General features: G+C 45.7%; 4 protein-coding genes and 1 long non-coding RNA gene across 16 annotated transcripts; 1 reads left to right on the plus strand and 4 right to left on the minus strand.

The window, feature by feature from the left end:
- Nucleotides 1-39,530: 39,530 nt before the first annotated feature.
- Nucleotides 39,531-53,423, minus strand: LOC140188346 (uncharacterized). The gene is made up of 3 exons (XR_011883277.1): nucleotides 52,397-53,423; nucleotides 51,384-51,427; nucleotides 39,531-39,804 (listed from the first exon to the last, which is right to left on the minus strand). It is a non-coding gene; the product is annotated as an uncharacterized lncRNA (long non-coding RNA).
- LOC140188345 (lipoprotein lipase-like) lies at nucleotides 53,213-93,778 on the plus strand. The gene is made up of 9 exons (XM_072244512.1): nucleotides 53,213-53,596; nucleotides 64,021-64,190; nucleotides 80,741-80,920; nucleotides 82,968-83,079; nucleotides 83,582-83,815; nucleotides 85,664-85,906; nucleotides 86,775-86,895; nucleotides 91,437-91,670; nucleotides 93,228-93,778. Exons 1-9 carry the CDS (start codon nucleotides 53,503-53,505, stop codon nucleotides 93,331-93,333), a joined length of 1,494 nt encoding a protein of 497 aa, XP_072100613.1. The 5' UTR covers nucleotides 53,213-53,502; the 3' UTR covers nucleotides 93,334-93,778.
- A 23,570-nt stretch (nucleotides 93,779-117,348) lies between these two features.
- LOC140188287 (lipoprotein lipase-like) lies at nucleotides 117,349-204,334 on the minus strand. Of its 7 annotated transcripts, XR_011883257.1 has the most exons (11): nucleotides 204,071-204,334; nucleotides 187,155-187,339; nucleotides 185,436-185,615; nucleotides 185,236-185,347; nucleotides 172,963-173,196; nucleotides 170,787-171,029; nucleotides 166,952-167,072; nucleotides 155,448-155,687; nucleotides 152,439-152,540; nucleotides 145,977-146,109; nucleotides 118,616-118,661 (listed from the first exon to the last, which is right to left on the minus strand). XR_011883257.1 is itself a non-coding variant. In XM_072244387.1 (10 exons), exons 1-10 carry the CDS (start codon nucleotides 204,165-204,167, stop codon nucleotides 118,601-118,603), a joined length of 1,575 nt encoding a protein of 524 aa, XP_072100488.1. In that variant the 5' UTR covers nucleotides 204,168-204,334; the 3' UTR covers nucleotides 117,349-118,600. The 7 variants fall into 7 exon arrangements, 6 of the variants coding, with proteins under 6 accessions (XP_072100488.1, XP_072100486.1, XP_072100491.1 ...); XM_072244387.1 differs by lacking the exon at nucleotides 145,977-146,109 and having other exon boundaries at nucleotides 117,349-118,661; XM_072244385.1 differs by lacking the exons at nucleotides 118,616-118,661; nucleotides 145,977-146,109 and adding an exon at nucleotides 124,533-126,115.
- A 17,624-nt stretch (nucleotides 204,335-221,958) lies between these two features.
- On the minus strand, nucleotides 221,959-379,376 carry LOC140188076 (disintegrin and metalloproteinase domain-containing protein 10). 2 transcript variants are annotated; one of them, XM_072244021.1, is made up of 16 exons: nucleotides 379,318-379,376; nucleotides 370,808-370,958; nucleotides 368,340-368,458; nucleotides 355,860-356,018; nucleotides 317,706-317,806; nucleotides 311,831-311,950; nucleotides 304,162-304,254; nucleotides 291,159-291,327; nucleotides 287,989-288,122; nucleotides 286,496-286,676; nucleotides 285,152-285,296; nucleotides 274,907-275,090; nucleotides 267,711-267,810; nucleotides 236,796-237,016; nucleotides 227,712-227,808; nucleotides 221,959-222,232 (listed from the first exon to the last, which is right to left on the minus strand). In XM_072244021.1, the coding sequence occupies exons 2-16, from the start codon at nucleotides 370,954-370,956 to the stop codon at nucleotides 222,192-222,194; spliced, it is 2,013 nt and encodes a 670-aa protein (XP_072100122.1). In that variant the 5' UTR covers nucleotides 370,957-370,958; nucleotides 379,318-379,376; the 3' UTR covers nucleotides 221,959-222,191. The 2 variants fall into 2 exon arrangements, with proteins under 2 accessions (XP_072100122.1, XP_072100121.1); XM_072244020.1 differs by lacking the exon at nucleotides 379,318-379,376 and adding an exon at nucleotides 378,638-378,802.
- An 8,763-nt stretch (nucleotides 379,377-388,139) lies between these two features.
- Nucleotides 388,140-486,280, minus strand: LOC140188152 (scaffold attachment factor B1-like). 5 transcript variants are annotated; one of them, XR_011883228.1, is made up of 20 exons: nucleotides 486,091-486,279; nucleotides 481,105-481,192; nucleotides 480,862-480,923; nucleotides 476,788-476,931; nucleotides 476,259-476,315; nucleotides 470,195-470,222; nucleotides 463,423-463,873; nucleotides 462,900-462,943; nucleotides 462,485-462,600; nucleotides 461,591-461,740; nucleotides 458,356-458,474; nucleotides 454,432-454,547; nucleotides 452,312-452,349; nucleotides 450,249-450,409; nucleotides 441,394-441,550; nucleotides 434,921-435,087; nucleotides 418,506-418,630; nucleotides 405,004-405,070; nucleotides 401,824-402,186; nucleotides 388,383-388,443 (listed from the first exon to the last, which is right to left on the minus strand). XR_011883228.1 is itself a non-coding variant. In XM_072244139.1 (19 exons), exons 1-19 carry the CDS (start codon nucleotides 486,232-486,234, stop codon nucleotides 388,383-388,385), a joined length of 2,295 nt encoding a protein of 764 aa, XP_072100240.1. In that variant the 5' UTR covers nucleotides 486,235-486,279; the 3' UTR covers nucleotides 388,140-388,382. The 5 variants fall into 5 exon arrangements, 4 of the variants coding, with proteins under 4 accessions (XP_072100240.1, XP_072100243.1, XP_072100242.1 ...); XM_072244139.1 differs by lacking the exon at nucleotides 401,824-402,186 and having other exon boundaries at nucleotides 388,140-388,443; XM_072244141.1 differs by lacking the exons at nucleotides 388,383-388,443; nucleotides 401,824-402,186 and adding an exon at nucleotides 393,684-393,702.
- Between the last annotated feature and the right edge of the window lie 1,307 nt (nucleotides 486,281-487,587).

The following is a 487,587-nucleotide window of genomic DNA, read 5'->3' on the forward strand; positions in this document are numbered from 1 at the left end:
AAATGGAATTACCTTGGTGAGCATTTTGGTCAGCAGGGACCAGTTGGGTGGAAGGGCCTTATGCAATATACATCCTAAAATGCATTTTCTTCACAAACATCCATGAAAACAGAGAAGTGCCCCAAAGAATGAGCAACAGTTAAACATGAGAACCCCAAAGCCCCCCCCCCCCAGCTCCCCACTCATGCGCTTAAGTGGCAGTGAGCAACAATCCCCCCCACTCCCCGGCAAAAAAAAGCAAGCAATATCCATCTGACTTTATGACTCTTTGAGTCAGAGCTCAATCTTGGGATGTACTGAGGAGTCTCGGTGTGGGTCAGAATCAGTGACCACAAAGTAGTTTAAACTAATATGGCAGGGGGATGGGAACCAGTATGATAGAGCTGAGGGTGAGTCAGCAGGTTTACAATGTCAGTTGATATGGATGTAACATGAATGTAAGGAAGGACAAGCCAATGATTGGGTACAAATGCAGGCAGAGCAAAGAGCTAAATTGTACCACAGAGGCAAAATTCAAAATGGCGAAGAATGCAGGACTGAAGGTGTTGTATGTAAATACACGTAACATTCAAAATAAGGTGGATAAACTCATGGTGCAATTACAGATTGGTGAATAGGCATCACTGAGTTGTGGCTGGAAGAGGTTCATAGTTGAGAGTTTAACATCAAAGGACATACTTTATATTGAAAGGACAGGGAGGAAGACAGAAACTGTGGTAAGAGATGGAATTACATCTTTAGAAAGAGGTGACATAGGGTCGGAGAATGTTGAATCTTTGGGGTGGAGTTAAGAAACTGTAAGGGTAACAAAAACCATTTGGGAATTATATATCGGCCTCCTAAATGTAGCTGACATGTGGGGTTGGGATTACAAAGAGAGCTGGAAAAAGCATGTAATAAGGGTAATTGCACAATTGTAATGGGAAGACATCAATGTGCAAGGGGATTGGGAAAATCAGGTTTGCGTTGGATCGCAAGAGAGGGAATTTGTTGAATGCCTTTGAGATGTCTTTTTAGAGCAGCTTGTGCCTGAGCCTTGCCTACAAGGGAAAGGCTATCTTAGACTGGGTGTTGTGTAATAACCCAGATCTTATTAGGGAGCTTAATGTAGAGCAACCATTAGGAGACAGTGATCATTATGTGATTGAATTCATACTGCAATCTGAGAGGGAGATGCATAAGTCACATGTATCAGTACTGCAACGGAACAAAGGGAATTGCAGAGGGAAGGCAGAGGAGCTTGCCCAGGTGGATTGGAGGAAGATGTTGGCAGGGTTGACAGCAGAGTAGAGATGGTTGAAGTTTCTGGGAATAGTTCACATGGCATGGGATAGATATGTCCCTCAGAAGAGGAAGTTCTCAAATGGCAGGGTTAGGCAACCATGACTGACAAGGGAAGTTAAGGACTATATAAAAACCAAGGTAGCATATAAGGTAGCAAAGTGATCGGGAAGTTTTTAAAATCCAACAAAAGGCAACTAAAAAGGCTATAAGAAGGGGAAAAGTGAAATATGAGGGCAAACTAGCCAATAATATAAAGCAGGATACCAAAAGTTTTTTTCAGTTATATAAAGAGTAAAAGGGAGGTGAGAGTTGATATTGGACCACTGGAAAATTATGCTGGTGAGATAGTAATGGGGGACAAAGAAATGGCAGGTGAACTTAATGGGTATTTTGCATCTGTCTTCACAGTGGAAGACACTAACATTGTACCAGAGGTCCGTGAGTGTCAGGGAGCAGGAGTGAGTGCTATTGCTACTACAAAGGAAAAAGTGCCAGGCAAACTGAAAGGTATTAAGGTGAATAAGTCACCTGGACCAGATGGACTACATTCCAGAGTCCTGAGAAAGGTTGCTGAAGAGACAACAGATGCATTGGTCATGATCTTTCAAGAATCACTTAATTCTGGCATGGTCTCGGAGGACTGGAAGATTGCAAATGTCACTCCACTCTTTAAAAAGGGAGGAAGGCAAAAGAAAGGAAATTATCAGCCAATTAGCCTAACCTCAGTGGTTGGGAAAGTGTTGGAGTCTACTATTAAAGATGAGGTTTCGGGGTACTTGGAGACTAATGACAAAATAAGTCAAAGTCAGCATGGCTTCCGTAAAGGGAAATCTTACCTGGCAACTCGGTGAGAGTTCTTCAAGGAAGTATCAAGCAGGGATTTAAATAGGGAGAAGGTTCAAACATCAGAGGTGCAGAGGGACTTAGGAGTCCTCGTGCAAGACTCTCAGATTGTTAATTTATAGTCTGAGTCTGTGATAAAGAAGGCAAATGAAATGTTGGCATTTATTTCACGGGAGTAGAATATAAAAGCAAGGAGATAATGCTGAGGCTTTATAAGACACTAGTCAGGCTGCACTTTCAGTATTGTCAACAGTTTTGGGCCTCATATCTCAGAAAAGATGTGTTGTTATTGGAGAGAGTCCAGAGGAGGTTCATGGGGATTATTCTGGGAATGAAGGGGTTAACATAGGAGTGTTTGGCAGCTTTTGGCCTGTACTCACTGGAATTTAAAAGAATGTGGTGAGAGGTGGGCGGATTCTGATTGAAACTTACCGAATGTTGGAAGGACTAGATAAGGTGGACATAGACAGGACGTTTTCTCTGGTGGAGGTATCCAGAACTAGAGCGCACAGCCTCTAAATTGAGGGGTGACCTTTTAGAACAGAGATAAGGAGGAAGTTTTTTTCCAGACAGTAGTGAATGTGTGGAATGCTCTGCCACAGACTGCAGTGGAGGCCAAGTCCATGGATATATTTAAAGTGGAAGTTGATAGTTTCCTGATTGGTCAGGGCATCAAAGGATATGGCAAGAAAACAGGGTGTATGGGTTGAGTGAGATCTAGGATCAGCCATGATTGAATGGCGAAGCAGATTCGATGGGCTGAAGGGCCTAATTCTACTTGGTTTTATGGTCTAAGGGTAAGGAGGGTGTTTCTGCCCAGTCACTCTGAATTGAGTTAATTTATTTCTGTCTGTTTTTACATATTTTCTCCAATTATTGGATGTAAAATTTTTAAGAACTATTTTTAAAATGGTGAAATTTCTTTTTGGTGTGTTTGTTCATGCTTGAAGCATTTAATTTTGATAACAGCTTTTTCCATACTTCTGTCTCATTCAAAGCCTGTCGTTCCATGCTCTTCAATCACACAGCTATTGACTTTCCAGTTCGCTTGCTTAATGAGATCTTCTCCAGAAATAATTACATGCTTAAGCATGCTTGGTATTTGAGGTTATACTAATTTCCCAAAAGTTGTTTTCATTGCAAGAATTTCCATTCAGGACAGCCAAAGACTGTGTTGCTAAAATGTGTTCTCACTTGTACCAGAGCCACTGTTCATTATACGCCACCCATCAGAACGGATCCTGGCTTCAAGGAATATTCCTCAGCATGAAGGACCTTGGCTCAGTGTACGTTCAGCAAAGTTGGAAACTTGACTTTCTAGATGCTTGAACAGTTAGACAGAGAATGGAAAGATCTAGAATATGCTTTCCCAAACAATGAGTGTGCAATGAGCAATGGAGTGGTGTTTTCAAAGCCACGGTGGTCCTGCAGACACTGGATCGGTTTCACTGATGTTGGTCGAGGAGGCAGGTTGGTCAGCATCCTGGGACCACACTGTTTCAACTCAGTGTAGGACAGCGCCTCACTGTGAAGCTGCCGCCGGGCGGTACTCTGCTCATCCTGTGGAGTGGTGGGAGCAGCTTGGCTCTGCCGCACTGCCACAGCAGTGTTACAAAATCCCCCTACTGACACTATTTATTTAGAATTTTATTAATTTATTTTATTTCTTACATCCAAGGGAGTAAAGTGTAATGTACAAGCAATAAAGAGGGGAAATGTGGGAGGATATTGCACAGACACTAAGATTGTATACATAATTGTTTTGTATACATCCATGTAAAGTCAGAAACAATGTACAATCAGATATGCAATCAATCAATGTGTATTGATCAATCCGATGGCCTGGTGAACAAAGCCGTCCTGGCCTGAATGCTGCGGTGCTGTTTGCTAGATGGAAGCAGCTGATACAGTATCTGGTTGGGGTGGCTGGAGTCCCTAATGATCCTCCTGCCCCTCTTGTGTACCTGCTGTTGTAAGTGTCCTGGATAGTGGGAAGTTCACATCCATAGAGGTGCTGGGCTGTCTGCACCACTCTCTGCAGTGCCTTGTGATTGAGGGTAGTGTAGGCGATGGCACAGCCAGTCAAGATACTCTCAATCGTGCCCCTGTAGAAAGTCCCGAGGATTTGGGGATTCATGCCGAACTTCTTCAGCTGTCTGAGGTGAAAGAGGCGCTGCTGTGCTTTTTTCACCTCATAGTTGGAATGTAGAGACCAGGTGAGAATCTTAGTGATGGGTAAAGCGAGGAACTTGAAACTACTAAAATGACAAATGTGATTAAATGTCCCGATGTGTCTGTGATTCCACACAACTCTCAGATCAAAGGGTCTGAACTCAGAGCTCTTTGGACTTCAATCTGAATTTATTTAAATCTTACATCCATCCCACAACATGAGGGAGTAAAAATCTCTGTGAAATGACTCTGTTACAATGTACAGACATGTGAATTTATAAGTCTAATGGCTAGTAGAAAGAAGTTGTCTCATAGCCTGTTGGTCCTGGATTTTTACGCTGGGGTACCATTTGCCAGACAGAAGCAGTTGGAACAGTTTATGGTTGGGATGACTGGTGTCCCTGATGATTTTTCAGGTCTTCTTTACTCACCTGCTGCTGTAAATGTCCGCAATGGAGGGAGGTTTACATCCACAGATGCACTGAGCACTCTCTGCAGTGCCCAGTGATGGGCTGCCCGTAGCACTCTCTGTAGTGCCCAGCACTCAAGGTTGGTGCAGTTCCCATACATACAGCCAGTCAGGATGCTCTCAGTGGTGACCCTGTAGAAGGTCTTGAGGATTTGGCAAATGGCTGCTTCCTGAACCAATGTTTTGCTTCGACCATTTGATGAAAGCACAAACAGTGAAGGACACCAGCAGAACTATTGGGTTGAGCTCTGGTTAATGGCCCAACACAACAAGACCAGAAATGTGTGGGGCTTGGAGTGGGCAAGTGAGGCTCTGGACTCTACACTTCCTTCTGTGTCCAGGTAGCGCCATGCAGGCTAGGGAACAAAATAGCGCTAGTGGGAAACACGAGGAACGATGGTCAGAATTTCTACAGACACTTAAAATAGAGGAGTTAGCAAAGTGAGTTCTGGGCCTATAAAAAGTGAGTCTAGAGTATTAGTAACAGGACTGAATTCTGGGTGTACTTGACAAACTTTAGGGGTTACAAGTAGCGGGCCAGAAGGAGCTGTACGTTGCAGTTGGAAGGGGCCGGAAGGGAGCTCTAGAAGCTCACAATCACCCAGGGAAATGGCACTGAACAACTTGTTAGAGCTTCAGGTGGATACGTTCACAGAAGGCTTCATCATGGGGATGAAATAAAGTGGCCAATGAGGCAGTCTATGCATTGGTTTTAATTTTCCAAGTAAGGTCCTTTTATATTGGAAAATAGCAATGTAACTTTTATTCAAAAAGAGAGAGAGACCAAATAGGCCATTTCTCATTGGGAAAATGAATTGAAGGAACAGGCCCTTAGGCCATTAAGTTCACACTGACCATTAAGTGCCCATCCACACTGGGGGAATACAGAGATGAGACTGCGAAGACTGAAAACCCTGGAGTTCAGATTGGAGAGAGGGAGTGTATCCTGCAGACTCACAGCTATCAGACTGGAGAATGGTACTGTAGATTTGAGAAAAGTGTACTAAACTAACAACTCTGAATATGTGCTACATTACGGAGAACTGACCATGGGTGGGATGAGATTACTGAGGAAATATGAAAGGAAACAGGAACTGTTACAAGGGTAGAGAGCAACCTGAGGACAGTGGAAATCTTTGATGGAGAACTGTAAAGAACAAGTATAGATGGAGAGGTGGGGACTAGAAATGTAAGTTGGTAAATTACTAAATTGGTTTATAAATGTCACATGTACAGAGGTGCAGTGAAAAATATGACTTGCATGCCGTTAATGCAGATCAATTCATTACAACAGTGCATTGAAGTCTTACAAGGTAAAACAACAGGATGCAAAATAAAATGTTATAGTTATACAGAAAATGCAGTGCAGGTCGACACTAAGGTGCAAAGCAGACTGTGTAGCCTGTCCTTTTGTACCATGGAACCATTCAATAGCTTTATAACAGTGGAACAGAAGCTGTCCTTGAGCATGGTGGTATGTGCTTTCAGGCCTTTGTATCTTCTGCAACACACAAAATGCTGGCGGGACTCAGCAAGTCAGGCAGCATCTATGGAAGGGTCTAAACAGTCGATGTTTCACCAGGACTTCAGCCCCATGGGGTTGAATGTCTGAGGTGGGAGGGGTCTTTGCTACTGTACTGAGGCAGTGAGAAGTGTAGAGCCCATGGAGGGAAGGCTGGTTTCTGTGATGTCCACAATTCTCTGTATTTTCATTGTGATTACAAGCAGAGCAGTTGCAGATAGGTGCATCGATAAAATGGTGAACGTTAAAGGGGACATACCAAATTTCTTTAGCCTCCTGGGAAGCAGAGGCACTAGTGACATATCATCCTACAGTATCCCACAGTGTTTACAATGTTGCATCATAATCCCTCCATCCACCAATGAGACAGGCTCACCAGAAACAGCGGCACAGTGGGACTGGAGGGAAGGAACAGAGCTGGCAATCCTCAACATTGATTCCAGACCCCATCAGGTCAAACACAGGCAATAGCAACCCCCTGATTACCACCCACACTCTCCTGCAGTGCTCAATTTTGAAATATTCTGAGAAAAGGTCTTCAAACCCTGGAGCACTGAACTGTCAGACTGGGTCTGTGAGGGATAATGCTATTTACCAACAGATACATCATTCCCCCGGAGTGTTAATAACCATTACAGCTTATTGTATCAAAGACCAATTTTGCCCAACCTGAAAACACCCTCCACTGGCATAATTTGAAATTGGACAGAGCTGGCAGCTCATACATGGACATCCAGAGGTCTTGTGGGTCGTTGGCAGCAGAATCATATCCTGTCAAACTTGTAGTCTCAAGGTTACTGGAGGTAACAGCATTTCCAAATTTGCAGACCATTTCAAACTTATGGGAACAGTGACTGAGGAGGACACTCATATTCTTCAAGGAAATGTAGTTGGGTGGCAAAGTCAACAAATAAGAGAAAAATGTGATGAAAGTAAAGAGAATTTCAAATTCTAAGTAGTTGCTGGAATTGCCTTAGCATAAAGCTCGGAGAGAGTGGAATTATTGTGTTGTGTCCAGGAGAGTTTTCTGGACGTAATACAGATATAGCCTAATGAGGGAGAAACATTACTGGGCCTTGGAGAAAGTAGTTGGCCAAGTGGGAGGAGTATCAGAAGGTGTGCATTTTGGAGAGAGTGACCATTATTCTGTGTATTTCAGTGGTTATGGAAAAAGATAGGGATAGACCAGGAATAAAAGTCTTTAAATGGGGAAGACCTGGCAGAGGTAAACTGCGGGTAAACTTGCAAGTAAGTCTGCATCTGCAGTCAAAGGAGAAATAAGATTAGTTTAAGGTGTATGTTTCTATAAGGGTGAAAGGCAAGGGTAACAAGGACAGGGAGAATGTCAAACGGTATCAAGGATTGGATAAAGAGAAAAAAGGAATCAGGTGGCAGGTAGAGAGAATTAAAAATGGGGAGGTCCATCAAGAGCATGAGGTGCAAGGAGGTGCTGAAAATGAAATAAGAAAGGCAAAGAGAAGTCACAAAATATCACTGGCAGCAAGGGTTAAGGTATATCCAGAGGCATTTTGTAAGTATATTTATGTATTACTATAAATAAACAAGGAGAGAGTAGGGCCCAATAGTGACAACATTGGCAATCAGTGCATGGGCCAGAACATATAGAAAAGTCCTAAATGATTACCTTGCATTGGTCTTGCAAAGGAACTGTGCTGTGTATTTGGAGGACTCCGTGAAAGTATAGATGAAATTCCAGTGTAAGTTCCCATAAATAAAGAAGAGGTCAATGACAGGGAAATATGCAGATGCTGGAAATCCAAGCAACACAAACAAAATGCTGGAGTAACTCAGCAGGTCAGGCAGCTTCTATGAAAAAAAAGTACAGTCAACAATTCAGGCTGAAACCCTTCATCAGGACTGGAAAAAAGTTGAGAAGTTAGAGCAAGAAGGTGGGGGGAGGGGAGGAAGAAGTACAAGGTGGTAGATGATAGGTGAAACTGGGAGAGAGGAGGGCTGAAGTAAAGAGCTGCTAAGTCGATTGGTGAAAGAGATAAAGGGCTAGATAGGGGGAATTGATAGAAGAGGACAGAAGACCATGGAAGAAAGGAGATAAGGTGAGAGAGGTAAACAGGAATGAGAATGTTAAAGATGGGTGGGGAAGGGCAATTCCGGAAGTTCAAGAAACCGATGTTCATGCCATCAGGTTGGAGGCTACCTAGACAGAGTATAAGGTGTTTCTCCACCAACCTGAGTGTGCACGCATCGCAGCGGTAGAGGAAGCCATGGACTGACAGGTTGGAATGAGAATGGGAGGTAGAATTGAAATGGATGACCATTGGAAGAGCCCTCATTTTCTGGCAGCTGGAGCATAAGTGCTTGGCGAAGAGGTATCCCAATCTACATCGGGTCTCACTGATATACAAGAGGCCACACCGGGAGCACCAAATGCAGTATATGACTCCAACAGACTCACAGGTGAAGTGTCACCTCACCTGGAAGGACTGTTTGGGGCCCTGAATGGTAGTGAAGGAGGAACTGTAGGGACACTTGTTCTGCTTACAGGGATAAGTACCATGAGGGAGGTCAGTGGGGAAGGATGAATGGACAAGGGAGTTGCGCAGGGAGTGATCCCTGCAGAGAGCAGAAAGCGGGGGTGGGGGGTGGGGAGAGCGAAAGATGGGGTTAGTGGTAGGATCTCATTGGGGATGACGGAAGTTACGGAAGATTATGTGCTGGTAGGTGAGGACAAGGAGAACCCTACCCCTGGTAGGGTTGCAGGAGGATGGGTGAGGGCAGACATGTGCAAAATGAAAGACATGCAGCTGAGGGCAGCATTAAAGCATTGATGGTGGAGGGAGGAAAGCCCATTTGTTTGAAGAACGAGGACTTCTCACTAGATCTAGAATGAAAGGCTTCATCCAGAGAGCAGATGTGGCAGAGGTGGAGGAATTGAGGGAATGGGGTTGGCATTTTTACAAGTGACAGGGTGAGAAGAGGTATAGTCCAGGTAGCTGTGAGAATTAATGGGTTCATAAAAGATATCAGTAGATAAACTTTCTCCAGAGATAGAGACAGAGATTGAGAAAGGGAAGGAGGTGTCAGAAATGAGTAAGGTAAATTTGAGGGCCCGTTGGAAGTTGGAGACAAAGTTGATGAAGTTGATGAGCTCTGCATGGATGCGGGAAGCAGTACCAATGCAGTCATCGACGTAGCGTAGGAAGAGTAGGGAGCGATACCAGTGTAGGCTGGAAACATAGACTGTTCCACGTAGCTAACAAAAAGGCAGGCATAGCTGGGAGACATGCAAGTGACTATGGCTACACCTTTGGTTTGGAGGAAGTGGGAGGACCAAAGGAGAAATTATTGAGAGTGAGGAGCAGTTCTGCCACATTGAGGAGAGTGGTGGTTGGGTCTGTCATCTAAAATAGTCATAGTCATAGTCATAGTCATACTTTATTGATCCTGGGGGAAATTGGTTTTCGTTACAGTTGCACCATAAATAATTAAATAGTAATAAAACCATAAATAATTAAATAGTAATTTGTAAATTATGCCAGGAAATAAGTCCAGGACCAGTCTATTGGCTCAGGGTGTCTGACCCTCCAAGGGAGGAGTTGTAAAGTTTGACGGCCACAGGCAGGAATGACTTCCTATGACGCTCTGTGTTGCATCTTGGTCGAATGAGCCTCTGGCTGAATGTACTCCTGTGCCCAACCAGTACATTATGTATTGGATGGGAGATGTTGTCCAAGATGGCATGCAACTTGGACAGCATCCTCTTTTCAGACACCACCGTCAGAGAGTCCAGTTCCATCCCCACAACATCACTGGCCTTACAAATGAGATTATTGATTCTGTTGGTGTCTGCTACCCTCAGCCTGCTGCCCCAACACACAACAGCAAACATGATCGCACTGGCCACCACAGACTCGTAGAACATCCTCAGCATTGTCCAACAGATGTTAAAGGACCTCAGTCTCCTCAGGAAATAGAGACGGCTCTGACCCTTCTTGTAGACAGCCTCAGTGTTCTTTGACCAGTCCAGTTTTTGTCAATTCGTACCCCCAGGTATTTGTAATCCTCCACCATGTCCACACTGACCCCCTGGATGGAAACAGGAGCCACCAGTGCCTTAGCTCTCCTCAGGTCTACCACCATGAAACTGAGAGCTTTAGGCCCTCCTGATGGGGGATGGAGGTGTATAAGGACTGGACGTCCCTGGTAAAAATGAGATCATCAGAGCCAGGAACTTGAAGTCATTGAAAGGATCCAGAGTGTGTGAAGTATCAGAGATGTAGATAGGAAAGGATTGAATCGGGGGGAATAAACCAGAGACGAGGTATGCAGATATATGTTCAGTGGGGCAAGAATAAGTAGAAACAATGTGTCTCCCTTGACAGGGAGGTGCATGGATCTAAAGAGGAGGTATTTGATGCTTTAGTGGGTTTAATTCCCCAGGACTGAATGGGATTAATGCCAAGTTGTTGTGGTGTGGTGGGGGGGGGGGCAAGGAAAGGGATTGCTGGGGTCCTGGATGAAGTTTAAATTTTTCTCTGGCTCACCAGATGACCGGAGGATAGCAAATGTGGTTCCCCTTTTACAAGAAAGGCAGCAGGGAAAAGACTAGTAATTGCAGACATTAGTAGTGGGGAAGTTATTGGATAACATTCTGTGGGACAGGATGAAAAGTCACTCAGAAAGTCAGGAACTAATCAGAGATAACCAACTTGACTTTGTCTAGAACAGAACCTGTCTGACCGACTGGACTGAATTTTTTGAAATGGGAACAAAGTGTATCCATGAGAAGAGGGTAGTAGTCTACATTGACTTCAGTAAGGCTATTGACAAGATCCCACATGATCCAAAATGTTAGGGCCCATGGAATCACAGGTAAGCTGATGAAACGGATCCAACATTGGCTTGGCAATAGGAGGCAGGGGGGTGATGGTAGAGGGTTGGATGCCTGTGACTAGTGGTGTTCCACAGTGATTGGTGCTGGTATGCTTGTGGTTCATTATACACATGAATGTGGGGAGCATGATCAGTAAATTCACAGGTGACACCAAGGTTAGTGGAGTTGTTGATGTAATCAGTAGTCTTACACCATGATGTAATATTGAAGTGTTGGTGAAATGAGCTGAGAAATGACAGATGGAGTTTAATCCTGATAAGTGTGAGGCTGTGCATTTTGAGACTTACAAATGAGACTAGGACGTACACCATGAACAGGACAGTCCTAGGACTTATTGAGGGAAAAAGGAAGTTGGTATATAAGTGCAATAATCCATGAAGGTGGTAGGGCAGGTTCATAATAAAATTATAGAGGTATGTGGGTTACTAGCCTTCATTAGTCAGGCCATTGAATATGACAGCAGGGAGATTATGCTCAAACTTTATACGTCATTGATCAGACCTCAGCTGGAGTACTGCATGCAGCTCTGATCACTGTAAGGATGTGATAGTGTAGGAGCGGGGGAAGAGGAGATTCACCAGGATCTTGCTTCAGATGGAATATTTCAGTGATAAAGATAGACTGGAGAGCTTGGACCTGTTTCTTCTGGAATGGACATGGTGCGAGTTGAGGAATATATAATTATGTGTGATATAGATAGGGGAGACTGCAGGAAACATCAGATAGATAAAACGAGGGGATACTTTTTCATCCCATGACCTTAAGATATATGAGCAGAATTAAGCCATTTCATCATGGCTGATCCAATTTTCTTCTCAGCCTCAATCTCCTGCCTTCTCCTCGTATCCCTTCATGTCCTGACCAATGAAGAATCTACCTAAATATACATAAAAATTTGGCCTCCACAGCTGCTTGTGGCAAAGAGTTTCACAGATCCACCACCCTCTGACTGAAGAAATTCCTCCTTATCTGCGTTCTAAAAGGACACCTCTCTATTCTGACACTGTGTCTTCTGGTCCTAGACTCTCCCACCATAGGACTATCCTCTCCAAATTCACTTTATGAAGGCCTTTCGCCATTCAATAGTTTTCAATGAGGTCACCCCTCATCCTTCTGAATTCCAGTGAATACAGGCCCAGAGACATCAAACACTCTTCATAGGACAAGCCATTCAATCCTGGAATCATTTTCATGAACCTCCTTTGAACTCTCCTGAGTTTCACCACATGCTTTTTAAGATAAGGTGCTCAAAACTACTCAAAATACTCCAGGTGAGGCCACACCAGTGACTTATAAAGTCTCAGCATTACATCCTTGCGTTTATTTTCTAGTCCTCTTGAAATGAATGCTAAAATCACATTTGCCTTCCTTACCACAGACTCAACCTGCAAATTAACCTTGCAAGTCCCTTTGCATTTCAGTTTTTTGTATGTTCTTTCCATTTTGAAAATAGACAATCCTCTCATTTCTTCTACCAAAGTGCGTAACCATACACTTCCTGACACTGTATTCCATCTGCCATTTCTTTGCCCATTCTCCGAATCTTTCTAAATCCTTCTGTAGCCTCTCTACTTCCTCAAAACTACCTGTCCCTCCACCTATCTTCATATCATCTGCATACTTTGCAACAAAGCCATCAATTCCATCATCCAGTGTCCTGGTGAGGTTCAGATGGCAGGCTAATCAGCTGCTGCTCCCTAGCATGCTCCTGGCTAACGTTCAGTCCCTGAACAACAAGCCGTGTGAACTGACAGCTAGAATCTCCTATCAATGGGAAACAAATGAATGTAACTTTTTGTACTTGGTGACTGTCGGAGGAGAAACCGGACCACGCTGTTGAGTCTTCTGGAATGGGCGGACAGGGAAGAGTAAAGGAGGTGGGGTACGTTTCATGGTCAATAACTCAACCCCAGAATGCACATTCCCTCAAATCCTTTCGTTCCCTGGGACTGGAGTATCTTGTGCTGCTGTGTAGATTGTCCTGGCTGCTAGGGGAGTTCACAACTGTTATCATCACAGCGGTGTACATTCCACCACAGGCTGATACAGACCTGGCTCTCAAGGAACTGTACGAGACCATCAGCACCCTGGAGACCATACACCCGGAGGCTGCTTTCATTGTCGCTGGAGACTTTAATTGAACGTTGCTGACTAAAGTCTCTCCATAGTTTTGTCAACACATCCAGCTGAGCACGTGAAGAAATAGCATACTCGACCACTGCGACTCTCCCTTCCGCAAAGTTTACAAAGTGCTCCTCCGTTCACCACGTGGGAAGTCTGATCACTCCTCCATCCTGTTTCTGCCCAGATATAGGCAGAAGCTGAAACGAGAGGCGGCTTTAGTTAAAACTGTCCACCGTTGGTCTGACCAATCAGTCTCCATGCTGCAGGACTGCTTTGATGACGTTAACTGGAATGTCTTTTGTAATGAGGATGTCTCCGAGTTCATGGAAGGGGTCATGAGCTTCATCTGGAAGTGCATCGAGGACATTGTCCCCCCAAAATCAGTTAGGGTCTATCCAAACCAGAAATCCTGGATCAACAGTTCCATGCGCAATGCACTCACCATGCGAGACAGAGCTTTTGCCATTGGTAACCACCGGGAACTCAAGAAATGCAGCTACGACCTATGCAGTCATCAAGGCAGTGAAACGACAACACAGGGACAAGATCCAGACTCAACCCTCCACCAGCAACTCACGCAGCTTATGGCAAGGTCTGCACACCATCCCACACTTCAAAGCTAAGCGCAGTGGTGCTGCCAACCTTGCTGCCTCTCTCCCAGATGAGCTAAATCTTTTTTATGCTGGATTTGATGTCACCAACACTGAGCCCCCGAGGAGAGCCACTGATGAGACCTGCAACCTGGTCATCTCTGAGGCTGAAGTTACACGGATGTTTCCAACGAGTATTTTACAGCCACAAGTCTGCGGGACCGGGGGGTACTCAGGATGTGCATGGCACAACTGGCTGGTGTGTTTACAGACATTTTTAATCTCTCCCCCCCAGTGTAGAGAGCCCCCTTGCTTCAAAACATCCACCATTGTTCCTGTACCTAAAAAGACCAAGTAACTGCATCCTATCGCACTCACCTCAATAATAAGCAAATGCTTTGAGAGGCTGGTCAAGTACTACACCTGCAGCATGCTGCCACCCACACTGGACCCCCTACAATTCACCCACTGACAACTGATCAACAGATGATGCAATAACCACAACTCGACACACCATCCTTACACATCTGGAGAAGGATGCTTATGTGAAAATGCTGTTCTTGGACTACAGTTCAGCATTCAACACCATAATTCCCTCCAGGCTTGACAAAAAGCTTACAGACCTCAGCCTTCACCCTGCCTCGTTCAGCTGAATCCTGTCAGATTGCCAGCAGGTGGTAAGAGTGGGCTTCTCACCTCTGCCCCTCTGACCCTCAACACAGGAGCCCCCAGGGCTGTGTCCTAAGCCACTTCCTTTACTGTCTATACACCCATGACTGTGTCGCCACCAGCAGTTCCAATCTGCTAATACTACATTGATTGACCTAATCTCAAATAATATTGAGACAGTTTACAGAGAAGAAGTCATCACCCTGACACCGTGGCATCAAGAAAACAGCCTCTCCCTCAATGTCGCAAAAACAAAGGAGCTGGATGTGGACTACAGGATTAATGGAGACAGGCCAACCCCTATTCACATCAATGGATCTCTGCTTAAGAGGGTGAACAGCTTTAAGTTCCTTGGTATACACATCACCGAGGACCTCACTTGGTCTGTACATACTGGCTGTTTATGAGAAAAGCACAACAGCGCCTCTTTCACCTCAGATGGTTGAGGAAGTGTGGCATGAGTCCCCAAATTCTAAGGACTTTCTCCAGGGGCACAACTGAGAGCATCCTGACTGGTTGCATCACTGCCTGGTATGGGAACTGTACTTCCCTCAATCGCAGGACTCTGCAGAGTGGTGTGGACAGCCCAGCGCATCTGTGGATGTGAACTTCCCACTATTCAGCAACGGGTGCCTAAAAAGGGCCCAAAGGATCATTGGTGATCCAAGTCATCCCGACCACAAACTGTTCCAGCTGCTACCAACCAGGAAAAGTTACCGCAGCACTAAAACCAGGACAAACAGGCTCCGGGACAGCTTCTTCCACCAGGCCATCAGACTGATTAGTTCACACTGACACAATGTATTTCTAAGCTATATTGACTGTTCTGTTGTATATCTTATATTTATTACAAATTACTATAATTTGCACATTGAACATTCAGGTGGAGATGTAACACAAATATTTTTATTCCTCATGTATGTGAAGGATGTAAGAAATAAAGTAAATTCAATTCAAATTCAATCATTGACATATAACATAAAAAGCCGTCCCAGTGTAGACCCTGCAGAACACCACTAGTCACTGGCAGCTAACCAGAAGAGGCTCCCTTTATTCCCACTCTTTGCCTCCAGCCAATCAATCACTGCTTTATCCATTCACAAACAAGAGAAAATCTGCAAACGCTGGAAATCCAAGCAGCACACACAAAATGCTGGAGGAACTCAGCAGGCCAGGCAGCACCTATGGAGAAGCCTACAGTCGATGTTTCAGGATGAGACCCTTCAGAGAGAAACACAAGGTGATGGGTGAAACCTGAAGGGGGAGGGATGAAGTAAAAAGCTGGGAAGTTGATTGGTGAAAGAAATACAGAGCTGGAGAAGGCGGAGTCTGATACAAGACAACCCAAGGCCATAGAAGAAAGAAAAGAGGAGAAGAGCACCAGAGGGAGGCGATGGGAGGACAAGGAGATAAGGTGAGAGAGGGAAAAGGGGATAGGGAATGGTGAAGTGGGGGGTGGGCATTACCAGAAGTTTGAGAAATCCATGTTCATGCCATCAGGTTGGAGGCTACCCAAACGAAATATGAGGTGCTGCTCCTCCAACCTAAGTATGGCCTTATCCCAACAGTGGGGGAGGCCATGGATGGACATATCGGAACGGGAATGGGAATTGGAATTAAAATGGGTGGCCACTGGGAGATCCCGCTTGTTCTGTGGATGGAGTGTAAATGCTCGGCGAAACGGTCTCCCAATCTACGTTGGGTCTCACTGATATACAGAAGGCCACACCAGGAGCACCGGACACCAGTATGTGACACCAAAAGACTCACAGGTGAAGTGTTGCCTCACCTGGAAAGACTGTTTGGGACCCTGAATGTTAATGAGGGAGGAAGTGTAGGGGCAGGTGAGCACTTGTTCCACTTGTAAGGATAAGTTCCAAGAGGGAGATCAGTGGGGAGGGACAAATGGACAAGGGAGTCACATAGGGAGTGATCCCTGCGGAAAGCAGAAACTGGGGTGGGGGGAGGGAAAGATGTGTGTGGTGGTGGGATCTAGTTGGAGGTGACAGAAGTTTCAGAGAATTATGTGCTGGACGTGGAGGCTGATGGGGTGGTTGGTGAGGACAGGAGGAACCTTACTCCTGGTGTAGTGGCAGGGTGATGGGGTGAGAGCAGACATGTATGAAATGGAAGAGATGCAGTTGAGGGCAGCGTTGATGGTGGAGGAATGGAAACCTCTTTCTTTGAAGAAGGGGGACATCTCCTTCATTTTGGAATGAAAAGCCTCATCCTGAAAGCAGATGCAGTGGAGATAGAGGAATTGAGAGCACAGGATGGCATTTTTACAAGTAACAGGGTAGGAGGAGGTGTAGTCCAGGTTGCTGTGAGAGCTGTTTTATCCATGCTAGAATCTTTCCTGTAATACCATGAGCTCATAGCTTGTTAAGCAGCCTCATGCTTGCCACCTTGTCAAAGGCCTTCTGAAAATCCAAGTACACAACATCAACTGATTCTCCTTTGTCTATCCTGCTTGTTGTTTCTTCAAAGAATTCCAACAGATTTGTCAGGCAAGATTTTCCCTTGAGGAACCCATGCTGACTACAGCCTATTTTAAGTATCCTGAGACCTCATCTTTGATAATCGACTCTAACATTTCCCCAACCACTGAGGTCAGACTAACTGGACTATAGTTTCCTTTCTTCTGTTTCTCTCCCTTCTGAAAGAGTGGAGGAACTTTTAAAATGTTCCAGTCTTCCGGAACTATTCCAGAATCTAGTGATTCTTGGAAGATCATTACTAATGTCTCCACAATCTCTTCAGCCACCTCTTTCAGAACCCTGGTCCAGGTGACTTATCTATCTTCAGACCTTTCAGTTTCCCAAGAACCTTCTCTCTGATAATGGGAACTCCACACATTTCATGACCCCTGACACCTGGAACTTTCACCATACTGCTAGTGTCTTCCACAGTGAAGACTGATGCAAAGTACTTACTCAGTTTGTCCACCATTTCATTGTTCCCCACTACTACCTGTTCAGCATTGTTTTCCAATGGTCTGATATCCACTCTTGCCTCTCTTTATGTAGCTGAAGAAACTTTTGGTATCCTCTTATTGTTACTGGCTACCTTCTTAATGACTCTTTCACTTCCCTTCTGTTGGTTTTTAAAAGCTTCCCAATCTTGTAACTTCCCACTCACTTTTTCTCTATTATATGCCCTCTCTTTGGCTTTTATGCTGGCCTTGACTTATCCCGTTAGTCACGGTTGTGTCATCATGCCTTTAGAATACTTCTGTGGGATGTATTTATCCTTACAGTTCCTTAGTTCTATCCACAATGATTCAACACCTTCTGACCCTAATGATTTCTAATGATTTGATTTCATTTTTTAACAACAGAGCAACACTGCCCCCTCTGCCTTCCTAACTGTCCTTTTGATACCACGTGTATCTTTGGACATTAAGCTCCCAGCTATAATCCTCTTTCAGCCATGATTCAGTGATGTCTACAACATCATACCGATCTGCCACTGTGCTACAAGTTCATCTGCCATATTTTGTATACGATACGCATTCAAATATAACACTTTCAGTCTTGTATTCACCCTTTTTGATTTTGTCCGCCTTTTACATTGCAACTCATCCTGTTGACTGCAATTTTGCCCTATCAACAGCCTCTCCTCACTACACACTGCCTCTGTTTGTACCTCATCTTCAGCACTATTATACGCCTTTCCTACGGTACTTCTTACAATGAAATCCATGCAGCTCAGGACACTAGTCGCATCATGCTGAACCTTTTGATTCCTAACTTTTAGGTCTTAACAACATCTACCTCCACAGCCTCTCCACTAACTCTTCTGGTGTGCTGTGGTTCCCATTCCCCTGCAGCTCTAGTTTAAACCCCACCGTGCAGCATTAGCCCTCTCCAGTCCAAGTGTAAACCATCCCTTTTGTACAGATCCCAGCTTCCCTGGAAAAGAGCCCAATGATCAAAGCATCTTATGCCCTCCCTCCTACACCAACTCCTTATCCACGTATTAAACTGTATAATCTTCCTTGTTCTGGCCTCACTAGCATGTGGCATGGGTAGAAATCCTGAGATCACAACCCTGGAGGTCCTGCCCTTTAACTTATCACCTAACTGCCTGAACTCCCTATGGAGATCCTTGTCACTTGTCCTATCCGTGTCATTGGTACCTACATGGACCATGATCTCTAGCTATTCACACTCCCATTGAAGAATGCTGAAGACTCAATCTAAATTATCATGGACGCTCGCACTCAGGAGGCAGCATATCAACCAGGAATCTTGTTCTTGCTCACAGAACCTCCTGTCCATTCCCCTAACTAAAGAATCCCCTATCACCATAGCATGTCTCTTCTCCCCTTTGCGCTTCTGAGTCACAGAGGCAGACTCAGTGCCAGAGACACTGTGACTCTGTGACTTTCCTCCCATAGGTCAATGCCCCCCACCAACAGTGTCCAAAGTGATATGTCTGTTGTTGAGGGGGATGGCATGGGGGTACTCTGCACTGCCTTCTTAACTCCTTCCCCTTCCTGACTGACGCACAGTTTCCTGTGTCCTGCGCCCTGGGTATAACTACCTCTCTGTATGTCCTTTCTATCACCCAAATGATCCGGAGTCCATCCAGTTCCATCTCCAACTCCAACTCGTTAACATGGATTGTTAGAAGCTGCAACAGGATGCACTTCTCACAGTTGTAATCATCAGAGACACTGGAGGTCTCCCACACTAGGAGCATTCCACGATCCTGCCTGGCACCTCTACTGTCCTACCTAAGCAAATACAAAGAAGGGAAGGAAAAAAAATACTTCACCTTGAGCTTTTCTTTCTTTTGCTTTCTCTGACGGAACCCTCAAAGAGCTAAAACTTCAAGATGACCACTCTGACTCTGTCCACTCCGATGATGGCCACTACGCTTGTCCCTCTCTTCCTTTCACTTGCTTTTGCTAATCGATCCCTTATGCTGATTGGTTGTTAGTCAAAGCACTTTTTCATAAATTGCTGTGAAACTCTGTCTTTAAAACTCGATCACTGTCCTGATTCAAAGGTAGGTCTCTCACGCCCTCCCTCCTGTGAACTGTCCAAGTCAGCGAGAAAACTAGTGCGAAGCTCTGCTTTTAAATCTTGAGCTCGGACCTGACTGCCTGTTGCTGACTGGTCACTCTTCAGCTCAGAGAAACTGCCGTAAAACTCTGCCCTTAAAAGCTCAATCGCTGTCCCGATCGAAAGGTAGTTCTCTAATGCACAACCTGTAGTGGATTGTTCAATCCCATGACTGGCAGGTACCTGGAACACAGTACCAGGGAGTGTGGTGGACAGCATTAAGAAGGGTCTACATGAGCAGTTGGATCTCCCAGCACAGAGGGCCGTGGGTCAAGTGCTGGAAGATGGGATTAATACAGAGAAATGCCCACTGGTTGTTATGGGCACAGTGGGCCGAATGTCTACTTTGGTACTATATTTTCCAGTCTGAGAATCTACATGAAATGAAGGAACAGTGGGAGCATTGATGTACCACAGGCTACAGAATCAGACAACATCCAGCTGAGGTGCTGAGAATCCAAACTCCGGAGCGAGCTGTTTCTCCAGCCAAGCAACAACACTGCTCTTTACAAAGCAATGTGGAAAATTGCCCAGGGGAGCTTGTTCACACAGATTAGGACATTGGCTCATTATCATTAATCCGTCTACTCTCAAACAATGGAAGGTATTGTAAACAGTGCTATCAGACAACGCTCACTAAAAGCCTGCTCATTGGTGCAGAGTTTGGTTCTCATCAAAACACTTAGCTCAGACCTCGCCATAGTCTTGGGCTGATCATTGAGCAATGTGGAATCTATAATTCCCCATCCATGGCTTTTTCCATCTTTCAGGAACCTTCAAAGGTGGTTGCTCATGTACCTTAGTACATTGGATCTGGTGTAACATTAAGGTGCATGGAAACCTGTTCTAATGGTTGGAGTCATCTCAGTGATGTATGTCAGTGACCCCAAATCTGCAGGAGTTCCTCAGAGCACTGGCTTGACTACCATCTTCTGCTATTTCAGCAAAGACCTTCTTTCCATCATCAACTCCATTCACAGCTCCTTAAGAAATTAAGAAGCCTGCACCAGAACGCTGGGAAGTTTCTGCAACCTTCCAGGATATATCCTCTTCTAGTGGGGAGGTGGTACAAGAGCCTGAAGAAATGTTTTAGGAATAGCTTCTTCCCCCCACCATCAGATTTCTGAACGGTCCATGAACCCATGAACACTATCTCATTATTCCTCTTTCACACTATCTATCTATCTATGTATTTGTAAGAAAGACATTTTTACGTATTGCACTGTATTGCTGCCACAAAGCAACAAATTTCACAACATATGTTAGTGGTAATAAACCTAGTTCTGATTCTAATTCTGATAAACATTGGCAGCGACGGAAATGCCAAGCAATGATCACCCCTTACAAAAATGCAGCAGTCTGCAGAAATTCAAGTATCGGGGGAAGAAGTATAGTTGCTGTTACTAAGGAGAAGGTCCTTAGGAAGCTAAAAGATCTGACAATACTGTAGGTGGATTAGACACAAAAAATGCTGGAGGAACTCAGCAAGTCAAGCAGCGCCTACAGAAACAAATAAACAGCAGACTTTTCGGGGCGAGTCAGGACTGGAAAGGAAAGGGGAAGATGCTAGGATAAAAAAGGTGGGGGAAGGGGAAGGGATTGGTGAAGCCAAGTGGATAGGAAAAGTAAAGTGTTGGAGAGGAAGGAATCTGATAGGAAAGGAGAATCAGTGGATGTGGTGTACTTAGATTTTCAGAACGTCTTTGACAAGGCACTGCACATGAGGCTTCTTTACAAGATAAGAGCCCAGGAAGGAAAGATACTAGCATCAAAAGATTGGCTGATTGGCAGGAGGAAAAGAATGGGAATAAAGAGGGCCTTTTTTGTTTGGCTGCCGGTGACTAATAGTGTTCTACAGGAGTCAGTATTGGCACTGCTTCTTTTCACATTGTTTGTCAATGATTTGCATAACAGAATTAATTGCTTTGTGGCCAGTTTTGTGGATGACACAAAGATAAGTGAAGTGGCAGATAATGTTCAGGAAACAGGAAATCTGTAGAAGGGCTTGGACAGTTTAGGAGAATGGATGAAGAAGTGGCAGGACAGAATACAGTGTAGGGAACTGTACATGCTCTTTGGTAGAAGGAATAAAGGTGTAGACTATTTTCTAAATATGGAGCAAATTCAGAAATCAGAGGCGCAAAGGGACTTGGGATTCCTCATGTAGGATTCCCTAAAGGTTAACTTGCAGGTTGTGTCAAAGCAAATACAATGTTAACATTCATTTCAAGAGGACTAGAATATTAAAACAAGGATGAGGCTTTATAAGGCTTTGATCAGATCGCACTTGGAGTATTGTGAGCATTTTAGGTCCCCTTATCTGGCATTGGAAAGAGTCCAGCGGAGGGTCACAGAATAATTCCAAGTTAATGTATGAGGGGCATTTAATGTCTCTGGGCCTGTACTTGGAGAAGTTTAGAAGGACGAAGGGGAATCTCATTAAAACCTGTTGAATATTGATACTCCTAGATAGAGTGGATGTGGAGAGGATGTTTCCTATAGTTTCAATAAATTAATTTAATATCAGAGAAATGTATACATCCTGAAATTCTTGCTCTTTGCAGACACCATGAAAACAGAAGAATGAGTGACTGTAAAAGCGTTAGAACTCCAAACCGCTCCCACTCAGCCCCTCCCATGCAGAAACAGCAGCACGGCAACAACCCTCCCCCTCCCCGCTTACTTCAGCAAACAAAAGCATCAGCAGCCTCCACCACCAAGCAGGCAATACCAAAGCTCCAAAGAAAGACCATGATCTGCAATATAACTAAAATTAATCATTCACCCAACAATCCAACATACCACAGGCTCTGTCTCACTCTCCCTAATAAAGGAAAAGGAGGTGTTCCCTTTCACAAGGAGGGGAGACATAAAACAACTCGCTAATTTAAGGTATTAAAAGTCTGTCGAGCTGCTTTTTTTCCAGAGTGCTCCAACCAGAAAATTGGCAACAAACTCTCCCCCTCCAACAGCTGATCCTCTGCTTCCACGACGCTTCCATCAGTGGCACTGACGAAGAAGCAGCCTGTCCACAGGGCAACGTCTTCTGGGCCGCATCCTCGGGATTTCAAAGAGCAGCAGTCATGACCCCCAGCAGCAGGTCCCAACACCACAAAGAGCCGACGTCTGAGTATAACTCCAGGTCAGCCTCTTCAACAGAAAAGAAAAAAAAGAAAGGCATCAAAGGTAGAAATTAAACTGTTTTCACAAAGAACTCAGAAGAGCTGCCATTGAGTGCCATGAAATTCATTGCCACAGGCAGCTCTGGAGGCCAAGCCTTTGGGTAGATTTAACTACGACCGTTACTCTTTTTAATTGGGGAAGGGCAAATTATGAGGCTATAAGGCTAGAACTTGCGGGTGTGAATTGGGATGATGTTTTTGCAGGGAAATGTACTATGGACACGTGGTCGATGTTTAGAGATCTCTTGCAGGATCTTAAGGATAAATTTGTCTCAGTGAGGAAGATAAAGGATGGTAGGGTGAAGGAACCATGGGTGACAAGTGAGGTGGAAAATCTAGTCAGGTGGAAGAAGGCAGCATACATGAGGTTTAGGAAGCAAGGATCAGATGGGTCTATTGAGGAATATAGGGAAGCAAGAAAGGAGCTTAAGAAGGGGCTGAGAAGAGCAAGGAGGGGGCATGAGAAGGTCTTGGCGAGTAGGGTAAAGGAAAACCCCAAGGCATTCTTCCATTATGTGAAGAAAAAAAGGATGACAGGAGTGAAGGTAGGACCGATTAGAGATAAATGTGCCTGGAGGCTGTGGAAGTGAGCGAGGTCCTCAATGAATACTTCTCTTCGGTATTCACCAATGAGAGGGAACTTGATGACGGTGAGGACAATATGAGTGAGGTTGATGTTCTGGAGCATGCTAATATTAAGGGAGAGGAGGTGTTGGAGCTGTTAAAATACATTAGGACGTATAAGTCCCCGGGGCCTGACGGAATATTCCCCAAGCTGCTCCACGAGGTGAGGGAAGAGATTGCTGAGCCTCTGGCTAGGATCTTTATGACCTCGTTGTCCACGGGAATGGTACTGGAGGACTGGAGGGAGGCAAATGTTGTCCCCTTGTTCAAAAAAAGTAGTTGGGATAGTCCAGGAAACTATAGACCAGTGAACCTTATGTCTGTGGTGGGAAAGCTGTTGGAAAAGTTTCTTAGTGATAGGATCTATGGGCATTTAGAGAATCATAGTCTGATCAGGGACAGTCAGCACGGCTTTGTAAAGGGCAGATCGTGTCTAACAAACCTGATAGAGTTCTTTGAGGAGGTGACCAGGCATATAGATGAGGGTAGTGCAGTGGATGTGATCTGTATGGATTTTAGTAAGGCATTTGACAAGGTTCCACACGGTAGGCTTATTCAGAAAGTCAGAAGGCATGGGATCTAGGGAAGTTTGGCCAGGTGGATTCAGAATTGGCTTGCCTGCAGAAGGCCGAGGGTCGTGGTGGAGGGAGTACATTCGGATTGGAGGGTTGTGACTAGTGGTGTCCCACAAGGATCGGTTCTGGGACCTCTACTTTCCGTGATTTTTATTAACGACCTGGATGTAGGGGTAGAAGAGTGGGTTGGTAAGTTTGCAGATGACACAAAGGTTGGTATTGTGGATAGTGTAGAGGATTGTCGAAGATTGCATAGAGACATTGATAGGATGCAGAAGTGGGCTGAGAAGTGGCAGATGGAGTTCAACCCAGAGAAGTGTGAGGTGGTACACTTTGGAAGGACAAACTCCAAGACAGAGTACAAAGTAAATGGCAGGATACTTGGTAATGTGGAAGAGCAGAGGAATCTGCGGGTACATGTCCACAGATCCCTGAAAGTTGCCTCACAGGTAGATAGGATAGTTAAGGAAGTTCATGGGGTGTTAGCTTTCATAAGTCGAGGGATAGAGTTTAAGAGTCGCGAGGTAATGATACAGCTCTATAAAACTCTGATTAGGCCACACTTGGAGTACTGTGTCCAGTTCTGGTCACCTCATTATAGGAAGGATATGGAAGCATTGGAAAGGGTACAGAGGAGATTTACCAGGATGCTGCCTAGTTTAGAGAGTATGGATTATGATCAGAGATTAAGGGAGCTAGGGCTTTACTCTTTGGAGAGAAGGAGGATGAGAGGATACATGATAGAGGTATACAAGATATTAAGAGGAATAGGTAGAGTGAATAGCCAGCGCCTCTTCCCCAGGGCACCACTGCTTAATACAAGAGGACATGACTTTAAGGTAAGGGGTGGGAAGTTCAGGGGGAATATTAGAGGAAGGTTTTTTACTCAGAGAGTGGTTGGTGCATGGAATGCACTGCCTGAGTCAGTGGTGGAGGCAGATACACTAGTGAAATTTAAAAGACTACTAGACAGGTATATGGAGGAATTTAAGGTGGAGGGTTATATGGGAGGCAGGGTTTAAGGGTCGATACAACATTGTGGGCTGAAGGGCCTGTACTGTGCTGTACTATTCTATGTCTATGTCTATGTCTACTACTACTATTTTTACTATATTTAAAGTGCCGGTTAATAGGTTCTTGATTAGTCAGGGCGACAAAGGTTACAGGGAGATGGAATGGTGGAGCAGACAAGATGGGCTGAATGGCCTAATTCTGCTCCTGTATCTTATGGTCTTATGAAATCTAATTGCTTTCCCTTGACATTCCGTGGAATTAGCATCACCAAGTCCCCAACATCAACGTCCTTAACCATTAACTGCAAACTCAACTGATCGGAACTCCTCAGCAAATCAATCAGCCACTTCGGCCTGCAGCATTCAAAAGACAAAAGGGCATTCTGGCCAGTACTGTTCATACCACAGAGTGCCAGGAACATCCACCTCTGCAGCTCAAGGCACCATTAACTAGCTCAGTTGGACAAGCTACATAAATACCATGGTTACAAGAGCGGGTTAGAAGCTCATTTCCTCTGGTGAGTGACTCACCTCCTTACATCACAAAATCTTTCTATCTTCTACATGGCACAAGTCAGGAGTGTGGTGGAATGTTCTCCACATGCTACAAGAATCCTGTCACAAATCTAGAGCAGCAGAACTCACTCAGTACTCTAACACTCATTCCCTCCACCACTGGGGCACCATCTTCACAATGTACTGCATTTACCTGCCAGCACCTCCCACAGCTGTGAGCGCCACCACTAATGGGAAAAGCTGCCCTCTGTTCACGCAGTCTAATTCAGGTACAAGGGAACACCACTGTGAAATCACACACCTCTCTGATTTACACCACTGCTCTTTCATTATTACTGGGCTTGGCTTTGCTGCATTTCGCGTGGATAAGGTTAAATCCAAAGTACTTCACCAAAATCAGCAAGGGCTAATGTAGACCAAGAGACTGAGACGTTTTCTGGAACCAGTAGTGAAAGACTGAAAAGCTCATAAGAAAGGAGAAAGAAAGAAAGAGAAATCTTGATGTAATATCAAAGCAAACCGTAAAAATTTCTGTGGATATGTAAAAAGTTAGAGAGGGACTAAGGTTAGTTCAGGATCTCTGGAGAATGAAGCTGGGAATTAATATGAGCAAACAAGGAAATGGCTGATATGATGAACTATGGAGGACATTGCAGATGTGTTCAAAATAACACATGGGCTAGTTTCAAATTGCATAAAAGAATTCATAAAATTCACAATTACAAAGGACGACTATTAGAAAAACTCACAAGACCAAATTCAGACAAGTCTCCAGAAACTGATGGACTGTGCACAATAGCCTTAAAGGAAGTGGATGCAGAGATGCTGGACCCATTGGTTGAAGTTATTCAAAACTTTGAGTTCTGGGAGGGTAACGGGACTGGAACACACCAATTATCTTGTTCATGAAGAGAGGAAAACCAAAGGCAAGAAACTACAGGTCAGTTAGTTTAAATTCTATTGTTGACAAGATACAAGAGTCAATAATCAAAGAAGGGATTGTTAATCACTTAGGTGAGTTTAATCTAATCAAACCAAATTAACACACTTTTATGAAACACAAATTATGTTTAGCAAATTTCCCTGAGGCCTTGGAGAATGTAACAAGCAGAGTACACAGAGGGGGGCATGTAGATGTGGTGCATTTGGACTCCCAAAAGGCATCCAATGAGATTCCACAAAAGGCTGACGTATAAGAACCCATGTATTTGAGGAAGTATGTTACCATGGATTGTAAATTGATTATTATATAAAATAAATGAGTCTTTTCAGGTTGAAGGGAATATCCAAAGATCTGTTCTTAGCACTCCTCTGATAAGGGCCTGGAAGAGGGGGCAGAATATAAGGTGTTCAAGTTTGCCAATGACACAAAAATAGGTGGGTAGAATGTGGCGATGACATTGCTTCTGGGGCATAGACTGAGTAAATGGGATCAAAAGGAGGATGATTGTGTCAATGGAGAGAGAGTGAACTGAGTGAAGTTCAGAGGGATCTACTTAGGTGTTTCCGCACATGGATCACAAAAATTAGTGTACAAGTCTTCATTGCCAAGGAAGTTAGAGTTTAGAAATAGTTTAGTTACAATTGTACAGCGTGTTGGTGAGGTAACACATGGAGCACTGAGCTTAGTTTTGGTCCCTTCATCTAAGGAAAGATATAGTAGCACTGGAAGCCATCCTGAAGAGATTGACCAGATTAATTCCTGGGATTAGTGGATTGCCCTGTCAAGAAATGCTAAACTAGTTGGATCAGTATTCCTTGGAGTTTAGAAGACTGAGGGTGATCTTATTGTAACTTTGATAAAGTAGGAATTGAGATGTTTTCATTAGTAGCAAAGCCTTGAACTAAGGGGCAGAGTTTCAAGATAAGGCACTGGTCATTTAAAGCTGAGATACCTCACACATAGTGAGTGATGGATTTGTGAAGACTGGATCATTATATGCTCAGGTGGAGGTAGATGCAGTTTTGAAAGACTGGAGGATTGAGAGCTATGGCAGACTGGTAAAGAGGAAGAGCTGAGATCCCGGGCAGATCAGCAATGCTTACGGTGTTTGCTGGGGCAGGCTTGAGGGACTGAGTGGTTTATTCCTGCTCAGATTTTCTTGTGTTCTTATGTCTTAGAATAAATAATTTTATTATATACAGTAATGTAGTCGTTATAGTAAGTTTTCCATTATGAAGTGCTAACACTGGGACACCTATTTAAAAAGCAATTAGAAATCTTCCGCAGATATCTGCATCCTCCTGGGGACATGAGTACTCTCTGCTGTGGGCATGGAATTAAACACTGTGAAAGTAACAAGAAAATTGAAGAACGTAGACAAAACTCTGTGTCCTGCAGTGGAAATAAATGTGTCCGTTTGATGTGTGACATTCAGTTTCCAAATTGAAAATACTAAAAGTTAAAAGCAACAGATGAAATTAGCTCACTTTCCATCACATAGAGTCCCTTTCAACTGATTTCCTCAGCTTTGAACCCAAAGTCAGAGATCGCATCTTAGAAGGGTAACCATGTGTCAAGTTGACGGCCTGATGATGAAAAACACGCATAAACCAATTAGCTGGGTTTAGTTTTATTATACTGAAAATTAATTAATGAGGATTTTAAAGGTTTGGTTCCTACTGCAGTTATTTATTTAATCTAGGGGTTCCCGACTTGGGGTCTTAGGCCTTTTACTTACTAGTATTGGTCCATGGCATAAAAAGTTTGGGAATCTCTGATTTAATGTGTGTGTAGTGTGGTCTGTGAGTTAACGCTCATTGTGAGTAAGGACCCACTAGACATTGTGCAGTGACCACCAGAGCCCTGAAGTAAACTGGATTCCACTTTCATATCCACCTTGTATCTTTTACCTATTGCAGTAATTGTCTATCACCTCATCCTTGTGTCCTCTTCTGATAGTAAGAGCTTTCTCCATTCATCCAGTCTCAACTACCCTGATCTTGCCCACCTCCATCACATTAGTCATGGGAGATTTTAATATGCAAGTTGATCGGGAAAATCAGGTCAGTAATGGATCTCAAGAGAGTGAGTTTGTTGAATGCCTATGAGATGGCTTTTTAGAGCAGTTTGTCATTGAGCCGACTAGGGCAACAGCTATGATTGGGTGTTATGTCATGAACTGGAGGTGATTCGGGAGTTTAAGGTAAAAGAACCCTAAGGAGGCAGTGATCACAATATGATTGAGTTCAACTTGAAATTTGCTAGGGAGAAAGTAAAGTCTGATGTCATCGTATTTCAGTAGAGTAAAAGAAATTGCAGTGGTATGAGAGAGCGATTGGCCAAAGCAAATTGAAAGGAGATGCTAGTAGGGGTGACAGCAGAGCAGCAATGGCATCGGTTTTTGGGAAAAATGAGGAAGGTGCAGGATAGATGTCTTCCAAAAACAAAGGAATACTCAAATGGCAAAATAGTACAATTATGGCTGACAAAGGAAGTAAAAGCTAATGTAAAAGCAAAAGAGAGGTCATACAACAAAGCAAAAAGTAGCAGGAAGATAGCTTTTAAAGACCTTCAGAGAGCAACTAAAAGGATCATTAGGAGGGAAAAGATGAACTCTGAAAGCAAGCTAACAATCAATATCAAAGGGTAGATAGTAAAAGCTTTTTCGGTGAGAGTGGATATAGGACCACTAGAAAATGAGGCTGGAGAAATAATAATGGGGGACCAGGAGATGGCAGATGAACTAAATGGGTATTTTGCATCATTCACTGTGGAAGACACTGGCAATGTGCCAAATGTTGAAGGGTGTGAGGGAAGAGAAGTGGGTGCAGTTACTATTACAGGAGAGAAGATGCTCAAAAAGCAGAAAGACCTAAGGATACATAAATCACCCAGACCAAATGAACTGCACCCTAGGGTTCTGAAAGAGGTAGCGGTAGATATTGTGGAGCCATTAGTAATGATTTTTCAAAAATCATTGGACTCTGGCATTGTGTCAGAGGACTGAAAAATTTCAAATGTCACTCCACTCAAGAAAGGAGGGAGGCAGCAGAAAGGAAATTATAGACCAGTTAGCCTGATCTCAGTGGTTAGGAAGATGTCAGAGTCAAATATTAAGAATGAGGTTATGGAGACATAGGTCAAGATAGGATTAAGTCAGCATGGTTTCCTTAAGGGACAAACTTGCCTGATGAACCTGTTGGAATTCTTTGAGATTAGAAGTAGGATAGATAAAAGGATGCGGTGGATGTTGTATATTTGGACTTGCAGAAGGCCTTTGACAAGGTGCCACACATGAGGCTGCTTACCAAGTGAAGTGCCCATGGTATTACAGGAAAGTTACTGGTATGGTTAGAGTATTGGCTGATTGGTAGGACGCATTGAGTGGGAGTAAAAGGATTCTTTGCTGATTGGCTGCCTGCGATTAGTAGTGTTCTGCAGGGGTCGGTGTTGTGACCGCTTCTTTTTATGCTGTATATCAATAGTTTAAATGATGGAAAATTAGAAGTAATCTTTATGATTCCTCACTTAAATTTGAACAGAACTGGAGATCTTTTATTCAATATTTTCATTTAATGTAATTTTTTTTCTCTTTTGTTCCATATTTATATTCCCTTCTTGCCTTTCTTTTTTAACTGTTTTTAATGGAGGTCAGGTTTGAGGACGTTATTTTAAGTTCTTTAACTCTACCTGTTTCCAAGTTAGCCCATTGCTTTTCTTTGCTTTTAGTTTAGTTGCACGGGGGGTTTTTTTTGGGGTCTTTTTTTGGGGTTTTTTTCCTTTTCTCTATTGATATATATATATAAAAATTAGTATACTATTATTTTACCATATTATTTTATGTTTAAATTGCACTGTTTGTATCAATTTTTTCTTCTGTATTAATATCTCCTGTAATTTTTAACAGTGTATTAGTGCCTTTATGGTTTACCCTTTGTATATTTATTCAATAAAAAGATTTAAAAAGAAAGAAAATGATGGAATAAATAGCATTGTTGTCAAATTTGCAGATGGTATGAAAACTGGTGGAGGGGCAGGGAGCGTTGAGGAAATGGGTAGGCTGCAGAAAGATTTAAGCAGATTAGGAGAATGGACAAGAAAGTGGCGAATGAAATACAATGTTGGAAAAATGCATGGTCATGCACTTTGGCAATAGAAATAATTGTGCAGACATGTCCAAAAATCTGAGATGCAAAGGAACTTGGGAGTCCTTGTACAGAACACCCTGAAGGTTAACTTGCAGGTTGAGTTGGTGGTGAGGAAGGCAAAGGCAATGTTAGCATTCATTTCAAGAGGTCTAGAATACAAGAGCAGGGATGTGATGCTGAGGCTGTATAACGCACTGGCACCTTGAATACTGTGAACACTTTTGGGCTCCTCATCTCAGAAGAGATGTGCTGGTGTTGGAGACTGTTCAGAGGAGGTTCACAAAGATGATTCCAGGAATGAAAGGTTTATTATGCGAGGAACGTTTGATGGCTCTTGATCTGTACTGGTTGGAATTTAGAGGGATGAGGGGGGATCTCATTGAAACCTCATGGAAGGCCTGGACAGAGTAGATCTGGAAAGGATGTTTCCCGACGGGGAGTCTAGAACCAGTGAGCACAGCCTCGGGGTAGAGGGGCATCCATTTAAAACAGATGCAGAGAAATTTCTTTAGCCCGAAGGTGGTGAATTTGTGGAATCTGTTGTCGCAGGTCTCTGTGGAGGCCAGGTTGTTAGGCGTATTTAAGGCAAAGCTTGATAGATTCTTGATGAGTTTGAGTGTGAATAAGGCATCGGAGGTTACAGGGAGTGGGGCTGAGGAAGGGGAAAGAAAAATCAGCCAAAATTGAATGACGGAACAGGCTCGATGGGCCAAATGGCTTAACTCTACTCCTATGTCTTATGGTCTTATTACTTCTCAGCATCCTTTGCCTCCAGTTCTGTCCCACTCCTCTTTGCAACTGAAATCTCTTGTCTCTGGGACCCCTGTGGATCCCCTTTGGGAGCTTCATACTGTTCCTGGTGTGGAGAGAGCAGAATGTAATGCAGTATATTCCAACTGCAGCCTATTCCTTAACTTTTATGAAGGTTTGACACAATCTCCTGCAACTGTACTCCATTACTCTGAGTCTACATGCTCACTGAACCGTCCGCCCAGTTCCCTCCCTTCCCGTCCTGCAGACCTTTAGGAACAATGCCACTCCTCTTTCCTTTCCCTATAATTTTCTCATGGCACAGAAGGAGGCCTTCTTGGTCTATCCAGTGCACAGAGCAATCCAATCTCTTCCACTCCCTCACTCGTATCCTTGTAACCCAATCTCTCCCACAGACCCATCAACTTCTGCCTAGCTGTCTTGCCACCCTTCTGCACCAAAGATAATCCACGTCCTTGGGAAGTGGGATTGAACCACGATCTACGGTACCCTGGGGCAGCAGTTCCACCAGACTACGTGAACCAGTTCTGTGTATTGAACTTCAGTGGCCTTGTCTGCATGTCTTGCTGGACTATCTCTGTCCTCTTGCAGTGTAGTAATAACGGTATTATTAGTTATGAGAACTTTGAGGTTCATGGCATCAGCTTTGTTAAACAACTTAACAGCACTTATATTCAAATCCCTGATACCACACTTATATCTGCATCTTACACTCCTGGGTGTCAATATCTCAGAGAGTTTATTCTGAGCCCAGAACATTGATGCAGTCACGAAGAAGACATGTCAGTGTCTCTACCTAGTTAGGAGTTTGAGAGAATTTGGTATGTTACCAAAAACTCTTGCAAATTTCTCTTGATGTATTGTAGAGAGCATTTTGACGCATTCCATCACAGCCTGGAATGGGAGGCCCCAATGCACAGGATCAAAAGAGGCTGCAGAAGGTTGTAACTCAGCCTGCTCCATCATGAGACAAGCCTCCCCTCCACTGATGACACTTTCAAGAAGTGCTGCCTCAAGAAGGTGGCATCCATCATTAAGGACACCCATTGCTACCCTCAGGGAGAAGGCACAGCAGCCTGAAGACTCACACTCAGTGGTTTAGGAACAGGTTCTTCCCTTCTGCCATCAGACTTCTGCTGTCCATGAACCTCAATATTCCTCTTTCACACTGTTTAGTTACTTTTATTAAATTATAGTGATGTACCATGACTTACACTGTATAGCTATACACTGTATAGCTGTCACAAAGCAACAAACTGCTCAGTGATAATATACCTCATTCTGTAGATAAAAGTAAAACGATTGTATAGTCCCAGACTGACCCCTATTAACAGCTCAGTCAACCAACAGCTTGCCTGAGTAACCGAGCATTAACCCTACCCTATAGAGAAGCCAAAGGCAGAAGATCCTGCTAATAATAATTTAATTACATTGACCTGAAGTTCTTCTCAGCACCCTCCTGTGTGGGATTTTATTAAACACCTGAAACTCCATCTACCACTTCTCAAAAGTAAAATACTGCAGGTGATGGAAATCTGAAACAAAAACAGAAAACACTGGAAATAATTAGCTAGTCAGGGCCACATCCATGATGAGAGTATCAATCAATATTAATATTGTCAGGGGTAAGTCTTTTACTCAGAGAATGGTGAGTGCGTGGAATGGGCTGCTGGCAATGGTGGTGGAGGCAGATACGATAGGGTCTTTTAAGAGACCTTTAGATAGGTACATGCAGCTTAGTAAAATAGAGGGCTATAAGTAAGCCTCGTAATTTCTAAGGTAGGGACATGTTCGGCACAACTCTGTGGGCCGAAGGGCCTGTATTGTGCTGTAGGTTTTCTATTTTTTCTCATATAAAATATTAACAATTAATATTTTGGGCTAGCCCTTCACTTGCCTCCACTATTCCCTCTAAGCTGAACGGGTGCACAGTCACACAGTAACTGAAATGCTCCTGCCACACAGGCTTTCTGCAACTGGAATTGTATTTCTTTTATTTTATTTAACGCTGCAGCCCTTCTGGCTCTTCGAGCCACACCACTCCAGCAACCCCCCAACAAGCCAATTAACCCAAACCTAATCACGGGACAGCTTACAACCTACCCGGTACCTCTGTGGACAGTGGGAGAAAACTGAAGGACCCACGCATTTCTTGGGGAGGACTCCCTGGTGTGTTGAGTTGAACTCTGAACTCCAGGATGCCCCAAGCTGTAATAGTGTCGAACTAACTGCTACGCTACCATGACTTTTAATATAAAGTGCCACAAAACTTTCTGCTCAGCACAATAGTTAGTTCACACAACTGTAACAAAAAATAGAGTGAACGTTGTTTCCGTCTTCACGTACGATACGTCCTAAATGGAGTGGCTGACACCTACCTCATCTGTTCCCCCAAATCGGCATGGCCTTCTGCATGAAAGGCCTTCACACTGGGTATTTTATGTCAGTGCCCTGCTCACCTGTAAATGGCTAATGCTTGACATGCCTATTGGAGAATTTTTGGGATAGAAAAATGCCATTCTCTTTCCAGTGTCAGTACATTCTTTGCTTTCTGTTATCCAAAGGGCTTCTATCAGGTGAGCCTCCTCCGTCCCCTCAAGAATGCAGCTAGCCTTTTCCTACAGCATCTCTTTAAAGCCAACTGATGGTTCTAATATAGTTCTACCTCACAGATTTAGTTGGAACTTGTTCTCCCTTTAAAGTGAGCTCTTTCCAAATTGAACTGTTCTCCTTTGCAATTGATTGTCCTGTATCTTCAACGCCAACCCCCACTCCTCTCTGTGTAAAGCATACACACACCATCAAGGAACCTCTATTCTCTGCACTTTCAGATGGCCACCCACTCTTGGTGACTACCTGCTGAACGTGCGATCTAGAAAACCCTTAGCCACTCTTACACACTAACATCAGTGAGGCCAAAAGCTTGGAAATGCCAGGTTTAAGCTTTATCGGCTTGAGGCGTTTTCTATCCACGTAGACCCCAGGGCACCCAGCAGCCCAAGTATTCAGTCATGGGCTGGTGAAATGTAGACAAAAGCAGAAGATTCAATGGTGTTCATGCCATTTGAGAAAGAGCTACCCAATTAATAAGCAGTCAACATTTCATCAGGACTGGAAAGGAACGGGGCAGAAGCCAGAATAAGGAGGTGGTGGGAGGGAACGAGTACAGACTGGCAGGTCACAGGAGGGACCAGGTGAGGGGAAAGGTGGTGGGATCCCATTGTAGATGGTGGAAGTTACAGAGAATGATGTGTTGGTTATGGAGGCTGGTGATGTGGTCGATAAGGACAAGGGAGAGCAGGGGGATGAAGTAAGAAGCTGGGAGCTGATAGGTGGAAGAGATAAAGGGCTGAAGAAGGAGGAATCTAAGAAGAAGGACAGTGAACCAATGAACAAAGGGAAGGAGGAGGGGAATCAGAGGGAGGTGATGGGAAGGTGAAAGGAAGAGACAGGATGAGAGAATAATTAGAACGGGGAAAGGAAAAAGAGAGAAGGAGGGAAAGGGGAGAAATTAACGGAAGTTGAATAAATTGATGTTCATGCCATCAGGTTGGAGGCTGCCCCAACAGAATAAGAGAGTTGGCCTAGAGGAGGCCATGGACAGACATGTCAGAATGGGAATAGTAAGTTTAATTGAAATGGGTAGCCTCTGAAAGATCTTGCCTCTTGTGGTGGACAGAGCAAAGGTGCTCAACAAAGTGGTCCCCCAATCTCTGTTGGTTCTCACCAATGTAGAGGAGGCCTCACTGGGAAAACTGGATTTAATAGATAATCCCAATATGACTCACAGGTAAAGTATCATCTCACCTGGAAGGACTGTTCGGGGCCCTGAATGGTGGTGAGGGAGCAGGTGTAGGAAAGATGGAGCACTTTTCACACTTGTAAGGATAAGTGTCAGGAGGGAGATCAGTTGAGAGATTCAAGTGCACAGGAGAGTCACGTAGAAAGTGATCCCAATGGAAAACAGAGAGGTGGGAGGGAGGGAAAGACAAGCTTAGTGGGAGGATCCCACTGTAAATGGTGGAAGTTACAGAGAATGATATGCTGGATTATGGAGGCAGGTGATGTGATAGGTAAGAACCAGAGGAACCCTATTGCTGTTATGATGCCAGGAGGATGAACATCAGAATATAGAAAGTTTTTGACAAGGATGGGCCACTTGGCCCAACAAAGCTTGCCAAATTCCTATTCACACAGTGTTTTGAAATCAGGTTTTGATTTGGAGGACTCTAAGGTACTACTCTCAACTACACAACTTTGTTCTTTGTGTCCACAACTCACTGAGTAAAGAAATGCTTCCTGATGTTAGTCTGAAATCTCTCCTTAACCAATCTCCACCTATGGCCCCGTGTCCTTGATGACAGATTAATTTTCAAGCCGTAGCTGGCATTCACTTTACTTATACTCTTAATGATTTTGAACACTTCTATCGTGTCTTATTTTATGTCAACCTAAGCAAAAAAGATTTAATTCTTTCAATGTTTCTTCATAGTTCATTTGGAATGAGTCCAGTCACCCTTCCCCTCCAGTGCCTTCACACCCCTCACGCAATATGCTGACCAAATTGATCAGAGTACTCAAGACGTGGCCTCACAAGCACATTATACAGCTTAAGGAGAACGTCTCTTGACTTAAGCTCCACTGAGTGCATTATGTAGCCCAACATTGCATTCGCCTTCCGAATCACTTCGGTGCAGTGTCCAGATGTTGATAGTGAGGATGCCCAAATCCTTCTCATTCAGTGCACTTTCTAACTCAAGACCCCCGTTGTGTAATTATATCTAATATTTCTACTTCCTATATGTAATAATTTATTTTTACCTGCATTAAATTTCATCACCCTTTTCTCTGCCCACATCTGGATTTTGTTTAGGTCTAACTGCATTGATTCTGCTGCCTGAATGATATCAGCCAGTCTCTCTAATTTTGTGTCATCAGCAAGCTTTGCTAGTTTATCTGTTATGTGCTTGTCCAAATCATTAATGTAAATTAAAAACAGCAGCAGCCCCAAAACCTATCTCTGCAGAACCCCACGTTGAACATCTTCTAGGTGTGAAAATGATCCTCTCACCATAACTCATTTTCTGGTTTTCAATCAATTCTGCACCTATTTGCACACCTTACCCCGAATTCCCACATCATGTAATATGATTATTAACCTCTCGTGGGTAACCTTGTCAAAAGCTTTCTGAAAGTCCAAGTAAATTATATTTACCACTCTATTGTTATCATAAATTTTAGTTGCCGCTTCATAGAACTCCAGCATATTAATAAAACATGATTTCCCCTTTCTGAACCCATGCCGGCTTTCTGCTACCATGCCTGTTCTTATCAACTGCTTTCCCATCTCATTCTTCATTATTGTTTCCCCCCACCAAATAAAGTCATGTCCTCATGACTTCTAAATAACTCGCCAACCAGTCCTACAGACACACAACACACACATACACCGATACACACAGTGACAGTGCTCCCCAAACAGTGGACCTTACTCTCATCCCACGGGCGCTACATAGGCCAACCTATCTGGGAGCTTCTTAACTCTCCGAGACTTCCGTACCCCCTCACCTAAACCCAAAAGGCTCAGACACTACTAGGGATACCTCGGGCCTGCTTGCCAACTCCTCTCTCACTCAGGCCACCATTACAGCTTGGAGCCCCCTGTCCCGTGTCCGGGACCCCACTTCTTTTCCTTCCTGGTCCTGCCGCAACTCAGACTGCCAACAGCTAGCCCTCCCCACTACACCTGACTCAGTGGGAGAAGGGCCAAAGGTCTCTTCCTCAATCACGAAAGGCAGCATGTATCACATGTGCAGCACATCATCCTTCGAATCCGTATTCTTCCTTATTCCCTCGATCGGTAGCTGCTGTTTGAGTTTCTCCAAACTGGAACAATTAGCCGGGGCTACCCCTTCAGCCTCCTGCAGTCGAGGCATCAGCTTCAGGTTCCTTTAAAGTGTCCGCCTCCCTTTTCCGAGATATGTCCTCCATTTCTTCACCTCCTCGGGAGTGTAGTCAAACTCCCCTCCCTGAGCTCTCGGTTTTCTGTTGGCCTGAGTCAGAACACTTCCTTGATCTTCCCCAACTTATAAATCTTCCAATCTTTTCTGAATCGACATCTTGAGTTTCTGCTGATCCTTTTGAAGGTGGGTCATTGTTTCTTCTCGCTGGACTAATTCATCAGTACATGTCCGCAGTGTTGGCTCGGAATTCCGTTGCTCCTTCTCCACGCTGACGAGCGTGAATTCCAAGTCTGCAATGATCGTCCCACAAGTGCGGCACTCTGTCTCCGGCCGGCATTTCTGAGCACTCAGTTCAATCCCCTCTCTCCCCTGTGTCTCATTCAGATTGACGACCTGGGTTTCCATCCCCAGGTCCACCACCGTCTGTTCCAACACCAGGAAGTTCAACTGGTATGTCGGGTCATTTTTCTCACATTGCACCAAACTCCTCCAGCCAAAAACTCCTCCACATTTGACACTTCGCTTCTGTTGCCCAGGCTCAGCCACTCGCCTCGCCTCATAGTCCCCCCAGGCGAATCCAAGCTCTAGGCGGTCATCCACATACGCAAAACTCCACACACCTTCACTTCCCCCCTGGTCTTCCTCATGCCCCGCAGTAAGGATGCAGGGGCTCCGGATATGCCCTTGGGCATCTTTTCAGATCGGAAGAATCCTAGGGAACTAATAACGGCCGTCTTTGGCTCAACAGCTGCACTCCTCGGGATCTGGCAACATCCACTCCTCAGATCCAGCACATTAAACCACGTCGCATAATCCACACACGCGTTGCCTCCATCTTCCATGGCACCAGGGTCCAGTTGTCTCTCTCTCACTGAGGTGTCTTCAGCGGTCAACTCCCCTCCCTCGTGGTAGTTCGGAGCATCTACTAAGAGGGTCTCACCCTCAGCTACTTTACCCAGGCCGTACCACCGCTGAGTCTCGTTTAAATTCGGTACCGGCTCAAGGCTGCTACACACGTCCTCAGAAGCAACTCAACACGCTGGGTGCCCAGACAACGCCCCCATGAACTCCAGGGTCATTAACCAATCATCGTCTTCTGAATAACTACTGGCACTGGTAACGAAAGTCTCCGGTGCCCTTGCGGTTGTCAAGGATAAATGCTTCAGACACCGGTTGTAAAACGAACTGTACAACAACTTGACCTGCATCCCGGGGTCGAGGATAGCTTTAGGATCGCTTCCCTCTATCCGTAATGACATCCTGGGGCATGGCCCCCCTAAGCCTTCAGGAATAGGGTCTTTTCCTTTCGGAAGTTCATTGGTACATTGCTGGGAACGTGCTTCCCCAGAGACCCCAAGCCGTTCCCCCACTGGGCCTCCACTAAGTTTCCCGACACCTCTCTGATCAGCTGAACAACTGAAGGAGGGGCTGATCCCCTGAAATGATCCCCCTGGCACTGCAAGCAATTTAGCTGCCCTCCTAGCCAGAGAGGACACACTGAAAACTTTCCCCTCTCTTTCAAGTAACTGACAGCTGTCACTACGGTGTAAGTGAACCTGACAGCTCTAACACCGTCACCAGCCCGCCTACTTAAACTTTCAACCAATCCCTGTCGCTCTCCCTCAACCGAGCACTGCCACTCAAATAACAACTGCGAGATCCGCTCCGCCCACGTCTCGCACGCCTCCGCCCCTCTTGGGGTGGACACTATCCCAAGTGCCAGACGGAGCCTGCCAGAGCTAGAACATTTATTCGCAGACCCTACCTCCAAATCAGACCACTCTTTCCTCTCTCTCCCAACTGCATGGACAGCCTCGAGTGCCACCTCCAACTCGTCAATGCCGGCCTGAACTCGAACAAAGACCGCACCCACAATGCATACAGCAATCACCAGCAAATAACCCACAGAGACACACATTACAGATTTAAACAGGGCACCCACACAGCATACCAGCAGACTCAATCTCAGACAAAGCCCCCACAATGTAGCCCCCCCCGGCCACCCTCAGGGTCGCTCGGCTCGCTGTCGTCTAGGGAAACAGCCCTCGGCCCCGGCAAACTGGGTAATTAGTTTGTGTGGATGCTGTGTGATGTACCCCACCCCGCTCAAATAACAGACAATACACCAGCTATGATTAAATGATTTACAGTTTATAGATATTACTGGAACTATATAATTAATAGAAAATAAAATATAAAAGGAAAATAAAAGGCACCACACTTATCAAAGTTCAATCGCTTTGTGCACAAACAGTTGGAACTCAGAACCCTTCTTCTTCACCCTGCGACCCCCTCGGACCACCTCGACCAGCCGCCTGGGACCAACAACGGTGGTCGACCAGACGCTCTACACCAGTCCGTCTCCGTCTCCTCGCCAAACGCCCTCTTCGGGGTCCGACCCCATTAGCGGACATCACAGCACCTGATCCATCCTCTGTCTCGCTCTCCCGCCTTCTGCAACAAAACCCCGCGCATATAAATCTCCCAGATACACCAAAATCATAACAACTATCCCAATTGGCTAATAGCACTCTGCTGTCTGTATTAACCCAAGCAAATGTCTAGCTAGAGGCTTTCTCAGCATTTAACATAACAAAGAAGCATTCCCCAGTATAACATAACAAAGAAGCCATTTTAATTAGCCTACGCAGTAAAAGACGAAACCCCCTTACAAAATCAATTCTGCACCCATTTGCACACCTTACCCCGAATTCCCAAATCCTGTAATTTGATTATTAACCTCTCATGGGGTACCTTGTCAAAAGCTTTCTGAAAGTCCAAGTAAATTATATTTACCACTCTATTGTTATCATAAATTTTAGTTGCCTCTTCATAGAACTCCAGCTTATTAGTAAAACATAATTTCCCCTTTCTGAACCCATGCCGGCTTTCTGCTACCATGCCTGTACTTATCAACTGCTTTTCCATCTCATTCTTCTTTATTGTTTCCATTATCTTGCCTGCGATACATGTTAAGCTTACTGGTCTATAGTTACTAAGTGACTGCACTGACCCTAGTCAATGCTGGGACAATGTTAGCCAATTCCCAGTCCTTAGAGATTTCACCAGTCTCAAATGACTTTTGAAAAATACATGTTAAGGGTTTGTAAATATAATCACAAACCTCTTAAGTATCCTTGGGTATATATTGTCTGGCCCTGGAGATATATTAACTTTCAGCCTTTTCAGCTGAAACAGGACCTCACTTTCTAAGATCTTTGTGAGCCAAGGGGCCTGTATTGTGCTGTAGGTGTCATGGTCTGGTCCGTGAAGTCCACATTCCGGTTCATGGTCCGGTCCATCGACCCCTGCTCCAGGTTTTCTGGTCTACCTGGTTTCTGTTCTTGTTGAACACTAATTGAGGCAGCTGATTCTCGTTGGGCCTGGCTGCATAAATACCTCCAGAGACCAAGGCGTGGCTGCTGGATTGTTCTTGTCCTACTCCTTGTATCCCTTCCCCTGCCTTCTGTTTCCCCGCCTGAAGCCTTGCCTTGTCTTGCCAGTAACTCTCGCCTTGCCTGAAGTTCTTGTCTCGCCTTGCATTGCCTGAAGCCTTGCCTTGTCTTGCTGGTAACTCTCACCTCGTCTCGCCCGAAGTCTTGTCTTGGAGCCACCCTGTGCCTAGCTTCCTTCCTGTCCCTTGCCTCCGTCGGGTAAGTCAGGCCAGACTGCCGTTACCCTGCGGTTGGTTCTGTCCCTTCCTGTCCCTCGCCTCTGTTGGGTGGAGTACTGCGCCCTGCCCAGGAGGAGTTTCAAGACCCCAAGCCTCGAGCCTCGCCCCAAGCCAAGCTTCAAGACCCCAAGCCTCAAGCCTCGCCCCAAGCCAAGCTTCAAGACCCCAAGCCTCAAGCCTCGCCCCAAGCCAATCTTCAAGACCCCAAGCCTCAAGCCTTGCCCCAAGCCAAGTTTCAAGACCCCACGCCTCAAGTCTCTGGTCTGCAGCCTTGCCTCAAGTCTCTGGTCTCCAGCCCCGTCTCAGGTCTCTGGTCGCAAGCCTCGCCTCAAGTCTCAAGCCTCGTCTCAAGTCTCCAACCTCAAGCCTCACCTCAAGCCTGAAGGCTCCAGCCTCATCCTGCCTGCCAGCCACGTCATGTCCTTGCATAGTTCTGGGGTCCGAGCCAGAGGCAAGACCCAGGTTCTGGGTCCTTTTCCAGTCTCTGGCTCGGAGTCCAAGCCCTGGCTCCTAGCTCTCTTGTCCAGTCCTGTTCTGGGTTCCCGGTTTTTGTGTCCATGTCCTTGCCCTCGCCCTGTATCCTAGTCCAGTCCCTAGTACTTCAGTATCTGTGTCTTGCACTTGGGTCCATTCCCAGCCACCTCCTTATGACAATAGGTTTTCTATGTTTCTATGATTTTATTTCTAAGTCACTTAAAACAGCTTAATTTTTCTCTACGCTTACTGGCATGTTGCTAACATCTTCACAGGTGAGTACTATAACAAATTATGAAGAGTATCCACTCTGTCCTATGATGAGGTGAGGGCAGTATCGATGGTAGTGAAGGGAACCTCATTTTTTGAAAAAAGAGGACATATCAGATGATCTAGAATGGAAAGCTTCATCCCGAGAACAGTCGTGGTGGAGACAGAGGAACTGAGAGAAAGGAATAGCATTTTTATAAGTGACAAGTTGGGAAGATGTATAGACAAGATAGATGTGAGAGTCAGTAGTTTGTAAAAGATGTTAGTGGATAAGCTGTTTCAAGTACATACCTAAGTACTGCTTAAATGTTATTCAGGTCTCTGCATCACTGTTCTGACAGGCAACACTAGACAATCCCAACTCTGCACCTATGTCTTATGGTCTCTGGGTGAAAAGGCTTTTCCTCATCTCCCCTTCTATTAATTAATCTAGATCAATTCCCCTTGGTTTTTACCCTGATGGTATAAAATCAAAGTAAAATCGAAGTAATTTTACTATCAATGTGCATATAGTACCATATACCAGATACTAACCTTGAGATTCATTTTCTAGCAGTCATTTACAGGAATGTAAATGTATATCATCAAATTTGTGAAAAGTTATACATAAACGAATGTGCAAATTCCTACATGTTATCAGGGTTTGTCTTATACTGTATCTTTTCTCTGACTTTTAGGCATGTTTATTATGAGTTCATTATCACATATTGAACCATCTTTTTTATAATTTCCTGTTATCATCCCAGATTAAGCATTCAAATTCTTGATCATGGCGTGATGCATCTCACTGGGTTCCTACATGTTTCCATGTGGTGCAAATAGTTGCTGAATTTAACCTTTATATTTCTAATGTTTTGAATACATAATTGGTTGTGTGTTTTGTACTGCAGTTGTCTGAATGCTGTTGTACCTTGTAACTATCTCTGTGCAATGTTGAGTTTGCTCTGCTTTGCCCTTGCTTTCTGTGAGCAGCCTGGAGTTGGTAGGGAGTTTGTGCATTGCAGGATCAGGTCACTAGCTGTTATCCAATCAGTGAAACCTCTCCCTGTGTTCCAATCCAAATTAGCAGGAAGGCAGAGTAAACAAAATCCTGACAACAGCCACAAGGGCGTGGTGATCTAGAGCATCTGGCCTTTTGATTTGTGAAGAGGAACTTACATTTGTCTCTGTAATTGACCAGAAATGTAGCAACAAGACGGCATGTTCTGCCTAGTCTATCACCTCTGTCGAGAAAGGCATGTGGTTTATTACACAAGTTTGGAGATATTTTCATAAAATAAACCAAAGAACTGTTCAGCTAGGGGATGGGGAATTGAGAAAGACTCTGAGACTCAGTGAAGGGCTGATTGGGAGAGTGCACCATTCCTTGTTATCTGTTACATGCAGCAAGCAGGTGGTGTCTGCAAGGCTGTAAGGGGACAGTTATCTGTAGGTTTATCGCGAAGGTTTCAGTCATTCATCAAGCTGAGGAAAAGTCTTGGTCCTTTTGCTACTGTACCGACACAGCCCAGTGACTTAAGTTCACTTTTTTTGCTCTGTAGTCCATCCGTCACTGCTTTCAACATACTCAGCAGCTCACCCTCCTGAATAACCAATTCGAATATTTCAACACACGATGAGAAACAAAAACTCTCATCTCATCCTGGAAGACTGACTCCTTGAGAGTGTGACCGTTGGTGCTAGATACCCCAGTCAGTGCAAACATCCTCCCTGCAGTCTCCCGGTCAAACCCCATGAGCGTTTGTACATTTTAATAAGAAAATCTCTCAATGTTCCTAAACTGGACTGAACAGAGGATCAGTGTGTTCATCCGTCCTTAGATATGATCCTGAGTCCTAGGAATGCTGGTCATCTTTCCAAAGGGAATCCTGTTTGTACATTGTTCTGATCCATTCTTCAGATCCTAAAGTCTTCATTGCTGGGACCTGTCATGGTGCAACGATCTGTTGGCACCAACGTTGCTGGTCCATGACTCTCAGCCACTGACACACTGACGCTAGCTCTCGGCTCCTTGCAAAGGCCAAAGTAAAGTTATTATCAAAGTAGGTATATATGTCACCATAAACTATTTTGAGAGTCATTTTTGCAGGCATTCACAGTAGAACAAAGAAATACAATAGAATCAATAAAAAAACCACACACAAAAACTGACAAACACCCAATGTGCAAAAGAAGACAAACTGTGCAAAATGCAAACAAACAAGTAGATAGATAAATAACATTAGTTGTAGAATCCTTGAAAGTGATTCCACAGGTTGTGGAATCATTTCAGAGTTGAGGTGAGTGATGTTATACACACTGGTTCAGGAACCCAATGGTTGAAGGGTAAAAACAGTTCCTGAACCTAGTGCTGTGGGACATAAAGCTCCTGTACCTCCTTCCCAATGGCAGCAGTGCAAAGAGAGCATGATCTAGAGGTGGGATCCTTGATGATGGTTGCTACTTTCTTGTAGCAACACTCCTTGTAGATTCTTGCAGGCATGGGGGTTGTAATGAATTACTGGACCTTCCATGAGAAATTATCTTAATACTTCCTGCCTCCTCCTCCACATACTGCACACACTGGAGATCCTCCCAAGGGAAACCCACTGACTCACAGTTAGAGTGCTTCCTTCTTGACTGCCTCTCCAATCTCTAACATCACCCATGCTACTCATCCCTCTATCCTGTTTTCCCTCTTGCCTCGATGTCTCCTCCTATCCTGAATCCCCTCCAGCTTGTACCTCCTCTGTGCTCCTTAGTCAATCTTTACAGCAGTAAAACATATGTCAGACTGCTGTTTATCAATTACACAAGTACAGCTCAGCCTTCAACACCGTCATCCCCTCAGGCTTCAAAACCCAGGCTTCTGTACCATTCCTCGGCAAATGGATCCTCAACTTCCACATTGAGAGACCATAATCAATGTGGATTGGTAATAACATCTCCTCCTTGTGACAATCACCACAGAAGCACCTCAAGGATGTATGTTTAGGCCACCGCTTTACTCCCTCTACACTCACGACTGTGTGGTTAGGCATAGCTCAAATGACATCTACAGTATAGGTTCATTAGTTCCATCACTGTTGTTGGCAGAATATCAGATGGCAATGAAAAGCTATATAGGAGAGAGATAGAGGGGCTGGTCAAGTAGAATCATCACAACAACCTCGTATCAGTTAGACCAAGTAATTGATTGTGGTCTTCAAGGAACAGGAAGTTGGAAGAACATGCACCAGTCCTCAAAGAGGGATCAGCAGTGGAAAGGGTGAGCAGCTTTATGTTTCGAGGTGTCAGTATCCCGAGCCCTGAAGAAATTTGTGAGTGTCTTTAGTGACATACCAAATCTCCTCAAAATCCTAACCATCAGGCTCTTGAACCAGAGGGGATAACTTCACTCACCACAACACTTAACTGATTCCACAACCTATGGACTCTCTTCAAGGATTCTTCATTTCATGTTCTCAAAATTTAGGACTTGTTTATTTCTTTTTATTATTTTGTTTTTTTTTGTATTTGCACAGGTTATTGTCTTTTGCTCATTGGTTGTCTGTCTGTCTTTGTAGTGTGTGGTTTTTCATTGATTTGATTGTATTTCTTTGCACTTACTGTGATTGCCCATAAGAAAATGAATCTCATGGCAGTGTTTGGTGACATATGTGTACTTCAATGTAATTAACTCTGAACTTCGTTACTTGTTATCTATATCAATGATTTGTGTCAGGCACCATTAGCACATTTGCAGATGACACCAAAATAATTGATATAATGGGAAATAAAGAAGATTATTTCTTTATTTTTCAGCTGGGTAGGAGGGCCGAGGAATGTCAAATGGATAAATACAAGATGTTGCATTTGGAAAGTCAAATGCAGGTTGGACTTTCACAGTGAACCGTAGGTTCCTGGGGAGTGTTGTAGGACACAGGGACCTTGCAGTTCAGGTGCAACGTTCCCTGAAAGCAATGTCACAGGTAGACATGGTAGTGGCGAGGGCTTTTGGCACACTGAGAATAAAAGATGAGAGGTCATTGTGCAGTTGTACATGATGCCCATTCAGTTACACTTGGAGTCTTGTGTTCATTTTGGGTAATACTGCTATAGGAAAGATTTTAATAAACTGGAAAAGTACAGAGGAGGTTTAAAAGAATGCTGTCAGGACGTGAGGGACTAAATTTTTGGGAGAGATTATACAAGATATGACCTTATTCATTCAAGCACAAGAGAATACAATGTGATCTTATAGAGGTGTATCTGTCATGGCCCAGTCAGTGAAGTCCGCATTCCAGTTCATGGTCCGGTCCATCGATCCGTATTCCAGGTTTTCCGGTTTTCCCTTGTCCTGTTGTGTGCCTTAGTTGAGGCACATGATTCAGATTATGGACTGGCTATATAAATGGCTCCCGGGTTCAGCTTCATTTGCTGAACTGTTCCATTCCCTTCATGTTCTACCTGAAGCCTTGCCTGCGACCTCTGCCTTAAACCTTGCCTGCAACCTCTGCCTGAAGCCTTGCCTGCAACCTCTGCTTGAAGCCTTGCCTGAAGCCTTGACTTGAAGTCTTGCCTGTGTCCTCGCCTGTATCACAGCCAAGTTCTGCCGCCGGAGCAAGACTGGAGCCTTGCTGTGTCTAGATAAGGAGCTGTCTATCATTGTTTGGAACTGTCTCTGTGTCCACGCCTTCACTAGGTAGGTCTGGCCGTTTGCCGCTACCTTGTGTTGGTAACCATCTTGTCGTGTTCAGCATTCTGTTTATGAGTCCCAGCCCTATGTCCTGTTCCCAAGGAGGGGTCCTGGCTCTGTGTTTCATGTCCCTGTGTTCCTATCTCTCAAGTCCAAGGCTCTGTGTTTCTGTGCTCTAGACCAAGGCTCTGTGTTCCTGTCCTCCCCAAGACAATGGCTCTGTGTTCTGCGTTCCTGTCGTCCCAAGTACAAGGTTCCGAGGTTCCTGTTGTCCTAAGTCCAAGGCTCGACTGTTCCTGAGTACCAAGTCAAGGCTTCATATTCTTGTCTTGTCCATGTGCCTTGTCCTGTCCATGTGTTTCATCCTGTGCTGGAGTTCCCCCATCCTGTACTGGAGTTCCCTTGTCTTGCCCTGGAGTCTCTCGTTCTGTCCTGTAGCCTCGCCTAATCCTGTCTCCCAAGACCATGTCATGTCTTTGCCTAGTTCCTGAGTCAAGACCCAGGTTCTGGCTCCTTGTCCAGTCACTGGCTCAGAGTCCGAACCCGAGCCTCGTCATGTGCTCGCCTCGAAGAACCCAAGCCTCGTCATGTGCTCGCCTCAAAGTACCCAAGCCATGTCCAGTCCTGTAGCCACGTCATGTCCTTGCCTAGTTCTGGGGTCCGAGCCCGAGTCAAGACCCAGGTTCTGGGTTCTTGTCCAGTCACTGGCTCGGAGTCCAAACCCAAGCCTCGTCATGTGCTTGCCTCGAAGAACCCAAGCCTCGTCATGTGCTTGCCTCGAAGAACCCAAGCCTCGTCATGTGCTTGCCTTGAAGTACCCAAGCCTCGTCATGTGCTCACCTCAAAGTACCCAAGCCATGTCCAGTCCTGTAGCCACTTCATGTCCTCACCTAGTTCTGGGGTCTGAGCCCGAGTCAAGACCCAGGTTCTGGGTCCTTGTCCAGTCTTCAGTTCGGAGTCCTTGTCCAGGTTCCAAGTTCCTTGTTCCTCGTCCAGGTCCCACTTTCCTAGTCTAGACCTAGCCCAGGCTCTGTACTCTAGTCTCATCCAGGGCCTGTGTCTTGTCCAGCGTCGTCTCTTCCCCACTTCCCTTGCTTTCTTGACACCCTTAGTTCTGTTCCGAGTACTTCTGTGTCTGTGTCCTGCATTTGGGTCCGCCATCAGTGCCCCCCTTTATGACAGAACAGTCCAGCTAAATATGGACCCAACGACACAGATGCTGTTGTTAAACTCTTGCCACCCGGGTTTCCCTTCTGTTTAATACCCTCCCACCCACCCGTGTCATCCTTAGTCCTGGAAAGCCTGTTCGGTCGCCAGGAGGTTCCCACTGGGGGGTGGGCGGTGTACTGTCATGGTCCAGTCCGTGAAGTCCGCATTCCGGTTCACGGTCCAGTCCATTGATCTGTATTCCAGGTTTTCCGGTTTTCCCTTGTCCTGTTGTGTGCCTTAATTGAGGCACATGATTCTGATTTTGGACTGGCTACATAAGTAGCTCCTGGGTTCAGCTTCATTTGCTAGACTGTTCCCTTCTCTTCCCTTCATGTTCTGCCTGAAGCCTTGTCCTGAGACTTGCCTGCAACTTCGCCTGCGTCCTCACCTGTATCACTGTCAAGTTCTACCACTGGAGCAAGACTGGAGCCTTGCTGTGTCTAGATAAAGAACTATCTATCGTTATTTGGATCTGTCTCTGTGTCCACGCCTTTGCTAGGTAGGTCCGGCCGCTTGCCGCTACCTTGTGTTGGGCATTCTGTGTATGAGTCCCGGCCCTATGTCCTGTTCCCAAGGAGGGGTCCTGGCTCTGTGTTCCATGTCCCTGTGTTCCTGTCTCTCAAGTCTAAGGCTTCGTGTTCCCGTGCTCCAGACCAAGGCTCTGTGTTCCTGTCCTCCCCAAGACCAAGGCTCTGTGCTCTGCATTCCTGTTGTCCCAAGTCCAAGGTTCCGAGGTTCCTGTCATTCCAAGTCCAAGGCTCAGCTGTTCCTGAGTACTAAGTCAAGGCTTTGAGTTCCCTCGTCCTGTGCTGGAGTTCCCTCATCTTGCCCAGGAGTCTCTCATTCTGCCCTGTAACCTCGCCTAGTCCTGTCTCCCAAGACCATATCTTGTCTTCACCTAGTTCCGGAGTTCGAGACCGAGTCAAGACCCAGGTTCTGGCTCCTTGTCCAGTCTCTGGCTCGGAGTCCGAACCTAAGCCTCGTCATGTCCTCGCCTTGAAGTACTCAAGCCATGAAGAACCCAGGACATGTCCAGTCCTCTAGCCACGTCATGTCCTCGCCTAGTTCTGGGGTCCAAGCCCAAATCAAGACCCGGGTTCTGGGTCCTTATCCAGCCTCCAGCTCGGAGTCCTTGTCCAGATTCCAAGTTCCTTGTTCCTCGTCCAGGTCCCGCTTTCCTAGCCTAGTCCTGGCCCAGGCCCTGTATCCTAGTTTTGTCAAGGGCCGGTGTCTTGTCCAGCATCATTTCTTCCCCACTTCCCTTGCTTTCTTGACACTCCTAGTCCTGTTCCGAGTACTTCAGTGTCTGTGTCTTGCATTTGGGTCCGCCGTCCAGCGCCCCCCTTAATAACAGTATCAAATCATGAGGGGCATGGATAGGGTGAATGCACTCAGTCTTTTCCCCAGGACTGGGAATCAAGAACGAGGGGATAGACTGAGGTTGAGGGGGAGAGATTTAGTAAGTACTTGAGGGGCAACTTTTTCACACAGTAAGTGGTATGTATGAGGAATGAGCTACCAGAGGAAGTGGTTGAGGTAGGTACAATAACCACTTTGAAAAGACTGCTGGGCGGGTACACAGAGGAAGGGCTTGTAAGATTATGAGCAAAACGTAGACAAATGGGACTAGCTTGGACAGCCTGGTTGGCCTGTTTAATGCTGTATGACTATGATTCCTGGGTAGCTATAATGCTCCAAATAAACTTTTAAATCCCTTTAATAGAGACCAATTTAGGTCAGAGTGTTGATTATATTAAATGTAAAGTTTGTTAACTACCGGAATTCCCCAATTAGATCCCAGCCTAGAATTTACTGATTGTCCAGTATATTGTAAATAAATCCCAGATCCCGTATACTGTGACTCATACACTCTCGTAAATCAAACCACTGGAAACACTCAGTTATATTACCCTCATTTCGGGTACATACAGATATTCATTACAACACCCCAAACTTTTTGATTGGATTCCAGCTGCCAAAATTTTTGAGCATGCTTTATCGTACGTAGACTGTCTGATTTCCAAGACTGCAATCTGAAGAACATTCCCAGATACTCTTCCCATAAAGCCACGATTAGATTTCACTTGAATATCTGCTTTACTGTCTATAAACCAATACAGTATGTTGATGATTAAATCACAATCGGTATTCTCGGTGCTGTTTTAACCCCAAGACTCCAGATAAGTTTTAGTAGTATTTGACGAGACCCGCTAACTTGTACGGGTCTGCGGTACCCGGACGTATTGGAACTCGGGAGTACGGGGTTTGGGACATAGGATAGCACCCTACCCCCCACCCCCGACACTGTACTTTCATGTTTTTCAAATAGTCTGAATTCCATTGCCGCTCAAATTGATATTATGTGGAGGAGCGGGCTGGCGAAGGACGGCAAAGAGACAGCGTTCTCCGCGATTGGCCTTCTCCCCATAGCCTGACTCTCTGCCCGCCCCCAGCAAGTCAGCCAATCAGAACGAGCAGGCTGCGCACACCCACAGGGGGCAGGGCTGATGTGTGGGGCGGCACGGTTGACTGAGGAGTGGGAGCAGCTGCTGTGCTCTCGCCGCCCTCGACTCCAGTCACCGAGTTCACGCTCAGCACTGGAACTCCTCCTCCCACTCACTGCGAGTTAACCCCTTAGCTCCTTGGGTCCCTTCCTGTATTGCTCCCTGCAGTGTGGCAGTGAGTGGACAAGACGAGTCGGAGGGCAGGGGGAGAGTCAGGGCACCAGGGGAGCCGGAGGGCAGGGGAAAGAGGAGGATCCCAGGGGAAAGCCCCGGCGGAGAAATTGAATGAACTATCACTTCAGCCTGGTCTATGGATGGAGACACTTTCTGGCAGTCTCTATCCATCTGAAGCATCCAAGTCCTTATTTGGCACTTTCCAACCAGGATAGATCATGAAAATTTCTCACCTCAACAGCAATCACTCGGTGAACATAGTAATCCCTGCACTATGTTATAAAGAGGAAATAAACTTTCCTGCCCCTACCTTATAATCACATTAACTGTTCTTGACTAACTCTGTAATACTATTCCCTACAATTCTTCCTCTGCATTCTTTGATTCAAAGGCTTTGTACAGCAGGCTCCCTGTTATGATAGAAGGAAATGTCCTTGACGGCCACATCTTGACTATAGGTGGAATGTGTCACACACAGACCAGGTCTGGAACAATGCTAGTCGTTGCTAAAAGAACATCTTCACCATTGACTGACATTGGAGCTCGGCATTTAGCCATTTGCTGTTCTTTGAAATAGTGTTACGGTGAAGCAACTTTACTAGAGTGATCCAAACCAATTCCTCCCATACATATAAATGTGTGAACTGGAGTTCTGATCTGTTTATTCAATATTGCACTATTTGCACATTTAACTCAGCTACAATCTTGGCTTACTTTCCTAATGAAATCTAAATATCTTGATCTTACTGCCCCAAAGGCCACAGAAGGTTGATAAATTGCCCATTCACCAGCTTTACCATCCCTCCTTGTGCACGCATCTCTCTTGAAGCTGTTCTCAGAAGTTTAACTCCTTTCAGTGTCTAGACTAGATCAAACAGCTTCCTATGTTCCCTCCTCCTTCCCATTTAAAAAGCTTTAGGGTAAATGTGATTCACTACAAGGAGACTCAGACTCAAACCATTACTTTCTCTGCCACTCAATAACCACAACCTGTATCATTAAAAGATCTACAACACCACTGAGGAAAATCGTTACATTTTTTATGGAGCGTCAGTTCTGGAGCAAAACTTACTTTGTTCTCCTTTACGTGAAATAATCTTGAATCTTGAATGCAAACTGTAATAGAAGAGGAAGATGATATCAGTGCTGGAGACAAAAGAGACTGCCGATGCTGGAATCTGGAGCAATGCACAAAAAGCTGGAGGAACACAGTATGTCAGGCAGCATCCATAGAGGGAAATCGACAGTTAATGTTTTGGGTCAAGATACTTCATGCTCCATCCCTTTCCCACCAGCTCTTTGTACTGGCTGTGACCCTTCTATTTTTCAGTCTAAATGAAGGGCCCTGACCTGAAACATCAACTGTCCATTTGCCTCCACAGATGCTGTCTGATCCACTGAATTCCTCCTCATTGTTGTATGGTCTCATTGTTATCTGGCCTTAATAATTGGTGTCCCACCACTTGAAACCTACATCTGGTTTTGACTCCCACATCAATCATATTTCTCAGTTGTTTACCACAAACATCCTTAATCAGACAGGACATATGCATAGTGGATGTAGAGAAGAAGATTTATTCTACTGGAATTCAACACTCACAGCACAGAAGGAATTCAACCCATTAAGTCTCTATTAGCTCCCGGTGGGATTATTTGTTGCATTCCATTGTCTGTATTTTCCCCTCACTGTTCTACAGGTTATTTGCCTCACTGCCTAACCAACAAAAATATAAAGTCTAGAAGTCCTCAGCCAATCAAGCAGCATCTGTGGAAAGAGAAGAAATCAGTGTTCTGTGTCAGGAACCCTTACTCAGAATTTTCTGACAGCACTGATCTGATCTGTTTGACAGGATTCCACACCCAAATGCCAGTCTGCCTGTAAACAACAATCTGCACATTCCCCATGTACATTTTGGCCATACTTGAAATGGGTTATCTTCATGCCCCTCCCCTTGTTGGTCCCTTTCACATCTCTTCATCTTGGTTCTAAGGAGAGCACACCCAGTTTCTCCACTCTGACCCTGGATCTGAAATCGCTTGTTATCTGGTTCAGTATCTGCAGCACCCTCTCTGGAGGTTCCTTACCGACTTTTGGACTCTGCAGAGAAGGAGCTGGTTTGTTGAGAGTTTCTAGTGTGAACCAGGAGCTGGAGCAGGATTCTGATAATCGCCCACAATTCTGTCTGAATCAGGTGGATTGTCAATAGAAAGGGGAAAGGGAACTTCTAGGGGCAACATTCATAGGGGCAAGCGTGAGGGGTGGTTCTTCCCACTCCTGAGAAGGTTCTTGTAAAGCTGAAGGATGGGGGCGTTGTATGGGGAAGAGGGTCGGGGCTGAAGTGGACCTTGACTACATCTGTCTCATCAATCATTTTTTTTTGCCAAGTGTGACAGGGAAAGAAGAGCCCAGTGCTTCCGATGTACGTCCAGTGCACACGCGCGCGCGCACACGCACACACAGAGTCACACGCACACACACAGGCTCACACACACACACACACACACACACACACACACACACACACAGTCACAGACACAGACACACACACACAGAGTCACAGACACAGACACACACAGACAGAGTCACAGACACACACTCATGCACTCACACAGACACTCCGCAGTACACGTTAGCAACTTGCGGCGGGGCAGCGCACACAACAGCCTCCACCCCGGGTCAATGAGTAACCAATAGTTGGGCAGTGATTAGCATACCCCACCGGGAACTGCGGAAAACAGTGTGACAGGACCACTAGCAGAGAGCGAGTCAGTGGGCGTGAGAGAGCGCGGGAGAAAGGAGAGGCTGAGAGAAACAGAGATAGAGTGGGGAGAGAGGAAAAGGGAGAGGGGTGAGAGAGAAAGGGCAGAGGGGAAGACGGGGAGAGGTGAGAGAAAGGGAGAGGGACAGAGAGGGGAGAGAGACAGAGAGGGGAGAGAAGGAGGAGGATAGAGGGGGTGAGGAAAGGGAAGGAAGGGGAAACGCGTGTTAACAGACAAACACAGAGTGAGAGAGAAAGTGTTTGTGACAGAACGGAGGGAGGAAGCGAGTAAGAGAGGCAGTGTCGGGCAGCGAGGGACAGCCGCCACGTACCGGCACAGGGACATTGAGACAAGCCGACTGTTTTCACAGACGAACTGTTGGCGGAAGAAAGTTTCTGTGGAACACAAGGCTGCGTGGAGACGGCGGGATCATGCCGATGTGTGGGAGCTGGGACTGGCCCTGGATCTGCATTCTGCTCTCACCCCTCTTCCAAGTGTGTCCGAGCCAAGCACACAGCCATACAGGTAACGCGAGGGTCGACTCCCACTCACACCCCATACCTAGCTCCCCACATAGTGACCCTCCAACCCTCCACTCACAGTGACACCCCGTATGCTGCCCTCACACACATAATGACATCTCCTCCACACAGTGATTCCGCCCTCACACACACACACACACACACACACACACAGTGACATCCCCACCCACACTGACACACACAGTGAGTCCTCTCCGCATACAGTGACAATCCCACACACGACTCTCCCAACCACACTGATACACTCAGTGAATCCTCCCCCCTCCACACACACAATGTTGCACACTCCCCTTATGAATGAAGTATCTCCCCGTAAAACACCACCGTTTACACCGCATAACAGAGAACAGACGGTTCCGCGTTGGCCTTGACCTACAGTAACCTCTGGCCGGGTCAGGAGCTACAGGATTCCCCGCTCCGTAACCGCGGGCCGGGAGCAAGGGGAGCCTTCGGGCAGCGTTTTGCTGAGCCGCCCCCGGTACCGGAGGGAGTTTCGGTTGCAAAGGAGCGGACCTCTGGTGCGGTCTGTGTGCGGACCTGAGGGAAGCTGCGGGTGGAGGTGCTCCCTCTGCGCAGAGGTGGTGGATCCGGGAGCTGTTGACTAAACTGTGTTTAATGTGGTCAGGATGATCAGTGTATTCCCTCTCTCTACAACCCCTTTGTGTCTAGAAATAGGACTAATTTTTAGATAGACTCCCCTCCACATCCTCCGGGGCAGATAATCCCGCTGGCTCATCATCCCTTTTCCTTCTCATCTTAGCCCTAAACGTCTTTGCTTGCACATTCGATTCTGAACCGTGGTTTGAACGTCGGCAGCCAAGGAAAACATCCTCTTGTAGCATGAAAACAAGCCCTGCCGTCCTAGCGGTCATTAGGACATGCTTGCCTCCCAGTCTTTGCACCATAAACTTCTCAAACTTTCCCATCCATGTACCTATCCAACTGTCTTAAAAATTGTTATTGTACCTGTCTCAACCGCTTCCTCTGACAGTGTCAAACGCCCAGCGTGTCCTACCGCAGAATGAGATCCCTCTTAATCTTCTAACCCCCCGTCAACCAGGCCTATCCTTTTCAGGGAAACAGCTTCCTCAAGGCTTCTCTGGTGAATCCTCACCATGGTGAATGAGGTACTGAGACTAAATCAGAACTAGAATCATAATGAGGTTTAATTCCACTGGCAAATGTCATGAAATTTGCTGGAGACAGTCCTTTACTGTGCTCTCACCAAGGCAGCAGGGCATTCATTCCGCTCCTGTCTTCAGACCCAGTCACTGAGACTTTTACCCTGTCGTTGTCTTCTTGGCAACTAGTTGGGTCTGCAGGTTTACTGGTACATACAATCCCCAGCCTATCATCATTTTAACAGCATATTGATTGCTTTTTTGGATTTTTTAAAAAACTGAATTGAATACTTTCTTATTTCAAAGTTCTCATGACACCTGTAATCACTGCCTGCTGCACTGACAAAATCTCATTTATTCCTGCTCTGTGTTTCCTGAATATTAACCCCAGGCAGGCACATTAGCTCAATCCCTTGTGCTTTAATTTTGCACACTAACCTCTCATGTGGGACTTTATCAAAGGATTTCTGAAATTCCAAATACTTCACACCCACTAGTTCTCTCCTATTCATTCTACCAGTTAGGTCCTGAATAACTCCAAGAGTTCTGTCAAACACATTCGTAAATCCATGTTGATATTGTCTAATCTCCTGGATTTTTTCGGTTATCACTTTTTATAATAGACCTTAGAGACCTCCCTATGTCCAAAGAAATCTACAGCTCAGTGCTCTTTCTCCCCCTTTTTAAAACAATGAGTAAAAAATAATTTTTAAACATTTGCAGGGAGTGTTTAATGATCTATAGAATTTGCAAAATGATAACAATGCATTCACAATACCCATGGCTACACTCTGGGAAACAGATGGAGATTGATTGGTTTATTTTCCTCAGTATTAATTACTTATGAAGTGTAATATCCTAGCGGTAGTGTGTTATGTAGACAGGGCACATTGCAGGCACTGTGTGCTGTCAATGGAAGAAGTGAAGTATTGGGGTGTTAGTCAACTGGGTTGCTTTATGCTGGATGATGTCAGACCTCTGGAGTATTTCTAGAACTATCTTCAGGCTATCATCACTCACCTGACATACTGGTGTCAGTACGTAAACCAACAATGCACGCACAGCTTCTGACCTACTGTTGTAGTTACAGTGCCTATGTGGTCACTCTAGTAATAATCCTCAAGGTGCTGATGGTAAAGGACTCAGCCATGGTAATTCCAATGAATATCATTAGATTGTCTCTTATTGGATATGGTCATTGGCTTGGCAGTAATACAATGTGGATGTTTATAAGACCATAAGATATAGGAGCAGAATTAAGCCATTTGGCCCATTGAGTTTGCTCTGCCATTTCATCATAGCTGATCTATTTCCCTCTCAGGCCCAATCTCCTGCCTTTCCTCCCTCCATCCCTTCATGTCCTGACCAATGAATAATCTATCAGCCTCTGCCTTAAATATACATAAAGACTTGGCCTCCACAGCTGCCTGTGGCAACAAATTCCACAGGTTCACTACTTTCTCCACTCCTGGCTAAAGAAGTTCCTCATCTCCGTTCTAAGGGGATGCTCCTCTATTCTGAAGCTATGTCCTCTAGTCTTAAACACTCCCGCCATAGGAAACATCCTCTCCACATCCTCTCTATCAAGGCCTTTTGCCATATGATAGTTTTCAATGAAGTCACCCCTCATTCTTCTGAATTCCAGTGAATACAGGCTCAGAGACATCAAATGCTTTTCATATGACAAACCATGTAATCCTGGGATCATTTTTGTGAACCTCCTTTGAACCCTTTACAGTTTCAGCACATCCTTTCCAAGAAAAGGGGCCCAAAACTGCACACAATACTCCAAGTGAAACCTCACCAGTGCTTTATAAAGTCCCAACAGTACATCCTTGCTTTGATATACTAGTCCTCTTGAAATGAATGCTAAAATCGCATTTAGCTTCCTCAACCTGCAAATTAACCTTTAGGAAATCCTGCACAAGGACTCCCAATTCCCCTTGTGCCTTAGATTTTTGTATTTTCTCTCCATTTAGAAAATAGTCAACCCTTTCATTTCTTCTACCAAAATGCATGACCATACACTTCTCAACATTTTATTCCATCTGCCATTTCTTTGTCCATTCTCCTAATTTGTCTAAGTCCTTCTGTAGCCTCTCTGCCTATCATCTGTAGACTTTGTAACAAAGCCATCAATTCCATCATCCAAATCATTGAGGTATAAAGTAAAAAGAATTGGTCCCAACAAAGACCCCTATGGAACACCATCAGTCACCAGCAGCCAACCAGAAAAGGCTCCCTTTATTCCCACTCTTTGCCTCCTGCCAATCAGCCGCTGCTTAACCTATACTAGAATCTTTCCTGGAATACCATGGGCTCATAGATTTATTAAGCACTCTCATGTGTGACACCTTGTCAAAGGCCATCTAAAAATCCAAGTACACAACATAAACCAATTCTCCTTTGTCTAACCTACTTGTTATTTCTTCAAAGAATTCTATCAGATTTGTCAGGCAACATTTTCCCTTGAGGAAACCATGCTGACTATGGCCTATTTTATCATGTGCCTCCAAGTATCCTGAGACTTTATCCTTAATAATTGACTCCAATATCTTACCAACCAGTCAGACTAACTGGCCTAAAGTTTTCTTTCTCCTTCCTCATTCCCTTCTTGAAGAGTGGAGTGACATTTGCAATTTTCCAGTCTTCCTGAACCAAATCCAGAATATAGTGATTCTTGAAATATCATTACTAATGCCTCCGCAATCTCTTCAGCCATCTCTTTCAGAACCCTGGGGTGTATACCATTAGGTCCAGGTGACTTATCTACCTCAGTTTCCCAATAACCTTCTCTCTCGTTATGGTAACTTCACACACTTCATGACCTGTGACACCTGGAACTTCCACCACACTGCTAGTGTCTTGCATTGTGAAGACTGATGCAAAATACTTATTCAGTTTGTCTGCTATTTACTACTTCTTCAACATAATTTTCCAGCAGTCCGATATCCATGCTCGCCTATTTTTACTATAATTTATCTGTCTATGCCTGAATATTGTGCAGGTCTGGCTGAATGCAGGCATGGGCTGCTTCATTTACTGAGCAGTGGCAAATTGTGTGATCCTCAGTGAACATTGCCACTCCTGACCTTCTGGTGGAAAATCAGGATGAAGCAGTGGAAGACAGCTGGGTCTAGGTTACTGGCCTAAGGAACTTCAAGATGTGTTCCCAGTCTATCTCATGCAGTACAATATAGCAGTCACAACATGATAGACGGTGTCCTCAGTCTCCATTATGTCTGTACACTCAATGAGAATGAGGTGAAGCAGGATTATCCCAGCTGTTGGTTCACTCAGTATTTGCTGCACATCTAGTCTGGTAGCTGCCTCCTTCAGGGCTTAGTCAGCTGAATGTCTGGTGGTACCATCTGTGGTGATGGACTTTGAAGATCTCACCCAGAGAACATTCCATGCCCTTGTTACCTTCAGTGCTTCTTCCAAATGTTTTTTTGAACATGGAGGAGCACTGAGGGAGGTCAGGGTGTGGTAATGAGGAGGTTTTCTCACCCATGTCCATTCTGATGGTATGAGACTTCATGAGGTCTGGACTCATGTAGACAATCTTATAAAGTTTTTCGAGGAAGTTGATGAGGACAAGGCAGTGGATGTTGTCTATATGGACTTTAGCAGGGCATTTAATAAGATCCTGAATGAGAGGTTGGTCAGGAAGGTTCAGTCAAAATCAAGTAGTAAATTCAATTAGGCATTGGCATTGTGGGTGAAGCCAGAGTGATAGGAAATGGTTGCCTCACTGACGAGAAAACTGTGACTCATGGAGTGCCACAACAATTGGTACTGGGTCTGTTGTTGTTTGTCATCTACATCAATGATCTGGATGATAATGTGGTTAACTGAATCAGCAAATTTGTTAATTACAATTGGGGGTGTACTGGACAGTGAGAAAGTTTATCAGAGCTTGCAGTGGGATCTGGATCACCTGGAAAAATGGGCTGAAAAATGGCAGATAGAATTTAATGCAGACAAGTGTGAGATGTTGCACTTTGGGAGGACCAACCAAGGTAGGTCTTACATAGGGATCGGTAGAACACTGAGGAATGTGGTAGAACAAAGGGATCTGGGAATATAGGTCTGTTATTCATTGAAAGTGGTGTCACAGGTAGATAGAGTCGTAAAGAAAGCTTTTGGCCTTCATGGATCAAAGTACCAGTGTTGGGATGTTACGTTGAAGATGTATAAGATGTTGGCGAGGCCTAATTTGGAGTATTGTGTGTTGTTTTGGTTACTTACCTACATGAAAGCTGTAAATAAGATTCAAAGAGTACAGAGAAAATTTACAAGGATGTTGCTGGGAGTGGAGGACCTGAGCTATAAGGAAAGATTGAATAGATTAGAACTTTATTCCCTAGAATGTAGAAAATTAGGGGGATATTTGATTGAGATATACCAAATTATGAAGGGCATAGCTTTTTTTCCCATTGAGATTGGGTGAGACTACAACCAGAGTTCATTGGTTAAGGGTGAAAGGTGAAATATTTAAAAGGAACATAAGGGGAAACTTCTTTGAATGAGCTGCCATTGCAAGTAGTGGTAAATTTCAACATTTAAGAGAAGTTTAGATATGTAAATGGCTGGGAGAGGTATGGAGGGCTATGTTCTGGGTGCAGGTCAATGTGACTAGGTAGTTTAATTGGTTTGGCATGGATTAGATGGGCCAAAGGGCCTGTTTCTGCGCTGTAGTTTTCTATGACTCTATATCAAGGGCTTCTGTCTCCCTTGACATTGAGTCACAGAGTCATATAATCTGGTTCAGAATGCTGTTGTTTGCTTCAAATGTTTGTATGACTTGCATATATTTTTTCTCATGCCCAAGTGTTGGTCTTTCATTTTTATTTTATAGTCTTTTTTCCCTTTAAATTGGGTTCTTTCAGGTTTTTTGATTTGTGGCTACCTGTGGCAAGCAAATCTCAAAGTTGTATGAGTTATATATGCTTTGATATAAATGTACTTGTACTTGACATTAGTCAATCCCCAGGGCCTGATGGAGTCTCTTCCAGGTTATTGAGAGAGGCAAGAGAGGAGATTAGTGGGGTCTTGAAAGTGATCTTTGGTCTCTTTACTCCCAGGTGACTGGAGATTAGATAATCTTTTTGTTTAAGAATGGCAATAGGGACAACTCAGGTAATTACAGACCAGTGAGCTTTACATCAGTGGTAGGGAAGTTACTATGAAGATCCATAGGGATAGAACCTACTTGCATTTGGATTGAGGAGGCATAGAAGGCTGGTAAATTGGTTTAGAATTGATGGTTGGTATGAACAAGGGCCTGTTTCTGCAGTTTGCTGGAACCCTTCAAGGGGTTAATGAAGGGAACTCAGTAGACATGAAATATGTGGATTTCCAGAAAGCATTTGATAAAGATCCACAGAAAAGGCTGGAGCACGAGAGTAAGCCCACAATATTGGGGGAAGTGTGTTCATATGTATTGAAGGCTGGTTATCATGGGGAGTCAGAATGATTGGTCTTTTACTAGCTGGAGAGGTGTAACTTGCAGAGTGCTCCAGGCTTGATTATTGACTGTTTATATTAATGACTTGGAGAAAGGGCAAAGGGCAACGTATCTAGGTTCACTGAGCGCACAAAATCAGACGGTAAAGTCATAATAAAATGAAGATGTTGGCAACAGAATAGAGATAGGTTAATGTGCAGGCAAAAGCTTAGTGAATGAAGCTGAACGTGGAAAAGTGTGAAGTCATGCAAGAGGAATCCAAAGGCAGCTTCCTATCTAAATTGAGAAAGGTTGCATGTAAACAATATACCAAGGGATCCCTAGTGCATGAGTTGTTAGCAGCCAGTTGCAGGACGTGGATTGGAAGGATGAAGGTTTATTGGCCTTTTATTGAGGTTAAAAATAAAGGAGCAATCTTGCAATTGTACTGAGTGTGGGTGAGATCACGCCTAGAGTACAGTGTATATGGTCATCCTTATTTGAAAGGGGTAATACTAACATTAACATCCTGAGGGGACACCAGAAGGTAGTTGTCGAGGTCCCCACCAGTAGGAGGGTCTCAAAGTTCACTGAACAAATGGGCAGTTATTTAAAACTGAGATGTGTAGAAATTTTTTTTCATGGTGAATATCCAGAAGTTTCTGTTCCAGGAAGGTGTGAGAGGTGAATGTGAAAGTGTTTGAAGGGGAGGTAGGTACATTTTTGAAAGATCAGGGAATTTGATGCTGTGGAAACTAAGAAGAAGAGAAGGTGAGGGTTGGGGCAGATTGGACAGAACCCTGGCTGAAGGGGTTGAGGGGCCTTCTGAACAAAAACCAGAATGAATCCCTGAACCCTCAGCCTGCTTGTCAATCAAAGTGACAGGATTGTCATCGACAGTGCTAACAATCTGCATTTTACTCATCCATAACCTAATCACTTATGCCCAGTATGGCTTTGCCAGGTTTGCATGACTCCAGAACTCAGTCTGGGTCTAAACATGGACCTAATAGCTGGATTCCAGGGACGAGGTGAGAGAGACTGCCCTTGAAATCAGACTGAGTCAAGCATAAGGAATCCAGGTAAAACTGAAGTTGTTATGCATCTGGCAAGGACACGAAAGGCTGAAGTTATAACTCACGCAGAGTAGAATGCTGAGAGCGTTGGAGGTCAATCACTCCAGTCCTAGAAGATGACTGCGGGAGCCCCTCAGGGAAGTGTGGTTGGCCCAACCATCCTCAGCTGCTTCAGTAGTGACCTACTTTCCACCATGAGTTCCCAGTGTTGGATTGTCACTCAGGAAGCAGTCCACACCTGCGTGCAGCGAGACCTGGGCAACACTTAGTCATGGGCAAGCGACATTTGTGACACAAAAGTGCGAGGCAATGGTAATCCCTGAAAGTCCAATCACCTCCTTGACATTCATTGGGATTACCATCACCAAGTTGCTACTGAGTTCAGCAGCATGTTGGGAGTCACCATTAACCAGAAGCTCAACTAAGTGATCCACATGAATATTTCTTAAACTGCAAATCCTTCAAGGTTGAAATAAAAATAGAAAATGCTTGAAACACACAATAGATCAGGCAGCATCTACATGGAGAGAAGCATATTTAACAGTTCGGGTTGGACACGAAACATGCTCCTAGTATCTTCTGCCTTTATTTCAGACACACAAGCGCTGAGGCTACACGGGCATCAGAGGCTGGTGGTCCTGGAGCTGCTGACACCCCAAACCCTCTCCATGTCTTAGAATCAGGTTTAATAATGTTGTCATATGGTGTGAAATTTGTTGTTTTGTAGCAGTAGTACACTGCAATAAAAACCTTAAATTACAATAAGGAATATATCTTAAAAATAAATGAAATATACAGTGCAAAAGGAAAGCAAATAAGAAAAAAATAGTGAGGTAGTGTACATGTAAATTCAGAAATCTGATGGCAGAGGGGAAGAAGCTTTTGCTAAAACATTTTGTGTGTGCCTTCAGGTTCTCATGCCTCCTTCTTGATGGTAGCAATGAGAAGAGGGCATGTCCTGGGTGACGGATGTCCTCGATGCTGGGGAGGCTGGGAGGCTAGTGACCGTGATGGAGCTGGCAGAGTTTGCAACTTTATGCAGCTTTTCACAAACCTGTACGGTGGCTCTTCCATACCAGATGGTGATGCAACTCTCCACGGTACATCTGTATAAACTTGCCCGAGTCTTTGACATCATACCAAGTCTCCTTAAACTCCTAATGAAATACAACCACTTTTGTGCCTTCTTTGTAACTGTATCAATATGTTGGGCCCAGGAGAGATCTCCAGAGATGCTGACACCCAGGAACCTGAAACTGCTCACGCTTTCCACTGCTCATCCCTGGATGACGACTGGTGTGTTTTCCCTCAACTTCCCCTTCCTGACATCTATTATCAACACCATTCAACTCGATGGTTTATCTCACTCCTGTATGCCACCTTGTCACCATCTGAAATCCTGCCAACAATAGTTGTGTTATTGGCAAATTTATAGATGGATTTTGAGCTGTGCCTAGACACATCATTAAGGTGCACCCTTCTCCCATCCTTTCCCGTCCTGGTGAAGAGTCTCAGACTGAAATGTTGACTGTTTATTCATTTCCATAGATACTGCCTGACCTGTTGCGTTCTTCCACCATTTTGTGTGAATACTGTATATTATCCTGTATTTTACTAAAGTGATTGTTTAATGAAGGTAACATTCAGTGTTTTATAGAGATGGTAATGACCTGTGCCTTCGAACACCGTGCCAATAGTACTGTCTGCAGTGTTTTATGGAGATAACATTCAGTGTTTTATAAAGACGATAACAACCATTATACCAATGGTAATGAACACTGGAGAAGATGCCAAAGGCTTCTTGCAGTGTAATACAGAGTTCTATAGCGATGATACTAGGCAGTGCCTGGAGTTTTTCATAGAGGTGATAATGAAGTGCCTGCAGTGCTTCAAACAGATGGTAACAAGCAGTGACTGAAGTGTTCTATCAAACTGATAACAAACAGCACCTGTGGAGGTTTACTGAGCCAATGCCCAGGAATTTCTGCAGTGTAATACAGATTGATGACAGTGTTGGCAGTGATATATTGAAATTATACAAACAGTGTTGGCAATGTTTTATAGATATGTTAACAGCCACTGCCTGCAGTGTTTCATTGAGATGATGCCAAAGAGTTCCTGTAGTGTGACACTGAGATTAAAACCAGTGGTGTTTCATGGAGATGTCAACAAGTGGTAACTGCCGTGTTTTATATTGATGTTCACAGGCAGTGCCTGCACTCTCGAGAGGATGTAAAGGGCATCCAGCTGTGGTACGTGGAAATGATAACAAGAGCCTGTAGTATTTTATGGAGATAATGACAGTGTTTTATAGACGATGACAAGCAGTACATAGTGATGACAATAGGCAATGCCTGTATTTCTTTTTACATTCTTTACACGTAATTTTGCTTGCATAGGAAGTAATTCTGCCTCGTTTCTGTTACATTTGAGCAATCATAAAGTTCACCTTCTCCTACTGTACCATGACCTATTCTTGTTGATCTTCTAGATTTCACTGTCTGTTTGCATCGTTCCAGCCACTTACCTGCCTAGTACCTTTCTGCATTGTTGCCATCTCATTAATCCATGCATCTCACCTGTTCCCCTTTGATGAATATTTCCATCTAATGTATGACATCACTCGCTCTGCATTGAACTGGTTGTCTAATAGAGAGCTGAGGCATGTTTATATTGTTCAAGGCTGAGTGGCCTGCCTGTTATTCCTTCAGATCTAAATGTTGCATGCTGGAAATTCATAGTCTGTCTTACCCTTCTACAGCTCCTCAGACAAAAAAGGACCTCAGCAACATTGTGACAAAGTTCTCTCTCCAAAATGCCTTGGATCCAGAGGGCGATTCCTGTTACCTTATCCCTGGCCAGCTGGAAAGCCTCTTGGAATGCAACTTCAACCAAACGGCAAGGACGTTCCTAGTCATCCACGGGTGGACGGTAAGGTCCAACAAATTGGTAAATTGAGCAAGCATTTATATCTAACCTTTGTCAATCACTTGTAAGCTTGCATTGCTCTTGTCTGTCAAGAGAAGGCTACAGTAGAAACATAGAAACATCGAAAACCTACAATACCATACAGGCCCTTTGGCTCACAAAGCTGTGCAGAACATGTCCTTACCCTAGAAATTACCTAGGGTTACCAATAGCCCTCTATTTTTCTAAGCTCCGTGTACCTATCCAGGAGTCTCTTCAAAGAGCCTATCATATCCGCCTCCACTACTGTCACTGGCAGACCATTCTAGTGTTTGTGATCTCAAAAAAAAAAGGACCTTATGACCATGCGATATAGAAGCAGAGTTAGGCCACTTGGCCCATCGAGTCTCCTTTGCCATTTCATAATGACTGATCCATTTTGCTTCGCAGCCCCAGTCTCCTACCTTCCCTCCATATTCCTTCGTACCCTGAGAAATCAAGAATCTAAATCACAATAATCATTACTAAACTAGGGAGAGGGCACAAGTAGCAATTGATACTCCATATACTGCCTCAATATTCCGAATCAATACTCACTGTGAACAGTTTCAGTAATCCATTATCAACAATATCAGCAATCTTCAGCATGGAGATGTCCAGACAAGGCTGAAACATCTGCAGCTGTAAGATCTGTCTCAGCTCTCTCTGAGATCACAACCATCACAAAAATCATCTCCAACCAATCTGATTCACTCTTCACATTGCCAATATTAAGAAACAGTGCACTAGATATGAGAAAATCAACACGACCAGGTCACATCCCAGATGTAGTGCCAAAGATCTGCACTCCTGCAGAACTGTTCCAGTACAGCTACCACACTGGCATCTATTGACAATATGGAACATCACCCACAAAGTGCAAGGCACATCTAATCTCACTGATTTTTATTCTCTTCTCTGACTCATGAGCTAAGTAAAGGAAGATGTTAACAACAGCACCATCACTTGTTCTTGAATGAGCATCTTATTAACACCTGGTTATTCCACTCCAGAACATACTTCCTTGGTCCAAAAATGAACAAAAGAACTGAATTTAAATGACGGTGACTGCAGTGAACATCAAGGCAGCATCAAGTCGATTATGGCATCAGGGAACTGAAATCAATAGACATTATTGGGAAAACACGCCAGTCAAAGCTCGCAAGGAGGAAGATGGTTCTTGTTACTGAAGGCCAATCATCCCAGCCCTTAGGACAGTGTCTGTGGACTGACCACTTTCAGCATTTCATTGAATTGAATTGACTTTATTTCTTACATCCTTCACATACATGAGGGGTAAAAATCTTTACATTATGTCTCCATCTAAATATGCAATGTGCAATTTATAGTAATTTGGAATAAATAGTATGCAAAACAGACAGACAATATAGCATAGAAATATAATTATATCAATGTAAATTAATCAGTCTGATGGCCTGGTGGATGAAACTGTCCTGGAGCCTGTTGGTCCTGGCTTTAATGCTGTGGTTAAGGTTTCCTGGATGGTAGCAGCTTGAACAGTTTATGGTTGGGGTGACTCGGGTCCCCAATGATCCTTCGGGCTCTTTTTACGCACCTCTCTCTGTAAGTGTCTCTGTAAGTGCGCTGGGCTGCCCGCACCACTCTCTGCAGAGTCCTGCAGTTGAGGGAAGTACAGTTCCCATACCAGGCAGTGATACAGCCAGTCAGGATGCTCTCAATTGTGCCTCTGTAGAAAGCTCTTAGGATTTGGGGACTCATGCCGAACTTCTTCAACTGTCTGAAGTGAAAGAGGTGCTGTTGTGCTTTTTTCACTGCACAGCCGGTATGTACAGCCCACGTGACGCCCTCGGTGATGAGTATGAGTTGAAAGAGGAGCTGTTATGCTTTTTTCACAGCCACAGCATTCCAACACAGCTGCAGTTTTCACTATTGATTGCACAATATTCAATTTAATTCAAACTCCTCAGCAAATGAAGCAGCCTATGCCCTCCTTCAGAAAGTTTTAGACAACTTCAGGCAGTGGCTGCTTAGTAGCAAGGAGCATTCACATCACAAAAGTGGCAGAGAATGACCATCGCCAGCCAGAAGACTCCAACTGTGTATCATTGAACATTCACTGGGATTAGGATTGACAGATCTCTCACCACTAACATCTTGAAGGTCATCATTGATCAGGGCACGACTAGACCAGCCACAAAAAACAAGATTATTGTGTAAAAGCCATAGGAGACCGTGGTGAAAAACTTCCCCGTGTGCACAAAGCATGTTAGTAACATGACGGAATGCTCTTCACTTACCTGGATGATCATAGCTCCAACAACTCTCTAGAAACTTGAACCATTCAGCAAGGGGAAGTCCACCTGAGTTGCAACCATCAGATAGACCACATGTTCATTACCTTCTCCATCAATACACAGTTGCCGTGTTGCATTTACAAGATGCATTGCAGTTCCTCACTCAGGCTATATTGACAGCAACAACTCAAGCCATGACATCAAACCCCAAGAAGGACAAAGGCAGCAAGGACTTGTGAACACCACTTACAGGTTCCCCTCTAAGTTATGCATGCTTCTGACTTGAAAAAAGATCATCATTCCTTTATTATCACTGGGTCCAAATCCTGGAACCTCTAGCCCAGCAGCATTACGGAAACAAATTCACTGCAATGATTGCAGCATTTCAAGGGCAGCTCACTCCCAATCTTTTCAAGAGCAATTAGGGTTGGGCAATAATCCTAAGAGATATATACATCCCTGAAAACTAAATAAATCAAAAACTTTTCAAATGATGTTTGCAATCTAAATCAACACTCCTTCCAATGTTTTGAAAACCCAAAACCATTGGATTTCAAACTGCAAATACTATATGTTTCATCTACTTCACCTATGAGTCTGTCAGAGCCATCTACTGTACCTGGTATTCCTCATGTAGCCTCTTCCAGCCAAACCGGCATAGATTGGGGGACTGCTTTGTCAAGCAACTTCACTCTGTCCGTAACAGGGAGGATTCTACTCCCCGCTGATATTTCAACATGCCATTCCATGGCCTCCTCTACCATCATGTTGCGGCCAGTTTTAGGTTTAAGGAGCAACACCTCATATTCCGTTTGGGTAGCCTCCATCCTGAGGGTTTGAACATTGATTTCTCTAGTTTCTAGTAATTTCTCCCTCCCCCCTGCCTTTTCTATTCATCATTCTCGTTTCCCTCTTACCTTTCCTCTTTTCTTCACCAGCCTATCACCTTCCTCTGGTGACCCTGCTCCTTCCCTGTCTCCTATGGTCCACTCTCCTCTCCTATCAGATTGCTTCTTCTTTCCATCTATCACCTCCCAGCTTCTCACGTAATCCTCCCTCTCTCATCCACCTACTTTTCCCCTCACCTGGCTTCACCTTTCACATTCCAGCTTGTACTTCTTCTCCTCTCTCCACCTTTTTATATTGGCTTCTTCCACTTTCCTTTCCAGTCCTTTCCAGTCTTGGCTTGAAACATTGACTCTTTATTCCTCTCCATAGATGCTGCCTGACCTGCTGAGTACTTACAATATTTTGTGTGTGTTGCTTTGGATTTCCAGCATCTGCACAATCGCTTATGTTTATGAACTATGAATTATTCTGTACTCCAAACTATATTTTAACAATATTCTCTCAACATCCACTTCCAACAAAGTAGACAATTCAAAATCAATTGTTTCTTCAAACAGACTCAGAAATCAACTAGTAACATGCCCATAAAACATTAGATTAGATTAGATTATGAGGACACTCAGTCCTCATTTATTGTCATTTAGAAATGTATGCATTAAGAAATGATACAATGTTCCTCCAGTATGATATCACAGAAACACAGGACAGACCAAGACTAAAACTGACAAAAACCACATAAATATAACATATAGTTACAACAGTGCAAAGCAATACTGAAATTTGATAAAGAGCAGACCATGGGCAAGGTAAAAAAAAAAGTCTCAAAGGCCTGATAGCCCCATCATCTCATGCAGACGGTAGAAGGGAGAAACTCTCCCTGCCATGAACCTCCAGCACCGCAAACTTGCTGATGCAGTGCCCTGGAAGCACCCGACCACAGCCAACTCTGAGTCTGCCCGAAAACTTCAAGCCTCCGACCAGCCCTCTGACACCAAGCACCGAGAACCATCTCTGCGGAGCGCTTCAACCCCACCTCAGCCGCCGAGCAACAAGCAAAACCAAAGACTCGGGGACTTCCCCTCTGGAGATTCTGGACCACACAGTAGCAGTGGCAGCGAAACAGGCATTTCAGAAGTTTCACCAGATGTTCCTCCATACTCTCACGTCTGTCTCCATCAAATCAGGATTGTGCTCAGCACCCTACTTGACAGATAACAGATATTCATCACCGGAATGGCCACGGCGCACTGCATCGCGTCGCCATCTTCTCCTCTCCTCTTGTATATTCCAAAAAAAATTGAAAATGCCCTTTGAAAACTCAAACGTCATGAATTTGAATTTTACATTAAACAGTGTCAACAATCCACTATAAACATTCACTTCAAGTACTCATAAATCTAAAATCAACATCAGCTGCCTCCTACAGCTTTTATATAATAGGCTTGGTCTAGTTGAGCCTCTGATTGATGTTGAGGGTGGAAGCATAAATTGGGGCGGAAGTTCTCAGGGAAATGTACAATGGAAATGTGGAAGTTGTTTTGGGAGCCCTTGCATGGATTTCTGGATAGTTTTGTCTCATTGAGGCAGGGAAAGGATGGTGGGGTGAAGTAACGGTCGTTGACAAGAGAGGTAGAACATTTAGTCAAGAGAAAGAAGGAAGCATAATTAAGGTTAAGAAGCAAAGATCAAACAAGGCTGTTGGGAGTTTTAAGATAGCCAGAAAGAAGTTTAAGAAGGGACATAGTAGAGCTGGAAGGGCACATGAAATTGGCAAGTAGGATTAAGACTATTCTACATGCACATGAAGAACAGGAAGATGACAAGACTAAGGGTAGCACAGATCAGGAATAAAAGAGGAAACGTGCACAGAGTTGGGGGAGGTTAGGGAAGTTCATTAATAAATATTTTGCTTCAGCGTTCATGATGAGAGGGTACATTGTCAAAGGTAATTTTGGTAATTTCTGCAGAGGTACTTTGTTCTGGTTGCATAGGTCCATCATTAACACTGTGAATCACTTGAAATGGCTCCAGTGTTTTAGACACAGTCACCTCTATCAGCAGCTCAATTTCTGGCAAACGAATATGCTTCAGGTGAGATCATTCCTGAAGGTCTCCCTAACAAGGAATGTTCCCTATGTGGACAGGCATACTTTCCTGAATACAGATGTTTGGCAGTTCACAACAGTTTTCACTACCTAAGGCAGCCACTTCCAATCCTGAAACGATGTAGCTACTCACAAACAACAGGAATTCTGCAGATGCTGGAAATTCAAGCAACACACATCAAAGTTGCTGGTGAACGCAGCACGCCAGGCAGCATCTCTAGGAAGAGGTACAGTCAACGTTTCAGGCCGAGACCCTTCATCAGGACTAACTGAAGGAAGGTCTATTAGCAGGCATGTCCGACTCATGCATGTCCTGCACATCTTCCATGGCATTGCAACAGCCTCTAAGAAACCTGAAGAGCTTTCACATCTTCGGATTTGATATGTGACCAAGAAAGGGTCCTTTTGATGCAGGCTGCAGCAATTTTGAGCTCATCACCAAAATGTTCCTGTAGTAAAGCTTGGGTCTTTAGATACCTGCAGCTCCAGGGAGGCCCACTGACAACTATTGACAAGCTCTCTAGGTTAAGCTCCAGTGAACTATTCAAGAAATTAGAGGTGGTCATCATAATCATCAGTCTGGCTTTCTTTCTTTTTAAATCTTTTTATATATCAGTCTGGCTTTCAATGCTATTCTTGAAAGCCCTCATAAATGAATGATACTGCATTGGATCACCATTGAAGATTTGATTTCTCTCTTTTAGGCAGAGATGCAATGCATTGTTGTTGCACCATTAATTTTATTATTTCCTTTCATGTTGTTATGGCCTCTAGTGTGACCTTTAGACCTTTATCATCTGAGACATGAATGCCATCATGCCATAAATCAATATCTTTCAGAAGCACCTTGTGATATTGGATATGGCATCAGTTCAGAGTGCCTCCTTGGTGCAGGTTGAGAGTGAACACCTTGAAATACTACTTGGGGTTCAAACTTGTGGCTCATAGACATTTGTTCTTCAATTTTATTCATATTGACATTGAGTATACTGCATTTTCTTTCTTCTATGTCAACACAGAAACTCTCACCAGAGAATCACTCTGTTGGAGCACGTTTAGTACCAAGGACACTTAAGGCCCTTAGCATCTTAACTTTGGCCATCATGTCTGCAATTTCTTCCTGCAACATAAGCTGATCGATTTCTCTCTGAAGTTGCTCTTTATCTCTTTGAAGCTATTCTGCCTGTTCTTCCTGGTTTCTTTGAAGATGTTTCATCTTTTCTTCCTGGTTTCTTCAAAACTGTGCCATTTTTCTCTGAAGCTGCTCTACCTGTTCTTCCAATGTGTGTCTATTCTTCAACACCTGTTGTTTTGCACATAACTCAGCTAAATCAGCTTTCATTCTAATGTGCGCCAATGAGGTATCAGATGTATGAGTCATTCTGCTAGGAATAAAATGCGTTGCATGCACATTAGACACATTGTCTTCAGCAGGTACGTCATCCAGTAGCTCATCACTTTTATACATAGTCACAGCCTGTTCTTTGGCTTTGTAAATATTTTCAAACTGATCTTCAACATCACATGTTTGTTTAATTTCTCTCTTAGCTTTGGGTTCAAGGTTACTGCTTCCATCTGGATTCTTGATTTTCTTCCAAATGCGCAAAACAATGGCTAAATCAATTCAATTTTCAACAATGGAAGCAATTCAATCCTTCTGCTTTTCAACAGAACCAAGTGATTGAACTCCTCAGTCAAACACCATGCAGCTTTTCAGTCCAACCCATGGCTTGAACCATAGATTTTGTGCATGCGCTGACCACTCAAAACTGTGTTTCAAACTCAAACACACAGTATAAATCAACAAAAGGTTGTTAATTGCCACAAGCTGCTCCAGGAAGCAATGCTCCTACTTGCACAGACACATTGCTTAGTGTTCATTTGGTATAACTGTTGGAAGCTTTTGCTGACAGAATGTAGTGGTAAAACCAAATCAAAACCTAAACAAAGCTATTGCTGTGAGCCTGCGACTGCTATGGTGTTGTTATACTTGCACGACACACCCTCAGCTCCAATGAAATAATTGTTCCAAAGAGTCAAATCTTCTATTTGATCCTTTATTATCAATTAGCAAACATGCAATCTTGAAGTGATGAATTTAAGGGTACCCAAATGTAAGTGAAGCATAATTCAGTATTACCTCAGCAGTCAGCAAAAGATATGACATCTACCAGTCCTAAGCTACAAACTGCCACAACATGAGTAAGAATACATAACTTATTTCCTTTGGTTTTACCACACCCCTACTCATGTGATTAGCTACTATAATAAACATATTAAATGCACAACACAGAATACAATGCAGATACAAAACAGATACAGTTAAGAAAGAGGATATGGTGGAACTTATGAAAAACATTAGGAGAAGTAAGCCCCTGGTGCTGAAGGGATATACTCCAGGTTTCTACAGGACAAGGGAAGAGATTGCTGCATCACTGGTGATGATCTTGGTATCCACGGGGGTGGTACTAGAAGATTGGAAGGTGGCAAATTTTATCGTTTGTTTAAGAAAAATAATAGAGGCAATACTGGGAATTATGGACCAATGAGTCTTATGTCAGCTATTGAAGAAGATTCTTAAGGACAGGTTTTATGAGCATTTGGAGAAGCATAGTTTGGTTATGGATAGTCAGCATGGCTTTGTGAAAGGCAGGTCATGCCTCATGAGCCTGATTGAATTCTTTAAGGAAGTCACAAAGCAATTTTGTGAAGGTACAGCAGAGAATGTGGTGTACATGGCTTTTAATAAGGCATTTCACCAGGACCCCAATGGAGAGCTCATTCAGAAAGTCAGGAGGAATGAAATAGAGGGAAACTTGGTTGCTTGGGTTCAGAATAGACTTGTCCATAGAAGGGAGAGGATAGTATTAAATGGAGTGGATTCTGCCTGAAGGGTCAGTGACCAGTGGTGTTCAACAGTGATCTTTTCTGGGACCCCTGCAATTTGTGATTTTTATAAATGACTTGGATGAGGAAGTGAAGTCTGCAGATGACACAAAGGTTGATGGTGTTGTAAATAGTGTAGAACACTGTCATTTGTTAATAGAACATACAACATAGAATAGTACAGCACAGTACAGGCCCTTCAGCCCACAATGTTGTGCCGACCCTTAAACCCTGCCTCCCATATAACCCTCCACCTTAAATTCCTCCATATACCTGTCTAGTCATCTTTTAAATTTCACTAGTGTATCTGCCTCCACCACTGACTCGGGCAATGCATTCCATGCACCAAACACTCTCTGAGTAAAAAACCTTCCTCTAATATCCCCCTTGAACTTTCCAACCCCTTACCTTAAAGCCATGTCCTCTTGTACTGTGTAGTGATGCCCTGGGAAAGAGGCGCTGGCTGTCCTCTCTATCTATTCTTCTTAATATCTTGTATACCTCTATCATGTGTGCTCTCATCCTCCTTCTCTCCAAAGAGTAAAGCCCTAGCTCCCTTAATCTCTGATCATAATCCATACTCTCTAAACCAGGCAGCATCCTGGTAAATCTCCCCTGTACCCTTTCCAATGTTTCCACATCCTTCCTATAGTGAGGTGACCAGAACTGGACACAGTACTCCAAGCGTGGCCGAACCAGAGTTTTATAGAGCTGCATCATTACATCGCGACTCTTAAACTCTATCCCTCGACTTATGAAAGCTAACACCCCATAAGCTTTCTTAACTACCCTATCCACCTGTGAAACAACTTTCAGGGATCTGTGGACATGTACCCCAGATCCCTCTGCTCCTCCACACTACCAAGTATCCTGCCATTTACTTTGTACTCTGCCTTGGAGTTTGTCCTTCCAAAGTGTACCACCTCACACTTCTCCGGGTTGAACTCCATCTGCCACTTCTCAGCCCACTTCTGCATCCTATCAATGTCTCTCTGCAATCTTTGACAATCCTCTACACTATCTACAGCACCACCAACCTTTGTGTCATCTGCAAACTTGCCAACCCACCCTTCTACCCCCACATCCAAGTCGTTAACAAAAATGACAAAAAGTAGAGGTCCCAGAAACGATCCTTGTGGGACACCACTACTCACAACCCTCCAATCCGAATGTACTCTCTCCACCATGACCCTCTGCATTCTGCAGGCATGCCAATTCTGAATCCACCTGGCCAAACTTCCCTGGTTCCCATGCCTTCTGATTTTATGAATAAGCCTACCGTGTGGAACCTTGTCAAATGCCTTACTAAAATCCATGTGGATCACATCCACTGCACTACCCTCATCTATATGCCTGGTCACCTCCTCAAAGAACTCTATCAGACTTGTTAGACAGGATCTGCCCTTCACAAAGCCATGCTGACTGTCCCTGATCAGATCATGATTCTCTGAATGCCCGTAGATCCTATCACTAAGAATTTTTTCCAACAGCTTTCCCACCACAGACGTAAGGCTCACTGGTCTATAACTACCTGGACTATCCCTACTACCTGTTTTGAACAAGGAGACAACATTCGTCTCCCTCCAATCCCATTCCCATGAGGACAATGAGGACATAAAGATCCTAGCCAGAGGCTCAGCAATCTCTTCCCTCGCCTCATGGAGCAGCCTGGGGAATATTCCGTCAGACCCCAGAGACTTATCCATCCTAATGTATTTTAACAACTCCAACACCTCCTCTCCCTTAATATTAACATGCTCCAGAACATCAAACTCACTCATATTGTCCTCACTGTCATCAAGTTCCCTCTCATTGGTGAATACAGAAGAGAAGTATTCACTGAGGACCTCGCTCACTTCCACAGCCTCCAGGCACATCTTCCCACCTTTATCTCTAATCGGTCCTACCTTCACTCCTGTCATCCTTTTGTTCTTCACATAATTGAAGAATGCCTTGGGGTTTTCCTTTACCCTACTCGCCAAGGTCTTCTGATGCCCCTTTCTTACTCTCCTCAAGTTACCACAGGGATTTGATGCAGAGCTGGGCTGAGAAGCGGCAGATGGAGTTCAATCTGAAAAAATGCAAAGGATTCACTGTGGAAGGTTATACAGGGTTAATGGCAGGAAGAGAGGGATCTTGGGCTCCATGTCCATTAATCCTGCAAAGATGCCATGCAAGTTTGTAAATTCGTTAAGAAGGCGTTTGGTGTGTTGGCCTTCATTAGTTGGGGGATTAAATTCAAAGTCACAAGGTAATGTTGCAGCTCTATAAGAATGTGGTTAGGCCACAGTTGGAGGGCTGTGTTAATTTCTGGTCACCTCGTTATGGGAAGGATGCTTTAGAGAGAGCGTGGAGGAGATTTACCAGTATCCTGCCTGGATTAGACAGCATGTCTTATAAGAAAGGATTGAGCAAGCTGGGACTTTTCTCTTTGAGTGGATAGCCAGAGACTTTTTCCCAGGGCATCAATGGCTGATATGAGAGACATACTTTTAAGGTGATTGGAGGAAAATATAGGGGAGGAAACTCAGAGGTAGTTATTTTACACAGAGAGTGCTAAGTGCATGGAGTTCACTGCCCGTGGTGGTGGTAGGGGCTGAAACATTAGAAACACTTAAGAGACTTATAGATAGGAACATGGATGAGAAAAAAAGGAACAACTGGTGTGGGATGGACTGTATGGGTAGATTGATATTGGAGTAACTCAAAAAGTCAGCACTGTTATGCTTTCTAACTCCAAAACGTAGAACTAATTGAAAGCAAAAAGAGAGAAGCCAGGAGAACTTGCCTTAATTTCATTTTTACTTTAAGTGAGGCACGCATGTATAACATAGTGGTGTGATGACATAGGAACATAGAAACATAGAAAATAGGTGCAGGAGTAGGCCATTCGGCCCTTCGAGCCTGCACCGCCATTTATTATGATCCTGGCTGATCATCCAACTCAGAACACCGCCCCAGCCTTCCCTCCATACCCCCTGACCCCCATAGCCACAAGGGCCATATCTAACTCCCTCTTAAATATAGCCAATGAACTGGCCTCAACTGTTTCCTGTGGCAGAGAATTCCACAGATTCACCACTCTCTGTGTGAAGAAGTTTTTCCTAATCTCGGTCCTAAAAGGCTTCCCCTCTATCCTCAAACTATGACCCCTCGTTCTGGACTTCCCCAACATCGGGAACAATCTTCCTGCATCTAGCCTGTCCAATCCCTTTAGGATCTTATACGTTTCAATCAGATCCCCCCTCAATCTTCTAAATTCCAATGAGTACAAGCCCAGTTCATCCAGTCTTTCTTCATATGAAAGTCTTGCCATCCCAGGAATCAATCTGGTGAACCTTCTCTGTACTCCCTCTATGGCAAGGATGTCTTTCCTCAGATTAGGGGACCAAGACTGCACACAATACTCCGGGTGTGGTCTCACCAAGGCCTTGTACAACTGCAGTAGTACCTCCCTGCTCCTGTACTCAAATCCTCTCGCTATAAATGCCAGCATACCATTCGCCTTTTTCACCGCCTGCTGTACCTGCATGCCCACTTTCAATGACTGGTGTATAATGACACCCAGGTCACGTTGCACCTCCCCTTTTCCTAATCGGCCACCATTCAGATAATAATCTGTTTTCCTATTTTTGCCACCAAAGTGGATAACTTCACATTTATCCACATTAAATTGCATCTGCCATGAATTTGCCCACTCACCCAACCTATCCAAGTCACCCTGCATCCTCTTAGCATCCTCACCACAGCTAACACTGCCACCCAGCTTCGTGTCATCCGCAAACTTGGAGATGCTGCATTTAATTCCCTCATCCAAGTCATTAATATATATTGTAAACAACTGGGGTCCCAGCACTGAGCCTTGCGGTACCCCACTAGTCACCGCCTGCCATTCTGAAAAGGTCCCGTTTATTCCCACTCTTTGCTTCCTGTCTGCTAACCAACTCTCCACCCACACCAATACCTTACCCCCAATACATGTGCCATTCATGTACTTTTACATAAAACCCATATGAATTCTTTAAACAAAAAATGCTTGATCAATCAATATATTTACAAGATTACTCAAATATTACTGAAATATTAAATACACAACACTCCTCCCTGCTTAGCTATAAACTCCAATTCAATATAGAATTCATCTCAACTTACGTACATACCCTGAATACAGTATATTATATATAGACATCCACAGCATAGTCAATGTTAAATTGTTCCATTCAGGCCTGAAGATTTAATCGTTTTGGAGGCTTCCTTCCTGCTGTGGAATAATGTCTTTCCCGTCAAGAGGAATCACTCTGCTTGGCAGGTCAGACTTGTGGTTGTGAAACAATCTTAGGTTGTGGGGCCTTCTCTGTGGTAGATTTAGGAGTTGACTCTGGGACTACAGGAAGTGGTTTTGATAGCTCTGGCCATCTTTCTTCTCTAACAATTGACTCTGTTCTTCTCAACTGATTGATGTGTCATCTCCAGATGATATCAGACACAATCTTCACTGTGTAGGAGAGTGATCCAGTTCTGTCTTTAATCTTTCTGAGCACCACTTTTGGTCACTTCTGTAGTTCCTCACCAGGACTGCTTGTCTAGGAGTGAAACATCGAACCTTCTTGCTTGAGAAGCCTTCAATTTGTCTCGGATATTTGTCCTGCATACTCCAGAGACTGGGTTTGAGAAAACCCAAGTGTGAGTACAAGGAGCTACCCAGAAACTTCATAGTTAGCGTGTCGTTGTCTGTCGAGTGTGCTGCTGGGTGGCATACAGGGAGGAAATTGGCAAGATGCTGATTTAGTGTCAGTATTCTGTTGATATTGGTAGCAGTGCATTCTTTAGACTCTGGACAATACTTTCTGCCAAGCCCTTTGTAGCTGGGTGATACAGTGCAGATGTAATATGTCTTATTCCACTCATTTTCAGGAATGACTGAAACTAGTCCATTGTCACTAAATAGGGGTTTTGGAACTCCAGTCCTTGAGAAGAGGCTTCTCAACACAACACTGTGTGAGGCTGTGTTGGAGGCTATTGAAACTTTGGAGCTGCATCCACTACTACCAAGAAATTTGTGCCCATGAATGGTCTGGCAAAATCAACACGAATCCTTTGCCAAGGAAATGCAGGGAAATCTCCAGTGGATGGAGAGGCGATGTTCTTGGCGTCCTCTGAACGTGTTGGCATCCTAAACAGTGTATTGCAAGCTGACCAATCTGCTGAGCTATCCCAGGCTACCAGATGAAACTTTGAGCCAATGCTTTCATTTTGATCATGCTCAACACTTTAACTCTCAACTTGGATGGAACAACAGCTCTCAGTCCCCAAATAAGGCAATCCCTGTCAAGGGCAAATTTATCCCAGCACTGGTAAAAATGGGGGAGCAGATTTCTGCTGCACATTCCAGCCATTTTGTGTTGCCATGTAGACCTGAGACAGTGTGGGCTCTTTTCTGGATTCTCTTTGGAGTATCTCTGCTGCTAAAGGGAGACTTTTGATTTGCATTAGGGAGAATACATCAAGGCGAGTTTCCTCTTTTGTAGATTTTTCAGGCATTTCCTTTTCCAAGGGTAAATGGGACAATCTGTCAGCATTTCCTTGATGAGTCATCCTCTGGAATTTGATCTTGTGATTATGTCCTCCAAGAAACAGAGGCCATCTCTGCATTCGTGCTGCTGTTGTTAGTGGAACTCCCTTGTGTGGATTGAAAATGGACTCTAGTGGTTAATGATCAGTCATGAGGATAAACTCTCTCCTATACAGGTACTGATTGAAATATTTTACAACACAAACCAGACTCAAGGCCTCTCCGTCAATCTGTGCATAATTTTCTCTACAGCAGTAAGGGAACAATATGCAAAGGCCATGGGGCATTCACTTCCATCACTCAAGATAGGTGTCATGGCTGCACCTATACCATAAACCAAGGCGTCACAGGCAGGCTTTCACTGGATGATGTGGATCATAATGTGTGAGTACAGTGTCTGACATCACGCTTTTAGAAAGCCACTTCACACTGCTTTGTCCATTGCCATTTCTTCCTAATCTGTAGAAATGTGTTCAACGGATGGACCACAGTAGCCAGGTTTGGCAGGAACCTGTTATAGTAATTGACAAATCCTAAAAGGACCACAACTATGACATGTCCTTTGGCCCTGGGGCATCCATCACTGCTTGAGTTTTCTCAGCACATTTATGCAAGTTTCACTTTTAAATCTGCATTGGTCTGGTGTATGTGAGCCCCATCACAATGGTTATACAATTTGTTCTGGTTTCTGCTTAGATATTGCAATTTTGTTCACGCTCTCTTTCATTCCTGACTGCAACTCAGCTGTGTCTTTGTCTGCTCTTTCCATTGATACAGCATTTTCAACTGCTCTTTTGAACGTAAATTGTGCTTCAGATAGGAGCTGTTTTTGAGTGCTTTCTTGTAAAGAATCCCAAGCTAAACAATCTTTCAGTGTATCATTAAGCCCATTACTGAACTGACGATGCTCAAACAACTTTTTCAATTCAGCCACATATGCTAAAATGGACTCCCCTTCCTTTTGATTCTGCTTATGAAACCTAAAGCAGAATCTGCAATCAACAATGGTTTCAGTTCTGAAAGTTCCTGCATTACTTTCACGATGTCAGAAAAGCTCATTTCAGCAGGTTTGGTTGGAACAATCAAATTTCTAAGCAAATTGTATGCCTTTAAATCCAATGCACTCAGCAAGATTGGCACCCACTTCCCATTGTCTGTTTCATTTGCTTTAAAATACTGCTCGATTCACTCAGTATATAATATTAAATTATCTGTTGTGGGTTCACACATTAACCTTTCTGATGAAGCCAGCCATTTCTTTTTTTTAAATTTATGATTATTATCACCAGGTGACTTATTGCTATGAACCCTTGAATTTATCTGTTTTCTGCTTTTTTTTAAACTCAACCATGTTTGGTCTGAAGAACACCTGCTGCACTTTTTTTAAACTTGACTGTTTCTCCCCGTGCTTTTTAAAAAATCAAACATCTCACTGTGCTTCAATAGGCAGGTAGTCACTTCGGGATCAGTTAAAACTTCCTTGTCACCACTGTTAAGTTTTGTAACTCCAAAACATAAAACTAATTGAAAGAAAAAGGCAGGAGCCCCAGGAGAACTTGTCTTAGATTCACTTTATTTTAAGTGAGGCATGCACAGTTAACATGGTAGCATGATGTGTGTGTCAGTCACATGCTATTATATAGTCGATTACTTAAACAAACAAAAAGGCTAACTCAACAACATACTTACAATATTACTCAAATGTTACTGAAATATTAAATGCACAATAAGCACAGCATCATGGACCAAAGGGCTGTACTATACTGTACTTCTGTATGTTCTATGTTCCTACAATCCAGATCAATAATCATTTTAATCAGTCTCTAAAATACAACACTCTCATCAAACATTAGACTATCAATACATCCCTTCAAACAGCTTCCACAAACCAAAAGCAAAATGCCCTATTAAAATTCCCTATTAATCCAATCTTCATACATTATTCTCATGATTTCAACACCTCAGTGTGTATATCATCTAACTGTGTACATACATCTGTTGATGCTTCTGAACACATCTTCAGTGATGTTCCTGGAATCATCGGGTGTTTTGGGTCTTTCAACATCATACAACCTCCTCCAGGTGACCCAGCCAGGGCTGATCAGACCCCAGCTTGTGTCCAGATGTTCTTACAATCCAGATCAATAATCATTTTAATCAGTCTCTAAAATACAACACTCTCATCAAACATTAGACTATCAATACATCCCTTCAAACAGCTTCCACAAACCAAAAGCAAAATGCCCTATTAAAATTCCCTATTAATCCAATCTTCATACATTATTCACATGACTTCAACACCTCAGTGTGTATATCATCTGCAAGTAATCTCAACAATCCGTATGCATAATCCTGTCAAAAATTTATATCAAGCATCACTTTAAATGATGCCTTGTCCCACTCTTTTATTCTGGCTTCTGTTCCCTTCCTTTCCTTTTCTGATGAAGGGTTTACCCAAATGTTCATTTCCCTCCATATATGCTGCTTAACCAGCTGAGATCCTCCAGCATTTTGTGTGTTTTAATCCAGATTTTGAGCATCAGCAATTTCGTTTGTGTATGCTAATCCATTGTAAATACTTGCTGCAAGGTGACTTGCCTGTCATCAGTTCCACACCAATGTGTTTCCCCAATCCTAAATATTTGTTGTGTCCAATTATTACCCTTGTTGGGTAATCCCAGTGGAAGTGGTCTAGGCGAAATCTGACATACAATCTCTCCTTGCAACACCCACAGCACATCTGTCTCCCTCCTACACATTCCCTTGCCTCATTTAGATTTTTTTATAAAAATCCTGTAAATTACACCAAAATATAATTATTTTGTTTCAATTATATGTACATTGTAGGTTACTGGCATGTTTGAAAGTTGGATTCCAAAGCTGGTTTTGGCTTTGTATGAGAGGGAGGGAGACTCCAATGTCATTGTGGTCGACTGGCTGACACGGGCTCACCAGCACTACCCAATTGCTGCTGAGAACACTAAGCTGGTTGGCCGTGACATCGCACACTTCATCGAATGGCTGCAGGTGGGTCTTACTTGTGGACTCTTTCATCTTGCTCTCAATGCTTGAATTTTAAAATGCCTTGGTTAAGTCAGAGAATCATAGGAAGACATAGCACTGAAACTGGTCTTTCAGCTCACAGAGTCTGTGCTGACCATCAATCACCCACTTACACTAATACCACCCTTACCCCTTCCATTCTCTCCACATTCCCATCTACTCCCCCTGCCCATGTTCTACCACCCATACTTAGGGGTGAGACTTACTGCTCAAGTAACCTAGCAACCTGTCTGTGTTTGGGATGAGGGAGTAAACTGGAGCAGCAGGGAAACCGAAGCCCACGTGGTCATAGAATGAAAGTAGTTCCCACCAGTTTTAAGATCTGTGTCACAGGGAGTCCTTAAATAGAAACAGGCAGCCTTTTTACAAATCGCTTTAGCAAAGCACATGGGTTGCCCAAACAGGTACACAGTCTGTCCAGATAGGTCTAACTGCAATACCTTGGTGCTGTTTGTTCATCACTATTTCCAGGAGTACAAGTCATTCAAATCAGGAGGAAAGTCAAGGTGTGTAGAGGTGATTTGTTAGGATACCAGAAAGGGCATTGGACCAGACAGCATCATAGCTGAAGACTTACGCTCCAGATATAGCCAGACTTTGCAGTACAAATATAATCTTGGTGTCTGCAAAACAGTTAGGTAGTCTGCAAACTTGTGTTCTGCCCAACAACGGCAGGGTGTGTCTTTTGCTTTTCAGGCTCTTCAGCAGTGCTCAGTTTGGGATTTGCTAGGGAAGTTGCATTTGTGCCTCACAGCTGCTGGGCAATGACCATCTCCATGGAGAAAGGGTCTATCTCTCAAAGAATCCTAGAGTAATACAGCAAGCCCTTTGGCCCAACTCCTTCAAGCTGATAACCGTGCTAGATCTAAGCTAGTCCCATCTTCCCATTGTTTTATAACCCTCTAAACCCCTCTTATTCAAATATGTTAAATATTGCAATTGTATCTGCCTCTGCAACTTCCTCTGGCAGCGTGTTCCATATAGTCACCACCTGCTGTGTGAAAAAGTGGCTACTCAGGTCCCTTTTAAATCTTTCACCTGTCACCTTAAACCTATGCCCTCTCATTTTCAGTTCCTTTTCCCTGGGAAAAAGACTATATGCATTTATCCTGTCTAATGATTTTAAACACCTCTACAAGGTCACCTCAATCTCTGTGTGTTCCAAGGAATAAAGTCCTTGCCTATCCAAGCCTATCCAGCCTCTCCCTATACCACTTGAGTCTTGGCAACATCCTTGTAAATCTTCCCTGCATTCTTTCCAGTTTAATGATGTCTTTTCTGAAACAGGGTGACTGCAACTATGAACAATACTCCCTGTCCAATTGCTCTTGACATTCAATGATATTACTGTTGTCAAGTCTCCAGCCATCAATCTGGCAGAGGTCATCATTGATCAGAAGTAGTCATATCAATATGTTGGCCACAGCAGCAGCTCGGGTGCTGGGTATCCTGAGGTTAAGAACTCACCTGTGACACTCAGTGCCTTGCCATCAAAGTATAATGGATTCTTCCAACAGTTGAGTTCCCTGTTCCAGTGTAACAGACTCTAACAGTTGAATGGCCTCCCCGTTCCCATGTAAACACTCGTCCATGGCCTCTCCTTGCTGTCCAATGAAGATTTGGCAGAATCCTGTTTAGAGGCTATGAAACCTGGAAATATGAGTTTGTATCCTACAGGAATATTTCAGTTCAATTGAATAAATTGCAAATGAATAAAGGATGTAAGAGTGTTTACCTGCTGCCTAACTTCCAAGAAACACACACAAAATGCTGGAGGAACTCAGCAGGCCAGGCTATGGAAAAAATACAGTCAACGTTTCGGGCTGAAACCCTTCAGCAGGACTGTAAAAGGGTCTCAGCCCAAAATGTCGACTGTACTCTTTTCCTTAGATGCTGCCTGTCCTGCTGAGTTCCTTCAGCACTTTGTGTGTGTTGCTCAGATTTCCAGCATCTGCAGATTTTCTCTTGTTTGTGATTTCCAAGAAGTGAGGTTTTTATTTGCTTACTTTAGGAGGAACTGAACTTCCCAACGGAGTCCATCCACATGTTGGGATATAGTCTGGGTGCTCATGTCGCAGGGTTTGCTGGAAATTACGGAACGCACAGGGTGGGCAGGATCACAGGTGAGAATGGGAGGAGGACTCGGGGCTATTCACCCTTCGGGGGTGGGGGACAGGGGCACTTGGAGGACAGAGTCAGTGTAAGAGAAAGCTTGGTGAGTTGAATGCAGAGGAGGGAAGGATGTGAGCATGGCTGTGGAGAAAGGCAGCTGGTGAGCTGGGCATGTGAGGGGGCTCAGAGGGTGAGGGGGTGTTGGGCTGAGGTGAGGAGTGGGTGTCAAGTTCTGAGGGCAGTCAGGGTCTGAGGAAGAATTAGGGTGAGTTAGGTTTGGGGGGTGGTCAGGGTTGTGAGAAGATCAGAGTGAGGGGGCGGTCAGTGTGAGGTGCATTGGGTTGGGTCATTGGGGGGAGGATGGGGGTTTGGGGTGTGATCCTCGGCCCTGGGGAGCACCCTCATTGAGCACTGACCTGGGGAGCTCCTTCACTGAGGTCTGGTCCTGGAGGATATCCATCACCGTCCCCACACTGTCGAGCCCTCCTGCTCAGGGCCCTGTTTTGTCCCCAGGACTGGACCCCGCGGGGCCGGATTTCGAAGGGGCTGAGGCGCAGTCCCGCCTGTCCCCGGATGACGCTGCCTTTGTAGACGCTCTGCACACCTTCACCCGGGGCTCTCTGGGCCGCAGCATCGGCATCCAGCAGCCGGTGGCACACGTGGACATCTATCCCAACGGAGGCAACTCCCAGCCCGGCTGCAGCCTGGGCACAGTCTTCGGCAACATGAGGTCACAGGGAGTGTACGGTGAGTGCCGGGGCCGAGGGACACAGCGAGGTGGGGGAGGAGGTGAGTGGGTCAAGAAGAGGGAGAGTGGTGTGGGTCAGATGGGGAGAGGCAGAGGACAGGGGGAGGTGGGGAGAGATATGTGGGACAAGGGGGAGGAGCTTGGGGTGTGGAATGGACAGGGGTCTGGGTGTGGGTGTGGGGAGGGTCCAGGTGTGGGACTGTGGGAGGGATAGAGCTGTGGGCCGGGGTTGGAGTGTGGCAGGTCTGGGGGAGGGGTTTGTGGTGTGGGATGGGGAGAGGCCCAGCATATGGGATGGGGGAAACCCAACCCAGTTTGGGGTGTTGTGTGGTTGGCATGTTGAATGGGTGTGTGCAAGGATGCAAGCTCAAACCTTACAGGCTATGAAGGGCTCCCATCGATCTCTGGCTAATGCTGGACCCCCATCCAGAGAGGAGCTTGGCAAATGCACACAGATGCATGGTGTCTTGCACAAAAGGATCCCATGCACTGGACTTGCCGAGATCAGAGCCAGGTCCAAACCTACTTTGGTGAGATCTCCACCCACTGACAAATAGGCCCTGGGGCCAGGGGATTGCCTTTGGTAAGGGTGGGCATGTGAGAGGGATCAGAGTGAGGGGGTGTCGGGTGGGAGATGTGTCTAGCTCGAGGGAAGAGTGCAGTGTTGCATGTATATCCAGCTCTGCAGCAGTGCCTGTGGGGTCAACCTCATGGGGCTCTGACTGCTTTCCCCCAGAGAAGACAGACTCTCTGTCTTCAGCAGGTCATTTGCAGTGGCAGTGCCCCTTAATGGAGCTGCCCTTCTCTGACTGCTGCAGAAAGACTTCGGGAGCTGAGGCTAGTCACTGTGGGTTCAGGACCTTGATCAGAAGTGCAGTGATTAGGGTACCAAGGTATTGTAGCAGTTAGTGTGACACTATTACAGCTCGGGGCAGCAGAGCCGGCGGTTTATTTCCTACGTCATCTGGAAGGAGTCTGTATGTCCTCGCCATGTGTTTTCTCCAAGTCCTCCGGTTTCGTCACACAATGCAAAGTTGTACCGGTTAGTAAGTTAATTGGTCATTATAAATTGCCCTGTGATTAGACAAGGATTAAAACAGGGTGTGCTGGCCAGTCAAAGAGCCAGAAGAGCCATTCTATGTTGTATCTCTAAATAAAAAATAAATAAATAATCATCCTTTAATCCACACACCCTTCCCCCTGTCCCCCTAAATGTATGGTACTTAGCTGGATTCGGAGGGTGGGCAGGACATGGGGAGTAGTGAGATCCTGATAAATGGGACATCCCACTGGGAGCAGGGAGATCCCACAGTGAGAAAGGAGACCCCATAGTGAGATCCTTCCTGAGCAGGGACATCACACAGTGAGTAGCGAGATCCCACAGGGAGATCCCACAGGGGTCAGGGAGACCCCACAGGGAGATCCCATAGGGAGCAGGGAGACCCCACAGGGAGATCCCATAGTGGTCAGGGAGACTACACAGGGAGATCCCATAGGGGTCAGGGAGGCCCCACAGGGAGATCCCATAGTGGTCAGGGAGACTACACAGGGAGATCCCATAGGGGTCAGGGAGGCCCCACAGGGAGATCCCAGAGGGGTCAGGGAGACTACACAGGGAAATCCCATAGGGATCAGGGAGACCCCACAGGGAGATCCCATCGGGATCAGGGAGACCCCACAGGGGGATCCCATCGGCATCAGGGAGACTACACAGGGAGCTGTGGAATGAATGGTATCACTCTGGGGACAGGTGGGACGCAGTGGGATCAGTTCCACGGTGGTGCGGTTGGATCAGTCTGCGTGTGCTCCAGGACCTGGGCTGACTGTTACTGTTCACCATCCTGCAGCGGTGGCTGACGTCATCAAGTGCCAACACGAGCGGGCCATCCACCTCTTCATCGACTCCCTCCTCAACAAAAACTACCCTAGCCTGGCCTACCGTTGTTCCAACCAAGAGACCTTCGAGCGGGGCATGTGCCTGAGCTGCCGGAAGAACCGCTGCAACACCCTAGGCTACGACGTCCGCAAGGTCCGCAGCAAGAGGAGTGGCCGCATGTACCTGAAGACGGCAGCGGACATGCCCTTCCGAGGTGAGCGCCACACCTCACGGGCACGGGGGTCTTCTCAGTGCAGAGTGGGTGAGGATAGGGGTGGGAAGAGTGGTCGGTACTCATAGACCCACGGCCTCAAGGCCGACAGTTCCATCGGTTTAATCAGTGAAACTGGGTAGATATATGGGCAAGAAAGGAATGGAGGGTTATGGGCTGAGTGCAGGTCGGTGGGACTAGGTGAGAGTAAGAGTTCAGCAACGAGTAGAAGGGCCGAGATGGCCTGTTTCCGTGCTGTAATTGTTATATGGTTATATGGTTTCTCTCCAAATCCATACTGCTGGAGTAGCTCAGCAGCTCAGGCTGCACACTCGGGGGCGGGGGGGGCGGGGTGGACAGACAATCGACATTTCGGGCGAGACTCTTCATCTGAACTGAAAGATAGAGGGAAGATTGCCCGTGTAAAGAGGTGACGGGAAAGGGTAGGGCCGCAGCTGGGAAGTGAGAAGTGGATCTGAATGGGGATGATGGGCAGGTAGAGGCAGCAGAAGGAGTGAGGGGTGGAGAGAGGTGGGAGGTGATAGGTGGAGGCAGGAATGGGCTGCAGGTGCGGGAATCTGATAAGAAAGGAAGGTGTTGCCTGGAGCTGGAGAAGGCAAGTGTGGTGGACAGACGGGAGCAGGAGGGAGAGAGTTTCCTTTAGTCTCTCTGAGTATCTCTCACAAGGTTTCAGCAACTGTATGTGTAGAGATGCACATTCTTTGCTCTTTTCCCTCTGCACTGGACAGTTAGACTGAACTCGGGCTTGCTGCAGAGCCAGCATCAGACAGCACAGGCTAAACTGCTCAGTTCAGCACAGACACCCGGGGAAAACACACTACTGAGAAAGATATCTACTTCTCTCCCGCAGTTTACCACTATCAGCTGAAGATACATTTTTTCAGGAAAGTGAATCAATCAGAAACAGCTGTAAATTTCCGCATCATGCTCTACGGAACACTGAATGAGACTGGAGGACTTGCCATTTCAGTGTGAGTGTATGTTCGTCGTGTGTGGCACGATGTGTTTAAGTAGTGGAAATGACAGCCCGTCACTGTTGTCATGGGGTGGGGTGGGGGGGGTGGGGAAGGGGCGGCAGGGTTGAACTGACAGCCTGGTCACTGAATGCCATAGGTTTACACTGGAGCTCCATTCTCAGCAGTAGGGGGTCCAGAGATGAAGTGTCTGGAGTCTCCATCTTATACAGCTGGAAGCAGGCTTGTTCTGTGCACAGTGTAACACCACAACTTCCTTCTTTGTGGAGTCACAACATTATTACACACACAAATGGGTAGCTTGGCCCACCATGCACATGCCAACCATCAAGTCCTACCTACACTAGTCAAATTTAGCAGCACCTGGTCCCGGGCATACTCATCACTTCAAGAATGCATTTTAAATGTTGTGGGAATAATTGCTTCTACCACCTTTCAGGCAGTGTGGTCCAGACTGCAACCATCTCCTGGTTGAGAAAAATATTGCTGAGATCCTCTCTGAACTCTCTGGTCTTACCCTAGCAGAAGCAGGGTAGGTATTTGGAATCCCTTTTCCATGCCGAGGTTATCAACAATAGGAGGGTATCAAAAACAGAGATTTAAGATGAGAGGCAAGAGTTTTAAAGGGAGATCTGAGGGGTAAGATTTATGCACAGAGAGTGGATGATAACTGGAACCCACTGTCAAAGGAATCAGATACAATAACAAAGATTAAGAGATAATTAGACAACCCCCACTCCACTGTTTTTTCTGCTCCGCAGAAAGCAAATGCAGCCTATCTAAGGCCTATCCAAAGCAACAAATAACTTGCTGGAGTAGATTGTTGCTCCAGATTGCAGCATCTACAGTCTCTCATGTCTCCAGCCCACTCCATCTCTCCTCATCCCTGAAATGTTCCATCCCAGGCAACATGCTGGTGAATTGCCTCTCCGGAGAATTCCTACCCATCTTATAGTGTGGTGACCAGAAATGTACCCAGTACTTCAGCTATGCTCTGACTAATGTTTCATCAAGTTGTAGATGGGCGTCCCTGCACTAATATTCTATGCCCTGCCTAATGAAGCAAAGCATCCCGTGTGTCTTCTTCACCACCCAAAGCTGATCAGGTGTCAGATCTCTCGGTAGCTGTGCACTTTGAAGACAGTGATCACAACTCTTTGACCTTTACCTTAGCCACAGAGGAGGGGTAGAAGCATATATTACAGGAAAGTGTTTAATTAAGGGAAGGTCAAGTTGTAACGCTATTAGACAGGAACTTGGAAGCATAAATTGGGAACAGATGTACTCAGGGATGTACACAACAGAAATGTGGAGGTTGTTTAGGAAGCTCTTGGATTGGGTTCTGGATAGGTTTCTTTTCCTCTGGAAGCAGGGAAAGGATGGTAGGAACTATGCTTGACAAGAGATGAGGAACATCTTGTCAAGAGGAAGGAAGAAGCTTGTTAAGGTTTAGGAAACAAAGATCAGCAGGGCTCTAAGATTTACAAGGTAGACAGAAGGCAGCTTAAGAATGGCCCTAGGAGAGCTAGAAGGGGATATGAGAAGGCTTTGGTGAGTAGGATTAAGGAAAACCCCAAGGTGTTCTACATGGATGTGACAAACAGAAGGATGACTAGAGTAAGGGTAGGACCGAAAACATGTGCCTGGAGTAGGCGGAGGTGGAGGAGGTTAGTAATGAATACTTTGCTTCAGTGAAAGGGACCTCGACGAACGTGAGGACAGCATAAAACAGGCTGATATGCTGGAACAAGAAAAAGAATGTGCTGGAATTTTTGTAAAACAGTAGGATAAGTCCTTGGGACCAGTTATGATGGGAAGGGAGGGAAGGAATTACTGCATTTCTGGCAATGATTTTTGTGTCTTCACTAGCCATAAGAAGATTGGAGGGGTGTCAATTATAGTTATTTGTTCAAGAAAGGTAATAGGGATAATCCCGGCAATTATAGGCCAGTGAATCTTATGTCAGTGGTGGGCAAACTATTGGAAAGGATTCTTAGAGACAGGATTTACAAATTTATAGCTTGATAGTTAGCATGGCTTTTTGAGGAATAATTTGTGTCTCATATGACTGATAGAATTATTTGAGGATTTGACAAAAACTTGATGAAGGTAGAACAGTGGATGTGGTGTATATGGATATAAGGCATTTAACAAGGTTCCCCATGGTTGGCATGGAATCCAGGGAAACTTCATTGCATGAATTTAGAATTGGCTTGACCAGAGTGGGAGTAAATGGAGCATATTCTGCCTAGCGGTCAGTGACCAGAGGTGCTCTGCATAAATTTGCTCTGAGACCCCTGTTCTTTGTGATTTTCATAAATGACTTGGAGGAGAAAGTGTAAGGGTAGGTTAGTAAATCTGCAGATAGCACAAAGGTTGGAGGTGTTGAGGATTGTGTAGAGTTGTCGTAGGTTACAATGGGACATTGACAGAATGCAGAGTTGGTCTGACAAGTGGCAAACGGAGTTCAATATGGAAGGGTGATGTGATTCACTTTGGAAGGTTGAACTAAAAGGCAGAAGGCAGGGTTAATGGCAAGATTTTCAGCATTCTGGAGGAAGAGAACAATGTTGCGTCCATGTCCATAGATCCCTTAAGTTACTGTGCACATTTATAAGGTGGTTAAGACGATGTACGGTGTGCTGGCCTTCGTTAGTCGGGGCACTGAGTTCAGGAGCCGGGAGGTTACATTGCAGTTCTATAAAATTCGGTAGGATCCCACTTGGAGTATCATGTTCAGTTTTGGTCATCTCATTATAGAAAGGGTGTGGATGCAGAAGAGATTTACCAGGCTGCTGCCTGCATTAGAAAGCATGGCTTATGAGGAAAAGTTAAGTCAGCCAGGGCTTTTCTTTTTGGAGTGAAGGAGGATGAGAGGTGACTTGATAGAGCTGTATAAAATAAGGTATAAATTGAATAGACATGCAAAAGACTTTTCCCAGGGTGGAAATGGCTAATATGAGGGGGAATTATTTTAAGGTGATTGAAATTATGGAGGGAAATGTCAGAGGCAGTATTTTTTAACACAGAGAGTGGTAGCTGCATGGAACATGCTGCCCGGGTGGTGATAGAGACAAATACACTAGGGAAATTTAAAAGACATATGGCACATGGATGTAAGAAAAATAGAGGGCTATGCAGGAGGTTAGATTGATCTTAGAGCAGGTTAAATGATTAGCACAATATTCTGAGCTGAAAGGCCTGTACTGTACTACAATGTTCTTGGTTCTATATGCTGCTACCTGTACAGATCTTTAGATATATACAACAGGATTTCCTCTTCTTCAGTACTTTCTAAGGCCCTATTATTTACAGAGTATGTCCTTTCCTTATAAGATCCCCAAAGTAGCTTTCCTTGTGAGAACCATTAAGTTTATGCAAACTTTGGAGAATTGCATCCACTGCTTCCTCCTCCGAATGCCAAGGAAAGACAAACCTGTCTGTGCTGGTAAGGGCTGCTGAAAATCCAGCAAGGGAACAAGACAGGGAGAGAAGAAGAAAGGAAAGAAGGAAATGGCATTTCCAGCACTTGGCACTCCTCAGGAAAGATGCACAACATCCACTAACTGATAATGGCCCCAAAACAACTTGTGAGGCACAGTTTCAATCATCCAGTACAATGTGTGCACAGCTAATACCAGACCTTTCTCTGGCTCTCTCCTGCCTTCATCCACATCCTCTTGATTTCCAGGCTGTTGGGGCTCTCCTCAAAACTGCCCTGTAGTTTCTGGAGTGACCATGCCCATGGTGTGATTGTGATCTGTTGACGTCTGGGAGTTCGGTGGGGTAACTGCCTGGCTTTCCTCCAGGTGGTGCTCAAAGGAGTGGTGAAGCAAGCGAATGTTGGCAGAGTTCCAACAGGAAGAGCCCCAACTCATTTGTGGGCAGGCACTATGTGCCAAAGTTTCAGAAAAAGTCTAGCTGTTTTATGCAGAATGACCCAGGCTGCAGACAGGTGAAGGCAGCCTCAGAGAAGAGTGAGACTGGAACATGTCAGTATGTGCTTTGGCCCAACCAGTCTATGCTGACCATGGTGCCCACTCAGCCAGTCCCCATTTCCTGCATTAGGCCCATATTCCTCTAAGCCTTTTCCCTCTATGTACCTGTCTGACTCTTTCTTAAATGATACTATACTTGCATTAAACGATAAATGTACCTGCCTCAATCATTTTCTCTGGCAGCTCATTCTTTTGAGCTGCCAGCCTCTCTGTGAAAGGAGATCCCATTCTCTCTCTCCTGGAGCCCCAAAGGAAGAGGAGAAGGGTTGGCCCTGGTGACCTGGTCACCATTTATCCTGATCAGTAATGTGCTATGTGGAGATTATTGTGTTTCTTGCATCAGCTACACTTCAGAATGAGTCAGAGTGGGAAATGTGAGTTCTTTATTTACTAACTTAAACGTTGAAATCCTGGGATTTATCCTGGATTCAAGAAATCGCACTAGATTTTAGTTCTTCTGATACAATAGAACATGCTGCTGCCTGTTTCCTCTCTGTCCATGGATTTGGAGTTACGTTAATGCCCTTGTGCTTCTTACAGACCGGAAATTTCACCCAACAGTACGTCATCATTCCTGGTGCACACAGAGGTGGATATCGGAGAGCTGCTGATGGTGAAGTTGAAGTGGGATACCACCTCGTCCATCTGGTCCACCATTATGGGCAAGGTCAGCAAACCGTGGACCCTCTGGAGACTGTGGAGCAGCAGTGAAGAGACCACCAACGCCCTGGAAATCAGGAGGATGCGAGTGAAGGCAGGAGAGACTCAGAAAAAGTATGTCTGGGGCGCAGTCTGTTAAAGGGGGTTAGGAGGTGTTGGTGACGGATGGAGCTGGAGAATGGCCAGGTGCTTCACCATGAAAATTAGCTTCATCAGAGAGAGAATCAAGGGTATTCACCTCACTTTAAAAATATTAACACTCTAATTATCTGAACACATTAATCAGTTGCAAGTTTCACCTTATATTTTCCCATTTACAATTCATTTCACCATGCAGTGTAAACTGAGCTTTAACTACAACTTATGCCAGTCACTGTGTCATTTGCCGTTTGACCCTGGGGAAACTCATTGCATCTGACATCCGGCAAGGAAGAGATTTCCAACTCGTACAGCCCAATGTAAACCCACGGAACCCACCTGGTCCAAAATTATCTAAACTCTCCCTTTCCAACATTCAAGTATAATCTTAAGATTCTCACGAGGACAAATCTGCTGTAATTTTCCCCACCATCAACTTCTGGTTGAGAAGTAGGTACTTAGTCTGCTCCAGACATTGCAATACAACAGGCCATGGGGGAAGCAATGTGCTGCTGGAAGGAACAAGGTGAATGGGGATAGAGTGATGCCGGGGGCACACCTGGGCATCAGTGAATGGGGATAGGTCGATGCCGGGGGCACACCTGGGCATCGATGAATGGGGATAGGTCGATGCCGGGGGGGAAACCTGGGCATCAGTAAATGGGGATAGGTCGATGCCGGGGGCACACCTGGGCATCGGTGAATGGGGATATATTGATGCTGGGGGCACACCTGGGCATCGGTAAATAGGGATAGGTCGATGCCGGGGGGGGGGGGGAAACCTGGGCATCGGTGAATGGGGATAGGTCGATGCCGGGGGCACACCTGGGCATCGATAAATGGGGATAGGTCGATGCCGGGGGGGAAACCTGGGCATCGGTGAATGGGGATAGGTCGATACTGGGGGGAAACCTGGGCATCGGTGAATGGGGATAGGTCGATGCCGGGGGGGAAACCTGGGCATCGGTGAATGGGGATAGGTCGATGCTGGGGGAAACCTGGGCATCGGTGAATGGGGATAGGTCGATGCCGGGGGCACACCTGGGCATCGGTGAATGGGGATAGATCGATGCCGGGGGCACACCTGGTTCTGAGTGCATGCATCCATCCTTTCTGGGAACTTGGAGTTGTAGAGCAAGGGTCACCTCAGCCGCCACTGGGTTCTGGGCCAGCAAGATGCAGGGGGTTTGGTGTCAGGTGGTCCAGCCGCTGTCTCGGCTCCAATCCTGACCTCTAGTGCTGTCTGCGCAGTGTGCACTTTCTCTCTGTGACTTCAAGTGCTGCAGTCTTCTTCCCTATTCTTAGAGATGCAGGTTAGTACATCAACAGGTGTATCAGTGAAGGGTAGGATCTGAGGGAATTGATGGGAATGAGTGAAGAATAGACAGTGTAGGATTAGTGTAACTGGGGTTGCTAGTCAGCATGGACTCAATAGGGTGAGTTCCTCTGCTGCAGACGTGTCCGCATATGGCTGATTATATTCAGCAATCCTTGTGTCAAATCACCTCCTAACTGATGTTTCCCCACCTACAGGATCATGTTCTGTGCAAAAGACTCTGCCTCAGCAAAGCTGCAGCCGGCTGAAGAGGTGACATTCGTGAAGTGTCAGAACGAACAGACAAGGAAGAGGAGTGACTAGCAGTGTGTCACCAGTGGAAGATGGGTAAAGCATGTGAACTTACACGTCGGACTTCCTTGATTCCCACCCAGCCTCCTGGCTGTGGATTTCCGGAACTGTATCATCACTTATAAACATTGCGGATCTCCGCAGGGAACAAGGTTTCCGAGCCTCGTCCTGTGGTGAGGTGTGGTCGCCACTCAGCTGGTCGTCCTCTCATCCCTCTGATCTGTGAGGCTTTGGGTCCAGCACACTCCAGGGCTTGTCCTCGGCCTGCTGTCCAAGCTGCTTCTGTGGGTGCACTGCCCTTCTGGGTGTCCCAGCTTCTGAAAGAGATGTTACACCGAGCTTCCTTCTACTCCGAATCCCATGTTACTAGTGGCAAAGAAAGCCAAAGGAATTCTCTTAAATATTTGGCTAATATTTATCTCACAGCTAAAATCACTGAAATAAATATGTTATTTGGTCAAGATCTGTTTATTGAATCTTGCTGTGCAGAGTTACTATTTTCATTATTAGAAAAAGGTGTAATTTCAAAGACACAAAAGCACTGAAATACTCTGGAATGTTGAGAGTGGCTCCCTGTGTCTCTGGCAGAGCTGTTGGGGTACTCAGAGGTCGATGGCATAACCTTAGCCCAGAGGGTAGAGTAGAATTCTTTGCTTAACTTCCATTGGATGCAGCTCATTTGGGCAAATGGTCAAAGCCCATTCTATAATTCTATCTCACATTCTGGATCAAAGGTCAAATGTCCATTTATTATCGAAGTATGTATGCAGGAAACAACTCAGATTTTTCTTCTCCAGATAGCCATGAAACAAAGAAAAACAATGGAAGTCAGTCCAGAGAGAAACAGCAAACCCACCAATATGACCATCAAATCCTCTAAACCCCCTCCCCCAACATGAAATGAAGCAATAACATCGACCCCCCCCAATCCTTCCCACACTGAAAACAATGAGAAAGAATGGCAAAAACATAAAATACTAAAACAATAGATGTCCCTGGTCCAAAAGCATACATAGAAACTTTGGTAATATTCACCAGCGTTAGTGAGGGAGACTTTGGGCACAACGATAGGCCACACATGCAGCAGAGTGATCCCACCTGTGATCAGAAGGCACGTCGTGCTTACCCTCCATATTCACTTTGATGCTTCACTCAGCAAATAATGGAAGCTTTAATCAGCAAAATTGAGTCAAACATTGGGTCATAGTTTCTTCGCCCCAAGGTTCAGGCTCACAACTAGAATCTTCTTGGAGACAGCAAGGCGCTGGATCGCTCAATCAGGAAATTGCAGGTTCTAGAAGTTCCAGAAACACATTCAAGATGAAAAACAGAAGTAAGAGAAGTGAAATGAATGGTTTTGTGGCTTATCCAGAAGATGTTGACCAAAGGAGTGTTGTACACAGGTGCCACCTTAACCGGATGCTGTTTCAATGTGTTTGATTTTCCATTTTTTGGTACACTCTTCTAACTTTGTCTTTTATTATATACCAATCCTGATAGCTCTCCCTTTGATCTCTATATACAGTATTGCCTTTCTTTCTGCTACACTCTGTCCTCAGACAAGGTCTCAACACAAAGCAATGACCAACCCTCCCCCTCAGATGCTGCCTGACCAGAAGTTTGTTTGGTGCTCAGGACTCATAATTTCTCAAAGTCTCATCTCTCTGCTGAGCTCCCAGCCCCACTGGCATATTTAATTTGGATGTGGTGAGGGCATTGCCATTGGAAACATACAGACAAATTAATATTATAAGGGGCAGGAAAGAACTAAAGATATTTTTCATATGGTTTCACCTAAAGAAATTCTAATTTATTGACGGTAAATTTCACCTGTGGTTACAGTTGTATCTTTAGTGGTTCAACAACAAGTGATATGACCCATTATCACCACAGAAAGAATAGTGTCCTCCACTCTCATGGCAAGGGAGGGGTGTGCTTCTGTCTTGGGGATGGAGGGGTGTTCTCCATCCCCCCCCTCTGTCTTGAGGAGGGAGGGACGTGATCCTGTCTTACACCATAAGACCATAAGACATAGGAGCAGAATTAGGTCACTCGGCCAATCGAGTCTGCTCCACCATCTGATCACGGCTGATCCATTTCCCTCTCAACCCCATTGTCCTGCCTTCTCCCCGTAACCCTTCATGCCCTGAATCTATCAACCTCCGTCTTAAATACACCCAGTGACCTGGTCACCATAACTGCCTGTGGCAACAAATTACACAGATTCACTACCCTCTGGCTAAAGAAATTCTTCCTTATCTCAGTTCTAAATGGACATCCCTCTATTCTTAGGTTGTGCCCTCTGGTTTTAGACTCCCCCACTATAGGAAACATCCTCTTCACATCCAACATATCTAGGGCTTTCAGTTCCCCTCATTGTACCAAATTCCAGTGAGTACAGGCCCAGAGCCACCAAGCACTACTCATTATCATAAGCCTTCCATTCCCAGAATCATTTTTGTGAGCCTCCTTTGAACACTGTCCAATGTCAGCACATCCTTTCTTAAATAAGGGGCCCAAAACTGCTCACAATACTCCAAGTGGGCCCACAACAGTACCTTAGAAGGACTCATCATTACATCCTTGTATTTATATTCTAGTCCCCTCAAAGTGAATGCTAACATTGCTTTTGCCTTCCTCACCACCAACTCAACTTGCAAGTTAACCTTTAGGGAATCCTGCACAAGGACTCACAAGTCCCTTTGCACCAGTGATTTTTGAATTTTCTTCCCATTTAGAAAGTAGTCTATGCTTTTATTCCTTCTACCAATATGCATGACCATACACTTCCCAACTCTGTATTCCACCTGCCACTACTTTGATCATTCTCCTAGTCTGTCTAAGTCCTGCAGTCTCCTTATTTTGTCAACACAATCTACCCCTCCATCTGACTTCGTATTTTATACAAACTTGGCCACAAAGCCATCAATTCTGTCATCCAAATCATTTACATACAACAGAAAAAGAAGTGTCTCAAACACAGAGCCTTGCAGAACACCACTAATAACTGGCAGTCAATCAGAAAAGGCTCCATTCATTCCCACTCTTTGCCTCCTGCCATTCAGCCAATGCTCTGTCCATGCTAGAATCTTTCTTGTAATACCAGGAACTCTTATCTTGCCAAGCAGCCTCATGTACAGACCTTGCCAAAGGCCTTCTGAAAATCCAAGTACACACCATTCTCTGATTCTACTTTGTCTATCCTGCTTGTTATTTCCTCAAAGAATTCTAACAGATTTGTCAGGAAAATTTTCCCTGTAAAGAAACCATGCCAACTTGGGCTTATTTTACCATGTGTCTCCAAGTACCCCAAAACCTCATCCTTAACATTCGACTCCAACGTCTTCTCAACCACTAAAATCATGCCAACTGGCCTATAATTTCCTTTCTTTAGCCTTTCTTTCTTCTTGAAGGGTGAGGTGACATTTGCAATTTTCCAGTCCTCCAGAACCATGTCAGAATATAGTGATTCTTAAAAGGTCATTACTAATCCCTCCACAATCTCTATAGCTACCTCTTTCAGAACTCTGGGGTGTAATCCATCTGGTCTAGGTGACTTATCTACCTTCAGACCTTTGAGCTTCCTACACCTTCTCCCTACTGCTGTCCCCAACACTCTTTAACTTCAGCATACTGCTAGTGTCTTCCTCAGTGAAGACTGATGTGAAACACTTATTCAGTTCATCAGCCATTTCTTTGTCCCCCATTACTACCTCTCCAGTATAAATTTTCAGTTGTCCAATATCTACTGTCCTCTGTTTTACTCTTTATATATCTGGGAAAAAACTTATGATGTCCTTGTTGATATTATTGGTTAGATTGCCTTCATATTTCACTCCTTGTGGCTTTTTTAGTGGCCTTCTGTTGGTTTTTAAAAGCTATTCAATCCTCTAGCTGCCCACTAATTTTTGCTCTATTATATGCTCTCTCTTTAGCTTTTATGTTAGCTTTGACTTCCCTACTCAGGCACAGTTATGTCATCATGACTTTAAAATACTTATTCATCTTTGGGATGTATCTATCTTGTACCTTCTGAATTGCCCCCAGAAACTCCAGACATTGCTGCTCTGCTGTCATCCCTGCTAGTGTCTCCTTCCAATCAACTTTGGCCTGCTCCTCTCTCATCCCTCTGTAATTCCCTTTACTCCATTGTAATACTGATAGATTTGACTTTATCTTCCCCCTCTAAAATTGCATGCTGAATTCTATCATATTATGATTACTGACTCCTAAGGGCTTCTTTACCTCAAGCTCCCTAATCAAATCCAGTTTGTTACACAATACCAATCCAGAATAGCTGATCCACTAGTGGGCTCAACCTCAAGGTGCTTTAAAAAGCCATCTCTCATAGGCATCCTACAAATTCTCTTTCCCGGAATCCGAAGTCAGCACCAACCTGATTTTCCCAATCCGCCTGTGTATTGAAATCCCTGAGATTATTTATTGTAACATTTCTCTTTTGACATACATTTTCTATCTCCCATTGTAATTGTAGCCCAAATCATGCCTACTGTTCAAAGGGCTGTATATAACTCTCTTCGGCGTCTTTTTACTCCTTGCAATTTCTTAACTCTACCCATGAGGATTCTACATCTTCCAATCCTATGTCACTTCTTTTGATTTGATTTCATTTTTTTACCAACAGAGACAAGCCATTCCCTCTGCCTACCTACCTGTCCTTTCAATACAAAGTGTATCCTTGATGTTAGGCTCCCAACTATGATCTTCATTCAGCCATGATATCTGCCAATTTCTAACTGGCTACAAGATTATCTACCTTATTCCATACACTGTGAATTCAAATCGAACACCTGTATTCCTGTATTCATCACCGTTTTTGATTTTTGTCCATATTATACTGCAACCCACCCCATTGACTGCAATTTTCCTATCAACTGCCTGTCCTTCCGGACGGTCTCACTACACACTGCCTCTGCTTGTATACCAACTGCCCCATCCTCAGCCCTATCACTCCAGTTCACATCCCCCGTCAAATTAGTTTGAACTCTCCCCTAAAGCCTCTAGCAAACCTGCCCACAATGATATTGGTCCCCCTCGAATTCAAGTCTAACCCGTCCCTTGTGTACAGATCATACCTTCCTCAGAAGAGATCACAATGATCCAGAAATCTGCAACTCTGCCCCCTGCATCAGTTCCTCAGCCACATAGTCATCTGCCAAATCATCCTGTTCTTTTCCTCGCTGGTGCATGGCATAGGCAGCAGACCAGAGATTACTACCTGGGGGCCCTGCTTTTCTGCTTTGTACATAGCTCCATTAATTCTCTCTTCAGGACCTCCTCCCTTTTCCTTCCTGTGCCACTGATGCCAATATGTACCATGACTCCTGGATTTCCCTTTAGAATCCGTGGACCTGATCCAAGACACCCCATCCCTGGCACCTGTGAGGTAACATACCACCCAGATGCCTCTTTCGCATCCACAGAATCTCATCTACTCCTCTAACTATGGAATTCCCTATCACCATTACACTCCTCTTATCCCCTTCTCCCCTCCCCTTCAGACTCAATCGCTGCGGAACCCTCCTGGTACGTCATCCCCTGCACCCCGCCCCCCAACAGTATCCAAAGAGGTATATTTATTATTGAGAGGTAGTCTGCACTGGCTGCCCATTTCCTTTCCCTCTCCTGACCCAGGTACCCACCTCCCGCAACACAGGGATGACTACCTCCCTATAGTGCCTATCTATCACCTCTCCAGTTTCCCATATGAGCCGAAGATCACTGAGCTGCAGCTCTAGTTCCTTAACACGTTCTCTGAGGAGCTGCAGCTCGGTACACCTGGTGCAGATGTGTATGCCAACATGCCATGGTACAGTGTGCATCTAGATCACTGTGACCTCATTTGTGCAGTAGAAACTTGACAGGTCTAGATAGAGTGGATGTGGGGAGGATGTTCTATGGTGGGAAAGTCTAGGACCAGAGGGCACAGCCTCAGAATAGAGGGACGTCAATTTAGAACAGAGATGAAGAGGAATTTATTTAGCCAGAGGGTGATGAATCTGTGGAATTTGTTGCCACAGACAGCTGTGGAGTCCAGGTCATTGAGTGTATTTAAGGTGGAGGCTAATTTTTTTTGTGTGCGCCATACTCTGCCAGAGCCTCGGTGACCACTTTTCAAGTGGGTGTTTGGAGGAAAGATTCTGTGAGTGGTCCCCCACGTCCTCCTCACAACACAGTGTTTTTTTACGAGGCCGAGCCGCGAGCTCGACACTCAACCTGGCACGGATGGAAAGCGTGACCAGGAGCAGCCCGACTGGATTCGAACTCGGGAACCTCCGCTCCGGAGTCTGGCGCTGATGTCACTGTGCCACCAGCCGGACTGGAGGCTAATAGGTTCTTTATTAGTTGTGGCATGTAAAGTTACGGGGAGAAGGCAAGAGAATAGGGTTGTTAGGGAAGTCGATCAGCCATGATGAAATGGTGACGCAGACTCAATGGGCCGATTCTGCTCCTATGTTGTATGGTCTTTGTGGTTTGCATGATGTGGCTGAGGAATTGGTGCAGGGGAGATGATTTCAGATTTCTGGATCATTGGAACCTCTTCTGGGCTAGGTATGACCTGTACGTAAATGATGCATTACACCTGAACTGGAGGGGGACAAATATCCTTGCAGGAAGATTTGCTAGAGCTGTTGAGGAGGGTTTAACCTAACTTGGCAAGGATGGAGGATGGGGTAATCAGTGTATACAGGTAGATGCAGTGTGTAGAGAGTCTGTGAGGAAGGATAGGCTGGTGATAGGGAAAATTTGCAGTCAGTGGGATGGATCGAAGTGTTTCTATTTTAATGCAAGAGGTATTAGGAACAAGTGTGATGAACTTGCTGCATGGATCAGTACATGGAACTATAATGTTGTCTAACTTACAGAGACACAAGGACAGAAATGGCTGTGGAATACTCCAGTGTTTAGATGTTTCAGAAGGACAGGGAGGGAGGTAAAAGAGCTGGGGGAAGTGGCATTGCTAATCAGTGATGCAGAAAGGGAGAACGGTGTGGAAAGATTGTCTAGTGAGTCAGTATGGGTGGAGATCAGAAACAGGAAGGGAGCATTCACTCTATCAGAAGTATCCTATAGATCCCCCCCTCCCTCTCCAATAGTAACCTGACCAAGATTGGGAGTCAGATTTTGAAAAGGTGCAAAAATAACAGGGTTGTTGTCAAGGGGGACTTCAACTTTCCTAATATTGACATATTGATGGACACCTCCTTAGTGAAAAAGATTTGGATGGGGTTGAATTTGTTAGGTGTGTTCAGGAAGGATTCTTGACTCAATATGTGGACAGGATGAATAGATGAGAGGCCATATTGGATTTGGTGCTAGGTCATGTGCCAGATCTCTCAGTGGGAGAGCATTGTGGAGACAACTCCCTGAGCTTTCTGAACTTGGTCCATTTCCGGCACCTCACTCCTCTTTCCTGATCTCTCTGTCTTCATATCTGGAGACAAACTGCCTAGAGTTATCTATTATATGATGATGATGACATCGACTCAGACCTGAGAGGCCAGCGTCGGGCATTTTCATGGCTTACAAGGCGCAGTTCGAAAGGCCGTGTGGGACGCCGCTCCTCGCTCAGACATTTCGCAGTATTATTTTATGAGGCCGAGTTGCGAGCTCGACATCAACCCGGCGCGGATGGAGAGCGCGCACGGGGGCGGTCTGTCACTGGATCGAACTCGGGAATCTCCATTCTTGAGCCCGGCGCTGATCTCACTGCTCCACCAGCCAACACTGATCTATTAAAAACCTAATGAAACTCATAGCTATCTTAACCAAACCTGTTGCCAACCCGTCACCTGTAAGAATACTATTCCCATTTCTCAGTACCTTCGTCTCTACTGCACCTGTTCCCAGAATGAGGCTTTCCTTTCCAGAGCATCAGAGATATCCTCCTTCAAAGTTCAAAGTAAATCTTATTATCCAAGTACATATATGCCACCATATACAACCCTGAGATTCATTTTCCTGTGGGCATACTCAGCAAACCTATGGAATAGTAACTATAACAGGATCAATGAAAGATCAACCAGAATGCAGAAGACAATGAGTGGTGCAATGCAAGTGTAAGTAAGTAGCAATAAATAATGAGAACATGAAATTACAAGATAAAGAATCCCTTAAAGTGGGGTAATTGGTTGGAGGAACATCTTAATGTATGGACAAGTGAGTGTAATTGTCCCTTTTGTTCAAAAATAAGTGTTTCCCTTTCTCCAGTATTGATGCTGTCCTCACCCACATCTCCTCTATTTCCCAGTTATCCATCCTTACCCAATCTTCCCACTTCCTTATCAGGGACCTCATTCCTCTTGTCTTTACCTTCCATCCCACCCTCTGCTTTCCACAGTGATCACTCCTGCCATTATACCTTTATCCATTTGTCCTTCCTCACTAATCTCCCTCCTGGCACTTACCTCTGCCAGTGACAAAAGTGCTACACCTATCCATTCACCTCTTCACTTACCTCCATTCAGGGCTCCAGGTGAGGCAACACGTCACCTGAAAATCTGTTGGAGTCAGCTACTGTATCCGGTATTCCTGATGTGGCCTTCTCTACCTTGGTGAGACCCAACATAAATTGGGGGAACTGCTTTGTTGAGCACATTCGCTCCAACTACAAAAAGCAGGATTTCCTGAAGGCCAACTATTTTAATTCCAATCCCCATTCCATACCGACATATCAGTCCATGGCCTCCTCTACTCTCAGACTGAGAAGCAACACCTCATGTTCTGTCTGGATAGCCTCTAAACTGATAGCATCAATTTCTCTAACTTCCGGTAATTGTTCCTCTTCCTCCGTCCTGTTCTTCCACTCCCCACACTCTTCTCTTCTCCTTACCTGCCTGTCCCCTCACCATGTTGCCCCTCTTCCTTTCCTTTCTCCCATGGTCCACTCTACTCTCCTATCAGATTCACTCTTCTTCAGCCCTTTACTTTTTCCACCTGTCACCTCCCAGCTTCTCACCTCATCCCCTCTCCCCCACCCACCTGACTACTTACCTTCACTTATCACCTTCCCTTCTTCCATGTTCTTATTCTAGCTTCGTTTCTCTTCCTTTTCAGTTCTGTTGAAGAGTTTTGGCCTGAAACATCAACTGTTTATTCCTTTCCACGGATGCTGCCTGACCTGCCGAATTCCTCCAGCATTTCTTACATGTTTCCCTGACCTTTACTGTTCTCTCAAGATAATATTGCAATTCTATAAAAGCCTGGTTAGACCATACTTGGAATATTGTGTTCAGATCTGGTCACCTTGTCAGTTTCGAAAAATAAAATGAAGTGAGGTGTTTTATGTTTAATGAAACTCACAACTTATTTCATTGAATTCCAAGACCTAAACACAAAAACATGCAAAAATTCTCTTTGTAACCATGTTATCATATCTGACCAGCCTCTTAAAGCGAAACCACAGCTCAGTGTTGGTGGTTGTGAATTATGTATATTTCTCCCGATTACAGTGCCAAAAGTATTCACCAATTTCCCTTGGCAGTTTTCATGCTTTATTGTTTTACAACATTGAATCACAGTGGATTTAAGTTGACTTTTTTGACATTGATCAACAGAAGAAGACTCTTTCGTGTCAAAGTGAAAACAGATCTACAAAGAAGTCTAAATTAATTACAAATATATAACAAAAAATATTTGATTGCATAAATACTGACCCCCTTCGAGTCAGTATTTAGCAAATGCACCTTTGGCAGCAATTGCAGCCTTGAGTCTGTGTGGATAGGTTTCGCTTAGTTTTGCACATCTGGACACTGCAATTTTCTCCCATTCTTCTTTACAAAACTGCTCAAGCTCTGTCAGATTGCATGGGGATCATGAGTGAACAGCCCTTTTTGGAAATCTAGTCACAAGTTCTCAATAGGATTGAAGTCTGGACTCTGACTTGGCCACTCCAAGACATTACCTTTTGTTGTTTTTAAGCCATTCCTGTGTAGCTTTGTCTTTATGCTTGAGGTCGTGGTCTTACTGGAAAACAAATCTCCCAAGCCACAGTCTCTTGCAGACTGCATCAGGTTTTCCTCTAGGATGTCCCTGTAATTTGCTGCATTCATTTTACCTTCACAAGCATTCCAGGGCCTGCTACAGTGAAGCATCCCCACAGCACGATGCAACCACCACCATGCTTCATGGTAGAGATGGTGTATTTTTGATGATGTGTGGTGCTTGACTTACGCCAGTACTGTATAGCATTCAGTCCGATGGCTAAAAAGCTCAATTTCTGTTGCATCAGACCATAGAACTTCCTTTCAGCTGACTTCAGAGTCTCTCACGTGCCTTCTGGCAAACTCTAGCTGAGATTTCATGTGAATTTTTTTCAACACCAGTTTTCTCTTTGACACTCCCCCATAAAGCTTCGATTGGTCAAGCACACAGGCAACAGTTGTATGTGCAGACTCTCCCATCTGAGCCACTGAAGCTTGTAACTCATCCAGAGTTGTCATAGGTCACTTGGTGACCTCCCTCACTAGTCCACTTCTTGCACAGTCACTCAGTTTTTGAGGGTGGCCAGCTCTAGGCAGGTTTACAGCTGTGCCATATTCTTTCCATTTCTTCACCATTGACTTAACTGTACTTCAAGAGATTTTCAACGACTTAGAAATTTTCTTGTATCCATCTCCTGACTTGTGCTTCTCAATAACCTTTTTGCCGAGTTGCTTGGGGTGTTCTTTTGTCTTCATGGTGTAGTTTTTCCCAAGATACTGACTCACCCTTGTAGATTCTGGTGTATTTTTACTACTATCAATTGAAACATCTTGACTGCGCACAGGTCTCCAAAAACAGATCTCCATTTAACTCATTATGTGACTTTTAAAAGCAATTGATTGCACCAGTGTTGATTTGGTGTGCCATATTAAAGGGGGGGGTGAATACTTAAGCAATCAATTATTTTTTCCTTTATATGTGTAATTAATTTAGATCACTTTGTAGAGATATGTTCTCACCTTGACACGAAAGAGTCTTTTTCTGTTGATCAGTGTCAGAAAAGCCATACTAAATCCATTGTGATTCAATGTTGTGAAACAATAAAACATGAAAATGCCAAGGTGTGGGGGAATACTTTTTATGGCCACTGTACATTACTCTACACAGGGACCCCCCCCCCCCCACCCCCCAGAATTTACTTGACTGGCATTGTAAGCCTTTCTGGAGCTTGGATGAGCTGCCTGGCTCATGAGTGGAGGAATCGCAGGTGCCTCTGGTTCTTCCAGAGGTGCATTGACACACTGCAGGGATATGATGCTGAGGCTTTATAAGGCACAGATGAGGCCTCACCTTGAGTATTGTGAACAGTTTTCTGCTCCTCATCTAAGAAAAGATGTGCTGGCATTGGGGAGGGTTCAGAGGAGGTTCACAAGGATGATTCCAGGAATGAAAGGGTTATCACACCAGGAACATTTGATACCTCTGGGTCTGTAATTTAGAAGGATGGGGGGGGGGGGAGGGATCTCATTGAAACCTTTCAAATGTTCTTTTTTTTTCAATATTTTTTATTAATTTTCTACATAGGAGAATACAGAGTTCAAGAAAAAAGAAATATATCAAATACATTAAACTGAATCACACATACAAACTCCTTACTCTATATTCATACAAATTAATTAATTCATAATATTGCAATATAGTAAATTTATTATATAGCAAAAAAATCTAATCCACTACCGTGACCGAAGCTGATTAGTAAAGAAGAAAAAGGGAAAAAAAAGTATATTGTTAGCCACCACCTGTGCTTTAATGGCAAATCAAAGATTTTGAAAATAGTTCAAAAAAGGTCCCCACAATGTTTGAAAGTCTTGATTAGATTCAGAAATTGAACACCGAATCTTCTCTAAATTTAAACATGACATCACATCCCAGTCATTGAACGTGAGTGGGCGGGACCGCATCTTTCCATTTAAGCAAGAGCGCCCTCCTAGCCATAAGAGAAAAAAAAGCCAAAATGTGCAAATCAGATTTTTCCAAAATAGTATCCTTTCCTCCAACAATACCAAATAAAGCAGTCAAAGGATTAGGCTTAAAATTTACTTTAAAAAGTACCGAGAAGGTTTGAAATACTTCTTTCCAATATTTTCCAAGACTCGGGCATGTCCAAAACATGAATAAGTGAAGCTTCTCCATTAGGAGGAGGAGGAGAAGATGGCAGCACGACGCAGCACACGCGGCCTCTCCGGTGAATGACATCTGTAATCTGTCAAGTAAGGGACCGTGCACAATTCTGATTTGATGGAGACAGACGTGAGAATATGGAGGAACATCTGGAGAAACTTCTGAAATTTCCGCTTCGCTGCCGCTGCTACTGTGTGGTAACCGGAATCTCTGGAGCAGAAGGACCCGGATCCTCAGCTTTGCTTGTTTCGGCGGCCGGGGCTAGGTTGAAGGCACTCGGCAGAGGATGGCACTCGGGAGACTGTATCGGAGGGGCTGGTCAGAGACTCGAAGTTTTCGGACGGACAGACTCAGTGTCGGCTGTGGTCGGCTGCTTCCAAGGCATCGGCAGTTGTCGGTGCCTTGGAGGTTTATGGCAGGGAGTTTCTCCCTTTTGCCGCCTGCTATCGGGGACTCGGGAGTCGATCGGGACTTGAGATTTTTTTTTACCGTGCCTATGGTCTGTTCTTTATCAAATTATGGTATTGTTTTGCACTGCTGTAACTACATGTTAAAATTATGTGGTTCTGTCAGTGTTAGTCTTTGGTTTGTCCTGTTTTCTGTGATATCACTCTGGAGGAACATTGTATCATTCCTAATGCATGTATGCATTTCTAAATGACAATAAAAGAGGACTGAGTGTTCTCATAATCTAATCTATTACATTTATCACAATAAAGAGATATATCCAAGTAAAAGCGAGACAACTTATCCTTGGTCATGTGGACCCTATGGACCACTTTAAATTGTAGGAGAGAGTGGTGAGCGCATAACGATGAAGTGTTAACCAATTTAAAAATTTCATTCCAAGTTTCCTCAGAAATTGAAGTCTGTAAATCTTGTTCCCAAAGATTTTTAATTTTATCTGAAGGAACACTTCTCATTCCCTGCAGCATATTATAAATATTAGATATAGATCCATTATAAAAAGGTTTCAAATTAAAAATTACATCTAGTAGGTTCTTATCAGGACTTTTAGGAAATGTACATATTTGAGACCATAAAAATTCTCTAATTTGTAGGTATCGAAAAAAGTGAGTTTTGGGTAAGCTATATTTAGCTGACAATTGCTCAAATGAAAGGAGACTTCCCTCCACAAACAAATCCTGGAAGCACTTAATACCTAATCTATCCCATTCTTTAAAAGCCACATCTATCATAGAAGATTTTTAAAAAATAGATAGAAAAAATGGGACTTGAAAGAGAAAATCTCAATAAACCAAAGTATTTTTGAAATTGTACCCAAATTCTCATAGTGTGTTTAACTACCAAATTGTCAGTTAACTTAGTCAGTTATAAAGGAAGTAAAGATCCAAGAAGAGAAATAATAGAAAATTTATTAACAGAGTTAGCTTCTAAAGAAACCCACATTGGACAATCCTCATGATTAATGTAATATAAACAAAATGTAAGATTCCGTGTATTAAGTGCCCAATAATAAAACCTAAAGTTTGGTATAGTTAGCCCTCCATTCTTTTCAGCTTTCTGAAGATGAATTTTGTTTAGTCTAGAATGCTTATTTTTCCATATTATATAATATGATATCATAGAATCAAGAGAATCAAAAAAGATTTAGGAATAAAAACAGGTAATGCCTGAAAAAGATATATAAATTTAGGTAAAATATTCATTTTAATAGAGTTAATTCGACCAATCGATGATAATGAAAGACGTGACTAATTTGATAGTGTCCTTTTTACATAATTCAATAGGGTAAAAAAATTTACTTTAAATAAGCACTTATTATTTTTAGTAATTGTTATACCTAAGTAAGTAAATTGGTTTTTTACAATTTTAAAAGGAAGGTTAGAATTAGTTGATATCCAATTATTCAAAGGAAAAAGTTCACTCTTATGTAAATTCAGTTTATAACCTGAGAACTGGCTAAAACAGGAGAGTAAAGAAAGCACATGGGATAACAAAGTCTCAATATTAGAAATACAGAGCAATAAAGCAAAACTTTGTAGATAGTGCCTCTCCTTAAAATACCAGTGATATCATTAGATTCTCGAAAGGCTATGGCTAAGGGTTCTAAGGCCAGATCAAAAAGCAAAGGACTCAATGGGCAGCCTTGTTTGGTGCCATGTTGCAGCTTAAATGGTTTGGAGTTCTGAGAATTAGTGATAACCCTTGCGGAGGGAGCTAAGTAAAGTAATTTAATCCATTGAATGAAATCAGGTCCAAAATTGAATTTTTCTACAATTTCAAATAAATAATTCCATTCAACTCTGTCAAAAAGGACGGGCTTTTTTGACCTGTGCTAAAAGGACAGGTTGCACTTGAACCCTAGGGGGACCAGTATCTTGGTGGGGAGATTTGCGAGGGCTACTGAGGTGACTTTAAACTAGAATGGTTGGGGGGTGGGAATCAAATTGAAAGGAGTAGGAGAAAGGAGGTTAGTTCACAAATAGAGAAAGCTAGTAGACAGTATCTGAGGGAGGATAGGCAGGGGACAGAGATCGGGAGCACTCAGACCAAAGATGTAGGGGAGAAGGAAGAAAAAGATTACAAAGCTCCATTAAGGATAAACAGAGAGTAAGAGGTGGAGAGTTTCTTAAATGCATCTATTTTAACACTAGGAGCATTTTAGGAAAGGTGGGTGAGCTTAGAGCATGGATCGATACCTGGAAATATGATGTTGTAGCTATTAGTGAAACATGGTTGCAGGAGGGGTGTGATTGGCAACTAAATATTCCAGGATTTTGTTGCTTCAGGTGTGATAGAATAAGAGGGGCAAGAGGGGGAGGTGTTGCATTGCTTGTCAGAGAAAATATTACAGTGGTGCTCTGGCAGGATAGATTAGTGGACTCGTCTAGGGAGGCTATTTGGGTGGAATTGAGGAATGGGAAAGGTGTAGTGACGCATATAGGGGTGTATAATAAACCACCTAATGGGGACCGAGAATTGGAGGAGCAAATTTGTAAGGAGATAGCAGATATTTGTAGTAAGCACAAGGTTGTGATTGTGGGAGATTTTAATTTTCCACACATAGACTGGGAAGCCCATTCTGTTAAAGGGCTGGATGGTTTGGAGTTTGTCAAATGTGTGCAAGGTAGTTTTTTGCAGCAATACATAGAGGTATCAACTAGAGAAGGGGCAGTGTCGGATCTCCTGTTAGGGAATGAGATAGGGCAGGTGACAGAGGTATGTGTTGGGGAGCACTTCGGGTCCAGTGATCACAATACCATTAGTTTCAATATAATTATGAAGAAGGATAGGGCTGGACCCAGGGTTGAGATTTTTGATTCGAGAAAGGCTAACTTTGAGGAGATGCGAAAGGATTTGAAAGAGTGGATTGGGACAATTTGTTTTATGGGAAGGATGTAATAGAGAACTGGAGGTCATTTAAAGGTGAAATTTTGAGAGTACAGGATCTTTATGTTCCTGTTAGGTTGAAAGGAAAGGTTAAACGTTTGAGAGAGCCATGATTTTCAAGGGATATTGGAAACCTGCTTCAGAAAAAGAGAGGGAGCTACAATAATTATAGGCAGCTTGGAGTTAATGAGGTGCTCGAGGAATATGAAGAATGTAAAAAGAATCTTAAGAAAGAAATTAGAAAAGCTAAAAGAAGATAAGAGGCTGCTTTGGCAAGTAAGGTGAAAATAAATCCAAAGGGTTTTTACAGTTATATTAATAGCAAAAGGATAGTGAAGGATAAAATTGGTCCCTTAGAGAATCAGAGTGGATGGCTATGTGCGGAGCCAAAAGAGATAGGGGAGATTTTGAACAATTTCTTTTCTTCAGTATTCACTAAGGAGAAGGATATTGAATTGCGTAAGGTAAAGGAAACAAGAAGGGTAGTTATGGAAAGTATGACAATTAAAGAAGAGGAAATACTGGCGCTTCTAAGGAATATAAAAGTGGATAAGTCTCCGGGTCTGGACAAGATATTCCCTAGGACCTTGAGGGTAATTAGTGTGGAAGTAGCAGGAGCTCTGACAGAAATATTTCAAATGTCATTAGAAACAGGGATGGTGCTGGAGGATTGGTGTATTGCTCATATGGTTCCATTGTTTAAAAAGGGTTCTAAGAGTAAACCTGGCAATTATCAGCCTGTGAGTTTGATGTCAGTGGTGGGTAAATTGATGGAAAGTATTCTTAGAGATGGTATATATAATTATCTGGATAGACAGGGTCTGATTAGGAACAGTCAACATGGATTTGTGTGTGGAAAGTCATGTTTGACAAATCTTATTGAATTTTTTGATGAGGTTACTAGGAAAGTTGATGAGGGTAAAGCAGTGGATGTTGTCTATATGGACTTCAGTAAGGCCTTTGACAAGGTTCCACATGGAAGGTTAGTTAGGAAGGTTCGATCGTTAGGCATTAATATCAAAGTAGTAAAATGGATTCAGCAGTGGCTGGATGGAGATGCCAGAGAGTAGTGGTGGATAACTGTGTGGCAGATTGGAGGACGGTGTCTAGCGGTGTGCCTCAGGGATCTGTACTGGGTCCAATGTTGTTTGTCATATATATTAATGATCTGGATGATGGGGTGGTAAATTGGATTAGTAAGTATACAGATGATACTAAGATAGGTGGAGTTGTGGATAATGAAGTAGGTTTTCAAAGCTTGCAGAGAGATTTAGGCCAGTTAGAAGAGTGGGCTGAAAGATGGCAGATGGAGTTTAATGCTGAAAAATGTGAGGTGCTACATTTTGGTAGCACTAATCAAAATAGGACATACATGGTAAATGGTAGGGCATTGAAGAATGCAGTAGACCAGAGGGATCTAGGAATAATGGTGCATATTTCCCTGAAGGTGGAATCTCATGTGGATAGGGTGGTGAAGAAAGCTTTTGGTATGCTGGCCTTTATAAATCAGAGCATTGAGTATAGGAGTTGGGATGTAATGTCGAAATTGTATAAGGCATTGGTGAGGCCAAATTTGAAGTGTTGTGTACAGTTCTGGTCACCAAATTATAGGAAAGATGTCAATAAAATTGAGAGAGTACAGAGAAGATTTACTAGACTGTTGCCTGGCTTTCATCTCTTAAGTACAGAGAAAGGTTGAACAAGTTAGGTCTTCATTCTTTGGAGCGTAGAAGGTAGAGGGGGGAACTTGATAGAGGTATTTAAAATTATGAGGGGGGGATAGATAGAGTTGATATGGATAGGCTTTTTCCATTGAAAGTGGGGGACATTCAAACAAGAGGACATGAGTTGAGAGTTAAAGGGCAAAAGTTTAGGGGTAACATGAGGGAGAACTTCTTTACTCAGTGAGTGGTAGCTGTGTGGAACGAGCTTCCAGCAAAAGTGGTTGAGGCAGGTTTGATGTTGTTGTTTTAAGTTAAATTGGATAGATATATGGACAGGAAAGGAATGGAGGGTTATGGACTGAGTGCAGGTTGGTAGGACTAGGTGAGAGTAAGAGTTCGGCATGGACTAGAAGGGCCGAGACGGCCTGTTTCCGTGCTGTAATTGTTATATGGTTATATGGTTAAAAGCCTTCTCAGCGTCTAGGGACACCACACATTCTGATATCTCCTTAGAAGGAGAATAGATAATACTTAATAAACAATGAATATTAAAATGAGAAAATCGATTTTTGATAAATCCAGTCTGATTATCAGAAATGACAGGTGGTAAAATATTTTCAATCCTACAGGCCAAAACTTTAGATAGGATCTTAGCATCAACATTAAGTAAAGTAATGTGGCAAATGTTCAGGGGATATTTGCATGGGGTTCTGCATAGGTGTGTTCCAATGAGACAGGGAAAGGATGGTAGGGTACAGGAACCGTGGTGTACAAAGGCTGTTGTAAATCTAGTCAAGAAGAAAAGAAGAGCTTACAAAAGGTTCAAAAAATGAGGTAATGATGGTGATCTAGAAGATTATAAGGCTAGCAGGAAGGAGCTTAAGAATGAAATTAGGAGAGCTTGAAGGGGCCATGAGAAGGCCTTGGCGGACAGGATTAAGGAAAACCCCAAGGCATTCTACAGGTATGTGAAGAGCAAGAGGATAAGATGTGAGGGAAAAGGACCAATCAAGTGTGACAGTGGAAAAGTGTGTATGGAACAGGAGGAGACAGCAGAGGTACTTAATGAGTACTTTGCTTCAGTATTCACTACAAAAAGGATCTTGGTGATTATAGGGATGACTTGCAGTGGACTGAAAAGCTTGAGCATGTAGATATTAAGGAAGAGGATGTTTTGGAGCTTTCGGAAAGCATCAAGTTGGATAAGTCACCGGGACTGGATGTGATGTACCCCAGGCTACTGTGGGAGGCAAGGGAAGAGATTGCTGAGCCTCTGGCAATGATCTTTGCATCATCAATGAGGACAAGAGAGGTTCTGGAGGATTGGAGGGTTGCCAATGTTATTCCCTTATTCTAGAAAGGGAGTAGAGATAGCCCAGGAAATTATAGACCAGTGAGTCTTACTTCAGTGGTTGGTAAGTTGATGGAGAAGATCCTGAAAGGCAGGATTTCTGTACATTTGGAGAGACATAATATGATTAGGAATAGTCAGCATGACATTGTCAAAGGCAGGTCGTGCCTTACGAGTCTGATTGAATTTTTTGAGGATGTGACTAAACACATTGATGAAGGTAGAGCTGTAGATGTAGTGTATATGGATTTCAGCAAGGTATTTGATAAGATACCTCATGCAAGGCTTATTGAGAAAGTAAGGAGGCATGGGATCCAAGGGGACCTTGCTTTGTGGATCCAGAACTGACTTGCCCACAGAAGGCAAAGAGTGGTTGTAGATGGGTCATATTCTGCATGGAGGTTGGTGACCAGTGGTGTGCCTCAGGGATCTGTTCTGGGACCCCTACTCTTTGTGATTTTTATAAATGACCTGGATGAGGAAGTGGAGGGATGGGTTAGTAAGTTTGCTGATGACACAAAGGTTGGGTGTGTTGTGGATAGTGTGGAGGGCTGTCAGAGGTTACAACAGGACATTGCTATGATGCAAAACTGGGCTGAGAAGTGGCAGATGGAGTTCAACCCAGATAAGTGAGAGGTGGTTCATTTTGGTAGGTCAAATATAATGGCAGAATATGGCATTAATGGTAAGACTCTTGGCAGTGTGGAGGATCAGGGGATCTTGGGGTCCGACTCCATAGGACACTCAAAGCAGCTATGCAGGTTGACTGGTTAAGAAGGCATACGGTGCATTGGCCTTCATCAATCGTGGGATTGAGTTTAAGAGCCGAGAGGCAATGTTGCAGCTATATAGGACCCTGGTCAGACCCCACTTGGAGTACTGCGCTCAGTTCTGGTCGCCTCACTACAGGAAGGATATGGAAACCCTAGAAAGGGTGCAGAGGAGATTTACAAGGATGTTGCCTGGATTGGGGACCATGCCTTATGCGAATAGGTTGAGTGAACTCAAATATGAGGAAATCTGCAGATGCTGGAATTTCAAGCAACACACATAAAAGTTGCTGGTGAACGCAGCAGGCCACTGTACCTCTTCCTATAAATGCTGCCTGGCCTGCTGCATTCACCAGCAACTTTTATGTGTGTTGCTTGAGTGAACTCAACCTTTTTTCCTTGGAGCGACAGAGCATGAGAGGTGACCTGATAGAGGTGTACAAGATAATGAGAGGCATTGATCATGTGGATAGTCAAAGGCTTTTTCCCAGGGCTGAAATGACTAGCATGGAAGGGCATTGTTTTAAGGTGCTTGGAAGTAGGTATAGAGGAGATGTCAGGGGTAAGTTTTTTGCGCAGAGAGTGGTCAGTGCGTGGAATGGGCTGCCGGTGGTGGTGGTGGAGGCAGATATGATTGGGTCTTTTAAGAGACTCCTGGACAGGTACATGGAGCTTAGAAAAATAGAGAGCTATGGGTAAGCCTAGGTAGTTCTAATGTAAGGACGTGTTCGGCACAGCTTTGTGGGCTGAAAGGACTGTACTGTGCTGTAGGTTTTCTATGTTTCTAAAAACTCCAAAAGATTGGTTAGACATGACCTACTATGCACTGAGCCATACTGACTATCCTTAATTAGTCCAGGTCTATCCAAATACTTATATATCTTGTCCCTCGGAATATCTTCCAATAACTTTGCCACTACTGATTGTCAGACTCCCTGGCCTATAATTTTTTGGTTTCTGTTTAGAGCCTTTTTGAAACAGCGGAATAATCCTCTAGTGCCTCTCCTGTCACTAAGGATGTTTTAAATATCTCTGCTAGGGCCCCAATAATTTCTATACTAGCATACATGAGGTTTAGGAAAGGTTTAAGAAAGGGCTGAGAAGAGCAAGAAGGGGGCATGAGAAGGCCTTGGCGAGTAGGGTAAAGGAAAACCCCAAGGCATTCTTCAATTATGTGAAGAACAAAAGGATGACAGGAGTGAAGGTTGGACCAATTAGAGATAAAGCTGGGAAGATGTGTCTGGAGGCCGTGGAAGTGAGTGAGGTCCTCAATGAATACTTCTTTTTGGTATTCACCAATGAGAGGGAACTTGATGATGGTGAGGACAATATGAGTCAGGATGATGTTCTGGAGCATGTTGATATTAAGGCAGAGGAGGTGTTGGAGTTGTTAAAATACATTAGGATGGATAAGTCCCCGGGGCCTGACGGAATATTCCCCAGGCTGCTCCACGGGGTGAGGGAAAAGATTGCTGAGCCTCTGGTTATGATCTTTATGTCCTCGTTGCCCACGGGAATGGTACCAGAGGATTGGAGGGAGGCGAATGTTGTCCCCTTGTTCAAAAAAGGTAGTAGGGATAGTCCGGGTAATTATAGACCAGTGAGCCTTACGTCTGTGGTGGGAAAGCTGTTGGAAAAGATTCTTAGAAATAGGATCTATGGGTATTTAGAGAATCATGGTCTGATCAGGGACAGCCAGCATCGCTTTGTGAAGGGCAGATCGTGTCTAACATGTCTGATAGAGTTCTTTGAGGAGGTGACCAGGCATATAGATGAGGGTAGTGCAGTGGATGTAATCTACATGGATTTTAGTAAGGCATTTGACAAGGTCCCACACGGTAGGCTTATTCAGAAAGTCAGAAGGCATGGGATCCAGGGAAGTTTGGCTGGGTGGATTCAGAATTGACTTGCCTGCAGAAGGCAGAGGGTGGTGGTGGAGGGAGTACATTCAGATTGGATGATTGTGACTTGTGGTGTCCCACAAGGATCTGTTCTGGGACCTCTACTTTTTGTGATTTTTATTAACGACCTGGATGTGGGGGTAGAAGGGTGGGTTGGCAAGTTTGCAGATGACACAAAGGTTGGTATTGTGGATAGTGTAGAGGATTGTCGAAGATTGCATAGAGACATTGATAGGATGCAGAAGTGGGCTGAGAAGTGGCAGATGCAGTTCAACCCAGAGAAGTGTGAGGTGATACACTTTGGAAGGACAAACTCCAAGTCAGAGTGCAAAGTAAATGGCAGGATACTTGGTAGTGTGGAGGAGCAGAGGGATCTGGGGGTACATGTCCAGAGATCCTTGAAAGTTACCTCACAGGTAGATAGGGTAGTTAAGAAAGCTTATGGGGTGTTGGCTTTCCTAAGTCGAGGGATAGAGTTTAAGAGTCATGATGTAATAATGCAGCTCTATAAAACTACGGTTAGGCCACACTTGGAGTACTGTGTCCAGTTCTGGTCGCCTCACCATAGGAAGGATGTGGAAACATTGGAAAGGGTACAGAGGAGATTTACCAGGATGCTGCCTGGTTTAGAGTGTATGCATTATGATCAGAGATTAAGGGAGCTAGGGTTTACTCCTTGGAAAGAAGTAGGATGAGAGGAGACATGATAGAGGTGTACAAGATATTAAGAGGAATAGATAGAGTGGATAGCCAACGCCTTTTCCGCAGGGCACCACTGCTCAATACAAGAGGACATGGCTTTAAGGTAAGGGGTGGGAAGTTCAAGGGGGATAATAGAGGAAGGTTTTTTACTCAGAGAGTGGCTGGTGAGTGGAATGCACTGCCTGAGTCAGTGGTGGAGGCAGATACACTAGTGAAGTTTAAGAGACTACTAGACAGGTATATGGAGGAATTTAAGTTGGGGGGGGGTTATATGGGAGGCAGGGTTTGAGGGTCAGCGCAACATTGTGGGCCGAAGGGCCTGTAACGTGCTGTACTATTCTATGTTCTATGTTCTACTTGCCTCCCATAGGAACTAACGGAACACCTTGTCAGGCTCCAGGGATTTATCCACCCTGATTTGCCTCAGGGTAGCAAACACCTCCTCCTCTGTAACCTGTACAGGGTCCATGAAGTCGATACTGCTTTCCCTCACTTCTATAGACTCAATCCGTCTCCTGAGTAAATACAGATGCAAAGAACGCATTTTTGATCTTACCCCCCAACTCTTTTGGTTCCACACATGGATTATCATTCTGGTCTTCCAGAGGACCAGTTTTGTCCCTTTCAATCCTTTTGCTCTTCACATACCTGTAGGATCTCTTAGGAGTCTCCTTCACCTTGTCTGCTAGAGCAACTTCATGCCTTCTTTTAGCCTTCCTGATTTCTTTCTTAAGTGTTCTCTTGTAATTCTTGTACTCCATAAGCACCTCATTTGTTCCTATCTGCCTATACCTGCTAAGCACCTCCTTTTTTCTCTTAACTAGGGCCTCAATATCTCTTGAAAAACCAAGGTTCTCTCCACTTATTATCTTTATCTTTTATTCTGACAGGCACATACAAACCTTGTATGCTCAAAATTTTATTTTTGAAGATCTCCCACTTTCTAAGTACACCTTTGCCAGAAAACAACCTGTTCCAATCCACACTTGCCAGATCATTTCTGATATCATCAGAATTGACCTCCAAAATATCATGAAAGCTTCAATAAGGCAACTTATTCACCTTCTGAATTCCAATAGATACAATCCTTATGTCTGTAATTATTCGTTCTCTCTTAACTTTTGAAATCGATGAATCAGCATACTGATCCAAGAGAGGGGCACGGTACTTCAGCAAAGATTTAACCTTGGATGCGAAGTCCCACGTTTTAGTAGATTATTATTTCCTTTACTTACTGTGTTATTCTATTAATCTACAAACTTCCCCAAATCCCCAGCTCTCTCGACCTCCCTGCATTTAGAACACCAGCAGATTGATACCTTTCTGAAAGCTGCTTATCACAGTTGCCTCCATCAACACCCCCAAACAGCCCTCTCCAGCCACCCACCACTCTTTGTATAAAAAATTGTCCCACACATCTCTTTTAAATTCGCTCTCCCCCATCTTAACTGCATGTTGTCTGGTATTTGACATTTTGACCCTAATGACCTACTCCATGCCTCGCAGAATTTTATAAACCTCTACTGTTTCTCCCCCAACCTCCAACTACCCAGAAAACAATCCAAGTTATTCCAACCTCTCCTTATAACCCATCCCCTCTAACCCAGGCAGCATCCTGATTGAACTCTTCTGTATTCTCTCCAAAGCCTTCATGCTTTTCCTGTATGTAATGGGGTGACCAGAATTGCACATAATACTCTTGTGCAGCCTAATCAAAGTCTTACACAGCTGCAACGTTACTTCTCAACTCTTAAGCTAAGTGCCCCATTAGCTTGTTACCTTTTCAGATGCAATATGTACCACAGTTTCCATATTCAATGTGGATACTTTGAACTTGCACACTTCAAATCCCTTTGTCATAGTTTTGTCTATTTGTTCAATCTATCCATGTCGCTGAAGTGTCCTGCTTCTGTCTGCACTGCTAACTGTGCCAACTATTATCTGTGTCGTTGGTAAGTCAAATTGCAGCAGGAGATGTGTAGTAAATGACAGGGCACTAAGGAATGTTGGCGAACAGAGCCCTTACGGTAAGCTCCATTTTCCCCTGAAAGTGGCAACACAGGTCAATGGGATGGTGAAGAAGGCGTATCGAATGTTTGCTTTCGTAAGTCACGGTGTAGGATTTTGTGAATAAGTCATACGAGAGTCGTTTTACGTGCTTAACAAAAATCGCAGTGCTTTACTTCTTTTGAGAACAAAGCAAAAACAGTCTCTTTACACTGAAGTCATTACATCAGACACCAACTCTTAAAGTGAACACAACAACTCAATGACCGTGTTTGTGAATTATGCAGTGCTGTTTCTATTATGAACAATATATGTCATCTGTCACCCATCTGGGATCTGTGGACAATGCCATGCATTTCCACGTTAGCAAACTCAGCTTTCATACTGGCTGGCTTTTCTGAGTCCAGTCTATGTGCGTGGCCGTGGACTGACAAGGCAGTTGTGGAAATGTGGTGCTCAACCACAAGCTTTGTGACTGCATTGAATTGAATTGACTTTATTGCTTACATCCTTCACATACATGAGGAGTAAAAATCTCTACATTATGTCTCTGTCTAAATATGCAATGTGCAATCATAGTAATTTATATGTAAGGGGTTTCTTTTTTTTATGTCACTGCGTAGTCTAATTAAAATGGCTTCTTTGTTATGTTAACTGCTGAGAAAGTCCTCCCACTAGCAGTTTGTTTGGATCATGTTACTGGTAAGAAGATGTTACAAACCAATTGGGATAGTTGTTATGCTTTTGGTGTGTCTGTAAGATATGGTATGCGCGGGGTTTGGGGGCAGAAGGCGGGAGAGAGAGACAGAGGATGGACCAGGTGCTGTGAGTCCGCTAATGGGGTCGGACCCCGACCGGGGTGTTCGGCAGGGTGAAGAAGAAGGGTCCTGAGCTCCAACTGTTTGTGCACGAAGAGATTGAACTTTGATAAGTGTGGCACCTTTTATTTTCCTTTTATATTTTATTCTCTATTAATTATATATTTCCAGTAATATCTATAAACTGTAAATCATTTAATCATATCTGGTGTATTGTCCATTATTTGAGCGGGGTGGGGTACATCACACAGCATCCACACAAACTAATTACCCAGTTTGGCGGGGCCGAGGGCTGTTTCCCTAGACGACAACGAGCCGAGCGACCCTGAGGCTGGCCAGGGGGGCTACATATAATAATATATAATCAATAGAACAGTCAATGTAACATAGTGTTGCTTGAATTTCCAGCATCTGCAGAATTCCTCGTGTTTGCGAGTTAATCAGTCTGATGGCCTGGTGGAAGAAGTTGTCCCGGAGCCTGTTGGTCCTGGCTTTTATGCTGTGGTACAATTTCCCAGATGATAAAAGCTAGAATAGATTGTGGTTGGGGTGACTCGGGTCTCCAATGATCCTATGGGTTCCCTTTTCACACCTGTCCTTGTAAACGTCCTGAATCATGGGAAGTCCACACCACTCTCTGCAGAGTCCTGCAATTGAGGGAAGTACAGTTCCCATGACCAGGCAGTCATGCAGCCAGTCAGGATGCTCTCAACTGTGCCCCTGTAGATAGTTCTTTGGATTTGGGGGCCTGTACCAAATTTCCTCAACCATCTGAGGTGAAAGAGGTGCTGTTGTGCTATTTTCACCACGCGGCTGGTGTGCACAGACCACGTGAGGTCCTCAGTGATGCGGGTGCTGAGGAACTTAAAGGTGTTTACCCTCTCAACCCTAGATCCATTGATGTCAACAGGGGTTACCTGTCTCCATTCCTCCTGTAGTCCATAACCAACTCCTTTGTTTTTGTGATATTGAGGGTGAGGTTGTTTTCTTGACACATAAGACCAAGATATAGGAGCAGAAGTAGGCCATTCAGCCCATCAAGTCCGCCCTGCCATTCAATTATGGGCTGAACCAATTCTTCCAGACATCCCCACTCCTCTGCCTTCTCCCCATATCCTTTGATGCCCTGACTAATCAAGAAACTATCTATCTCTGCCTTAAATGCACCCAATGACTTTGCCTCCACAGCCGCTTGTGGCAACAAATTCCACAGATTTGCCACCCTCTGACTAAAGTAATTTCTCCGCATCTCTGTTCTAAATGGACGTCCTTCAATCCTGAAGACATGCCCTCTTGTCCTAGACTCCCCTACCATGGGAAATAACTGCCATATCTAATCTGTTCAGGCCTTTTAACATTCAGAATGTTTCTATGAGATCCCCCCTCATTCTCCTGAACTCCAGGGACTAGAGCCCAAGAGCTGCCAGATGTTCCTCATACAGTAACCCTTTCATTCCTGGAACCATTCTCGTGAAACTTCTGTGAACCCTCTCCAATGTCAGTACATCCTTTCTAAAATAAGGAGCCCAAAACTGCACACAATACTCCAAGTGTGGTCTCAAGAGTGCCTGATGGAGCCTCAACATCACATCCCTGCTCTTATATTTTATATCTCTAGAAATGAATGCCAACATTGCATTTGCCTTCTTCACCACTGACTCAACCCGGAGGTTAACCTTTTGGGTATCCTGCACAAGAACTCCCTAGTCCCTTTGTATCTCTGCATTTGAATTCGTTTCCCATCTAAATAATAGTCTGCCCGTTTATTTCTTCCACCAAAGTGCATGACCACACACTTTCCAACATTGCATTTCATTTGCCACTTCCTTGCCCATTCCTCTAAGCTATCTAAGTCTCACTGCAGGCTCGCTGTTTCCTCAACACTACCCACTCTTCTACCTATCTTTGTAGCAGCAAATTTAGCCACAAATCCATTAATCCCATAGTCCACATCACTGACACATAGCGTAAAAAGCAGCGATTCCAACACCGACCCCTGTGGAACTCCACTGGTAACTGCCAGCCAGCCAGAATAGGTTCCCTTTATTCCTACTTTCTGTTTTCTGCTGATCAGCCAATGCTCCACCCATGCTGGTAACTTCACTGTAATTCCAAGGGATCTTATCTTGCTAAACAGCCTCATGTGTGGCACCTTGTCAAATGCCTTCTGAAAATCCAAGTACACTACATCTACTGCATCTCCTTTGTCTACCATGCTTGTAATTTCCTCAGAAAATTGCAGTAGGTTAGTCAGACAGGATTTGCCTTTCAGGAAACCATGCTAGTTTTGGCCTATTTTGTCATGTGCCTCCAGGTACTCCGTAATCTCATCCCTAACAATTACAACAACTTCCCAAACACTGATGTCAGGCCAGCAGGTCTATAGTTTCCTTTCTGCTGCCTCCCACCCTTCTTAAATAGCAGAGTAACGTTTGCAATTTTCCAGTCATCCAGTACAATGCCAGAATCTATCGATTCTTGAAAGATCACCACTATGTCAGAGAGATGAATTCTTCCCTGTAAGCCACCTCATTATTGTTTGAGATTAGATCAATCAACACAGTGTCGTTGGCAAATTTAATCAGCAGATTAGAGCTGTGGGTGTGATATAGTCATGGGTATACAGGGAGTAAAGGACGGGACTCAGTGCACTGCCCTGAGGGGCTCCTGTATTGAGAGTTACCACCTGCTTCCTGTTGAGTCTGGATGTCACTATGGTGTTGAATGCTGAATTGTAGTCCAAGGACAACATTCTCACATAAACAACCTTCTTCTCCAGATGTGTAAGGACGGTATGTAGAGCTTTGGCTATTGCATCATCTGTCGATCAGTTGTGTTGGTCGGTGAATTGTAGGGGTCCAGTGTGAATGGCAGCATGTTGCAGATGTAGTCCTTGACCAGCCTCTCAAAGCATTTGGTTATTATTGAGGTGAGTGTGACAGAACGCCAGTCGTTCAGAGATGTTACTTTGGATTTGTACAGGGACAATGGTGGATGTTTTGAAGCAGGAGGGCACTCTACACTGGGAGAGGGAGAGATTAAAATTGTCAGTAAACACACCTGCCATTTGTGCTGTGTACATCCTGAGTACTCGCCCTGGGATGCCATCTGGTCCCGCAGCCTTGTGACTGTCCACTCGGTGGAAACATCTGCGTATCTCAGTTTCAGAGATGAGCAGGTTGCAGGTTTTCCTCGGAGGCTCAGAGTTAGCGACATCGAACTGAGCATAAAAATGATTAAGCTCATTTGGGAAAAAGGCCAGAATGTTGGCGGTGCCGCAACGTTTGGCTTTGAAGTCAGCGATGGTATGCAGCCCTCGCCACATGTCACGTGTGCTATTCGTACTGAATCTTTTAAATGCACCTTTGTTGACTGTCAGCAAGGAGATGTCATCTTTGATCCACACTGACTGTGGTCTTTGGTGAGGAAGTCAAGGATTTAGTTGCAGAGAGAGGTACAAAGGCCTAGATTTTGGAGGATATCAGTCTGAAACATCAAATGTTTATTCCTTTCCATAGATGCTGCCTGATCTGCTGAATTTCTCCAGCATTTTGTGTGCGTTAAACTATAGGGAGATTGTGATTGCTCTGGAGAATGCAAAGGTGATTCACCACAATGTTATTTGGATTGGAGGACTTCAGTTGTGGGAATAGATTGAATAGGTTGGGTTTGTCTCCCTGGAGTGAAGAAGACCGAGGGATGAGATATATAAGATAATGAGAACCACAGATGGGGTAGACAAAGTATTTTTCCTATGCCATAGAAAAGGCTTAAGGAAAGAAGAAGGAATTTTAAAAGGGATCTCAGAGGTAGGCTTTTAGCCATTGCATGCAAACTGGCCTTTTGGCCTAACTGGTCCATGCCAATCATCAGCCATCCAATTACACTAATCCTACATTATTCCCATTTGTATTCTCGCTATAGACTCACCAACACCATCTACGTGCCCACCCCCCCCCATCTTGCATACACATATTCTGCCCCTCACCTACACAAAAGGGGCAGTTTACAGAAGCCAATAACCTACCAGTCTGAATATGCAGAGAATGGAGTGATATGAACCAGGTGCCTCTGCAGAAATGATTGGGTGACGGTAGCCTCATTAGTTCAGTGCAATATCTGCTCTGAGTTCTATAAAACAGAGGACCCAGCACCAATCCCCTGCAGAACGTCACAGGCCTCCAATCTGCGAAACCACCCCCCACTACTACCCTCTGGTCCAAACACCAAGCCAATTTTGCTTAAGTCAACTCAAGTCGGGTTTGTTGTCATGCGTACGAGTGTGAAGAGGTATAGCTACAACTCACCATGGATCCTATCTGTTCTAACCTTCAGGACCTGCCTACCACATGGGACTTGTCAAAGTCCTGTCAGCTGATAGAGCAGGGATAGCCAGTGTAAAAGGTGAAGGGAAGAAGTGGAGCAAGAGCTGGCAACTGATCCAAGAGAAGAATGGGCAGAGGTGGCTGTTGATAGTCAAATGAGGGAGGGGAGGGTTGGTTCCATTCAGATAAAGGGTCCTGGCTGCTCATTTCCCTCCATAGATGCTTCCTGATCTGCTGAGTTCCTCAGACTTTCTATGTATTGCTCCATATTCCTGCAGTGGCTGTCTATTGTCTCTCCATAATATTATAAAGGCCCTGTAACCCGGCTACACAACAATAGAAGGTCCCTGTAGCTTGGACACATAATGCAGTGTATGAGACAGTTTGACCTTGGTAATGAGGAAGTTCCCAAGCTGGACTCCCAGTCACAGTGTTTGCCAATCTGTTGATTGTGAGATTTGCACAATCTGTAGCTCTTGCTGTGGTTGCCCTGGAAACAGCAGCAGTGGAGGAGGCTGGTTCTCAGACAGACTTGGCAGTATGTCACAGAATGTGTAAACAATGTCCCCTCCATCATCACTTCAACAACAGCAAGAAATCGTCCATCCACTGCAGAGGGAAGTGAAGGCAAAGCTCCAGATGGTGGGCTTCCAGCTACAAATCCCACACAGACCGATGCACTGGGCAAAGATGGGGCAAGTGCAGTTGTGACGATGTTGATTGCGGGCTAGCTGACATATAGAATTATATAGGCACCTAGACCTTAGCAAAAGCATTTGGTTTGTGTTAAGGACTTGCTAGTCCTCTTTAACTAAAATATAGTTCAATCAAACCTGAACTGTTGAAAGCAGCAGATTGGTTGTGCCCAGCAAGACACAAAGAGGCCTTAAGTCCTCGCCTATCATCAGCCACCCATCTACATCAATCCTGCGCTATTACCATTTTATTCTCTCCTCATTCCCACCATCTCCCCCCAATTCGAATACTTCACACCGGTTGTAAATTATTACAATTTTTTTACAATCAAACAGGATTGTTAAGGCCACACATGGGATATTGTGCACAATTTTACCCAAGAAAGGATAACGCATTGAAGGCAGTCCCAAAGAAATTCACCAGGATCACTCACACACCTTTGATCTTTTCAATGATTTCAAGTTCCCTGGCCCCAAGCATCTTATTTTCACCATGGATGTCCAGTCCCTGTACACCTCCATCCCCCACCAGGAAGGCCTCAAAACATTCCTTTTCCTTCTGGACACCAGACCCAACCCTGTTCCCCTCCACCCCGACTCTCTCTGTCTAGTGGAACTCATCCTCACTCTCAATAATTTCTCCTTTGGCTCCTGCCAAATCCTTCAAACAAAAGGTGTAGCCATAGGCACTCTCTTGAGTCCCAGGTATGCCTGTCTGTTTGTCAGCTACGTGAAGCAGTCTATGTTCTAAGCCGACACTGGAATCACTTCCTGACTCCCTAATCACTCCTACGCTACATCCCATGACGTATTGGTGCTGCTTTCTGCACCCATGCTGAACTCGTCAACTTCATCAACTTGTCTCCAATTTCCACCAATACCCTGCCTTCAAATTTACCTGGTCTATTTCTGACACCTCCTTCCCCTTTCTCAATCTCTCTGTCTCTATCTCTGGAGAAGCTTATCTACTGATGTCTACTACAAACTCACCGACTCTCACAGCTACCTGGACCATACCTCTTCCCACACTTTCTTGCAAAAATGCCATCCCCTTCTCCCAATTCCTCCGTCTCTGCCGCGTCACCTCTCAGGATGAGGCTTTTCATTCCAGAACGGAGATGTCCTCTTTCTTCAAAGAAAGGGGCTTCCCTTCCCTCCCTCAACCGTACCTCTTCCATTTTGCGCATATCTGCCCTCACTCCATCCTCCTGCCACCCCGCAAGGATAGGATTCTCCTTGTCATCACTTTCCCCCCAGCAGCCTCTGCATCCAGCACTTAATCTTCCGTAACTTCCACCATCTCCAACAGGATCCCACCACCAAGCACATCTTTCCCTTCCTCCCCCCCCCCCACTTCTGCTTTCGGCAAGGGTTGCTCCCTATGTGTCTCCCTTGTCCAATCATCCCACCCCACTGATCTCCCTCCTGGCACTTCTCCTTGCAAGTGGAACACCTGCCCCTACACCTCCTCCCTCATTACCATTCACTATTCCAAACTGTCCTTCCAGGTGAGGCAACACTTCACCTGTGAGACTGTTGGAGTCATGTACTGTATCATGAGCTCCTGGTGTGTCTTCTTATATATCGGTGAGACTTGACGCAGATTGGGTGATCACTTTGCCAGAAATTCCACTTCCCATTCCCATATGTCCATCTATGGCCTCCTCTACTGACATAATGAGGCCACACTCAGTTTGAAGCAACACCTTATATTCCTTCCGGGTAGCTTCCAACCTGATGGCATAAACATCAATTTCTCTAACTTCCAGTAATGCCCTGTCCCCTACTTTCTCTTTTCCCTCCCTCACCTTATCTCCATGCCTGCCCATCACCTCCCTCTAGTGCTACTCTCCCTTTTTATTTCTTCCATGGCCTTCTGTCTTCTCCTGTTAGATTCCCCCTTCGCCTATTGATGGGAAGGCAAATACGATGAAACCTGCCTGGAGGCCACCAACAGCAGCAGGATCCAGATTTACGGGAGACGGGTGATGCTCTGCTTCAGTTGGACTTCATCCTGGCTGAAGAGGCTAGACCTCTGCTCGATGCACATTTCTTGTGTGCCCAGACCATTAGTTGATCTTGAGAACTGCCGGCTTGTGGATATCGAGGATTTTGTGTCGTTACCTTGCTTCCTCAGTAAGTTCGCCATAACAGCTCTCAAGTGTATGCACCTCCACACGTGAGTTTACTCGACTTCTGGGTGAATTCCCAAACCTCACCAAGCCCACATTCTCCACTACATTACAAAACATGGGATCAAGCACCACATTTCTACCACTGGCTCACCAGTCCATGCCCACACACATAGACTGGACCCAGAAAAGCTGGCAACCAAGAAGGCTGAGTTTATCCATCTCAACTGCCCATGAGAAGATAACGGGGAGTTACATTCTTGAACTACTGCTGTGCTTCTCGTGAAGCAGTTCCCACTGCCGGGTGCAAAGATTTGTGAGCTAAACCAACTATGAGGGAGGACTAGTGATTTATGTCCAGGTCTGGTTAGCATGAGGTATGGAGGCATGGTGTTCCCATGTTTCTGTTGCCCTTGACGTTGTTTGTAGTACAGATCACTAACTTAGGAGTTACCACAGAGTGGTCAGGGTAAGTAACTCCAGTTAATTCTTTAGGTGGTGTTCACTGGCAGTCACAGTCGGGCAGTGGTGGAACGGCAAAGGTGTTTCATGTGGTGGCCATCAAACGGGACATCTTGTTATGGGTGGTCAGGGTGCTGAACTTCTGGAGAGTTACAGGAGCTGCACTCACCAAGGCAAGAGTAGAGCTTCAGAATCTTCATGGAGGAGGGGAATCAGAGGGAGATGATGGGTATGTGAGGAGAAGAGAAAGGTAAGAGTTCAAAAAGATCAAAGTAAATTTATTATCAAACTATGGGTTTAATAATGAGGACAGAATCATGGACTTCTGTTTTCTTCTTCCTGAAGTTGACAATCTGCTCTTTGGTTTTGCTAATGTTGACCGATGATGTTGAGGTACATTTCAGCCAGATTTTCAATCTCCCTCCAATACGTTGATTCCTCACCACCTTTGATTCGGCCAACAACTGTGGTTTCATCAGCCACGGAGCTGCACTTAGCCACATAAACATAAAGTGAGAGAGCACAACGAGAACAGGCAATGGGAAAAAGGAGGCGAGGGTAAGAGAGGGTAATTAATGGAAGCTAGAGAAATTATTGCCTATGCCATCAGGTTGGAAGCTACTCATATGGATACGATGTGTTGCTCCTCCAATTTGATTTGGCCTCATCACGGCAGCAAAGGAGGCTGTGGACCAACATGTGGGAATGGGAATGGGAAGTTGAACTGAAGTGGGTAGACACCAGGAGATCCTACCTTTGTGGTGGAAAGAGCAAAGGTAATTGATGAAGCTATTGCCCAGTTGGCGTGGGTTCTCACAGATGTAGAGGAGGCTGTACCAATAGCACTGGATACATTAGAGGACATCGACAGACTCACAGGTGAAGTGTTGCCTCACTTAGAAGGACTGTTTGGGCTTCTGAGTGGTGTTAAGGGAGGAGGTGAAGGGACTGGTGTAGTAGCACTTGTCACATTTGCAGGGAGAAGTTCCAGGAGGATGATCAGAGGTTTGGGATGAACGGACAAGGGAGTCATGTTTGGAACTATGGAAAGCAGAGGTGGTGGGCTGGAAGAAAAGGTATGCTTGGTGGTCGCATCACGGTGGAAATGGTGAAAGTTACAGAGAGCAATGTGCCAGACACATAAGGCTTGTAAGTCGGTAGGTAGGGACGAGGGGAACCCAATCCCTGGTATGATAGTGGGAGGATGGCGTGAGGGCAGATATGCAGGAAATGGAGGAGGTGTGGCTGAGGCCAGCATCGATTGTGGTGGAAGGGAAACCACATTCTTTAAAAACAGAGGACATCGCAGATGTGTAGAATGGCAAGTCTCATCCTGAGAACAGATGTGGCAGAGATGGAGTAACTGAGAGAATAGCTAATCTTTTTGTAAGTGACAGGGTTGAAAGAGGTACAGTCAAGACAATGGTGAGAGTCAGTAGGTTTGTAAAAGATGGCAGTAGGTTGTCTGAATCAGAGCTTGAGATAGAGACATCGAGAAAGGGGAGAGAGGCATCAGAGATGGACAAGTAAATCTGAGGGCAGGGTGGAATCTGGAGACAAAGTTGATGAAATTTGTGAGCTTAGCAGGTGTGGATGAAACATCACTAATGCAGCAAAGAAAGAGTAGGGGAGCATCAGCAGTGAAGGCTTGGAACATGGACTGTTCCACGTAGCCAACAGAAGAGCAGACATAGCTGGGGCCCATGTGGATGCTCAAGGCTGTACCTTGGACTGGAAAAATTGAGAGGAGCCAAAAGAAAAGTTGGTAAGGGTGAGAGCAGGTTCCACCAGACAGAGGGGAACTGCTTTGGTCTATTGTCAATAAAGAAGCTGAGAGATTTAACGTGTCCCTGATGGCCGGAGGTCTGTAGTGAAAGTGAAGCCATCAGGGAGCTGAATGTGATTGAAGAGAAGTGTCAGAGTTGACAGTGGGAAGCGACAGAATTAAAGGGGACAAAATGGAGCTAAGGTGTGTATACGTGAATTCAGTGGGGCAGGAGCAGTGGACAGCGAGGTTTGTAGGAGGTAAAAATAGGCAGCGTGGGTACAGGAACTATGAAGCTGGAGGATGAGGCTGGTGGTGGTACTCTCTTTACCCCTGAATATGCAGTAAGGCCACCAGTATATCCATGGCCCTAAAGCCCTGATACCAGAGCGAGAGTTTGCTCCCTGTCATCATTGTTGTTACTATTTTAATTGTTTCCAACTTGCCTGCCTTCCCAAGAATCCTCAATTACACATTTTCCAGCTGTTTAGTTCCAAGAAATCCATTTATTGGAAAACTGCAGGATATTCCTCGTTTCCTGCCCTTTATGTTGGCTACAGGCATTCCCTCATTTACTTGCAAGCTGTGTCATTGATGAGGGAGTTCCTGGTAAACAGGAACATGACTTCACAGCATAAACAATCTCTGGGACATCAAACCCTGGCCCATCTCCATGTGACTGCTAGTAATCCCAGTGACTGCAGCATGAGGTGGAAAGTACAACAGCAAACATAAATATCCCCCAGTACAGCCCGTGGATCTGATATCCCCAGTACAACCTGGGGATCTGATATCCCCAGTACAACCTGGGGATCTGATATCCCCAGTACACCCCGTGGATCTGATATCCCCCAGTGCACCCCGTGGATCTGATATCCCCAGTACAGCCCGTGGATCTTATACCCACAGTACACCCCGTGGATTTGATATCACCAGTACACCCCATGGATCTGATATCCCCAGTACAGCCGGTGGATTTGATATCCCCCAGTACAGTCTGTGGATCTGATATCCCCAGTACAGCCCGCCGATCTGATATCCCTCAGTACAGCCCATGGAACTGATATCCCCAGTACACCCAGTGGATCTGATACCCCCAGTACAGCCCGTGGATCTGATATCCCCAGTACACCCCGTGGATCTAATACCCCCAGTACAGCCCGTGGATCTGATATCACCAGTACAGCCCGTAGATCTGATATCCCCCAGTACAGCCCGTGGATCTGATATCCCCAGTACATCCCTTGGATCTGATATCCCCAGTACAGCCCGTGGATCTGATATCCCCAGTACATCCCTTGGATCTGATATCCCCAGTACAGCCCGTGGATCTGATACCCCCAGTACAGCCCTTGGATCTGATACTCCCAGTACAGCCAGTGGATCTGATACCCCCAGTACACCCCGTGGATCTGATATCCCCCAGTACAACCCGTGGATCTGATATCACCAGTACAGCCCATGGATCTGATACCCCCAGTACAGCCCGTGGATCTGATACCCCCAGTACACCCCGTGGATCTGATATAGCCCAGTACAGCCCGTGGATCTGATGCCCCCAGTACACCCAGTGGATCTGATATCACCAGTACACCCCGTGGATCTGATATCTCCAGTACAGCCGGTGGATTTGATATCCCCCAGTACAGTCTGTGGATCTGATATCCCCAGTACAGCCCGTCGATCTGATATCCCTCAGTACAGCCCGTGGATCTGATATCCCCAGTACATCCCGTGGATCTGATATCACCAGTACAGCCCGTGGATCTGATATCCCCAGTACATCCTGTGGATCTCATATTCCCAGTACAGCCCGTGGATCTGATACCCGCAGTACAGCCTGTGGATCTGATACCCCAGTACAGCCCGTGGATCAGATACCCCCAGTACATCCTGTGGATCTGATGTCCCCAATACACCCCGTGGATCTGACATCCCCAGTACAGCCTGTGGATCTGATATCGCCCAGTACACCCCGTGGATCTGATACTCCCAGTACACCCCGTGGATCTGATATCCCCAGTACACCCCGTGGATCTGATACCCCCAGTACACCTCGTGGATCTGATATCCCCCAGTACACCCCATGGATCTGATATCACCAGTAGAGCCTGTGGATCTGATTTTCCCAGTACAGCCCGTGGATCTGATTTTCCCAGTACAGTCGGTGATTCCGATACCCCCAGTACAGCCGGTGGATCTGGTACCCCCAAGTACAGCCCGTGGATCTGATATCCTCAGTACAGCCCGTGGATCCGATTTTCCCAGTACATTTGGTGGATCTGATATCCCCCAGAACAGCCGGTGGATCCGATACCCCCAGTACAGCCCGTGGATTTGATACCCCCCAGTAAACCCCGAGGATATGATATCTCCAGTACAGCCCGTGGATCTGATTTTCCCAGTACAGCCCGTGGATCTGATACCCCCAGTACAGCCTGTGGATCTGATATCCCCCAGTACAGCCCGTGGATCTGATATCCCCCAGTACAGCCCATGGATCTGATTCCCCCAGATACAGCCCGTCGATCTGATATCCCCCAGTACAGCCCGTGGATCTGATATCCCCCAGTACACACCATGGATCTGATATCCCCCAGTACAACCCGTGGATCTGATACCACCAGTGCAGCCCGTGGATCTGATACCACCAGTGCAGCCCGTGGATCTGATATCCCCCAGTACAGCCCGTGGATCTGATACCCCAAGTACAGCCCGTGGATCTGATATCCCCCAGTACACACCATGGATCTGATATCCCACAGTACAACCTGTGGATCTGATATCCCCAGTACACCCGTGGATCTGATATCCCCAGTACAGCCAGTGGATTTGATATCCCCCAGTACAGTCTGTGGATCTGATATCACCAGTACAGCCCGTAGATCTGATATCCCCCAGTACAGCCCGTGGATCTGATATCCCCAGTACAATCCGTGGATCTGATACCCCCAGTACAGCCCGTGGATCTGATATCCCCAGTACATCCCGTGGATCTGATATCCCCAGTACAGCCCGTAGATCTGATACCCCCAGAACAGCCTGTGGATCTGATACTCCCAGTACAGCCCGTGGATCTGATACTCCCCGTACAGCCCGTGGATCTGATATCCCCCAGTACAGCCGGTGGATCTGATATCACCAGTACAGCCCGTGGATCTGATTTTCTCAGTACACCCAGTGGAGCTGATATCACCAGTACATCCTGTGGATCTGATATCCCCAGTACAGCCCGTGGATCTGATACCCCCAGTACAGCCCGTGGATCTGATAACCCCAGTACAGCCCGTGGATCAGATACACCCAGTACATCCCGTGGATCTGATATCCCCAATACACCCCGTGGATCTGATACCCCCACTACAGACCGTGGATCTGATATCACCAGTACAGCCCGTAGATCTGATATCCACCAGTACAGCTCGTGGATCTGATATCCCCCAGTACATCCTGTGGATCTGATATCCCCAGTACAGCCCGTGGATCTGATATCCCCAGTACAGCCCGTGGATCTGATATCCTCAGTACAGCTCGTGGATCTGATTTTCCCAGTACAGCCCGTGGATCTGATTTTCCCAGTACAGCCCATGGATCTGATATCCCCACTACAGCCGGTGGATCTGATATCCCCCAGTACAGTTCGTGGATCTGATATCCCCAGGTACATCCTGTGGATCAGATTTTCCCAGTACAGCCCGTGGTTCTGATTTTCCCAGTACAGCCCGAGGATCTGATACCCCCAGTACAGCCCGTGGATCTGATACCCGCAGTACAGCCAGTGGATCTGATTTTCCCAGTACATTCGGTGGATCTGATATCCCCCAATACACCCCATAGATCTGATATCTCCAGTACAGCCCGTGGATCCGATTTTCCAAGTACAGCCCGTGGTTCTGATTTTCCCAGTACAGCCCGTCGATCTGATACCCCTAGTACAGCCCGTGGATCTGATATCCCCAGTACACCCCGTGGATCTGATATCCCCCAGTACACCCCGTGGATCTGATACCCCCAGTACATCCCGTGGATCAGATATCCCCAATACAGCCTGTGGATCTGATATCCCCAGTACAGCCCGTGGATCTGATATCCCCAGTACAGCCCGTGGATCAGATAACCCCAGTACAGCCCGTGGATCAGATAACCCCAGTACATCCCATGGATCTGATATCCCCAATACACCCCGTGGATCTGATATCCCCAATACACCCCGTGGATCTGATATCCCCCAGTACAACCCGTGGATCTGATACCACCAGTGCAGCCCGTGGATCTGATACCACCAGTGCAGCCCGTGGATCTGATATCCCCCAGTACAGCCCGTGGATCTGATACCCCAAGTACAGCCCGTGGATCTGATATCCCCCAGTACACACCATGGATCTGATATCCCACAGTACAACCTGTGGATCTGATATCCCCAGTACACCCGTGGATCTGATATCCCCAGTACAGCCAGTGGATTTGATATCCCCCAGTACAGTCTGTGGATCTGATATCACCAGTACAGCCCGTAGATCTGATATCCCCCAGTACAGCCCGTGGATCTGATATCCCCAGTACAATCCGTGGATCTGATACCCCCAGTACAGCCCGTGGATCTGATATCCCCAGTACATCCCGTGGATCTGATATCCCCAGTACAGCCCGTAGATCTGATACCCCCAGAACAGCCTGTGGATCTGATACTCCCAGTACAGCCCATGGATCTGATACTCCCCGTACAGCCCGTGGATCTGATATCCCCCAGTACAGCCGGTGGATCTGATATCACCAGTACAGCCCGTGGATCTGATTTTCTCAGTACACCCAGTGGAGCTGATATCACCAGTACATCCTGTGGATCTGATATCCCCAGTACAGCCCGTGGATCTGATACCCCCAGTACAGCCCGTGGATCTGATAACCCCAGTACAGCCCGTGGATCAGATACACCCAGTACATCCCGTGGATCTGATATCCCCAATACACCCCGTGGATCTGATACCCCCAGTACAGCCTGTGGATCTGATACTCCCAGTACAGCCCGTGGATCTGATACCCCCAGTACACCCCATGGATCTGATATCCCCAAGTACACCCCGTGGATCTGATATCACCAGTACAGCCTGTGGATCTGATTTTCCCAGTACAGCCCGTGGATCTGATTTTCCCAGTACAGTCGGTGGATCCGATTCCCCCAGTACAACCGGTGGATCTGGTACCCCCAAGTACAGCCCGTGGATCTGATATCCCCCAGTACAGCCTGTGGACCTGATACCCCAAGTACAGTCCGTGGATCTGATATCCCCCAGTACAACCTGTGGATCTGATATCCCCAGTACACCCCGTGGATCTGATATCCCCCAGTACAGCCTGTGGATCTGATACTCCCAGTACAGCCGGTGGATCTGATACCCCCAGTACAGCCCGTGGATCCGATATCACCATTACAGCCCATGGATCTGATATTCCCAGTACACCCCGTGGATCTGATATCCCCCAGTACAAGCCCATGGATCTGATATATCCAGTACAGCCCATGGATCTGATTTTCCCAGTACAGCCCGTGGATCTGATACCCCCACTACAGACCGTGGATCTGATATCACCAGTACAGCCCGTAGATCTGATATCCACCAGTACAGCTCGAGGATCTGATATCCCCCAGTACATCCTGTGGATCTGATATCCCCAGTACAGCCCGTGGATCTGATATCCCCAGTACAGCCCGTGGATCTGATATCCTCAGTACAGCTCGTGGATCTGATTTTCCCAGTACAGCCCGTGGATCTGATTTTCCCAGTACAGCCCATGGATCTGATATCCCCACTACAGCCGGTGGATCTGATATCCCCCAGTACAGTTCGTGGATCTGATATCCCCAGGTACATCCTGTGGATCAGATTTTCCCAGTACAGCCCGTGGTTCTGATTTTCCCAGTACAGCCCGAGGATCTGATACCCCCAGTACAGCCCGTGGATCTGATACCCGCAGTACAGCCAGTGGATCTGATTTTCCCAGTACATTCGGTGGATCTGATATCCCCCAATACACCCCATAGATCTGATATCTCCAGTACAGCCCGTGGATCCGATTTTCCAAGTACAGCCCGTGGTTCTGATTTTCCCAGTACAGCCCGTCGATCTGATACCCCTAGTACAGCCCGTGGATCTGATATCCCCAGTACACCCCGTGGATCTGATATCCCCCAGTACACCCCGTGGATCTGATACCCCCAGTACATCCCGTGGATCAGATATCCCCAATACAGCCTGTGGATCTGATATCCCCAGTACAGCCCGTGGATCTGATATCCCCAGTACAGCCCGTGGATCAGATAACCCCAGTACAGCCCGTGGATCAGATAACCCCAGTACATCCCATGGATCTGATATCCCCAATACACCCCGTGGATCTGATATCCCCAATACACCCCGTGGATCTGATATCCCCCAGTACAACCCGTGGATCTGATACCACCAGTGCAGCCCGTGGATCTGATACCACCAGTGCAGCCCGTGGATCTGATATCCCCCAGTACAGCCCGTGGATCTGATACCCCAAGTACAGCCCGTGGATCTGATATCCCCCAGTACACACCATGGATCTGATATCCCACAGTACAACCTGTGGATCTGATATCCCCAGTACACCCGTGGATCTGATATCCCCAGTACAGCCAGTGGATTTGATATCCCCCAGTACAGTCTGTGGATCTGATATCACCAGTACAGCCCGTAGATCTGATATCCCCCAGTACAGCCCGTGGATCTGATATCCCCAGTACAATCCGTGGATCTGATACCCCCAGTACAGCCCGTGGATCTGATATCCCCAGTACATCCCGTGGATCTGATATCCCCAGTACAGCCCGTAGATCTGATACCCCCAGAACAGCCTGTGGATCTGATACTCCCAGTACAGCCCATGGATCTGATACTCCCCGTACAGCCCGTGGATCTGATATCCCCCAGTACAGCCGGTGGATCTGATATCACCAGTACAGCCCGTGGATCTGATTTTCTCAGTACACCCAGTGGAGCTGATATCACCAGTACATCCCGTGGATCTGATATCCCCAGTACAGCCCGTGGATCTGATACCCCCAGTACAGCCCGTGGATCTGATAACCCCAGTACAGCCCGTGGATCAGATACACCCAGTACATCCCGTGGATCTGATATCCCCAATACACCCCGTGGATCTGATACCCCCAGTACAGCCTGTGGATCTGATACTCCCAGTACAGCCCGTGGATCTGATACCCCCAGTACAGCCCGTGGATCTGATATCCCCAGTACAGCCCGTGGATCTGATATCCCCAGTACAGCCCGTGGATCAGATAACCCCAGTACAGCCCGTGGATCAGATAACCCCAGTACATCCCGTGGATCTGATATCCCCAATACACCCCGTGGATCTGATATCCCCAATACACCCCGTGGATCTGATACCCCCAGTACAGGCTGTGGATCTGATATCCCCAGTACAGGCTGTGGATCTGATATCCCCAGTACAGCCCGTGGATCTGATATCACCAGTACTGCCCGTAGATCTGATATCCACCAGTACAGCTCGTGGATCTGATATCCCCCAGTACATCCTGTGGATCTGATTTTCCCAGTACAGCCCGTGGATCTGATTTTCCCAGTACAGCCCGTGGATCTGATATCCCCAGTACAGCCCGTGGATCTGATACCCCCAGTACAGCCCGTGGATCTGATATCCCCAGTACAGCCCGTGGATCTGATATCCCCAGTACATCCCGTGGATCTGATATCCCCAGTACAGCCCGTAGATCTGATACCCCCAGTACAGCCTGTGGATCTGATATCCCCAGTACAGCCCGTGGATCTGATATCCCCAGTACATCCCGTGGATCTGATATCCCCAGTACAGCCCGTGGATCTGATACCCCCAGTACAGCCTGTGGATCTGATACCCCCAGTACAGCCCGTGGATCTGATATCCCCAGTACAGTCCGTGGATCTGATATCCCCAGTACATCCCGTGGATCTGATATCCCCAGTACAGCCCGTGGATCTGATACTCCCAGTACAGCCCGTGGATCTGATACTCCCCGTACAGCCCATGGATTTGATATCCTCAGTACAGCTCGTAGATCTGATTTTCCCAGTACAGCCCGTGGATCTGATATCCCCACTACAGCCGGTGGATCTGATATCCCCCAGTACAGTTCGTGGATCTGATATCCCCAGGTACATCCTGTGGATCAGATTTTCCCAGTACAGCCCGTGGTTCTGATTTTCCCAGTACAGCCCGAGGATCTGATACCCCCAGTACAGCCCGTGGATCTGATACCCCCAGTACAGCCTGTGGATCTGATATCGCCCAGTACACCCCGTGGATCTGATACCCCCAGTACACCCCGTGGATCTGATACCCCCAGTACACCCCATGGATCTGATATCCCCAAGTACACCCCGTGGATCTGATATCACCAGTACAGCCTGTGGATCTGATTTTCCCAGTACAGCCCGTGGATCTGATTTTCCCAGTACAGTCGGTGGATCCGATTCCCCCAGTACAACCGGTGGATCTGGTACCCCCAAGTACAGCCCGTGGATCTGATATCCCCCAGTACAGCCTGTGGACCTGATACCCCAAGTACAGTCCGTGGATCTGATATCCCCCAGTACAACCTGTGGATCTGATATCCCCAGTACACCCCGTGGATCTGATATCCCCCAGTACAGCCTGTGGATCTGATACTCCCAGTACAGCCGGTGGATCTGATACCCCCAGTACAGCCCGTGGATCCGATATCACCATTACAGCCCATGGATCTGATATTCCCAGTACACCCCGTGGATCTGATATCCCCCAGTACAAGCCCATGGATCTGATATATCCAGTACAGCCCATGGATCTGATTTTCCCAGTACAGCCCGTGGATCTGATACCCCCACTACAGACCGTGGATCTGATATCACCAGTACAGCCCGTAGATCTGATATCCACCAGTACAGCTCGTGGATCTGATATCCCCCAGTACATCCTGTGGATCTGATATCCCCAGTACAGCCCGTGGATCTGATATCCCCAGTACAGCCCGTGGATCTGATATCCTCAGTACAGCTCGTGGATCTGATTTTCCCAGTACAGCCCGTGGATCTGATTTTCCCAGTACAGCCCATGGATCTGATATCCCCACTACAGCCGGTGGATCTGATATCCCCCAGTACAGTTCGTGGATCTGATATCCCCAGGTACATCCTGTGGATCAGATTTTCCCAGTACAGCCCGTGGTTCTGATTTTCCCAGTACAGCCCGAGGATCTGATACCCCCAGTACAGCCCGTGGATCTGATACCCGCAGTACAGCCAGTGGATCTGATTTTCCCAGTACATTCGGTGGATCTGATATCCCCCAATACACCCCATAGATCTGATATCTCCAGTACAGCCCGTGGATCCGATTTTCCAAGTACAGCCCGTGGTTCTGATTTTCCCAGTACAGCCCGTCGATCTGATACCCCTAGTACAGCCCGTGGATCTGATATCCCCAGTACACCCCGTGGATCTGATATCCCCCAGTACACCCCGTGGATCTGATACCCCCAGTACATCCCGTGGATCAGATATCCCCAATACAGCCTGTGGATCTGATTTTCCCAGTACAGCCCGTGGATCTGATTTTCCCAGTACAGTCAGTGGATCCGATACCCCCAGTACAGCCCGTGGATCTGATATCACCAGTACAGCCCATAGATCTGATACCCCCCAGTACAGCCCGTGGATCTGATACCCCCAGTACAGCCCGTGGATCTGATATCACCAGTACAGCCCATAGATCTGATATCCCCCAGTACAGCCCGTGGATCTGATATCCCCAGTACAACCCGTGGATCTGATACCCCCAGTACAGCCCATGGATCTGATACTCCCCGTACACCCCGTGGATCTGATACTCCCCGTACACCCCGTGGATCTGATATCCCCCAGTACACCCCGTGGATCTGATATCACCAGTAAAGCCCGTGGATCTGATTTTCCCAGAACAGCCCGTGGATCTGATTTTCACAGTACAGCCCGTGAATCTGATTTTCACAGTACAGCCCGTGAATCTGATATCCCCAGTACAGCCCGTGAATCTGATATCCCCAGTACAGCCCGTGGATCTGATACCCCCAGTACAGCCCGTGGATCTGATACCCCCAGTACAGCCCGTGGATCTGATATCCCCAGTACACCCCATGTATCTGATATCCCCAGTACATCCCGTGGATCTGATATCCCCAGTACAGCCCGTAGATCTGATACCCCCAGTACAGCCTGTGGATCTGATACTCCCAGTACAGCCCGTGGATCTGATACTCCCCGTACAGCCCATGGATTTGATACTCCCCGTACAGCCCATGGATCTGATATCACCAGTACAGCCCATGGATCTGATATTCCCAGTACACCCCGTGGATCTGATATCCCCCAGTACAAGCCCATGGATCTGATATATCCAGTACAGCCCATGGATCTGATTTTCCCAGTACAGCCCGTGGATCTGATACCCCCACTACAGACCGTGGATCTGATATCACCAGTACAGCCCGTAGATCTGATATCCACCAGTACAGCTCGTGGATCTGATATCCCCCAGTACATCCTGTGGATCTGATATCCCCAGTACAGCCCGTGGATCTGATATCCCCAGTACAGCCCGTGGATCTGATATCCTCAGTACAGCTCGTGGATCTGATTTTCCCAGTACAGCCCGTGGATCTGATTTTCCCAGTACAGCCCATGGATCTGATATCCCCACTACAGCCGGTGGATCTGATATCCCCCAGTACAGTTCGTGGATCTGATATCCCCAGGTACATCCTGTGGATCAGATTTTCCCAGTACAGCCCGTGGTTCTGATTTTCCCAGTACAGCCCGAGGATCTGATACCCCCAGTACAGCCCGTGGATCTGATACCCGCAGTACAGCCAGTGGATCTGATTTTCCCAGTACATTCGGTGGATCTGATATCCCCCAATACACCCCATAGATCTGATATCTCCAGTACAGCCCGTGGATCCGATTTTCCAAGTACAGCCCGTGGTTCTGATTTTCCCAGTACAGCCCGTCGATCTGATACCCCTAGTACAGCCCGTGGATCTGATATCCCCAGTACACCCCGTGGATCTGATATCCCCCAGTACACCCCGTGGATCTGATACCCCCAGTACATCCCGTGGATCAGATATCCCCAATACAGCCTGTGGATCTGATTTTCCCAGTACAGCCCGTGGATCTGATTTTCCCAGTACAGTCAGTGGATCCGATACCCCCAGTACAGCCCGTGGATCTGATATCACCAGTACAGCCCATAGATCTGATACCCCCCAGTACAGCCCGTGGATCTGATACCCCCAGTACAGCCCGTGGATCTGATATCACCAGTACAGCCCATAGATCTGATATCCCCCAGTACAGCCCGTGGATCTGATATCCCCAGTACAACCCGTGGATCTGATACCCCCAGTACAGCCCATGGATCTGATACTCCCCGTACACCCCGTGGATCTGATACTCCCCGTACACCCCGTGGATCTGATATCCCCCAGTACACCCCGTGGATCTGATATCACCAGTAAAGCCCGTGGATCTGATTTTCCCAGAACAGCCCGTGGATCTGATTTTCACAGTACAGCCCGTGAATCTGATTTTCACAGTACAGCCCGTGAATCTGATATCCCCAGTACAGCCCGTGAATCTGATATCCCCAGTACAGCCCGTGGATCTGATACCCCCAGTACAGCCCGTGGATCTGATACCCCCAGTACAGCCCGTGGATCTGATATCCCCAGTACACCCCATGTATCTGATATCCCCAGTACATCCCGTGGATCTGATATCCCCAGTACAGCCCGTAGATCTGATACCCCCAGTACAGCCTGTGGATCTGATACTCCCAGTACAGCCCGTGGATCTGATACTCCCCGTACAGCCCATGGATTTGATACTCCCCGTACAGCCCATGGATCTGATATCACCAGTACAGCCCATGGATCTGATATTCCCAGTACACCCCGTGGATCTGATATCCCCCAGTACAAGCCCATGGATCTGATATATCCAGTACAGCCCATGGATCTGATTTTCCCAGTACAGCCCGTGGATCTGATACCCCCACTACAGACCGTGGATCTGATATCACCAGTACAGCCCGTAGATCTGATATCCACCAGTACAGCTCGTGGATCTGATATCCCCCAGTACATCCTGTGGATCTGATATCCCCAGTACAGCCCGTGGATCTGATATCCCCAGTACAGCCCGTGGATCTGATATCCTCAGTACAGCTCGTGGATCTGATTTTCCCAGTACAGCCCGTGGATCTGATTTTCCCAGTACAGCCCATGGATCTGATATCCCCACTACAGCCGGTGGATCTGATATCCCCCAGTACAGTTCGTGGATCTGATATCCCCAGGTACATCCTGTGGATCAGATTTTCCCAGTACAGCCCGTGGTTCTGATTTTCCCAGTACAGCCCGAGGATCTGATACCCCCAGTACAGCCCGTGGATCTGATACCCGCAGTACAGCCAGTGGATCTGATTTTCCCAGTACATTCGGTGGATCTGATATCCCCCAATACACCCCATAGATCTGATATCTCCAGTACAGCCCGTGGATCCGATTTTCCAAGTACAGCCCGTGGTTCTGATTTTCCCAGTACAGCCCGTCGATCTGATACCCCTAGTACAGCCCGTGGATCTGATATCCCCAGTACACCCCGTGGATCTGATATCCCCCAGTACACCCCGTGGATCTGATACCCCCAGTACATCCCGTGGATCAGATATCCCCAATACAGCCTGTGGATCTGATTTTCCCAGTACAGCCCGTGGATCTGATTTTCCCAGTACAGCCCGTGGATCCGATACCCCCAGTACAGCCCGTGGATCTGATATCACCAGTACAGCCCATAGATCTGATACCCCCCAGTACAGCCCGTGGATCTGATACCCCCAGTACAGCCCGTGGATCTGATATCACCAGTACAGCCCATGGATCTGATATCACCAGTACAGCCCGTGGATCTGATATCCCCAGTACAGCCCGTGGATCTGATATCCCCAGTACAACCCGTGGATCTGATACCCCCAGTACAGCCCATGGATCTGATACTCCCCGTACACCCCGTGGATCTGATACTCCCCGTACACCCCGTGGATCTGATATCCCCCAGTACACCCCGTGGATCTGATATCACCAGTAAAGCCCGTGGATCTGATTTTCCCAGAACAGCCCGTGGATCTGATTTTCACAGTACAGCCCGTGAATCTGATTTTCACAGTACAGCCCGTGAATCTGATATCCCCAGTACAGCCCGTGAATCTGATATCCCCAGTACAGCCCGTGGATCTGATACCCCCAGTACAGCCCGTGGATCTGATACCCCCAGTACAGCCCGTGGATCTGATATCCCCAGTACACCCCATGTATCTGATATCCCCAGTACATCCCGTGGATCTGATATCCCCAGTACAGCCCGTAGATCTGATACCCCCAGTACAGCCTGTGGATCTGATACTCCCAGTACAGCCCGTGGATCTGATACTCCCCGTACAGCCCATGGATTTGATACTCCCCGTACAGCCCATGGATCTGATATCACCAGTACAGCCCATGGATCTGATATTCCCAGTACACCCCGTGGATCTGATATCCCCCAGTACAAGCCCATGGATCTGATATATCCAGTACAGCCCATGGATCTGATTTTCCCAGTACAGCCCGTGGATCTGATATCCCCCAGTACAAGCCCATGGATCTGATATATCCAGTACAGCCCATGGATCTGATTTTCCCAGTACAGCCCGTGGATCTGATACCCCCACTACAGACCGTGGATCTGATATCACCAGTACAGCCCGTAGATCTGATATCCACCAGTACAGCTCGTGGATCTGATATCCCCCAGTACATCCTGTGGATCTGATATCCCCAGTACAGCCCGTGGATCTGATATCCCCAGTACAGCCCGTGGATCTGATATCCTCAGTACAGCTCGTGGATCTGATTTTCCCAGTACAGCCCGTGGATCTGATTTTCCCAGTACAGCCCATGGATCTGATATCCCCACTACAGCCGGTGGATCTGATATCCCCCAGTACAGTTCGTGGATCTGATATCCCCAGGTACATCCTGTGGATCAGATTTTCCCAGTACAGCCCGTGGTTCTGATTTTCCCAGTACAGCCCGAGGATCTGATACCCCCAGTACAGCCCGTGGATCTGATACCCGCAGTACAGCCAGTGGATCTGATTTTCCCAGTACATTCGGTGGATCTGATATCCCCCAATACACCCCATAGATCTGATATCTCCAGTACAGCCCGTGGATCCGATTTTCCAAGTACAGCCCGTGGTTCTGATTTTCCCAGTACAGCCCGTCGATCTGATACCCCTAGTACAGCCCGTGGATCTGATATCCCCAGTACACCCCGTGGATCTGATATCCCCCAGTACACCCCGTGGATCTGATACCCCCAGTACATCCCGTGGATCAGATATCCCCAATACAGCCTGTGGATCTGATTTTCCCAGTACAGCCCGTGGATCTGATTTTCCCAGTACAGTCAGTGGATCCGATACCCCCAGTACAGCCCGTGGATCTGATATCACCAGTACAGCCCATAGATCTGATACCCCCCAGTACAGCCCGTGGATCTGATACCCCCAGTACAGCCCGTGGATCTGATATCACCAGTACAGCCCATAGATCTGATATCCCCCAGTACAGCCCGTGGATCTGATATCCCCAGTACAACCCGTGGATCTGATACCCCCAGTACAGCCCATGGATCTGATACTCCCCGTACACCCCGTGGATCTGATACTCCCCGTACACCCCGTGGATCTGATATCCCCCAGTACACCCCGTGGATCTGATATCACCAGTAAAGCCCGTGGATCTGATTTTCCCAGAACAGCCCGTGGATCTGATTTTCACAGTACAGCCCGTGAATCTGATTTTCACAGTACAGCCCGTGAATCTGATATCCCCAGTACAGCCCGTGAATCTGATATCCCCAGTACAGCCCGTGGATCTGATACCCCCAGTACAGCCCGTGGATCTGATACCCCCAGTACAGCCCGTGGATCTGATATCCCCAGTACACCCCATGTATCTGATATCCCCAGTACATCCCGTGGATCTGATATCCCCAGTACAGCCCGTAGATCTGATACCCCCAGTACAGCCTGTGGATCTGATACTCCCAGTACAGCCCGTGGATCTGATACTCCCCGTACAGCCCATGGATTTGATACTCCCCGTACAGCCCATGGATCTGATATCACCAGTACAGCCCGTGGATCTGATATCCCCAGTACACCCCGTAGATCTGATATCCCCCAGTACAGCCGGTGGATCTGATATCACCAGTACAGCCCGTGGATCTGATTTTCTCAGTACACCCAGTGGATCTGATATCACCAGTACATCCTGTGGATCTGATATCTCCAGTACAGCCCGTGGATCTGATACCCCCAGTACAGCCCGTGGATCTGATATCTCCAGTACAGCCCGTGGATCTGATACCCCCAGTACAGCCCGTGGATCTGATATCCCCAATACACCCCGTGGATCTGATACCCCCAGTACACCCCGTGGATCTGATATAGCCCAGTACAGCCCGTGGATCTGATACCCCCAGTACATCCCGCGGATCTGATATCACCAGTACTGCCCGTAGATCTGATATCCACCAGTACAGCCCGTGGATCTGATATCCCCCAGTACAGCCCGTGGATCTGATATCCCCCAGTACAGCCCGTGGATCTGATACCCCAAGTACAGCCCGTGGATCTGATATCCCCAATACACCCCATGGATCTGATACTCCCAGTACAGCCTGTGGATCTGATATCACCAGTACAGCCCGTGGATCTGATATCCCCCAGTACAGCCCGTGGATCTGATATCCCCAGTACAACCCGTGGATCTGATATCCCCAGTACACCCCGTAGATCTGATATCCCCCAGTACAGCCGGTGGATCTGATATCACCAGTACAGCCCGTGGATCTGATATCACCAGTACAGCCCGTGGATCTGATATCCCCACTACAGCCCGTGGATCTGATATCCCCACTACAGCCCGTAGATCTGATATCCCCAGTACAGCCCGTGGATCTGATACCCCCAGTACAGCCCGTGGATCTGATATCCCCAATACACCCCATGGATCTGATACTCCCAGTACAGCCTGTGGATCTGATATCCCCAGTACATCCCGTGGATCTGATATCCCCAATACACCCCGTGGATCTGATACCCCCAGTACATCCCGTGGATCTGATATCCCCAATACACCCCGTGGATCTGATACCCCCAGTACACCCCGTGGATCTGATACCCCCAGTACATCCCGTGGATCTGATATCCCCAATACACCCCGTGGATCTGATACCCCCAGTACACCCCGTGGATCTGATACCCCCAGTACAGCCCGTGGATCTGATACACCCAGTACAGCCCGTGGATCTGATATCCCCAGTACAGCCCGTGGATCTGATATCCTCAGTACAGCCCGTGGATCTGATATCCTCAGTACAGCTCGTGGATCTGATTTTCCCAGTACAGCCCATGGATCTGATTTTCCCAGTACAGCCCATGGATCTGATATCCCCACTACAGCCGGTGGATCTGATATCCCCCAGTACAGTTCGTGGATCTGATATCCCCAGGTACATCCTGTGGATCAGATTTTCCCAGTACAGCCCGTGGTTCTGATCTGATACCCCAGTACAGCCCGTGGATCTGATACCCCCAGTACAGCCTGTGGATCTGATATCGCCCAGTACACCCCGTGGATCTGATACCCCCAGTACACCCCGTGGATCTGATACCCCCAGTACACCCCGTGGATCTGATATCCCCAAGTACACCCCGTGGATCTGATATCACCAGTACAGCCTGTGGATCTGATATCGCCCAGTACACCCCGTGGATCTGATACCCCCAGTACACCCCGTGGATCTGATACCCCCAGTACACCCCGTGGATCTGATATCCCCAAGTACACCCCGTGGATCTGATATCACCAGTACAGCCCGTGGATCTGATTTTCCCAGTACAGTCGGTGGATCCGATTCCCCCAGTACAACCGGTGGATCCGGTACCCCCAAGTACAGCCCGTGGATCTGATATCCCCCAGTACAGCCCGTGGATCTGATATCCCCCAGTACAGCCCGTGGATCTGATATCACCAGTACAGCCCATAGATCTGATATCCCCCAGTACAGCCCGTGGATCTGATATCCCCAGTACAACCCGTGGATCTGATACCCCCAGTACAGCCCGTGGATCTGATACTCCCCGTACACCCCGTGGATCTGATACTCCCCGTACACCCCGTGGATCTGATATCCCCCAGTACACCCCGTGGATCTGATATCACCAGTAAAGCCCGTGGATCTGATTTTCCCAGTACAGCCCGTGGATCTGATTTTCACAGTACAGCCCGTGAATCTGATTTTCACAGTACAGCCCGTGAATCTGATATCCCCAGTACACCCCGTGGATCTGATATCACCAGTACAGCCTGTGGATCTGATTTTCCCAGTACAGTCGGTGGATCCGATACCCCCAGTACAGCCAGTGCATCTGGTACCCCCCAGTACAGCCCGTGGATCTGATATCCTCAGTACAGCCCGTGGATCTGATTTTCCCAGTACACACCATGGATCTGATATCCCCCAGTACAACCCGTGGATCTGATACCACCAGTACAGCCCCTGGATCTGATATCACCAGTACAGTCCCTGGATCTGATATCACCAGTACAGCCCCTGGATCTGATACCCCCTGTATAGCCCCTGGATCTGATACCCCCAGTACAGCCTGTGGATCTTTGACTTTCCGGTCTCCACTGCTCTCCACTCAGAGGTGTCATGCTTGATCCATCAGATGTTACTCTTGCCATCCCAGTGCTGCCAGTAGAAAGCTGGCCTGCTGCACAGGGTCCACCATTCCTTGCAGCATTCTCCGCGGGTGAACCTGTACATGGGAATGCTCAACACAGTTCTGGTCTTCAGTAGGGGCAATCCATACGTCAGTGATCTTCATCGGCTATGGAGAAGTTTGCAGTCCTGTTCCAGCCCTGGAACACCATACACGTTGGACACAGTCCAGAAACTGTGTGGTCAGCATTAGCAGGTGCTGTGGACTGTAGTGTTAGGTGGGAGGGTAGAGGAGAGGCATGGAGTGGGGTGGAACAGAGACAGGCTGAAGGTTGGGAGGATCAGACTAGAGTGAGTGGGAGTCTGAGAGGGAATGAGAGTTGGTCATGCTGGCAGGCTTTTGGAGATTGCACAAGGGTTGAGTGGAGCGGGGATCAGGCCAGAGAAGGACAGAGTTGGAGAGGGATTGGAAGCCAATATTAAGCAAATATAATCCAGGAAGGAAGCATAAATCCTGGAGTACAGGGCAAGTCACTGAGTTATCAAGGTCTTCAACTACCATAACACATTAACAAAAAGGCCATTATTCTGGCAATATACAATGCAAGCAATGTCCAATAGATAGGCTCATTGGGTCTATGTAGCTATTGTACAAGGTATTTACAATATATACAAATAAATACCATCACAAAAAGTAAACAGCAAGGCTGGGTTATTGTGTGAACAGCTGCCGCTTGTTGGTGCCGATTCCAGTGGTGAAGGTTTAGTCTGGTTGATGCCCCCAGCCACGTCTCTCAGTGCTTCTGCCCATGGGCACTATGACAGATGGAGAGGAATTGATGAAACTCTGTGTGTGGAGTGGGGATACTGACATTAGCCAACCTCCACAGCACTGCCCTGCAACTACAGTCAGACACCGTCACCAGCCCTGTGAGCACACTGTTCTCTGCCTGTGCCAGTAACAGGACCAGAGAGCAGGAGTAGGCCAACCTGGCTGGTTCCATCTACTGACCACGCTGAGTCTCTCCCTTCTCATCCCAACCTGTGCCCTCTTGTTCTTGGTTCCCCAACCCTAGGAAAAGACTGTGCACATCATGATGTTATATTCCTCTATTCTCCTACACTCCAACAAAAGAATACACAACCTTCTCAACTTCTCTCCATAGCTCTGTCCTTCAAGTCCTGGCAATCTTTCCAGCATAATGGCATCTTTCCTACATCAGGGTGACCAAAATTGAACATAATATCCTAAATATGGTCTCATAGCATCCCAACCTCTGTACTCAGTGCCCTGATCGATGAAGACCAGCATGCCAAAAGCCTTTTTCACCATCCTGTCTTACCTGCGATGCCACTTTCAGGGAACTTTGGTTCCTCTGATCTACAATGCTCCGCAGAGTCTTACTGTAAAAGTCATACCCTCATTCATCCTCCCAAAATGCAACATCTCTTGTTTAAAGTTCAAAGTAAATTTATAATCAAAATATGTGTATGTCACCAAATGCTACCCTGAGATTCATTTTCTTACGGACATTTACAGTAGAACTGAGATTCATTTTCTTACGGACATTTACAGTAGAACGAAGAAGTACAACAGAGTCAATAAAAAACTGCACACAAAGACTGACAAGCAATGCGCAAAGGAAGACAATCTGTGAAAATATAGTTATAATAAAAAAGGGTAAATAAATAAATAGGTAGATCAATAAACAAATAATACTGAGAACACGAGTTGTAGAGTCCTTAAAAGTGAGTCCATCTGAATCTGAATTAAGTTGCATTTGCCATTTCTCAACAGTTACTTGGTTGGTTAGCTGTCCCTGGAGATCCTGATAACCATCTTAACTGTCTGCAACACCTCTTATATTAGTCTAATCTGCAGACTAATCTGCAGACTTTCTAACCATGTGTGACGTGTGAAGTGGTTCATTTTGGTAGGTCAAATTTGAAGACAGAATATAATATTAATGGTGAGACTCTTGGCAGTGTGGAAGATCTGAGAGATATTGGGGTCTGTGTCCATAGGACACTCAAAGCTGCTGCACAGATTGATAGTATGGTTAAGAAGGCATATGGTGTGTTGGCATTCATCAACTGTGGGATTGATTTCAAGAGCCACAAGGTAATGTTACAGCTATAGAAGATCTTCGTTAACTCCCACTTGAAGTACCATGTTCAGTTCTGGTCACTTCATTACAGGAAGGATGTGGATACTATAGAGAGAGTGTAGAGGAGATTTACAAGGATGTTGCCTGGATTGGAGGGCATGCCTTATGAGAGTAGATTGAATGAACTTGGCCTTTTCTCCCTGGAGCGACAGAGGCTGAGGGGTGACCTGATAGGGGTGTATAAGAAGATGAGAGGCATTGCTCATGTGGATAGCCAGTGGCATTTTCCCAGGGCTGAAATAGTTAACACAAGGGAGTGTAGTTTAAGTTTTTCACACTTGTGGTCGGTGTGTGGAATGCACTGCTAGTGAAGATGGTAGAGGTGGATATAACAGGGTCTTTTAAGAGACTCTTAGATAGGTACATGGAGCCTAGAAAAATGGAGGGCTATTGGTAGGGAGATTCGAGGCAGTTTCTAGAGTAGGTTACATGGTCGGCACAACATTGTGTGCCGAAGGGCCTGTAATGTGCTGCAGATTTCTGTGTTTCATACCTTGTACACTCTTATCCAAATTGTTGATATAGTGGATGAACAGCAACGGGTCCGGTGCCAGTCCCTGGCAAACTCCACTAATCATGGGCCTCCAGTCTTCCACCAACACCCAGCTAATTGTACTGCTAATTAGCTAGCTCTCACTGGATCCATGTGATCTAACTTTCCATAGCAGCCTACCATGGGGAAACTTATCAATGGCTTTACTGCTCCATATCTACATCTACCCTGCCATCATTGACCTTCTTGGTTACTTCCTCAAAAAACTCAATCAAATTCATTAGCCATGATCTCCCACACTCAAATCAGTACTGTCTTTAATTAATCCCCATCATTCCAGATGTGGGCACATCTTATCCCTCAGAATACTCTCCAGTAATACCTACCAAAGATGTAGACTTAATGGTCTATAGTTCCTAGGTTTTTGTGCAGCCACTCTTAACTAAATGCACAAGATTCACTACCCTAGCACATTACCACATTAACATTGATGCAATTATCTCACGCAGGGCTTCTGCAATATCTTCTCTAGCTTCCCACAGTATTTTTGGATGAACCTGATCAGGCACTGGGGATTTGTTTTAAAATGTGTACCACTTCCTCTGCTGTAATGTGGATCATCCCTATGACATCCCCATCAAATATCTAAAGTCTGAACTCCACAGTAAAAACAGGAGAAATTATCAGATGGAGGTTCCACAGGCACACCCTCCACTGGCCTCACAGCCACTGTCACTTCTGACAGAAAACTCCAGAACGGATGGAGTAGGTACATTTAGAACCCATCTAAAAACCAAATAGCTGATTATTAACTACAGGAGGAAGAAATCAGTGATCCATAACATAGAACATAGAATAGTACAGCACAGTACAGGCCCTTCGGCCCACAATGTTGTGCCAACCCTCAAACCCTGCCTCCTTATAAGCCCCCACCTTAAATTCCTCCATATACCTGTCTAATAGTCTCTTAAACTTCACTAGTGTATCTGCCTCCACCACTGACTCAGGCAGTGCATTCCATGCACCAACCACTCTCTGAGTAAAAAACCTTCTTCTAATATCCCCCTTGAACTTCCCACCCCTTACCTTAAAGCCATGTCCTCTTGTATTGAGCAGTGGTGCCCTGGGGAAGAGGCGCTGGCTATCCACTCTATCTATTCCTCTTATTATCTTGTACACCTCTATCATGTCGCCTCTCATCCTCCTTCTCTCCAAAGAGTAAAACCCTAGCTCCCTTAATCTCTGATCATAATGCATACTCTCTAAACCAGGCAGCATCCTGGTAAATCTCCTCTGTACCCTTTCCAATGCTTCCACATCCTTCCTATAGTGAGGTGACCAGAACTGGACACAGTACTCCAAATATGGCCGAACCAGAGTTTTATAGAGCTGCATCATTACATCGCGACTCTTAAACTCTATCCCTCGACTTATGAAAGCTAACACCCCATAAGCTTTCTTAACTACCCTATCTACCTGTGACACAACTTTCAGGGATCTGTGCACATGTACCATGAGATCCCTCTGCTCCTCCACACTACCAAGTATCCTGCCATTTACTTTGTACTCTGCCTTGGAGTTTGTCCTTCCAAAGTGTACCACCTCACACTTCTCTGGGTTGAACTCCATCTGCCACTTCTCAGCCCACTTCTGCATCCTATCAATGTCTCTCTGCAATCTTTAACAATCCTGTACACTATCTACAACACCACCAGCCTTTGTGTCGTCTACAAACTTGCCAACCCACCCTTCTACCCCCAATATCCAGGTCGTTAATAAAAATCACGAAAAGTAGAGGTCCCAGAACAGATCCTTGTGGGACACCACTAGTCACAATCCTCCAATCTGAATGTACTCCCTCCACCACCACCCTCTGCCTTCTGCAGGCAAGCCAATTCTGAATCCACCTGGCCAAACTTCCCTGGATCCCATGCCTTCTGACTTTCTGAATAAGCCTACCGTGTGGTAGCCCAAGCTCATTAGGCAATCAAAGATGGAGACAGTCAATAACTTTAAATTCCTTGGCATTATCATACCAGAAGTTTTCACAGATCTGGCATATTATCTAAAACTGAGGGTGTTTTGTCTGGCACCCGACCATGGTTTTTTGCGCGGGCGCCGGGCGCTCAGTGAGATTCAGCAGGGGGCAGGCGCCCGGCGCTTGGCCAGGGGCCGTGGTTGAGTGGTCGGCGACTTGGGCCGGCTCCCCCACCGGACTTAGTCTGGTGAAGAGGGTGTGAGGACACCCAGCAGGACTGAAAAAAACAAGACCTGTCAAAGGGCGGATGAGCTCCTTGTGAGCCAACGGCCATCTTCCGTGGAAGATTAAAGCCTCACCACGTATCTACGAATCGTACGCTACGCACCTAGTTAGAAGAGACATAATGAACTTGGGCGCTGCACCGTGTGCCTGGACCTGCCCAAGGCCTCTGCCTAAGGAAGGGCTGAGCTCGAAGAAGCGGCCGCGGCTGGAGGCCGATACGGCCTCAGGCTCGAGTTCAGTGGGGGCGGCGGCGGGCGGTGCCAAGGCGGCCAGCAAGAACAAACTGGAGGAGAGGCTGTACTCGGTGCTGTTGCAAGATCGAAGAAGATGGAGGTGCACAGCCACCAACCCCAGATTCGGGACAGCACCCACTGACTGACTGACTGACTAAAACTTTGACAAACTTCTATAGATGCACATAGTGGAGATTATCCTGACTGGAGATGATCACGGCCTGCTATGTCAAAACCAATGCCCAAGAGTGGAAAAACCTACAAAAAGAGGTGGACACAGCACTGTCCATCACAGGAAAAGCCCTCCCCATCACTGAGAGCATTTACAAAGAATAAGAAAGCAGCGTCTATCATCAAGACACACCAATGAGGCCATTGCTCTCTCCTCACTGCTGCTATCAAGAAGGAGGCACAGGAGCTCCAGGTCCCACGCCATCGGGTTCAGGAACAGTTATTACCCGTCATCCATCAGGCTCCTGAACCACAATGGATAAGTTCACACAGCACAACACTGAGCCGATCACTGAGCACCACCTATGAACTCACTTACAAGAACTCCACAACTCATCTTCTCAGCATTAATTATTTACCCATTGTTATTATTTGTTTCTTTTTGTATTTGCACAGTTTGTCTTCTTTAGTACATTGGTTACTTGGTGTAGTTTTTCATTGGTTCTATGGTATATTGTTGCTCTACTGTGAACGCTTGCAAGAAAATAAATCTCAGGATAGAATAGGATGACATATAAGTACTTTGATGATAAATTTACTTTGAACTTTCCTCATCCACTGCACACTAAGGAAACGGTTGCTAAGAACATGTGAAATACTAATTCCTTCACCCTGACTGAATCAATGGAGAGATGCCATGTCCAAAGAACAGTCTTTTCCACCTCCTTCTCCAGCTGCAAGATGAGTTTTCCCTACAGGCATGGCTTCTCTGTGACTGGGAAATAGGCCTGAACAGGCCCATGATCTCTGGAACAGAACATTCACCAGACCTGATTTTCACTTTTGCTTTTACTCTTGGAATCTCATATTCCTATGACACAGAAGGTGGTCATTCAGCTCTCAGAGACCATGCTGCTCCCAGAGAAATCCCATGAATCCCATTCTACTATTATTACGTCAACTCAGGCCTAGGGGACTGGTGTCGGCCAAAATCCCATTCCATCTATTATTGTTCTCAACAAGGGCAATTTACAACAACCTGTTAACCTAACAATCACACAGACAGCACCATCACTAGGCTCAAGGACAGTTGCTAACCCATTGTAATCAGACTCTTGAACAGATCCCTTGTATGATAATTGGACTCTTAGACTCACAATCTACCTTGTTATGATCTTGGCCTTTATAATTTGACTGCACTGCACTTTTTTAGTAGCTTTTACATTGTTCTGTTTTGTTTTATCTTATTCCAGCTGAATGCACTGCATAATGATTTGATCTGTATAAACCGTATGCAAGACACAGTAGCAATATAAACAGTATGGGGGTGGGGGCAGCATGGTAGCGAGTGGTTAGAGTAACACTTTACAGCGCCAGTGACCCGGGTTCAATTCTCACCATTGTCCTATGGAGTTTGTACGTTATCCCTATGACCGCATGGGTTTCCTTTGGGTGCTCCGGGTTCCTCCCACATTCCAAAGATGTACATTGGTCATTTGGGTGTAACTGGGCAGCAGGGGCTCATTGGGCTGGAAGGGCCAATGTTATCCTGTTGTGTCTCTGAGTAAATAAATAAACATGCCACTCACTGTACCTTAGTCAATGTGACGATAATAAGCCCAGCTGAGGTGAAGATTAAACAAGGTTGTCGGAGCAGTGAAGCTGCAGCGCCAGCGTGTTTAACGTGCCACGCTCCTGAATGCCTGAAGAGTGGGAGGCACACAGTGATCACGGAGAGGACAGGAGCTTGCAGTGCCACTGCACACACTGTTGGGCTGGTGTAGGCGAAGAGGGGGGGTTGAGGTGCTCATGCTTACCTCGTTGGTGGCGCTGACTCCCGAACGACTGGGCAGCTCACAAAAATGGCTTCCTGAGAGGGGGCAATCCTGGCAGAGGAATCCTTCAAACAGAAGACCTTCCTAAAGGGATTCAGGGAGAGAGGCCATTGATGATAAGCAGAACCCCGCAGTCGCCCATTCCCACTTCCAATCACTTTCCACTGGGAGGTGGTGCAAGGTCAAGGCCTGGTCACAGGGATCTTCCCCAAATGTGACTCGTAGCATCAACCAATCTTCCAACATTTAAGGCGGAAGTTGATCACTTCCTGATCGGTCAGGGCATCAAACAATATGGCGAGAAGGCAGGTGTATGGCGTTCTGTGGGATCCAGGTTCAGCCATGATGGGCTGAATGGCCTAATTCTGCTCCTATGTCTTATGGTCTTATGCATTTCCAAATAACAACAGACTGCCCATCTGTGCCTCCGATGTCCCAGGCACATCTCAATAAAGCCTTCCTGTTAAGAGCTTCTGTTGTGTTTGCTGAATCACTTCCCTTAGCAAAGAGTGACAGATTGGTCAAGATGGACTTGTGGCAAGAAAATCAGAATCGATAAAGCTACTGGCATAGGACACAACCAGCAGAGCAGGTGAGAGAGAACCAGTGGTTGGGTATATTTGGACTTTCCGAGAGTTGCTGATAAAATCCCATGGGAGAGACTCGTGAGTAACATTGAAGTTCTTGGAAGTGAGGCGAGGTGCTGTCATGGGAGAGAACTGGGTGACTGACAGAAAACAGAGGAGAAACACACGGACTTCTCTCAGCGTGCGTGGCAGTGCTGATGGGTCTGATAGGAATTAGTGCTGGGACACCAGATATTTACAATATATTCACCACCAGGACATCGGAAATGAATGTCATATCTCCCAAGTATATGGATGACATAAAGTTGGGGGTAGATGCAAAAGGTTCCAGAGTGATTTAGACGGGTTGAGGGAGTGGACAGATACCTGGCAGATGAAGGGTTATGTTTCATGGCAAAGACAGAAAGGCAGATTATTATCTGAACAGTGACAGATTGGGAATGGGGGAGGTGCAACAGGACCTGGTTGTCATGTACCAGATGATGAAGGTAAGCATACAGAAAGATAAATGCTGTAAAGTTACGAGTCTTCAATCTGAAAGGATATCTTGACTCCTGTGTGTTCTTTGGTCTCCTTATCCAATGAAGGACGTTCTTGCTCTGGATGGAGTTCAGCAAAGGTTCACCAGATTGTTTCTGGAATGGCAGATCTGACGTTTGGAGAGAGATGAGGTCAGCTATGTTTGTATTCACTGGTTTAGGAGAATGAGAGGGACTTCACTGAAGCCTACAAAATTCTAACAAAATTGGATAGGTTAAATGCAGAAAAGACGTTTGGGATCTGAGGATAAGGCGTGGGTGTTTTTTTGGACTGAGACCGAGAATTTTCTTCTTCCAGAGAGTGGTGAAACCTGTGGACTTATCTCCCACAGAAAACAACTAAATTCAGAGCATTGGATATATTCAAGGAGTTGGATATGATCTTTAGGGCTAGGGGGATCAAGGGATATGGTGACAGCTGCAAGAGAGGACTGAATTTGGGTGATCAGCATGGAAAGCTGATCTGAAAGTTTGAGACAGGTTAAGATGGCTGACTGGATCAAAATTTAGCTCAGTGATAGGAAGCAGAGGATAATAGTCAATGCTAATTTTCTGATTGGAAGTCTTTGACCAGTGGTGTGGCATTGGGATCAGTGTTGGCAACTTTACACTCTGTGACCACTTTATTAGGTACATCTATACACCTAATTGTTAACGCAAATATATAATCAGCCAATCATGTGGCAACAACTCAATGCATAAAAGCATTCAGCCATTGTCAAGAGGTTGTTCAAACCAAACATCAGAATGGGGAAGAAATGAAATCTAAGTGAGTTTGATTGGAATGGTTGTTGGTGCCAGATGGGGTGGTTTGTGGTCTTCTACTGCTGTAACCCTTTTACTTCAAGGTTTGACATGTTCTCCATTCAGAGAAGGCAGGTGTATGGGGTTGAGTGGGATCCAGGTTCAGCCATGATGCTCTTCTGGACACCACTGTTGTAATGTGTGATTATTTTAATTACTGTTGTCTTCCTGTCAGCTTGAACCACTCTGGCCATTCTCCACTGACCTCTCCCAAAGGCATTTTTGTCTACAGCACTGCCACTCACTGGATTTTTCCCCCACACTGTTCTCTATAAACTCTAGAGTTTGTCAGGTGTGAAAACCCAGGAAAATCGGCAGTTTCTGAGATTCTCAAACCACCCGTCTGGCACCAACAATCATTCCATGGTCAAAGTCACTTATATCACCTTTCTTCCCCATTCTGAAATTTGGTCTGAACAACACTGGACCTTTTGACCATGTCTGCATACTTTTATGTATTGAGTTGCTATCACATGATTGGCTGATTAGGTACTTGCATTCATGAGTGGGTTTACAGGTGTGCCTATTAAACTGGCACAGAGTGAATGAAAGAGCAAGGCATAGAAGGATATGATCCTAATGTAGGCAAATGGGATCAGTGCAGATGGGTAAGTCTGACAGTCTGTACAGTCTGACTTCATAAAAGGTGCCATCGGCTCCAGCTGAATGGTCTATCTGATCCCATTTATTAAAAGTCTACTGACCGCAGATTGTTCCAGAGGGCTGTCTTATTTAAAAAACTGTAACATTCCTCTGAATGTTTATCCAAATCCAGAAGTTTCCAGTCTCAACTTTTGAAAGGGAGAGAGGAAGGAGAAAGGGGTGATGGGATCAGACTAATTATGTGGAGCATGAAGCCAAGGTCTGTGCACTACGGCCCTAATGTTCCAGTTACAACCCACCAGTAATGATAGGATTCCCGAGGAGAGAGAGAGAGAGACTATCCATGAAATTACATGTTTCTTGAGAGAGTAAGGTACGTAAATACCTCTGTCCCTTGATCAAAAGCCTCCAAATCAGCAGATGGGAATGTTTTTGCTCCAACTAACCCCTTCCCTTACTTTTTCTGTGTTTCTCCAGACTTCACACGGATCCTGTGGATCTGAAAGTTGGAATCGGAATGGATCGAGGTACTCCAGAGTGGCAGCTTGTACCAGTAAATGGAATTCTTCATTCTTTTCCACAGGGAATTCCAGGTTAGGGATGATTCCCACCTGAACTTTACCAACAGCAGGTCTCCAATGTCGACCTCGGTAACCACCAGGAACGAATGGGTCTTGTTGGGTGAAAACCTCTCCACTCTGAGAATAGGAACAGACAGCTTGGTGAGAGTCAGTTGATTCACAAAGGAAATTAAACGATATGCGTAGGAGTTCTCTGGTGCCAGCTCTGCCCAGGTTGTTGGAAGGAGATAGATGTAAACATCATGCTCACCGAGCAGGATGAGCCACACAGGACATTGTGAGAGTGCATCTCACACAGATCTCCTTATAGGAAAGGAAGACCTGCCCAAGAGTGGGGAAAGCTAGTTCTCAGAAGGGTTACCCATCATGGACCAGATTCTGTCAGGCTTTCAGACACACGAACAGACACGCCATGGAAGGATATGGTCCTAATGTGGACAACGGGATGAGAATGGATGGGAAAAGAGGTCAGCGTAGACATGGTGGACCAAAGGCTGGTTTCTGTGCAGCCTGGCTGTGTGAGCTATTGGCTAGCCTGAGATTAACAGAGAACGTCCCCTGCAGTGAGAGAAGACCATGCATGACTCATCTCTGTACCGCAGGCTGATATCAACAGAAACAAAACATCATCTGAAAAACAGGAAGAAGAAAACTAGACGTGGCAAAAAAAATGTCACTGAATAAAAAAACACTTAAGTACAAAGACTGAGCAGGTTTCCTGTATGGTATTGAATATAAAAGCAATAATAAACAGTAATGAACTGTGCCCTGAATTCTATCGCCTCTGAGATAAGCTGATAACAGAGGCCTCACTCATGTTATAAATAAGACAGAGAGTATCCTGATAAACCACTGGGAAGAAGAGCATGGGGACTCTGACCACTGTCCCTGCCCTGCACTAACACCGCTCTGACCTGATGGACACCCTGGAGCTCTTAGATCTGACTGATTAAAATCACTGGGGCTTGAGAATTAGAAGCAGCCACTGGGTCACCACGAGGAGAAAGACCTATTGCCGAGAACAACAGATCCCACCCAACACCCAGTACCTGCTCCGAGCTAGTCCAGTCAGCTAAATGCTGTGCCTCCTCATGGGACTGGCCTTTCTTACTCAAACTTGACAATGGTGAACATATTGACACTCTAAAATACTCCTGTGGGAGGAGTGTGCCTTGTTACTCTCTAATCCTTACTGATCAGATTCATTGGTGGAACTTCATTGGCCTGTAGGCACTGGGACTCTCAGGATTTCCTACATCCTCTCTCACGAAGCTGGATAGGTAAGTTGTCAGATGGAGCAGCAGGAAGCACATCCGCCAAATGGGTGCAGGACTGGGTGATGCTGGGATTGTCAGCAGTGGGTACCATTTACAAAATACACCGCAGTTACCTACCCAGGACACTCCAACAGCACCTCCTAAATCTGCAACAAGGACAACAACTGTGGGGAAATACTGCCACGACCAGGTTGCACTCCAAAGTTCAAAATAAACTCTTTATCAAAGTATGTATATGTTATCATATACTACCTTGAGGTCCATTTTCTTGTAGGCATTTACAATGTTGAGTTTTGTGGGGATGATAGTGTTGAATGCCAAGTTCCAAGCCAAACACCACCCTGGTTTGAAAATATATCACTGCTCCTCCACATCATTGGATCTGAACAGTGGAACAGTGTCTCCGACGCACTGTGGAAGTGCCTTTACAAGAGGGACTACAACAATTCAAGGAGGCAGCAGTCCCTCCTTCTCAATGGCAGATAGGAGAGGGTGACAAATGCTGCTGTCTCTGTGGAGCTCACTTCCCAGAAATAAACCTGAATGGAAACTTTTGGAGTTCCTGGGAATCAGGGATCAATTCCAAGCAATTTATTTTTACAAGCAGCATGCCAGTCTCCTGTCACCAAGTAACCCAAGAAGCAGAAGGCAACCTCCCAACTTTTAAAAGGACAGGAGTCACAGTTTGCTCCGGAGTCTGCTCTGCCGTACAATGATCTCAGCTCTTAACACCAGTCTCCCCTCTTCCCCCCGAGCACTGACTCAAGTGTGGTTTAAATAATTATCACTCTCCACCCGATGTCAAATGATGCCACCTCCACTGCCCTCTGGGAGGCATGGATCAATATGTGGAACTATGACGTTGTGGCCATCACAGAGATTTGGATGTCTCAGGGGCAGCAGTGGCTGCTGAGAGGGCCAGGCTTTAGATGTTCTTGGAGGCAGATGTTGGTAAGACCTCAGACGAAGTTAGGAGTCGAAATGTTGAGCATGGTGTGACTGCTGTCCTGAGCTGCATGTATTTCAATGCAAGAAGTATCATAGAAAAGGGGGGTGCTTTTACTGAAGATGAGGTAGCTGGTTTATAAAGAGGCAATGTGAAGGGAATAGAGGCTGTTGATAGAGTGAAATTGCAGTCAACAGGATGAGTTGCAATGTAAAAGGTGGAAAAGGGTGAATACAGTACTGAAGGTGTTCTAATGAATGTGCACAGTGTATGGAGTAAGGTAGATGGACTTGTAGAACAGCTGCAGATGTATGATGTTGTAGGTATCTCTGAATCATGGCTAAAAGAAGATTATAGTTCAGAGCTTAATGTCCAAGGATACACATTGTATCGACAGGACAGATAGGAAGGCAGAGTGGGAGGCTTTGCTCTGTTGGTAAAAAATGAAATCAAATTATTAGAAAGAGATGACATAGGGTCAGAAGGTGTTGAATCTTTGTGGATAGAGCTAAGTAAATGCAAGGATAAAAATACCCTGATGGGAGTTGTATACAGACTCCCCAAATGGTAGTAAGGATGTGGTCTACAAATTACAATGGGAGATAGAAAACACATGCCAAAAGGGCAACGTTACAATAGTCATGGGGGATTTCAATATGCTGGTTGATTGGGAAAATCAGTTTGGTGCTGGATTCCAGGGGGGGGAATTTCTAGAGTGCCTACGAGATAGCTTTTTAGAGCAGCTAGTGGTTGAGCCCACTCAGGGCTCTGCTATTCTGGATTGGGTGTTGTGCAATGATTAGAGAGCTTAAGGTAAAAGAACCCTTCGGAGAAAGTGATCACAATATGATCGAATTCACCCTGAAATTTGAGGAAAAGCTAAAGTAAGATGTATCAGTATTACAGTGGATTAGAGGGAATTACAGAAGCATGAGGAGAGTTGGCCAGAATTGATTGAAAAAGAACACTGGCAGGGATGATGGCAGAGCAGCAATACCTGGAGCTTCTGGAAGCAATTCAGAAGGCACGGGATATAGACATCCCAAAGAGGAAAGATTACACAACTGTAGCTAACAAGAGAAGTCAGAGCCAGCATAAAAGCCAAAGAGAGGGCATATAATAGAGCAAAATTTAGTGGGAAGTTAGAGGGTTGGGAGACTTTTTAAAACCAACAGAAAGCAAATAAAAGGTAAAGATGGAATACAAAAGTAATCTAGCCAATAATATTAAAGGGGATACCAATGAGTATCAGATACATAAAGTGTAAAAGAGAGGCAAAAGTGGACATTGGAGCAGTAGAAAACGATCGTGGCGAGGTAGTAATGGGGGAAAACAAAATGGCAGATGAACTGAATAAGTACTTTGCATCAGCCTTCACTGTGGAAGACACTAACAGTATGGTGGAAGCTCCAGGTATCAGGGAACTTGAAGTGTGTGAAGTTACCATTTCTAGAGAGAAGGTTCTTGGGGTTTATACCCCAGAGTTCTGAAAGAGGTGGCTGAAGAGATTGTGAAAGCATTAGTCATGACCTTTCAAAAATCACTAGATTCCGGAATGGTTTCGGAATACTGGAAAATTGCAAATGTCGCTTCACTCTTCAAGAAGGGAGAGAGGCAGAAGTAAGAAAATTATAGGCCCATTATCTATGGTCTATATTTATATCTTATGGTCTTATGGCCCTATGGATTAAGGAATAGCTTCTTTCCCTCTGCCATAAAATTTCTGAATGGACATTGAACCAATTAACACTACCTCACTACTTTTTTTTACACTAATTATTTAATTTAACTATATTTTTATATACACATACATATGTATACACTTACAGTAATATACAGTTTTTATTATCTATTGCAATGTGCTCCTGCCGCACAGGAACAAATTTCACAACATATGCCAGTGATATTAAACCTGACTTTGATTCTCTGTTGAAATTCTGGAAATTCATGAGCTTTTAGACAGAAGAAATGCCTCCATATCTCAGTATGAAATGGGTTTTGCCAACTCAATGCCCACTTGCTTAATCCATCTGTGTGCCAACACAGGCTCTGCATCCACTTCATAACTTGCTAATTCATGGAATTATTGTATCACTAATCAACCCAGTTCCTTCTTACTTCATCCCCTCTACCTCACCCACATGCTTTCCCCTCACCTGGCCTTACAATTTGTGTTCCTTCCCCTCTCCCCACCTCCTTATTCTGGCTTCTGCCCCCCTTCTTTTCCAGTCTTCAAGGGTTTGAGCCAAAAACATTGGCACCATAAATGTTGCCTGACCTGTTAAGTTCCTCAGTATTTTGTGCCAAGTTGCTCAAGATTTCCAACTGCAGAATCTCTTGTGTTAATGACCCAGTTCCTTCCTGTTATCAATAATTGAGGCCCCAACACAGGTCCCTTTGCCAGTCCCACTAGTTGCTATGCCAATCTGCAAATAACTCATTTACTCTGACTATTAGTTATCCCCTCCCTTGTATCTGCCAATAATTTGCAGTAACCCCATGAGATCTTCCCTTCCATTGGAAGCTTTTATTTGTACCGATTGATTCTGCTCCATTATTTGCTGAATATTCTGCTGTGAATTCCAGAACATTTATAAATATTAAGATAACTACCATTCAGTGTCCTACATTCACTTGCCCTTCTTCAATAGCAATATTAAATTTATGGTTTTCCACTCTCTGGGACCTCTCCAGGGCCCTGAGGATTTAGCTGATCCCAGCAAATGCTCCCCTGTGGCATCCCGAGACAGGAGGTGCTGGTGGGGGGGGGGGAGGGGGGAGTCAGATGTCCTGAGACGGCAAGATTTCCTGAAACGGAATCTCCTGGTGGGGGTCAGATGTCCAGAGACAGGATGTAATCGTGGGGTCAGGTGACGCAGCTGTCAAGGCAGGACGTCACAATAGGGGAGAAGTCCTAGGAGAGGACAAAACTATAGGGATGTTGTCCTGGGACAGGACGTCATGATGCCGGAGATGTTCCAGGGCAGGAGATGTCCTGGGACAGAAGGTCCTGTGGGCAGGAAATGCCCTGGAACATGAGATCCCAATTGGAGAAATGTCTCGATACACGGTCCCAGTGGGTAGTGGAGGAAAGACTTCTCAAGAAGGGATATCCTATAAGGGAAACATTCCAAGACATGAGGTCCCAGTGTGGGGCGGTTGTAGATATCTGTGGAAGAAGGTCCAGATAGGATGACGTCCCAAAGCACAAGGCACCAATGGGGTGGGGCGAGATATACCTCATGAGACAGGAGGACACGGTGAGTGGGGAGACCTCTCAAAACAGGACAGGTGAGGGGGGATGTCTCGGGACAGGAGATCCCGTAGGAGGAGGTCCCTTCGGGAGAGACAGCCTGAGACAGAAGGTTCCAGGAGGGGACACTTCCCAACACAGGAAGAGGAGGCTTCTCAAGAAAGGACAACCAGGTAGGGGAAACATCCCGAGAGAAGAGGTCCTGGTGGGGAAGGGGTGATGTCCCGAGACAGAAATGACTATGACTATTGTGTGTTGGGGGGGGGGGGGGCGATGAGGTGGATAAGCATCCTTAGAAGGAGAGTTGCAGTAGCAGGGATATTCCAAAGCAGAAAGTCTCAATGAGAAAGACATCCCGAGACCGGGGTTCCCAGTGTGGGGTGGGGAGGGGGGTGGATTCATCGTGAAACAGGATCCCCCTGTAGAGGTCTGCAGACACGAGGTCCAGGTGGAAGTGGAGACATTCAGAGACAGGAGATCCTGGTAGGGAGGAGATGTCCCAAGACAGGAGGTCTCAGTGGAAGAGATATCCTGAGACTGGAGGTCTCAGTGGAAGAGATATCCTGAGACAGAAGGTCGTGGGACGAGACAGAATGTCCCGGTGGAGGAGATGTCACGAGACTGGAGGTCCCGGTGGAGGAGGCGTCCCAAGACAGGAGGTCTCAATGGAAGAGATATCCAAGAGACAGAAGGTCCCTCTTGAAGTAGCCATCCTCGGACATGAGGTGCCAGTGGGGGGACGTCATGAGAAAGGAGGTCTCAATGGAGGAGCTGTCCCGAGACTGGAGGTCCCAATGGAGGAGACGTCCCAAGTCAGGAGGTCTCAGTGGAAGAGATATCCTGAGACAGAAGGTCTCAGTGGAGGAGATGTCCCGAGACTGGAAGTCCCAGTGGAGGAGATATACCGAGACTGGAGGTCCCAGTGGAGGAGATGTCCCGAGACTGCAGGTCCCAGTGGAGGAGACGTCTCGAAACTGGAGGTCTCAGTGGAAGAGATATCCTGAGACAGAAGGTCTCAGTGGAGGAGACGTCCCAAGACAGGAGGTCTCAGTGGAAGAGATATCCTGAGACAGAAGGTCCCAGTGGAGGAGACGCCCCGAGACTGGAGGTCCCGGTGGAGGAGATGTCCCAAGACTGAAGGTCCCTCTTGAAGTAGCCATCCTCGGACACAAGGTGCCAGTGGGGGGATGTCACGAGAAAGGAGGTCTCAATGGAGGAGCTGTCCCAAGACAGGAGATCCCGGTGCAGGAGCAGTCCTGAGACAGGAGGTCCCGGGATGAGACAGGAGGTTCCGGTGGAGGAGATGTCCTGAGACTGGAGGTCCTGGTGGAGGAGACGTCCCAAGACAGGAGGTCTCAATGGAGGAGATGTCCCGAGACAGGAGGTCCCGGTGGAGGAGATGTCCCGAGACTGGAGGTCCCGGTGGAGGAGACGTCCCGAGACTGGAGGTCCCGGTGGAGGAGACGTCCCGAGACTGGAGGTCCCGGTGGAGGAGACGTCCCGAGACAGAAGGTCCCTCTTGAAGTAGCCATCCTCGGACATGAGGTGCCAGTGGGGGGACGTCACGAGAAAGGAGGTCTCAATGGAGGAGCTGTCCCGAGACTGGAGGTCCTGGTGGAGGAGACATCCTGAGACAGGAGGTCCCAGGACGAGACAGGAGGTCCCGGTGGAGGAGATGTCCCGAGACAGGAGATCCCGGTGGAGGAGACGTCACGAGACAGGAGGTCCCGGTGCAGGAGCAGTCCTGAGACAGGAGGACTCACTGGAGGGGATGCTCTGAGACAGGAGGTCCCGGTTCAGGGTAGACCTCATGAGACAGGAGGTCCCAGTGGGTGGGGAGACCTACTCAGACAAGAGGTCATGAGAGGGGGTCATTACAGGACAGGAGATCCTGTGGGAGGAGATGAACTGAGACAGGAGCTCCCTTCATGAAAGAATACTAGAGACAGAAGGTTCTGGTAGGGGACATGTCCTGAGACAATAAGAGGAGGAGACTTCTCAAGACAGGATGACCTGTCCAGAGAGAAGAGGTTCCATGGTAGAGGGGAGAGGTGCAAAAATCTGTGAACGAACGTCCCGGTAGGAAAGATATCCCGATGGCGGAATCATCCTGAGACAGCACGTCACGATGGGGGTGGGGAGACTTCCTGAGACAGATGGTTCTGTTGTGAGGTGGGGGTTGTTGAGGTAGGTAGACACTTCTAGAAAAGATGTACCTGTCAGAAAGTCCCAAAACAGAAAGTCTCGATGGGGAAGTTGTCCCAAGAAAGGAGATCCTGGTGGAAGGGGGAGCCAAAGACATCTCAAGACAAGAATACCCAGTGTGGGGTGAGGGAGGGGGAAGATGTCTCGAAAAAGGATGTCCCAGTGGAGGTGGAGATGTCTGGAGATTGGAGATCCTGGTAGGGCGGAGATGTCCCAACACAGGAGGTCCCTTTGGGAAAAGTGACGTACTGAGAAAAGAAGTCCAGATTGTGGGGTGGGGGGGGAGATTACTTTGGACGTGAGGATGTCTTGGTAGGGGAGGCACCCCAAGACAGAAGCTCCCGGTGGTGGAGACGTCTGGGAGCAGGAGGTCCCAGTGGAGGAGCTGTCCGGAGACCAAAGGTCCCAGTGGAGGAAGTGTCCCAAAACAGGTTTCCCCTTGGGAAAGTAGACATGCTGAGACAGGAGGTATCTTTGGGAAGGGAGACATCGTGAGACAAGAGATCCAGGTTGTTGGGGAGCGGGAGATGACTTTAGCACGAGGTCCCAGTGTAAGGGGGAAATGTTGTGGTAGGAGAGACAAACTGTGACAAGAGGTTACAATGGTGGAGACGACATGAGACAGGAGGTCACAGTGGAGGAGCCATCATCAGGCAGGAGGTGCCGGTGGCTGAGACATTACTAGACAGGAGGACCTGGTGCGGGGCTGATACTCCAAGACAAGTTGAAACAGTGGGGGAGTTGTCCTGGGATGGGACATCGTGGTAGGAGAGACATCGTGGGACAGGAGGACTAGTTGGGAAAATGACCTGAAACAAGGTCCCAGTGGGGGAGGTGGGGTGCTAATCTCACAAAAGGGACATCCCCGTAGGAGAAACATCCCAAGACAAGAGAACCCAGTATAGAACGGGTGGAGACATCTGTGAAAGCAGGTCCAGGTAGGGACAACTTCCCAAAACAGAAGGTTTGATGTCCTGTTGGGGCAGAGGTAGACCTCAGGACACAGGAGGTCACATGAGGGGAAACATCCCGGGACAGGAGATCCTGTGGGAAGAGATGTCTCAAGACAGGAGTTCCATTAGTGAGAGGGACAACCCGAGACAGATGGTTCCTGTACGGGACATGCATTGAGTCAAGAGGCTCTTAAATGGATGTCCCCCATGGGGGAGACATCTCAAAACAGAAAATCAGATGTCCCGCTGGGGATGGGGAGCTTTCCTGAGAAAAAGGTCCTGTTGGAAGGTGGAGGTGAAGGTATCCTGAGATAGGAGCTTCCGGTGTGGGGTGAAGATATCTCAAAGCAGGATGTCCTGGCAGAGGAGGAGACATCCCAAGACAGGAGGTCCCCTTTGGAAGGAAGATCTACTGAGACCTACTGTGGGAGGGGGCGTGAGATTACTTTGGACATGAATATGTCATGGTACGGGAGACATCCTGAGACATTAGCTCCCAGTGGGGGAGATGTCCTGAGACAAGAGATCAGGAGGTCCCTGTGGAATAGACATCCCAAAATAGGAGGTTCCATTAGGAAGGAGAAATCCAGGTTGTGGGGGGTGGGGGGGGGTGGGGTGATTAGTTTAGATAGGAAGTCCCTGTGTAAGGTGAGTTGGGGTAGGGTAAGATGTTTCGATACAGGATGTCATAGTAGGGGAAAAGTCCCAAGTCAAGAGATCCTGGAGGAGAAGATTTCCTGAGACAGGGTGCCAGTAGGGAGGCATCACAATTCAGGAAGAGCCAGTGGGTGAGATGTCCTTTCTTGCTACATCTCCTCTCAACCAGGACCCTGTGTACGGATATTTCCCCAACTGAGACAACCTGTTTTGGGATGTCTATCACACCAGGACATCTCCCAAAGCATGATTTCCTGTCTCACCCCACCAAATGGGACCTCCTGCCTCATGTTTTTTCCTGAACCCCACCAGAAACTCCTGTTTTGGGATACCTCTCCCATCCAGACCTCCTGACTCTGGACATCTAACCCTCACTGGTACTTCCTCCTTGGGACATCTTCCTGCAGCTGGTACTTCCTGTCTCAGGATGACTCCCCATTCCCTCTTCATCAGGACGTCCTGTCTCAGGATGACTCCATATTTCCTCTCCATCAGGACGTCCTGTTTCAGGATGACTCCGTATTCCCTCTCCATCAGGACGTCCTGTCTCAGGATGACTCCCTATTCTCTCTCCATCAGGACGTCCTGTTTCAGGACATTCTCTATCAGGAAGTCTCCCCAGTCTACAGACCCCACCAGCATCTCCTGTCTCAGGAGATCTCCCAGGGCTACCTGTCTTGGGACGTCTCCTCACCTGATCAGGACCTCTTTGTTTGGATGTCGTCCCCTACCCCTCCACCATGACCTCCTTTCTCAGGATGATTACCCCGTCAGGACCTCCTGTTTTGGGACCTCCCCTACTGGTACCTTCTTTTTCAACCTGCCCTCACACTGGGACTTCTTGTCTTGGGATGTTGCCCCCACTGGGACTTCCTTTCTTGAGACATCTTCCCCACATCCCCACCGAGGCCCTGTCTCAGGACATTTCCCCAGTTGGGACCTCAGTCGTAGCAAGGACTAGGCCTCAAGCCACAGTGTCACCTGTTTGCACTAAAGTTAGTGTCATCAGCCAACCTACTATGCTACACTCGGTCGCCTCTTCCAATTATTTGTTTTATATCATGAACAGTTGTGGGACCAGCAATGATCCCTGCCGTACCCTCGTCACCATTGACCACCAACCAGAGAAACACTTATTTATCACAACTCTCTGGGACAAGTCTTTCATGTGGCACCTTATCAAATGCCTTCTGGAAGTCTAAATATACAACATCCACCTGTTACCCTCTATCCACTCCCCTCATTACATTCAGACACTGAGTCATGTAAAACTCCATTGACAGCTCTGATGTATCTTGAAGTGAGGTCCTGAGACAGACAGCTGTCACTCCCATCAGGAGGAACACGCAGCCTGCACAAGTAATAGGACAGGGTGCCTTATCAAAGCACACTCACACTCACAAACAGTGGCAGGGAATATTATTGAGAATAAAACTGCCCCTCTCAGAAGCACTTTGCATATGGGAGTATGGTCACTCCAGACAGAGTGATTTAAAAATGACTCAGTAATTGTTCTTGTGACATTGGCTAAAGGATAAACTTTGACACAAGGATCATGGGTAATTCTGTCTGCTCTGTAAGACCCTGCTGTGGAATCTTGGCTTTGATATGGGATCCCTGTGCAGTGGGACGGCACAGTTAGATCAGGCAGGAAGAATGGTGGGTGGTGCTGGGCAGGTGGGGGAGTATTACAATCTTCAATAGCTTCTGGGCAAGATTCTGAAGCTGCGGGAGGGTCGGGGTGCTGGTGGGTACGCAATGGTGAATGTTGGCTCGAAATGGGAGTAGAGCAGGGATGGGGAGGGATTGCTGTGGGTGTGGGGAAAGAATGGGGTTGGGGTGGGGAGTGGGGGGAGGATGAGGAGGCTGGAATTACTCAGTAGCTATCGGAAGGTTGCGCTGAAGTAAAGGTATGATCGGAGGCTTCAGCCCCCACCGCAGGCACCCACTGAGAACAGCATCTTCTCACATCCAATTCTGCAGCCAGTCAGCGAGTCCAGGAAGAAACGGTGTTATCTCACGCAAATCGGCACTGGGCTTCTGAGCTTCTACTCAGAGGCTGAGCCCCTGGTGTCAGAAATCTGACTCACGTTTCAATGTGAAGGTTCTCAGCATCGCCCTTGGTCCCATGAAGAGATACAGACAGCGTGGGATCGATGTCGAAGTGAGTAATCCCGCTGGAGAAGTGAATCTTCAGTTGATAGTGATAAACTGGGAAGAAGAGAAAGTACAGTTGGTTACTATCCGTTTGCAGCCTCTGGCGGCTGCACTGTTCCAGATGTCCTCAGCCTGAGTTGTGGTCAGACCTTTCTACAGAGACAGCAGGGCTTTCCTGGAGAATTACACTGGGCCTAAAAGACAGGATGCTCCTAATCTCAGGGACAAAGCCCAGCTCCACAGCCAGTGAGGGCCCCACTGCTGATGCCAGTGGAAAAGCCCAGTCTCCAGAGGGCAGCACTCATGCCAGGGCACAAGGGTGGTGGAACAGTGTTGTTGTAGAACACCCTGAGACACAGTGTCTGTGTGATGGCCAGTCACTGATATTTGATTTATAACTCACTGGATTATGATGGTGCTTTATGATTGATGCACCCACCCACCCCAGATCCTCAGCAGCTCGTTTTCCACCCAGGGCACCTACCCCTGAAGCCCCCTGCTCAAACTTCTTTGACAGACTGGCTGCTGGTTTAAAGCAGCAAATGGGCCTGAGGCAGGCCGGTGACCGCAGCCCCACCACTGCTGCAGCACTGAAGTGTCCCTCCAGCCACCATCCCAGGGGATGTGAGTCCGTCTACACTCTCAACAGGAAGCAAGGAACAGAAAGAACTCAGTACATAGCTCCTGAATCAGTGACGATCCCCACTAATCTGAGCTGATTCTATCAACTACAGACTCGCTTTCAAGAACGCTTCACAATTCATGTTCTCAGCATTATATTTTAATTTTATTTGCACAGTTTGTCTCCTTTTGTATGTTGCTGATTTGCTAGGCTTCATGTATACAGTTTTTCTTTGTAAATTATATTTGCAAATGGCACAAAAAATAATCTCAGGGTAGTATGCGGTAACATATACTGTATGTACTTTAATAATAAACGTACTTCAAACTTTGTAGCTGACTGCTTTGGTGTTTCTGCATTACTGATTCAAACTTTCTAACCAGGTACATTAACCCATTCCCAATAAAGAGCCCTCCCAGGAGTGCACCAGCTGCTGCCTGGGTGAGTGGACTTTAGTCATGGAGAGAGAGTCGACAGGCTGGGCTTGATTTGCTGGAGTAAAGGAGCCTGAGTGGTGACTCAGTATTCATATACATATGAATTCATAAGGGGCATAGATAGGACAGATATTCAGAATCCTTTCTGAGATATCAAACACATGAAGAGATATGTTAAGATGAGAGGAGGGTGTTTGAAAGGTAACCTGAGGGGTAAGTTTTTGTTCTCACACAGAGATTGATAACTGGAACATGCTGTCTGAGGTGGTAGAATCAGATGCAATTTATCAGAGGGATTTGGATGGATAATTAAATGGGCAAAGCCTCGAAGGACGTGGTCCTTTTGCAGGTAAATGTGATCAGTATCGACGGGAAAGGTGGAGAGCCGAAGGGCCTGTCTCTGTGCCCTGCAATTCAGACTCTACAACACAGCGGCAGGCAATTCGTTCCATCGAGTCTGTGCTGCCTCTGTACACCTATGGCCAGGCAAGGTGATCTATGACATAAGAGATTTTGCATATGCTGGAAATCTTGAGCAATACACACAAAATGCTGGTGGAACTCAGCAGTCAAGCAGGAGGGGAGTAAGCCTGGACTTTTCATCAGGTGCTCTTTGCTGACTATTGATCCAACGCTGTCTCTCTTTCCCTGCTCTCTCACTGTATATTGGTCAATCCTCACCATCTCCTGACCGGTCAGTTGGTTTGTCAGTTAGTATAAACTGTGTCAGTGAAGGATCCATTTGTCACCAGGTACGCTCACTCCCTGTGTCTCTGTCAGAAGTAATCTGGTCCTAGGGCACTTGGCCCAATGACTGGATTGTAAAATATTAAGCCATTTCACAGGAACATTCTGAACCAAACTACGTGTGGGAAAAGATTAGCGGAGGCTTGGTCGGAAAGTTGGATTTTAAGGAGTGTTGGAAAGGAGAATTCCAGAACCAGGGACAGGAGAATGGAATCACAAATGAAGGGTCTCAGCTTGAAATGTCAACTGTTTACTCTTTGCCACAGATGCTGTCTGGCCTGCTGAGTGCCTTCAGCATTTTGTGTGTGTTGCTTTGTTTATTGTTGTCATGTGTAGTGAGGTACTGTGAAAATCTTTGACATGCATGCCATCTGTACTGATCACTTCACCACATCAATGCATCAAGGCAGTACAAGACAATACAATAAGCGAATGTGGAATTAGTGTTACAGTTACAGAAAAATGCAGTGCAGACAGACATAAGGTGAAATAGAATTGAGATTTAAATGAGTAGACCAATTATAATAGAAATAAAGAGTAGATCTGCGGAGAGCAGCAAGTCCATAATGGGGCTGTTTGATCCATCATCCCCTCTGCTATCCAAGACTGGTCTATAAACACATGAAGACCAGATAGCCCAAAGGAGGGAGCAGTAGCCCAGGACCGGAGGTGTGTGGGTTCCACAGCCGGGCCAACAATGGTGTCTGTCTTGTAGGTCATGTCAGGGGTTGGCTGTGAGTCAGTCCTGATGTGGAGCTGGGGCTACCTACTCCTCTGAGGGACATGTGAACCAGGTGGGATTATGCTGAACAAACCCCTCCTCCTCCATTGGTAAAGTTCCAGCAGACCTGGCCAAGGTGGGATTTTCTGTAGGCCAGCTTGCTGACCCTCCTGTCCCAGAGCCCTGTGTGCCAAGAGGCGCAGAGCTGGCCGGGGGAGGTGTTGAAACAGAATGCAGATAAGGTTATGGAGGTGGGAACGAGGGAAGCCCATGGTCTGAAGGTCACACTGGGGCCTAAGATGAGATGAGATGTGCATGTGGCACAGCGGAAGTTGGGGGGGGGGGTGTGGGTGTTAGGGAGGAGAAGGGATCCTTGTTATGGAACAGAGAGTGAGATGTGTGTGGTGTCAGAACTGGAGGGTAGCTAAACCCTTGCTTGTCTCAGACACCAAGCAGGGGAGGGGCAGTTAAAATGCCCGGGGTCCCAGACCATGCTGGTCTGTGATGGTGCCAGTGGCTGGTGGTCTCAGGTTGTGCAGGTGTGAGGTGTGGGCCTGCCCTGGTTCAGGCCTGATCTGAGGCTGGTGGGGGAGTGATGTTTCATTGGGCCAGGATAGTGCCCTGGGTCAGCATAGAATCCTCAGACTCTATCTCAGTCCCATCACCTTCCCACCACCCAGTCAAAATCATAGCAGCCCACACAATTTCCCCACAGCCCCGAGAAGGCTCCGACAGATACTCCAGTAAGTTCCAGGTCATCACCTTTGAACAAAATGATAAAATGACTTTCCTCCAACCATGCCCATAGTACGATCTCCAGAATAACTCCCCCCCCACCCCTGACTGCATAGAACAGCCTCCCAGTCGGAACAGACGGACCTCTTCCAGCTCTCTTCCAAATTCCTCAAACTGCACCTCACTGTGAGATCCTCCCCATTATGGACAGGAGTTGGTAAATCCTTCCTGGTAAACTCCGTTCACCCACTCACCAGCAGAGACCAGTCAGGGGAGATTAAATTCCCTGGTTTGGATCTTACGCCTGAAAAGACAAGAATGAATGGTCTTTGGGGCCCCTCCCCCAGTGAAAATCACCCATCCCAGCCCCTCCCTCAGAGAGATCCCACTGTCCTGGCCTCTTCCTCAAAGAGAAACCCCCTGCTCTAGCCCCTCCCTCAAAGAGACACCCTACTCAGAGAGTATCCCCTGCCCGGACCCCCTCGCTGCACTCACACCGCCCCTACCTCGGAAAGGCATCTCAGCTCTGGTCCTCAGGTACATCTTGCTGGCCCTCTTGTTGCGGATCCGTGTCACACCATAGCCCAGCGTATTGCATCGATTCTTGCGGCAGCTCAGACACATGCCTTTCTCGAAGCAGTGGTGGCTGCTGCAGCGAAACGCCATGCATGGCTGATCACTGTGCAGCAAGGAGTCGATGAAAAGGTGGATGGATCTCTCGTGCTCACACTTCACAGCTTCCGAGAATGCTGTGGGGAGACAGAGACTGGTGGTCAGCATCTGTGTACACCACACCGCACACGGGGTGACCCTCCACCCATAACCCGGCTCAACTCTCAGAGTGAACCACGGGCCTTGATATACCAGATCGCTGCTCCATTACCCACAACCCTCCCATCCCTCCCTCCACCACGGGTAACAACAGGCCAATCCCCACCACCAACAGTGCGATGACAATGGACCAATTTCCTTCCCCCAACAGAGAGAGCAGTAGACCAATTGCTCCGTCTCTCCCTACATATCACCATGTGGGTGACAATTGATCAATCCTCTCCTGTTCCCTCTCCCGCTGGAATGACTAAAGATCAATTGCACCCCCCGCTTCGGCTTTGAACTGTTACCCACATTACTGAGGTGACACCCAACCTAAGGTCCCTGACCCAAGCTGCCTGATCTAAGGTCTAAAGATTGAGGGAGCTTGAAGGGTTTGGTAGGTCAGCACCTGAGAGTGTCTTTCTTCAGCTTCTGGAGGGGGACACCTGAGGGATCAACATTTATTGTCCAGCTCCAGATGCTGGAGTCCTCCCTTAGTGCCATTGTGATGGGAGTCCCACAGCATCATTAATCTTGAGAAGATACACACAAGATTCTCCAGATGCTGGAGTCTGGAGAAACACACAGAAAATGCTGGAGAAACGCAGCAGGTCAGGCAGCATCAAGAGACAGAAATGAACAGTTTACTTTCAGTGCTTATGAAAAATCTCAGCCAGAAATAGTGACAGTTGACTTCCCCCTATAGATGCTGCCTGACCTGCCGAGTTCCTTCAGTATTTTGTGTGTGCTACTCAATAATCTCTAGGTTAGCATGGTGTGTAGGTGGAGGGGAACCTGTACATGACAATGTTCCCACTTCCTTTGTCCTTCTCAGTCCCACAGGTCAGCGCTTTGAGAGGTGCTGCTGCAGCAGCCTGGTTGAGTAACTGCAGTACATTTTACAGATGCTGCACACTACAGTCTGCTGGTGGGACACCTCACCGAACACTGAGGACAGTGGATTGATCACAGGGAGATCAGACTGGTGCAAGTTGGACTGCTCTGTGTCCCGCGCCCATTGGGTGAGACAATAATTGGGGGCAAAGCCCACAGCCTGCAAAGGAGAGGGTGGTGTCTGAGCTCTGCATGCCCCCTCCCAGAGGACCTGGAGTTGGATCTATGCCCAGGCTGACATGGTTACTCTCACCACCTCACTGTAGTGCCTGCACCACCCCTTTGACAACATCCCAGGTTGCTTCTCTGATTCACTAGGATTGTGGACACCTGGATGTTCAAAGGACAGTTTGGAAACATTTGTTACAGAAAGTGGGACAGGAAATTATCATAGATGGCCATTGGCAGAGGAACTGAAGCTGTTTTCCATACTGGGAGATCTTTGTTGATTGGACATCACCAGGAGCATCACTGGACTTTTAACTTCTAACTCATGACTTTGGTGGTAGATACCAGTGTGTCCAAGTTTGCTTTGGAAAAGTGAGCCGTGAGGAGACAGATAGGAAATGTTGTGGGAACAGGAGGGGCGTCACACACCCTGGTTTTGAAATAGATGGAATTCCCATAAAACGGGGAGAAACTAGTCTGTCTGCAATGTTTGGTGTGACGTTCTTGAAATGCGTGAAGTGAACATGGAGAGATGGTGACAGCTGGTGCCTTGGCTTCTAATGTGAGGGCTGGAGGATGAATGGGGCCATCTACTAGGTTTCGAGCTCTGTTGGTCTCACTTGGTGCAGCTTTGGCCTCTGTTGGATCGAACTGGAGTCAATGTCACGTGATCACTGGGACTGGAGGCTTGTCCCAAGGAGACACCGAACAAGATCAACAGATACCAGTTTGCCCACCAGCACCCAGTCTCCCAGGCATCCTGGAGCAGGTACCTCAGTAACCACACCATCTCACCCTCGCTCTTACCATAAATACCATACATGGCGATGTTGTTCACAGCCCTCTGTAGGTCACAGCCTGGTTGAGAGTGGCCTCCATTTGGGTAGATGTCAACGTGTCCCACGGGCTGTCGGATCCCGATACTCAGCCCCAGAGACTGCCTTGTGAAGGTGTGGAGGACATCAACAAAAGTGGCATCATCCGGGGACAGCCGCTCCTCAGCGTGGACCCCCTCGAACACCGGCCCTGCCGGATCCAGCCCTGGAAGGAAGGACCAACACACACTCACGGCACCACTACTTTCACTGCCTCTCCCTCTGATCTGGTACAGTTCTGCTCAGACAGCGTCTTGAATCAGCACAGCTGGTATTGAGCGTTGGGGTGAGGAGGGACAGGTCCCAGTGCAGGGACGATCATGGACTGTCACAGGATACCCTAAGCTGAAGCAAGGAGGAGGAGTTGAGGATACTAATACAGGCATATTGCAGCATCATCGTTTAGTGAGGGAAATGACAGCAGTGTATGGTTCCTGAAGTCTTCAGGCAAGGATTACAACAAACAAAAGGTTGTAAATCAGTTAAAGAAACAATGAGAGGTGTTGGAACACCAGCAAATAGAGCCACATGTTGAATTCAGGCACTGAGGCCAAGCACTGACATACAAGACACCCCAGACACACTGAAAGATGAGGAAGAACATTTCCGAAAAATGCAAGAACAAGGAAGTATTTAAAAGGGAACTGAGGAGCAACTTTTCACACAGAGGGTAGTAAGTATATGGTTCAGGCAGGTACTATAGTATCATTTAAGAAACACTCTAATAGGCCCATTGAGGGGCAGTGCTCAAAGTGATATGGGCCATACACAGGACATTGGGACTGGCTGGGTGGTCACTGCGGTTGCTATGGTCACTGGACTCGTTGAGCTGAAGGGTCTGTACCTATGCTGTATTGCTCGTTGACTCTGTCTACCAAATAGTGCCAACTCAAGATGGTACAACTGTCAGTTCTGAGCATTGCCAAGATGGAGGAAGCAGACATGTCTGAAACTCCAGAGTAAACTTGCAATGTAGCTCATTTGTGGATTCAGTGGCCAAGGGATGAGATACTGGCTCTGAGGCACACACACTGAGTAAGCCAGCTGCAGGCTCCATCCATTGCATAGTTTACCAGTGTTGGAGGATGAAGCAGGGACTGGGACACATGGATCTGACTATGAAATGGCAAAGGGGAAGGACAAACGTTTTCTCCATCCAGGGACAAACGGAAGTTATCCAATTGGTCTTCAGAGCTTCCAAATATCAGAGCTACCAATGAGATGCTGGAAAAGGCGCTGAGCCTTGGAGAACTACTGTGGCCTCCACAGAATCCAATAGCGGGAGGGGCTCAAGATCTTCAGCTGATATCCAGCGAATAGGGAGATGTTCAAAACATGGAGACACATGAGACTGCAGATGCTAGAATCTGGAAAAGCAAACAAACTGCTGGAAACTCTGCACATCAAGCGACATCAATGGTGAGAGGGGGGAATTATCTACATTTCAGGGTGAAATCCTGCATCAGGGTGGGGAACTGAGATAACATGGCCAATATAAAGAGGAGAGAGGGAGTGGTGAGACAGGAGTCCACCATTCCACTTCAGCCCACTTATAACCTGAGACTCCTTTTTGCCCATTCCCCTTCTCCTTATGCTGGCCATCTCCCCTCTGCACTCTCAGTTTTGACCAGAAATGTCAACAATTCATTTCCCTCCCATAGATGCTGCTTGACCTGCTGAATTCATCCAGTAGATTATTTAACATTTAATGCTTGGTTGGTAAAGTTGTCTGTAAAAGGGCCCAAGATATTCATTGGCCCAATTGTGAGAAGATACAAGAGGCAGGATGAAGGAGGAGCTTGTGGAGACAATCGAGCTGAGAAGGTGTGGGTCTCAAGAATGGTCGAGAGCCTGAACTGATGAGTTGGATAGCTGACGAGATCCCAGCAGAGGCAAAAGAGTGGGCCAGTGAATACAAAACGAGTGGAGACTGCAGGCTACAAAAGGAGCAATGTCACCCAAAGAACACACAGCTAGAAAATCTGAATCACTTCCCATCCCAGTGCAGCTACTGGTCACTTGGCAAAGGTATCAGATACCACCTCCCCATGGAACAGCTACATCATGTACCACACACCACAGGACAGGCGTACAACATACAACACACCACAGGACAGGTGTACAACATACCACACACCACAGGACAGGCATACAATGTACCACACACCACAGGACAGGCGTACAACGTACCACACACCACAGGACAGGCGTACAACGTACCACACACCACAGGACAGGCGTACAACATACAACACCACTGGACAGGTGTACAACGTACCACACACCACAGGACAGGCGTACAACGTACCACACACCACAGGACAGGCGTACAACATACCACAACACCACTGTTCAGGTGTACAACATACCACAACACCACTAGAAAGGCGTACAACGTACCACGCACCACAGGACAGGCGTACAATGTACCACGCACCACAGGACAGGCGTACAACATACAACGCACCACAGGACAGGTAAACAGTGCGTCACTGCATTCCGGGGCGGGTACCCATTGGGTCACGGCATTCCGGGGCGGGTTACCCAGTGGGTCACGGCATTCCGGGGCGGGTTACCCAGTGCGTCACTGCATTCCGGGGCGGGTTACCCAGTGGGTCACGGCATTCCGGGGCGGGTTACCCAGTGGGTCACGGCATTCCGGGGCGGGTTACCCAGTGGGTCACGGCATTCCGGGGCGGGTTACCCAGTGGGTCACGGCATTCCGGGGCGGGTTACCCAGTGGGTCACGGCATTCCGGGGCGGGTTACCCAGTGGGTCACGGCATTCCGGGGCGGGTAAACAGTGGGTCACGGCATTCCGGGGCGGGTAAACAGTGGGTCACGGCATTCCGGGGCGGGTACCCAGTGGGTCACGGCATTCCGGGGCGGGTAAACAGTGGGTCACGGCATTCCGGGGCGGGTTACCCAGTGGGTCACGGCATTCCGGGGCGGGTACCCAGTGGGTCACGGCATTCCGGGGCGGGTTACCCAGTGGGTCACGGCATTCCGGGGCGGGTTACCCAGTGGGTCACGGCATTCCGGGGCGGGTTACCCAGTGGGTCACGGCATTCCGGGGCGGGTTACCCAGTGGGTCACGGCATTCCGGGGCGGGTTACCCAGTGGGTCACGGCATTCCGGGGCGGGTTACCCAGTGGGTCACGGCATTCCGGGGCGGGTTACCCAGTGGGTCACGGCATTCCGGGGCGGGTACCCAGTGGGTCACGGCATTCCGGGGCGAGTACCCAGTGGGTCACGGCATTCCGGGGCGGGTTACCCAGTGGGTCACGGCATTCCGGGGCGGGTACCCAGTGGGTCACGGCATTCCGGGGCGGGTAAACAGTGGGTCACGGCATTCCGGGGCGGGTACCCAGTGGGTCACGGCATTCCGGGGCGGGTTACCCAGTGGGTCACGGCATTCCGGGGCGGGTAAACAGTGGGTCACGGCATTCCGGGGCGGGTAAACAGTGGGTCACGGCATTCCGGGGCGGGTACCCAGTGGGTCACGGCATTCCGGGGCGGGTTACCCAGTGGGTCACGGCATTCCGGGGCGGGTTACCCAGTGGGTCACGGCATTCCGGGGCGGGTAAACAGTGGGTCACGGCATTCCGGGGCGAGTACCCAGTGGGTCACGGCATTCCGGGGCGGGTAAACAGTGGGTCACGGCATTCCGGGGCGGGTTACCCAGTGGGTCACGGCATTCCGGGGCGAGTACCCAGTGGGTCACGGCATTCCGGGGCGAGTACCCAGTGGGTCACGGCATTCCGGGGCGGGTAAACAGTGGGTCACGGCATTCCGGGGCGAGTACCCAGTGGGTCACGGCATTCCGGGGCGGGTAAACAGTGGGTCACGGCATTCCGGGGCGGGTTACCCAGTGGGTCACGGCATTCCGGGGCGGGTAAACAGTGGGTCACGGCATTCCGGGGCGGGGGAAACAGTGGGTCACGGCATTCCGGGGCGGGTTACCCATTGGGTCACGGCATTCCGGGGCGGGTAAACAGTGGGTCACGGCATTCCGGGGCGGGTTACCCAGTGGGTCACGGCATTCCGGGGCGGGTAAACAGTGGGTCACGGCATTCCGGGGCGGGTACCCAGTGGGTCACGGCATTCCGGGGCGGGTACCCAGTGGGTCACGGCATTCCGGGGCGGGTTACCCAGTGGGTCACGGCATTCCGGGGCGAGTACCCAGTGGGTCACGGCATTCCGGGGCGGGTAAACAGTGGGTCACGGCATTCCGGGGCGGGTAAACAGTGGGTCACGGCATTCCGGGGCGGGTAAACAGTGGGTCACGGCATTCCGGGGCGGGTTACCCAGTGGGTCACGGCATTCCGGGGCGGGTACCCAGTGGGTCACGGCATTCCGGGGCGGGTACCCAGTGGGTCACGGCATTCCGGGGCGGGTTACCCAGTGGGTCACGGCATTCCGGGGCGGGTTACCCAGTGGGTCACGGCATTCCGGGGCGGGTTACCCAGTGGGTCACGGCATTCCGGGGCGGGTTACCCAGTGGGTCACGGCATTCCGGGGCGGGTTACCCAGTGGGTCACGGCATTCCGGGGCGGGTACCCAGTGGGTCACGGCATTCCGGGGCGGGTTACCCAGTGGGTCACGGCATTCCGGGGCGGGTTACCCAGTGGGTCACGGCATTCCGGGGCGGGTAAACAGTGGGTCACGGCATTCCGGGGCGGGTAAACAGTGGGTCACGGCATTCCGGGGCGGGTTACCCAGTGGGTCACGGCATTCCGGGGCGGGTAAACAGTGGGTCACGGCATTCCGGGGCGAGTAAACAGTGGGTCACGGCATTCCGGGGCGGGTAAACAGTGGGTCACGGCATTCCGGGGCGGGTTACCCAGTGGGTCACGGCATTCCGGGGCGAGTACCCAGTGGGTCACGGCATTCCGGGGCGAGTACCCAGTGGGTCACGGCATTCCGGGGCGGGTAAACAGTGGGTCACGGCATTCCGGGGCGAGTACCCAGTGGGTCACGGCATTCCGGGGCGGGTAAACAGTGGGTCACGGCATTCCGGGGCGGGTTACCCAGTGGGTCACGGCATTCCGGGGCGGGTTACCCAGTGGGTCACGGCATTCCGGGGCGGGTTACCCAGTGGGTCACGGCATTCCGGGGCGGGTACCCAGTGGGTCACGGCATTCCGGGGCGGGGGAAACAGTGGGTCACGGCATTCCGGGGCGGGTTACCCATTGGGTCACGGCATTCCGGGGCGGGTTACCCAGTGGGTCACGGCATTCCGGGGCGGGTTACCCAGTGGGTCACGGCATTCCGGGGCGGGTAAACAGTGGGTCACGGCATTCCGGGGCGGGTACCCAGTGGGTCACGGCATTCCGGGGCGGGTACCCAGTGGGTCACGGCATTCCGGGGCGGGTTACCCATTGGGTCACGGCATTCCGGGGCGGGTAAACAGTGGGTCACGGCATTCCGGGGCGGGTACCCAGTGGGTCACGGCATTCCGGGGCGGGTACCCAGTGGGTCACGGCATTCCGGGGCGGGTTACCCAGTGGGTCACGGCATTCCGGGGCGGGTACCCAGTGGGTCACGGCATTCCGGGGCGGGTTACCCAGTGGGTCACTGCATTCCGGGGCGGGTAAACAGTGGGTCACGGCATTCCGGGGCGGGTTACCCAGTGGGTCACGGCATTCCGGGGCGGGTTACCCAGTGGGTCACGGCATTCCGGGGCGGGTTACCCAGTGGGTCACGGCATTCCGGGGCGGGTTACCCAGTGGGTCACGGCATTCCGGGGCGGGTAAACAGTGGGTCACGGCATTCCGGGGCGGGTTACCCAGTGGGTTACGGCATTCCGGGGCGGGTTACCCAGTGGGTCACTGCATTCCGGGGCGGGTAAACAGTGGGTCACGGCATTCCGGGGCGGGTAAACAGTGGGTCACGGCATTCCGGGGCGGGTAAACAGTGGGTCACGGCATTCCGGGGCGGGTACCCAGTGGGTCACGGCATTCCGGGGCGGGTTACCCAGTGGGTCACGGCATTCCGGGGCGGGTAAACAGTGGGTCACGGCATTCCGGGACGGGTAAACAGTGCGTCACGGCATTCCAGGACAGGGCATTGCACAACATTTTGTCACAGCACAAGACAGGCATGGGTGCTGCAGTTAGTGCGATGCTATTACAACTTAGAATATTGTAGTTCAATTCTGATATCATCTGGAAAAAGTTTTATGTCTTCCCTGTGGAATCTGTGGGTTTCCTCTGGGTCATCTGGTTTACTCCCACAGTCCGAAGACATACTGGTCAGTAAAGAGATAGATAGACAGACTGCTTGTCCAGGAGTAAAACAGCAAACTTACTTGTTTGAGGAGCCCTCAGTTTATCTCAGCCTTCTGAGATTGGGTTTGAGGAGATCCAAGCATGAACAGAAGGGACAACCCAGGATTAGCATAGCTGGAGAGTTGTTGGTTATGGAGTGTACTGCATTGTGATATGCAAAGAAGAAATTGGCAAGCTTCTGATTCAGTGTTAATGTTGTGTGTTCTGCTGACATTGCTCACAGTGCATTCTTTAGACTCTGAACAAACCTTTCCACCAAGCCATTTGTTCCTGGGTTCTGTGGTGCAGATGTAATACGTCTTACTCCATTCATTTTCAGGAATGACTGAAACTTCCACCACAAACTTCCTTGCAAGGAGGCTTTTCAGCACATCAGCAGTGTGTGAGGCTGTACTGGAGGCTACTGGGAAAACTTCTCACCGTTTTGTAGCTGCATCCACTACTATCAAAAAAAGCATGTCCATGAATTGTCCAGCAAAATCTATATGAATCCTCTGCCAATGTAATGCAGGCCATGCCCAGGGATGGAGAGATGCTGCATTTGGCATCTTTGGCATCCTACACAATGCATGGTGAGCTGCTCAATCTGCTGATCCATATCAGGCCACCAGACAAAGCTTTGAGCTAATGCTTTCATCTTAACCATGCCTAGATGACCAGGACATAGCTCCTCCAGCACCTCAGTGCTCAGCAACTCTCAATAAGGCAACCTTCATCAAGGACAAGTTCATCTCAGTGCTGGTAAAAATGAGGGAGCTGGAGCTTCTACCATAAGAAGAGATGTCACAGGCAAGCTTCATAATGTTCAGTACAGTGTCTGATGTCATCATTTCCTTTACCTTTTAGAAAGCCTTCTCACACTGCTTTGTCCATTGCCATTTCTTCCTGATCTGCCCCAATGAGTTCAATGTGTGGAGAACAGTAGTCAGGTTTGGCAAGAACCTATTATAGTAATTGACAAATCCTAAAAAGGTCTGCAACTGTGATGTCCTTTGGCCTTGGAACATCCACCACTGCTTGAATTTTCTCAGCACACTTGTGTGATCTTTGCATGTCCATTGTGTGACCACAACAAGTGATGCTTGGTTTAAAGAATTCACACTTGTTGCATTGTACTCTTAGCCCATAACCTTCTAATCTTGTTAACACTATATTGAGATTTCGGAGATGTTCCTTGTCATCCTTACCAGGTAACCTGAGTGCCTAGACAACCTTGCAGCACCTGGTCCATAGCTTTCTGCCACAGTGTAGGTGCGGATGCCATTCCAAAATAAACCTATTTTAGTGATAAAGCCCTGTGTGAGTGTTTATGGTGAGAAACACTTTGGACCCTTCTTCCATCTCCATCTGTAGGTAGGCCTCAGCTAAGTCCACTTTGCTGAAGTGTTTTCCTCCAGAATGGTCTGCAAGGATATCCTCTATCCTAGGCAGAGGTTGCTGATCTACTTTCAGTACTGGGTTGATGGTAACCTAAAAATAACCACAGATCCTGACAAGCCCACACTTCTTGGCTATTGGGACCACTGGCATTACCCATGGGCTTCACTGAACCTTGGAAAGAAATCTGTCAGTCTCCATGCAATCTAGCTCACTGGCTACTTTTTCACAAATGGTATAAGGAACCAGATGGGCTTTGTAAAATTTGGGTGCAGCATTTTTATTTAATACCCTTGGTATGTCAGAGTTTTCCAATGTCATCTCTGAACACCTCTGTGGCATCATCCAGTACCCTTTTTAATTCACTTTCAGTTGACTCTTTTGCATGGAATGTTGCACGCAAATAGTGGATGGACCTCCAGTCAAATTGTAGTTGTCACAACCCTACCATGCTGGTCCTTCTGTTTTTACTAGCTCAGTGTGGCTTGTTGGTTGTTGTATTTCACTGTTACAAACGTCATTCCCACATGAGTTATCTTTTCTCCAATTTTAAGTTCTCGTATGGATATCTACAGGCTTCAGTACAGTATCTTTGAAATGCCATTCGAAGACATTTTACGGAAAGACTGAAACAGCCAAGCCAGTGTCCAATTCCATTTTAATTAATTTGCTAGTAAATACGAATGCTGTAAATTATGCTGTAAAGGCTACCCTGTGTCACTCTCATCATTATGAGAGTTTTTATCAACAGCATGAAAATCAGAGCTCTTTTTGAAACTGCAATTTAATGTTTTTTTCTCTTCTCTACTTACTTTTGTCTGCCCGACATGCTATTTGTATGTGTCCTACTTCGTTGTATTTTCTGCAAGTTTTGCCTTTAAGCCTGCATTGGTCTGGTGTATGTGAGCCCCTGCCACAACGGTAATACAATTTGGACTGGTTGAGCACAGGGGTACATTCAGCCAGAGACTCATTCCACCGAGATGCAACATAGAGCATCATAGGAAGTCATTCCTGCCTGTGGCCATCAAACTTTACAACTCCTCCCTTGGAGGGTCAGACACCCTGAGCCAATAGGCTGGTCCTGGACTTATTTCCTGGCATAATTTACATATTACTATTTAATTATTTATGGTTTTATTACTATTTAATTATTTATGGTGCAACTGTAACGAAAACCAATTTCCCTCGGGGATCAATAAAGTATGACTATGTTCAGCTCGGCTAATTTTTGTTTACACATCGCAATTTTGTTCACACTCACTTTCATTCCTGACTGCAACTCAATTGCATCTCAGTCTGCTGCTTCCATTGATACAGGAATTTCAACTGCTCTTTTAAATGCAAGCTCTTCAGTTAGGAGACATTTTTGAATATTTTCTTGTAAGGTTCCACAAGTTAAATGATTTCTTAATGTTTCTTTAAACCCATTACTGAACTGACAATGCTCAGACAAATTCTTCAGTTCAGCCACATAAGCTGAAATTTACTCACCCTCCTTTTAATTCTACTTATGAAACCTAAAAGTGTAATCAACAGTGGTTTCAGTTCTAGATGTTCCTGCATTACTTTAACAATACCAGCAAAGTTCATTTCAGCTGATTTGGTTGGAGCAGTTAAATTTTAAAGAAAACTGTATGCCTTTAAACCCAATGCACTCAGCAAAACTGGCATTCGCTTTTTGTTAACAAGAGAAAATCTGCAGATGCTGGAAATCCAAGCAACACTCACAAAATGCTGGAGAAACTCAGTAAGCCAGGCAGCATCTATGGAAAAAAGTACAGTCAATGTTTTGGGCTGAAACCCTTTGGCAGGACTCATTGACTATTTCATTTGCTTCAAAACACTGTTGAATTAGTTCAATATGCATGGCCTACCTATCCGTTAATCTAATGCATCTATCTTTTTGATGTAGTCAGCCATTTCTGCTATTATTTATGATTGCTGTCACCCGGTACTCACTGTTTATGAGTCTATGAATTCTTCCATTTTCTGCCTTTTTTACTCAAATGTTTCTGCATGTCCTGTGCTTTTTTTTTATTCAACCATTCCCCGCTGTGCTTCAATAGGCTGGTACCTGCCTTGGATTCATTGTTAAATTACCTTGTCACCATCGATATGTTTTGTAACTTCATAATATTAAACTAATTAAAAGGAAATGATGGAGAGTTCGAAACGTAAGTCATAGTCTATGTTTACTTTAAGCGAGGCACACACGCATCATGTGGTAGCTGATGATGTATGCAATTCATATATTTTTACATATAAACCATAATGAATTAGTTAAATGAACAAGAATCCTTAATCAAACTATATGCAAGATTACCCAAATATTACTGAACAGTTGCCATGACAAAGCATTATTATATTGGCTGTAAGTAGCTCAGAAATAATCTTAAATTCAGCTCACCGCAGAAAGTGTGACAAAGAGAACCACAGTCAAAACAATCCAACAGTCTTGGCAACACTACATGAGAAACACTACCATCTCATCTATCCCAGACATACTCATCACATTGAAGTAGTTAAGGCCAGAGTTCCCATTGAAATTTCCTAACTGTGTGATTTAGCCTGAAGATATTAAATGAAGTGATGGATTGCAGATTAAAGTGTGATCCAGTCTCTGCAAAAGTATATTTGTGCTGTGAAAAGGTGAGATCCCCAAATCCACAGCCCCCAATGTCCATATTGTACACAGGGGATAAGGGCAGAACAGTGTCAGAATCACAACCTCCAGCACAAAGAACACCCTGAGACAGGAATAAATTAAACCTGATCTTTGAAAGTAGACAAGTCCACATAAAATGAACTCTGTGCTGATAATATAACTGTGGGCAGAGGTCTAGGAAATTAATATCCTAGGTCAATCTTCACAAAAAAAATGGGAGATTATACACAAACAGACTTTCACTTTCCAATTCTGGCTGAGATGGGGTGTCAGAGAGGCAGAGGAAACCAAGTGTGATCCTATTGTTTACGTAGAGGAACAGAGAGATCTTGGGGTTCATATCCATAGATCCCTCAAAGTTGCAGTGCAAGTTGATAGGATAGTTAAGGTGCTATGTAGTGTGTCCACCTTCATTAGTCTGGGATGGAGCTGAAGAGCTCCAAGGTAATGTTGTAGCTCTATAAAACCCTGGTTAGACCACACTTGAAATATTGTGCCATTCTGGTCACCTCATCATAGGACGGATGTGGAAGCTTTGGAGATGGTGCAGAGGAAATTTACCAGAATGCTGCCTGGATTAGAGGCCACATCTTACGAGGAAAGGTTGAGTGAGTTACAGCTCAAGGCCAAGAGAAGGAGATGAGGGAGGTCAGATACCACAATGCTCAAGATCAGATACCATGGAGCTCAAGGTTAGGATTGAGATCACAGGGAAGGATACATATCACAGGGATCAAGGTCAGGGAGATGTCAGGTACCATGTGGATCAGGGTTAGGGGCAAGGTATAGTTCGTCAGAAAGATATCTGAATTAGAGAGCATTAACTACAAAGAGAGTTTTGACAAACTTGGATTGCTTTCTCTGGAGTGACAGAGACTGAGGGGTGAGCTATTAGAGGCATATGAAATTGTGAGAGACACAGATAGGGTATATAGTCCAAAACTTTTCCCAAGGTCAAGAGGGAGCCAAGGGGCCGGGGGCACTTTGAGCCCAGCTCTCAGTGTACACCAGGAGTGCTGTTATCTCATCCATTTGGATGGAATTGGAAAGATATTTGCAAGCTAGAGGTCAGTTTTTCTCTAGTTTATTTAGTACCAAATTCTTGATTAATTTCTACTTCTTAAGTGTTTTAGAAATACTATTTTTTTAATTATTGAACGATATTTAGATTAAATTATTATCTTTAAATATGCTGTAATGTAGCTGTATAAAATTTGGTTCTGGCATACTTGGAGCAGTTTGTGCAGTTCTGATTGCCCATTGTGAGTGCAGACTCTGGAGAGGGTGCAGAGGAAGTTCATCAGGATGCTGTCTGGATCGGGAGAGGTTAGACAAACTTAGGCTGTTTTTCTGAAGCATCAAGGGCTGAGAGGAGACTTGATAGAAATTTATAAAATTATGAAAGCATAGCTAGAGTAGACACAGATGTTCTCCAGAGTAGAACTGTCAGATGCCAGAGGACAAAGCTTTGGGGTGAGAATTTAAAGGGGGTGAGTGGGGTAAGATTTTCATAATTTTTATGGAGCAGGGGACTGTTCAATGTTCTGTGTTCCATCTGATCTAGCTGTTCAATGGTCTTTGACAGCAACTGAGGCGGGAAAACATTTCTCACCAGGCCATGGATCTGCAGGACATGAGTAATCGACACGCTAGATACCGAGGAGGATTTGGAGGGAAGGAGGAGCAGGAGAGATGCAGAGATCTCAGAGGTTGAATGCCAGGGGCAGGTGTAGAAAGTGCACCATATATTTCTTATTGTAACTTTTAGCAATAATCTTATGTACTGCTACCACAAAACAAATGTCATGACATACGTCAGTAATAATTAACCTGATTCTGATTCGGACGGGTCCCAGTTTCTGAGGAATTACCTGTAATCCTGCCAATCTTGTGGCCTATGTGACTTCCTGCAAAACCCGCCACATGCGCACCCAGGCTGTAGCCGACTAGGTGCATCTTGCTAGTTGGAACTCTCACTTGTTTCTATAAGAAGCACAAAGGAATATCACTCGTTTATAAAGAATTCCCAAGGAAAGTTTCCTTGACAACAGCCAGGGTTTTAACTCCTCACCTCCAACCAGTTGATGAGCTTGGCAATGTCTTGTCCAACCAGCTGAGTATTCTGGGCTGCAATTGGGTAGTGCTGGTGAGCACGATTGAGCCAATCCACGACAAGGACATTAGAGTCAGGCTCCCTTTGGTACAGAGCCACCACTAGCTTTTCAATCCATGTCTCAAACATCCCGGTCACCTGGAAAAGTACAATTCAGCAGTCATTCTCCACTTGAGAAAGTCTTCGGGGTGGAGGTGAGAGACAGAGTCCCAGCCTGGGGGGTCTTCAACCTCCTCACTGGGCCGAGTGCCTTCACCTCCCTGAGAATGGCTCATCTCCTCACTTAATGACCCTCCTTCTTCCTCAATGATCTTCCTCCCACCCACTCAGTGACCCTCCCTTCCCCCTCCTCTATCCTTTCCCCCAGACTTCCTCCAGTGTGATCCCTCCCTTTGCACCTTGTATCTCCTTGTGATCTTACAGTCAGAGCCTACCCAGTTCAAGTAATATTACAGACAAAATCCAGCAGGTTTGTTGTCTCCCGTGGATTTTCTGGAACGTTTGGGATATCTTGGACAAGGAATGTTTGGAATCACATCGAGGAAATCCATGCCCGTCCTCAGCTCAGAGTCTAAGTGCCATGGAGCAGAGAGATTTGCAATGTGGGACTGAGGGGAACAACAGTGTCAGGAGCAGCAGCAAAGCTCAGCCATTACACAGAGGACTCTGCAGTCTGGGGAGGGTTGTACCCCTTCCCCCCTCCTCTGTCTTGACCAGTGCCTCAACCACCACAAGGAGTGACTAGCAACACACATCAAAGTTGCTGGTGAACACAGCAGGCCAGGCAGCATCTCTGGGAAGAGGTACAGTCGACGTTTCGGGCCGAGACCCTTCGTCAGGACTGAATGCTGGTATTTGCAGGAACCTTGTCGATTACCCATTTCCTGAATACCTATAGCCTGGTGTGAAATGTTGTCTGACAATGCTCAGACATGCTGCTGTGTGATGGTGTGAGATGGTGCTGACTATTGTTCCACCACTGCAAGATGTCACTTCTGTCCATCTTACCTGAGCAAGGGAAGTTGCAGCTCTATAAAACTCTGATTATACTACTCTTGCATTGTGTTCAGTTCTGGTCACATCATTAAAACATGGATGTGAAAACCTTAGAGAGGGTGCAGAGATTTACCTTGATGCTGCCTGAATTAGAGAACATGTCTTATGAGAAAGGTTGGGCAAGCTAGGTTTTCTTCTTTGGAATGAGAGGTGACTTGTACAAGATTATAAGAGACATACTGTAGATAGTGCGGAATGCCAGCACCCTTTTCTCTGGCCAGCAATGGCTAATAACAGAGGTGAATGGAGGGAAATTTAGGGGAAATGTCAGAGGTAGGTTATTTACAGAGAGTGGCAAAGTGGACACAACACATTGCCAGGGGTGGTGGTAGAGGCTGATGCATTAAGGACATTTAAGGGGAATATGGATGAAAGAAAAATGGAAAAGTTATGGTCAATTTAGAAGGAAACGGTTAGATTCATCGAGGAGTTAGCACAACATTGTGGGCTAAAGGGCCTGTACTGTTCTAAGCTCTGTGGTCTACCCCCATCAGTGAGGTTCCCCGCTGACCTACCCTGGCATGGATGCCAGGCTGTCTGAGTGACAGGACCTGTGGGGTGTTAAGTGCTGTGCTGGCTTCTGTAACAGGGGCTGGTCCACACTCAGATTCAAGCACTCACACTCCATCCGTGGATAATGAAGAAAGTCTTGCTACTGGCGTTGAAATTGCAACTGGCCAGAGAGCCGGTGTGGCCTGCAATGATACAACAGTCATCCTCAGAGGGTGCTGAAGGTCTTCGCAGCAAAAAACGGGTTTTAATGTGGTTCAGATCTTCAATGTCATTGGTCTGCAGCTCAAGGGCACCTGCCGGGGGTAAGGGTGGAGGAATAAGATTAGCTAAGAAGCTTGCACCAAACACTTAGCCAACCCTGACTGACACCCCATAAGAGGGTGAGTGTGAGGACACCGATGGAAACTGAGGGAAGGGTTAAATTAACGAGACATTACATCCAACAGAATTTTTCAAATGTACCTGAACCCCAGCAGACCCTGCCATAAGATAAAATCTCCTCCATCCCGTTACCCTGACAAGCAATACTGTCCAACAGCAGCAACTCAGTACAATCAACTGTCTGCAAGCAGGAACTGCATTGCATGTGCATGCTCTGGAACACACTAGTCAGCAGCGTCAAAACGGGCAGAGCAAAAGCCTTCAAACTCAGCACCCCGATACACACTGAGCAGCTGCTTGTGAGGACTGCACCAGTACAACAGGCCACTGAACAGCTCCAGACATGATCTGGTGAGTGGCACTGAGAAGAAGTTGCTCAGGTGGAGTGCTGGCCTGGAGACACCCCATAAAACAGTTTATCACACCAGTAGGGCCCACTGGTAACTTAGGCCATGCGTGCTGTAAAGCACGACAGTATCCTCATGGGTACAGTAGCCTCAGCACCCCCACCCTCACAGCTCACTGAGTTGTCACCAACATAATCTGTAATGTGACCCACTCAACTGATTCCAAAATGTTCACGGCTGACACTTTTACACACTGCTTCCTCACACACCGACATACTATATAAACTAGGATCAGGAGCGGGCCATTTGGCCCCTTAATCCCATTCTGCCATTCAGGACAATCACAGCAGATCTGGTTATAACCCCACCTTCATGTTTCCATCTCCCCCAGAAATCTTCACATTGCTGCTAGGGAAGGATCCATTCTTCTCTGCCTCAAGAACCCTGACCCTGGTGATCCTGTCCCTGGCCCTGGCTGTGGATCAGACCCATGGTCACCACGCATGATCTGCACTCCAGTGGACCCCAGCTCACACTCCAAACTAATGGGCAAGCAGAATAGTGAACCACACCAGTAATCAGCTACCAAGGTTATTGAATGTTTGCTGTGGGTGTGGACGAAATAGTGTCGCCCACTGTGATGGAGAAAACAAACACAAAATGCTTCTAAATGATGAAGGATCAAAGATAGTGGTGTTCAGATGAGCCCAAGGCTAAAGTACTTAGAGATTATTTTCAGAAGTATTTAGGTGATGCAGATAATTGGGAAGGAAAATGGAACATTGATTTGCATTGTAATGAATTCAATACAAATCAAATTGTACTGTATTACAATTGGCTCAATCAAATTGTATGCAGCTCCTTTTGGACTACATCTAGGAATGCATGTACGGGGCGCTTGTGTACAAGAGAGGATATACTAGTGAAAGAGAGGACAGCAGAGGTTACCAGATTGATTGATGGGATGAAGGGAATGGTTCTACAAGGAGAGATCTCGTGGAGACACTCACAGCACGCTGGAGGAACTCAGCAGGTCGGGCAGCATCATTGAAAACGATGAGTTGACGTTTCGGGCCGGAACCCTTCATCAGGACTGAAGAAAGAAGGAGGGGGAAGGATTTGAAGAATGCTTGTAGGCTCGGTTGAAAGACCAGTAATTTGAAAGACAAAGAGGTGGGGGAGGGGAAGCAGGGACGTCATAGGCAGGAAAACAATGGGTAGTAGAAGGAGACAGAACCATGAGGGAGGTGATAGGCTGCTGGGGGAGGGGGAAGAGTGAAACAGGGGTAGAGGAAGGGAGGGGAGGGAATTACCAGAAGTTGGAGAATTCTATGTTCATACCAAGGGGCTGGAGACTACCTAGACGGTATATGAGGTGTTGCTCCTCCAACCTGAGTTTAGCTTCATCATGGCAGTAGGGGAGGCCATGTATGGACATATCTGAACGGGAATGGGAAGCAGAGCTGAAGTGGGTGGCCACCGGGAGATCCTGTCTGTTGTGGCGGACAGAGCGGAGGTGCTCGACAAAGCGGTCCCCCAATCCGTGTCGGGTTTCACCGATGTAGAGAAGGCCGCACCGGGAGCACCGGATGCAATAGATGACCCCAACAGACTCACAAGTGAAGTGTTGCCTCACCTGGAAGGACTGTTTGGGGCCCTGAATGGTGGCAAGAGAGGAGGTGTAGGGACAGGTGTAGCACTTACGCTTACAGGGATAAGTGCCGGGTGAGAGATCCATGGGGAGGGACGTGTGGACCAGGGAGTCGTAGAGGGACTGATCCCTGCGGAAAGCAGAGAGGGGTAGAGAGAGAAAGATCTGCTTAGTGGTGAGGTCCTGTTGAAGGTGGCGGAAGCTGCGGAGGATAATGTGCTGGATCCGGAGGCTGGTGGGGTGGTAAGGACAAGGGGAACTCTGTCCCTGTTGTGGTTGTGGGAGGATGGGGTGAGGGCCATTTGAGATGTCCTGGAGCAGATGCGGTGGAGACGGAGGAACTGGGAATAGGGAATAGCATTTTTGCATGTGGCGGGGTGGGAAGAGGTATAGTCGAGGTAGTTATGAGAGTCAGTGGGCTTGTAGAAGATGCCAGTGGACAGTCTGTCTCCAGAGATGGAGATCGAGACATCGAGAAAAGGGAGAGAAGTGTCCGAGATAGACCAAGTGAATTTGAGAGCTGGATGGAAGTTTGAAGTAAAGTCGATGAAATTGAGGAGCTCAGCATGGGTGCAGGAAGCAGCACCAATGTAGTCGTCGATGTACCGAAGGAAAAGTTGGGGAGCAGTACCAGAATAGGTTTGGAGCACAGAGTGTTCCACATAACCAATGAAGAGGCAGGCATAGCTGGGTCCCATGCGAGTTCCCATAGCTACACCCTTGGTCTGAAGAAAGTGGGAAGAGCCAAAAGAGAAGTTATTAAGTGTGAGAACTAGAGATCTCATGTTGTGTTTTACAGTCCTTGATAGGCACTCATGAAGCTGATAGATTCCTTAATGTTGTTGTCAGAAAACAGAGGATTGACTCAATAAAATGAATAGATATTCAAGGTTCAAAGAACATTTGTCACACAAATATTTGATAGTCACTCCTCAAAGGGCCATTGGAGATATCTTCAAAGGCAGTACCTTAAGAAGGTGGCATCCATTATTAAAGAGCTTCAGCATCCAGGACACACCCTCTTTTCATTACTACCATCAGGGAGGAGGACAGGATCCTGAAGATGCACACTCAACAACTTAGGGAGAATTTCTTTCCCTCCACCATTAGGTTTCTGAATGTTCCATGAACACTACCTCACCTTTGCATTATTTATCTATTTATTTATTCATTTATTTTGCTGTAACTTATGGCATATTTTGCCGCAAGCAAATTTCACGATACTGTCCATGATAATAAACCTAATTCTGATTCTTATTTTTCACTGATCACTGAATTTGCTCGATTATTACTCATTCACTGAATCTTCCTCGATCCCTTGGTCTTCTTTGCAAATTACTTCCCTACCCAAAACTCCTGAATTCCTTCATCCAAATCATTCATTGTAAAATGCTGGTACTCCATCCTGTCACCATTCATCGCTGAAAAAGACCCTCATCTGTCTCTGCTTCCTGTTAGCCAGCCCATTCACACCCAGAGCTGATCTCTTTATGGACTCAGTCCTCACAAAGCACTGGTCAATACCTGCAAACACGTAACACACCGGCCAGTACCTCCAGATAATGCTTGTTATTGGCTGGTCCTTTTTAGCTGAGGGTGGCTTGTTGAGGTGGTAGCTCGGACTCAATGGGGATCTACAGAGGGAACACAGGGTCCCTGACGGAGCAGATGATGAATAACACTCCTTCTGCTATTGTCATAAGGAGGTGGCTGGGAACGGACCCAAGTGCAAGACACAGACACTGAAGAACTAGGGATAGGACTAGGATACAGGGTGAGGGCGAGGACATGGACACGAAAACCGGGAATCCAGAACAGGACTGGACAAGAGAGCTAGGAGCCAGGGCTTGGACTCCGAGCCAGAGACTGGACAAGGGCCCAGAACCTGGGTCTTGCTTCTGGCTCGGACCCCAGAACTAGGCAAGGACGTGTCTTGGCTGCCAGGCAGGACGAGGCTGGAGTCTTCAGGCTTGAGACTTGAGGCGAGGCTGGAGCCCGGAGACTTGAGACGAGGATGGAGCCCAGAGACTTGAGACTAGAGACTTGAGGCGAGGCTGGAGACTAGAGGCTGGATGCTTAGGGACTTGAAGTTCGGCTTGGGGCGAGGCTCGGCTAGAGGCTTGGGGTCTTGAAGTTCCTCCTGGGTAGGGTGCGGTACTTCTGGGCAGGACACGGTACTCCTGGGCAGGGCGCGGATCTCCACCCGACAGAGGCAAGGGACAGAACCAACCACAGGGTAATGGCAATCTGGCCTGACTTACCCGATGGAGGTAAGGGACAGGAAGGGAGCTAGGTTCAGGGTGGTTCCAAGACAAGACTTCAGGCAAGATGAGGCAAGGGTTACCAGCAAGACAAGGCAAGGCTTCAGGCAATGCAAGGCGAGACAAGAACTTCAAGCGAGGCAAGAGTTACTGGCAAGACAAGGCAAGGCTTCAGGCAAGGAAACAGAAGGCAGGGGAAGAGATACAAGGAGTAAGGACGGGAACAATCCAGCAGCCATGCCCTGGTTCCTGGAGGTTTTATGCAGCCAGCCCCAATGAGAATCAGCTGCCTCAACAGGAACAGAAACAGGGTAGACAGGAAAACCTGGAGCAAGGGTCGATGGACCGGACAGTGAACCGGAATGCGGAGTTCACGGACTGGACCATGACAGCTATGTATGTAAGGATTCAGTTTCTCACTCAATGTTCTCACTTCTCCACTGTGAACGGTCATGGGCCACAGGTTGCAAGGAGGCAGGGGCAGTGTTGTATGTTTTATGGAGGCTTTCAGCACATCATGGAAGCTCTTCCTCCGTAACACACACAAAATGCTGGAGGAACTCAGCAGATCAGGCTGCATTAATAGAAAGAAGGAACAGCCGAGGGGTCTGGCCAAGACTCTTCATCAGGGCTGAAAAGGAAAGGGGAAGTGGCCAGAATAAGAAAGTGGTGTGTGTGTGGGGGAAGGATGGAGCAAAGGTGCTCGACAAAGTGAACTCCAAATCTAAGTCTGATCTCACCGATGTAGAGATGGGCACATAGGGATTACTGGATACAGCAACAATCCCAACAGACTCGAAAGTTAAGTGTTTCCTCACCTGTACGGAGCCTTGAATGGACTTCAAGCTCTTCCTCTGTCCACCTTATAACACATAATTATCTCCATACACTGCATCCCATGACCTACCAGTCAGCACTCTCATCTACGATATACACAGACCTGCATGCACTGCACAGTCATTAAACACAGCCACTCTCTCCATATGCAGAATACTAAATGCACACCAAGTCAATACCTCCAGAGAAACCACTATCACAATAGTCTCGTGGAGAACTGTTATAATAAATTGCCAATATCTCTAAATAAGCACTCCCTTAACACATTGGTGATACCTCCGCAAACAGCATCATTACAGCACACCAACTTCCCATATACTACCACTAATGACACAAACGATCCCTCTTGCAGAACAATGAAACATGTCAGATCACATATCCATATACTGCACTGTCATAATGCACTTTGTACATACATAATCTGCAATGTAACATAGTGGTCACGGTGACATCATGCCATACCTGTGCAACCCCGTGTATACAGTGAAACAACACATGTGGAGACTACACCATTATTGTGCTGAGGTGATACAGTACCACTGCTTCCCGACGTAGTGACTTAACCAGAAAGTGTCAATTCCTCCCCCTCAGCCACACATCCCAGTAGATGCTGCTTAACCCACTGAGGTTCTCCAGATTCCAGCATCAGCAGCCTATCATGCTAACATAAAGCTGGAGCTTCAAGAAGTACCCATTAAACTACATTTGGAGTACAGTGTGCAGATTCAACACTATCGAGGAAAAGAGTTGCACTGGAGGGAGTGCAAAGGAAATTCACTGTGATGTTGCCTGGATTGGAAGACTTCAGTTATGGAGAGATTGGAAAGGTTGGTCTTGTTTTCCTTGAGCAAAGGCAGCTGAGAGCCTGAGCTAGTAGAGAGTATTCACCACCTTTAATATGACACACCAAAATCATCACTGGTGCAGCCAGTTAGTTTTAGAAGTCAAATAGAGATCACCCTACAATTCACCTACCGACACAACCAATCAACAGATGATGCAGTTGCAACAGCTCTACACATCGTCCTTACACATCTGGAGAAGAAGAATGCTTATGTGAGAGTGCTGCTCTTGGACTGCAGTTCAGCATTCAACACCATAATTCCCTTCAGGTTTGACAAGAAGCTCAGAGACCTCAGCCTTCACCCTGCCTTGTGTAGCTGGATCCTGGACTTCCTGTCAGATCGCCGGCAGGTGGTGAGATTGGGTTCCCTCACCTCTGCCCCTCTGACCCTCAACACATGCGCCCATCAGGGCTGTGTCCTAAGCATTGATTGGCCTTATCTCAAACAATAGTGAGATGGTCTACAGGGAAGACGTCATCTCTCTGACACAGTGGTGTCAAGAACACAACCTCTCCCTCAATGTCGCAAAAACAAAGGAGCTGGTTGTGGACTACAGGAGGAATGGAGACAGGCTAAACCCTATTGACATCAATGGATCTGGGGTTGAGAGGGTAACAGCTTTAAGTCCCTCAGCATATACATCACCGAGGATCTCACTTGGTCTACAACAGTGCCTCTTTCACATCAGATGGTTGAAGAAGTTTGGTATAGGTCCCCAAACCCTAAGGACTTTCTACAGGGTTACAATTGAGAGCATCCTGACTGGCTGCATCACTGCCTGGTACGGGAACTGTACTTCCTTCAATCGCAGGGCTCTGCAGAGAGTGGTGCGGACAGCCCAGCAAATCTATAGATGTGAACTCCCCATTATTCAGGACATTTACGGAGACAGGAGTGTAAAAAGGGCTGGACTTGAAAAGAGCTGTTCACTCATGATCCCCATGCAATCCGACAGGGTTTGAGGAGTTTTGTCCCAATAGAATGGGAAAAACTGCAGTGTTCAGATGTGCAAAGCTGATAGAGATCTATTCATACAGGCTGCAATTGCTGCCAAAAGTACATTTACCAAGTACTGACTTGAAGGGGGTGAGTAACTATGCAATCAATTCTTTTGTGTTTAATAATGCTCTATAGTTGTACCGTGGAGAGCATTCTGACAGGCTGCATCACTGTCTGGTATGGAGGGGCTACTGCACAGGACCGAAAGAAGCTACAGAATGTTGTAAATCTAGACAGCTCCATCTTGGGCACTAGCCTACAAAGTACCCAGGACATCTTTAGGGAGCGGTGTCTCAGAAAGGCAGCGTCCATTATTAAAGACCTCCAGCATCCAGGGCATGCCCTTTTCTCATTGTTACAATCAGGTAGGAGATACAGAAACCTGAAGGCACACACTCAGCGATTCAGGAACAGCTCCTTCCCCTCTGCCACCTGATTCCTAAATGGACTTTGAAGCTTTGGACACTACCTCAATTTTTTTAATATACAGTATTTCTGTTTTTGCATATTTTTAATAATCTATAATAATCTATAATTGATTTACTTGTTTATTTATTATTATGCTTTTTTTTTCTCTCTGCTAGATTATGTATTGCATTGAACTACTGCTGCTAAGTTAACAAATTTCACATCACATACCGGTTATACCAGAATCATAAACCTGATTCTGATTCTGAAATGGAATAAATTTAAACCAATTTGTAGAAATTTGTTTTCACATTGACACAAAAGAGTCTTTTCAGTTGTTTCAGTGTCAAAAAAGCCAAATTAAATCCACTGTTATTCAATGTTGTAAAACAATAAAACATGAAAACTTCTCAGTGGGGGGGGAAGAAGAATACTTTTTATAGGCACTTTAAAATTAAAAGAGGCATGAAGAAGGTAGATAGTCAGAATCTCTTCCCCATAGTAGGACTGAAAAACAAGACGGCATTATGTATAGGGCTGGACAAAAGAGTTTTTAAGGGGATATGAGGGGCAAGTGTTTTTTTAAAGCATGATATCTGGAATGCGCATCCACAGAATCAGATAAACTCACTGTGTTCAAGAATAGATAGACTGTCAGGTGAACAGGCAAGGCAAAGAAAGATATAGTCCTAATGTGGGCAAATAGCATTGGTTTAGATAACAAAACTGTTGCAAGGACCAGTTAGGCTGAACAGCCTGTTTCTGTGCTGTATACACAGAATCACCCAACACACGATAGGTGGCATCATAACACAGAGCAGATGCCTCTCAATGCAACAACAAGTGGTTTTGTATCTCTAAATAAAAAGTAAAGAAAAATTAACACTTTCATAACAGACTAATCAATGCCCTCCCAGATTGACAACAGAATTTGAGTAAATACCATCCCACACTCATCCTTCAGTGAGGTTTGAAGATTTTACAGAGATGGTGTAGGTGGGGTCTTTCCAGCGCTTGAGATATCTGCTGGAGGCAGTCCAGCTCTCAGAAGAACAAACTGGCAGTGATGGCTACTACCCAGTGATCCTGGATCTTTCAACATCCTTTTTGTTGATCAAAGGTAGTGGAAGAAACCTAACAAAGGACTTGTCAACCACATCTCCATCATTGATACCAGCACTCTAGTTGGTTCAGTCTGATGATAAAGAGTGGAAAAGGCCATGTCCCAACTCAAAAACAGGACTGTACCCATACTGAAATGCTAATTCTTGGGGAGAAGACTTCAGTCACAAACCACAGCCTCATCACTCCTATCTGTGAAATGGAGATATACCTGGGACTTTAAGAAGTGAGATGTCAGACTACGAGGTATTGTTAATGGTGTATGTATGGTTCATCAAAAATGGAAAAGCTTTTGAAGAGGTTCTCTTACGTAAAAAGTTAAAAAACAAATTTTATTAACTGAGAATTAATCTATGACAAGCTCAATGTGTATATTGAAGATAAAAGTATTTTGATTAAGAACATGATTTCTTGTGCAACAGATGGAGCACCATATATGACAGGTCACCATACTGGTTTAGTGGCATTTACAAAAAAATAAATTCCAAGTCTGTTTGCAATCCATTGTGCAATTCATCATCAACATCTCGTAGCCAAAAATCTCAGCCAGCGACTTTTTTCAAATATGACTCCTGTAATATCTACTATCAACAAAATTAAAGCTCATCCATTAAACAGCAAAATATTTCGCCAGTTATGCCAAGGTAACGATGAAGAGTTCGAATGCTTGCTTCTTCACACTGAAGTGTGTAGGTTGTCAAAAGGCTACTGCTTAAAATATTTCTTTGATCTTTGACAAGAGCTTGGGAGACAAGATTGAACTCCTAGGTGGAGATGCGGCATAGCTAACTGATCTGTATGATTAAATATGAAACTGCAGGGTAAGAATATCAATTTAATCTGGGCAAAAAGTGCAGTGTACACTTTTATCAGAAAATTGTAAATGCATAAGCAAAAGATTGGGAGAAGCATGTTCTCTCAGTTTCCCTGCATGGAAAGTATGGCACTCTCTTTTACAGACAGTGATTTGCAGGAGTACTGCTTACACCTGCAATCACTGAAGAAGGATTTTCAGAACTGATTCAAGGACTTGAACGATCTGGAAATTCCAGACTGGGTAATTAACCCATTTCTTTGCAAGGGGAAGAACAGGAAGAGAATGATGAAGAAACAAAAATGCTTTTCAAAAATGTCAACTTTTGTAGTATGTGGCTACACTGTCATATGAAGTTTCCTAGTCATTGGAGAAGAGCCAATCTGCTCTTCATTGCATTTCCATTCTCCCACCTTGTTGAAAGAGTCTTCAATGCAGTGAACCACATACTCACGAAAAGCAGAAACAGCATGGACGTCGTTATGCATGGAGAGTTAAAACTTCTGCTGTCACAACCTGAACCAGATATTTCAACTCTTGCTAAAAACCATCAAGTTCAAGATCACATTGATATCGAAGCACACAGGTATGGTGTAAGCTAGCTTTAAAGGAAAATAAAAATTAAAGCAGAATAATTTTTCTCATGTTAGCATATGGTAGATATGTTTTTACACTATGGGAGTGCTGTAAAGTATATCGTGCCTAAGACGGGTGTTGACAAGTATGGAGGTGCTCTGGGGGGACATTGGGCAAAAAGGGTTGGGGAACACTGATGTAGCCTTTTCTGTTCCTGGTGTTTCAATATCAGACTGTGATGAACCAGTTAGGATACTCTCCGCTGTGCATCTTCAGAGTTTGTTAATGTTTTTGATGACATGATGAACGCATACAAACTCTTGGAAAAGTACAGGTGCTGTCCTGCCTTCTGCATGCCACAGATCACTGGAAGCCAGTGGCTCACAGCTCACTGCTCATGAGGTTTACTCACCTCTGCACTGAACTGAGACTGTGGCCTGCAGTTACCAGGCTCCTGGATCAGCTGGGACTGGCTTCGTAGCTGTAGACTCACTGTCATGAGCTTCAGTTCTGAAAGTTATTTGCTTACTGTTATTGTTTGCACAGTTTGCTTTTTTCCCCTACACACTGGGTGTTTAACAGTCTTCTTACTTTAATGGGTTTTATTGGATTTCTTCATTCTGCGGCTGCCTGGAAGGAGACATATCTCAAGGATGTATTGTATACATACTTTGATAATAAATGTACTTTGAACTTTTGGCGTGTGTATCAGGAGATTGCAAAGAAATGACTGGGGGCAATCAAGATATTCTCTGTGCCACAGATCTCAGGGTAATTAGATAAGGGCCAATAAAAAGAAGCTAGGTTGAAATGGAATGGCCATTATGTGAGTGAGCCAGTGTTATTGTGGGGAGTTGATGGAGGTTTTGGCAAGGAGAGGCAAAGGCTGTAGTAGATTCCAAGTAACTAACTTTCTTTCTTTCCTCTGCTGGTGATGACCCAGCAGAGGAAAGCTACAGTGGTCAGGCCTCTGGATCTGGTTCTCAGAAGGACTGCAAGGGTTGTGATCTCAGGATTGCTACCCATGCCGTATGTGAGTGAGGCCAGAAAATAAGAAGATAATACAGCTCAACATGTGGCTAAGGAGATGGTGCAAGAGAATTAGCTTTAGATGTTTGGATCACTGGGCTCTCTTCCAGGGTAGGTGGGACTTTACCGGCAGGATGGTTTGTACCTGAACTGAATGGGGACTAACATCCTAGTGGGAATATTCACCAGTGCTGAACAGGGAGGTTTAAAATAGAGTTGCAGGGAAATACGAACCAAAGCATCAGAGAAGAAAGTGGACTGGTTGTGGAAAAAGATGTTGTTGAGCCTACATACAAAGACAAGAAAAGGTTGAACATGGTGAGAACAATGTTCTGAGTTGCATCTATTTCAATGCAAGGAAAGTTGGGGAAAGTGGATGAGCTTAGAACATGCATCAACACATGAAATTATGATTAATGAGACTTGGTTACAGGAAAGGCAAGACTGGCAGCTCAACATTTCAGAGCTCCGTTGTTTTAGATATGATAGAGAGGGAGGGAATAAAGGGGGAAGGGTGGCATTGTTAGTCAAGAAAAATGTCATGGTAGTGCAGAGACAGGAGAGCTCATCTACTGACACAATATAGATGGAACTGAGGAATAAGAAAGGGATTGTATTATAGATCACCCAATAGTCAGCAGGATTTAGGGGAGCAAATTTGTAGAGACATCACAGACAGTTGCAAAAGCAAGGTGATATTGACAGGGACCACCATATTGTGAAAGAGCTGGATGGGATAGAGTTTGGCAAATATGTCTGGGGGGAGGGGGAGGGGAAGAAAGAGAGGCAGAGGGATAGAGAGGAGGAGAAGAAAAAGAAGAAGCATAGGCAGCAAGAACAAACGAGGTACTTGAGGCGTGTAAGAAATGTAAGAGGAAACTTCCGAAGAAAATCAGGAGAGCAAAAAGAAGGCATGAGGTTGTTCTGCCAGACAAGGTGAAGGAGAATCCCAAGGCTTCTATAGATATGCTAAGAGCAAAAGGACAGCAAGGGATAAAATCAGTCTTCTTCAGAGTGATCACCTATGCATGGAGACCAAACAGATGGGGGAGATCTTAAATTATTTTTTGCATCTATATTTACTCAGGAGACAGACACGGAGACTATAGAAGGGAGGCAAAACGGTAGGGAGAACCTCGACCACATACAGATTACAGAGGGGGAGACGTTTGCTGTCTTGAGGCAAATCTGGGTGGATAAATTCCTAGAGCATTCCCTTGGACCTTGTGGGAGGCCAGTGCAGAAATCGCAGGAGCCTTAGCAGAGGAATTTAAAATGTTCTTAGCCACAGGTGAGGTGCTGGAGGATGGTTGGTGTTATTCTGTGGTTTAAGAAGGGTTCGAAGAATAAGCCATGCAGTTATAGGCCTGTGAGCCGGACATCAGTAGTGTGAAAGTTATTGGAAGTAGTTCTAATGGACCAGATATATGAGTATTTGGATAGACTGGGATTGATTTGGGATAGTCAACATGGCCTTGTGCATAGTCTAACTAATCTTGCAGAGTTTTTCGAGTAGGTTATCAGGAATGTTATTGAAGGAAAGCCAGTGGATGTTGTCAACATAGATGTTAGCAAGGCTTTTCAAGGCTCCACATGGAAGATTGATCAAGAAGGTTCAGTCGCTTGACTTTCAGGATAAGGTAGTAAATTAAATTAAATGTTTACTTTGTGGAAGCCAGAGAGATGGCTGCCTCTCTTTCTAGAGGCCTGTGTCTAATGGTATGCCACAGTGATCATGCTGGGCCCATTGTGGTTTGTCATCGATATCAACAACTGGATGATAATATGGTAAACTGGATCAGCATATTTGCAGATGACATGAAGGTTAGGGGTGTAGTGGACTGCAAAGCTTGTAGAAGGATCTGGACCAACTGGAAATATGGACTTAAAAATGGCAGATGGAACTTAATGTAGACAAATGTGAGGTGTTGCGCTTTGGGAGGACCAACCAGGGTAGGACTTGCATCATAAGTGATAGGGTACTGAAGAGTGTGTAGGACAGAGGAATGTGGGATTACAGATCCATAATTCCTTGAAAGTGGCTTCACAGGTAGATAGAGTTGAAAAAAAAAGTTTTTGGGACATTGACCTTCATAAATTAAAGTATTGAGTACAGGAGTTAGGATGTTATGTTGAAGTTGTATAATATAAGATGTTGGTGATGTCTAATTTGGAGTATTGTGTTGTTCTGGTTATCTACCTTGTCATGGTCCGGATTGGGGTCCCTTTAAATTTACCTTGTTTATGTTACGATCCGGACCGTTGATTCCCTGTTTTCCTGTGTCCCTCGACTTTGGTGATTAGAGGCAATTAACGCTCAGCTGAACCAGTAGCTTATAGTCTCCGGCTTTCAGCCGTTCGACGTGGGAGCGTCTGCAAAGTCATCAAAGGTACGGTGTATCGATGTCATCTGGCCGGAGCAAGCCTAGTCTCTGCCGAAGCGAGTGCCGGTAATTCGTCCTTCCTCACCAGAGCAACCCTGTCAAGTTACTACACCAAAGCGAGCCTGCGAAGTTTCCTCATCAAGGTGGGTCCGTCAGTTAACCCGCCGGAGAGAATCAGGAGCCGCTGTCTACTGTTCCTGGGCCGAGTCTAGAGCTCGCCACTACCCAGAGGTTCCTGGCTCCGGCGGCATCGAAGTACCACGTCCAAGTCCAAGTCCTGGCCCGGGTGGCATCCAAGTACCAAGTCGAGTCCTGGTCCAGACGGCATCCGAGTACCTAGTCAAGCCTCTAGCCCTCATCTGTAGCCCTCGCCTGCACCTCGGTCTAGTTCTATCGCTGGAGCTAGATAGGAACTGTGTTGTTCTTTGGTGTTTGTCTTGTCTTGTCCTCGCCTCCGTGGGTAAGTCAGGCCGTCTTGCTGTTGCCCTGCGGGGGGGGGGGGGGTGCGGTCGTGAGTCCCGGCTCTATGTCCTTTTCCCAAGGAGGAGTCCTGGCTCTCTGTTCTGTGTGTGAGTCCCGGCCCTATGTCCTGTTTCCAAGGAGGGGTCCCAATTCTGTGTTCTGTGTATGTGTCCATGGTTCCATGTACCTGCTCTCCCGAGACAGAGGCTCTGTTTTTCCATGTTCCTCCTCTCCCTAGCCCATGTCAGGTCCATGACTGGTTCTGGGGTCTGAGCCTGAGGCAAGACCCAGGTACTGGGTCCTTGCTCAGTCTCTGGCTCGGAGTCCATACCCTAGCCTCTTCACGTCTCCTCTAGTTCTGGGAACCGATTCCGGGTCCTAGCCCAGACCCTTGGTCCCAGCCTAGTCGTAGTCCTCAATCCTTGTCCAGTTCGCTATTCCTACTCCTGCCTTGCTCTCCTGGTTTTGAACAATAAACTAAATCTAAGTAACCTCACAAGATGTGTCTTGCATTTGCGTCCACCCTTGCTCCCAATGCCCCCCTGCCCCCCGTGTGACATACCTACAGGAAAGATATCCATAAGATTGAAAGAGTAAAGAGAAAATTTACAAGGATGTTATCAGGACTTGAGGACCTGAGTTATAGGGAAAGGTTGAATAGGCTACAGCTTTATTCCCTAGAGCATAGGAGAAAGAGAAGAGATTTGATAGAGGTATACAAAATTATGAGGAATTATACAGTAAATAAAAGCAGGCTTTTTCTACTGAGTTTGGGTGAAACAAGAACTAGAGGTCATGAGCTAAGGGTGAAAGGTAAAATGTTTGAGGGGAATATGAGGAGGAGCTTCTTCACTAAGAGGGTGGTGATAGTGTGGACCGAGCTGCCAGGCAAAGTGGTGGATGCAGGTTTGATTTCAACATTTAAAATAAACATGGTGTGTTGGGCTATGATCCAGGTTCAGGTCTGGGTACATGAATAGGAGAGGTGTGTTGGGCTATGATCCAGGTTCAGATCTGGGTACGTGGATAGGAGAGGTGTGTTGGGCTATGATCCAGGTTCAGGTCTGGGTACATGAATAGGAGAGGTGTGTTGGGCTGTGATCCAGGTTCAGGTCTGGGTACATGGATAGGAGAGGTGTGTCGGGCTATGATCCAGGTGCAGGTCAATGGGACTCGGCAAAATAACAGTTTGGCATGAAGTGGAAGGGCTGTGGGGCCTGTTTCTGTGCTGTAGCGCTTTATGACTTTTATGTCTTTGTGATGACACTCACTAGGACAGATCCTCTGATATGTTAATGCCCAGGAATTTAAACCTGTCCACCTCTGTTCCCTTAATGAGGACTCCTGGACTTCTGTCTAACTCCTGTATCCATAATCAGCTCTTTGGTTTTGTTGTCATTGAGTGAGAGGTGGTTGTTGTGACACCATTCAAACAGACTTTCTAACCCCCTCCTTTCTGCCGATTTGTCAAGACTTTTGATTTGGCCAACAGTGGCATCATCAGCAAATTTAAATTGCTATTGGAGCTGTACTTAGCCACGCAATCATAGGTGTAAACTTACACCGTAAATTGAGTAGAGCAGGGGGCTAAGCACACTGCCTTGTGGTGCACCTGTACTGAGGGTGCGTAGAGATGTTGTTGCCAATCCGTGCTAACTGGGGTCTTAAACAGACACAGACAGACAAACAGACACACACACACACACACACACACACACACACACAGATACACACCACACATACACACACACACACACACACACACACACCACACATACACAGACATACACACACACACCACACATACACACACCACATCACACACACACACACATACACACACACACACACCACACAAACACACAAAGGGCCACCGAGATGTCCTTCTGTAGTCGCTCGCAAAACAAACTCTGCACCCTTCACTTTCAGCAATGACTGGGGAGTCTGGTCCCGGGAAGGCACGCACCGAGGGCGATGAATGTCGGGGTACACTGGTCCACACACCCTCCCCATCACACCGAGTCAATGAGAATGTCAGATGCAACTCGTGGCGTAGAGGCAGGGTGAGTCCGGTGCAAGGGAAACAAGTTGTTTGGCCTGCCACACAGAGGACAGGCGTCTAGTCTGGGGGGAGAGGTGGCGGGGGGTGGGGGGGGGAGACTGGAACTGCTGGGGTCTGCGGTCAGTGGACGGGGAATGGGAAATATGGGGTCTTGGGCTGAGGGTCCAGACTCCGCTGGCATCAGGTTTCAGGGAGTTAAATTCCCCCCAAAAAAGGAACGAACGGGTGGCGGGAGGAGACCCGGACCCGACATCTGGAAACCGCCGCTTTGCTACAGGAAAGCCGGGACCCCAATGACTAAACCAAACTACCAACTCCACTCCCACTCCCCCAAACTCCACTGGGCCCCGCTCGCTGCTCCCTACGGTTCTCACGTCCGTGACCCTCTCTCCCACAGTTGTAATGTGGTATATCATTCTTTCTACGTTCCCAAACCAACGGGCTCGGGACCAGACCGTGTCGATCCCAGCCCCCAGACTGGGGCCCGTGAGCTCCTCCCCCCGCCGCCCACACGCCGTCCCGGGACCAGACAGCCAGGGACCTGCCAACCCTGGTCCACAAAGGATCCCGATCGAAATGGCCCGCCGCCCCCGTGTCGCAGCCTCTGCCCTTGTGAACGGAGCCTTCACGCCGAGTTCCCATCACCCTTCCCAGCAACTGCACCCTAACCCGCGCCACCTGCACTCACAGCCCGTCCCTCCAGCTCCCCACTCACTCGTCACCTCCCTTCCTCGCCTCTCGTCTTTCCTCCCCTCCTCCTTCACCTCTCCTCCCTCCTCCCTTCCCTCCCCTTCCCCTCTTTCTGCGATTCATTCCTCCCTCTTCACCCACACTCCGAACACCCACCTGTTGCGTCTCCTGTCTTCACGTTCTCCGCAAGGCCTGGCAGGAGTGGAGAACCAAGGAGCAATAGCAGGGGCAGTGGGAGAGGCAGGCAGCGCATGGCGAGTCCCGGGCTGGGGACAGGGTCTGCCAGCCGGATGAGTGAGAGTGAAGGCGGAGTCACCGCCGGTGTCTGACACTGAATACACTCTGCTCAGCCTTTAGTCAACCGGAGAGCAGCCTGATTGGTGAGACCGGGGCTCGTCTCTCGGCAACCACACGCTTCCAACCGATTCCCAACCAGGACTGCGCTGGTCGGGTCCCGGGTCAATTGTAAATCTGTACACGTGCTCCCCACACAGGCCACGTTAACTCACTCCAACTTAGACTTAACCCAAGGAGCTCAAAACTCCTTTGTCACCCGCAAACAATTCTTACCCACTCAATACCGTCACCATTTCTCACGCTAACAATCCCTCGCCGCTCTCCAAACAGATCCCATCCTATCTCACCATTCATACCGACTGAGACAGGCTAAAACTTACCCACTCCATGCCACCGTACCCAATCTAACCCCTGTCAAACTGCACTTGCACTCGGCGAGGAATCGTCCCCCACACACCCACAGCAAGCCAATCAAACCAAACTACACTGACTCAAAAGAAGTGCTCCCCACTACAAGTTACCTATACAAAAGGGATGGGTTGCACCTGAACCCGAGGGGACCAATGTCCTTGCGGGCAGGTTTGCTAGAGCTGTTAGGGAAGGTTTAAACTAGGTAGGGGAATGGGAATTGGAGTGATAGGGCTGAGGCTGTTGTAAATAAGCAAAGTCAGTGCGTATTGAGACTGTCAGGAAGGACATGCAGATGATAGGACAAAATTGTTGTCAATGGGATGAGTTGCAGTGTAAAAGAGTGACAAATACAGGACAGGAGGCATTATATTTGAATGCATGCAGTATATGGAATAAGGTAACACTCACAACACGCTGGAGGAACTCAACAGGTCGGGCAGCATCCGTGGAAACGATGAGTCGACGTTTCGGGCCGGAACCCTTCGTCAGGACTGAAGAGGGAAGGGGCCGAGACCCTATAAAGAATGTGAGGGGAGGGTGGGAAGGAGAAGGCTGGTAGGTTCCAGATGAAAAACCAGTAAGGGAAAAGATAAAGGGTGGGGGAGGGGAAGCAGGGAGGTGATAGGCAGGAAAGGTGAAGAAGGAATAGGGGAAAACACAATGGGTAGTAGAAGGAGGCGGAACCATGAGGGAGGTGATAGGCAGCTAGGGGAGGGGCAGAGTGAAATAGGGATAGGGGAAGGGAGGGGGAGGGAATTACCAGAAGTTGGAGAATTCTATGTTCATACCAAGAGATTGGAGACTACCTAGACGGTCTATGAGGTGTTGCTCCTCCAACCTGAGTTTAGCCTCATCATAGCAGTAGAGGAGGATGGACATATGGACATATCCGAATGGGAATGGGAATGGGAAGCAGGGTTGAAGTGGGTGGCAACCAGGAGATCCTGTCTGTTGTGGCAGACGGAGCGGAGGTGCTCGATGAAGCGGTCCCCCAATCTGCGTCAGGTTTCACCGATGTAGAGGAGGCCGCACCGGGAGCACCAGAATAAGGTAGCTGATCTTGTCATGCAATTAGAGACAGGCAGATATGACGTTGTGGGCATCTCCAAGTTGTGGCTGGAAGAAGATCACAGATGGGAGCTTAACATCCAAGGATACACATTGTATCAAGAAGACCAACAGGTAGGCCAAGGTGGTGGCATAGCTCGGTTGACAAAAAATAAAACCAAATCCTTCGAAAGAGGTGACACAGGATCAGAAGATGTAGAATACTTGTGTGTAGTTAGGAGATTGTAGGAGTTAGAAGTTATATACTGGCCTCTGAACAGTATCCAGAATGTGGGCTACAAATTACAATGGGAGAAAGAGAAGGCATGTCCAAAGGGCAATTTCCATATGCAGGTAGATTGGGAAAATCAGCTCGGTGCTGGATCCCAAGAGAGAGAAATTGTAGAATGCCTATAAGATGGCTTTTTAGAGCAGCTTGTGGTTGAGCCCACTAGGGGAGCAGTTAATCTGGATTGGGTGTTGTTTAATGAACCATATTTGATAAAGGTAAAGGAACTCTTAAGAGACAGTGATCAGAATATGATAGAATTCACCCTTCAATTTGAGAGAGAGAAGCTAAAGTCAGATATATACAGTGGCATGCAAAAGTCTGGGCACCCCGGTCAAAATTTCTGTTACTGTGAATAGCTAAGCGAGTAAAAGATGACCCGATTTCCAAAAGGCATAAAGTTAAAGATGACACATTTCTTTAATATTTTAAGCAAGATTACTTTTTTATTTCCACCTTTTACAGTTTCAAAATAGCAAAGAAGGAAAAGGGCCCAAAGCAAAAGTTTGGGCACCCTGCATAGTCAGTACTTAGTAACACCCCCTTTGGCAAGCATCACAGCTTGTAAACACTTTCTGTAGCCAGTTAAGAGTCTTTCAATTCTTGTTTGGGGGATTTTCGCCCATTCTTCCTTGCAAAAGTCTTCTAGTTCTGTGAGATTCTTGGGCCATCTTGCATGCACTGCTCTTTTGAGGTCAATCCACAGATTTTCAATGATGTTTAGGTTGGGGGATTGTGAAACCATGGCAAAACCTTCTTGAGGTAGTCCATTGTGGATTTTGAGATGTGTTTAGGATCATTATCCTGTTGTAGAAGCCATCTTCTTTCATCTTCAGCTTTTTTTTACAGACGGTGTGATGTTTGCTTCCAGAAATTGCTGGTATTTAATTTAAGTGAAATGTTCCCCATGCCACTGGCTGCAACACAAGCCCAAAGCATGATCGATCCACCCCCATGCTTAACAGTTGGAGAGGTGTTCTTTTCATGAAATTCTGCACCCTTTTTTCTCCAAATATACCTTTGCTCATTGTGGTCAAAAAGTTCTATTTTATCTTCATCAGTCCACAGGACTTGTTTCCAAAATGCATCAGGCTTGTTTCTACGTTCCCTTGCAAACTTCTGACGCTGAATTTTGAGGTGAGGACGCAAGAAAGGTTTTCTTCTGATGACTCTTCCATGAAGGTCATATTTGTGCAGGTGTCCCTGCACAGTAGAACAGTGCACCACCACTCCAGAGTCTGCTAAATCTTCCTGAAGGTCTTTTGCAGTCAAACGGGGGTTTTGATTTGTCTTTCTAGCAATCCTACGAGCAGTTCTCTGGGAAAGTTTTTTTGGTCTTCCAGACCTCAACTTGACCTCCACCGTTCCTGTTAACTGCCATTTCTTAATTACATTATGAACTGAGGAAATGGCTACCTGAAAACACTTTGCTATCTTCTTAAAGCCTTCTCCTGCTTTGTGGGCATCATTTATTTAAATTTTCGGAGTGCTAGGCAACTGCTTAGAGGAGCCCATGGCTGCTGATTGTTAGGACAAGGTTTGAGGAGTCAGGGTATTTATAAAGCTTTGAAATTTGCATCACCTGGCCTTTCCTAACGATGACTGTGAACAAGCCATAGCCCTAACAAGTCTGAGACCTTGGTGAAGATTATCTGACATTTCAAATCTCTTGGGGTGCCCAAATTTCTGGATGGTGCTCCTTTCCTTTTTTTCACTCTAAAATTGTACAAAACAAAAATAATACACTAAGCTTGCTTAAAATGTTGAAAAGAATGTGTCATCTTTAACTTTATAACTTTTGGAGATCAATTCATGGAAATTTTGACCAGGGGTGCCCAAACCTCTGCATACCAATGTATTAGATTACAGTGGAGTAAAGGAAATTGCAGAGACATGAGAGAGGAGCAGGCTGAAGTTGATTGGAAGGGGCACTAACAGGGATGAAGGCACAGCAGCAATGGCTGGAGTTTCTGGGAGCAATTCAGAAGACGCAGGTTAGATACATCCCTAAGATGTAGAATTATTCTAAAGGCAGGATGTTGTAACCATGGCTGACAGGGGAAGTCGAAGGCAACACAGAAGCAAAAGGGAGGACATATAACAGAACAAAAATTAATGGAAAGCTAGAGGATTGGGAAACTTTAAAAACCAACAGAAGGCAAGAAAAAAAATTCATTGGGGGGGGAGATGAAAAATAAAGGTGAACTAGCCAACAATATCAAAGAGGATACCAAACATTTTTTCCCCAGATATAGAAAGAGTAAAAGAGAGGCAAGAGTAGATATCGGACTACCGGAAAATGACACTGGAGAGGTAGTAATTGGGGACCAGGAAATGGTGGCCGAAATAAAGAAGTGTTTTGCATCAGTCTTCACTGTGGAAGACACTAGCAGTTAGCAGGAAGTTTGAGACTGTGAGGGTCAGAAGTGAGTGCAGTTGCTATTACTAGGTATATAAAGTGTTTGGGAAGCTGAAAGGCCTGAAGTCACCTAGACCAGATAGACTACACCCAAGGTTTCTGAAAGTGGCAGATGAAGAGCTTGTGCAGGCATGAATAATGCTCTTTCAGGAATCACTAGAGTCTGGCTCCGTTCCAGAGGGCTGGAAAATTGCAAATGTTACTCCATTCTTCAAGAAGGGAGGGAGGCAGAAGAAAGGAAATTATGGACCAGTTAGCGTAACCTCAGTGGTTAGGAAAATGTTAGAGATGATTGTTAAGGATGTGGTTTCAGGGCACTTTAAGGCAGACGATAAAATAGGCCAAAGTTGACATGGTTTCCTTAAGGGAAATTTTTACCTGACAGATCTGTTGGAATTCTTTGAAGAAATAGCAGGCAGGAAAAACAAAGGAGAATTGGTGGATGTTGTGTACTTGGATTTTCATAAGGCCTTTGACAAGGTGCTGCTTAAGAAGATAAGAGTCCATGAATGGTACTAGCACGGATAAAGCATTGGCTGATTAGCAGGCAGCAAAGGGTGGGAATAAAGGAAGCATTTTCTGGTTGGTTTCCAGAGACTAGTGGTGCTCCAGAGGGGTTGGTGTTGGGACTGCTTCTTTTTACATGTATGACAATGTATGACAGAATTGATGATTTTGTGACCAAGTTTGCAGACACTATAAAGACAGATGGGGTGGGGAGGCAGCGTTGAGGGTTAAGAAAAAAAGGATGTAATGCTGAAGCTTTATAAGACTCTGGTGAGGCCTCACAGGGTATTGTAAGCAGGTTTGAGCCCCTTATTTAAGAAATGATGTGTTGACATTGGAGAGGGTATGGAGAAGGTTCATGATAATGATTCCAGCAATGAAAGGCTTACCATATAAGGAGTGATTGATGCCTCTGGATCTTTACCTGCTGGAATTTAGAAGAATGAAGAGGTGATCTCATTAAAACCTAACGAATGTTGAAAGGCCTAGATAATGTGAATGTGGAGAGGATGTTTCCTATGGTGGGGTTGTCTAGGACCAGACAGCACAGCCTCGGAATAGAGGAACACCCATTTAGAACAGAAATGAGGAGGAATTTCTTTAGCCAGAGGGTGGTGAATCTGTGGAATTTGTTGCCACAAGCAGTTGTGGAGGCCAGGTCATTAGGTGTATTTAAGGTAAAGGTTTATAGGTTCTTGATTAGTCAGGGTGTGAAAGGTTATGGGGTTGAGAGGGAAATGAATCAGCCATGATGAAATAGTGGAACAGACCCAATGAGCCGAATGGTCTAATGATTCTGCCCTATGGTCATTGTGGTCACAACAGACCCGGCTGCATCAGATCTGAAATACTCCATCCCAGGCAAAGTCCTGGTAAGACCTGATGATGTTTCTTCTGTCTTGGTGTCTAAAACAAGGAGTCATTGTCTCAAAATAAAGAGTTAAACAATGCAGCCAGGAGAGAGGAAATTTCTTCAGCCAAAGAGCGGTGAATTTATGGCAGTCTCCACACGAGGAGTGTAGAAGAATAGTCTCTTTGGTTCCTATTTCTGATTATTATTTTCACTCTACCACTGGTGTTGCTGGGATATGAGGACCATAGAAAGGCCGAGCACTACCAATGTCTCAACAATATCTGGGCAAGACACAACACAGCCCAATAAATAGCCAAGGCATCCTGGCAGAGGCATAGCTAACATGGTAGGACAGCGGTGCATGGTGCAAATAGCTAATGGCAGGCAGAGCCCAGGGAAGGTCTCATTGATGGTAAAACCAGGGCAGGGTTGAAGGACTCCCAATCATCTCAGCAGACAGTTCCAGCTGCATGTGGTACAGTGGCTCAGCTGGTGATAGCTGAGAGTGTACACAGGAGGCAGGTTTCCTGACTCAAGCCAGACTCCTTCAGCAGAGCTACAGAACTAATGTTTACCTGACAATGTGGATCATTAACTGAGGTGTGTACTGGCCTGACCACATGATCAGTGTCCACTACCTCACCTTTCATCTAAGTGATGTCAATGTTGCCTTCAAATGGAACTCACCAGTAACCCGTGCACTGGAGCCCCTCAACCTCAGTCCTCATCACAGCCTTGACCCTCGCATTGACCAAAGAGCTGAACTCCAGAGACAAAGTCCGAGCAACTTTAACAACCAGGCAGCACTTGAATGGTGTGGCATCGAGCTCTGCGTAGCTAATGTCAATTAGGGATGATTACAATCATGCCAGTATTCGAGAAAGTTGGTTGTGGTTGTTGGAGGTCAATCATCCCAGCCTCAACACAGCTTTTTTGTTGTTGTAGCGGTTGGTGTAACACTATGACAGTGCCAGTAACCAGGGTTCAATTCCCACCACTATCTGCAAAGAGTTTGTACGTTCACCCCGTGACTGCATGGGTTTCCTCTGGGTGCTCCAGTTTCCTCCTACATTCCAGACATAGAGATTAGTAGGTTGATTGGTTGCATGGGTGTAAATGGGTAGCACTGACTTGTTGGGTCAGAAAGGCCTGTTAGCAAATTGTATCTCTAAAATTAAAAAAAAAATAGACCACCTATAGAACTACCACAGCTTCAAGAGGCAGTTGGGGGCTTGGTATCTGCAGGCAGTGATGAACTTCCAAACAGCCCAGGACTGTGATGGAAAACTCTCAACTTGCTCACCACTAGCCATCACAAGTCAGCTTTGAATGTCATTCTGTCAACTACCTGCACATTCTCTCCCTCCACCACAGACTCTTTGCAGTCCCTTGCACTACAGTTCTTATGTGCTTCCTTCCCCTCTGTTGTGCAGTTGTAAATTTTGATGGGATGCGCGTGCCTGGTGTTAACCTTAGTGCCTGAGCAAGCTGTGTGAAGCATGCTATCACTGACAAACTCTGCCCCAGTGACAACAGCTTTCACTTCAGCCCTTTGATGGCTCCACAATGCTGTATTCCTGTAAACCTTTATTATCTTTACTTTGGCTTCTGATCTTTGTGCGAGAATTTAACCAAACATTTATTTTTGATTACTATTGGTTGACCTTTTATTTCAAGTCTCAGATCCTGCATACAAAATTGCTTAGTGTCTTCCTCATCTTCTTCAACAGTCCCCTAGGACTGTGGATGACTTGTTTTCATGCTGCTTCTGTAGGGTGACCCTATGGAGAAACATTCTACACAAGCAAGAGTGGCAGGAGGTTCAAAGCTCCAATGACTCATTACAGGCACAAGAGATTCTGCAGATGCTGGAAATCCACACAAAATCCACACCATTCCACACATTCTGCTCCTATGTCTTATGGTTTTAAAATGCTCGAGGAACTCTGCAGGTCAAGCAACATCTATGGAGGGGGATGAACAGTTGATGTTTCATGCTGAAACCCTTCATCAGGACCACAGTGTAGGGTCTCAGAGTTAATACTTTCTTGGAACTAGAGCAAGCTCTGTCATAACCAGAGATATTGGCCACCTGTTGCTACTCTGGGCCTCTGTCCAGTGCTAGGGACTGTCCTCCTGTCGCTTAGAGCTGCTCTCTGCTGGTATTTGAACCTGAGTAACCAGTAGTCAGGACCCACCATTGCACCAAAGTCCTGATACTATATCAGGTATGCTACTCCAGCAGTGAGGGCTACAGACCAGCATGTCAATTTTCACGTGAAGGGGTCATGATGCCAAGTAGGATATTGTGCTTGTTCAGTTGGGACTGAGGCACAGCCCTTGTTAACACAGCCAAACATTCTGCAGTACTACAGGTAGAAACTGGGACCTGGCCAAAGAAGGAGATATTATGGTTGATGGTCAGTGTTAGAGTGAGTTTTTCTTGGGTAGATGATTCGTTTATACTTAAATGACTTTGGCCACCAGACTTCTATTTGACAAAGTACTGTGGATTGAGTCCACAACAATGCGCTTCCTAAAAAAGTGTGAATACCAGATGCATCTGGCGCCGTAGTTTGAACAGACGCTGTAGTTTCGAAGACCGTATTATCTATACTTTATAAATATTAATTGTCTTCTATGTTAGCATGTAAAATGCCAAATAAATGTATTGTGGATTTAATTGCATTCCTAAAGGCTGTGGGTACCAACCCAGACATGTTGGCGTCAGAAGGAAAGGATGGAGTTAGGTGGCGTGATATTTTGTATGTAGCTTCAATAGGAAGCATTGTCTATGTCTATAACTTTTTAAGTAGCGATTGCCTTTGTGTTTAGCATATAAATATCGAGCCCACATTGGGCTAGCAGACCTTTCTACCGAAAGCGTCTCCGTCCATATGATACCTGCTGTAACTTGCTGTGTCGAATAAGGAAGCTGCTTTGTATCTACCAGTGACTCTGTCTATCCAGTGATTTCATCCACGTTACAACATTTGGTGTCAGGAGTGGGATACTTCGTGACCCGTCGTGTGCCCAGCGTTCCTAGCAGTCTAAGGTGGTGAATATTTTTCTAAAATAATACTCACACTTGGATCTGTTCAGTCGGTGGTGCATGGAACACGAGATAACACAAACACGGAGAGTTGAACTGGTAGATATAAAAGTAGTGTGTGCATGTGCATGTGTGTTTATGTAAGTGAGGAATCTTTGCATGTTAACTTACATACTCTGCGGTTTTATATTTTGCGTAGTGTGGGAATTAGTATGGAGATATCTCAGGAAGAGGTTTTACCCAGATAGATTTACCAGAATGGCACCTGTTGAGGTCAGGCAACGTCAGGTTGACAACCCTGATGATCTGAGCCAACCCTTGACTTTGATTACGACTATTCATAAGCCCTTCACCCCCGGGGAGAAACAGAGCATTTTGTCAGGGTTGCCCTCACTTAAAGTCACCTGTGGGAATTCAGAATTCTGGCGCAAGCTCAAGGAAATGGTGAAAAATCCACCAGATGAGGCAGCGACTGGGGGGAGGCAAAAGTAGCTGGGGAACGATAATGGCAGTTCAAAAAACTGACGAGACAGCCATGGATTATGCACAGTGTAAATATGGAGTATATGAGGAGTATTCAGGGTTGGATAATCCAGGGAGGAGTATTCAGGGTTGGATTATCCCAGTCTTCCTAAAAATGCTGAAGGAAGGCCTGAGCTCAGCCCACCAGGAAGTGTTAGATTTAGGCATAACAGTGGGGTCCAACTACTCTGCGATAGTTTTGTGGGCCAGTGAAAGGAAAAGGCAAGAGGAATCGTAAAATGGGTATAGTGGATGCAGCTGCTGTGATGTCCCAGAGAGTTTGTTTTACTTGCTGGCAGCCAGGGCACCTAGCAAAGGACTGCCGGACCAGGTATAAGACAGTGAAGAATTTAATATGCTACAGCTGTGGCCTATCGGGCTATAGCTGGAGACAGTGTCCAAAAGGCAGTGGGAAAACCCAGGTGAAAGTCATGGCAGACACCCAGTCACTCACCCCAGCAGCAACCAGTCTGACCGTTGCTCAGATAAAAGAGTTAGTAACGGCGTCTCTTAGGGCAGAAAAAGATGTGGCAGCAGGCTACACTGCCAGTGCTGGTGATGTACACAACGGCATCGTTAGGGGGACAACAATGCAATATGTTAGTGGACACAGGGGCATTGGTATGGATAACAGACTTACCCATATCAACAACCGGACAGGCCAGTTATATCAGGGGTGCAGGAGGGAAAACAGTAAAAGTAGAAAGAAGCGAGTCACAAATACTAAGAAATCGGGCGAGTGCAGCTTCCTGTGTATTTCCGGGTATTTCCAAATAATGAGGGCACAATCCTTGGAATAGACATCCTACGGGAAGCAGGAGCTGTTATAGATTCGGGAAAGGGAGAAATAATATGGACACGTCAGGGGCAGCGAACGCATACAACCAACAGAATACACAACCTGCCTAGCAGAGTTTCAGCTGCCCCAATCATCAGAGACTGCAGCCCGGATGGGGTCTAAGGGTTACCTTGTCAGCAGTTCCCAGCAGTGTGGGCTACACACAAGAAAAGAGAGGAGGGTCTGTATAAACCTCCTAAGCAGTACCCTATACAAACTGACACACTGACCGCTGTTCAGGGTATAGCAAAGGAACAAAAATACCAGGGGATATTCTGAGAAACTGTGGCCACTCCAGAACATAAAGTTTTCCCAGTTCCTCCGAGGGCAGACATTACTGTGAATAAGACAACGAGGAACAAGAGGCAATTGAAATTGCAAGTGTGCAGGAGGAAACGACAGAAGCCAGCTTAGTAAAGTTATATGAAGAGGTAGAGACAGAAGAGAAGGAAAAATGGAGGAGAAAAGGAGCAAAGGAGGGATCAGATGGGTGCTGGACACACAGGGAGGAAAGAGTCGCAGTGGCCCCACCCTGTATCACACCGATACTACTGAAGTTATATCATGGGGTGATGCATCGGGGAAGGCAGAGCATGATCACAACCCTCTGGCAGGACGGGTGGTGGCCAGGGATGGGCAGGGATGCTGAGAAATTCTGCCACCGTTGTATCACTTGTGCCCAGCAAACCCTGGTAAGGGCAGAAAGCTACAGTTGGCAAATCAGCCTCAGCCGAGGGGACCCTGAGAAAACATCCAGATAGACTTCACAGGGTCCCTGCCAAAAAATACTGTCTAGTAATTATGGATCACTTCACCCAGTAGGTAGAGGCTTTCCCAAGAAGGGACTGCACCGCCCGTGCCGCTGCATGGATCCTAGTTCAGGAAATCCTCCCAAGGTGGGGAACTCCAGTCCAGGTGGATTCAGATCAGGGAGCACATTTCACGGGGAAAGTGATGAAGGAAATGTGCCGACTGCCAGGGATTCAACAGCGGTTCCATGTACCCTACCACCCCCAGAGTTCAGGGATGGTAGAAAGGATGAACCAAACAATCAAGAATGCGTCAGCCAAAGCTATAGCTGAGACAGGAAAGACATGGGTGAATGTATCACCAGGAATCTTGATGAGACTGCGCGCAACCCCGAAACGCAATTTGGGTCTCAGCCCCTATGAATTATCGATGGGACGAGCAATGCGACTCCCTTATGGGGTAATTACCGGTTGTGGTGAGCCCGGGGCTTACAGGGATAGAATGACCCAATATCTGAAAGACCTTTGTAACCAGCTTATAGTATTAAAGGACCAAGTGAAACAACAACAGCGAATCGCTGATCAGAGAGAGCCAGAGAGAAAGGGGATAGTCCTTCCACAGCCCGGAGACCAAGTTATGGTGAGGGTGCTGCCAGAAAGGCCGGGGTTTGCCCCCTGGTGGATAGGACCACAGACGCTACTCTTAACCAATGATACCTGTGTCTGTGTACAGACTCGGCAGGGCAGCCAGTGGAAACACTGGACTCAGGTTAGAGCACACAACTCACCCTCTTGTTGCTCCCACAGACGGAGTGGGGAACCAAGTGTACCCAGTAACCATGTAATTACAGAGAACCTAAGAGAGGAACACCAGCCGGCCACAGCAGACCTGACCACAGCTGATGAAAACATACCCGGAGAAAACACAAAGGCAGAAAACGCCGAGAGCCTGGCAGAAGACACTGAGAGCGTGATGGAAAACCATGAATAGCCTGCAGAATGGTACTCTGTTAAGAAGGCTGGTTACTGAAGGTAGATGATTAATTTTATAGCATAGTATAGAAATTTATTGGGAAATAGATGAGGAGGGATTTTTAAGTTAAAGCAGAGACAGCAAGTTCCACAACTTCAATGGCATTTCAAACTGCACACAGCATCTGAAAGCAGTCACCCCAGTCTGAGGAGCTGGGCCCTTTCAGCAGTTGGGCTAGTGATCGACCGGACAGTTCGGAAGGAGGTGCCACCGGGGAGAGGTCCTTGTAGACATTTACATAGAGGCCACCCCAACCCCTTCCTGTACATCGATGAGAGAGCCTGTGGGTGCTCCTGGAAGGAGAGTTTCAGTGACCAGAGGATAAAGGGCTGAAGACAAAGGAATGTGATTAAGCTGCCGTCAGCCTGCAGGGAAAGAGCCGAAAGACACATGAAAGGAGCCGCATTCCTAAAGACTTGGAACAGCCTCTCTGCTTAACATTGTTAGGTAGCGATTAGGTAATGCTAGGATAGATATCGAGGTACATAAAACTGGGGGAGGGAATTTCGAGACAGGGCATTTCTGCGGCCCTATTTGAGCAGATCCTCCTAGGTTAACCATATAACCATATAACAATTACAACACGGAAACAGGCCATCTCAGCCCTCCTAGTCCAAGCCGAACTCTTACTCTCACCTAGTCTCACTGACCTGCACTCAGCCCATAAACCTCCATTCCTTTCCTGTCCATATATCTATCCAATTTAACTTTAAATGACAACATCGAACCTGCCTCAACCACTTCTGCTGGAAGCTCGGTCCACACAGCTACCACTCTCTGAGTAAAGAAGTTCCCCCTCATGTTACCCCTAAACTTTTGTCCTTTAACTCTCAACTCATGTCCTCTTGTTTGATCTCCCCCACTCAATGGAAAAAGCCTATCCACATCAACTCTATCTATCCCCCCTCATAATTTTAAATACCTCTATCAAGTCCCCCCTCAACCTTCTAGATTCCAAAGAATAAAGACCCAACTTGTTCAACCTTTCTCGGTAACTTAGGTGATGAAACCCAGGTAACATTCTAGTAAATCTTCTCTGTTCTTTCCTATAATTCGGTGACCAAAACTGTACACAATACTCCAAATTTGGCCTCGCCAATGCCTTCTACAATTTCAACATTACATCCCAACTCCTATACTCAATGCTCTGATTTATAAAGGCCAGCATACCAAAAGCTTTCTTCACCACCCTATCCACATGAGATTCCACCTTCAAGGAACTATGCACCATTATTCCTAGATCCCTCTGTTCTACTGCATTCTTCAATGCCCTACCATTTACCATGTATGTCCTATTTTGATTAGTCCTACCAAAATGTAGCACCTCACATTTATCAGCATTAAACTCCATCTGCCATCTTTCAGCCCACTCTTCTAACTGGCCTAAACCTCTCTGCAAGCTTTGAAAACCTACTTCATTATCCACAACACCACCTATCTTAGTATCATCTGCATACTTACTCACCCAATTTACCACCCCATCATCCAGATCATTAATATATATGACAAACAACATTGGACCCAGTACAGATCCCTGAGGCACACCACAAGACACTGTCCTCCAATCTGACACACAGTTATCCACCACTACTCTCTGGCGCCTCCCATCCAGCCACTGCTGAATCCATTTTACTACTTCAATGTTAATAGCTAACAATTGAACCTTCCTAACCAACCTTCCATGTGGAACCTTGTCAAAGGCCTTACTGAAGTCCATATAGACAACATCCACTGCTTTACCCTCGTCAACTTTCCTAGTAACCTCTTCAAAAAATTCAATAAGGTTTGTCAAACATGACCTTCCACGCACAAATCCATGTTGACTGTTCCTAATTAGACCCTGTCTATCCAGATAATTACATATCCCATCTCTAAGAATACTTTCCATCAATTTACCTACCACTGACGTCAAACTCACAGGCCGATAATTGCTAGGTTTATTCTTAGAACCCTTTTTATACAATGGAACAACATGAGCAATATGCCAATCTTCCCGCACCATCCCCGTTTCTAATGACATTTGAAATATTTCTGTCAGAGCCCCTGCTGTTTCCACACTAACTTCCCTCAAGGTCCTAGGGAATATCCTGTCAGGACCCAGAGGCTTATCCACTTTTTTATTCCTTAAAAGCTCCAGTACTTCCTCTTCTTTAATCATCATAGTTTCCATAACTTCCCTACCTGTTTCCTTTATCTTACACAATTCAATATCCCTCTCCTTAGTGAATACCGAAGAAAAGAAATTGTTCAGAATCTCCCCCATCTCTTTTGGCTCCACACGTAGCTGTCCGCTTTGATTCTCTAAGGGACCAATTTTATCCCTCACTATCCTTTTGCTATTAATATAACGGTAGAAACCTTTGGGATTTATTTTCACCTTACTTACCAAAGCAACCTCATATCTTCTTTTTAGCTTTTCTAGTTTCTTTCTTAAGGTTCTTTTTACATTCTTTATACTCCTCAAGCACCTCATTTACTCCATGCTGCCTATATTTATTGTAGATTTCTCTCTTTTTTCGAACCATTCCAATATCCCTTGAAAACTATGGCTCTCTCAAACTTTTAACCTTTCCTTTCAACCTAACAGGAACATAAAGATTCTGTACCCTCAAAATTTCACCTTTTTTTTAACCTCCATTTCTCAATTACATTCTTCCCATAAAACAAATTGTCCCAATTCACTCCTTCTAAATTCTTTTGCATCTCCTCAAAGTTAGCCTTTCTCCAATCAAAAATATCAACCCTGGGTCCAGACCTATCCTTCTCCATAATTATATTGAAACTAATAGCATTGTGATCATTGGACCCGAAGTGCTCCCCAACACATACCTCTGTCACCTGCCCTATCTCATTCCCTAAGAGGAGATCCAAGACTGCCCCTTCTCTAGTTGGTACCTCTATGTATTGCTGCAAAAATCTATCCTGCACACATTTTACAAACTGCAAACCATCCAGCCCTTTTACAGTACGGGCTTCCCAGTCTATGTGTGGAAAATTAAAATCTCCCGCAATCACAACCTTGTGCTTACTACAAATATCTGCTATCTCCTTACAAATTTGCTCCTCCAATTCTCGTGCCCCATTTAGTGGTCTTATAATACAGCCCCATAAGTGTTACTACACCTTTCCCATTCCTCAATTCCACCCAAATAGCCTCCCTAGACGAGCCCTCTAATCTATTCTGCCAGAGCACCACAGTTATATTTTCTCTGACAAGCAGTGCAACACCTCCCCGCTTGTCCTTCCAATTCTATCACACCTGAAGCAATTAAATCCAGGAATATTTGATTTCCAATCACATCCTCCTGTAACCATGTTTCACTAATAGCTACCACATCGTACTTCCAGGTATCAATCCATGCTTTAAGCTCATCCACCTTTCTTACAATGCTCCTAGCATTAAAATAAATGCACTTAAGAAATTTTCCACCTGTTACTCTGTTTATCACTAACGGTGCAAACAACTTTATTATTTTCCTTTTGGTTGGCCTTTCATTTTTGTCCAGGAGGGCCAAGAGGGGGAACTATTAGAGTGAGTTTTTTTGGGTAGATGATTCGTTTACACTTAAATAACTTTGGCTGCCAGACTTCTATTTGACAAAGTACTGTGGATTAAGTCCACAACAATGCGCTTCCTAAAAAGGTGTGAATACCAAATGTTTCTGGTGCTGTAGTTCGACCAGATGTTGTAGTTTCGAAGACAGTATTATCTATACTTTATAAATGTTAATTGTCTTCTATGTTAGCATGTAAAATGCCAAATAAATGTATTGTGGATTTAACTTGCATTCCTAAAGGCTGTGGGTACCAACCCAGACACGTTGCGTTGGAAGGAAAGGATGAAGTCAGAAGGTGTGATGTTTGTCTTCAATAGGAAGCATTGTCTATAACTTTTTAAGTAGCGATTGCCTTTGTGTTTAGCATATAAATAGCGAGCCCACATTGGGCTAGCAGACCTTTCTACCGAAAGCATCTCCATCAGTACGATGCCTGCTGTACCTTGTTGTGTCGAATAAAGAAGCTGCTTTGTATCTACCAGTGACTCTGTCTCTCCAGTGATTTCATCCACGCTACAACAGTCAGAAAGCAAAATATTCCAAGGATAAAGTGGTGAAGGATGGAGAGGTTTAGTAAGGAAAATCCATTGCATAAAACCCAGGCAGCCAGAGACATGTCCACCAAAGTGAAACAATGGAAACCATGAGCTTCAGGAGATGAGGTAGTGTGGAGACGGAAGCAAAGCTGGTGGCATCTCTCTCCCAGGTGTGAGCAGAGGAACAGGTGAGCTTCAGCCAGAGAACCAGCCAGCCCATCTCCGGGTCTGATTTTTTTGCATTTATTCCTGTTTCAGACAGTGACACAAGATGTAGACTGGCAGTGCTGTGTAGAAGAGAGGGTGTCAGAGCTGCTACTTGTGTTGTTAAACCAAGGCATGTACTGCCCTCTCCTGAGCACTACTCCAGCGCTGGCCTTCCTGCCAGATTCTGGTGATCAGTTTACACAACATTACCGGAATAGACCAGCAGCCATTGTCATCTGTGCCTTCTGATTCCATCTGTGAAAAGCCCAGTGCTAGTTTAAGCAATGCTCCTCGATCTCCATCAGAGGCAAGTTGAAAGGTCATTGGTCATGGGACAAGGTTTCATTTTCACTGAAGTTCTAGAGGGTAGGAAACTGAGCATGTGTCACAAACATGTCACCACTTTTTGTCTGCTTAATAATAAATGAGAATGTACAGTACAAGGCATGGTCGGTAAGTCTGGAAATGGGATTAAAATAGCTGATACCATAGAGAGTGAAGATGGTTATCGGGGATCTTGATCAGCTGGGTAAGTAGGTTGAGAAATGGCAAATGGAGTTTCATTTGGATAAGTGCGATGTGATGAATTTTAGGAAGGCAAATCAGAGTCGGACTTTCACAGTGAACGGTGGGGTTCCTGGGGAGTATGATAGTACAAGTGCAGGTAAATGATACCCAGAATGTGACATCACAGATGAGATGGTGCCAAAGGCCTTTGGTATACTGCCCCTCATAAGTCCAGGCATTGAGCATAATAATTGGGATGTTATGCTGCAGTTGAATGTCAGTAAGGCCAGGGTTAGTGTGTTTTGGTCACCCTTCTGCAGGGAAGATGCAGTTAAGCTGAAAAGAAGGTGTATGAGGATGTTACCAGCACTGAGTGGGAGAGGCAGATCAGGCTAAGTCTTCTTTCACTGGAGTTTAGAGAATTGGGGTGATGCAATAGAGCTGGATAACATGATGAAGACCATAAACGGAGTGAATGCATGCAGTCTTTTTTCCAGGGTTGGTGAATCAGGCATAAGGTGAGGGGGGAGAGATTTAATAGGAAGCTGAGAGGCAACTTGACCCAGAGGTTGGTCTGTAAATTGAATGAGCTGCCAGAGAAAGTGATAACATATAAAAAGCACTTGGGCAGGTACATGAATGGGAACAGTTGAGAAGAATACGAGCCAAATGGTAGTATACGGACATCTTGTTCAGCTTGGATGGACATCCTGAACAGTTGGTTCAAAAGGCAAGTTTCCATCCCGTATGAATTCGTAACTCTAAAAGAAGAAATTGTCTAAGTTTAAATGAAGCCTTGGGGAACTGTGCACAACTACCTGTAGGAAATAAGATATAGCTAGAAGTGGAACAGTGTGAACTTCCTGGAGGGAATGGTATGGAGCATCCTGTAGGGAACAGTGTAGATCATCCTATGGGAATGCTGTGGATCATCTTGTGGGAATGATGTGGATCATCCTGGGTGGAATGCTGTGGATCATCCTGTGGGAATGGCATGGATTATCCAGTGGGAATGGTGTGGATCATCCTGTGGGAATGGTGTGAATCTACTTGTGTGAATTTTCCTGTGGGAATGGTATGGATTATCCTGTGAGAATGGTGTGAATCTACTTGTGTGGATTTTCCTGTGGGCATGGTGCGGATTATCCAGTGAGGAACTATTTCCAACAAAGTGTGTTTCTGAGTAACTTTGTATTAGATTACAAAAATGCAGAATTGCTACAGTGTAAATTGAAGCCATTGGGTCTGTCAAGTCCACACCAACTCTTTGAAGAAAATCCCCTCAATCATATTTCTCCATTCCTTCTTTGTTGCCCCAAATGTTCTTCCTCCAAATATCCAGCAATGCTACTTGGAACGTCAGCTTGAAAGTTGTTGGACCTTTGAAGAGGTGTGGGTGGTCTTGTTACTGGTGGAGAGACTTCACTTTGCATCGATGATCAATGACATTATATCAGTGACCGTAGCTAGCTTGTAATTCAGTCATTGGCTCTCCTGTAACGCAAGAACAGAGAAGGAGCATCGGTGGGTGGAGGACTGACACTGATGGTGGACTCTGGGTCAGTGGTTTTTCTCAACCTCCACTTCCATCATCTCCTGACTAAACTCCTCCACTAAACCATCCTGCTTCCATCTCCACCTAGCCATGTACTACTCATTTGTGTTCCAAGGATTTATTCCATGCATATGATGCTGATCGAGGCCCAGAATTCACATTGCAGAGCACTAGCAGAGAGACCAGGTGCTGGCTCCTTCTGTATGAAAACCAGCCTTGACAGACCACTGGTGGACCAGCCTTAGCTGACCACTGGTGGAATGGCTCTTGCTGACGACTAGTGGAATGGCCTTGGCTAGCCACTTGTGGACCTGCCTTAGCTGACCACTGGTGGGCCAAGCTTGGCTGACCACTGATGGAATGGCCTTGGCTGACCACTGGCAGATGGCTTTGACTAACCACTGATGGACCAGCCTTTACTGACCACTGGTGAAACAGTCTTGGCTGACCACTGGTGGACCGGCCTTCACTGACCACTGGTGGAATGGCTCTGGTTGACCACTGGTGGAATGGCTCTTGCTGACTACTGAATGACCTTGGCTGGCCACTGGTGGATTGTCTGTTGCTGACCACTGGCAGAACAGCCTTTAGTTGTCCACTGGTATACTGACCTTGGCTGACCACTGGTGGATTGGGTCTTGTTGGCCACTGGTGGAACAGACTTGGCTAACCACTGGTGGACCAATCTTGGCTGACCACCAGAGGAATGGCCTTGGCTGACCACCGGTGGCATAGCCTTGCTTACCACTGGTGGTCTGGCTTTGGCTGACCACTGGTGGATTGGCTCTTGCTGACCATTGGCAGAACAACCTTGGCTGTCTACTGGTGGACTGGTTTTGGTTGACCACTGGTGGAATGGCTTTGGTTGACCACTGGTGGATTTTCTCTTGTTGACCACTGGTGGAACAGCCTTTGCTGACCATAAGACCATAAGATCATAAGACAAAGGAGCAGAAGTAGGCCATTCGGCCCATCAAGTCTGCTCCACCATTTTATCATGAGCTGATCCATTTTCTCCTATTTAGTCCCACTCCCCTGCCTTCTCACCATAACCCTTGATGCCCTGGCTACTCAGATACCTATCAATCTCTGCCTTAAATACACCCAATGACCTTACCTCCACTGCTGCCCGTGGCAACAAATTCCATAGATTCACCACCCTCTGACTAAAAAAATTTCTTCGCATTTCTGTTCTGAAAGGGCACCCTTCAATCCTTAAGTCATGCCTTCTCGTACTAGACTCCCCCATCATGGGAAACAACTTTGCCACATCCACTCTGTCCATGCCTTTCAACATTCGGAATGTTTCTATGAGGTCTCCCCTCATTCTTCTAAACTCCAAGGAATACAGTCCAAGAGTGGACAAACGTTCCTCATATGTTAACCCTCTCATTCCCAGAATCATTCTAGTGAATCTTCTCTGTACCCTCTCCAACGTCAGCACATCTTTTCTTAAATAAGGAGACCAAAACTGCCCACAGTACTCCAAGTGAGGTCTCACCAGTGCCTTATAGAGCCTCAACATCACATCCCTGCTCCTATACTCTATTCCTCTAGAAATGAATGCCAACATTGCATTCGCCTTCTTCACTACTGACTCAACCTGGAGGTTAACTTTAAGGGTATCCTGTACGAGGACTCCCAAGTCCCGTTGCATCTCAGAACTTTGAATTCTTTCCCCATTTAAATAATAGTCTGCCCGTTTATTTTTTCTGCCAAAGTGCATAACCATACATTTTCCAACATTGTACTTCATTTGCCACTTCTCTGTCCATTCTTCCAATCTATCCAAGTCTCTCTGCAGACTCTCCGTTTCCTCAGCACTACCGGCCCCTCCACCTATCTTCGTATCGTCAGCAAACTTAGCCACAAAGCCATCTATTCCATAATCTAAATCGTTGATGTACAATGTAAAAAGAAGCAGCCCCAACACTGATCCCTGTGGAACACCACTGGTAACCGGCAGCCAACCAGAATAGGATCCCTTTATTCCCACTCTCTGTTTCCTGCCAATCAGCCAACACTCTATCCACGTATGTAACTTTCCCATAATTCCATGGGCTCTTATCTTGTTAAGTAGCCTCATGTGTGGCACCTTGTCAAAGGCCTTCTGAAAATCCAAATATACAACATCCACTGCATTTCCCTTGTCTAGCCTACTGGTAATTTCCTCAAAAAATTGTAATAGGTTTGTCAGGCAGGATTTTCCTTTAAGGAAACCATGCTGAGTTCTGCCTATCTTGTCATATGCCTCCAGGTACTCTGTAACCTCATCCTTGACAATCGACTCCAACAACTTCCCAACCACCGATATCAAGCTAACAAGTCTATAATTTCCTTTTTGCTTCCTTGCCCCCTTCTTAAATAGCGGAGCGACATTTGCAATCTTCCAGTCCTCCGGAACTATGCCAGAATCTATCGACTTTTGAAAGATCATCGCAAATGCTTCCGCAATCTCCACAGCTACTTCCTTCAGAACACGCGGGTGCATTCCATCTGGTCCAGGAGATTTATCTACCTTCAGACTATTCAGCTTCCTGAGTACTTTCTCTGTCGTAATTGTGACTGCGCACACTTCTCTTCCCTGCCATTCTTGAGTGTCCTGTATACTGCTGTCTTCCTCAGTGAAGACTGATGCAAAATACTTATTCAGTTCCTCTGCCATCTCCTCATCTCCCATTACAATTTCTCCAGCATCATTTTCTATCGGTCCTATATCTACTCTCACCTGTCTTTTACTCTTTATATACTTGAAAAAGCTTTTAGTATCCTCTTCGATATTATTTGCTAGCTTCCTTCCATAGTTAATCTTTTCTCTCTTAATGACCTTCTTGGTTTCCTTTTGTAAGGTTTTAAAAACTTCCCAATCCTCTCTCTTCCCACTAATTTTTGCTTCCTTGTATGCCCTCTCCTTAGCTTGAACTTTGGTTTTGACTTCTCTTGTCAACCACGGTTGCATCCTTGCAATCCACTGCTGGATTGGCTCTTGCTGACCATTGGCAGAACAATCTTGGCTGTCTACTGGTGGAATGGCTTTGGTTGACCACTGATGGAATGGCTTTGGTTGACCACTGGTGGATTTTCTCTTGTTGACCACTGGTGGAACAGCCTTTGCTGACCACTGCTGGATTGGCTCTTGCTGACTACTAGTGGAATAGCCTTGGCTGGCTACTGGTGGACCAATCTTGGCTGACTACTGGTGGAATTGCCTTGGCTGACCACTGGCAGAGTGGCTTAGGCTGACCACTGGTGGACCAGCCTTGGCTGACCACTGGTGAAACACCATTGGATGACCACTGCTGGACTGGCCTTAGCTGACGACTGGAGAAACAAGCTTGGCTGACTACTGGTGGTTTGGGTCTTGCTGACCACTGGTGGATTGACTCTGGCTGACCACTGGTGGATTGGCTCTGGCTGACCACTGGTGGATTGGCTCTGGCTGACCATTGATGGAACAGCCTTGGCTGTCCACTAGTGGACTGGCCTTGACTGACCCCCAGTGGACCAAGCTTGGCTGACCACTGGTGGACCAAGCTTGACTGACCACTGGTGGATTGTCTCTTGCTGACCACTGTTGGACCAGCGTTGGCTGACCACTGGACTGGTCTGAGTTATTGGGAAACAAAAGGAATCATCGCTTTGTCTCCCTTCACCGCTAAGGCATGTTGAATTGATGGGCTGTCCTGTGACTCAGTGCTTCTGGGGATTTGTGTTAATGACCCAGGCTCATTACCCAACAGCAGGCATAGAACTTCTTGTTCCCTTACTAGTTTTTCCACAGACCAGTCTCGAAATCCATCCTTTACGCACCAGCACTCCAACTTCCCCAATATTACTAACTGGCCCAGACTAGATGTGTGCAGGTTGTGTAGGGGAAGCTATAATAATGAATAAACTGTCTGCCTCTGCCTGTGCCATGTCGCTGCAGCCCTTCCCCTCACCAGGGACCCAGACCAGGACATGATGTGGTCTCTATGTTCATCTAAAGCCCCTGATCACTAAAGCACCCAGGTACCTCGAGTCTATGCTTTCCACTATCCAGGGGTTGAGAGACAATTGCCACACTTGAGCAATGGCTCTGGTTGTAAATCACTGCCCTCACAATCAGTTTGTAATCCTTCCTCAAAACCCACAAGCCTGTTTAGCAACTATGGACTCTGATCACAGTTATAATCTGATCACCCCTCAGGGAACTGTCAACATGACACTAAACAAAATAATCACAGGACAAGGTGACAATGGGTTCAAGGGACAGGGAGAATGGGCTCACTCAGTAGAACAGCAGGGTTAAGAGAGATGGGACAGCTGGGAGTGGAGTAAGAGAGAGAGCCCTTTTGAGAATAAATGGTGTATGAGTGAGTTGGGGGAATGGGGTATGTGGAAGGAAGTAACAAAGCTGTGGGAATGAGGTAATAGACATTGGGGATAACTATCCACACCATTTCCCTGTACAGCTGTCATTCCCACTGCCACGATGTTGCCCTGGAAATTCTATCCTGCCTAATAGTTATCCAACTCCCTCTGGAAGTTCCAACTAACTCCCTTTCCACGACCTTCTGTTCCAGGTCATGATCCACCTGTTCACAGTTATTCCTTTCATCCTTGCAGCCAGAACGTAGCACCTCACTCACCTCTGCATCAAACTTCATCTGCCCACTGCCTGCCCAACCTGACTGCCCATCCACTCACCTCTGCATTAAATGTCATCTGCCCACTGAATGCCCATCCACTCACCTTTGCATCAAACTTCATCTGCTCACTGCCTGCCCAACCTGACTGCCCATCCACTCACCTCAGCATTAAACTTCATCTGCCCACTGCCTGCCCAACTTGACTGCCTATCCACTCCCCTCTGCATTAAACTCCATCTGCCCACTGCCTGCCCAACCTGACTGCCTATCCACATCTTCTGACCAAACACTACCCTTCTCACTTTTGACTGGATTCACTCCAAACACCTATATTCAAGGTATTTAATACATATCAGCAAATCAATGCCCTGGGTTCTAGCTCTCACCATTGACTCTTGGGTACAGTATTACTGCCATGTTTTATCATCCCCACATTCCCATCAACTCCCCATAGATTCCAACCTTCACCCACCCACTGGGGATAATTTATATTGATTAAACCACCAACTAGCACATCATTGGGATATGGAGGAAACCGGGACATCCAGAGAAAACCGAAGGGTTTCATGCTCCACGCTGTGAGCACCGGAGGTCAGAATTGAACCCGGATCTCTGGAGTTGGGTGGTAGTAGCTCTACCCACTGCACCACTGCTCCTGCCTGTCACTTAGCCCTCTTCCTGGACAAGGCATCCCAGTCATCATTCCCGTAAATCTGGTGATTCAGACTGAAGGCTGCTCCTGTGGATGGGTCTGGATGCAATAATGATCAGGATGTGATATTGTTACCTCTATTACTGTCCAAGGTCTTCTCGAAGATAAACACTGTACTGGCCATCAGTCCTCCGAGGGTTAGGATGCCAACCAAGACAGCCCACCAGTGTTCCTGCAGACAGGGGAGGAGAAAGATTCCACATGAGGCACCATCACACACTGGCAACCATTTCCCTGATGGTGAAAACTCCTTCCCAACCTGAACCAAAGCTAAGAGAATGAGTGAGGCAGCAGTACTGAGGGCCTGGTTCAGTCTGAAATGCTTCTGGTCAGATTGGCCACAGATAGAAAATGGCAGCTCATCCTTTTGCCAATCCTTCCCTCCTCACTGTTCCATGTTACCATACTGTTCACACTAGACTGATGGTCACTCAGCACCAGACACAAAGCTCTCTTTCATGTGTGACTCTGAAGTATACACATGCAAGATTTAAGGAATCAGAGGCAGGGAATAAATTGCTAAATTAATTTATTTTTGTAACATGCACCAAGCTACAGTGAAAAACTTTGTTTCAGGTGACATCTGTCCAGATCATTACATTACAACAGTGCATTGAGGTAGAACAGGGCAACCTGATAACGGAGTGCAGAATAAAGTGTTACAGTTACAGAGAAAGTGCAGTGTAGGCAGAAAATAAGGTTGCAAGGCCATGGCGAGGTAGATTATGACCTCCACAGCCCCTTTTAATGTACAAGGGGACCATTCAATATTCTTATAACAGTGGGACAGAAGCTGTCCTTGTGCTTGGTGGTACATGGTTTTGTATCTTCTACTGATGGGAGAGGGGAGAAGATAGAATATTCAGGGTGGGTGACGTCATGATTATGCTTTACTGAGGCAGTGAGAAATGTAGACAGGATCCATGGAGGGGGGCTGCTTTCTGTGATGTGTTGCTGTCCACACTCTTTGCTGTTTCTTGCACTTGCCACACCAAGCTGTGATGTGCTGCTGTCCACACTCTTTGCTGTTTCTTGCACTTGCCACACCAAGCTGTGATGTATCCAGATAGAATCCTTTCTACGGAGCATCACCAAAAGTTGGTCAGAGGGGACAAGCCAAATTTTTGAGGAAGCAGAGGTGCTGCTGAGCTTTCTTGGCTGTGACATCTACGTGGTTGGACCAGGAGAGACATCAGTGATGTTCACTCTTAGGAATCTGAAACTCTCAATCTTCTCAACCTCAGCACCATTGATGTAAGGAAGAAAGTGAATCACCCCCCCCCCCCACTGCCCAAGTGAAGCTCTTCTCTATTGCTGACGTTGAGGCAAATGTTATGGTCAAGTCACCCTGCCACTATCTGCTTCTTGTACTCTGTCTCGTCGTTATTTCAGATACAACCCACTAAGGTGGTGTCATCTGCAAACCTGCTGTTGGGGTTACAGCAAAATCCAGCCAGACCTTTGTGAGTGTACAGGGAGTGGAGTGGAAGGGCTGAGGAGCTGGTCTTGTGGGACATTACTGTTGAGTATGATCGTGTCAGAGGTATTGCTATCTATCCTTTGTCATTGCAGTCTGTTAATCAGGATGTCGAGTCAAGGCTCCAGCAATCTCTTCTCATCTCTCTCAATAACCTAGGTTCCCAGTCTCTCAGTGAATCTTTACCTCTGGAGAAGTGGCAGGGCGGGTCGGCGGAGATGTTCAGACATACTGAACTGTCAATAGCTTGGGCTCACCCTCCCAGTGTTAAGCAAATACAAATGTGGTCCTCACGTTGCAGTTCACTGCTGAGTTAAAGTGACTTTGGTTCTTGAGTGTAGTTGTCGTGGAGTTGAATGTTTTCACAAAGATTCTGGAAACTAGTGTTGAGTGCAGGGGAAATTTGTTAGTGCTGTTGGCCAGGCAGTTTACAGATCAGTGAATTTGAATGAATCAAAGACAGTGGAATCAGACAAACTAATTATCTTTGTTCTTGCCATGAAGGAGGAATGGAGGCTGCCATTTTATGAAGAGACTGCATTCTCCATTTTATTATTTGCTTGGTTCAATCAGTGTTTTAAAGTTGACACAATGATGCCTCAGGTAATCTGCTGAACTAGGGATTATTTCCAAATAAGAAGTTATTTGTGAGGTGTAATTTGGTTAGCTGTAACATGCAGGTTTTTGACTGATTGCTTCTGAATCTGTTCTGCGTGATTCAAGCTGGTTGCTGATTGAGAACAAAAAGCCAAAAATTACCCATTGTCACTTGCTGGGAAGAGGGCAATAAACGGATGCTGGCCTGGAGCAGAGCCAATACAAAGGTGTTAAAGGTCAAACACATGATCTACAGCCAATGACACTGGAATATAACATTTGAATTGGTAAGAAATGGATATAGAAGCAGACGCTTCAAGTGTGTTGGCTGCGGTAACTCTGTAGGAGACCAACAATCACGGATGTGAGGTGCCCCATAGACATGTGGAGATTCAAAACGGGACGACGGGAAACACGTGGCCTGCAGCAGAAAACTCCTTTTTACTGGTATTATCTTTTCTGTTCTTTGACTGTTCATGGAAGGTCAGAAAAACTTAGTAAGTGTTCACATAGTTATTCAGTTGTGTAAGTTCACATGTTCTTCCATTGAGACAATAAAGGTACTTGTCAGTAATTACACATTGTCTCTGTGCCTCCCTGATCATTATTACAAGGCATGATTCTTGTAACAGGGATGACAAACAGCAAAGTGTTGGGGGCCTTGTTTAACACCAGTCTTCACTGAGATTGACTCTGCTATGGACCAGTTGTTGAATCACTGCCTATATGTCATTATAAAGCAAATGTAAGGTGGAAACAAATGTCCACCCACCCATCTGGTGGAGTCAAGGACCACAGCGTGGTTGAGAATTGCCATGTGTAGCGGTGGCGCTGTCCACGTAGGATGGACAGAATCTGAGGAACAAGTCTTTTGCCAATGGGAGGAGGCGGGTGGGAGGACACTGGTGATGACTTTCTCGATAACACCACAGTGTTGGGGATAAACTGGATCTGGAGATCAGGGTAGCAACATGTGTAGCAGAAAATGTCAGGCAAGACATGGACAAAGAGCTTACAAGTACGGTGGTGCAGTGCTGTATAACTGGCAAAGACCGATCCATAATGACATGCTCATTCAGGGAGGCGAAGCCCTGTGTACTGACAGGGACCAGCTGCTTCAGGGCAGCCCTGCGGGAAATTAATGCTGTTGATGGCTACCTGCTCCTTGACAGATCAATGCTGGTAAATCCAGCATGTTGTTCCCCTGAATCTCCTCTGTGGTGGTGGTGTGGAAATGTGCAATGCAGTAGAGTGAGCCAGACTTCAGAATGGCTAATGTGCTGGGGTGGGCCAGTTGTGTGACTGGTTTAGTTTCACAGAGAAACGGTCACAGGTTGGGGGGTAAGCGAAGAAGCCTCGGCCAGTTGCTGCCTTGCATTGTGAGGAGGTGCCATCTGCAGCTTCCAGCCCTCAGTGATGGGGTGGAAAGTGAACCACCGTGGGCAAAAACTGGAAATCTCTGCAAAAGCTCGCGGATCTGACAGCAACTGTGGAGAGAGCAAAAGACAGCATAGTGCAGATAGAAACTTCAAGATGCAGAGAAAGGGGAAAAGCATGAAAGGACGGGCTGGAGGGAGATTAAAACACAGAATGACTGTACAGTACTTTTACCCAGGACACTCACTCTTCTCATCACTACCATCAGGGAGTGGGTACAGGAGCCTGAAGACACAGAGTCACATTTTAGGAGCAGCTTTTCCCCTCGGTCATCAGATTTCTGAATGGTTCATGAACCCCACTATTCCTATTTTGCAGTATTTTTTCAATGCAGCCACAAAACAAATTTAATGACATATGTCGTTGATAATAACTCTGATGTTGAATCTGATTAAGTGGGACAACAGAGGCAGTGGAGAACGAGAGATTGGGCTGTGGGAGCTGTAAATGGGAATCAGCCATATGACTATTTAAACTCAATGTCGAATCTGGAAGGACACTGAACACCTGGTAGAATTGGAATTATTGGTACATGTCTTGCAGACTGTTCATACAGATCACTTCATTACACGGTGCATTGAGGGAGAAGAAGGTAAAAGAATAACAAATTACAGAATAAAGTGTATCAGCTACAGAGAAAGAGCAGGCAAACAATAAGGCGTAAGATCACAACGAAGAGATTGTGAGGTCAAGAATCCACCTTATCATACAGAAGTGGGGAGGGCATGTCAAACCAGTCAGAATTGGTAAGTGTGGAATATGGTTTCATCAGAGGGGAGGGCGAGGGAGAACAGATCCTTCCAGGAAGTAGTTTGTCATGGTACCTGTGGGAGTGGAAGAGTGTTCAGTCGGAAAGTACCACCAGCCGTAAACGGATGTCATACATTCCATCACTTGGTGCTGTATGTGTGAACAATGATGTGAATGCAATGACTGCCATATCAAACCAAGCCACTCATTCATCCTGCTGCTGTCTCCTCATCTGTTGAGTATTTCCACTGTCTTAGTTCAGATTTCCTGCATCTGCAGCGTTTTGCTTTGAGCAAGAAGTGGACAAGTGACAGAGCCAAAGCCTGATGGAGCTGGAAACGGTCAGCTCAATATGGTTGGCATCTTCGAAAGGCATTCAACAATCAAAATAACAAAGTTTAATGGTATACTTCTGGCACCCGCCTATGCATCCGTCTTGGTCAGATTAGGAACTACGCAGGACTCTGTGCTGAGTTGATGATGGAGGAGTGGTACACTGTGCTGTCATCATCCCCAGCATGTTCTGTCATTTTGAGAAGAATTCACTGCTCTGTACGTCATCCACAGCACATTCTGTCTTTCCAGGGGAGAGTCTGACACACTGTACGTCATCCCCAGCACGTTCTGTCTTTCCAGGGGAGAGTCTGACACACTGTACGTCATCCCCAGCACGTTCTGTCTTTCCAGGGGAGAGTCTGACACACTGTACGTCATCCCCAGCACGTTCTGTCTTTCCAGGGGAGAGTCTGACACACTGTACGTCATCCCCAGCACGTTCTGTCTTTCCAGGGGAGAGTCTGACACACTGTACGTCATCCCCAGCACGTTCTGTCTTTCCAGGGGAGAGTCTGACACACTGTACGTCATCCCCAGCACGTTCTGTCTTTCCAGGGGAGAGTCTGACACACTGTACGTCATCCCCAGCACGTTCTGTCTTTCCAGGGGAGAGTCTGACACACTGTACGTCATCCCCAGCACGTTCTGTCTTTCCAGGGGAGAGTCTGACACACTGTACGTCATCCCCAGCACGTTCTGTCTTTCCAGGGGAGAGTCTGACACACTGTACGTCATCCCCAGCACGTTCTGTCTTTCCAGGGGAGAGTCTGACACACTGTACGTCATCCCCAGCACGTTCTGTCTTTCCAGGGGAGAGTCTGACACACTGTACGTCATCCCCAGCACGTTCTGTCTTTCCAGGGGAGAGTCTGACACACTGTACGTCATCCCCAGCACATTCTGTCTTTCCAGCTGTCATAGTGTTCATTGACAGATGACTGAACCCAGGTGCAGAGGAACGACAAACTCCCATGTTGAGACAGAAAGAAGAGTTTATTCATCAGAACTCCAACTGAGCTTCAGTGGCTTGACCGAGTGACCCTACGAGATGAATCATTCTCGAAACACCCGCACTAGGACCCCATGATAAGTACTAATTAGGAGCCCCTTTAAACAATCACAGTCAGCTGAAAACCTGTGCCAGTCAAAATAAACTAGACAAGATTAAAAAGAAAGCACAAGACTTAATGATTCCAGATAAGACAACAATTAACAAATAGATGTGCACAGGCCCGCAGGACTCATGACAGTCCCTTCTTCCCAAAGGCTGGCACCTGACCACCCAGGGATTCCTGGGAAACTCAAGCCCAGCTGGTAAAGTTGAAATGGACCTGATGCTCTTGAGACAGGGCTGGAAAACTTGGAAACATTCCATAGAAACATGGAATCAAGCTTGGGAGCATGGAATAGTCCTCGGAAGCCTGGAATAGTCCATGGAAACCTGGAATAGTCCTTGGAATCAGTGGCATATCTAAGGTATGGCAGGTATGGCACGTGCCCTGGGCGCCACTGAGCAGTTTCTATTAAAGTCAGACAAGCCATCCTCGGATAGTGAAAAAAGAATTTTCTTCAGATGTATGATCTGTCTTTGATTATCATGGGTGAGAAGCACCAGGATGGCCTCATTTCAGAGCATTTTGTAAGAAGACCATGAAACGTTTCTTCACGAAGAAGAAGGAAAGTGGAGCTGAAGGACAGAAGAGACCAAAGTTGGAGGTGGAGGAAGCCAAGAAATCGAGCAAGTCCTTCATGCCCTTCTTTGAAAAGCCCGGACAAGTAGTTCGACACGTTCCATGGAGTCGCCTGCACCTGCTACAAGTTTGTTAGAATCCGAAGGTGGATCAAGTACAAATGCGTCACAAGCCGAGGAGGAAGTCAAGCCAGATAAATCTGAGTATGATGAGATTAAGAGTGAGGCTGCCACAGAGAACGTGGACATAACAGGAGGGGAAGATGATGGTGGTGGTGGTGATGTTGAGTTTATTGACGAGATTGAACTTGACGAGATTGAACCTGACGACACTGAACCTAGTGAACTGGATGGTGTCAAAGAGCCTCGAACTGTCATACCAGAAGTGATTGAACAGCATGACATTGGACTTCTGAAGTTGGATAAGGATACTGGAAAAGCAATTCTGCCTGACATGTTGAGAACAGAAATAATAAAGCTGGGTTCGAAGTATTTCCAGAACAGTGAGGAGCCTTTCCTACCAACAAATAACCGCTCGATGAACAAAACTTGGTTCAAGAGGAAATTGGGAAATGGTCCACACTTATGCCAAGTTCGGGTTCCTTCTCAATGTCGAGGGACTGTGTTACAGTGCCAACAGAAGCAACATAAGGAAGAAGTGCGAAAATTTGGGCGAATTGTACAGCTCTGATGTTGATAGACAGCAGCTATACGAAGAAATTTCGGATGCAGAATGTTGCTATCAAGGTGGGTCAACATGAAAAAATCAAGACCTGAAGAGCATCTTGAATTCATTGTTCAGTATGGAGATGAGAGTGTCTTCCCCAATGTTTGCATTGTTATTCAGATAATGCTAATCATCGCAGTTTCCATCGCCAGCTGTGAGAGATCATTCAGCAAGTTAAAACTAATACTTTCGTATTTGAGAGCCTCCAAGGGTCAAGGCAGACTCTGTGATCTTGCTCTGCTGAGTGTAGAAAGAGAAGAAACTGAAAAAACTGACTTTGATCACATCATAGACCAATTTGCATCAGTGAAAGCAAGGAAGGTACAGTTATAATTTTCATGTAGTGCCATAATTTGTTAATTAAAAGATTAATGAGCTTGACTTGTATTTTTGAGCTGATATTATGGTAAAGTTATCTAAAAGATGGGTGTCAAATGTTTGGACAGGGGCACAATTTCAGTGCTTGCCATAGGCACTATTTTCCATAGATATGTCCCTGCCTGGAATAGTCCACAGAAATCTGGAATAGTCCACAGAAACCTGGAATAGTCCTTGTAAATATGGAATAGTCCATGGAAACCTGGAATAGTCCATGGAAACCTGGAGAGTCCTGGGAATCTTAGAAAACCTTGACGACCTTGAACACAGTCTAGAGAAGATCGCAATGTAGCCTTGGGACAAGCACTGAGAATAGAAAGCACTGTTGCCTCCAGTCAACCGATGTCCAAACCGCTGCTGAATCTCCGTTGGGTCCATTTATGGTGTGGAGTCTTCCTATCACAGTGTGTGCTGACACACTGAAACCAGGTGCAGAAGCATGACAAACTCCCACTCTGAGACAGAGACAAGAGTTTATTTATCGGAACTCCAACTGAACTTCGATTTTCGATCAAGCAATACCATGAGAAGAATCATTCTTGAAACACACACACAAAAACCACACGATAAGCTGTGATTGGGAGTCCACTTTAAGTTCCAAATTCAAAGTACATTTATTATCAAAGTGTGTATAAATTATTCAGCCTTGAGATTCGTCTGCTTACAGGCAGCCACAGAGCAAGAAGCTCGAACGAAGCCAATTTAAAAACAGACCAACACGCAATGCTCAGAGAAAGAGGGAAAAAAGCACAAATCGTGCAAACAATAGAAACGAGCAAACTGAGTCCATAGACTCGAATCCCAGGGCAGCCAGAGTAGCCCAAAACCTCGGTCTCAGTTCATATATAGCAGGGCAAATCTTCACAAAGCTCTCAGACACAAAGTGTGAAGTAGCCAGAACAGTCTCACAGCCTCAGCCTCAGCACCGAGGAGAGTGGAGTAAAGTGTCGCAGAGCCCAACTGGCTTGACCCTTGCCTCCGGTCCTGACGCCTTGCCTTTCCGGTCCATCAGGCCCGGTGTTTAAGTTGTCCAAGCACTGCATCATCCCCTGCACTCAGACTTGGGCCCCGCAGAAGCAGTATGCTCTGGGCCGCTTCCAGCCCATACTCGACTTTTCCAAATTGGCGCGGTGCTTCGATGGATCAAACCTCACTCCTAGCTTAGGTGGACGGGCTCTGAAATAACTTTGCTCCAACTTCTCTCCACTCCACTCTCTTACATCGTCTCCGGAGTTCCCACTTCACCCGGAATATGCCTCGACCTCACTCCGACTCCGTCTCACATCCACACGCCTTGACCCTCGGATCAGGCTTGCCTTTGCTCACCTCTCCATTGTTTGCGGTGATCATTTAATAAAAAGTGTTATTAATTAAAATATTTAGTCGAATACCTTACTTTGAAAACTACCAGTAAGCTGTCACCCACATTCAGTAGCACCATCTTAAAATAATTACAGTAGGCTGAAAACCCGTGCCAATCAAAATAAATAACAAGGATAAACAGAAAACACAAGGGCTTAATGACTCCAGATAAGACAACAATTACCAAGTATAGATGCAAGGCCAGCAGGGTTCATGATACTGAGGGGAGAATCTACCACACTGTACATCATCCCCAGAACACGCTGTATCTAGTTCTGAGGAAGAGTCTATTACGCGATACGACACATGCTGTTGTTTTGATGCAGATCTGTTGTTGCTGGCACTGTAACACAACCAACCTCACACACAGCATTGTACTTGGACCTGATCCTCACAAACACTCACCCTCATCCACTCCCAGATGCTGGCAAACTCTGTGGGATCAAAGATGGCATTTTTCAGTCTGGCGATGGGCCCGTCGTCATCGACCAAGCGGCACTTGCTAAAGGTATCGCAGTAGCCCTGTTTCTTGCGGCAGGGTGAACCAGGGGGCTTTGTGAACAGCGTCCCGTTGAAGTACTGCTGCAGGAGGGCTGAGGAGGAGCTGGCACAAGAGCGGTCATTCCCTGCAATCACATAGGCTGGCATGGTCAGTAGCCCTTCCAGCCCTTCAACCCTGCCATACTTTCAGTGCGCTGGACTTCCACCAGGCTATCTCAGTTAATCCACACTCCCATAGTCATAGTCATATTTTATTGATCCCGGGGGAAATTGGTGAAAAATAACTAATTCCAGCGCTAAAAAAACAAATAAAACTCTCTCCACCAGCATGTTAGAGAGGGTGCAGCTTCAACGTGTTACCATGAGAAAAAAAATACAACAAATAACTAAGTTAAAAAGTTTAAAAGTAAGAAATTACGGAGCAACTGCAACCAGCCGCATGCACGACTGGCGCATGCGCACATTAGCTATTAACTTCCAACCTCCCACTCGACTGAGGTATTATTGCAGGAAGTATTAGATTACCTACAGCCTTCTGAGGGGAGTCCAACTTTCTATTACAGACATTTGTAGCACAAAGTTTGTACGGCGACCTGATGGATCCAGTTTGGCACAGACCATCAATTCCTCATTTATTCTCTCCTACCACCACCTACACACTAGGATCAATTTACCGTGGCCTATGAACCCACCTTTCGGATGTCAGGGGAAATACACGCAACCACAGAGAGAGCATGCACACTCCACACAGTCAGGATTGAACCCGGACCGCTGGAGATGGGAGGCAGTGGCTCTACTTGCTAAGGCACAGTGCCTGCCAGTCCAGTTAGTGAACTAAATGTGGCCTCAGTGACTACCTACAACCCAAAGCCAACAGGTTCAGATCCTGCTCGGGCGATGGCTGAACAAGATGTGGCAGGAGGCCATGTTCCATCAAGGAGGGGGAGAGGTTGCTGGAAAAGGGTTTACTTACAGGGTACCCATCTGAAGCCAGTTCCCATATCGAATTGCACAGTGGGTGTGCTGGGCAGGTTTCACTGCAGCCAGCCTCCGGTTCTCCTCCTTGGTTAGGGTGTCAAATACCCTCACTGTGAGTCACAGAAATAGGTCTTCTGCCCAATTCGCCCATGCTGGCCAAGGTGTCTTCCTGAACTAATCCCATCTGGCTCATATCCCTCCGAACCTTTCCCATCCATATACCTGTCCAAATGTCTTTTTAACAGTGTAATAATTACCCATCTCTTCCACATCCATAAGCTACCACCCTCTGTGTGGAAAACTTGCCCCTCCATTCCCCCTTTAAAATTTTCCCTAACGTCTTAACTCTATGCCCACTGCTTTTAGACTCTGCTAACTTGTGACCATCCACCTTGTCTATGCTCTTCCTGATTCTATAAAGTTCCATAACCATAAGAGCACCTTTAGCCTCCTTCAGTCCAGCGATAAACAGCCCCAGCCTCTCCAATCTTTCCTTGTAACTCAAGCCTCCAGTCCTGTTAACATAATTGTGAATCATTTCTGTAACGCCTCTGGCTTAAGCACATCCTTCCTACAGTGCAGTGCTCAGAACTGCTCACAGTACTCCAGATGGAGTTAGAGCACTTAAACTACACATGCTGTCAGACTCAATGCATTCCTTCCATTTCTTTTGTGGTCCACTGTCCTATTAGATTCCTCCTTTTGCCTGACTTGCTGAATTCTTACTGTATTTTGTATGTGATACCTCTGTGATTCAAGGTCAGGACAAGTAATAACAGTATGTCTGACACCTCCCTTCCTCACTTTAAAGTGTGGCTTGGCAGCTCATTCCCTGCGGGGGAGCTGGCCCTTTGCTCACTGCTGCAATATGCCATTATCGAGCTGAGATGGGAAAGGATCATTGTTTTTTGCTGTTTTATTGTAGATCGCATTGAGCAGAAGGGAGCTGGAAGCACATTTAATAACATTGTTCCTTTGTTGAGAGTGGGCCATTGGGAGCATTGTCTCAAAATAGGCTGACTAGCTCCTTTCTTGATTGGACAGCATTGGAAAATGTACGCTGCAATTTTGATGCAAACCACAAATGATTCTGTGAGTCAGGAGAGGCCAAGAGGAGGTAGGGTGGAATGGCTCTTAATCCGTTTCATGAGATGCCTGGTATCCTGCCTGCTGTGTAGCGTAGCTACTGATTCTTCATATTCCCCATAACCTTCAGTTAGTGACTATCCAAACTGTACTTGCGTCATCGGCAGCTACAAAAGAGTATCCCAAAACATCTGCCACTTGGTGTTTCTTACATCATTTCTGGCTTATCTCCCACATCCCAGGTATACAACCAGTGGAAATTGTCCCTTTCTGCTCCACTTAATCTCTTAAAAATTCAATCAAATTACAGTTTAATCTTCTGAGTTCCAGTGGGCTAGGTGTGCATTGTTATCTAATTTGACCAGGCTATTCTGGGTTTGTTTTCTCCAAGACTGAACGTTCTTCTCAGTCCAATATTCAGAACTCTTCATAGTAATGCAGGAGCGTCTAACCACGGCTTTTACTGCTGTATCATCAAACCTACCCCTTCTGCTGGCCTTTTTGATTTCTGTAACTGGCTGTAATATACAAACGTTTGTATTTCGGCCTCCAGTACATTTCCAATCCTAGACCATCTTGTGCTCTCCTGCTGTAACCTGTCCAAAATGTCCTCCTTCTCTTGCTGCTGCTTCTTTTTCCCAATTCTCCTGACACCTTTTTCTCTCTTTCAGCACCACCGCTGCCACATTAGCTTCAGTCTACTCCAATAGCACCAGCAAAACTCTCTGCAGGGACTTTGCCATCAGCCCTATTCACAAGCAATCTGCCATCTGATCAGCTCCCAGGGATCATCTTACCCCTGCATCAACTCGATTGCCAGCAAAAATGTTGCTGGAACTTGAGAGACTGTGCAAAGCAGGCTGAGACTTTCCTCATTGGTGTGTATGACCACATGACTCACAGGTCACACATTTCTCTATGTTTTACCCTAACTTTCACACTCAATGCTGTGTGGCATAGTCTGAGAGCTGAAAATTACCACCTCACATTCCTGGTTTCATATATATCATTGCTCCCTGCACTCTCCCTGTTCCCACCAGAACCATGCAGGACTCTAAGTAGGTCTGACCAAGGTTCCATACAGATTTAACATAAATTTTCCACCACGAAATACTATTATTTTCTTTATAGCCTTGCTAACCTGTGCCATCACCTTTAACCAGAGAGTCAAAGAGTACAGCACAGAAACAGCAAACAGTATACTTCACTCTGAGATCCCTTTTCTCGTCCAGCACACTTATTACACTTCCGACCAATGTCTCTCTATACCACCTACTAGTCTGTACTATCCTTGTACATTGGTGTTAAATGTCATTTGCTATTTATTTTGTCCACTCTGCAAATCAATTAATGTCCACCCATTACTTGTAGGAACTCACTGAGCATGCCCTACAATCTTTCAAACACAGAAAGTGTGGACTACATTTCCTCACCCAGTGCCCCAGATGGGTGATGTACAACAGTTGACACCAGGAGCTAGTACTCCCAACACAGCAGCTACTAGGGTTCTGGGCACTCCAGGAGCCAGCGTTCTATACTGTCACTCCTTCAAATGTTTGAAACATGTAGTAACAAACAAAAGTGCCGATCAAATTGCAAACCTTGCAATTCTGCAGCATTTGGAGAATTGCGACTGAGGTTAGAAATTCAGTCCTGTGGCACTGAAAACGCAGCACCAGGTAAGCCCGTTTCTGAGTGAGGATGTCCAAAATATGGCGGAAAGGACACGGCAGGAAAGCAAGGTCTCTGATGGGAGGACTGAATATTGCACCAGCTTCACACTGACCTAATGTCAGAGCAACACCTTCCATTCCCCCAAAACCTGCTCTGTCAGAGCCAGCGTCCTTAAACAAGTCTCCATCTCACAGGTCCACACACAAAGTCCCCCTAGCCACATCCCAACACCAGCAGGACAGCTTGCTGTTAGAGTCACTAACTATCTACTTGATTTCGCAGCCATCATTGTCTGGTGAACTGCTTTATGCTGACCCTCCCCACTGAACCCAAACTACACCGCTGTATCCAGAGCCAGACCTCTCCCCAGAGCTGTATGCTCTCTATCACCATCCACAGAGCAGTGAATCGGGCAGTGAGGGGTGGGGAAGGTGGTGGGGTGGTGAATTGAACAGTGACGGGTGGGTAAGGTGGTGAGTGGTGAATTGGACAGTGAGGGGACGGTTAAGGTGGAGGGGTGCTGAATCGGGCAGTGAGTGGGTAGGTAAGGTGGTGGGGTGGTGAGTGGGACAGTGAGGGGGTGGGTAAGGTGGTGGGTAAGGTGGTGGGGTGGTGAGTGGGGCAGTGACGGGTGGGTAAGGTGGTGGGGTGGTGAGTGGGGCAGTGAGGGGGTGTGTAAGGTGGTGGGGTGGTGAATCGGGCAGTGAGGAGGTGGGTAAGGTGGTGGGGTGGTGAGTGGGGCAGTGAGAGGGTGGGTAAGGTGGTGGGGTGGTGAATCGGACAGTGAGGGGGTGGGTAAGGTGGTGGGGTGGTGAGTGGGGAAGTGAGGGGGTGGGTAAGGTGGTGGGGTTGTGAATCGGACAGTGAGGGGGTGGGTAAGGTGGTGGGGTGGTGAATCGGGCAGTGAGGGGGTGGGTAAGATGGTGGGGTGGTGAATCGGGCAGTGAGGGGGTGCGTAAGGTGGTAGGGTGGTGAATCAGACAGTAAGGGTGTGGGTAAGCTGGTAGGGTGGTGAATCGGACAGTCAGGGAGTGGGTAAGGTGGTGGGGTGGTGAGTGGGGCAGTGAGGGGGTGGGTAATGTGGTGGGATGCTGAATCGGGCGGTGAGGAGGTGGGTAAGGTGGTGGGGTGGTGAGTGGGGTAGTGAGGGGGTGGGTAAGGTGGTGGGGTGGTGAATCGGGCAGTGAGGAGGTGGATAAGGTGGTGGGGTGGTGAGTGGGGCAGTGAGGGGGTGGGTGAGGTGGTGGAGTGGTGAATTGGACAGGAGAGGGGGTGGGTAAGGTGGTGGGTTGGTGAGTGGGGCAGTGACGAGGTGGGTAAGGTGGTGGGGTGGTGAGTGGAGCAGTCAGGGGGTGGGTAAGGGTGTGGGGTGGTGAGTGGGGCAGTCAGGGGATGGGTAAGCTGATGGGGTGGTGAGTGGGGCAGTGAGGGGGTGGGTAAGGTGGTGGGATGGTGAGTGGAGCAGTCAGGGGGTGGGTAAAGTTGTGGGGTGGTGAGTGGGGCAGTGGGGGGTGGGTAAGGTGGTGGGGTGTTGAGTGGGGCAGTGAGAAGTTGGGTAAGATGGTGGGGTGGTCAATGGGGCAGTGGAGGGGGTGGGTAAGGTGGTGGGGTGGTGAGTGGAGCAGTCAGGGGGTGGGTAAGGTTGTGGGATAGTGAGTGGGGCAGTGGGGGACTGGGTAAGGTGGTGGGGTGTTGAGTGGGGCAGTGATAAGTTGGGTAAGATGGTGGGGTGGTGAGTGGGGCAGTGAGAGGGTGGGTAAGTGGTGCGGTGGTGAGTGGAGCAGTCAGGGGGTGGGTAAGGTTGTGGGGTGGTGAATCGGGCAGTGAGGAGGTGGGTAAGCTGGTGAGTGGTGAATCGGACAGTGAGGCGGTGGGTAAGGTGGTGGGGTGGTGAATCGGACAGTGAGGGGGTGGGTAACGTGTTGGGGTGGCGAATCGGGCAGTGAAGGGGTGGGTAAGGTGGTGGGGTGGTGAATCGGGCAGTGAGGGAGTGGGTAAGGTGGTGAGTGGTGAATCGGGCAGTGAGGGGATTGGTAAGTTGGTGGGGTTGTGAGTGGGGCAGTGAGGGGGTGGGTAAGGTGGTGGGGTGGTGAATCGGACAGTGAGGGGGTGTGTAAGGTGGTGAGTGGTGAATCGGGCAGTGAGGGGGTGTGTAAGGTGGTGGGGTGGTGAGTGGGGCAGTGAGGGGGTGTGTAAGGTGGTGGGGTGGTGAATCGGGCAGTGAGGGGGTGTGTAAGGTGGTGGGGTGGTGAGTGGGGCAGTGAGGGGGTGTGTAAGGTGGTGGGGTGGTGAATCGGGCAGTGAGGGGGTGTGTAAGGTGGTGGGGTGGTGAGTGGGGCAGTGACGGGTGGGTAAGGTGGTGAGTGGTGAATCGGGCAGTGAGGGGGTGTGTAAGGTGGTGGGGTGGTGAATCGGGCAGTGAGGGGGTGTGTAAGGTGGTGGGGTGGTGAGTGGGGCAGTGAGGGGCTGGGTAAGGTGGTGGGGTGGTGAGTGGGGTAGTGAGGGGGTGGGTATGGTGGTGGGTGGTGAATCGGACAGTGAGGGGGTGTGTAAGGTGGTGAGTGGTGAATCGGGCAGTGAGGGGGTGTGTAAGGTGGTGGGGTGGTGAGTGGGGCAGTGAGGGGCTGGGTAAGGTGGTGGGGTGCTGAGTGGGGCAGTGAGGGCGTGTGTAAGGTGGTGGGGTGGTGAATCAGACAGTAAGGGTGTGGGTAAGGTGGTGGGGTGGTGAGTGGGGCAGTCAGGGGGTGGGTAAGGTGGTGGAGTGGTGAATTGGACAGGAGAGGGGGTGGGTAAGGTGGTGGGGTGGTGAGTGGGGCAGTGACGGGGTGGGTAAGTTGGTGGGGTGGTGAATCGGACAGTGGTGGGTGGGTAAGGTGGTGGGGTGGTGAGTGGGGCAGTGAGAGGGTGGGTAAGGTGATGAGGTGGTGAGTAGGGCAGTGAGGGGGTGGGTAAGGTGGTGGGGTGGTGAGTGGAGCAGTCAGGGGGTGGGTAAGGTTGTGGGGTGGTGAGTGGGGCAGTGGGGTGGTGGGTAAGGTGGTGGGGTGTTGAGTGGGGCACTGAGAAGTTGGGTAAGATGGTGGGGTGGTGAGTGGGGCAGTGAGGGGGTGGGTAAGGTGGTGGGGTGGTGAGTGGGGCAGTGAGGGGGTGGGTAATGTGGTGGGATGCTGAATCGTGCGGTGAGGAGGTGGGTAAGGTGGTGGGGTGGTGAGTGGGGTAGTGAGGGGGTGGGTAAGGTGATGGGGTGGTGAATCGGACAGTGAGGAGGTGGGTAAGGTGGTGGGGTGGTGAGTGGGGCAGTGAGGGGGTGGGTGAGGTGGTGGAGTGGTGAATTGGACAGGAGAGGGGGTGGGTAAGGTGGTGGGTTGGTGAGTGGGGCAGTGACGAGGTGGGTAAGTTGGTGGGGTGGTGAGTGGGGCAGTGAGGGGGTGGGTAAGGTGGTGGGATGGTGAGTGGAGCAGTCAGGGGGTGGGTAAAGTTGTGGGGTGGTGAGTGGGGCAGTGGGGGGTGGGTAAGGTGGTGGGGTGTTGAGTGGGGCAGTGAGAAGTTGGGTAAGATGGTGGGGTGGTCAATGGGGCAGTGGAGGGGGTGGGTAAGGTGGTGGGGTGGTGAGTGGAGCAGTCAGGGGGTGGGTAAGGTTGTGGGGTAGTGAATCGGGCAGTGAGGAGGTGGGTAAGCTGGTGAGTGGTGAATCGGACAGTGAGGCGGTGGGTAAGGTGGTGGGGTGGTGAATCGGACAGTGAGGGGGTGGGTAACGTGTTGGGGTGGCGAATCGGGCAGTGAAGGGGTGGGTAAGGTGGTGGGGTGGTGAATCGGACAGTGAGGGAGTGGGTAAGGTGGTGAGTGGTGAATCGGGCAGTGAGGGGATTGGTAAGTTGGTGGGGTTGTGAGTGGGGCAGTGAGGGGGTGGGTAAGGTGGTGGGGTGGTGAGTGGGGCAGTGAGGGGCTGGGTAAGGTGGTGGGGTGCTGAGTGGGGCAGTGAGGGCGTGTGTAAGATGGTGGGGTGGTGAATCAGACAGTAAGGGTGTGGGTAAGGTGGTGGGGTGGTGAGTGGGGCAGTCAGGGGGTGGGTAAGGTGGTGGGGTGGTGAGTGGGGCAGTGAGGGGGTGGGTAATGTGGTGGGGTGCTGAATCGGGCGGTGAGGAGGTGGGTAAGGTGGTGGGGTGGTGAGTGGGGCAGTGAGGGGCTGGGTAAGGTGGTGGGGTGCTGAGTGGGGCAGTGAGGGCGTGTGTAAGGTGGTGGGGTGGTGAATCAGACAGTAAGGGTGTGGGTAAGGTGGTGGGGTGGTGAGTGGGGCAGTGAGGGGGTGGGTAATGTGGTGGAGTGGTGAATTGGACAGGAGAGGGGGTGGGTAAGGTGGTGGGGTGGTGAGTGGGGTAGTGAGGGGTGGGTAAGGTGGTGGAGTGGTGAATCGGGCAGTGAGGAGGTGGGTAAGTTGGTGGGGTGGTGAGTGCGGCAGTCAGGGGGTGGGTAAGGTGGTGGAGTGGTGAATTGGACAGGAGAGGGGGTGGGTAAGGTGGTGGGGTGGTGAGTGGGGCAGTGACGGGGTGGGTAAGTTGGTGGGGTGGTGAATCGGACAGTGGTGGGTGGGTAAGGTGGTGGGGTGGTGAGTGGGGCAGTGAGAGGGTGGGTAAGGTGATGAGGTGGTGAGTAGGGCAGTGAGGGGGTGGGTAAGGTGGTGGGGTGGTGAGTGGAGCAGTCAGGGGGTGGGTAAGGTTGTGGGGTGGTGAGTGGGGCAGTGAGGGGGTGGGTAAGGTGGTGGGATGGTGAGTGGAGCAGTCAGGGGGTGTGTAAAGTTGTGGGGTGGTGAGTGGGGCAGTGGGGGACTGGGTAAGGTGGTGGGGTGTTGAGTGGGGCAGTGATAAGTTGGGTAAGATGGTGGGGTGGTGAGTGGGGCAGTGAGGGGGTGGGTAAGTGGTGCGGTGGTGAGTGGAGCAGTCAGGGGGTGGGTAAGGTTGTGGGGTAGTGAATCGGGCAGTGAGGAGGTGGGTAAGCTGGTGAGTGGTGAATCGGACAGTGAGGCGGTGGGTAAGGTGGTGGGGTGGTGAATCGGACAGTGAGGGGGTGGGTAACGTGTTGGGGTGGTGAATCGGGCAGTGAAGGGGTGGGTAAGGTGGTGGGGTGGTGAATCGGACAGTGAGGGAGTGGGTAAGGTGGTGAGTGGTGAATCGGGCAGTGAGGGGATTGGTAAGTTGGTGGGGTTGTGAGTGGGGCGGTGAGGGGATTGGTAAGTTGGTGGGGTTGTGAGTGGGGCAGTGAGGGGGTGGGTAAGGTGGTGGGGTGGTGAGTGGGGCAGTGAGGGGCTGGGTAAGGTGGTGGGGTGCTGAGTGGGGCAGTGAGGGCGTGTGTAAGGTAGTGGGGTGGTGAATCAGACAGTAAGGGTGTGGGTAAGGTGGTGGGGTGGTGAGTGGGGCAGTGAGGGGGTGGGTAATGTGGTGGGGTGCTGAATCGGGCGGTGAGGAGGTGGGTAAGTTGGTGGGGTTGTGAGTGGGGCAGTGAGGGGGTGGGTAAGGTGGTGGGGTGGTGAGTGGGGAAGTGAGGGGCTGGGTAAGGTGGTGGGGTGGTGAGTGGGGCAGTGAGGGGCTGGGTAAGGTGGTGGGGTGCTGAGTGGGGCAGTGAGGGCCTGTGTAAGGTGGTGGGGTGGTGAATCGGAGAGTGAGGGGGTGGGTAAAGTGGTGGGGTTGTGAATCAGGCAGTCAGGGGTGGGTAAGTTGGTGGGATGGTGAATTGGACAGTGAGGGGGTGGGTAAGGTGGTGGGGTGGTGAATCGGACAGTTACGGGGTGGTTAAAGTGGTGGGGTGGTGAATCGGGCAGTGAGGGGGTGGGTAAGATGGTGGGGTGGTGAATCGGGCAGTGAGGGGGTTGGTAAGTTGGTGGGGTTGTGAGTGGGGCAGTCAGGGGGTGGGTAAGGTTGTGGGGTGGTGAATCGGGCAGTGAGGAGGTGGGTAAGCTGGTGAATGGTGAATCGGACAGTGAGGCGGTGGGTAAGGTGGTGGGGTGGTGAATCGGACAGTGAGGGGGTGGGTAACGTGTTGGGGTGGTGAATCGGGCAGTGAAGGGGTGGGTAAGGTGGTGGGGTGGTGAATCGGACAGTGAGGGAGTGGGTAAGGTGGTGAGTGGTGAATCGGGCAGTGAGGGGGTGGGTAAGTTGGTGGGGTTGTGAGTGGGGCAGTGAGGGGGTGGGTAAGGTGGTGGGGTTGTGAGTGGGGCAGTGAGGGGGTGGGTAAGGTGGTGGGGTGGTGAGTGGGGCAGTGAGGGGCTGGGTAAGGTGGTGGGGTGCTGAGTGGGGCAGTGAGGGCGTGTGTAAGGTAGTGGGGTGGTGAATCAGACAGTAAGGGTGTGGGTAAGGTGGTGGAGTGGTGAATTGGACAGGAGAGGGGGTGGGTAAGGTGGTGGGGTGGTGAGTGGGGCAGTGACGGGGTGGGTAAGTTGGTGGGGTGGTGAATCGGACAGTGGTGGCTGGGTAAGGTGGTGGGGTGGTGAGTGGGGCAGTGAGAGGGTGGGTAAGGTGATGAGGTGGTGAGTAGGGCAGTGAGGGGGTGGGTAAGGTGGTGGGGTGGTGAGTGGAGCAGTCAGGGGGTGGGTAAGGTTGTGGGGTGGTGAGTGGGGCAGTGAGGGGGTGGGTAAGGTGATGAGGTGGTGAGTAGGGCAGTGAGGGGGTGGGTAAGGTGGTGGGGTGGTGAGTGGAGCAGTCAGGGGGTGGGTAAGGTTGTGGGGTGGTGAGTGGGGCAGTGAGGGGGTGGGTAAGGTGGTGGGATGGTGAGTGGAGCAGTCAGGGGGTGGGTAAAGTTGTGGGGTGGTGAGTGGGGCAGTGGGGGGTGGGTAAGGTGGTGGGGTGTTGAGTGGGGCAGTGAGAAGTTGGGTAAGATGGTGGGGTGGTGAGTGGGGCAGTGGGGGGTTGGGTAAGGTGGTGGGATGTTGAGTGGGGCAGTGAGAAGTTGGGTAAGATGGTGGGGTGGTGAGTGGGGCAGTGAAGGGGTGGGTAAGGTGGTGGGGTGGTGAATTGGGCAGTGAGGGGGTTGGTAAGTTGGTGGGGTTGTGAGTGGGGCAGTGAGGGGGTGGGTAAGGTGGTGGGGTGGTGAGTGGGGCAGTGAGGGGCTGGGTAAGGTGTTGGGGTGCTGAGTGGGGCAGTGAGGGCGTGTGTAAGGTGGTGGGGTGGTGAATCGGAGAGTGAGGGGGTGGGTAAGGTGGTGGGGTGGTGAATCGGACAGTTACGGGGTGGTTAAGGTGGTGAGTTGGTGAATCGGGCAGTGAGGGGTGGTTAAGGTGGTGGGGTGGTGAGTGGGGCAGTGAGGGGGTGGTTAAGGTGGTGGGATGGTGAATTGGACAGTGAGGGGGTGCATAAGGTGGTGCAGTGGTGAGTGGGGCAGTGAGGGGGTGTGTATGGTGGTGAGGTGGTGAATCGGAGAGTAAGGGGGTGGGTAAAGTGGTGGGGCGGTGAATCGGGCAGTGAGGGGGTGTGTGAGGTGGTGGGGTGGTGAGTGGGGCAGTGAGGGGGTGTGTAAGGTGGTGGGGTGGTGAATTGGACAGTGAGGGAGTGGGTAAGGTGGTGCGGTGGTGAATTGAACAGTGAGGGGGTGTGTAAGGTGGTGAGGTGGTGAATTGGACAGTGAGGGAGTGGGTAAGTTGGTGCGGTGGTGAATTGAAAAGTGAGGGGGTGTGTAAGGTGGTGGGGTGGTAAGTGGGGCAGCGAGGAGGTGGGTAAGGTGTTGGGTGGTGAGTGGGGCAGTGAAGGGGTGGATACGGTGGTGGAGTGGTGAGTGGGGCAGTCAGGGGATGTGTGAGGTGGTGGGATGGTGAATCGGACAGTGAGGGGGTGGGTAAGGTGGTGGGGTGGTGAGTGGGGAAGTGAGAGGGTGGGTAAGGTGGTGAATGGTGAATTGGACAGTGAGGGGGTGGGTAAGGTGGTGGGGTGGTGAGTGGGGCAGTGAAGGGGTGGGTAAGGTGGAGGGCTGGTGAATCCGACAGTGAGTGGGTAGGTAAAGTGGTGGGGTAGTGAGTGGGGCAGTGAGGGGGTGGGTAAGGTGATGGGGTTGTGAGTGGGGCAGTGAGGGGGTGAGTAAGGTGGTAGGGTGGTGAATCGGGCAGTGAGGCGTGGGTAAGGTGTTGGGGTAGTGAATTGGACAGTGAGGGAGGGTGTAAGGTGGTGGGGTGGTGAATCGGACAGTGAGGGGGTGGGTAAGGTGGTGGGGTGGTGAATCGGGCAGTGAGGGGGTGGGTAAGGTGGTGGGGTGATGAAACGGGCAGTGAGGGGTGGGTAAGGTGGTGGGGTGGTGAGTCGGACAGAAAGGGGTCGGTAAGTTGGTGGGGTGGAGAGTGGGGCAGTGAGGGGGTGGGTAAGGTGGTGGGTGGTAAGTGGGGCAGTGAGGGGGTGGGTAAAGTTGTGGGGTGGTGAGTGGGGCAGTGAGGGGGTGGGTAAGGTGGTGTGGTGGTGAATCGGACAGTGAGGGGGTCGGTAAGGTGGTGGGGTGGTGAGTGGGGCAGTGAGGGGGTGGGTAAGGTGATGAAGAGTTGAGTGGGGCAGTGAGGGGGTGAATAAGGTGGTGGAGAGTTGAGTGGGTCAGTGGGGGGTGTGTGTATGCTGGTGGGGTGTTGAGTGGGGCAGTGAGGGGGTGAATAAGGTGGTGGGGTGGTGAATTTGGGCAGTGAGGGGGTGGGTATGGTGGTGGGTGGTGAATCGGGCAGTGAGGGGGTGAGTAAGGTGGTGAGGTGGTGAATCGGGCAGTGAGGGGATGGGTAAGGTGGTTGGGTGGTGAGTGGGGCAGTGAGGGGGTGGGTTAGGTGGTGAGGTGGTGAATCGGACACTGAGGGGCTGGGTAAGGTGGTGGGGTGCTGAGTGGGGCAGTGAGGGCCTGTGTAAGGTGGTGGGGTGGTGAATCGGAGAGTGAGGGGGTGGGTAAGGTGGTGGGGTGGTGAATCAGGCAGTGAGGGGGTGTGTTAGGTGGTGGGGTGGTGAATCGGAGAGTGAGGGGGTGGGTAAGGTGGTGGGGTGGTGAATCGAAGAGTTACGGGGTGGTTAAGGTGGTGAGTTGGTGAATCGGGCAGTGAGGGGTGGGTAAGGTGGTGGTGTTGTGAATCGGACAGTGAGGGGTTGTGTAAGGTAGTGGGGTGGCGTGTCGGACAGTAAGGGGGTCGGTATGGTGGTGGGGTGGTGAGTGGGGAAGTCAGGGGGTGGGTAAGGACCTGGGGTCGTAAATCGGACAGTGAGGCGGTGGGTAAGGTGTGGGGGTGGTGAGTTGGGCAGTGAGGGGGAGCGTAAGGTGGTGGGGTGGTGAATCAGAGAGTAAGGGTGTGGGTAAGCTGGTAGGGTGGTGAATCGGACAGTGAGGAGGTGGGTAAGGTGGTGGGGTGGTGAGTGGGGCAGTGAGGGGGTGTGTAAGGTGGTGGGGTGGTGAATCGGGCAGTGAGGAGGTGGGTAAGGTGGTGTGGTGGCGAGTGGGGCAGTGAGCGGGTGGGTAAGGTGGTGGAGTGGTGAATTGAACAAGAGAGTGGGTGCGTAAGGTGGTGGGTTGGTGAATCGGGCAGTGAGGGGGTGGGTAAGTTGGTGGTGTGGTGAGTGCGGCAGTGAGGGGGTGGGTAATGTGGTGGGGTGCTGAATCGGACAGTCAGGGGGTGGGTAAGGTGGTGAGTGTTGATGGGGGCCGTGAGGGGTGTGTAAGGTGGTAGGGTTGTGAATCTGGCGGTGAGGTGGTGGGTAAGGTGGTTGGGTGATGAATCGGACACTGAGGGGCTGGGTAAGGTGGTGGGGTGGTGAGTGGGGCAGAAAGGGGGTGAGTAAGGTGGTGCGGAGGTGAATCGGGCAGTGAGGGGGTGGGTAAGGTGGTGCGGTGGTGAATTGGACAGTGAGGGGGTAGGTAAGGTGGTGGGATGGTGAGTGGGGCAGCGAGGGTGTGGGTAAGGTGGTGGAGTGGTGAGTGGGGCAGTGAGGGGATGTATAAGGTGGTGGGTTGATGAATCGGACAGTGAGGGGGTGGCTAAGGTGGTGGAGTGGTGAATCGGGCAGTGAGGGGGTGGGTAAGGTGGTGGGGTGGTGAGTGGGGCAGTGAGGGGGTGGGTAAGGTGGTTGGGTGGTGAGTGGGGAGGTTAGGGGGTGTGTAAGGTGGTGGGGTTGTGAATCGGACAGTGAGGGGGTGTGTAAGGTGGTGGGGTGGTGAATCGGACAGTGAGGGGTGGGTAAGGTGGTGGGGTGGTGAGTGGGGCAGTGAGGGGGTGGGTAAGGTGGTAGAGTGGTGAATCGGGCAGTGAGGGGCTGGGCAAGGTGGTGGGATGGTGAGAGGGCCAGTGAGGGTGTTGGTAAGGTGGTGGGGTTCTGAATTGAACACTGAGGGGGTGGGTAAGGAGTTGGGGTGGTGAGTGGGTCAGTGAGGGTGAGTGTAAGGTGGTGGAGTGGTGAGTGGGGCAGTGAGGGGTGGGTTATGTGGTGGGATGGTGAATCGGACAGTGAGGGGGTGGATAAGGTGGTGGTGTGGTGATTGGGGCAGTGAGGGGGTGTGTAAGGTGGTGAGGTGGTGAATTGCAGAGTGAGGCGGTGGGTAAAGTGGTGGGGTGGTGAATCGGGCAGTGAGAGGTTGTGTGAGGTGGTGGGGTGGTGAGTGGGGCAGTGAGGGCGTCGGTAAGGTGGTGGGGTGGTGAATCGGGCCGTGAGGGGGTGTATAAGGTGGTGCGGTGGTAAGTTGAACAGTCAGGGGTGTGTAAGGTGGTGGGGTGGTGAATTGGACAGTGACGGGGTGGGTAAGTTTGTGCGGTGGAAAATTGAACAGTGAGGGGGTGTGTAAGGTGGTGGAGTGGTGAGTGGGGCAGCGAGGGGGTGGGTAAGGTGTTGGGTGGTGAGTGGGGCAGTGAAGGGGTGGGTACGGTGGTGGAGTGGTGAGTGGGGCAGTCAGGGGATGTGTGAAGTGGTGGGGTTGTGAATCGGACAGTGAGGGGGTGGGTTAGGTGGTGGAGTGGCGAATCGGGCAGTGAGGGGGTGGTTAAGGTGGTGGGGTGGTGAATCGGACAGTGAGGGGGTGGGTAAAGTGGTGGAGTGGTGTGTGGGGCAGTGAGAGGGTGTGTAAGCTGGTAGGTTGGTGAATCGGATGGTGAGGGGGTGTGTAAGGTGGTGGGGTGGTGAGTGGGGCAGTGTGCGGGTGGGTTAGGTGGTGGGGTGGTGAGTGGGGCAGTGAGGGGGCGAGTAAGGTGGTGGGGTAGTGAATCGGGCAGTGAGGACGTGGGTAAGGTGGTTGGGTGGTGAATCGGACACTGAGGGGCTGGGTAAGGTGGTGGGGTGGTGAATTGAACAGTGAGGGGGTGTATAAGTTGGTGGGGTTGTGAATTGGACAGTGAGGGGGTGGGTAAGTTGATGCAGTGGTGAATTGAACAGTGACGGGGTGTGTAAGGTGGTGGGGTGGTGAGTGGGGCAGCGAGGGTGTGGGTAAGGTGGTAGAGTGGTGAGTGGGGCAGCGAGGGGGTGTGTCAGGGGATGTGTAAGGTCGTGGGGTAGTGAATCGGGCAGTGAGGGGGTGGGTAAGGTGGTGAGGTGGTGAATCGGGCAGTGAGGCGGTGGGTAAGGTGGTGAGGTGGTGAATCGGGCAGTGAGGGGGTGGGAAGGTGGTGAGGTGGTGAATCGGGCAGTGAGGGGGTGGGTAAGGTGGTGGGGTGGTGAATCGGACAGTGAGGGGGTGGGTATGGTGGTGAGTGGTGAATTCGACAGTGAGGGGGTGGGCAAGGTGGTGAGTGGTGAGTAGGGCAGTAAGGGGGTGTGTAAGGAGCTAGGGTGTAGAGTGGGGCAGTGCCGGGTTTGCTAAGGTGGTGGGGTGGTGAGTGGGACAGTGAGGGGTTGGGTAAGGTGGTAGGGTGCTGAATCAGACAGTAAGTGGGTGGGTAAGGTGGTGGGGTGGTGAATCGGGCAGTGTAGGGTTGGGTAAGGTGGTGGGGTGGTGAGTGGGGCAGTGAGGGGCTGTGTAAGGTGGTGGCGTGGTGAATCAGACAGTGAGGGGGTGGGAAGGTGGTGAGGTGGTGAATCGGACAGTGAGGGGGTGGGAAGGTGGTGGGGTGGTGAATCGGACAGTGAGGGGGTGGGTATGGTGGTGAGTGGTGAATTCGACAGTGAGGGGGTGGGCAAGGTGGTGAGTGGTGAGTAGGGCAGTAAGGGGGTGTGTAAGGAGCTAGGGTGTAGAGTGGGGCAGTGCCGGGTTTGCTAAGGTGGTGGGGTGGTGAGTGGGACAGTGAGGGGTTGGGTAAGGTGGTAGGGTGCTGAATCAGACAGTAAGTGGGTGGGTAAGGTGGTGGGGTGGTGAATCGGGCAGTGTAGGGTTGGGTAAGGTGGTGGGGTGGTGAGTGGGGCAGTGAGGGGCTGTGTAAGGTGGTGGCGTGGTGAATCAGACAGTGAGGGGGTGGGAAGGTGGTGAGGTGGTGAATCGGACAGTGAGGGGGTGGGTAAGGTGGTGGGGTGCTGAGTGGGGCAGTGGGCGGTGGGTAAGGTGGTGGGGTGCTGAATCGGGCAGTGAGCAGGGGGGTAAGGTGTTGAGTTGTGAGTGAGACAGTAAGTGGGTGGGTAAGGTGGTGGGCTGGTGAATTGAACAGTGAGGGGGTGGGTAAGGAGGTTGGGTGGTGAGTGGGGTAGTGAGGGGCTGGGTAAGGTGGTGGAGTGGTGAATCGGACAATGAGGGGGTGAGTAAGGTGGTGGGGTGGTGAATGGGGCAGTGAGGGGGTGCATAAGGTGGTGGAGTGTTCAGTGGGGCAGTGAGGGGGTGGGTAAGGTGGTGGGGTGGTGAATCAGAGAGTGAGGGGGTGGATAAGGTGATGGGGTGGTGAATCGGACAGTTAGGGGGTGTGTAAGGTGGTGGGGTGGTGAGTGGGGCAGTGAGCGGTGTGTAAGGTGGTGGGGTGGTGAATCGGGCAGTCTGGGGGTGGGTAAGGTGGTGGGTTGGTGAATCGGACAGTGAGGGGGTGGGTAAGGTGGTGGGGTGGTGAGAGGGGCAGTGAGCGGTGGGTAAGGTGGTGGAATGGTGAATCGGGCAGTGAGCAGGGGTGTAGGGTGCTGGGGTGGTGAATCGGGCAGTGAGGGGGTGGGTAAGGTGGTGAGTGGTGAATGAGTTAGTGAGGGGCTGGGTAAGGTGGTGGGCTGGTGAATTGAACAGTGAGGGGGTGGGTAAGGTGGTGGGGTGGTGAGTGGGGCAGAAAGGGGGTGAGTAAGGTGGTGCGGAGGTGAATCGGGCAGTGAGGGGGTGGGTAAGGTGGTGCGGTGGTGAATTGGACAGTGAGGGGGTATGTAAGTTGGTGGGATGGTGAGTGGGGCAGCGAGGGGATGTATAAGGTGGTGGGTTGATGAATCGGACAGTGAGGGGGTGGCTAAGGTGGTGGAGTGGTGAATCGGGCAGTGAGGGGGTGGGTAAGGTGGTGGGGTGGTGAGTGGGGCAGTGAGGGGGTGGGTAAGGTGGTTGGGTGGTGAGTGGGGAGGTTAGGGGGTGTGTAAGGTGGTGGGGTTGTGAATCGGACAGTGAGGGGGTGTGTAAGGTGGTGGGGTGGTGAATCGGACAGTGAGGGGTGGGTAAGGTGGTGGGGTGGTGAGTGGGGCAGTGAGGGGGTGGGTAAGGTGGTAGAGTGGTGAATCGGGCAGTGAGGGGCTGGGCAAGGTGGTGGGATGGTGAGAGGGCCAGTGAGGGTGTTGGTAAGGTGGTGGGGTTCTGAATTGAACACTGAGGGGGTGGGTAAGGAGTTGGGGTGGTGAGTGGGTCAGTGAGGGTGAGTGTAAGGTGGTGGAGTGGTGAGTGGGGCAGTGAGGGGTGGGTTATGTGGTGGGATGGTGAATCGGACAGTGAGGGGGTGGATAAGGTGGTGGTGTGGTGATTGGGGCAGTGAGGGGGTGTGTAAGGTGGTGAGGTGGTGAATTGCAGAGTGAGGCGGTGGGTAAAGTGGTGGGGTGGTGAATCGGGCAGTGAGAGGTTGTGTGAGGTGGTGGGGTGGTGAGTGGGGCAGTGAGGGCGTCGGTAAGGTGGTGGGGTGGTGAATCGGGCCGTGAGGGGGTGTATAAGGTGGTGCGGTGGTAAGTTGAACAGTCAGGGGTGTGTAAGGTGGTGGGGTGGTGAATTGGACAGTGACGGGGTGGGTAAGTTTGTGCGGTGGAAAATTGAACAGTGAGGGGGTGTGTAAGGTGGTGGAGTGGTGAGTGGGGCAGCGAGGGGGTGGGTAAGGTGTTGGGTGGTGAGTGGGGCAGTGAAGGGGTGGGTACGGTGGTGGAGTGGTGAGTGGGGCAGTCAGGGGATGTGTGAGGTGGTGGGGTTGTGAATCAGACAGTGAGGGGGTGGGTTAGGTGGTGGAGTGGCGAATCGGGCAGTGAGGGGGTGGTTAAGGTGGTGGGGTGGTGAATCGGACAGTGAGGGGGTGGGTAAAGTGGTGGAGTGGTGTGTGGGGCAGTGAGGGGGTGTGTAAGCTGGTAGGTTGGTGAATCGGATGGTGAGGGGGTGTGTAAGGTGGTGGGGTGGTGAGTGGGGCAGTGTGCGGGTGGGTTAGGTGGTGGGGTGGTGAGTGGGGCAGTGAGGGGGCGAGTAAGGTGGTGGGGTAGTGAATCGGGCAGTGAGGACGTGGGTAAGGTGGTTGGGTGGTGAATCGGACACTGAGGGGCTGGGTAAGGTGGTGGGGTGGTGAATTGGGCAGTGAGGGAGTGGGTAAGGTGGTGGGGTGGTGAATTGAACAGTGAGGGGGTGTATAAGTTGGTGGGGTTGTGAATTGGACAGTGAGGGGGTGGGTAAGGTGGTGGGGTGGTGAGTGGGGCAGCGAGGGTGTGGGTAAGGTGGTAGAGTGGTGAGTGGGGCAGTGAGGGGGTGTGTCAGGGGATGTGTAAGGTCGTGGGGTAGTGAATCGGGCAGTGAGGGGGTGGGTAAGGTGGTGGGGTGGTGAATCGGACAGTGAGGGGGTGGGTATGGTGGTGAGTGGTGAATTCGACAGTGAGGGGGTGGGCAAGGTGGTGAGTGGTGAGTAGGGCAGTGAGGGGCTGTGTAAGGTGGTGGCGTGGTGAATCAGACAGTGAGGGGGTGGGAAGGTGGTGAGGTGGTGAATCGGACAGTGAGGGGGTGGGTAAGGTGGTGGGGTGCTGAGTGGGGCAGTGGGCGGTGGGTAAGGTGGTGGGGTGCTGAATCGGGCAGTGAGCAGGGGGGTAAGGTGTTGAGTTGTGAGTGAGACAGTAAGTGGGTGGGTAAGGTGGTGGGCTGGTGAATTGAACAGTGAGGGGTTGGGTAAGGAGGTTGGGTGGTGAGTGGGGTAGTGAGGGGCTGGGTAAGGTGGTGAAGTGGTGAATCGGACAATGAGGGGGTGAGTAAGGTGGTGGGGTGGTGAATGGGGCAGTGAGGGGGTGCATAAGGTGGTGGAGTGTTCAGTGGGGCAGTGAGGGGGTGGGTAAGGTGGTGGGGTGGTGAATCAGAGAGTGAGGGGGTGGATAAGGTGATGGGGTGGTGAATCGGACAGTTAGGGGGTGTGTAAGGTGGTGGGGTGGTGAGTGGGGCAGTGAGCGGTGTGTAAGGTGGTGGGGTGGTGAATCGGGCAGTCTGGGGGTGGGTAAGGTGGTGGGTTGGTGAATCGGACAGTGAGGGGGTGGGTAAGGTGGTGGAGCGGTGAGTGGGTCAGAGAGGGGTGGGTAAGGTGGTGGGGTGGTGAGAGGGGCAGTGAGCGGTGGGTAAGGTGGTGGAATGGTGAATCGGGCAGTGAGCAGGGGTGTAGGGTGCTGGGGTGGTGAATCGGGCAGTGAGGGGGTGGGTAAGGTGGTGAGTGGTGAATGAGTTAGTGAGGGGCTGGGTAAGGTGGTGGGCTGGTGAATTGAACAGTGAGGGGGTGGGTAAGGTGGTGGGGTGGGGAATTGGACAGTGAGGGGGTGAGTAAGGTGTTGGGTGTTGAGTGGGGCAGTGAGGGGGTGGGTAAGGTGCTGGGGTGGTGAATCGGGCAGTGAGGGGCTGTGTAAATTGGTGGGATGGTGAGTGGGGCAGTGAGGGGCTGGGTAAAGGTGGTGGAGCGGTGAGTGGGTCAGAGAGGGGTGGGTAAGGTGGTGGGGTGGTGAGTGGGGCAGTGAGCGGTGGGCAAGGTGGTGGGGTGGTGAATCGGGCAGTGAGCAGGGGGGTAAGTGGTGGGGTGGTGAATCGGGCAGTGAGGGGGTGTGTAAGGATGTGAGTGGTGAATGAGACAGTGAGGGGGTGTGTAAGGTGGTGGGCTGGTGAATTGAACAGTGAGGGGGTGGGTAAGGTGGTGGGGTGGTGAAATGGACAGTGAGGGGTTGGGAAAGGTGGTGGGGTGGTGAATTGGTCAGTGAGGGGCAGAGTAAGGTGTTGGGGTTGTGAGTGGGGCAGTGAGGGGCTGGGTAAGCTGGTGGAGTGGTGAGTGGGGCAGTGAGGGGGTGAGTAAGGTGGTGGGGTGGTGAATCGGATGGTGAGGGTGTGGATAAGGTGGTGGGGTGGTGAATCGGACAGTTAGGGGGTGTGTAAGGTGGTGGGGTGGTGAGTGGGGCAGTGAGGGGGTGGTTAAGGTGGTGGGGTGGTGAATCGGACAGTGTGGGGGTGGGTAAGGTGGTGGAGCGGTGAGTGGGTCAGAGAGGGGTGGGTAAGGTTGTGGGGTGGTGAATCGGACAGTGAGAGGGTGGGTAAGGTTGTGGGGTGGTGAATCGGGCAGTGAAGGGATGTGTAAGGTGGTGGGGTTGTGAATCGGACAGTCAAGTGGTGTGTTAGGTGGTGGAGTGGTGAATCAGGCAGTGAGGGGGTGCGTAAGGTGGTGGGGTGGTGAATCGTACAGTGAGGAGGTGGGTAAGGTGGTGAGTGGTGAATTCGACAGTGAGGGGGTGGGCAAGGTGGTGAGTGGTGAGTAGGGCAGTAAGGGGGTGTGTAAGGAGCTAGGGTGTAGAGTGGGGCAGTGCCGGGTTTGCTAAGGTGGTGGGGTGGTGAGTGGGACAGTGAGGGGTTGGGTAAGGTGGTAGGGTGCTGAATCAGACAGTAAGTGGGTGGGTAAGGTGGTGGGGTGGTGAATCGGGCAGTGTAGGGTTGGGTAAGGTGGTGGGGTGGTGAGTGGGGCAGTGAGGGGCTGTGTAAGGTGGTGGCGTGGTGAATCAGACAGTGAGGGGGTGGGAAGGTGGTGAGGTGGTGAATCGGACAGTGAGGGGGTGGGTAAGGTGGTGGGGTGCTGAGTGGGGCAGTGGGCGGTGGGTAAGGTGGTGGGGTGCTGAATCGGGCAGTGAGCAGGGGGGTAAGGTGTTGAGTTGTGAGTGAGACAGTAAGTGGGTGGGTAAGGTGGTGGGCTGGTGAATTGAACAGTGAGGGGGTGGGTAAGGAGGTTGGGTGGTGAGTGGGGTAGTGAGGGGCTGGGTAAGGTGGTGGAGTGGTGAATCGGACAATGAGGGGGTGAGTAAGGTGGTGGGGTGGTGAATGGGGCAGTGAGGGGGTGCATAAGGTGGTGGAGTGTTCAGTGGGGCAGTGAGGGGGTGGGTAAGGTGGTGGGGTGGTGAATCAGAGAGTGAGGGGGTGGATAAGGTGATGGGGTGGTGAATCGGACAGTTAGGGGGTGTGTAAGGTGGTGGGGTGGTGAGTGGGGCAGTGAGCGGTGTGTAAGGTGGTGGGGTGGTGAATCGGGCAGTCTGGGGGTGGGTAAGGTGGTGGGTTGGTGAATCGGACAGTGAGGGGGTGGGTAAGGTGGTGGAGCGGTGAGTGGGTCAGAGAGGGGTGGGTAAGGTGGTGGGGTGGTGAGAGGGGCAGTGAGCGGTGGGTAAGGTGGTGGAATGGTGAATCGGGCAGTGAGCAGGGGTGTAGGGTGCTGGGGTGGTGAATCGGGCAGTGAGGGGGTGGGTAAGGTGGTGAGTGGTGAATGAGTTAGTGAGGGGCTGGGTAAGGTGGTGGGCTGGTGAATTGAACAGTGAGGGGGTGGGTAAGGTGGTGGGGTGGTGAGTGGGGCAGTAAGGGGGTGAGTAAGGTGGTGCGGAGGTGAATCGGGCAGTGAGGGGGTGGGTAAGGTGGTGCGGTGGTGAATTGGACAGTGAGGGGGTAGGTAAGGTGGTGGGATGGTGAGTGGGGCAGCGAGGGTGTGGGTAAGGTGGTGGAGTGGTGAGTGGGGCAGTGAGGGGATGTATAAGGTGGTGGGTTGATGAATCGGACAGTGAGGGGGTGGCTAAGGTGGTGGAGTGGTGAATCGGGCAGTGAGGGGGTGGGTAAGGTGGTGGGGTGGTGAGTGGGGCAGTGAGGGGGTGGGTAAGGTGGTTGGGTGGTGAGTGGGGAGGTTAGGGGGTGTGTAAGGTGGTGGGGTTGTGAATCGGACAGTGAGGGGGTGTGTAAGGTGGTGGGGTGGTGAATCGGACAGTGAGGGGTGGGTAAGGTGGTGGGGTGGTGAGTGGGGCAGTGAGGGGGTGGGTAAGGTGGTAGAGTGGTGAATCGGGCAGTGAGGGGCTGGGCAAGGTGGTGGGATGGTGAGAGGGCCAGTGAGGGTGTTGGTAAGGTGGTGGGGTTCTGAATTGAACACTGAGGGGGTGGGTAAGGAGTTGGGGTGGTGAGTGGGTCAGTGAGGGTGAGTGTAAAGTGGTGGAGTGGTGAGTGGGGCAGTGAGGGGTGGGTTATGTGGTGGGATGGTGAATCGGACAGTGAGGGGGTGGATAAGGTGGTGGTGTGGTGATTGGGGCAGTGAGGGGGTGTGTAAGGTGGTGAGGTGGTGAATTGCAGAGTGAGGCGGTGGGTAAAGTGGTGGGGTGGTGAATCGGGCAGTGAGAGGTTGTGTGAGGTGGTGGGGTGGTGAGTGGGGCAGTGAGGGCGTCGGTAAGGTGGTGGGGTGGTGAATCGGGCCGTGAGGGGGTGTATAAGGTGGTGCGGTGGTAAGTTGAACAGTCAGGGGTGTGTAAGGTGGTGGAGTGGTGAGTGGGGCAGCGAGGGGGTGGGTAAGGTGTTGGGTGGTGAGTGGGGCAGTGAAGGGGTGGGTACGGTGGTGGAGTGGTGAGTGGGGCAGTCAGGGGATGTGTGAGGTGGTGGGGTTGTGAATCAGACAGTGAGGGGGTGGGTTAGGTGGTGGAGTGGCGAATCGGGCAGTGAGGGGGTGGTTAAGGTGGTGGGGTGGTGAATCGGACAGTGAGGGGGTGGGTAAAGTGGTGGAGTGGTGTGTGGGGCAGTGAGAGGGTGTGTAAGCTGGTAGGTTGGTGAATCGGATGGTGAGGGGGTGTGTAAGGTGGTGGGGTGTTGAGTGGGGCAGTGTGCGGGTGGGTTAGGTGGTGGGGTGGTGAGTGGGGCAGTGAGGGGGTGAGTAAGGTGGTGGGGTAGTGAATCGGGCAGTGAGGACGTGGGTAAGGTGGTTGGGTGGTGAATCGGACACTGAGGGGCTGGGTAAGGTGGTGGGGTGGTGAATCGGGCAGTGAGGGAGTGGGTAAGGTGGTGGGGTGGTGAATTGAACAGTGAGGGGGTGTATAAGTTGGTGGGGTTGTGAATTGGACAGTGAGGGGGTGGGTAAGTTGATGCAGTGGTGAATTGAACAGTGAGGGGGTGTGTAAGGTGGTGGAGTGGTGAGTGGGGCAGCGAGGGGGTGGGTAAGGTGTTGGGTGGTGAGTGGGGCAGTGAAGGGGTGGGTACGGTGGTGGAGTGGTGAGTGGGGCAGTCAGGAATTGTGTGAGGTGGTGGGGTTGTGAATCGGACAGTGAGGGGGTGGGTTAGGTGGTGGGGTTGTGAATTGGACAGTGAGGGGGTGGGTAAGTTGATGCAGTGGTGAATTGAACAGTGAGGGGGTGTGTAAGGTGGTGGGGTGGTGAGTGGGGCAGCGAGGGTGTGGGTAAGGTGGTAGAGTGGTGAGTGGGGCAGTGAGGGGGTGTGTCAGGGGATGTGTAAGGTCGTGGGGTAGTGAATCGGGCAGTGAGGGGGTGGGTAAGGTGGTGGGGTGGTGAATCGGACAGTGAGGGGGTGGGTATGGTGGTGAGTGGTGAATTCGACAGTGAGGGGGTGGGCAAGGTGGTGAGTGGTGAGTAGGGCAGTAAGGGGGTGTGTAAGGAGCTAGGGTGTAGAGTGGGGCAGTGCCGGGTTTGCTAAGGTGGTGGGGTGGTGAGTGGGACAGTGAGGGGTTGGGTAAGGTGGTAGGGTGCTGAATCAGACAGTAAGTGGGTGGGTAAGGTGGTGGGGTGGTGAATCGGGCAGTGTAGGGTTGGGTAAGGTGGTGGGGTGGTGAATCGGACAGTTAGGGGGTGTGTAAGGTGGTGGGGTGGTGAGTGGGGCAGTGAGGGGGTGGTTAAGGTGGTGGGGTGGTGAATCGGACAGTGTGGGGGTGGGTAAGGTGGTGGGTGGTGAATCGGACAGTGTGGGGGTGGGTAAGGTGGTGGAGCGGTGAGTGGGTCAGAGAGGGGTGGGTAAGGTTGTGGGGTGGTGAATCGGACAGTGAGAGGGTGGGTAAGGTTGTGGGGTGGTGAATCGGGCAGTGAAGGGATGTGTAAGGTGGTGGGGTTGTGAATCGGACAGTCAAGTGGTGTGTTAGGTGGTGGAGTGGTGAATCAGGCAGTGAGGGGGTGCGTAAGGTGGTGGGGTGGTGAATCGTACAGTGAGGAGGTGGGTAAGGTGGTGAGTGGTGAATTCGACAGTGAGGGGGTGGGCAAGGTGGTGAGTGGTGAGTAGGGCAGTAAGGGGGTGTGTAAGGAGCTAGGGTGTAGAGTGGGGCAGTGCCGGGTTTGCTAAGGTGGTGGGGTGGTGAGTGGGACAGTGAGGGGTTGGGTAAGGTGGTAGGGTGCTGAATCAGACAGTAAGTGGGTGGGTAAGGTGGTGGGGTGGTGAATCGGGCAGTGTAGGGTTGGGTAAGGTGGTGGGGTGGTGAGTGGGGCAGTGAGGGGCTGTGTAAGGTGGTGGCGTGGTGAATCAGACAGTGAGGGGGTGGGAAGGTGGTGAGGTGGTGAATCGGACAGTGAGGGGGTGGGTAAGGTGGTGGGGTGCTGAGTGGGGCAGTGGGCGGTGGGTAAGGTGGTGGGGTGCTGAATCGGGCAGTGAGCAGGGGGGTAAGGTGTTGAGTTGTGAGTGAGACAGTAAGTGGGTGGGTAAGGTGGTGGGCTGGTGAATTGAACAGTGAGGGGGTGGGTAAGGAGGTTGGGTGGTGAGTGGGGTAGTGAGGGGCTGGGTAAGGTGGTGGAGTGGTGAATCGGACAATGAGGGGGTGAGTAAGGTGGTGGGGTGGTGAATGGGGCAGTGAGGGGGTGCATAAGGTGGTGGAGTGTTCAGTGGGGCAGTGAGGGGGTGGGTAAGGTGGTGGGGTGGTGAATCAGAGAGTGAGGGGGTGGATAAGGTGATGGAGTGGTGAATCGGACAGTTAGGGGGTGTGTAAGGTGGTGGGGTGGTGAGTGGGGCAGTGAGCGGTGTGTAAGGTGGTGGGGTGGTGAATCGGGCAGTCTGGGGGTGGGTAAGGTGGTGGGGTGGTGAATCAGGCAGTGAGGGGGTGCGTAAGGTGGTGGGGTGGTGTATCGTACAGTGAGGAGGTGGGTAAGGTGGTGGGGTGGTGTCTGGGGCAGTGAGGGGGTCTGTAAGGTGGTAGGATGGTGAATCGGATGGTGAGGGGGTGTGTAAGGTGGTGGAGTGGTGAATCGGGCAGTGAGGGTGTGGGTAAGGTGGTGGGGTGGTGAAAGGGACAGTGAGGGTGTGGGTAAGGTGGTGGGGTGGTGAATTGGACAATGAAGGGGTGGGTAAGGTGGTGGGGTGGTGAATCGGGCAGTGAGGGGGTGTATAATGTGATGGGATGGTGAATTGGACAGTGAAAGGGTGGGTAAGGTGGTGGGGTGGTGAATCGGGCAGTGAGGGTGTGGGTAAGGTGGTGGGGTGGTGAGTTGGGCAGTGAGGGGGTGTGTAATGTGGTGGGGTTGTGAATCGGGCAGTGAGGAGGTGGGTAAGGTGGTTGGGTGGTGAATCGGACACTGAGAGGTTGGGTAAGGTGGTGGGTTGGTGAGTGGGGCAGTAAGGGGGTGAGTAAGGTGGTGCGGAGGTGAATCGGACAGTGAGGGGGTGGGTAAGGTGGTGGGTTGGTGAGTGGGGCAGTAAGGGGGTGAGTAAGGTGGTGCGGAGGTGAATCGGACAGTGAGGGGGTGGGTAAGGTGGTGCGGTGGTGAATTGGACAGTGAGGGGGTAGGTAAGGTGGTGCGGTGGTGAATTGAACAGTGAGGGGATGTGTAAGGTGGTGGGTTGGTGAATCGGGCAGTGAGGGGGTGGGTAATGTGGTGGGCTGGTGAATTGAACAGTGAGGGGGTGGGTAAGGAGGTTGGGTGGTGAGTGGGGTAGTGAGGGGCTGGGTAAGGTGGTGGAGTGGTGAATCGGACAATGAGGGGGTGAGTAAGGTGGTGGGGTGGTGAATGGGGCAGTGAGGGGGTGGGTAAGGTGGTGGAGTGTTCAGTGGGGCAGTGAGGGGGTGGGTAAGGTGGTGGGGTGGTGAATCAGAGAGTGAGGGGGTGGATAAGGTGATGGGGTGGTGAATCGGACAGTTAGGGGGTGGGTAAGGTGGTGGGGTTGTGAATCAGACAGTGAGGAGCTGAGTAAGGTGTTGGGTGTTGAGTGGGGCAGTGAGGGGTGGGTAAGGTGGTGGGATGGTGGATCGGACAATGAGGGGGTGAGTAAGGTGGTGGGGTGGTGAATGGGGCAGTGAGGGGGTGGGTAAGGTGGTGGAGTGTTCAGTGGGGCAGTGAGGGGGTGGGTAAGGTGGTGGGGTGGTGAATCAGAGAGTGAGGGGGTGGATAAGGTGATGGGGTGGTGAATCGGACAGTTAGGGGGTGGGTAAGGTGGTGGGGTTGTGAATCAGACAGTGAGGAGCTGAGTAAGGTGTTGGGTGTTGAGTGGGGCAGTGAGGGGTGGGTAAGGTGGTGGGATGGTGGATCGGACAGTGAGGGGGTGAGTAAGGTGGTGGGGTGGTGAATGGGGCAGTGAGGGGGTGGGTAAGGTGGTGGAGTGTTCAGTGGGGCAGTGAGGGGGTGGGTAAGGTGGTGGGGTGGTGAATCAGAGAGTGAGGGGGTGGATAAGGTGATGGGGTGGTGAATCGGACAGTTAGGGGGTGGGTAAGGTGGTGGGGTTGTGAATCAGACAGTGAGGAGCTGAGTAAGGTGTTGGGTGTTGAGTGGGGCAGTGAGGGGTGGGTAAGGTGGTGGGATGGTGGATCGGACAGTGAGGGGATGGATAAGGTGGTGGAGTGTTGAGTGGGGCAGTGAGGGGGTGTGTAAAGTGGTGAGGTGGTGTATCGGAGGGTGAGGGGGTGGGTAAAGTGGTGGGGTGGTGAATCGGGCAGTGAGGGGGTGTGTGAGGTGGTGGGGTGTTGAGTGGGGCAGTGAGGGGGTGGGTAAGGTGGTGGGGTGGTGAATCGGGCAGTGAGGGGGTGTGTAAGGTGGTGGGGTGGTAAATTGAACAGTCAGGGGTGTGTAAGGTGGTGGGGTGGTGAATTGGACAGTGATGGTGTGGGTAAGGTGGTGGGGTTGTGAGTGGAGCAGCGAGGGGGTGGGTAAGGTGTTGGGTGGTGAGTGGGGCAGTCAAAGGGTGGGTACGGTGGTGCAGTGATGAGTGGGGCAGTCAGGGGATGTGTAAAGTGGTGGGGTGGTGAATCGGACAGTGAGGGGGTGGGTAAAGTGGTGGGGTGGTGTGTGGGGCAGTGAGGGGGTGTGTAAGGTGATAGGTTGGTGAATCGGACGGTGAGCGGGTGTGTAGGAAGGTGGGGTGGTGAGTGGGGCAGTGAGGGGGTGAGTGAGGTGGTGGGGTAGTGAATCGGGCAGTGAGGAGGTGGGTAAGGTGGTTGGGTGGTGAATCGGACACTGAGGGGCTGGGTAAGGTGTTGGGGTGTTGAGTGGGGCAGTGAGGTGGTGGGTAAGGTGGTGGGGTGGTGAGTGGGGCAGTGAGGTGGTGGGTAAGGTGGTGGGGTGGTGAATCGGAGAGTGAGGGGGTGTGTAAGGTGGTGGGATGGTAAATTGAACAGTGAGGGGGTGTGTAAGTTGGTGGGGTTGTGAATTGGACAGTGAGGGGGTGGGTAAGGTGGTGGGGTGGTGTGTGGGGCAGTGAGGGGGTGTGTAAGGTGATAGGTTGGTGAATCGGACGGTGAGCGGGTGTGTAGGAAGGTGGGGTGGTGAGTGAGACAGTGAGAGGGTGGGTAAGGTGGTGGGGTTGTGAATTGGACAGTGAGGGGGTGGGTAAGTTGATGCGGTGGTGAATTGAACAGTAAACGGGTTGTGTAAGGTGGTGGGGTGGTGACTGGGGCAGTGAGCGGTGGGTAAGTGGTGGGGTGCTGAATTGGGCAGTGAGCAGGGGGGTAAGGTGGTGGGATGGTGAATCGGACAGTGAGGGGGTGGGGAAAGGTGGTGGAGCGGTGAGTGGGTCAGGGAGGGGTGGGTAAGGTGGTGGGGTGGTGAATCGGGCAGTGAGGGGATGTGTAAGGATGTGAGTGGTGAATGAGACAGTAAGGGGGTGTGTAAGGTGGTGGGCTGCTGAATTGAACAGTGAGGGGGTGGATAAGGTGGTGGGGTGGTGAAATGGACAGTGAGGGGTTGGGAAAGGTGGTGGGGTGGTGAATTGGACAGTGAGGGGCAGAGTAAGGTGTTGGGGTTGTGAGTGGGGCAGTGAGGGGCTGGGTAAGCTGGTGGAGTGGTGAGTGGGGCAGTGAGGGGGTGAGTAAGGTGTTGGGGTGGTGAATCGGATGGTGAGGGTGTGGATAAGGTGGTGGGGTGGTGAATCGGACAGTTAGGGGGTGTGTAAGGTGGTGGGGTGGTGAGTGGGGCAGTGAGGGGGTGTGTAAGGTGGTGGGGTGGTGAATCGGACAGTGTGGGGGTGGGTAAGGTGGTGAGTGGTGAATCGGACAGTGTGGGGGTGGGTAAGGTGGTGGGTGGTGAATCGGACAGTGAGGGGTGGGTAAGGTGGTGGAGCGGTGAGTGGGTCAGAGAGGGGTGGGTAAGGTTGTGTGGTGGTGAATCGGACAGTGAGAGGGTATGTTAGGTGGTGGAGTGGTGAATCAGGCAGTGAGGGGGTGGGTAAGGTGGTGGGGTGGTGAATCGTACAGTGAGGGGGTGGGTAAGGTGGTGGGGTGGTGTCTGGGGCAGTGAGGGGGTGTGTAAGGTGGTAGGATGGTGAATCAGGTGGTGAGGCGGTGGGTAAGTTGTGGGCTGCTGAATCGGGCAGTGAGCAGGGCGGTAAGGTGGTGGGGTGGTGAATCGGGCAGTGAGGGTGTGGGTAAGGTGATGAGTGGTGAGTGAGACAGTGGGGGTGTGTAAGGTGGTGGGCTGGTGAGTTGAACAGTGAGGGGGTGTGTAAGGTGGTGGGGTGGTGAGTGGGGCAGTGGGGGGGGTGTAAGATTGTGGGGTGGTGAATCAGACAGTGAGAGGGTGGGTAAGGTTGTGGGGTGGTGAATCGGGCAGTGAGGGGATGTGTTAGGTGGTGGAGTGGTGAATCAGGCAGTGAGGGGGTGCATAAGGTGGTGGGGTGGTGAATGGGGCAGTGAGGGGGTGGGTAAGGTGGTGGGGTGGTGAATCGGACAGTTAGGGGGTGTGTAATGTAGGGTGGTGAGTGGGGCAGTGAGCGGTGTGTAAGGTGCTGGGGTGGTGAATCGGGCAGTCTGGGGGTGGTGAATCGGACAGTGGTGGAGCGGTGAGTGGGTCAGAGATGGGTGGGTAAGGTGGTGGGGTGGTGAATCGGGCAGTGAGCAGGGGTGTAAGGTGGTGGGGTTGTGAATTGGACAGTGAGGGGGTGGGTAAGGTGGTGGGGTGGTGAAATGGACAGTGAGGGGTTGGGAAAGGTGGTGGGGTGGTGAATTGGACAGTGAGGGGCAGAGTAAGGTGTTGGGGTTGTGAGTGGGGCAGTGAGGGGCTGGGTAAGCTGGTGGAGTGGTGAGTGGGGCAGTGAGGGGGTGAGTAAGGTGGTGGGGTGGTGAATCGGGCAGTGAGGGGGTGGGTAAGGTGGTGGGCTGGTGAATTGGACAGTGAGCGGGTGGGATAGGTGGTGTGGTGCTGAATTGAACAGTGAGGGGGTGAGTAAGGTGTTGGGGTGGTGAGTGGGACAGTGAGGGGCTGGGTAAGGTGGTGGGGTGGTGAATCGGACAGTAGGAGGGTGGGTAAGATGGTGAGGTGGTGAATCGGATAGTGAGGGGTGGGTAAGGTATTGGGGTGGTGAGTGGGGCAGTGAGGTGCTGGGTAAGGTGGTGGGGTGGTGAATCGGACAGTAAGAGGGTGGGTAAGGTGGTGAGGTGGTGAATCGGATAGTGAGGGGGTGGGTAAGGTGGTGGGGTGGTGAGTGGGGCAGTGGGGGGGGGTGTAAGATTGTGGGGTGGTGAATCGGGCAGTGAGGGGGTGGGTAAGGTGGTGATTGGTGAGTGGGGCAGTGAGGGTGTGGGTAAGTTGGTGGGGTGGTGAGTGGGTCAGTGAGGGTGTGTGTAAGGTGGTGGGGTGGTGAATCGGGCAGTGAGGGGATGGGTAAGGTGGTGGAATGGTGAGTGGGGCTGTGAGGGGGTGGGTAAGGTGGTGGTGTGGTGAGTTGGGCAGTGAGGGGTGGGTAAGCTGGTTGGGTGGTGAGTGGGGCTGTGAGGGGGTGGGTAAGGTGGTGGGGTTGTGAATCGGACAGTGAGGGGGTCGGTAAGGTGGTGGTGTGATGAGTGGGACCGTGAGGGGTGGGTAAGGTGGTGGGTGGTGAATTGGCTGTGAAGAGGTGGTTAAGGTGGTGAAGTGGGTGGAGCCATGATGGGGCCATGAAGAGTTTAGCAGTAAATGTTTTAATGGGGCAGTAAAGAGGATGGTGGGGCATTTAAGAGGAGCATGGATGTGCGCAGGTCTGAGTGGGTGAAGGGGTCGCTGGATTGTGAAGATGTGTGGTGGGTTAGTGAAGGGATGGGTGGCTAGATGGTGCAGCACCAGTCTCTGTTTGACTTTGATCCCTGCCTAACTTCACCACAGATGGGCTGAGGGCCATCCTTGGCCGAGTGAAGCCCATTCATTCCTTGGTTCCAGGTCCCTTGTCCCTGGCCCAGGACCCAGGCTCTGATGCCCCACACTGACCTTTACTCCCTGGTGCTCAGCCCCTGGGTCCTAGGCAGACAGAGACCACCACCCCTGTCCAATGCACCATCCTCTCAACCACTCCCACAGTGTCCAGCTGTGCCCGCACCCTTCCTCCATGGTCCTGCCATACCTGACAGCTGGCAGCAGAGGTGACACTCCTCCTCTGCAGATTGGGCACCACAGCTGCACTGTTCCAAGCCATGCCGCTCACACAGGGACCCCGAGCATTGCTGTGGGATCACAAGGAAGCAGTTAGTGACGCTCACTGCTGTATCATTGCAGGCTGCTTACTGCAGAACCAACACACCTCATTGAAAGCATCCCCTCTCCCTCCCACTCGCAACCAGTGTGTGCAGCTTTTAATGTAATGGGGCAGCTACCGAGGGCCGTATCGTGGGAAGGGCACAGTCCTGATTCTGCTGCTGTAGAGCACCTCATGGATGCTCAGTTCTGATGTGGAACAATTCTGGTCTGGATCATTTCTCGTGTCAGTCAGAGAGAAGTACAGCACAGAAGCAGCCCTTTGGTCTATCTGGAGCATGCTGAAAACCATTTAAACTGCCTACTCCCAAAGATCTGCACCAGAACAGGTCCTTCGTATCCCTACTATCCCGACATGTACCTATCCAAACCGCTCTTAAACATTGTGGATCTGTTCTGGTGAGATTCTGTTCTGGTGTGGACCTGTTCTGATGAGACCCTGTTCTGGTGAGACCTTGTTCTGGTGAGACCCTGATTTGGTGTGGACCTGTTCTGGTGAGGACCTGTTCTGGTGAGACTCTGTTCTGGTGAGACCCTGTTCTGGTGTGGACCTGTTCTGGTGAGAACCTGGTGAGACCCTGTTCTGGTGTGGACCTCTTCTGATGAGACCCTGTTCTGGTGAGACCCCGTTCTGGTGAGACCCTGTTCTGGTGAGACCCTGATTTGGTGTGGACCTGTTCTGGTGAGGACCTGTTCTGGTGAGACTCTGTGCTGGTGTGGACCTGTTCTGGTGAGACCCTGTTCTGGTGTGGACCTGTTCTGGTGTGGACCTGTTCTGGTGAGGACCTGTTCTGGTGAGACTCTGTGCTGGTGTGGACCTGTTCTGGTGAGACCCTGTTCTGGTGAGACCCTGTTCTGGTGGGGACCTGTTCTGGTGAGACCCTGTTCTGGTGAGACTCTATTCTGGTGAGGACCTGTTTTGATGAGGACCTGTTCTGTTGAGGACCTGTTCTGGTGAGACCCTGTTCTGGTGAGACTCTGTTCTGGTGAGACCCTGTTCTGGTGTGGATCTGTTCTGGTGTGATTCTGTTCTGGTGTGATTCTGTTCTGGTATGGATCTGTTCTGGTGTGATTCTGTTTTGGGGTGGATCTGTTCTGGTGAGACTTTGTTCTGGTGTGGATATGTTCTGGTTTGATTCTATTCCGGTGTGATTCTGTTCCGATGTGATTCTGTTCCGATGTGATTCTATTCCGGTGTAATTCTATTCCAGTGTTATTCTATTCAGGTGTTATTCTATTCCGGTGTGATTCTGTTCCGGTGTGATTCTGTTCTGGTGTGATTCTATTCCGGTGTTATTCTATTCAGGTGTTATTCTATTCCGGTGTGATTCTGTTCCGGTGTGATTCTGTTCCGGTGTGATTCTATTCCGGTGTTATTCTATTCAGGTGTTATTCTATTCCGGTGTGATTCTGTTCCGGTGTGATTCTGTTCCGGTGTGATTCTATTCCGGTGTGTATCTATTCCGGTGTGATTCTATTCTCGTGTGATTCTATTCCGGTGTGATTCTGTTCTGGTGTGATTCTATTCCGGTGTGATTGATTCTATCCTGGTGTGGATCTACTCTGGGCCTGGGTCAGAAGTAGAACCAAATCAATCCTGGGGAGTTTTGGGAAGCTCAGACTGGGATGGATACTGGTCAGTGTGGAAGGAAGGGCAATTTCTCCTGGTTATTCCTCACTGTCTGCTACCACTGACCTATCAGGATTCAACCAGCTCTCTCTTTGTGGTGGTGCTGGTGATGGTCATTGAAGTCCCCTCCCAAAGAACTCTATGTTCTTGCCATCCTCACTGCTTCTCCCCAATGCTGTTCGGCATGGAGGATCACGGATTTGTCACTTGAGGGAGGTCGAGTTTGGAATCATCCCATGTTTGACCTGATGAGCATATGTAAGGTATCAAAGGACACTCTCTCTTTCCTTTAAAACAAAGGACCACCACATCTGTTCAATTTGCCTTTGGGACAGCTTACCATATTCAGGTAAATATCCTTTGATACTTGTGAGGAGATCTCTGCTAGGAATTCTGAGCAGACGTATCTCTGTTGTGTATATATCCAGTGCCTAGTTCAGTGCCAGAGAACCTGACTCCTGTCAGACTTCAACAGAATTGAGTAATTTGTGTGTCCACCTCAGGGGACAACCATATTTTCTGGACTCATGCACAGTCAGTGAACAGTTCCCCTGCCTAATGATGTGAGTGAATCAGTGGCTGTTTTAATACAAACCTTTGGCTTTGAGGAGAGGGTTCTGGAGATTAGACCAGGAAAACTGTGAAAAATTGACAAGAGATGTTTAAGATTCCTACAAAGTAAGAGGATATAGCAAGAGCCTGTTCCAATGTCAGAAGGACTTGTGTCCAAGGACCCCAGACCAGTGGCTGAGTATCTAAGGAATGAACGGATTTTCCTGTTTGTAATGTGATACCTACACCTGAGCTGACTGCTCAGAAAGGAGGGGAATCACATCCACAGTAACTTTCAGAGCAGATATCTTTCACCTGGGCAAAAGAGCTGCTGGACTGATAGGATTCTTCTACTGCAGAGATGGGATAGGGATAGGAGCAGAACTAGACCAATCGGCTGAGCAAGTCTGCTCCTTATTCCATCATGGCCAGTTTATTATCCTTCTCAACCCCATTCTCAGGCCTTCTCCCTGTGACATTTCATGCTCTGATTAACCAAGAACCTATATTTAAACCTTTGCTTTAAATATGCTCGGTGACTTGGCAATGAATTCCATACATTTACTACCCACTGGCTAAAGAAATTTGTTCTCATCTCTCTTCTAAATAGACATCCCTCTATTATGAGTCTGGGCCTCTGGCCCAAGACTCACCCACTATAGGAAACATCACCATTTCTGGACATTTCAATATTCAATAGGTTATGATGAGATCTCCCTGCATTCTTCTAAAGTCCAACGAGTCTAGGCCCAGAGCCATCAAACACTCCTCACATGTTTCATTCCCAGAATCAGTCTCGTGAACCTCTGGACCCTCGCCAATACCAACACATCTCTTCTTAGATAAAGAGCCAAAACCTGCTCACAATACTCTAAATGCAGTCTGACCGTTGCCTTATAAAGCCTCAGAATTACATCCTTGCTCTTATATTGTAGACCCCTTGAAATGAATACTAACTTTGCATTTGCCTTCCTTACCATCAATTCAACCTGCAGTTTAACCTTTAGGGAACCCTGCACAAAGTCCCCTTGCACCTCTGATTTTGGAATTTTCTCCCCATTTAGAAAATAGTTTATGCCTTTACTCCTTCTACTTAAGTGCATGACCATACACTTCCCTACACCACATTCCGTCTGCCACTTCTTTTTCCCACTGTCCCAATCTGTCCAAGTCCTTCCAGAGACTCCCTGCTTCCTCAGAGCTATTTATCTCACCACCTATCTTTTTATTGTCTGCAAACTTGGCTACGAAGCCATCAATTCCATCATTCACATCGTTAACATATAACAGGAAATAAAGCATCCTAATACCCACCACTGTAAACAGCACTATCTACCAGCAGAAAACCAGAAAAGGCCCCCTTTATTCCCATTCTTTGTCTCCTGCCAATCGGCCAATCTTCTCTCCATGCTAGTATCCTTCCTGAAATACCATGGGCTCTCATCTTGTTAAACAGCCTCATTTGCAGCAGCTTGTCAAAGGCGTCTGAAAATCCAAGTAAACAATACCCACTGACTCTCCTTTGTCTATCCTGCTTGTTACTTCCTCAAAGAGTTCCAACAGATCTGTCAGGTAAGATTTCCCCTGAAGGAAACCATGCTGCCTTTGGCCTACTTAATCATGTGACTCAAAGTACCCCAGAACCTCATCCTTAAGACCTTCCAACATCTTCCTAACCACTGAAGTGAAGCTAACTTACCTATAATTTCCTTCCTTCTTAAAGAGTAGAGTGACATTTGCAATTTTCCAGTCCTCCAGAATCATTCCAGAATCTAGTGATTCTTGAAATATCATTACTAATGCCTCCACAACCTCTTTCAGATCCTTGGGATGTAGTCTATCTGATTCAGGTAATTAATCTATCTTCAGACCCTCAGCTTCCCAAACATCTTCTCCTTAGCAAAAGAATCTACTCTCACTTCTGCCCACTGACACTCTCAAATTTCTGGCATACTGCTAGTATCTTCCACAGCGAAGTCTGATACCAAGTACTTATTAAGTTCGTCCACCATTTCTACGTCTACTACCTTTCCAGCAGTTTATTATCCATTCTTGCCTCTCTTTTGCTCTTTATATATCGGAACAAACTTTTGGTATCCTCTTAGATATTATTGGCTAGCTTACCTTCATATTTCATCTTTTCTCTCCTTATGGTTTTTAGAAGCTTTCTGTTGGTTTTTAAGAGCTTCCCAATCCTTTAAATTCTCAGTAATTTTTGCTTTATTATATGCCCTCTCTTTCACTTTAAACTGTTTTGACTTAATGTGTCAGCCATGGTTGCCTCATCCTCCCTTTAGAATACATTTTCATCTTTGAAGTGTATCTATCCTGTGCCTTCTGAATTGCCCCAGGAACTCCAGTCATTGCTGTTCTGCCATCATCCTTGCTAGTGGCCCCTTCTAATCAACTTTAGCCAGCTCTTTTCTCATTCCTCTGTCATTCCCATCATAATACTGATATATCTGACTTCATCTTCTCCCTCTCAAACTGCAGGATGAATTCCATTATATTATGATCACTGCCTCCTAAGGATCCCTTTACCTTAAACGCCCTAATCAAATCTGGTTTATTACACAACACCCAATTCAGAAATGCCTTTTACCCAGTGGCTCAACCATGAATGGCTCTAAAAAGCCCTTTTGCCGGCATTCTACAAATTCCCTCTTATCTACCTGCATATTGAAATCTCCCACGACGATCATAAAATTGCCCTTATTACATGCCTTATCTATTTCCTGTTGTAATTTATATCCCACATCCTGGCTACTGTTCGGGTGCCTGTATGTAACTCCCATTAGGGCTTTTTCACTCCTACAGTTTCTTAACTCTGCCCACAAGGATTCTACACCTTCTGATCCTATGTCACCTCTTTCTGAGGATTTGATTTCATCTTTTACCAAGGAGCCATGTCAGGTCCTCTGCCCACCTGCCTGTCCTTTTGATACAATATGTATCTTTGGATGTTAAACTCTCAACCATAATTTCCTTTCAGGCTCAGTGATGCCCACAATGTCATACCTGCTACAAGATCATCTCCCTTATTCTGTGTACTGTGGGCATTCAAATATAACACCCTCAGTCCTGTGTTTGTCACCCTCTTTGAATTTGTTTCCCTTTAACACTGCAACTATTCCACTACTGCAAGTTTGTCCTACCCTTCCCACAGTCTCAATACACACTGCATTCACTTGTATACCAATCACCCCATCCTTAGCCCTTATCACTTCGGTTCCCATCCCCTGCCAGATGAGTTTAAACCCTTCCCAATAGCTCTAACAAACCTCCCCACAGGATATAGGTACCTTTCGGGTTCGGGTGTACCCTTTTTGTACAGGTCATAACTTCCCTAGATGGTCCAGAAATCTGAAACCCTGCCCTCAGCCACTCATTCATCCCTACTACCATCAAATTCCTGCCCTGACGACAGGTGGTTGTGGGAATAATCCAGAGATCACTGTCTTGGACGTCCTGCTCTTCAGCCTCTTCTCTGACTCCCTATGCTCACTGTGTAGGACCTCTTCCCCCTTCCTATCTGACATTGGTGTCAATGTGCACCACGCCCTCTAGATGCTCACCCTGCCTCTTGAGAATATTCCACATCCTGACCCTAGCACCTGGGAGGCAACACACCATCTTGGCATCTCTTTCACGGCTCTTTCAACCTACTGTCTGCACCCCCCCCAAACTACTGAGACTATATCACTATCACTCCGCCTGCTGAACCTCAGAGCTGGCCACAGTGCCACTGGCCTAGGTTAAAGATGGATGGTGGTATCTGGAGTGAGCTGCTAGATAAAGTGGTCAAGGTGGATATAGTTACAGCATTTAAAAGATATTTAACAATACAATACAATACAGGCCCTTCAGCCCACGGAGTTGTGCCTGCCTTTTTACCTATTCCAAGATCAATCTAACCACATAGTTCTCCAATTTTCTTTCATCCATGTGCCTAAGAGTCTCTTAAATGTCCCTAGAGTACCTGCCTCTACCACACTCCTGGCAGAGCATTGGGCAGGTACATGGGTTGGAAAGTTTAGAGGGAAATGGGACAAATGCAAATGGGATTAGGTCAGATATGGCCCAAACCAGGCTGAAAGGCCTGTTTCCTTGCTGTATAGACTCCATGCTGTTTGCTTTGAGGAACACATCAATACTCCACACCTGGAGTATTGTGTGCAGTTTTGGTCCCCTAATCTGAGGAAAGACATCCTTGCCATAGAGGGAGTACAAAGAAGGTTCACCAGATTGATTCCTGGGATGGCAGGACTTTCATATGAAGAAAGACTGGATGAACTGGGTTTGTACTCGTTGGAATTTAGAAGATTGAGGGGGGATCTGATTGAAACGTATAAGATCCTAAAGGGATTGGACAGGCTAGATGCAGGAAGATTGTTCCCGATGTTGGGGAAGTCCAGAACGAGGGGCCACAGTTTGAGGATAGAGGGGAAGCCTTTTAGGACCAAGATTAGGAAAAACTTCTTCACACAGAGAGTGGTGACTCTGTGGAATTCTCTGCCACAGGAAACAGTTGAGGCCAGTTCATTGGCTATATTTAAGAGGGAGTTAGATATGGCCCTTGTGGCTACGGGGGTCAGGGGTTATGGAGGGAAGGCTGGGGCGGGGTTCTGAGTTGGATGATCAGCCATGATCATAATAAATGGCGGTGCAGGCTCGAAGGGCCGAATGGCCTACTCCTGCACCTATTTTCTATGTATGTTTCTAAACATCAGGGCAAACTTCCCCGGCTCTGCTGATGCTCCTTACGTTGTTGTAAGCTGAATAAAGACCCTGGGGCTTGTTAAAAGCACGGAGCTGATAGAACCCATGTTGCAGCAGATCAGGGTGCTGGGAACAGACAGTGCGAGCTCTGATTATGTACTCACCCCATTCACACACAGCAGCAGCCCATGGTTGCAGAGGGTGTGGTCCTCCTTGGGAGAAGAATCTGGGCAGGTGGGGCTCACTCCATCACAGTGACTCTTGAGGGCACACTCCGTCTCTCCGCTGCACTGTTGGTAACGGGGTGCCAGCACACACTGGGGCCCACAGCAGGGCCCCTGAGTCAGACTGTAAAAGCATACAACATAGTGAGAATTAGTATGGGTACGCAAGCATAATGTATCACATGCATCCACTCACATTTCAGTGTCTGTAGTGAGCCAATGGTTGTAAGGGAAGAAGGTGCATTAGATCTAGACCTTAGCAGTTTGATTGTTGCTGATCTACATTGAGCTATGCTTTCCTAATACACCAGTCCACCAGAGCCCTCAATTCCTCAATCTTTCCAACGTTCATCTACATCCACTGAATGCTTTTGCTTACCACACCCCCACCACCCACAACAAGGAACTGTAGAGATTCACCTCTCTCTACCTCCTCTTAGTACGCTGTCTTGTCATTGCTAATGAAGCCAACCACTGTCATCTGTGAACTTTCTGAGCTCTCCACCCCACATCAATGACCCCTTCTCCTGTCTTCAACCCTCCTCCTCTTCCTGGACACCTCATGCTGGTCTTCTGCTTGCTCTGGACCTTTTCATTGCCAACTGCAGACAGGACATTAATCATCTAGATTTTAACACTCCTCTCTCCTATTCCAACCTCGCTCCTTCCGAATGCTCAGCTTTCCACTCCCTCCGCACTAATTCTAACCTCACCATCAAATCCGCAGATAAGGGAGGTGTTGTAGTTGTATGGCGGATTGACCTCTACCTTGCTGAGACCCGGCACCAACTCTCACACACCTCCTCCTATTTACCCCTCAAACAGGACCCCACTAAGGAACACCAGGCCATTGTCTCCCACACCATCACCAACCTTATTGCCTCTGAGGATCCCCCAGTCACCGCCACCAACCTCGTAGTTCCCACACCCCGCACCCCGCACCTCCCGTTTCTACCTCCTACCCAAGATCCACAAACCCACTTGTCCAGGTAGACCCACTGTTTCAGCTCGTTCCTGCCCCACTGAGCTCATATCTACATACCTCGACTCTGACTTATTCCCCCCAGTTCAGTCCCTTCTCACCTACATCCATGACACTTCACAAGCTCTGGATCTTTTCAATGATTTCAAGTTCACTGGCCCCCATCATCTTATTTTCACTATGATGTCCAGTCCCCATATACCTCCATCCCCCACCAGGAAGGACTCAAAGGTCTCCATCTTCTCTAGACATCAGACCTAACCAGTTCCCCTCCACCATCACTCTCCTCTGCTTAGCAGAATTTGTCCTCACTCTAAATAATTTCTCCCCTAGCTCCTCCCACTTCCTTCAAACAAAAGGTGTAGCCATGGGCACTCGCATGGGTCCCAGCTGTGCCTGCCCGTTTATTGGCTAAGTTGAACAGTTCAAGCCTACAATGGTGACCATCCTGTACTTTTCCTACATTATATCAACGACTGCATCGGTGCTGCTTCCTGCACCCATACTGACATTGTCGACTTCATCCATTTTGTCTCCAACTTCCACCCTGTCCTTAAATTTACCTGGTCCATTTCCGACACCTCCCTCCACTTCCGCAACCTTACTGTCTCTATCTCTGGAGACAGCTTATCCACTGACATCTATTGTAAACCTACGGAGTCTCACAGCTACCTGGACTATACCTCATCCTACCCTGCTACTCAGTTCATCTCAATTCCTCCGTCTCTGCCACATTTGCTCTCAGGAGGAGGCTTTTCATTTCAGAACGGAAAAGATGTCCTCCTTTTTCAAAGAAAGGGGCTTCCCTTCTTCCACCATCAACACAGCCCTCAACCGCATCTCCTCCATTTCACACACATTTGCTCTTACCCCATCCTCCCACCACTCTACCAGGGATAGAGTTCCCCTTGACCTCACCTACCATCAGCTTTCATGTCCAGCATGTAAAACTTCTGCCACCTCCAAAAGGATCCCACCACCACACACATCTTCCCTCCCACCTCCCCCACTTTCTGCTTTTCGCAGGGATCACTCCCTACGCGACTTGTCCCTTGTCCATTCATCCCTCCCCACTGATCTCCCTCCTGGCACTTATCCTTGCAAATGAAACGAGTGCCGCACCTGCCCCTACACCTCCTTCCTCACTACCATTCAGGGCCTCAAACAGTCCTTCCAGGTGAGGCAACACTTCACCTGTGAGTCTGTTGGGGTCATTTACTGTGTATGGTTCTCCTGCTGTGGCCTCCCATATATCAGTGAGACCTGAGGTAGATTGGGAGACTGTTTCACCGAGCATCTACACTCCATCCACAGAACAAGCGGGATCTCCTAGTGGCCACCCATTTTAATTCCAATTCCCATTCCCGTTCTGAAATGTCCATCCACGGCCTCCTCCACCGCTGGGATAAGGCCACACTTAGATTGGAGGAACGACACCTTATATTCCGTCTGGGTAGCCTCCAACCTGATGGCACAAACTTTTATTTCTTGAACTTCCGGTAATGCCCCCCAACCCCACCATCTCTGTCACCATTCCCCATCCCCTTTTCCATCTCACCTTATCTCCTTTTCTGCCTATTGACTCCCTCTGGTGTTCCTCCCCCCCCCCACCTTTTCTTCTTTTGCCTTCTGTCTTTTACTGATTTACTCCCAGCTGTTTACTTCATCCTTCACCCTCCAGGTTTCACCTATCACCCGGTGTTTCTCTCTCCTTTTAAATCTACTCCTTAGTTTTTGTTTCTCCAGTCCTGCCAAAGAGTTTTGACCCAAAACATTGACTGTGCTCTTTTCCTAGATACTGCGTGGCCAGCATTTTGTGTGTGTTGCTCAAATTTCCAACATCTGCAGATTTTCTCTTGTGTGCGAACTTAACGATTCGGTTTGAACTGGATCTAGCAGTGCAGTCACGCAGCAGCAGCAGCACGGACGGCCGTGGCCCGGGGGGGGTGCTGATGCTCAGCGTGATTGAGTGTTTCTGTCACACAGACTGACTGTGGCCTTTCTGTCAAGAAGTCCAGGATTCAGTTACAGAGAGAGGTGTTGAGACCCAACAAGGACAGCTTACCCACCAGCTTCTGAGGGATAGTCATATTAGACGCTGAGCTGAAATCGAGAAACAGCATCCTGGCATATGAGGCGCCATTTTCCAGGTGGGACAGGATGGAGTAGAGGCTATGGCATCATCAGTGGACAACTTGAACGATGAGCGAACTGTAAAGGATCCAATGTAGCAGGAAGATGGGATTTAATGCAATCCATAACCAACTGCTCAAAACACTTCATTGTTGTTGAGGTCAGTGCCTCTGGACAGTAGTTGTTGAGGCAGCCTCTTCCCTGAACATGTTCCAGTCCGTATTTTTAAAACAGCTGAGGTTGTTACTTCTGGCCAGGGCTTTATGTCCCTTTTGGGCACAAGGAAGATGGTGGCCCCCTGCAATCCTGAGGGGATAGTGGACTGTTCCAGATAGAGGGTGAAATGTCTGTTAACTGGGCTGTGGAGTCCCTCAGCACCCAACCAGGTTTGTTATCAAGCCCCACGGCTTTGTGTGAGCTGACCCCGACTCGGGTCTTCCTTACATCAGCTGCTGCCAGACAGAGTGCCTTTCTCACCAGCACATCGTTCTGCCGATCGAACCCAGCATAAAAGATATTCAGCCTATCAGGAATAGAAGTGCCGCACAGGACCAAAATAAGTTGCAGAAGGTTGTGAATTTAGTCAGCCCCATTTTGGGTAAACATAGACATAGAAACATAGAAAAGCTACAGCGCTAGCCTACAAAGTACCCAGGACATCTTTAGGGAGTGGTGTCTCAGAAAGGCAGCGTCCATTATTAAGGACCTCCTGCACCCAGGGCTTGCCCTTTTCTCACTGCTACCATCAGGTAGGAGATACAGAAGCCTGAAGGCACACACTCAGTGATTCAGGAACAGCTTCTTCCCCTCTGTCATCCGATTCCTAAATGGACATTGAGCCCTTGGACACTACCTCACTTTTTTTTGATATACTGTACAGTATTTCTGTTCTTGCACTCTTTTAAAATCTATTAAATATACGTAATTGATTTACTTGTTTATTTATTATTATTATGTTTTATTTTATTTATTATTATTTTTTCTCTCTGCTAGATTATGTATTGCATTGAACTGCTGCTGCTAAGTTAACAAATTTCACATCACATGCCGGTGATAATAAACCTGATTCTGATTCCATTTGGCTCATCAAGCCTAATCTGCTATTCCATCATAGTTTATCTACTATCCCTCTCAACCTCATTCATCTGCGTCCTCTCTGTAACCTTTGACACCTTTATTCATCAAGAGCCTATCAAACTCTGTTTCAAATATATGCAATAACTTGGCCCCCACAGCCATCTGTGGCAATAAGTTCCACAGATCTCTGTTCTAAAAGAACATCCTTCTATTTTGAGGCTGTGCCCACTTCACTTAGTATAGGACGTACCCTCTTCATGTCCACGTTATCTAGGCCTTTCAATATTCAGTAGGTTTCAACGAGATATCCCTCTTCATTCTTCTAAATTCCAGTGAGTACAGAGACCAGAGCTATCAAATGCTCTTTGTAAATTAACTCTATAATTCCCAATTCATTCTTGTAAATTTCCTCTGGACTCTCTCCAATACCAGCACATCCTTTCTTCGACAACATGCCCAAAACTGCTCACATTGCTGCACGTGCAGTCTGACCAATGCCTTATAAAGACTCATCTTAGGATAAATTTTCTCCCTCATGGCCTTTTGGCCTTTTGCTGCCAGATGGTCTGAGGTAAACGATCAGTGAGATCCCCAGTCTCCCTCCCCACCCCAGTGTTATTCACAAGTAGTGTGCGGAAAAGGTGCTGCAGTACTACACTCACCAGAAATAGTTGCTTGTCAACATTCTTGGTGTGGTCCTACCAGGGCTCTACCTAACTGGGACAAGGTGAATTGTGTGTTCAAGATTAGCATGCCCTGTGCTGACCTAACTGTTGCTGACGCTGCATGAATCAGTGATTCACGACTGATACCCTTGTCCCTCTGAACACTAACTCTCTTCTATCCCACCCTTCGCCCCCTGAAGGATGAACTCACACTGCTCCATTCGGAGGAAGCCAGCAGAACACTTGACAGGGTGCAAGTCTGACAAGGAAACCACAAGTGACAGGTTTGCTGGAACTAGTAGAATGGACCGAATGATGCGGTGTATTCGGGCTTTCAGACGGCCTCTGAGAAGATACCACAAGAGAGAGTAAATGAAAGTGGGGATGATAAACTGGCTTGATCAGGGACTGGGTAATAGAGCAAGAACAATCAGCTCGGGAGGGAACGGAGTGTGACCAGTTGGGTGATGCAGGGAAGGGGGCTGAGATCCAGCTGTTCACACTCATTGGCAGGTCATTCCCAAACATCTGGCTCTGCATGGCAAGAACTGAGTTATACAGACAGGGGAATGAGACATTCTACACTGACCCAGATACATGGTAGAGGGAGTTGGCCAAGTATGATGATATTTCCACATGTGACAAGATATAAGGCACAAGAGCAGACCAAACACAAAGTCAGATCAGCCAGTTGTAATCCAGGGGTATTCAATATTCTGAAGATCAAGAGTCAAGAAATTGTCTAGGTGATTTGTAAGGTGGTAGTCTCCTCCCATCACACCAACACCCATCCCCCCCAAACCATCTACGAGTTCCACATTGACTTGAGCGGTGACCTCAGAACCAACACACCAAGGGATGGATCACACGTTTGGACTGGAACTGTCAGGAGAGCAGAAATCCAGATATGGAGAATCCATACTTCACAAACCTTACGTGAACAGAGGGAGAGAGAAGCAGGGAGGGGAGTGGAGAGAGAAAGAGAGAGGGGAGTGGAGAGAGAAGGAGAGAGGGGAGTGGAGAGAGAAGGAGAGAGGGAGTGGAGAGAGGGGAGTGGAGAGAGAAGGAGAGGGGGAGTGGAGAGAGAAGGAGAGAGGGAAGTGGAGAGAGAAAGAGAGAGGGGAGTGGAGAGAGAAGGAGAGAGGGGAGTGGAGAGAGAAGAAGAGAGGGGAGTGGAGAGAGAAGGAGAGAGGGGAGTGGAGAGAGAAGAAGAGAGGGAAGTGGAGGGAGAAAGAGAGAGGGGAGTGGAGAGAGAAGGAGAGAGGGGAGTGGAGAGAGAAGGAGAGAGGGGAGTGGAGAGAAGGAGAGAAGGGAGTGGAGAGAGAAGGAGAGAGGGGAGTGGAGAGAGAAGGAGAGGGGGAGTGGAGAGAGAAGGAGAGAGGGAAGTGGAGAGAGAAAGAGAGAGGGGAGTGGAGAGAGAAGGAGAGAAGGGAGTGGAGAGAGAAGGAGAGAGGGGAGTGGAGAGAGAAGGAGAGAGGGGAGTGGAGAGAGAAAGAGAGAGGGAGTGGAGAGAGGGGAGTGGAGAGAGAAGGAGGGGGGAGTGGAGAGAGAAGGAGAGAGGGGAATGGAGAGAGAAAGAGAGAGGGGAGTGGAGAGAAAAGGAGAGGGGGAGTGGAGAGAGAAGGAGAGAGGGAAGTGGAGAGAGAAAGAGAGAGGGGAGTGGAGAGAGAAGGAGAGAGGGGAGTGGAGAGAGAAGGAGAGAAGGGAGTGGAGAGAGAAGGAGAGAGGGGAGTGGAGAGAGAAAGAGAGAGGGGAGTGGAGAGAGAAGGAGAGAGGGAAGTGGAGAGAGAAAGAGAGAGGGGAGTGGAGAGAGAAGCAGAGAGGGGAGTGGAGAGAGGAAGAGAGAGGGGAGTGGAGAGAGAAGGAGTGAGGGAGTGGAGAGAGGGGAGTGGAGAGAGAAGGAGGGGGGAGTGGAGAGAGAAGGAGAGGGGAGTGGAGAGAGAAAGAGAGAGGGGAGTGGAGAGAAAAGGAGAGGGGGAGTGGAGAGAGAAGGAGAGAGGGAGTGGAGAGAGAAGGAGAGAGGGGTGGAGAGAGAAGGAGAGAGGGGAGTGAAGAGAGAAGGAGAGAGGGGAGTGGAGAGAGAAAGAGAGAGGGAAGTGGAGAGAGAAGGAAAGAGGGGAGTGGAGAGAGGAGAGAGGGGAGTGAAGAGAGAAAGAGAGAGGAGAGTGGAGAGAGGGGAGTGGAGAGAGAAAGAGAGAGGAGAGTGGAGAGAAAAGGAGAGAGGGGAGTGGAGAGAGAAGGAGAGAGGGGAGTGGAGAGAGAAAGAGAGAGGGGAGTGGAGAGAGAAGGAGAGAGAAGGAGAGAGGGGAGTGGAGAGAGGAGAGAGGGGAGTGAAGAGAGAAAGAGAGAGGAGAGTGGAGAGAGGGGAGTGGAGAGAGAAAGAGAGAGGAGAGTGGAGAGAGAAGGAGAGAGGGGAGTGGAGAGAGAAGGAGAGAGGGGAGTGGAGAGAGAAAGAGAGAGGGGAGTGGAGAGAGAAGGAGAGAGAAGGAGAGAGGGGAGTGGAGAGAGAAGGAGAGAGGGGAGTGAAGAGAGAAGGAGAGAGGGGAGTGGAGAGAGAGAGGGGAGTGGAGAGAGAAGGAGAGAGGGGAGTGGAGAGAGAAGGAGAGAGGGGAGTGGAGAGAGAAGGAGAATACTAAGAGAGAAGGAGAGATTGGGAGACAGAGAGAGGACAGAGAAAGGGAATGATAAAGATAGAGGGAAAGAGTGGGAGAAACAGAGGGAGATGGAGAGAGAGAGTGTTAGAGAGAAGGGAAGGGAAGGGAGAGAGAGGGAGGGAGAAAAGGAGGTGAGGGGGGAGAGAGAATGAATAGGAGTGAGTGGAAAGGAGAGTGAACAAGAGTGAGCAACACACACAAAATGCAGGAGGAACTCAGCAAGCCAGGCAGCTTCTAAGAAAAGAAAACAGTTGATGTTTTGGGCTGAAACCCTTTGGCTGTTGCTCAGATTTTCAGCATCTGCAGATTTTCTCTTGTTTGAGATTGGATTACTACCCTGCAAAGTCTCTTACAGGGATGCCTACCCTGAAGAAGTTTAAATCCTCCCTTTGATGGGAATTCAGTGAAACCCTCTCTGACTCTTTGACTACGTGCCTACCCAGACCTGCTACTACAGCCATGTATCTTTTCTGGGAACATGCCTTTACTTCCATGGCCTTCTGTCTCTTTCACCAATCAACTTCCCAGCACTTTACGTCATCCTTCCCCCTCCCGCTTTCACCTATCACCTTGTGTTTCTTTCTCCCCTTCCCTCACCTTTTAAATCTACTCCTCAGCTTTTTTCTCCAGTCCTGATCAAGTCAAGTCAGTTTTTATTGTCATTTCGACCATTACTGCTGGTACAGTACACAGTAAAAACGAGACAACGTTTTTCAGGACCATGGTGCTACATGAAACAATACAAAAACTACACTGAACTACGTAAAACAACACTAAAACTACAATAGACTACAGACCTATCCAGGACTGCATAAAGTACACAAAACAGTGCAGGCATTACAATAAATAATAAACAAGACAATAGGCACAGCAGAGGGCAGCAGGTTGGTGTCAGTCCAGGCTCTGGGTATTGAAGAGTCTGATGACTTGGGGGAAGAAACTGTTACATAGTCTGGTCTTGAGAGCCCAAATGCTTCGGTGCCTTTTGCCAGATGGCAGGAGGGAGAAGAGTTTCTATGAGGGGCGTGTGGGGTCCTTCATAATGCTGTTTGCTTTACGTATACAGCGTGTGGTGTAAATGTCTCTAATGGCGGGAAGAGAGACCCCAATGATCTTCTCAGCTGACCTCACTATCCACTGTGATCTGAGATGGTGCAATTTCCGAACCAGACAGTGATGCAGCTGCTCAGGATGCTCTCAATACATCCTCTGTAGAATATGGTGAGGATGGGGGGTGGGAAAGGGACTTTTCTCAGCCTTTGCAGAAAGTAGAGACGCTGCTGGGCTTCCTTTGCTATGGAGCTGGTGTTGAAGGACCAGGTGAGATTCTCCACCTGGTGAACACCAAGAAATTTGGTGCTCTTAACAATCTCTACGGAGGAGTCGATGTTCAGCGGAGAGTGGTCGTTCCGTGTCCTCCTGAAGTCAACAACCATCTCTTTTGTTTTGTTCACATTCAGAGACAAGCTGTTGGCTCGGCACAAGTCCATTAGCCACTGCACCTCCTCTCTCTATGCTGACTCATCGTTCTTGCTGATGAGACCCACCACAGTTGTGTCATCGGTGAACTTGATGATGTGGTTCGAGCTATGTGTTGCAGCACAGTCGTGGGTCAGCAGAGTGAACAGCAGTGGACTGAGCACACAGCCCTGGGGGACCCCCGTGCTCAGTGTGATTGTGTTGGAGATGCTGCTTCCAATCCGGACTGACTGAGATCTCCTAGTCAGGAAGTCTAGGATCCAGTTGCAGAGGGAGGTGTTCAGGCCCAGTAGGCTCAGCTTTCCAATCAGCTTCTGAGGAAAGATTGTGTTGAATGCTGAACTGCTATGAACAGCATTCGAACGTACGCGTCTTTTTTGTCCAGGGAGGTTAGGGCCAGGTGGAGGGTGATGGCAATGGCATCGTCTGTTGAATGGTTGGGACGGTACACGAACTGCAGGGGTTCTAGTGAGGGGGGCAGCAGGGTCTTGATGTGCCTCATGACGAGCCTCTCGAAGCGCTTTATGATGATGGATGTGAGTGCAACGGGACAGTAGTTGTTGAAGCAGGACACTGAAGACTTCTTCGGCACGGGGACAATGGTGGCGGCCTTGAAGCACGTAGGAACGACGGCGCTGCTCAGGGAGACGTTGAAGATGTCAGTGAGAATCTCAGCTAGCTGGTCTGTACATTCTCTAAGCACTCTGCCAGGAATATTGTCTGGTCCAGCAGCCTTCCATGGGTTGACCCTGAACAGGGTTCTCCTCACATCGGCCACGGTAAGACACAGCACCTGGTCGTTTGGAGGGTTGATGAAGGGTCTCGGCCCGAAACGTCAACTGTACTCTTTTCCTAGATGTTGCCTGTCCTGCTGAGTTCTTCCAGCATTTTGTGTGTGTTGCTCAGATTTGCAGCATCTGCAGATTTTCTCTTGCCTGTGCGCAAGAGTGATACAGGAAATATCCCAGGCAGGAAGAGCAACACCACAGGTATTGTCACTGGAAGTGGAAGGGATTGGGGAAGAGTGAATGAACACCCCATCAGTCGCAGCACCTGTGGCAGGAGGTGGAAACGGTCATCATGGTTTTGGTAGCCACCATTGGATTATGGAAGCCCTGGTCAGAGAGATATGTCAGCCCTCAATTAGTGTGACCCCTCAGCAATAGCTGTTCATGTGGAAGGTTGGATGGCCTACCTACATTGCTTGTCCGGCTTTAGCTTACAGGATTTATCTTTGGAATCATTGGCACCGTAGCAACAGGGATCATTGGTGCTGTCTCCAACATCACACTCCTCTCCCTCCTCCACCAGCTGATTCCCACAGATTGGCCGTCCACTCTCTGTAAGACAGAGCAGACACATCATGTCACTTCCTCCTGAAGTGAAACCTCCTCCTTTAGCACAGAAGGTGGAGCAACGGCACTGAGACCACACCGGGAACACACCAGGAATACACTGGGAACATACCAGGAACACACTGGGAACACACTAGGAATACACATACACTGAGATCACACCGGGAACACACAGGGAATACATTGGGAACATACCAGGAACACACTGGGAACACACCAGGAATACACTGGGAACACAGCGGGAACATATTGGGAACACACCAAGAATACACTGGGAACATACCAGGAACACACTGGGAACACACTAGGAATGCACTGGGAACATACCAGGAACACACTGGGAACACACTAGGAATGCACACGCACTGAGACCACACTGTGAACACACTAGGAATACACTGGGAACATACCAGGAACACACTGGGAACACACTAAGAATGCACACGCACTGAGACCACACTGGGAACACACCAGGAATACACTGGGAACATACCAGGAACACACTGGGAACACACCAAGAATGCACATGCACTGGGACCACACTGAGAACACAGCAGGAACATACTGGGAACACACCAAGAATGCACATACATTGGGACCATACCAGGAACACACTGGGACTGCTCCAGGAACACTCTGGAAACATACGAAGAAGACAGCAGAAACACACTGGGACCCCATGGGACCACACTGGGAACACACTGGGGATATACTGGGACCAGGACCAGGACCACACCAACCAAGGCTGCCTAGGGTCAGCAACAGAATACACCTCACCACTCATCACTTCTCACTCCCCTCACTTATCAAGCTCACCACACCTGCAGTGCATCCAGACAAAGGTATACAAAGATACAGAGAGCACAGACAGGGTAGGTAACAAGACATTTCTCCTGATAGATTAGGTCTAAAACCAGAGCGTGTGGGCTTATGATGGGAATACGGGTTTAAACGCGATCAGGGGAAGAATTCAACCAGCTCATTAAGAAACCCCAGGAATTCCATGGTGCACAGATCACTCCCTGATGATAGTGAGGGGTGAGGGAATCCCAAGAACGTTGGCCCCTTCTCTGTCCTTGAACCCTGAGAACATTACAGTCATGTGGAGAGCTGTCTGTCCACACAGGCTTGCAGACTCCCCAGCCTCGCTGTCCAGTGAGTACAATGCCGCAGCTCCCTCTTACCCTCGAAGCACTGGTCCTTCTTCTCCAGCAGCACCTTGCTGATGTGTCGGATCGTACACGGAGATAGCTTGTCGTTGTTGTATTCAAGTCCATTGGAAGCAAAGGGAAACATCAGGTAATTTCCGCCACTACTCTGGGAATCCGAGGATTCTGGTGGAATGCATTCCTCGCCCTCATCGTGCTGGGAAGAAAGAAATCAGAAGCTGGATGAACCTTCCGTGAGACTGTTTTTCCATCCAACGCCCTTTAATCTGTCAAATCTCCAGGGAAAGATAATTTGTCAGATTAAAGTCAGGGCCAGTTTAAACAGAATAATAAATGAGAAAGTATTGCCAGTGGGTAAAGACCCACGGAGCCTAGAGCACAGACTTAGAAAGATATCTTCCCACAGTTTACCCTGAAAATTACCCTGTGGGTTCAGATTCACGGGCACAACCATCAAAGGAATGCTGCATGAAGGGACATTGTGACTGACCCGACTGGCTTTAAGGTAATTTTGAGCTGGTACATTATCCAGTTACTTGGCCCTCCTGCTTGGACTGTAATCAAAAGCTTGTGAATGAAACTTCTTCCTACAGCAACTCGATAAGGAAAGTCTGCTCTGCAGTGTCTGTCGGTCCTAGAGTACCAGCACCTTTTGACCTCATTTCATCAGTGACAGACCTACACACATTCGGCGAATGTTCTGTTTAATCATAGCACAGACACTTTCACCACCCACACTGTCTCAACTTGTGGGAGTCTCAACTCCATTTATTCTCTTCAGATCCAGCTCTCTGGGAAATCCATTCATCTCATAGGAAAATTGGAATGTCTCTTACTCTGGCCACACTGTCTCCTTGACACTGAGGACACTGTCTCCTTGACCCAGGGCCTATTGTATCCCTTACTCCCTTACTGTGGGTGCATTGTCTCCCTGACCCTCAATATGTCATTCAGGTTGGAACCTCACTGGACAGTGTGCAAAGCTCTATCCACTTCCAACAGGGATGTCTCCTTACATAGCTGGTATGTGTTACATTCACTTCATGATGTCCCTGGTGTGTTTGGATTAATTAACAGTAGTGTGATAATACTTACATCCTCACAGAAATCCTGCAGCACCCGCTCCCTCCTGAACACACAATTCATATGAACAGGACACTCGTCACATGCTGGACATTCACAATGCTTGTATACTCAACCACCCCAGAGGTGGGTAGCCCAGTGTCTGCAAGTCTGGGGCCCTGCTCTGGAGACTGGAAGCCCGTCTGTGTGTGTAGCGGCTGTGAGGTGTGGAAAATGGTTTTTGTTGTTGCTGCTTGCTGTATGGTGGCTGCATGTTATTCTGAGCATTGTGGGCATGCTATTTTGATGCCGGAATGTGTGCTGACACTTGTGGCCTGTCCCTAGCACATCCTCAGTTAATGCAAATAATGCATTTCACTGTATGTCCCGATGTACATGTGATTAATAAATAAATCTAGCCCCATCTAATTGAATCTCATACTCACAGGTGATCCCAGGCTATGGCCAAGCTCATGCGCAAGAGTGATGTGGATCAGTTTCAAGGGGATGTGTACACCATACTTCTGTAGTGTGATGAGACCAGTGTTGTGAGTCGGGGAGCAGATCCCAGCAGAGGTTCCTGAAAAGAAAAAACTGTGTTTAGTCATAGAGGTTGAGAGAGGACGGACTGGTCTCGAGCACCTGATCCTGGGTGTCCATGAAAGGATCCACAGGAGGATATATTTCAAGAAATTCAAAGACAATAGAAAGAGATCAGAACTCAACTTCTAGTAACATGGGGAGGAAACTGAAAAGGGTGATGAATACAGGGCAGAGTTGGTATATTTGAATTCATGCAGTATACGGAACAAGGCAGATGATCTTGTAGCACAGTTAGAGATTGGCAGGACTGAATCATGGCTGAAAGAAGATAACAGCTGGGAGCTTAACATCCAAGGATACACATTGTATTGAAAGAACAAGCAGGTAGACAGAGGATTTTGGATGATTCTGTTAGTTAAAAATAAAATCAAATCCTTAGAAAGAGGGGGCATAGAATCAGAAGATGTCGAATCCTTGTGGGTAGAGTTAAGAAACTGCAAGAGTAAAAAGAGCCTGATGGGAGCTATACAGTATTCAGGCCTCCAAACAGTGTGATTTATCCACACAATTCCCTCAGATAAATTCACACACAACATAAGACCATAGGACATAAGAGCAGAATTAGGTCATTCAGCCCATCGAGTTAGGTCCACCATTCTATCATGGCAGATCACGGATCCCACTCAACCCCATACACCTGCCTTCTCGCCATGTCCTTTGATGTCTTGACCTATCAGCATACGATCAACTTCCACCATAAATATACGCATGGACTTGTCCTCCACCCCAGTCTGTAGCAGAGCATTCCACAGACACCCACCCCTCTGTATGGCGCTCCAGAACATCCACACAGGTCACTCAAAGTGACTTATGTACACCACCCTGTTATCTCTCCCATTCTGTTTACACCCCTCCCGCATCCTATCCAAGCCCCTCTCTCAAAAGCATCTTCACCCAACGTGTCCACATCCCTCAATGCTTATCAGCCCAGTATATCCGTACCCTCAATGTAACTGAGTCAAAGATCAGGCAGTTCAAGCCACTTAGGCCCATGCTGACCATCAGGAATTTGTTGTACTAACCCTATCTGCTTGCATTTCATAGGAAACGTTTCCTACCATATACCCCAAAATTCCCCCTCTTAATTTTGTATACCTGTTATCTCTGCCTCTCCAAGGAAAACAAACCCCAGCCTACCTCATCCCTCATCACAGCAGAACCGCTCCATTGCGGGCAACATCCTGGAGAATCTCCTCTGCATCCTCTCCAGTCTAGTCCTGCCCTATGGTGTGGAAAACAGAACTGCTCGCAGTACTCCACCTGTGGCCTAATCAATGTTTTATAATGCTCCAGGTGTGGCCTGCTTTCTATCGGTGAGACCCGAAGTAGATTGGGAGACCGCTTCACCGAGCACCTACGCTCCATCTCCCAGAAAAAGTGGGATCTCCCAGTAGCCACTCATTTCAATTCTACTTCCCATTCCAATTCCTACATGTCAGTCCATGGCCTCCTGTACTGCTGCAAGGAGGCCACAGTCAGGTTGGTGGAGCAACACCTTATATTCCGTCTGGGTAGCCTCCAACCTGATGGCAACGACATCGATTTCTCGAACTTCCAGTAATTGTGCCCTACCCTTCACCATTTCCCTCCCTCACTTTTTTCCTTACTTGCCCATCACATCCTTCTGGTGCTCCTCCCCCTTCCCTTTCTTCCATGGTCTTCTACCCTCTCCTATCAGATTCCCCCTTCCCCAGCCCTGTATTTCTTTCACCTATCAACTTCCCAGCTCTTTACTTCACTCCCAGTTTCACCTATCACCTACCACTGTGTACTTCTTTCTTCCCTCCCCCACCTTCTTACTCTGATTTCTCGTCTTTTTTTTCCAGTCCTGATGCAGGGTCTTGGCCTGAAACATCACTATTTATTCATTTTCACAGATGCTGCCTGGCCTGTTCAGTTCCTCCAAAATTTTGTGCGTGTTGTCTTGGATTTCCAGCGTCTGCAGATTTTGTTGCTTGTAATGTTTTATAAGGTTTAACACACTGCTTTTGTATTCAATGTCCTGGCTCCTAAAGGCTAGCATCCTTCTTCACCACCCTACCAAGCAATGCTGCTGCCTTCAGGGATTGTCAGAGCTGAACAGCAAAGTCCTCTAGCACTCCCAGGGACTCTGCCATTCATTGTGCATGACCTTTCCTTACCAACCTTTCCAATGGGGATCAGCTCATATTTGTTGGGATTAACTTCCATCCACCATTGCTCATCTATTGATCAATATTGCATGTTGCTCCCTAAAGGACCCACACTTTGGAATTTTCCTCCCTCTACCAGTGATACTTCATGCACCCTCTTTGCCCTTGTAATTTTTAAGACCCCCCCCACATTTCTGAAGGTCTACCACTACCATATTCATATTTTCAATTCAAACATTTTAAACACAGGCGTGTGCTCACGTGCAAACACACACACACACACACACTAATGTGCAGACACATAGACACGCGTACATACACAAACACGTAGATTTGTACACACATGACCATATGCACACACATACACACACCCAAACTCACATAGACACGCATGCACAATCGTACATACACACCCACAAATGGCTACAAACAGCAGTAAGTTGAAGCATGTATTCTCATTGGGCAGGGGTACAGTCTCACCAATGGACACCCACACCCATTGAAACACAGATATATCTTCACTCTCTGACTTCCACACACATCCACAGACAGAGCCACGCACAAACACACACATACAAAAACAGAAAAAATTGGGAAGACTCGGCAAATCAGGCAGCAGCTGTGGAGAGAGGAACAGTTAAACCATCCGAGCTGAGAAAAAGAGAGTAAGTTAGTCTGGGTGTCAGTGAAGTATGAGTAAGGCTGAGGGGATTTCTGATGGGGACGAGACCACAGCAGAAGACAGCACTGCTTAGTGCTATCAGGCTGAATAGCCTGCCCTGTTCCTGGCCCAGGGAGAGTACTTGCTGCTGATCTTGCCTTGTGCATTCCTGCACTGTACCCTTACCAACAACAGTGCTACCAGCTCCAGTTTAACTTACCTGGTTTGGCCTGCCAGGCAATCCCCAGGACGCCGTTGTAATCGCGGTCTGTCAGAAGGTAGGAGAGACAGTATTCGCTCCAGTCGTTCAGAGAGAACAGGTCCAGGAGTTTCTCTGCACTGAGGAAGCGGCTGTGAAGGGGGTTGGTTTCATTGTATTCAGTGTCAATCTAAAGTTCAAAAGTTCAAAGTTCAGGTTAAAAAGGAAGATCCAGTGAGGCTTCCCCCAACCAGTGCCTTGTGTTAGTCATACCTGTCCCTGGATGGGAGTTAGAATGATGGTATCAGGTTTCACTGGGTACAAGTGCCTTAAGGAAAGTGGCTGGAACAGAGGTATAGGAGCTATGTATCTGTTCTCTGTTGGCATTGTATTCTGTGCTGTGTATTTATTATGTATTTATTGTGTAGAAATAAAAAGGATTGCCATTGCCAAAACCAACTTCCAAAAAATGAAACCCATTTTTACCAACAGACACATTTCTATGACAACAAGCCTTAGACTACTAAAATATTACATCTGGTCAATCTTGCTGTATGCTTCTGAAACATGGACTATAACACCAGAACTCCAAAGAAATTTAGAAGCAACAGAAATGTGGCTTCTTAGAAGAATGCTGAAAATATCATATAGAGATAGGGTAACTAATGAGACAGTACTCCAACGTGCCCATACAAAAAGATCTTTAATGAGAACATTAAATGAGGCGAAACTTAAATTCCTGGGCCATGTCATCAGAAAGGGAGAAATAGAATGCCTTACATTACAAGGCTGTAAGCCTGGGAAACGCGGAAGAGGAAGGCAAAGAAGAAAATATATGGACACTGTGAAAGAACTAACAGATTTAAGTGTGCGAGATATCATTGACGCTGCGAGGGATTGTTCGATGTGGAGAGCCATGATCGCCCAAGTGTGTAACGTGCAAGGCACATGAAGAAGAAGTAGTTATTATGTTTATTATGCTAACTAGTCACATAGGTGTGGCTGTGGTAAAAGCACAGGGTTTAGTTATGTATTTGTGCTTTGTTCTCATCAGTTTGTAGCTAGGGGTCTGACAGACGTCGTATCCTTTGCTGACCACTTAATTACACTTAACTTACACTTGAGTACACTGTTTCATCACTTCAAGATTGTATGTTTACTAATTTCTAATAAAGGATCAAACACATACCTTTGACTTCTAGAAAAGTCACTAACGGAGCTAAGGCCATGTCACGTGGGGGTCCCAGCAGCAGCAAATTGGTTCAAATTGGCCGCTACATTCTGTCAGCAAAAATTTTCAACAGTTTTGTCAAACGAACATCAGCATTCAGACGTGACTACAAAACCTGAAGCACCGTAGCCAGGAGTGGCTTGTGGCAAGTAATAACCTTTTCATGCTGAGCATTGGGTTTGGAACACAGTTTAGAATGGTCAGCGCATTGCCTGTCCAATTAGGGACCGTTGTGTGTGCTTGCCTAAGGGTTTGGAGCTAGTTTCTGTTGAAATGTTAACTACTTTGATTGCTGACATCTGAATTGAATTGCCATTGTTTTGTCTTGGTAAACAACATGAGTCAGGCTGGAAGCAGTGATCTTGAAGTCAAGACTAAGAAATTGAACTTGCTGGTAAAGCTTTAGTAGCCAGAATTGACAACTTTCGAAGGGACTACAATAGAATTGTTTAAAGGATTAAAATTTAATATTGATAATTAGAAACCTTTTACATATAGACCAAGATGTTTCACAAGTGCTATCTCATTTGGATGATTTATAAATTCTTTCTGAAAATATTGCTAAGCAACATAACCTGATGTTGTCTTTAATCTCTGACCACGAGAAGCAGACTGAAGACTTTGTGAACATCAATACGCTTACTAAAACAGACACATCAGAAGCTGCACAATGGATGAAACAAACATGTGTGGCTGAAGATCAAGATGCTGGAGAAAATGAAAATATTTATAAAGCCACAGAACATACTGTGACTACATATAAAGCTGATGACTTCCAGGACAACATACAACCTGAAGCGAGTGCGTCTAACATGCGTGCAGCAGGTTCTATTGCTAGCAGTTTCTCCTGTGTGTTTGATATCTCACCTTAGAATGGAGGCCGATATAGCTGAGCTATGTGCAACGCAACAAATTTTGGGAACTGCCTGTCAAGATGGAGCAGCTTAAGTTGCAGGAAGAAAATACAACCAAGATAGCCAGAATTAAAGTGCGAAGGGCTTCAAGTGCTATGGGTGCTAAATGTGCTCCAGCAGGACAGTTCTGTGGTGACAGTTCTTATGCTGATGTGGCAACAAGAAAGACCAACATATTCAAAGTCAATATGGACACATTTGTTCCTCAAATGTCTATGAGCCATGAGTTTGAACCCTAAGGGGTAGTTCAGGGTGTTCGCTCTCAGCCTGCACTTTGAACTGATGCCATATCCAATCACACATGATTCAGAGGACATTAACTTACAGTGTGGTAACACTTATGTTTCAGGTGATGAAGGTCTAAATGCCCTGCTGGAGGCCATAAGGACACAAAAGGAAATAACAAGTTTTGAGATGCAACAACATTGCATTGCATCTCTTCCTAAAAAAAGAGACTCAAATCTTCGATGCTGATTCATTGCAGTATCATTCACTTATGAGGGCTTTCAAGAATAGTATTGAAGGCAAGGCTGATGATTATGGTGACCATCTCTATTTCCTCGAACAGCCAACTGGAGGTTACCCCGGAGAACTTGTCAGAAGTTACAGCAAGAGGAAGAATATCTAAAGGCTCAAGCTTTACTACAGGAATATTTTAGCCTTTAAGACTACAGTTTTTTTTAAAGGTTGTTGCAAATGCTACGGAAGACATGTGTGAGTCAAAGATGCCTACTAATTTGACAACTGTCATATATAAGTTACCCCCTAAACTTACAGAGGATTGGAGTTCAGTGATCTGTAAACTGCAAGAAAGGCGCAATGTAAAGCTACCTTCAGTGACGTTGTTTTTATTGAAAGACAAGTAAAGATCACTACACTCACAGTGTCTGGGAAAAAATTCAAGGCTACATCACTGGCAGTAAGTAAAGTTGTGGACAAAACTGGATCACAAATTCATTCTAAGACTAGAGGAAGCAGCATGGCCACTACTGTGGCTACTGTGAAAATTAAAGCTAAAGCTGAGCCCAGAACTAATAAGGTTTGTCTGTTCTGCTATGATGAACATACTTTGGATTTGTGCTCTAGGCTGGTGAAAAAGTTTCGTAAGGAGGGGGTTGCCTTCCTAAAAGAAAATGATGTCTGCTTTGGCTGTTTGTGTACGAGACACTTCAGCAAGGATTGCAAAGGCGTCTTTCATCCAAGGTATGCACTGGCGAGCATCCCAGCATACTTCATATTTATTCTGATGGAAAGAGTACAGGTTCAAAACAAGCCATGAAAAAGTCAAACACAGATTTGTATAACACCCTGGTATCTAATTGCCTTACAGGGCTGGCGATTATGATTGTAAACTTCCTATAATTCCGGTTCAAGTGAAGTCTAAGAAGGGTAAAAAGACAGTATTTACTTCAAGCAACACACATCAAAGTTGCTGGTGAACGCAGCAGGCCAGGCAGCATCTCTAGGAAGAGGTACAGTCGACTTTTCGGGCCGAGACCCTTCGTCAGTATTTACTTACAGTATGCTTTCCTAGGTCCAGGAAGTACAGTAGTGTTCTGCACAGAGAGCCTCATGAACAAGCTCAACCTGACAGGAAGAAGAACATGCATTCTTTTATGCACAATGGTTCAAGAGAAGGTTGCGAGTAGCTAAAGTACATCATTTCAGGATTGGAAGTGGCTGGCTTAGATAGTGAGAACTATTGTGAAGTGCCTAACATGTATACACAGAAAAGTATGCCTGTCCACTTCCACAGGAAGAAAGAGTGAGGAGGTCCTGGAGAGTGAGTATAGAGAGCTTGGTAGGAAGTTAAAAAGCAGGACCTCGAGGGTGGTAATCTCAGGATTGCTACCTGTGCTACATGCAAGTGAGGGTAAGAATTGGATGCTCTGGAGGATGAACAAGTGGCTGAGGAACTGGTGTAGGGGGCAGGGTTTCAGATTTCAGGATCATTGGGACCTCTTCTGGGGCAGGTGGGACCTGTACAAGAAAGACAGGTTACACCTGAACTACAAGGGGACCAATATCCTTGCAAGGAGGTTTGTTAGTGCTACTGGGGAGGGTTTAAATGAGGTTTGCAGGGGGATGGGAACTAGAGTGCCAGAGCAGGTAGTGGAGCGGGGGTGAAAATAAATGATGTTAAAAGTTCATGCAAAGTCACAAATAGAAGGGTTGTGTGTGGTGCTAATAATCTTCTGAGGTGTGTCTATTTCAATGTAAGGAGTATTGTGGGGAAGGCTGACGAGTTGAGGACATGGATTGACACATGGAATTACGACATTATAGCCATTAGTGAAACTTGGCTGCAGGAGGGGCAGGACTGGCAGCTTAATGTTCCAGGGTTCCCATGTTTCAGACGTGATAGAGGCAGAGGAATGAAGGGTACGGTGCGGGGCGGGGGGTGGAATTGCTTCTCAGGAAAAATGTTACAGCAGTGCTCAGGCAGGACAGATTAGAGGGCTTGTCTACCAAGGCCATATGGGTGGAGCTGAGAAACAGGAAGGGTATGACCACATTAATGGGGTTGTATTATAGACCACCCAATAGTCAGCAAAAATTGGAGGAGCAAATCTGCAGAAGATAGCAGACAACTGCAGGAAACATAAAGTTGTGATAGTAGGGGATTTTAATTTTCCACATGGATTGGGATTCCCATACTGTTAAAGGTCTAGGCGGGTTAGAGTTTGTAAAATGTGTTCAGGAAAGTTTTCTAAATTAATATATAGAGGTACCAACTAGAAAGGATGCAATATTGGATCTCTTATTAGGAAACGAGTTAGGACAGGTGATGGAAGTGTGTGTAGGGTAACACTTTCGTTCCAGTGATCATAACACCATTAGTTTCAACTTGATCATGGATAAAGATAGATCTGGTCCTCGGGTTGAGGTTCTAAACTGGAAAAAGGCCAAATTTGAAGAAATGAGAAAGGATCTAAAAAGCGTGGATTGGGGCAGGTTGTTCTCTGGCAAGGATGTGATTGGTAAGTGGGAGGACTTCAAAAGAGAAGTTTTGAGAGTGCAGTTTGTATGTTCCTGTCAGGATTAAAGGCAAAGTGAATAAGAATAAGGAACCTTGGTTCTCAAGGGATATTGGAACTTTGATAAAAAAGAAGAGAGAGATGTTCGACATGTGTTGGAAACGGAGCAAATAAGGTGCTTGAGGAGTATAAAAAGTGCAAAAAAATACTTAAGAAAGAAATCAGGAGGGCTAAAAGAAGACATGAGGTTGCTTTGGTAGTCAAGGTGAAGGATAATCCAAAGAGCTTCTATGGGTATATTAAGAACAAAAGGATAGTAAGGGATAAAATTGAAGATCAGAGTGGTTGGTTATGTATGGAACCAAAAGAAATGGGGGAGATCTTAAATGGGTTTCTTGCGTCTGTATTAACTAAGGAAACTGGCATGGAGTCTATGGAAATAAGGCAAACAAGTAGTGAGGTCATGGAATCTATACAGATTGAGGAGTAGGAGGTGCTTGCTACCTTGAGGCAAATCAGAGTAGATTAATCCCCAGGACCTGACAGGGTATTCGCTCAGACCTTGAAGGAGACTAGTGTTGAAATTTCAGGGGCCCTGGCAGATATATTTAAAATGTCGGTATCTACGGGTGAGGTGCCGGAGGATTGGAGGATAGCTCATGTTGTTCTGCTGTTTAAAAAAGGCTCTAAAAGTAATCCGGGAAATTATAGGCCAGTAAGTTTGATGTTGGTAGTAGGTAAATTATTGGAAGGAGTACTAAAAGAGATGGGATCTACAAGTATTTGGATGGACAGGGACTTATTAGGGAGAGTCAACATGGCTTTGTGCGTGGTAGGCCATGTTTAACAAATCTATTAGAGTTTTTTGAGGAGGTTACCAGGAAAGTGGATGAAGGGAAGGCAGTGGATGTTGTCTACATGGACTTCAGTAAGGCCTTTGACAAGGTCCCGCATGGGAGGTTAGTTAGGGAGATTCAGTCGCTAGGTATACATGGAGAGGTGGTAAATTGGATTAGACATTGGCTCAATGGAAGAAGCCAAAGAGTGGTAGTAGAGAATTGCTTCTCAAAGTGGAGGCCTGTGACTAGTGGTGTGCCACAGGGATCAGTGCTGGGTCCATTGTTATTTGTCATCTATATCAATGATCTGGATGATAATGTGGTAAATTGGATCAGCGAATTTGCTGATGATACAGAGATTGGAGGTGTAGTGGACAGTGAGGAAGGTTTTCAAAGCTTGCAGAGGGACTTGGACCAACTGGAAAAATGGGCTGAAAAATGGCAGATGGAGTTTAATACAGACAAGTGTGAGGTATTGCACTTTGGAAGGACAAACCAAGGTAGAACATACAAGGTAAATGGTAGGGCACTGAGGAGTGCAGTAGAACAGAGGGATCTGGGAATACAGATACAAAATTCCCTAAAAGTGGCATCACAGGTAGATAGGGTCGTAGAGGGAGCTTTTGGTACATTGGCCTTTATAAATCAAAGTATTGAGTATAAGAGTTGGAATGTTATGATGAAGTTGTATAAGGCATTGGTGAGGCCGAATCTGGAGTATTGTGTTCAGTTTTGGTCACCAAATTACAGGAAGGATATTAATAAGGTTGAAAGAGTGCAGAGAAGGTTTACAAGGATGTTGCCGGGACTTGAGAAACTGAGTTACAGAGAAAGGTTGAATAGGTTAGGACTTTATTCCCTGGAGCGTAGAAGAATGAGGGGAGATTTGATAGAGGTATATAAAATTATGATGGGTATAGATAGAGCGAATGCAAGCAGGCTTTTCCCACTGAGGCTAGGGGAGAAAAAAACCAGAGGACATGGATTAAGGGTGAGGGGGGAAAAGTTTATAGGGAACATTAGGGGGGGCTTCTTCACACAGAGAATGGTGGGAATGTGGAATGAGCTGCCAAATGAAGTGGTAAATGTGGGCTCACTTTTAACATTTAAGAAAATCTTGGACGGGTACATGGATGACAGGTGTATGGAGGGATATGGTCCAGGTGCAGGACAGTGGAACTAGGCAGAAAAATGGTTCGGCACAGCCAAGAAGGGCCAAACGGCCTGTTTCTGTGCTGTAATGTTCTATGGTTCTATGGAACATTCCGCAACACAGGGATCTCCAGGAGTGGTCTCACCTGAGGCATGCACATTTGCTGGAAATTGAGTCAGACATTAACTGCTGATAGGGGCAAATGCACCTAAGACAGTGGAGCCATTGCAGGTGATTTGCAGTGTTAATGATGAGCCCTATGCAATCAGAACAATGCTGGGTTAGACTGTTAATGGATTATTCAAAGGAGACCATGGTGGTAGAAGAGACCACACTCGGCCAGAGGTAACAGTTAATGGGATTTCAGCTTTGTGCTTGGATGAACTTTGGCAGCAGCAATTCAAGTCCATGAAAGCAGGCAGGAGGAACAACCTGACTGGTCAAGAGAAGATCACAAGTTCAAGGAGCTGGTGGAAGATTCGGCAAAACTGGTGGATGGTCTGTACCAGCTTGGTTTGTCTCTGAGAAAGAAAGATGTTATTATACCTAAAAGCAGGAGGATTGCTGAGCAACATGCTCTCACTGCTCTGAGTAGTATGCTCATCTAAGGAAAAGGTTCAAAAGAGATTAGTAATTTCACGCTGCCAACATAGCTTTCATGAAGGATGTTATCTCCAAAGGTTATGCCAAAAGAATGCCAGCAGAGGATCTGGAATGCAGTGATAGGAATGTCTGGTATATTCCACATCACGTATGTCTATCACCCCAAGAAAGGTAAATTTTGTGTTGTGTTTGACTGAGGAGTGACCTTTCAGGGAACATCACTTAATGCTCAGTTGTTACAAGGACCTGATCTGACTAGCTCACTGACTGGAGATCAGAAAAGAAACAGTAGTGATCAAGGTGGACATTGAATCAATGTTTCATCAGGTTAAGGTGCCAGCAGAAGATGCAGACCTACGCTGGTTTCTCTAGTGGCCTGATGACGACCTCAGTGAAGATATGGTGGATTTTAGAAAGGCGTTACATCTCTTTGGAGCAACTTCAGCACTGAGTTGTGCCAATTTTGCTCGTGGGGGTATGCAGAAGACAACAAAGAGCAATTCAGCTGCAAGATGCTGAATAAGATTCTTCATTGCTTCTATGTTGATGACTGCCTGGTGTCAAAGTCCTCTGAAGAAAGAGCAGTGTCTCCCTATCATGACCTTGTATCCATTTGTGCTAAAGGTGTTTTTTGACTCATGAAATGGATAACCAGCAGACATAGTGTGCTATCTGTTATACCAGAAGAACGAAGAGCGAAAATATGAAGGTTTGGATTTGGATGAAATATTCCTTCGGTGGAGAGTATTCCTTTGGTGGAGGTATGCAATGGTGTCTTCAGTCTGATACTTTCAAGCTTAAGATCCAGGGTAGACCGTTTACCAGAAGCGGGATCCTCTCCACAGTTAGTTCTATCTGTGACCCTTTAGGAATCTTGAGTCAGTAGTGTTATTAGCCGGGAAGATCCTACAAGACCTATGCAAGAGAGAACTTGGGATGACGCTAAACCAACATCAGTTGCTCATGAGTGGACAAGCTGGCTGGAAGAGTCTTGCCAATTGGAAGACTTCAAGAATACTAGATATTTGAAACCCTTGAATTTTGGTGAAGTTACTGGTGCCGACAGAGAAGAAATCATCACCCTGACACAGTGGAGTCAAGAAAACAACCTCTCCCTCAATGTCGCAAAAACAAAGAAGCTGGTTGTTAACTGCAGGAGGAATGGAGACAGGCTAACCCCATTGACATCTATGGATCTGGGTTTGAGAGGGTGAACAGCTTTAAGTTTCTCAGTATACACATCACCAAGGATCTCACCTGGTCTCTACATACCAGCTGTGTGGAGGAAAAAGCACAACGCCTCTTTCACCTCAGATGGTTGAGGAAGTTTGTCTTGAGCCCCCAAATCCTAAGAACTTTCTACAGGGGCACAATTGAGAGCATCCTGACCGGTTGCATCACTGCCTGGTACGGGAACTGTACTTCCCTCAATCACAGGACTCTGCAGAGAGTGGTGCGGACAGCCCAGCAAATCTATAGTTGTGAACCTTTCATTATTCAGGACATTTACAGAGACAGGTGCGTAAAAAGGCCCCAAAGGATCATTGGGGACCTGAGTCACCCCAATCACAAACTGATCCAGCTGCTACCATCTGGGGAAAGGTACCGCAGCATAAAATCCAGAACCAACAGGCTCCGGGACAGCTTCTTCCACCAGGCCATCAGACTGATTAGTTCACGCTGATACGTACATAGAATTGTATTTCTATGCTATATTGATTGTCCTGTTGTATACATACTATTTATTATAAATTACTATAAATTGAACATTGCACATTCAGACGGAGACATAACGTAAAGATTTTTACTCCTCATGTATGTGAAGGATGCAAGAAATAAAGTCAATTCAATTCAATTCAGTTACACCAATTTACAGATGTGCGTGAAGATGGCTACCTGGTGACTTACCTATCTTTGCATGGCACATGTTCACAGGTGCACAGTGGAAAAATCCACGGTAGCTCCAGTGAAGTTGGTTTCTGTCCCTTGCATGGAGCTCATTGCTGCCACGATGGCAGGCCATGTGGGCACATTGTGGAAAACGGAGTTGCACAGGCAACTTCAGGACTCAGTCTCTTGGACTGATAGTACTTCAGTGCAGAAGTATATTAGAAATTAAACTTCCAGATTCCGAATCTTTGAAACAGATTTTCAGAAATTCTTAAGGTCCTACAGATATTGCAATGGAGATATATGAATACTTTGATCAACCCTGCAGATGGCGGCTCTAGAGGATTGAAGATAAAGGCTTTTCTGATGAGTAAGACTTGGGTGTTAAACCTAAATACCTTCACTAGCCTGAAAGTGAATGGTCTGTGAAGCCCAATGGTTTTGAAGGATTTCTGCTAGATGATCCAGAAGTCAAGAAGATTGTTACAATGAAAGTCATGCAGATTGAAGAAGAGCTGGATGCAGTAACACATATTATCCATCACTTCTCATCTTGGACCATTTGAAAAAGATAGTAGCTTGGATTCCTAGGCTTAAGAACGTGCTCTTATTTCTTAGCTTGAAAATGAAACAATTGAATATCATTGACTTGCAGTCTGACTTGGGTGAAGAACAACAAAGGTATTCTTTGGAGAGAGAGATGGAAAAAAACAAACGTTAGACTGGCCAAGATTGTCTCTCAGTGGAGGAACTCAGACTTGGAGATCATTGGTTTTTGTAAAGGAAGAGATTTCCAGATGAATTCTTGAGTTTGCGGAGGGAAGAAAATGTGAAAAGATGCAGCCATATTTTGAAGCGTAACCCAGTACTTGGAGATGATGTCTTGATAGCAGGTGGATGGCTTAGTTGGGCAGCCATGATTGAAGAGTCTCAACATCTTGTTATACTGGTGAAGGATCTTCATTTCTCAAATCTCATTCTGAGGCATGTACATCGAGAGTTTGGACATGGTGGCCGTAACCATATGTTACCCAGGTTGTGGCAAAATTACTGGATTCCCTCTACTAGTATAGCTATTAGAAGAATCCTGACTAAGTGTGTTGTTTGTCGACAGTTGCACATAGCTCCAAGATGCCAGCACATGGCAGATCTCCTGCTGGACAGGATCTCTCCAGATTAACCTCCATTTACACATGTTGGAGTGGACAACTATGGACCTCTTGAGGTGAAGAGCAGAAGAAATACAGTGAACAGGTTTGGGGTCATATTTATCTGTCTAGCTATTTAGGCTGTTCACACTGAAATGGCATATTCTTTGGACACAGTTTCCTTAGTTAATGCACTTTGATGCTTTATGGCATGATGAGAACAAATTCATGAACTGTGCCCTGATAATGTGACAAAGTTGGTTGGAGCTGAATGTGAAGAGAGAAGCCGTTCGGAAGTGGAATCATTCAAGGTTTTCCAGACAGAAGAGGATTTGTAGACAGACACATGTTAAGACCAAGATCAGCTGTTTGGATCAACTTATAACAGTAGTTTGTAACTGGGGACCGACGGGTGTCATATCTTTTGCTGGCCACTTAATTACAACCTAAATTACACTTGGGTACGCTTAAGTTTCATCGCTTCAAGATTGTATGTTTGCTAATTGCTAATAAAGGATCGAACACATACCTTCAACTTTTGGAACAATCATTAACAGAGCTAAGGACAGGTCATGCAAATATAACAAATCTGTGGGAGTCACCGGCAGCAGCAATTGGTTTGGTTAGAAAGAGATGGTTACAGAAAGTACTGAACCAGGCATTCTCTGGGCAGACTGTTTCATATTGAGCAAGATCAGTAGAAGCTAGTGGGAAGTAAAATTGTCAAGTGGTCCTTCAGGGGAACCCTTGGTTCATCTCCCATGGTTGAAAAATGATCATAATCCTTGCTGATTTTTGGAATATGGAAAGGATGAAAAGGGAAATCAGGACTGTTATAGTGGTACTATCAGAGAGCAATGACTGATGACTGGAGCAGTTGTCAGCTCCATCGTCCTTTCCAGTAGATCTTTCAAATTGAATTCAAATTCTGAGCCTGCCTCCATGAGATCTGAATTAATATTCTCTGGATTACAACACTAAACTCCGAATGTCCAAGGCAGTGGGCATTCAGGAGTACTGCCCGAGCTGATTGCATGTTCATCTTCCTTGGTTACATCTGTGTCTCCGTGTCCCTGGAGAAGGAACACAGTGTGCATCGGTACAGTGGGGGTTTTCCAGGACCAATGGGCACCACAGAGGCTTGAATAGGTTCTAGATAGCAATGACCATGTTATAATTTGAAACTATAAATAGTCTGTATCATGAAGTACTTTAATATTGCACTAATGTGACCCTGTAATCACTAAATAAACCTTTGGAAATGAGAAAGGAAACTCTGGATGTTACTATGATTAGTTGCACGGTCACTATCCACTCTCTCAGCCTGCACAGACTAAAGCAAAGCTAGAACAGGCAGAAATTGCTGGAAACAATGCTGAAGATTATTTAAAAGTCGACATGAAACCTTAACTCTGTTTCCCTCTCCACAGATTCCGCCTGACCTGAATATTTCCAGCATTTTTCTGTTTTGATTTTAAATTTCCACAGATGTACCATGAATTTCTACAGCTGTACCATGGAGACCATTCTAACTGGTTGCGTCACAAACTGGTACAGAGGAGCCACTGCCCTGGAGCGGAGTAAATTGCAGAAAGTTAAAAACTCAGCCAGGTCCATGGTGGGCACTAGCCTCCCCAGCATAAAGGGCAACCTCAAAGGTTGCATCCATTTTCTCATTGTTACCATCAAGGAGGAGGTACAGGAGCCTGAAAGCGCACACTCAACGTTTCAGGAACAGCTTCTTCCCCTCCACCATCAGATTTCTGAAAGGACAATGAACCCATGAACACTACCTCACTATTTTTTTCTTTTAGTTGCTCTTTTTTCCCACTATTAATTTAATTTATTTTTAAAACATGTTTCTTATTGTAACTTATAGCTTTTTTAATATTGTGTATTGCAAAACAATAAATTTTACAACATACAGTATGCCTGTGATATTAAATCTGATTCTGATTCTGATCTGCCATTAATATTTTGGCATTAAATCTCTTCAGTATACACTGTATCCTAATAAGGAAACAGAGCTAGTGTTTTGAAAAAGGAAATGTAACAACATACGTACCATAATTATAAAATATTACCTTCCCAGTGGCTTTATCACTAACTTCCTGTGATCTCAACATTAGTAGCTGTGGGTTACTCCTTGAGGGAAATTACACCAGGCACATCTTGTCACAGGGAGATTAATTCATCCGTGCAAGACCCGAGGGTTGGGAACCTTCCCATTCCGGATGCCTCAATAGTGACCTGAACAATAGTACTTACCACTAGTTTCTTCACCTTGAAATTTATTTGACGTATCTCTGCAAAATTCACATTTTCATATATTTCATTCACTGCCAGTATATAGCTCGAAATCTGAAAGAAAGCAAAAAAGTTAAGGCTGGGTTGAACACTTTTCATCAGCAATGTCTCTCTTCAGAGATATTTCATATTGTGGTTACCACTGACTGGGGTGATTAACTAGTGCCAATGTTAATTCCACTGGGGCCAGTTGATCATGTGACCAGCATGAACCCATGCTGCTTGAATAGTGTATTCCACCTGATGTTCAGGAATGAACCAAATCCCTGCACACATTAGTTCAGGTATGACTTACTAAAGTGAAAATGTCATAATGCAAGTTTTGATTCGGTCACTGACCAAGGAAGTGGAATGGAATGGAAAGGGAATAGAATGGAATGGAATGGATTGGAAAGGGAATAGAATGGAATGGAATGGAATTGAATAGGATGGAAGGGAGGGCAAATGGAACGTAATCATGGAATGGAATTTAATTGAATGAATGGAATGGAAAGGAACCTCCAACATCTCTAGACACTATCCCAATCTCCCCCTCAATGTCTGCTGCTCTCGTACTGTCCTGATTCCTGCAGCTTAAACACCATCACTTTTGTTGACAAAAACAGCTACAAGACTTCAAATAGAGAAGTTCTTTAGATGGGATAGATCCCACCCTAAGCCACAGACAATGGTGAGCTGTTTTATTGAGCCAAATGCAACTAGGCCTATCTCTGGAGCTACATTGTGCATCGTCTACCTTATCTGGAGCCTTGAACATCACAGGTAGTGCCAGATCTACAGTTTGGATTTCCTGGGCAGGAAGATGCTGAGATGGATAAATGCCTTTGGGCCAGGAATGAACAATTTGGCTGAACACTGAAGGAATGTCTACTGGAGATCAGCAGACCTTCTAACATTTGGATTTAATGAGACTGCACGTAACCCACGTCCAATACTGGTATCATCAGTTGATTTGTCAAAAATAAACAGTGCCGTGATAGGCAACTATCACCTGATGTTGGGGGACAGCTGTTCAGTCCCTGGCTCTCTGCTATTCCTTCTCTCATGTCAGAATGCAGTTTGTTCCTTCTCAGCTTGTGCTGAGAAGTGCGTCAGCCTGTGTTATGCATTTTGTCAGGAACTGACGCACTCAGTTCCCTCACCCAACTTACTTCAATTGAGCTGTAAGGTAGCATTCACTTCCACTGAACAAAACCACTCTAAAACCATCTCCTATCTAAACTAGGGACACAGGAGACTGCAGTTGATGGAACCTGGAGCCACACACAATCTGCTGGAGGAACACAATGGGCCGAGCAGCATTTCAAGTGCCAGTACCTGAAACATCAAAACAGAAAGTTTTGATGTTTCAGGTACTGGCACACAGTTTCAACACAAAGTATTGACAATTTCTTTCTTCCCACAGATGTTACTTGACCCTCCCACCACCACCCCTCAAGTTCCTACAGCAGATTGTCTGTTGCACCAATCCAATCTTCACACTGGAACAATCATCTTTCTAAACTAATATTTACTCTAAAATAATGCAACAAAAATAATTCTCATTGTATAGTATCTTTTGCTGTAGACCTGGATCTTATGCCTGTGGGGGAGTTATCGAACCTATAATTAATGGAGCCTACGGACTCTCACAGCTACCTGGACTATTCCTCTTCCCACCTTGTCTCTTGCAAAAATGCCATCCCCTTTTCGCAATTCCTCCGTCTCCGCCGCATCTGCTCTCAGGATGAGGCTTTTCATTCCAGGACAAAGGAGATATCTTCCTTTTTTAAAGAAAGGGGCTTCCCTTCCTCCACCATCAACTCTGCTCTCAAATGCATCTCTCCCATTTCACACACATCTGCTCTCACTCCATCCTCCCGCCACCCCACTAGGGATAGGGTTCTTCTTGTCCTCACCTACCACCCCACCAGCCTCTGGATCCAACATATAATTCTCCGTAACTTCCGCCACCTCCAACGGGATCCCACCACCAAGCACATCTTTCACTCCTCCCCCACTTTCTGCTTTCCGCAGGGACTCCCTTGTCCATTCGTCCCCCACATCCCTTCCCACCGATCTCCCTCCTGGCACTTATCCTTGTAAGCGGAACAAGTGCTACACCTGCCCTTACACTTCCTCCCTCACCACCATTCAGGGCCCCAGACAATCCTTTCAGGTGAGGCGACACTTCACCTGTGAGTCAGCTGGGGTGATATACTGCATCCGGTGCTCCCGATGCGGCCTTCTATATATTGGTGAGACCCGATGCAGACTGGGAGACAGTTTCACTAAACACCTATGCTCTGTCCGCCAGAGGAAGCAGGATCTCCCAGTGGCCACACATTTTAACTCCACGTCCCACTCCCATTCTGATATGTCTATCCACAGCCTCCTCTACTGTAAAGATGAAGCCACACTCAGGTCAGAGGAACAACACCTTATATTCCGTCTGGGTAGCCTCCAACCTGATGGCATAAACATTGACTTCTCTAACTTCCGTTATTGCCCCTCCTCCTGTTCTTACCTCTTATTTATTTATTTATCTATTTATTTGTTTATTTATTTATTTATTTCCCCCTTTTTTTTCTCTCTGTCCCTCTCACAATAACTCCTTGCCTGCTCTCTATCTTCCTCTGGCACTTCCCCCCCCACTTTCTTTCTCCCTAGACCTCCCGTCCCATGATCCTCTCCTTTCTCCAGCCTCGTATCCCTTTTGCCAATCAAATTTCCAGCTCTTAGCTCCATCCCTCCCCCTCCTGTCTTCTCCTATCATTTCGGATCTCCCCCTCCCCCTCCCACTTTCAAATCTCTTACTAGCTCTTCTTTCAGTTAGTCCTGACGAAGGGTCTCGGCCTGAAACGTCGACTGCACCTCTTCCTAGAGATGCTGCCTGGCCTGCTGCGTTCACCAGTATTTTGTGTGTGTTGCTGGAATTTCCAGCATCTGCAGATTTCCTCGTGTTTGCAAATTAATGGAGCAGTTGGAAATCTGAGATAATGAGGAGTGACTGGGACCAAAAGACTTTCCAACGCTGGTGCCCAGCTAACCTCCAGTCACACAGACTTCCACTCCGGACTGAAATGTAGCACAGAAGACAGGCCATAACCTGGTTACCCTGGAACAGAGACCTTTCCTCTACCAGCACCAGAGTGCTGGAGGCAGCAAAGGGAAAGAGGGAGCTCACAGTCTACCACTGGGATGTTTGGCACCAGGGGTGGCGCTGAGTTTGGGGTGGAGGTAAATCAGCTGTCTCGGGACATCAGGGCTGAGTATTAGGGCATTTATAGTCAATTGCAATTGGCTGGTGGGGGGGGAATCATGGCTAAGGGTGGGGAAGGATAGCATGGTGGGGAGGGTGGGGTCACAGGGGATGGAAAAGGATGGAGACATGTGGCGTGGGGAGGGGTGGGATAGCGATGAAGATGGTGGACTGTGTGGAGTCATAACTGGGGAAGGGGAAGGATGGGGACAGAAGGAGTGGGGAGGGTGGGGATATAGCTGGGGCAGAAAGCCCATGATAAAAAGTCCATCTGCTCTGTGTAGTACATCATGTGTAGATGAGAACACGGAGTAGCCAACTGGCTCCTTGAATTGTTCTGTCCTGACATTCACTCCATCTCCCTTTACTTCAGTCCCAACATCCAGAGTACATTCAATATCTGGAGGACGTTCAATGACTCCACAGTCAACGGAGGAAGGGGTGATGGGGGTAGGAGAGAGAATTCCAAAGTGTCACTATTCTCCTGAGGAAAAAATAATCCTCTTCCTCTATTAAAAAGGTTATACCTGGTTCTGGATCTACCCCTGATTCTGGATACAACCCTCACTCCCAGCAACCCAGGGGAAACCACCCTTCCATCACCCTTGGGAACTTGTCTTCCAATAAAATGACTTCCTGGTCTTCTAAACTTCAATCAATGGAGATCATGGTTTCATGCATCTCAGGAACCAACCAGCGAACCTTTCCTGCACTACCACTCCAATTCATGGACACCCTGCCTCAGCTAGACAAGGTGGGAGGCTGATAATCAGATGAAGGAAGTACTTCCCACTGCTGTTGTCCTGGTCCGGTCCGTGAAGTCCGCATTGCGGTTCACAGTCCGGTCCGTGGACTCAGATCTCCAGGTCTTCCAGCTGTCCCTTGTTTCATTTGGGTTAACCATAGGTACCTGATTCTTATCTTGGGGCTTGGAATATAAGTAGCCTTGGGGTCGAGTGTGGGCTGCTGGTTTGTCTTGTTAAGATCCCCTGGGAGCAACCTGCCAGTGGAAGGCTAGAGTGGCCACTTGCCACCTTTAGGCCATGTTGGAGAAACATTGCTTCATGGAGCTTTGCTGTCAGTCATCGGAGCTGTCTTTGCGGTATGGATTTGGGCCAGCTGAGTGGATGTCAACCACTCCGAGCTAGGTAGGGATCTGGCTGTTTCCATAGCCAGCCGAGGTTGCTGACCATAACTGTGACTCGGAGCAACCCTGATGCAGAGATGGAACTGCCTGTTGTTCTTCAGTGTTTATCTCTTCTTGTCCTTGCCTCTGTGGGGTAGTCAGGCTGTTCTGCCATTGCCCTGTGGGGGGATCTGTCTTGTCTTGTCTTTGTCTCTGTTGGGTAAGTCCAGCCATTCTGCCGTTACCTGATGGATGGACCTGTCCCACCTTGGTGTGGAGATAAAGTTGAGTCCTGGCTTGTCTAAGGATAAGTCCTGGCTCTATGTCTTGTACTGTCCAGTCTCCTGTTAGTGTCATGTTAAAGATGAGTCCTGGCTTTTTGAAGGATAAGTCCTGGCTCTATATTGATGTACAGTTCCCAGTCTATCTCTGAGCTCTAGACCCTAGACCCTAGACCCCAGGAACCTCCTGTCCTTGCCCAGTTCTGGGGTCCGAACCCAAGGCAAGACACAGGTTCTGGGTCCTTGTCCAGTCTCTGGCTCAGAGTCCCAAGCCCAGGCTCCTAGTTCATGATTCCTAGTCCTGGTCCTGCTTTCCCAAGCCCAGGCTCCTAGTTAATGGTTTCTAATCCTGGTCCTGCTTTCCGAAGCCCAGGCTCCTAGTTCATAGTTCCTTGTCTGGGTTCCCTGTTTCTTGTCCATGTCCTAGTTAAGTCTGCATTCTTGTCCCTGCTCCTTGTCTGTATCCTGTCACGTCCCTACTCTAGTCAAGTCCTGTTCCTAGTACTTCAGTGTCTGTGTCTTGCATTTGGGTCCGTTCCCAGCACCCCATTGTGACAGCTGTAGCCTGAGCTCCAGTTTCTAAGGCCGGAGTCGGTATGGCACATCTCAATACTGAGGACTTGCTTGACACCAGGTCAGCAGGTGGTCACATTGCAGCTGAAGTATGCAAACTGAGGAAATAGGGTCAGCCAGATGGACTGAGGAAGGGGATGGGACTTGGAGCCAGAGCAATCATAATCATAATTTCCCTTTAGGATGTTTGGGGGGGGGGGTGCAGAAGAGGAGGGATGGGATTGATCAAGAATATCCTGAAGGGAGAGGTGAAGAACAAGGTGTGGTCACATTGGATTCAAAGACATGGGTATAAATAGGGCTTTGGTGTTCTCCAGATGCTGACAAGGAACCGACTGTTGACTTCAGGGAGGAGAAGTCAGGAGAACACACAACAGTTGTCCTTGAGGGATCAGCAGTAGAAAGGGTGAGCAGCTTCAAGTTTCTAGACATCAACATCTCAGAGGATCTGTCCTGGGCCCAACATATTGACTCAATCACAAAGTCATACCAGTGGCTCTACTTCATTAGGAGTTTGAGAATATTTAGTACATCATCAAGGTCACTTGCGAATTTCTGCAGATGCACAGTGAGAGCTTTCTAAATGGTTCCTTCACCGCCTGATATGGAATCTCCTGGAGTCAGCATCTCAGGAGGCTGAGAGGGTTGTAGTCTCAGCCAACCCTTATGACATGTACCCAAATGTGCCAGCTTCCGGGGCTCAGATACTAACTCTCCGCAATATGGATCTTTAAAGGTTCAGGCTGCCCCACTAATTGGCAGCCATGTTTTGGGGACATGAGGTTTGGTGCTCAATCATCAGCTCAGTTTTGGATTCCCATCTAGCATTTAGTCTAGAATGTTGTCTTTGTTTCAGTCTTGTGTCGTGCCTCGCTTCTAGTCTCGGATACTCCGGTCCTTGGGTCATAACCATCCTTGCCGAGGTCTCTCATCACACAACTCTATCATGGGCACAACTCTCCCCACCATCAAAGACATCTTCAGAAGGTAGTTCTTCAAGAAGGTGGTATCCATCAGCAAACCTCTCCCGTCCATGATATGCCCACTTTGCATTACTACCATGGGGAAGGAGGTACAGTCACCTGAGGACCCACACTCTGTAATTCAGAAACAGCCTCCTCCTCTCTGCCATCTGATTCCTGAACAGTTCATGAACCCATGAACACTCACTTTTAGCCCTATTTATTCAGTTTTGGAGTTTATAGATATTTATCTGTTTGCATTATATTGTTGCTATAAAACAATAAATTTCATAAATGTCAGTGATAATAAACCTGATTCTGGTTCCGAATTGCTCATCCTCCCAGTGACCTGAAGGATTTTGGGGAGTCGATGTCAGTGCAATCTCTCCAGTGAGATGAGGTGCCTGTTGTAGGTAGTCCTACAACAATGAGCGGGATGTGCAGTCGGTGAGATTGGTGCCAGGGTTGGGCACTTTTTCTCAGCATCCATATGGAACCAGTAGCTAGAGAACTGAGGGCATTACTGGGGACAGCCTGAGAGAGAAAAGAAAGACAGGATCCTGTACATAGAGTTTTGAGAGCAAGGAGGGAGGTTCAAGGCTGTAATCTCAGGTACCAACCAGTGCAGTGGAAGTAGAGAAGTGATTGGAGCTGAAGAGTTTAGGCGGGAGGGAAGGCTTTAGAACCCTGGGACTTTGGAATTAATTCTGGCACAGTGGGCCTGTGTGAGTTGAATGGGAGAGGAAAGCAACAGGGAGGGAAAACAAAGCTGAAAGAGGAGAGCAGTGACGTAAGGAAACATGGTTGAAAAAAACATTCCACAGAAACAAAGTAAAATGGGCACAGAGTCCAGAAAACATTATGAGGCTAAATTTAAAGGTGTCTGATTCACAATGAGCTGCACGAATCAAGAAAACAAATAATCGCCAGTTCACAGTTCAGATGAATGGTTACAGGGTAAGCAAGTCAGAAGAGTTAAAATTCCAGGGTATTAGACATTCCAGAAGGACAGAAAGAGAGGGAAAGGAGGTGGGATAACCCAGTTAGTACAGACGTTAGGAAGGATCAACAGGTCATGGTGTAGCATTTGATGGAGTTAAACAGCAGTAGAGAGTAGAGGACAGGTGGGAGTTTTCTATAGCCCTTGATAAATAGGGAAATTTGAAGCGCATCTAACAAGGGTAACCATGGGAGTCCTCATTTACCCAACCAGGCAAATCAAACTAGTCCTAACAACACTCGCCATGAATTTGTGGAATGGATACAAGAAGGATTTCTAGATCGTTTGCTACCCTATATCCAGCACTGTGAATTGAAAGAGGACTAATTAACAATCTTGTTGTAGGAAAGCAAATATCAGGCGTACCACCAAAGTAACAGGCTGCAACAGTGTGTTGAGGCGCCTGTGCTTGGTGTAGGACAGGTGTGGTGTGGATTTGAGCTGTACCTGAGCTGTGATGCTTTCATTGCTGCCCAGGTGCTGGAAGTAAAGATAGTCAGCATACAGATGCAGCAGGCAGGTCGTGCGGGAATAGTCCACACTTTCCTTCGCTCTGGAACGCAGGAACTGCAGTGAAACAAAGGATCAATCAGGAGAGGGTAGAGCACTTTGTTTGAATAAATCTGTGGACACAATCTCAAAAACAGGGCAGGAAAAAAGGACACACGATTCTGCCAATGAGAATGCCTTACGAGAGTAGGTTGAGTGAACTCGGCCTTTTCTCCTTGGAGCGATGGAAGATGAAACGTGACCTGATAGAGGTGTATAAGATGATGAGGAGCATTGATCGTGTGGATGGTCAGAGGCTTTTTCCCGGGGCTGAAATGGCTAACTTGAGGGGACATAGTTTTAAAGTGCTTGGAAATGGGTACTGAGGGGATGTCAGGCGTAAGTTTTTCACACAGGGAGTGGTGAGTATGTGGAATGGGCTGCCTGTGACGGTGGTGGAGGCAGATACAACAGGGTCTTTTAAGAGCCTCTTAGATAGGTAGATGGAGCTTAGAAAAATAGAGGGCTATGCGCTAGGGAAGTTCTAGGCAGTTTCTAGAGTAGGCTACATGGTCGGCACAACAGTGTGGGCCGAAGAACCTGCAATGTGCTGTAGATTTCTATGTTTCCATGTACGTTTCTTTTGAATGTGGAAATCTGGAACAGCACACAAAATGCTGCAGGATCTCAGCAGGCCTGCAGGGGAATAAACAGTTGATGCTTCGGGCTGAGATCCTTCATCAGGACTGGAAAGGAAGGGACAAGAAGCCAAAATAAGAAGGTGAGGGAGGAGGGGAAGGAGTACAAGCTGACAGGTGGTAGGTGAGAACAGGTGAGGAGGAAGGTGGGTGGGTGGGGGAAGTGGGATAATGTGAGAAGCAGTGGAGGGATAAGTGGAAGAGGTAAAGGGTTGAAGGAAACTAATAAGAGAGAACAGGGGACCATCGGACATAAATATTGAACATTGGACACAAAGGATGGATGGGGAAGGAGGGTGATGGCCTCTCTAAGGATATGTGCAAGGTGGCATCAACTCCTTGGTTTACAGGGATAACAGCTCATTCAGGCCCTGTCTGAGTGCAATGAGGTTTCCTGCCTCCAAACACCCTACCCCAACCCCTGGCAAACGGAAAGCTTTTCATCAACTGCGTTTTAAGATGGCGCTATCGAATGCGTGCGACAGCTCACCGGTAGTTCAAAGGGCAAGAAATTCGACTAAACATTACGGATAACACCTTTTCACGGATCACCACAACAATGAAGAGGTGAATGAAGGTGAAGCGAATTTGAGGAATGAAAAGCTGCAGAATCGTCACAGATGGAGTGAGCCATTCGGAGAGCAGAAGTCAAGGTACAGGAGTTCCGACATCCGTACAACTAGCCTAGGTGCGAGGATGGATCATTCCGGGCACCGAGCTGATTTGGAAATATCAGGAGTGGCTTCAGGCTGGGCGGCGTAATCTGGGCCCAGAGTGAGTCACTGGGTGGCGTGTCCTAGTCCCAGAGACTTCTGCTGCAGCAATCCCCAGGTCCTACTGCAGGGTACAATACGCTATTTGGACAATTTTTACGCAGGTCCAAATATACAGGAAAGACAGGGTGTTGGGATCAGAGGGGAAAGCCAATTTCGCTCACGCTGCCACGATGGGGACTCCTTGTTCCATGGCACTGAGGCTATGAAGACTGCTCCTGGCTCCTGTGCCCTGTGCTCAGTAATGTGATGAACTGATACTGAGCTTTGGGCGTATTCTGGGCTGCTCTGGGGTTTGGATCTAAGGACTCATTTTGGTTCAGAATGGTGTTGCTCGCCTCTGATGTTCGCATGATTTGTTTCTTTTCCCCCTTTCTCTGTGAATTGGGTGTTGGTCTTTCCTTTACTGTATTTTTTTAAATTGGGTTCTGTTGGGTTTCTTGCTTTATGGTACCTGTAAGCAAACAAATCTCAAGGTTGTATAATTTTTACATTCTTTGATAATAAATGTACTTTGAAACTTCGAAACTCCCTTTAAAATCTCCCATTGTTTCATCTAATCTGTGTCCCAAATCTCAGCAAAGGTGAAGATTTTGTATACCATGCATGAATCTGTCCTTGGAACTACAATTTACAGCACTGATAACATCTGATAATCCCTGGTAACATCTAGAAACATCTATATACTGTAAACCTACATCCTGTCTAGTGTTATCATATCCCACGTGAGGAAACAATAGGTGGTGTGCCAGCTCAGTAAGGAGTCTTTCACCAACAATGTCTTTGTTTATTAGTTAAGACAATGAACACCGCTGGCAATACTGCTGTTTATCCCTTGAGAAGATAGTATGGCCCTTTTTGAACCACTATTTCCTTTTGGTGAAGGTGCTCCCAGAGATCTGTTGGGGAAGGGTTTCAGGCTCAACGGCAGCAACAGATTCCAATTCAGATTTATTTATCACGTGTACATCAAAACATACCATGAAATGTGACATTTGTGTTAACAAGCCAAAAACATGTAAGCGTGTGCTGGGGGCAGTCAGCAAGTCTCACCACACATTCCAAAGCCAACATCACAGCAAGCCCACAATGACTGGCAGAACAACATAGAACATGACAGCAACGACGACAAAACAATCCCCTTTCCTCCCTCCCACACACCCATCTACAGTCCTCCAACCACAGGACAGGACTCCAGTCTCTGACCATCAAGCTTTAACTTCTAGACTTCCAATTGACCTTTAGAATCAAACCCCCAGATCCTGAACTCCAGGCTCAAACTCTGGGCTCACTGACTCATCAGCCCTCAGGTCTCCTTGTGTTTCCTGCTCACATAGATATCTGATTCCAGGAGCCACCGACTTGGCATTCATCGCCTATCCACGTCACTGGCCTTCAAGTGCAAAGCGATGGTAAGACCTCTAATTCCTCCACATCCTTGGCCCTAAACCCAAATTTGTCCTCTAACTCCTGCGCATCACTGTCACTAAACCCTAACCTGCCCTTAATTCCTTTCTCTGTCTCAAAAACCATTCCTACAAACATAAAGGAGACTGCAGCTCAGCACCATCTTAACCAGAAGGAAGGCTCACTAATTGAGAAGGTGTGTGATTTGGGTTGGGTTGAGCCTGTGGATGTTGGTCATGGAATTTGTAGTACTACATCACATTGCTGACCATAAGCACCCATGATAGAATTCGGAGTACATCACACTACTGACCATCAGTACCTATGACAGAATTTGGAACAGCTCATCACATTGCTGACCATCAGCACCCATGATGGAATTCAGAGTAGGACATCACAGTGATGACCATCAGCACCCATGATGGAATTCGGAATAGTACATCACAGTGATGACCATCAGCACCCATGCACACTGGTCTCATTTTCCAGCACCTGGCCCCTCACTTCCCACCAATCTCAGTCTGAAGTACTGAGAGAGGCGCTCTTTCACCAGCAATGCCAGGCAGTGGGGTCCAGACTTCAGGAGGTGGAAGCCAGGAGAGGGTCGCAGTGGAGCCTGCAATTAATATTGAGGGCTCCTAGCTGTCCACATTTGTGAATGTTACCTACCAGTAGGGCAGGGTGTAGCCAGGGACTGCGGCGGAGGAGTCTACCATTTGCCTTATCAAGCTTGATTCAGTGAACACGTCTGGGTTGGGTGGTTATTGGACCCATTTTAGGTGCCAGTGTCCTGGTGCTCTCAAAAGGACTTTGGATTATCCAAGTTGTGAGCTGGTGTTGACTGCTCCAGTGCCTTTATCTTTGTCTTAGTTTATAGTTTTTACCTGCTATAGGTTAAAACTATAAAATAGTTATAGTTACATTGTAGAATGAAGGAGATGTCCTTATTCAAAGAAAGGGGATTCCCTTCCCCACCATCAATGCCTCCCCTCAACCACATCTCTTCCACTTCACACACATCTGCTTTTACTCCATCCTCCCACTATGCTACCAGGGATAGGATTCCACTTGTCCTCACCTACCACCCCACCAGCTTCCACATCCTGAACATTATTCTCCAAAACTTAAGTCACCTCCAACTGGATCCCCCCACCCTTCTCCCCACTTTCTGCTTTCCACAAGGATCGCTCTCTATGCAATTTCCTTGTCCATTCGTCCGTCTCCACTTATCACCCTCTTGTCACTTTATACTTGCAAGCAGAAAAAGTGCTTCACCTGCCCCTACACCTCCTCCCTCACTACTATTCAGGGCCCCAAACAGTCCTTCCAGGTGACGCAATACTTCACCTGTGTGTTGGGGTCATATACTGTACTGTGCTCTGTGCTCCTGGTGTGGCCTCTTGTATACCGGTGAGACCCGATGTAGTTTGGAGAGCGCTTCACCGAGCACCTACGCTCTGTCCCCAGAACAAGCGAGATCGCCCAGTGGCCACCCATTTTAATTCCATTTCCCCTTCCCATTCCGTTATGTACATCTATGGCCTCCTTCATTGTTGGGATAAGACTATAAGATACAGGAGCCGAAGGCCATTCGGCCCATCATCTGCTCTGCGATTCGATCATGGGCTGATCCAATTCTTCCAGTCATCCCCACTCCCCTGTCTTCTCCCCATACCCTTTGATGGTCTGGCTAATCAGGAATCTATCTATCTCTGCTTTAAATGCACCCAATGACTTGCCTTCCACAGACGCTCGTAAAGTAATTTCTCCGCATCTCCTTTCTAAATGGACAAACTTCAATGCCCTCTTGTCCTGGACTCCCCTACCACACTTAGGTTGGAGGAATAACACCTTATACTCTGTTTGGGTAGCCTCCAACCTGATGTCATGAACATCGATTTCTCAGACTTCCAGTAATGCTCCACCCCATCCCCCTTCACCATTTCCCATCTCTTTGTCTCTCTCTTATCTTTTCTCTTTGCCTGCCCATCGCCTCCCCCTGGTGCTCCTCCCCACCTCCCACTTCTTCTTTCTTCCATGACCTTCCATCTTTTTCACCAATCAACTTCCTAGCTCTTTGCTTCATCCCTCCCTGTCCAGGTTTCACCTATCGACTAGTGTTTCTCTCTCCCCTCAAATCTACTCCTCAGCTTTTTTACTCCAGTCTTGCCGAAGGGTTTCGGCCCGAAACATTGACTGTAATTTTTTCCATAGATGCTGCCTAGCCTGCTGAGTTCCTCCAGCATTTTGTGTTGCTCAGATTGCCAGCATCTGCGATTTTCTCTTGCTGGTGAAAAGGTTATAGTTTCTACCTTGCCATAGCAGAGGACAAGTGAAAGCTGAATGTACAAAATATTGAAAGGCATAGTCAGTACGAATATTTCCAATAGTGGGAAAGTCTATAACCAAAAGACACAGCTCAGAATAGAAGGTCTTCCCTTTAGAACAGAAATGAGGGGGATGTTTTTTTTTAGCCAGAGGGTGATGAATTTATGGAATTCATTGCCACAGATGGTGTGGAGGCCAAGTCACTGGGTATATTTAAAGTGGAAGTTGATAGGTTCTTGATTAGTAAGGCTGTCAAAGATTATGGGGAGAAGACAGGAAAACTAAGTTAAGAGAGAAAATAAATCAGCCATGATCAATGGGACGAATGGCTTAATTCTGCTGTTACACTTATGGTCTTATGGAATGCATAGGGGCAGGAGCTAAGTGAATGAGATGGCTTTCTTGCAATCCAGTAGTTCACGGTCAGCATTTTTTCACAGTTATTTCATTAACGAATCTGGTAACTAGCACCATCCCCCAGTGAGGTACTTTTGCTGAAAGGCAGTTTGACTGAATAAGCATACACTCCACTCCCAGCATTAACGTGCCTCCTGCACAGGCCACTGGCCAGTTCTCCAGCAACCCAAACAGCACATTCCAGGGGAGCCAACTCTCAGAATTACTTACCTGAGTCACTGGTTTCTGGAAACCTGGTAGGCCAAGTGGTGACAGCCCAAGCACGGGCTGACTCAGACAGCCTGGCTCGCGGGTTTGCAGGTGGGAGGGGTCTGAAATGAGAAGAGATCAGATTAAATAATACAGCTGTAGCAATGGGACATACTCTGTGACTCTCTGGGTACACAACTGAACCTGTACAGAAACTGAAAGACACACATTGCTGACACACACCTTTGGGTTTTTCCACAGCTGCCTTTTAGGTTTAGACTGGACATGGACGAAATCAGTCACTGATTTTCAGCTGCCCTCCTCTGCAGGTCTGTTATAGTCCAGCTCTCCCTCTCTGTGTTCCACACACAACTATAGGTCTCACTCACTCTAGTGCTTCACACAGATTATACATAAGTGTTTGCACATTCTCCCTGTAACCGCATTCCTCCCAAAGAATGTAGGATCAATATTAATGAGCATGGGCTGAATGGCCTGTGTGATTCTGCAATTCACTGGATTGTGCAAACTGAGCAATGCAGAAGCAGAGTCGGATTTATTCTCACTGACATATATGACGATTTTTTTTTTGTTTTGGGGCAGCAGTACAGTGCAAAGATACAAAAGCCTCTATGTTACAAAATGTAAAAAATAGTGCCAGGAATAACAAGTTAATGTCCAGGGGTTCGTGGACTGTGCAGAAATCCGATGGCAGGGTGGAAGAAGCTGAGTGTGGGTCTCAGCAATGAAGCCTCTGCTCTGCTAATTTGCCTCGCAATGTTTCCATCTGCCTGAAAGCCACAGGATCACTTCTGAGAAGTGACCTGCCCTGGCCTGCCAGCCTGTACTCTTACCCCTCCCAGCACCATCTTATTCTGTTTCCTGTCCCCTTTCCAGTCCTGAAGAAGGGTCTTGGCCTGAAATGTCAACTGTTTATTCTCCTCCATAGATGCCGGCTAACCTGATGAGTTCCTCCAGCGTTATAGACTCAGGCCTCTGAAGCAGAGCATGAACTTGTGACTTCCTAAACTTTCAGCCAACACGGCACCAGACTTCAGTCACGGCCAGCTGGACAGGCTGGGGAGGGCTACACCGTGAAGCACAGACTCTCCCAGGCTGGGGAGGGCTACACCGTGAAGCACAGACTCTCCCAGGCTGGGGAGGGCTACACCCAGTGGGGCAGTGTGAGGGCACCACTGGAAGCCAACCCCTTAGAGTTATAGAGCACTGTGGCACAGAGAAGGCTGTTTGGCTCATCTAGTCCATGCATTGCCCTTCAAATCCCTCTCATCCATGTCTATCGTAACTTAAATGTTGCAGTTAAGCCTGCATCCATCACTTCTGCTGGCACCTCGTTCCACACTCGCATCATCCTCTGAGTGAAGAAACTCCCCCTCAGATATTTCACCTTTCATCCTAAACTATAATCTCTAGTTCTCGTCTCACCCAACCTGAGAGGGGAAAGCCTTGTTCCCATTGAAGTGATCACTCAGCCACACACAAAGCAGGGTTCCCGGTTCACTGAATGGTTCAATTGTACAGAGTGTTTGGTTGATAATTACTATGATAGGATTTGGTGGCAGACCCTTTCCTCTCTACCTCACACCCACGGCCCCTGCTCTCCACTCCCAAAGTGTGAGAGCACAGGGACACTGCAGCAACCAAAGGGTTAAAGGCCCTGTGGTCCTGTGTGGGTTGCTAGGTGATGGAATTCAGTGCCATTCCATGGAGAATTAATGTGATGGCAGCTCACTACTCGCAAATACTTGCACTGTGTACTGACTTGTTCATTCAGAATTAAAAATGCAACTTGTCGGCCCTGCCAACCAGCTCACTCCTCTCATCCAATGGCAGAGAGGCACCTGACTACCATGCGGATCGGACCGGCCAATCACGAGGATCCGCGCCTCCCTGTGAAGGTTTTCACAGTTCATTGACCCCTTGTCCAATACTCCCTCACCTCACCCTGCAGCATCAGCTGCCTTTCTGCAGAAGCTCCAGGAAAGAAAAGCACTCTGCCGCACTGCTTGGGCTCTTTTGCATTCCACCCTTGCTGAGTTTCTTTTACAGGTCTTCCAACTAGTTCCATTCCCCGCTCACGCCCAATTATACTGTGCATTTTCCTCTTCAAGTGTTTTAATAAAGCTGCCATTGAATCTATTTCCTTGCAGCGCTGGGGGTACAATGCAGATCATAGCTTGCTACATCAAACAACGTGACTTTCTGACTGCCAGTGACTCTCCAGGCGTGTCTATCTTTCAGATATAACCTGTCCTGATAATATAAATATATCTTGGATATAGTTCTCCGAATAAGCAAAGTTACGAGTTAAAAACTGACTGCAGAAATAAGCAGTTTATAGGTGAGAGAGGAAGGAGCTGGAGAGAGGTGAACTGTGTGAGTGCTGGTGTTGGGAGCTGAGCCGTAGGCTGTGTGTGACTGTGAGACCGGGGTTACTGGCGGTCAAATCCAGCCAGTACACACCCTGATCACAGCTCACTCGGTACACAGACACTCCTGGTTGTGAATAGCAGGGTTACTGGCGGTCAAATCTAGCTAGTACACACCCTGATCACGGCTCACTCGGTACACAGACTTCTCTGACAAATACCACCATTGTTAGGCTGGGTATTTTTCTGTGTGAGTGTCGAGCTCAGTGGAAGGGGTCATATCCCAGCAGTGTTCTCTCCTCTCAGCTAGATCAGAGCCTTGACTTCCAGCCCAAAATGCAGTATTCCTTCAGAGTCTCCATCCTCCAACAATATGCAAAACAGAGGCAGGGTTCAAAGCCTAAACAACCTTCTCCTTGTACACTCAAAACCGAGTGGCCAGATTCTGCTTGAGTTTGCAGATCGTACCACGGTAATAGACCATATCTCAGATGGCGATGAGTCAGAATACAGGAAGGAGATAAAGAGTTTAGTAACATGATGTCATGACAATAACCTTTCCCTCAATGTCAGCAAAACAAAGGAGCTGCTGGTTAACTTCAGAAAGGGGAGTGGGGTGCACACACTCCCGTCTATATTAACAGTTGAGAGTATTTGAGAGCTTCAAGTTCAGCCTGTCCTGGTCCAGCCACAAAGACATCACAGCCAAGAAAGCTCACCAGTGCCCATAGTTCCCCAGCAGGCCAAAGCATGTCCACAATGAACCCTACTAATTTTTATCAGTGCACCATAGAAAGCATCCTATCTGTATGAATAATGGCCTTGTGTGGCGACTGTTCTGCATATGACTTCAGGAAACTATACTGAGTTGTGGACACAGCTGAACATATCACAGAAACTAGATTCCCCTCCATGGACTCCATCTATCCTTCTTGCTGCTTTAGTAGAGTAGCTAGTATAATTGAAGGTAAAATCCTGGAGAAACTCAGCAGGCCAGGCGGCACCTATGGAAAAGAGTAAACAGTGGACATTTCGGTCGGAGATGAGGATCCAGAGCAATAAGGTGGGGGGAGGGGAAAGAAGTACAAAGTGTGTGTGTGTGTGTTGTTTAGATTTCGAGCATCTGAAGACTTTCTGGTGTTTATAATTAAAGCTGCCTCACACATGGCCATTCTCTCTTCTCCCCTCTTCCATCAGGAAGAAAATACAAAAGCCTGAAAGAACAAATCACCTGGCTCAAATAGCTTCTACCCTGCTGTTATATGATTATTAAATAGTATAATAAATTGTACTCTTCACCTCACAGTCTACCTTGTTGCGATCTTGCTCCTGATCTATCTTCACTGTAAGTGTTGCACTTTATTCTGCATTGTTATTGCTTTACCATGTTCTACCTCAATGCACTGTATAAGCAAAGAACATAGATAACAGACAATAGGTGCAGGAGTAGGCCATTCGGCCCTTCGAGCCAGCACCACCATTCACTGTGATCATGGCTGATCATCCACAATCAGTATCCAGTTTCTGCCTTATCCCCATAACATTTGATTCCGCTATCTTTAAGAGCTCTATCCATCTCTTTCTTGAAAGCATCCAGAGATTTGGCCTCCACTGCCTTCTGGGGCAGAGCATTCCACATATCCACCACTCTCTGGGTGAAAAAGTTTTTCCTCAACTCAGTTTTAAATGGCCTACCCCTTATTCTTAAACTGTGGCCTCTGGTTCTGGACTCACCCATCAGTGGGAACATGCTTCCTGCCTCCAGCATGTCTAATCCCTTAATAATCTTATATGTTTCAATCAGATCCCCTCTCATCCTTCTAAATTCCAGTGTATACAAGTCCAGTCGCTCCAATCTTTCAACTTATGACAGTCCCGCCATCCCGGGAATTAACCTTGTGAACCTACGCTGCACTCCCTCAATAGCAAGAATGTCCTTCCTCAAATTTGGAGACCAAAACTGCACACAGTACTCCAGGTGTGGTCTCACTACAGCTGCAGAAGGACCTCTTTGCTCCTATACTCAATTCCCCTTGTTATGAAGGCCAGCATGCTATTAGCTTTCTTCACTGCCTGCTGTACTTGCATGCTTGCTTTCAGTGACTGATGTACAAGAACACCTAGATCTCGTTGTGTTTCCCCTTTTCCTAACTTGACTCCACTTAGATAATAATCTGCCTTCCTGTTCTTACCACCAAAGTGGATAACCTCACATTTATCCACATTAAACTGCATCTGCCATGCATCCGCCCACTCACCCAGCCTGTCCAAGTCACCCTGCATTCTCATAACATCCTCCTCATATTTCACACTGCCTCCCAGCTTAGTGTCATCGGCAAATTTGCTAATGTTACTTTTAATTCCCTCATCTAAATCATTAATATATATTGTAAACAGCTTGCGTCCCAGCACTGAACCCTGCGGTACCCCACTGGTCACCGCCTGCCATTCCGAAAGGGACCCATTAATCGCTACTCTTTGTTTTCTGTCAGCCAGCCAGTTTTCAATCCATGTCAGTACTCTGCCCCCAATACCATGTGCCCTAATTTTGCCCACTAATCTCCTATGTGGGACTTCATCAAAGGCTTTCTGAAAGTCCAGGTACACTACATCCATTGGCTCTCCCTTGTCCATTTTCATAGTTACATCCTCAAAAAATTCCAGAAGATTAGTCAAGCACGATTTCCCCTTCATAAATCCATGCTGACTCGGACCGATCCTGTTACTGCTGTCCAGATGTGTCATAATTTCATCTTTTATAATTGACTCCAGCATCTTTCCCACCACTGACGTCAGTCTATAATCCCCTGTTTTCTCTCTCCCTCCTTTCTTGAAAAATAGGATAACATTAACCACCCTCCAATCAACAGGAACTGATCCTGAATCTATTGAACATTGGAAAATGATTACCAATGCGTCCCCGATTTCTAAAGCCACCTCCTTAAGTACCCTGGGACGCAGACCATCAGGTCCCAGGGACTTATCAGCCTTCAGACCCAACAGTCTATCCAACACCATTTCCTGCCAAATATAGATTTCCTTCAGTTCATAGAAGTGTACAATACAGGAATGGGTCATTCGGCCCACAATGTTGTGTCAAACCAGCTAAAAAGCAAATCAAAAACACTCAAACATTAATCCAATATCTACACTATGTCCATATCCCTTCATCTTCCCCTCATCCATGTGCCTTTCCAAATGTCTCTTAAGAGCCTCTCATGCATTTGCCTCTCCTACCATGCCAGGCAGCACACTCCAGGCATCCACCACTCTCTGAATAAAACACTTACCTCTCACATACCCCTTAAACCTACCTCCTCCCAACTTCAATGAATGCCTTCTGGTATTCCATATTGCAACACTGGGAAATAGATACTCTCTGACCACTCTATGCCTTTCATAATCATTTAAACCTCTATGAGATCTGCCCTCAGCCTCTGAAGCTACAGAGAAAACAACCCAAGTTTATCCAGCCTCTTGTGATATCACATGCACTCTGAACCAGGCAGCATCCTGGTAAACATCTTCTGCACGCTCTCTAAAGTCTCAACATTCTTCCTATAGTAGGGCAACCAGAACTGTATGTAATATTCCAGATGTGGCCCAACCGGAGTCTTATAAAGCTGCAAAATAACCTCCTGACCTTGGAACTCAGTGCCTCGACTAATAAAAACAAGCATTCCATAAGCCGCCTTAACCACCTTATTGACCTGTGTAGCCACTTCAAGGTGCTATGAACTTGGATCCCAAGCTCTCTCTACTCAGCAACACTGTCAAGGACCTTGCCACTAACAGTGTATTGTCTCCTTGCACTACCATGACCAAAGCTGATTAGTAAAGAAGAAAAAGGGGAAAAAAAAGTATATTGTTAGCCACCACCTGTGCTTTAACGCCAGATCAAAGATTTTGAAAACAAACAGTTCAAAAAAGGTCCCCACAGTATTTGAAACTCTTGATTAGAATCAGAAATTGAACAATGGATCTTCTCTAAATTGAAGCATGACATAACATCACGTAACCATTGACCGTGAGTAGGCGGAGCAACATCCTTCCGTTGAAGCAACACTGCCCTCCTAGCTATGAGAGAAATAAAGGCCAATACATGCAAATCAGATGTCCCCAAAGTTATGCCTCTTTCTCCAACAATACCAAACATGGCAGTCAAAGGATTAGGCTTTAAATTTACTTTTAAAAGTACAGAAAAAGTTTGGAATACTTCCTTCCAGTATTTTTCAAGACTCGGACATGTCCAAAACATATGAATTAATGAAGCCTCTCCATTGTTACAGCTGTCACAACAGGGAGATATATCCGCATAAAAACGAGATAGCTTGTCTTTGGACATGTGAGCCCTGTGGACTACTTTAAATTGTAGGAGAGAGTGACAAGCACATAGTGATGAGGTATTAACCAATTTAAAAATTACATTCCAAATCTCTTCAGAAATTGAAATCTGTAAGTCCTGTTCCCAGGCTTTTTTAATTTTGTCTAAAGGAGCCTCTCTCATTCCCAACAGCATGCCATAAATATTAGACATTGAGCCATTATGAAAAGGTTTCAAATTAAAAATTACATCTATTAAGTTTTTATCAGGACTCATAGGAAATGTATGTAATGAGATCGCAGAAAGTCTGTAATCCGCAGGTATCAAAAAAAGTGGGTATTTGGTAAGTTATATTTAACTGACAATTGCTCGAAAGAAGAGAGACTCCCTCCAACAAATAAATCTTGGCAGCATTTAATACCCAATCTATCCCATTCTTTAAAAAATACATCAATCATAGAAGGTTTAAAAAAACAATTAGAAAAAATGGGACTAGAGAGAGAAAATCTCAATAAACCAAAATATTTTCTAAATTGTAGCCAGATCCTCAAAGTATGCTTAACTACCAAACTGTCAGTTAATTTATTTAAAGATAAAGGAAGTGATGATCCAAGAAAAGAGATAATAAAAAATTTCATAAAGAATTAGCTTCCAAAGAGACCCATACTGGATAGTCTTCACGGTTAATGTAATATGACCAGAACGTAAGATTTTGTATATTGACTGCCCAGTAATAGAACCTAAAATTTGGTAAAACTAAGCCTCCATTCTTTTTAGCTTTTTGAAAGTGGACTTTGTTTAATCGAGATTGTTTATTCCTCCATATATAAGAAGATAGAATTGAATCAAGAGAATCAAAAAAAGACTTAGGAATAAAAACAGGTAAGGCCTATAAAGGTATATAAATTTAGGCAAAATATTCATTTTAATAGAATTAATTCAACCAATCAATGATAAAGAGAGGGGCGACCAACTGGATAGTGCCCTTTTCACATATTTCATTAGGGTAAGAAAATTTTCTTTGAATAGGTGTTTATAATTCTCAGTAATTGTTACACCCAAATAGGTAAATCGATTTCTTAGAATTTTAAAAGGAAGGTTAGTATTAATTGGTACCAAATTATTCAAAGGAAACAGTTCACTCTCATGTAAATTCAATTTATATCCTGAAAACTGGCTAAAGTAGGAAAGTAAAGAAAGCGTAGAAGGTAGGGAGGTCTCAACATTAGAAATAAAAAGCAATAGATCATCAGCATAAAGCGAAACTTTGTGGGTAGTACCTTTCCTTAGAATACCAATGATATCACTAGATTCTCGAAAAGCAATAGCTAAGGGTTCTAAAGCCAGATCAAAAAGCAAAGGACTCAGAGGACACCATTGTCTGGTTCCACATTGGAGTTTAAATGGCTTAGAGTTCTGAAAATTGGTAAGAACCTGAGCAGAGGGGGATAAATAAAGCAATTTAATCCATTGAATAAAATTGGGCCCAAAATTAAATTTTTCTTACGTTTTAAATAAGTAATTCCATTCAACCCGATCAAAAGCCTTCTCCGCATCCAGAGATATCACGCATTCCGAAATCTCCTTAGAAGGAGAATACATGACACTTAATAAACAAAGTATATTAAAATGGAAATATTGATTTTTAATAAATCCAGTCTGATCATCAGATATTATAGAAGGTAAAATATTTTCAAGCCTACGAGCCAAAACATTGGATAGGATTTTAGTATCAACATTAAGCAAAGAGATTGGTCCATATGAAGAGCATTCAGTTGGGTTCTTATTTTTTTAAGAAAACTGTACTCTTTTGAATTGAATTGAATTGACTTTATTTCTTACATCCTTCATATACATGAGGAGTAAAAATCTTTATGTTACGTCCTTATCTAAATGTGCAATCTGTAATTTATAGTAATTTATGATAAATAGTATGTACAACAGGACAGTCAATATAACATAGAAATACAGTTGTGTCACCATGAATTAATCAGTCTGATGACCTGCTGGAAGAAGCTGTCCCGGAGCCTGTTGGTTCTGGATTTAATGCTGCGGTACCATTTCCCGGATGGTAGCAGTTGGAACAGTTTGTGGTTGGGGTGACTCGGGTCCCCAATGATCTTTTGGGCCTTCTTTACACACCTGTCTTTGTAAGTGTCCTGAATAGTGGGAAGTTCACATCTACAGATGCGCTGGGCTGTCCACACCACTCTCTGCAGAGTCCTGTGATCGAGAGAAGTACAGTTCCCTTACCAGGCAGTGATGCAGCCAGTCAGGATGCTCTCAATTGTGCCCCCGTAGAAATTCCTTAGGATTTGGGGGCCCATACCAAACTTTTTCAACCTTCTGAGGTGAAAGAGGCACTGTTGTGCTTTTTTCACCACACAGTCGGTAGGTACAGACCAGGTGAGATCCTCAGTGATGTGGATGCCGAGGAACGTAAAGCTGTTCACTCTCTCAACCCCAGATCCATTGATGTCAATAGGGATTAGCCTGTCTCCATTCCTCCTGTATTCCATAGATGCCATATGTTTCCATAGATGCTGCCTGGCCTGCTGAGTTACTCCAGCATTTTGTGTGTGTTGCTTCAATGAGGTCACCCCTTGTCCTTCTGAATTCCAGTCAGGTCCAGACCCATCAAATGCTCCTCATGTTATAAGCCGTTCAATCCCAGAATCATTTGCATGAACCTCCTCCAATACCAGCAGATCCTTTCTTGGATAAGGAGCCCAAAACTGCTCACAATACTCTGTGAAGCCTCATCAGAGTCCTACAAAGCCTCAGCATTACTTTCTTGCTTTTATATTCTAGTCCTCTTGAAATGAATGCTAACATCACATTTGCCCTCCTTACCACCAGCTCATCGGCAAGTTAACCTTTAAGGAATCTTGCACGGGGACTCACAAATACCTTTGTACCTCAGATTTTTTAATTTTCTCCCTGTTTAGAAAATAGTCTATGCTCTTATTCTGTCTACAAAGTGCATGACCAGCACTGTATTCCACCTGAAACTTCTTTGCCCATTCTCCTAATCTGCCTAATCCTTCTGTAGCCTCCCTGCTTTCTCAATAATACCTGCCCCTACACCTATCTTCATATTGTACGGAAACTTGGCCACAAAGCCATCAATTACATCTTCAATTCCATTGACATACAACATAAAAAGAAGTGGTCCCAACACAGACCACTATGGAACACCACTAGTCACCAGCAACCAATCAGAAAAGGCTCTCTTTATTCCCACACTTTGCCTCCTGCCAATCAGCCAGTGCTCTATCCATGCTAGTATCTTGCTAAGCAGCATTATGTGTGACACCTTGTCAAAGGCCTTTTGAAAATCTAAGTACAAAGCATCCACCAATTCTCCTTGTCTACCCTGCTTGTTATCTCCTCAAAGAATTCCAACAGATTTGTCAGGAAATATTTTCCCTTAAGGAAACCATGCTAACTTTGATTCATTTTATCATGAGCCTCCAAGTACCCCGAAACCTTATCCTTAACAGTGGACTCCAACATCTTCCCAATCACTGAAGTCAGTCTAACTGGCTAATAATTTCCTTTCTTCTGCCTCCCTCCCTTCTTGAAGAGCAGAGTGATATGTTCAATTTTCCAGTCTTCTCGAACCATGCCAGAATCTAGTGATTCTTGAAAGATAATTACTAATGCTGCCACAATCTGTTCAGCTATCTGTTTCAGAACCCACCCCCCCCCCCCCCGCCCCGGGTGCTGTCCATCTGGTGAAGATGACTTCAGACCTTTCAATTTCCCAAGCGTCTTCTCCCTGGTGCAACTGCTCTCACTTCAGCCCCAGACGCTCTCGAACTTCCCGCATACTGCTGGCGTCTCAAGACTTTTGAGAGTGCGACATCAAGAGTGCAAGGGCAGCATCTTCCTATTAGGGTGAAGGTCAACTTGGCAAGTTTTGGGAACCTTGGCTGATGAGAAATATTAAGGCTGTGGTTAGGAAAGGGAAGGAAGAATACATTGAGTATAGGAGACTAAAGATGAGAGAATCTCTTAATGACTATAAGTATATTGAGAGTCTACTTAAGAGAAAAATTAGGAGAGTACAAAGAAAGATGGGGTGGATCTGGTAAGTAAGGTTCAGGAAAATCCCCAGAGGTTACATAGTTGTATCAAGAGTAAAAGGGTGTCTAGGGAGAGAGTGGCTCCCCTCAGAGATCAGGAGGTCCACCTATGTCTCAAGCCACAGTGTTTTGAGCAGTGGCCGATCAGCAATCTAAAGCGTGGCAGATCTCACTCAGGTTCACCAACTGAGTACAGAAGGCATCGATTGGTGGCAGTTTGGTGTTTTGAGCAGCTGTCAATCAGGGATCAGGATTATTAGGCAGGGCAAGCTGAGTGGCCATTGCTGAGGTGGACAGTGGGGATTTTGAGCCTTTGGCTCTTGGAGGCTTCAGTGAGTGAGAGACGGTGAAAAAGCTGTTGGTAGATTCCCCATCCCCAGTTTAATTAATGATTTCCCTTCTCCACTAGTTGGCATATCTCACTCCTGTAAGCCCTCTCATCAACACCTGAGATTTTACCAACAACGGTTATATTGTCAGCAAATTTGTAGATGGTATTTGAACTATGCCTAGCCACACAGTCATGTGTAAATAGAGAGTAGAGCAATGGGCTAAGCACACACCGCTACCGCCCACACACGTCAGCCAGGAGGATGTGTTATCACCAATCCGCACAGATTGTGGTCTTCGGTTAGGAAGACCATTAGGAAGAATGGAAGAATGTCATTAGTTTCAAAGTAAATATGGAAAAAGATAGGTCTGGTCCATGGGTTGTGATTCTAAATTGGAGAAAGGCTAATTTTGATGGCATCTCAAAGGATCTGGCAAATGTGGATTGGGGTAGTCTGTTTTCTAGCAAAGGTAGGTGGGAGGCCTTCAAAAGCAAAAGTTTGAGAGCACAAAGCTTGTATATGCCTGTCAGAATAAAAGTTAAAGTTAAAAGATATAGGGAACCACATTCACTCTGTGCCTGTCTCTGTGCCCTAATAGGTCAGAGCCCCCCGCCAAACAGCATCCAAAGGGGTATAACTGTTGCTGAGAAATGTGTCCAATTGAACGCTGCACTGACTGCTTACTCCCTTTACTTCTCCTGTGGTCGCCCGTCTACTATCTGAAGCCTACACTCCGGATGTGACTACCTCAGTAAAAGCCTAATAAGTTCTCAGCCTCCTGGATAGTCCGGAGTACATCCAACTCCAGCTCCAGTTTCTTGATCTTGTCAGTCAGGAGGTGAAGGTGACTGCACCTCCTGCAGATCTAGTCATCAGAGAGACCGTTAGTCATAGTCATAGTCATACTTTATTGATCCTGGGGGAAACTGGTGTTTGTTACAGTTGCACCATAAATAATAAATAGTAATGGAACCATAAATAGTTAAATAGCAATATGTAAATTATGCCAAATTATGAAATAAATCCAGGACCAGCCTATTGGCTCAGGGTGTCTGACCCTCCAAGAGAGGAGTTGTAAAGTTTGATGGCCACAGGCAAGAATGACTTCCTATGACGCTCTGTGCTGTATCTCGGTGGAATGAGTGTCTGGCTGAATGTACTCCTGTGCCCACCCAGTACATTAAGTAGTGGATGGGAAACATTGACCAAGATGGCATGCAACTTGGACAGCATCTTCTTTTCAGACACCACCGTGAGAGAGTCCAGTTCCATCCCCACAACATCACTGGCCTTACGAACGAGTTTGCTGATTCTGTTGGTGTCTGCTACCCTCAGCCTGCTGCCCCAGCATACAACAGCAAACATGATAGTACTGGCCACCACAGACTAGTAGAACATCCTCAGCATCGTCCGGCAGATGTTAAAGGATCTCAGTCTCCTCAGGAAATAGAGACGGCTCTGACCCTTCTTGTAGACAGCCTCAGTGTTCTTTGACCAGTCCAGTTTATTGACAATTCGTATCTCCAGGTATTTGTAATCCTCCACCATGTCCACACTGACCCCCCTGGATGGAAATACCTTAGCTCTCCTCAGGTCTACCACCAGCTCCTTAGTCTGTTAGGTACGCTGAAATCCCACATCTCTCAGGAGAAGCATGCTACAGCCTGAACTACCACTTTGCCAACGCTTGTTATATCTCTAACTTCTCAAACTTAAGTTCTAGCCTGCTAGAACTTGTACACCTAGTCTCTGTTTTCCATTACACTCCTTGTTGCCTGACCACTCACTCTAGTATAAGACCCACACTTGTTTGACTTTCCAAAATGCATCACCTCACATTATCTGTATTGAAATCCAAATGCAATTCCTTGGCACACTTCCCTTGTACACTACATAATCTTCTTCACTATGAACAATTAATTTCATGCCATCTGCAACCTTAAAGATCAAGCCTTATTCATTCACATCCAAATAATTTAAAAAATAATAAAAATAAGTCCCAATAAATTCAAGTTCCACGTTCAATGATCATTCAATCAAACATGAATCTAGCCAAACAAAACAGCATTCCTCTTGGCCAACACATTAGTAGTACATAGCACATCCCAAAGATGAAGTTTTCTAAACAGAAGATGAGGCAAGTGTGGCTGATGGACGGAGGGAAGTCAAAGACAGCAGAAAAGCAAAAGGGAGGTCATATAACATGGCAAAAATTAGTCGAAGGAACTTTTAAAAATCAACAAAAGGCAACTATAGAAAACTATAAAGAGAGAAAAGATGAAACAGCCAATAATATCAAAGAGGATACCAAATGTGTTTTTCAGATACGTAAAGAATAAGAGAAAGCCAAGAGTGGATATTCATCTGCTGGAAGGTAACACTGGAGAGATACTAATGGGGGACAAAGAAATAGCAGACCATCTTAATAAGTACTGTATCTTGTGTCAGTCTTCACTGTGAAAGATACTAGCAGTATGCCAGAGATTCAAGAGTGTCAGGGGGAAGAAGTGAGTGTCATTGCTATTACTAAGGAGAAGGTGCTAGGGAAACTGAAAGGTCTGAAGGGAGATAGGTCCCCTGGACCAGATGGTGTACATCCCAACGTTCTAAGAGAGGTATCTGAAGAGATTGTGGAGGCATTAGTAATGATCTTCCAAGAATCACTAAATTCTGGAATGGTTCCAGAGGACTAGGATATTGCAAATGTTATTCCATTCTTTCGTAGGGAGAGAGGCAGAGAAAAGGAAATTATAGGACAGTTAGCCTGTCTTTAGTGGCTGGGAATATGTTGGAGTCCATAATTAACGATGAGGTTTCAGGGTACTTGGAGGTGCATGATAAAGTAGGCCAAAGTCAGTATGGTTTCCTTTAGTGGAAATCTTGCCTGACAAAGCTGTCGGAATTTTTTGAGAAAATAACAGGCAGAATAGAGAAAGAGGTATCAGTGGATGTTGTGTACTTGGATTTTCAGAAAGTCTTTGACAAGGTACCACTCACGAAGCTGCTTAACAAGTTAAGATCTCATCGTATTACAGGATAGATTCTGGCATGGATAAAGCAGTGGCTGATTGGTAGAAAGCAAAGAGAGGGAATAAAGGGGACCTTTTCTGGTTGGCTGCCAGTGACTACTCGTATTTTGCAGGCCATAAGGCCATAAGACATAAGAGCAGAATGAGGCCAATCAGCCCATCAAGCCTGTTCTGTAATTCTATCTTGGCTATTCCTGGATCTCGCTCAACCCCATACACCCGCCTTCTCGCCATATCCTTCGATGACCTGACCGATCAGGAAATGATCAACTTCTGCCTTAAATATACCCACAGACCTGGCCTCCACCGCAGTCTGTGGCAGAGCATTCCACAAAATCACTACTCTCTGGTTAAAGAAATTCCTCCTTATCCCTGTTCTAAAAGGTTGCCCTTCAATTTTGAGGCTGTGCCCTCTAGTTCTGGATACCCCCACCATAGGAAACATCCTGTCTACATTCACCTTATCTAGTCCTTTCAACAATCGGTAAGTTTCAATGAGATCCTCCCCCCTCCACCTCATTTTTCTAAGTTCCAGTGAGTATAGGCTCAAAGCTGCCAAACGCTCCTCATAAATTAACCCCTTCAATCCCAGCATCATCCTCGTGAACTTCCCCTAGTCTTTCTCCAAAGACAACACATCCTTTCTGAGATAAGAGGCCAAAAACTGTTGACAATACTCTAAGTGCAGCATGACTAGTGTCTTAAAAAAGGCTCAACATTATCTCCTTGCTTTTATGTTCTATTCCCCTTGACATTAATGCTAACATTGCATTTGCCTTCTTTACCACAGACTCAACCTGTAAATTAACCTTCTGGGAGCTTACACGAGGACTCCTAAGTCCCTCTGCATCTCTGATGTTTGAACCTTCTGCCCATTTCGATAATAGTCTGCACTATTGTTCCTTTTGCTAAAGTGCCTTTCCCAACAAGTTCCCAACACTGTATTCCATTTGCCACTTCTTTGCCCATTCTTCTAATATGTCTAAGTCCTACTGCAAACACATTGCTTCCTCAACACTACCTGCCCCCCACCTATCTTTGTATCATCCACAAACTTTGCCACAAAGCCATCAATTCTATTACCTAAATCATTGACAAACAATGTGAAAAGTAGTGATCCCAATACTGACCCCTGAGGAAAACCACTAGTCACTGGCAGCCAACCAGAAAAGGCCTTTTTTATTCCCACTTGCTTCCTTCTGCTTATCAGCCATTCCTCTATCCATGCCAGTATCTTTCCTGTAACGCCATGGGATTTCACCTTGTTAAGCAGCCTCATGTATGGCACCTTATCAAATGCCTTCTGAAAAACCAAGTAAGTGACATCCTCTGCCTCTCCTTTGTCCACCCTGCTTGTTACTTCCTCAAAGAACTCTATCAGATTTGTCAGACAAGATTTCCCTTCACAGAAACCATGCTGACTTTGACTTATTTTATCATTAGGCTCCAAGTACCCTGAAGCTTCATCCTTAATAATAGACTCCAAAACCTTCCCAACCACTAAGGTTAGACTAATTTCTTTTCTTTTGCCTTCCTCCCTTCTCAAAGAGTGGAGTGACATTTACAATTTTTCGGTCCTCCAGGACCATGCTAGAATCTAGTGATTCTTGAAAGATCATGACTAATGCATCTGTTACCTCTTCAGCAACCTTTCTCAGGATTCTGGAATGTAGTCCATTTGGTTCAGGTGACTTATCCACCTTAAGACCTTTCAGTTTGCCTAGCACTTTTTCCTTTGTAATAGCAATGGCACTCACTCCTGCTCCTTGACACTCACGGACCTCTGGTACACTGCTTCCACAGTGAAGACTGATGCAAAGTACCCATTAAGTTCATCTGTCATTTCTTTGTCCCCCCATTATTACCTCATCAGCATCATTTTCCAGTGGTCCAATATCAACTCTCAGCTCCCTTTTATTCTTATATATTCTTTATATATAACTGAGAAAACAGTTTCCTGCTTTATACTATTGGCTAGTTTGCCTTCATATTTCATCTTTTCCCTTCTTATAGTTTTTTAGTTCCCTTTGTTGGATTTTAAAAGCTTCTCAATTATCCGACTTCCCACTCATTTTTGCTACCTTATATACCCTTTCTCTGGCTTTTATGAAGTCCTTAACTTCCTTTGTCAGCCACAGTGGCCTACCCCTGTCATTTGAGAACATTTCCTTCTGTGGGACATATCTATCCTGTGCCTTGTGAACTATTTCCAGAAACTTCAGCCACCTCTGTTCTGCCGTCATCCCCACCAGTATCTTCCTCCAATCCAGCTGACCAAGCTCCTCTCTCATGCCTCTGCAATTCACTTTTATTACATTGTGATACTGATTCTTGTGACTTATGCTTCTCCCTCTCAAATTGCAGTATGAATTCAATCATATTATGATCACCAACTCCTAAGAGTCCTTTGTTAAGCTCCCTAATAAGATCTGGGTTACTACACGACACCCAATCTAAGATAGACTTTCCCCAAGTAGGCTCAAGCACAAGCTGCTCTAAAAAGCCATTTTGAAGGCATTCAACAAATTCCCTCTCTTGCGATTCAACACAAACCAGATTTTCCCAATCCCCTTGCGTATTGAAGTTCCCCATTACAATTGTGTTATTACGTGCCTTATTACAGGCGTTGGTGTTGGGACCACATCTTTTCACATTATATGTCAATGACTTGGATGACGGGATTAATGGATTTGTGGCCAAGTTTGCAAATGGTACAAAGGTAGGTGGAGGGGCTAGTAGTGTTGAGGAAGTAGGGAGTCTGCAGAAGGACTTGGACAGATTGGGAAAATGAGCAAGGAAGTGGCAGATAGAAAATAGCATAGGGAGTGTATGGGCATGCACTTTGGCAGAAGAAATAATGGCACAGATTAGTTTCTGAATGGGGAGAAAATTCAAAAATCTGTGCAAAAGGACTTGGAAGACCTTGTGCAGGATTCCCTAAAGGTTAACTTACAGGTTGAGTAGGTGGTTAAGAAGGCAAATGCAATGTTAGTATTCATTTCAAGAGGACTCGAATATAAGAGTAAGGATGTAATGCTGAGGCATTTTAAAACATTTGTCAGACCACACTTGGTGTGTAGTTTTGGGCTCCTAATCTAAGAAAATATGTGCTGGCATTGGAGAGGGTCCAGAGGAGTTTCATGAGAATGATTCCAGCAATGAAAGGGTTAACATATGAGGTGTGAGACTGAGTTATAGAGAGAGGTTGGCCAGGTTAGGTCTTTATTCTTTGGAATGCAGGAGAATACTTCCTTATGGAAGTATCTAAAGTTAGAAGGTGGATGATATCGGTTATCCACAGGGTAGGGGAGCCCAAAACTAGGGAACGTAAGTTTAGGGTGAGAAGGGAAAGCTTTAAAATTGATCTGGGGGAAGCCTTTTCATGTGGAGGGTGGTGAGTAGATGAAAAAGCTGCCAGATGGTACAATAGTTCCCTTCGAGAAGCACTTGGATAGGTTCATGCAGGAGTGGAGCTTAGAGGGATAGGGATTGAACACAGGAAACTGGGGATCAACTGGGTGAGGACCATATGGGTTGGCATTGACTGTTTGAGCCGAGGGGCCTGCACCTATGTTTTATTGTTGCTCTATGACTCTAAGAGTCCATTATCACTATTACATGCTTTCATTTAAAACAAATAATCTCTTACATGGGACTTTCCTAAATGCCTTCTGAAAATCCCAATATGCACAAATTCTCTATTGCACCAGTCATATCCTTATGATCCTTCAGCAGATCTGTTCAACATAATTTGCTTTTCATTAACCTATGCCGACTCCATTCTCTGAAATTTTTCCAAGTGCACTGTAAGTAAGATTTTTATACCCAACTCCAGCATTTTCCCTACCACGGGCATCAGGATTAACTGTCTGTGACTTCCCTGCCTTACTTTTTAATTAATGGGATAGCACAAAGTCCAACCCTTCACTCCACCGCCTCTATGCTGACCTTTTGCCTATTTACACTGATCCCATTTGCCCACATTAAGACCATATCCTTCTATGCTTTGCCTGTCTGAATGTCTCTTAAACATAAAAAGAATGTGAATAAGAACATAATAATTGTGTCTGATTTCATCAAATTTTAGCTATCAACCACACTGTGTAAAAATCACTTCCATTAACTCCCTTTAAAAAAATCCTTCCTCCCATCTTAAAACTAACTATCCTTTTACTTTTGATACTCTTATCAATGGAAAAGATTCTGACCATCTACTCATATACACCTCTCATAATTTAATGTACCTCTATTGGGTCCCCGCTCATCTTTCTTCACTCCAGAGGAATAAGCCCAACTGCTCAATCTCTCACCGTAACTGAATCCTTCAGTCCACGCAACATCCCAATAAATCTCCTCTGCACTCTCTGCAGCAAAACCACGTCCTTTCTCTAGTAGAGCAAGCAGAGTTGCACATAACACTCCAGGTGGTCTAACCAGTGTTTCATAAAGTTGCAATGCAGCGTCCCAACTCTTCCCTATCTATTTTGCCAGAGTATTAAATAGAAGCAGGGCAAATTACAAAAGCATTAGGGGAGCTAATTGGGAGTAGCTGTTCTTGAGCAAGTTCACATTTGACATGCAGAGGGTGCTTAAAGGACAACTGAACAGAGTACAGGGCAGGTATGCTACAGTCAGAAGGAAGGACAAGGATGGCAAGGTAAGAGGACCTTCAATGTTGAGAAAAGTAAGACATTTAGTCAAGAAATAAAGGAAAAGTATGTAAAGCTTAGGAAGCTAGAATTAAACAGAGCCTTGGAGGATTATAAAGAAGTAAGAAAAGAACTCAAGAAGGGAATTAGGAAAGCCAAGAGGGATCATGAAAAGTCCTTGGGAAATAGGACTAAGGTGAATCCCAAGGCATTCTAAACATACATCAGGAGCAAGAGGATAACTAGGGAGAGAGTAGCACCACTCAAAGATAAAGGGGGTGGGGGGAGTGCATTTGCTTAGATGCAGAGGAATGTGGGTGAGGTCCTTCATGAGTACTTCACATCAGTACTTACCAAGGAGAAGGTCATGGAGGATAGGGAGATTGGTGCCGAGCGTGTTGATATGCTGGGACATTTTGAGGTAAAGGAGGAGGTCGTGATGGGTCTCTTAAAGAGCATTAAGGTGGATAAGTCCCTAGGTCTGATCGATATACCCAGGTTACTGAGAGAGGCAAGAGAAGAGATTGCTGGGGTTAACCAGTCTTTGTGCCCTCTCTAGCCAAAGGTGAAGTCTCTCTGGTGAGTGGCTAACGTAGCCCATTATTCAAGAAGGGAACCAGGAATAATGCTGGAAACTGGACCGATGAGTGTCACATCAGTGGTAGTTGCTGGAGAGAATTCTTATGGATAGGGTTTATGAGCATTTGGAAAACTATGGCCTAATTAGAGAGAGCCAGCATGACTTAGTGCAAGCACATCATGTCTGACTAACTTGGTTGAGATTTTGAAAGATGAGAAGGGTGATTGATTAAGGTAGAGTTGTGGATGGTGTTTACATGGAATTTAACAAGGCACTTGACAAGGTCCTTCATGGGAGGCTCAGCCAGAAGATAACAGGGGTTTAAAAAGCGTTCTCAGAGTAAACCTAACAATTATCGGCCTGTGAGTTTGACATCAGTGGTGGGTAAATTGATGGAAAGTATTCTTAGAGATGGTATATATAATTATCTGGATAGATAGGGTCTGATTAGGAACAGTCAACATGGATTTGTGCGTGGAAGGTCATGTTTGATAAATCTTATTGAATTTTTTGATGAGGTTACTAGGAAAGTTGACGAGGGTAAAGCAGTGGATGTTGTCTATATGGACTTCAGTAAGGCCTTTGACAAGGTCCCACATGGAAGGTTAGTTAGGAAAGTTCAATCGTTAGGCATTAATATCGAAGTAGTAAAATGGATTCAGCAGTGGCTGGATGGGAGACGCAGAGAGTAGTGGTGGATAACTGTGTGGCAGATTGGAGGAGGGTGTGTAGCGGTGTGCCTCAGGAATCGGTACTGGGTCCAATGTTGTTTGTCATATATATTAACGATCTGGATGATGGGGTGGTAAATTGGATTAATAAGTATGCAGATGATACAAAGGTAGGTGGCGTTGTGGATAATGAAGTAGGTTTTCAAAGCTTTGGAGAGATTTAGTCCAATTAGAAGAGTGGGCTGAAAGATGGCAGATGGAGTTTAATGCTGAAAAATGTGAGGTGCTATATTTTGGTAGGACTAATCAAAATCGGACATACATGGTAAATGGTAGGGTACTGAAGAATGCTGCAGAGCAGAGGGATCTAAGAATAATGGTGCATAGTTCCCTGAAGGTGGACTCTCATGTGGATAGAGTGGTGAAGAAAGCTTTTGGTATGCTGGCTTTTATTAATCAGAGCATTGAGTATAGGAGTTAGGATGTAATGTTAAAATTGTAGAAGGCATTGGTAAGGCCAAATTTGGAGTATTGTGTACAGTTTGTCACTGAATTATAGGAAAGATGTCAATAAAATTGAGAGAGTACAGAGGAGATTTACTAAAATGTTGCCTGGGTTTCATCTCCTAAGTTACAGAGAAAGGTTGAACAAGTTAGGTCTTCATTCTTTGGAGCGTAGAAGGTTGAGGGGGGACTTGATAGAGGTATTTAAAATTATGAGGGGGATTGATAGAGTTGACATGGATAGGCTTTTTCCATTGAGAATGGGGGAGATTCAAACAAGAGGACATGAGTTGAGAGTTAAAGGGCAAAAGTTTAGGGGTAACATGAGGGGGAACTTCTTTACTCAGAGAGTGGTAGTTGTGTGGAAGGAGCTTCCAGCAGAAATGGCTGAGGCAGATTCGATGTTGTCGTTTAAAGTTAAATTGGATAGATATATGGACAGGAAAGGAATGGAGGGTTATGGGCTGAGTGCAGGTCGGTGGGACTAGGTGAGAGTAAGAGTTCGGCTCGGACTAGAAGGGCCAAGATGGCCTGTTTCCGTGCTGTAATTGTTATAAGAAGATGCATAAGACCATGGTGAATTGGCTATTTGGATTCAGAACTGGCTTTTGCACAGAGCGAGGTAGTGGAAGGGACTTCCTGCAGCCAGAGGTCTGTGCTTAGTGGTGTTCTGCAGGGATCTGTACTGGGACCTCTGCTGAATCTGGGATCTCTCTGATGTATATAAATGACCTGGATGAAAATGCAGATAGATAGGTTAGTAAGTTTGCTGGTACCATGAAGATTAGTGGTGTTGCGGATAGATATAAGACTGATGAAGGATATGGATCAGCATCAGGTTTATTATCACCAGCATGTGTCGTGAAATTTGTTAACAGTTCAATACAATACATAATATAGAAAGAAAAGAATAAATCAATTATAGCAAGTATATATGTATATAAAATAGATTAAAATAATGCAAAACAGAAATAATATTTTTAAAAAGTGAGGTAGTGTTCAAGGGTTCAATGTTCATTTAGGAATCGAATGGCAGAGGGGAAGGAGCTGAATTACTGACTGTGTGCCTTTAAGTTCCTGTACCTCCTACCTGACAGTAACAATGAGAAGAGGGCATGTCCTGGGTGATGGGGTCCTCAGTAATGGACGTCACCTTTCTGAAGCATCGCTCCGTGAAGATGTCATGGACCCGTGTGACGTCGGCAGTGAAGCGCGGAAGATTTAAAAGGACAGAAATCCTGCTTCGGGTTTAATTCGGAGAAGGAAGTCTGAGAATCGGAGCGGGAGTGCGGAGGAAGCCATTTTTGAATTTTTCGGTTTTTTCCCATCGGCGTTCAGAGAGGCGGGACTGCGCAGGCGTGTGACATCGGGCAGTGAAGCGCGGAAGATTTAAAAGGAACAGAGCCTTATACAGCGGGCAGCGGAGTGAGCCGGGAGCAGAGTGAAGGCTTAAGGGCTTTGGCTCAATGGGCTTAGGTGGAAACGGGCAAGGCAAGGAAGGTTTGTATTCATTTTTTGTTGTTATTTGAGGAGAGGGGGCAGTATGAGTGTGAGGGCAGCTTGTTGTTCTCGGTGCCAGATGTGGGAGGCCCTGGAGTCTCCAAGCCTCCCAGACGTCCACATCTGCACCAGGTGCGCCGAATGCAGCTCCTAAGGGACCGCATTAGGGAACTGGAGCTGCAGCTCGATGACCTTCGTCTGGTCAGGGAGAGTGAGGAGTTGATAGAGAGGCGTTACAGGCAGGTGGTCACACCGGGGCCACGGGAGGCAGACGAGTGGGTCACGGTTAGGAGGGGGAAGAGAAAGAGTCAGGTCATAGAGAGTACCCCAGTGGCTGTGCCCCTTGACAATAGGTACTCCTGTTTGAGTACTGTTGGGGGGGGACAGCTTACCTGGGGGAAGCGACAGTGGCCGTGCCTCCGGCACAGAGTCCGGCCCTGTAGCTCAGAAGGGTAGGGAAAGGAAGAGGAGGGCAGTTGTGATAGGGGATTCAATAGTAAGGGGGTCAAATAGGCGATTCTGTGGACGTAGTCCAGAGACCCGGATGGGAGTTTGCCTTCCCGGTTCCAGGTACGGAATATTTCTTATCGCGTCCAAGATATCCTGAAGTGGGAGGGTGAGGAGCTGGAGGTCATAGTACATATAGGTACCAATGACATAGGTAGAAAAAGGGAAGAGCTCCTGAAAGGAGAATATAGGGAGTTAGGAAGGGAATTGAGAAAAAGGACCGCAAAGGTAGTAATCTCGGGATTACTGCCTGTGCCACGCGACAGTGAGAGTAGGCATGCGATGAGGTGGAGGATAAATGCGTGGTTAAGGGATTGGAGCAGGGGGCAGGGATTCAAGTTTTTGGATCATTGGGACCTCTTTGAGCGCAGGTGTGACCTGTACAAAAAGGACAGGTTACACTTGAATCCTAGGGGGACCAATATCCTGGCGGGGAGTTTTGCGAGGGCTGCTGAGGTGACTTTAAACTAGAATGGTTGAGGGGTGGGAATCAAATTAAAGAGACTAGGAGAGAGGAGGTTAGTTCACAACAGGGGGATGGGAACAAGTGCAGAGAGACAGAGGGGTGTAAAATGAGGGTAGAAGCAAAAAGTAGTAAGGTGAAAAGTAAAAGTGGCAGGCCGGCAAATCCAGGGCAAAAATCAAAAAGGGCCACTTTTCAACATAATTGTATAAGGGCTAGGAGTGTTGTAAAAGCGAGCCTGAAGGCTTTGTGTGTCCATGCAAGGAGTATTCGTAACAAGGTGGATGAATTAAAAGTGCAGATTGTTATTAATGAATATGATATAGTTGGGATCACAGAGACATGGCTCCAGCGTGACCAAGGCTGGGAGCTCAACATCCAGGGATATTCAATACTCAGGAGGGATAGACATGAAAGAAAAGGAGGTGGGGTAACATTGCTGGTTAGAGAGGATATTAACGCAATAGGAAGGAAGGACATGAGCCAGGAGGATGTGGAATCGATATGGGTAGAGCTGCATAACACTAAGGGGCAAAAAATGCTGGTGGGAGTTGTGTACAGGCCACCTAACAGTAGTAGTTAGGTTGGGGATGGTATTAAACAGGAAATTAGAAATGCGTGCAATAAAGGAACAGCAGTTATAATGGGTGACTTCAATCTACATGTAGATTGGGTGAACCAAATTGGTAAGGGTGCTAAGGAAGAGGATTTCTTGGAATGTATGCGGAATGGTTTTTTGAACCAACATGTTGAGGAACCAACTGGAGAGCAGGCTATTCTAGACTGGGTATTGAGCAATGAGGAAGGGTTAATTAGCAATCTTGTCATGAGAGGCCTCTTGGGTAAGAGTGACCATAATATGGTGGAATTCTTCATTAAGATGGAGAGTGACATAGTTAATTCAGAAACAAAGGTAACTTTGAAGGTATGAGACGTGAATTAGTTAAGATAGACTGGCAAATGACACTTAAAGGGTTGATGGTGGATATGCAATGGCAAGCATTTAAAGATCGCATGGATGAACTACAACAATTGTTCATCCCAGTTTGGCAAAAGAATAAATCAGGGAAGGTAGTGCACCCGTGGCTGACAAGGGAAATTAGGGATAGTATCAATTCTAAAGAATAAGCATACAAATTAGCCAGAAAAAGTGGCTCACCTGAGGACTGGGAGAAATTCAGAGTTCAGCAGAGGAGGACAAAGGGCTTAATTAAGAAGGGGAAAAAAGATTATGAGAGAAAACTGGCAGGGAACATAAAAACTGACTGTAAAAGCTTTTATAGATATGTGAAAAGAAAAAGATTGGTTAAGACAAATGTATACAGACAGAAACTGGTGAATTGATTATGGGGAGCAAGGACATGGCAGACCAATTGAGTAACTACTTTGGTTCTGTCCTCACTAAGGAGGACATAAATAATCTTCCAGAAAGAGTAGGGGACCGAGGGTCCAGTGAGATGGAGGAACTGAGGGAAATACATGTTAGTAGGGAAGTGGTGTTAGGTAAATTGAAGGGATTAAAGGCAGATAAATCCCCAGGGCCAAGTAACCAAAGAAATAGTGGATGCATTAGTGATAATTTTTCAAAACTCTTTAGATTCTGGACTAGTTCCTGAGGATTGGAGGGTGGCTAATGTAACCCCACTTTTTAAAAAAGGAGGGAGAGAGAAACCGAGGAATTATAGACTGGTTAGCATAACATCGGTGGTGGGGAAAATGCTAGAGTTAGTTATCAAAGATGTGATAACAGCACATTTGGAAAGCGGTGAAATCATCGGACAAAGTCAGCATGGATTTGTGAAAGGAAAATCATGTCTGACAAATCTCATAGAATTTTTTGAGGATGTAACTAGTAGAGTGGATAGGGGAGAACCAGTGGATGTGGTATATTTGGATTTTCAAGAGGCTTTTGATGAGGTCCCACACAGGAGATTAGTGTGCAAACTTAAAGCACATGGTATTGGGGGTATGGTATTGATGTGGATAGAGAATTGGTTGGCAGACAGGAAGCAAAGACTGGGAATAAACGGGACCTTTTCAGAATGGCAGGCAGTGACTAGTGGGGTACCGCAAGGCTCAGTGCTGGGACCCCAGTTCTTTACAATATATATTAATGACTTAGATGAGGGAATTAAATGCAGCATCTCCAAGTATGCGGATGACAGGAAGCTGGGCGGCAGTGTTAACTGTGAGGAGGATGCTAAGAGGATGCAGGGTGACTTGGATAGGTTAGGTGAGTGGGCAAATTCTTGGCAGATGCAATTTAATGTGGATAAATGTGAGGTTATCCACTTTGGTGGCAAAAACAGGAGAACAGATTATTATTTGAATGGTGGCTGATTAGGAAAAGGGGAAGTGCTACGAGACCTGGGTGTCATTATACACCAGTCATTGAAAGTGGACATGCGGGTACAGCAGGTGGTGAAAAAGGCGAATGGTATGCTGGCATTCATAGCATGAGGATTCGAGTACAGGAGCAGGGAGGTACTACTGCAGTTGTACAAGGCCTTGGTGAGACCACACCTGGAGTATTGTGTGCAGTTTTGATCCCCTAATCTAAGGAAAGACATCCTTGCCATAGAGGGAGTACAGAGAAGGTTCACCAGATTGATTCCTGGGATGGCAGGACTTTCATATGAAGAAAGACTGGATGAACTGGGCTTGTACTCGTTGGAATTTAGAAGATTAAGGGGGGATCTTACTGAAACGTATAAAATCCTAAAGGGATTGGACAGGCTAGATGCAGGAAGATTGTTCCCGATGTTGGGGAAGTCCAGAATGAGGGGTCACAGTTTGAGGATAAAGGGGAAGCCTTTTAGGACTGAGATTAGGAAAAACTTCTTCACACAGAGAGTGGTGAATCTGTGGAATTCTCTGCTACAGGAAACAGTTGAGGCCAGTTCATTGGCTATATTTAAGAGGGAGTTAGATATGGCCCTTGTGGCTAAAGGGATCAGGGGGTATGGAGGGAAGGCTGGTGCAGGGTTCTGAGTTGGATGATCAGCCATGATCGTACAGAATGGCGGTGCAGGCTCGAAGGGCCAAATGGCCTACTCCTGCACCTATTTTCTATGTTTCTATTCTATGGAGGCTAGTACCCAGGATGGAGCTGACTAATTTTTCAACTTTCTGTAGCTTCTTTCGGTCCTGTGCAGTAGCAACCCCCTCCCCACCTACCCCCCTACCAGGCAGTGATGCAGCCTGTCAGAATGCTCTGCACAGGACATCGATAGAAGATTTCAACTGTTTTAGATGACAAACCAAATCTCTTCAAAGTCCTAATAAAATATCCACTGTCTTGTTACCTTTATAGCTGCATCGATGTACTGGGACCAGGTTAGATCCTCAGGGATCTTGACACCCAGGAACCTTAAATTGTGATATGGGCAAGAAATGCTCATATGCTCGTCACTGATTTCCCTATCCTCCCTGTCCGGTCAAGATGGTGCCTGTGTACAACACTCCCATGTCAACATCTTCTGGATAAACTACATAACTATTTATTACACTTTTTTTGATGTCTTTTACGCCTATTTTTCATCTTGAATGTGATTCTGGAATGGTTGGAGCCTGTGATTTGCGTTTGGAAATTAATTCAGTGATCCAGCGCTTCGCTGTCTCCAAGAGGATTCTGGGAGGCAGTGGGTGGGAGCCTCATCCAAGGAGGCTGTTGGGGGGGCGGGGTGTGAGCCAATGTTTGACTCCATTTTGCTGATTAAAGCTTCCATTGTTCACCGAATAAAGCAATGGGGGAGATTGAAACATTGAGGCAAATGCAGAAGGTGAGCCTTTCGATCGCTGATGCCGGAGAGGGGAGCCTGTGTGGCCTGCCACTGTGCCTGGAGGATATTACCAAGGTTTTCTGTGTTTTGAATATGGTTATGGATATGGACTATGGTCTATAGACTTTTTTTCAGTCTTATAGTTTTTTATATTCTGTGTTTTCCGCCGGATCTTTCTCTTTTTTTTGTGCAGGAGAGGGGGAACTGGAGGTTAATAGTCCTGTTTTATTTTTGTTCCATTTTTGTTCTTTTTTTTGTGCGGGGGAGGGAGGATTTGGGGGGTGCTGCCATTCTTCTTTCTAGGTTTCGTGGCTATCTGGAGAAGAAGAATTTCAGAGTTGTATGCTTTGATAATAAGTGTACCTCTGAACCTTTGAAGTGGCAGATGGAATTTAACCTGGCCAAATGTGAAGTGTTGCACTTCAATAGGTCAAATGTGAGACCCTTAACAGTGTTGATGAGCAGAGGGACCTTGGAGTCCAAGTTCATAGCACCCTGAAAGTGGCGACACGGGTTGATAGTGTAATTAAGAGGGCATATGTCATGGTTGTCTATAGTAGTTGAGGATCTGAGTTGAAAAGTCAGGAAGTTATGTTGCAACTTTATAAACTCTAGTTAGATTGCATCTAAGAGTTGTGTACTGCTCTGATCGCCCCATTACAGGAAGGGTGTCGAGGATTTGGAGAGGGTATGGAAGAAGTTTACCAGAACCTTGCCTGGATTAGAGAGTATGCACAATTAATGAGAAGTTAGACAAACTTGGGTTGTTTTCTCTGGAGTGGCAGAGGCTGAGGGGAGATCTGATAGAGGCTTATATAATTATAGGAGCCATAGATAACATAGACAGACAGTATTTTTTTCCAAGGGTTGAAATATCTAATATTAGAGGGCATGCATTTTAGGTGAAAGGGGATAATTTCTAAGGACAGGTGAAGAGCAATTTCTTTTACCCAGAAAGTGTTTTACACATCTCATCTTCTTGATATTTATTGCTTATTTATTTATTATTATTTCTTCTATCTTTCTGTATTTGCACCATTTGATATCTTTCGCACACTGGTTGAGTGCCCAGTTGGTGCGGTCTTTCATTCATTCTATTATGCTTATTAATATATTATGGACTTACTGAGTATGCCCACAGGAAAGTGAATCTCAGGGTTGTATATGTACTTTCATAATAGACTGACTTTGAACTTTGAGTGGTGGCTGCAAGGCTTTGCTACCTTGGATGCTGGTAGAGGCAGATACATTAGAGACTTCCTATTTTTACGGGACAAATTTTAATGACCAATTAACCTACTAGTTCCAGATCCTACTATGAAGATACGTCCTGTGGGAGGAAACCTGAGCACCCAGAGGAAACCCACAGTCACCCAGAGGAAACCCACGCAGTCACCCAGAGGAAACCCGAGCACCCAGAGGAAACCCGAACACCCAGAGGAAACCCACACCGTCAGCCAGAGGAAACCCACAGTCACCCAGAGGAAACCCACACAGTCAGCCAGAGGAAACCCCCACAGTCACCCAGAGGAAACCCGAGGACCCAGAGGAAACCCACACCATCAGCCAGAGGAAACCCATGCAGTCACCCAGAGAAAACCCACACACTCGCCCAGAGGAAACCCACACAGTCACCCAGAGGAAACCCACACAGTCACCCAGACGAAACCCACACAGTCACCCAGAGGAAACCCAGGCAGTCACCCAGAGGAAACCCACAGTCACCCAGAGGAAACCCAGACAGTCACCCAGAGGAAACCCACAGTCACCCAGAGGAAACCCACACAGTCACCCAGAGGAAACCCGAGCACCCAGAGGAAACCCACACAGTCAGCCAGAGGAAACCTGCACAGTCACCCAGAGGAAACCCACACAGTCAGCCAGAGGAAACCCGCACAGTCATCCAGAGGAAACCCAGTCACCCAGAGGAAACCCACAGTCACCCAGAGGAAACCCGCACAGTCACCCAGAGGAAACCCGCACAGTCACCCAGAGGAAACCCACACCGTCAGCCAGAGGAAACCCACATAGCCACCCAGACGAAACCCACGCGCGCACAGGAAGAACGTAGAAATTTTCTTACAGAGGACGCCAGAATTGAACGCGGAACTCCAGTGGCCTAAGCTGTAGAAGGACTGTGCTAATCACTGTGCTACCGTGGCTCCCCACAGTACCGTCTCTTAAATGTCTTTAGGCACGTGAATGTAAGGAAAATGGAAGGATATGGACATTGCGTAGGCAGAAGGGATTAATTTGGTTTGTCATTTGATAACTAGTTTAATTGCTTCAGCAGAATATTGTGGGTGAAGGGCCTGTTTCTGTGCTATACTGTTCTATGTCCTATTTATGAACCTCCCTACTGACATTTAGAGATCCCTAGGTCCGTCAACATCCCCTCGTGCCTTACCACTCACCGCGTAAGCTCTATCCCAATTTGACTTCCCAACTTGTCGGCATCTGTTTTCTGATACCAGGCTATCTTTCCATACAAATCTATAACCTGCTGTAGTCTTAAGCAACCTTCCTCACTACCTACAACACAACCAGTTTTCAAGTCATCCAATCTGCAGGAGCTTACAGCGTCTGAAGAATTTTGGAAGATGATAACCAAATCATGTATTTTTTTATAGGGTCACTTTCTCTGGTACCCTGGGGTACAAATTACCCTCCCCTGATCTAGTCCTATTATTTCACTAATACTGAGTTCCTTCGTATTCTTCCTCTCTCTAAAAATTTACATCAACGTATGTGGGGAAGGTTCTTCATAGCCTCATTTGTGATGACAGTACCAAATTCTGTCACAAAAACAGGCCCTTCGCCTACCCTGTGCATGCCGACTAGCAAGTCCCATACACACTAACTTCATTACCAAGCACTTGGTCCATAGCCACCCGTATCTTGGTGATTCAAGTGCTCCTCCAGATACTACTTCAAATGTTGTGAGGGTATCCACCCCCACCACCCCCTCAGGCAAAGTGTTCCAAACACCATCCATCATCTGAATCAAAAGATCCCCTCTAAACCTGTGATCTCTTATCTTACACACCTTTGTCATGGAGGAACAGGTTCTTGCTATCTACCTAGGCTTCTCTGAACTTTGTACACCCCTGTCAAGCCCCTCTCTGCTCCAGGGAAGGACCAGAGCTGAGCAGACGGAACTGCCTCCTCAGATGCCCCACATCCTTGTGATGCAGGCTCTAATTGAGCTCAGCCTGACCTTGCCGGGTTTACAGTGGGACTGCTTGTTTCCAACAGGGCAAGGTTTTCCAGTGATGTTCAGCTCTCCAAAGCAGTTCCCACAGCAGCAGTCTGCGATTGTATGTTGGGGCCACCTGGGGTCAGTCTGAGATTGATGCAGAGGCAAAATCAAAAGCTAGTTTGTTTACAGGAGCCACTGAGAAAGCTCAGAGCTGAGCCCTTACTGATCCCTTGCACATAATACGGCAGACTTCTGGCGTGGTGAAGGTCAGCTCTTCAGTATAAAGAGAACAAACTGCCTGAGTCCACAATCTGCTTTGGAGACCCTGGCACTACAGGTCACTCAGAGAAGCTCCTCCAGTGCCTGAGGACTGGCACAGGGACAAGTTGAGCTCATGGCTGCTGGTGTCATCTCTCCTGGATACATGGCAGGCGGGGAGAAGCCCCCTGCATCCTGCTTCAGCTTAACTTGGGGGTACTGCACACACACACCAATGACCTGCTTCAACTGCAGCAGAATCCACTCCCCCCACAACAAAGGCTGTGTCACCCCGAGACCCCACTCAAAGCTCCGGCACAGTGGTTGGGATATGGGAAACTGGAAGCGGTGCAGGGAGGGGCGAGGGAAGATCAAGGGTGGCGCGGGGGCTCAGGGGAGGAGCCATGGCTGAATGAACAACATTGTAAAATGGCCAGCCAATCGCCAGAGTGAAGAGACCGATGAAAGCACCATCAGCAGATGGCTCAGTAAGTGAGTTAAAGGCTGAATGGTATTCGGACATCAGCGATAATCTTCCTTCATCGTATGGCCTGACAAGGGTACACTGGGACCCTTCGGTCTGAACTCCTCGGCCAGAGAAATGTCCTCCCTGCACTCAGTCGGACGAGCCCTGTGAAGACTTTATGTTTCAATGGGATGTGCTCTCCTTGCACCTGTGATACTGCTAAGAGTTTTTCATTGCATCTGCGCGCACGTGTACTTAGAAACATAGAAACATAGAAAACCTACAGCACAATACAGGCCCTTCGGCCCACAATGCGGTGCCGAACATGTCCTTACCTGAGAAATTACCTAGGATTACCATAGCCCTCTATTTTTCTGAGCTCCATGTACCTGTCCAGGAGTCTCTTAAAAGCCCTTCTCATATCCGCCTCCACCACCATCACCGGCAGCCCATTCCACACGCTCACCACTCTCTACGCAAAAAACTTACCCCTGACATCTCCTCTATACCTGCTTCCAAGCATCTTAAAACTATGCCCTCTTGTGCTAGCCATTTCAGCCCTGGGAAAAAGCCTCTGACTATCCACACGATCAATGACTCTCATTATCTTGTGCACCTCTATCAGGTCACCTCTCATCCTCCGTCGCTCCAGGGAGAAAAGGCCAAGTTCACTCAACCTATTCTCATAAGGCATGATCCCCAATCCAGGAAACATCCTTGTAAATCTCCTCGGCACCTTTTCTATGGTTTCCACATCCTTCCTGTAGTGAGACGACCAAAATTGAACACAGTACTCCAAGTGGGGTCTGACCAGAGTCCTATATAGCTGCAACATTACTTGTGCATATGACCATAAACTTGACTTTGACTTTAGAGAATACAGCCCCAGTCCACTCTGACTCTGCTCATACACTAAGTCCCCATCCCTGGAACCATCCCTCTATGGAGAGTAGAAGATGGCGGCGCGATGCAGCACGCAGCGGCCACTCCGGTGATGAATATCTGTTATCTGTCAAGTAGGGGCCGTGCACAATCCTGATTTGATAGAGACGGACGTGAGAGCATGGAGGAACATCTGTGAAACTTCTGAAATGCCTGTTTCGCTGCTGCTGCTACTGTGTGATCGAAAATCTCCGGAGGGGAAGGCCCCGAGTCCTCGGCTTTGCTTGTTGCTCGGCGGCCGGGGCAGGGTCGAAGCACTCGGCAGAGATGGTGCTCGGTGCTCGGTGTTGTAGGGCTGGTCGGAGGCTCGAAGTTTTCAGACGGACTCAGAGTCGGCTGCGGTCAGGTGCTTCCAGGATGCTGCATCGGCAAGTTGGCAGTGCTGGAGGCTCATGGCGGGGAGAGTTTCTCTCTTCCACCGTCTGCGTGAAATGTTGGGGCTATCGGGACTTTGAGACTTTTTTTACCGTGCCCATGGTCTGCTCTTTATCGAATTATGGTATTACTTTGCACTGTTGTAACTATATGTTATAATTATGTGGTTTTTGTCAGTTTTAGTCTTGGTCGGTCCTGTGTTTCTGTGATATCATACTGGAGGAACATTGTATCATTTCTTAATGCATGCATTACTAAATGACAATAAACGAGGACTGAGTGTCCTCATAATCTAATCTAATCTATCGTTTTTCAGTTAAGGAGAACAGACTGTACACAATACTCCAAATGCACACTCCCCAAGGCCCTGTATCATTGTGCCTTTCCTCCTGTACTTAAATCCTCTCCCAGGGAAGGCACACATATCTCATTCCTTGCTACATCAGACTGTAGATCTTCAGTGACCTGTAGACAATAAAACAGCTTCCTACTTCTGTCAGCACTACCCAGTCTCTCTTCATAGTTCTCTCTACAAAGATGCAAACTTAACCTCCTGAGCATCACACACAAAATGATGGCCCAGGACATCAACTGTTTATTCCTCTCCACAGATGTTGCCTGACTTACTGAGTTCCTCCAGCACTTTGTGTGTGTTGCTCAAGATCTCCAGCATCTGCAGAACCTTTGTGTCTCCAACACTTACTGTTTCTGTTTCTGTCACCCTGTCTGGTAAAACGTGTGTGTGTGCAGATTACAGGTGCATCTCTCTGCCCAGTGCAGGGGTGGGGAGAGACCCCAGCAGAAGCACCAAGACAGCACTGAGAGGGATCGGAGAAAGAGGGCAGGTGCTCATCATTAGGGAGAGACCAGGCACTAGGCATCTGCAGTCTGCTTCTGGACTCTACCCCTTGTGGGCAGATGAACACCCTGGTGAACAGAGGAAATAAAGCTGGCAATTCTGTGAGGGTGAGCAGACTTTTTGCTGTAGCAGCAGAGAACTGGACCCAGGTACGCACAGCCCCTCATCAGAAGAGGGGAGGAGAAGTAAGGAGGAAGACCCACCCTCAGCCGACACAGGCTCTGTCAGCCTGGCCAGCTTCTGTCATGGTCCGGTCCATGAAGTCCGCGTTCCGGTTCACGGTCCGGTCCGTGGACTCCTGACTCAGGGTCCCTTGTTTCTGTTGGGCTTTATCATAGGCACCTGATGCTCGTCTTGGGGCTGGGAATATAAGTGGCCTTGCGTTCGAGTGTGGGTGCTGGACTTGAAAAAGAAATTGAGGAGGTGAGAACTGACAAAGAGGAACTGCTGGGTGGGATTGAGGTTCAGTTGAATTGAGTTGATTTGAGTTGAGGCTGAATTGGGGAGAGGCGAATTGAACGAATAGAGCTGAATTGTGGAGTATCAAGCCTGCACATTGAACTGCACAGTGAGGAACGGAGGGTGACAATATCGCTTGTTTTCATCACCGACTCGAGCCAGACCAGAGTGCCGATTGTGGGCGGAACTGCTGAAGAGGAGATGAGTAGGTAAGCCACATCTGCTGAGTTGATAAAGAGAATAGCCCGCAGGATGAACTGCTGGTCAACGGATAGTGGAAGTGGGTTAGAGATGGATGTTGGCAAGAAGGAGGAATGGAGTGGAAAGAGTAAGAAAAGAAAACAGAGGTATGAGATGTCAAACTCTGAGGAGTCAGAAGACAAACAAAATAGGATAGCAGAACAACAGAAAGAAGATGAGATTAAAGCAATTATAAAACTGAGCAAAGGTGGAGCATCTTTTGGTGAATGAAACCCGATTCATTTGACGAAGGTAACCAACAAACTTATAGGTGAAGTCAAAAAAGCAAAGATTTTACTAAATGGATCGCTATTAGTGATTTGTCAGGATAGTGCTCAACAAAGCAAAGTGATAAGATTAAATAAAATAAACAGCAAAAAAGTACAATGCTCAATACCCAACAATAGCAAGTGGACTAGAGGAGTTATTTCGGGGATACCACAAAAGTTATTATGGATGAGATTAAACAGAACATGAAAGGAGAAAAAATTATTGAGACCAAAAGTTTGAAAGCTACAAGAAACAGGAAAAGGTGTGATAGTTTATCGGTTATGATTAACTTTGATGAAGAGAGATTGCCGACTAAAGTTTATTTAGGGTATATGTGTTATGAGGTCAGAATATATATACCACCGCCTTTAAGATGCTTTAAATGTCAGAAAATCGGGCATATTGTGGCAGTCTGCAGAGAGAAACAAAGATGGAGAACATGAATACAGGAAATATGAGGCGGGAGCTAGGATGAAATGTTGCAATTGTGGCAAGGAACACAGTGCAGCTTATCAAAGGTGCATTATTAGCAAGAAAGAAGCTGAGATACAATATGTAAAAGTAACTCAAAGGATCAGTTACGCAGAGGCAGTGAAAGCATTTGCTGGAAAGGAGCAGGCTATCAAGCAAACAAATACAGGGAATAATAAACCAGTGAACTGTGAGGGCTGTAATATGATAAATAAGTATATACTAATTATGAGTAAGAAGGATTTCATACTGTTTATGGTAGATGCAATTAACTGGTCAGCGCAAACAGACAAAAGAACTGAAAAAATTAAAATTATAGTCAAGGCTGCAGAAAAATATCTTGGTATTACAGGGCTTAGGTGGGAAGCAGTCAAAGATATGCTGAATGGAGGATCAAACAGTTCACAGGCAGGAGAGGCGGGAAATTAATGGCTGTGTGTGTATATATATATATATATATATATATCACAAAGGAATGCAAGGAGTCTTATCACAAATGATCAAGAATTTAATAAGTATGTATCAGAATTTAAGGGAGAAACTTCAGATTTTATGTTTACAGAGACATAGTTGAATCCCAGGGTAAATGTGCAGAATTCCATCAACAATTAGAAGTACTCAATAAGAACAACTGTGAGTTGGAAAGAGATTGGATGAAACAGTACTGCATTTAAAGGAGACGGTTTCTGAAAAAGATGCTTGTCAAAATTCAGTGACATGGAAAACAGATTAAAAATGGAGGAACTTATTCCAAAGTTACAGAAGGAAAAAGGAATTTGTTGCAAAGTGAATTATCTACATTTGGATTATAAAATGGAAACAACTGAGGAAGAACTTCAAGATCTCAATAAACATCTACAGGCTTTGATTCAAGAAAAGGAAAACTTGGAAATAGCAGATAGACTTGGAAAACAGCAATTTTAAATGTTAAGCATGCGATAATGAATATTCTCAAACAAGAAGCTTTTAGTTTGACAAATGATTCAAATGAAATTAATGTGATTTCAGGCAATGCAATTATTTGGAAACCATGTGACTGTTTATACATGAGACTAGGTTATATTCGAGAATTTGAGTTCCTTGAAATTCTATAATTAATTATACATCCTATGGAGGGCAGTAATACGCCTAGATGTGTCTAAACTGCCGGAAATAGAAGAAGAAGTGTGGGTGCTGGTTTGTCTTGTCAGTATCCTGTCCTCGCCTCTGTGGGGTAAGCCAGGCCGTCTTTGCCATTACCCTGCAGTTGAATCTGTCCCTTCCTGTCCTTGCCTCTGATGGGTGAGCCAGGCTATTTTTGCCATTACCCTGAGGTTGGACTGTTCCCCTCCCTTCCCCTTCCTTCTGAAGCCTTGCCTGCAACTTTGTCAAGTTCAACCGCCGGAGCGAGACCGGAGCCTTGCTGTGTCAAAATAAGGAACCGTTTATCATTGAGTTGGAACTGTCTCTGTGTCCACGCCTTCGCTAGGTAGGTCCGGCCATTTGCCGCTACCTAGTGTTGAGAACCGTCTCTGTGTCCATGTCTTCGCTAGGTAGGTCTGGCTGTTTGCTGCTACCTTGAGTAGGGAACTGTCTCTGTGTCCACACCTTTGCGAGGTGGGTCCAGCCGTTTGCCGCTACCTAGTATTAGGAACCATTTCACCGTGTTCAACATTCTGTGTATGAGTCCCAGCCCTATGTCCTGTTCCCAAGGAGGGGTCCCGGCTCTGTGTTCCATGTTCCTATCTCTCAAGTCCAAGGCTCCGTGTTCCCGTGGTCTAGACCAAGGCCCTGTGTTCCTGTCCTCCCCAAGACCAAATCAAGGCTTCTGCCTTTGTGTTCCGAGGTTCCTGTCTCCCAAGACCACATCATGTCTTCGCCTAGTTCCGGAGTCTGAGCCCGAGTAAAGGCCTAGGTTCTGGGTCTTGTCCAGTCTCTGGCTCAGAGTCCGAACCCAAACCTCATCATGTCCTCGCCACGAAGAACCCAAGCCTCGTCATGTCCTCGCTTCGAGGAACCCAAGCCTCGTCATGTCCTCGCCTCGAGGAACCCAAGCCATATCCAGTCCTGTAGCCACGTGATGTCCTCGCCTAGTTCCAGGGTCCAAGCCCGAGTCAACACCCAGGTTCTGGGTCCTTGTCCAGTCTTCAGCTCAGAGTCCAAGCCCAGGCTCCTAGTTCCCAGTTCCTTGTCCTGGTCCCGCTTGCCTAGCCAATGTCCTAGCCCAAGTCTGTGTTCTTGTCCCAGCTCCTAGTCTGCATCCAGTCATGTCCCTAACTCTAGTCTCTAGTCCTGTCCTGTTCCTAGTACTTCAGTGTCTGTGTCTTGCATTTGGGTCCGCTACCAGCATCCCCCCCCCCCCACCCCCGGCGACAGCTTCGGGTTAGGAGCGTACAGCAATGGGGAGAGTTTGGGTCCCCAGTGTCCATCCAATCCCCCTTGGTGTCCCCCTCACACCCCTCACCCCACCACACACCCAGCTAAGCCAAGCTGCCCCGTTGACTCCAGGCAGCTGTGTGAACCCAGCACATCTGAGGCAAGAGATGTCCTTGGGTCACCTGGGAGAAAGGGGAGGGCAACAGCCTTCTGGCAGCCTCTGAGGAGAACTGTGAGGCAGCAAGAGGTACAGAAACCACTCACCCAATGGTCAAAACAGAACAGCACAGGGGTTAAATCATAATAAAAACCTGGGAGGATACCCTAAGGATCCTTTGGAAGAGAATGTTTGCACTCCAGCAACCACCTATATTTCTGACTCCAACCACTGCCAAGTCTGCCCTCAATGCTCTTTACTTCAGCATGGGCTCACTGATGCCACAGTTACTCTCTGCCCAGCTCCTGATTCTTAAAATAATTCTTAAAGGAGATACGGCCGGATGAAGATCAATGTCTTCAATGTCCAGTCATGAACCAAAAGGGCTGATCCCTTGACCAAAGCTGAAGCTTCCTGGTTATAGTTTACTATGGTGCAGGTGCCCATAAGTGGACCTGTTTACTTCACTCCAGTAACATCTACTCCAAGCTCTCTGCAGATGTGAACCATGTGAATTGTGTCCGGAACTGCCATGTGCAGATACTCAGCGTGAGCACAGAGGACCAAGAACTCATGTTGGAAATGAGCTGATTCATTACAAGGGATCTTGTTTAGTTCAGTGATTTGGGTTTCTATTGAACTACTCGGAGATTCACACAAAAACATGACACACAAAAGAATTTCTGGCATCTAATTTTTTTTGGAAGTTTAATCTTTCCCAAATACTGACTCATATCCTGTTGACATGATCAACATCCTAGGACTTGTTAACCTCACTAAAACTTCCAACAAAGCTGGAACAAAGCCAGTTCTATCTGAGCTCACTGACCCAAATGACCCCCACTGCACTCATCATTTCACACACAATCTGTTCGTGGAAATGTCCCTTCTCCCTCATCCTGATCTCTCTGTACGACAGCACCCCACAAGGGACATCGATCTGTTGTTCACAGCACCGGATCAGCAGCCCCTCTGAAAGGAGGCTGAATTGGACCAGGATGTGCTCCTTCTCACACCCTGACAGACTGTTCAAAGTCAGTCAAATTTGGCACAAACCCTGAGATTAAATTGCAATGCATAATCCATTCTCTGTTTCTGATGGAATTGTCCTGCTTCTATTGGGAAATGTTGCTCTCACTTTCTTCTCAAGTTCTATGTTCTCCACTCTTTAAACAACAGTGCTCCAGGTCAACAAACCTCATGAGTTGTGCAGTGTATTGTTCACAGTAAACAAACTGCTGCCCTACCTTCAAGTCACAGGCTGCCTGCGGTTCGAGACACATTTCTCATCTGATCGGTACTCACCAACATCGTCCTGGTGATAGATGATGGAATGGATGGCAGAATTCTCTCTCTGAACATACCGCTCCATCGGTTCGACATAATATCTGCCCTCCTGTGTTTGAATAAACCCTTCAAATCGACCATCAATGATGGAGCCGTGGCAGTAGGAACTGTTCTCGCCTGTAGTAGAGAGGAAGGCACCTTAGTCAAGTAACCTTGGCCACATCTTGTGGCGTTTCATCAGTGAGGTTGAATGGCGCTGGATTCACTGCTGTAGGAATTGTTATACTCATCCATCACTGACTCCACACGTATCCTTGGCTCACACAGGCTGGACAATCAGTGTCCATCCCAGAGACAGGGACCCCGTTCCATACACCAGCCTCCTTGCACTCATCTCCAGTAAATCAGAGCCTCATTTCTTCTCCCGCTCTACATGCTCCTGCCTTCAGATAACTCACTTTGTGTGATTTACGATGACAATCGCACCATCAAACAACCAAGTCAGTGATCCAATGTGAGAAAGCTGGACAAAGCTAACGTGCCTGATCCAGAACATGCTGTCATAGGCAGGGACAATGTACCGCACAGAAATACAAAGGAAGCTCGGGTAATGTGGAGACACCGAGTGCTGGAATGTAAAGCAGCGCGCCCCCTTGAGTAACTCAGCGGGTCAAGTCGCATCTGCGAAGGACAGTGGGGGTGGTGGAGGAAAGGAATCATCAATATTTCGGGTTCTGATGCAGGGTCTGTTGAAGTGTCAACAACTTCCCCGCCCACTACAGAATCGGCTCGACCTGCTGAGTTCCTCCCGCAGATCCTGTGCTGCTTTAGTATTGTGTACAGGGTGAGCTCTCTTCAGTTCTTTAAACGTTATCATTTTGAAACCAAAATGAGAAGTCACCATTAGAGAAAGGCCTACAGACTGCAAAGTAACTTCCTGCACTCGGCACTGGATCGCATCCCCCGAGCCCACCTCCCAGGCAGTCAGCACTGCACCTGAGTCAGACTCATCCATCCGCGCTTCAATCATAAAACCATAGGACATTGCAACAGAATTAGGCCATTTGGCCCTTTCAGACTGTTCTTCCATTTGATTATGGCTGATTTATTTTCCCTCTCATCCAGTACAAGTCCAGGCTTTATTTGCTTTTCATATGATTGAGTTACTTGGCCAATATTTTTGTCTCCCAGAAATCCTATTCATTCACACTGATCCCTTGCTGCCATGTGCAGTTCATCCCTTTCCCTGTCTCCTGCCTGCCTCTCCCCAGCATGTCCTTTGTTACACATCAAAGTTGCTGGTGAACACAGCAGGCCAGGCAGCATCTGTAGGAAGAGGTACAGTCAACGTTTTGGGCCGAGACCCTTCGTCAGGACTAACTGAAGGAAGAGTTAGTAAGAGATTTGAAAGTGTGAGGGGGAGGGGGAGATCCAAAATGATAGGAGAAGACAGGAGGGGGAGGGATGGAGCCAAGAGCTGGACAGGTGATTGGCAAAAGGGATATGAGAGGATCATGACCCAGGGAGAAGGAAAAGGGGGAGGGGGGGAAAAACCCAGAGGGTGGGCAAGGGGTATAGTCAGAGGGACAGGGGGAGAAAAAGGGGAGAGAGAAAGAATGTGTGTATATAAATAAATAACGGATGGGGTACGAGGGGGAGGTGGGGCATTAGCAGAAGTTAGAGAAGTCAATGTTCATGCCATCAGGTTGGAGGCTACCCAGACGGAATATAAGGTGTTGTTCCTTCAACCTGAGTGTGGCTTCATCTTGACAGTAGAGGAGGCTGTGGACAGACACATCAGAATGGGAATGGGACGTGGAGTTAAAATTACTAGCTCTTCCTTCAGTTCGTCTTGATGAAGGGTCTTGGCCGGAAACGTCGACTGTACCTCTTCTTAGCGATGCTGCCTGGCCTGCTGCATTCACCAGCAACTTTGGTGTGTGTTGCTTGAATTTCCAGCATCTGCAGAATTCCTCGTGTTTATGTCTCTGTTGGGTATGGCAAGGGTTGGGTTAATATTAGGCTTAAATCTTTTTCTATGATCAGGACTATGGTTTGTGTTCAAGTGAAGATTTCCTGATTGTTATAAGTTACTCTATTCCTCAGCTGGCCAAAGACCATGCTGACAATTGTCGGTGGTGGGGAGTTTCTGAAAGGCAGTCAGAGACAGAGACCTCAGGCCTGGCACAAAGTACCTGATGCAGCAGGTAGCAACAATTCTGGCCATCAGGCACACTGAGATCTAGGGTAACTACAGCTGGAAAAATACCACAGCCTGCTCCAGATCCTCCAAGGGCTAAACCAACATCACATTCTCTACCAGTCCAGCTATATTTAAACCCTAACATTTAGTTGGCTCTGCTGGGGAGGCCAAATCATTCACATCCCCTGATTTCTAGGTGAAGGGACTCAGCCCAAAACATCGACTGTCTGTTCCACCTCCACGCTTGCCGTCTGAGCCACCAAGCGTCCCCAGTGTTTTGTGTGCTTTGCACATTCACACACCTGACCCCTGACTCCAGACACAGTCAGACCCTCACGAGCTCTGCCACAGGTGGAGACTGCAGGCAGACAGCGGAGAGATGTAGAAAGATACAGCCTGTCTAATCCATGCTAACCATCAAATGCCCACTGGACACTCACATAGTTGCGAACCTCTGGCCCATGATTGCCCAGGGTTGAGCGGCAATGGTTGAAGTGGCTTTGAGGACCTCTGATCCATGATTGGGAACACATGAGGTCCAGGTAAACAATGGAAGGAAAGCATCTCCTTGCAAGTTCCCCTCCTTCCTCTCTGCCTCTCTGCCTTCCTGTTGCAATGTGGCCCCAGCTCCATTCGATTTTATTTATTTTTCCTCTCAACCCCATCCTCCTGTCTTCTCCCAGTAATCTTTGACACACTTACTAATTAATAACCAATAAAACCTGCTTTAAATATAGCCAATGACTTGGCCTCCATAGCTGTCTTTGGTAGTGAATTCCCCAGACTCACCACCTCTGGTTGATTAAATTTCTCCTCAGCCCTTTGTCCCTTTATTCTGAGCACATGCCCTCTGGCCCTAGCCTACTGGAAAAATCCTCTATCCAACCACAGCTTTCAATATTCAGTATGTTTCAATGAGAGTCCTCCTCGCTCTTATAAACTCCAGCAAGTACAGGCCTAGAGCAATCAAACACTCCTCGTGTATTAACTCTTTCATTCCTGGGATGATTTTTGTCAACCTCCTGTGGACTCTCTCCAACACCTGCCCATCCTTTCTTTGATATGGGGCCCAGATCTGCTCACAATACTCCAAGTGTGGTCTGACCAAAACCTTATAAAGCCTCAGCATTATATGCTTGTTTTTATATTCTTGTCTTCTAGAATGCTAACCTTGCATTTGTCTTCCTACCACTGACTAAACATTCAAGTTGACCTTCAGGATCGAGGCACGACTGAGCAGACAAGTGGATGTCAGCGAGTTAGACCAGCAGGAAGAATTTAAAAGGAGAGCATTTTTTCTTCAGTGGTTTGATCAAGGCATGACTGCACAGCCGCGTAGATGTCAGTGAGTTAGACTGGCAGGAAGAATTTAAAAAGAAGGCAGCTTTATATAGCGGGCGCAAGTGGAGCGGCTGTTGGAGTAGAGGGAGTCAGAGTAGGAGGGCTTTGGCTCAACGGGGCTTCAGCGATAACGGGTCGAGGTGAAGTAAGTTACTTGTGAGGAATAGGAATAGGAAGTATGTGTGTGAGGCCGATGTTCTGTACTGGGCGTCGGATGTGGGAAGTCCGGGGGACTCCCAGCCTCCCGGACGGCCACATCTGCACCAGGTGCGTGGAGCTGCAGCTCCTTAGGGACTGTGTTAGGGAACAGGGGATGCAGCTCGATGACCTTCATCTGGTCAGGGAGAGTGAGGAGGTGATCGAGAGGAGCTATAGGCAGGTAGTCACACCAGGGCCTGGGGAGACAGATAAATGGGTAATGGTCAGGACAGGGAAGAGCAGGAGTCAGAGACTAGAGAGCACCCCTGTGGCTGTACCCCCGACAATAAGTACTCCTGTTTGAGTACTGCTGGGGGAAGCAACAGTGGCCGTGTCTCCGGCACAGAGTCTGGCCCTGTGGCTCAGAAGGGTAGGGAAAAGAAGAGGATGGCAGCAGTGATAGGGGACTCTATAGTTAGGGGGTCAGACAGGCAATTCTGTGGACTCAGGAAAGAAACACAGATGGTAGTTTGCCTCCCAGGTGCCAGGATCCAGGATGTTTCTGATTGCGTCCACGATATCCCGAAGTTGGAAGATGAACAGCCAGAGGTCTTGGTACATATTGGTACCAACAACATAGGTAGAAAAAGGGATGAGGTCCTGAAAACAGACTACAGGGAGTTAAGAAAGAAGCTGAGAAGCAGGACCACAAGGGTAGTAATCTCGGGATTGCTGCCTGTGCCACGTGACAGTGAGTATAGGAATAGAGTGAAGTGGAGGATAAATGCATGCCTGAGGGACTGGAGCAGGGGTCATGGATTCAGATTTCTGCATCATTGGCAACTCTTTTGAGGTAGGCGTGTCCTGTACAATAAGGATGGGTTGCACTTGAATCCGAGGGGGACCAATATCCTGGCAGGGAAGTTTGCTAAGGCTATTGGGGAGAGTTTAAACTAGACTTGATCGGGAGTGGGAACTGAACTGAAGAGACGGAGGAAGGGGCAGTTGGCCCACAAATAGAGAAAGCTTGGAGACAGTGTGAGATGGAAGATGGGCAGGTGATAGAGAGGGGATGTGCTCAGACTGATGGTTTGAGACGTGTCTATTTTAATGCAAGGTGTATCATGAACAAAGCAGATGAGCTTAGAGCCTGGATCATACTTGGAACTATGACATTGTGGCCATTACAGAGACTTGGATGACACAGGGGCAGGAATGGCTACTTAGAGTGCCAGGTTTTAGATGTTTCAGAAAGGAAAGGGACGGAGGCCAAAGATGTGGGGGTGTGGCGCTGTTGATTAGAGATAGTGTCACGACTGCAGGAAAGGAGGAGGTCATGGAGGGGTTGTCTACGGAGTCTCTATGGGTAGAAGTTAGGAACAAGAAGGGGTGAATAACTCTATGGGTGTTTTTTTTAGACCACCCAATAGTAACAGGGACATCGAGGAGCAGATAGGGAGACAGATTCTGGAAAGGGGCAATAATAACAGGGTTGTCATGATGGGAGATTTTAATTTCCCCAATATTGATTAGTATGTCCCTAGTTCAAGGTGGAATTTGTTAGGTGTGTTCAGGAAGGTTTCTTGACACAGTATGTAGATAAGCCTACAAGAGGAGAGGCTGTACTGGCTCTGGTATTGGGAAATGAACCTGGTCAGGTGACAGAACTCTCAGTGGGAGAACATTTTGGAAATAGTGATCACAATTCTATCTCCTTTACCATAGCATCGGAGAGGGATAGGAACAGACAAGTTAGGAAAGTGTGTAATTGAGGTAAGGGGAAATATGAAGCTATCAGGCAGGAATTCAGAAGCATAAATTGGGAGTTCTCAGGGAAATATATGGCAAAAATGTGGCAAATGTTCAGGGGATATTTGCGTGGAGTTCTGCATAGATACGTTCCAATGAGACAGGGAAAGGATGGTAGGGTACAGGAACCGTGGTGTACAAAGGCTGTTTTAAATCTAGTCAAGAAGAAAAGAAGAGCTTACGAAAGGTTCAAAAGACTAGGCAATGATAGAGATCTAGAAGATTATAAGGCTAGCAGGAAGGATCTTAAGAAAGAAATTAGGAGAGCCAGAAGGGACCATGAGAAGGCCTTGGTGAGCAGGGTAAAGGAAAACCCCAAGGCATTCTACAAGTATGCGAAGAACAAGAGGATAAGACATGAGAGAATAGGACCAATCAAGTGTGACAGTGGAAAGTGTGTATGGAACCGAAGGAGGTGGCGGAGATACTTAATGAGTATTTTACTTCAGTATTCACTATGGAAAAGGACCTTGGCGATTGTAGGGATGACTTACAGTGGACTGACAAGCTTCAGCATATAGATATTGAGAAAGAGGATGTGCTGGAGCTTCTGGAAAGCATCAAGTTGGATAAGTCACCAGGACCATACCAGATGTACCCCAGGCTACTGTGGGAGGTGAGGGAGGAGATTGCTGAGCCTCTAGTGATGATCTCTGCATCATCAATGAGGACAGGAGAGGTTCCAGAGGATGGTAGGGTTGCAGATGTTGTTCCTTTATTCAAGAAGAGGAGTAGCAATAGACCAGGAAATTATAGACCAGTGAGTCTTTCTTCAGTGGTTAGTAAGTTGATGGAGAAGATCCTGAGAGGCAGGATTTATGAACATTTGGAGAGGCATAATATGATTAGGAATAGTCAGCATGGGTTTGTCAAAGGCAGGTCGTGCCTTACAAGCCTGATTGAATTTTTTGAGGATGTGACTAAACACTTTTTGATTAAGGTAGAGCAGTAGATATAGTGTGTATCGATTTCAGCAAGGCATTTGATAAGGTACCCCATGCAAGTTTATTGAGAAAGTAAGAAGGCATGTGATCCAAGGGCACATTGCTTTGTGGATCCAGAATTGGCTTGCTCACAGAAGGTAAAGAGTGGTTGTAGATGGGTCATATTCTGCATGGAGGTCGGTGACCAGTGGTGTGCCTCAGGGATTGGTTCTGGGACCCCTACTCTTCATGATTTTTATAAATGACCTGGATGAGGAAGTGGAGGGATGGGTTAGTAAGTTTGCTGATGACGCAAAGGTTGGAGGTGTTGTGGACAGTGTGGAGGGTTGTCAGAGGTTACAGCGGGACATTGATAGGATGCAAAACTAGGCTGAGAAGTGGCAGATGGAGTTCTACCCAGATAGGTGTGAGGTGGTTCATTTCAAATATGATGGCAGAATATTGTATTAATAGTAGGACTCTTGGCAGTGTGGAGAATCAGAGGGATTTTGGGGTCTGAGTCCATAGGAGTGAGCTTGGCCTTCTCTCCTTGGAGCGATGGAGGATGAGAGATAATTTGATAGAGGTGTATAAGATGATGGGAGGCATTGATCTTGTGGATAGTCAGAGGTTTTTTCCCAGGGCTGAAATGGCTAACATGAGAGGGCACAGTTTTAAGGTGCTTGGAAGACATCAGGGGTGAGTTTTTTACACAGAAAGTGGTGAGTGCGTGGAATGGGCTGCCAGTGATGCTGGTGGAGGTGGTTACAATAGGGTCTTTTAAGCGATTCTCATTTAGGTACATGGAGTTTTGAAGAATAGAGGGTTATGGGTAACCCTAGGTAATTTCTAAAGTAAGTACGTGTTGGGTACAGCTTTGTGGGCTGAAGGGCCTGTATTGTGCTGTAGGTTTTCTATGTTTCTATGCTCTATGTTTCTAAATCCTACACTAAGACTCCCAGCTCCCCTTGCACCTTCAATTTCTAAAAATTGAGAATAGTCCATGCCTTTACTCCTTCCACATGATCATAAATTTCCTTATGCTGTATTCCATCTGCCAGATGTATGTCCACAACATCAGCTTGTCCAATATCAACCTTCTGCAGACTCCCTGTTTACCCGACCCTACCTGTCCCTCCACCTACCTTTGTATGATCCATAAGTCTGGACACAAAACCATCAATTCCATCAAACAGATCAAAAACATACAACATAAAATGTAGCAGACCCAAAAGTGGTCTCTGTGGAACATTGCTAGTCATCGGCAGCCAACCAGAAAAGGCCCCCTTTATTCCTACTCTTTGCCTCCTGACAGTCAGCCAATCTTCTGTCCATGCTAGTATCCTTCCTGTAATACCGTGGGCTCTTATTTCACATACAGCACCTTGTCAGAGGCCTTCTGAAAATCCAAGTCAACAACATCCACTGACTCTCTCTGTCTATCTTGTCTGTTACTTCCTCTAAGAATTCCAACAGGTTTGTCAGGCAATATTTCCCCTTAAGGAAACAAAGCTGACCAAACTATTTTATTGCGTGCTTCCAAGTACCCTGGAACTTCATACTTAATAATAGGCTCTAAAATGTTACCAAGTAATTGTCCTATAATTTCCGATCATTTGTAAATCTCCTTTCTTAAAGACATTTGCAAATTTCCAGTCCTTTATCCAATCCATTATCCTACTAGAAAAAAGCACGAGGGTTTCCATTCAGAATCAGAACCAGGTTGAATATCAACTGAATATGTCATGAAATTTGTTGTCTCTGCAGCGGCAGTACAATGCAATACACAATAATAAAGGGAAAAAACTGTGAATTACGATAAGTATATAATGAAATAGTTAAATTAAACAAGCAGTGTAAAAATTTAAAAAAATAAAAATGTAGTGAGGTAGTATTCATGGCTTCAATGTCCATTCAGAAATCGGATGGCAGAGGGAAGGAGCTGTTTCTGAATTGCTGAGCGTGTGCCTTCAGGCTTCTGTACTTCCTGATGGTAACAAAGAGAACAGGCAGTGTACCGAGTGATGGGGACCCTTAATGATGGATGTCGCCTTTTTGAGGCATCGCTCCTTGAAGTCGGCTTGGATACGTTGGAGGCTGGTGCTTGTGATGGAGCTGACTAAGTTTACAACTCTCTGCAGCTTATTTTGATCCTGTGCAGTAGCCTCCCCCCACCTCCCCCACCCTCATATCAGCAGTGATATAGCCAGTTAGAATGCTCTCCACGGTACACCTGGAGAAATCTGAAGTGTCTTTGGTGACATACCAAATTTCCTGAGAAAGGTAATGAAATATAGCTGCTGTCGTGCCTTCTTTATTGCTTCAACAATATGTTGGGCACAGGATAGATCTACAGAGATGTTGACACCCATGAATTGAAATTGCTCACCCATGATCCCTCTATGAGGATTGGTGTGTGTTCCCTCATCTTACCCTTTCTGAAGTCCACACTCAGTTCTGTGGTATTACTGACTTTGAGTGCAAGGTTGTTGTTGTGACACCGCTCCACTAACGGATATAACCATATGACTATATAACAATTACAGCACGGAAACAGGCCATCTTGGCCCTCCTAGTCCGTGCCGAACTCTTACTCTCACCTAGTCCCACCTACCTGCACTCGGCCCATAACCCTCCATTCCTTTCCTGTCCATATATCTATCCAATTTAACTTTAAATGACAACATCGAACCTGCCTCAACCACTTCTGCTGGAAGCTCGTTCCACACAGCTACCACTCTCTGAGTAAAGAAGTTCCCCCTCATGTTACCCCTAAACTTTTGCCCTTTAACTCTCAATTCATGTCCTCTTGTTTGAATCTCCCCTACCCTCAATGGAAAAAGCCGATCCATGTCAACTCTATCAAACCCCTTCATAATTTTAAGCACCTCTATCAAGTACCCCCTCAACCTCCTACGCTCCAACAAATAAAGCCCTAACTTGTTCAACCTTTCTCTGTAACTTAGGAGATGAAACCCAGGCAACATTTTAGTAAATCTCCTCTGTACTCTCAATTTTATTGACATCTTTCCTATAATTCGGTGACCAGAACTGTACACAATACTCCAAATTTGGCCTTACCAATGCCTTATACAATTTCAACATTACATCCCAACTCCCATACTCAATGCTCTGATTAATAAAGGACAGCATACCAAAAGCTTTCTTCACCACCCTATCCACATGAGATTCTACCATTATTTTGAGATTCCTCTGTTCTACAGCATTCTTCAATGCCCTACCATTTACCATGTATGTCCTATTTTGATTAGTCCTACCAAGATGTAGCACCTCACATTTTTCAGCATTAAACTCCATCTGCCATCTTTCAGCCCACTCTTCTAACTGGCCTAAATCTCTCTGCAAGCTTTGAAAACCTACTTCATTATCCACAACGCCACCTATCTTAGTATCATCTGCATACTTACTCATCCAATTTACCACCCCATCATCCAGATTATTAATATATATGACAAACAACATTGGACCCAGTACAGATCCCTGAGGCACACCGCTACATACCATCCTCCAATCTGACACACAGTTATCCACCACTACTCTCTGGTGTCTCTCATCCAGCCACTGCTGAATCCATTTTACTACTTCGATATTAATGCCTAACGATTGAACCTTCCTAACTAACCTTCCATGTGGAACCTTGTCAAAGGCCTTACTGAAGTCCATATAGACAACATCCACCACTTTACCCTCATCAACTTTCCTAGAAACCTCATCAAAAAATTCAATAAGATTTGTCAAACATGACCTTCCACACACAAATCCAAGTTGACTGTTCCTAATCAGACCCTGTCTATCCAGATAATTATATATACCATCTCTAAGAATACTTTCCACAATTTACCCACCACTGACATCAAACTCACAGGCCGATAATTGCTAGGTTTACTCTTAGAACCCTTTTTAAACGATAGAACAACATGAGCAATACACCAATCCTCCGGGACCATTCCCGTTTCTAATGACATTTGAAACATTTCTGTCTGAGCCCCTGCTATTTCACACTAACTTCCCTCAAGGTCCTAGGGAATATCTTGTACGGACTTGGAGACTTATCCACTTTTATATTCCTTAAAAGCGCCAGTACTTCCTCTTCTTTAATCGTCATACTTTCCATAACTACCCTTCTTGTTTCCTTTTCCTTACACAATACAATATCCTTCTCCTCAGTGAATACCAAAGAAAAGAAATTGTTCAAAATCTCCTCCATCTCTTTTGGCTCCGCACATAGCCGTCCACTCTGATTCTCTAAGGGACCAATTTTATCCCTCACTATCCTTTTGCTATTAACATAACTGTAGAAACCCTTTGGATTTATTTTCATCTTACTTGCTAAAGCAGCCTCGTATCTTCTTTTAGCTTCTCTAATTTCTTTCTTAAGATTCTTTTTACATTCTTTATATTCCTCGAGCACCTCATTAACTCCAAGCTGCCTATATTTATTGTAGATCCCTCTCTTTTTCCGAACCGAGTTTCCTATATCCCTTGACAACCATGGCTTTCTCAAACTTTTAACCTTTCCTTTCAACCTATATATCTTGTTCCTGTACGCCTCCTCGTACCATTTGAAATTCTGCCAGCAATAGTGGTGTCATCAGAAAATTTATAGATGGCATTTGAGCTGTGCCTAACCACACAGTCGTGGGTGAAGAGAGAGTAGATCAGCGGGCTAAGCACACACCCCTGAGGTGCGCTAGTGTAGATTGTCAGTGAGGTGGAGATGTTATTTTCAATCCACACAGATTGTGATCTTCCGTTTAGAAAGTCAAGGATCCAGTTGCAGAGAGAGGTACAGAGGCCCAGGTTCTGCACCTTCTCAATCAGGACTGTAGGAATGATGGTGTTAAATGCTGAACTACAGTCAATAAACAGCACCCTGACATAGGTACTGGTATTGTCCCAGTGATCCAAGGCCATGTCAAGAGCCAGTGAGATCCCCTCTGCCATTGACCTATTGTTGTGACAGGCAAATTGCAGTGGGTCCAGGCCCTTGCTGAGACGGGAGTTAATTCTAGCCATAATCAACCTCCCAAAGCACTTCATCACCCTAGATGTGAATGCCACTGAACGATAGTTGCCTAGGCAGCTTTCCCTGCTTGTCTTGGGCACTGATATAACTCTTGCCCTTTTAAAGCAGATGGAAACTTCAGAATGTAGCAATGAGAGATTGAAAATGTCTTTGAGCTCACTTGGCAGTGAGGTGGCACAGGTTTTCAGAGCCCTACCAGGTACACCTGTTATCTTGCAAAGGTTCACCCTCTTGATAGACAGGGGATAAACGATCTGACATCAGCTTCCGAGACAGAGTTCACAGAGTCACCGGATGCTGCAGATGTTTTACTCTGCCTTTCAAAGTGTGGCTAAAAGGCGTCGAGCTCATCTGTGAGTGAAGCATCACTGCTATTCATGATGGTAGCTTTCGCTTTGTGGGAGATAATGGCCTGCAAAACAAGCCAGAGTTGATGTGTATTAAATTCCGCCTCCAAACGTATTCAGAATTGTTCCTTTGATCTTGAGACAGCCCTCCATAAGTCGTACCTGGTTTTTTTGTATAGTCCTGGGTTACCAGATCTATCCCTGAGCAGACTATGAACGCTCTGGTTCATCCACGGCCTTTGATCTGGGTATGTACAGCATGTTCTTGTATACTGTAAAACCACACAGGTTTCAATGAAGTCAGTAACAATTAATTCAGACTGCTTTTCTATGTTTATCAGCCATCCAAGGGACCTCATAGGTTTGGATCAGGAGCACAGTCTGAGGAGATATGTCTGACATCACAATTCTGTTCTCACACATTATATTCAGAAATAAGTTCTGCCCTGTTAAACTAAAAAGTCCGCAACTACCTCTGTGGTAAAAAGGAGGCAAAAGGAATATCAAATGAAAGTGTTAAATGTCCTTCTATTAATATACTGTAATGTCCAGGCAAAGAACTGTGCACTGCATTGGCATGTCAAACGTCAGTCCCAGCTTTACTGCAGTAACAGAGGCTCTGAGAGTTATGATAATCGAAGGAAAGGCCCTCAGGGGGTATACATGAACCAGTGGCAGAACAGGACCTACCTTGCAACTCCCCAGAATAGATGTGTGAGAGGTCTCCATAGTTCTGGCCACTTTTGGTTTCAATTCTAAAGTCTTCTGTGAACATACTTGGGTCTCTTTTCAATTGGAGATGAAATTGCCTGCAACAAAGATGTAAGTTATTTGTTCCATTTCATGTTCACAATCAGTCCTGGGTGTGTATAACAATAGAGACCAGTGAAGTGGCCTTCAGTGTACAGGGGAAGCCCTGAATTCCTGCACCCTGCTGATGGGAAGTCGCACTCCCTGTCACAGAGTGTACAGGAGAGATCACAAAGTGTCACAGACTGTCACAGAGTGTACAGGAGAGATCACAGAGTGTGCAGGAGAGATCACAGAGTGTCACCGAGTGTACAGGAGAGATCACAGAGTGTCACAGAGTGTCACAGACTGTCACAGAGTGTACAAGAGAGATCACAGAGTGTGCAGGAGAGAACACAGAGTGTCACCGAGTGTACAGGAGAGATCACAGAGTGTCACAGACTGTCACAGAGTGTACAGGAGAGATCACAGAGTGTGCAGGAGAGATCACAGAGTGTCACAGAGTGTCACAGACTGCCACCAAGTGTACAGGAGAGATCACAGACTGTCACTGAGTGTACAGAAGAGATCTGCCCTTCTCTGGCACAGGAAGATCCACTTAACACAAGTGACACCCATGCATCCAACCACTGCCTCCTCGTGTCCCTATCATTTCACCCACCTCCCTCACCTCAGTCTGAAAAAGCTTCTGGTGGCTGCGTTAGCCGCTCACTCCAGTCATGATCCCCAGAGCTTGGTCCTTGAACTGAGGACGGTTCACATTCTCAGTTGGAGCTGATCCCATTGAGAGGACTGGGGTTGAGGTGGGATACTAGTAACATTTAAAAGCCATCTAGTTAAGGACATGGACCGGAGAGGTTTAGAGGGCGATGCGCCAAACACGGGCAGATGGGACTAACCCACTGGCCACCAGTCAACACGGATGATTTGGGCTGAAGGGCCTCTTGCCTTGCTGTATGTCTCTATCATTCTGGGACTTCATATACCCACTGCAAACCTACCCCTCATCCCCCCCTTTAAATCTTTCCTCTCACCTATGCTCTCGAGCGTTAGACTCCCTTCCAGTAGGAAAACTCTGTGACCATTCACCATATCTATCCCCATGATTTTAAAAACCTTCATAAGGTTACCCTCTGGTCTCCTAATCTCCATTAGGAGATTTTCCTATCTCCAGGAAAAACAGTCCCAGCCCATCAACCCCAGCCCTCCAGTCCCAGCAAACTCCCTGTGAATCATTTCTGCACCCACTCAAATGGGCATCCTTCGCTGAAGAAAAATCCAGCACCTGCCTTGTGTGTGAATAGAGAGTATTTCAGTGGGTTGCATAGTCAGCTGTGGGGAGGAGCTGGACTAACCCCAGCCCCTAGAATAATCAAATAATCAGCGATGATGACACACTCCCCCTGGACAGCACGGTTCCCACAGCTCTGTCTGCAGGACATCTCCAAGTCCACTGCTGCCTGATGCCCTCCCCAGAGAGGAGCGGCTCAGAGGGGAGGAGGTGGGAGCTGGGGGGCTGTCGGGCTGAAACCTCAGCCATCTTAGGTTCTTGGCCAAGAACAGGTGGCGTCAAGAGTCCCATGTCTCTGGGTTCCAGCCAAGGACTAAGATGCTGGAGAGAAGTGGATCTCACCATGGTGTCTTCATGCTCAGTGAGAGCAGTTCCCAGGGTAGTCGGTCAGCATTCACAGGGGATTAGTCGGCACACAGGAGCAGGAACCAGACCTGTGAATGGGCCTGAATGGGACTGAGGGTTCAATGGCAGTGGGGTCAAGGTGGAAGAGGAAGGGTTAAGGGTTGGGTTAGAGTCAGGGTGGGACTGGGGGTGTGGTGGAGATGGTCCGTATGCTGGGCTTGGGTTGGGTGTAAGAGGGGTAGGATAGAGGTGGGGTCAGGCTGGGCTTGGAGGAGAAGGGGTAAGGGTGGGCATAGGAGTGAGTACAGAGTTGGGCTGCTGGGCTTAGGATGGGGCGGAGGTGGGGGTGTGGTGATGGCGGAGGAGAGAGGGAGCAGGCAATGACATCTGGTGTCTGTGGGGATGCACAGTGTATATTCTCATGTTCCTATGGTATCAAGAGGAGGCACATGGAAGGGGGAGTGGGGAAGTGGGTAGGAGTGTGTGGTGGGGAGCTTGTAGCTGGGAAGGGTTGGTGAAGGGTAGTGAGGAGGGTAGGAGATGGGAAAGGAGTGAGGCAATGGAGATAGGGAGGATGTGGTTGGCGTAAGGGGGTAGGAACAGTGTGGGGGTGGGGAGATTTGGTTAGGGGCTGTGGGAGGGGTGGGGAAGGTCAGTCTGGGGGCAACGATTGCAATGTACTGCATGCATCACCCTGCAAGTAATCCAGTCTGACTGAGCTGCTGCCCTTGGCACGGCACACCCCATCCGTCCAGCCCGTGAGGAAGACTACCTTTGATGGGCCATGAAGTGTAGCCGGACCCTGGGCTCAGCCTCCAGCGCTGACCGCCTCACCCGTTCCTGCTGCCTCCGCAGTGACTCTCGGTCGTACCACAAGGCCTCATATCTCCTGAGGAACGGAATGGCCCTGGCTCCGGTCATCCCTAGGAATGGACAGGAAAGTCCTTCAGCCTTCGCTGGATTTGTCATCAAATTAAACTTTGTTGCCACGCCCGCAACCGACTCGCACTGTGTGACGTGCCCCTGCTGTTGTACCTGGTCTTGTCACAGCTGTGTCTGCAGCAGTGTGGTCCTGCAAATGGGTTGAATATTACACCTGCCTTTCACATCCTCCCTCACCAATGTTCAGGGCCATGAACAGTCCTTCCAGGTGAGGCAGTACTTCCCACCTGAATCCATCAGTTCATTTATTGCCAGTGGAGTCTCTGCATCAGTGAGATCCAGGCCGACTTCATCCAGCACCTTCATTCCATCCGTACGGCCAGGATCTCCCAGAGGCATAATACTAATTTTAATTCTACTTCCCACTCCCATACCCACGTGTTCCCACGGCCTCCTCCGCTGCCCTTGAGGGCAGAGGCAGGTTGGAGGAGCAACACCTCATATACTGTCTGGGTAGCATTAAATCTGAAGGCATGAACATCGATTCCTCTGAAGTCTGGTAACCACTCCCCTCCGTCCCTTGTCCCCCTCCCTCTCCCCCATTTGATTTCCCTTATTCCTCTGGGTCCATTACTCCTCCATCCCATGATGGGGGAGTCTAGGACAAGAGGGCACAGCCTCAGGATAGAGATGTGGAAAAATTTCTTTAGCCAGAGGGTGGTGAATTTGTGGAACTTATTACCACAGGCAGCTGTGGAGGCCAGGTCATTGGGTATATTTGAAAGGTTCTTGATTAGACATGACATTAAAGGTTATGGGGAGTAGGGCTGAGGAGGGGGAAAAATGATCAGCCATGATTGAATGGCGGAGCAGACTCGATGGGCCAAATGGCCTAATTCTGCTCCTGTGTCTTATGGCCTTATGGTCCTATGGAAGTAGAGGGTTGCCTCTCCAACTGGATGTCTGTGACTACTGGTGTGCACAGGGATCAGTGCTGGGTCCTTTGTTGTTTGTCATCTATATCAATGGTCTGAATGATAATGTGTTTAACTGGATCAGCAAATTTGCAGATGACACCAAGATTGCGGGTGTAGTGGACAGTGAGAAAGGCTATCAGGACTTAGAGAGATCTGCATCGACTGGAAAAATAGGCTGAAAAATGACTGAAGGAATTTAGTGCAGACAAGTGCAGTTTTGCAGTTTTGTAGAACCAGCTGGGATAGGTCTTACACAGAGAACAGTAGGGCACTGAGGAGTGTGGGTTCAAAGAGATCTGGATCCATAATTCATTGAAAGTGGCATCAGAGGAAGATAAGGTCATAAAGAAAGCTTTTTGGCCTTAATAAATCAATGTATTGAGTACAGGAGATGGGGTGTTATGTTGAAGTTGAAAAAGATGTTGGAGAGGCCTAACTTGGAGTATTATGTGCAGTTTTGGTCACCTACCTGCAGGAAATATGTAAACAAGGTTGAAAGAGTAGAGAGAAAATTTACAAGGTTGCTGGGTTTAGAAAACCTGAGTTATAAGGAAAGATTGAATAGGTTAGGACTGCATTCTTCAGAATGTAGGACATTGAGAGGAGATTTGATAGAGGAATACAAAATTATGATGAGTATAGAAAGGGTAAATGCAAGTAGCTTATTTTCCACTGAGGTTGGGTGGGACTGTAACCAGAGATCATGGGTTAAGGGTGAAAAGTTTAAGGGGAGCATAAGGAAAACTTCTTCAGTCAGCAGATCGTAAGAGCACGGAATGAGCTGCCAGCATAAACGATGCATACAAGCTTGATTTCAGCGTGTAAGAGAAGTTTGGATAGGTAACAAAGAAACATAGAAACATGGAAATCTACAGTACATTACAGGTCCTCCAGCCCACAATAATGTGCCAACCATGTAACTTAATCTAGAAACTGCCTATAATTTCCCTACCGCATAGCCCTCTATTTTTCTAAGCTCCATGTACTTATCTAAGAGGCTCTTAAAAGACCCTATTGTATCCGCCTTCACCACAGTCGCTGACAGTGCATTCCACGCACCCGCCACTCTCTGTGTGAAAACCTTACCTCTGACATCCCCCTTGTACCTACTTCCAAGCACCATAAAACTATGGCCCCTTGTGTAGGGCATTTCAGTCCTGGGAAAAAGCCTGTGGATATCCACATGATCAATGCCTCTCATCATCTTATACACCTCCATCAGGTCACATCTCATCCTCCATCACTCCAAGGAGTAAAGGCCAAGTTCACTCAACTGTTCTCATAAGGCATGCTCTCCAATCCAGGCAGCCTCCATGTAAATCTCCTCTGTACTTTCTATATAGTATCCACATCCTTCCTGTAGTGAAGTGACTAGAACTGAACACCATACTCCAAGTGGGGTCTGACCAACGTCTTGTATAGCTGTAACATTACCTCACAGCTTTTGAACTCAATCCCATGATTGATGAAGCCGATACACTGTACGCCTTCTTAACAACACTGTCAACCTGCACAGCAGCTTTGAGTGTCCCATAGGGACATAGACCCCAAGATCTCGCTGATCCTGCACATTGCCAAGAGACTTACCATTAATTTCATATTCTGTCCTCAAATCTGGTCTACCAAAATTAACCACCTCACACTTATCTGGGTTGAACTCCACCTGCCGCTTCTCAGCCCAGTTCTGCATCCTATCAATGTCCCGTTGTAAACTTTGACAACCCTCCACACTATCCACAACACCCCCAACCTTTGTATCATCAGCAAACTTACTAACCCATCCTTCTACTTCCTCATCGAAGTCATTTATAAAAATCACAAAGAGGAGGCGTCTCAGAACAGATCCCTGCGGAGCACCACTGGTCACCATCCTCCATGCAGAATACAAACCATCTACAACCACACTTTGCCTTCTGTGGTCAAGTCAATTCTGGATCCACAAAGCAAGGTCTCCTTGGATCCCATGCCTCATTACTTTCCAAATGAGCCTTGCATGGGGAACCTTATCAAATGTCTTACTGAAATCCATATACACTACATCTACTGCTCTACCTTCCTCAATGTGTTTTGTTACATCCTCAAAGAATTCGGTCAAGTTCGTAAGGCATGACTTACGAAAGGGATATTGATATGACATTGAAAGGAGTAGATAAGATAGAAGTAGGAAAGATGTTTCCATTGGTAAGTGAGACCAGAACTAGGGGATATTGCCTCAAGATTCAGGGGAGAAGATTTAGGATGGAGATGAGGAGAAACTGTTTTTCCCAGAGAGTGGTGAATCTGTGGAATTCTTTGCCCAGGCTTCTTCACTAAATATATTTAAGAAACAGTTAGATAGGTTTTTACATAGTAAGGAAATTAAGGGTTATGGAGAAAAGGCAGGTAGATGGAGCTGAGTTTACGGACAGATCAGCCAAGATCTTATTTAATGGCTGGGCAGGCTCGATGGGCCGGATGGCCTACTCCTGCTCCTTTTTCTTATGTTGTTATGACTTGCCCTTGACAAAACCATGCTGACTATCCCTAATCAGATTATGTCTCTCCAAATGCTCATAAATCATGCCTCTCAGGATCTTCTCCAACTACTTGTCCACCACTGAAGTAAGACCCTACTATTAGTAACCCTATCATTATTGCACCATTCCAGAATCTGCCTCCCTATCTGCTCCTCAATTTCTCTGTTACTGTTGGGGGGAGGGGTCTATAAAAAACACCCAGTAGAGTTATTGCTTCCTTCCTGTTTCTGACTTCCATCCACAATGACTCAGTAGACAAACCCTCCGTGACTTCCTCCTTTTCTGCAGCCGTGATATATCCCTGATTAGCAACACCACTCCCCCATGTCTTTTGCCTCCCTCCCTGTCCCTAAAGCCCGGCACACTCAGCAGCCATTCCTGCCCCTAAGCCATCAAAATCTCTGTAATGACCATAAAATCATAGTTCCACGTATTGATCCACACTCTAAATTCATCTGCCTTGCTTATGGTACGTTTTGCATTAAAATAGTCACATCTCAAACCATCTGGCTGAGTGCATCTTTGCTCTATCATCTGCCTATCCTTCCTCACAAACTCCCTACAAGCTGTCTCTACTTGTGTGGCAACCACCCCATCCTCTGCCTCTTCATTTTGGTTCCCACCTTCCTGCAAATCTGGTTTAAACCCTCCCCAATAGCATTAACAAACCTCCCTCCCAGGATATTGGTTTCCCTCCAGTTCAGGTGCAACCCGTCCCACTTGCTCAGGTCACCCCTTCCCCAGAAAAGGTTCCAATGATCCAAGAAATTGAAACCCTGCCCCCTGCATCATCTCCTCAGCTACTCATGTTATGGTCCGGTCCGTGAAGTCTACATTCTGGTTCATGGTCCGGTCCATCGTTCCTTATTCCAGGTTTTCCAGTTTTCCCTTCCCTTCACCTTCCTCCTGAAGCCTTGCCTGCAACCTCTGCCTGAAGCCTTGGCCTGAGGACTTGCCTGAAACCTTGCCTGTACCGCTGTCAAGTTCTGCTGCTGGAGCAAGACCAGAGCCTTGCTGTGTCTAGGTGAGGAACTGTCTTCCGTTGTTTGGAACTGTCTCTGTGTCCACGCCTTCGCTAGGTAGGTCCGGCCATTTGCCGCTACCTTGTGTTGGGAATCGTCTCTGTGTCCATGCCTTTACTAGGTAGGTCCAGACGTTTGCCGCTATCTTGCGTGGAGATCTGTATCTTAGTGTTCTGTGTATGAGTCTCAGCCCTACGTTCTGCTCCCAAGGAGGGGTCCCAGCTCTGTGTTCCATGTTCCTGTTCTCCTTCGACCAAGGCTCTGCATTCCTGTTCTCCCTTGATGAAGGCAAGGCTTCGTGTTCTCGTCCTGTCCATGTGCCTCGCCCAGTCCAATGCTGGGGTTCCCTCGTCCTGTCCAGGAGTCTCACGTCCAGTCCTGTTGTTACTCCTCGTCCTGTAGCCACGTCTTGTCCTCGCCTAGATCCAGGATCCGAGCCCGAGTCAAGACCCAGGTTCCGGGTCCCTGTCCAGTCTCTGGCTCGGAGTCCTTGTTCAGGTTCCTAATTCCTAGATCTTCATCCAGGTCCTGCTTTCCTAGTCTAGCCTAGCCCAGGCCCTGTATCCTAGCCTCATCCAGGTCTTGTGTCTTGTCCAGCGTTGTTTCTTCCCCACTTCCCTTGCTTGCTTGACATTCCTAGTCCTGTTCCTAGTACTTCATTGTCTGTCTCTTGCATTTGGGTCCACCGCCAGCGCCCCCCTTATGACAACTCATTCATCTGTGCTATCTTTCTGTTCTGACCTTCCCTAGCTCTTGGCACTAGCAGTAATCTGGAGATTACCACCTTGGAGGTCTTGCTCTTCAGCTTCCTTCCTAACTCCCTAAACTTACTGCGCAGGACCTCTACCCCTCTCCTGCCTATGTCATTGGTACCAATTTGTACCATGACCTCTGCTGCTCACTCTCCCCTTCAAGAATATTCTGCAAATGCTCAGAGACATCCTCAGCCCTAGCACCCAGGAGGCAACAAACTATCCTGGTGTCTTTTTTTGCTGCTGTAGAATCTCCTATCTGTCCCCATAACTGTCGAGTCCCCTATGACTATTGCTCCACCTGACTCCACCCTACCCTTCTGAGGCTCAGAGCCAACCACAGTGCTATTGGTCTGGCTGCTGCTGCCTTGCCCAGTTAGGTCATCCCCTCAGCAGTATCCAAAGGGGTATACCTGTTGCTGAAGGAAATGGCCACAGGGGACCCTTCTTTCTCCCTTTACCTCTCTCGGTGTTTACCCATCTACTCCCTGAATTCTGCACTCTGGGTGTAACCACCTGCTCAGAAATCATTTCTATCAATTGCTCTGTCTCCCAGATGATCCTAAGTTCATCCAGCTCCAACTCCTTATGAGTTGGAGTTGGCTGAACTTCCCACGGGAGTAGTCATCGGGGAGACCATCATATTCCATGAATTCCCACATCCTACAGGAGGAGCATTCCACTGCCATATCGGCCATCCTGCCCACACGGTACAATGGGCAACCAAGACCAAATCTTCTAACCTGCGCCTTTGGCCTCAGCCTCTTCTTGTAGAAGCCTGCTCTCACCGCTGGCCTACTTCCAACAATGGTTGCCCTGCTTGCCCCTTCTGAACTTTTATTTAATTCACAGTGCTCTACTCCTGATACTGATTGGACCTCTGGAAAACTTGTACATGAATAGGAGGGGTATGGAGGGCTATGGTCCCAGTGCTGGTCGATGGGAGTAGACAGTTTAAATGGTTTCAGCATAGTCTAGATGGGCTGAAGGGCCTGTTTCTGTGCTGTACTTCTCTCTGACTCTATACAATATATATTATTTTCTGTGGGTACTGCAAAAAGAGAGCAAAAATAGTGATGTAGTGCTCATGGCTTTGTGAACTGTCAGAAATCTGACGGTAGAGGGGAAGAAATTGTTACTAAAAGCGTTGAGTGTGGATCTTCAGGTGTCTGCACCTACTCCCTGATGGTAGTAACGAGAAGCAGGCCTGTCCCGTGTGGTGAAGATCCTCAGTGACGGATGCCACCTTCTTGAGGCATCGCTGTTTGAATGTATCCTCGAAGCTGTGGAGGCCAGTGCCCATGATGAAACTGGTCGAGTCTGCAGCCTTCTGCAGCTTTTTCTGGTCTTGTTTACTGGCCCCTCTCTACCAAACGGTGATGCAACCAGTTAAAATGTTCTCTATGGCCCATCTGTAAAACTTTGCTGATATATGATGAAAGACTGGATGAACTGGGCTTATACTCGTTGGAATTTAGAAGGTTGAGGGGGGATCTGATTGAAACGTATAAAATCCTAAAGGGATTGGACAGGCTAGATGCAGGAAGATTGTTCCCGATGTTGGGGAAGTCCAGAACGAGGGGCCACAGTTTGAGGATAAACGGGAAGCTTTTTAGGACCGAGATGAGGAAAAACTTCTTCACACAGAGAGTGGTGAATCTGTGGAATTCTCTGCCACAGGAAACAGTTGAGGCCAGTTCATTGGCTATATTTAAGAGGGAGTTAGATATGGCCCTTGTGGCTACGGGGATCAGAGGGTATGGAGGGAAGGCTGGGGCGGGGTTCTGAGTTGGATGATCAGCCATGATCATACTGAACGGCGGTGCAGGCTCGAAGGGCCGAATGGCCTACTCCTGCACCTATTTTCTATGTTTCTATGTCAAATCTCTTCAAACTGCTAATGAAATACAGCTGTTGTTGTGCCTTCTTTGTAATGGCATCAAGTTGTTGGGCCCTGAATAGATCTTCAGAGATGTTGACACCTAGGAACTTGAAGCGATGAGGACGGGTGTATGTTTCCCTTCCTGAAAGTCCACAATCAATTCCTGGGTCTTGAAGACGTTGAGGGCAATGTCAAGTATCTGTCATGACATCGGGAAGTCCCCACTCCTGCACACAAAGCGGGCCCCAGACGAAAGATATGTCTGACTATTTAAAATTCCGCAATTTCGGATGCATTTCCTTCCTTTCCTAAACTTTTACAAAGAGTTACAAGGCGCAGGCACAGAACGTCTTACAACAAAATACCGTCCCAGGATGAGACCAGAGTTTGCCCCTTACAAATGAAGAAAGAATTTAGCTGCGCATTTCTAGCTTGAAGAAACTTGTTCACTCCCTCTGTGAGTCTGTCCGTCCTTTCCGTGTCTCTCAGCAAAGCTATACTTGAAGCTTTGCAAATACATGTCTCATAGAACCATGCAAAACAGCGCTAAACACCATAAAACGTCTCTTACCCGGCAGTCCTTCATGAATCCCGCCAGTAGCCGAGACGATTAAAGGGAGGAAAGAGAATATTCTCATGACCTTTAATGATAATTCTGCCATTGGGAATGTAAGCGCCTTCCAACTGAGATCTCGGCGTCGAGGCAGAGGGCTGAGATGTTCTCGGCTCGCCCACAGGTGGACAGCATGTAGTCCGACAGCTACCGTCAAGACTGTAGAGTTTCCAGAAGTGTCTTACTAACACAGCCCTTGTGCAAGCAGGAACTTGCTGAGGCACACACCTTCGGAGGGCCCACCTCTGCATCGTCACATTACTCAGCCTGGAAGATGATATAAGCATTGATGTAGTGCCCCCCCCACCCCCAGCACAGACTGCCGATGGGGTGCAGCAGAAAGATGCCGCAGGTCTGGTCAGCGGAGTGTAATTGTGGCGGCGGCACAGGTATAAGGCAGGTCTGCATTTCGAAAAGAGAACGGAACAACACAGGAGAAGACAACTTCCATCCTACCCTCAAATTCACTTGGTCCATTTCCGACACCCCTCCCGCCTTCCTCGATCCGTCTACATCTCTGGAGACAAACTGTCTACCGACATCTTTAATAAACCTACCGATTCCCACGGTTATTTTGACTATACCTCTTCCCACCCTGCCTCCTGTGAAATGCTATTCCCTTTTCTCAGTTCCTTCACCTCCGCCATATCTGTTCCCAGGATGAGGCTATCCTTTCCAGGACGTCTGAGGTGTCCTCTTCTTCAAAAAGCGGTGTTTTCCTTTTCTCCAACATTGACGCTGCCCTCAACCGCAACTCCTCCATTTTCCCGACATTACGCTCATCCATCTTCCTGCTGTCCTAACAGGGGAAAAACACATAACTCTACGCAAGCCTCCGCATCCAACACATCACTTATTCCAACCCAGTTTCTGTCCTTCAACCAATCTCTAACCCATGCCACAATTTCCCTTGATTCAGCATCTTCTCATCTATACCTATTGAAGTCTTTTGGAAGTCGAAGTACACCACATCCATTCGAGGTGCAAGTCTCGAAGTCCAACATGCTGATACGGGATTTTGATTTGAAATGTTGACAATTCCTCTCCTCTCCCCTCCCACCCCCACCCCCACCCATAGATGCTGCTTGAGCTATTCAGGTCCTGCAGCAGATTGTTCGTTGCTCAACATGATCTGGTTAGCCTTATCTGCTCTTTTAGGTAAAATCTCAAACAATTCTCACAGATTTGTCAACTTTGAATTCCCTTTTATGTAACTCTGCTCATCTTGTGTCCCACTACCGGTAATATACCTAGTCATCACTCAGCCCAGCAACCTCTGCATACAGCACATCATTCTCCATCACTTCCTCGCAGCACAACCCCACATATTCCCCCCTTCTCCCCTTGCTCTCTGTTTTCCACAGGTTCCTCTCCCCTGTAGGAGATGTAACCCCTGACCCCATTCCTCCTCCCTCTCCAGCATTCAGAAATGTAAACAGGTGAGATAGAGATTCATCTATTGCACTCAATGCTCCCAATGTGGATTCCGCTACATGGCAAGATCAAATTCAGGCTAGGCAATCACTTTCCAGAGCATCTGTGCTCTGTCCACACCAGCCATCCTGAGCTTTTGGCAGCATAACAAAGTAGTGGAGTTGGCCCAATCCATCAGGGGTAAAGCCCTCCCTGCTAGTGAGAACAACTACACTGAGCATTGTTACAGGAAAGCAGCATCCACCATCAGGGGCTCCCACCACCCAAGTCATTTTCACTGCTGCCATCAGGCAGAAGGTACAGGAGCCTCAGGACTCACACCATCAGGTTCAGGAACAGTTATTACCCCTCAACCATTGGATTCTTGAACCAGAGGGGTCCACTTAATCTCACTTGCCTTATCAATGTTCCCAAAACCAATGGTCTCTTCATCTCATGTTTTCAATATTTATTGGTTATCTATTTATTATTACCATTATTTTTTTCTTTCTGTATATGCACAGTTTGTAGTCGTGCACACAGGCTGTCTGCCCTGTTAGCATGGTCTTTCATTGATTATGGTTATTGGATTTACTGAGTATAAAACATAGAATAGTACAGCACAGTACAGGCCCTTCAGCCCACAATGTTGTGCCGACCCTCAAACCCTGCCTCCCATATAAGCCCCCACCTTAAATTCCTCCATATACCTGTCTAGTAGTCTGTTAAACTTCACTAGTGTATCTGCCTCCACCACTGACTCAGGCAGTGCATTCCACGCACCACCCACTCTCTGAGTAAAAAACCTTCTTCTAATATCCCCCTTGAACTTTCCACCCCTTACCTTAAAGCCATGTCCTCTTGTATTGAGCAGTGGTGCCCTGGGGAAGAGGCGCTGGCTATCCACTCTATCTATTCCTCTTATTATCTTGTACACCTCTATCATGTCTCCTCTCATCCTCCTTCTCTCCAGAGAGTAAAGCCCTAGCTCCCTTAATCTCTGATCATAATGCATACTCTCTAAACCAGGCAGCATCCTGGTAAATCTCCTCTGTACCCTTTCCAATGCTTCCACATCCACAGAAAAATGAATCTCAGAGTTGTATATGGTGACATATATCTACTTTGATTATAAATTTACTTTGAATTCACCTCCCTATTCCTACACTGAACTGTCTGTCCTCAAACCTCTCCTCTGCCAAGATGAGGCCAAACGCAAACTTGAAGATCAATACCTCATATTCCACCTCCAATAATCGAATGGTAGGATCATTGAATTTTCCAGTTTCAGGAAACCTACACCCCCTGTGTTTCTTTCCCATTCTCACCGGCCCACCGTGGGTCTCTCTTCCTTGTTCACCTTTACCATTCCCCCCTTGCCCCCACATTACATAGATTTGCTATCCTTCCCCTTCCTGATTCTATCTATCCATCATCACCCACCTTATTTAGTTCCACATAAAGTCCCAGTCCAGCCTTACCCTTCCCTCTCATCTCTTTACACTTTTTCATCTCAGTCCTGATGCAGGATCACAACCTGAAATGCTGAACGTCCTCTTCCCTCTACAGATGCTGCTCAATCCATTGAGTTTCCCTGTAGTTTGTGGGGTTTTTTTTTTTTGCTTGCAGTACGCTTAGTTACCTCTTCAAAGAGCTCAAAAATTGGACACGATCTTTTACCAACCAGTTCATGTTGACTATCCTGATTAATCCCTGTCTACTTCTATGTGGAAAGATAGGCTGCTGATTTCTTCTGGCACTTTCTGTTTTGGTTATTAACATCATTAACATCTCCAATGTTTTTTATTAAGTTCTCAGTAAGCAGTGAGAGGTAGTGAGGTGAGGTAGCAACAGGAGGTACATACAGTGATGGAGTTGGACTTTGATCCTGTCTCAAACAAGGCCTCCAGCTTCATGAACAGTTCAGTCCAATCACACTAGGCAGTGATACTTGTAGATTCACCATATCCACTGGCAGTTCTTTGATCTTTCAAATAGTTATCCATCTCCATCTTAAGCATATCTAATGATTTGACTCCAGTACCCTTGGGGACAGAGAATCCCAGAGAGTTTCCACCCGTTCTAGATTTTCCCAATACAGATCAGATGGAAGGTGGGACTATTTGAATTCATTCATGTTTTGAATAGACGATGAAGCTAATGGAGCAAGCAATCGTTCTATGATTGGAATCGTAGAATCAGGTGGTGGTTGAAGCAGTCGATGTTGATTCCTTTCAGAAAATGATATTTTTGGACACAGAATATGCAATATGCATGCTAGAGCCACAGCTTGAGAGAAACTACTTTGAACCTAAAATCCCACTGCCCTGGGATTTTCTTTCTTCTGGTCTAAAAATAGAATTTAGATTTTCTAATTTATTTCTTTAGACAAGAAAAAAGAAGGAAGTCCCCAAAGAGAGAAAGAGTTTCTTTCTTCTGGTCTATGTCTGTTTTAGACTGAGTGATAGATATGAATTGTTACGGTTCGCTAACAACTCTATTTAAATAAGAAATGACAACAGGGAAGGTGGATAGAAAGTTAGATGAATGACTGTCCAGAGGATCAATCTCTCTCTCTCACATACACAGAATACTCCAGAATGGCAGATTAACCCACTGTACCCAATAGCTGACTGTGCACCATACGCAAAATGCTGAAGGAAGTCAGCAGCCCAGACAGCACCTACGGAAAAAAGTACAGTTGACATTTTGGGCTGAAACCCTTCAGCAGGACTGAAGAAAAAAAGCTGAGGAGTAGATTTAAAAGCTGAGGGTGGGGGGGTGAGAGGAGAGAGAAACACAAGGTGATAGGTGAAACTTGGAGGGGGAGAGATGAAGAGCTGGGAAGTTTATTGGTGAAAGAGACAGATGGCCGTGGAAGAAAGAAAAAAGGGGGAGGAGCACCAGAGGGAAGAGATGGGCAGGCAAGGAGATAAGGTGAGAGAAGGAAAAGGGGAATGGGAAATAGAGAAGGTGAGGGTTGGGGGGCATTACCAGAAGTTTGACAAATCGATGTTCATGCCATCAGGTTGGAGGCTACCCAAATGGAATATAAGGTGTTGTTCCTCAACCTAAGTCTGGCCTCATCGCGACAGCGGACATGGACATTTTGGAATGGGAATGGGAAGTGGAATTAAAATGGATGGCCATTGGGAGTTCCGGCTTGTTCTGCGGACAGAGCATAGTTGCTCAGCAAAACGATCTTCCAAACTACGTCAGGTCTCACCAATATAAGACAGACCACACCGGAAGTAGTGTACACAGTAAATGACTCAACAGACTCACAGGTGAAGTGTCGTCTCAATTGGAAGGACTGTTTAGGGCCCTGGATGGTAGTGAGGGAGGAGGTGTAGGGGTAGATGTAGCACTTATTCTGCTTGCAAGGGTAAGTGCCAGGAGGAAGAGCAGAGGAGAGGGACAAATGGATAAGGGAGTTGTGTAGGGAGCGACCCCTGAAGAAAGCAGAGAGGAGAGGGGAGGGAAAGATGTGCATGGTGGTGGGATCCCGTTGGACGTGGTAGAAGTTTCAGAGAATTATGTGCTGGATGCGGAGGCTGGTGGGGTGGTAGGTGAGGACAAGGGGAACCGTATCCCTGGTAGGGTGCCAGCAGGTTGGGGTAAGAGCAAACCTGTGTGAAATGGAAGAGATGCAGTTGAGAGCAGTGTTGATGGTGGAGGAAGGGAAGCCCCTTTCTTTGAAAAAGGAGGACATCTCCCTCATTCTAGAATGAAAGGCCTCAGCCTGAGAACAGATGAGGCAGAAACGGAGGATTTGAGAAGAGGGGATGGCGTTTTTACAAATAGCAGGGTGGGATGAGGTGTAGTCTAGGCAGCTGTGGGAGTCCGTGGGTTTGTAATAGACATCGATGGATAAGCTGTCTCCGGAGGTAGAGGCAGTGAGATCAAGAAAGGAAATGGAGGTGTCAGAAATGGACCTGGTGAATTTGAGGACAGGGTGGAAGTTGGAGGCAAAGTGGACGAAGTCGACAATTTCAGTATGGCTGCAGGAAGCAGCACCAATGCAGTCGTTGATGTAGCGTAGGAAAAGTGTGGGACAGTCACCAGTGTAAGCCATCCTACCAGGGATAGGGTTCCTCTTGTCCTCACCTACCACCCCACCACCCTCCATGTCCAGCACATAATTCTCCAAAGCTTCTGCCACCTCCAAGCACATGTTTCCCTCCCTCTCCACCACTTCCTGCTTTCTGCAAGGATCATGACTCCCTTGTTAATTCCACTTCCCAATCCCATTCCGATGTGTCAATCCATGGCCTCCTCCACTGCGTCATGATGAGGCCACACTTAGGTTTGAGAAATAACTCCTTATATTCCGTTTGGGTAGCCTCCAACTTGCAGGCATGAAAACCAATTTCTCAAACTTCTGGTAATGTCCCCCAACCCCCCTTTCTCCATTTTCCATCTACTTTTCCCTCTCCCTCCTCACCTCCTTGTCCGCCCATCGCCTCTGTCTGGTGCTCCTTCTCCTTTTCCTTTCTTCCATGGCCTTCTGTCTCTTTCACCGATCAACTTCCCAGCCCTTTACTTCATCCTTCTCCCTCCCGGTTTCACCTATCACCTGGTGATTCTCTCTCCCCTCCCCAACCTTTTAGATCTACTCCTCAGCGTTTTTTCTGCAGTTCTGCCAAAGGGTTTTGGACTGAAATGTCGACTGAACTTTTTTCCATCGATGCTGCCTGGCCTGCTGAGTTTCTCCAGCATTTTGTGTGTGTTGCTCGGATTTCCAACACCTGCAGATTTTCTCTTGTTTGTGAGCTGATTGCACACAGTGAGGTTCCTCCTGTCACGGACCACCCTTGCTGTTTGCAGTTCAGGCATCTGCTGTTGGATGGGTTTTTCAATTAACCAAACTAGGTGATGGTCCAGGGCTTCCTGACTACTGCTGAGGCTGCACTCATCCAGGTTGTTGGAGAGTAGTCCATTATACTTCTGTCTGTTGCTGCAATACAGAGGAAAGCCTTCTGGCAGCCATGCCACAATCACTACAGTCAGATCCAGATGAACAACTGGCCAACCACAGCCACCATGAAAGCAGTACTGTTGGAACAGACTGGATGATGTCTTGATTGGAGCCCCTGTCCTGCTGAGCCATCACTCATACAATGGGCTGGTGATTTGTTGCCCTTACATTTACCATAAGCTTTTACATTGGAAATTTAGATTAATTAAATATCCATCTGTGGTTGTCTGGGGGAACCTGATTCTTTGCTTAGTGTAGGTCAAAGATTCAAGGTATTCAGGGTAAAGTCCAGACAGCAGGCCTTTCAATGGGAGAATGTCAGATTTACCAAAATACCAGGGCCAGTGGATTAAACTGGGATTAACTGGTAGAGAAGGTGAGAAAGTGTGGGGATTAGCTGACGTTCCAATTTTCATGTGAAATGAACGGATTCCCAGAGAGGTAGAGCTGAGGACAGTGGATGGGGTGGCTGTGTTGTCAGAGTAAAATTCAACCCACAACAGTCTGCAAAAAGGAGTTAGAAGAGTTAGTGACATACTGTATGCAATCGGTCACAACCACGGATTCGGCAGCGCAGTAGATACGGCAACTGCGCTTGTGAATTTGCACATGTCAGCTAATTATTACTTCATCGTGATAGTATTTAATTCCATAATTGTTGTCATAGTGCTTCTCAAGACTTGGACAGAGCACAGCAATGCTTTGTTTTTGTTTGCATCGGCCTTGCCTGAGAAATTGGACTGTCGGGTCAACTGACTCTGAAGACTCGCGGTATTCGTTTAATAATTAGATGTTCTTTTCAGCTGCAGTGTAGGCTTCGTTTCCTGTCTGAGAGTTTTAGTTAACAGCCCTGCTTGGCCTAGTATTTATTGTGATATTTTCCCTTGAACACTGTTCATATTAAAGTTTTGTGAACTATCGACCTGCTTCAGTGTCTCTCACTCTGCACTTGGGCAATATCCAAATCTGGTGACAGTAATCAGGTTAAATTGTGATCTTCACTGGGACTAGAGCAAAGGAAACAATGAGAAATAGTTGCCGGAATGCCATAAATAACAAGAACTTTCAAGCTTGCTGAGACTCCTTTAGTACCACAAATTCTGGAGGACAAACTGTGAATTTTGGTGTGTGGTAGACTGTGGTGGGAGAAAGAGCTGTGGGGGTGTATTTCCAGAGTTGTAGTACTTCAACTCCTACAACTAGTTTGACTAATATCTTTCTCCCATCCCACAGTCCGTCTCCACTCCATATCTCCCTCCATTCCCTGACACCATGTGCATCTCTCTCTCTCTCTCTCTCCCTAATCTGCTGATTCTCCATTCAGTTGTTTACTCCTCTGAGTCACCTCTCGAATATCCAATAAATTCAGGAGAGGTATTTAGAACTCATTATGTTGTAACTGAGGTGAAAAGCATCAATGCAATCGGAACGCAATGGAGAAAAGAATAGGAGACGACAGTAAAGGCAAGGCTCTTTTGCCTGTCAAGTCTATGCTGCTCCTTTTGAAGAGTTCCCCAGCTATTCCCTGCTCTATCCCCAAAGTGTTAATTGAACTGCTTCTCCATGAAGCAGCTAGTTTTATTCACGTCCTCATGGCACTTCCCGTTATTTGACCTCTCAACTCTTCAAAGTAATACAGCAATTTACAGTACAAGTGACCTGGGTTCAATTCCTGCCATTGCCTGTAAGGAGTTTATACATTTTCCCCATGACCATGACCGTGTGCGTTTCCTCCCACAGGTCAAAGAGCTACTCGTTGGTAGATTAATTGGTCATTGTAAATTGTCTCGTGATTAGGCTTAGGTTAAATCAGGGGATTGCTGGGCCGCACAGCTCAAAGGGCTGGAAGGGCCTATTCTGTGCTGTATCTCAATAAATAAAAAAATTATACAGCACAGACACAGACCCTTTGAATCAACTCATCCATACCGACTAGGTTGTCTGCCTACCTGAGATAGTCCCACTTGCCTGCATTTGGCCTGTATCCACGAATTAAATGTCTTTTAATTGTTATAATTGTACCACCTTTACAGCTTCCTGTGGTAACTCGTTCACATACCCACCATCCTCCATATGGAAAATTTGCACTCGAGTCCACTTCAAACCTTTCCCCTCTCATCTTAAACCTACGTCATCCAGTTTTAGACTCCCTACTTACGTAAAGGACTTTGTCCACCCACCTTATCTACACCTTCACGATTCTATTCAACCATTTGAAACAATTTCTCATGAATACTTTCTTCTGCGCTCCCTGTGATTTCATAATTTCCTTATCTCGAAGGAGTGAAACCACAGTTTCTTCAGTCTACCCACCAACCTATAACCCTCATCACTAGAATGTTCTTCCCTTACTCTTTTTATAAAGTGCAGTGCTCAGAATCGAGCAAAATCTTAAAACACAAGTTTCTATTGTGCCTTTGGGGAACAAAAACATACAGTAATGGGGCTAGATGGGCAAATAGACTGAAGCCAGGTATTTGAAATAAGGGTAATTATAAGAACAGAAAACAGACCAAGTGAATGGCAAATTAAATTAAGGGATGTTCAATCGTGAAACAGTAGTAGAAATTTTCAGGAGACGGAGAAAAACAGTCTCCAAAAGGAGGACTTGTCACTGTGGTGAACTAAACAAATTACAGAAAACAACATATTCGGTTTGGCAACGCAGGTAGAGCTTAATTCCCAGATCCAGCAACCCGGGTTTAATCCTGACATCAGGTGCTATCTGTGTGGAGTTTGCATGTTCTCCCTGTGATCGCGCGAGTTTCTTCTGATCGTTTTGGTTTCCTCTGACGTCCCAAAGAATGAACGATTGGCTGCTGTAAGTTTAATTTGGTGAGGTGGGTGACAAAACTCGGGGAGATGATGCACATGTGAGAGAGAATAGGCTACAGGGAAATAAGGTAAGGAAATGGGACTGCTGAGAATGGTCTGAGGGCTGACAGATGTCATCAGAGGAAAATGAGTCATATGAACGCATGGATTGCCAGGTTTTGACAGATCTTGAAGAATTCATATTGTCCTTTATGCAAATAGTCAAAGGAAAATTCAAGTATTACCGGACATAAATTTGGTATAAAAGGAGAAAATTTGATTTATTTTTTTGTGAATGCACGTACATTTACGCAAGTAAATTGTTAATTACAAGAATACTTGTCACATTAAAACAATTGATTTGAATACTCAAGACATTAAACTATAACTACAGAACATTGGCAACTGCTTAAGCTTCTTATTAAGATAATGAACCATTTTTTAAATAAAGGTGTTGGTGTGTTCCTGAGGCATATTTAAGTCTGATATCATCTGGTTTTAGCAGTTATCAAAAGCCGTAGAGACTGGTTGGAAGCCCCTTTGTACATAGTTTCCTTGGCTGTTAAAAAAACAAGATGAAAGCAGGTTATTTATAAAGATAATAAGTCACAACGTAAATTTAGCTTCAGTCTAGGGTCTAGAAATAAAGAACATTACTCAAGTGCATTGAACACATAAGAAATTTTCACAAATGAACACAGAAATGCAGCATTGAATCCACCCGACCTTAAAATAATACCAAAAATTTTCAACGTCAACAAAGTTATTATCAGTCTCCTCGCCACACGCCATGGAGGTGCTAATATAGGGAACTGTTTGAAAAGTCAAGGTGGGAAGCAGGTATAGAAGAGGATAATGTGAACACCACAAGTAGGAGATGCAAGAAGATATCAGGAGTGTCACATTACCAGGCTAATAAACTCCCTTGCACAGCAGCTTCCAGGTACACTGTGGTCACTCACCTGAGCTATACAGATATCAACCCCCAATGGAAATGGAACACCTTGAACACAGGATTCCTTCCGTCACACAGCCTGATTGATTGCCATTCAATATTATGGTTGATCTGACCTTTGCTCTCAACTCAGTATTCTTGCCAGGGACCTGGTGGTGTGTAACCTAATGACTTAATGACAGGAGCCTTCAGTGAATTGTAAATCAGAATCAAATTCAGGTTTAATATCACTGGCATATGTTGTGATATTTGTTGTTTTGTGGCAGCAGTACATTGCAATACATAATAAAAACTGTAAGTTACAGTAAGTATATGTGAGTGTATGTGTGTGTGTATATATACACACATACATACATGCACATATAAAAAACTAAAATAAATATGTAGTGCAAAAAGAGAATTGGAAAAAGGTAGTGAGAGAATGTTCATGATTTCAATGTCCATTCAGAAATCTGATGGCAGAGGGGAAAATTTATTCCTGAATCATTGAGTCTGTGCCTCAGGCTCCTGTATGTCCTCCCTGATGGTAGCAATGAGAAGAGGGCATGTCCTGGGTGACGGGAGTCCTTAATGATGGATGTAACCTTTAACTTTTTTGAGATATAATTCCTTGAAGATGTACTGGATGCTGGGAAGGCCAGTGCCCATGATGGAGCTGACTGAGTTTACAATTTTCTGCAGCTTATTTTGATCCTGTGTAGTGCCCCTTCCCCAATGGCAGACAGTCAGAATCCTCTCCATAGTACGTCAGTAGAAACTTGTGAGTGTTTGATGACATACCAATTCTCCTCAAACTCCTAATGTCATGCCTTTTTTGTAATTGCATCAATATGTGAGCCCAGGACAGATTCTCAGAGACGTCGACATCCAGAAACTTGAAATTGCTCTCCCTTTCCACTTTCTGGCCCCTCATCGAGTGTTCCTTTATCTTTCTGGTCCACAATCAATTTTTTGATCTTACTGACATTGAGTCCAAGGTTGTTGCTGAAATACCCAAGAAACGGGCACTGATACCTGAGATGGGCCTCTATTTAACAGCTTGTCAACTTGAAAATGATCCTTTCACCCCTAGACTTGATTTTCTGTCTGTCAATCTACTTGTGCCCTTAGCTTGTTCAAGTGGCCTTTTCTGTGGCAACCTGTTGAAAATACTAGTGGCCTTCCTTTATCCATTGTGGGAAGCTGTATGACAAAATAATCCACATGTGCTCCTGCACAAATGAACTAGTTGCTTTACTGTTGACCTGACAGAAGGTGCATGCAAGCACTGAGCATTGCAGCAGAGATTAGGATGAGCAACCTCCCCCCAGGTGGACACTGTCACCTACTGGTCACATTACCCAAAGTACATACAACACTTGGCACAAGATTATTACTTCAGTACCAAGCTCAATCCAAGTCATTCAAAGTTCAAAGTTCACAGCAAAATTTATTATCAAAGTACAGACACATCACCACATAAAACCCTGAGATTCTTTTCCTGTGGGCATACTTAGCAAATCTACAGAACAGTCATTGTAAACAGGATCAATGGACAACAAATTGTGCAAATGTAAATATAAATAAATAACGAGCATGAAATAACAAGATAAAGAGACCATCGGTTGTGGAAACAGCAGAAATAGAATGAGTGTAATTATCTCCTTTTATTCAAGAACCTGATGGCTGTGGGATAGTAACTGATCTTGAACCTGGTGGTGCAAGTCCTGAGGCACCTGGGCCTTCTGCCTGATGCAAGAAAAGAGCATGACCTGGGTGGTGAGGATCTTTGATGATGGATGCTGCTTTTCTATAGCAACATTTCACATAGATGTGCTCAATGATTGGAAGAGTTTTACCTGTGACATACTGGGCTAAATCACTATCTTTTGTAGGATTTTCTGTTCAAAGCCATTGATATTCCCATACCAGGCCGTAATGCAGCCAGTCAATACACTTTCTACCACACATCTGTAGAAGTTTTTGATAACGGAAAAAAAGACGCTGTTGTGCTTTCTTTGTAATTAAATTTGTCAATGGGTCAAGGACAGGTAATCTGAGATAATGACACAGAGGAATTTTAGTTTACTAACTCTAACAGGTTGTGCATCACAACCTGGTATGGAAGTTGTCCTGTCCAAGACCAGAAGAAGCTGCAGAAGATTGTGATCACAGCCCAGCACATCACACAAACCAATCTTCCATCCTTGGACTCACTTTACACTGCACGCTGTCGGAGCAGTGCTGCCAGGATAATCATGGACATGACCCACCCAGCCAACACACTTTTCGTCCCTCTTCCCTCTGGGAGAAGGCTCAGGAGCTTGAAGACTTGTACAGCCAGATTTGGGAACAGCTTCTTTCCAACTGTGATAAGACTGCTGAATGGATCCTGATCCGGATCTGGGTCGTACCCTCCAAATATCCGGACCTGCCTCTCGGTTTTTTTTTTGCACTACCTTACTTTCTATTTCCTATTTATGATAAATAATTTAATTTTTTAATATTTACTATCGATTTGTACTCCAGGCAGCGCGAAACACAGAATCAAATATCGCTGTGATGATTGTACGCTCTAGTATCAATTGTTTGGTGACAATAAAGTAAAGTGATGTATCCACCTCTGGCTCATGGACCTCTGATTTCCCTCTGCTGAAGTCCACAATCACTTCCTTGGTCTTATTGACATTGAGTGAGAGGTTGCTGTTATTACACCACTCAGCCAGATTTTCAATTTCCTTCCTGTATGCTGATTCATCACCACCCCTTTGATACGGCCCACAACAGTGGTGTCATCAACAAACTTGTATATGGTGTTGGGGCTGTACATAGCCACACAGTCACAGGTGTAAAGAGAGTAGAGCAGAGAGCTAAGCACACATCCTTCCTGTGCTGATGGAGATTGTGCAGGAGATGTTTTAGCCAATCTGAACTGACTGGGGTCTACACAATGGGGGAAATCCAGGATCCAATTGTGCAAGTAATATTGAGGCCCAGCTCTTGGAGTTTACTGATTAGTTTTGATGAGATGATAATCATAGTCATAGTCATACTTTGTTGATCCCGAAGGAAATTGGATTTTGTTACAGTTGCACCAACCAAGAATAGAGCATAAATATAGCAATATAAAACCACAAAAAATTAAATAATAATATGTAAATTATGCCAGGAAATAAGCCCAGGACCAGCCTATTGGCTCAGGGAGTCTGACCCTCCAAGGGAGGAATTGTAAAGTTTGATGGCCACAGACAGGAATGACTTCCTATGACGCTCTGTGTTGCATCTCGGTGGAATGAGTCTCTGGCTGAATGTACTCCTGTGCCCAACCAGTACATTATGTAGTGGATGGGAGACATTGTCCAAGATGGCATGCAACTTGGACAGCATCCTCTTTTCAGACACCACCGTCAGAGAGTCCAGTTCCATCCCCACAACATCACTGGCCTTACGATTGATGGTATTGAAAGCTGAGTTGTAATCAATAAAGAGCATCCTGATGTATGCATCGTTGCTGTCCAGGTGTTTCAGGGTTGTGTGAAGAGGCAATGAGATGGCATCTGCTGTAGACCTGGTGCTTCGGTGGGCGAATTGGACTGTATCCAAGTCGCCACTCAGAAAGGAGTTGATATGCTTCAACACCAGCCTCTCTAAACACTTCAATTCTGTGGACGTAAGTGCCACTGGCGATAGTCATTGAGGCAGGTTACCACACTCTTCTTGGGCACCTGGATGGTTGAAGCAGGTGGGTACCCCACACTGCCGGAGTGAGAGGTTGAAGATATCTGTGACTACACCAGCCAGTTGGTCAGCACAGACCTTCAGTACTTGGCCAGGTACTCCATCCAGACCAAATGCTTTCCTTGGATTCTCTCTCTTGAAGGCAGCCAGCACGTCATCTTCAGGGACTGAGACCAAACGATCATCAGGAGACATTGGGGTGTGCAATTGTTCCTCCCTGTTCTGGTAGTCAAAGCGAGCATAGAAAGCATTGAGCTCATCTGGAAATGAAGGCTCTGCGGTCCCCTAAGTCGCAAGGTTGTGGTATTCAAACCCTGCCACAGTTGTCGAGCATCCCTAGAGGAACCACTGTAGCTACGCATGATGTAGATGTTAGAGATGCAAAACCCATAAAACAACATCTGTATCGAATGAACAGGGAAAAATGTGAACTTCCTGAACAAGAAATTAAGTATATGTTAGAGAATGATATTGTTAGATATTCTAATTCCAATTGGAGTTCACCGTGTGTTATGGTGCCTAAGCCAGACCGTAGTATTAGGTTTTGTACGGATTACAGAAAGGGGAATGCTGTGACAAAAACTGATGCATATCCAATCCATAGGGTAGATGATTGTGTGGATAAAGTTGGACAGGCCAAATTCCTTACAAAAATTGATTTGTTAAAAGGTTATTGGTGTGTTCCATTGACGGATAGAGGTAGAGAGATTTCAGCATTTGTAACCCCATCTGGGTTATATGAATTTTATGTTCTTCCATTTGGGATGAAGAACGCACCAGGTACTTTTCAGAGGATGATTAATAGTGTGATTCAGGGATTAAAAGATACAGATGCCTATATTGATGATTTAGTTACTGGAAATAATACGTGGAAAGCACATATTATGGTGGTGGAGAAGTTATTTGAGAGACTTTCAAAAGCTAACTTAACTATTAACTTAGCTAAAAGTGAATTTGGTCATGTCACAGTGACTTACCTTGGTTATGTTGGGGATCAGGGAATATTAGCACCTGTTCAAGCAAAAGTTCAGGCAACTTTAGAAGTACCCACTCCAACTGGTAGAAAAGCTCTCAGAAGATTCTTGGGTATGGTAGGATATTACAGAAAATTTTGTAAGGATTTTGCAAACATTGCTCTTCCATTAACTATTGAAGAAAAATGAAAAGTTTGTTTGGACAGAGTCTTGTCAGGAGGCATTTGATAAATTGAAAACTATAATATGTAGTCAACCTGTACTTAAATTTCATTAGCTGTAGATGCTAGTGATGAAGCTGCAGGAGCAGTGTTACTTCAAAAAGATGATGGTGATGAAGTTGATCGTTCGGTAGCTTATTTTTCTAAGGAATTTAATGCCCATCAAAAATTATTCAACAATAGAGAAAGAGTTGTTATCTCTTGTTTTGGCTTTACAATGTTTTGAAGTGTATGTTGGTACTCCTCATAAACCACTCACAGTTTATACCGATCACAATCCGTTAGTGTTTTTGAGTAAGATGAAAAACAAAAATAGAAGATTATTAAATTGGAGTCTAATGTTACAGGAATACAATATCTTGATCACTCATATTAAGGGTAAAGATAATGTGATCACTGATTGTCTGTCTAGATGTTAAATGTACAATGAAAATTTGTTTTTTATGGAGTGATATTTTAACATTTGTGACACTAGCTTGTGTACATTAGCTTGTAAACGGCTGAAAGATAAGACTATATATATTGTGTATTTTGTAAATTTTTACCTTTGTATTTTTTTTGGATAAATTGTTAAAATTTTGTTCTTTAAGAGACGAACATTTTTTTTGGAGGGAGGTGTTACATGCCTCAAGGAGATCTGTTTTTTTGTGAGAATGATATAATAGTCTTTTGGAGGTCACCCGATGTGATTTTCCCACCGATGTGAGGTCATGTGATGACATGTGCACCATGGGTATATAAGGGTAGATCCCAGACGACACAGTTAGTCTTAGTTTGTAGATTTCCAGGTAGAATGTGCTGTGTCTCCGTTTCTGTTGCGTGTTTCTTTTTGTGATGCAGTTTCATTTTTGAAACGGTTGTGCGTTCTGTTGCAAGATAGAATATTATTGGATGGAAATTTTTGCTAGATGTGCTGATGTACCTTATTCCAGCAGTAGAAGGGAGAGTGTAGACTTTATCGAAGTACAGGACCCGAAGGTGAGAGGAGTCAGCATCATTCAGCAGTTTAACAAAGGATCGACCTTATTGAGTCTTCGTTGGAGGAGAAGCGCCCTGCATCGAGATAACTCTTGCCAAAAGAGATTTGCTCTCTCTAAAAGAACTTAAGGTCAGTTGGTTTAAACTGTTTATTTACTGCATCATGAATCCTTTGGACAGAACCAGCAGGAAAGTCGCGCCTATGAAGAAATCCTTCTCCACAGAAATCTCTCCCAATTGAACGTATAAATCTGTTGAACTTTCAACTTTACCATTTTAAGAACTATATCTGACGTTGCCGCTTTAAGAACTGTTTTTGCATTTAATGCTTTAAGAACCAGTGCCGAGTGACGATTTGTTGAACAGCTGCATAACGGTTAACTTCCGGTTAAGGTTTTCGTTTGTATTTTCCTTATCGTTTATCCATGTTTAATAAATGTTTGGTTGTTTTTATATAACCTGTCTCGATTGCTATTCATTGTTGCCGGTTACGTAACAAGACCAGCTGGCTGAGATTCTCACTGACATCTTCAACATCCCCCTGAGCAGCGCCGTCGTTCCTACGTACTTCAAGGCCACCACCAAAATTACTGGCAAATGTCATGAAATTTGTTGTTTTGCGGCAGTACTATACGGCAATACATAATAATAAAAACTATAAATTACAGTAAGCATATGCAAAAAATATAATTCTAAAATTTCAGATGGGTTCCAAGATTCCATTATTTGATCCTCATAAGCCTTCTTGGTAGCACAAGAATGGTAGTATTGATTTCCTTTGATCTGTGCATTCAACTGTTGACTTACTGCCTGCATTTCATAATAGGCCTAACCTAGCTCTCAGCTGGCATTTCTTGATATTCATGTGGCCATTTAATATATGGAGTAATGCTTTTTGCATCATTATGATCGTTGATCCAACACAACTTTTCAGCAAGATGTCATATTTGACTGATTAATAGCGTCTGCTTCTTTCACCTACCCAGACCACCCTCAAATCATTCCTTGAAAAAAGGATCTGCAACTCCTCAAATTTGTCCGTCTTTGAACTTGCTCAACTTTATCATCATATTCATACCTGGATCATCTCAAGTTTCTCCTGGCCTACCTGGCAAAGTCATAGACATGCTAACCACTCTAACCATGTTTCTTTTCCATGCTTGTATTTCAGAGTGAAATTATAACTCTGAAGTCTGAACAGAAATATTTGCAGCCATGATCTCTAATGTTCTACTTGAAGATTTACTCTAGTGCAGGGTTTCTCAACTGGGGTTCCACAAGAGATCGTGATTTAAAAAAAACATCTTTTGCGCTTGCAGTTGCGGGAAGTGACCGAGCAACCCAATTAGCAATCTCGTTAGAGGTCTCTCAGCCCAGTATGACAGTGCGCAGTAGAACTCTGTTTATTTGGTTGAATCCATTCTCAGTTTTTGATGCGAGATAGGGGAGGCCGTTGATAAATTGAGAGGAAAGGATGGTAGGCATGAAGTGTGTTTTACAAGCATTGAATGGACTTGCCTAACCTGGGCTGTGATGTCAGCCTCTCCCTACCAATTTACCTTCCCCAATTTCCCCTTACGTGCTACCGGACTGACTTATGGGAGCAAACAAACTCTACTAGTGCAGGAGAAAATTGGAGGGAAATTTTCATTCTAAAGAAGGAATTCTTATAAGCTGCAACTCAGCAGAACATATTACCCAGAAAAAGAAAAGTCACACATTTGGTGAGAACCTAATAATGCCAGATGTAAAAATATAGCTGGTGAAATGCTAGGACAAGATGGACTACAAGAAATTGAAAAGTTGCACTCTCAAATAGTACAGTAATTTGAATTTTGAATTTATTTAAATCTTACATCCATCCCACAACATGAGGGAGTAAAAATCTTTACGTTATGACTCCATCGCAATGCAAAGACATGCAAATTCATAAGTCTAATGGCTGGTAGGTAGAAGCTGTCCCATAGCCTGTTGGTCCTGGCTTTAATGCTGCGGTACCATTTGTCTGATGGAAGCAGCTGAAACAGTTTATAGTTCGGGTGACTAGTGTCCCCGATGATCTTCCAGGCCTTCTTTATGCACCTGCTACTGCTGGAAGTTCACGTCCACAGAATCATTGGGCTGTCCGCACCACTCTCTGCAGTGCCCGGTGATCAAAGTTGATGCAGTTCCCATACCAGGCGGTGACACAGCCAGTCAGGATGCTCTCAATTGTACCGTTGACGTACTGATGACACGTCACATGATGCTGAAGAGGTTTTGTGTGATTAACTGAAAAACAACAGCTTCTCTATCCAGGTTGATGAGTCAACAGATTTCACCAGTAAATGTCATGTTGTAGCATTTGTAAGATTTGTAAATGATGGTGAAATTCAAGGAAACATTTTCTGTTGCAAAGAGCTGCCCATAACAAGTAAAGGCCAAGATAGATTTAATGTTTTGTCTTCACACCTGGAAACACAAGGTCTGTCTGGAGGAACTGTGTTGGCATCTGTACTGATAATGCCCCATCAATGGTTGGCTCCATGAAAGGTTTCATTTCTCTTGTCAACGAAAAGCAAATCCTGACATTGTCATAACACACTGCTTTCTTTACAGAGAGGTACTGCTGTCAAGAACTCTTGGAGATGAAATGAAAAAGAGTTCTGGATGATGCTACAAAAATAGTTAACTTTATTAAACAAAGACCAGTTCACATGAGAATATTTGAAAAACTGTGTGAAAACCTGGACAAAGAATACAGTTGAACAAGTCTCTGCAAGGTCCTGGAGAAAATGTTTTGACTTCAAGTGACAAGATTCATGGATTTAAAAGGAACTGAACCTTTGGAAAAATCATGTTGCAAAAGGAAATCTTGAAATGTTTCCACTGCTGCTTAGGATTGAGAGTGAGGAAAGATATCAGAAAGTCTAGAGTCTTATTGAAAACCACCTGGAAGAACTGTAGAACAAAATTGAACAGTATTTTTCCTCCCAAGTATTTTTCATCACAAGTGTATGACTGCATGAGGGACCCTTTCTCTAAATCTTCTGCTCAGCCCGAGAACTTGACTTTAAGAGAAGAGGAAGAACTTTGTGAGCTGCGGTTCAAGATGAGATTTACTGACCTGCCCCTAGACAGGTTCTGGATTTCTGTGAAAGAAGAGTACCCTGCCAATCATAGGAAAGCAATGAATATTTTGCTGCAGTTTTCAACTTCTTACATGTGTGAGCAAGCTTTTTCTTGTTTAACAATCATCAAGAGCAAGAGTAGAAATCAACTCATTTCTGTTAACGGTGAAATCTGTTTGTGCTTATTATGTTTGTCTTATCAGTTTTTAAAATTAATGAAAGGGAAGGCAAGATTAATTTCGAGAAAGGTAATCTAAGCTTAACTATCTGTTTTTTTTTCAAGAAAGGTTGGCTAAAATTTCATTCTGTACTGAAAAGAGCATCAACAATCATTTTTGGATGATCACTTCTACAACTTACTGATCATGCTTCGGGCAGGTGGGGCTCATCAGCCTTGGACGGCAGCCCGCCTAGGAGAAGGAAAACTCTGATTTCAAACCTCCGCTGCCTTGCAGCCATACCCACCCATGGGAAAGGGTTGGGAGTAAACCCTGAGGAAGAAATCTGGAGCTGGGGTCCATAAGGCAGTTTGATGTTATTTACAACTTCACTCTGGCAACCTCTGTGCCAACACTGGTGCCAAGCTGTACTGGCACTTTCCCTTGCCTTGGACTACATCACTGATGTGGAGAGGGGGAACCCGCTGCATGGGCAACAGCTGATTCTTCAAATCTTCCCGCCCAGTCTTGCACCTTGGAAAGGCCACAGTCCACTAGGGCCGCAAACCCATGATCCCCTGGGAACGATGGCTGCCTACTACTACTGATCATGTCAACGTACCATGAGCTATAGATGTAATTTTTATGCAGAGGTTCCCTAAGGCCTGAAAATTATTTCAAGGGATCCTCCAGGGCAAAAAGGTTGAGGAAGGCTGAGTTAGTGAACCCTCTACAATGAATTTTCTATCCCATGAGTGCAATTGCTAATAGCACTCTAAATTGGGGCATTTTGTTTCCACTGATGGAAATGCCATGGTTTCAAATGTGATTCACATGCCAGGCTGTACTAGGGCAGCCCTGATGTTAGTAGAGAGCTAGTTACCTGTAAAATGGCAACCTTTGTAAAATTGCACACCACCATATCAAATGCTGGAGAATGAGATTCATGGGGACGTACTGATGGGAGCAGATTTTGTTGGGAGCAAACATTAACCCATTGGCAAACAGCCACCTGCGATGCAAAGGTTTGTTAAGAACTCATTTCATGGGACTGTGAACACCAGCGCTCTTCTTTCAAATTTACTGCATGATTTGCTGCAAGAAGTCAAAACTCATCCCTAGGAAGCTCCTCAGAACTTCTGTACCACTGCAAGTTTTCTTGGGCTTGGCTTAACACTTCCAATGTATAAACCAAACTAAGAGCAGACCCCCTGATTGGGATGATTCATTTGTCCGCATTCATCTTCCTAATGTGACGATATCCTGAGTTATTCATTATGGACTCTGCTTTTAAGAAAGAGAGAGAGAGAGCATGCAGCTGTACAGCACAAACAACTTGTTATTGAGAGAGAGAGAGAGAGAGAGAGAGAGAGGGGTGAAGACTGCTCACAGTTTGTTTGGGATTTTTGCAAGGACACTGCCAGCTTCTGAGTTCCTACAGAGAGAGAAGGGAGGAGCTACTTGATGGACAGCTGGTGTTCAGCACGACAGTATTTAAACCAGCGTAGTTGCTTGTTTCACAGGACACGCAGATGCACTAAGGTGTGGTGAAGTTACCACTATTCTGTTCAGGTGTCCATGAGTGTGGGACTGAGGATTGATCTTGAGGGATCGATCTGTGATTATTAGTGCATGAAAGAGCAACCCTGTGGAGTCTATCAGTGTGTCTAACCTTTGCCTGGGTTGGTAGACTATCACTTGAAGATGGTCAAGTTTGGCTAACTTGGAAGTTTCGGAAGACAACGGGAAGAATCAATGGCATCGGCTTACTCGGACAGCCACAACACCTCTCTCTCTCTCCATCACTACTCAACTCAATACCATGAACTGAATTGACTATACCTATACCATCTAAAGACTGTATCATTTATCACCTGGGCTGGGAAAAGTTTGGGAACTTTATTTACTCACTTATATATGCCTGAACTTTGCTAACCTGTTTGATTTATCTGAATTTATATTACTGTATTGCATAGTTACTAATAAACTCCATTAGTTAACAGCAATACCAGACTCCAAGCTGTTTTCCATTCCTGCTGGTTCTTTAACCCGTTACAGGGTACGTGACACTGAGTTTCATCTGTTTCTTTCTGAAGCTGTTTCAGGAGATTGGTATTTGTATCAACAAAATGTGTCAAACAGTAGTGAGCTGTCCACTCTATCTATTCCTCTTAATATCTTGTACACCTCTATCATGTCTCCTCTCATCATCCTTCTCTCCAAAGAGTAAAGCCCTAGTTCCCTTAATCTCTGATCATAATCCAGACTCTCTAAACCAGGCAGCATCCTCGTAAATATCCTCTGTACCCTTTCCAATGCTTCCACATCCTTCCTATAGTGAGGCGACCAGAACTGGACGCAGTACTCCAAGTGTGGCCTAACCAGAGTTTTATAGAGCTGCATCATTACCTCGCAACTCTTAAACTCTATCCCTCGACTTATGAAAGCTAACACCCCATAATCTTTCTTAACTACCCTATCTACCTGTGAGGCAACTTTCAGGGATCTGTGGACATGTACCCCCAGATCCCTCTGCTCCTCCACTCCTCCACACTACCAAGTATCCTGCCATTTACTTTGTACTCTGCCTTGGAGTTTGTCCTTCCAAAGTGTACCACCTCACACTTCTCTGGGTTGAACTCCATCTGCCACTTCTCAGCCCACTTCTGCATCTTATCAATGTCTCTCAGCAATCTTCGACAATCCTCTACACTATCCACAACACCACTAACTTTTGTGTTGTCTGCCAACCCATCCTTCTACCCCCACATCCAGGTCGTTAATAAAAATCACGAAAAGTAGAGGTCCCATGTAGAGTTTAAAAGTAGTTGGAGAAGCATGGGGGAGATTGGTGTGAACAGATTCTGGATTACCATCTTACACAATCCCTCAATGTTGAGTACTTGACTACATGTTCCGTGGGTTCTGAGAAGGGCTGATGAGGTTACAAGCACCACAATAGTTGAACCAGGAAGTATTTAATGAGTTATTGAAGAGGACTAGGTTTCATACACAACTTCTGCTATTTCTCTTGATTTCCTGTGTAAACAATGTGGCCTGTTCGTTGGAATGAGCTGAGTGTAATTAGAGGGTCTGCAGAGAACAGTGGCCTAGGAGAGGAATGTTGGTTCACTTCATCTACAAGCACATTTACAAGATCTTGCAGACATGGTGTTGGTGGTACCTCTTATGTTTTGAAGTGCTTGCTATGGCAGTCCATGTCTCTCAACCATGTAATCATTGCTACCTGGTGGATCATGAGTTTTTTTGCCAAGTTTGTCTTAATCTGCCAATACCTTTTCTCTGAGAACTGAAGGCTGCAGTTGTGCACTGGAAACAGTGATGAACTTTATCACTGATATCTGCCTTCACTAAGATCTAGCAATCAAGGTTTGAAAGTAATCATACTTTGCAGGGCCTTTGTTGGCCTTTATTGACAGAGGCTGGTTTTGAGGAAGCTTCATATGAGTAAATACCTTGAGTAAGCTGCAACTGGTCTAATGACCTGGAGTTCAGCCTCCAAAAGTCAACAGCATTTTACAACTCAAAAACCTTGGCACTGCTGTCAAAGTCAAGGAAATTTAACAATTTCACATTCATTCTACAGATCAGCTCCAGTTCAGAAGGAAGTTTGCTGGCGGTGAGTTGGAACACTGCAGCAAGAAAGTTTAATAAATGTTGAGGGTGATGACACACCTTGCCCAGGACTGAGATTGGACCCAATGATTGCTTGGCAGAATTGTGGCTTACCTCAAAAGTAACAGTGACATGTATAATTGAACCAGATTTCTGAGGACAGCCAAAGCTTGGCAGAATTGTGGCTTACCTCAAAGGTAACGGTCATATGTATAATTGAACCAGATTTCTGAGGACAGCCAAACTTAGGAAGCATTCTTCACAGTTCCTTTCATTGACAGATGAAGACTTTAGTTGGGTCAGAGTTGGCTGGTGAGGTGACTGATATCACTCCTTGCATGTTTTTCTGGTGTTGTCACATGGTGATCATTCCTTTTAGGCCTTTATCACCCAGTTGCACTTGCATACGCAGACATGAAGTGTTCTGAGAGGCTAGTGAAACATTATCACCTCCTGCCTGAGAGGCGACTTGGATCCGCTCTGATTTGCCTATCAAAGCAACAGGTCTACAGCAGATGTCATCTCACTGGCTCTTCAATCAAACCTGGAACATCTAGATAGCAAAGTTGTATACATTAGGATGCTCTTTGTCGATTACAGCTCAGCATTTAATATCATCACCCCCTCAAAACTAATCAATAACGTCCAAGACCTTGGCCTAAATACCTCCTGTGTAATTGGATCAAGAGACCCCAGTCAGTTTGAGATTGATAACAACATCTCCTCCATGACCTCCATCAGCACAGGTACACCACAGGACTTAGCTCCCTGCTCTACTCACTTTACACCTATGCCTGTGGGGCTAAGAACAGCTCCAAACCATATTCAAGTTTACTGATGACACCACTGTTTTCGGTCAAAGCAAAGGAGGTGATGATTCAGCATGCAGGAGGGAGGTTCAAAATTTGGCTGAGTGGTGTCACAACAATAACCTCTCTCTCAATGTTAGCAAGACCAAGGGATTGAACGTAGACTTCCAGAGAGGGAAACCAGATGTCCACAACCCAGTCCTTATGGGAGGATCAGAGGTGGAGAGGGTTAGCAACTTTAAATTCCTGGGAGTTACTATTTCAGAGGACCTCTCCTGGACCCAGCACGTAAGTGCAATTGCAAAGAAAGCACAGAAACACCTCTACTTCCTTGGGACTCTGCGGAGATCCAGCACGACATCTAAAACTTTGACAAACTTCTATAGTTGTGTAGTGGAGAGTGTATTGACTGGCTGCATCACAGCTTGGTATGGAAACACCAATGGTTTTGAATGGAAAATCCTACAAAAGGTAGTGGATTTGTCCCAGTCCATCACGGGTAAAGCCCTCCCAACCATTGAGCACATCTACATGAAACGTTGTCATAGGAAAGCAGCATCCATCATCAGAAATCCCCACCACCCATCCTCTTTTCTCACTGCTGCCATCAAGTAGAAGGTACAGGTGCCTCAGGACTCACACCACCGGGTTCAAGAACAGTTACTACCCCTCAGCCATCAGGCTCTTGAACAAAGGGGATAACAACACTCACTCACATCGATATGTTTCCACAACCAGTGATCTCACTTTAAGGACTCTTTTATCCTATTATCTCATGTTCTCATTATTTATAGCTATTTATTTATATTTGCAGCTGCCGTTTGTCGTCTTCTGCACTCTAGATGATCTTTCATTGATCCTGTTATAGTTACTATTCTATAGATTTTCTGAGTATGCCCACAGGAAAATGAATCTCTGGGTTGTATATGGTGACATATATGTATTTGAATAATAAAATTTACTTTGAACTTTGGATGGAACCCACAATACAATTTGGGTGACTCTCCCAGCAGCTTGGTAATGACTTCCCTGTTGCAGACAGCTGGGAGACACTTCTATAATGTCCACAATCAATATTTCTTTTCCTGAAGAAGGTCACAATTACAGCATCTGGTGTCTCTTCACAAATATGGGAGATGTTGCTGTAAATCAGTGTTAAATGCTTCTACCATTTTTGTAGAATACTTCAGCAGGGCTTATTATCTTGAGGCTATGTCTGTGGTATTTTCAAGATGACATATAGTATGGCTTTTTTAACCTTTTATTGGTCTGACGGTGGCGAGCCTAAATTTAATATTGCACTGTGAATTGGAGCCAAGGACAGAGTCTCAGCTGAGGAGTTCTTTGAAGTAATCCTTCCAACGGGTGCTAACTGCCTTTCTAGCTCTCAGAGATGTAGGCCAGAGGATGTTCGAGCTATAAGTGGTCTTGATGTGCTAAAGAATCCACTTGCATCATGGCTACAGCCAGTTGCTGGATCTCCCGCGATTTCTCCACCAACCATTTGTTCTTTAGGTCACGTGTTTTTTGTTGGACCTCAGCCTTCAAGTGCCTGTAAAGCTGTTTTTTTTCCATAGAAGTGTGATCAAGTTTCCATTCCAAGAAGGCCTTGCGTTTTCAACTAATTAGCTCCTGGATCTCATGGTCATTCTCATCAAACCATTCCTGGTGTTTTCTGGTAGAGGAGTCAAGAGCAGTAGCAGAGTATTAGGGAGCTTGGTGTAACAGGGTCTGTATATGCAGAGAGTAATGAATAATTGACTTATCTAAAAATAAGTGCAAAGAAGAGTTCAAGTACTGGGACAGGACTGGTACAATCAGGACTACTTCAAACTGGACTAGTACAATCAGGATTGACCTGAAAGCTTAAGAGAGAACTCTGAGATACACAACATGAAGAGAAAAGCTAGAATGGATCATATCTAGGACAATTAGGATAAGGACAGAAAGGATAGGCAAAGTGACTGAAATCTCCTGGGAAGTGAAACTGATAAGTGTGCTGTCTTTCTCCAATATTCTGCTTGCCCTACGATGACATATATAACAATCAGAAATATTTCAGGAACGCCGACATTAGCAGCAGCAGAAGATGCTATTACATCTCCGCAAGCAAACCCAGACCTTATTCGGGATCAGGAGAACATAGGAAGTCAAGTTATCTTGTTTACCATTTATTTATATGGAGATTTATATTTATTTTTCTCTGAAAGTTGAAGATATAGACATAGCATTATAGTGATAAGAGTTCTGTTAATTCACAATAAAACTATGAAAAAGAACAGTCAAATAAAACACAAGATAAAATACAACCTCCATTACCACTCTGACACAAAACCTACTGATAGAATATTAACATCAAATGGCAGATGGAAAGGTTAAATTGAATAACAATTGTTTACATACCAATCGTGCTCATGCATACCATCAACGTATGAATGAAGTACGTGGATAGATATTTTATCAAGTAAAATTCCACAAATACAATTGGCAATTATTTTTAAATTTCGATAGTCCACATTCTCTGAAATACGTAATGCCAAGAGACCTTTCCTGCTACTTACTTCTGCTGTCCTCCTCTGTGCATAGTGTAACTTGTTCCAGACTGGCCAGACGTGTCCCGGTCATCACCTACAACAGCAGTACATTAGTGAGTAATCTTCATACCCAGGTGGCTATTCAATCAACATGGAAACACCTTATGAACATAAAAAACAATGAATCACAAATTAAATTTGAATTAAATGAGGTGGGGGCAAGACGTTACAGAAACAATCAACATTATGAGAAAGAGTAGCATGTTAGAAGCTTTCCAGTCCATGATAAGAACACTACAGCAGTAATCAATGTACCAGCAAAAATTGAGCAGGGGATCTGAGTGGGGCTAAAACAAACAAGGTTCCACATATCCCAAACAGACAAGTATACTTAGGACACAAACAGACACTCTATTTGAGGAAAATGAATGGAGTCAAAAGGAATTGAACAATTTGTGAACATGTTCAGACAGAAGAATGGTGGTCATCTAAACCAGTGGTCCCCAACCACCGGGCCGCAAAGCATGTGCTACCGGGCCACGAGGAAACGACGTGAGTCAACTGTACCTTTCCTTATTCCCTGTCACGCCCTCTGTTGAACTTGAATGCTCGCGAGGTCATCAGTCGGGCATTAACCTGCAACTACTCGATGGGTAAAAAACAAATATCGCTTGAGAGTTTCTTTGGAAGAGATAGTAGGGGACATAAAAGGCCTAACGATGATGATCATGCAGAGACTGCAAAAAAAAAAGAAAGCTTCCTTTAACAGAAAATACAACGAGTCATACATAAAATATGGCTTTATTGCGACCAGTGACTCACATGCTCCAAGCCCCGCGTGTGGTATGTGGAGACAAGCTGTCTAATGAGGCAATGAAGCCCTCAAAACTGCTTTGGCACCTTGATTCCAAGCACCCTGCACTTAAAGACAAACCCGTTGAGTTTTTTGAGCAGAAAAATCATGAACAAGCGGGACAGAAGCAAGTGCTGAGAGGCACCACCTCCACAAATGCTGCTGCTCTGAGAGCGTTATACTTAGTGGCTAGCCATATTGCTAAGGCTAAGAAGCCTTTCACTGTTGGTGAAGAATTGATTCTGCCTGCTGCCAAGACATGTGCTGTGAACTGTTGAGAGAAGCTGCAGCTAACAAGATGGCACAGGTTTCTCTTTCAGCTACCACAGTTTCAAGGAGAATCGATGACATAGCGGAGGACATCGAAGCACAGCTGTTGGAACAGCTTAACGAGTCTGGTTTCACTACCCAAGTCAAAGAGGTTGCTCCTGAATGCCAGTCTATACACTGTGTCACACAGAGGGAAATGCTGGCTAGCCAAAAACTGTTACCTGATCTTAACAGTGTATTGAGTGACGTTGTTGAAGTTATCAATCACATCAAAGCAAAAGCCCTTAACTCACATCTGTTTGAGCAGCTTTGCGAGGAAATGGATGCAGAGCACAAATGTCTTCTCTTTCACACTGAAGTCAGGTGGCTATCAAGGGAGAGAGCCTGGCCAGGATTTTTGAGCTAAGAGAGCAGCTACAGAGATTTCTTTCAGGAAAAAAGTCACCACTGGCAGCACACTTCAGTGATGAGGAGTGGATAGCAAAACTCGCTTATCTGTGTGACATCTTCAACCTACTCAATGAACTCAATTTGTCACTTCAGGGGAGAATGACAACTGTCTTCAAGTTGGCAGATAAAGTGTCTGCTTTCAAAGCCAAGCTGGAACTATGGGGACGACGAGTGGACAGGGGCATATTTGACATGTTCCCAACATTAGCTGGGATCTTAGGAGAGACTGAGGCTGCGCCGTCCTTCTCACAGCTGGTGCGCGATCACCTAACTTCGCTGTTGACAGAATTTGAGCGTTACTTCCCAACCGCAAATGACCCAAGACGTGCAAAGGAATGGGTCCATGACCCATTTGTGAATGTCCCTGGTGAATCATCCATGTCAGCACGGGTAGAAGATCAACTCCTCAAGCTTGCAAATGACGGTGGGCTGAAAAGTATGACATAACATCTCTGCCGGCATTCTGGATCAAAGTCAAGGCTGAATATCTTGAGATAGCCACGAAAGCACTGAAAACGGTGCTTCCATTTCCAACATCATATTGCGAAGCAGGATTTTCTGCGATTAATGCAATGAAAACTAAATTGCGGAATAGACTGGACATAAGGAACCCCCTTCGAGTATCACTGTCTCCCATCACCCCTCGATGGGACCGTCTTGTTGCAGGGAAACAAGTCCAGGGCTCCCACTGATTCAGCGATACTGGTGTGTTGCAATGATTTTATATGTTCATACGAGGAAAATATGCGCTGTGTGTTTAATATTAAATTTGTTAGGTAAACCCTTTTAGAAACGAAATTGAGTGTATTATTAGCCACTTATAAGTGACATAGTTTCACCTATATTCCAGTTGTGATTATACCCCCCCCCCCCCCGCCACCGGTCGGCTGGTCTGCAAGAATATTGTCAATATTAAACCGGTCCACGGTGCAAAAAAGGTTGAGGACCCCGATCTAAACCACCAATAAAAAAGGGAAAGAACCCAAGATCTCCTAGTAGGGGATTAAGATATAAAGGGACAGCATAACCATAATGAAAATAAGACACATAGGGTCAACAAACGGAAAATATTAGTGACAAAGGACTTGCAAAATATTGTTTATAAAGATATAAATGAGGATAGCTGAAACAAGTTCATGCAATGCAAAGTTGCTTCATTTTACTTCTGTATATACTGGCATATACATCGAGATACCTGAATATACATCCAAATGATTAAAAAAACTCCAAATGGGATCAGTTCTAAACAACCTTTCAATTTTGTGATGCATTCTAAACTTATTAACACCAGCTGCATTTACTTACAATTACAAGTAATTGCTATTCTACATTTTACATATATGAAGGTAGTAAGTAGTGAGGACTTGAAACATATGCATATTACAAAGAAGAAGGTATCTGCAGCATTATATCCTTATATCCCTCATCTGTTTGGGAGATGGGCTGAGGAATACCAAATGGATCTCAACTTAAATAAGTTGCATTTTGGACATTCAAACCAGGGTAGGATCTATATAGTGAATGCAGGGATCACGCAGGTAGACAGGATGGTGAAGAAGGTGGTCTTCACAAGTCAGGGCATCATCAGTCGAGCTTTTGAAAAGCGACACCTCGAGTGGCACAGTCAGCGTAACGCTATTACAGCGCCAGTAACACTGCTTCAATTCCGTCTCCTAGAACAGAGAAACCTACAGCACATTACAGGCCCTTTGGCCCACAAGGTTGAGGCCAGCATGTAACTACTACTACCACGTCGACTCAGGCCTAGGGGGCCGGCGTCGGGCAAAACCATGTAATCTACTCTAGAAACTGCCTAGAATTACCCTACCACATAGCCCTCTATTTTTCTAAGCTCTACGTACCTATCTAAGAATCTCTTAAAAGACGCTCGTTTATACCTTCTCCTCACAACAGTGTGGGTTTCATCTGGGTGCTCTGATTTCCTCCCACATCCCAAAGATGCAGGTGTTAAATGGTCACATGGGTGCAACTGCGCAGCATTAGCTTGTTGGGCCGAAAGGGGCTGTTACCACACTGTATCTCAAAATAAACAAAAATAAATAAATTATTTTGCAGTTACACACATCATTGGTGAGGAAGCACTTGGAGTATAGTGTGCAGCTTCTGTCCGTTTTTATTACAGGAAAGACATTGTCCAGTTAGATTAGGTACAGAAGAGATTATAGGGAGAGATTGGCCATACTGGATCCTTATTTCGTGAGCATACTAGAATGATGGGAGACTCAGAAGTGTATAAAATCATAAGATGGTTGGTCATAGATCTGAGAAGTAACTTCTAGTAACACAGAAGGTAGCGAGTACCTAGAATAAGCTGCCAGAGGAAGTGGTAGAAGCGGGTACAACAGCAGCAAAAAGCCATTTGGACAAGTACAAGGAAGAGAAAGGCTTGGAAGAGTATTGGCTCTTCAAAAATGCAACTGGGATGAGCAGGGATGATGCTGTGGTTGGTATGGACTAAATGACTGAAGGGCCTGTTTCCATACTGCATGACTCTATATAAGATGCATCAGGAACAAATGAATATACAGGTTAGTTTCATCAGCTCTGATCTACTTCTACCAACCCCACACTTTAAGTCGCGGTGACTACAGCGAAGAGTTAAAGAGTGACACTGCTCCTATGTTATATTGCTTAGAGCTGCTTATGAAAGCACCAAATCTCAAATTGGCTAATGGAAGCAGAGTACAACTGATGGCCTCCCGCTGCTTCCCCCCAAAAAGTCTCTGGGAACTTCCAGTAAGATGGTGATAGGTTAATCGCTTAAAATTGTCGCTCTGTTTTATTTCTTACCTCCGCACTTCTTATCTTCCTTTTTCTACTCTAGACTGCTGATTTTTTTTTTGTTCTCCTACCTGCCTGTGAATACGTCTGTCTTACAATGGCCTTCAAGCCCTCTAAAGCTGGGAAAAAAGAAGTTTCTGTGACTGCCTCCATCTGCCGACATTATCGCCATTCTGGACCAGCACCGACAAGAGATTATATCTGAACTTAAGTCAGAATATAAGTCTTTCTTCAGTTCATTGGAGTCAAAATTGGATCAAATTAATTCCAAAGTGGAGAAACATGCCATTCGTCTTTCTCATCTTGACTCAGAAACCGGAGATTTAAAATGTCGTGTTCAGCAGCTGGAAGCCATTCCAGCAATTTGAGTGAGAACAACACCAAGTTATCAGCCAAAATAGCTGATCTCGAAGGTCAGAGTAGAAGGCACAATCTACATATCCTCGGTCTGCCAAAGGCTATTGAAAGCAGAGTTCCTGTTGAACTTTTTTCCTCCTTGCTTTGTGAGGTTTTTGGGAAAGATACTCTTCCAAATTCACCTGAGTTAGACAGAGCTCACCGTATACAGGTATTTCGTTCTAAGCCCGAACTGGGCTCCCAGCCACGCCCAGTTATGCTTTGTTTTCATCGCTATCAGGTGAAAAACCTTTTGACTATGGAAGCACGTCGAAGAGGAAAATTGCATTATCAGGGCCATCCCATTCGTATTGTTGAAGATTATGCTCCTCAAGTTTTGAGACTACGTGCCAAATAGAAAGGTGTAATGAAAGAGTTTTACAATCATGGATTTAGGCCCTCGTTATATTACCCTGCCAAGCTTTGAATAACTCTTAGTACTGGGGACAAAAAATTGTTCAACTCTGCTACAGAAGCTCAGGAATTCATCAAAAGTCGCCTTGCTGTCACGACTTCTTCAGACTTGATCTGATTATTTAAAATGGCTGATTACTTTTTTTCTCTCCATGGTTTTTTTTATTTCTTTGGTTTCCTTTTAAATTATTGATAATGGTTTATTTCTGGTATAAGGAGTTTAGAAATTTATCGAAAGTCTCCTTGTCATTGTGATTTCTTCAGACTCAATTTGATTATTTAAAATGGCCAATTGTTTTTTTCTTTTTTTTTGTTGTTTTCCTTTTAAATTTGATTTTTAATATTACTGGAAATGGTTAACTCTGCTATAAGTAATCCAGAAATTTATTTGAAGTCTCCTCGCTATGGTGACTCCCTCTTAATTAATTTTTAAATTACTGAAAATGGTTTAATTCTGCTATAAGAAGCTCAGAACTTTATTGAAAGTCTTCTTGCCATGGTGTCTCCTTCAGACTTGATTTGATTATTTAAAATAGCCGATTGCTATTATTTCTTATTTTCCTTTAAATTTAATTTTTAAATTACTGAAAATGGTTTAACTCTGCTATAAGAAGTTCAGAAATTTACTGAAAGTCTCCTTGCTATGGGGACTCGTAAATTATTTCTTAAATTACTGAAAATGGTTTAAGTCTGCTATAAATTCAGACATTTTTCAAAAGTCTCCTTGCTACAGTGTCTCCTTTAGACTCGATTTGATTATTTAAAATGGCCGACTGGTACTTTTTTTTCCCTCTTTCTTTGTTTTTTTCCCCCTGTTTTCTTTATAAATTTTATTTTTTTAATTACTGTATTTTTTTTCTTCGCGGGTATGGTAATCTGGATTATTATTTCAAATTAAGTCTAATACTTTTCGATAGTACTGTTTTCTTTTTTTTCTTTGTGTACAATTTTAATTCCAAGTGCATAAGCTCTCTGGTTTTTTTTAAACTTAATTAAAAGGAGCTCATGAAACAGAAGCTGAAAGTTGGGGTTCGGGTAGTTTTTTTCTGAAGAGCTTGCTGCTGTTCTTCGGTAGCTTTCTTGCTTTGGGTTCTGAGAGGGTAGGGAGAGGGTTTCCTAGTGCCAACATTATTTAAGCACTTCTTGGTTATCCTTTGTTATTCAGGACTTTTTTTCTTGTCCTGATTTTTTTGTTTCTTACTTTTGCCCCAGAGCTGTTATTAGAATGTTTGTCCATATTTATGCCTACTATCCTATATGTTTTTTATATGACAATGGTTAACCTATTGAATCTTATAAGCTGAAATGTTAAGGGATTGAACCATCCTGTTAAAAGAAGGAAGGTGTTTTCACATCTCAAGCAGCTTCAAGCTGATATTGCTTTTTTGCAAGAAACACATATTCGTAGTTTTGATAACTCTCACCTTATGTCTAGGTAGGTGGGACAGCACTTTCATTCTGCCTTTCCAGGTAAAGCCATGGGGGTTTCAATTTTTCTTAACCAGAATGTTCCCTTTGAGCTTCATAAAATTTCAGATACAAATGATCGTTTTATTATTGTCTCTGGGGAATTGTATAATAATAGGGTAGTCTTGGCTATACTCCCAATTCAGATGATGTGGATTTTTTGACCGTTTTTTTTCTTTACTACCTGACTTGAGTTTATATTCCCTCATATTGGGTGGTGATTTTAATTGTTGGTTAGATCCAGTATTGGATCGATCCTCCTCTGTTCCTAGACTACCTAGTAAATCTGCGTTGTCTATCCATTCTTTCCTTTCTAATTCTGGTATTTCTGATGTGTGGCGCTTTTTCTATCCTACTGAGAGGGATTATTCCTTTTTTTCACATGTCCATCATACTTTTACTGGAATTGATTATTTCTTAATGGATAATCAGCTGATTCCATCTGTTCACTCTTGCGACTATCAGAGTATAGTGATTTCGGATCATTCCCCAGTTACCCTGTCCATAAATTTCCCTGGTCTTCCTCAAATGAACAAACATTGGCGTTTTAATCTGACCTTGTTGTCAGATAATGAGTTTGTAAAATTTATGAAGGACCAGATAACTTTTTTTTAAGTAGTAACATGTCATCTGAAATCTCATCCCAGGTCGTCTGGGACGCCATGAAAGCATATTTGAGTGGTCAAATAATTTCATATACTGTGAATCTGAAAAGAAAGACCTATTTAGAGCGTTTAGACTTGATTGGTCAAATTAAAGCAACAGACCAATTATATGCCCAGACCAAAAATCCTGAATTGTATAAGACAAGAGTAGGACTTCAAACTAAGTTTGACCTCATCTCCACTCGGCCAGTTGAACGCCAACTTCTTGAAAGAGCCGATTTTATATTCATGGGGATAAGTCCAGTAAGTTTTTAGTTAACCAACTAAGACGCTCTAAAGCTAAACAACAAATCACAAAAATTCGAATGGGAAATGGGAACATTACTTCGAATCATTTTGATATCAATGACACACTTAAGAACTATTATTCTCAACTTTATATTTCTGAATCTTTAAATGAGAATATCTCGGTTGAGTGTTTTTTAAATAGTTTAAATATTCCTTCGCTTTCTTCTGACTTTAAAACAAAACTCAAAGAACCATTATCATTAGAGCAAATATCGTCTGCCATCTCTGTATTACAGTCGGGTAAATCTCCTGTATTGCAGATGACATAGTCCTGCTCTCTGACCAGATGGAGGAAGCACAGCAGCTACTGACAAAAGTAGAAATTGAGTGCAATAAAGTTGGACTTCACCTAAACGCTAAAAAGACAGAGTACATGGTGTTTAACTGTGACGAAGGTACTCTCAAGGCCGTAGAGAATGATACCATTAAGAAAGCCTTTGACTACAAGTACCTCGGGTCAAGAATGATGAGTTCGGAGAAGGACATAAAGATATGGAAGGTGCTGGCGTGGAGGGCTATGAACGACATGAAGGAAATCTGGAAGTCGAACCTGACCAGAGGGCTTAGAAAGAGGATTTTCATAGAAGTCATAGAGTCCATTCTCACATACGGATGTGAGACGTGGACACTCACCAACATGATGCAGAAGTCTCTAGATGGTTGCTATACACGAATGCTCCGGATGGCTCTTGACATGAGTTGGCGACAGCACATGACGAACGTCGAGCTCTATAACAACCTACCAATGCTCACCACTAAAATCGAGGCAAGAAGACTGCAACTAGCGGGGCACTGTCTTCGCCACCCCGAGCTACCTGCCAGCCTAGTCATCTTATGGGAGCCCAAGCACGGGAGGATGAACCCTGGGTACCCTCCCAAGACTATGGTCAACACGCTCCTAGAAGACAGCGGCCCAGCTAATGTAGATGAACTGAACACACTGATGAGGGAGAGGGAGAAGTGGAGAGTCCGTCATCGTGCCCGACACCGGCCCCCTAGGCCTGAGTCGACGTAGTAGTAGTAGTAGTAGTAAATCTCCCAGACCTGATGGCTTTTCAGCAGAATTTTATAAATCATTTTCTTCACCGCTTTCGTCTCAATTATTTTCAGTTCTATCCGATTCATTTAAGCATGGTAAATGGCCTGCATCATTTAATGAGGCATGTATCATTCTTTTAGCCAAAAAAGGTAAAGATCCGACAGAGTGTTCTTCGTATAGGCCGATTTCTTTATTAAATGTTGATGTTAAAATTTTGGCTGAAGTTTTGGCTCGTAGATTAGAAAACATTATACCCTCTATTATTTCTGAAGATCACACCGATTTTATCAAAAATCGTCTTTCCTTTTTTTAATATACGGCGCTTATTTAATATTTTATATTCACCCTCAAATGGAATTCCTGAATGTGTCATTTCTCTTGATGCGAAGAAAGCATTCGATCGTGTCGAATAGAATTACCTTTTTGCGGTTTTAGAAAAATTTGATTTTGGACAAAGTTTTACTACGTGGATTAAATTGCTATATTCGTGTCCCACTGCTTCTGTTTTGACCAGCTCTCAGCAATCCCAGTCTTTCAGCCTTAAACGTGGCACTCATTGAGGTTGTCCTTTAAGTCCCTTACTCTTCGATTTAGCTATAGAGCCACTTGCCATTGCGTTTCGCAGCTGTGCTGAAGTGATGGGGATTTGGAGGGGAGGTGTTGAGCATAAAGTTTCCCTTTATGCTGACGATCTTTTAATTTTTATATCAAACCTGACTATCTCCTTACCCTCAATGTTTTCACTTCTTAATAAATTTAGCAGATTTTCTGGTTATAAACTTAATTTACACAAGAGTGAACTCTTTCCAATCAATAGAGAAGCACAAGCTTTAGTATTCCATGACCTCCCTTTTAAAGTAGTTAACAATCAATTCACTTATCTTGGTGTTACAGTAACAAGGAACTTTAAGAATCTTTTTCGAGGAAATTTTACCAATCTTCTAAACTCTACAAAACAGAGTTTGACACAGTGGTCACCCTTGTCTATGTCTCTTGTAGGTCGTATTAATGTTATTAAAATGTATATCCTTCCTAAATTTTTGTATCTACTTCAGTCTTTACCAATTTTTATTTCTAAAGCTTTTTTTGATGGGTTAGATTCTATTATTTCATCTTATCTATGGGAGGGTAAATGTCCTAGACCTAATAAAGCTCATCTTCAAAAATCTAAAAAGGAAGGTGGTATGGCCTTGCCAATTTACGTTTATATTATAGGGCACCCAATATTCGTTGTCTTATTTTTTGGTCTTTCTTCCATAATAAGTCTGACTCTCCAAAATGGGTGGCTGTGGAGTTGAACTCTACTAAGGATCTTCCAATTTCTGCACTTCTTGGTTCCACACTTCCTTGTCATTTGCCTCGACATATTGTTAATCCTCTTATCAGACATTCTTTAAGAATATGGGCTCAGTTCAGAAAATTTAATGGTCTTCACGGTTTTTCTCTCTCTAGCCCTATTTTACATAATCATCTTTTCCTACCTTCTATGCGGGATTCAACATTTTACGACTGGCATAAAAAGGGTATTAGGCGCTTTGAAGATCTTTTCATTGATAACTGTTTTGCAACTTTTCAACAATTGTCTGTAAAGTTTAATCTACCTAATACTCATTTCTTTAGATATCTTCAAATTAGACATTTCATTAACCCTTTGATATCAAATTTTCCTGAGATGCATGAGAAAAATGTTCTGTATTTGTTTCTCTGTATCAATTCATTGGGTAAAGGTTTAATTTCTGCTATTCGGAATGTTAGTGATTCTGAGGCATGCCCCTTTTGATAAAATTAGAACTGCCTGGGAACAAGATCTAAATATCTCCTTATCTGATGTGGTTTGGGATTTAATTCTTAAGTCAGTCAACTCAACCTCTCTATGTACTCGCCACTGCCTTTTGCAGTTTAAGGTTGTACACAGGGCTCATATGTCTAAAACTAAATTATCACGGCTTTATCCTGACATTAGCCCTGTCTGTGATAAGTGTAAAGGGGCTGAGGCTTCCCTTATTCATATGTATTGGACCCGTCCTAGTCTAGAGAAATTTTGGAGAGAGGTTTTTTCAACCCTATCTCATATTCTTAACTGCCATTTAGAACCTAACCCTCTGGTTGCTCTTTTTGGCACATTGGGTGACGTAAATTTGCACTTGAGTCCGACTAAATGCTGAACATCCAGGAGGAAATCTGCAGACGCTGGAAAATTTCAAGCAACACACATCAAAGTTGCTGGTGAACGCAGCAGGCTAGGCAGCATCTCTAGGAAGAGGTACAGTCGACGTTTCAGGTATTCTTTTTCTCTCTCTCTCCTTTTTCTCCCTCTGTCCCTCTCACTATACTCCTTGCCCATCTTCTGGGCTTTCCCTCCCCCTTTCTTTCTCCCTAGGCCTCCTGTCCCATGATCCTCTCATATCCCTTTTGCCAATCACCTGTCCAGCTCTTGACTCTATCCCTGCCCCTCCTGTCTTCTCCTATCATTTTGGATCTCCCCCTCCTGCTCCCACTTTCAAATCCCTTATTCACTCTTCCTTCAGTTAGTCCTGACGAAGGGTCTCGGCCCGAAACGTCGACTGTTCCTCTTCCTAGAGATGCTGCCTGGCCTGCTGCGTTCACCAGCAACTTTGATGTGTGTTGCTTTAAATGTCGAACATTACCTTTTGTCTCTCTCTTGGCTAGACGGTTGGTTCTCCTTAGGTGGAAAGATGCTGCCCCACCCACTCACGCTCAATGGCTTAGTGATATTATGGCCTGTTTAGACCTCGAAAAGATTAATTATTCATTTCTCAATTCGGACGTAATGTTTCATAAGGTTTGGGGACATTTTCTTGAATATTTTCACAATTCTTCTTTAGGGTAAGCTTATCCTTTTTTTGTATGCTACAATCCCTTACTTCCAGCTTTTTGTTTTGTAAGTTACACAGTTTTTTGTTGTCAATTACATTATACTTTTGGTAGTCGGCATTATACTTTCTTTTTTTCTATGTATATTTTACAGTTCTCTGGGGTTGAATGCTCCGATTGATTTTTTTTTTATATATGCACAATGGTTGGCCTGGGTTTTTTTTTCAGTGGGAGGTTGGAATGGATACCTATTTTACATAATTCTCTTTTGGGTGCTTTTTTTTCCTTAATTGTTATGAATTACATATTGGATTTGTTTGTTTTCTCCATTTTGTTGTTGGGTTCTCTTTCTCCAGTTTCCCATAGAAATGCATAAAAAAAATCAATTTTAAAAAAGTCTCTGGGGGTGGGGGGGGCTGACTGCTCACTGACACTGGATAACTCAGGAACATTATTAGTTTAGCAATTTCAGATCACGTTTTCCTCATTTTTCCACGCTATCAACAGCAATCCATCTATTGTAGCTTCTTTACTTTTCATGATCTTTCCTTTTGTCATTTAATTTCTCCTGCATTCCATCACAAGCTTTCCTTTCTGTTCTCTCCTATTGTTTGTTTTGCTTTCTGACAAGTACTTTAATAAGATGTAACAGATGTTATACTCCAGTTTTCACCAATCTTAAGTTACTGACTTAAACTTCACATTCCACAAATATCTGTTGTGTATTTGCATTGTTTTTATTCATAATTCAGATTTCAAAATTGGCAGTACTTTTCTCTTGCATTGTCATATCAGCAAACTCTGAAAATTATACCAATTAACAGATAAGTCAGTAGTGTCATCTTCTTGAGAAAATGAACTATAAAATATCAGCTCAGTGGAATATCAGATTGGAAAACTGCAATACAACTTTGATGTTATATTTAATACTAGCAGGCACAGGCAGGACATCTCCCTAATCCTTTATACAATACAGCACATTTATCCTTCAAATGTTGTAAACACAACTGGTTCAGCTCCTTGAGCTCTAAACTTGGTCTATTATTCCACCTTTTCCCCCATTCATGTTTCTTTTTTATTTTTCATATTTATTCACCACTTTGAAATGCTATTTTCAGCAACGCTTCTGGTAGGGCAATCCATTTCTCTCTGACCGACATATTTTGCCCTCATCCTTTATAATTCTGCAACGCCCTTAAATTTATACACTCATTTCCAATTTATTGGAGATGGAGAACAGTTCATTTCCAGTTAATGCAAAAATGTAACAGGTTTCCTCCAGGTTTTAGGACCAAGGTCACAGATGTTTTTAGCTGTTGATGACTTAGTTACAATACAGGAAGAGGTCATTCAGCCCACTACATTCTTGCTGGTTTCCAAAAGGTCAAACCATCAGTCTCATTTCTCCTCCCATTTCACTATAATCTTGCAATTTATTGTTTTTCATATCACCAGTAACTCTCCTTTCTTTTCACGTTTATGTTATAGAAACATAGAAACATAGAAAATAGGTGCAGGAGTAGGCCATTCGGCCCTTCGAGCCTGCACTGCCATTTATTATGATTATGGCTGATCATCCAACTCAGAACCCCGCCCCAGCCTTCCCTCCATACCCCCTGACCCCCGTAGTCACAAGGGCCAACATTATGTTCAACAGTAACCAGAAGCACCAGAAGAAACCCTCAGAGATAGTGTAAAAACGCCACGTAGATAAGATCAACCTTAGAGTTGTGGAGTGACAGACCTACAGTAAATGCCAAGCCACTATGTTAGCCTGTACCCAATTAAGTTACTAGCAGGTCTTTAGTGTGTGGAAGGAAATCAGAGTACCAGGAGAAACCCACAAGGTCACAGGAAGATGTGCAAACTTCACACAAACTACACTGGAAGATAATGACTACTGATAAACTCCGTACAGACAGTATCTAAGTCAGTACTACTGCTAAGTATGAGCAATGATTCTCCAGTGTTGCCTTTGAGGAATGAAATGGCCAGAAACAATTTCTTTCTTCACATTGTTCAGAAACACAAGACTATTGTAGAGTTTCACCTTGCCAATGATTCCTTGACATCATTCCATTATCCATGCCTTCCTGCCAGGAATGATCAGGAAATCTGTCCATTTTCTGACTAAGATCACTGTTCCAACCTTGACTGAAGCTGAAAACAAAAATTCTTCAGAAAGCATTAAAAATTAGAGGGCAGAGGTTTAATGTATATCAGAAAAGCAAGACAGTTAATCATCAAATACAGTGCCCCTATTTCTTCACTAGGTCTTTTGCTCAAATTTGCTCATTCTGAGAATGAAGATTAAGCAGCAATATTTTCAGTTGGCAGAGACAAATCCGAATCAGAATCATATGTCATGAAATGTGTTGTTATGTGGCAGCAGTACATTGTAATAGATAATAATAACTGTAAATTGCTATATATATAGTTATGTTAAATAAGTCGTACAAAAAGAGAAAAAAGTAGTAGTGAGGTCGTGTTTATGGGTTCAATATCCATTCAGAAATCTGACGGCAGAGGGCAAGAAGCTATTCCCTGAACCTGGTAACCAAGAAAAAACATGAAGGTGAAATATGGGCATGTACGTAAAAAAGGTAATGCTGGGGAATTGAAACTTTTTGCTACTAGGGCAGCACCAAGGACACCCAGGCAGAGGGCATTATGAGCCAGAGTAAATTTATTGTGGTACGATACACTAATATTATAAAGAACAATTGTTCTCACTTTAATCCAATGCCCCATCCATGGAAAAAATGATCATCCTACCCAATATACCCTTTTTTGTGAACTGATTGCAGAATTGAAGTCAGAAATAGTGACCATTACTCAACTTACTTTTGAAGGAAAAATAGAACTTTAAAAGGGTAAAAACAAGTTGATGTACAAAGAGTATTAGTGCAATGGCAAGTAGACACAAGTGTGAATAAATTCACCAATAAGAGGGACATGGAAAATTGTGAGGACAGCGTAAAATAGGCTGATATGCGAGTTGAGGTTAAGAAACAGGATGTGCTGGAACCTTTGAAAAACATTAGGATAGATAACTCCATAAGACCTTAAGACATAGGAGCAGAATTAGGCCATTGAGTCTGCTCTGCTATTCCATCATGGCTGATCCCGGATCCCACTCACTTGCCTTCTCACCATTTCCTTTGATGTCTCTGGGGTCAGATGAGATATACCCCAGGTTACTACGGAAAGCAAGGAAAAAGACTGATGAGCCTTTGAAGGTGATCTTTGCATCCTCAGAGGCCACAAGAGTAGTACCAGATGACTGGAAAGTAGCAAGTGTTATTCCTTTGTTCAAAAAAGGGAGTAGGGAGTAGAGAATTATAGAATTATAGAGAATTATTGTCTTCCTTTGCCTGTGGTGAACAAATTGTTGAAGAAGAGACTTAGATACAAGATTTCTGAGCATTTGAAGAAGCAGAGTTTGATTGGGGATAGTCAGCATGGCTTTGTGAGAGGCAAATCATGCCTCACGAGCCAGATTGATTTACTTGACGATATGACAAAGCACATTGATGAAGGTAGAGCAGTAGATGTGTTGTACATGGAATTTAGTAAGGCGTTTGATAAGGTTCCCCATGGTAGGCTCATTCAGAAAGTCAGGAAGCATGAGATCTAAGAAAACTTGGTTGTGTGGATTCAGAATTGGTTTGCCCACAGAAGGCAGAAGGTAGTTGCAAATGGACCATATTCTGCCTGGAGGTTACTGAGCAATGTGTTCCATAGCCATCTTTTTTGGGATCCCTATTCTTTGCAATTTTTACAAATGACTTGGATGAGGAAATGGAAGGGCGTGTTTGTAAGTTTGCAGATGACATGAAGGTTGGTGGTAGTGTGGATAGTATGGAAGGATACTGTAAGTTACAGTGGGATATTGACATGCAGAGCTGGGCTGAGAAGTGGCAACCCACAGAAGTATGAAGTGTGAAATGATGCACTTTAAAGGACGAATTTGAACAGTAAATACAGGGTTAATGGCAGGATTCTTAGCAGTGTGTAGCAACAGAGGGATTTGGGGTCCACTTCTATAGATCCCTCAAAGTTAATGTGCAAGTTGATAGAGTTGTTAAGAAATCATATAATGTGTTGGCCTTCATTAGACAGGGGACTGCATTCGTGAGGTAATGTTGCAACTCTATAAAACCCTGGTTACACCACACTTCGAATATTCTGCCTCCTTTATAAAAAGGATGTGGAAGCTATTGAGAGGATTCAGAGAAGATTTACCAGAAAGCTGCCTTGATTAGAGGATATATTTTATGAGGATAGGTTGGGGAACCTAGGGCTTTTCCCTGGAGCAAAGGAAGATGAGAGGTGACTTGATAGAGGTGTGCAAGATGATGAGGCATAGTTGTCAACCAGAGACTTTTTCCAGTGGGAGAAATGTCTAGAATGGTTGGGGGGGGGCATAATTTTGAGAGATTGAAGGATGGTATGAGGAGGAGAGATGTCAGAAGTAAGTTCACCCCTCCCCCCACTGGTGGGTGCATAGAACATCCTGCCTGAGGTGGTGATAAAGATACATTATAAACATTTAATAAACTTTTAGATAGGCATATGGATGATAGAAAAATTGATGGCTATTTAAGAGGAAAGTGTAGATTAAAAGGTTGGCACAACATTGTGTGCCAAAGGGTCTGTACTGTGCTTTAATGCTCTGTATTTTATAGAGGTGCAAGTAATTAAGAAAGTGTGTGTACCTTAATACCAAGGTTGCTGGAGTAAAACTTGCTGAGTCTGTTTTAAGGTTAGGGAAAACCTTGTTCGGGGCATTGCTAAAGGATACATCGGAATCACAGCAGCTTGATACTCTGACCGTTTCCTAGGATGAGATACTGCCCGATGATGAACAACTAAATAAGATTAGGTCATACTGGAGTTCAGAAAAATGCAGCAGCTCAGTGAAATAAACAAGATTCTATGACGGGGTGATAGGATGCATGCTGTTTCTCCAGATGTTAAGTATAAAGCAACTGTTGGCTGGCTGACAAGTCTCCAGGTCCATGTGCACTTAACTTTAGGATATTAAAACTGTTTTCATTTTCTAAAGCTTCTTAGGGAATAGTTCCATTATATTGGAAAACAGCTAATACTCGTTATACAAGAAAGGCAGAAAGCAGGAAATTACAGGACATTAGCTTAACATCTGCTATAGGGAAACTGTTGGAAGTTATTAAAAGGATTTAAAAATATTCAGGCATTCAACCAAAGTCAACTATAAAAGGGAAGTTAAATTTATTAATAACAGAATGGAAATGAAAAGAAGAGGATGTAATAGGATTCCCAGAAAGCATTTGAAAGACTCAGATAATTGAGTTGTGCAGCACTTCTGGGCTCTTCACCCCTAATGTGACGATGCTAACCATTGCGTCCATCTAAACTAATCCCACTTGATACAAGAAATCCATGCCCCTTGTATGCCTTGCTCACTCAACTACTTTTCAAGATGCTTCTTAAATAATATTCCTTTACTTGCCTCTTCCACATCCTCTGACATCTCCTTTCAGATATGAACTATTCTATTATGAAAATTTACCCCTCAGATTCCCCTTAAACCTCCTCCTCTCACCATAAACCGAAAACCTCTCATAGGAAACAGATACTGACCATCTACCCAGTCGACGTCTTTGATAATTTTTACATACTTTTATTATGTAAATTCTCAGATCCCTTTGTTCCAGGAACAACAGACCAAGCCTGTCCTCTCTCTCCTAATAACTCAAGATTTTAATCCAGGCATTGTTTCTGTGAATCTTTCTGTATCCTCTTTAGCTTAATCACATACTTCCTGTAGTGTGGTGACCAGAACTGCACATAACACACCGAGTGCAGCCGAACCGGTGTTTTATACAATTGTACCAGTTCTTGTATTCCATGCCTCAGCCAATGGAACAGGCCAACAGGTAAACAGGTAAACATGAACCAGCCAACTGTACCCCCAAGGTCTCTCTACTCAATAATACTTCCCAGGGGACTATCATTCACAGTACATGTCCTACTCAGGTTTAACTTCCTGAATTGCAACACTTCACACTTAAATTCCATCTGCCATAACTTTTGCCAACTTCCCTAGTTATTGCCATGGAATCATGGAGTGACACTACAGCACAGAAGCAGCCCTTTGGCCATCCAGTCCATGCCAACCTGACCTTTTATCTAATCCCATCCCATCCATACTCCTCTTATCCTCGTACTTTTCCAAACTTCTCTTAAATGTTATAATGGAACTGAAATCTACTACTACTGCTAGCAGCTCATTTCACACTCACACCACCCTCTGAGTGAGAAGTTTCCCCTTAAATATTTCACCTTTCACCCTTAACTTATGACCTCTAGTTCACATTTCACCCAACCTCAGGGGATAAAGCCTGCATACATTCACCTGATCTATACCCCTCACAATTTTGTATACCACTCTAAGATCTACCCCCCTAATTTACTGGACTCCAGGGAATAAGATCCTAAACTATTCCCCATTTCCTATAACTCAGAGCCTCAAGTCTGAGCAACATTCTTGCCTGGTGAGTAGCCAGAAGTCTTGGTACATATTGGCACCAACGATATAGGTCAGAAATTGGAGGAAGTCCTGAAGAGAGAACTTAGGGAGCTAAATAGAAAGCTGAAAAACACAATCTCCAGTGTAGTGATCTTTGGATTGCTGCCTGTGCTATGCACCAGTGAGGATAAGATTAGGATGAGTTGGCAGATGAATGTGTGGCTGGGGAATTAGTGCAAGGGCAGGGTTTCAGATTTCTGGATCATTGGGATGTCTCCTGAGAAAGGTATAACCTGTACTAAAGGGACAGATTACATTTGAACCCGACAGGGACCAATACCCTAGCAGACAGGTTTGCTAGAGCTGTTGGAGAGGATTTAAACTAATTTGGCAGGAAGATGGGTAACCGAGTAATAGGGCTAAGGATGAGGCAGTTGGTATATAAGCAGAGGCAGGGTGTAGTGAGACTGTCAGGAAGGAAAGACAGATGTTAGGGCAAAATTGCAGTCGATGGGATAAGTTGCAGTGTAACGGGGGACAAAATCGAAAAGGGTGACAAATACAGGACTGAAGATGTTGTATCTGAATGCTTGCAGTATTATTATGCAGATTGGCAGGCATGATGTTGTGAGCATCACTGAGTCCCGGCTGAAAGAAGATTATAGTTGGGAGCTTAACATCCAAGGATACACATTGTATTTAAAGGACAGGCAGGTAGGCAGGGGGTTGACGTGGCTCTGTTGGCAAAAAACGCAATCAAATCCTTAGAAAAAGGTGACATAGGATTGGCTGTAAATCATTGGGTTAAAGAACTGCAATGGTAAAAAGACCCTGATGGGAGTAATAGAAAGGCCTCTGAACAGTGGGCTACAACTTACAAAGCGAAATAGAAAATGCACGTCAAAAGGGCAATGTTGTGATAGTCATAGTGGATTTCAATATGCAAATAGATTAGGAATATCAGGTTGGTGCAGATTTTGGATTCTGAGAGAGAGAATTGTAGGATGCCTATGAGATGGCTTTTTAGAACATCTTGTGGTTGAGCCCACTAGGGGATCAGCTATTCTGTATTGAGAGTTGTGTAATAAATCAGATTTGATTAGGGTTATTAAGGTAGGAGGCAGTAATCATAATATGATAGAATTCATCCTGTAATTTGAGAGAGGGAAGCTAAAGTCAAATGTATCAATACTACAGTGAAGTTAAAGGGAATTACAAAAGCATGAAGGAAGAGCTGGCCAAAATTGATTAAAAGGTGACACTAGCAGGGATGACAGCAGAGCAGCAATGGCTGAAGTTTTTGGGAGCAATTCAGAAGGTGCAGGATAGAGACATCTCAAAGAAGTAGTTGTAGTATAAAGGCAGGATGATGCAACTGTGGCTGACAAGGGAAGTCAAAGACAGCATAAAAGCAAAGGAGACGGCATAAAATAGAGCAAAATCTAATGGTAAGTTAAAGGCTTCAGAAGCTTTTAAAATCCAACAGGTGGCAACTAAAAATGCCATGGGGGAAAAGATGAAATATGAAGGTAAGCTAGCCAATAATATCAAAGAGGATACCAATAGGATTTTCAGATATATAAAGAGTATAAGAGAGGCAAAAGTCAATGTCAGACTGCTATAGAGGTAGTAATGGGGAACATGGAAATGGCTGACGAACTGAATAATAAGTATTTTGTATCATTCTTCATGTGGAAAAGATCGAGAGTCAGGGGGCAGAAGTGAGGGCAGTTGCTATTACAAGGAAGAGGGTGCCTGGGAAGCTGGAAGGTAGATAAATCACCTGGACCAGATGGATGACACTCGAGGGTTCTGAAAGAGGTAGCTGAAGAGATTATGGAGCCAATAGTAATGGTCTTTCAAGAATCACTAGATTGTGGCATGGTTCCAGAGTTCTGGAAAACTGCAGATGTCACTCTGCTCTTAAAGAAGGGAGGGAGGCAGAAGAAAGGAAATTATAGGCCACTTAGCTTGACCTCAGTGGCTGGGAAGATGTTGGAGTCAATTGTTAAAGATGAGGTTTCAAGGTACCTGGAGGCACATGATAAAGTAGGCCATAGTCAGCGTGGATATTTTGAGGGAAAATCATGCCTGACAAATCTGTTGGAATTCTTTGAGGAAATAACAAGCAGGATAGACAGAAGGGGATTGGTGGATGTTGTCCACTTAGATTTTCAGAAGGCCTTTGACAAAGTATGAGGCTGTTTTGCAAGGTAAGAGCCCATGGTATCACAAGAAAGCCACTAGCATGGTTAGAAAACTGGCTGACTGGCAGCAGGCAAAGAGTGGAAATAAAGGGAGCCTTTTCTGATTGGCTGCCTGTGACAAGAGGTGTTCCGCAGGGGTCGGTGTTGAGACTACTTTTTACATTGTGTCAATGATTTGGATGATGGAATTAATGGCTTTGTGGCCACGTTCATGGATAATACAAAGGTGAGTGGAACGGCAGACAGTGTTGAGGAAGCAGGGAGGCTGCAGAGGATTTAGGCAGATTAGGAGAATGGGCAAAGAAGTGACAATTGGAAAACCATGTCGGGAAGTGTATGGTCATGCACTTTGGTGGAAGGAATAAAAGCACAGACTATTTTTGAAAAGGGGAGAAAATTCAAAAATTTGAGGTGCAAAAGGATTTGGCAGTCCTCGTGCTGGACTCCCTAAAGGCAAACCTGCCAGTTGAGTTGCTGATAAGGAAGGCAAATGCAATGTTAGCATTCATTTTGAGAGAACTAGAATATAAAAATAAGGATGTAATACTGAGCCTTTATAAGGCACTGGTGAGATCTCACATGGAGTATCATGAGAAGTTTTGGGCCCTTTATCAAAGAATGGATGTACTGACATTGAAGAGGGTTCACAAAAATGGCTCCGGGAATGATAGCCTTATCATATGAGGAGAGTTTGATATCTCTAGGCCTTTACTCACTGGAAGTTAAAAGAATGAGGAGGGATCCCATAACCTATTGAATGTTGACAGGCCTAGATAGAGTGGATGTGGAGAGGATGTTTCCTATCGTGGGAGAGTTTAGGACCAGAGGGCACAACCTCAGAACAGAGGAATGTCCATTTAGAATGGAGATGAGGAGGAATTTATTTAGCCAGAGGGTGGTGATTCTGTGGAATCCCTTACCACAGGTGGCAGTGGAGGCGAGGTCATTGGGTGTATTTAAGGCAGAAGTTGATAGATCTTTGATAAGTCAGGGCATGAAAGGTTACAGGGAGAAGGTAGGAGAATGAGTTAAGCGGGATATGGATCTACCATGATCAAATAATGTAGAATTGATGGGTCAAATGGCCTAATTCTGCTCCTATGTCTTATGGTCTTAAATTTTTTCTGCACTCTTTCAAGCATTGATATCTTTCCTGTAGATAGGTGACTAGAACTGCACACAATGCTCCAAATTCAGCTTCACCAACATCTTACACAACTTCAAAATAACATCTCAGCTCCTGTACTCAATGCCCTGACTCAAGGCCAACGTATTAAAAGCTCTCTTTACAACCCTTATCTACCTGTGATACCACTTTCAAGGAATTATGGATCTGTACTTCCAGGACCCTTTGCTCTAATACACACCTCAGAGCCTTACCATTCTTTGTCCTTCCACAATGCAGCACCTCACACTTGTCCACATCAAATTTCATCTGTCATTTTTCAGCCCACCTTTCCCAGCTGGCTGATCTTGTAACATTACACCATGAAATTTGGTATTTTCTGTACCAATCGGGCCACTTACATTCTCATCCAAATCAATAATATATATGACAAGAGAACCCAGCTCCAATCCCTGCGGCAGGCTTCCAGGTGATCAATCTACCACGAGGGATCTCGTCAAAGACCTTGCTAAAGTACATTTATACAACTATCAACAATCCTCTTGGTCACCTCTTCGAAGAATTCAATCAAATTCCTGAGACATGATTTCCCATGCACAAAGTCCCGTTGACTATCCCTAGTCTGTCCACGTCTTCACAAATGTAGGTTGATCCTACCTCGCGCTTACTCACCACAAGCAAGTGACTGCTTAATCCACAGCAATGGAGCCCACTCTGTGGACACAGCAATGAAACCCAGAGGCTGGCAAATCCTTTGGTCGGAAGCCCGAGATCAGCGAATCCAAAGGTCAAAGTCCTGAGGTCGGCAGGTCCTGAAATCAAGAGATGTGATCGGCGAGAACCGGGGTCAAAACCCACAGATCAGAGATTCTGGAGGTCAAACCCTGGAGGTTGAGGTCCTGAGACTGTAGAGACCAGAAGTAAAAATCTGAAGGTGGAAGCCATGGGTTGGCCAATCCAGGGAATCCCCTAGCTTAGCAAGTTGGAGGCATGATATTTACTAGTTTGCAAGTTCGGGGCCTAGGCCAAGGACTGGAAGTCAGAGACCTGGAAGAGGCCTGTCCTGGGACTGGAGGCCTGGCTTTGTGTGTAGGCAGTAGGGACTAGCTTGTTTTGCTTTGTTATTATTTTGATTTGCTGTTGCTTCTGCTTATTGGCAGCATGTTGTTCTGCTGAACATTGTGGGCATGATATGTTAGCACCAGAATGTGTAGGTGACACTTGTGGGCTGCTAATGCAGTCAATGCATTTCACTGTATATTCTGACATACAGTACATGTTAATAAATAGATCTAATCTCACAAAATCCTTTCCAATAACTTTCCCATCATTGATGCAAGGATCACTGGCCTGTAGTTTCTTGACTTGTCCCCATGGTGTTTATTAAATGAATGCACATTAGCTATCCTCAGTTTCATTACCTCATTTATGGCTGATGAAAATACAAAATGCTCTGCCATGGCCACAGCTTCCAATAATGACCTATGATACACCTGGTCAAATCCCAGAGATTTATTCACCTTCACCTATTTCAAGACCTCCAATACCTCCTTCCTTGTTATGATGATCTGCTCCAGAACATAACAGTTCCTTCCTCTAACTCACAAGGTTGCAGATCTTTCTCAGAAGTAAATTCAAACTCAAAGTATTCATTTAAGACTTCAGCAATTTCCTATGGTTTCACGTATGAATCACCACAGTTGGAGGGTGGCAAACGTTATTCTTTTTGTTCAAGAGGAATAAAGATAACACTGAAAATGACAGACCTGTAAGTCTTACTTCAGTAGTGGGAAAATTATTTGAGAAGGTTCTTCAGGAATTTGAAGAAGCATAGTCTGATAGGGATAGCCGGCATGACCTCACAAGCCTGATTGAATTCTTTGAGGATTTGACAAAGCTTAATGATGAAGGTAGTATATATGGATTTTATTAAAATGTTTGATAAGGTTCTCCTTGGTAGGCTTATTCAGAAAGCCAAGAGCCATGGGACCTTGGGAAACTTGGCCGTGTGGATATAGAATTGGCTTGCACAAAGAAAACAGGGTGATTATAGGTGGAGTGTATGTGACCTGTAGGCTAGTGACTAGCTGTATTCAGCAGGGATCCGTGTTCTTTGTGATTTTTATAATTGAATTGCAAGAGGAAATGAAAGGGTGAGTTGTAAGTTTGCAGATGACACGAAAGTCGGTGGAGCTGTGAATACTGTAGGCTGTTGTAGGTTATAACGCGACATTGACATGATTCAGAGCTGGGCTGAGAAGTTCAACTCTGTGAAGTGAATCACTTTAGATGGTCGAATTTGAAGGCAGAATACAGGGTTAATGCAGAATTCTTAGCAGTGTTAGAAGGATCTTGGAAGCCATGGCTGTAGATCCCTCAAAGTTGCCACAGAAGTTGATGGGGTAGTTAAGGAGGTGTATAGTCTGTTGGCCTTCACTTTTGGGAGAATGAATTCAAAAGCTGCAATTCTATAAAACCCTGGTTGGACCACACTTAATTTTCGTCGCCTTGAAAAAGCCAGTGGGGCTAGTCAGGTCATTTGACCCCCCTGAGATCGGCAGAGCCGTAGGCCTGTGGATTTTGAAGATGAGTTTTGATAAAGTGAGCAGAGCTGTCAGGCCATTTGGTAGGCTTGAAATTATTGTGTAATTATACACTTGTTACGGCCAATAAAAATTTTAGGTTTAAGTAGAGCTGCCAATTGTTGGAGTGGGACACTGCAAAAGTGGACGAGCTTTCACCCAAGAGGCTTCAGTGAGGACAGGCAGAGGCTAATGTAGGTTTCTAGTAAGTTTCCATCTTTATATATTAGTGCCCAACTAGTGTAGTGATCAGTTCTTCACGTCCGACGAGAGAGTTTGGGATGACCTCTAGTCTCCCTAATAACTACATCTGCATGAAGTCCATCTAGTTGCAGCTTCTTACAAAGTTAGGGAACTGGAGTTAAAGCTAGATATCCGTCATCTCATACAGGAGGCTGAGGTGGTGACAGATAGGAGTTACAGGGAGACAGTCACCCAAAATTTGCAGAAGGCAGGTAACTGGGTGTCTTTCAGCAGAGGAAAAGAGAATAGACAGCGTGGAGTAACCCGTGGCCATTTCCCCAATAACAGCTGTACCACTGTACAACTGATGGGGAGGATGACCTAACAGGAGAACGCTGCAGATACCAGGTCTCTGGCACTGAGTCTGGCTCTGTGGCTCAGAAGGGAGGGGGGAGGGGAAGGGGAAGGGGAGAGAAGAGTGCAATGGTGGTAGGGGATTCAATACTTAGGGGAGCAGAAAGGAGATTGAGTGAATGTAAGAGACATCCCGATGGTATGGTGCCAGAGTCAGGGATATCTCACATCAGGACCACAGTATTCTAAATAGGGAGAATACTCAGCCAGAAGTCGTGCTATGTATTCATACCCACAACATAGGCAGGAAACAGGATGAAATCCTGAACAGAATATATAGGGAGCTAGGTAGGAAGTTCAAAAGCAGGACCTCAAGAGTACTAATCTCTGGATTGCTGCTTATGTCATGTGCCAGTGAGGGCAAGAATATGATGATATAGCAGAGGAATGTATAGTGGCTGAGAAATTGGTGCAGAGGGCAAGGTTTCTGATTTATGGATCATTGAAATCTCTTCTCGATAAGACATGACCTGTACAAATAGGATGGGTTACACCTGAACTTGACAGTGGGGTTAAACTAGTTTGGCAGGGGGATGGGAACTGGAGTGATAGGTCAGAGGATGAGCAGTTGGTGTACAGGTAGATGCAGTATATAGAGAGATTGTAAGAAAGGATGAACAGTTGATAGGGCAAAATTGCTGTCAGTGGGATGGGTTGAAATATACCCATTTTAATGCAAGTAGTATGAAGAAGAAGGGTGATGAACTTAAAGAGTATTCATTGGCACATGGAACTATAATGTTGTGGCAATTACCCAAGACTTGGCTGTTAAAAGGGCAAGAATGACTGCTGGATGTTCCAGAGATAATGCCTCAAAAGGGGACAGGGGGTAGGTAAAAGATGGGGGAGTGGCATTGCTAATCAGGGGTAGCATCATAGCCACTGAAAAGGAGAACACTGTGGAGGGATTTTCTACTGAGTGTGGGTGAAATTAGAAATAAAAAGATTCATCACTCTATTGGGAGTATTCTATAGACACCCCCCACCCCTTGCAAGTCACTGAAGAACAGATCAGGAGCCAGATTTTGGAAAGGTGCAAAAATAACAAGCTTGTTGCTATGTGTGACTTGTGCCTAATATTGAAAGGATTAGAAGAGGCAGAATTTGTTAGGTGTCCAGGAAAGATTCCTGACTCAACATGTAGACAGGGTGACAAGAGGAGGCCATACTGGATCTGGTGTTAGTCAATGAACCAGGCCAGATGTCAGATCTCTTGGTGGGTGAGCATTTGAGACAGTATCCACAACTCCCGAACCTTTCCATAGCCTTGACAGGGATAGGTGGTGGTATGGGCAAGCATTTAATTCAGGGAAAGGGAATTATGATGCGTTAATGTAGGGATTTGGGAGCATAAATTGGGAATGGATGTACTCAGGAAAATGCACAATGAAATGTGGATGTTGTTTAGGATACACTTGTATAGGGCTTATTAAGGTATTGGAAGCAAGGCTGAAGAAAGGGCTCTAGAGAGTTACAAGATAGACAAAGAACATTTTGAAATACATTACGATAGACCAGACAGAATATACCCCAAGTTACTATAGAAAGCGAGGGAAGATATTGCTGAGCCTTTCGAGATCATCTTTGCACTTTCATTGGCCACAGTAGTACCAGATAATTAACCCTCCATATAATTGGAGGGTGGGGGGTGGAGGTGAAAAGAAGTAGGGATAACCCTGAGAATTACAGACCAGTGAGTCTTACCTCAATGGTGAGCAAATTATTGAAGAAGATTCTTAGAAACAGGACTTCCAAACATTTGAGGAAGTAGTCTGATGAGGGATAGTCAGCATGACTTTGTGAGAAGCAAGTCACGCTTCATGAACCTGATTGAAATCTTTGAGAATGTGATGAAGGTAGTGCAGTGGATGTGGTGGATATGCATTTTAGTACAGTATTTAACAAGGTTCCCCATGGTAGGTTCACTCAGAAAATCGAGAAGCATGGGATCCAGGGAAACTTAGATGTGTGGATTCAGAATTGGCTTGCCCAAAGAAGGGAGAGTGTGGTTGCAGATGAACCATATTCTGCCTGGAGGTCACTGGCCAATGTGTTTCCACCGGGATCTGTTCTTTTATAAGTGACTTGGATGAGGAAGTAGAAAGTGGGTTACCAAGTTTGCAGATGGCATGGAGGACCGTAAGGTTGTGGGTAGTGTAGAAGATTGCCATAGGTTGCAACCGGACATTAACAAGATGCAGAACTGGGCTGAGATGTGGCAGATGGAATTCAACCTGAAAAAGTGTGAAGTAATTCATTTTGGAAGATTGAATTTGAAGGCAGAATACAGGGTTAATGGCAGGACTCTTGGCAGTGTGGAGGAACAAAAGGATCTTAAGGTCCATGCCCATAAATCCCTCAAAGTTGCCACGCAAGACGACAGGGTAGTTAAGACGACATATGGTATACTAGCATTCATTGATCCTCCAGTGACTTTTTCCAGGACAGAAATGGCTAGGATTAGGGGGCACAATTTTACGGTGATTTTTGGAAAGTGAGAGGCAAGATTTTATTTTAGAGATGGTGCTGAATGTGTGGAATGCCCTGTCACGGGAGGTGCTGGAGGCAGATACATTAAGGATATTTAAATAAATGCTTAGAAAAGCACACGGATGACTGAAAAATAGAGGACTATGTAGGAGGAAAGGGTGAGATTGATCTCAAGAGCAGAATAAAAGGTCAGCATAATATTGTGGACTGAAGGGCCTGAAATGTACTATGTCCTGATCTTCAAGAGAATCTCCTCTCTTCCAATTATTCTTTTGCCCTTTATAGAATATTTTAGGATCCTCTGTTGCCTGCCAAAGATATGAAATGGCCCCTTTTTGGCTTTCCAATTTCAAGTGTACTACTGCATGCCTTATACTTCAACTGATTTGATCAGTCCTAGCTACACACAATTCCATTCTTATTACTAAATTCTTAATAATCTTCTTCAAGTAAAGTTCCCTAATCTTGACCAGCCTTTTTCTTCACTTTTACATGTACATGATCTAGCGGAACTCAACTTGGCAGAGTTCCTTTAAGGCACCATTAAAATTATCCTTGTCCCAATTTAGGACTTTGAAGTCAAGCTCAGTCCCATCTTATCTCATAACCGTCTTGCTAGTAATAGAATTTCAGCCACTGACCCTAAACTGTTCTCCCAATGAAATATAAAGCACTTGTCCAGTCTCATTTCCTAAGAGGAAGCCCATCCACTTTTCATTTCAGAAGACTTCCTTGCACATTCTTAACAAATCCTGCCCCATCTAATTCCTCAGCACTATAGAAGCCCAAGTCAATAATAAGGAAGCTGAAACATCAATATTCGGGAAGTTGAAATCATAAACTTATTATAATCCTATTATTCCATTATCCATGATTTCCCACATTTGCTCAAATTCCTGCTGACTTTTGGATAATCACCCCTTTTTAATGTCAGGTTCTACCCATAGGGCCTCACTAGATGCTCTCCTAAGATAGCTTTCCAAATACTGCTGTGATGTTCTTTCTCTCTAGTTAACACAACACATTTTTCTTTCTTGCCTTCACCTCCGTATCACCAGAGGCAATGATACCTTGGAACATAGGACGGGTTTTTGCTAAGCTAGATGTGTTGGTGAAACCTATCACTTATAAAGATGGTCATTCCCTTTTCTCAGCTCGTCTCCACCGCATCTGTCCTCAGGATGAGGATTTCCATTTCAGAATACATGAGATGTCCTACTTCTTCAAAGAATAGGTTTCCCTTCCTCTGCCATTGATGCTGCCCTCACTCACCTCCTCCATTTCCCAGACATCCACTCGCAGCAGATCGTCCCATCACCATAAAGGGCAAAAGCTCCCCTTCTCCTTACCTAGCACCCCACAAGCCTCTGTATCCATCACGTCATCATGCATAACTTCTGCCGTCTTTAATGGATCCTACCACTAAGCACATTGTTCCTCTTCCCTTCCCCCATCACCAGCTCTCTGCTTTCCGCAGGGAGTGCTCTCCACATGACTCCCTTGTCCACTTGTCTTACCACTGGGTAAGTGCCAGGAGGGAGATCAGTGGAGAGGGACAAGTGCTACACCTCCTCACTCACAACCATTCACGGCCCCAAACAGTCCTTCCAGGTGAGATGACACTTCAGCGACGAGTCTATCAGTGTCATCTACTGTGGTCCTGGTGAGACCTGACACAGATTGGGGATCACTTCATCAAGCACCCTCACTCCACCCATCACCAAAGGCAAGTTTTTCCAGTAGCCATGCGTTTTAATTACTCATCCACTTCCATTCTGACATGTCAGTCCATGACCTCCTCTACTGCCATGATGAGGATTCTCTCAGGTTGGTGGCGAAACACCATCTGGGTAGCCTCAAGCCCAAGGGATGAACATTGATTTCTCTAACTTTCAGTAATTTCTCCAACTGCACCCCTTTTCTTTTATCATTCCCTGTTCTGGCTCCCCTCTTACCCCTTCCCTTCTGCTCACCTGCCCATCACCACCGTCTAGTGGCCCTCTTCCTTCCCTTTCTCCCATGGTCCACTACTCTATCAGATTCCTTCCTTTTCAGCCCTTTACCTTTTCCACCTATCCTTTCCCAGCTTCCCACTTCATTATCCCTCCCTCATGCAGCTTCCTCCTCGCATGTTTTCACTCATCACCTGCCAGCTTGTACTCCAACACCCCCTCCCACCACCTTCTTATTCAGGCTTCTTGTCCCTTCCCTTCCTTTCCAGTCCCGATGAGGAGTCTCCACCCAAAATGTCATCTGTTTATCCCTCTCCATAGATGCTGCCTACCCTGTTGAGCTCCTTTGGCATTTTGTGTGTGTTGTTCTGATTACCAGCATCTGTAGAATCTTGTGTTTACTCAATGTACATCTTTATTTTTGGTTTGTAAAAAAAAGTTGAATAAGTTTGATTTTTGGAATGAGGAAACAAACTTCAGCATAATTTCTGTTTTGTAACTAGATTTAGGAAGAACATTTCAGGTTTATCGTTTTGAAATTGCACCACTTACAACACTCAGGTTGCATGATTTACTTCCCGTGTCCCTTAGCTCATAGATGGAGTCAAGACATTTATTGCTGGCAGTTCAGACAATTCTGCTGTGATCCAAATAAGTTTGATCTTGAAGAGTATGACTCCAAACCAAAGACCTTCTTCAAGCTAACCCAGTACGTTGAACTAATTTTAGTACCTTCACTATTCCTTTTTTTTTTGAACTATTTTATTTTTGTAATTTATAGCAATTTTGTCTTTACACTGTACTGCTGCTGCAAAACAATGAATTTCACATCACACAAGTCATGAATAATGAATCTAATATTCCAGATAAAATCAGCTGACATTATCAAGGATAATTGGTTTGTACAGTATAACATCACAACATTTAATGGAGGACAAAGGCATTATATAGTGATTAGACCATCATGCAAAACTCTGGAAGAAAAATGACATTTTACCTATCATAAGGCTTATCATATGGTCTTTCATAAGGCCTATCATAAAACCTTTCATACGGCCTTTCGTATGGTCTATCGTAAGGCCTCCTCATAGATTGTTCATAGTGCATCTCACGGAACAATTGTTCCTTCTCGCGATGTATTCGCTCCTGTTCTCGTCTCCTCTCCTGTATGAAATAACATACATCATTGTGAAAAAACAAATACTTAACTTGCAAGTAGCTTATTAAGCCAACCAGCATGCCAATCTCATTGTTGGCAGCTGACTTTTGTTTCTCACTCAGTTGTTGTGTGTGATCAAAGCACATCTTGTATGGAGTCTCTAAAGTTTTAGAAATATGAGCAGATAGGTACTTTTCAAAAGCTTATTCACATTATTGATGCCCCTTTACCAATACCTTTTCCGTGAAGTTGCTCATATTTAACAGTTCCAAAAGGCAACTGATACCACCAGATTCTTCACATAAGCAATTACATTCAACTGAGGCAAGAGCATGACAAGCAAACTGTTATACTGCCTACACCAGTTATTCGCATTAATGGAATTAGAACAATGGCCGTAAAAACAGGGAGTGTGCAAGAATCAAACCCATTGATTCTGCATTAAAGAGTTGACATCAGTTAGCTCAGCAGATCTGTATGATTCAACTTCACCAAGCGCAGTTCTTAAAATGAATATTTTACCAAATACTCATTTTTTATTAAAATACTGAAGGGTCTCCTATTTTTAATACTGAAGTAAACCATGATTTCTTTAAAGTCATGACTACAGCTAAAGTACATGCTTGGGGGCATCCATAATAATTCTGAAGTTTCCTCAAATTGACAGTGCAAAGAGTGTGAGAAACCTCTCAACTTAAGTTGCAAGAATGGTCACCTTGGATGGTTTTCATCTATTTTGGAAACCAATCACAATTACCTATTTTTCCCCCGACTCAGCTAATAGTCCAAGTTAGAATCAAACTAGGACCTTATTGGTTACATGGATTACGACTCATCTGGATAGGAGTAACAGGATTGGTCTGAGTCAGCATGGATTTACGAAGGGGAAACTGTGCTTGACTAATCTTCTGGAATTTTTTGAGGATGTAACTATGAAAATGGACAAGGGACAGCCAGTTGATGTAGTGTACCTGGACTTTCAGAAAGCCTTTGATACAAGTCCCACATAGGAGATTAGTGGGCAAAATTAGGGCACATGGTATTGGGGGCAGAGTACTGACATGGATTGAAAATTGGCTGGCTGACAGAGAACAAAGAGTAGCGATTAATGGGTCCCTTTCGGATTGGCAGGCGGTGACCAGTGTGGTACCGCAGGGTTCAGTGCTGGGACGCAAGCTGTTTACAATATATATTAATGATTTAGATGAGGGAATTAAAAGTAACATTAGCAAATTTGCCGATGACACAAAGCTGGGAGGCAGTGGGAAATGTGAGGAGGATGTTATGAGAATGCAGGGTGATTTGGACAGGCTGGGTGAGTGGGCAGATGCATGACAGATGCAGTTTAATGTGGATAAATGTGAGGTTATCCACTTTGGTGGTAAGAACAGGAAGGCAGATTATCTAAATGGAGTCAAGTTAGGAAAAGGGGAAGTACAACAAGATCCAGGTGTTCTTGTAAATCAGTCACTGAAAGCAATCATGCAGGTACAGCAGGCAGTGAAGAAAGCTAATGGCATGCTGGCCTTCATAACAAGGGGAACTAAGTATAGGAGCAAAGAGGTCCTTCTGCAGCTGTAGTGAGACCACACCTGGAGTACTGTGTGCAGTTTTGGTCTCCAAATTTGAGGAAGGACATTCTTGCTATTGAGGGAGTGCAGCGTAGGTTCACAAGGTTAATTCCCGGGATAGCGGGACTGTCGTATGTCGAAAGATTGGAGCGACTGGGCTTGTATATTCTGGAATTTAGAAGGCTGAGAGGGGATCTTATTGAAACATATGAGATTATTAAGGGCAAACAACAGGAATTCTGCAGATGCTGCAAATTCAAGCAACACACATCAAAGTTGCTGGTGAACGCAGCAGGCCAGGCAGCATCTGTAGGAAGAGGTGCAGTCGACGTTTCAGGCCAAGACCCTTCGTCAGGACTAACTGAAGGAAGAGTGAGTAAGGGATTTGAAAGTTGGAGGGGGAGGGGGAGATCCGTCTGGGTAGCCTCCAACCTGATGGCATGAACATCATTCTGACATGTCTATCCACGGCCTCCTCTACTGTAAAGATGAAGCCACACTCAGGTTGGAGGAACAACACCTTATATTCCGTCTGGGTAGCCTCCAACCTGATGGCATGAACATCGACTTCTCTAACTTCCGCTAAGGCCCCACCTCCCCCTCGTACCCCATCTGTTACTTATTTTTATGTCCCTCCGCACTAATCCTAACCTTATTATTAAACCCGCCGATAAGGGGGGTGCTGTTGTAGTCTGGCGTACTGACCTCTACCTTGCCGAGGCACAGCGACAACTCGCGGATACCTCCTCTTATTTACCCCTCGATCGTGACCCCACTAAGGAGCACCAGGTCATTGTCTCCCACACCATCACCAACTTTATCCGCTCAGGGGATCTCCCATCCACTGCTACCAACCTTACAGTTCCCACACCCCGCACTTCCCGTTTCTACCTCCTACCCAAGATCCACAAACCTGCCTGTCTTGGCCGACCTATTGTCTCAGCTTGCTCCTGCCCCACCGAACTCGTTTCTGCATACCTCGACACGGTTTTATCACCCCTTGTTCAATCCCTTCCGAGCTATGTTCGTGACACTTCTCACGCTCTTAAACTTTTCGATGATTTTAAGTTCCCTGGCCCCCACCGCTTTATTTTCACCATGGATGTCCAGTCCTTATATACTTCCATCCCCCATCAGGAAGGTCTCAAAGCTCTACGCTTCTTTTTGGATTCCAGACCTAATCAGTTCCCCTCTACCACCACTCTGCTCCGTCTAGCAGAATTAGTCCTTACTCTTAATAATTTCTCCTTTGGCTCCTCCCACTTCCTCCAAACTAAAGGTGTAGCTATGGGCACCCGTATGGGTCCTAGCTATGCCTGCCTTTTTGTTGGCTTTGTGGAACAATCTATGTTCCATGCCTATTCTGGTATCTGTCCCCCACTTTTCCTTTGCTACATCGACGACTGCGTTGGCGCTGCTTCCTGCACGCATGCAGAACTCGTTGACTTTATTAACTTTGCCTCCAACTTTCACCCTGCCCTCAAGTTTACCTGGTCCATTTCCGACACCTCCCTCCCCTTTCTAGATCTTTCCGTCTCTGTCTCTGGAGACAGCTTATCCACTGATGTCTACTATAAGCCTACTGACTCTCACAGCTATCTGGACTATTCCTCTTCTCACCCTGTCTCTTGCAAAAACGCCATCTCCTTCTCGCAATTCCTCCGTCTCCGCCGCATCTGCTCTCAGGATGAGGATTTTCATTCTAGGACGAGGGAGATGTCTTCCTTTTTTAAAGAAAGGGGCTTCCCTTCCTCCACTATCAACTCTGCTCTTAAACGCATCTCCCCCATTTCATGTACATCTGCTCTCACTCCATCCTCCCGCCACCCCACTAGGAATAGGGTTCCCCTGGTCCTCACCTACCACCCCACCAGCCTCCGGGTCCAACATATTATTCTCCGTAACTTCCGCCACCTCCAACGGGATCCCACCACGAAGCACATCTTTCCCTCCTCCCCTCTCTCTGCATTCCACAGGGATCGCTCCCTACGCAACTTCCTTGTCCATTCGTCCCCCCCATCCCTCCCCACTGATCTCCGTCCTAGCACTTATCTGTGTAAGCGGAACAAATGCTACACATGCCCTTACACTTCCTACCTTACCACCATTCAGGGCCCCAAACAGTTCTTCCAGGTGAGGCAACACTTCACCTGTGAGTCAACTGGGGTGATATACTGCGTCCGGTGCTCCCGATGTGGCCTTATATTGGCGAGACCCAACGCAGACTGGGAGACCGCTTTGCTGAACACCTACGCTCTGTCCGCCAGAGAAAGCAGGATCTCCCAGTGGCCACACATTTTAATTCCACATCCCATTCCCATTCTGACATGTCTATCCACGGCCTCCTCTACTGTAAAGATGAAGCCACACTCAGGTTGAAGGAACAACACCTTATATTCCGTCTGGGTAGCCTCCAACCTGATGGCATGAACATCGACTTCCCTAACTTCCGCTAAGGCCCCACCTCCCCCTCGTACCCCATCTGTTACTTATTTTTATGCACACATTCTTTCTCTCTCTCCTTTTTCTCCCTCTGTCCCTCTGAATATACCCCTTGCCCATCCTCTGGGTCTGCCCCCCCCCCCCTTGTCTTTCTTCCCGGACCTCCTGTCCCATGATCCTCTCGTATCTCCTTTTGCCTATCACCTGTCCAGCTCTTGGCTCTATCCCTCCCCCTCCTGTCTTCTCCTATCATTTTGGATCTTCCCCTCCCCCTCCAACTTTCAAATCCCTTACTCACTCTTCCTTCAGTTAGTCCTGACGAAGGGTCTCGGCCTGAAACGTCGACTGCACCTCTTCCTACAGATGCTGCCTGGCCTGCTGCGTTCACCAGCAACTTTGATTTGAGATTATTAAGGGATTGGACACACTGGAGGCAGGAAGCATGCTCCCGCTGATGGGTGAGTCCAGAACCAGAGGCCACAGTTTAAGAATTAGGGGTAGGCCATTTACAACGGAGTTGAGGAAAAACTTTTTCACCCAGAGTGGTGGATATATGGAATGCTCTGCCCCAGGAGGCTGTGGAGGCCAAGTCTCTGGATGCTTTCAAGAAAGAGATAGATAGAGCTCCTAAAGATAGCGGAATCAAAGGTTATGGGGATAAGGCAGAAACTGGATACTGATTGTGGATGATCAGCCACAATCACAGTGAATGGCGGTGCTGGCTCGAAGGGCCGAATGGCCTACTCCTGAATCTATTGTCTATTCCCTAATAACTCAATATAAATAATGAGCTCATCAAGTCCAACTGTTTCTTCCTCAAGGTTTATTTGCCCAATATAATACAAGGAAGCCTACTCTGACCCTTTCCCAACCAATTAATGTGACCATGGCTAATCAACTCTTCCTATATGCCACATCCTCATTGACCTTCGTTCCCTGATCTCGCAAAAAAAAACTCCTCTAAATAAATTTAATGATCTAGTCTCCAGCACTCTCTGGGGTAGGGAATCCTTGACATTTGTTATAAATGTCTATACATTTTAGTTATAAAAGATCAACCCTTTATCTTGAAACTGTGTTTCTTTGTTTTCATTAGCACTTGAGGCTCTAGCATCTCAGCACGTACTCTAAGTTTCAATATCATCATCCTTCATTCTTCTGAGCACAAACTGATTAGTTTCTCCTGATAAGATGTTTTTCCTCATTTCAGGAATTAGACTAGTTAACTATTCAGGACTACCTAAGATGTTACTAAATCCTTTCTTAATAGGGGAATCGAATCTGTCACTACTCTCAGTATAGCATCACCAACACCTTGTACAACTTTAATAAAACTTCTCCATTTCTAAACTCTAAACCATTTCCAATAAAGACCAATGTTCTATTTGCTTTCTTAACTTGTTGCACTTGCTGATAATATTGTGATTCATACAACACCTAGATCCCCCGTACTTCACTCATTTCCAGTCTCTATTTGATAACAATGTGATTTCTCACCAAGTTAATGACCTAACACTTACCCAAATTAAACTTAAATTTGCTAAATTTTCACATACCCACTCAATCAATTATCAATTGAATCACATCTCCATCACAATGTGCATTTCCATCTATTTTTAGTGTTGCCAATAAATGTGAATACTGCCCACTTTTCCAGGTCATTAATAAAAACAGTAAATTTTGAGGGTTAAGAACTGAACCTTGTGAGTAGCCCACAAGTTACCTACAACTGTCATTACGTTTATCATAAATGTGTCATTTCTAGGTAGCCTTCCAATGTAGGCACTACTCTAGTCTCTTGGGTTCAATTTTGCATCTTATACATTTCTCAATTTATTTCTGTCAACCAGACAGATCTGCAGGTATGATGCTCTGCAAATCAAAAACGCGGCATCCTCTTTCTTTGGTTATTTCAGTCCTTGTGTAATTGAGTAATCTTCAAGATACTGAAGAACAGGAAGATAATATAACGAAGGTAGCATTTGGGGCATAGAACCTAAGAAAAGAGAAGGTATGGGGCAACTTTGTAAAACATTGTTCAGAACTGCATACAGTACTCTAGCCTTAACCTAGAATGCAGAGGTGGTTTACCAGGATTTGACTAGGGTAGACTATTTCAGTTTATTTTCCTTAGAGCAGGGGAACCTGACCAAAGTGTACAGAATTATGAGGAGCAGAGGCAGGTTACACAGTAACAGATTTTTCATCCAGGGGATTGGCTGGAATCAGGATTGCTAGCAGCTACAGCCTCTTTCTGTGCTGTAAGACTTTGACCAACTGCCTAGATTTTTAACTTACTTCTTCTATAAGTAACCTCTCTCTTTCCAGTGCTTCTCGCTCCAGTCTCTCTCGTTCGAGTCGCATCCTCTCAATTTGCAAGCGGCTTCGTTCCCTCTCCAGCATTTCTCTACCTTCACGTTCCCGTCGGCTTTCTCGCTCCCATATATCTCGCTCTCTGCAGGACAGAAAAGCACTGGATGTTCATGGAATTTCACAAAACAAATTAAGGTCACTTGTTCCATCAATTCTGTCTCAAGATTTAGTATTTTGACCCACTTCATTTCATTCCCCTTTAGGTATCCAAATTTCTTCTTTAATAGCAGTTATCCAGTTCATTAGAAATTGGGCAATACATTCTTGATCATAACTTATAATTCTCATCACTATGCAATACGCTTTTGAACCTTCTCTTCAGCAGAACCAATTCGCATTCTTCAACCTGATCTAGCTTTCAGCTCCATTTCATCATTATTCAGCACTTCTAAACATTTATTGTATTTCATGCTTTCGAATAAAGGATCAACTTGCATTCAAATATTCCTCCAGATCCTCTTTCCATTTTCCTTTCATTCACTCTTCAACTAATCTCACCATTTGCTTCTGATCTTCCCATCTTGACCACAATTAATCCTCAGAAGGCTTTCCCTCCCCATGTTGAAGAGTTGAGCTTATGAAGCTGAAGTCCTATTCTGCCCTCTTTGTACCCATCTCCAGTTCTTTGACCATGAGTCTTCATCACTCACAATGGGCTCCCTCATTTTGATCCATCAAAATAACCCCAGGAGACCAATATGTTCTCGCTACATATAGTAATGTTTAATTTCCAATGTTCCGGGCCACCCCACCCAAGTTGCATCCCTTACACTCAGATCATTTCTAATACTATCTACTAACTTTTTTGTTTCCTGGCCTTTTCACCATGGATATCTAATCTAAACTCCAGAGTTCTTCCACAAACACAGAGCAATCTAGTCCGCTTCCTCTTCTCTTTAGTGGAAAAAAAAGCTGCTATGAGCATTATCAGTGTGTGGAGGGTGAGGAAAGAGAGAATGGGGAAGGGAAGAATTGATGTTACTGAAATATCTTCCTCCTCCCACCACAGATGTTACTTGCCCCATGACTTCCTCCAGTCTATTCTCTTCTTGGCTGAAATGGCTCTCACATTAACTGATTTCTCCTTTGATTCTATTCACTTTCTCAAAATGAAAGTTGTAACTGCAGCAACTCATATGGGTTTAACTCTGTAGGAGATGTGGAACATTGTTTCAGTTCTACTCAGGCTCCATAATGTACCTCCATTCCAGTATCTGTGCCATCTTTTGCTTTTACAGCGAGTTAGAAAACAAAAGTGGCATGCAAAGGTTTGGGCACCCCGGTCAAAATTTCTGTCACTGTGAATAGCTAAGCGAGTAAAAGGTGACCTTCCAAAAGACAAAGTTAAAGATGACACATTTCTTTAATATTTTAAGATCTTTTTTATTTCCATCTTTTACAGTTTCAAAATAACAAAAAAGGAAAAGGGCCTGAAGCAAAAATTTGGCCACCCTGCATGGTCAGAACTTAGTAACACCCCCTTTGGCAAGTATCACAGCTTGTAAACGCTTTCTGTAGCCAGCTAAGTGTCTTTCAATTATCGTTTGGGGGATTTTCACCCATTCTTCCTTGCAAAAGGCTTTTAGTTCTGTGAGATTCTTGGGCCGTCTTGCATGCACTGCTCTTTTGAGGTCTATCTACAGATTTTCAATGATGTTTAGGGTCAGAGGACTGAGAGGCCCCTGGCAAAACCTTCAGCTTGCGCCTCTTGAGGTAGTTCATTGTGGATTTTGAGGTGTGTTTAGGATCATTATCTGTTTTTTTTAATATACAGATGGTGTGATGCTTGCATCCAGAATTTGCTGGTTATTTAATCAAATTCATTCTTCCCTCTACCAGTGAAATGTTCCCCGTGCCACTGGCTGCAACACAAGCCCGATCGATCCACCCCTGTGCTTAACAGTTGGAGAGGTGCTCTTTTAATGAAATTCTGCACCCTTTTTTCTCCAAACACATCTTTGCTCATTGCGGCCAAAAAGTTCTATTTTAACTTCATCAGTCCACAGTACTTGTTTCCAAAATGCATCAGGCTTGTTTAGATGTTCCTTTGCAAACTTCTGACACTGAATTTTGTGGTGAGAACGCAGGAAAGGTTTTCTTCTGATGACTCTTCCATGAAGGTCATATTTGTGCAGGTGTCCCTGCACAGTAGAACAGTGCACCACCACTCCAGAGTCAACTAAATCTTCCTGAAGGTCTTTTGCAGTCAAACGGGGGTTTTGATTTGCCTTTCTAGCAGTTCTCTCGGATGTTTCCTTGGTCTTCCAGACCTCAACGTGACCTCCATCATTCCTGTTAACTGCCATCTTAATTACATTACGAACTGAGGAAATGGCTACCTGAAAACACTTTGCTATCTTCTTATAGCCTTTTCCTGCTTTGTGAGCATCATTTATTTTAATGCTCAGAGTGCTAGGCAGCTGCTTAGAGGAGCCCATGGCTGCTGATTGTTGGGATAACGTTTGAGGAGTCAGGGTATTTATAAAGCTTTGAAATTTGCATCACTTGGCCTTTCCTAATGATGACTGTGAACAAGCCATAGCCCTAATATGCTAAGGTCTGAGACCTTGGTAAGTTATCTGAGAGCTCAAATCTCTTGGGGTGCCCAAACTTTTGTATGGTGCTCCTTTCCTTTTTTACCACTCTAAAATTGTACAAAACAAAAATAATACACTAATCTTGCTTAAAATGTTGAAAAGAATGTTTCATCTTTAACTTTGACTTTTGGAGACCAGTTCATCATCTACTCACTTGACTATTCACAATCCTCTTCAATAATTTCACCACCACTGAAGTAAGATTCACTGATCTATAATTTGCAGGATTATCCCTCCTCTCTTTCAGAACAAAAGAATAATATAAGCTACCTGCTAATCACCTGGTATACTCCTGCAGACAGAGAGGATGCAAATATTATCACCAAGGGGGCAGCAATCTCCTCCCTCGTTTCCCACAGTAACCATGGGTATATCCCACCTGGCCCCAGGGACTTATCTATCCTAGTGTTTTCCAAAGGTTCCAGCATATCCTCTTTCTTAACATCAATACACTGTCCTCATAATCACCAAGGCCCCTCTTGCTGCTGAACACTTAAGCAAAAAGTATTCATTAAGGACCTCCCCTACCTCCAGGCATGTTTCCTCTCCTCTCCCTGATTGGTTCCATTCTCACTCTCACAACATCCTCCTGTTCTTCGTGTACATACAAGATGCCAAGGGGTTTTCCTTAATCCTACTCTCCAAAGCCTTCTCATGCCCCCCCCGCCCCCCACTAGCTCTCCAAAGTCCGTCCTTCAGTTCCTTCCTGGCTACCCTGTACCTCTATAAAGCTCAATCTGATCCTTGCTTCCTAAACATTAAGCTTCTTTCTTCCTCTTGACACATTCCACATCTCTTGTCAACCATGGTTTTCTCACAGGACATCCTTATCCTGTTAAAATAGCACAAAGTGATCCAGAACCATTAGTAAGTGCTCCCTAAACAACCTCCACATTAACATACATCAATTCCCAATTTATGCTCCCCAATTCCTGCCTAGTAACATTATAATTCCCCCTCCCCCCACTAAATACCACCTCCTATCCCTCTCCAAGGCTGTAGTAAAGGTCACAATCACCGAAATGCCCTCCCACAGAGATCGGACACCAGCTCAGCACACCTACTGCCTTGAACCAAATCCAATATAGCCTCTACTCTAGTGTAGATATTGAGCCTGGAATCCTTTCTGGACCTACCAAAAAAATTCCGCCCCATCTAAACATTTTGCACTAAAGATAATCAATATCAGGAAAGAAGACCCCCATGAACAACCCTGTTATTTTTCAATTTCTTGCAATATCTTTCCATCTGTGCAGAAATACAATAACTAGCCAAAAAAAATGAGGAACATGAAAGTAACAATGTCTCAAACTCTTTTCAGGTGAAGCCACCAGTTCCTCCAACCTAACCAACAGTATTCAGTGCTCACTGTGGTCTTCTCTATACTGTGTAAAACTGTCTGAGTGATGTACTTGTGGACCAGCTTCCATCCTGCCACTAGTTCTCCATCTTATCCCTACATGGACCTCTTTTCTCTTCCTCCCACATGATTGCAAAGTCCTTAAACTTTGAAGTAAAAGTCTCTTTGCGGTTTGAAACATTGCTCAACAATTCCTGACAATTAGCATTTCCAGTGCTCACTCCACCTCTAGCAGTTTCTGCAAGTCCTCCTTTTGCTCATCCATCTTTTTTCACCTTGCATTATCTCTTTCACTTTCAATCTTATTATAGAGTTGTCCCCTTCTAACACCCACTTTCTCCATGATAATACTTGATTACCTCTAGCTCCTCCCAATTTTAGTTGAGGGTCATCAACACATCTCCAGGAACCTACTGACAACTTCCAACGCACCTGTCGTCATATCTTTTGCTTTCTAGTCAATTAACTGAAATCTATATTCTCCAATGATTTATTAGTTACAAGAAATAAGTTCGCTTGCCCTATCAAAATCTTTAATGAACATTTCTCCCCTATCCTTCACTCACAGGAAACCAATCCCATGGTTCCAGCATCAACATGGAAATGTATCAACAGACAATGTTCTGGGCTGAGTCCATTCATCAAGTGTCTTGATGAACAGTCTCAACCCAAAATGTTGACTGCTGATTAATTTCCATAGATGCTGCCTGACCTGCTGAGTTCCTTCAGCATTTTGTATGTGTTGCTCTGGATTTCCAACATCTGCAGGATCTCTTGTCCATGTTTCCCAGGCTGGCTTCACAAGGACACTTCAGAATCTGAAAAATTACCCAGCAATCTTATTGCGGACGCACATAAAGTTCGACCTTCTGTGGCTGAACTAACATTTTTAAGGAAAATTATAACAACAGCTTTCAACTATGGGTGATGATATTTGGCATCATTCAGGGGAACGAAGAAGTTTCTCTCCTGATTTCCTAGAGCAAAATCAGAGTCTCCTCAACGACCAGTTATAATATGTAGGAGTCCCAACTGAAAGTAAACTCTCCGGATTTTATTTAGAAGATATTGAAATCCTAGTTTAGAACAAGCTTTTAAGAGCACTGGAGTACTAAACTTGGATCTGCAGTGTGAAAGATGCCACTACCCATTCAACATAATGCCTCTCACTTGGAGTGATACTTGAAAATAGAGCGTGCTAACAATTCAATAGACTAGGGCAGTGGTCCCCAACCACTGGGCCACAAAGATGTGCTACCGGGCCGTGAGGAAACGATATGAGTCAGCTGCACCTTTCCTCATTCTGTCACGTATTGTTGAACTTGAACAACCCCCCCACCCACGGTCCGCAAGAATATTGTCAATATTAAACCAGTCCACGGTGCAAAAAAGGTTGGTGACCCTTGGACTAGGGCACAAATGAAGTTTGTTCTATGCATTGGTATACAAATAAATTTTATTCATTTGGCTACATCCATCTTGCACTATTCACAGTTCCCTCATTCTTTCTGTTTACATCAGGCTCAATTGTGCCAAGTATCCAGGGTATAACAAAGACAATGCTCTTGCACAGACAGTAACACCAACAAGCTCCTTTGCAATCCAACCAGGTTTATTTTGCAGAAGCGTAAACCTACACCATGTGTAGATTTGAAGGGTTTAAGTACACAAAAATAGTTTTATTTTAGAGCAGTCACTTACACACATATTTATCACATTTATTGCAACTTGAGATGGAAATATGCCTCCTATTTGAAATTTGAAGGCGGCCATTTAGCTACTTGTGCTGCTCTGTTCTTCAACACAAGGCTGCCATCTTACCTCAGAACTAACCCCATGACCCTCAATGCTGAAATAAAGCATTTCAAATAGCAATGATTGCCTAATTTTGGTTGACATATACAAGTCTTGCACTTTAAGCTAGCTGACATTGCTACTTGCCTTCCCTTAAAGCCCATTCTTTGTTAGTGGGCCCAAGCTCAAACACCACTCAAGAAACCGGCTGCCTTTCAGTCAAATTCCATCCTAAGAATTGTTTGGGCCACACAAGCACAAATACGTCATGCATATTGAATATCTGTGGCATTCACAACCATACCAAAAGATTCCAAAGCTGGTTTACAACCCAAAAGAATTAAAACAATTTAAAAGTCTAAAACATAGTATGAAAATGACCTGGTAGTTAACTTTTCTGCAGCATCTCTCCAACCCCCACCCACCTTCAAAATGAATGATAGCAATGGACTTCCAGTAAGTTATTTTTCAGATGAAGTGCTGGAAAATCTCTGGAAGTCTGCACTCCCCAAAGTTCAGCTGCCATAAAAAGAGCAATCATCTGAGCATAAGTTCACAACTTTCATCTTTACTCACGAATCCCCGACTTGTATACAGATCTATGGGTGGCAGCCAACGACCCCCAGTAAAAACATCAATGTTTCAATTAGTTATGGCTAAATCTCCATGAGAATCTGAGATTCAGTCGTTTCTTCATGGAAAGGTCCACACGTTGTTGTCAGGATTTCTGTATATCCTTTGTAATAGTAGACCAAAATTATTTTGCCTGGACCCCTACAATTCCAATTTGTTTTCTATTTACTGTAAAAATTTAATGGATTAAAACTATCTTTTTGTTGTAATATTTTTAGTAACTTTACTACAATCCCTTGACAGCCTATCTCACTCATTTGAAAACCAGCGATAGCTGACCAGAAGACTATCAAGAAATTTTAATTCTATATTCTTGCAATCCTTGCAAATAATAACGTTTCATGATCTTAACACTAACATCATGATTGTCTGCACATTCTACGTCTTCAACTTCTGTATGCAACAGAGGGTGCTTTGTTGCAGTACAATGCATTATGTTTTCACAGAACTTAGTCTGCTGAGAACGAACCGTTAAGAGACAGGATACAAAATAAACTTTGAGAGAACACAAGAAACCGAAGCAAGAGTTGACCAATAGGAATACAAGAAATAATCATAAATAAAGAATAGAAGAAATTCTGGAAAATTGTAAGCAGGAGAGAGGTACTGAGGAAATTGTTGGAGCTGTGAGCTGATGTCTCCAGGTCTGTCCCAGAGTCCCCAAAACGGCTCGTGAAATATTGATGCAATGGCTACAGGGTGCTTTAACTTTCAAAATCTGGGGAAGGTTACAATAGATTTAAAAAGAACAAATTTAAACATTTATTCAAAAAAAGGGAGACAGGAAACCACAAGCCAGTTTGCTCCACATCTTCATCACAAAAATGCTGAAGGATATAAGGTAGAAAGAAAAATTCAAGATTATCACACAAAGCCAATAAATTTTTATAAAAGGGAAATGATGTTTGAATGATGACAGCCTTTTGAAGCTGTGACATGCTGTGTATTAAAGCTGAATCAGGGGATGTATGAAACTATTTTCAGGAAGCAATTGATAAGGTACTGCACAAACGTTATTGTAACACTTTACATTTACAAACAAGACACCAGTGGCTATATTTCATTAGGAGTTTCAGGAGATTTGGTGTGTTACTAAAGGCCCCCCCATCAAGGACTTCTTCAAAAGGCAGTGCCTCCAGAAGGCATCATCCATTATGAAACACCCTTATCAAGACATGATCTCTTCTCATCACTACCATCAACAAGGGGGTACAGGAGCCTGAGGATGCCGTCAATATTTCAGAAGCACCTTCTTCCCCTCCACCAGATTTTTTCATATATATATATATATATATATACACACACACCCTGTACTATTGTAATTCAGTCTATTTTTTGTAATGCACTATACTGCTGCTACAAACTTCACAGCATATGTCAATAATAACAAACCTGATACTGATTCTAATACCTAGAAAAAGCACGTGGATTTACTGCGCAAGCTAGGCCTGTTGAAGAACAAGAGTTAACGTGAGTGAAACTAACATGCTGAGAACATCTTTCCACTGTTCTCGACTCATGAGGAGAGGGTCCCTCCTGCACCCACCCACACCCCTCAAGTGGAAAAGATGTCTCTGCACTCCTGTAGAGGGAAGTGCACCACCCGTCAGATGGAGAGGCTGCCTCCTGCCATCCCACCCCCATCTGGTGATGAAGGTGCTTCCTACAGTAGAGGTGGATACACATTTGACAGATTAAGAAATAAAGTATGGAGAAATGGTACATGATCATGTTAAATGTTAGGTCAAGCTCGAAGTCCTGCTCAATCTTACTTTGTTGTGCTCTTGTGTACTGTGAGAAAATCCAGAGTAAGGGACATAGTTTAAAAATACAGTGCCATCCAATTCAGACAAGATGAAATAATGATTTTCTCTGAGGGTCACAAGTCTTTGAAACTTTGCTTTCATTATCCTTGGAGAAAGATCAGCTTTGAATAGGAAGGGGTAAATGGTAGCTGCTATGCAAGAGAGGTAAACAGAAGGGAATCATGAGTGGGATTACAATTACATTAGCAAAGAAAACCTATGGGGCTGAATGGGCTACATGTTTGAGAAATAGCAGCTCTTCTTTCAGCTGCACAGACAAGATACTGGGGAACTCAGTAGGTCAGGCACACAACTATGGAGGTAAATGAATAGCTGACGTTTTGGGTCGAGGCCCTTCATCAGGACACACGAAGAACTAATGAAAGATTTTGGTTTGAAGTGTCACCTGATCAGTTCCCTTCAGAGATGCTCCCTGTCGGACTAAACTTTGTAAAGACTATCTATATCATATATAAAGATACAAAAATCATAAACAACTTATTTCACAGCTATTACCAAAAGAATGCAAGCATGAAGAGTCAGTTCCATATTTTATGCAAATATTTATCTAAGTGCAGCAATTGTACTGACCTGAATCTCTCCATTTCCCAAAAATCTCTCCTGTGGTCCCAATGTCGCTCTCGTTCACGTCCTCGCTCACGTTCTCTCATTGCGATAAGTTTATCAAAGGACACAAAATTTCTTCCTCTATCTCTGTTCTGAAATCTCCTCTGACGACTTCTAGACCGAGACTGTTTATACCCCCACCCCAAGAAAAAAGGCATTAGAACATCAGAACACTGGTCCAAGGCATCAAGATGCACACAACTAGTATTATCACACAATCTACCTTTGATTAACATGGTTAGGAAAATGCATTTCTCTAACTTGAAGCCTATGATCCAGTATGATAAGTGAACAACATGTCATATATAACATGACTCCACCACATTTGCAATTCAGTGAAATTTTGGACTTGGTGTACTTCAAGCTATTCACAGTACTATAGTATTTAAGATGAAGGGAATAAAGGTCCAGTAATGAAATCACACATGAAAACCAATTAAACAATAACCTGAAATATAGTGATGTCATGCCAAAATTATGCACAAATCAATAAAGCGAAGATTATCTACAAGCAGAAGCATTTTAGAAGAGCCAAAGGAAGCAATCACTTTCCAGTCACTTCTCCTCACCACCAATTAATGGAATATCAGAGAAATAAAATCAACTTGGGTAAGATTAGTGTAAAAATGGACGCCTGATGGTCGCACTGACTCATCAAGCCAAAAGGTCAGAGTTCCTCTCCATAGCTGTATGACCATTGGTAGACATGATGTTAGCTATTCCTGTTCTAATTAATTACTTTCTGGTACCCTCCCTAAACCACTATATTTCACAAAACAAAAATTCAATCTCTGAAAACTAAGACAAAATTAGCAAGAGTGATAAGCTATTAACCTGTGTCCTCTGCTTCCAATGGCACACGAAGGTCTGCTCAATTGCAATGATTACTGAGTGCAGACAAAGCTATATGCATTGCTTTTCAGGAGTCAACGTTGTGTGTGTGTTCAGTAATATCAGCACCTCTTAAAAGGCAGGTAACAATGACTGACAGTTTTCTCAAAAGTCACCTTGAGCTGTGATAGCAAGAGCACTACAGAGATAAGGCAGTGGCCTCAGACTTTCTAACACTGCACTAGTGGACTTGGTGAAGGCGACGGAGACAAGTGACCTATATTCAGGGGGCAAAAAAGGCCCTCTAGAAAAATTGACTGAATAACCTGTCCAAGGTGGGTTCAGTAAAGACAACTTGGCTCCAAATGTCATTATAGCCTCGGTATAAGATGTCATTATAGCCTCGGTATAAGATGGACAAAGATGAATTAAAATGGTGAGACACGAGTTTCCAGTTTCGCCCTCCGTAAATTATGCAAGAACGGCTACCTATGGGCTGTAAATTCCAAATTCTCGCTCATACTGGGGATAACTTTCTAATCTGCATGTCCTAGGACATGCAAACTTCCCATAAACAGCACCGGAGGTCAAGACCATATTTGGGTCACTGGAGTTGTATTGGTGGCACAACTAGTAGAGCCACTGTCTCACATCATATTGCATATGACGTAATGTTTGGTCAGAGGAAATTTTAAACCAAGGATTCCCCATTTCTTCTGAGATGAATCTAAAAGAACCCATATTAGTATCCCAATCTTTCCCAGCTCATATTTGAATGCTATTTGTGGGTTACGAAGCTTGCAGATTTGCTGTCACATTTCCTGCCTTCCAACACCAACTGTCCAGGGCCCCCAGAAGAAACCCAGTCACAGAGATAATGTGCAGGTATGTGTCCAGTTAAATTAGGCAGATGCAAATACCATAGGTTATCACATTGTCTTTTGAAATTAAAAGTGCTGTGCTTGTTGGTTACCAAGTATGTTATTTCTTAATGAGAAAGTCAATTAGAAGCATCCCACCCAACACTTCACATTTCAATTCCAAAGAATAGTTCAATGTAATGTTCATATTTCTGATGAGAAGGAACTGCAGTGACTGGAAAGCTAATGTACTTTTCACCCCCCTCTAACTGCAATTATTTGAGTTTAGCTGAAGCAATTGCAGACATGGAATTCTTATGTTCATCAAAAACCTACCCGCCTCCTCTCTCGACTTCTTTCTAAATCTCGATATCCTAGAGAGAAACAAAAATGTTATACATCCAAAACCTCAGCTACTGTTGTTCCCATTTCTCACGAAACAGGACAGTTATCATTATGCACATTATATAAAATTCATTTTACCTTCAGGGAATACAACCAAGAGTGAGGAAAGGCAAATTAATAATAATAATATTTCACAAGAAAACAAATATTATTAATGCTGAGCTTTGGAGGATGTATCAAGGATGGCTAACTTTAGGGTGGATGCACTTTTGCCTAAAGTTGGTACAGACCAAATTTTACAAATTTCTGTAAGTTATCCAAGGAAATAAAGGAGCATTCACAACATATACAAGAAAGGTGGAAGGCATGAACTAAATACAGGAGAATGCAGAATAAGGGCGGACTTTGGGGTGTTTGAAAGGTATGAAATAGCTGTTAAGATGACAGAAGAACCCTGTTTACACAGAAATGCAGATTAAATGTAAATTACATTGAGTTTACATTATTCAACCTCAACCAGAATATTGTCTCTAACTCTGGGAACTATTAGAAACATAGAAACAAAAAAACCTACAGCACAGTACAGACCCTTCAGCCCACAATGCTGTGCCGAACATGTACTTATTTTAGAGGTTACCTAGGGTTACCCATAGCCCTCTATTTTTCTAAGTTCCATGTACCTATCCAGGAGTCTCTTAAAAGACCTTATCGTTACCGCCTCCACCACTGTCGCCGGCAGCCCATTCCACACACTTAACACCCTCTGCGTAAAAAACTTGCCCCTGACATCTCCTCTGTACCTACTTCCAAGCACCTTAAAACTGTGCCCTCTCGTGTTGGCCATTTCAGCCCAGTGAAAAAGCCTGACTATCCACACAATCAATGCCTCTCATCATCTTATACACCTCCATCAGGTCACCTCTCATCCTCCATCGCTCCAAGGAGCAAAGGCCAAGTTCACTCAATCTGTTCTCATAGGGCATGCTCCCCAATCCAGGCAAAATCCCTGTAAATCTCCTCTGCACGCTTTCTATAGTTTCCACATCCTTCCTGTAGTGAAGTGGCCAGAATTGAGCACAGTACTCCAAGTGGGATCTGACCAGGGTCCTATAAAGCTGTAACATTACCTCTCAGCTCTTAAACTCAATCCCATGATTGATGAAGGCCAACGTACCGTACGCCTTCTTAACCAGTCAACCTGCGCAGCAGCTTTGATTGTCCTATGGATTCGGACCCCAAGATCCTCTGATCCTCCACAATGCCAAGAGTCTTACCATTAACACTATATTCTGCCATCATATTTGACCTACCAAAATGAACCGCCATTACTTTCTATCATTGTTCCTTCACTGGAAATGGAATTCTTTATCAAGCAGCCCTTCTTCTCAGTGACTGCCATTGTTCAGTAAGTAGAATCATAGAACACTACAGCACAGAAAACAGGCCATTCAGCCCTTCCAGTCTGTGCCGAAACTTTATTCCACTAGTCCCATTGACCTGCACCCAGTCCATAACCCTCCAGACCTCTCCCATCCATGTATCTACCCAATTTATTCTTAAAACTTAAGAGTGAGCATTTACAATGCAATATATCTTCCAGAGAGATATGGATAAATTGTGGGCTTTCCATAGAATCTCGAATATAACAATCGTAACCTGAGGAGGAGCTGTATTCCATAAAGTGGATTGGAGCTTGAATTTAGATGCTGGAGGCATGATCCAATCAAAGAATTTTAAATTATTGGATAGATTTAATACATAAACAACTTCCCTTTATGATGAACTGTTGAATACAAATGCAAAAATTTAAGCAGAAGCAAGCTATTTCACTGAGTAATGAAAGAGGAGGATATGATAGTTCACATGAAATTTTTCACCAATTTTTACTGCATTAAAAGGTATTGGGTAGATGAAGTCAATGCAGGGAAATCACATTGAAATATACTTAATTTACGATGTAACTGTGTCAAAACAAGCTTGAGAATAAGAATGCCAAGTTATGTCTTTTATAGGAAGCAAACAAATCAATAATGAGAATCCCAGGATAATGTACCAACCTAACAGACTGCCCAGCCATCACTTCGCACGCACACTTCTTTCATGTTTCTTACTTGAGTATGATCTGGATCCGTCATCCCTTGCCCTCCGTCTGTTTCTTCTCACATCTTCCAGTTTTCCATCGTCTCCACTGTCCTTCTGATCATCCCTTTTTCCATTGACAGATGACCTAAAGTATTTTCAATTTATTTGAGCAAGTCTCACGAATTTCACATACATCCTCTCTCTTCATCATTACATTATGAAGAGCTGACTAAAGGGAAGGATTTCATGCACGATACTTGCTATTTAACAATGCCATGCTGGGATAGGAGTAAACAAAATACTCTGCAGATGCTGGGGTCAAAGCAACACTCAACACGCTGGAGGAACTCAGCAGGTCAGGCAGCATCTGTGGAAACAATCAGTCAACATTTTGGGTCAGGTCCTGATGAAGGATTCCGGCCCGAAATGTTGATTGATCGTTTCCACGGATGCCGCCCGACCTGCTGAGTTCCTCCAGCGTGTTGTGGGGTAGGAGTGACTTTCATTTAACTACCAAGTCCAGGTGCAGCAAGCTTTTTCTCAATGTAAAAAGAAGCACCTGAGAAGATAGTAGTCAAACCTTGCAGTTGGTCGTAGCAACCTCTGTAAAGAGTCCTTGAAAGTGATTCTACAGGGTGCAGAATCAGTTCAGAGTAGGCATGAGAAGTCACGTGGTGGCGATGATGGATGGTGCTTTCTTGTGCAGCACTTCATGTAACTATATTCAATGGTGGAAAGACTTCACCTATGATGGACTGGGCTATATACAGTACTTCTGTATCCTTTTTCATTCTGGGGCTTTGGTGGTTCCATAGTAGGCTGTGATGCATTCAGTTAGGATACTGTCCATCTATAAAAATTTGTCACTATCTTTGGTGACATGCCGAATCTATACAAACTTTTAACCCAGTAGATATGATGTCGTACCTTTGTGATGACACTTATGTCCCAGGACAGATCCTATGATATGTTGACACCAAAGGATTTAAAGGTATTGACCGTCTCCACCTTCGTTCCCTAATGAGCACAACTAACTTGGATTCAGCTCTAGTTTTGCTGACGTTAAGACAGAGGTTGTTGCTGTGGTACCACTCAAGATTTTCAGCTCCCTATTTACTAATTCACCACCAATTTTGATTCTGCCAACAACAATGCTGTTGACAGCAAACTTAAATATAACAATTGGGAGCTGTACACACAATCCTAAGCATAAAGTAAGGAGCTAAAATACAACCACTGATTTAGTCCTTCAGAAACATAAGTTTTGGTAATACAAATGCTCACTTAAGCTAGGAAAAAAAGTTTATCATTCATAATTTTAAACACCCTTATCAAAATCTCCTCACAAGTCTCCACAGCTGCAAGGAAAGCAAACTCAACTTCTCTCGTCTCTCTTCAGAACTAAACACACTACCCCAGGCAAAATCCTGGCTAATCCCCTCTGCACCCTCTCCAGTGTAATCATGTCCCTCCTAGAATGTAGCAAGAACTGCACACAGTACTCCAGCTGTGGGCTAACCAACGTTTATAAAATGGTATCAAGACATTCCTGGTCTTGTACTCTAAGATTCACCCTATCTATATGCTCCCATATTTAGGGGCCTTTGGACGCAAACATCCTCGATATTCCCTGGAGCCCTAACACTCCTTTATTTGACCTCTCAAAATTCAACACCACACATTTATCAGGATTCAATTCCATTACCATTTCTCCATTCAACTTATTCGCTGGTCATTATCATGCTGCCTGCTTCACCATCAATACTACCAACTTTTGAGTCACCTACAAGCTTACAAGTCACTCCAACATTCACTTTTAAGTTATCAATGAATATAACAAAGAGCATGGGACCAATCCCTGAGGAACACTGCTGGTCGCAGGCTCCCAGTCAAAAACAACCCTCCACCATCACTATGCCTCCTATTGCCAAGCCAATTTTGGATCCAATTTTCCTCACTCCCTTGGGCTCTAACATTTTGAAAAAGCCTTACACGTGGGACCTTATTAAATTTTTACTGAACTCCATGTCAAGCAGATCAACAGTCCTATTCAATATATTTAGTTTACCCATCAAAATTATTCACTAAATTAGTCAAAGCTGGACACTTTCTCTTGCCATCTTCTGAAGTGATTCTACTTCCTCACATGTGTTGACAACTCAAATCATGACAATCAAGTCATGATTTGAGAGCTCCTATCAATTGCCTACATGATAGCCAGCTTCAGAGTTCAGAAGTGCCTACTTTCAAATGATTCCAAATCAGGTCATTGACAACACCACAAACAAGCTTGCCTTTATATCTCAATTAAGGGTACAGTGGCCAACAGAGCACCCCACATTACTGACACCACATAATTTGGTCATGCAACTCCTACCCCTAATGAAACAAAGTAATAAAACATATGCAGCTACATTAGTCTTTAGTAAGGTATCTGATGACTGAAGGATTGCTAATGTTGTACTTTTATTTAATAAGGGTAGCAAAGATAAGCTAGGGAACTGCAAGGCATTGAGTCATGAGCATTGAATCAAGGCATTGAAAAGTTACTTGGGAGATTCTGAAGGGCAGGATCTACCAGTGGTTGGAAAGGCAAGGACAAAAAAAGAGAATAGCACTGTGCATGGAAAATCATATCTTACAAATTTGATTTGAGTTTTTTGAAAAATAGACCAAGAGGACTGAGAAGGGCAGGGTGGCAGACACAATCCACATCAACTTTAATAAGACTTCTGGCAAGACCTCACACACACAGGCTGTTAAAGAAGTTAGAGCAGATGAGTGACCCAACTGCATACAAAATAGGTTCAAGTGATAGAAGTTAGAGAGGTAGTGGAGCGTTTCTTTTCCCCTAGATCTTTGACCAATGCTGCAGTAACTGGTGCTGGCTCATGGATTGTTTGACATATGCATTAATGATCTAGATGAGAATGAAAGTGCCACTAAAATTCACAATATAGTGCACAATGAAAAGATTGTCTAAGGTCAGAACAGTATATTGAACTGGAAAAGTGAACAAAGGAATGACAAATGTCATTTAACTCAGGCAAGTTGTATGATGCATGCACATGAATGGCAGGGCCATGAGGAATGGAAAGCATACTGTATGGCCAAAGCATGGAGTACAAGAGTTGGAAAGTCACATTACAGTTGTACAAAAAAGAGAGTTAGTTCACATTTGGAGAATTGTACAATTCTGTTCACAATAGGAAGGATGTGATTAAGCTTTAAAAAAAAAGTGCAGAAAAGATTCATAAGGATGTTGCCTGGATTGGAAGCTTCAGTTACAAGGAGAGATCAGATAGCATGGATCTGTTTTTCATAGAGCAAAGGTGGCCAACAGGTTTCATGATAAGGTGTGTAAAAGTGACATACAAAGGGTTGATAGCTAGTGTGTTTTCCATGATAAGGGTGTCTAAAACATGAGGGCATAAGTTTCAGGTAAGGAGGTGGTTTACAGGGGATCTGAGGGATAACTTTTTCCACAGAGGAGTTGGTATCTGAAATGAGGTGGTGGTGGAGGCAGGAACAGTAACAACACTTAAAAGGTATCTGGACAGGTACTTGAATTACTAGGGCATTGAGGGAAATATAATTAATGCAGACAAGTGGGATCAGCACAGGCGGACATGCTGGTTGGCATAGACACAGTGGCCAAAGGAATTTCAGAGCAGGTACTATAGAAATTAATAACCAAAGTGAAAATTTTAATCATACAGTTTGCAGAAACAACCAGATCTGAACAATGGATGAAAAGATAAGGATACAAGAACATACAACAAAATGAGCAGAGGAAGATGTGACCCTCTTCTATGATCAGACAGAGCAAAGATTGTAAAGAAAAATAGTCTCTATTCAACCATGGGTTGACAACAGCACGATTAAATATGGTCAAATAATAACAATGAAATATCTACCACACAAGGTGCCCAGCTAAAATTAAAGCTACTTACCCATCTCTGGAATGATCCCTATCATGCCCACTTCTTCGACTGGAACTTGGTTTGGAGACCTTGTTCATATTCTCTGCTTTCTGCTCTGCAGGTTTCTTACAGCTAGGATCACTTTTAGCCTGAGGACACACACAGATTTCTAAGCATTAACTACATCTACATGTTCAACATCATAATTCCAAACAAAATCACCAAACTCTTAGACCTAGTGCTCAGCACCTCCCTTTGCAACTGGATCCTAAATTCCTAACAATCATGAAAGCGAAGCAATACATTTGGCATCAGAAACGAGGAATTCTGCAGATGCTGGAAGTTCAAGCAACACACATCAAAGTTGCTGGTGAACGCAGCAGGCCAGACAGCATCTCTAGGAAGAGGTACAGTCGACGTTTCGGGCCGAGACCCTTCATCAGGACTAACTGAAGGAAGAGTTAGTAAGAGATTTGAAAGTGGGAGGGGGAGGGGGAGATCCAAAATGATAGGAGAAGACAGGAGGGGGAGGGATGGAGCCAAGAGCTGGACAGGTGATTGGCAAAGGGGATATGAGAGGATCATGGGACAGGAGGCCCAGGGAGAAGGTGGGGGGGGGGGGCAGGGAACCCAGAGGATGGGCAAGGGGTATAGTCAGAGGGACAGAGGGAGGAAAAAGGAGAGTGACAGAAAGAATGTGTGTATAAAAATAAATAACGGATGGGGTACGAGGGGGAGGGGGGGCATTAGCAGAAGTTAGAGAAGTCAATGTTCATGCCATCAGGTTGGAGGCTACCCAGACGGAATATAAGGTGTTGTTCCTCCAACCTGATGTGTGGCTTCATCTTTACAGTAGAGGAGGCCATGGATAGACATGTCAGATTGGGAATGGGATGTGCAGTTAAAATGTGTGGCCACTGGGAGATCCGGTTTTCTCTGGCAGACAGAGTGTAGGTGTTCAGCAAAACGGTCTCCCAGTCTGCGTCGGGTCTCGCCAATATATAGAAGGCCACATCGCAGTATATCACCCCAGCCGACTCACAGGTGAAGTGTCGCCTCACCTGGAAGGACAGTCTGGGGCCCTGAATGGCGGTAAGGGAGGAAGTGTAAGGGCATGTGTAGCACTTGTTCCGCTTACAAGGATAAGCGCCAGGAGGGAGATCAGTGAGGAGGGATGGGGGGGACAAATGGACAAGGGAGTCGCGTAGGGAGCGATCCCTGCGAAAAGCAGACCGTGGGGGGGGGGGGGGGGGGAGGGAAAGATGTGCTTAGTGGTGGGATCCCGTTGGAGGTGGCGGAGGTTACGGAGAATAATATGTTGGCCCCGGAGGCTGGTGGGGTGGAAGGTGAGGACCAGGGGAACCCTATTCCTAGTGGGGTGGCGGGAGGATGGAGTGAGGGCAGATGTGCGTGAAATGGGGGAGATGCGTTTGAGAGCAGAGTTGATGGTGGAGGAAGGGAAGCCCCTTTCTTTAAAAAAGGAGGACATCTTCCTCGTCCTGGAATGAAAAGCCTCATCCTGAGAGCAGATGCAGCAGAGATGGAGGAATTGCGAGAAGGAGATGGCATTTTTGCAAGAGACAGGGTGAGAAGAGGAATAGTCCAGATAGCTGTGAGAGTCAGTAGGCTTATAGTAGACATCAGTGGATAAGCTGTCTCCAGAGATGGAGACAGAAAGATCTAGAAAGGGGAGGGAGGTGTTGGAAATGGACCAGGTAAACTTGAGGGCAGGGTGAAAGTTGGAGGCAAAGTTAATGAAGTCAACGAGCTCAGCATGCGTGCAGGAAGCAGAGCCAATGCAGTCGTCGATGTAGCGAAGGAAAAGTGGCGGAACATCAGCTTGGCTGCAGGAGCTGCCAGAAGCATGTCAGTGATGTCCAGCTGCCTTAGGGGCTCCACTCTGGATTTTCTGACTGGGTTTACTCCCATTGCCTTCATCTCTCCCGAGGCTGCCCACAAAGCAGTGGAGCTATTTATCCATAGCTGGCAATCATTCATGACAATCAGACTGTAATAAAGGCAGCAGCAACACCTTTGCCACAATTGCCTCACAAGTCTGCGCCCTCAGCCACTAACTTTACTCCCAGTACACTGAACCATATGCCAGAATCTGCTATTTACGAGGGGTGACTGATAAGTTCATGGCCTAAGGTAAAAGGAGATGAGTTATTAACTTCAAACTTTCTGCATTTTCACTCAAAGAGTTGAACTGCACCTGCATGTAATGAGAGCACCTTGGACCGCCAGGTAGTCCACAGCAGAGGCAATTGATAATTTCGTGACCTAAGGTAGAAGGAGATGAGTTATACCGCTCTCGTTACATGCACGTGCAGTTCAACTCGAAGTGATTACGCAGAAAGTCTGAAGTTATAACTCATCTCCTGCTACCTTAGGCCACGAACTTATCAATCACCCCTGCTGTGGAGCACTCGCTGGAGGTCCAAGACGCCAACTTCTACAAAGAAGGGATCCATATGCTCCACGACCGCTGGACTAAGTGTGTAAATATAGGAAAAATAAATGTGCCAGGTTTTCTAAAACTGACTCCTTCTACCTTAGGCCACAAACTTATCAATCACCCCTTGTACAAATCTGCAGATAATTTTACTTCAATGAAGCAATATTGCAGTGGATTGTTCATGTGCATTTCATTCATTACCTAATTCTGGAACTATCCAATAATACCACAACATCTCAAAATTCCATACATTACTCTCACTTGCTATCTCCAGCTTCCTTCTACTACTGTCTCTGTCAATATTCCTGAAGTGCTCTGATGTTCACTCCACTCCTGTCACAGACAAAGCCTAAATGAAATGGCTCCCACGATGACCCTTTCTTAAGACAGTTGAAATGGCCAATTTTAGAATCTGTTCTCAACAATGAAGAAATTAATATCTTATTGAACCTCATTGTGCCCTATGCATTTAAACAGATTTAAACTGAAGGCCTTAAAATATTTATCACTATTATTGAATTCCAAGTTTATGAAAAAAACCCTTAAAATCATATAAATTGAAATGAAAATAAGTGATAAAAATGCCATAATACACTCTAACTCTTAAGTACTGACAGGGAAAGGGAATTAATCAAGGGGAATACGAGGTCAGGTACCCAATTTCTTTGGGACCAAAGTAAACTGATGCATGTAGGTTGACAGAGAAAAAAAAGTTATACAATTACATTTATAAAGCATGCATCTCCACAACTCTCCTACACAACATGCATGCTCAATAATTCCCACTGGTAAATTCTAAATACTTACCAGTTCTACAGTGATGGTTTGCCCATTTAGTTCAGATTGATTCAAGGAGGAAATGCACTCTGTTGCCTCCTCAGGTGTCAACATGGTAATGAATCCATAGCAGCGGGCACCAGGATTACGAGCATCTGTTACAACTTTGGCACAAATCACCTGTGTAAAAATAATCAGTCCAGGAAACAAGTGGGGTTAGTATAGAAAATGTTAGTTATTAGCTCGTTAAATGGTATTTGTTTTCACATAATATTGAAAACTTTAATACAGTCACTGTAGACATGCACAATTTTATCTTCAATTAGGGTTTGAAAACTGACAAAAAAAATCAAAATTAATGAAGTACTTATCATTAAATCATTACTTAATTTCATTAAGGAGCAGAGCACTGTCTTTCAACTTCTGGTATCTAAATGTCATGGAAACCACAAGAAATTTTCCAGATCACTGGAATTGAGAGTCAGTGATTCTATTAGCTGTTACTGTGCTGTACCTAGGTTTCTATATAACCAGACTTATGTAGGAATAATGGTTAGCACAACACTTTACAGTACCAGTTCAATTCCTGCCACTCTAAGTAGTTTGTGTGATCTTCCCGCGACTGCATAGGTTTCCTCCGGGTGCTTCAGTTACCTCCAACAATCCAAATACATACCAGTTGACAAGTTAATTGGTCATTGTAAATTATCCCATAACTAGACTAGGGTTAAATGCTGGATGGCACGTCTCAAAGGACTGGAAGAGCCTTATTCTGCACTATACTGTATCTCAATAAATAAAAATTGCACACTACAAGATTAATCCATTACTGTAAGTCACTTTGGGACATCCCAAGAAAGCTTCTCTCACCATTCACTTCGTCAATACTAACAGAATACAAAAAAAGTAACCCTCATCTCTTACCTTGCCATGTTTACTGAAGAGATTCTTCAAGTCAGTTGCCCTGGTAGTGGAGGACAGCCCGCTCACCCACAGGTTCTTGCCTGTAGCATCTGAGGTTCTGCAGGAACCTGGTTCCTCTGCATTGCAAAACAGTCTCATTAATTATGAAACAACCTACTCTTGCTTTGAGTCAGACTCCTACCTTTAGGCTCCCTAGCTTGTCAAACATCCTATTAGAGCTGAATCTCTATGAATTTATATTATTTTTATCTGTTAAATTAACACTTGATTAGCATTAGTAACTGATTAAAGGATGCATAATTGTAATTTCTAAAATATGCAAAATGTTCATCTTTTCCTTCAATTTCATGCAAAATCTACATACCAGTTAAATACTATGCAGAATAAAAGATTATATTTGTGGTCTTTGACTTACCTTTTTCACTTGTCTCATTCTTAATATCTTTTCCATCCTCAGAGCTAAAGACACAAAGGTATATTTCATGAGACATTCAGAAACTCAGACGTTCTCAACCGAAAGTATCACTTCCAGCTAGATAAGTTCTCCAATACCTACCCAAGTATTACAGCTATCAGCTGCAAGTCATTGTGAACAAAACACTTAGAAATATGTTTGCAGAGGTGAACACCAAAGATGTTTTGAACCCAGCTATAACTAGAACTGTACAAGAATTGCCGCAATTATACTTTGATACCATCAGCGAGTAGCGCACAGAGAGCAAATTCCTACTTGCAAACTCTGCAGAATGGAGGAAAGTGTAAAAGATAAACAAATACAGCCTCCAATGATAGAGGGATGAGATTATCAAGAGATTTTAAAATTAAAATAAAATCTGTTCAAAAATTACCATCACTGGGCTGGCCAATTCACAAGATAAGTTTACTGGAATCATCTTAGCACGATTGAAAATCTGATCTTGAACTAAGAAACAACAAACCTCTTCTGATCACTGCCCTCAACAATCGAAGGTTCTTTCTTTTCTGCTTTGTTAGAACCTTCATCTTCTGGATTCCTTGCACTTGTTTTACATTCCTCAAATCGTGGCAGGGGTTCTGTTTCTGCTCCCTTAGACTCTCCCTCGTCTACTTCATGCTTCTGCTGGTGACTTTCCATCTTATCATTACTTTCAGTCGTGTCCATCTTCTCAGCATTAACTTTTTCTTGCATATAGTCAGACTCCATCTTGGGTCCTTCCGGTTGCATTTCACCAGCTTCGTCCAACGTAATTCTGTCCTCCATTTGAACCACGTTTCCATTTTCCTCTTCCATATAGGTGGCATCCATATCAATCATATATTGCATCAATACCCGAGGATCTTCAGGGGGCTTCGCCTCTGTAGGAACTGAACTATAAGCCTCCCCCGAATTCTCAGCTACATTCTCCTTTTCTATGGGATTAATGGAATAAATAGCACAAGGTTTAATTATAGCATATAGAGCAAGAATACATGAGGAGCTAGTATACTCCCCTACCCACTGGGAGACTGGAAAACTGAGGGAGCATAAAAAGTACTGTCAATATAATGATTTTCTTATTAGGTTACCATAATCAAAGTAGCAGGAATGTAGCTCTGAATGCCAAAAAGAGCAATTTCCTGGAACTCAAACAGAAAGCCTGAATTGGGAATCTGATATCCAATATTTGAAGTATCAAGGCCCCAATTAGCTTCAACATTTTAGTAAAATATGTTTTTTTTTTGTTTTGCTTTTACTAGTCTTGCTATCAATAAAAAGAAAACCAGACCCTGGAAAACTTGAGAGCTGCAATGATGAAAGCTTCCTCAGTACAAGAACTCAAACAATAGGAATTCTGCAGATGCTGGAAATTCAAGCAACACACATCAAAGTTGCTGGTGAACGCAGCAGGCCAGGCAGCATCTGTAGGAAGAGGTACAGTCGACGTTTCAGGCCGAGACCCTTTGTCAGGACTAAGGGTCACTCTTCCTTCAGTTAGTCCTGACGAAGGGTCTCGGCCTGAAACGTCGACTGTACCTCTTCCTACAGATGCTGCCTGGCCTGCTGCGTTCACCAGCAACTTTGATGTGTTGTCAGTACAAGAACTCTTTCTTAGACCAAATTCCTGAACAAATACAGTTAAACTGTGATTAAAATGACCATTACAAATTTGAGAGCATACTAATATAGTTGTGAAAGGCACTGTAGTGTTAGAGGGGTACTCTTTCAAATAGGACACTAATCCGAGATTCCATTTGCTCTCTTAGATGGGTACAATCTGAAGATGATTCACTCAACTTCTTGCTGATCATCCCTTAATCAACTTAATTAAAATAATTTAGTGTGGTGATTTACCACACTTCAGTTTGTGAGACAGTATTATTCACAAATTGGCTACTGTTTATCCTCCAACAGAGCTTGCCCTTCAAAAATACAATAATGACTATTGAAGTATTGACAAGTATTTTGGCATACCAAAAAAAGCAAACAACAAATTGTTTCTATATGTCTAAATAACTGAATTAATGGTGAAAACAAATAACTCTAATCTTTCAACACCTACATTGGCATCTAAGAGAACCTTTCCTAGACAGAGGATGTTTGCGATTAGCTTACTGTATAGCAAAGCAGAAACAGAAGTTGCAGGAAGTCAACTCAGCACCAAAAACTGCAATGTTTCTCCTTTAGTTTCCTCTTAGCCACTTCTACCAAATACTTTTTAAAACATTCTCTTCAACCATATTAATAAAAGACAATTGTTTGATCTGTCCTCCCCTTCACAACAGCAAGCTGATGATACGAAAGATGTGTATCAAGAAAACCATATGAATACAAGGGATTCTGGGCTATATGATAGGGTAAATGAAAAAGTAATCCATAACAAATTCAGTACAATGGAGAATCATGCAAGTACATAGAAAAAAAATAGAAAAGCATCAAAAAAAGATTGAAAAGCACTGCTCAGAAGTACCATGGTAGACAAAAATCACTAAAAATTTTAATCACTGTTAGGGCAAATGGTTAGAAAGGCAAAGAGCTTATGGGCTTACATTGCAAGAGTATTTGAGTTCAAGAATACAGTTGTCTTACTGAAATTATGTTGGCCCTGAAAAGATTACACCCGATTATGTACAGTTCTGGTCTCACTAAAAGTACTCGTACTGGTTCATCCTGAGATTTAAGTAAAAGGGTTGGTGGTAGCATTTTCATTGTGGTTTTGCACAATTCAGGATGAAGGAATTCTACAAATCAAATCTCACTGCACCTCATTATACTGAAATTATATTCTTAAATTGGGAGACCAGGTCTCAACATAATATCAGGAGTGCAATCTCAACAGGTGATTGTATAACTGCATTAAGTCAACTTTATTCTTGCACACAATCCTTTCACTCCGTAGGCTAATTACTTGCAGGAACTATGAACAATGACATCCAGATCCTTCCAAGCCCCACTGTTCAACTTCTCAGCATTTATAAACTACTTGCTTTTCTACTTTGTTCAACCAAAGGAGCTGATGTCACATTTTTTGACACTGTATCAACTGTTAAGTCCTCAACTATTCATTTAGTTATCATTTAAAAACTCTGCATCTGGTCACAACTCATTGCAAACCAGGTTTTGTATCATCAACAAACTTGGAGACACTGCATCTGGTTCCCGATGGGGACCGGTAATTCCCATGGGGTTGGTTAGATATCCTAAGGGGCGTTAGGGGAAACAGAAGTCGTTGGGGGGGGGGGGGAAGAGAAGAGGGGAAGCAACATGCTAACTTGAGTAACAAGACTTGACCATTAGTTGAGCAGGCAGGCACTTCCAAAAAACAAAAGGATGAGGCTCTGGAACACAGGAAGAACTATAGTTCTGGAAACAATGAGCACCTGTCGTCATAAAGCGTCTGAAACTTAGCAATCTCATCCAGCCTTACCAACCAAACAGACTTTATAAAGGACGCATAAAAATCAGCCCCTTTGACTCGGGGCACGGAATGAGTTCATGCAATTTTACAGTTGGCAAGTTGAGTATACCCTCTCAACTTTCTCCACAGATCTATGGAAAACAAATCGCGCAACGATACAGTGCTGGCTAGAACCAAATGCTGAAATAGAGCCAGTGAGCCTAGGATTCCTCTTGAGGTGTTCAAAGTGACTTTGGCTTCATATGTGTGGTCAAGAAACAAGATTTTACTTGATTGGTCAATCATGCTAACTGGATTAGTATAACGGTAGTTTGCCGAACACTAGTTCTATCCCAACTAGCATTCAGATTCCAATCTGAATCCTTGTCAACATAATTTTTGCTGTTGTGATCGTCTTCATCTTCACCTCACTGCTCCTTTGCGCTACCATCGTTCCATTCATGTCAACACACTGCCATTGTCAACATCTGGCAAGCATTCCCAGTTTTTATTTTAACTTAGCCCCGTTAATGATGGATAAATACCTATGGCACAATCGCCCGAGTCTGAAGGCGGTGAAACTTTGAATTCTAATCTGCTAAGACACAGAAAGTGTGTCAATACAATGTTACATACCTCGAGTATGGATTTATTCCGTTCCCATCAGATCAGCAACACCCCAACATGTACTGTCTAATGGAGCCATGAAACCATTAAGATTGCAGGAACACTTAAAGACAAACTGTAAAGGCTACTCATGGTATTATTCAATTCCAGAAGATGAAGGAAGCCTTTGAAAAGAAATGCACACTCAAGTCATTTGCCAAGATGACCATGGTAGTGCTTCTTACAACATTTCCAAAATGATAGTACGGTGTGGAAAATTTCATGCAATTGGTGAAAGATTAATAATGCCTGCTGTATCAGAAGTGCTCACCACTGTTCCCAAAATGGTATTTTAAAACTAATGTTTTAAAATCAATTCCTCTGAGTAATAGCTCAATAGCTCATCATATTGACAGACCGAGTGAAGACATTGAGATCAACTATGCAGAACTACAAATAACAATTTGGGATACAATTGCATGAATCAATAGTGTGAGACAAGGCATTGCTAATGGCAATGTACGGCTTATCAAAGATGAAAGTTTATGATGAGATTCTCTTTTGTAAAAAGTTAAAAAACAAATTATCAATGAAGAATCAATGATAAGCTCAAAATATATATTGAGGATATTTTGCCTGTTATGTCAAGATAACAATGAAGTGTTTGAACACCTGCTTCTTCACACTGAAGTGCATTGGCTATCAAAAGATGTTTAAAACACTTTGATCTCTTTGATGCTACGGTTGAATTTTTGCTCAAAGTTGACAAGAGCTTGAGAAACAAGACAGAACTTCTACATGGAAATATGGCTGATCTATATGATAGAATGGACATTCTAAATATGAAAATGCAGGGTGAGAATTTCAATTTGATCCAGGCAATAAGTGCAGTGTCCACTTTTATCGGAAAATTTGAAATACTGGAAAACATTGGATGTTCTCACAGCTTCCCTGCATGGAAAGTAAGGCACTCTCTTTCACAGACGGTGATTTGCAAGAGTACTGCTTACACTGCAGTCACTGAAGAAGGATTTTCAGAATTGATTCAAGGATATGAACAACCTGGAAATTCCAGACTAGGTAATTAACCCCTTTTTTTTTGCAAGATGGAAGAACAGGAAGACAGCTTGCAAGAAGAAAATTATTGAAATTCAGAATGATGAAGCAAAAACACTTTTCAGAAATGTCAGCTTTTGAGGTATATGGCTATACCGTCTTAAGTAGTATCTTGGACTTTGTAGAAGAGCCAAACTGCTCTTCATTGCATTTCCATCCTCCTGCCTTGTTGAAAGAGGCTTCAGTGTAGTGAACCACATAAAAAGCAGAAACCACTTGGACATTGTTATGTGTGGGGACTTAAGGCTTTTGCTGTCATAACTTGAACCAGATATTTCAACGCTTGCTAAAGACCATCAAGTATGAAAGTGTGAAAGTGAAAGTATGAAAGTGATCTAGGGAGGTGTTGGGCTAAAAACTGATCTAAACCACTGACAGATTGTGAACAGCTGGTCACTGGTACCAACCTAGGACACCCCAGTGTCTTCTAACCAATGCCTGAATTATAGGACTTAGCCCTACAAGGCTGATTGTAACCTCAATTCTGCATTGCTGTGGTGATTTTTCACTCTTTTACACATCAATGACCTATAGAAAGCCTTAGAAATACTTATCAACCCTCTTTGGGGAAATAATTGTAGCAAAATTTCCAAAAAAATCTTACCACCTTCTTAATTCAAAGTCCACTCTATTGTCATATGCACAAGTGCAATGAAAAACTTGCTTTCAGCAACATCACATGGCATCATTTAAGCTTTTCTAGGCAAAGACTGCCCATTTCTAGATTCCCCTCACAAGAGGAAAACACCTTTTCTATATCCACATCAAACTCTTCAGGATCTAGCAGGGTAGCCACTTCACAGCAACCAACAAGCAAGAATTTAATCCTGATCCTGGGTACTGTACGGATCTCACACTTCCTCCCCGTGAGTCCTCTGGATATACATACATTTTCTCTCACATTCCAAAAACATGCAGATTAGTAGGTTAATTGGTTATTGCAAATTGCCCTTAGTTCGTAAATGAGTGATTTGGGGTAGGTTGGCTGATACAAAAGCAGGGAGAACAAAACGTGTTATATTAGGAGTGCAAAGAAAGGAGTGCCTGATAGCACAGCCTCAGTTGGCCGAAGAGTCTGCTTTCATGCTATATCTTTCTAGGACTATAATTGCCCACCAATTTCCAGCATTACCTTCTTTAAATTATATACAATTTAATTACTTTTATCCTACTTTTGTATCCAATTATTCTACTAATAACAGCTTTTTAATTATTTGTTTTCTCTACATATTAGCCTTCTACATATTATGCACCAGAACAACCACTCCCTAAAGTTTGTCCAGTTGCAGCTGCACTAAGTGTATTGACCGTTGGATCTCACCAGTTTACAGACGCAACATATCCCCTGTATTGTCATGCTAGTCTAATGAAATAGGTGCTGTTCATATACTTATCTTTGGCAGTTCCCTAACATAATTTCATGACACTAGCTTCAGTTAAAAGTAAGCAACAGCTTATAATTATAACAAACACAAGAAAATATAAAGATTAACTCACCAGACAACCAGATTATCTTAGATAATCAGGATAAAAATAAACGAATTAAGGTATTTACACCCATTTACTTTAAATATGATAGGTTAAATAATACAAAATTACTATAATTCTATGTAATCTACCAACTGGCTACATAAACCAATCGATAACCAATCAATCATAGAATTTAGACGTCAACTGGACTGGGTAAAGAATGGAACAGACAACTAAATTCTGCACTGACAGAGTAGATACAAAAAGTACTTTGCATGGCAGGATTGAAGTGTCCATTCCCTCTCATGACAACTTGGCTCAAAAGCTAAGGGTAGATTACATTTCAGATTCAAACTCAAAACTTCAAGGAGTGAACATTTAAAAGCCAAAACAATCCCTTTGCCATTTGTCGCTTAAGGTTGTGTTATGTTTCAGTATTAAATTGCAAGTCAGAAAAAAAGCCTACTAGCATTAAGAACATACATTGATAGCTTTCACCTCAGTTTTCCACTCTTCCAGTAGCTGCACTGTTCTCCGATGTTCACTACCACAAAATGCTTCTATATTTATGCATCTTGTAAGAAAAATGGGGGAGGGCTGGTGAAGGGGAGGGAGAAATAGGAGAGTTGGAGTGTTCAGACTAGGCAATGATCTTCAACAATACCTGGTTCTTCTAGAGTTGTTTCAGTTTCCTAAAAGGAAGAAAAAAATGCAAGCACATTAAAAATTGCAGCACTTTCCATTTATGTGTCCCATTTTAAATAAGCTATCACAAATAGAACAATGCAATAACAGAGCTGCTTGGCTCGAAGTATAACCATGTGGAAGGTAAATTTCCAAATCTTTAGCAAGAACATAGTTGTAGATATGAATCCATTTTCCTTTGTAATGCAGTTTTATAAACAAGGTCACAAAAAAATCAGAAGGCAGATATTTAAACTATACACCTCTGTGAGTATTCACAAATTCATTGTCCCTAATTTCAAGACCCTTAGAATCTATGATCTTACTTTCATCCCAACAAAGGTGAACCTGCTACATCTCCCAATTTCTCAATTACATGGGTTTTATATGAATCACACCAGTATGGAAGACATGTTTAACTCCAAGTCAACATTTCAATAACAATTAGCATTATGTCAAAGCTGTTGGATTACAAAAGGTAACAAATTTGTCAGTTATTTACAGTTTTGGTTGGATTCTAGCAGCCCTGGCCATTGCAGAGGCAAGACGTCAGACCTTGATGGTGTATCTGGTAGGACTCTGAAAGTCTGCGCCAACTAATTGGCGGAAGTGTTCAAGGACATCTTCAATTTCTCACTACTGCAATCAGAGGTTCCAACCTGCTTCAAAAGTATGACAATCATACCAATGCCCATGAAGAGCAGGGTGAGCTGCTCACATCCAGAGGCACTCACATCTACTGTGATTAAGTGCTTTAAGAAGTTGATCATGGCAAGTATCAACTCCTGCCTAAACAAGGACCCATTGCAAGCTGCCTATCGCCACAATTGGTCTACAGCAGATGCCATTTCACTGCCTCTCCACTCTGCCTTGGTACACCAAGAAATAGTAATACCCATGTCAGGCTGCTGTTTATTGATTACAGCTTGTCATTCAATATAATCATACCCTCAGTTATAATCAACAAGCTCCAAAAACCTGGGCCTCTGTACCTCCCTCTTCAACTGGATTTAGGTGGATCAGAAATGACATCTGACAGACAACAACACTAGCACACAACAAGGATGGGTGCTTAGCACACTGCTCAACTCTGTCTACACCCTAGACATGTGGCTAAGCATAGGCCATCTAAAAATCCGCAATGACAACCACTGTTGGCAGAATTTAGAAAGGTCTCTATGAGGTGAATAGGAGCAAGTTTGATTAGCTGGTTGGGTGGAGTTACAACAATAACTTAACATTTAACGTCAGTGAGACCAGGGATTGATTGTAGACTTCTGGAAGGGAAGTCAAGTGAACACACTCCAGTCCTCATCGAGGGACCAGAAGTGAAAAGGATAAGCAGCTCCAAGTACCTGGGTGTCAACATCTGAAGATCCAACCTGGGTCCAACATAATGATGAGGCATGACTGTGGCTGTATTTCATTAGAATTTAAACTAGAAACAGTATGTCACCAAAGACGGGTCCCCAAATTTTTTTGCACTGCAGACCAGTTTAATATTAACAATATTCTTGCGGAGAGCAGACCAGTTTAATATTAACAATATTCTTGCGGACCAGCCAACCGGTTTGGGGGGGGGGGGGGAGGTGTCAATCACGGCCGAAATATAGGTGATAAGTCAACCAAGGCACTTGTAAGTGGCTAATACACTCAATTTTGTTTCTAAAAGGGCTTATCTAACAAATTTAATATTAAACACAGCGCATATTTTCCCCGTATGAACATATAAAATCATTGCAACACACTAATATTGCTGAATCAGTGGGAGCCCTGGGCTTGTTTTCCTGCAACAAGACGGTCCTATCGAGGGGTGATGGGAGACAGCGATACTCGAAGGGGGTTCCTTATGTCCAGTCTATTCCGCAATTTAGTTTTCGTTGCATTCATTGCAGAGATATGCTGGAAATGGAAGCAACGTTTTCAGTGCTTTCGTGGCTATCTCAGGATATTCAGCCTTGACTTTGATCCAGAATGCCAGCAGAGATATTATGTCAAACATACTTTTCAGCCCACCGTCATTTGCAAGCTCGAGGAGTTGATCTCCTTCCCGCGCTGACATGGATGACGCGTGGGTAATGACCTCGCGTGCGTTCAAGTTCCAACAGTGGGCATGACAGGGAATGAGGAAAGGTGCAGCCAACTCATATCGTTTCACATCGCCAAATCATATAGTTTCCTCGCGGCCCGGTAGCACATACTTTGCGGCCCGGTGGTTGGGGACCACTGACCAGACACTGCCAACTTTCTACACTGCACAGGATCGAAAAAGGCTGCAGGAAGTTGTAGACTCAGCCAGCTTGACCATGGGCACTAGCTTTCTCAGCATCCAGGTCACCTTCAAAAACCAATGCCTCAAGAGCAGCATCTATCATGAAGGACCCTGATCACCCAGGACATGCCCTCTTCTGGTTGTTATTATCAAGGAGGTGGTTCAAGAGCATGAGGACACGTACTCTGTGTTTCAAGAACAGTTTCTTCCCCTCCACCATCAGATCCCTGAATGTACTTTTTTCCACTTTTTTTTGCACTAATTTTCTTTGTTTTATATACTTTTATAACTTATAATTTTTATTATATGTTGCAATATACAGCTGCTGCAAAACAACAAATTTCACGATATATGCCAGTCATATTAAAGCCGATTCTGTATCTCGGGAAGAATATACCGGCCTTTGGGAGATATACAGAGCAATCAATGACACCGAGCCTATGTCTCAAGGATCGAGAGCATAGATTGCACAAGCTTGGCTTGTATTCAGAATATAGAAACGGAGCTGAACTGACAGAAGTAACTGAATCGATACAGAGAAACTACTTCCTCCAATGAGAAACAGAAAACATGATGACTATACAAGTCCCCCGCTTTTCAAATGTTCGCTTTACGACACCTCGCTGTTACGAAAGAGCTACATTTGTTACCTGTTTTCGCTAACAGAAGGTGTTTTCAGTGTTACGAAAAAAGGTAGCGTGTGAAAAAAGGCAGCCAAACTCCTCCGCTGGAACTGCATTCTAGCTGGCATTGCTTAAACACGTGCCTGTGAGCATCTGTACTTTATGTCGATTTATTTTGAGCATCCGTTAATAAGATGAGTTCTAAGGTATCGGAAAAACCTAAAACAGCTCGTACGGGTGTTACACTTAGCATAAAACTAGACATAATTAAGCGTCTCGATCATGGTGAACTAAGTAAGGACAAAGTGAGTTTGGCTTGTGGAAGCTGACGAAGATGATGTTGAAGAGGTTTTGGCAACCCACCGCCAAAAACTGATAGATGAAGAGCTGATGCAATTGGAAGAGGAAAGGATAACAATCGAAACTGAATGCAGTAGCGAACGGACCGAAAGTGAAGTCGTCCAGGAACTGAACGTGAAGCAACTGCGTGAGATTTTCGCTGCAATGATAAAGTACGACTTTAATTTTGAAAGGGTACGTAGGTTTAGGGCATATTTGCAGGATGGTTTGAATGCTTACAAAGAACTGTATGATAGAAAAATGCACGAGGCTAAGCAGTCAAGCATACTGTTGTTTTTCAAGCCTTCCACATCAGCCACAGCAGATGACGAATTTTGACCTTTGACATCGAGGCAAGCAGACATAAAAGATGACCTGCCTGCCCTGATGGAAACAGACGACGATGAGATGACACCCCAGTGTCCCACCACCCCAACCTCCGACAACTCAGCCCAACACACCATCAGTGCGCTCGCTGTCTTCCCAATTCCGGTAAGTGATACTACACTGTACATACATTATTTCTACTTTATATAGGCTGTGTATTTTTATGTGTTATTTGGTATGATTTGACAGCTTCATAGCTTAAAGGTTACTGGAGAGAGTGTTTCTGGAGAGAGTGTTTCTGCCGAGAGCGCTTGCATGAGATTTTCGCTACGGTGAACAGTGCAGCAATGACTGCAGAAAAGAGTTTCTACTTTATATAAGCTGTGTATTTATCATATCATTCCTGCTTTTACTATATGTTACTGTTATTTTAGGGTTTTGTGTGTTATTTGGCATGTTTGGTAGGTTATTTTTTGGGTCGGCGAACGCTCACAAATTTTTCTCATATAAATAAATGGTAATTGCCTCTTCACTTCACGACATTCCAGCTTACAAAGCATTTCACAGGAATGCTCTACCTTCAGATGGCGGGGGAAACCTGTATAGAAAAACTTTGATAATTTGCTGACTAATCAGAAAGTCCAAAGTTCAGCGTCTGGTTCACTGGATAAAGTTTTCTAGTCTTCCCTCTAAACTCAACTCCCTGCTTCCTTTAATATGTATATTTCAAATTACCAGAGTCAATAGAAAATTATAATATTCTGCAACATCTAATAAAGTAAAAATGTGTATACTGCAGAAAATCAGCCATTATAACACCAAAATTCCAAGTATACAAGATTACTGGAGTTTTACTACATTTTAAATTTAGAACTTAACCATTAAATTTAAATAGAGTAGTTTATGGAATTGGATAAAGAATTCAGAATTTCTACTGTATATGTCACCATATTTTTATTATTTTTATTTAGAAGTACAGTGTGGAACAAGGCCTTTCATCCCTTCAAGCTGTGCCGCCCAGCAAGCCACTGATTTAACCTTAGCCCATTCGTAGGGCAATTTACAATGATCAATTAACTTACTAACCAGCATGTGTCTGGAAGTGGGAGAAAACCGAAGCACCCGGAGGAAGCCCACGCGCGCATGGGAAGGACGTACAAACCTGCTGACACAATTGAACTCCAAACACCCAGCTGTAATGGCGTCGTGCTACACTTGGAATTGCTTGCAATTTTCAAAGTTCAAAGTAAATTTACTGTGCAAGTATAAATAAGTCACCATGTACTACCTTGAGATTCATTTACTTGCAGGCATTTATAGTAGAATGGTGAAAATGAAAAGGTGTTTTGCTGCACCTAAATTTAAAACTTAATCATTTAATAAAATGAGGGAACAATTTTCAAACCAGCAGTGATCTGAATTCTTTGTCAAATTCTGTATATGCTAGGGAAAATCAACTTTCAAAGCAAATTAATACAGGTCGACTTTCACTAATCTGACTACCTGTAATCCAGTTCCTTCGATAATCCAGCACTGATTATACTTAATGTGATCCTTCTGTAATTCGGCATTCCTCAGGTCCCAACGGTGCCGGATTAGTGAAGGTCAACCTGTATAGTCCTCGGATTAGGACAAACTATGCAAAGATAGGTAAATGAAGCTGAGATGTTTGATCCACCATGAGTTAACTGAAGGGCCATGCCAGATTTTGGAGCTGAGTGGCCAGCTTCTGATAATTACATTTTAAACAACATACAGGTGATGACAAATCAAATAAATATTGGGGAATCAATACACATGAAAACGTAACAGTAAAACAAGGACAACAGAGCATCCAATTGCTTGGAAAATATGATGGCCTATTATGTATAATTCATTAGTCTAGAATATGAGCAAGGGGACTTGGACTGTGGGTCTAAGGAGAAACTGAAACCAGGTTGGGGTCTGAAACACCAAAGTTCTGGAACATTAGCAGGTCAGCAGCCAGATCAGAGGTCCAAAACGTTAAAGCTAAAGCACAGAAGTAGGCCTTCACCCATACTTTTCATGCTAACCATCAGGCACATATACATACTACTCCATTTAACAGCACTTAGTATGTTTCTCCTATGACTTGACGATTCAAGCTCTTGACCTGGCCTCCCACTCAGACAATGTGTTCCAAGCACCCTCAGCAAGAAAGAAACTCTTCCTTATATCCTCTCTAACCACTAAATCTTTGTCCTCTGGTTATAGGCATCGCTGCTATTTTATTTTCAGGAGAGGATTAATATCCTCGCTACTTTCAAATTCACCAGGTTTACTGGAAAATTTATTTTACTGTTTAACCTGTACAAATGTGTTTGGGTATTAACTGGAGCAGGACCTGATGGCCCAAACAATCTAAGAGTGCCAGCTTACTGGACGTTCAATTCAGAAAATATCAAGGAATTTGTCTAATTTCTCCAGCAGCGACAAAATTATGGAATGAAATTTGATCTTACTTCATTAACTTGCATTTGTTCCCCCTCTGCTGGGTCTCCAGTTGCCTCTTTTCGTTCCTCGATCAGAAAATATTAAAATTAATAGAAGAACAATAAACATGCAAACAATTTACAAGTCCAAATCCTAGCTTTATTTCTTTCCTTAATCAAAAAGTAGAATCAGTGCTTTATGTCATGTCTAGATATGCAGAGAATCAAACCTTCTAAAGACAGTTCTAACAAGATTGGGCAAAAATGACAGAGTTAACTAGAACTCATTCTACACAGTTCTGCTTTTAAGGGCGACAGGCAGCGCAAATTATAAGGAACAAAGGAGCTTTAATTAATTTTTAAATGCCTCAGGAACTTAGCAGCTAATGAGATGTGAAGAGCCTGTACGATTATTAAATGCTATTGAAGCACTTGTATATTGATAGCACTTGTTGTTCAGCAGAAGTGAATTAGCAACCCATTCTCTCCCACTCCCTTCTCTTCACCTCCCCATTATCACTTCTCTTTTCCCAGCAGAGACCACTTATAATCTCCTTACTTTATCAACTGAAGTGGAGTCCAAAATACACTCCATGGCTTTGTCCACAACAGCATCTGCCTCAGCACACTCAGTGTACCCAATTTCTGACACGTTCATTACTTCGGTGTCCTGATCCTGGTCAACAAAAGCTTCAATATCCTCCTGTGATAAAGAAAAAGAAACAAGCTATGACCTACTACACTGTTGACTACATTCCCAAAATATCAAATTGTGGTAGGATATAAAATTACCAACCTTTCAATCTATTTGCCCTAATGACACTGTGTGAGGCGAAGGTAGAAACAAAGCTACAGGCACTACATATTGCTTAGCGCAATAGGCCAGTTCCTGAAAACATATCATGTACTCCTTCCTCAACAGTAAACAGGAAAATTTTCAGACATAATTCAAATTTTGTAACTGCATGTGACCAATGTTCTTGTCGATCTTTGCCAAGTGTCCTAACTGACCAACCCTTAGTTTTATAAAGTGTCTCTAACCTACCATGCTGAACATATTTTGGCTCTCCCCACATCCATAAAATTCACCTCCATTTCACTGTCACAAAGCTGTTTGCAATCTATATTCACCTTTTTTAAGACTGAGCATAACTGACAGATAACTGGCAGAATAAGGAACAAATTGACTGAGATGCCATCAGATATGACAACAGCTAAATAATGGAATCATTCGCTTTTATTGATTCCCTTGATAAATAAGAAATAAATCCAGTAAAAACTGACTGAAGTAGCTAAAGATGATCATGTAATAAAGCTGGTAATGTGGCATGTCACATGTAACTGAAGTAGTTAAGGATGATTTTGTAATTAAATGAAGCTTACAATGCTGCTGAAAAATAGCAATCCCATGAAGCAAGAGAAGAAGATTCAGGTGGCTGGAGCAGCTTTTCATAAAAAAATTATACTACAACTTACATGAAATTAAGTTTACAGAGGAATTGTAAATTAAGAATAAAGGCCAACAAATCTCTGGACTAAAGATGCTGTAGAGCTTTACAATTCATTAACATTGAACTTCTAGCATTTCCTCAATTCTGGTGTAATCTATGTGAACTAGGCGGCTACTCACACAACAACTGTCCCAAAAAGGGAGCACAGAGATAACAGGAACACAAGACTGGACAGCTGCATATAAGAAGTAAAACGCTAGAATCCATAATTAAAATATAATCAGGCTCTTGGAAAATACAAGTATTAGAAAAAAATTATAATGCTTTATCAATAAAAAACTGTTCTTCAAAGTAGCAAAGGAGAAAGCAGATATGTTTGGATTTGTATTTCAAGCATGTGCCACAAAAAAGTTAAACAGGTTGGTTAAACAGAGAGAAAATTATTGGTACTTATTGGGTTAGTAGGCCTAATGAGAGAATACAAGAACAATCAGTGCTTTGACTCAGCTCTTTACAATTTCCAAAGGCAAAAATGAAGGGACTAAGTGTAATGCTTTCAAGTTTTCTGACAATGGAAAGCCAGATGCAAAAATGAATTAAAATGAATGTGAAGGGTCTTGTTTGTGAATCAAAGTAAGGATGCAGGTAATTCTGATAGTAACATCTTTATTGCAAGATGCTTTGACTAAATGAGAAAAGAAGTCTTGCTGCAGGCTGCAAACCACGACTATCAGGGTGTGTACACTTTAGACATCTAGAAAAGATGAATGCATAAAGGTTCATTGAACCAATCCCTACTGAGAGGCTGGTCTTGTTTGGATAAAGAAAATGCACATCTTCAGTAGAATTTAGAATGAAGTGGTATCTCTAAAAGTATGAACAGTTTTAAAAGGGATTGAATTTAATATTTCTGTAACTGGAGAACAAAGACAGTCACTATTTCAAATTCATTACTTACAGTTGCAAGAAAAACTTTGTGAACCGTTTGCAATTACCTGGCTCTCTACATTAATTACTCATGAAATGTGGTCTGATCTTCATCCAAGTCATAACAATATACAAACACAATCTGCCTAAACTGATAAACAATTGTATTTTTCATGTCTTCACTGAGCACATTGTTAAATCATTGACAGTCCAGACTGGAAAAAGTATGTAAACCCTTATATTTAATAACTGGTAGAACTTCCTTTAGCAGCAATAACCTCCAAACGTTTCTTGTAGCTGCTGATCAGACTTGCACAATGGCGAGGAGGAATTTTAAACCAATTCTCCATATAAAACTATTTCAGTTCATCAATATTTCTGGGAAACCTTGCATGAACAGCCCTCTTCAGGTCACACCACAGCATCTAAATTGGGTTAAGGTCTGGACACTGATTTGGTCATTTGAAAACACAAATTTTCTTTTTCAACCATTGTGTTTTGGATCATTGTCTTGTTGTAATCATCCAACTTCTAAACCATTACCTTGACATTCTCCTGTAAAATATATTGATTCAATTTTGAATTCATTGTTCCCTCAACAATTGCAAGCTATGCAGGTCCTGAGGCAGCAAAGCAGCTTCTTCCACCATGCTTCACAGTTGGGATGAGGTTTTGGTGTTGGTGTGAAGTGCCCTTTTTTCCTCCAAATATCACAGTGTGCATTTTTGCCAAAAAGTTCAACATCTATCCAGAGAACATTGTCCCAGAAGTGTTGTGGAATATCCAGGTGGTCTTTTGCAAACTTGAGGCATACAGCAATGTTTTATTTTGGAGAGCAGTGGTTTCCTCCGAGGTCTCCATCCATGAACACCATTCTTGTACGACGTTTTTCTTATAGTGGACACATGAACAGAGACATTACTAAGTTCTAGAGATTTCCGCAGGGCTTTGCAGTTACCCCTGGGTTTTCTTTCATCTCCTTCAGTATTGCACATTGTGCTCTTTGCAGGACACTCACTCTTAGCGAGAGTAGCAACAGTACTGAGCTTCCTCCATTTCTCTTACTGTGAACTGATGAACACACAGGTCTTTAGAAATACTTCGATAGTCTTTTCCAGTTTCATGCATCTCTACAATTCTTCTAAGGTCCTCTGAAAGTTGTTTTGATCAAGGCATGGTGGACACAAACAGATCTTTCTTTAGCAGAGCGGGCATGTCAGTACCCTGAATTTGTGTGCCTTTTTTACATGCGAGGGCATCTCTACAACCTACAATTCCAATCTCATCTCACTGATTGGATCACCTGAATCCAAATAGCTTTTAAAGAAGTTATTACACTAGAGGTTTACATCCTTCTTTGAACCTAGACTGCGATTGCTTAAATGGTGTACTCAGTATTAACGAGAAATCTAGGCAGATTGTGTTTGTCTATTATTGCAACTTAGATTAAGATCAGACCAAATTTTATGAGTGTTTAATGCAGAAAACCAGATAATTGCAAAAGGTTTACAAACATTTGCAACTGTAGTCCATGATGGGGATAATTGTACTTCTTTGAAGTTCACCATCCGAGAATGCTGAGGAAGCTCAGTTGATGTTTGTTTCTGGCACTGTTAGAAGGGCTAGAAAGAACAGATTTAGAGTTGACAAATAGAGGCATCACTGAGGTGGGGGAAACAAGAAATTTTAAATCTGAAGGCAGAGGAAAGACGAGGTTGAGTGAATAGGGGACTAGAGTCGAGGTGTAGGAATGAGGAAAAGAAACATACCTACCATAGTCAGGGGAGAGATGGGAGATTGTCTAGCCTGAGGCAGATTGTACATTAGGGAACATTCTTTTGTTCCCTAAAGAATCAATAAGTGCAATAAAACATTTCAATTTATTTGTAATAAATGCCCAGTATAAAGGTACCTAATAACCACTGTCAATCTACAGTTGGGAAGAAACATATCTGAGGTCTACTCATCTCTGACAATTTGAGGCACTGTTTGCTGCAAAAACAACTCACTTTGCAACCAATATTCCAAGTTGACATATTTTGCTCAATTCTGCTAGGAAGAACATCAGGGAATGTATCAACAATTATTTATAAAAATGTAATTAAAAATGCCTGTGGAAAACTATAATTAAATGTTACTATGTAACAATTACTTGAGCAATCAGAATTGTACAGCATAGAAATAGGTTCTTCGGCTCACCCTGTCCACACCAACTCTTTTGCCTCCTATGCCTTTACCTATATAAAATAGCTCACCTGCTTTCCAGCAAAGTCCTCTTCTGCAGAGTCCTCAGTCTCACCATCCTCAGCTCTCTGTCCTAAGCCAAACAGAAATTTTTATTTTCCAACAGAAAATAGTACTTCTTGCAAATTGGGTAGTATGCTACTTGGCAACTGCTTCCAGATGGGTTGGCTCAAATACCCATGTCCACAATATCAATAACAGGCAAACAAAAGGTACAAATTTACCACTTGTACCTTGTAAATAATTATTGATACCTTTCCCAGTCCTCTTTGATGTTCTGCTGTTTAGGGTGTCTGGTGTGACTGAAAGTTCATCAGGGTTTCCTCCTTCCTCCTCTATTACCTAAAGAAAGAAATCATTAACCCGGGGTGAAGTCAAAATTGTTGTGCAATACCATCATGTTTACAGAAAGAAGCTAGCCGCAATTAATAATGACTCTTGCCTCTTACCTCTTTTCACCTGCCTATCTTCTCCCCCTGATGCCCCACCTCCTATGGTCCACTCTCCTCTCCCATCATACTTCTTCAGCTCCAGCCATTTACCTTTCCCACCCACCTGGTTTCACCTATTATATTCTAGCTATCCTTCCCTGCCCCCACCTTTCTATTCTGGCATCTTCCTTCTTCCTTTCCCGTCCTGAGGAAAGATCTTGGCCCAAAATATCAACTGTTCATTTCCATGGATACCACCTGACCTGCTGAATTCCTTGAGCATTTTGTGTATGTTGCTTTGGATCTCCAGCAGCTGTAGAATTTGTGTTAATGATGACTTACAGCCCAGTTAAAGATTGACAGGTATGACATTATGGGTATTAGTCAGTCATGATTGAAAGATGATCATATTTGGGAGCTCCAAGTATAACTATTGTATCGAAAGGACAGGCAGGTCGGCAGAGTCGATGGGGTGGTTCTGTTGCTAAAAAGTGAAATCAACTCCTTAGGAAGAGGTGACATAGGATGTAAGACATTAAATCCTTGTGGGTAGAGTTAAAAAACTGCAAGGGTAAAAAGAACCCAATGGGAATTATACAAAGGCCTCCAGGATGTGGGCTACAAATTACAATGAGATAGAAAACACACGTAAAAAGAACAATGTTATAATAGTGATGGGGGATTTCAAAATGCAGGCAGATTTGGAAAATTAGGTTAGTGCTGGTTCCCAAGAGAGAAAATTCATAGAATGTCTACAAGATGGCTTTTTAGAGCAGCTTGTGGTTGTGCCCACTAGGGGAAAGGCAATACTGGATTGGGTATGAACCAGATTTGATTAGGGAGCTTAAGGTAAAGGAACCATGAGTAAACAGTAATCATAATATAAAATTCACCTTGCACTTTGAGAGGGAGAGCTAAAATCAGATGTATCAGCTTTACAATGGAGTAAAGGCAATTAGAATAATGAGAGAGGCCCACAAGAAAGAGGAGTAGAATTCTGAATTGGCCCATTGAGTCTACTTCGCCATTCCATCATGGCTGACATATCACTCTCAATCCCATGCTACTGCCTTCTCCCATAACCTTCAACTCCCTGACTAACCAAGAACCTATCAAGCTCTGCTTAAAATAATCAATGACTTGACCTTCATGTCTTCCTTGGCATTCAATTCCAAAGACTGACCACCCTCTGGCTAAAGAAATTACTTCCCATCTGTTCCAAATCCCTCTATTCTGACTCTGATCCACCATAAAAAACATCTTCTCCACCTCAACTCTCTCAAACCCTTTCAATATTCAATTTGGAGCTAGTCTCAGTTGATTGGAAGGGAACACGAGCAGGGATGATGGCAAAACAGCAATGACTGGAATTTCTGAGAGCAATTCAAAAGACACAGCATAGATACATCTCAAAAACGTAATATAAATGTAAAAGAATGGGTATATAACATAGCAAATATAGTGGGAAGCTTTGAAAAAGCAAAAATTAAATAGATGAGACATGGAGGTAAGCTAGCCAATAATATAAGAGGATTTTTCAGATATATAAAAAGAGAGACAAGAGTGGATGTTTGATCACTGGAAAATGATGCTAGAGATAGCAATAGGATCAAAGAAATGGTGGATGAACCTAGTAGTGTTTTGCATCATTCTTCACAGTGGAAGACACTAGCAGTATGCCAGAAATTCAAGTGTCTGGAGGTAAAAAGGAGTGCAATAGCTATTACTAAAGAGGAGGTGCTTGGGAAGCTGATGAATAAAGTGCATGGTCATGCTGGTAGTTAGAATAGAGGTGAAGACCATTTTCTAAATGGAGAGAAAATTCAGAAATCAGAGGTGCATATTGACTTGGGAATCCTTGTGCAGCATTCCCTAAAGGTTAACTTGCAGGTTGTGTTGGTGTATAGACAGCAAATGCAACATTAGCATTCATTTCGAGAAGACTAGAATATTAAAGGATAAAATGCTGAGGCTTTCTAAAGCATTGGTTAGACCACACTTTAAGTATTGTGAGCAGCTTTGGACCCTTTAAGAAAGGTTGTGCTGGCATTGGTGAGAATACCAAGGAAATTCAGAATGATTCCAGGAAGGGTAACGTAGGAGGCCTGTACTCATCAGAGTTCAGAAGAATTGGGGGGTCTATATAGAGTAGATGTGAGACAGACATCAGTAACAGTTTCTTCCCCGAGGCTGCAAAACTAATACTCTGCCACCAGGACTGCTGTTTCCTGTGCATCACATGCATTTTACATTATAGTTTATTAACTTATTTATGAATATATTTTGGTTTATGTGCTGTGCATCATGTACATTTTCTGGGTACACCATAGTCAGATGACAATAAACTTGAACTTCAGAGGATGTGGAGGAGACTGAGACCCGAGGGCACAGCCTCAGATTAGGACGTCCCTTTAGAACAGAAATGCGGGATTTATTTCACCAGAGGGTGGTGAATCTGTGAATTCATTGCTACAGATGGCTGTGGAGGCCAAGTTATTTGGTATACTTAAAGAGGTTGATAGGTTCTTGATTAGTTGGAGCATCAATGGTTACAGGGAGAAGGCAGGAGAATGGGGTTGAGATGGATAATAGATCAACCATGATGCAACGGCTGAGCAGACTCAATGGGCCAAATGGCCTAATTCTGCTCCAACTAAGCAACAAATTTTAGCTTGCCATGGGAAGGAAGATAGAACAACACTGTTAAACAGAAAAAGGAAACAAGGGGACAAGACAATTGAAGAAAACACTGAGTTAATATGGACACTTAAAAAAACAAAATGAGTAATAATGTGTGGTGAAAAATGTCGGAGGCAAATGAATTGAGCTTTGGAGAATTGTAGACTTGGGCTTTTATTTAAGGCAATATGTTTCACACTGAAATGTATAGTATCAGAAATGCATAATATCAAAAATATAACACAGTAGGCACTCAGTCTATTATAGCCATACTTATCAAGATAAGTGATCTCAAATTTAACCTACTTTTGTTTTCCATAACCCTTGCTATAATGGTCAATTTTGAGGCCCTTTGTTGGTCAGCATCAACCATGGATACTGTGTTGTAACTGTCCATGCAACACATATGCCAAGTCAGTACGATAAGAAGAGTAAGCTATTGCTCATGCAGCAGGCTTCCCTTCTCCACATTGCTGATGAATCCAAAGGAACAATTTGATACCAGCAATATCACAGGAGTTACCAGTCAATGCTGAACTCAACCCAAGACTGGCTCAGGGACTGCTTATCCAGATTTTTCCCTCAGGGTTTACTCCCAAAGCCTTCCCATGAGTGGGTATAGCCGCAAGGCAACAGAGGTTTGAGATCAGTTTTCCTAGATGAGCTGCCAACCACGGCAAACAAGCCCCATCTGCTCGAAGAGATTGGTTTTTAAGGTGCCAGTAACTGGCCTTTGCCCCTTCTCATGTCAGTAGAAATGGTTCTATCAGGCTTAGAGCTAAGCCATATGGGAAGGTCAGGAACTGGACTTGGTTGTCAGAGGCCATTTCAGATGCACGCCACTGAGAACATTTGACAGGTAGTGGGCATTTATCCCCACTACCTCCCCTAACTATGACAATCCTGTGGAACAAATGTTCAATCAACCCTTCTGCTGCCCAATTCAAATAATAGTGTAAATTGATAACAGCTGCTACACAAAGAGACTAGACACTCCTTAAACACAAAATAATCTGCAGATGCTGGGGTCAAAGCAACACTCACAACACGCTGGAGGAACTCAGCAGGTCGGGCAGCATCCGTGGAAACGATCAGTCAACGTTTCGGACCGGAACCCTTCGTCAGGACTGAAGAGGGAAGGGGCAGAGGCCCTATAAAGAAGGTGGGGGGGGTAGGGGTAGGCAGAAAGGTGAAGGAATAGGGGAAAACAATGGGTAGAAGGAGGCAGAACCATGAGGGAGGTGATAGGCAGCTGGGGAGTGGGCAGCGTGAAATAGAGATAGGGGAAGGGAATTACCGGAAGTTGGAGAATTCTATGTTCATACCAAGGGGCTGGAGACTACCTAGACAGTATACGAGGTGTTGCTACTCCAACCTGAGTTTGGCCTCATCATGGCAGTAGAGGAGGCCATGTATGGACATATCTGAATGGGAGTGGGAAGCAGTGTTGAAGTGGGCAGCTACCAGAAGATCCTGTCTGTTGTGGCGGACACTCCTTTCTTTAAGGAATGAGTCAACAATTCATTACCAGTGTCAACATAAAGCAACAACGTAGGATTGCATTATTTCAAAAGAGACAAAAGGGTACAATAATATTTAAAAGACATGTAGACATAAATAGTTAGGAAAGGGTTAGAGGGAAATGAGCCAAATACAGACAAATGGAAATAGTTTCGGAAGACACCTTGGTCACCCTGATAAATCAGGCAGAAGGATCTGTTTCCATGTCTTATGATTCTGTGACAGCTAGTAGTGAATTTGCCAGTTTCCAAAGAGTTAAAGTTGCTCTCCATTATTTTCCCAACCAATTCAAATTCCCAAATACCAAACAACCAGAAAATGACTACAACCCCTACTAGTGCCCCATGGTAGTGCCCTACCGTACTGACCCCAGACCCCTTCCAATACCACATATTTCACCCTTCCCTCCAGAAGGAACCCACTGACCCCAAAGCATCCAACACCAACAACGCCTACTTCCATCACAAACTTTTCCAATTTACGCCTCTTCCCTGTACATCCAAGTTCCCCTCCAGCCCTATTGACTGTATCCCCCACCGACTACGGACCCCTTCCAATACAACAGAACCACCCCTCCCCCACTCTCACAACAGCCCTCGCTCTTTTCACCTGTCGGAGCCTTTCAATCAGAACACTTTTGTTTCCACTGGTGTCCAGGCTCCTCCTCTTGAGCTCGGCTTTCAGATCCACCACCCTAAGCTCGGTGATCCCACGCACGCCACCCTCACCAGCTACCCCGCTCTCCTCCGCCATTGCCGGTCCCTCAGATATTGCGCGATTGCAACAAGATGGCGCTCCCCTCGCCACGCATGCGCTGTAAAGTGATCGCCAGTGCGCTTGCGCCGGTGTGAGCTGTCGTGGGCGGAGAGCGGGAGAGCTGAGGCGGATGCGGAGGTTCGTTAGTCATCCTCTGAAAAACTACCTGTCAGGTGCGTCCCCAACCTTCCCCATGTGATGTTTTTTTTGTATTTGAAAGATCCACCCTAATCCTCTTAAGGGTATAACTCTCTGCTGATCAGTGTCTGAACGGTTATTCCTCGCGCCCAGTGCTGGAGAGTCAATCTGGTCTCCAACATTTTATTTTTGAGAAATTTGAAAGGAAAATCAGATTCAGGCTTAACATCACTGATACGTCATGAAATTTGTAAGACAGGTAGCATCTATGGAGGGCAATAAATAGTCGACGTTTTTGACCGACTTAACTGAGTTCCTTGCTCAAGATTTTCAGCATCTGCAGTCTTTTGTGTACTGTTACATTTCTTGTTTTGTGGCAGCAGTACTGTGCAAGACAGAAGTTACAGATATATGATTCCCCATCATATAAGAAACATAGAAACTAGCAAAAGTCAGTTGGTCCTTTGAACCAGCTGCACCCATTCCAATATGACCCAAGTTCAGTATCCTGTGCCTATTTTCTGTACCTTGATCACTTTTGCCTTCAATACTGTACCAAGTTCATTGAATACTTTTAAGATTTGGCTCAACTGCTTCACAGTGAAAAAAATTCTCCTTGTATCAGTCTCAAATGGCATCATCATGTAGTAGTTGGCCCCTGGTTCTGGGAAGATCTTCCCTATAACTAAATCTATCCACTCCTGTCAAGATTTCTGACTTTCATTGAGTACTCCTCTCATTATTCTGAACTTTGATGAACATAATCCCAGTCTCACCTCAATATCAAATCTGCTGTTCCAGGAATCAGTCTGATGAACTTTTGCTGCACTCTCTATGTTGAGAAAATCTTCCTTCAATATGAAAATTATAATTGTTATGTTTTGTAACTTCAAAACATTAAACTAATTCAAAGGAAAACAAGAAAGCTAAGAGATGTGAGTGTTACTTTGTGTTTGAACTAGTTTAATAACAGTGGCGACAAGGTATTTTAAATTGAACCCGAGATGGCTACCGACCTGCTGAAGTGCAGCAAGACAATCGAGATTTTTTAAAGTGCAGCAAGACCCATCAAGTTAAAAAAAAAATTGCAGCACATTCAAAACTGTTGATTTTAAAAAAGGCAAAAACAGAAGAATTCACAGTTTCATAAAAAGTGAGTACTGGGTGATAATATTATAAAAAGGAGAGCAAAACTGGCTGGACACATTAGAA

This window comes from Mobula birostris, chromosome 26 (genome assembly GCF_030028105.1).
Source record: "Mobula birostris isolate sMobBir1 chromosome 26, sMobBir1.hap1, whole genome shotgun sequence".
Taxonomy (NCBI): Eukaryota; Metazoa; Chordata; class Chondrichthyes; order Myliobatiformes; family Myliobatidae; genus Mobula; species Mobula birostris.

Coding starts and splice junctions, on each gene's coding strand:
- LOC140188345 (XM_072244512.1), top strand. CDS start 53,503: ATGCCGATGTGTGGGAGCTGGGACTGGCCCTGGATCTGCATTCTGCTC. Junction 83,816..85,663: donor GAGGTCACAGGGAGTGTACG/GTGAGTGCCGGG, acceptor ACCATCCTGCAG/CGGTGGCTGACGTCATCAAG. Junction 85,907..86,774: donor AGCGGACATGCCCTTCCGAG/GTGAGCGCCACA, acceptor TCTCTCCCGCAG/TTTACCACTATCAGCTGAAG.
- LOC140188287 (XM_072244385.1), bottom strand. CDS start 204,167: ATGCGCTGCCTGCCTCTCCCACTGCCCCTGCTATTGCTCCTTGGTTCT. Junction 173,197..185,235: donor CAAGATTGGCAGGATTACAG/GTAATTCCTCAG, acceptor CCTTCCTTCCAG/GGCTGGATCCGGCAGGGCCG. Junction 167,073..170,786: donor AGCTGAGATGCCTTTCCGAG/GTAGGGGCGGTG, acceptor TCTTCTTCCCAG/TTTATCACTATCAACTGAAG.
- LOC140188076 (XM_072244020.1), bottom strand. CDS start 378,728: ATGGCAGAATTATCATTAAAGGTCATGAGAATATTCTCTTTCCTCCCT. Junction 285,297..286,495: donor GAAGGACCAGTGCTTCGAGG/GTAAGAGGGAGC, acceptor TCTGTCTTACAG/AGAGTGGACGGCCAATCTGT. Junction 222,233..227,711: donor GACCTTGGACAGTAATAGAG/GTAACAATATCA, acceptor CTTGCGTTACAG/GAGAGCCAATGACTGAATTA.
- LOC140188152 (XM_072244139.1), bottom strand. CDS start 486,234: ATGGCGGAGGAGAGCGGGGTAGCTGGTGAGGGTGGCGTGCGTGGGATC. Junction 481,193..486,090: donor TGATTGAAAGGCTCCGACAG/GTGAAAAGAGCG, acceptor TTCTTTCTTTAG/GTAATAGAGGAGGAAGGAGG. Junction 418,631..434,920: donor TATGATAAGCCTTATGATAG/GTAAAATGTCAT, acceptor TGCTTTCTGAAG/AATTTTTGTTTTCAGCTTCA.